The 498,667-nt window shown below is 42.2% G+C and overlaps 3 protein-coding genes across 5 annotated transcripts; 2 read left to right on the top strand and 1 right to left on the bottom strand.

Annotated features, from left to right (window-relative positions):
- The first annotated feature begins 18,337 nt into the window (after positions 1-18,337).
- kcnq3 (potassium voltage-gated channel, KQT-like subfamily, member 3) lies at positions 18,338-265,633 on the top strand. Its single transcript, XM_078397327.1, has 15 exons — positions 18,338-19,024; positions 177,788-177,878; positions 182,422-182,548; positions 183,622-183,794; positions 185,112-185,252; positions 197,284-197,394; positions 204,937-205,032; positions 214,967-215,061; positions 228,464-228,490; positions 250,132-250,325; positions 251,591-251,690; positions 255,574-255,705; positions 257,544-257,639; positions 259,365-259,425; positions 262,039-265,633. Exons 1-15 carry the CDS (start codon positions 18,675-18,677, stop codon positions 262,783-262,785), a joined length of 2,541 nt encoding a protein of 846 aa, XP_078253453.1. The 5' UTR covers positions 18,338-18,674; the 3' UTR covers positions 262,786-265,633.
- Positions 265,634-292,684: 27,051 nt separating this feature from the next.
- Positions 292,685-312,947, top strand: hhla1 (HHLA1 neighbor of OC90). Its single transcript, XM_078398415.1, has 11 exons — positions 292,685-292,709; positions 294,698-294,778; positions 294,899-294,982; positions 296,107-296,190; positions 297,682-297,765; positions 300,096-300,149; positions 302,771-302,857; positions 307,596-307,685; positions 309,194-309,253; positions 311,369-311,516; positions 312,725-312,947. Exons 1-11 carry the CDS (start codon positions 292,685-292,687, stop codon positions 312,945-312,947), a joined length of 1,020 nt encoding a protein of 339 aa, XP_078254541.1.
- Positions 312,948-325,640: 12,693 nt separating this feature from the next.
- On the bottom strand, positions 325,641-423,415 carry efr3a (EFR3 homolog A (S. cerevisiae)). Of its 3 annotated transcripts, none has more exons than XM_078397323.1 (25): positions 423,281-423,415; positions 421,765-421,852; positions 405,106-405,243; positions 398,980-399,056; positions 394,488-394,615; positions 387,973-388,123; positions 380,212-380,333; positions 378,250-378,399; positions 371,022-371,159; positions 361,695-361,773; positions 360,109-360,244; positions 358,247-358,396; positions 356,564-356,672; positions 355,117-355,168; positions 353,688-353,860; positions 352,605-352,680; positions 350,135-350,296; positions 348,706-348,837; positions 346,326-346,387; positions 342,016-342,143; positions 335,135-335,223; positions 333,571-333,619; positions 333,213-333,316; positions 332,486-332,535; positions 325,641-330,126 (listed from the first exon to the last, which is right to left on the bottom strand). In XM_078397323.1, the coding sequence occupies exons 3-25, from the start codon at positions 405,194-405,196 to the stop codon at positions 330,018-330,020; spliced, it is 2,517 nt and encodes an 838-aa protein (XP_078253449.1). In that variant the 5' UTR covers positions 405,197-405,243; positions 421,765-421,852; positions 423,281-423,415; the 3' UTR covers positions 325,641-330,017. The 3 variants fall into 3 exon arrangements, with proteins under 3 accessions (XP_078253449.1, XP_078253451.1, XP_078253452.1); XM_078397325.1 differs by having other exon boundaries at positions 325,641-330,123; XM_078397326.1 differs by lacking the exon at positions 405,106-405,243.
- Positions 423,416-498,667: the final 75,252 nt, after the last annotated feature.

Genomic DNA, 498,667 nt, shown 5'->3' with positions numbered 1-498,667 from the left:
CACATACTGGCAGGAGTTCAGAAAAATAAATGTAGATACATTTGACAATTATTTAACTGCTAATTAGTTTGTTTTAAAACAAAGCAAGCGGCCAAAAGCACCCAGCTAAGCCTGCAATAATGGAATAGAAATTAACTGCAGTGCCAGCATGGTACTTTTGTGTGCTCAACATGTGGTTTCTCAGGAACTTATTAAATAACTCCTTTGCATTTTATATATTCAACAAATCACTTGAAACACAAAAGAAGCTTTACTGGGAAGGTACTTGATCTTCACTTTTTGAAAAGGATACAATTTAATTGACCAATTTCATTTGAGCAATGGGTAACGTGATGATTCCTTGTTTGAGACAATCTTATTTTTAAAATGAAAACAAAAAACTGCTTGCCCAAACTACCAGCTATTCAATAACAATGAGCCCATCACCCAAATACATCACATAACGCTAATATACGTACCTCTCTCTTGAAGGGCAAGGTGATGCATAACCTGCACCGACAGCAAACGTGCATGGCATGATCACTGTGCCCTCTTTGGTGATTACCTTAATGGGAGCAGACAATATCAAACCATGACCAACAACACAAACATTGAAAATGACTGAATCCTCATACCTACTCCTTCTCGCTTCCACTCCTCGCCCAACCCACATTCTCTTTTGATTCTCCTTGTGTAAGCATGGATTTCTTGTTATTTTTTCCTCACCTCAACCCATTCTCTGCATCCTTCTCTTTCCAGCTTGTGTTTGTCCAACAGATTATTCTCTGAGAAGATTGCTTGGACCACTTAGAATTCCATAAAGCACAAATGTGAATGACATTATTCATGACCTTATTACTGCCTCTGCACCTGTGCCCTTGATGTTGCCTGTCATCCAGACAGCCAGTTAATATTCCTGTCATCCGTGCCAAGAAGTTGCTGTCCAAATTAGATTATAGGTCTAGACATGGTCAAGGTCCTATTTCAGGCCATCTGTAGTCTCCTCCATTGCAAGTGAAGCAATTTGCAAATAGTTCACAAGAGCGCAAGGACATATAATGCAAGCAGACGATATGTAATAAAAGATGTGTACGAGTGACTGATATTTATATTTTGGAAACTCAAGGAACTGCAGATGCTGGAATCTTAAGTAAAACACAAAGTGCAGGAGTAACTGGGTCAGGCAGCATTTCTGGAAGAACTAGATATGTTGACGTTTTGGGTCAGGATCATTTATTTCTATTTAACATCAGTTAATGTACATATCTATTTTTCTTTATTGTGTTTAATTTTGGCTCAGTGGATACTTTGATGGCCAGCATACAGTATGCTTGCTTTCAGCATATGGTATGCTTGCTTTCACAGCTTGGGACATTGAGAGTCATAAACATGCATCTTTACTGGACTTTGCTGAGGTCACATTTGGAATATTGCTTGCAGTTCTGGTCGCCCAATTACAGGAAGGATGTGGAGGCGTTGGAAAGGATACAGAGGAGGCTTACCAGAATTCCAGTATGCCTGAATTAGGGGGGTATTTGGGAGTGATTGGACAGACCTTGGAGAGTTTTCTCTGGAATGTCAGAGGTTGTGGGGAGACCTGTTAAAAGTATATAAAAATTATGAGAGGCATAGATCGGACAGACGGTCAGACCCTTTTTCACAGAATGGAAAAATCAAATACTGTAGGGGCAAAGTTTAAAGGAGATTTGCGGGGCTGGAATGGCTGAGTGTTGAGTGGCTGGAATACTCCGCGGGGGCTAGTGGTTTACGCAGATACGATAGTGGCATATTAGAAACTTGAATAGGCATATGGATGTGCAAGGAATGGAGGGATGAGGATTATGTGAAGACAGGTAAGAGTTGGGCTTGGCATTAGGGTTGGCACAGGCATTGTGACATATTAAGATGTGAACTTTGTTAAATGGGGAATTGGGATTAGAAACATAGAAAATAGATGCAGGAATAGGCCATTCGGCCTGCACCGCCATTGAATATGATCATGGCTGATCATCCAGCTCAGTAACCTGTACCTGCCTTCTCTCCATACCCCCTGATCCCTTTAGCCACAAGGGCCACATCTAACTCCCGTTTTCATTAGTAATGAGACAGGGTTAGTTAGTCATGGTCAGAAAGCCAGAAAGGAGCTACTCCCTTTCACCTGCACTCTGCTTACTCTGTTTGTAGTGAGTGGAAGCGAAAATGTTGGGGCTGTGAAGGGTGAGGGTGTTGAAACGGCAGTGGATCAGTGAAGGGCACAGGAGGGATTGAGAGATAGCTGGTGTTAAAGGTGAAAGTGTTAAGAGCCGACCAAAAGTAATGTGAAGAGCCGAGGGAGATGTGGGGGAAGGAGTGGGTGAAGGGGCTGAGAGGGATGGTGAGAATGGTGACTCCATTTTATGACCATACAAAAGGTGGCCATTTAGCCCATCAGACTTTGCTGGCTCTGAGGAGAACAATCCCATCTATCCCACTTCCCCCTCCTATTTTGCTGCAACCCAGCAGTTTGTTTTCCCTCACATATGCCCATCAATTTCCCCTTTGATTTTTCGGCCATTAATCTACACTACTTGGTAATTTACAGCAGCCAATTCACATGTGTTTGTAAGATAGAGTGTATGTCTATATACTGACTGACATCATGTGACCCCCCCCATTAATATCCATGCAACAGAATCTGCTCTCCAATTGCTCAGACCCCTTGTCACTGGATCAAGGTCTTGCGTGGTCAGATCTACATGGTAGCCGGCATGATAAAGGAATGTCACAGAACAACTACAAAATGAGGGTCAGTTTCTGCTTTGTCGGGACCCGCGTGGACAGAGGCAGCAGCCACGGACTTGATCGTCCCTCCTCTATAAGAGCTCAGGATCCCTAATGTTTTGACATTGACATTGCTGTCAGCAGCAAGACATGGGCCAGAGATGACAAAATCAACAACAGAGTGCATGCAGCTTTTTTTCAAGAAGCAAACTGGCAGAACGCCATCTCCATGGACTGACCTTTGCCATTAAGAATGAACGAATTATATGTCTTAGGTCTCTCTGAAATCAGTGATCATCTTGTGGCCTTTTGGCTTCCTCTCACTGTAAGTCCACATGCTAGGGCCATCAACGCACTTGTCCAAACTATGAATGAAACGAAGGACTATTTCTGTTCCATCATTGGAAAAAAGCCCTGCTCACATCCCAAAGGGTGACTAATAGATCATCCTGGGTGACTTCAGTGGCAGGCTGGGACAAGACACTTTGTCAAGGTGCAAAGAACAATAAGATTGGAGGGAAGGTAAATCCCACCGGGGATTATCGCCTGACAAATTGGTGTATGGCCTTGTCACAAACAAAGCCCAGTTTTGTCAGAGAAAGAAGTACAAGACCCCATAGTAATGCCTCCAGTCCTGGCACCTGTTATATCGCTGTCTGAGCAAGATGTGGGTTGGGTGTCTGAATAACCCATACATTGCCAGGTACTAGTGTCCGTTGAAGTGATCCATTGCCTATACTCTGTTTTTTCCCTCAGTCCGACTTCAAAATACTAATCACAACAGGAAAACTGCTGCAAGAAAATCAGTGTAAATTTTCTCAAAAACTCAGCAATGGTAGCCCTTCTTAGACATTGCCTCACAAACAACCTGTTTTATTCTCAGCCAATGGAGCATAAAGTTTAACCTGTGTCTGGATTACCCTGTGAAGAGGCTCTTGGCTTCCCAACCAAGAGCAACCAGGACTTAAATGAAAATAAAACTACTTGAAACATAATTAACAGAAGCATCTAGTGGAAAGAGAAATTGAAAATAGGAAGAAAAAGAAAGAGATTTGGCACTAATTAAACATTAAATGCTTTTTATTTCCACGGGTGCTACCTGACCAGCAGGGTGTTTCCAGCATTTCCTGTTTCTTGTTCTGATTGGCAACAATAGACAGCTTTTTGATTTTCAAAACTGGTTTAATGTAAACAACTAGAAATTAACTATACAGTTATTATTGGAAGAGGACCAACATTAGATGTAATTCCAGGAACTAAATTGGCCATGCAAGCTAATCATTACTAGGACAACATAGTTACCTTGCTTTCAAATACGCTTCCATTCTCCTAGGGCTTTCGTATGTAAATTGGAAGATTTTAAAATTGTTCTGATTATGCAGACTTACAGTTTTATTATCTAGTTTTATTAACTATTTCAAGGTTATTAAATATCACCGTTGGTTGGTATTTTCAATTGCACTCGAGAGCATCAAAGTTTTGAGGACGCCTCTTTTTTAGGTTTAATAGATTTAATTTACTTTTTATTGCAAGCAGATTTCCCATGACATTGCTGATGATAAATTAATGGTCATGTTATTGCAATGTGGAGGGGGTTGTGTGTGAGAGAAGGAATAAGTTGCTATTCGATAAAGCAATCAAGCCAAAATCTAATTTGGCTTGCATTGCATTAACAAAGTTGTTCCTCTTAATGGAGCACCCAGACATAGCATTATCTATCAAACAGGAGATGGGTATTATCCACTAAGGGAAAGCTATATGTTTGTAATTAAGGGACCTCGTTAATGTGGAATTAGATATTATTTTGTCTTTGCTTAATGCAGAGGTTTTTGTCAAGGGACATAGAGAGCTGATGAGTGTTGGGAAAGTATCAAAAGGTGGCAGCTCAGCTTTTGTAGAGAGTAATATGCGTTGTCATCTCCATTAACCCATGAGTGTAAGAGTTGGCCACTGACATCATTAGCCATATTGCTGGAAATGGCCAGTTCAAATTGGGTTTAAATACAGCAGAACTGGCACAGTTGGAGGCATAGTGATGCAGCAGGTAGGATCCGGGTTCGATTTTGACCTCAGGTGCTAACTTTGTGGAGTTTGCACATTCTCCCTATGATCGCATGGGCTTCCTTCTCGTGCTCTAGTTTCCTCCCACATCACAAGGTTTGTCCGTAAATTGCTTCTTGTGGGTAGGGAGTGGATGAGAAATTGTGATAATATAGAACTAGTGTGAATGGGTGATTGGTGGTCAATGAACTTGGTGGGCCAAAGGGCCTGCTTCCATGCCGTATCTCCCTACTAAACTAAGTTAAACTAAACTAACATAAACTGCACAGAATGAGGTCATTGTGATGCTCCCAAGATATGTGATATGAACTTGCATGATTCATTTCTTGATTAGTAGCTGGATTTTAAATGTGAAACATAGATAGCAGAGTTAATATTGCACAGCGACGTGGATTCTTGATTACGTTATGGATTATTTCCACTTAGATGTAACGTGCAAGCATTTGCTTGATTCCATCAATTATGACAATGACCATATTATCCCTACATTATGAATAAATATAGTTGTTTGTTATCTTCGGCAGTCCCTCGGGGTTGAGGATGACTTTCTTCTAATCCTGTGACTTAAATGAAGTCATCTACAGGTTCTGTCACAGGTAGGGCAGAAAGTCAGTTTAGAATGTTGTACGGTCTTTTTCTATTGCAAATGCCTCCAAATGCTTCTGTCAAAGAAATGTGAGCTACTCTATGCCTTCCTAGATGCTCCTTCTCCATTTTGTAATCTTGGGCCAGGGATTTCCATGAGTTTAGTTTAGAGATACAGTGCAGAAACAGGCCCTTCGGCCCATCGAGTCCACACCGACCAGCGATCCCCGCACATTAACACTATCCTACACACACTAGGGACAATTTTACACATTCACCAAGCCAATTAACCTACAAACCTGTACATCTTTGGAGTATGGGAGGAAACCGAAGACCTCGGAGAAAACCCATGCAAGTCACGGGGAGAACGTACAAACTCTATACTGATAGCACCCGTAGTCCGGATCGAACCCGGGTCTCCGGCGCTGCATGCACTGTAAAGCAGTAACTCTACCGCTGCTATTGTTGAAGATGTTACATTTTTATATGGATTTGTGAATGCCATTGATGTATCTTTTTCATCCTCTTGGAAATGTCTTCCCAGGGCAGACCTTGGAATAAAATACGTGCATTGGGAATTTGTTGGTAGATATGTGCTGGTTGAATGTGATCAGTGGCTTGATGCTTCCAAGGTTGACCTTGGGCAGGGTATTGAAATTGAATTGCCACAATTATCACACTGAATTACCACAACTAGAGAGCAGTCTTGCACTACTATCTACCTCATTGGAGACACTCGGACTATCTTTGATCGGACATTACTGGCTTTAACTTGCACTGAACGTTATTCATGTTATTTCCTTTATCATGTATCTGTACACTGTAAATGGCTCGATTGTAATCTTATATTGTCTTTCTGCGACTGGTTAGCACTCAACAAAAGCTTTTCACTGCATGTGACAATAAACTAAACTAAAAAAGTTAACTGGTTGGCCCATCCTGCCAATCAGTTTGCAGGATTTTGTAGAGACATTATTCCAGTTCCTTTGACATGTCTTCTGCAGAAAGTCCAGGACTACAAACTAAAAAAGGATAGGGAATCACTGCTGCACAGTAGACGATGAGCATGTTGATAATTTGAGTCAAAAGCTGTTCTAACTGACTGGAATTTTGTGGCAAATTTCATCATCAATGTTTACCTTCACTGAAAGGAGGCTTCTGAGATATGGAAAATGATCTACATTTACCATGGAACCTGATTGTTGGGGGATGGTGGTTTGCTTTGGAGGCAGGTTGTGAGAGGACGTTTGTCCTTTGGATGTTCCGGTTAAGGGCCATCCTATCAAACATTACAACAAATGAATCAACAATGATTTGGAGCTCAGCCTCTGAGAGTGCACAAACTCATCTGTTATTTACATACTGCAATTTGATGTTTGAGGCTGAGATGATTTTGATTCCCTTATAGAGATGATAAAAGTTTTTAATATCATCTAAGAGGGATAAGATAAAAGCAGTCTTTCGCTCATCTTGTGGTTTTACTCCAAACCAAAGATTGTTAACATTAGAAAGACCAAACATATCATTTTTGAACCATCTCTTCTCTGATTTGATTTTTCTTCTTGGCTATTATCATGAATTGAATATGATTTTTTGCAAAATGCTGGAGTAACTCAGTGGGACAGGCAGTATCTCTGGAGAGAAGGAAGGGGTGACGTTTCAGGTCGAGACCCTTCTTCAGACTGATCACTTACTGTCTCCGACTACATTTTATCTCTGTTTGCTTTGTTGTTGTTATCTTTTCCCAGGTAACAATGATCTATTCTACATTTTCCCTGGTCTCTTTTCCCCTTGTCCTATTTTCACACCTCACACTTCCTTATCTATGTCTCACCCTCTCCCCTGAGATCAGTCTGAAGAAGGGTCTCGACCCAAAACGTCACCCCTTACTTCTCACCAGAGATGCTCCCAGTCCCGCTGAGTTATTCCAGCTTTTTTTTGTCTACGCTTTAAACCAGTTTCTGCAGTTCCTTCCTACACATGATTTTTTGCAATCTTTCTGTCCTTACTTACCTTGAATTGTAACTAAAATTGGATCAGATTCAGTCTAGAATTTATGCAAAAATGCACCCTGTTGTCTGAAACATCATCTGGGCCTGTGTATGTAATGCAGCTAGTACAGGAAACAGGAAAAAAAATGAAAGTAGAGCTGGCAAAAATATATTAGGCTCACTGTGACGGATTGGCAGAACACAGCTGCCAAATGACACTGACAGTGAATGCTAAATGGAGAAAAATGTAATGAAAAACAGCTGAGTTGCATTTAGTTGTAAACATGTGAAAAGTGATTTAATATCTGCTGAACAAAATTAATGCTTCTCAACATATTAGTCACATTTCAAAAATCAGAAAAATGTGCCAAGAATAATCATTTATATTTATGATATATTTATGATATTTGCATTATTCTTGTATTTACTTCCCAATATTAATTTTAACCAGGTTTATAAAAGCCCAGTTTGAGGATTCAGGTTTTTTTTAAATCCTATGAAATCTTGCTTAAGTTAAAGTGTGTAGGAAGGAACTGCAGATGCTGGGTTACACTGAAGACAGACACAAAATGCTGGAGTAACTCAGCGGGTCAGGCAGCATCTTTGGAGAAAAAGAATAGGTGACATTTCAGGTTGAGACTTCTTCAGACTCAACCCGAAAAGTCACCTATTCCTTTTTTTCCAGAGATACCTCCTGAGCCACTGAGTTACTCCAGGATTTTGGGTCTATCTAAGTTATGGTTAAGGTCACTGCAACATAAAAACAGACACTGAACATTAGACAGTGATCTATGGGTATTTCCATTCTTCCACCTGAAACTAACATTCAGGCTTGACTTCATCTTTGAAATGACCTTGGACCTGCAGTATGGAGCAACATTTGTGAAAGGTTGGTGAACAGGTCAGGCTGATGAAATGTTATTAGTTCCAGCAAATTATTACAGGAGAAATTTTCAGAATTGGTTATTAACTGATGTGAGTCTATGCTTGTCCTTACCTCTTTTCAGGAAAACACAAATGGTTAAATTGAATAGTTGGCAGAAGGTTTGGCGATATAATCCTTTCCTAGATTTGGCTAGCCACTGTTTCTGGTCTTTGATTTGAAGTAATCCTTGCCAACTACTACATGACAAGAAGGAAATTATTGAAGTTCAATCAAAAACATTTTTTTTCATTTACACTGACTAACATAACCTATTTAGGAAGATGGAAGATTACTGCGTAAAAGTTATATAGTAGCAGGCCAAGCATTTTTGAGAGAGATGCAAAAAATAACATTATGACTTTTGTGAAAGGCTACACTTTAGATGCAATTTGATGTGCTGGTCACTGAAGTAAACGAAAAGAATCGAATATGAAATATTACTTCATGTCAAACACTCAAAATCTTAAAGGTACTGTAAATGCTCCTCTATATCTCACTAACTGTCCATCTGCTTGCATCTTGTTCTGAAAGCACTCTACACTGTTGGGCAAACAGTGGAATTTGGAGTAACAGCTGGTAAGGCAGCATCTATGAAGGAAACCTATCCATTCGCTCCACAGATGCTGCCTGACTAGCTGAGTTACTCCAGCACTTTGTGTTTTGCCCTGCAGTTCCTTGTGTCTACACTGTTTGGGTTTAGTTGACAATTTAAAGTTCACACTGGTACTGCCCAATATGCTTACCATAAGTTCTTATGTTCATAAATGATAGGAGCAGAATTAGGCCATTCAGCCCATCGTCTACTCGGCCATTCAATCGTGGCTGATCTATCTTTCCCTCTTAACCCCATTCTCCTGCCTTCTCCCCATAAACCCTGACACCCAAATCCCACTGATGGAATTACAATATGATGAATATTGATGAAGGCAGTTGCAAATGCAATATGAATCAAAACTAAAGCACATATATAATTTAATTAGTAATGAATTGTATATGCTTTATTATTTCCATTGCTTTTCCTTGCATCTATAATGTGAAATGCAGCAAGTGGGTTTCAATTATTTCGGCCAACTATCTTTTGCAAGTTATAAAATGCAATGTACTCAGGCTAATGGTGTAAGAAATTAAATATGTGCAGCGTATTCATGAGCATTCAACTAAAGAATTTATTTTCTTTATTGGCAGCGATGCTCATCTCATTTGCAAGATGGTTCAGTTTGATCATTGGAAACATATCCAAGGGAGGATAGGGTTTTTTATTTATTTAACTTTTTTGTGTTATCTATTGAGGACTGTGTTTACAAACCTATTGTGCCACTGCTGCAAGTAAGAAATTCATTGTTCCATTTCGAACATGTGACAGTATAACACTCTTGACTCTCTTGAAGGAATATTAGTATATTCCCCCAGGTCAACATTCCCAGCATTGAAGCCCTAATTAAACACAGTCAGATCTGCTCGGCAGACCACATTGAATGTATGCTCAACGGCACAACCCTGGAATAGACATTCTATTATGGTCTCTGTCATGTGAATAGATAACCTAGAGTAGAGAGAAGAAAAGATTCAAGATGTTCCCAGAACTTCCTTAGAAAATGTGCAACATTCCAACAGTGCCTTTGTCTGCTCCAAGTAGAACAATGGGAATGGCACTGAGAACCTCAAGTCCACATGGTGGTATCATATCGAAACCAAGAATAAGTAGTGGAAAGAATGCTCACCATTATCCACACCGCCGATAATCTATTGGTCCCACATTGGTTTAGTTTAGTTTAGTTTAGAGAAACAGTGCGGAAACAGGACCTTCGACCCACCAGTGATCCCCACACACTAGCACTAGGGACAATTTATAATTATACCAAGCCAATTAACCTAGAAACCTGTTGTCTTTGGAGAGCGGGAGGAAACCGGAGATTCCCGAGAAAACCCATTCAGGTCTCTAGGAGAACCTACAAAATCTGTACAGACAGCACCTGTGGTCAGGATTGAACCCGGGTCTCTAGCACTGTAAGGTAGTATCTCTATTGCTCCGCCACCCTGCTGCCCTAATTGATCTCATCAGTCGAATCAAAACTCATGTATCCTGAATAGAAGCACTCCAAAGACATCTAGGTTTGTAGATTAATTGGCTGGGTAAATGTAAAAATGATCCCTAGTGTGTGTATGATCATGTTAATATGCAGGGATCACTAGTCGGCGCGGACCCGGTGGGCCGAAGGGCCTGTTTCCGCTCTGCTTCTCTAAATTAAACAAAACTAAACTAAAGCAAGCCAAGCTAGATCCTGAGGAACCCAAGAGGATTTTGTGAATCAGAGGTGATGTGTATAGCAATTCATTCTTCCCTCGCACAATTAAAGCATGGAATAGTCTTCACCCTACTATAGTTACTCAACCAGACGCAACTAAATTTAAGGCAGTTCTTCTTCTCCAAGAAGCCCTTCTTGCTTAAGTCCATACTCCGCCACCTCCAGTTTAAATTCCATTTGGAATATTTTGGAGGACCAAGAACTGATACTACTCCAAGTGTGCACGGGCTAGACAGACCCAGCCTGTGGGTCAGAGGCTGCATACCACAGTTTTAAACTGACACAAAAGGGAAGAATACCTCTGTGCATTTACAGGAAATGAAATTTAATTTATCTTGACTTGGCTCAATTTTATAAGACATGGCATAAATGAATATTTCTGCAAATAGTAGTATATTGGTCTCTGGTGATCTCACCGCCACCACATTTTGTGCTGATTTTGAGCCTTTGAGCCTCTCAGTGGATTTTCATGACACAGTTTCATCACATTCAATCCATCATTGTAGGTTTAAGAATTACATAACATTACAGTGCCCTCCATAATGTTTGGGACAAAGACCCATCATTTATTTATTTGCCTCTGTACTCCACAATTTGAGATTTGTAATAGAAAAATCACATGTGTTTAAAGTGCACATTGTCAGATTTTAATAAAGGCCATTTTTATACATTTTGGTTTTACCATGTAGAAATTACAGCAGTGTTTATACATAGTCCCCCCCCCCCCCCCCCCCCCCATCAGAGTGATGGCAAGAGTAAAATATGGAGTAAAATATGGAGAAGGAACTGCCCAAGATCCAAAGCATACCACCTCATCTGTGAAACACGGTGATGGGGGTGTTATGGTCTGGGCATGTCTGGCTGCTGAAGGTACTGGCTCACTTATCTTCATTGATGATACAACTGCTGATGGTAATACCATAATGAATTCTGAAGTGTATAGACACATGCTATCTGCTCAAGTTCAAACAAATGCCTCAAAACTCATTAGCCGCGGTCCATTCTACATCAAGACAATTATCCCAAACATACTGTTAACATACTGTTAACGCAACAAAGGAGGTTTTCAAAGCTAAAAAAATGGTAAATTCTTTAGTGGCCAAGTCAATCACTCGATCTGAATCCAATTGAGCATGCCTTTTATATGCTGAAGAGAAAACTGAAGGGGACTAGCCCCCAAAACAAGCAGAAGCTAAAGATGGCTGCAATACAGGCCTGGCAGAGCATCACCAGAGAAGACACCCAGCAACTGGTGATGTTCATGAATTGCAGACTTCAAGCAGTCATTGCATGCAAAGGATATGCAACAAAATACAAAACATGACTACTTTCATTTACATGACATTGTTGTGTCTCAAACATTATGGTGCCCTGAAATGGGGGGACTATGTATAAACATAGCTGTAATTTCTACATGGTGAAACCAAAATGTATAAAAATGACCTTTATTAAAATCTGACAATGTGCACTTTAACCACATGTGGTTTTTTATTATTACAAATTTCAAATTGTGGAGTACAGAGGTAAATAAATGATGGGTCTTTGTCCCAATCATTATGGAGGGCACTGTATGTGGCAACATCAGTTCTTACCATCTGTATTGATTTTCTAGTGACTTTTATCTATTTCGCTTTGTGAGTCTTTGCGTTTCCTCCACCTAGAGCAAATATATGAGTTACTCAAAAAGGTTCAGATAACAAATTGTCACTACGAAAATAATTACTTATGATTCAGAGGAAACAAAGCTTTCGTAATTATTTGCAGCACATTTGATCAGAGGCAAGTAACTCATCTCCTGACACTCAAACCCTTTCCAACATCTACAAGGCAGGAGCATGATGGAATTATTGGATGAAAACCTCTCCCCTCAACTCTAAAGTACCCCAACATTATCCAACACGAGTTTGTACATTCTCCCTGTGACTGCGCAGGTTTTCTCCAGGTGCTCTGGTTTCCTTCCATATTCAAGAGACCTGCAGGCTTGTAGGTTAATTGGCTTCTGCAAATTGCCCCTAGTGTGTGGGATGTGAAAGTGTGATAACATCAAGCTAGTGTATGGGTGATCGATGGTCTACGTGGGCTCGGAATGCTGAAGGGCCTGTTTCCACGCTGTATCTCTAAACGAAACACTGGACCTCTATCAACCATCTTGAACATGCATCACTGATGCATTGAGGCTGCAATGTGTACCATCTACAAAATGCACCACAGTTATATGCCTAGCACATTGCAAACCTGTAACCTCTGCTGCAAAGAAGGCTAAGAACAACACCACCACCTGCAGGTTCCTCTCCAAGTTACTCACCATCTTGAATTCAAAATATATCGCCAGGCTTTCATGTGTGCTTAGTCTAAATCCTGGAATCGCCTCTCCAACGGCATTATAGGACTACCTTTACCAAGACTGCAGCTGTTCAAAAAGATATTTCACCACCATGTTTTCAAGAACAATTAGGGACAGGCAATAAATGCAGATTTTGTCTGAAATCCTGAAAACCAAATAAATTTTAAAATAACTCTTCTCCGACAGATCTGTGCCATTAATCAAAATGCATAATTAACAACAGATACTGGAAATTTAAAATAAAAGCAGAAAATGCTGATAATTATCTACAGATTAGGCAGTATCTGTGGAAGAAAAAGAAACAAAGTTAACATTTCAAATTAAGGAGGTGCCATCAGATCTGTGCAGCACTTACGCTTCACTGGAGACATCTCCCTTATTCAATTGAGTCCATCAACTTGTCTTTATAGCTATCTGTTTCCTGAATTTATCGAGTTTACCTTCACTTATCTCAATTCTGCCCTATGGAATGAGCTTTACATGCTGATAATGCAAAAGGCAAAGGAAATTCTCCTAAATTCCCCTTTGAAGTTATTGCTGAATTTATTTTATCCAAGCGTTTAGAAAAATAATTGTGAAAGGAGGTTGAACAGGTCTGTCCCATCAGGTTTTATTAGTTACAGAAATTCATTACAGGAGAAATTTTCAGAATTGGCTGTTAATTAATGTGGGCCTATACTTGCCCTTCAGCCTATACTTGCCCGATAATTGTTTTTCTTCAGTAAAACACGAATTGTTTAATTGAATAGATGTGCAGTAATAGGAAGGTTCAGCGATGTAATCTTTGCTAGATTTGACTAGCCACAGTTCCTGATCTGTGAGTTATAGTAATCCTTGCGGACTGATGAGAACAATATTATTTACATTCAATCAAAAACTTTTATTGTCATTTATACTGACTTACAAAACCTGTTTAGCGAAATGTAAATTTATTGCCTAAAACCTATATGGTAGCATGCCAAGCATTTTGAGGCGGGTTCCTTTGTTTGTAAAAGGCTTTAGGCGTAATTTGATGCTTTGGTCACTGAAGCCAATGAAGAAGAATAAAATTAGAACCACTAAGATCATAAAATTCTAAGAGACAGGAGCAGAATTAGGCCATTCGGCCCATCAAGTCTATTCCACCATTCAATCACGGCTGATGTATCTCTCCCTCCTGACCCCCTTCTCCCCATAACCTCTGACACCTGTATTAATCAAGAATCTATCTATCTCTGCCTTAAATATATCCACTGCCTTGGACTCTGCAGCCTTCTGTGGCAAAGAATTCCACAGATTCACCACCCTCCACACAGTAGCACAGTGTGAAGTATCACAGTACTTCATGTCAAACACTCAATATCTTAAAGATATTGTAAATGCTTTTCTTTATCTCACTAATTGTCCATATGGTCGCACCTTATTCTAAAAGCACTCTACACTGTTGGGTAAAAGATAAAGTGCTGGAGTAACTCAGCTGGTCAAGCAGCATCTGTGGAGGGAGCCTATCCATTGGGGTTCAATGGACAATTTAAAGTTTGCACAGGTACTGCCCAATTTGTTTACCTGATATGTTCTCTCCGAATCCCACTGATTGACATGACAAGTGTGATTAACATCTATGAAGGCAATTGCAAATGCAAATGCTCATCTCTACTAAAGTACATAAATAACTTAATTAGTAATGAATTATATAAGCTTCCTCATATCCATTGTTATTAAATAATTATCTTTGAATCTATAATGTGAAATGTAGCAAGTGGGTTTCATATATTTAGGACTAGCTATATTGTGCAAAGTATGAAGGGTGCTGTGTAAGGAATCACACATGTTGAGTACATTCGCTGTTGAATGCACTTTTCCTCTTGTAATGTTTTTCCCTGGCTAGCTGGCAGCTGAGAACTAGCCCACCAGAGAGAGAGAAGGGTTAAATTTAGAGTTGCACAGGAGGCCAGAATCATAGGAAAACAGATATCTCAGAGGGTTGTAGGGCTGGTAAAGTTTATAGAGACGGGGAGGGACAAAACCAGAAAATAATTTGTAAACATGAACAAGAATAGGTTCTCCCTGTGACTTGCATCGGTTTTCTCCAGGAGCTATGGTTTGCTCCCACACTCCAAAGACGTACAGGCTTGTCTAATTGGCTTGGTATAATTGTAAATTGTCCCCAGTGTGTAGGATAGTGCTAGTGTACAGGGATCGTTGGGAGGCACGGACTCGATGCGCCGAAAGGCCTGTTTCCGCGGTGTGTCTCTAAACTATACTAATCTAAAGAATATTAAGACTGAACTCTTGCAGGATAAAAATTGGTGTATTTCACCAAGTGTAAGGACAATGAACTTACAAAGCCAGCTGCTAAAGGTAGAACATTAGAAGAAAGAAAGTGCATTCAAGAGCTTTGGTGCCATGAATATTGGATAATCACAATAAACATATTAATGCAGTAATTGTTTACATTAGCCTTTAGTACAGGGACCACTATCTGCCCTCTTGCTCTGAGTACATGATTGTGCATACGCCGAGCCTATGAGAGAGATTATAAATCTTAATCAGTGTCTTTGCTGACAGTAATATGATTCTATCTAACTCAGAAGGAAGCAACAACATCCATTCTGCCAGTGCCAGTTCTCTGCAAAGTATATCTGCTTCACCCATTCCATAATCTTCTAATGTGTCTTCTTCAAATATTTATCCAGTTCCCTTTTAAAAGCAATTATGTGTTCAAATTCCACCATTGTTTCCGGCACGGCATTGCATTCTACTCTTGTTCTTCCAGGATATTTTTCTCAAGATAAATTTCATCTGCACCTGGTGTAAATCCAGCAGTCAAGCCCTGTGGGCAATCTCGCAATGAAATACTGTTTTACTAGCAGGGAGACAAAGTATGATCTCTAAAACCTGCAGAGCTGCTTATCCAAGATAATGCCCAGTCACATCAATTTGAGTCCGCTGGGACTTCCTTTCACTAATTTAGCTTCAGATTTATTTATTTGTTTGCATATTAACTTCAATAAGTAGTGCAATACACTCAAGCAAGTGCCTCCTTAGGAAGCAGACAATATTTTGAGGAAATGGAAAGCAGCATTAAACGAGTGTGCAGCTTACAATGCACTAGTAACCTGAGACCAGTTGGCTGGTGCTTATTAACAAGAGTGCAGAATCCTGTCAGCACTAAACTTCCTGTAATTGAGTAGTGTCTCAGGCGTACACTGTGATGATTGTTGGGCAGATAGTTCAGGAGAAAGGTGCCTTAGAGTCAATTACCATCCACTTTAATTCAGTGAGGCAGTTTGATGATCTCATATCAGATGACACCAATATTGCTGGGAATGCAGACTATGAGGAAGGCTGTCAAAGTATTGAGCGGGATATAGATCAGTTATAGAAATGGGCAGAGAAATGGCAGATGGAGTTTAATCCGAGCAAGTGTGAGGTATTGCACTTTGGGAGATCAAATGTAAGGGGATAATAAACAATTAATGGCGTGACCTTCAACAACATTGATGTACAGAAGGATCTGGGGGTCCAAGTCCATAACTCCCTGAAAAAGGCTACGCGAGTAGAGTGGTAAAGTAGTACATGGTATGCTTGCTTTCATAGGTCAGGGCATTGAATATAAAAGCCAGGAAGTTATAATGCAGCTTCATAGGACTTTGCTAAGGCACATTTGGAGCATTGTATGCCCCAATACTCACAATGAATGGCGGTGCTGGCTTCAAGGGCGAATGGCCTCCTCCTGCACCTATTTTCTATGTTAATACCCTCACACACTTAGCACTTCTATAAGGTGACACTCACCATTCACTGCTTGTACATATCATTATTCAATGATGAAAGCCCAATCACAACAAAAGGCTATCCAGCTCTCACTATCATACTCATCTCACTCTTGCTGAACAAACTGGTGCATAATTGGCAAGGAAACAAAGGGGATCAGGCTTTCATACAGGTATTCATACAGTGCTATCCTCCATTAGGACGATCCAGATATGGAGTCCAGGTTTGGTGATGGAGTTCTTGGATGATAGCTGAAGTGTAAAATGTGGTATTTTAAAGAAGCACTTCAATTTTTCATTGTTCCCAGATGTTAGTAAGGAGCACTTTACAGAGTTACTGAGCTGGGTATGCCTGTTTTTTGGTTCTCAATCATTCCCAGGGACATTCTCCTGATTTCTTCCTGGCATTGTTCCTTTTCAGAGGACTATTGGGAATGAGGCCAACTTGGGAAAGACCAATTACTTCCTTCTCCATGGACATGTTTTTTTGTAGAAGTGTTTCACTGTCACAATCATATATAATTTGAGCAAAGTGCTGGAGGAACTCAGTGAGTCAGGCAGCATCTGAGGAGAGAATGGACAGGTGATGTTTCAGACTGAAGAAGGGTCCCCACCTGAAAAGTTGCTTCTTCATCCCCTCCCCAGCTGCCTGAACTGCTGACCCTCCTGCACTTTGTGTTTTGCTCGAATCCTTCATCTGCAGTCTCTTGCGTCCACATATAATTCAACACATTTAATTAACTGAATGTAAATGTCCCCAGTCCTCATGATTCAAGCTGAAAAATTGCTGGAGCCAGTCCTGTGGTAACTAGTGCAATAAAATAGGAGGTGGTTGATGGGCTGAATGGTCACCTTTCAGTTCTATAAAGACAAATAAATCCAACTACTCCAGAGATAGGCATAAAATGCTGGAGGAACTCAACAGGCAGGCAGCATCTCGGGAGAAAAAGAATAGGTGATGTTTCGGGTTGAGACCCTTCTTCAGACTGAGAGTGAGGGGAGAGTGAAATTAGAGGTATGAAAAGGTACAGAACAAATCAGAGCCTGCACCAATGACCAAGGAAAGGTGGAGCCCACAATGGTCCATTGTTGGTTGTGGATGATGTGATAACGAAGGGAAACAAACACTGAAATTAGCAGGATAACGAGGGTGGGGGAGGGACACAAAGAGAGGGAATGCAATGGTTACTTGAAATTAGATAAACTACTCCAGGTTTATGAGGAAAAGCTGGGACGTGGTAATGTGCATTTTCAAGGAGTTGATGGCAATTGATGGGCTTGGTGACTTGTCGTGGGTGGGGGGGGGGAAATCCGAGACCAGGAACAAGAGCACTGGAGGCTATGGAAACTGTTAGTATTTTACCACTCTATGTGGGAAGGCGCGCTGGGATGGCATTGGGACAGGATTGATGTGTACTACAGACAAGCATGAGCATTCCCCCCCTTTTGAAGTCTCTCCATGTATAACTTGGAGAAAATAAAATCGAAATTAAACGGGCAAAAGTTATCGTGAATAACGATTGTGTTGAGTGGTCCATGGTTTATTGAGTGCTGCATATTGTAATGCTGATCACGTGCTGTGGTTTGGTGTGGCGTGGCGAGATGAACCTGCTTTCCTTCATTTATTAGCTTTGCTTCCTCTCCGGGAAGGGAAACAAAAACCCTCCCCAAACAAATTCACTTGCACGTCTCGCCACCAACACTGCAAAACATTCATTGACTGCCAGCCTCGCTCGGCTCAGTGGGGCCACGTCGGTCAGTCAGTCAGTCAGTCATCACAACAGGTTCCAAGGGAAGCGGGCAAGATGCTCACCAGCCGACCTGACTGAAAGGAAGGAGACAACACAGACAACCACCCCCCTCCAAGGAACCAGATCCTGATGGGACCTCTCCGTCTCTGTTTGCAAGCCATGGCATTGGCTTTCTGTGCCACCCTGCCCACGGTGAGCGTCGGCGTGCCTACTGACCATGGGGCTCAAGTCCAGGAGTGGTAGTGGCAATGGCAAAGGCTCAGGCTCAGGCGACGGCTCCGGCAAGAAGCCGCGGGTGGGTTTCGCCGCCGAGCCCGAGCCAGAGCCAGAGCCCGAGGCGGTGGGGTTGGGGCTGAGCTCCGGAGGGGACCGCGACGGCGCTCGGCTGCTGGAAGGGAAGAGCAGAGGAGAAGGCAGACCGGGATCCAAGCAAAGCCTCAGCCTGCTGACCAAACCGCTGAGCGGACGGCCAAGCAAGAGAAAAGCCAGCTGCAGAAAGCTGCAGAACTTTATCTACGATGCGCTGGAGAGACCCGGAGGATGGGCTCTGGTCTATCACGCCTTCGTGTAAGTAGCACTCGATGCAAAGCTCCCTTTCGCATCTGCAGCTGGGCTTTATTGATATGCAACGGCGGGGTGATTGCACTGGGATTGCTTCTTTGTTGTGCCTAATTGCCTCTTGCTTTGTCGTGTCAAATATTGCGAATCACCGGTCCTCGCTTTGTCTAACCCCAAATGTACCCATACAAAAGGTGCATTCCTGTTGTTGGTGCTCTGTCACACACAAACCCTGACAGTTCCCTCGTATGCCGCTGTTAATCAGCATTCACCATCATTAATGTCTGCATTTTTTTTAAAAAAAAACACATTTTTAAAACAGCATTAACTGCAGAAATTCTATTTCGACTCGCAGAGCAAAGATTTCGTGCCCGTTACCGTGTAAGGTTCTAGGTAAAATGATGGGAAAGGGTGTATTGGATTTGTTGGACTGGTTGCGCGATCCTTTTAGCCGAGAGCCACACCTAGATGCGATTTAGGAAATTGCTAGTTTGCAAATGGGGCACTTTTGTTTTTAAACGAGGAGTCATAACAGCACAAGTCATCATTGGTGGTCTGGTCTATTGATTGCAGAATAAGCCAGTGGATTGTTTGACATCTTCCCGAGTTTTAGTGGAAATCTCCATCTGAAGCAGTGACGTGATCCCTGGTGATATCGAGACATCATCAAATAAACCCCAGGTTTATTCTAGACAGCGATGATTTTACCACGTTTTCGTGGGTACTTTAAAAGCGACACCCACTCAATAAATCGTCCCCCCCCCCCATGGGATAAGCTCTCATGCCAATTAGTTTAAAAAACAGTTCTCATTATTTATAAATGCAATCGTTTTTTTTAAACACAAATCTATATTCTACCTCACTTGGCAATTATTTCTGTACTTTCTATTAGCAATGAGGGGCAGGCAGCACAGTGGCGCAGCGGTAGAGCTGCTGCCTTACAGCGCCATTGACCCGGGTTCAATCCTGACCACGGGTGCTGACAGTACGGAGTTTGCACGTTCTCCCTGTGACAGCGCGGGTTTTCTCTGGGTGCTCGGGTCGTCCCCCCCCCACACACACACACACACACATATACACACACACTCCAAAGACGTGCAGGTTTGAAGGTTAATTGGCTTCTGTAAATTGTTCCTAGTGTGTAGGAGAGAACTAGTGTACAGGGTGATTGCTGGTCGGCGCGGACTCGGTGGGCTGAAGGGCTTGTTTCCACACTATATCTCAAAGGTAAACTAAAGCAAAGGAAGACCTGAAGAGATACAACACGATGCTTAATCCTTCAACCAGCTACACTTTGTCCAAAGTAAAATCTACACTCCTTCATGTTTCTGGTGTAGGAAATGTTGTGTGCCATCATCTCATCCCCAGTAATTATTGCAGAGAAAGGATAAGTCCTCTATTTAGATCATCTGTTAAACCTAGAGCAGGAGCCTGCATTTGTGTACTTACACTGAAAGATAGACTTTTGAACTTGGAGGATCATAGACTAATGGATGTTGGGAAGTGTTGAGGGAACCCAATGCACTCCAAAGAAGTAAAGTTTCACCCTTGGGTGTAAATAGAATAAGATTCTGTTACATCATCATTGAATATAAAAATGAATAATTCAAAATAAAACCATAATAAACGATATATTGTATTCTATATTTATTAAATACTTAAAATATTATTGCCATTCTTCAAAATGCCCTGCTGTTAGATATGCTGACTGTGAAGTGGTAAGCTCGTTTTGTGAATTTGGAATAAAAATAACATGATTATGATCGTGTGGTGCCAGTTGGCAATCAAGTTACTGTTTCAACCCTTGTTTCTTTTGGGAGGTGACTTTTTACACATCTACTAATGCATCTTTGCACAGGATTGAACAAAAACATGTTTGCTACATAGTTCACCAGACGAGATGATCTCTTGTTTTTAGCAGCAGAGAAAATACCCTTCCATTCTGTACGATTCAGGCAATAAAACACAAATCCAATTTCTTCACAGTTAGCACGATTGTGCTGAAAAATCAATGCAGTAGATTTCACTGGACTCTAGCACATTTAAAAATTGTTAGAGGTATCACAGCCTCATGGTAGACTTTTCTTAATTGTCACCTTCTGGCCTAATATTGATGTAGTTACAGTAGGTTCATTTTTAACTACTTTAGTTTGTGTTGTAATTAAACACCATCAATTTTTGTATTGTCGCATATTATTTCAGCCATTATGCTTTATTATCCATTTGTCAGTATGATTGAATCTATCATATAAATATACGACAAAATGCTGGAGTGAAGAAGGGTCTCGACCCGAAACGTCACCCATTCCTTCTCTCCTGAGATGCTGCCTGACCTGCTGAGTTACTCCAGCATTTTGTGAAATAAATACCTTCGATTTGTACCAGCATCTGCAGTTATTTTCTTACAATATAAATATACCATATCCTCAACAGTGTTTTTGTACTTCACTGCTGTAACCACATCATGCACAAATAATAGCGATCCCACAGTCGATTCCAGACCATTTAATAAATAAAATTCACTGGGAATAATGCCTGCAAAATTGCCTGCAGTCCAACAGAAGCTCTCGCTGTTGTTCAGATAATTTCCCACTAAATTTCTTTATTGATGTGAATAATCAGGGTCCAAATAGAAATCTTTCTTATGGAACTTTGTCAAAACACTTTGAAATAAATTGCATTGTGCAGAATCAGACTTGCCAATTCTTTCAGAAACAAATCCTCCAATATATAAGATAGACACAAAATGCTGGAGTAACTCAGCGGGGCAGGCGGCATGGCTGGAAAGAAGGGATGGGGACGTTTCGGGTCACAGTTCCTTCTTACATTCCACCAATATATGTTGTTCTTCTAAAGTTGACATTTCCTTACCATTTCTTGCATAATTCCATTGCATGGGCTTCTCCTGATGACCCATTTGACTTACGTTAACATATCTAGAAGTTATGTTCATAGTCTTCTAGTTGTCTGGGTCCAATTTATTTTTCTTTTGAACTAAATGTTAAAGTTGACCAATATTGCAGTTGACGTGTTGCCTTTCAGGCCTAAAAAGTTTAATTGCAGTTTGGAAACAAAGCAAGCGGTAACAGCAAGTTTCTTCTTTGTTGTTTTAAAGAATGTTACAAATTGGAGAATGTTTGGCTGCATCTTAAAATATTGGATGCCTTTGCAGATTGTTAGGCGTCTTTAATAATTGTGCCATATCTAAATCGTGTTATCTCTAAAGTCTAGTTAATTTTGTATATATATATATATATATTCAGTAAATTAGTTTGTTTTCAATACTGGGGTGCATAACACCCAATAATTTTCTTGCAATGTTAACCCATTCTCCACATATTCTGGGAGACTCCTTTAACAGCTCACATTTTCCCAGTCTCCTCTATCTTGTTCAGTACATAATCAAACCATTATAGTGTGAGGAAAATATCTAAATCCTTAAATAAAACAAAATATTTCTGCAGTTTTTCACTGTTCTCTCTTTAATAGCACCTCTCCACATTCTCCAGCATTGTACTTGCACAATATTACTGGGCTTACTGTAGCTCTGTGTTCAAAATAAATAGTTTCAATAAGTGCCTCAAGAGGAGGGACAACTGGAAAGTATGGCTGTATCCCAAGCTGCTAAGTCACTTTTCCATTGCATTATCCCCAGCAATGGAGTTAATTTATTTTGCTATTCTACATGGTGGCATGGAGGAGCAGTGATAATACTACAATCCCGGAGGCTCTGTTCTTTAATCTGCCGTTTAATTGCTGAAATTTAATTTGCAGACCCCAATATTACTAATCCTCTGTTCCATTTCCGTCTGTTCCATTGGACCCTCAGAATGTTTGCAACTTAATTGTGATAACCCTTGACTTGGGAAGGGGGGGGTGGCAGAGTTATATTTGAGATCCTTGGTTGCATCTGCAGAAATCTCTGTTCCCTGGCTGTGGAATCAACTATTATCACTTAACATCTGCAGTTTGCATTTCGCAGGTGAATGCTGTCTTCACACATTTAGATTTTTTTTTTGCTGAGGTTGTTTCACGACCAGCCTTTACTACGTTTATAATTCTGTTCCATTCAAAAGCGGAATTAATTTCAAAACTGTCAATACCTTTTCCGATAATTTTCATTTAAAATTTGATTTTGGATTTGAGATGTCTTGTTTTCCATTAAGAAAATCGCATAGCAAAGTAGCTAAATGGGATATACTTTTTGTGTATCAGGTCAAGAAGCCTGAAATATAATTTCTAAAAGTTACGAAAGTAACATCATAGAGTTTGAGTGCTGTATTTATGTACAGTTTGTAAAAAAGAAAAGTTGGATTATTTAAAATTTAATGTTTAATACATGTCAGAACACAAGATAATAGGAGCTCCTGGCACATCAAGCCTAGTGACCATTCAATTTTATCATGGAGGATCAGCCCCAGGCCTCAACTCCTCAACATGTTACCCTGTCTACTGGTGTCACTACTTTCAGAGAAATCTGTACTTGTGCCTCTGAGTCTCCCTGTTTCACTACACTCCCTAGGGCCATGTCCTTTACCATTTAAGCCTTGCCCTGTTTAATTTCCTAAAAGATATCACTTTACATGTGTCTGCATTGAATTCCATTTGCCATTCCCTTGCTCACTTTCCCAGTCGATCTATATCCTATTGTCATTTTAGACAACCTTCTTCGCTGTCCATCACGCCACCAATTTTGACGTCATCTGCAAACTTACTAATTGTGCCATCGACATTCTCATCCAAAACATTGATATTTATGACAAACATCCGACAATTTTGTATCCAATTGGCTAGCTTTAAATCTCTGAATGCTTATCTTAAATCTAAGCTGTCATTGTGTGTTTTGTAGCTTTATTACGCATTACCTCACTGGCATTTTTGCAGATCGAACAACACTAGGATATACACACTTTGTATGCGTGTTCAAGACTCATATGCTTACAACACGTGTCTCAGTATCTACACACATCCTGTGCAGAACATGGCCAGGATTGAAGAAGGTCTTGAAGAAGGGTGTTGACTCAAAACATCTGTCCATTTCCCTGCAGAGATACTAAGGGGAATGTTCTGCTGAAAGCTGGCATGGGCACGATAGGTTGATTAACCTCCTTCTGAGTTATAATTAGAAACTACGTGAAAAGACAAACAATTGCCATTTATGGCTGGCAGCCTTTATTAGTGTTGTGACTGGCTCAGAACATGCTATTTCATTATTTTAGTGACTGTTCCAGTGTGAGTTATGTATCTCTCACAATTTTATATACAGTGCCCTCCATAATGTTTGGGACGAAGACCCATTATTTATTTATTTGCCTCTGTAATTTGAGATTTGTAATAGAAAAAAAATCACATGAGGTTAAAGTGCACATTGTCAGATTTTATTAAAGGGTATTTTTATACATTTTAGTTTCACCATGTAGAAATTACAGCTGTGTTTATACATAGCCCCCCCATTTCAGAGCACCATATTGTTTGGGACACATGGCTTCACAGGTGTTTATAATTGCTCAGGTGTGTTTAAATGCCTCCTTAATGCAGGTATAAGAGAGCTCTTAGTACATAGTCTTTCCTCCAGTCTTTCCATCATCTTTGGAAACTTGTATTGCTGTTTATCAACATGAGGAACAAAGTTGTGCCAATGAAAGCCAAAGAAGCCATTATGAGACTGAGAAACAAGAATAAAACTGAAGAAAGAGAGCACTGGTGGGTTTACTAATCGTAAAGGGACTGGCAGGCCAAGGAAGACCTCCACAGCTGATGACAGACGAATTCTCTCTATAATAAAGAAAAATCCCCAAACACCTGTCCGACAGATCAGAAACACTCTTCAGCAGTCAGGTGTGGATTTGTCAATGACCACTGTCCGCAGTAGACTTCATGAACAGAAATACAGAGGCTACGCTGCAAGATGCAAACCACTGGTTAGCTACAAAAATAGGATGGGCAGGTTACAGTTTGCCAAGAAATAATTGAAAAGAGCAACCACAGTTCTGGAAAAAGGTCTTGTGGACAGATAAGACGAAGATTAACGTATATCAGAGTGATGGCAAGAGCAAAGTATGGAGGAGAGAAGGAACTGCCCAAGATCCAAAGCATACCACCTCATTTGTGAAACATGGTGTAATGGCCTGGGCATGTAGGGTTGCTGAAGGTACTGGCTCACATATCTTCATTGTTGATACAACTGCTGATGGTAGTAGCATAATGAATTCCGAAGTGTATAGACACATCCTATCTGCTCAAGTTCAAACAAATGCCTCAAAACTCATTGGCCGGCGGTTCATTCTACAGCAAGACAATGATCCCAAACATACTGTTAAAGCAACAAAAGAGTTTTTTGAAGCTAAAAAATGGTAAATTCTTTAGTGGCCAAGTCAATCACCCGATCTGAACCCAATTGAGCATACCTTTTATATGCTGAAGAGAAAACTGAAGGGGACTAGCCCCCAAAACAAGCATAAGTTAAAGATGATTGCAATCCAGGCCTGGCAGAGTATCACCAGAGAAGACACCCAGCAACTGGTGATGTCCATGAATCGCAGACTTCAAGGAGTCATTGCATGCAAAGGATATGCAACAAAATACTAAACATGACTACTTTCATTTACATGACATTGCTGTAACATTATGGTGCCCTGAAATGGGTGTCTATGTGTAAACACTGCTGTAATTTCTACATGCTGAAACCAAAATGTACAAAAAAACCCTTTATTAAAATCTGACAATGTGCACTTTAACCACATGTGATTTTTTTCTATTACAAATCTCAAATTGTGGAGTACAGAGGCAAATAAATAAATGATGGGTCTCTGTCCCAAACATTATGGAGGGCACTGTACCTCTATAAGGTCAACCCTCAGCCTCCTACACTCCAGGAAAAACTCCCACTGGTGGGTGAGTCTAGGACCAGAGACCATAGTCGCAGAATAACAGGACCTACCTTTAGAAAGGAGATGAGGAGGTGTTTCTATAGGCAGAGGGTGGTGAATCTGTGGAATTCATTGCCACAGATAGCTGTGGAGGCCGTCAATAGATGTTTTTAAGGCAGAGTTTGTCAGATTCTTGATTAGTAAGGGTGTCAGTGGTTATGAGGAAAAGAAAGGATCAGTCATGATTAAATGATGGAGTAGACTTGATGGGCCGAATGGCCTAATTCTCCTATTACTTATAAACTTGAAAAAAAAGACCCAGGCAGTCCAGTCTCCCATTATAACATAAATTCTCCTGACCTAGTAACATTCTTCTGTATCTATTCTAGCTTCATGACATCCTTCCTCTAGCTCCAAGTGCAGTCTCACCGATGTCTTGTACCCCAAGTGCAGTCTCGCCGATGTCTTGTACCCCAAGTGCAGTCTCGCCGATGTCTTGTACCCCCATACTATGACATCCCAATTTTTTTGCTTGGTACCCTGACTTATGAAGGCAAGCATGCCAAACACCTGGGCGGCACGGTGGCGTAGCGGTCGAGTTGCTGCCTTACAGTGCTAGCAGCGCTGGAGACCTGGGTTCGCTCCTGACTACAAGTGCTGTCTGTATGGAGTTTGTATGTTCTCTCCGTGACCGCATGGGTTTTCTCTAAGATCTTCGGTTTCCTCCCACACTCCAAAGACGTACAGGTGTGTAGATTAATTGGCTTGGTAAATGGAAATATTGTGTGTAGGATAGTGTTAATTTACGGGGATCACTGGACGGTGCGGACTCGGTGGGCCCAAGAACCTGTTTCTGCGCTGTATCTCTAAACTAAACTAAATCTTCTTCACCTCCCTTCAATCCAGGGCACACCTTTCAGGGAACCATGTAATTGTTCCCCTTGGTCTCTCTGTTTTAAAACACCCATCAGGGTCCTGCAATTACTGTGCACATCCTTCCCTGGTTTAACTTCTCAGAATACAACAGTTCACATTAGTCTGAATTAAGTTCCATCGGCCATTCCTTGGCCCACTTTCCCAGTTGACTTAGGTCCTGTTGTAATCTTAGATAACCTTCTTCACTGCCACTTTTCATGTCATCTGCAAACTTACTAACCGTACCACCTATGTTCTCATCTACTGTTAATATCGATGACAACCGAGCACTGAGCCCCGCAGCACACCGCTAGTCACAAGTATTCAATCTGCAAAGCATCCTTCCACGACCACCCTACAACCAAGCCAGGTTTGTATCCAACTGTCTAGCTCACCCTGGATCCCACTTGAACTCATCTTCTGGACCAGGTTACCAGGTATTTTTAGGTGGAACTGTTGTTGGATTCCATCAATCCTTGTTTTTTCTTGTGCATGGCATGAAGATGTGATGTGTGGGATTTCTGTGCTGTGTAGTTGTGCCCAGTACCCTGGATATCTAATAAGTTATCGTCCACTGATAATAATTTCCAGATGGCTGTGTAATGGAATAAATGTTAATGAAGAGATTGATTAAATGCGAGCATATGGGGCTGCTCTTGTAACAGACTGGAAGACTCCTGAGAAGTCCCAGTTGTGGGAATGGTGGGATCAGATAACCTGCATATGGAGTTATCCGACGCTGCATATTCTGAGTTTTACATGCACGCTAGCTGATAGTTACTTAAACTACATCGGAGGTTCACTTTAAGCGACATTAATTTGGTCCTGCACAGCTTTTTTTGCCGAGAGTTGAATTTGACAGAGTATTCTCATTTGGCCAAATCAAAAGCCAGGCAAAGAACATGATGGTGTTGGACGGGAAAACTGATATGCTGAAAACATAAGCAAAATTCCATGAATTTAATAGTAGAATGAATTGCAAAACTGAAGTTTAGTTGCATTTAAATGTCTTTGTTTCAAAAATACATTTTTTATTAAGCTACTACTGAGCATGTAGCAATGATTGTTGTACAATTAGATCCATGTTGATGAACTAATGGAACATAAATTTTCTTTACATTACTTTTACATGTAAATTTCAGAAAGATAATCTGCAAGGTGAAAGATTTGATGTATGTTTGTTGACAATATTTTGGAGAAGTCTTTTTTTGTGGACCCCCTTCTGTTTCTTTTGTTTACTGTTAATCCACCTCATTCAAATCAGAGGTGTGAGGAAGCAATGATTTATATCCTCAGAAGTGCCTCCCCTCCTCCCTGCAAATCTTTCCGAATAGGTCAAATTATCTAAAGAGCTGGAACCTAATTAGTTTCTTAATCCTACAAAATTAGGCCGTGATATTCCCAGCAGAAACGTTCCAAAACATCTCACATTTTATAAGACATAAGGAAGTTTGAACTTGAAAGAGTTTTTGTCAAATGAAGCACTTCTGAGCTATTGAGCCTGTTGTCTCCCACATGAACAGGTGCATCAGTGTTGCCATCCCAGAATGAGAGGCCAATATCAATTGAGTCAAGTCAAGAGTCAGGAGTGTTTTATTGCCACATAGAAACATAGACATAGAAAGTAGGTTTATTCACAAAATGCTGGAGTAACTCAGCAGGTCAGGCAGCATCTCGGGAGAGAAGGAATGGGTGACGTTGTAGTGTTTAATAGCCTGATAGTTGTAGGAAACTGTCACAACTGTGTGAACCTCCATAGACTCAGATCTCAGGGTGATAAAGGATGCAAGTCAATCACAAACATGAGGAACATTTACCCACATGAATACATTAGTATTTCATTGTCTTATAAGGGTCTCGACCTGAAACGTCACCCATTCCTTCCCTCCGGAGATGCTGCCTGCCCCGCTGGGTTACTCCAGCTTTTTGTGTTTATCTTCGGTTTAAACCAACATCTGCAGTTCCTTCCTAATCATATGGAGAACTTGTGCTGCACTCTCTCTTTTGCAGGTTCACCCTCCCTTGAGGAGGGGGACCAAATCTGTTCACAATATTCCAAAAGTGGTCTCCCCAGGGCTGTGTATAAGTGCCAAAGGGCCTCTACTCTGACTTAAACCCTCTTGCGATAAAGGCCAACGCACCATTTGCCTTCCTAATTGCTTGCTCCACCTTCAATCTCAAGTTCCAGTGATCTGTGTCGAATGATACTCGTCTGTCTGAACACTGACATCTTTCAAGTTACCATTTAAAATATATGCTGCGTTTCCATTTTATCCCTTAAAGTGGATGACTTTATATTATCTGCATTATATATTGCTGAGCACATTTTCACACATTCACAAAAATTGTCTATATCTCCTTGATGTCCCACCGCCACCCAGGTTTATATCGTGAACAATAATGAATATATTATATTTAACCTCAAACCCTTTCTACCACCAGTCCGTCTTTGATCTAGGTTGTGAATTGCATGGGCATCAGCACCAATCGCCAACCCACCCCATAATTTACAAGTGCTCAAAGCAAAAAGGATCTGTTTGTGCCTACAGTCTTGTTTTCTGTCCGTTAACTAATCTTCACTTCATGACAATTTATTACCCTCAAATTCATGTACTGTAATTTTGTTTTATAATCATGAGTGGCCCCTTGAAACTCCAAATGAACCATGTCAGCTGCGTTGCTCATATCTATTCCATTAGTTCCAACCTAAATAACCCCATAAGGTTCATGATTCCAGAGTGGGAAATGTGCTGAAGTTGTGGTAGGTGAAGAATGGACTGCCAGAAGAATATAACGATGTAAGGGGACACCAAAATGGATGGCTATAGCTTTCAATGACAGAATCACTGAAGCAAAGCAAGAGGTGGATAATTGTTTAGAGATTTTTGTGACAAGGAGGATATGGTGTTGGGAATTCAACATGGAGAGAACCTTTTCATACCTCTAGTTTCCCTCTCCCCTGACTCTCAGTCTGAAGAAGGGTCTCTACCCGAAACATCACCTATTCCTTTTCTGCAGAGATGCTGCCTGACCCGCTGAGTTACTCCAGCATTTTGTGTCTGACAAGGCAGAAGGCAGAGGTCCTGCTCCAGGCTCTGTGGCATATCCTTTCAACATAAGCATCGACACTACCAAGCTGAAGACAGTCAGTCAGTTCAAGTACCCGGGAGATGGCAGCTCTTCTGATAACTCTGTCGACATGGAAGGTAGGCAATACATCTCTGAACTGCAATATTGTATGACACAGAGGACAGCCTTCAGGAGCTGGTGTTCTCATGTGATTTGGACTGGTTAGGATTGGTGCTAGAATATCAGAAAGGAGGCTTTGTTTAAGTGCACATATTCTTCCTCAGAAAGATCAATGAACCACTTGCACAGCAATGGTTTGAGCAGATAGGAATCACCTATTGGATAAAAGTAGCTGAGAAAGACTACTTGTGACCAAAGAAGAACTGTAGACGCTTTAGGTTTGAACGTACAAATAGTTAATCTTTAATGCCAGGCACAACTAAATTTATTTAGTGTGTAGAAAGGAACTGCAGATGCTGGTTTATACCAAAGTAGACACAAAGTGATGAAGTAACTCAACAGGTCAGGCAGCATTCTCTGGAGATAAAGGACGGATGACGTTTTGGGTCGGGTCTGAAAAAGGGTCCCAACCCAAAATGTCACCAATCCTATTTTCTCCAGAGAATGATGCCTGACCCGTTGAGTTACTCCAGCGCTTTGTGTAAATTTATTTAGTTCTGTTGGAATGCAGGAACATTTCAGTGCCAACAGTTGAAGACTACATCTTGACACTCCACTATCAGAGTGTTACAACGCCACAACTTTCTACAAAAGTGCTGAATGTTCAGATAATTAGGCCACTATCCACCAGTGAGAGAGAGTACTGTTAGGTAACATAAATAAAGCTGAAAAGCCAACGCATATTACATGCATGCAGATTATATAATTATATTAATATTATAATGTGTATATATATATATGATATGATATGATATATTATTCATATATATATATTCAATATATATTAATTTATTAATATATAATTAATATTAATATTATTCAATTAATATTATAATTAATTATAATATGTCTACGCACCCATCTTTACAATGATTTCTGATTAACAAACACATGATGGATTTCTGATTAATAAGCACAAGATTGGGGTGATTGTAGAGCAACCCTTTAATTTACTATGCAATATTTTCTATGGCAATAGATTACTTTGATGAACTTGCATGATCATATATAGTTGGTGTTGCTTCTGCTAAGGAAGATTTTCTTCAATTAAATGCCTAACTTCAGCAAAAATAGGGAGAAAATATCAGGAAAAAATCCAAATTACTTTCATAGAAATATGCTTCAAAGAGCTAATTAGTAGCATTGATCAAGGATTAATGAAAGGGGTAGCATCTTAAAGAGGGGTAAAAAGATTGTGTGCGTGCATGTGTGTATGTGTGCGTGCTCGTGAGCTCAAACACCATCTGAATGTAATGTATGTAATTAATATCTCGTATTAAAATCCAGATAAGCAGAATTTGGAGACGTGAAATGTCAAAAACTCACAATTGGTCTCTTCGTCTTACTCAGCAAATGTTAATATGCCTCTCATTAGCTGTGGATATTGCAGGAAGGAACTAAATTGGAGTATGGCAAATTCCAATATTATTAGGTAAGAGCACAGAATGGTATACCTGGAGCAGTTGTTATTTGGTACCTCCACATCTGACCTGGAGGCAGATATGATGGTAGTGGTTAAGAGACTTTTGAATAGGCAAAGTGATATGCAGGGAATCGAGGGATGTGCATTATGTGCAGCAGATGAGAGTTGGTCTTGGCATCATGTTGGGCACAGACATTGTGGGCTGAAAGGCCTGTTCCTGTGCTATACTGTTCTAAGTTCTATAGTCTATATTGGATAGATTGATCAGCTGGAATTTCCATTGCTCATACGTTCGTGGAGCAGAATTAGCCCATTTGCCCATCAAGTCTACTCCGCCATTCAATCATGGCTGATCTACCATTCCCTCTCAACCGCATTCTCCTGCCTTCTCCCCATAACCACTGACACCCATACTAATCAAGAATCTGTCAATCTCCACCTTAAAAATATCCATTGACTGGGCCTCCACAGTCATCTATGCCCTAATTATTTTGTTTTTCCTTCATTTTAATATTTCAGCTCACAATCACAGTCTCTGTTAACAATGGTATAAAATTGTTGAATAGATTTCTAAATATTTCCATGGTAGTCATTGTAATAAATAAATAATAAATGCATAATAACCGCCCAGCCATAATGCCATTCCATAGTGTCATATTCCATCTTCATTTCTCCGTGCACTATAATAATTGATAGTTCACATGTCTGTCATGGCTCTCAGAGCAAATCCATTCTCTCACTTATTTCTTGTAACCTGCTCTCTCTCTCGCATGCCCATTAACTAACCCGCCCACTCCCCACTCCCCACCACAATTCTCCTCCCACCCACCTAAACTAGGAGTAATTTCCAGTGGGCAATTAACCGAACAGTCAGCACGTCCTTGAGATGGGAGAGGAAACCAGAGCACAGCGGGGAATCCTGATAACAGGGCGACTGTGCAAACACGATGTACACAGGGGGTCAGGAATTAATCCAGGGTGCTGCAACACTCCAGCAGTGCTGCTGAGCAGCCTGAATGTTACACAGTCTCTGCTTAATATCATTCTATATTTGCTCATTGCATCTCTGACCAGCCCTCGCTTTTTGTGAAGCACTAAAATGTTCCTATTGTCCTGAACACCAGCTAATTATTTTAATGAATCATGGCACTCCAGCCTCCTTTTTTAAAGGCTTGCTGTCTGTGCAAAGTGAGACGTGCAAGCCAAAATTCCTCACGTGGTGCCATGTAATTGCATCTGAAATGATTTAACAATGGGAGGAAAAAAAGCAGAAATGGTAGTTGGAAAAATTCAATATTCACCTTCTTTATCACGCTGCCATGTAGAATATATTACTACAGGGGATTCAATGCATTTTGTTGATTAGTCAGTGCAAGATCAGCCCACCATGATCCTTTTAACGAAGCTTTACAATGGTAGCCGAGAAGTGCTATAAAAAGACGTACTCCTGGTGAGATTCTATTACCTAATTGAAATGATGCACTATTCAGAAGGGGGAGACCAGAAGTCTGATATATGTCGGCTTGAAAGATAGTTAATAGGCTAATTGACCCCAGCCATCGACCTTACATGGAATGTAGGGTGAACTTCCCATTGTTCATTGGGATGGCTGTTTTAGCGATTACTATTAGATCACTAACAGGAACACAGCAGCACAAACCACCTTCCCCAGGGTGCCCCAATATGAGAGAGAGATTCAATTGCATCTCTTCCAATCGCCTCTATTACAATCAGTGTTTCCGATGTGGACTTCTCAACATCGGCGAGACCCAAGTGTAGACGAGGCAGCATTTTGCCGTACACTTGGCGCTCTCGACGCCAAGGCCTACTGGAGGGCTCAGTTGCACATTATAACCCCCTCCCCTTCCCAATCCCAAACTGACCTTTCATTTTTTCAGTGACAAAATATAGTAGCATTTGAAAAAAGAACTATCTGTATCTGAAAGGCAAAGAAAATCAAAAATAAATGAGTTATGACTGTTCTTTGAACGAATGAATGAATGAATGAATGAATGAATGAATGAATGAATGAATGAATGAATGATTAAGTTTATTGGCCAAGTATGTGCACATACAAGGAATCTGTCTTGGTGCTCTGCTCGCAAGTAACAACACAAACATAGTAAACAATTAAGAATAAAGCATAAAACATTAAAACATTAAGAATACAACATTGCAGTTTAAACATACGAGTGAAATAAACCAGAACAAAAAGAGACTACAGACTTTTGTTTATTAATTAGAGCTACTACTCGCGGAAAAAGCTGTTTTTATGTCTGTCTGTGGCGGCTTTGACAATCTGGAGTTGCCTTCCAGAGGGAAGTGCTTCAAAGAATTTGAGGGTGAGGGGTCAGAGATGATCTTGCCTGCTCGCTTCCTGGTCTTTGCAGTGTACAGTTCGTTAAAGGGGGGAAGGTTGCAGCCAACAACCTTCTCAGCTGATCGAACGATTCGTTGCAACCTCCGGATGTCGTGCTTGGTGGCTGAGCCAAACCAGACCATGATGGAGAAGGTAAGGACAGACTCTACGATGGCAGTATGGAATTGGATCATCATTGCCTGTGGCCGATTGTGTTTCCTCAGCGGCCACAGGAAGTGCATCCTCTGTTGGGCCTTTTTGACTGTGAAGTCGATGGTGGCCCCCCAGTTAAGGTCCTTGGAGATGATGGTTCCAAGGAACTTAAATGACTCCACAGATGTGGCGATGCTGTTGTTGATGGTGAGTGGGGGGAGGGGAGGGGGAGCTCTTCGAAAGTCTACAATTAGTTTCACTGTCTTGAGAGCATTGAGCTCCAGCTTGTTACGAAGGCACCAGGACGCCAGCTGTGTCACTTACTGTCTGTAGGCAGATTCCTCCCCATCCTGGATCAGTCCAATCAGGGTTGTGTTGTCCGCAAACTTGAGAAGCTTGACAGAGGAGTCTGTGGAGATGCAGTCGTTGGTGTAGAGAGAGTAAAGGATAGGGCAGAGTACGCAGCCTTGCGGTGCTCCTATGCTGAGGGTCTGCGGGTCCGAAATGTACTTTCCCAGCCTCACATGCTGCTTCCTGTCTGTCAGGAAGTTGATGGTACCACTGACAGAGGGGGTCAGGCACAGTCAACTGGGAGAGTTTGGAGTGTAGTAGCTCTTGCACAATGGTGTTAAATGCAGAGCTAAAGTCCACAAACAAAATCCTTGCATAGGTCCCCTGGCAGTCTAGGTGCTGGAGGATAAAGTGCAGGCCTAGGTTGACTGCGTCATCCACCGATCTATCTTATATCTGATCCTATTTCACTCGATCTATTGAAGCATGTCTGCTTATGTGGAAGTTCTCTCAATTGTCCGGTACAATATCAGTTTGCACATGGAGATTTTGCTGACATAATCACCAAATTTACAATGATTAGCGGACGGTTGCAAAGAGGTATTTGTGTTGTTGTGCATGTGCATTTGTTCCTGTACATCCAACCACCCCTGTTGTGCATTGGTGACCTGAAATACCCTTGTTCTTTCCATTTGCAAATAATAGCATGAAACGTGCCCTGAACTTTAGGATATTGTTTTCCAAGCTTGGCAGTGTACCTCCTGGCCATTATATTGAAAGCTTAAGTGCCTGCTTTCCACCCATAAAAGGGGTGCAGTAACACTACATTTCTAGACCCATATGTTTTAAGAGACTGTAGTAAAAGCATTATTGATTCTATAGCGCTGCATTCTTGTTTTACAGTATTGATGAAGAGAATTCCGTTGGGCTCAAGACCAGACGGCTGAGATTTTAGAACTCGAGCGGTCATTATTTTAATGTTCAAAAGGACGGCGAGGGGGGGGGGGTTGGAGAAGTTTATGAGTATCTGTGTCAGCCTTATTGATGAGGACAAACAGGGCACATTCTGTATCCATGCCTCAAGCAGGCATTGGGTCTTTTGTACTTGCCCATCTGTAGTGCGTGCTCCAGTGTAACCCAAACCAGTGTCACTCACAGCAGTGTGAAGAGTAGATTGGTATCTGGACGTTTCTGTTTCAGAGTTGGCAAAACATTACTTAAGCAGACAAGATTGAATGCTTCAGTTCGGGTTAAGAATTCTGACATCAGCTGCTGTAAATTAGGAGCAATTACATCACTGTATCATTTTGTTAGCAATATCAGTGCGTTTTCATTCTCGTTTCCATGCCATCACTACGGGATAGAATTCTTCAGTGTTAACGGATCGCAGGTGCCGATCAGCCGCTGGGATCCAACAAATCTGACTGCGTCTTATTGCCAGGTCCGTGCAGGGGCTTCCAGCCAGACTTTCTGATGAGTTAATTAGTGATTGGATGTGCTCTTGCTGAGAATATGCCATTACTTTATTTTAACCCCACTTAAGCATTGAAATTGAGGCTCGTTGTATGTCCTGTGGCTCAGCTTGGCCAAGGGAAATGTCAAAATCCATTTCCTTTTCTGTGCACACCCCATTAAGGCTCAGCAAGATTGTTGCATAAAAGGTTACAAATTCCAATGGGACCAGGAGCATCTTAAGATCAGAGTTTTTATCATTCACAGCTGTGACAGAGTTTTTGTTTTGGGCTACTACATGCGCTGAGTTGTAGATCCATATGTTTGTATCTTGAGTGAGCAATAGATCTTTAGCATGAGATTCGTTTTAGTTAATGTTAATATTAATATCTTTATGAAAATAATTAATCAACATAAATGTTTTGTGCTGTTTTTCTTTCATTACAGGCCAATTATATTATTACATAGTTAATTAGAACAAGTTGATTGAAGTCACAACACAAGTATGTGTTGGCCGTACAGTGGTGCAGGGCGGCACAGTGACACAGAGGAGGAGTTGCTGTCTTACAGAGCCAGAGACCCAGGTTCAATCCTGACTACGGGTGCTGTCTGTACAGACTCTGTACGTTCTCCCTGTGACCGCGTGGGTTTTCTCCGCATGTTTCGGTTTCCTCCCACATTCCAAAGGTATGTAGGTTAATTGGCTTCTGTAAATTGTCCCTAGTGTGTAGGATAGAACGACTGTGAACGGGTGATCGCTGGTCAGTGTGGACTTGTAGAAGGGCCTGTTTCCATGCTGTATCTCTAAACTAATTAAACTAAACTGAGTATCTTTGGCATGCTCACAGGTTTGTGTTTGTGGACAGATTTTGCATCCTCACCCTACCCACCCCACCAGTGACTTCTTCGTAAGCCCTGGGTGAGCACTGGGTCCTGTCGAGAGCTGAGCTGCATGTGGCTCAGCAGCCTGACAAAGACAGGCACAGGCAGTGGAGGCCGATCCACTCAGGGAATGGTGAATGATAGGTGCATACAAGTGAAGAAGGGTCCCAACCTGAAACGTCACCTATCCATGTTCTCCAGAGATACTTCCTGCCCAGCTGAGTTAGTCCAGCACTTTGTACACCAGCATCTATAGTTTGTTGTCTCCACTGGTAAGACTGGACCTGGAGTACTTCATACTGTTTTGGTCTTCGTATTGGAGAATCTATTTGCATTGGAGAACAAATGAGCTGTTTAAAATGAGCCAAGACCAAAATGAGCTTCACATTTAAGCAGAGATTATTGCTGAAATAACCTGTTATTTTTATCCCACAGTGACACATGCACTCAGCAGAAAGCATTAAACTACTGAGACCTTTGAGTTTTCCTTTGAATACAAAGTAATTGTTTTCACTATCTCTCTGTAGCTGGGTTAAATGCAACAAGCACAATTGGATTTTGTAGGCAGTTCTCAATTGCCGACATAATCACAGATATTAAGCTTATATTTTATCTTTTAATCTCAGATTTTAAAAAGTGGGAGAGAGAGAACACGAACTGCTATACTGCTTTGTAGCACTAATAACATGATTAACTGCTTTCCTACATATCTTTGCAATTAGAATGTTATATCTGTAAAAGTGTTTATAAAGCTGTCTGATTGTCAGGAAAGACCAACATGCTCTTCTCTTTCTCACTCTCTACCCCTCCCTCTGCCACTTCTCTCTGTCGCTCTATCATTCTGACACTGTATATCTCTGTCTGTCTGTTTCTGGTGCCACCCCAAGGTGGTTGCCTGTCCTTTGGAATGGCAAGGAAGTCCCCTTGATTGCATGAGTCTATTTTAAAGAATAAGTAAAAAATATAAAACCATCCTGTTTAGATATGCAAATAATAACACACCCAGCACTGTAGACCGTGAAAAGTTACCCATGTAGATATTTGTGGATTGGTGCTACTGTTGCAAGAGCTGAATCACAGACTATTCAGCCGACACTTGTGGGCTGTCTCGCACTCAGAATCATATCTGTCAGCTGCAGCTACCTGGTAATGTTTTATCTTTCCAGCAGGACAAACCCGTCAGACGTCTTGACACTGGTTATATGTAGACTTTAGGGAGTGCCTCAGGAATCCCCAAATATAAGCCTTGGTCCCGTGAAGTCTCATGGCATCATGCCAAACATGGGTGAGAAAACCTCCTGCTAATTATTAGGGTATCACAATTTATCTTGACTCTGGGCCTTTAATTGCAATGGGATTACATTGCATTTCAATCAGTAACCTCATCCTTGGGAACAGGAATAGACCATTTCGCTGCACGGTCCTCTCTCACTGATTCATTTGTGAATAAGCTCCATATAGGCAGTTTAGCAACGCATCCCAGGATACATTGCTTAACGAATTCCAAGTAGACGACAGGTTTAAGATTCGTGATTGACGTGACAATCATCTGCTGCTTGTGGAAAAGTGTTTCAAAGTTATATCACAATTGCCATGTAAAAATATTTCCTAATGTTATTCCTGACTGAAAGAATCAGTTATCGGGGTTTAGTCTTTGACTTTGCAAACAACAGTTTCTCTCCATCTGTTTCCTGTTTCTCTTAATTTCAATCAAATCACTCCTTAATTGTCTGAATCTAGTGTAAATCTATAACAGGAGAATCATGGTGAGTTGTGGGGGTGGGGGGGGCAAGCAAGAGAGAATAGTTTATAATGAAATATGTCGGGTATTGGCACTGTTATATAACTGCAATATGACCTCCCAATTTCTATATTCAATACTCTGACTGATGAAGGCCAATGTGTCAAAAGCCTTTTGACCACCCTATCTACCTTTGACGCCACTTTCAAGGAATTATGTCCCTGTACTGCGATACATCCCTCTGCTCTACGACACTCCCCACAGCCTTTCCATAGGTCATGGACATGGCCATGTTAGACTTCCTCCTGCCCATGTTAGACTTCCAACATGCATGCAGTTGAGATCTTACTTAAGAAAGAATATACTTTCGAGGCAGTGTAGCACAGGTTCAGTAGATGAAGAGATTGTATTACGAGAAATGATTGAGTTTATGCTTTCTGGAGATTAGAAGATTGAGAGGTGAAATGTAAGACTAGCACTGACTTGACAAGTCAGTGGCTGTGAGATATTTCTCTTGTGGGAGAAATCTAGAATTACACAATTTCATTTGGAGATAAGGGATTAGTCATTTAAAACTGAGACGAAGAGGGACCTCATCTCTCACAGAGTTGTGAATCTTTGGAATTCTCTATCCCAGAGGGCTGAGCTGCTGAGTCATACGATACATTCACGGTTGAAGTAGAAGGAATCTTTGAAATACATTGCTGCAGAGAGCTCTTCATCCAGCCATTTTAATTGTATGTGTTTTGATAGAGTGACACATCTGCCAGGGGTAGATGGAAGACCTTGTAACTATAACTCACAATGCTATGATACAATTAAGATCTTGTCATTTTAATAGAAATTCATGGAAGTTCTGCTCAATCTGCCAGTAAAACCTGGCAATGTTGGCCGCTCAAAACTGCTGAAACAGTGTAAAATAAATTGATTATGAGATCCGTGTGTACTATCTGAATTGCCTGGAGAGTTTCCAGCTTCTACATTGCTTTTTATTGATGATTTTGCCTAACTAACTCTCAGCCTGGCTTCCGCTGTTTCTCCCGGATACTATTATTAAGAATCTAATTCAGATGGAGTAAATGTAAGTGGAAGAAACAGCAACCTGAACAGTAACAATGTAAGGGATGTCCCGGCTAATACGGGACAGTTGCCAACCCTAGGGCCAGCACAAGTCTTTCAAGGGTCCTCATGGTTACAGAGGTCAGTGCAACAGACCTGTGGTCATTAAGACCAGTACTCATTTGCTTTTTTGGTACAGGAACAATAGTGGAGACTTTGAAGCAGGCAGGGACAGTGCAGGTTTGCAGGGACTGGTTAAAATTTTCTGTGTAGATCGGTGCCAGTTGTTCGGCACAGAGCTTGAGGGTGGAGGGGGAAACATCGTCCGGTCCTGGAGATGTCCGGCTTTTCTGTCTCCTGAATAGCTTCTCCACCTCCTTAATTTCTATTGTTAATGATGGAGAAGTGGCCAGACTGATGTTGGGCAGCAAGGAGGGGGTGGGTAGTGGACGAGGACCCAGTCTTTGCAAACTGGGGTCAGGCTGTAAGTGGGTGTGAAGTGGTGATTGCAGAGGGGTGATTTGGGGGGGGGGGGGGAAGAAGGGGCCAGTCTTTCCAGACTGGAGTCAGGCTGTGAGTACGTGTGAAGTGGTAATTGGGGAGGAGTGAGGGGGGGAGGGGGTACTAGGCTTATGTTTCTGTTTATCGAACCTGCAGTAGAACTCGTTCAGGTTATTGGTCAGCTGACGATTGTCCAAGGAGCGGGGGGGGGGGGGGGTAGCGTTGGGGGGGGGGGGGGGGAGAGCGGTGGGGAGAGTGCGGTGGAGGGGTGGGAGCGGTGGGGGGAGGGGGGGGGTCCTCTTGTAGCTGGTGATTTCTTGCAAGCCCTTCCAAACTGAAGCAGAGTCATTAGCTGAGAACTTGCTCCTCACCTTCTCAGAGTACCTTTCCTTGGCAGCTCTGATTCCTCTTCTCAGCTTGTACTTGGCCTGCCTGTAGAGGTCTGCATCCCTGCTCCTGTAGGCCTCATCTTTAGACTGGCGGAGCTGTCTGGGTTCTGCTGTTAACCAGGGCTTGTCATTGTTGAACCTGATCCGGGTCCTAGTGGGAATGCAACTGTCCTCACAAAAGCTGACATAGGATGTTACAGTGACTGCATATTTAGCGAGGCTTGTGGTTGCTTCCCTGAACACATTCCAAACAGTGCAGTCAAGGTAGGACTATAGGTTTTCAATGCCCTCGCTTGTCTACTTTTTCATTGCATGGTCTACAGTGTTTTGATGAGGGGCTGCTCAAAGGAAGCCATCCAAATGCACACTGGTCAGCCTGACAACTATTTGGAACCATCAAAGATTATGACTAGTTCCACTGTTCGCATCCTTGTATCCCTGTTATTAATGCACCCAGCCAATTATGGGTTCCACCCTTCCTGAGGTCATCTGTGTTATACTTCGTGGTCCGGTACCTGTTGTACCTTTAGTGACTCTGGACGGACCACAAGTACACGTGTATAAAAGGTTACATTGCTGGAGCTCAACTCCAGGCTGTTTATTCCGTGGCCACCTGCATCCAGAGTCACCGCCTAATCACACCCATCACTTATATACACAGCCATACAAAGTAGTTCTTGGATACACAAAGTAGTCCCAGCAATATCACAACATCCCCCTTGTCTTATATATTACAACATCCCCCTTGTCTTATATAAAATTGTTTTCTTTACCATTCGAGGGCTAAAATATATTTAACAAACAAAACCAAAACACCATTGCTTTTTGCAAACAAAACCAATAGCACAACTAAACACAATTAAACACAATTGCTTTTTTCGCCATCATGGTGGTCACTCCTCTGCGGAATTTCACTCATCGCCGGGTGGTCACTCATCTCCGTGTGGTCACTCCACAGATATATACATTTATACAAAAGCATCAAATATAATACATTAAGCTTTCATTACACAGATCACTACACAGGTCATTAAACACAAAATATTCATTTTGTTCCATATCTTCCCCTCAAGAAGACGTGCTGTGTAGATCAAACGTAGTGTAGGCTCTAGATGCACCATGATTTGCCTGCCACTGCTGGGCTCCCACTGCTGGGCTGGCACTGCTGGGCTCCCACTGCTGGGCTGGCACTGCTGGGCTCCCACTGCTGGGTTGGCACTGCTGGGCTCCCACTGCTGGGCTCCCACTGCTGGGCTGGCACTCCTGGGCTCCCACTGCTGTAATCGCGGTGCGATCGCGCCTCTGCTGCAGTGCGCGCTGGCCCCGCCCACAGGTGCTCCCCGGCAGCTGCTGCTCAACTTTTCGAATGCGCTGCCGCTGCGCGCTGGCCCTGCCCACAGGTGCTCCCCGGCCCCGCCCACAGGTGCTCCCGGCAGCTGCCACGCAATTCGAACGCGCTGCCGCTGCCTCGGGCCCAGGGCCGTCCCGACTCTACCGTCGACGCGCCTGGGTAAGTATGTAGTGCCTCGGTCTTACCGGCCGCCGCACCTCCGCGGGTGGTCGGTCCCTCCGGTTGCCGACCCCCTCCGGTCACCACACACCTCCGTGGGTGTCAGCCTCCCCCGGGGCTCTCCCGGTCGCCGCACACCTCCGTGGGTGTCAGCCTCCCCCGGGGCTCTCCCAGTCGCCGCACACCTCCGTGGGTGTCAGTCTTCCCCGGTCACCGCACACCTCCGTGGGTGTCGGGTCTCCCGGTCTCCTCCGGTCGCCGCACACCTCCATGGGTGCCGGTGTCCACCGGTCGCCGCACACCTCCATGGGTGTCGGTCTTCCCGGTCACCGCACATCTCCGTGGGTGTCGGGTCTCCCGGTCTTCCCCGGTCACCGCACATCTCCGTGTGTCGGCTCTCCCGGTCTCTCCCCCGCGAAGCAGTCGCAGGCTTCTAATCTCGGGCCTACACAGGTGCTGGGGCGCGACGTGGGCCTACACGCACCGCCCCCAGCAGCTTGCAGCGTCACGTCGGCAACTCGGCGCCGACTACTAAGCAGGTAACTATACCAACTCACACTGGCCCTGTCGGGATGCACTCCAAACGTCCCGTACCGAGCTGGAAACTTTTCTTTCGTTTTGTTTCCCTTCAGGGCTCTTTTTTAAAATTTTTTTTTTTTTTTAACCTTTTCTGCTCAGGCATGCTTCATTCCCTCCCTAGGCGAAACACCAAGCCGCTGCCACCATGTTATACTTCGTGGTCCGGTACCTGTTGTACCTTTTTTGTGACTCTGGAAGGACCACGAGTACACATGTTTATGATGTTATCATGGTGCAGCTTGTACTCCAGGCTGTTTGTTCCAAGGCCGCCTGGATCCAGAGTCACCGCCTATTCACACCCATCACTTATATACACAGCCATACAAAGTAGTTCTTGGATACACAAAGTAGTCCCAGCAATATCACAACAATCTGTTGCCAGCCTGGTTTTGTTCTGAATTTCTTTACCTTTCATTCTCCAGAAGGATCTCGACCCAAAACGTCCTGTTCCTTCTCTCCAGAGATGTTGCCTGACCTGTTGAATTACTCGAGCATTTTGTGTTTATCAAAAAGAATATTGCATTAGGATGCCACACATAGGGTGTGCACTAGGATCTGCTACCAGTGACTCCAAATGCTATTTTAGGGCCCTCAATATATCTGCATTTCCAACGTCCTGTCTGCTGTGGCGCAGCGGTAGAGCTGCTGCCTTAGCGCTGAGACCCGGGTTCAATCCCGACTACGGGTGCTGTCTGTACGGAGTTTGTACGTTCTCCCCGTGACTTGTGTGGGTTTCTCCAAGATGTTCGGTTTACTCCCACACTCCAAAGACGTACAGGTTTGTAATTGGCTTGGTAAATGTGAAAATTGTCTCGAGTGTGTGTAGGAGAGTGTTAATGTGCGACGATCGCTGGTCGGCGCGGACCAGGTGGGCCGAAGGGCCTGTTTCCGCGCTGTATCTCTAAACTAAACATAACATGTCGATCTGCTTGAACAGTTGATATTTGAGAGTGTGAGGATTGGCAGCAGTGGCTTGCATCAAGGCTTTATTGAATGCAAATATAATCAAGGGCCATGTACACCCTGTCCATTCCCTGTCCACCCCTCTCCTATCGGGGAGAAGATACAAAAGCTTGAACATACATTCCACCAGATTCAGGAACAGTTTCTTTCCCATTGTTATCAGATACTAAATGGCTTTCTCATAAGCTTAAGAACATAGTCGCGATCTCCCAACCTACCTCATTGCATCCTTAGCACTTTTTTATCTGCACTTTTTCCGTAGCTGTAATGCTACACTCTGTAACACTGTATTCTGCACTCTGATTATGTTTCTCTTTCCACTACCTGTTGTAGTTGTGTGTGGCTTCATTGTACTCATGTGCAGTACGATTTGTCTGGATAGCGCACGATATTCTTCACTGTAACTCGGTGCATGTGACAATAACAAACTAATACCAATACCATTACATGTTGCCCTCAGTGCCCCACAATCCCAGCAGTTAGCCTTTGTGAACCATTTGAATGCAATGTGTGATCCTGGAAACATCTGCAAAGTACCAAGGCAGCCATCGCAACAATTCCACCAGCATGGCCACAATGGGACAAAGGTACATCGCTCACAGTGCTTCTCTGCAACACAACTAGCATGTAATCAATGACCTTGGATCCATGGAAATGACTGAGGACACAGTGGGTTGAAGTAATGGCTCACATCTCAATAGGTACCCCGTAAGATATCTCGCACATTATACTGCTCTTTAACATATTCTGCTACCTTCATATAAAGCTGACTTGCATTAGGAGGGTGCCCATCAGTGGTAGTTCTCATCAATTGAAGAGAATGGGGATTTTAAAAGCGGAGATTGATAGGTTCTTGATTAGTAAGGGTGATAAAGGAGATGGGGAGAAGGCTGGAGAATGGGGTTGAGAGGGAAAGATACATCAGCCATGATTGAATGGCAGAGATTTGATGGGCAAAATGGCTAAATTCTGCTCTTATGACTTATGAACTAATGAATATTTTATCTCACTGCAATTAAATCTGCCTCAATTAAAACACCCTTGGTGTTGTATTGAAGACTCTAACACTTGGTATTTATTTTAAAAAACCCAATATTTTATGTTGTTTTTTGTTCTTTTGTCAATTACCTTCTCTCTCTTTCCCCTGTCAATCTCAGCTCCACCCACACCATTCATTATTTTACATACCGCTATGTAATGGGAAAGATGAGTACATTTGCACTCTCACAACCTCATGTTCCAAATAGAATAACCCCAACTTCTCCAGTCAGTCCAAAGTTTTTCTTCCTACAAACTATTTCAGTAAACCACTTCACAAGCGTTTCTATCTTAATCTCTACATGGCACCCAATATTGGATGCATTGTTATAGTTTTCGCCAAATTAGGCCATTTTCGCCAAATTAGTGCTGTGATAAAAATCACCATGATCACAAGGAACTGCAGATTTGGCTTACAAAAACAGATACAAAGTGCTGGAGTAACTCAGTGGGTCAGGCAGCGTCTCAGGTGAACATGGTTAGGCGACGTTTCAGGTCGGGACTCTTCTTCAGACTGATTTTGGGTGGAGGGGGGAAAGCTGGAAGATAGGCCGATGGTTGGAATGAAGGTCAGAAATAAAAGCAGAAGGTGCAAAGCAGGATTGAAGAGTTGCAAATTGTGAAGCCAAAGGAAGGAATGGGGGATGGGAGGAGGGGATAAATTGGTGAGAGTCCATGTGGGACACATGGAAGGGGGGGAGGGGAGGGGGGGGGGCGGAATTGTAGACCAGTTAGTCTGACATCAGTGACGGGGAAGATGCTGGAGTCAATTATAAAAGACGAAATTGTGGAGCATTTGGATCGCAGTAACAGGATCGTTCCGAGTCAGCATGGATTTACGAAAGGGAAATCATGCTTGACTAATCTTCTGGAATTTTTTGAGGATGTAACTAGGAAAATTGACAGGGGAGAGCCGGTGGATGTGGTGTACCTCGACTTTCAGAAAGCCTTTGACAAGGTCCCACATAGGAGATTAGTGGGCAAAATTAGAGCACATGGTATTGGGGGTAGGGTACTGACATGGATAGAAAATTGGTTGACAGACAGAAAGCAAAGAGTGGGGATAAATGGGTCCCTTTCAGAATGGCAGGCAGTGGCTAGTGGGGTACTGCAAGGCTCGGTGCTGGGACCGCAGCTATTTACAACCTACATTAATGACTTGGATGAAGGGATTAAAAGTACCATTAGCAAATTTGCAGATGATACAAAGCTGGGTGGTAGTGTGAGCTGTGAGGAAGATGCTATGAGGTTGCAGGGTGACTTGGACAGGTTGTGTGAGTGGGCAGATGCATGGCAGATGCAGTTTAATGTGGATAGGTGTGAGGTTATCCACTTTGGTGGTAAGAATAGGAAGGCAGATTATTATCTGAATGGTGTCAAGTTAGGAAAAGGGGACGTACAACGAGATCTGGGTGTCACTGAAAGGAAGCATGCAGGTACAGCAGGCAGTGAAGAAAGCCAATGGAATGTTGGCCATAACAAGAGGAGTTGAGTATAGGAGCAAAGAGGTCCTTCTGCAGTTGTACAGGGCCCTAGTGAGACCGCACCTGGAGTACAGTGTGCAGTTTTGGTCTCCAAATTTGAGGAAGGATATTCTTGCTATTGAGGGCATGGAGCGTAGGTTTACTAGGTTAATTCCCGGAATGGCGGGACTGTCATATGTTGAAAGACTGGAGTGGCTAGGCTTGTATACACTGGAATTTAGAAGGATGAGAGGGGATCTTATCAAAACATATAAGATTATTAAGGGGTTGGACACGTTAGAGGCAGGAAACATGTTCCCAATGTTGGGGGAGTCCAGAACCAGGGGCCACAGTTTAAGAATAAGGGGTAGGCCATTTAGAACGGAGATGAGGAGAAACTTTTTCAGTCAGAGAGTTGTAAATCTGTGGAATTCACTGCCTCAGAAGTCAGTGGAGGCCAATTCTCTGCATGCATTCAAGAGAGAGCTGGATAGAGCTCTTAAGGATATCGGAGTCAGGGGGTATGGGGAGAAGGCAGGAATGGGGTACCGATTGAGAATGATCAGCCATGATCACATTGAATGGTGGTGCTGGCTCGAAGGGTTGAATGGCCTACTCCTGCACCTATTGTCTATTGTCTATTGTTAGATATTACCCAAAATTGGAGAATTCAAATGTTCATATCATTGAGTTATAAGCTCCCCAAGCAGAATAGGAGGCGCTGTTCCTCCAATTTCTGTGTGGCTTCAGTCTGGCAATGGAGGAGATCCAGGATAGAAAAGTCAGTATGACAATGGGAGGGGTAGTAGAAATCCAGAAGGCCTTGGCGGACTGAGCCCAAGTGTTCAACGAAACGGTTGCCGAGTCTACACTTGGTCTCATTGATGTAGAGTGGGCATTAGAGGAGGTAGAGGAGGACACGTTTCAGAATTGGTGCAAAGGTTAAGGCCTGTGAGGATACCAGTAAAGTGATGAATAGGGATGGATCAAGGAGAGAAAGTGATAAATCAGTTTTGGAAACTTGTGAGATAAAGCGAATGCGTGCACAATCAATCTGAGTTAAGACCGCTCATTGTCTCGAAGCATAGAAGGAGACAAAGCTTGCTGACAATGGCTCAAAAGAGGATTGGCAGCATTTAACCATTGCCAAAAAAAGCCTCGCCTTCCTGCGATTTCTCAGCATCGCAATTGGGGAATGAGCATTCCAATCAATGCCAGGACAACTCATTTGATTGAGTTGAGATGTTTCCATTGGTGGAAGAGTCTCAAGCAAAGGGGCTAATCTATTTAATTTAGTTCAGCAATACAGCATGGAAACAGGTCCTTGGGGCCACTGAGTCCACGCAAGCCAATGATCACTTGTTCTCCCCCTCCACCCAAAATCAGTCTGAAGAAAGGTCCTGATCCAAAACTTCACCTATCCATGTTATTAGAGATGCTGCCTGTCCCGCTGAGTTACTCCAACACTGTGTGTACAAAACTACTTTTCTCTCCTTGATCCATCCATATTCATCACTTCACTGTTAACCTCACAGGTTTTAACCTTTGCACCAATTCTGTTACGTATCAATATGTTTCTCCAAGTAAAAAATACTTCATTCCAATATATAAGAAAATAACTGCAGATGCTGGTACAAATCGAAGGTATTTATTCACAAAATGCTGGAGTAACTCAGCAGGTCAGGCAGCATCTCAGGAGAGAAGGAATGGGTGACGTTTCGGGTCGAGACCCTTCTTCAGACCTTCTTCAGACTTCCAATATATAGTAATTTCTTCAAGAAAGTGATCAGGTTTGACCTGCATTTGACATTCATGTTGCCCGCCTCTCGTAATGAAACACATTAAATTCTCACTAGTATCACCTCTAATGGCCTGTAGTAATTTTCTAACATTAATTATATTCTGTTGATTAGTTGGCATAAATCCCACCATTTACCCCTTACTTACCTACAGGAAAGTTGAGAGAACTTTATTAAATCAGAGGCTGTGAGGCTATTTAAAAAATAATGGACTTTAGCCCTAAATTCCTAAAAAATACTTTGTTCTTGTTTGATCTGGGAATAAATAAATTGGAAGCTTTACCACTCTGTTCCGCATTTGCCTCCAGATCTTATCCGCAAAATACCCCCCTCAAATGATAAAGTGGTATTATACTTGAAAATCAATACATTTTTCCAGAACCTGCCGTGATCGAGCCATTAATAATTAAGTATCCATTATATTATTAATGATTAAGTACCCAGCAATGATGCCGACTAATGCAATCCCCATTTTAAAACAGTGAAAAGAATACTTCACTGCAATACTCTGAAAAATCTCTGAAGATTAAGTCATGTCTTAAATAACAGAGTTTGGCTCACAGCAAAGCGTTCCCTTTGTTCAGACTCATCAGGAAGATTCTGTGCCTGTGTGGAAGATATTTTTATTATAATATGTTCAAATATTTGCACATTATGATTTTGTCCTTGTGCAAATCCTTGTAAAACAATGTTCAGGCAGTAGCTCTTAGTTTGGGTGGATTAATAGTATTTGCTATTCTATCTGAAATAGTTTCTTAATTAGTCATATTTGTGTCAGATAAGGAATTGGTAAGTAATTATTCAGGAATTGGACCAGATGAGAGGTATAACATTGTTAATGATACGCTGCTGTCAGGGAACAGTGTGTGGCTTTATTCTTTGTAAAACAAAACAGGGTATGGAGTTCACCATCCCTCCTGTGATTTGACCTGCATTTTCTCTCTGTAAAGCTATTCTGAAAATTCTCAACCTAATATTCCAGTTCCTGTTTGACTATCCCTGTCTGTATTGTAGTAATGTCTACTGGCCTGACAATTCTGAGAATCCACACTTTTCCAACTTTCATCACCCTTAATTTGATGCTTATAGGATGAGAGGGGATCATATAGAAACATATTAAATTCTTAAGGGATGGACAGACTAGATGAAGGAAAAATGTTCCCGATGTTGGGGGTGTCCAGACCAGGGGTCACAGTTAATATGAGATGCTGTTCCTCCAATTTGTGTTTAGCCTCACTCTGACAATGGAGGAGACCGAGGACAGAAAGGTCTGTGTAGGAATCGGAAGGAGAATTAAAGTGTCCAGCAACTGGTAGATCAGGTTGGTTCAGGGGGACTGAGCGAAGGTGTTCCGCGAAATCATCTCCCAGTCTGCGTTTGGTCTCGCTGATGTATAAGCATCCACATCTTGAACAATGGATACAGTAGATGAGGTTGGAGGAGGTGCAAGTGAATCTCTGCCTCACCTGAAAGGACGGTCAGGGTCCCTGGACAGAGTCGAGGGAGGAGGTATAGCAACAGGTGTTGCATCTTCTGCGGTTGCAGGGGAAGGTAGCTAGGGAGGGGGTTGTTTGTGTGGCCTCACCAATATCTTGTACAACTGTAACATGACCTCTCAACGTCTAACTCTGATTGATGAAGGCCAATGTGCCGAAAGCCTTCTTGACCACCCGATCTACCTGTGATGCCACTTTAGGTGTCTAAAGGACACCTCAAGAGACGTGGCTTACACAAAGAGGCACTAACTACCTGGACTTTGGGGTAGTAGTATTGTAGTTAAAAAGCATGTGTATTAGGAAGGGTTTTTAAAAATTTCCAGAAGGTTGTGCACTTGAGCTAAGTGCTCTTATTACTTCAGAAATGTATTTCCTATTCTTTGTGTCCCAAAAAAGTTCCGATTGACACCAATACATTTTTCACCTGTCAATGTATAAAATAAAAACACTGACTTTGCCTTGTTGGGAACAAACGAGAAGTGTGACTTTTACGAGATTGCTAAACTGGAAAAACAGACCACGGCCCATCCAGAGGTACTGAGAGTTTTCAAACTTTCTGCCCAGCGTTTTTCATCCCTATTTCCACTGCTGTCTTTTGTTTATGAATTAGCATGATAGAGGATTTTCTAAAACCACGGCTCAAATACAAAGAGCAACAGTGTTGTTAATAACAGAGAAATTAAAAATACTCACAAGGCTGATGGTTCGGATTGTAGTGTAGTTTCATCAGTCCTTGCCTCTTTGGGTACTGACATTTCCTCATGTACAATTCTCCTTGCATCTCGCCATTATAATTCACTCAGTTAGCTGTGGCATCCTGTAATCTGGCAATCACTTGGTCAATACTGAGAAGCATACAATATAATAATCCATGAAAAATGTGACATTATGTGTGTCCGAGGCATGTTATCATTCAAATCGTTTTGTTGTATTTCCACTGTCAATTTGTGCCATAACCCGTGTTGCATTTCTAGTAGCTCCTTGTATAACCATGTCTTCACACTCAGTTGTTTGCTGAAGGTTGTAAGGCACTAAGTTCACCGATGGGCTAGGCAGTTCCCATCCTAAACAATTTCAGCCTGTTGAAGGAATAAATCATTCAGCTCATTTACAGTAGTTCTCTGTAGATATGATAAACCTCCCTTTATAATAGCAATCAGCATGTTTTAAAATAAGGTGTGCACTTCTGAGCTTTGAGTCTGTCTCATTGTTCCCCTTAGTTTGGGGTAGATTATTAACTCTGGAATAAAACAGAATAAAAAAGATCAGCTGGTCCTTTTGTGCATCTTTTGACTCCCCTTGCAACTGTGTGAAGTTAATGGAATTTGATAGATATGGTTCATTCCTGTGATGTCTCCCACAAATATCTTTGATAATCCACATTTGCATAAGCAATATGTATATGTATCATTGCAGCTTGTTTATATAACTAGATTTCTTACCAGAGTTGGAAAACTTGAATACTTGAAAATATTTAGTTATCCTTCTTTGCAAGTGTTTTAAAATTGTACAGAGAGAAATATTCATAGATTTGGTGTAATAACAGTGTTCTCACGTTCAGTTTTTTAGCAGCTCTCATGGATGTGACATTCACAGCTGAGTTTAAATTCATAACAGGATCAATATGTTTTTATTGCTGACCTTATACAGAAACGTTTGGTGAATAATTGTTTGTATAATGAATCAGGCTTCTGCACCTTGAACACTGCAGGGGATGGATTCAATGTATTTTTTACACAACGTGAATAAAGACAGAAAATGGTTGAAATAATGGCTGCAGCAGCAACTTTTGAATATTTCATGTTAATGTTTTTTCATCAGAATGGAGCGGTTGTAGTTCTTTCCCCATAGCCACTGTCTCACCTGTCAAGTGTTTTCAGCATTTTCCGTTTTTACTTCAGATTTTTATTCCATAGTTTTGAAGGAACTGGCCTTGGAGATGGCGGATGATCTGCTGTAATCCTTCTGTAGATTCTGGAAATGTCCCTCTAGATGGGAGGGTAGGAAGTATCAGCTGACCATTTAGGTAAGAAAGGAGTGAATGCAGGAAACTACTGACTTGTCAGCCAGACATCATTGGTGGGGAAAATATGGGGATTTATAGGGAAAGAAGTAGAATAGATATTAATGAAAAGAATAACAGGAATTAGGAGAAACAACATGAATTCCTGAAATGTAAATCTAGTTTGACTCACTTACTGGAGATCTTTGAATTGATTGAAAGATAAGGCTTGGAAGCAGGCTGTTCAGCCCACCGAGTCCATGCTGACTATCGGCCATTCATTGATTCATAGAATAGTTAAAGGGAACCACTGGATGTGGTGTGTTTGGTTTCTCAGAATGCGTTTAATCAGTGTTAGAACACGTGGTTAAAATATTAATGGTGAAAGAAAATAAATTATCGGGCAGTGAGCAAGGAACGGGAATAGACACAAAAAGCTGGAGTAACTCAGCGGGACAGGCAGCATCTTTGGAGAGAAGGAATGGGTGACATTTAGGGTCGAGACCCTTCTTCAGACTGAGAGTCAGGGGAGGCGGAGTCTAGAGATATGGAAGATGATGTAGAGAGATAAAGAACAATGAATGAAAGTTATGCAGAAAATTAACAATGGTAAAGGAAACAGGCCATTGTTAGCTGTTGGGTGAAAACGAGAAGCTGATGCGACTTGGGTGGGGGAGGGATAGAGAGAGAAGGAATGCCGGGGTTACGAAGTTAGAGAAATCAATATACCACTGGGCTGTAAGCTGCCCAAGCAAAATAAGAGATGCTGTTCCTCCAATTTGTGTTTAGCCTCACTCTGAATTAATCGGAATGGGAATAAATGGATCTTTCTCAGGGTAGCAGCTTGTGATTAGTGGACCTCAGTTATCGTCGATCATCGAGATACTCTATACCCAGTAGATTGATTAGATTAATTCTACTGTCTTGAAGTCTTAAAGGATGCCTTGTTTACAGAGCATTCTGGTTGGGGACTGTGCAGTCTACTTGTAAACATGTGTAGGAAGGACTGCAGAGGCAGCATCTCTGGAGAAAAGGAACAGGTGATGTTTTGGGTCACAGTCTGAAGAAGGTTTCTGACCCGAAACGTCACCTATTCCCTTTCTACAGAGATGCTGCCTGACCCGCCTGAGTTACTCCAGTATTTTATGTTGACTTACAAACATAATGGCTTTTCCAATGGACTGTAGAATTAAATGCATCTGTCTAGCAATAGCCAGGAATTTTTATTCGAAGAGGGCCACGAAAGTACGATGCCTACATTTCATCCTATACCCACCATGGCTATAAAAAAATGTTACACCTGTACCTGCCAGCCTTGTCCTGCTCCCCTCTCTTCCAGCTTTCTCCCCCCTTCAATCAGTCTGAAGAAAAGTCCTCACCCGAAACGTCACCTATGCATGTTCTCTAGAGATGCTGCCTGACCCACTGAGTTACTCCAACACTGCGTTTTTGGTAATGCTCCTGATACTGCAAGCATTAAGTATATGACGGCATTAAATGCTCGTACAATCAGTTTAGTTTATTATGGTCCTTGCGCTGTATTAGTGTATTTATAATTTCTAGTGTACTGTATTAGAGACTGAGCTGTATTTGTGTCAACTGCAACATCCTTCAGCAATATACAGTTGCTTTCCCATTTTATTTCATATTTCTTTCACTCATTGAAAAAGAACCGTTGTATGAAGTATAAGCAGATGGAGCATATTTATAAATTTCACTGCATGCCGAATTAAGGTTGGAGCAATCGTTCCTGGCTGGTCAGTTTACCAGAGATTCATTTGGGTGGGCAGCCACTGCCACACAGCGCCAGAGACAAAGATTCGATCCTGACCTCGGGTGCAGCCTGTGTGGAGTTTGTACCTTATTCTTGTACCTTATTCTAGCACCTTGGTTTCCCAAAGACGTGCGGGTTTATTGGTTAACTGATCTCTGTAAATTGCCCTTAATGTGCGGGTGTGAAAGTGTGATGACATTCAGTAAAACTAACATGAAAGGTGATCGATGTTCAGTTTAGTTTATGTGTGATACAGTGTGGAGATAAAGTGCGGAGATAGGCCCTTCAGCCTACTGAGTTCGCACTGACCAGCAATCACCCGTACACCAGTTCTATCTTATCAAGTTTGCTGGGAGTGGATGAGAATGTTGGATAACATAGACCTAGTATGAATGGTAGACCAATGGTGGGCATGGACTCGATGGGCTGAAGGTAGGGTTGCCAACTTTTTAACTCCAAAATATGGGACAAGGTGACGTCACCACCCACGCCCCATGTGACCTCACCCAGCCAGCGGCCACGTGCTCCCGCTCCACAAATGGCGGCCCCCCGGGCCGGGAGGCGGGTTGCTATGCAACCTCCGTTAGGCGAACGCACTCGGCCCCGTTCCCCGAACACATTCCGTAGTCTACACCAGGGGTGGGCAACCTTTTTGTTACTGCGGGCCGCATCATGAATTAATGAACAAGCAGCGGGACGTTTACAAAAGAAAAAATATACTTATTTTATTAAAACACAACTTATTATATTTTGCATTAAAAAATTAAAGGCTAAAACTTATAAAACGATTTGTCGTTAACCAAGGTTCACCATTTGTGATTTAAAACATACTAGGCCAAGTGAACCCGTTGGGCCCAAACTTCTCCTGCATTGGTGCAGCACCCTCTCCTCCCCTCTCCGCCCTCCCCTCCAAACCCCCTTATCCTCCCTCCTCCCCCTCCCTCCCCCCCCTCCCTCCCTCCTCCCTCCCCCCCTAGGAGATAGATTTAAACTTTAAAATGTGAATAACTTAAAAAATATAACACCGATTTCAATGAAACCTCTTCCATTAGCACCAAAGGGATGATGGTGAGTAAGCTGGGCCTAAAATTGTTGTGCTATCGTGTACGTTTTGGCTGTAGTTCAGGAACAAACAGAAATCTTTTTGATTTGTAAAAATACAAGGAAACTTTATCATATCATATCATATATATACAGCCGGAAACAGGCCTTTTCGGCCCTCCAAGTCCGTGCCGCCCAGTGATCCCCGTACATTAACACTATCCTACACAATTTAGGGACAATTTTTACATTTACCCAGCCAATTAACCTACATACCTGTACGTCTTTGGAGTGTGGGAGGAAACCGAAGATCTCGGAGAAAACTCACGCAGGTCACGGGGAGAACGTACAAACTCCTTACAGTGCAGCACCCGTAGTCAGGATCGAACCTGAGTCTCCGGCACTGCATTCGCCGTAAAGCAGCAACTCTACCGCTGCGCTACCGTGCCTTTACAATGTAAACATTTTAAACATTCATTATTAAAAAGTGGAAAGTCCACATAAAAAGGGAATAGTTTGTTTCAATTTAAATATTTAATAAATCATTGAGAAACCTAATGTTTTTTGCTGTTTAAAAGCTTATCAATATTGGGGGTTCACATTTGTTGATGCCAAAAGCAAGCAGTACACTATTTAAATGAGCATTAGTTAATCTGGATCTCAAATAGTCTGGTAATATCGACATATATTGTATTCTTTTAGCACAGCTATAATGTCACTGCAAATGTGTTGTTCCTGACCCAAAACGTCACCTATTCATGTTCTCCACAGATGCTGCCTGACCCACTGAGTTACTCCAGCACTTTGTGTCTTGTTTGGAAACCAGCATTGGTAGTCCTTCATTTCTACATTCTGTCTTCTGCAAAACGACATTGAACAGCTAGACAAGTGAAGGCGCAGCTCTGTCCCTGTGAAAGTAAAATTAAAAATGAGGGCACATTTTATTCCTTGCTATTGTGAGCTGTCAACATCGTTCCCTCCCAACTCTGAGGCTGAGTGATCAGAGGCAATGCCCATCCCGTCCGCGTTTGCCCGGAATCCGGTCGGCGTGTTGGAGGTGGACGGGGGTGGGAGGGTTACAGTGAATGTCGGTGGTGTATGGCAGCCCAGTGGGCGACCGCTTCCCCCGTGAGTGGCCGGATCGCTGGCAGCTCACCCCCACCGCACGCATGGCTGTGTTCCAATAATATTCTTCTTTTGATTTTTTTTCAACTTTTTAAAACTGCAAAAAAACATTATTAACGTCCAAAAACAAGCGGCGGGCCGGATTAGGCCCACAGGACGTAGGTTGCCGACTCCTGCCTTATAGCGTCCGGGCCAACAGCGCCCCCCTGGGCCTAATACGGGACAAGGGCGATCCCATATGGGGCAAACCAATTTAGCTCAAAATACGGGATGTTCCGGCTAATACGGGACAGTTGGCAACCCGAGCAGAAGGGCCTGTTTCCATGCTGATTCTTTCAATTCAATTTAATTCACTGATTTAATTGAGATTTATAGAGATGAGACAGTGAGATGGCAGACTCGATAGAATTGGAAACCTGAAATAATGTTGTGAGTGATGTAAATTATGCATTAGGTCAGGGATCGCCCATACAGAGGTAAAAGGCCACGTCGTTGCCCTTTCTGCTTAAATCACTTCATCCGTTCTGATGATAGGACATTGACGAAGAATTAACCCTGTTTCTCTCAACAGAGTTGCCTCCTGATCCAAGGAGCTGTTTCAGAATTCTCTATTTATGGTTCAGATATCCAGCATTCAAAGCTTTTTGCTTTTCGCCGCCGCCTCTGCAGTGGTTGCACAACCTTTCTGGATCCCCACATGTTTTTACCTAAATTTGGCACACTTAATTATCATTATTTTAACAATAACATTGCTCTGAAGTAAAGGAATGCTTGGCATCAGTTGCAAATTCCAACTCTGTGGTGCCAGCAATGTTTCATGAACCTTGATAGTGTTGACTGACTCAGGCCTGTCAGGTATTCCCCAATGATGTAAATGTCCCGCAGCTGAAGAAGGTCAATCTAATGTAGAAACAAGGAACTATAGATGCCAGACCCGACCCGAATTGTCACCTACCCATTAATTGTCACCTATCCATGTTCTGCAGAGATGATGCCTGACCTGCTGAGTTACTCCAGCACTTTGTGTCCCTTTGAGGTTAATCCAATGCTTTTCCACGAAGCTGTGTGAGGCATCCAGCATTTTGTGTGCTACCGACGATTTTGTTGCTGATCCATGAAAGGTCAAAGATTAAAACTATTTTCTATTGCAGATTAATCAACTTTGTCTGTTATGAGTCAGTTCTGAGCTCCAGTGGACGTGCTTCTGTTGAAGTGGTTCTACAGCCATGCTTGATGTGATCAGTCGTTCAGTGTAAGCACTCGACCTCACTTCCAAAGCTGCTGCTTTAAATTCTGGTGAAGGTCTCGGTCCCGCTAAACAGCCGGATTTAAAGTTGAACTTGTTTTCAGATCATGAGAAGAACTGAAATGGAAGATTAGAGAACAGTGATATGTGCAGAAATTTAAATGTGGTCACTTATGGGGGACCATATTCACACATGTTCTGCACAAGCATACGCACACACACACAGCAACCTTAATGTGTGTTATGATTACTGGGGTGATGAGTGAGCTGAGCCAGTTGCTCCCTTCGTTCCCCACCCACACTTCCCTGGCAAAAACAGAAAGTGCAAAAGCACAAGTGTCGTGATTGTAGAGGATATCAGTGACCGTGGCATTAACTGAGATTCAGTCAGCATAAAAAGATGGAAAGCACAACATTTCAAAATTGTATTCTGGAGAGTTTTTGGTGGGGGTGGGTGGGGGGCGGGGGGGGGGGGGGCTGTGGAATCCTTAAATAAAGGACCAATTATTCCAGATTACATGAATCAATCAATCAATCAATCAATAAGTTTATTGGCCAAGTATGTGCATATACAAGGAATGTGCCTTGGTGCTCCACTCACAAATGACAACACAAACATACAGTAAACAATTAAGAATAAAGCATAAACACATCAAAACAATAAGGATACAACATTATGGTCTAAACATGTGGGTGAAAATAAACCAGAACAGAAAAGAAACTACAGACTTTGGTTATTGAGTAGAACTACCACTTGTGGAAAAAAGCTATTTTTATGTCTGGCTGTGGCTGCTTTGACAGTCCAGAGTCGCCTTCCAGAGGGAAGTGCTTCAAAGAGTTTGTGGCCAGGGTGAGAGGGGTCAGAGATGATCTTGCCCACTCGCTTCCCGGCCCTTGCAGTGTACAGTTCGTTCATGGGGGGAAGGTTGCTGCCAATAACCTTCTCAGCTGTGCGAATGATCCATTGCAGCCTCCGGATGTTGTGCTTGGTGGCTGAGCCAAACCAGACCATGATGGAGAAGGTGAGGATGGACTCAATGATAGCAGTATAGAATTGGCCCATCATTGCCTGTGGCAGATTGTGTTTCCTCAGCTGCCGCAGGAAGTACATCCTCTGTTGGGCCTTTTTGACTGTGGAATCGATGGTGGCCCCCCATTTAAGGTCCCTGGAGATGACGGTTCCAAGGAACTTAAATGACTCCACAGATGTGACTGTGGTGTTGTTGATGGTGAGTGGGGGGAGGGGAGGGGGAGCTCTTCGAAAGTCTACAGTTAGTTCCACTGTCTTAAGAGCATTGAGCTCCAGGTTGTTGCGATGGCACCAGGACACCATCTGTGTCACTTCCCGTCTGTAGGCAGATTCCTCCCCATCCTGGATCAGTCCAATCAGGGTTGTGTCGTCCGCAAACTTGAGGAACTTGACAGAGGAGTCTGTGGAGGTGCAGTCGTTGGTGTAGAGAGAGTAAAGGAGAGTGGAGAGTACGCAGCCTTGCGGAGCTCCTATACTGAGGGTCTGCGGGTCCGAGATGTCCTTTCCCAGCCTCGCATGCTGCTTCCTGTCTGTCAGGAAGTTGATGGCATGTGGAGAGGATGTTTCCAGAATTAAAGGACATTCTTTAGGAAAGAGATGAGGAGGAATTTCTTTAGTCAGAGGGAGGTAAATCTGTGGAATTCTTTGCCACAGAAGGCTGTGGAGGCCAAGTCAGTGGATATATTTAAGGTAGGGATAGATAGATTCTTGATTAGTATGGGTGTCAAAGGTTATGGTGAGAAGGCAGGAGAATGGTGTTAGGGGGAGGGAGAGATCAGCCATGATTGAACGGCAGAGTAGACTTGATGGGCCGAATGGCCTAATTCTGCTCCTATTACTTATGAACATGATCTTACAAGGTGAGACTAGGGGCTGCAATTATAATATAATCACTGATAAATCTAATAGGGCAGTCGTCTGTAGTATTTTTCAAACAAGCAACACTTGGGCTAAAATTTGTGGAGGGAACTCTCCAGGTTCCTGAGACCTGAGGCAAAACTTGTAGTACTCTTTATTTTGAAAGAAATGTCAACCGTGGCAGAACAACTAAAAACGAAAGGCCAAAATATAGTAATGAACAGAGTTTCATTTGGAGATATGTTGTACTATTCTCCTTTCATCCAGAATGTTTGTCGATAGCAGAGATTCAATTGTACAAGTTGAAGTTGACTTTCACTCCCAAATATTTATTTTCCATATATGCACAGGTGACATCAATAATAGTTTTGAGTTGGAATGTTATATTTGCTTGATATTACAAATTTTGCTGGCTGTATTTAAAATCAGAAGTTTAGATTAGTTTAGTTTAGAGATACAGCACTGAAACAGGCCCTTTGGCCCACCGAGTCAACGCTGACTAGCAATCCCCGCACTTTAACATTATCCTACACACACTACTGACAGTTTACTATTTATTATACCAGCCAATTAACCTACAAACCCGTACGTCTTTGGAGATGTGGGAAGAAACCGAAGATCTCAGAGAAAATCCACGCAGCCATGGGGAGACCTAACAACCTCTGTGCAGACAGCACCCGTAGTCAGGATCAGATTTTTAGATTTAGAGATACAGTGCGGAAACAGGCCCTTTGGCCCACCGAGTCCACGCCGCCCAACGATCCCCGCACATTAACACTATCCTACACACACTAGGGACAATTTTTACATTTACCCAGTCAATTAACCTACATACCTGTACGTCTTTGGAGTGTGGGAGGAAACCGAAGATCTCGGAGAAAACCCACGCAGAGTAGTCAGGATCGAACCTGAGTCTCCAGCGCTGCATTCGCTGTAAGGCAGCAACTCTACCGCTGCGCCACCGTGCCGCCCTCAACCGCGGGTCTCAGGTGCTGCAAGCACTGTAAGGCAACAACTCTACCGCTGCGCCACCGTGCTGTCCTCAACCCAAATGTTCTATAACAACATTTAAAAAACATTTTGACAGGTGCACGGATAGGAAAGATTGGGAGGATATGTGCCAAACATGGACAGGTAGGACTAGTGTAGAGGGGGCATCTCGGTTGGCATGGGCAAGTTGAACTGAAGGGCTTGTTATCGTGCTGTATGACTACGACTCCATATCTGTATGCCCACAACCTATAAAGCCAATTAACCTACAAACATCTTACAAGTGTGGGAGGAAACTGGAGATCCCGGAGAAAAGCCACGCAGGTCACGGGGAGAACGTACCAGCTCCGTACAGGCAAGCACCCGTAGTCAGCATCAAACCCGAGTCTCTGGCCCTGTAAGGCACCAAATCTACCACTACACCACCGTCCCACAAGTCCCTCAACACATATTTACAAGATAGGAATAGGCTACTTAAATCTGCATGTTCATTATGATCTGTCACAAGCCTCATCTCCTCTTCTGTGCCTTTGCCCTGCAGTCCTCAATTCTTTAAGCCCAGACCACAGTATCCATCAGGATCCAGACTGCCATCACCTAAATTGTTTCATAAGAAAATAACTGCAGATGCTGGTACAAATCGATTTATTCACAAAATGCAGGAGTAACTCAGCAGGTCAGGCAGCATCTCGGGAGAGAAGGAATGGGTGACGTTTCGGGTCGAGACCCTTCTTCAGACTGAAGACCCTTCTTCAGATTGTTTCTCCAGGGTAGAGATTTACACATCTGTGACTGGTAACAGTGGCATAGTGGTAGAGCTGCCGCCTTAAAGCATCAGAGACCTGGGTTCGATCCTGCTGTCTGTACAGAGTTTGCACATGCGACTGCCTAGGTTTTCTTCAGGTTCTCCGGTTTCCACCCACACTCCAAAGACATTCAGATTTGTAGGTTAATTGGCTTTGGTAAAATTGTAAATTGCCCCTAGTGTGTAGGATAGTGCTAGAGTACGAGGTGATCGCTGGTTGGCGTGGGCATGGTGGGCCAAAGGGCCTGTTTCCATGCTGTGTATATAAAGTCTAAAATGAGCTATCATAGAAATGAAATCATTATATTTAGAATAATCATTCAAATTCTTTTCTAATCTTGCACTACCGTTACATATGTTAACTGCATTAAAACCGCTTGTAACTACTATATACTTATTTCTGAATTGAAATTTACATGTGTGTTTAGAATGAGTACCTCAGTAATAACAATTAACCATTTCATCATTTAGGTTACATTGGAAGTAGTATTGCCCATTAAATTGTCATAAACTTTCAGTTAACAGAAAGTTAATACAATGATTATATTTTAAAGCTAAATTAGGAAAAGGGGACGTACAACGTGATCTGGGAGGCTTAGTGCATCAGTCACTGAAAGGAAGCATGCAGGTACAGCAGGCAGTGAAGAAAGCCAATGGAATGTTGGCATTCATAACAAGAGGAGTTGAGTATAGGAGCAAAGAGGTCCTTCTGCAGTTGTACAGGGCCCTAGTGAGACCGCACCTGGAGTACTGTGTGCAGTTTTGGTCTCCAAATTTGAGGAAGGATATTCTTGCTATTGAGGGCGTGCAGCGTAGGTTTACTAGGTTAATTCCCGGAATGGCGGGACTGTCATATGTTGAAAGACTGGAGCGACTAGGTTTGTATACACTGGAGTTTAGAAGGATGAGAGGGGATCTTATCGAAACGTATAAGATTATTAAGGGATTGGACATGTTAGAGGCAGGAAACATGTTCCCAATGTTGGGGGAGTCCAGAACCAGGGGGCACAGTTTAAGAATAAGGGGTAGGCCATTTAGAACAGAGATGAGGAAAAACTTTTTTAGTCAGAGAGTTGTGAATCTGTGGAATTCTCTGCCTCAGAGGGCAGTGGAGGCCAATTCTCTGAATACATTCAAGAGAGAGCTAGATAGAGCTCTTAAGGATAGCAGAGTCAGGGGGTAAGGGGAGAAAGCAGGAACGGGGTACTGATTGAGAATGATCAGCCATGATCACATTGAATGGCGGTGCTGGCTCGAAGGGCCGAATGGCCTACTCCTGCACCTATTGTCTATTGTCTATTGTCTATTGTCTATAGGTTGTTTATCACATTTATACATACAGAATCAAATGAACTCAGCAGGTGAAACAACCATGCAATAAACACAATCACATAGGAGCAATTTTAATTGAGAATAATATCTTATGATATTTCACCAAGGCGTGACAAAGAAAGGGAAATGCAGATTCATTGAAAACTTGGTTAAAAGAAGTCTTAAAATGAAGAGGTTCACGGGAGCAATTTCAGGGCAGAAGAGGTGTAGGAAAGAACTGCAGGTGCTGATTTAAATTGAAGGTAGACACAAAATGCTGGAGTAACTCAGCGGGACAGGCAGCATCTCTGGAGAGAAGGAATGCGTGACATTTCGGGTCGAGACCCTTCTTCAGTCTAAAGTCCCGCTGAGTTACTCCAGCATTTTGTGTCTACCTCAGGGCATAAGAGAATTTGTTTTAAGGATTTAGCACGTATAAAAAACATAGGGAGGTTGATGTCTTGAAAAGAAATAAACACAAGTTTTAAGGGCACTGTGAGCTAATGCTAATCGTTTTTCCTGACTTTTCTCGTGCTCAGCAACAACTGGTGTTTATATAGAACCATTAATGCAGCAAATGGTTCAAGGCGCTTCAGTGGTACATGATCAAGCTTTACCATTGGGAAGAGATATTAACCTGTTCAGTGCCGCCCCTGAGTATACTCGGGTCAGAGTAGACAAGCAAAAAGAAAAATCTTGGCAGTGAACAGGCTAAGGCAGATGATCAAAAATACTAAGGAGTTTTGTAAAGTAGACAGGAAAGATAGAAAGGCAGAGAGGTTTTGAAGGGTAGCCCCAGAGCTTAGAGCCCTGGCAGCTGATGGTACAGCTGTCAGTGGTGAAAGGATTAAATTTGGACATAACCAAATGGCAGAATTGGAGAAGCACAAAAAATAGTTGCAGGGTGGATGAGATTAAAGAGGGGCAGGGAGGAATTTGCTGCCATTGCAAGCATTGATACTCAATGAAATTTATCTCGTAGCTGCTGGTTTGACATTTCAACAACTTTTCAAGCAGGGATCAACTTCCCTGGAATTGCAATTCAACTTGCTTATCTGAAGTCTGTGTGAGTTCTCTAGAAGGAGGCTGAAGGACAAAAAAGACAAAGAGGAGAGCAGCAGCAGCAATATCTTATGTTTTAATAAGGCCCTTTATTGCTCTGATTTAATTCATCAATATCACTTACAAATGTTACGACTTCAAAACAGAATTTTAATTTCATTTTAGGAATACTAATGGATGGACTAAAATCCAAAATATAGGACAGCTCACAAATGATTCGTGGAAGGAGAGGTATTGAATAGTAATTTCTAAATCCATAATTTATTATTACAAAGTAAGAACAAAAAGTTAAAAGTCATTCTAGCTGTCTAATTTAACCTTCAGCAGAAAATCCCAATCCCAGATGCTACTAAATGACTCCTAAATTATTTCAGTTTTGCCTCGAGTATGATTCATTCTGTATATGCATGTAGTTCCTGGAAGGACTCGTATCTTGATTGGTTGTGAGTTTAGTTTAGTTTAGAGATACAGCACGGAAACAGGCCCTTCAGCCCACAGACCAACCATCCCCTGACATTAACACTATCCTACACACACACTAGGGACAATTTACAATTATGCCAGCCAATTAACCTACAAACCAGTATGTCTTTGGAGATGTGTGGAAAACCCACGCGGTCACGGGGAGAACAAACGAACTCCGTACAGACAGCACCCGTAGTCGGGATCGAACCCTGTCTCAGGCGCTGCCAACGCTGTAAGACAACAACTCTACCGCTGCACCCTCAACTCAAATGTTCTATAACAACATTTAAAAAACATTTCGACAAGTACACAGATAGGAAAGATTGAGAGGATGTGGGCCAAACATGGATAGGGGTACCAGTTTAGGTGGGGCATCTCGGTTGGCATGGGTACGTTGGACTGAAGGGCTTGTTATTGTTCGGTGTGACTCTACGACGCTATGATTATGTCCACAACCTCAGAATCGGTTCTTGTGGTTCAGATTTTAATAGTATTTCTATTGAATCTGTAAAATCAACTTCTTTTGAGGCTGAGAAATTTGAAACATTCTAACCTTTTCTTATGACTTTATGATATAATCAATTTTGAAAGCTTTGCACAGGACAGTTTTAATTGAAGAAACATTTAAGTATCCTGAAGTAGACAATGAAAAAGAAGAGCAGTCTGTGGAACTCAGTCAGATATGCTTTGACAAGCTCTGTCCCGTAGCTCAACATGGAAAGATGACTTGCTCAATCTTGTTTTGAGTGCCCAAGTAATCAAACTGAATATGTACCACTGGGGAAGCATTCTGACCCCAGCCAACCCCTGTCATGCTTTCACCCCTCCACCCCCCCCCCCCCCCCCTTGACCTCTCCTCCAATGTTGAAAGATCTGTCATCAGCAGAAGTCTCACCTTTGTATCCCAGTGTCCACACTTCAGAATGTGTAGGGAAGGAACTGCAGATGCTGGTTTACACCAAAGATAGACACAAAACGCAGGAGTAACTCAGCAGGTCAGGCAGCATCTCTGGAAAGAAGGAACGGGTGACGTTTCTGGTCTAGACCTTCCACACTTCAATGAGTTCTGAGCCCACCATGATGTTGACTCTTCTTTGACCACCTCCGCCTCGGTGCCTATATCTCTGGCAAGGAATTCTCCCCCACCACTGATGGCCCCTTCACCCGTCTCCAACACTCCTCCTCGACTCCCCCTGCTCGCCTTCTATCCTCTCTCGACATTTTTATCTCCAATTGGCACCACAACATTGACCATCTCATCTTCTCCACTCCTCTTACCCATTCCAATCTCACCCCTTCCAAATGTGCAGCTGTCCATTCACTCAGTAACAGTCCCAATATTGTCTTCAACCCACTGACAAGGGACGTGTCATTGTAGTCTGACAGACTGACCTCTACCATGCTGGGACCAGGCACTAGCTCTCGGATACCTCCTCATGCCAGCCCCTTGACCATGACCCCACAGACAAACACCAGACACCATTTCACAAACCATCACAGATATCATTGCTTCTAGCCTCTGGCAATCTCCTTTTCCCAGTCTCCTAGTATTCTCCAAGCATTCTCTAACCCTGCAATGTCTGTTACTATCTCTTTCCCTAAATCCACAAGCAGGACTGCTTTATCAGGCCCATTGTTCCTGCCTGCTCCTGCCCCACCAAACTCAAAACACAACTCTGCCCAACTTGACCAAGCTAACCAACATGCCCCACCTACACTAATCCCACCTGCCTGCTTTTGGCCCATATCCCTCTAATCCTATCCTATCCATGTACCTGTCTAAATGTCACCCCCTCATTATCACCTCCTGCACAGCCAACATTTGGTCTTTTGGCCATCGGTGCAGGCTCTGATTTGTTCTGTACCTTTTCATACATCTAGTTTCCCTCTGACTCTCAGCCTTTTTCTTTAAATTTTAGTTCAGTCTAGTTTAGAGATATAGCGCGGAATCAGGCCCCTCGGCCCTCAGAGCCGACCAGCGATCCCCGAATATTAACACCATCCTACACACACTAGGGACAATTTACCTTTAAACCAACCCAATTAACCTACAAACCTGTACATCTTTGGAGTGTGGGAGGAAACCGAAGAACCTGGAGAAAACCCACTTAGGTCACGGGGAGAACGTACCAACTCCGTACAAACAGCACCTGTAGTCAGGATCAAACCCAGGTCTCTGGCGCTGTAAGGCAGCATCTCTACCGATATGCCACCGTGACGCCCAATCTTCTCAATCTTCCAGTTTGAAGTCTATTTTTATATGCTCAGATTCTCTGATACTGCCATATAAAGCTTTTTTCTTTAAATCCTGGGCCTTTTTGCATTTTGATTTGTCGAACCATAATAATGAATAAATTCAATTAAATAATGAAAAATATAATTTTCATGAAAGACATGCCAAAACAGAACATCCTGAACATTAGGTGATTTTGTAGGACCTATAATATTCAAGATTGAAAAATGGCTTTTATTTATTTCACACGTTTTATGGTATTAAAATATCCCAAGCCATCAAAAAACATAATCGGTAACTATTTTTCACACTGGTCTTGAAAGGGAGAGACATAAGAACTGATGATCAAACGTTTTGTCAGAAAGTCAGAGCAAAATGTCATTTGAATTGAAAGTCATTTCAATACAGCGCAGAAACAGACCCTTTAGCCCAACTTATCCATGCCGACCAAAGTGTCCCATCTACGTGCTAGGGCAGCACGCTGGCGCGGGGGTAGAGTTTCTGCCTTACAGTGCCAGAGACTCGGGCTCCATCCTGACCATGGATGCTGTCTGAACGGAGTTTGTAACATTCTCCCTGTGACCTGAGTGGATTTTCTCTGGGTGCTCTGGTTTCCTCCCACCAAAGACGTACAGGCTTGTAGGTTAATTGGCTTTGGTAAAATTGTTACCTGTCCCTAGTGTATGTAGGATAGAGTTGGTGTGCGGAGATCGCTGGACGGCGTGGACTCGGTGGATTGAAGAGCTTGTTTCCGTGCTGTATCTCAAAACTAAACTAAACTAAACCATGCTAGTCCCACCATATGAGTATTTGGCTCGTATCTCCCTAAACCTTTCCGATCCATGTAAAGAGGTATATTTTATGGAGTGTATTAAAATGTCAAAAGGGGCTGAACACTGGTAATGATGGGCTGATTACAATCACAAATGTGCAAGTTGCTAAAATTGTAGAAGTGTGGAGATCTCATAGGCTTGGAGGAGTTCAGAGATGTTCAAAGTGTGCATTCATTATTTTGCAAACTATACATTCATCATGTTTTCCAATGAGAATGTGGAGGTTTGTTGTAAAGTTACTATTACAGCTAGAAATTTGTATAAAGCAATAATATATTCCACAAAAGCATAAGGAGGTGTTGGGTTTCCAGGTGTGCTGGAGGTGAGGGGTGGTGGGATGTTGGCGGGTAGGCGAGTAATCAAAGGAGCAGGAGGGAGATCAGAGGTAATCAGTGTCACTGCTCAGATACTGCAGGTTTCTGTGTTTAGTTTAGTTTTTTAGTTTAGAGACACAGCGTGGAAACAGGCCCTTCGGCCCACCGAATCTGCGCCGACCAGCAATCCCTGCACACTCATACTATCCTGCACACACTTAGGATATTTTACAATTACACCCCAGCCAATTAACCTACAGACTTGTACGCCTTTTGAGTGTGGGAGGAAACTGGAGATCCTGGAGAAAACCCACGCAGGTCACGGGGAGAACGTACAAACTTCGTACAAACAGACAGCACCCGTAGTCAGGATCAAACCTGGTTCTCTGGCGCTGTAGGGCAGCAGTTCCACTGCTGCGACACCGTGCTGCCCATGTGTGTTACTCTTTTGTTCAGTGGAAGTCACAATCTCGATTATAATGGACTTACAAATTTTGCAACTGATATTAATTGAACTAAGTAAATAATTCATGCCGTTATGGTATTGCGTTTTCATGATAAAATCTTGGACACGAAAATGTACCATTGTTATTTGTTGTTTTCTATACAGGGAGTGGAAAACATAGCAGTTTAAAATAAAATTAACTGCACAGCTGTTCAATTGCACTTCTAATAACGTTTCCAGAGGCAATTCTGTTCCATAATAACATTAATTTATATATATGAGACAACTTTCGTGGAAACTGTTTGCCGTCATGTTAATTTTTTTCACAGAAATCATGAGGAATTGCAATAAACAGATGTTCAAATGATAACAAATAAATTCTGAACCTTTTTAAAGGGATTGTTTTTCTAATAAAACATGTTTGACCTTAGTTAACTATATCTCACAAAGTATATTGCGGAAGAAAAAAAAACCTTGTGGTTAATTTCTTATACTTCAAAGACGGTCAGGTAATGGAAAAAACAAGGTTAGGACAGCTACAGTCTGCTCCATAATGTTTGGGACAAAGACACATCATTTATTTATTTGCCTCTGTACTCCATAATTTGAGATTTGTAATAGAAAAATCACATGTGTTTAAAGTGCACATTGTCAGATTTTAATAAAGGCCATTTTTATACATTTTGGTTTCACAACGTAGAAATTACAGCTGTGTTTATACATAGTCCCCCCATTTCAGGGCACCATAATGTTTGGGACACATGGCTTCACAGGTGTTTGTAATTGCTCAGGTGTGTTTAAATGCCTCCTTAATGCAGGTATAAGAGAGCTCTCAGCACCAAGTCTTTCCTCCAGTCTTCCCATTACCTTTAGAAACTTTTATTGCTGTTTATCAACATGAGGACCAAAGTTGTGCCAATGAAAGTCAAAGATGCCATTATGAGACTGCGAAACAAAAATAAAACTGTTAGAGATATCTTCCAAACCTAAGGTTTACCAAAATCATCTGTTTGGAACATCATTAAGAAGAAAGCTCTCTATAATAAAGAAAAATCCCCAAACACCTGTCCGACAGATCAGAAACACTCTTCAGGAGTCAGGTGTGGATTTGTCAATGACCACTGTCAGCAGAAGACTTCATGAACAGCAATACAGTGCTACACTGCAAGATGCAAACCACTGGTTAGCCGCAAAAATAGGATGGCCAGATTACAGTTTGCCAAGAAGTACTTAAAAGAGCAACCACAGTTCTGGAAAAAAGGTCATGTGGACAGATGAGACGAAGATTAACATATATCAGAGTGATGGCAAGAGCAAAGTATGGAGGAGAGAAGGAACTGCCCAAGATCCAAAGCATACCACCTCATCTGTGAAACACGATGGTGGGGGTGTTATGGCCTGGGCATGTATGGCTGCTGAAGGTACTGGCTCACTTATCTTCATTGATGATACAACTGTTGATTGTAGTAGCATAATGAATTCTGAAATGTATAGACACATCCTATCTGCTCAAGTTCAAACAAATGCCTCAAAACTCATTGGCCAGTGGTTCATTATACAGCAAGCCAATAGAAAAAAAATCTAAAAATCTAATCCCAAACATACTGCTAAAGCAACAAAGGAGTTTTTCAAAGTTAAAAAATGGTCAATCCTTGAGTGGCCAAGTCAATTACCCGATCTGATCCCAATTGAGCATGCCTTTTATATGCTGAGGAGAATACTGAAGGGGACTAGCCCCCAAAACAAGCATAAGCTAAAGATGGCTGCAATACAGGCCTGGCAGAGCATCACCAGAGAAGACACCCAGCAACTGGTGATGTTCATGAATCGCAGACTTCAAGCAGTCATTGCATGCAAAGGACATGCAACAAAATACTAAACATGACTACTTTCATTTACATGACATTGCTGTGTCCCAAACATTATGGTGCCCTGAAATGGGGGGACTATGTATAAACACTGCTGTAATTTCTACATGGTGAAACCAAAATGTTTAAAAATGGCCTTTATTAAAATCTGACAATGTGCACATTAACCACATGTGATTTTTACTATTACAAATCTCAAATTGTGGAGTACAGAGGCAAATAAATAAACGATGGGTCTTTGTCCCAAACATTATGGAGGGCACTGTAGAATTAAGGTTTTATTTTATGCAAAGCTGACAACAACCAAAATAATTTGCATCAACAACAAAGGTCTGAGTGCTTGGCTCATTCAAAATACAGTTAAACGCTGCAAAACAGTAGAGTCTTTATAGAATGGCATCAACATGTTTTATTTGATCTTCTGAGTCATCAGCAAGAAATTGTTGGAATGGTGCATGGCAAGGGATGATGTAAAAAGATCAAAGGCAGATTCTGTCTGGTTAGAACTGAGGAATAACAGTGGAACTGTTGTGCATTTATTTTAATTCATTTTCCAAAATGTGAATGGATCATTGGCCAGGCCAGCGGTTATTTTCCATTGGTAATTACACTCGAGAGAGTTAGGTGAGCCATCTTCTGGATCGATTACGATCTTTCTGGTGAAGGTCCTCTCACAATGCTCTTTGGGAAAGAGTTCCAGAATTTAGTTCCAGACTGACGATGAAAGATTTCCAGATCAGGATGATGTGCAATTTGAAGGGGGGCGTGCTGGTTGTGGGAGCTTGCACATTATTGATGGAATTAGGGTCTTGCAGAGAATGGATTGAAGCTCACTATGATTGCAATCCTGGAGCGGAGACGTTATTCTGTGGGGCTTGGAACAACGTACGACTCTCATAATTGTTGTGTGTGATAAAGACAAGGGGCTGCAAAAGCTGTGTCTCTGTGAAGTCTGGTACAAAGACATTTCTAGAGCAGCTGTGAACAGTGAGGTGTCAGCCAGGCGCAAAGCAATTTAACCCCTGCAGCCCTCATCCTGGACAGTTGTATTCAAAGGGCGTCATCCCCCTATATAGATAAATTGGCCCTAGCATGTAAGATAGTGCTAATGTGTGGCGATCGGCGGCCGGCCAGACTTGATGGGCCATCAGGCCTATTTCTGCACTGTATCACTAAACTAAACTAAACTAAACAAGCACCAATTCAACTTTTGCTTGCTTATGTAATCTACGTATATGATTGTGTCATCCAGTCAGGGCACATGAATTATGAGCTTTTGTGTGGACCTCTGGAAAATTCATGCGAATAGACTGCTGTGACAGCTGGGGTGCCATGTGTTCCTAGGTTAAGCTCTGATCAATTGATTTTTATGGGTATATTACTAAGACTTGACCTGTATGGGTAAAGAAACTGAACTGCCTGTGATAATGTGATACTGACTGCCAGAGGCTGCATTAGCTTGGTGTTCACTCTGGGACTAATACTAATGCATTGATTCAAATCCCAGTTAAAGTGCCAACTTCAGCATTTTAACATGTTTATTTTTGTTCTCACTTTGTTTTCCCACAAGAACTAATTTCAAGTCAAGAGGTTTGAAATTTATTCACCGGAGCTCCCTCACTGCTGTGAAGGCCAATTTTCATGATGAATTTCGACCACCTGTAGATTTTGTGCACACCCCCTTTACATTTTATTGGCATAAAATTGTGTAAAGTTTTGAAAATCAGGATTATTCTATCTCTTTCAATTGTATGGAAGGCTCCTGTCTCTGTTGTTAATTTTGTTACTATTTTGCCATTTATTTTCTGTGATTTATCATCCTGTGATTTATCATCCACATTGTGTCAAACACAAATTGCTGGAGGAACTCAGTGGATGTGAAGGGTGGGCGGCGGACTTCACCTGGCAGTGATTCAAAATCTAAGATTGAAAAATGTACTCACTCAGGAAGCAATGGTAAGTTGCACAGCATGGCAAAATGGAGTCAGTGTTGGTCAGTGTGGGCAAGTTGAGCCGATAGGCCTGTTTCCACGCTTTATTACTGAATGACTCTAAGTTCGGTCATGTTCAATGGTTCAATAGTACTTTATAGTCATAAGTACCTAGATACAGTGAAATTCTTTGTTTGGCATTCAATTCAGTAAAATCATGCTATACATAGGCACGATCCTACAGAAGTGCATGAGTGCCACGATTGTAGTGTAAGAACAGTAGGCAGTACACAAAAAGTTTCCACATTTCCGCTGCTTGAGCCCTTCAACTTTCATGGTATTAAAAGTCTAGAATGTTATCTTGGCCGTAAAGGCCCAGCGTCCTTGCAGCAGCACAGGGCAGCTTTGCAGGGCCTGGTCTGCCCTGGTCTGTGGATGGTGTTGGTGTCCTCCCCCTCTGCTCCACGCTGCTCCGCCACTCTGTGCTCCTAGAGGCCGCGTCCGATCCGTGCGCTGAACCTCTGCAGGGGCTCCAGTGGCGCCCCCGATCTATCTGGTCCCCCCAGGCTACTGCAGGGCCTCCAGTGGCTCACTCTTGTCAACACCTCAACCCGCGAACGCATCATCCACTCGCCTCCTGCAGCCGCCGCTCAGCCTCAGTGTGCCCGTGGCGTCTCCTCCAGTGGACCCCAGAACTCCAGATTGCCTCAGAGGGCGAGGGGGGGTGAGTGCACAGCTCGCACACTGGCACACTTCCTCTCCTCCATCTGCCGCTGTTGCCACATTCAGAAAGGTGCCTCTGATCTTCTTTTGCACAGTACCCCTAGACTGGCTAGGACAGACTTAAGTTCCACTGGAGACACAAGGAACTGCAGATAGACGAACGTGCTGGAGTAACTCAACGGGACAGACAGCATTTCTGGAGAGAAGGAATGGGTGACGTTTTGTGTCGAGTCCCTTCTTCAGACTGAGAGTTAGGGGAGGGGGTGTCTCGAGATATGGAAGGGTCGAGTGTGAAAACGACAGATCAAAGCAGATGAGAAAAGTTCATTGTTAGCTGAGGGGAATGTGATAACGAGGCCTAGAGTCAGTAATATTTAATCAGGAGGACAGTAGAACTATAGATGCTGGTTAATAAAAAAAGAAAGTGCTGGAGTAAATCAGCAGGTCAGGCAGCATCTCTGGAGAACATGGATAGGTGACATTTCAGGTCGGGATCCTTCAGATCCGGGTCCCAACAGCAACATTAAAAGGCTGCAGCACTGTCACGATTGACCAGTTGGAAACCCACCCATGGCAAAAAAAAGTCAGGGACTGAAGTTACAATGCTTGGCAAGTAAATCCTGGGAAGATTTTATTTTGCCATCGATAGGTTTCCAACTGGTCAATTGTGTTGGTGCTGTGGCCTATGAATTAGATTGGTACTTTCTAGGGTAAGTTGTGTTAGGACCATTCAGAGTAGTTGCCCTCAACATTAAGCCTTTGTTAAGGTCTGCTATCACAAACCTCTGAGCTGCATTGAATGTTCAAGAAAAAATATTTGAACAAAAATAAGAAGCAGGATTGTGTCTCCGTACAATTCATTAATTCTATTCTCAACCAGCAAGAACATGACTAAACCTTTACACTGACTCCATTTTGCCGTTGCTTCCTGAGTGAATACGTTTTCCAATCATGGTCTTTGATCCCTAGATGGAGAATTTACAGGTAGGAAATCATCCTCTCAGAATTCCATATATTTCATAAGATTACTTCTCATTCTTTCAAACCCCAGAGACTACAGGCACATTCTATTTAATCTCGTCTCATTTCAACAGTCTTCTCATCTCACTCAAGTGAACATTTGCGTCCCCTTTAAGTAAGTTTATCTCTCCTTGTGAAAGGAGACCGATTGTGTACAGTATGCTGCAATGTCACCAAGCGTATGTAGTAGAATAAAAGATTCTTATTTATATTTCAACCATTTTTATGATATGTTGTTGCCTGGGTAATTATTTTTGAACTCCAGGTGAACACTTTTTCTTATATGTGTATAAAGGGCAGTGTAACCTTCACAAATACTCATTTGCACTAGCCTCCCATCCAATCCCACCAGAGCAGAGCTTCACATTTCTCAACATTATACTTGCTCTACCTCCTTCTTGCCCGATCACTCAAATGGTTTACGGCCATTTGTAACCTTATCTCTACTTCACCGTTACTTTCCCCACTTAGCAGGCCTATCATAGGGCTTCTTTACCACTCTATCTACTTGTCTTCACTTTCAGGTAGTTATGGACTTGAACTCCAAGATCCCTCTGAACATCAATGTTGTTCAGGCTCATGACATTAATTGTACATTTCCCCCTTATATTTGACTTCCCAAAGTGTAACACCTCACACTTGCTCGGATTAAACTTCATCTGCCATTTCTCCGCCCATTTCTGTCGCTGATCTATATTCTGCTGTATACCTTGACAGCATTCCACAAAGCCCATGACCCCAGCAATCTTGGTGTAATCTGCAAACTTACTGACCAACCCGTCTATGTTTACGTCCAAGTCATTTATGTACATTGCGAACAGCAGCGGTAAAGTGTATTCGTGGTACTTATTGGCACATGCCTCTAACTTTACAAAGAAGTTTATATATAGCACAGAGGTTACAAGGAAGGCAGGCTCGCCAGAAGATGCATAATTGAAGGCATTGGCAATGTAAGTTGGGCCAGGACATGCTGACAATGAGCCTGTGAGCACAGAGGGAACCATCAGGTAGATGCATTTTGCGCAATACAACATGGATGTTGGGAATACCATGAAGCTCAGATGTGCATACATCTGTCCTCATGTTTTGACCAGCCAACCTAGTTAGAGCTGCTGCCTCACAGTGCCATAGAGTGAGGAGTGTTTTATTGTCATATGGAATGGAAGAATGGAATTCTTTCTTTTAGTACTTTTAGTACTTAGTAGACACCATAATAATGAACAAAAAGAGGTTCAATCAAAAACAAACAAAGAAAGGCCAGGTTCGATCCTGACCTCGGGTGCTGTCTGTGTAGTTTGCACGTTCTCCCTGTGACGCGTGGATTTTCTCTTGGTGCTCCTATTTCCTGCCACGTCTCAAAGACATGCTCATTGAAAGGTTAATAAATGGGATTACATAGGACTAGCATGAAGGGGCGATCGATGGTCGATGAGGACTCAGTGGTCCAAAGGACCTTTTTCCATTGTAGTTTTCCATCAATCAATTTAAATGGTGTCGCCAACCCCATTTAAAAAGCAAGTTTTGATAAAGTTTTCATTCATTTCAATAATATTTATACTACTAATTAATGGAAATGCTCAGTTTTAACTCTTTTTTCATTTTATTATTTTCTTTAGTGATTTTTCTTATCGAGTGTTTCTATGTGTGGTCGACTGTCAGAGACACCTAGAAACAGTGAGGAGATCCTCAGAGGGCACAAGCTGTCAGAAGGCCAGCGGGATGGTCTATTTGCGGGCCCTTTGTTTCTTCCGACAGGGCTTGGTCAAAACCTGCTGCGCCTCACAAAAGGATGGCATGGTGGCGCAGCGGTAGAGTTGCTGCCTTACAGCGCCAGAGACCTGGGTTCAATCCTGACTAAGGGTGCTTCTCTGTACGGAGTTTGTACGTTCTCCCCGTGACCTGCGTGGGCTTTCTCCAGGATCTTCAGTTTCCTGCACTCCAAAGAAGTACAGTTGGTAAATTGGTGTGATATAATTGTAAAATTGTCCTTAGGATCTGTAGGATAATGCAAATTTAGTTTAGTTTAGAAATACAGTGCGGAAACAGGCCCTTCAGCCCACCGGGCCCGCGCCGACCAGTGATCCCCGCATATTAACACAATCCAACACCACTAGGGACAGTTTTTACATGTACCAAGCCAATTAACCTACAAACCTGTACGTCTTTGGAGTGTAGGAGGAAACCGAAGATCTCGGAGAAAACCCACACAGGTCGTGGAGGAGAACGTGCAAACTCCGTACAGACAGCACCTGTAGTCGGGATCGAACCTGGGTCACCGGGTGCGTTGCAAGTGCTGTAAGGCAGCAACTCTACCTTTGCACCACCGTAAGTGTGCGGGGATCCCTGATCAGCGTGACTTGTTTGGCCGAAGGGCCTGTTTGCGTGCTGTATCTCTAAACCATACTAAACTAAAGGGATGCATTGATGATGTTGACTTTGGTTGGGAAATGCATACCTGCAAACCTTTAATGCATCTGCTGGGCTGGCGAAGGGGTGGGTTGTGATTAGCGTGATCCAGCCCGATGATTCACCACCAGCATCCTAAAGGAAATTAAATTGATGGGATTTGCAAAATTGTTTGTCCCAAAAGGCCAACTCATTTACAAGCTGTTAACTTGTCAACTGTGAGGATTGCAAACATCAAATTTAATCTTTCCAAAATAGTCTTGACCTTTGGGCAAAACCTTAGGCTGTCAGAATAAAACGAACCAACTGATACTGACATATTGCAGTGCACTGATTAGCAGTTTTAATCTGGATAGAAAAATTTATGCTGTCAATTAATGCCTATAATTAATGTCAATGAATAATAATCAAAAATTATTAATAATAATAATTTTCAAAAATACATGTCATAGAAGCAGAATTAGGCCATTCAGCCCATCGTGTCTACTCCATCCTTCAATCATGGCTGATCTATCTCTCCCTCTCAACCCCATTTTCCTGCCGCCTCCCTGTAACCTTTGACACCCTCACTAATCAAGAATCTGTCAATCTCCACTTTAAAAATACCCAATATCGGCCTCCACAGCCGTCTGTGGCAATTAATTCCACAGATACACCACCCTCCTTATTTCCTTTCTAAAGGGACTTCCTATTATTCTGAGGCTGTGCCCTCTGGTCCTCGACTCTCCCAGAAGTAGTCATTCTCTCCACATCCACTCTAGGCCATTCACTATTCGGTAGGTTTCAATGAGATCCCCCCCTCATCCTTTAAAAACTCCAGTGAGTACAGGCACAGAGCCTTCAAACACTCATCAAACCCAATCATCAATCTTGGAAACCTCCCCTGGATCCTCTCCAACGCCAGCACATCCTTCCTTCGATATGGAGCCCCAAACTGTTCACAATACTGATCTGACCAGTGCCTTATAAAGCCTCAGGATTACATCCCTGTTTTTATATTCTAATCCTTATGAAATGAATGCTAACAATGCATATGCCTTCCTCACTACCGATTCCTCACTACCGATTGCAATAATCTCAATGTATAACTTCATTATTCCACTGCTGAACTTTGGCTGTAATGGTGTGGAGGTTCTAGCATTCTATGCTTTTTGTTTAGCAGCAAAGTCTCATATTTCATCTAAGTTCCTTTCCCCACAGTTTCCCAGATGGAGCCAAGAATAAGGAGTGAATGGTAATTAGATTTGGGCTATCGATATTGCTAATGAGTTTGTAAATTCAAAAGTGAGTCACAAATTCTGGATGCACTATTTAACAATGCTTTTAAAAAGACAATCTACATCGTGCATCTTTTTGAGTTATGCTGCTTGCAATTTTTCCAAGTAATTCAATGCAATTCATCTAGATCTTAAGTATTGCCGAATCTAACATTCCATTGCATATATGAACTGGAATTTGATTAGATTTGCAGCACTTTACAATTTTTTATTAATATTTACATTATGGCAAAATGAAGCAAATTTCCATTTCACTCTCCCTTCATCGAAAATGTCTTTGGATTGTGTGTGGCTATTATGTTATGTGCCTCAGGCAGCATCTGTATCGGGTCGGGACTCCAGAGATACTGCCTGTTATTCCAGCACTTTGTGGGTTTTTTTTTCAAAACCAGCATCTGCAGTTCCTTGTTTCTATCCTTGTTAAGTGCCTAAATGTTCAACGTCTTGTCCTCCAAATACAAGGGACGGAGACCAGCCATACAAAGTTATAAAGTCTTCCTAGCTTCCTCATTTTTCACCCTCTGCTCTGATCTACAGCCCTTTGCAACTGTTGTTATAAACGATATATAACAGCCATTTGCAACTGTTGTTATAAATTATATATAACAGCCCTTTGTAACTGTTGTTTTTGTAACATTTTGGATATTCAATATTTGCATAAATGTATTCCAAAAGAGGAAGGATAAAAGTTTTGGACATTGAGACCCATTTTCAGGTTGGATTGAAGAACAGTGGGTTGAAATCTTTGGTGAACATGACATAACCAGTTTATAATGTTATCATATTATTAAAGACATCTTCCCCACTGTAAACAGATTTTTGAACGGACCTCTTATACGCGAGGGATAAATTCCCATTTTTCCAATCTACCTTGTTGCGGCTCTTGCACTTTATTTAATTACACTTTCTCTAATGATCTAATACTATATTCTGCTCTCTGTTTAATTTCATACTCATACTCTTTCATATTCATGTACACAATGCTACCTGATGTACTGATGTATGGTACAGTTTGCTTGGGTAACACACAAAGCAAAGGTTTTCATTGTATCTCTATACACGTGCCAAAACAAAATCTGTAATGATGAAGACCCTTGAAAGACTTGTGCTGGCCCAGCTGAAAAATATCACAAACCCCCTGCTGGACCCTCTGCAGTTTGCATACCGGGCCAATTGATCAGTGGGTGATGCAGTCAAACTAGGACTGCACTTCATCCTCTAGCACCTAGACCGCCAGGATGGGTTGCCAACTGTCCCGTATTAGCCGGGACATTCCGTATTTGGGCTAAATTGGTTTGTCTCGTACGCCGGTGCGCCGGACCAGGTTGAGGTGCAGGTTGTTGGTCTCACCGTACTCGACAAACTTGTCGTGGATGTCCTCCTCGGTGGCTTCCATGTGCACCCCGGTCACAAACAGGATCCACCCCTCCACCAAGTGTTGAGGGCCTAACTCATCGCCGTCTTGCTCCATGGTGTCGTAGTCGTCTCGCAGTGTGGATCGAACGCCTTCCTCGGAGCCAAATCCTCGCCCCTTCCTCTTCTTCACCTTCTCCTTCAGTTTGTGGATACTTTTGTCGCCCTCGTCGTCCATGGCGAAGTCCTCGCCGCCCGCCTCATGGAGGTCCAGCAGAAGATGGGTGACGTTTCGGGTCGAGACCCTTCTTCAGACTGAGGATGGGTCTTGACCCAAAACGTCACCCATGCCTTCTCTCCTGAGATGCTGCCTGACCCGCTGAGTTACTCCAGCATTTTGTGTCTACCTCCGGACAGTGTAGGCCCGGAGGACTGGGCGCCGCCTAACGTGGCAACCCGCATCCCGGCCCGGGCAGCTGCCATTGATGGAGCAGGAGCATGTGGCCGCAGGCTGGGTGAGGTCACGTGGGGCGTGGGGCGGTGACGTCACCTTGTCCCGTATTTGGGAGTGAGGAAGTTGGCAACCCTACCGCCAGGGAACCTATGCAAGAATTTTGTTTGTGGATTTTAGCTCTGCATTCAACATCATTGTGCCAGAGCTACTACACTCCAAACTCTCCCAGTTAACTGTGCCTGAACCCCTCTGTCAGTGGATCACCAACTTCCTGACAGACAGGAAGCAGCATGTGAGGCTGGGAAAGCACATCCCGGACCTGCAGACCCTCAGCATAGGAGCACCGCAAGGCTGCCTACTCTCCCCTCTCCTTTACTCTCTACACCAATGACTGCACCTCCTCTGTCAAGCTTCTCAAGTTTGCAGATGACACAACCCTGATTGGGCTGATCCAGGATGGGGAGGAATCTGCCTACAGACAGGAAGTGACACAGCTGGCATCCTGGTGCCTTCGCAACAACCTGGAGCTCAATGCTCTTAAGACAGTGGAATTGATTGTAGACTTTAGAACTCCCCTTCCCCTACCCCCACTCACCATCAACAACACTAGTCACATCTGTGGAGTCATTTAAGTTCCTCGGATCATCATCTCCAGGGACCTTAAATGGGGGGCCACCATCGATTCTTAGTTAAAAAGGCCCAACAGAGGATGTACTTCGTGCGGCCACCGAGAAAACACAATCTGCCACAGGCAATGATGGTCTAGTTTTATACTGCCATCATAGAGCCTGTCCTCACCTTCTCCATCATGGTCTGGTTTGGCTCAGCCACCAAGACATCTGGAGGCTGCAGTGCATCGTTCGATCATCTTAGAAGGTTGTTGGCTGCATACTTACCCCATTGACGAACTGTAGACTGCAAGGGCCAGGAAGTGAGCGTGTAAGATCATCTCTGACCCCTCTCACCTTGGTCACAAACTCTTTGAAGCACGTCCCTCTAGAAGGTGACTGCGGACTGTCAAAGCAGCCACAACCAGACATAAAAACAACTTTTTTCCGCGAGTAGTAGCTCTACTCAACAACCAAAGTCTGTAGCCTCCTTTTGCTCTGGTATTTTATTTCATTCTTCACATGTTTAAACTACAATGTTTTATTCTTAATGTTTTATATTTTATTCTTAATTGTTTACAGTATGTCGTGTTGTTACTTGCGAGCAAAGCACCGAGGCAAATTCCTTGGCCAATTAGGAAAAGGGGAGATGCAACGTGACCTGGGTGTCATGGTGCACCAGTCATTGAAAGTAAGCGTGCAGGTGCAGCAGGCAGTGAAGAAAGCGAATGGTATGTTAGCATTCATAGCAAGAGGATTTGAGTTTAGGAGCAGGGAGGTTCTGCTGCAGTTGTACAGGGCCTTGGTGAGACCGCACCTGGAGTATTGTGTACAGTTTTGGTCTCCTAATCTGAGGAAAGACATTCTAGCCTTAGAGGGAGTACAGAGAAGGTTCACCAGATTGATCCCTGGGATGGCAGGACTTTCATATGAAGAAAGACTGGATAGACTAGGCTTATACTCGCTGGAATTTAGAAGACTGAGGGGGGATCTTATAGAAACATATAAAATTCTTAAGGGGTTGGAGAGGCTAGATGCGGGAAGATTGTTGCCGATGTTGGGGAAGTCCAGAACTAGGGGTCACAGCTTAAGGATAAGGGGGAAGTGTTTTAGGACCGAGATGAGAAAACATTTCTTCACACAGAGAGTGGTGAGTCTGTGGAATTCTCTACCACAGAAGGTAGTTGAGGCCAGTTCATTGGCTATATTTAAGAGGGAGTTAGATGTGGCCCTTGTGGCTAAAGGGATCAGGGGGTATGGAGAGAAGGCAGGTACAGATTACTGAGGTGGATGATCAGCCATGATCATATTTGAATGGCGGTGCAGACTCGAAGGGCCGAATGGCCTACTCCTGCACCTATTTTCTATGTTTCTATGTATTCATACTTAGCTAATAAAATTTATTCTAGTCAATTCAATTATTCAATTCAATTCAAAACAAACAAATTCCAATACCAATACAACAACATCACACTGAAATTACCTCTTATAAGATATTGTACAATGCTTTAGGGCTGGTATGGATTGAAATATCAGAGTGCTTTGATGGTGGGCTAGTCTATGAATTAGTCCAGGAATCCTTCGCCTAAACCATACATTTGTCGACAAATATTTCTGTTTTTTTTTACACCAACATGAGGTTTGCACAAGTGGCAATTGTATAATGTACTTGCTTTTGAATGTAATTTATGCATTCATTCATGCCAAACAAAGAGAAAAACTCAATACCAGAAATTGCCTCAAAACAGCATGGAAATTCTTTGCCTCAGAAGGCAGTGGAGGCCAATTCTCTGGATACTTTCAAGAGAGAGCTGGATAGAGCTCTTAATGATAGCGGAGTCGGGGTATGGGGAGAAGGCAGGAACGGGGTACTGATTGTGAATGATCAGCCATGATCACATTGAATGGCGGTGCTGGCTCGACGGGCCGAATGGCCTACTCCTGCACCTATTGTCTATTGTCTATTGAAATTTTGTGAAACACAGATCAAATTCTGTAAGTTGATATTTGACTGTCAATCCACCCACGAATGAGTCAACATGATTTTCTTTTGTGCTAAACTAATTGTGCGCTGCTGCTAATTCCATTGCATTGTAAGCAGGGCCCTGGCTTTCTAAGTGTTTTTCATGTTTTAATGGCGATGCACCCACCTAAACTGCACATCGCTGCTATTTCTACTTTCCCTGAAACTTAAAGTCATGCGGCGTGGAAAACTGGACCTTTGGCCCAATTTGTCCAACATGTCCCTTCTACACTAGTCCCACCTGCCAACATTTGGCCCATATTCCTCTAAACTTTTCCTATCCATGTACCTTTCTAAATGTTTTTTAAACATTGTGATAGTACCTGCAAAAAACATTTTTTCAAACAACTCCATCAGCAAATCTTTGAAGCACATATCATTTAAATTAAGTTTTACTTTATTTTGTGTTTAACCATGCCCAAATTTAATTGAACGTTTATCCAGGGCCGTTTTTACAGCATTATGGGCCCCCGGGCAAAGCAGTGTACTGGGACCCCTACCGTTACTCTCCCCCACCCCCCTTTCCCTACCAGCACCCCCCCCCCCCCCCCCCCCCCCGTCGTCGTGCCGGTGAAAAGCACTTACCGAAAAGCACTTAGCGATGGACTTAGGGTGCGACATTGTTGCGAAAAGCACTTACAGATCGCTGTGAGAAGCACTTAGTGACCGAAAATGTTGCGAAAAAAGCACTTATTGAACCTACATTTTTAAAGTAGTATTTATTTATTGCAAGTCACTTAACATACACAGATCAGCATGGGGCCCCTATGCTCATGGGCCCCCGGGCAAGTGCCCATCAGGCCCATGCGTTAAGACGGCCCTGCGTATATCCAGAAACAGTAAGCAGATTATTTGCAAGAAAACCTGATTCACCTGTGATCAAGCCAATTAGTCTTTTTTTCCTGCAGGATGAGGAATGAGGACATGTAACAAATACTTGTTTAGTGGAATTTACAGAGGCAGCGAGCTTTTTTAAGTTATTCACATTTTAAAGTTTAAATCTATCTCCTAGGGAGGGAGGGAGGAGGGAGGGAGGGAGAGAGAGGGAGGTGGGGGGGAGGTGGGTGGGGGGGGAGGAGGGTGGGGGGGGAGGAGAGTGGGGGGGAGGAGGGTGGATAAAGGGGGTTGAGGGAGATGGGGAAGGGGACGTGGGGAGGGGACGTGGGGAGGGGAGGGGAGGGAGGGTGAGGGAGGGGGGATGGGTGTAGGAGAGGGTTCTGCACCAATGCAGGAGAGGTTTGGGCCCAACGGGTCCACTTGGTCTAGTTAAATATAATTCCATGAGGAAACCAACTGGTGGTGTGAGTGGAGCTGCTGTCTTGTAGTGCCAGAGACTTGGGTTCAATCTGCAGGTTCACTGTGTGTGTGTCCTTTGGATGCTTGGGTTTCCTCTCACATTTGAAAGACGCACAGGTTGGTACGTTAATTGTCCACTGTAAATTACCCCTGTAGGTGAGTATTAGAATCTGGGATAGACACAAAAAACGGGAGTAACTCAGCAGGACAGGCAGCATCTCTGGAGAGAAGGAATGGGTGACGTTTTGGGTCGAGACACTTCTTCAGATTGTTGGGGAATCTGGGATTGAGGGAGAGTTGATGAGAGTGTGGAATGAATTTAAAATGGGATTAACGTAGGATTAGTATTAATGGGTGTTCGGGTGGTCATGTTAGACGCTTTGGGCCAAATAGCCTGTTTCTGCCTTCTCTGACTGAAACAAAAGGTTACAAACTTATGAAGAGATTTGCACAGTTATCATTACAGAGAAAGTGATGGTCAATGAACAGGATAGTGTGGGTGCCAATTGTGGCTGCAGCAACATTCAACGAAGTTTCATTAGATTTGAAAATAGCAAATGTGACTTCTATATTTGAGAAAATACCAAATATGATTTTTATATTCATGAAAATAGCAAATCTGTCTCCTATAATCAAGAAAAGAGCAAAAATAACTCCAAAAATTTAAGAAAAGAAGGAGAGAAATCTGGAAACAATTGGCAAGTTAGCAAGTATAAGAAAATAACTGCAGATGCTAGTACAAATCGAAGGTATTTATTCACAAAATGCTGGAGTCACTCAGCAGGTCAGGCAGCATCTCGGGAGAGAAGGAATGGGCGACGTTTCGGGTCAAGACCCTTCTTCAGACTGATGTCAGGGGGGCGGGACAAAGGAAGGATATAGGTGGAGACAGGAAGATAGAGGGAGATCTGGGAAGGGGAGGGGAAGAGAGGGACAGAGGAACTATCTAAAGTTGGAGAAGTCGATGTTCATACCACTGGGCTCCAAGCTGCCAAGCAGGTCCTGGTGGCCGAGCACTTCAACTCCCCCTCCCATTCCCAGTCTGACCTTTCTGTCATGGGCCTCATCCAGTGCCATAGTGAGGCCCACCGGAAATTGGAGGAACAGCACCTCATATTTCGCCTAGGCAGCTTGCAGCCCAGTGGTATGAACATCGACCTCCAACTTTAGATAGTTCCTCTATCCCTCTCTTCCCCTTAGCAAGTGATGCCACTTTCAAGGAACTATGTACCTGCACTCCGAGATCCCTCTGCTCTCCAACACTCCCCAGAGCCCTGCATAGGTCCAGTCCTGGTTAGGCTTCCCAGAATGCGACACTTTGCACTTATCTGTAATAAACTCCAAACTGATTTGTGTTAAACTGATGTTCAGTCAGAAGCTTTGGAAACACGGAGGAGGTGTACCAAAATGATTCCTGGATTAGAGGATGTGAACTACAGGGAGAGGTTAGATAGACTTTGTAGGAAGGAACTGCAGATACTGGTTTAAACCGAAGATAGACACAAAATGCTGGAGTAACTCAACGGGACAGGCAGTATCTCTGCTTAGAATGAATGGTGACGTTTCGGGTCAAGATGCTTCTTCAGACTGAAGTCAGGGGAGAGGGAGATACAGAGATAAGGAAGTGTAAGCTATGAAAATGAGACAAAGGGGATGTTGATCAAGGAAAATGTCGAATAGACCATTGTTAGCTGGGAGAAGGTAACAACAAAGCAAACAGAGATTAAATGTAATCGGAGATAGTCAGACTGGTCGGAGAACTGGGAAGAGAAGATAGAGAGAGAGGGAAAGCAATGGTTACTTGAAGGTAGAGAAGTCAATATTCATACCGCTGGAGTGTAAGCTGCCCAAGCGAAATATGAAGTGCTGTTCCTCCAATTTACCCTGGGCCTGACTCTGACAATGGAGGAGGCCCAGGACAGAAAGGTCAGTGTGGGAATGGGAGGGGGAGTTAAAGTGTTTAGCAACCGGGAGATCAGGTAGGTTTAGGCAGACTGAGCGGAGGTGTTCTGTGAAACGATCGCCGAGCTTGCGCTTGGTCTCCAAGATAGACTTGGATTGTTTTCTCTGGGATGCTGGAGGTTGGGGGGAAAACTGATGGAAATATATAAAATTATGAGTGGCATAGATAGTATAGACAGTAAGAATCTTTTCAGTAAGAAACTCAAATACGGGAGAGCATAGCTTTAAAGTGAGTGGGGCAAAGTTTAAATGAGATGAGCGGGGCAAGTTTTTCACACAGAGAGTGGTGTGCCTGGAATTGGGGGTGGGGGGGGGGGTGGGGGTGGCTTAGGCAGATACAATAATGGCATTTAAAAGACCTTTGGATAGGCATATGGATATGCAGGGAATGGAGAGATAAGGATGATGCGCAGGCAGATAAAAGGTGGGTTTGGCATCATGTTCGGCAGACATTGTGCACCGAAGGGCTGTCCTTATGCTGTACTGTTTTATGTTCAAAGTACCCAATCTTCCTGAGATCCCCACCATCACAGAAACTGAACTCCATCCAATTTGATGAGTTCCACATGAATTAAAAAAAATAGCAGAGAGCAGTGGGTATGGCAAAGGCTGTGTTCACTGTTACTTTTTGAAGGATTAAGGTTGCTTAGTGGGTATGAACAATTAGTACGTTGTTAAAAGGGTCATTGCTGTTTTAATTACAAGCCTTACCATGCTGAGCTGAGGAGGCAATCAATGTGCAAATGGAGCAACTTCACAAAACATGGCAAAGTTGAGTGATGGGTGCCATTTTCAGCAGATTCTGCAGATTCTGATGTTAAGTAATTCACAAGTGTCTGGGCCCTGTCACAATTTGCTGGCCTGTTTTGCATTAATAACATAATTCATTATTCAAACATGATCATTTCATTAAAATCTGGCACTGTTTTTCATCATTGTGAATATACATTACAAGGCACTGTAACCACAGTCCTAACTAGTCCTAACTAGTTTGATTTGAGTCATTATATAATTCAGTGCATGAAATAATTTAGAATCTGCTTTGACTCCTGAGGCAGGGAAGGGCTCCTGATGTCCTGAATCCATCAGTCGGCAACACACAGATTAACTTGCTGGTATCTAACTATCTAAACATAGATGCAAAACGTATGTGGGTTACTATAATTAAAGCTGTATTCAGTCACTTTTGCGCTAACATCTGAAGTTAATAAAGTTAGACTAATCCACAGTCTGAAATTAACTGTGATAATACCAGGTAAAATGAGCAGGTGCTACAGTTGAAACAAGTAAGCCGTTTGGCCAACTGTGACTGTGGAACTAAGAAAATCAATAGCATGAGATAGTAGATAGTGTACTCATCAAGTGCAAAGTGTTACATTTTGGTAAATTAATTACACAGTTAATGGCAGAGGCCTGGAGAGTCTCGTAGAACAGAGAAACCTAGGGTTACAAGAACATAGTTCCAGGAAAATGGCAGCATAGGTAAAACATGAAGAATGTGGGTTTTTTTTAAACAAAAGAATGATTCAATTATTAAAAATAATATTTGCAATACAATAAAACAAAACAGAACCCACCACCATAATACAAGACAAACAAATATACTAGATGAACTACTGTACAACTATATTACAATCCTTGTCCAGGATACATTCAACCCCCCACGGTGCCCAACGGTCCCGGAAATCCCCCAGGGTGCCCTGGGACAGTGCATAGTCCCTCTCCAACACCACCTGGGCGCGGATATAACCCCGGAAAAGGGGTAGGCAGCTGGCTCGGGCAGAGCCCTCTTCCGCCGGGCGCTGTGACTCGCGGATGGCCAGCTTAGTCAGGCCCAGGAGCAACCCAACCAGGATATCTTCGGCCCTACCCTCTCCCCTACACACAGGGTGTCCCAAAGATGAAGATGGTGGGTGAGAAATGCATCCAGAAGGCAAGGAGTAGCCCCCATGAAGAACATGTTTGGCATGCTCACCATCAATGTTCAGGGTTTTGAGCACACTTGGAGTATTGTGTGTGCTTCTGGTTGCTTCGCTAAAGGAAGCTGAAAAGAGTTCAGAAAAGAATTCACAAGATGTTAGCGGAGCCCCCGGAGAAAACACTCGGCCACATTGAGAATGTGTAAACTCCACACAGACAGCACCCAAGGTCAGAATTGATCCCATGTCTCAGGTGCTGTGAGGCAATTTGTATAAAGAACAATTTGAAAAAGACGCTATGCAACTTGATTAGAGTGTGCTTTTTGCTTCCTACTTTTAACTTTAACTACTGGATGTGCAAGTAGAAGTATGAGGGCCAGGTATCAAAACACTTGAATACCTGTGACAGAGAAATGGCCTTTTTTCAAAACCAATTCTATTCATCACATCGACACTTTAAATTCCAGTCTGGCAAATTTCCCTCTCTCGTGCTGTGATCTGGGCAGACTGCCAGGTCATTCTCACTGCAATGACAGCTTGCACCTACACAGGCGTTTAACTGTCCGTTTTGTTCCCTCTCACTGACTTTCTCCTGAGACAGGTAAAATACTGCAGATATCCACAGTCAGCTCATTCAAATGACCATTATTCTTCTCTGAACTCTTGCATGGAAAATCAGATTTTCCCTTTCTTCCTGATTTGAGAGTAATATTGGACGCTTGGCAGATTCCTATTGCTTTGGAGGCAGTGGAGATGAAGTAGCCTTGTAATAGAACAGCAGTTATAGTCCCTCGAGAGGTGATAAGGAAGCTTGCAGGGGGTGAAGAAATCCAAAGATTTATAAATCTGCTACCCTTTTGTAGGCCTTAGTAATGGTTCTAACAAATGAGAAAACAGGTTATTTAAGAAAGTATGGGGAAAAAGTAGGAGACTGCAAACCAATTAGTCTGACGGTTGTTGAAAATATATCTTGTGTCCAGGAGAAGAATGTGATATTGGAGGAGTAAAAAAAAAACCAAGTTTAGAGAGAATCAATATTTATGAGTGAAAATAATGTTTGTTGGGATATATATATTAGGTTGATTATTCAATGAAATCAAGTCAAGTCAAGTTTATTTATCACATACATATACAAGATGTGCAGTGAAATGAAAGGTCACCCACAGTCCAGCAATAGACCAATAAAAATAAACAATTCCACACACAATCACAACCAACACAAAACAAAAAAAAGAGACATCCATCACAGTGAGTCTCCTCCAGTCACCTCCTCACTGTGATGGAAGGCCAGAATGTCTTTTCTCTTCCCCTGCCGTCTTCTCCCGTGGTCAGGCTGTTGAAGTTGCCACGTTCCAGGCCGTGTCGGATGGTGAAGGTCCTCAGCGGGCCAGCGGGGCGGGCGTAGACGCTGCCACTGCACGTCGGGGCGGTCAGGGGTCCCGACATTGAAGCCCCCATCGAGCAGGGAAAAATCCCGTGGCCTATTTCAGGCCGCGCCGGATGGTGAAAGGTCCGCGGCGGGCCGACCCAAGCCCCGCGATTCGGGGCGGGTGAAGACGCTGTCGCTGCCGGAGCTCCCGAAGTCGGCCCCCACCCAGGGCAGGGCCTGCGAGCTTCCGACGTCCAGATGGTAAGTCCGGCCCACGGGCTCTGCGAACCAGAGCCCAGGTGGTCCCAGGTGGAGGCCGCTAGCTCCAGGTGTTTGGCGATGGTAGGCCGCAGCAGGAACGGAGACACCACCCAGAAAAAGATTGCGTCTCCGTTCGGAAAAGACAATTTGACAATTTTACGGTCCCCCCCCCCCCCACACATAGTACACAACCACAAAAAACTACATCGCATCTAAACACTACAATCAAGACAAAAAAACAACTTAAAAGAATAAGGGTAAGAGTACGCAGAAAATGGAGGAATCAGATTACGGACAGTTCACGGGAACAGAAGCCTTAAATTACCTGACCACTGGCTTCAATACTCCTTTGAAGATGTAATTGGATGTGTAGATATTGGATGTAGATTATCTGGATTTCCCAAAAGCATTTGAAAATGTACCACACAAATGAATCGAGGTCTTGTAGGATTAGAAGCCCTATCTAAACTAGACCCTTTTGCCAGTGTTTGGTCCATATCACTCAAACCTTTCCGATCCACATGCCTGTCCTGGTGCCTCTTAAACATTGTTATTGCACCTGCCTCAAACACCTCCTCTGAAAGCTCATTCCTTGTATGCACCACCCTCTGAATCACATAAAGCTATAAGCGCTGCAGAGATTGGTATTAGAACCTCAGTTGTTCACAATTTAATGACTAAAAGGTTAGAATGTTTGCCATGATGTGAAGTGGGGTGGGAAAGGGAGTTTTAAAGACAAGACAAGTTTATAAAAGATCAAGTTACACAGAAGCACAGCACCACAGCTCCAGGGACTTGGGTTTGATCCTGCCCTTTGGGTGATGTTTGAACATTTTTTTCTTGAAGACTAAAATAATACCCTTAGTATAGGTAGGTGACAAAAAGAGTCAGAATGAAATTGATGGGCTTGAGAGAGAATAAATTGCAGGGCTGCAGTGAAATAAAGAGGGGATTAGGACTGATGGGATTGCTTAGTTACAATCCAACAAACATTCACAGGGCTGACTGGCCTCCTTCTGCCTGGCATTAAATCAGGGAGAAACAAGAAGATGGCAGATGGAGCACAGTGTGAAAAGAAAGGATGATTTGTACTTTGGTATGAAGAATAAAACTTTTTAAAGTAGTGCAAATTCAGTAAAGTTTTGTGCTTGGAGGTACACCCCAGGACCTCCACTGTGGGCTCAGCAACCCAACCACAACTGACAATACTCACCCACTCCATCCCCCCTCAACCCCCCTTTCCCCCCCTCCTTCCCTCCCCTTCCTCCCCTGCCCCCCTCCTCCCCTGCCTTTCCCACCCACCATCCACCCGTGTCCCCCTCCTCCCACCCCACTCCCTCCACCCTCCCTCCCCCTCCCCAGCTCCCTCTCTCCTCCCTCCCCCTTCCCCATCCTTCCCCCTTCCCCTCCCTCTTCCTCCCCCTTCCCCACCCCACTCACCCGCTCCATCCCCCTTCAACCCTCCTTATCCCCCTCCTCCCTCCCCCCTCCCTCCACCCTCCCCCCTCCCTCCACCCTCCCCCCTCCCTCCACCCTCCCTCACCCACCCTCCCTCTCCCCTCCCTTCCCCCCTCCCTCCCCCCATCTCACATAAGTATCAGATCAACGAGCCCCTACTGCACAGGCGTGGACCCGTTTGTTCTGCACACGCGCGGATCTGACGGCCATCTTACGTAAGTATCAGATCAACGGGCCCCAACTGCACATGTGCGGACCCGTTCGGTTCCCATTGTGACGTCAAACGCGTCTGATGGCCAGGGGAGATGGAAAATTGATTTTTTCAACTTTAAAATGTGAATAACTTAAAAAATATAACACCAATTTGAAAGAAACTTCCTCCAGCCCACCCCAGGACAATGGTGAGTACGGTGGGCCTAAAATTGTCGCGCTATCATGTACCGTTTTGGCTGTATTTCAGGGTCAAGCAAACTGACAAACCAACAAGATGAGAGTTTTAGAGAGATAGATAGATAGATAGATAGATAGATAGATAGATAGATAGATAGATAGATAGATAGATAGATAGATAGATAGATAGATAGATAGATAGATAGATAGATAGATAGATAGATAGATAGATAGATAGATATATTTATCTATTTATTTATTTATCTATTTATTTATCTATTTATTTATCTATTTATTTATTTATTTATTTATTTATCTATTTATTTATCTGTTTATCCATTTATCCATTTATTTATTTATTTATTTACTTATTTATCTATTTATTTATTTATTTATCTATCTATTTATTTATTTATTTATTTATTTAATTAATTAATTTATTTATTTAAAGAGATGTGCACCGTAATGTATTTCTGAGGAAAATGCATAATTTGAAGGTATGTGAACTTTGTTGTGCTCCTAAAGTGGAATTCTTCTGAGTTATAGGTGATGTTTATTAAACTATCTCTAACCAGAAAGATATACTATTGTAAGAGAATTTGACCTCTAAAACTGTTCATTGTACGCAAGACATGATACCACTGGGGTGGTGAATTATTTAGTGCTTTAATCAATGCAAAAATGTGAATTACCGTTGCTAAAGTGCATGGGATTTAGGGATGCAATTTCATATTGTGAGGTGGGATAATTCCTGGTAGGTTGCACGTGGACCGATTATTTGCACTTGATTTGATTTTATGTTCCTTTTTTGTCGTGCATGGCTACTGGCCAAAATGTATTTGTAAGCAAGATGCAGTACTTGCCCATCTAATCCATGTCTTAATATTTATAAATTCAATCTAGTGTATTTTGTAGCCACGCCAGGAGACTTTTACTTTTTTTCGAATCTCCCTACTTCATTTTATCAAAATTATTCAACCCATTACTACTCCCAGCCTTGAAAAAATCTCATAACATCAATGATTCAAAGGCATCAATGCCTTTTGGTTTTGCTTGCACTCCCGCCTTTGAGTTTCAAATTGATGCTTTTCTCTAGTATCCGGAGAATAAAGGAAATAGAAGCAAGTGGGGACCAGTTGATCTCATGAATATGCTTAGTTATTCAGTAAGATCACGGGTGATGCTGTATCTCAAGTCTACATTTCCACCTCGTCTCTATTTCCTCCCTCGGTATTAAAATATCTATTGATCTCTGTTTTGGATAGGACTGATAATTGGGCACTCACAGTCTTCTGAGATAGGAAAATCCAATGATTTTCAATCTTTCGTCTCTCTATTTTAGTCCTGAATGGCTGATTTCTTGTCTTGATACTGTGCTCCCAGTTCTAAACTCTGCAGCTGGAGCTTCTCAACATGTCCCCATCAATCACAATGCAGCGATAAGCAATGCTTGTGAAAAGGTGATTAGGTCCCATCTTACTTCCAATCTTTTGACTGTTGCAATGCAAGAATCTTTTTGGCAATTGGAAGAATTCCAGGGCAAGAATCTATTAATGTTTTGATAGGTAAGATGTGCAGGCTTAATAGTTTTTAAATGAATAAAAATCTTTCCATTAACCAAACTGGTTTGCCAAGTGCTTTTCACAGGGTGATTTAGTCATTATCCCAACTAAATTAGATATGTGGTTAAAAGATCACTGAAAATAATCTGTCACATTGAAGTACGAGTATTAATATTGAAAAAGACTGAGTATTTTTCCAAACTCTCTTCGTTGTTTTCATTTAATGTTTGTGGATCACTGTATGCTTTCTAGTCCAGGTGAAAGTGCCATTTTTTTGAATGAGAATAGTGGTGGTGCAGCAGTGGAGTTGCTGCCTTAGGGTTCGATCCTGGTTATGGGTGCTGTCTGTACAGAGTTTGTACGTTCTCCCTGTGACGGTGTGGGTTTTCTCCGAGTGCACCAAAGATGTACAGGTTTGTAGGTTAATTGGCTTCCATTTTAAAAAGTTGTAAATTGGCCCTAGAGTGTAGAATAGTGTTAGTGTATGGTGCAATCAGACTCGGTCAAAGGGTCTGTTTCGTGTTGTTTCTCAGGTTTAATCCTTTTTTTCTAATTGTTTTATGGAGTTAAGAAAAAAGTTACTGCCATGTAAACTAGGGCGAGGGAACAATACCTGTGCCTGTATGGGAAGTCCTGGAGGTGCTGGATTTTCCTATACATGTTTCCTATACGGGTTTCCTATACATGGGCTCTGTGAGTTCCAGGTTGTTCACCAGCAAAGGGAGGTCAATTTTGGCTCAAAGCTCTAAAATTTAGGACAATGGCAGTGGTCTCCTCCTGCTCTTGCCTTTTTGGTGCGATCCTGGCACGATCCACAAGTCTGAAGGAAGATCCTGAACCAAAACAGTGCCTATCCATGTCCTCCAGAGATGCTTGTGTAGAGAGGAACTGCAGATGCTGGTATATGCCGAAGCTGGACTCGACGTGCTGGAATAACTCAGCGGGTCAGGCAGCAACTCTGGAGAAAAAGGATGGGTGAATTTTCGGGTCGGGACTTTCGACCCGAAACGTCACCCATCCTTTTTCTCTAGAGATGCTGCCGGACTTTACTGAATTACTCCAACACTTTGCTCTTTACTCACGTTTCCAGCATCTGTAGTTCCTTTTGACCCTCTTTTTACTGTCTGCTGTTTTTTCTGTCCAAAGAGTTTAGCTTGGGTTAGCTAAAATAGGTTACCTATGTGTATAAGAATGATCTGCTTCTGGTGTTATTCACAGCATGTGTGGCAGGAGCACCATTTACACAGCTATACAAGGCTTGTGTGTCCAGCAAATCCATGGAACTTGTCAATGGAAAGCGCATAACCTTTCTGTTATTTCATTGGTGGTTCTTTAGTTCTGTGCAGCAGGCTGTGAGCATCACTAAAACTGTTCATACTGTTTTATTTCAGAACGCTGGAGAGTATCAAGTTTCATTACACTATAAATCCTACCAATAATTATCTGTTCAGTTGAAATTACATCGCTCAGTCCCAGAAAGGTGCTATCTTTCTCATGAGATCAACTACCAACAATAAAGAGTAACTCAAGGTGGGAGAATGTTTCTTCCCGGAGGCAAGTTCTGTTGATTTTACTTGTTGATTAGCATTGGATTGTTGATTAGCAATGGATTGAAACACCTTCTGTGTGTGCTACATAAATCAAAATTAAAATATTAACAAACCTCATTGGCTTTCCTTATTTGCTGTTTTGTAGCACACTACAACTTGTGTATGGCGTTTGTGTAGGAAGGAACTGCTGATGTTGGTTTAAACCGAAGATAGACACAAAGCTGGAGTAACTCAGTGGGTCAGACAGCATCTCTGATAGTCTATGGTCTTAAGAAGGGTCTCTACCCAAAACCTATTACCTTTCTCCAGTGATGATGTTTGACCCGCTGAGTTACTTTAGCTTTTTGTGTCTATCTTTTGTGATGGCGTTTCTCTAAACAAAAGTTAAAATGCAATGTGGGACTGAGACACAGTGATAGCTGTCCAATCTTTATTTCTTTATATTGAATACTGTAGCCACAAAGGGGTTGATTTTGAAAGGGTCGGTGTATGCAACAAAATCTTGAGCAATATCCTTCAAAGACTATATACGGTAAATCAATTTATTTTCATAGTTTAACAAAATCTATGTTCATTGTCTTGCTGTGCCTGGAAACTTATGGCTTTTTGTGTTCTGTCATATATGACATTTATAATTTATGTTGGTGAAGCAAAATCTGCCCAAAAAGTGCCATGATTTAGTTTATTTTAGTTTAGAGATACAGCGTGGAAACGGGCCCTTCGGCCCACTGAGTCTGCAACGACCAGCCATCCCCACACATTAACACAAGCCTACATACACTAGGGACAATTTACACTTAGACCAAGTATACAAACCCAAGCCAATTAACCTACAAAACCTGTACATTGGTGCCACTACCGTGGTCAGCCTTAAAATATGGTTACGCTGGAATAATACCTTGCTCCAGACTTCGGTTGGCTTGTGTTTAAGTGAAGGTATTTCTATCACCAGAAATAGCATCCTTTCTATGAAAACGCATCCAGAAGGAGCATAAACTCAGTTCCTCTGACAGATAGCCAGGCTGTGGTTCAATTTTTCTCTGTACTGCAGGTGATAGCTAGTTTCCAGTACTGACTATGAACTACAAGCAGAACTGTATCTGAACCACCCTGCCTGAGGCTATAGCAATCATAGTGGTCTTTAATTATTTTCCCTCCTGGGTCATTTCAGGTTGGTAGGTAGTGAACAATGCCTCTGCCTGTAGATCCTGTATGTTAAGTTGGGAAATCATGGGAAAGAGTGACTCCAGTTTGAGTGAAGCATTTAGCTCTCGCTGTTGGCTGCTAGCTCTCTGCTTTATGCAGGTGTTTGGAATTCTCCTTCCCCATAGTTCCCTATTTCAGAGTAAATTTGATTTAATCTGAAATATAGAAGTTTAAAATTCGTAAACTACCCAAATTATGCAGCTTTTGTGTATGGATTGGAAAATAGAGAGATAAATAATACCTGGTTTGTACAAGAACTGGAAAATAAATTCTAGATTTAGAAGTTTGAACCTACAGTAGATTTGCCAAACTCTGGGCTTAAAAAGTTTGAATCTCAGACCAGAAATTCCCGGCTCCATGTTAGTATTCTAAACCTTGAATGAAATAGTATAAATTTTTAAATTTTAGGATTGGGAAGCCACAATTGTGGACTTTATACAAGGTTGCAGCCCTGACCGAGTGAGATTTAACGTTGGCTATAGCTTTACATTGCCTATTGTGGAATCGGCCAGATTCCCACAATGATTGTTAGAGATTAACTATGACTGACCTGGAGGCATGAGGAACTGCAGATGCAGGAATCTTAAGCAAAACACAGTGCTGGTGTACTCAGCAGGTCAGGCAGCATCTGAGGAGAAAATGGAGAAGCACATTTACAGGTTGGGACACTTCCTCGGAATGATTGTAGTAGGAGAGGAGAAAGCTGGAATGGGGATGTGGACAGAACAAATCTGGGAAATTTACTACAGTCAATCTGAAGAAGAGTCCCGACTCAAAACGTTGCCTGTCCATTTCCTTCAGAGATGCTGCCTGACCCGCTGAGTTACTCCAGCACTCAGCCTATGACTGACCTGGGCTGCACTGCAGTCCAGCAAGGCTGGTGGCCCCTCTGTTGCTGGCTGAAGATTAAAAATAGTTAAATATATCTTTTAAATTGTGCTAAAGATTGTGCGCATATCATCATGTGATTGATTGTAGCAGCTTTAAATATCCTTCAGTGCTGCCATGGCAACAGCAGCTGCCAAAGACACTTGAGAATCTCTGATGCCTGGTATTGCTATAATTCAAATGACAGAAAACACATTGGATGATCTTTTTGAATTTCATTACAGCATGTTTGGCCATGTATGAACATACATATTATACAGTACATCAATTGTCACTCTTGGCAGGGCCAGCAGAATAAATCCTTGACCCGAATCCTGCTCCCGTCTATCCCACAACTGACAAATTGGCAGCAGCTGAAAAAAATGCTATTTTATTTCCTGGCTCATTATAAAAAATGTTAGAAGAATTCTTGAGTAAAATATATATTTTTAAATAGGCATTTGGACGATAGGCTCCTGGTTTATTGCCATGGTCAGAAATCTGTTTATACTCATCGGTATATATATGCGATAATGTGTAGGAAAGAACTGCAGATGCTGGTTTAAATCGAAGATAGACACAAAATGCTGGAGTAACTCAGCGGGTCAAGCAGCAGCTCTGGAGAGAAGGAATGGGTGATTTCGGATCGAGACACTTCTTCAGACTGATGTCAGGGGAGTGGGCGGTACAGATCGGTACATTGGTAAATTTCATTGCATGCGTTATCGATGATTAGATATATGCAAAGGATATATGAGGAGATTCATTAAAACCAACGAACCTTGTTGAGTAATTATTTAAAAACTATTGACGGCTATAATATTAATTAGGGTATGAATAGGCTGTGTTAAAGGTTGTTAACACAACCTGTGTTAAAGGTTGTTAGAAAGTCTCTAAGGCCTTTCTACTTAGGTCTCAATTTACTTTCTGCTTGAGACCTAAGTAGAAAGGCCTTAGAGACCTTTCTACTTAGGTCTCAAGTAGAAAGTAAATATCATGCCATGAAAATCATAGAAAATGGACAAAATATTCTTTGTTCCTATCCTGCTACAGTGCGAATGGTGGAGTGAGAATCCCAATTTGCCATTGACTACTTTCCTTATGACTTGTACAACACATGGAAGGTGGTGGGTATATAGAACAAGCTGGCAGAGGAGGCAGTTGAGGCAGGTACTATAATAACATTTAAAAGACATTTGGACAAGTACATGGATAGGAAAGGTTTGGAGGGTTGTGTGCCAAACACAGGCAGGTGGGACTAGTGCCATCTTAGTTGGCATGGGCAAGTTGAGCCAAAGGGCTTGTTTCCATGCTGTATGACTCTATGACATTATGACTTGAAATCATAGAAGGATCTGGGGGAAAATAGGATGCTTCACCTCTTGAATTCTGGCCATTGCCCACACTGCATGGGGTTTGCAGAATGGGGAGGGTGCTGTGTGTGACCTGATGGGTCCAATCGCATTGAATTAAGTGACTGAATAATTACCTGTTTCAAAATATTACTCAGTTCTCAGGTAGAATCTGTTTCTCAAGTAGACATAATAGAATGATTGAATCAATGGCAAGGAGATTGGTTTGCTTGATGGTTTGGACTGCGCCACAATTCTCTGCAATTCCTTGTGGTTTTAGATGGAGCTGTTGTGATGCATTCCAATAAAATGCTTTTATTGGACATCTGTAGAAGTTGGTAAGAGTTGTTGGGGACATGCCGAACTTCCTAGCCTTCTAAGGAAGTAAAGGCATCGGTGTGCTCTCGTGGCCATTGCTTCTATTTGGGTGTGTACTCAAATGAGGTGGCTCCAAGTTTACTGAATGATACTGTGTTGTATCTGTCTGTACACTCTGCCACATTGAGTCCAGCAGCGAATTGTAATCTCATTGCGATTCACTGGGATTTATCCTGGGGAATTGCCACTCAGAACCTCTGACAGGTTGGATCCAGTGCAGGATCCACAATCCCATTGATCTCAGTGAGATTGTAGGCCCCGGAAGAAGGAAATGGGAAGGGGTAGTTTGTTGCTAATTGTTCTGGTCTTGATTATTTTGTGTAGTTAGTTGTGATCTTTTGGCTTAATTTAAATGACTTATTTTAATGGATCTTAGTAGCATTCCCAGTCACAAAGCTGGGGACAGGACTGCTAGCTGTCAAACGCTTCGGAAGTTTTGGGGGTGGAATTCTCCATCTTACCATTCAAGGCTTTGGTGCCACTCAATTTAATGGGCCCTCCACGTCTGGGCCTGGTAGGTCTGTGTGTGGTCTAACTATGGGGAGCAATTGTGTGCAAAGCTCCTATGGCAGCAAGATCTGGTCCAACAATTTTTTCCAGGTCTCACAATATCATAGAAACTGGAGGTCTTGCAGCTACTGCTTGGCACAGCAATCATAAGGTGCTGTTGTTGCCATTTCTCAAGGCAAACGTTCTGTCCAAAATCTGACACAGTCTCATTCCACTGAGCTTTTGCAATTTGACTAACTCTTGGTCACGCTATTTACTTGAGTCAAACTAGCTTATCTCGTGTGTGTGTGTGTGTGTGTGTGTGTGTGCGCAGCTAGTTTAGTTTCATTTAGTTTATTGTCACGTGTATTGTGGTACATTGAAAAGCTTTGTTGTTGTATGCTATAGTCAGTGGAAAGACGATACATAATTACAAGCAAGCCTTCCGCAGTGACCAGGCACAAGATAAAGGGAATAACGTTTAGTGCAAGCTCAAGTCCAATTTTAAAGATTGTACAAGGGTCTCCGATGAACACCTAGCTTGACACTTAGCTTCAGTCTGTACTGACTTGGTGAGCCAAAGGGCCTGTACCGTGTCCTATCTCTCTATGTACAATAAAATAATATAATGGTTAAAAAAATGAAGCCTGCTTTTGGTAAGTCAACCTACCCAGCTGGTTTACACAATCTCCATTGTCTCAAATTTTGCTTATTGCCTCTTGAAGTCACTTATGCTTCAGAATCTGTTCATGGACCCCTCAGCTCTACAGCAGATGGATAAAGATTACGAAGGAGCACGTTGTTTCTTTTTACTTTCATCAAGAATACTCTCGTGGAATAGATCACAAAAGAGCAAAGTTTCAGCAGTATTGCTACAACCAGAGCTAAAGTATGATCCTGCTATGTTCACAGTTCCTTTTAGAAAAGCAGCAGGTATGATTTCTTACTAATTCAGATTGTTTGCAGCTCTCGAGTGTTTCTGATACTGTAAGCTGATGCATTATAGTGACAGGGCAAAGTATTACTTCATTTGTCTCCTTCACTTTAGCTAGTCAACTGGATTTATGTTTTATCTTTTTATGGAGATTTTGTGCTCAATCACCTTCATCCTTCCCTGCCACTTGAGAAGGGTGTTGCTGCATGAATTTTTAATTAAAATGGAAATTAACATAACATTTTAGGAATTTCTTAATTCAATGACTTTGGCCTGGAAATATAAGCAGATTTATGTAGGTAATGATTTCTGAAGTACTTGGGGTGTCCTTTTTGAAAGGATTGAGGAGATGTATGTGGTGTTAAAGAGGAACTTTTGATCCAATGTTACCAAGTATCTTAAATCTATGTAGAATATAATTGCTAATTTATACATGAAAGACTAATTACATATACTAATTAAATTCTAAAATGTGCAAAATAGATCTGCTTTATTATGCAAATTCATTCATTACAAAATTATCTTATCAATGATGTACATTTATATGTCATATCAGTATCAAACAGAATGGGTTTTGTATAAGCCAAGGTTGAAACTCAGCACAATGTTTAGGTTTATCATCACATGTACCAAGGTACTGTGAAAAGTTTTGTGTCGAAACATATTAGATATACTGTACGAAGGTGCTCCTCAACTTATGATGGGGTTATGTTCCGAGAAACCCATCGGAAACCGAAAATATCGTAAGTAGAAATGCATTTAATACACGTGATCACGTGGCCGGAAGCGAGCTGTGGCTCGCAACGGGTCGCTGCCGTTTGCACCATCGCAAAGTCGAAATATCGTAAGTCGAAGCATAGTAAGGCGGGGAGCATCTGTATATGCAATCAAGTCAAGGGCCTTTCCCACTTAGGTGATTTTAAGGCGACTGCCGGCGACTAGGCTGTCGCCGACAGTTTGCCAGGGTGTCGCAGGCATGATCGTGAGGAGTCTTCAAAGAATCGTAGTGGATCTCAGCGTGTCGCTGAGAAATCAACCGGAGTGAAATTTCTTGGCGACAGCTGGCTTGTCGCCAGGCATCGTTGCTTATTGCGGGCGCTGTCGCATGCTGTCCCCAGGTTTGCTAGGTTGTTTTAGATGCATTTAGAAGCATGTAATATTAAATTAAGTAAAGTCATTTGAAGATACCATAAAATACTTGTGTTTAACCAATTTATTTACCGTCAGGACATTTGACAGGTAGATTGGAGGCGGCAGTTTGACGATCAGGTAAGCATGGGAATTTACGCAATATTTATGGCCATCAGCGATTACATTTAAAGTGGGCTCCCAACCCAGATATGCAACCCAGAAACCAGGTATACATCTCCCGTACATTTTCAAAGAATGTCCACACACTTTTCACAAAAATCCATTTAACCACTTTTAAAATTAAATTTCTTAATACTGCTATTAGTAAACTGGAAGTCAATCCAGTTTATGCCTTGTTACCCTGAAGCTTGGTTTGCAAGTAACCCGGGCAAGATGTTATATTTCAAAACTCTAAAGTACATACCGACTTGTCAGTGATTTCAGCGAAAATTAGGACGCTGGAGAAGCATTGACAGCGTGGGAATTTCGCGATGTTTCCGAAGACGGTGTAATCTCGACCTGACTCGGCATTGTCGTGGTCATTGTCGTCGGGTAAAAGAAAATGTTGGCGATCTGCTACGACTTTGACAGTCGCCAGCAGTCGCCTAAGAAATCGCCGTGGGACAGGCCCTTCACTTCATAAGTTATAGGAGCATAATTTGGCCCATCAAATCTACTCTGCCATTCAATCAAGGCTGATCTATCTTTCCCTCTCAACCTCATTCTCCTGCCTTCTCCCCATAACCTCCGACTCCCTCACTAATGAAGAATCTATCGATCTTTGCATTAAAAATATCCATTGACTTTGCCTCCATAGCCTTCTGTGACAATTAATTCCACAAGTTCACCATCCTCTGACTAAAGAAATTCCTCATCCCCTTCCTAAAGGTACATCATTTTATTCTGAGCCTATGGCCTCTGGTCCTAGACTCTCCCACTGGTGGAAGCATCCTCTCCACATCCAATGTATGATCACGTAATGAATTTTCCTAAATTCTGGCTTGTTAAGTTATTTGGATATTTAAACAACTGGGGACCAAAATATTTGCTCTTTGCTGAAAGCAAACATCCACAATCCTAATAAAATTAGATCAAAACAGGAAAATCTTGTGACTTTGATTTCAAGAGGAGGTAATATTGATTGCTGCCCTAATGATTATGATCTACAGCCATTGCTGCAGCTTTTGGTAGCTTGTGGGCGTGTGATATAAATGCTTGCTTGGAGCGATGCTCCCAACCTCGCACTTCACATATGGCAAGCTGAAATTCGCATTCGGCACAATGAAAGGAATCTTTCATTTATTTATACATCTCTTATTATGTCAAGTTCCCGAGGGCACCAAATGGTACAAGAAACAATTCTGCGCAAATGACTTTTTCAAAAAATCTGTTTTTAATGGCAAAACCGTATTTGCTACTTTGGAGTGTATGTTGTTGCTGTAAGGGAGTTTAGAAAATAAATTTGCTTGGAGAACTCAAACATATACACACACACAATGCCTTTTAGACCCATGTAAGAGGTGTCGCTAGATCTTCACAGGGCTCCATGGTGGAGTGGGACTTAAAGAATAATCTTGTGGCGATATGTTTGTTTTAATTTTTTTAATTTTCACTCATTAGTTATGAAACTATGGATGCAAAAGACTACATGACATCTTTCAAGGATCAGCAATAGGAGATTCTGCTATTTTTCATTTGGGGAGATCTATGGCATAGATATGTGAGGATAGCATGTCAAGGAGGATATTGTGACAATCTTTTTAGGAATTTAACCAACTGGAATTGGCAAGCCTAGGATATTTTTTAAAGACACAATGCGGAAGCAGGTCTTTCGGCCCACTGAATCCGCGCCAACTAGCAATCATCCTGTACCCGTAAACAACACTATCCTACATACTAGGGACAATTTTTTTTTTACAACTTACCGAAGCCAATTAACCTCTAAACCTGTACGTCTTTGGAATGTGCAAGGAAACCGGGACACAAGGAGAAAACTCGTGTGTTCACAGGTACAACGTACAAACTCCGTACAGACAACACCCATAGTCGGGATAGAACCCGGGTCTCTGGCGCTGTAAGACAGCACTTTTACCTGCTGCGCCATTACCGCCCTCTTGATGAACCAAAGTTACCCAAGTACAATGGGTCATCAGGATAACAACCACAATGAATACAATGGAAAAGACATTGTATTCAATTTTCAAAGATTTGAATCTATACACTGAAAATCAAAAATATAATTTTTCTTATTTTCTCTCTTCTTTGTTCTTCATGTACATTGTTTAATATCGATGCCTAATTTTTCCATTTATTATTTTATTTCCAGCAACAAAGTATACAATGATCAGACTTGAGTGCAGATAGGTTCTTTGGCTACGGGAATTGAAAGCACATTAGGTTAAGTCCTTTTCCTGTCTTCAATTCATTTTTTGCAGTAAGAGACTTCCATTAAGGGATCATGTAGAGAAATATTAATCCCCTTCCTAATCCAGGGATACAAAATAAATTGTCTCAATTGTAATAACCTTTCAAGGGCAGAGCTGGACAAAGTGTGTAGGAAAGAACTGCAGATGCTGGTTTAAATCGAAGGTAGACACAAAATGCTGGAGTAACTCAGCGGGACAGGCTGGGAGAAGGAGAGAAGGAATGGGTGACGTTTCGGGTTGAGATCCTTCCACAGAGCTGGACAAGTTTACTTTGGTGGGTGGTTGATGGGGCTATGTGATAGGCGGTGTGGATATTAAGTGGGATTAACAGGTAGTGTTTTTGGAGCATAGATAGGGCACAAAAACAATACAATTCTAGAGTCAGATCCGTTTAAAGTCCAGGAAGTTTTATCTATAAACCAGGAAGGCTTATCAACAAGGCTTATCTAAGGTATCACAAAATGCTGGAGTAACTCAGCAGGCCAGGCAGCATCTAGGAGAGAGGGAATGGGTGACGTTTCGGGTCGAGACCCTTCTTCAGACTCGACCCGAAACGTCACCCATTCCCTCTCTCCTAGATGCTGCCTGGCCTGCTGAGTTACTCCAGCATTTTGTGATACCTTTGATTTGCACCAGTATCTGCAGTTACTTTCCTACACAACAAGGCTTACCTGCTACACACAGATTACAATTCGTATGAGATGCAGTATAACGACAATATGGAGTGAAAGCACATCTCAAAAATAACCAGATTGGATCTTTCTAGTGTTTTTAAAGTCAGTGGAATCTGGCTTGCGCTGCCTACTCTGTATATTGCAAATCAGCCATTCAGGGAGGTAAAGTGCTTTTGTGCAGCAGCACATTTGTCGATATTCTCAGTTTGGGCTGAATAATGTGTAGTTCGTAGATCACTCTAATCTGCTGTCTGAACATTGGAACCCACTGATACTGGCTTGGGCTTGGAACCTACCAGTGTAATTGCAGATGGAAATTAACCTAAAAGGTTTCCGTCGTTGAAGTCGTGTTTTTTCTTCCCTTTCAGAGTAAGCTGTTCCGTGAAAGCAAGTTACCATTGTTTTACAGTACACACGAAATAAGATTGAATAATGCTGCAGAAAGATGAGAGCCTAAGGAATATTTTGGCAAATCTCATTTGATCAGACCGATCGTGTTTCATTACCATCCATGATGTATTTGTCACTGGCATCAATGTCGAAAAAAGATAATTAACAGCCATCTTAATGGCTGATTTGTGCAGGAAGGAACTGCAGATGCTGGTTTAAACCAAAGATCGACACTAAAAGCTGAAGTTACTCAGCAGGACAGGCAGCATCTCTGGAGAGAAGGAATGGGTGACGTTTCGGGTTGAGACCCATCTTCAGACCCTTCTTTGGGTCTCGAACCAAAATATCACCCATTCCTTCTCTCCAGAGATGCTGCCTGTCCCACTGAGTTACTCCAGTTTTTTGTGTCTATCTAGTGGCTTATTTAGTGAAGTAATGTGAAGCCAATGTGGATTGTGTAGATCACGGGTTCAATCACGGGTCATGCACAGATTTCAGCCGCAGTGTTTTATAGCCTTGTTATGGCACTGTGAGAAATTTTCAATGTTCATCACAAATAATGTAGTTAAATATGAAACACCACGTGTCATAGCTGCTGTAGGTTCAGTGACCAATTTGCACCTGAGGCCCCATAAAACTGCTGGAGCTCAGGACATAGATAACGTTCCCCCTCCCGGTCGTAATAACCCTCCACGAGGAAAGCAAGTGCATTGAATATCAAGGCCCAGTTTAATGAATTATCAAGCTCGGCACCTTGGAGCAATTTCATTGGCTCGGTTTAATGAGATTTTGCTATCAATGTAAGTAGTTTTTATTTGCACATTAGTGTGGCAGATTCAACACAGCAACCTGGTGTACTACAGCCAACAACTGCATCTTTCCCTTCGAAAGCATCTCAGCGGTTTGATTTCACATTAGCTCCCACATGACTTTGGGTTCTTAACTGAACATCAACACTATTCCCAAGCACAATAACTCGGAATATTAAGATTTCTGATTGTTCTGGCTGGAAGCTAACAACATTGATTTTGAGTATATAATTTAAATGTCCTCTGCTCTATTTTTGGAAATTTACTCTGCTTTTATTCAGAGAGGTGGCTGTGGGATTCTGCCATTCATTGTTTCTTCTGTGCTTTAAATAGTGTTTTGCAAGTAAATGGAGTTACATGCTGTAAAATAGTAGGTGCTGTGAGCATGCTCATTCCTCTCACCATCACACCTCCAACTCACTGGCCAATACAACATTAGCAACATACATTGTTTTGAGAATGGACAGTTCCAAAAACGTAACTTTTTAAACTTGGTTTAGAGATACAACATGGAAACAGGCCCTTTGGCCCACCAAGTCCATGCAGACCAACGATCGCCAGTACACTAGTTCTATCCTACTACACACTAGGGACAATTCACAGAAGCCAATTAACCTACAAATCTGCATGAATTTGGAGTGTGGAAGGAAAGTGGAGCTTTGTACAGAAGCACCCATAGTCGGGATCGAACCCGAGTCTCAGTCACTGGAAGGCAGCAATTCTACTGCTACAGCACAGTACCATAACCTGTTATTAGAATTACGATAATAAACCATAAAGAAACTTCTGATTCTGTCTGTCTAACAAGTGGACATCAATGGTTGTGTGAGCAATTGTTTGTGAATTTAACTTCCCTTTCAGGAGTGGGTAAAACAGCAGGTAGACACAGAAAATTTTCAGTCAGAGAGTTGTAAATCTGTGGAATTCACTGCCTCAGAAAGCAGTGGAGGCCAATTCTCTGAATGCATTCAAGAAAGAGCTAGATAGAGCTCTTAAGGATAGCGGAGTCAGGGGGTATGGGGAGAAGGCAGGAATGGGGTACTGATTGGGAATGATTAGCTATGATTACATTGAATGGCGGTGCTGGCAACTCTGCCACTGTAACCCCCCCCCGTGAGTCTTGATTAGGGGTGCCAACTTTTTAACTCCCGAATACGGGACAAGGTGACGTCACTGCCCGCACCCCACGTGACCTCACCCAGCCAGCGGCCACGTGCTCCCGTTCCACCAATGATGGCCACCCAGGCCGGGAGGCGGGTTGCTATGCAACTTCCTTTAGACGAAAACGCTCGACCCCGCTCCCCAAACACACTCCGTTAGCCTACACATTCCGGGCCTACAGTGGTCCCCGGGCCTACAGCGGCCCCTGGACCTACAGTATCCAGGCCTATAGCGCCCCCCCCGGGCCTAATGTGGGACAAAGGCGGTCCCGTACAGGACAAACAAATTTAGCCCAAAATACGGGATGTCCCGGCTAATACGGGACAGTTGGCAACCCTAGCCTTGATGGTTGGGCACAGACTCTGTGGATTGAAAGGCCTGTTTCTAAGCTATATAATTCTGACTATGACTCCAGAAGATTCATACAGTTAGTGCTAACAATGATGAGCAGCAAACATCAGTAGGTGCCTTAAAGGCAGATGTGCATGCTCAATAAAATACATGATACATTGGGAAGCCTGCCAGAAAGCAGATGCTTGCTATCAAGGAGCATGGAATTACTGCAAGATTAGCTGGCACTGGGTTTAATGCAGAAACTCATGCTTATTCTTTTGTTGTGTCGGCTTGCCCGGATTGATAATTGTCGCTCATTTAGACTACTTTAGACTTTAGAGATAGAGCGTGGAAACAGACCCTTGGCCCATCGAGTCTCTGTTGTCCAGCGATCGCCCGTACATTAGCACTATCCTCCACACGAGGGATAATTTACAATTTTACCGAAGCCAATTAACCTAGAAATCTGTATATCTTGAGTGTGGGAGGAAACCAGAGCACCTGGAGGAAAACCCACACCTTCACAGGGAGAACGTACAAACAGCACCCATGGTCAGGATCGAACTCGGGTGTCTGGCGCTGTGAGGCAGCAGCTCTACTGCTGCGCCACTGTGCCACCCCTTCTCATGCTGAGAAACTGGCAATAGATTCGAACCCTACACACCTCAGCCTCGGACAAGTGGTTCTCCAAAGGCCATTTGCAGTCTCCCATATGGGATGTCCACACTCTTCCACCAGATACTGTGGTGTCCTGGTGTAGGAGACCTGGCATGGAGAAATCCACAGAAGTATCAATGGCTTTAGAAAAATCCAGTAGGATAATTAAGTTACTTTTGTGTGCAATTGTAGGTAGGATCACAACGTTCAAGAAGCATTTAGATGGGTACATGGACAGGTGTTCGGTGCAAAGTTAGTGGGCCGAGGGACCTGTTATCACACTGTATCTCTAAACTAAACTAAAAACATTGTGGATAGACATTTAGTGACATCAGAAAATAAGACAAATTCTGCGAAAAGAGCTCTGCACACATTACAAAGGACCCATTTTACTGTAGAGTACCCTAGGAAAAATGCAGATAATTTCATAAGTGTGTAAAATACATTTAAATATCATAGAAACATAGAAAATAGGTGCAGGATGAGGCCATTTGGCCCTTCGAGCCAGCACCGCCGTTCATTATGATCATGGCTGATCATCTACAACCAGTAACCTGTGCCTTCTCCCCATATCTCTTGATTCCACTAGCCCCTAGAGCTCTATCTAACTCTCTTTTAAATTCATCCAGTGAATTGGCCTCCACTGCCTTCTGTGGCAGAGAATTCCACAAATTCACAACTCTCTGGGTGAAAACGTTTCTTCTCACCTCAGTTTTAAATGGCCTCCCCTTTATTCTTAGACTGTGTCCCCTGGTTCTGGACTCCCCCAACATTGGGAATATCCTGAGATTCCATGCAGTAAAATTTAAATTGATTTACTTAGTCCCTGCTTGCAAATTGCTCAAATTACAAAGACCATTTTGGCTGAATTTAAGTCCTAAAGTCTTGCTAAAATTGTGCGAATATTTTTGTATTACCTCTGTTAGAAATACAATATTTCTAAATCACTGTAAATAAACATCTGATTATTACTTTTGGGTGAATAAAAATTGGCAACAGGAATTGAAGGAAATTGTCTTACTAATGTGTCAGTATAAGTTAGGACATAATTATCTCATGGTATCTTTTAATTTAAACCACCGTTCTCTTTCAGTTATGACTTCTTCCTGGACCTACTTTTGATATTGTTGCCATTTCATTATTCACTTCTAAGTGTCAATGGGGTTATCAAATCCTATCTTGCTCATGTAATGTTTTGATATGTAAGGGAACAATTTCTTCTTCCATCTGGTTAACCACTAGCATTTGATTATTTTGCTGTTAAAGGCTGGTTTGTGAAGTTTCATTTTCATGCTACCATGGCAACCAAGAAATTAGTGTTGTCAAATTATTCACAGGCTCTCAATGTTTTATTGTAAATAAAGTGAATGAATTACCAAGAGGATACTTGTCGATATGCAACAGGACATCTGGAAACAAACCTTCACCTATGTACCGAAGCTGGAACTAACCTTCTTGGACGCCTCTGAGGGCTGAAGGTTGCTGCAGACTGAGATGATTGATGTGAGATTTATGAAATATATTTCCTTATGAAATATCGGTGGAGAAGATCTGAGTGTGGCCGTCATCAGCAATAATAAATTAAAATGTAATGTCATCAGCAAGATTTCATTAAAAATGTGATTTTATTTTACTTCACCCAATGGAGCATAATTAATTATATCATTGATATAAAGGTTATATAATATTAAGCTCTATTTACCTGACATTTATGATTTGGTATTGGTAATAATTCAAAGTTGATAATCCTGTAGCTCTTCAGCTATATTTAGCCATGAATATAGACTATTACTTGTTTGAGCTTTGAAAAAGATATTGGAAAAAGTGTAATCAAATGACATACTTTATTTTCTCACTACTTCTGCTTGTGTTCTCATTGATAAAGTTATCTGTGAATATTTGGATAGAATGGTACAGCACAGGAACAGGCCCTTCGGCCCATAGTGTCTGTACCAAACATGATGCTAAATTAAACTAATCCCTTCTGCCCGTGTGGCTCAGTGACTTCTTCAGTATAGAAGATCTGATGTATTCAAGAGAGAGTTAGATGTAGCTCTTAGAGCTAACGGAATCAAGGGATATGGGGGAAAAAGCAGGAACTGGGTACTGATTTTGGATGATCAGCCATGATCATATTGAATGGCGGTGCTGGCTCGAAGGGCTGAATGATCTACTCCTGCACCTATTTTCTATGTTTCTATGTTTCTATATGTAGTCCATGTCTCACTGCCGTACAGCAGCGTGCTGTTGACACAGGCGTTGTAGACTGCTATCTTTGTCTTCACTGTCAGCTTTGTCAGCTTTTGGTCCACGTTCGAGTTGTGAGGCGAGCGAGAGTTGTAACTGCCTTCCCGATCCTCATGTCAATCTCTGTGTCCAAGGAGAGGTTGTCGGTGATGGTGGAACCGAGGTACGTGAACTGATGGACGGCATCGAGTTCGTAATCGTCGATGGTGATGACAGGTGGTGCCTCTGTATCCTGTCCCAGGACAGTAATGGTCAAACACCACCACATCAATCATACTTTAGCAGCCTCCAATCTAAGGGAAAATATAGGACATTTAGTCTTTTTTTTCCTAAGCAGAGGAATCTAGAACCAGAATTCCCAAATTTAAGATGAAAAGGGAGAAATTTAAAGATATTAATGAATAAAATTTTCCCCACACAATGAGGAATAGCTGGGAAGAGTTGCCGGAAGAGGAGGTGAGACCGAGACTGTACTTTTATCAGACATCTTATACGTTCTATTCACATTTTGAACATTAAAACATTAAGAATTTTCTCCCACAAAAGATGGTAAAAAAGGTCTTGGAATGTTTTTAGGCAGAAAAAGGCATTTGACAAGGTGCTGCAGGGTAGGCTGCTCTAGAACGTTCTATCACATAGCATCCAAGGAGAAATAGCCAGCTGGATAGAAAATTGGCTTCATGTAAAGTAGAGGTTGATGGTGGAAGGTTGTTTTTCGGACTGGAGGCCAGTGACTAGTGGTGTGCCTCTGAGATCGGCCCTGAGCCCATTGATGTTTGTTATCTATATCAATGGTTTGGATGAGAACATACAATCTATGATGAGCAACTTTGCAGATGAGACTAAAGCGGGTGGTATTGAAGATGGTTGTTAAACGTTGCAGCCGGATCATGATTGGTTGGGCAGGTGGGCTGAGGAATGGTTGATGGAATTTAATACAGAGAAATGTGAGGTGTTACATTTTGGGAGCACTAACATGGGCAGAACCTACACAGTCAATGGCAGGGCTCTGGGGAGTGTTTGTCGAGCAGAGGGATCTAGGGGTGCAGGTACATGATTCCTTGAAAGTGGCGTCGCAAGTAAATAGGGTGGTCAAGTGGTTTTGGCACATTGGCCTTCATCAGTCAGAGTATTGTGTATCGAAGTTAGGAGGTCATGTTACAGTTGTACAGACATTGGTGAGGCCACATTTAGCGCATTGTGTTCACTTTTGGTCACCTTCTTATAGTAAAAGTGTTGTTAAGCTGGAAAAGGTGCAGCGAATATGTGCAAGAATGTTGCCAGGACTCGAGGGAGAGGTTGAGAAGGGGAGCGCAGGAAGGTGAAGGGTGATTTTATCGAGATGTATAAGATCATGAGAGGTATAGATGGGCTAACTGCACTTTTACCCAGAATAGGGAAATCAAGAACCAGATGGCATAGGTTTAAGGTGAGGGGGGAAAGGATTTAATCGGAACCTGGGGACAACCTTTTTACACAAAAGGTGAGAGGTATATGGAATGTGCTGCCGGAGGAGATAGTTAAGGCAGGTACTATCACAATGTTTAAAAAAACATTTGGACAGGTACATAGATAGCTATAGGTCTAGACAGAAGTGGGCTGAACGTAGGCAGTTGGGTCTAGTGTAGATGGGGCATGTTGGTCAGCGTGAGCAAGTTGGGCCGAAATGCCTGTTTCCATGCTTTGACTAGATAGATAGATACTTGATAAAATAGGTGATGAACTGCTTTGGTGGTAGGCTGTAAGGCACACATTAGAACGAACATCATAATAGAAGTGGCAGAGCACGCTTGATAGAATGAGTTGCCCACTGCTGCACATAATTCGTATGTTCATATTTACAACGTTTAAGAGTAATTTAGACTTCTGCAAAAGCAGAGAGTTGAGGGATACAGATAAGGTGCAGGCAGATGTGACTAATTAAATTTGCATCATGATCAGTGCAAAGTGGGCTGAAGGGCTTGTTCCTGTGCTGCACTGAGCTGCATTTTATGGTATATTTACAACCTTGCCGACCCACCCCTACAGATTTGTGAATAATTGCTTGTACCTCCTTGTCCCCACCAACTTAATGACCGTGCAGGTTTGGCCTGCCTTGTAATTGTTCACAACGTTCCTCAATGTCAGATAGCTGTCACCTCAAGAAAGGCCCATTTCAGGGACAAGGCATTTATATCTCCTTTCAGTTCTGCACTGTCTCCTCTGCTAATTGCAAAACTATAAATCCTTTTTGCAGTCAAGGGAAACACCAGCAGATGTACGGTTGACATATTAGTGGCACAGGTCCTTAACCCTTGCCTTCCTGAGCAAAGCTTGCCATTGTGCTTTACAAGAAGAAATACACAACTATTCACAAAATATCACGTTGTGATTGTTCAATGCCATAAGTGAAATCCTGTTCATTTCAACGCCATCACCAATCTTACTTGTAAAGGTAATTGGTCTGTGTGTTTTATTTCACCTCATCTTAATGTTTCTAATTAGTTTGACACTCCAACGTGTTTTAAAGTTAAATCAGTATTTTTAAAAAATATATTTTTAACATTGTTTAAAATACTTTCCACTGTTGTAAATAATCTGTAAGTAAATTGTGAACTTGAATCCTGTTGGGTGGTAAAATGTCATGGTTTGCTGCTCACAAACCCCTCAGCAGTGGTTACAAAGATGACATTCTTAAATATATTTAGTAAATAAGAAAGCAAAGAAAAGGCAGCACGGTGGTACAGCTGCAGAGTTGTTGCCTCACAATGCCAGAAACCCAAGTTTGATCCTGACTATAGACAATAGACAATAGACAATAGACAATAGGTGCAGGAGTAGGCCATTCAGCCCTTCGAGCCAGCACCGCCATTCAATGCGATCATGGCTGATCACTCTCAATCAGTACCCCGTTCCTGCCTTCTCCCCATACCCCCTCACTCCGCTATCCTTAAGAGCTCTATCCAGCTCTCTCTTGAAAGCATCCAACGAACTGGCCTCCACTGCCCTCTGAGGCAGAGAATTCCACACCTTCACCACTCTCTGACTGAAAAAGTTCTTCCTCATCTCCGTTCTAAATGGCCTACCCCTTATTCTCAAACTGTGGCCCCTTGTTCTGGACTCCCCCAACATTGGGAACATGTTATCTGCCTCTAATGTGTCCAATCCCCTAATTATCTTATATGTTTCAATAAGATCCCCCCTCATCCTTCTAAATTCCAGTGTATACAAGCCCAATCGCTCCAGCCTTTCAACATACGACAGTCCCGCCATTCCGGGAATTAACCTAGTGAACCTACGCTGCACGCCCTCCATAGCAAGAACATCCTTCCTCAAATTTGGAGACCAAAACTGCACACAGTACTCCAGGTGCGGTCTCACCAGGGCCCGGTACAACTGTAGAAGGACCTCTTTGCTCCTATACTCAACTCCTCTTGTTACGAAGGCCAACATTCCATTGGCTTTCTTCACTGCCTGCTGAACCTGCATGCTTCCTTTCATTGACTGATGCACTAGGACACCCAGATCTCGTTGAACTCCCCCTCCTCCTAACTTGACACCATTCAGATAATAATCTGCCTTTCTATTCTTACTTCCAAAGTGAATAACCTCACACTTATCTACGGGTGCTATCTGTACAGAATTTGTATGTTCCCTCTGCGACTGCGTGGATTTTCTCTGGGTTTTTCGGTTTCCTCCCACACTTCAAAGATATGAAGGTTAGTTGGCTTCAGTAAATTGCCCTTAGTGTGTAGGTTGCGAAACTGGGATAACTAGTGTACGGAGGTGATTGTTGGTCGGTGCAGACTCGAAGGGTTTGTGCCAAAGGGTCTGTTTCCATGCTGTATCTCTAAACTAAATGAAATGGCAAAAAATAACGATGGTGGGAAAGCAGGGTAAATGAAGTTGCAGTAGGATATGAAGGGAACAAAAGGTCTGACTGAAAGAGATGTAAATGAGTGATTATTTGAAATTACCATAGCAAGGCAGAGTGCGCACTGGAAGTCTGAAATAAAGGTTGTTGAAAATGCTGACAACATGAAATAGTTGAATTGTAAATTAATGAGTAATTCATCATCTTACTGTGTCTGCAGTTTTTGGTTTCTTAATATATTATATAGCAGTGAAATAATGGATTGTATGTAAAGAACATTAAAACACTTCATTGCTTGTGATTGAATAGTAAATAAATGCGAGGTTTGCATATATCTGCGGCTAAGGTATAGGTTTGTGACAAAACAAGTTGTGAATGAATGGAATAACATAATGTGGTTCTTCTACCAACTAATTGAAACTTTATATTTTTCATGTTCACCTCCTTTTTACTGTATCTTAGATTTAAATTTGTACATTGTCACGTTATCTGGTCATTCTTTTCTCTAACAGTCAAAGAATAAGATTTTTTTAAATGAATTTGTTGGAGTCACAGTGTGGAAACAGGCCCTTCAGCCCAACTCGCCCACACTGGCCAACAATGTCCCAGCTACACTAGTCCCACTTGCCTACACGTGGTCCATATCCCTCCAAACCTGTCCTATCCATGTACCTATCTAACAGTTTCTTAAACGATGGGATAGTCCCTGCCTCAACTTCCTCCTCTGGCAGCTTGTTCCATACACCCACCACCCTTTGTATGAAAAGGTTACCCCCTCGGATTCCTATTACATCTTTTCCCCTTCACCTTGAACCTATGTCTTCTGGTTCTCGATTCCCCTACTCTGGGCAAAAGACTCTGTGCATCTACCCGATCTATTCCTCTCATTATTTTGGTCTGCTATAACAAACTAAAGAAGGAAATAGTGATATATGCAGAGCCTAGAAAAAATCATAGTCATTGTGGTTTGACACAAAATGCTGGAGTAACTCAGTGGGTCAGACAGCACCTCTGGAGCAAAGGAATAGGTGATGTTTTGGATGGAGACCCTTCTTCAGACTATTGTGGTGATCTTTGGCAGCATGGCCAGTCAAAATATATGAAGGGATAGTTTAATTGCTATTTCCTGTCCAAGTCCGCAAGTCGAATCTTTAGAACAGGGTGTGATTCTGTCAAATGACAGGTGCAGCAACAACGTCAGTTAGGTTTGCGATGTGTGGCATTGATGGGAATAAAAGTCCAATGTAATGTAGCAAATCTTCTCAAAATAGCCACCAGTCCTTCTCCAGATGGAGAGTGGATCGCACTCTACTTCCATCTGCTCAGTGGGTTTTGGCTTAGACTGATTCTCCAGGGTGATTACATCACCCATAATCCATATTTTTCACACTGGATAGTGAGGTTTGCCTTTAGCCATTACCTAATGGAATTCTTTAGATGTAATTTGAGTTTGGCTGTGAATAAAACATTGACTTTTGATAGGAAATTGAACTCTACAACCTTAGTTCATTAGAGTCATACAGTGTGGAAACAGGCCATTCGGCCCAACTTTCCCATGCTGACCAACATGCCCCATCTACACTAGTCTCAGGCTTCCTGCATTTGGCCCATATCCCTCTAAACCTATCCTATCCATGTATTTGTTTAATTGTTTCTTAAACGTTGTGATAGTAGCTGCAAATGTTGTGATAGTACCTGCATTGAGAAGTAGCCTGGAGCAGGACAAGTGCTACCTCACTGAATCTAGGATTTCTATTCCTAAAAGGTTTGGCTCACTGAGAACAGAACAGTTGATGCAATTTTCTCTATTAACCAAAGCTGTTTTTGGATGTTAATGATCTTTTAGCTTAAGTACATTATTTTTTTTAAATATTCCAACAAACACTGATTAGAGCCAGGAAAGAAGAAATTGAAGTGTTGATAGAGATGCTTCCTCACAGTGCCAGACACCTAGGTTTGATCCTGACCTTGGATACTGGCTTTGTGGAGTCTGCACATTCTTCCTGTGACTGAGTGGATTTCTTGTGGGTGTTCCGATTTCATCCCATTTCCCAAAGACGTGCAGGATTGTAGGTTAAATGGTCTCTAACAATTGCCCTTAATGTATAGGGCAGTGGATGTAAAAGTGGGAGAACATAGAACTAGTGTGAATTGGGGATCATTGACTGGCTTGGGCCAAAGGGCCTGTTTCCACGCTGCATATTTCAATTGATCTCTTTAGCTCACATTTTCTAGGATCATTTGTCATCAGCATAAGCAACCATTGAACAAAGGTCGTTCAGAACAAGGAAGCTACATGCTACATTGAAATGCAATATATAACATGAAATGTTCAGAAAAATTACTATTGTATTATTCCAGGACTGGTAATTTCAGATCGTTATCAGATAATTTAACAAAACATAATATCTTCTAAATTAGTGTAATCCAAAGGCATAGTTCATCGACATGATTTAGTTTCAATTGCAGAAGTATTCATTTGAGCTGATTATTGTAATTGGACCTAAAACAGAAATACTTCTTTGTCAATTATGTCTCGGTTATTGAATTTGTAGAGATATGCACAACACAATGAATGATGTTTGGGATTTAACTGTCCCTCAGGAGATGCCTTTGATTTCCATATATTTTTTACAATGATGGAAATGCCATTCATTATTGGAATAAAAGGGGCATTTATTTAGTTTTTTATGAGGTGATTCAATGACGTGAATAAACAAAACAAAAAAGCTGTTTAGAGCAAAGAACAGGGATTTTAACAGGGGAGGAAGGGTTTTGAAAAGAGTCTCCATTTATTTAACAAATTGGCAAGGCACTAAGTTCTGTTTCAGAGCGAGATACTAATTTTCGAATCTAACCCTAATCATCAATCATTGAGTTGCCTTGCATTTAAGACCAATGGTCTCATAACACCTCCCAGTAGCCTTCAGTCAGTATTTTATCAGCTCATGTTTACAATCTACATTGATTTTTGTTTCACTGAGTTTGTCACATAGATGAACTGCAGAATGTTGAATTCTGTAATTAAATTCGGAAACCAATCACATTTCTCTCTCCCAGTTATGTGTAGTGTCAGTTTACAACTAACTAGTTTCTTTCCATTCCTTCTCACCTGAGTTGCTGCCTGACCTGCTGAGTTACTCCAGCATTTTGTGAATAAATACCTTCGATTTGTACCAGCATCTGCAGTTATTTTCTTACAGTCTCTTCATTGAAATCACTATAATTGGCCTTTAATAATATCATTTTGTTTTCGGTCTGCACAACACAACTACAGTACCATGCAAGAACAGAAGATTTACTTTGCTAATTAACACATTTAGTTTTAGTTGGGAGGTACAATACGGAAACAAGCCCTTTGACCCACCGAGTCTGCGCCAACCAGCGATGTCTGTACACTAGCAATATCCCTCTCACTGGGAATGATTTACAATCTCTACCAAAGCCAATTGAACGACAAACCTGCACTTCTTTGGAGTGTGGGAGGAAACCGGAGCACCCGGGGGAAACCCACACGGACACAGGGAGAACGTACAAACTCCACACAGACACCACCCATAGTCGGGATCGAACCTGGGTCTCTGGCGCTGTAAAGCAGCAACTCTACCGCTGCGCCACTGTGCCACCGCCCTTTTTCAAGCAATCATTTTCCTACCTGCTGAAGTTACGTAGTACAATTGGGATAAATATTTTATTTATTCTTAACATGGTGATATCTTAAAATTGACCATTACTGTTTTCCCATCATACCTTCTGCCACACACTAAACTGTGCAGCCGTTTGGAGATGTTCCTTTGATAAAATTGCAAGTTTCCTGCATTGTTTTGAATATCGTTTAAAGCTTGGTTGTTTACTAAAATGAACATGGCAGCTATAGTTAAATAAACAGGAAAGACGCGGAATGAGAACAAATTACTATATAATTACTGTGCTTGGATACTGAAGGCTAATAAAACATTTGTACTAGATTATTCTGGCAGTGCTACATGTAGGACTATCACAACAGGGCAATTCCAAGCCTATGGAGACCATTGTGATACATTGATTATGAAAATGCACAATGCACAACTCTTTAGTTTCCTTTAATGTTTTTCATTTCTGAGTCTCTCTGGATATGCAGATCATCCTGCAAGCTTCCACATAAATAGGAATAGAAGCCAAGTTTGTGTGGCCTCTCCTCGTGAGATGAAAGTGATGGATGTTATTTGTTCTGATAAAATAAGCTTTTCAGATGAAAGTGCAGATGTATTTGTAGATGGCTTTAAAAAAAAAGTGCCATTAAAGGTATTCAAGAATTGATACAAACAAAATTTGTTTAGTGTTTGAACAGTTGAACTTTATTTGAGTGTGCAAGTCCATTTACAATGAAGGATATTCAGTGTATATCTTTCTCGAATGACTAAACATTTGTGGGTGTTTTATTGCATTGACTGATATGTGGGAATTGGACAAAGGGGAATATCTATACCTGTCAGTTTCCTAATGGATAATGGTGAGAAAATGTTATTTACATTTTACACTGTTAAAATGGCAACTACTTCTATTTGAGGAGACACAAGGGACTTATGATGAACAGAGTCTCTTGCCCACTCTGTTCATCTACTCGATCTATTCCTCTCATGATTTTATACACCTCTATAAGATCACCCCTGATCTTCCTGCGCTCCAAGGAATAGAGAGCCAGCCAACTCAACCTCTCCCTTTAGCTCACACCCTCTAGTGGCAACATCCACGTAAATCTTCTCTGAACCCTTTCAAGCTTGACAATATCTTTCCTATAACATGGTGCCCAGAACTGAGCACAATATTCTAAATGCGGCCTCACCAACGTCTTATATAACTGCAACATGACCTTCCAACTTCTATACTCAATACTCTGACTGATGAATGCCAATGTGCCAAAAGCCTTTTTAATCACCTTATCTACCTGCGATTTGACCTTCAAGCAACCATGCACCCTCAATCCTAGATTCCTCTGCTCAAACAACACTCCCCAGAGGCCTACCATTCACCGTTAGATGTCCCAGAATGCAACACCTCACACTTCTCTGTATTAAATTCCATTAACCATTCCTCTGCCCACCTGGCCAATCGATCCAGATTCTGCTGCAATCTTTCACAACCATCTTCACTATCTGCAAAACCACCCACTTTTGTATCATCAGTAAACTTGCTAATTTTGCCCTCTGTGTTCTCATCCAAATCATTGATGTAGATGACAAACAGTAATGGGCCCAGCACCAAACCCTGAGGAACACCACTAGTCACAGGCCTCCAGTCCGAGAAGCAACCTTCCACCATCACCCTCTGCTTCCTTCCATGAAGCCCATTTGCTATCCATTCAGCTATTTCTCCTTGGATCCCATGCGATCTAACCTTCCAGAGCAGCCTACCATGCAGAATCTTGTCGAATGCCTTACTGAAATCCATGTATACAATATCTACAGCTCTGCTCTCATCGACCTTTTTGGTCACGTCTTCAAAACAAAAAGATTTGTGAGATACGACCTCCCACGTACAAAACCATGCTGACTATCCCTAATCAGCCCTTGCCCGTCCAAATGCCTGTATAACCTTTCCCTCAGAATACTCTCTAATAACTTTCCAACTGCAGGATCTGGCAGCATCTGTGAATGGAATCAAACAGAACAATATTCCGGGTCCATTACTTTGTTTGATTTTGAGAACATTTTGGTTAATCATAAAAAAGACTTGCATTTACAGCAAAATAATAATAGATATGTTCTAGAATATTTTAACATTTGATTAGTATGGATGTCAGTGGTTATGGGGAGAAGGCAGGAGAATGGGGCTGAGAGGGAAAGACAGATAAGCCATGATGAAGGTGGAACGGACTTTATGGGACAGATGGCCTAATTATGCTCCTATAACATGGATTCATGAACATTCTATTGAAGTGTTTTGCACTATATTTGGCATGACTAAGAAAGATATACCATCATTCTTTCTAATGTAATAGCTATCAGAAGTTACTGAAAAGAATTGCAAAATATAGAACTTTTCTGATATTGAAATAATGTATTTAAAGTGCAGGGCTAATCTATATTCAGTTCATTACTCTGTCCACTTCTATATAATTATCTTTCTTGCAAATCAATCTATAATCTAATAAAAATCCGAGTGTAAAAGTCTGATGTAGTACTTATTTCCTTTTAGAGCAACAGAGTGATCTTACTGGGGACCCATTCATTCTCAAAAGCCATCATTTGAAGTGTAATTGTTAATCGTGATGAACTAACTTGCTCCATAGAATCATGGCATAATAACAGCAAGGAAGAAGGCCACTCATCCCTTTGAGCCCATACTAGTTATTTGCAAGAGCATTACCATTAATCACACTCTTTTGAAACTTCTAGCTGCCTTACAACTTTTTGGGCTTCTTCAAGAACTGATCTCACCTATTGAAACCCATGTTAAGATAAGCCCGAAAAGAAAAAAAACAAAGTGATGGAGGAACTCGGCAACTCTGACAGCATCTGTGGAGAGAATGGACAGATGACGTTTTGGTTTAGAACCCTTCTTCAAACCAATGGAGTAGGGGGCAGAAAACTGGTGTAGAGGTGGGGGTGGAGCAAAGTCTGAAGTGAAGGCTCAATACAGATGGGGGAGAGGTGGTTTGGCAGATGGGTGGAGATGGTGGCAAAGGTTGGAGGTGAAAAGGAAAGAAGAGGAGTGGAATAAAAAGGTGGCAGATGGGAGGGGTAAGAGTTGGTATTAAAGAGAAATGAAAGACTGAGAGGGATGGGGTGCACCATGAACATACGGAGATGGGGAAAGGAGCAGGGTGGGAGAAGTGTTCAGAGTTGATGGTGGAAATGTGTGGAAGGAGCAGGAGAAGGTAGCTAGTGATTCAGATAGACCTATAAGGTCTCTATGGAAGGAAGTTAACACAGCCATGGTGGTGAGTGACCTAAATGGTATTTAGATCCAGTTGGATAGCAACAGAAGGTGCTTTACTAAAGAACAACAGTCAATAAGGTGCTTTAAAACCAAAATGATAGAATAAAAGATAATTAAAATTGGTGATCTCTTGGATTTCTGAATCATAAAGTCTAGTGAACGAGCTAAGTGGCTAGTATGTTAGAGGGATGAGGAAAAATAGCCACATTGGACAGTGCAGGGTGTAGGTATCAAGGCCTGCCGTTTTCTTTGAATTGTTTGTGTTGGTCCATGTGATGTATTCATTGCGAAGACAGAGTCTTTTGGTTTCACTGTGCTCTTCTCCAAGACCCCAAATGGCAATCCCAGTGAAGACATGAGATCCCAATTCTGAAATGGCACGCCAAAATGGATTTCATTAATGTCATGGACATGTTCACCTATCAGCAGCAAAAATCTTTATAATAGTGTGGGAATTCAGGCGAGACCCACATTCAGCATCACCAGATTCACTAAGGCTGAAGCAGAAATATTTTTGTGTTTTGAGTTTCCTGGATTTGGTTAATAATTTGGTCAAGTAACAAAGACCTGCAGTCTTGACCATCAATAGAGCACTGAGAGCGGGAATAGACTTCAAGATTCTGTGCTCCTATGGGAGGCTGTCTGAATTGTAGAATATACATGCTTAGCATTGAGATTAAATGCACAAATTGCCCTGATGGGATCTGAGCTGAGGTTTTATGGTTTAAAAATTCTGGCCACTGGATTCTTCTGCTAATTACGTGATCCATGGATCTAAGCACATCTCAACAAAACAGTCATCTTCTGGAAGTCAAGCATATTTATTGGTCATAAATCCCAGGCATCAGTTTAAAATCTTCAAAATTTATTAATCAAAATAAATATTGTCCTTGAAGTTCTACCCCCTTCCTCGCTCTTCATTTACATCATGAAATACTTTTATTCCTGCCTTAACAATATTTCATAATTTCCTTAGTCCATTCAGCCATCAGCTCGTAAACCCACTCCCATTTCTATCTCTGATTTGTATGTCCATGGCTTATTCTTATGAGAACTAATCTGACAAAACATTTGATTTCATTACTTTAGCCAATGGTCTCTCCCTGTATATTTTATTATAACATATGTACTGTTAGAATTTATTTTTACTCATTTAGGAAGAGTATTAGGAAACAATGTTGGAAAGCGAAAAAAGGTATTGCAGATTGCGAGGCAGGTAGGAGAGTTTTTGAGGTGGGAGAGTGCCTGGAACACACTGCTGGAGGTGGTGATGGAGGCAGGTACTATAATGGCATATAAGAAACTTATGAGTAGCCGAGGCTTTATAAGACGTTGGTCAGGCTGCATTTGGAGTACTGTGAGCAAATTTGGGCCCCATATACGAGAAAGGATGTGCTGGCTTTGGAGAGAGTCCAAAGATTTACAAGAATGATTCCAGGAATGAGTGGGTTAGCATATGATGAGCGTTTGACAGCACTGGGCCTCGACTCACTGGAGTTTAGAAGGTTGAGGGGGGGCCTCATTGAAACTTGCAGAATAATGAAAGTCATAGATAGAGTGGATGTGGAAAGGATGTTTCCATTGGTGGGAGAGTCTAGGACCAGAGGTCTTAGCTTCGGATTTAAAGCGCACTCTTTTAGAAAGGAGGTGAAGAGGAACTTCTTTAGTCAGAGGGAAGTTAATCTGTGGAACTCATTGCCACAGGGGGCTGTGGAGGCCAAGTCAGTGGATATTTTTAAGGCAGAGATAGACATATTCTTGATTAGAACGGGTGTCAAGGGTTATGGGGAGAAGGCAGGAAAATGGGATTAGGAGGCTGATCAGCCATGATTGAATGGCGGAGTGGACCCGATGGGCCAAATGGACAAATTCTACTCCTATAACTTGTGAACGATATGCATGAAATGTAGGGATACGGATTAGGTGCAGGCAGATACGTGTTGGCCTTGGCATCATGTTTGGCACAGGCGTTGTGGCCTTTCCTGTTCAATGTTCTATTATAGAAAACTAAGTAAATTTGAAAACAGTGTGTTCCCAGCATTACTCAGAGAGAAAATGCAATGCTTGATTGCTTCGGCATGCTCAGTGTGTGTTTCCCATGTGGTTTTCAATCCACCATTCTGATCTACCCATTCTACTTCAAGGTCACACTGTCAGTTAAGAAAAATAATGTGATAATAGACAATCCACTTTCCCACTGGAGGCCCATATTCCTAACCGTTATATACTGAGTAAATGATTAGGTCATAACTTATCTGTTTCTATCAGCATTAATCGTATTTGCTGCAATCTGTCCGTATGTTGGGTGATTTACAGAGGGTGGTTGGATGGATTTTTAAATTTATTTTTTCTGCCACCTATAAATGGGAATAACCTTGAGAGAAGCTCTTGATACTATATAATGAAATGTAACATGTGCTTGTGTGTTTATTCATCCATGCATACATGCACATTAATAAACACAATCTTAATTGCCTTAAATATACCTACCTCTGTGTGATCTATTTTTCACCATTTCATAGTTTCATTAAGATTTAAACTACTGTATATGTTTTCATAATCTTACCATCGCTTATTTATACAGGCATTCAACCAACCAAAAAATAATGGCGAGTTTGTTTTCTTTATGTTGCATATAGGAAGCATAGAATAATAACTATGTCTATGAATCTGGTGCAGTACAATGCTGACAACTATATTCTGCACTCTGCATTTTCTCCTTTGTTCTACCTATTGTACTGGAGTTTGACTTGGTTGAAGTTATGTATAATATTATCTAATCTGGATAGCATGCAAAACAAAGCTTTTCAATGTTCCTCAGTACACGTGACAATAATAAACCTAAACCTAATATTTGAAATAAATAAATAGTTATAAACTATGTTTTTACTTATGCTTGATTGAATTAAATATCTAAACGATGCTAGCACAGTGCTGTTGATGGTCAAAATATCACTTTGTCTCACTCCCATATACTCTTCTTCGGCGTGTCCACAATTCGGCTTGCTTGTAGAAAAAGTGGCTGAGGGTGCAATTTTAATTTAGTGCTGTAATCATAGAATCATGCAGCATGGAAACATGTCTTGCCTATGCTGACCAAGATGCCCCACCTGCCCGAGTTTGTCCCATATCCCTCTAAACCTTTCCTATTCATGTACCTATCCAAATGTCTTTTAAACATTGCGATATTACCTGCCTCAACTACCTCCTCTGGCAGCTTGTTCCATATAACTACCACACTCTGTGTGGAAAAAGGTTGCCCCTCAGCTTCCTACCAATCTATCCTCTCTCACCTTAAACCTATTTCCTCTGGTTCTTGATTCCCTTACTCTGGGTAAATGACTGTGTGCATTCACCCTATCTATTTCTCTCATGATCTTATACACCTTAATAAGATTACCCCTCAGCCTCCTACACTTCAAGGAACAAAGTGCTTGCCTGCCCAATCTCTCCTCATAGTTCAGGCCCTCCACTCCTGGCACCGTCCTCGTACATCTACTCTCCACTAATATGTAGTCATCCTGCTTATCTCAATATATTGCTTTGCATAACTTTTATTGTTAAAGAAATATTGCAGAGAATTTTCTCAACTACCGGTGGTGGAAAAATAGGAATGAAATATCAGGAGATGCAGATAAATGAAGGAAAAATACAGTCAGATCTAACTTTTAATACAGTTGAGATTTTACACAGTGCTGGGGTTTGAAGACATCACCTGCCCATTCCCTCCGCTAAGTTCCTCCAGCACTATGTGCTTTGCTTATTGAAAGTTAACTTGTTTGTGAAGGGAACTAACTCTTAAAGTGCCAAAGATGCTTTTTGTAACTCACTTGAAGGGAAACACTAAACTTCATATCTTGCAATTTATATTTGTGATCAGTTTGTTTGTGCTTTTGCAATGGTGGTCCAGTTGTTACCTACCAAAAAGCAATGCAAGAATCAGTAATACATTACAATCCCCAGAATAGGTTGACTGGCTTTGGTAACATTGTCCCTAGAGTGTCGGATAGTGCTAGTTAGTGTATGGGGATCGCTGGTTGGCGTGGACTCTGTAAGCCGAAGGACCTGTTTCCATGCTATATCTGTAAAGTCTTTAGCAATGAAATTTGGTATTACAGTATTGGCATTATTTGGCAGATTTGGTATAGATGGGGCTTCTTGGTCAGCATAGGAAAACTGGGCCAAATGGCCTGTTTCTGTGCTGTTTGACTCTGACTATATGACTATAATAAGAAGCATATAAACTAATCTGTTCCTGAAAAACATGCTTTTGTTTGCTTTAGTTCATTTACTAATTACAATTTACTTGTCTCTGGTGGATAATGCTTAGATAGGTCAATCTATTTAAATAATGAATGGACAATAATTATTGTCTGCTGCCATCACCAACTGTGTCTAGTTTTGTCACTCAGATAAGCTTTGAACTGCACTCTTAGTTGATCATCATTTAAAAATGGAAATAAAACATATTAATGTTTTAAGCATGACATTTCAACAGAATTCCTGTTTACAGTTCATCCCTCCTGATGCTTCTTATAAATATATATTTTCTAAATTCTCTCAGTTCTGACCAAAGGTCATCACAGTAAAACAGTGTGAGTTTACCTGCTGTGTTTCCAGCATTTTCTGTTTTATTAATAATAGAAATGGTTCACATGTTTTTTTTCTTAACTTATACAATTAAACACAAATCGTGGAAGGATGATACTAACCTACACATTCAGTCAGTCAGTCTCCTTTTCTTTACAGTTCATAATAAAACACTTTGAACAAGCATCAGTCACTTAATGATGGAGGATATGAACAGGCTTGATTCATGGTCAGTGTGTGATATTTTATTGTACATAGTAAGAAGGTTTTGTTCGCTGGATATATTTAATGAGTGCATTTGAAACTTGTTCACTTTTGCGGCTCTATTTTTATATAGAGAGTTATATTTTAGTCAGAAGAAACCATGACATGAATTTTCCACACCCGAATCAAAAAAGTTTGAAAACTTTTAATATTTCCATAATCATAGTTGTTGAAGTCAAAGCTACTTCATGCAAATGTGTTTTCCCAATTTAATAGTTTTTGAATCCAATAGGCCCATGTTTCAGTAATGTTATTTTACTGGGAACCCATGCAGTCTTGAACACCATCATTTGTTAATCTTGTGATGGCCTAACTTGTTGCATAGAATTGTGCAATAGTAACAGCGCAGAAGAAGGCTGTTCACCCCTTTGAGTCCATGCTAGTTTTTTTTTGCAAGAGCATTGCAATTGATCACATTTCTTTGTTGCTTTCAGGTGTCTTACATAGAATTGGTAGAGCTGCCACTTCGCAGTGGCAGGGACCTAGGTTTGATCCTGACCTCAGGTGCTGTCTGTGGGGAGTTTGCATGTTTTCCCCATGAGTGCGTAGGTTTCATCCGGGTGCTCCGGTTTCCTCCCACGTCCCAAAGACGTGAAGTGGTTTGTAGGTTATTTGGCCTCTGCAAATTGCCCCTAGTATGTAGGGAGTGTTGCGAAACTAGTATAACAGAACTAATGTGAACGGGTGATTAATAGTCGATGTGAAATCTTTGGGCCGAAGGGCCTGTTTCTATGTTGTATCTCAATCAAAAAAGGACAGCACAGGAACCAGACTTTCAGACTACAATATCCACGCCAAACATAATGTTAAACTAATCTTCTCTGCCTACATATGATCCATATCCATCCATTCCCTGTTTACCCATGTGCCTACCCAAAGTGCAATTATTGATTCTGTCAGTAAAAAGGCCTATGTTTCCGAAAAGTACTTAATGGATGCTTTAATCAGTCTTCCTGAACTTCAATTAAAAAAGGAAAACAAAATTGAAGATGCTGGAATATAAGATGGGAACATTAAATGTCACAGGCAAAGTAATATCTGTAGAAAGAGGTTATGAAGTTCAGGGTTATGGTTTCAGGTTAATGAATTCAATCGTGAGAAAATGTGGAGTTGCTTGTATCCGTCCATCTGCGAGAGATGATGGTGTGGCTTTGAAATGGTTCTGCTTGGGGAGGGAAATGGTCGCGTTTCCTGCTGTGGCTGACCAGGCCAAGCCTTGACAAGTAGACCCTCCCACAATTTCCACAGGAAATGTTGGCATTCATAGCAAGAGGATTTGAGTTTAGGAGCAGGGAGGTTCTGCTGCAGTTGTACAGGGCCTTGGTGAGACCGCACCTGGAGTATTGTGTGCAGTTTTGGTCTCCTAACCTGAGGAAAGACGTTCTTGTCTTAGAGGGAGTACAGAGAAGGTTCACCAGATTGATCCCTGGGATGGCAGGACTTACATATGAGGAAAGACTAGATAGACTGGGCTTGTACTCGCTGGAATTTAGAAGACTGAGGGGGGATCTTATAGAAACATATAAAATTCTTAAGGGGTTGGAGAGGCTAGATGCGGGAAGATTGTTCCCGATGTTGGGGGAGTCCAGAACTAGGGGTCACAGCTTAAGGATAAGGGGGAAGTCTTTTAGGACCGAGATGAGAAAACATTTCTTCACACAGAGAGTGGTGAGTCTGTGGAATTCTCTGCCACAGAAGGTAGTTGAGGCCAGTTCATTGGCTATATTTAAGAGGGAGTTAGATGTGGCCCTTTTTGCTAGAGGGATCAGGGGGTATGGAGAGAAGGCAGGTACAGGCTACTGAGCTGAATGATCAGCCATGATCATATTGAATGGCGGTGCAGGCTCGAAGGGCCGAATGGCCTACTCCTGCACCTATTTTCTATGTTTCTATGTTTCTATGAGAAGGCACGGTGGCGCAGCGGTAGAGTTGCTGCCTTACAGCGAATGCAGCGCCGGAGACTCAGGTTCGATCCTGACTACGGGCGCCGTCTGTACGGAGTTTGTACGTTCTCCCCGTGACCTGCGTGGGTTTTCTCCGAGATCTTCGGTTTCCTCCCACAGTCGAAAGACGTGCAGGTTTGTAGGTTAATTGGCTGGGCAAATGTAAAAATTGTCCCTAGTGGGTTTGGGATAGTGTTAGTGTGTGGGGATCGCTGGGCGGCGCAGACCTGTTGGGCCGAAGGGCCTGTTTCTGCGCTGTATCTCTAAATCTAACAAAAAAAAATCTAAAACATAGAAAACTGTCATGTGCAAATAGTTGGGGAGGCCTGGAGAGAATAACTGGAGCATGTGTGATCTTGTGGAAACAAGAGAACTGGGATGACAAGAATTGATGTTGATGAGGAGAGGGTGCTGAAACCGAGTTAATGGCAGCTACTCTGTCTTCGAGAGATGTAATTAATGGGAGCAGAGAAGAAACACAGCAGTTGCTGCAAATCTTGATTAAAAAGGAGAATATTGGGGAAGTCCAGCTGGTTAATGGAGAGAAAAATTGTATTACACCAGGAACTGGCGGAGGGAAGGTGGGTGGGGAGGTTGGGGTTGGAAAGCAAAATGGCTTGTGGTGAAAATCTGAAACACAAAACAGAAGATGCTACGAACACTGTGGGCCAGGCAGCATTCCGTGGTCCATGCGGTCTCACCATCACTGGAGAAATTCAACACAGATTGGGTGATGATTTTGCAAATCATCAGAAGACTATCGGAACACAGCTACCAGCCTTGGAGGGCATCTACAACACACGATGCCTCAGAAAAGCCACCAGCATTCACAAAGACTCCTCACACCCCTGCAATAGTCTGTTCGAACTTCTACCATCGGGCAGACGCTACAAGGCCTTCTACGCCCGCACCTCCAGACTCAGGAACAGCTTCAGCCCCAGGGCCATAGCTGCCATGAACCGGTCCTGCTGAGCCGGATGGTCACATCGCACAGTGAACCGGCACAGATCTACTTGCACTTTATTCTGTTTTAAAACTGTTTCTAATTTGTTTCATTGGGTTGTTTAAATTAATACTGATTAGCTAATTAATTTATTGCATCGTATGGGAGGCGCATTCCCAATCTCGTTGCAGCCCTGTACAATGACAATAAAGATATATTGTATTGTATTGTATTGTATTGTAACTGTTCAGTCCACAAGAATGACCCAGAGCATTCAGTAGCCAGTCTTTTTTATTCTTCTTCACACTTCCACTATGATCGCTGTCATAAGGCCCTTCGAACAAAACCTTATGCATGTGTAGGAAGGAACTGCAGATGCTAGTTTAAACTGCAGATAGACACAAGAAGCTGGAGTAACTGAGTGGGTCAGGAAGCAGGTGTAGGAATGAACTGCAGATGCTGGTTTAAACCGAAGATCGACACAAAAAGCTGGAGTAACTCAGCAGGACAGGCAGCATCTCTGGAGAAAATGCCTGACCTGCAGAGTTACACTAGCGTTTTGTGCCTCTCTTCATTGGTCAGGTGAAGAGGAAAATTCATCTGGCACTTCTCAGCCAATATAGGTTATGATATAAAGCACAGTTATTTCAGCATTTTTGTGTCTATCTTTGGGTCAGGCAGCATCTCTGGAGAAAAGGAATAGGTGACGTTCCGGTCGAGATCCTTCCTCTGACAGAGTCAGGGGCCTTATGTACGTTTGAGGAACAGCCTACACCTCCATCCTGCCTCGTTCAAGGATGCCATCCATTACTGTCAATGTATCCGTCTCCGCCACATCTGCTCCCAAGAGGATTCCTTCCACTCGTGGACATCCGAGATATATTCCTTATTCAGTGAACGTGTTTACCCCCCTGCAGTTGTAGATGGATCCCTCACCAATCACTCCACTATATCCCACAGTTCTGTTCTCTCTCCCCCTCTTCCCAGATGGAACGAAGATAAAGTTCCCCTAGTCCTCACCTTTCACCTCACCAACCGCAATCCTTCACCCTGACACTTCCGCCACCTTCAATGTGATCCCACCACCAGTCACATCTTCCCGTCCCCATCTCTTTCCCCTTTCTACAGAGACTCCCTCCACAACTCCTTGGTTCACACATTCCTCCCCACCCAAGCACTCCTCCACAGGTACTTTCCCCTGCAACTGCAGAAGATGACACATCTCTCCCTACATCTACTCTATCACTTCCATCCATGGATCTCAGCATCCTTCCAGATGCTCCTCTTCAAATATATTAATCAACCCCCCACCTCACCTGCATCCATCTATCACTTGCCACACTTTGCCTCTCTTTTCCATCTTTCTCCCTCCTTCTACATCACTGATGAAGCATCTCGACCTGAAACATTGTTTGTGCATTCCCTCCACAGATGTTGCCTGGCCCGTTGAGTTCTTCCAGCACTTTGTCTTTTACAGCTGAGGGTGGCCGGCATGTTGTGAAGAATTTGAATTACATTGGCACAGAGGTCAAGGTTTATTGGACTCTGCAAAGTTCTATAAATCCGCATAATTAAACACTATTTTCCCATTTCCATCCTTCCTGTAAATCTTTATTGCCTGTAAAAGAAAACTATTGGAGGTGTCAGACATAATTCCTAATAAAGTGTCAACTCAATTTTTCATAGATTGCTTGGTAATCTCCCATAACAATAGTTTTCACGACTTCAGCATTTAGATTTAATTTCAGAAAATTCTGAATTTATTGCTCCAAGTAATTATAATTTTGTGGATTTAACCCAGTATGAAAGTGGGAAGATTTGTTTTCAAACTTGCATCATCATTTACGGCAATCCTTTATCTAGTCCATCTGCTGACCGGGCTCTGGTTAAGATTAGTTTTGTCCTGTTACTCGAAGCATAGAAACATAAAAAATAGGTGCAGGAGAAGGCCATTCGGCCCTTCGAGCCAGCACTGCCATTCATTGTGATCATGGCTGATCGTCCACAATCAATAACCCGTGCCTGCCTTCTCTCCATATCCCTTGATTCCACTAGCCCCTGAAGCAGCCATTCAATTTGTGTCGGTTTTCCACAGAGTTGTATACTTTTGGTTATTTTCTGTTGCCAGAATATCGATGTTGACATCTGCATCATAGTATGTGTCTGACTTTATTTTTGAAACAGCATTTCCTGAAACTTGTGACTGGAACTTATTAAATATCTCGGTTAAAACCAGGAAAAGAACATCAGTCCTTCGCCACCTTTTACGTTTCACTCCATTGGTCAGCCTCTCCGCAATGTAAGAACAGTAACACCAGACATCTTATCAGTGCAGATTAGCAAACTGCTAATACTTATGAGAGCTTTTGTATTGTTATCACTCGTTCAAAAGGGCTCGGAACAAAAAGGGGCCATTGCTCTATTTCTGAACAATTGCAATCCTTCATTTCATTTTGTATTGTGTGCAAAATTATAGTTGACTTCATAATGTCAAAAGTTGGTTAAATAAATCATAACTAACATTTCTTACAGCAAATATTGGAAAGCTTGCAAAAACAGTTATAATACAAAAAAGATTTGAAAAAAAGTTTGAAAGTTTGCAAGTTTGAAAAAAATCTATGAATTGATTAATATTCTAATATTCTAAGTTTAATGGAACAAAATTAACAATTCCTCCTGTGTACCTCATCAGTCATATTTTAGGATTTAAATGTTTTTAATTTCTTATTTAAGTTAAACAAACTGTAATAGAGCGATACAGCGTGGAAACAGGTCCTTCGGCCCAACTTGCCTAACCGCGATGAAAAAAACCCAGCAGCTAGGCTTAAGAGAGTTGGGTGTTTTTTTTCTTTCTTTTCTTTAAATACTGTACAGAGAAAATAAATTAACCTTTTTTGTTAACATGTCTCTGCCACACTAGTCCCACCTGCCCATGTTTGGTCCATATCCCTCCAAACTTGACCTATCCATGTGCCTGTCTAACTGTTTCTTAAATGTTGCGATAGTCCTTGTCTCAACTACCTCCTCTGGCAGCTTGTTCCATACACCCACCACACTTTGTGTGAAAAAGTTACCCCTCAGATTCCTATTAAATCTTTTCCCCTTCACCTTAAACCTGAGTCCTCTGGTCCTTGATTCACCCACTATGGGGAAGAGACTCGGCATCTACTTGACCTATTCCTCTCATGATTTTATACACCTCTATAAGATCACCCCTCATCCTCCTTCGTTCTAAGGAATAGGATCCCAGCCTACTCAACCTCTATAAAGAATAATATTCTATGAACAAATAAAGGTATTATATGAAATGCAAGACAAACCATTGAACTACAAACTGATTTAGATATTCCAGGAACCTGAAGTACTTTAAGTTGGAAAGGGCGTAGAGAAGATTTGAGGATTTTGCCAGTACTTGAGGGCCTGCGCAATAGGGAGAGATTGGGCAAGCTAGAACTTTATTCCTTGGAGCATAGGAGGCTGAGGGGTGATCTTATAGAGGTGCGTAAAATTATTGGGGGAATAAGTCGGGTGAATGCACACTTTTTACCGAGCTTGGGGAATCAAGGATTAGAGGGCAGAGGTTTAAGGTGAGAGGGGAAAGTTTTAAAAGGAGTGGCATTTTTTTCCCCCCACCACAATGGATCCATGGAATGAGCTCACAGAGGGAGTAGTTGAAACTAATACAATCATACCATTTAAAGGACAATTGGACAGGTACATGGGTCGGAAAGGTTTTGAGGGATGTGGAACAAACACACGCAAATAGGGCTATCTTAGATGGGCATCTTGGATGCATTGGGATGAAAGGCCTGTTTCCATGATGTATAATTTTAATTAAAGCATGACTATGAATACCCCATCCAATAAACCCATTTTGAGTATGGGTATTGCTATAAAACATATTTCAACGGATCAGGTATTCTACATTTTTTGTATTTTCAGGCCATTGACTTTTAAGAGGCCTCATCTATGCAATGTAAGCAGCCAGATGCGAAAAATGTAGAGCTTCATAGCATATCGCGCTTCCAGGAAAGTTTTAGTCCATTTCCTTTATGCCCAATAGCAAGTTTTCACAAACCTATTGCCAGCCATTATCATCAGAACATCAAATAAGCCGAGACGTGTTCACATAAAATGCATGTGGCTGTTGAACTGTTAAACTAGCTTTCTTGTTGAAGTTATTTAGAGATTGTATTTTGAGACGTAATCACTCAAAGGGTGCGTAATGAATAATTGCACAGAAAATACATTAAATGGAGGGGTTGTAAATTATGCAGAGAATTTTTTCGCCTTTGGCCATATATGATACTTTAGGGACATTGATTCATTTTGAAATGATACGTTTATTGGATTGCTTTGTAGTTTTTCCAAATGCTTGATGTAATGAGAAATAATGTGTTTGTGTATAACCTATATTGGTTGAGAAATGCCAGATGAATTTTGCTGTTCACCTAACAAACAATGTTGAATATATGAAGAGAGTCACAAATGGCTAGAGTAACACTGTGGGTCAGGCATTTTCTCCAGAGATGCTGCCTGACCCCTGAGTTACTCCAGCCTTTTGTGTCTATCTTCAGTGTAAACTGTTATCTGCACTTCCTTCCTACACACGTTGAAAAAGTTGTCTGATTCAAGTAAATGCAATCTCTAAAATAGCTCAACGTTACATAACTACTCAAATTACATTGATACTTATTCAAGTAAAATCAATTATAAGAAGGTACTCCAACTGCAATTGGAGAATTCCACAAATGCACCAAATAGATTTCCAGTGGATTGAATAATAGGTTAATTCCCGGAATGGCGGGACTGTCATATGTTGAAAGACTGGAGCGACTAGGCTTGTATATACTGGAATTTAGAAGGATGAGAGGGGATCTTATTAAAACATAACATTATTAAGGGATTGGACACGCTAGAGGCAGGAAACATGTTCCCAATGTTGGGAGAGTCCAGAACCAGGGGCCACAGTTTAAGAATAGGGGGTAGGCCATTTAGAACGGAGATGAGGAAAAACATTTTCACTCAGAGAGTTGTAAATCTGTGTAATTCTCTGCCTCAGAAGGCAGTGGAGGCCAATTCTCTGGATGCTTTCAAGAGTTAGATAGAGCTCTTAATGATAGCGGAGTCAGGGGGTATGGGGAGAGGGCAGGAACGGGGTACTGATTATGAATGATTAGGCATGATCACATTGAATGGCGGTGCTGGCTCGAAGGGCCGAATGGCCTACTCCTGCATCTATTGTCTATTGTCTATAGTGTAGAAAGTGTATTGTTGCTATTTATAACTATGGAAATATCTTCGAATCTAGTATTAAGGAGAAGGCAGAGCAATCATGATAGAAAACTTGTATTCCAATAAATCTAAGAGAATCCATTGAGGATTCTTTAACTAGCACTGTGAACAAGTGAGGGTTGTGGTGAGGTGGTATATCTGTGAAATATATCTATATCGAAAGGTATTTGAGACGCCCCATGAAAAGTCAATTTATAATGGGATTGGTGATAACAATTTAGTGTGGATAACAATAAATGGATCATTTTCACATAAATAGGTTGTTACTTCTGAGACGCCAAACAGATAATGGGCTTCCCTCGGTCAATATTGATGACATAAAGTTTATTGTTTTCAGATTTGCAGACAAACAAAGCTGACTGTAAAATTAAGTTTTAAAGAGTAAGCCAGTAGCGAGGGGAAAATATAAATTGGTCGAACAAATGGGAAAGAAGGTGGCAGATAGAGTATATTGTGGGATTATCTGGTCAATCATTCCTGATAGAAAAGAATGAATAGAGTATTGTGTAGATGTAGGAGACTGTTAAATGCAGGTGATTAGAATGATTTAGTCATCTATGCAGACATAAATTAAATTATCTTGTCTGGCCTTTATTGGAAAAAGGGAATAGTTTAGTTTGGAGATACAGCGCGGAAACAGGCCCTTCGGCCCACCGAGTCTGCACCATCCAGCGATCCCCGCACTTTAACACTACCCTACACACACACTAGAGACAATTTTACATTTATACCAAGCCATTTAACCTACAAACCTGGACACCTTTGGAGTGCGGGAGGAAACCGAAGATCTCGGGGAAACCCACTCAGGTCACAGGGAGAAAGTGCAAACTCCATATAGACAGCACCTGTAGTCAGGATCGAAACCGGGTCTCTGGTGCTGTAAGGCAGTAACTCTGCCACCATGCCACCCACAATAGTTTCAGGTTAGCGAGTAGTTCAAGATTGGATAAATATTGCTTCAGTCAGAGGTTTGTGGCACCCTATAACTCTGTATCACAAAAGCTTTAATCATTCTTGCTGAACTAGAATTCACAGAGAATTGGGAATTTGGGGACTGGAGTAACCATAATTTTTATTAAATATTGAAGTGTGGCTTTAGGAGGTCATATGATCAACATCTGCTCCAATGTTAATGTTTTTATTTTTGCCTGATCACCAAGTGGAGGGTTAATTAACTCTTCTTGCTGAAGTCCTTAGAATAAAGCTCGGAATTATGTTGTATTCAGTAACACAAACAGCCCTATCACAAGGCAAAGTATTAACAAATTCAGTACAGTGGTTAAATATTTATGTGTAGAAATGGGAAAAGAAGCAGCCTGCGAGACAGAAGCAGTGAATGGGTTAACATATGGTGAGCGTTTGACGGCACTGGGCCTGTACTTACTGGAGCTTAGAAGAATGAGAGGGGACCTCATTGAAACGTACTGAAAGTGAAAGGCTTGGATAGAGTGGATGTGGAGAGAATGTTTCCACTAGTGGGAGAGTCTAGGACTAGAGGTCATAGCCTCAGAATTAAATGGCGTTCCTTAAGAAAGGAGATGAGGAGGGCGGAGAATCTATGGAATTCTTTGCCACAGAAGGCTGTGGAAGCCTTTTTGATTAGTATGGGTGTCAGAGGTTATGGGGAGAAGGCAGGAGAATGGGGTTAGGATAGGGAGATAGATTAACCATGATTGAATGGCGGAGTAGACTTAGAAAACATAGAAAAGATAGAAAATAGGTGCAGGAGGAGGCCATTTGGCCCTTCGAGCCAGCACCGCCATTCATTGTGATCATGGCTGATCATCAACAATCAGTAACCCGTGCCTGCCTTCTCCCCATATCCCTTGATTCCACTAGCCCCTAGAGTATCTAACTCTCTTTTAAATTCATCCAGTGAATTGGCCTCTACGGCCTTCTGTGGCAGAGAATTCCACAAATTCACAACTCTGGGTGAAAAAGTTTTTTCTCATCTCAGTTTTAAATGACTTCCCCTTTATTCTTAGACTGTGGCCCCTGGTTCTGGACTCCCCCAACATTGGGAACATTTTTCCTGCATCTAGCTTGTCCAGTCCTTTTATAATTGTATACGTTTCTATAAGATCCCCTCTCATCCTAAATTTCAGTGAATACCAGCCGAGTCTTTCCAATCTTTCCTCATATGACAGTCCGTCCATCCCAGAGATTAACCTCGTGAACCTACGCTGCACTGCCTCAATAGCAAGGATGTCCTTCCTCAAATTTGGAGACCAAAACTGCACACAATACTCCAGATGTGGTCTCACCAGGGCCCTGTACAACTGCAGAAGGACCTATTTACTCCTATACTCAAATCCTCTCATTGTGAAGGCGATGGGCCAAATGGCCTAATTCTGCTCCTATCACTCCTGATCCTTATGTTCATCAAAATGATTGAAAAAAAGGGTGACATATTGAGGTCCCCAGAGAAGTGTTTATGGCAGTCCCACTATTTCTCATTGATGCAAATAATCTAGCCATACAAATACAATGCAAAGTGACTAAATCATACCATGATACCAAATTAAAGTGAAAGTTGAATCAGAAATGCATTTCCGAATATAAATAAATTTTATTGGTTGTATGTTTAGTGTTGTAGCCATAAATATGTGAATTTGATCTAATACTCTCAGCAAGTGGTTCTATAATTAGGGCAAATAAAAGTGGTGATAGTGGACATCCTTGTCTACAACCCCTAGCTAAATGAACAACCCCTAGCTAAATGAACAACCCCTTGCTAAATGAACAACCCCTAGCTAAATGAATTTATTAAATCTCATAACTCAATTTGGTTCATTTTCAGGTTATAGAATTAACTGGTATAAAAGTGAAATTATGCCAATAATGGAGCATAATCCGGCCATACTTCAACAATTTCCTTTCAAAATTGCCTATGAAAAGTTTAAATATCTTGGAATTTACGTGACTAGGAAATATACTTCTTTATTTAAATCAAACTTTCCTCCTTTACTTGTTAAATTACACAGAAATATCCAATTTTGGAAAACACTTCCTATATCATTAGTTGGTCGTAGTAATGCTATAAAGATGATCTTTCTGCCACAGCTACTATACTTATTTCAAGCAATTCCGATCTACCTTCCAAAAAAGTTTTTTAAAAAAATTGATTCAATTGTTACTAATTTTATTTGGGACTACAAGACTCATAGAATAAATAAAAGACACTTATGTAAGTCTAAAATTAATGGAGGAATTGCTTTACCTAATTTTTTATTTTATTATTGGGCGGTTAATATTAAAAATATAACCTGCTGGTTGGATGATTCTGATCAACAACCGGATTGGTTAAAGATGGAGAAAGAGGATTGTTTACCATTCGATATTGGTGCGATCCTCTTAGCTCCAATAAATTTAAATAAAAAAACATATGGAGGTAATTCCATTATACATAGTGTTATCCGTACCTGGAAACAATTAAAGTTTACGTTAAAATTGAGTAAATTATCTGTTTTCCTTCCTATTGCGAATAATCCTTCTTTTAAACCGTCTGTCTTAGATAGAGGCTTTGCTCAATGGAAAAGTTATGGAATTAAAAGGGTGGGAGATCTCTATCATAAGGGAACTTTTCTTTCGTTTCAGGAGTTACAGCAGAAGTACGGATTACATGTTAATAATTATTTTAGATATTTACAACTTAGAGATTATGTAAAATCACACATGCAAGAATATAAGTTTAGAGGTCCAGAAATACTTGATGTATGCCTGAATCGACATTATAACTCAAATAAATTAATATCTTTTATTTACAATATTCTCCTTGACATTGACATTCCGTCATCAGAATCTTATAGACGAGCATGGGAGGACGAATTGAATCAAGTTATAATGCAAGATATATGGGATGAAAGTTTACAACATATACATCAATGTTCATTGAATACTAGACATTCCCTAATACAATTTAAAATAATACATAGATTACATTATTCGAAGACGAAATTAAATAGGATTTTTCCTAGTATCTCTCCTATGTGTGATAAATGTCAATTTCAAGAAGCTAATTTAACTCATATTTTCGTAACTTGTATAAAAATGCAAAACTTCTGGTTGGAGATTTTTAAAATAGTTTCTAAAGTTATTAATAAAAAATTAGATATGGACCCAAAATTAATTATATTAGGATTATCAGAACATACTACAAATTTTACAGTAAGTCAGGTACATTTTCTTGATTACAGTCTAATAACTGCGAAAAAACTAATACTTAAATTTTGGAAAAAACCAATAACCCCCACAATTAAAATGTGGACTATGGAAATGACAGAGACCCTGCATTTGGAAAAAATAAGGTTTGCCTTAATCGACAAACCTGAGTTATTTTAAAAAATATGGTCTCCATTTATTGAATTTTTAGAAAAGTAAATGGGCTTGGCACAGGACTAAAATTTAAAAAAAAATTTAAATAAAAAGTTGAAACTTGAGTTGGGGGTTGGATGTACAGCTGTGGTTTTTGTCTCCCGGATCTACTCCCGTTAATTTTTATTGTTAGATCCTTTTTTCTTTTTTTTTAACCCTCTTACTCTCTCTCTCCCCAAGTTTATAGTTTTATATTTTTATTTTTACTTTCTCTCTTCAAAAATTTAAAAATTGAAGCTATGTAAGAACTTTGTAACAAATGTGTTTTTTCTTATTCCGATTTGTACATATGCTTTTCAAAAAAAAAAAAAAAGAAAAAAAAAAAAAAAGAAATGCATTTCCAAAAGTAGGCAAATCAATGACAGATTATAGCTGTTATGAACTGTAAAGCACTGTACTTCAAGGAGTAGCTCTAAAATTGTTAAGAAAGTGGAAAAAGATGGGAATTTTAGCGACTCCATGCTCCATGCTCCATGCTCGGGTTCCAACCCGATGATTGCAGCCAAGGTGGAGTAGTAATCAACATAAATATACTGTATGAACTAATATTGATGTGTTTAGTACACTGATAAGAGAAACTGATAAATAAGCTGTAAAGTGCACCAGATAGAGGGCACTTTGTACATTCGGCAATGGCACAAAAACAGCTGACAGTGTCATGCTAAAGCCTCTAGAAAGCACAGTGGGACTACTTCTCCACTGCTGGTGGAATTGAGTAAAATTTGGAAAAATAGATGCATTTAACTGATTTTTATCAAAGGATCACAATTTTTCAACAATTTAAAACAAAAATGTCCACACAGGTAAAAGTGGATTTTGGGGCAAAAATATTCCTTCAGACACAACCGGTCAATACGGACTCCAGCTGGGACAGTGAAAAGAAATTCCTTTAATTATTTGGAGGAAGGATAGATGTATCATTTGGGGAAGTGGATGTGCTGGTACCTCCAGACCTAATCTACAATTATCTTGTGAGATTGTAAAGCTTCCTTTCTTCATTTCCAACATCTTTGCCTTTGAAACCTAATTTACGAACTCTTCTTCAATACAAGAGGACATAACTGCTAATGATCAGCCGAGATAATTCATTCAATCCGGTGATCCTGCTTTTATCATGTTGTCCTTCACCAGATCAAGGACATTTTGAAAGCTTTGCATTTAAGTTCGCCTGGCAATGACTTTGTCTGCTATTTTACGATTTCAGCTACAGTCTACATTCTGATGAGCAAACCACTTATGTCCATAATTCTTAATCATCTCTACAAGCTGACCTTTCGTGACATCGTCTGAAAAAAACAATGTGAAGAACTACGTGCACACTGACAATCAGCCTGACACAATTTCTCCATCATCTTTTATTTATCACGGAAATGCCGGTCAAATGTCCACTGCAGTTGTACAGGGCCCTAGTGAGATCACACCTGGAGTACTGTGTGCAGTTTTAGTCTCCAAATTTGAGGAAGGACATTCTTGCTATTGAGGGAGTGCAGCGTAGCTTCACTAGGTTGATTCCCGGCATGGCGGGATTGTTCTATGTTGAAAGACTGGAACAACTGGGCTTGTATTCACTGGAATTTAGAAGGATGAGAGGGAATCTTATTGAAACATATAAGATTATTAAGGTATTGGGCACGCTAGAGGCAGGAAACATGTTCCCAATGTTGGGGGAGTCCAGAACCAGGGGCCACAGTTTAAGAATAAGGGGTAGATCATTTTGAATGGAGATGAGGAAAAACTTTTTCACTCAGAGAGTTGTAAATCTGTGGAATTCTCTGCCTCAGAAGGCAGTGGAGTCCAATTCTCTGCCTCAGAAGGCAGTGGAGGCCAATTCTCTGGATGCTTTCAAGAGAGAGTTAGATAGAGCTCTTAATGATAGTGGAGTCAGGGGGTATGGGGAGATGGCAGGAATGGGGTACTGATTGTGGAAGATCAGCCATGATCACATTGAATGGCGGTGCTGGCTTGAAGGGCAAAAATGGCCTAATCCTGCACCTATTGTCTATTGTTGGCTGAGCAGAAGTTGCCCCCAATCTAATTTGGGAAGACCAAAGCCATTGTCTGGGTTCTTTGGTTCCATCCCGATGATTGTATTATTTTTGAGTCACTATCTAAAATTGAACCAAACTATAAAGAAAGTTGAGAATCTAAAAATAAAACTACAGTTGCTGGAAATTTGAAGTAAAAAAAAATAGCAACTGATTTATGGAGAAACAGATTTAATGTTTCAAGTCAATGACCTTCTTCTCGACTGGAATAATTAAAAACAAATGTTCTAAGTTGAAGGAGACAAACATTTAAAATAGAGTCAAAAGAATTTTAGATCGCCAGCCTTTGTTCTTTGAGCTAGAACTGGTCAGTCCTGATGAAAAGTCAACTACGTGATCTGCTGAAATACCTCCAGTACTTCCTTCCATTTCAGATTTCCAGCAACTGTGTTCTGCCATTTACCATTTGTAGGGGATAGGGGAGAGCGCACTTGACATTCGAGCATCATCTCCGCTGGAGTTCCACTGGTAGTGCAGTTTGGAACGGTTCGATACTGCTGTAAGAAATCGCGCAATGCCAATTGTTTTGATTTCTTTTCAATTTCTACAGCACGTTTCATGGCTTGCTTGAAAACGTTGACGAGCCGCTCCGCCTCACCATTTGTGGGTGGATGAAAAGGTGCTGATGTCAGATGCACGATTGAGTGATGTTTGCACCAGTCACTGAACATTTGCGAGGCAAATTGGGGTCCATTGTCGCTTACGATTGTTAAGGGCAATCCCCAAATGGCAAACAAATCGTCGAGCATAGAAGTGGTTGTTTCAGTGGTTGGATATTTATTCATTTGGATAACATGTGGCCATTTTGAATAGGTGTCCATGACGACCAGTCACATGTCCTCCAGGAACGGTCCGGAAAAATCTATGTGGATTCGCTGCCATGGATGGTCGGGGACGGGCCATGCAGAGGTCTTTCCGGCAGATTCGGCGCTGTTTCGGCACATGGTGTGCAGTCCTTGCAGTGGTCGGCTATATAATAATAATAATAATAATCCATTTATTTTATATAGCGCCTTATCACATGCTCAAAGCGCTTTACAAAAACAATTAACATAGAAACAAACAGACAAACTATCCTGACGGAAAAGCGGCGAATACTCAACGCCAGCGTCCTCTCACGTCAGGGTCCGGCAGTAGACATTAAAAAGCACAAGACACACAGATATAATTTTTTACACAAAACAGCCATCACAGTGATTGCTCTAGGCATACCCTCACTGTGATGGAAGGCAAAGTCTTATCTCCTCCTCATTCTTCTCCCGTGGTGCCACGAGGTGATCGAGGCTCCCAACTCTTTGAAGCCCCCACCGGGCGATGGAAAGTCCCAGGGCCGAGCCGAGCAGGCCGATGAAAGTCCTGAGCCCCCACCGGGCGATGGAAAGTGCTGCGGCCGAGCCACGCAGGGTGATGAAAGTCCCGAGCCCCCACCGGGCAATGGAAAGTGCTGCAGCCGGGCCACGCAGGGCGATGAAGGGCCTGCGGGCGGGTTGATCGTACCTCGCGCTTCGGGGCGGTCGAAGCTGCTACGGCTGGAGCTCCCAAAAACCGGTCGCCAGCCAGGGACCTGCGAACTCCCGATGTTGCGGTCTGCAGGGCCCACGGCCGAAGCCTCCGAGATGGTAAGTCCAGGCCCTGCGACCGGAGTCTTTGAGGTCGATCCCAGCTGGAGGCCGCCGACTCCACGATGTTAGGCCGTAGCGCGAACGGAGATACGACACGGTAAAGGTCGCATCTCCGTTGAGGAGGAGATTTGAAAAAAAAAGTTTCCCCCAACCCCCCCACCACCCCCCTACATACACAGAATTAAAAATAAAACAAAACGTACATTTAACAACGACAATGACAAAAAAAAACAACAAAAAAAACGGAGAGACTGCCGGTGAGCCGCAGCTGCAGAACACAGCCACGCCCCCTATATCAGCCTCGATATTCAGCCACCACACATGCATGGTTAATGCATGGTCACACTCTTTGGACCAGTGCCATTCGATATCCTGTTTTCGTAGGTTGTTCAATGGTGCGCACAAGGTCGAAAGTGCCGGTATGAACTTGCCATAGTAGTTCACCTTGCCAATGCAGCTTTCAAGTTGCTTCACATTTTCAGGCGACGGCAATTTCACAATGGCGTCCACTCTTCCTTCCGATGGCTTCAGATGTGTGTCTTGTGCAACATTTTCAGAATTGGTGATCGCAGCTCCGTCGGAATGATCACTCGACAGTCGCGGAGCAGAATGCCATCCTTTGAGGAGATTTCCGTTTGAGCATTCTGGAATGAGCGGAATTCCTTGTCCAGCTTGGGACTGTTCGGCCACCCCTGAGTGACAAAATGTCGTACCTTCGACAAAATGGGATCTGTGCTCGTATAGTTGGCGACCGCCTTGCGGAGACGGGGAAATCGGTGATGACCCGTGTGTTGAGCAAGTTCACGTTTGTCTCAATTTCCATAATTGCCTCCTCTTTATCGAACGTCAGGTCGGGTCCAATCGGTAGTCGAGGCAGTGCATCGGCATTGGCATGCTCGGCAGACTGTCGGTAAATGATGCGGTATTCATATCCCATCATGATCAGGGCCCAACGTTGTAGACGCTGCAATGTCATGACAGGCAAACTTTTCTCCGGACTGAAAATAGTCAGCAGCGGCTTGTGGTCGGTAATGAACAGGAAATGTCACCCACTCAAATACTGGTGGAACTTCCGAACACCAAACACGATCGCCAGTGCTTCTTTCTCCACTTGGCTGTAGTTTTTCTCGGCGGTCGTCAGCGTTTTGGATGCGAACGCGATTGGTTCTTCCTTGCCGTTCTGCACCGTTTGTGAGATTACAGCTCCAAGACCATACGGCGATGCATCGGCGGCCAGCGAGATCGGCTTCGATGGGTCATACTGGACCAAACGTGTCTTCTGGGCGAGCATCTCCTTCAACCTGGTTAATGCATGGTCACACTCTTTGGACCAGTGCCATTCGATATCCTGTTTTCGTAGGTTGTTCAATGGTGCGCACAAGGTCGAAAGTGCCGGTATGAACTTGCCATAGTAGTTCACCTTGCCAATGCAGCTTTCAAGTTGCTTCACATTTTCAGGCGTCGGCAATTTCACAATGGCGTCCACTCTTCCTTCCGATGGCTTCAGACCACTTGCCGAGATCACATGTCCGAGATAAGTGACCTGTTTTCGGAAGAATGCGCACTTGTCCCTGCGCAACTTCATGCCGTAGTTGTTCAGTGCCGTGAAGACCTGTTTTAGGTTCTGCCCGTGTTCTTCCTCTGTCCGGCCGATGACAATGATGTCATCCAGGTAGGCGGCTACGTACGGAATCCCGGCAACCAGATTGTCGACCAGTTTCTGGAAGATGGCCGGCGCCAGTGCCAGTCCAAATGACAATTGGTTGTATCTGAACAGTCCCTTGTGCGTGTTGATCACCAGCAGGTTTTTTGTCTCGTCGTCCAATCCCACTTGGAGATACGTGTCGGACATGTCCAATTTCGAGAAGTACAGTCCTCCTTGCAGCTTGACGAACAGCTTGTCCACTCTTGGTATGGGGTGTTGATCAATGTGCAATGGAGGGTTTACAGTCACTTTGTGGTCGCCACAGATGCGCACCTTGCCGCAAGGTTTCTGAACGACAACTATGGGTGTGGCCCATTCTGAATGGTCCACATGGGTGATAATTCCCATTTCTTCAAGACGGAAGAGTTCCTTGTCGACGGCGTCCATCCGACTGAACGGAACTGGTCTTGGTTTGAAGAACGTAGGGACAGCATCGTCTTTGAGTATGAGCCGTGCCTTCATCTTTGTGCAGTGCCCGAGTCCAGGTGCGAAAACGGCCGGAAACTGGTCAAGAACCTTCTGCAGGTTGTTCTCGAACTTGCTGACCATGTTGCAGTCCGTGGTAGATGACAATGCCATGGTTGATCCATCGTAGATCAAGGCGTACATGTCAAGCTTGAAAGCACGGATCCAGTCGATGGCGTACAAGGATGTACCTTCTTTGCCAATGACGATCAGTGGCAACATCTTTGTCATTCCATTACAGGAAATGGCGACAGTGCATTTGCCTTTCATGGGAATGGCCTGTCGTCCGTATCTGAAAAGGCGGATGTTGGCCAGTTTCAGTTTCGGTGATCCGATCCTCTCCCAGATGTCCTGACCCGCTAGCGACACAGCCGCACCAGAGTCCACCTGGAACTGTAGATCAACGTTCAAGACCCACAGCGAAATCCTCGGCTTGTCAGTGATCGTGGACACATCGAGCACTTCAATAGAAATGGTCTCCGCGATTTGGTCAACTGTGTTTTGTACTTTCTTGCCCTTTCTCCGCTTTCCTACGGATTGACAGACTGCCTGGAGATGATCTTTTCGGTTACAGGCGTAACAAACGGACTCGATATACGGGCACTCACGGTGATGATGAGCAGTCGAGCCGCACCGGTAGCAGGGTTTCGATCCTTCCTCCACAAGGGAACGGCTCTTCTGAAACTGACCCTTCTTCTCTGGATTTGCTCTGGGTCGATCAAATGGTTTCTGGTGTTGCGGACGAGTCTGACGAACTGTATGCACCTCTTGAGGGAGCTTCGATGCTGTATTGCCGGCCATTTTGTGCAGTTCTTTACTTAGCAGCACGGCCATCTTAGCACACTGCAGCACATTCTTCAATGACGCGTCCGATTCCTTGAGAATCGCCTGCTGGATGAATGCGTGCCTGCAGCTCATGACCAGTCTATCCCGCAGCGCATTGTCTTGGCACTTTTCGCAGCATTGAGCTTTAAAATCACATGCCTTTGCCTTGGTGCGAAGTTCGGCAAGAAATTCAGTGATAGATTGCCCTTCCTGTTGCACTGACCGGTAGAAATCGTGGCGAGCTGCGAGGAAATTTCGACTTCTTCGTAATGCAGCTGCAAAGCCGTGGTGATTTCAGCATATGAAACTTCAGTTACTTCTTCGGTAAGTAAATTTTGAAGTAGTGCAAAAGTTTCTGGAGACATTGATGAACACAAGAGAGCCTTCTTCCTCAGGTCAGTCGTAATTGCCATATTTTCCAAATAAAACGCAGCGCGCATTAAATACGATGACCACCTTTCTCGCTTGGGATCGAAACGATCAAATTGCAGAGACGTGTTTAAAAAAATATCAAAAAATAGGCTCTTATCTGGACACAATCTGGTCTCCCGTTCCTGACACCACTTTCGTGTTCTTGTTCTCTGTCTGTATGAAACTTTGCAAGTCTTCAAGGTACAACAGAGGTCTTTATTACATTACCTTAATGCTGGCAGCAAGACAACTAAAATGGCTGCAACCACACAATTTGACTGCACGTTCCACACTGTGCACAGCCAAGATAACTATGTACAAAAAATCTCCCTTTGTCCTGTGCAGTGCCACCTGCTGCACGGGAGGAGCAACGGGTCCTCCCACCCCACACAGTCCACCAAACATCACACCAGGTCTCTGGTTCTGTAAGCACTGTAAGGCAGCAACTACAGTATACTGCTGCGCCACCATGCCGCCCACTTATTTATTGTCTACTGAGCTTTTAAAATTTGAATGCTTTGCACATTACCAATGCCCACTGGTCAATGGTGTTGTTGAAACACACATTGCTTTTTGTGCTGTGAAGCGCTGACTAGCCTGATTTGATTTTAAAATAAATACTTATGATGGTAATTAAATCAGCTTCCGATACGCTTGAATGACTCCAGGATGTAATGATGCAAACTTGCTCAAACCACACTTCACATCAATAGAAGGGGAAGTTATCCTGAAGGTACCCTGTCATGAAACTAATTTATTTACGCCCAGAAGTCCCATATATTTGTTTAATTATAAAGTTGTACTCTACTTCTCTTTTTTCAATTTAGCTCCTCATTATGCTGGAATTAAATGGAATCCCAAGGGCAGTATCTCCAGCAAATTATTTGGTCCTCAGTCTCTTCATTAGCAATTCTCAGCAGTCCAAATGTAAATCCACTGACAACTATGAATGTTTGGATTTTTGATTTTGCAAACTTGAATAAATTTAACAAAGTTTTGACACCCTTGGAAATATTATCATCAAATTTTCATTTTTCATATTGACAAAGAATGGCTATAATAATTGGCATAGCTTAATGTTGTTTGGCTACAGATTAACATGGAAATGATAATATAACAGTTTGGTTGCTTCATTGTTCTTTAAACATCAAGGTATTTTAGAATAATTTAGCAGATTATTACATAAATCTTTAACAAAATGCAGTGGCATCGCTCCGCAATGAAGAAGGGTCTCGACCCGAAGCGTCACCCATTCCTTCTCTCCCGAGATGCTGCCTGACCTGCTGAGTTACTCCAGCATTTTGTGAATAAATGAATGAATGAATACATTATTGCCACATGTCACAGTGAAGTTCTTTGCTTGCACACCCAAGGTATGCAAATAGGCACCACCTAGATGGTGCCGGCAAAGTCACAAAGTATCCCACACCAGGTCCACCTTTGTTCTCCCCCCCCCCCCCCCCCCTCACGGTGGTCCCCCCCCACGCCAGGTCCTCCTTTGTTCTCCCCCCCCCCCCCCCCCCCCCCCTCACGGTGGTCCCCCCCCACGCCAGGTCCTCCTTTGTTCCTCCCCCTGGCAGTGATGTCCTCATTCCCACGTGGTCCGTCCTCGTCCGTTGGTCGGCACCCTCATTGACTGAAATGTTGACCTGTGTATAGTCTTTTTACATTTCTTGATGTTCCTGTTTTTGGAAAAATGTACATTGCTTTTTTAAATAAATACTGCGACTGAAAGAATAGCCCATTGAAAGGGATTCTGAGAAACAAGATTTCTTTGCATTTGGAAAGGCAAGGACTGATTAGGGATGGTCAGCAAGGTTTTGAGTTTTTGATGGGGTTACCGACAGGGTGAATGAGAGCAGTGTGGTAAATATTGGCTACATGGTCTTTAGCAAGTCCTTTAACAAGATTTTGCATGGTAGGTTGGCCCAGAACCACGTGCGATGGCAGGCAGTAGTAGATTGGACAGTTCGTTACTTTTGTAACTTTGTCCATGCCGACACTTGTGCACTGCCTAGGTTATATGCAAAAACAAAGCATTTCACTGTACCTCTCTACTCTAGGTACATGTGACAAAGTATCATTCATTCATTCATTCATTCATTCATTCATTCATTCATTCATTCATTCATTCATTCATTCAGAAGGTAAAATACATGTGATCCAGGGTTAGCCAAATGGATACAAAATTGGCTTGATGAAGGAAGGTTGTTTTTTCAGGGTGAAGGCCTGGAACCAGTGGTGTGCTGCAGGGATCTTGAATTGAATTGAATAGAATTCTTTATTGTCATATGACAATTGTCATATTGACAATTCTTTATTGTCAGGTATGTAGGTTAATTGACTGGGTAAATGTAAAAATTGTCCTTAGTGTGTGTAGGATAGTGTTAATGTGCGGGGATCGCTGGGCGGCGCGGACTTGGTGGGCCGAAAAGGCCTGTTTCCGCGCTGTATCTGAAATATGAAAATAAATAAAATATGAAAAAAATATACGTGACTACTCACTGTAAAATTCTTTGCTTGCATACCCAAGGTATGCAAATAGTCGCCACGTAAAGGGCGCTGACAAAGTTACAAAGTATCCCACTCTAGGTCCTCCTTTGTTCTTTCTTCCCCCCCCCCCCTTCCCCCACGCTGGGTCCTCCTTTGTTCTTAATCCCCCCCCCTTCCCCCATGCTGGGTCCTCCTTTGTTCTTTCCCCCCCCCCTCCTCCACGCTGGGTCCTCCTTTGACTCCCCCCCCCCTTCCCCCACGCTGGGTCCTCCTTTGTTCTTACCCCCCCCCTTTCCCCCACGCTGGGTCCTCCTTTGTTCTTACCCCCCCCCTTCCCCCACGCTGGGTCCTCCTTTGTTCTTACCCCCCCCTTCCCCCATGCTGGGTCCTCCTTTGTTCTTTCTCCCCCCCCCCTTCCTCCACGCTGGGAACTCCTTTGTTCTTACCCCCCCCCCCTTCCTCCACGCTGGGTCCTCCTTTGTTCTTACCCCCCCCTCCCCATTCAGGGCAGCCGCACCACGTTGGGTCCTCCTTTGTTCTTACCCCCCCCCTTCCCCCACGTTGGGTCCTCCTTTGTTCTTACCCCCCCTTCCCCCATGCTGGGTCCTCCTTTGTTCTTTCTCCCCCCCCCCCCCTTCCTCCACGCTGGGTCCTCCTTTGTTCTTTCTCCCCCCCCCCCTTCCTCCACGCTGGGTCCTCCTTTGTTCTTTCTCCCCCCCCCCTTCCCCCACGCTGGGTCCTCCTTTGTTCTTACCCCCCCATTCAGGGCAGTCGCACCACGTTGGGTCCTCCTTTATCCTTGTTATGCTCTGCTGTTGGCTATACTTATTAATGATTTGGATTAGAGTGTAGGAGGAATGATAAATAAGTTGCAGATGACATCTTGATGTCATATTGATAGTATAATGGATAGTGAAGAATGTTGTCTACAGTTTAAACAGGAGAGAGATCAATAGGGAATGGCAGATGCAATTTAATACAAGCAAGCGGGAAGCGATTTCACATTGGGAAGTTAAACGAGGGCAGGATATGCACAGTAAATGGTGGAGCCCTGGGAGTGTTGTTGAACTGCGTACAGGGGTGCAAGCGTATCGTTTTCTGAAAGTGCTAACATAAGTAGACGGGGTGGTGAAGAAGCTATGGCATGCTTGCCTTTATCGACCTAGTTATTGAGTACAAGAATTGGCATGTTACATTACCGTTGTACAAAATGTTGATAAGGCCTCACTGGGAGTATTGTGCGCAGATCTGATCACCGCACGATAGGAATGATGTGATTGAGTTGGAGATGGTGCAGAAAAGATCCATAAGAATGTTACTGGGACCAGAAGGCTTGAGATATATGGCAAGATTACGAAGGAACTGCAGATGCTGGTTTAAACCGAAGATAGACACTAAAAGCTGGAGTAACTCAACGGGTCAGGCAGCATCTATTGAGAAAAGGTATGTGACTTTTTGGGTCGAGACCCTTATTCAGTCTGAAGAAGGGTTTCGACCTGAAACATCACCTATTCCTTTTCTCCAAAGATGCTGCCTGACCCGCTGAGTTACTCCAGCTTTTTATATCTATCTTTGGAAAAGTTAGGTCTATTGTTTCGTAGAATAGAGTTTGAGAGGGAACCTGATAGATATATAAAATTTATGAGTGGTGTAGATAGAGAAATAGCCAGAGGCTGTTTCCTCTAGTATAGATATCTAAAACCAAAGGTAATAGATTTAAGATGAGAGAGAGGAGTTTTAAAGGGGATCTGTGGGGGTAAATGTTTCACTCAAAATTGTTGGTACCTTTTGGATTGAGCTGCCAGAGAAGGTGGTGAAGGCAGGAGTGACATTTAAGCGGCATCTAGACAGGTATTTGATTGAGCAAGACAGATGGAAATGGAATTAATGCAGGCAAGTGGGATTAGCATAGCCATTAGTATAGATGGGACTGATGGTCACCCTAGACACAATGGGCCAAAGTATGTATTTCTATGCTGTAAACTCTCTGCCTCTGAGGTGACATTGCATGCAAACATTGTGAAAGGCTTTTTTTGTACACTGCCAACAGCAGGCTTGTTAAAACAAAGTGCAGTTTGCAAAATGATGGTTATATGCAGGCCCTCTCTAGAAAGGAATGAATAAACAAAATGCAATGCATTTCAGAATCGCTTTGCTTGCTGCTGCTAGTATGAGATGAGCAGAAATAGACAGCATATTTGAATTTAAACAAATTTAGTTTAGTTTCGTTTAGAGATACAGTGGGGAAACAGGCCCTTTGGCCCACCGAGTCCACACCGACCAGCGATCCCCGCACATTAACACAATTCTGCACGCACTAGTGACAAAACCAAGCCAATTTACCTGCAAACTTGTATGTCTTTGGAGTGTGGGAGGAAACCGAAAATCTCAGAGAAAACCCACACAGGTCAAGGGGAGAACGTACAAATTCCGTACAGACAGCACCCGTAGTCGGGATCGAACCAGGGTTTCTGGTGCTGCAAGTGCTGTAAGGTAGCAACTCTTACAATGCGCCACTGTGCCATCCTGTAAATGAAGGAAATCATGAAAAACACTGCTGAAAACACTTCTTGGTTCCAAGAAAGCTAAGATGCTCCTGAATAGGTATAGAAACATCAAGAACATGCTTCAGCATTTTCAGCATTGATTCATCATCTTGAAGGACATACAGTGTCTGAAGAATACAGTGTCTAAGAATAAAGGGGAGGCCATTTTAAAACTGAGGTGAGAAGAAACTTTTTCACCCAGAGAGTTGTGAATTTGTGGAATTCTTTGCCACAGAATTCACTGGATGAATTTAAAAGAGAGTTAGATGGAGCTCTAGGGGCTAGTGGAATCAAGGGATATAGGGAGAAGGCAGGCACAGGTTACTGATTGTAGATGATCAGCCATGATCACAATGAATGGCAGTGCTGGCTCAAAGGGCCAAATGGCCTTCTCCTGCACCTATTTTCTATGTTTCTATGTAAGCACATCATAGAAGGGTTATCAAACAACATTTGGGTTGTTAAATAGATTAGTCTACAGAAACACAGGCCCAGGCATGAGAAATTGCCACTTAGCAGAAAACTGGTGGGTTGTAGTCCAAGGGCAATTTTGTGTCGGTAGGAGTTGCAAGGTTGACGTAATGAGGCTGTATAATTGAAGCGTTAACAGATGAAATTATAGAAAATAGTTTGCACGAGGACCAAAGGTTACATAATAGATGCTTTGACTTAGCTGGTATTTTTAAGTTTATGCCTTTTGAAATGTCGTTAATTAGTCTGTTTCCCTGAGCAGAAAATGTCTACTTCCAAGCATAAAAATGAGTAAAAAAGAAGGACCTATTTCTTTCAGAACAAACTCTTCAAAACTGCAGCTGAATGTTTGGGTAGGGATGGTGTGTACAAGCACCATGTGTGTGCAGCCCGGTACCCGAATGACTGCCAGCCCAATGTCTACATGTATTTTGGGCAACAAGTGGGAACAATGCATGGACTCCGTGTGTGTGTGTGTGTGCGTGCGTGCGTGCGTGCGTGCGTGCGTGCGTGCGTGTGTCTCTGTCTGTGTCTGTGTGTCTCTCTCTCTCTCGCCCAGGGCAATCCCTCAAACACTAGTAGAGGGGGATTGTTCAAGGATCTTTCCCTGGTGAGGAGAACCACCAGCTATCCAAAAATGAGGATCACACTTCTGATAACTTTTTGTTAAATTAAATGGAAATTCCCAAGCCAAGCTAGAGGGGCTCTGTATTGACAGCAGTAGATCCAGAAGATCTTGAATTTGCACACTTGACTTGACTTGCTCATGGAGCAAGTTTGGCCAAAGGGCCTGTTTCCATGCTGTATGATTATATGACTTTCTGACTTTATGAATCTATGAGACAGAAGAGTAACGCTGGAGGATTGGCACTCCTGAGAGTAAATCACATTCATTGTCCACACCACCAAATCCTGACGCAGCTTAAACTAGATGGGCGTGCCAGCAGATCATAGTGTCAGGACTCAATGGAGGTTTAGCATCCAAGTGCGAACCCCCTTGGTGCTATTTATGTTTACTTATCCGTTGTGCTGCTGCAAGTAAAAATTTCATTGTTCTGTTTTGGGACAGATGACAATAAAACTCTCTTGACTCTTGGCGCTTGACCCTCATGGCCTGTTGTAGCTTTGGTAATATGATAACAATGATTCCCCTGGCCTTTTGCAGATCGTCTGCCAGAATTATAAAGCTGACGATCAGGAGAGCTCGGTGGAATCTAACCATGGTATATTTTGTGGAAGTATTTTCAACCTAACCTATCAGAGGAGAAGATTGGAGCTGTACATTTTTCTTATGTTATTTATTAGATCTGTGTTATTTATTTATGTTATTTATTAGACCCCAGTGGAATCTAACCATTGTATATTTCATGGAAGTTTTTGCCACCTAACCTATCAGAGAAACAGATTGGAACTGTACATTTTTTGTCGTTATTTATTTGATCTGTTGTAAGTTTTATATTAATTTAGCTGGCGTTTTGCTGTAGAGCCCTGCTGATCAGGCATTTCGGTGGAAAATTCCCATCTATTTCATGAAATAGAGAAGTATTCGAGCGTAAATAATAACACATTGTTTATTGTGATTAATTTTTTCATTTGATTGATTTTATCTTCTTATTTGCCAACTCATTGTAAATTGTGCAAAGGATTTTTTATGCCTTCCACTATAAATGTTTGAAATCATTTTAAACAAATGTACCAAATATGCTGCTACTTTAAAACTAGAATGTGCATTTGGAAATTCCTGCTGATTATGGGAGCATGAAATCTTCGCATCTGGCTAACGAAGTGCTTCTCCTTATTAGTTTAAAGTTAAAGGCAGTCTGCATTACCATTCTTCCCTCTGTAGGAGAATCATATGCTGAGGTGGCTGTACTCATGCATGTACTTATGGATTTCTGCAAAGACACACAGTAAGGGCAGGATTAGCATCCTGCTCCTGCACATTCAAAGGTACCTTGGATTTTATTTTCTGTGAGATAACTGGAAAGTAATTGTGATTCCAATTAACAACAGAGATGGCTTAATAAACAAAATAAACTTACAACGGGTGATGGCGAACCTGCTTCAACTTACTTTCAGACGGGCAAACCTACTTCTGCTCATTTCTGTACTGAAACATTGGCACAATATTGGTCACATGTTCCAACATTATATATATAAACTACATATATTACTATAGATTCACTTAGCTTCTTCTTCTTTCGTGTCCATCATCCATCTTTCAAATGTTGACATCGCTGTCATCGTCCGTCCTGAAAAGGGCGCAAGCTTCCGGCGACAATCAGTGGGAGCCGTCACTTGTTGCAATAGATGATGGTGGTAGCAGAATTAGCTCAGGACACTTCCAGTTTCCAGCCCCGAGACCTGGACGCTTCTGCTATGGGGCCATTCACTTTGCTAATGAAAATGCAACATTCCCAATGTAATTGCAGTTTTTCTTTGAATACCATCTTTGGATTTTTTAAATATATATTTTATCTAAAGGGGCTTTAGTTCTATGTCAAAAGTCAGCATGTCCACACACGCAACAAACGGCCAGTATTGATTGGTGTTTTTTCTGCTGGGTCTGGAAATTGTAACCGCATGGTGTTGGAATGTGTCCAACATATAAAGCTCGTTTTTGATGTCTTCTAGCAAGAGAAATGCGAAGTGCAATTGACAGTCAGTTTAATGTGCAGAAATGTCACTGAAGATACAAACTAAGTTCAGTATTCAGTGACAGTTGTGGGTAGTGAGCAACAAGGCTGCATGTCAGCGTGGAGCAGGCCAGCAAAGCATGAAGTCTTCTAAATTGTGCTGCTTCAGGGCAAACAGCTTTGATAAAAGCTAGTTACTCTCCAAGGGAACGAGAACCAGCGAGATTGAAAGTCCTACTGGAGAGGAAAACAGGACATTACTTTTTATTTAATATCATCTGGGGAAGTTTTGAGTAGAAACAATATTGCTATAGCACTATTTTGCTCCACTTCATGTCAAGCCATTTCTCAATGGAAGGGTATTGTTCTCCCCCGTCCCCACGCGTCCAAAGGCTAAAGAGTGAAAGTGAAAAGCCAAGTAGGCCATTTGGTTGAGTTTCTTAGTTTAGAGACACAGCATGGAAACAGGCCCTTTGGCCCACCAAATCTGCACCGACCAGCGATCCCCACACACTAACACTATCCCACATGCAAGGGACAATTTACATTTATGCCAAGCCAATTAACCTACAAACCTGTATGTCTTTAGGATGTGGGAGGAAACCTGAAATCTCGGAGAAAACCCACGCATGTTATGAGGACAACGTATAAACTCTGTACAGACACTTTTGTACTGCACCCACAGTCAGGATCAAACCATAATCTCTAAACAAACAGAACTTGTGTTCCAGGAACAGAGTGCGAGATTATTCATGCAAGAATCAACAGTGAAGAAAGCAAGTTTGTCGTAGATGACGTAGAAGATTATTGCTTCAGACCAATGGTTGACAAAAATGGTTTGGATAAAGGAGGCAGTATGTGACCTTAATAGAGTAAACCCCCATCTTAACAAACCTCTTTTAGTTATAATGGACTAACCTATCGATGGCTGCCCATGCTGCCTTCCCGGCCACTTGCCCTGGCTGCCCCAACACCACCTTGGCTCGCGCCACTTCCAGGCCACACCTTCTGCCACCACTGCCAGCCCACTCAGTTTCCTTGGCTGCTTCCAGGCCATGCCTGCCGCCGCTACCACTGACCTTTACCTGAGTCTGCTGACCCTGGCCTCTCCTCCGGCTGCCAGCAGGCCAGAGCTGTCAACCCATCTCGATTCCAGGCCCAGTTCCAGACCGAGAGCCCGAAGAAGGGTCCAATCCCGAAACATCCCCTATCCATGTTCTCCAGAGACGCTGCCTGACCTGCTGAGTTGCTCCAGCACTTTGTATCCCTGTGTGTATTAACCAGCAACTGCAGTTGGTTGTTTCTACTACTTATACAATGATAATCCCTAACTTGTTTATCACAGATAATGTGCACCATCCACCCCCCCCCCCCTCCCCCCACCAATATTCTGTAATAACCAGGGTTTACTGTTTGAAAGGATGATCCAAGAGATTGTGGCACTTATTTGAAAAATGGACATGGCACATAGCATGAACACAGGCACCTCAGCGTGTAATATATACTTTTCTCCAATCCTCTGGTCTGCCTATGAAATTTGTTTGGCTATGTAAAATGTGAGGGAATGCATCAAGATCTATATCCCTTGTCTCTTGTGCAACACCAGGAACTGATATTAAACCTCCAAGGTCGGCACATGGCAGACAGTCTCAGAAAGATTCAAGTTCTTGGGAATAAATACCACCAGCAATTTGACCTGGACCAGCCATGTCGAAGCTATAGCCATGAAACCACACAAACGCCTCTACCTCCTTAGAAGGCTAAGGAAGTTCGGCATGCCCCCCAAAACAACTCTCACCAACCTCCATGGATACGTTGTACACAGCATTTTATCGGGATGCATCACAGTATGGTTTGGGAACAGCTCCCTCCGAGTCTGCAAGAAATTGCAGTGAGTTGTAGACGCAGCCCAGACCATCACACAAACCAACCTCCCTTCCATTGACTCCATCTACACTTTATGCTGCCTCATCAAGACCACCACATAATCAAAATTATGTCTCATCCCGTTCACTCCCTTTACTCCCTCTCTCATCGGGCAAGAGGTACAGTAGTTTGAAAACGTGAACACCTCCAGATTCCAGGACAGCTTCTACCCAACTATTATTAGGCAACTAAATGGTCCTCTCCCCAACTAGAAACTGGCCCTAACCTCCCATCTACCTCATTGGAGACCTTCAAACTATCTCTAATAGGACTTTACTGGACTTTCTTGCACTAAATATTACACACTTTATCTGGTATCCGCATGCTGTGGATGGCTTGATTGTAATCACGTATTGTCTTTTTCCTGACTAGACAGCATGTAACAAAAAGCATTTCACTGTACCTGTGCACACATGACAATAATAAACTAACCCAAACTGTGGTATTACAGTACACAACTTCATGGGAATCTCTCCACCCCTTCCCTTTCCAAGATCATTACAAAGATAGAAACATCGGTAAACAAAAAATGCTCTAATAATAATTTACAGAAATATTTTGAAATTGATTGTAACTGCATTTTAGATGATTTCATTGATTTTCCTGTAAGGGATATGATTTTTTAAATAGTCATAAAACTCAATAACAAGTTTTTTTCCATGGATAAAGATAATGATAACCATTCATCAAGCTTTCTGGTTTAATGCCCATTATCATATTTAATATGTGCAGCAATATATTATGGATTATGGTACTCAGAAGGAGATTTGTCTCACAAAAAGTCAGGGAGCTATTAAGACCCAAAAATAATTCATGGAAACTAGATTGATTTAAGACAAAAATAGCTTGACGCAATTGGTTTTTTTTAAATGGCTCAGGGCATGACACGTCTTGAAGAAGATAGTTGTTCAGAATAATAATGTCCTTTGGTATATCAATAGTAGGCATTTTATTTAATTATCCAGGATTAAAACTAAAAATCAGGTCATACACTGCTGGGTAGCAACTTGTATCCAAATAATACTAGGAATAATACTCTTTATCGTATTAATTTAGTGACCATTGAGAAATGATCTGAACAATCCAGGGCAGCTGGGTAGAAAATTGTCAAAGTAAGTGAAAAATCAAGCAAAAACCACAAATGTGTGAAGTCTGAAATTTAAAAATTCAGAAAATGTTCAAAATAAAGCTGATAGCATCTTGGAAAAAGAAGGTTAATATTTCAGATCCAAGACCCTTGTGTCAGAATTAAGAAGGATACATTTTTTAAAATCTTTTTATGTTGTAGAGAATGTGATAGGAGAAAAGTTAAGTTTATATTTACATGCTCAGTTACAATGAAAATCTTGTTTGCAGTAGCATCATAGGCACAGACTCTGATAACCCACAAAAACATAAATTATACATAATTGGTACATAGCTTATCATTTCTAGAAGAGAGTAGAAAGAAAATAAAGACACAAAAAAAGATACAGCAGTGCAAAACACAATTAGAGAGAAAAAAAAATTAGTAAGGCTTTGGCCATGATGGAGTGCCATTGTTATTAGTCTTATTATTATTGATCTATTTAAACACAAGAATTTCCAAAATGTCTGTGACTGCTTTGTCCCTCTTGGCCTTTTCTCAAGAAAATGAAGAAAACGAAAATGATGAAATGATGTTAAGGGACCTTCTGATTAAAAATATATATATTAATGATGACCATGAAGTTGTTTCAGGAACATGTATTCATTAAATCATTCTTTTCTTTCTGCTTTTCTGCTTTCTACTGCACAGCCGCCAACAGCTGGGCTATCTCGTGCAGGTTTCGCTCGCGTGGGTACTGGTTGCAAAAGGGTTGTTTAGATGTTTATGTGGGCAAGTTTGGTGAGATGATCCATGTCCAAGTTGTCGAGCTGTGACTTGAAGAGTGACAAGGTTGGTGCACATCTGGTGGTGTCGGGAAGGATGTTCCACTCTGGGACAATCCATGGATATAATGACTGTAGGTAGCTATTTTTGTTTGTTCGAATTCTAGTATAAATGAAGTGACCTGAGGACTGTTGTAAATTTCTGGGTATTGGATTGAATGAAGTGAGATATGTTACTGTGGATGTTGCCATGAGTGTCTTTGTAGACAGGCTTTGCCGTGGGCTTTGGTGCGCTTATGTACTGTCTACAGAGTATATATGAAGTTTATATGAAGCCTTAGGTGACAGTAATCTGCCAAAAGAAGTCGTACAAAATTACTAACTGGCAGCACCAGAATTCAACTTCCTGGTAAACATCCTTTAATACAGTTTTTATGCTAGACATCTGCTGGGCAAAGTGCCTCACACACCTTCAATATCAGTCACAGCCACAGCCAAGAGTCGCATTGGATTTGGCACCTTGCATTATTTCATTGTGTGCAGTATTACTTGTTAACAGCAGTCATCACCTGAAAGAAATTGCCAGCATTGGGCAAAGAGTAAAGAGATATTTTCTTCTTCGTCTATTCACTGTCATGTTGTAGGTATAAAGAAACAATTTCCAGCATCTGCACTCATGCATCTTGATCAGCACAAGTACAAATGATGAACGCTAACATCTAAATCACAAGCAGATGGCAAATGATAGTTTCTTTAAGTTATAAGTCCTGCGGCAGAGATAGGCTCTTCAATCCACCGCATCAAGGGATATGGGGAGAAGGCAGGAACGGGGTACTGATTTAGGATGATCAGCCATGATCATATTGACTGCTGGTACTGGCTCGAAGGGGCAAATGGCCTACTCCTGCACCTATTTTCTATGTTTTTATATTTCTATGTTTCTATGCTTCCATTCTAACCTTTTTACTCATCCAACCAATCCGATTTCCCCTTGTGTCCTTCGAAACCTTGCTTGTTTAAGTGTCTAAATGCTTCTTAAAACAGATGTTGTATCGGATTCCATCACCTCCTCTGGCAGTGCATTCGAGACATCACTGTGTAAAAAAAAAACTATGCTTTTTGCCCTTCAGATCCCCTTCCTTTCACTTAAACCAATGCACTTTTGTTTTTGATACTCTTGACCATGGGAAAAATATTCTACTTACCCTATTTGTGCCTCTCATAATGAAATACAGTTATATCACGGCGCACCTCAGCGTCATTCACTCCAGTGAAAACAAGTCCAGCGTCTCTAATCTGTTCCCATAACTAAAGTCCTCCAAACCTGGCAACATCCTGGTAAACCAGGCAATGTCCAGTGCCAGCATTTGCAGTTCCTTTTTAAACATCCTGATAAATCTTCTCTGCACTCTCTCCAGTAAAATCATATCCACCCTACAGTGTGGTGACCAGAACTCGCACACCTGACTCCAAGTGTGGCCTAACTCGTGTTTACAAAAATTGCAACATAAACATCCCATTTCTTGTATTCTTTGCCTTGACTTATGAAGGCGATCATGCCATATGCCGCCTTCTCTACCCTGCGTAACCACTTGGTGGGTACTCTGGACTTGGACACTTAGATCTCTATTCATAAGCATTTCTTAGTGCCCTGGCATTTACTGTAAGTGTCCTAACCCTACTTTACCCTCCAAAATGCATCACTTCACATTTGAAAGAATAAATTGCCACCCTCCTTCCCCCAACTGGCTCCTTCTGCCCATCAACTCCCCTACCTGGATCCACCTAATCACTTGCCAGCTTCTGATTCACCCCACTCACCTGATTATTGACCATCTCCCCGCTGCACCCTGTCCTGATGCAGGGCTTCAGGCTGATATATCTCCGTGCTTCCGCCCTCTGCGTTTCTTCAGCAGCTTTTTTTCTGTTAGTAATTAGAAGCGACTTATTTTGACTGAACACCGTCCCAAGGGCTTTATGTGACCTAAGTGATGAAATAAGTGTTCTTGAAGCAACTTCAATAGTCAATAGTCATTTATTTGTCACATACACATAAATGTGTAGTGAAATGAAACATTACCAGCAGTTGAACAATAAGACCAGTAAGAATAATCAATAAAAATGCAATAACACATACAATCACAAACTAACACCAAACAAAAAGAAACATCCATCACAGTGAGTCTCCTCCAGTCCCTCCTCACTGTGATGGAAGGCCACAATGTCTTTTCTCTTCCCCTGCCGTCTTCTCCCGCGGTCAGGCTGTTGAAGTTGCCACGTCGGGGCGGACGGGGCTCCCGACATTGAAGCCCCCGCTGGGTGGTGAAAATCCCGCGGCCTATTCCAGGCCGCGCCGGACGGTGAAAGGTCCGCGGCAGGCCTACCCAAGCCCCGCGATTCGGGACGGGCGAAGACGCTGTCGCTGCCGCTGCCGGTGCTCCCGATGTCGGCCCCCATCCAGGGGCCTGCGGGCTTCCGACGTCCACGCGGCCCGCGCTGGAGCCTCCGGAGATGAGTCGCAGCCGCTCCCGCAGCCTCCGAAGGCGGCCATCGCCGCAGGTGGTGAGCGGGCCGCGGGCTCTGCGAACCAGAGCCCCAGGTGGTCCCAGGTGCATGGCCGCTGGTAGGCCGCAGCGGGACGGAGACACGACACAGAAACAAAGGTCGCGTCTCTGTTCGGGAGAGAGAATTTTACAGTTCCCGTTCCCTCCCGTTCCTTCCCACCCCCCCCCCCAAACATAACATAACAAACACTACACCATATTAAAACTACAATTCAGACAAAAACAACAAAAAACACAAAAGACAGACGGACTGCAGGCAAGCCGCAGCTGCGACGGCAGCGCTGGCTCCTCCCTATCTGTCATGGTCACATTCAGTGTGCTAAAAAGTCCAAGCATTTGCTGTATACTTTCCACTTGCATATGATCTCCAAAAGTGCACCATTTCACGCTTGTTCAAATTGGGGAGGATTATGGAGAAATTTGGGGAGAAGGCAGGAGCGGGGTACTGATTGTGGATGATCAGCGATGATCACAGTGAATGGCGGTGGGGACTCGAAGGGCCGAACGGCCTACTCCTGCACCTATTGTCTATTGTCTATAAACTCCATCTGCTATTTCGCTGACAACAACTGGTTTATATCCCATCGAATCCTTTGACAACCTTCCTCACTATTCACAATTCCAATTTTCTGCGTCATTTGTAAACTTACTAATCAGCCCAACTACATTTTTAACCAGCTGATTGTGTGCCTCGTTGTCACCTTCCACTCAGCTAACAATGATCTATTCTACATTTACTTGAACATCGTCTGCTTTGATCTGTCATTTTCACACCTTAACCTTCCACATATCTCTAATCTCCCTCTCCCCTGATTCTCAGTCTGGTCTCGACTCGAAACCTCATCTATTCCTTCTCTCCAGAGATGTTGTCATAGATAGATCCCTCACCCGTGTCTCTATACTTCTGCTCTCACTTCGCTCCCCTCCGTCCCCAGATGGAACAAGGACAGATTAACTCTGGTCCTCACCTTCCACCCCACCAGCCTCTGCATCCAAGACATTATCGTCCGACATTTCCATCACCTCCAATGTGATCCCAACAGTCGCATCTTACCATCCCCACCCTCTCCGCTTTCCACAGAGACCGCTCCGTCTGCTATTCTTTGGTTCACGCATCCCTTCCCAGCCAAACTAGCCACTCCCCAGGTAGTTCCTCTGCAACGACAGAAGATGTAATGATTGTCCCTAAACATCTTCTCGCCTCCATTCAGTGACTCCAGCAATCATTTCAGGTGAAACAGAGGCTCACGTGCACCTCATCTAATCTCATCTCCTGCATCCGGTGTTCCCAATGTGGGCTTCTTTACATTGGCAAGACTGAGCATGGACATGCCAATTGTCTTGCCATTCGATCAGCCATGACCTACTGGATCTCCTGGTTGCTAATCATTTTAACATCCTCCCCATTTCTGTATTGACCTTCCTGGCCTGGGCCTCCTCCATTGCCAGAGTAAGGCCACATGCAAACTGGAGGAACAACATCTCATATTCTGCATGGGTAGCTTACAACTCAATTATATGAACATTGGATTCACTAATTTTAGTAACTACATTACCCTCCCCTCTTCCCCCATATAACTGTCCCCCCTTCTTTAATCCCCCTCCCCTCTCCCCTGTGCCCTATCTGGTCATGCACCTATTCCTCCCATACCCCTTCCACCTACATTCCTTCCTCTAGCTTCACATTTCACAACTCTTCAATCCTTTTGTCTCACTCCTTCTGACTTTTCACCTTTGGCCTTTGTCCAACCATCTGCCGATCCAATAACCCTCCTCACCTGTATCAACCTATTACCTACCAGGCTTTGTCCTGACCCTCCTCTCTTCTTGCTTTCTTCCCCACCCCGCACACAATCAGTCTAAAAAATGGTCCCAACCTGAAACCACCCATTCATGTTCCCCAGAGATGCTGCCTGATCCGCTGAGTTACTCCACCATTTTGTGTCTTTTTTTGTAAACCAGCATCCGCAGCCCCTTGTATCTACAAGCATACTATTGTAACTTATGGTATCGCATTGTTCACTTGTGCACAATATTGTATCTCACAGCAGATGACCCACTGTGTCCAAAAATAACTGTAACATAAATCCCAGATTTTTGTCTAAATAGAATTCAAGAAAAAGTTCCCAGAAGATATGATGCTTCTGCATCCATCTGCTCATAGAAGATTCTCCTAATGATTATTGAAAAGTTGAGTGTCAACTTTCTATTTCATTTTATTTGATCAAATAACTAAGGGTTAATGAATATGGAATGGAAAGAACAGGTACAGAAATGGATACTTTTGATTGATGAAGTATAGCTATATCCATTTCTTGTTTGTACCGACCAGCTGGAGACTAGAGTGCTGGTACAAAATAATATTCTGGGGATTAAAGTTATAGAGAGGCTGATATTTCTGAGTAATTGGTTCAGTATGTGAAACGTACAAATCCTGTAGAGTAGAAACCACACCACAGGGTGTTAATCTGACATAAAATAAAAACCGTAACCTGATTGAAGTTCTGAATGTGACATTGTGTTCTCATCAAATAGCCATATGCTTGAGTGATCTGGCCAAAGACAGTATGCTATTTGCGAGACAGTGGCACATCAAAGTAAGTGGATCAAAACTCATGTCACTAAAGTAGAAAATCACAAAAGACATTTTACTTTCTATTCTTCACTGGGACCCCAGATCACGTACTATTAGTTTCAAGGACTTCCTTCTTCAATGATTCCTGTGCTCATGTAGGGAAAGAGCAAGGTCCATAGTGCATTTAAAATAGGAAAAGACTTAAATTGATAAATAAATACTCGCTTGGAATTTTTCCTGAAAAAAGTGATGAGTTGCAACCCAATTAACACACTAATCATCTATAAGGCCTTAATATTCTTAACTTTACAGTAGGATACATGAAGTTACTGCATTAAAATCGCCATAGAACGTTAAATCAGGTAATTAACAAATTATTATATTATAACAGCAAAAATTAAAAAGATAATTGTTATTGGCTTCCATCAACTACTTTTTGCCCAGTAAATGAACAGTTGGAGTGTGACGCCATCTTCCTTCAGGCAGTGGATTGTTTTTGAAGATATGTGCATAAAATCATGAGAGAATTAGATCAGCTAAACTCTTGCTCAGTGTAGGGGAATCGAGAACGTGAGGACATAGGTTTAAGGTGAGGAGGGAAAGATTTAATAGGAATCTGAGGGGTGGCTTTTTCCACACAAAGGATGGTGGGTGTATGGAACAAGCTGCCAGAGGAGATAGTTGAGGCAAGTAGTTTAGTTTAGTTTAGTTATACAGCACGGTTCGCACCAACCAGTGATCTCCGCACATTAACACTAACCTACACACATGAGGGACAATTTTACATTTACACCAAGCCAATTAAACTAATTGTCTTTGGAGTGTGGGTGGAAACCGAAGATCTCGGGAAAAACCCACACAGGTCATGGCGAGAACATACAAACTCCGTAAGACAGCACGCGTAAACAGGATGGAACCCGGGTTTCGGGCTCTGTAAGACAGTAGCTCTACCGCTATGCCACCGCGCCGCCCATTTTGCTTTTGTACAATTGCAACGTTTAAGAAACAATTAGACAGGCACATGGATGGAGCAGGTTTAGAGGGATATGGGCCAAATGCAGGCAGGTGGGATAGGACGTGTTGGTTGGTGTGGGCAAGTTGGGCCGAAGGGCCCGTATCCCCTCTGTATGACTCTATATGGTTAAGTAACAACTTTCAAAAATATTACTTTTTTTCCCTTTTTGTCTCTCATTTAGCATGATCCCATTTATTATTTTCCATTCGCCACATGATTTCACATTGAATGAATCCATTTAAATTAACCACATAAATAACCTTTTTCCACCCCCACCCACCTCTAACCACTTCTCAATCCCCAGATATCATTGCCTAACATGATACACAATTGTTCCCACTGCTGAGGAAGGTGATTCCACTGCACAATCAGTTACTCATTGCATCTGTTCAATATTACTGCTGCTCCTGGTGATTTGCAAACGTATTTTACACATTTCAGATGTGTAGAGAAAAGTGTTGTGACAGTTAACAGAAATAAAATATTTAATCGTATACAGGATGTTAGCACTACTGGCAAGATTAGCATTTATTGCCTATGTAAAAATCGAGCACTTTTTAGCTTTAGAGATACAGCACGGAAACAGGTCCTTTGGACCACTGTGTCTGCGCCAACCAGCGATCCATATACACTAACACTATCCTGCACGTTAGGGATAATATATAGGTTTTACCAAAGCCAATTAACCTACAAACCTGTACGTACATAAATACAGAGATACAGCGCGGAAACAGGCCCTTCGGCCCTACCGGTTCCGTGCTGACCAGCGATCCCCGCTGGAACTACAGTCGTGCTGGTTTCCCTGCGATATACACTGGAGTAACACAACAGGACAGGCAGCATCTATGGAGAGAAGGAATGGGTGATGTTTTGGGTTGAGACCCATCTTCAGACACATGTATATGTGTATATATGTATATGTATATTCCTATGGTTGCTTCATCAGAATGTAATTTCCTTGTGATCTTTACCACAAGGAGGCATAGTTGTGCAGTGGTTAGTGCTGCTGCCACATCACCTCAGAAACCCAGGTTCATTCCTGACCCTTGAGTATTGTCTGCGTGGAGTTTGCACATTTCTTTCTTCATCCCTCATGCCTTTCTGTTGGGTGCTTCGGTTTTCTCATCCATCCAGAGACAATCAGGTTGCTAGTGGTAAAACGTGCACAGTTGTGTTCCGTTGACAAGGGAGGATTGAGGTTGTGCAGGTTGGTTCAAGTACCTGATAATGAGATTTTTTTTGCCTATGTCTAAACTAAAATAAAATCACATACATCTGCTTAAAAAGTGATTGCATTTGATTAGTTGCAGGAGAATTAGGAAGCAGTTGATGGGGATGTGAGATTGAATAGGCTATTGGAGAATGGATGATGGAAATGCTCTGAGAACCGGCATGGGTCAAATGGTTTCCTTCTGTGGTGTAAAGAAATAAGAGAGATAATATAATAAATATCACTACAACATCATTGCCCTCGTGCTCTTAGGTATATATTCTGACTAGGTTACTTACTGTTCTTTCATTTTCAAAAAAAGTCAATTTTAGCTTGGATTTCCAGCAGTTCATAAAAGTGGGTCAACATCACTATCTCAGGACAGTTAAGAAAGGTGATGTATGTTGCTTGTCAGAGTCCTCTGCAGTGCAAAGATAAATTAAACAGAAACAACATCATTCCTCTCTTTAGACTTTGCTGATTTTGCAAATCTGAATTTATACGAGTTAAATCAGGAACAATTGTTGACGGTGCTGAAATGAGGACAAGCATGACTGTTTGAAAGATAGTCTTTCAAAAAAATCTTCACCGAGTCTACACTGGGTCTCACTGATGTACAAGAGGCCATATCGGGAACATTGGATGCAGCAGATGAAGTTAGAGGAGGTGCGCGTGAACCTCTGTCTCACCAGAAAGGACTGCTAGGGTCTCTGGATGGGGGTGAGAGACGAGGTATATGGACAGGTGTAATTGATGTAATATTCAGTAGTTCAATAGTGCTTTATTGCCACATGTGCAAAACACAGTAAAATTATTTCCGAGTCGCCAGATTTGGCGCCATTTCCAGTGCTCTAGGTCTTATGGTGCAGTGCCAGATCCAGGCATGCCCCCGGATAGTTCAACGTGCTGACGTTTCTCCTTGCCCGGGCACCATTGTGCTCTGGGGACGCTTCCCGCTGCCGACCTTGAGTGCGTGGGAGGTAATTAACCAGGTAAATTCCCAGGATGGCGGGACTGACATGATGAAAGAATGGGTCAACTGGGCTTGTATTCACTGGAATTTAGAAGGATGAGAGGGGATCTTATAGAAACATTGAAAATTCTTAAGGGATTGTACAGGCTAGATGCAGGAAAAATGTTCCTGATGTTGGGGGAGTCCAGAACCAGGGGTCACAGTTTAAAAATAACGAGAGGATTTGAGTATAGGAGTCATAACAAGCGTATTTTGAATATAGAAGTAAAGAGGTCCTTCTGCAGTTGCACAGGGCCCTGGTGAGACCACATCTGGAGTATTGTGTGCAGTTTTGGTCTTCTAATTTGAGGAAGGACATCCTTGCTATTGAGGCGGTGCAGCATAGTTTCACGAGGTTAATCCCCGGGAAGGCGGGACTGTCATATGAGGAAAGATTGCAAAGACTGGGCTTGTATTCACTAGAATTTAGAAGGATGAGAGGAGATCTAAAAGAAAGGTATACAATTATAAAAGGACTGGACAAGTTAGATACAGGAAAAATGTTCCAAATGTTGGGGGAGTCCAGAACCAAGGGCTACAGTCTAAGAATAAAGGGGAGGCCATTTAAAACTGAGATGTGAAAAAACATTTTCATCAAGAGAATTGTGAATATGTGGAATTCTCTGCCACAGAAGGCAGTAGAGTCCAATTCACTGGATGAATTTAAAAGAGAGTTAGATAGAGCTCCAGGGACTAGCAGAATCAAGGGACATGGGGAGAAGACAGGCACGGGTTACTGATTGTGGATGATCAGCCATGATCACAATGAATGGCGGTGCTGGCTCGACGAGACAAATGGCCTCCTGTCTCCACCTATATCCTTCCTTTGTCCCGCCCCCCTGACATCAGTCTGAAGAAGGGTCTCGACCCGAAACGTCACCCATTCCTTCTCTCCCGAGATGCTGCCTGACCTGCTGAGTTACTCCAGCATTTTGTGAATAAATCGATTTGTACCAGCATCTGCAGTTATTTTCTTATACTGTTTCCATGCTGTATGGCTCTATGACTATAACATACCACACTTGGCCTTTACTGATTCAGCTTCCCTCCTGAGTGGCATATTTTTGACAACCTCAGGTGCTGCTGAAATTAGCAGCAAGGCGTCAAAGCAAGCCATTGTCAACCAGTCATGTCCCTTCCAATCGACATTGAAATCTTGAGGCCAGACAGCGTTTGCCCTGTTGTGCTGTCACTTAAAAGTTATTTATCTCTTCAGATCTTTCACACCAATGTAAGGTCACTGATCTGAAACATTATCTCTTTTCCTCTTGCCAGAAACATTTGTTTAGTTGCTGAGTTTGTTTTGTTGCTGAGTTTGTATTCCATGATCCTTTGTAGAAACAAGAAACAGCAGATGCTGCTTTACAAAAAAAGATTTTAAAAAGTGCTCAGCAGGTCAAGCCGCGTCTCTGGAGAACATGGATCGGTGACGTTTCATATCAAGATCCTTCTTCAGACTAATTGTGGTGGAAGGGTGGGGGGGGGGGGGGGGGGGGGGGAGGGGGGGAGAGAGGAAGAAGAAAGATGGAAGTGAGGAGGGGCAGGACAAAGCCTGGCGGGCAATAGGTTGATACAAATGAGGAGGGTTTTTTGATGGGGAGATGGTTCAGCAAAGGCCAAAGATGAAAAGACAGAAATTTGTGAACATAAGGATTAAGGAGTTGTGAATTGGGAAGCTAGAGGAAGGAATGTAGGTGAAAGGGAAGGGGAGAAAGAGGTGTGGGATCAGGTAGGGGAGGTTGCGGGAAAGAAGGGAAGGGGAGGGTACATGACAAAGAATGTAGAGGGGAAGGGTTATGTAGTTACCTAAAATTGTTGAATTCAATATTCATACCATTGGGTTGTAAGCTACCCAGGCAGAATATGAAGTGATATACTTCCAATTTACGTGTGGCCTGACTCTGGCAATGGAGGAGGCCATGGACAGAATGGAGATCCAGCAGGCCTTGGCAGACCAAACGCAAGAGTTCAGCGAAACGGACACCGAATGTACACTTGATCTTAGCCAACGAACAGAAGGCCACATCGGGAACACCGGATATAGCAGGTTAGACGAGGTGCACGCGAGCCTCTGCCTCACCTGGAAGGACTGCTGGGGTCCCTGGGAGGAGGTGAGGAGGAGATATAGGAACAGGGTGTTACTTCTCCTGTGGTTGCAGGGGAAGGTACCTGGGGAGGGGGTAGTTTGGGTGGGAAGGGATGAGTGAACAAAACAGTTGCAGAGGGAGTGGTCTCTGCAGAAGGCAGAAATGAATGGGGATTGGAAGAAGTGACTGGTGGCGGGATCATGTTGGAGGTGACGGAAGTTTCAGAGGATAATGAAGGCAGAAGGCAGTGGAGGCCAATTCTCTGAATGCATTCAAGAGAGAGCTAGATAGAGCTCTTAAGGATAGCGGAGTCAGGGAGTATGGGGAGAAGGCAGGAACGGGGTACTGATTGAGAATCATCAGCCATGATCACATTGAATGGCGGTGCTGGCTCGAAGGGCCGAATGGCCTATTCCTGCACCTATTGTCTATTGTCTATAATGTGTTGGATGCGGAGGCCAGTGGGGTGACAGTTGAGGACCAGTGAGACTCTATCCTTGTGGGGAAATATAAGGTTGGAGGCCGTAGAGGAGAAATGGGCACAGGTATTGAGATTGGAAACGGTCTGGAAGATGAAGGGTTCCAACCCAAAACGTCACCTATCCACATTCTCCAGAGATGCTGCCTGACCCGCTGAGTTACTCCAGCACTCTGTGCCTTTTTTCACCCAATAAAAATTTTATTTTATGAAATAAAACCCAATGTGTTGGGTTTTATTTCATAAATTATATATTCTTGTGCACCAAATCCTTTTCAAGTCTTATCCTCCGACGTTTCCTTTTACATTGCAAATAATTAGAACATATTTGCATTAAGTCCCATGCTTACAGGCAAGATACAATACTAATTGGATCAAAAACCAAACTGACAGAATTTAATGGAGCTATTATGACCAAAGGATGAAAATAAATTCTATCTGATAAAACCTGCCTGTTTGGGTGTCTGGTTTTAGCACATCTTTTTGATCCTAATTGCTGATTAGCATCATCTCAACATGCCAGCCAGTGCTGAGAGGGGTGGCTGCAGGTTCAGTGCTGATCAGATACCATTTTTGTGCGTGTCTGGTCCATCACCCTGGGTCAAAATCTGCTGAATAAATTATGTGCAATCCACTGCCTTTAAAGTGGGAGAGTTGCATGAGAAAAATCGGTATGTAGACAGATCGCACTGCATTTGCAAGTCTCAGCATTTATCACCGCAGAATCTGCAGGAGACTCTGGTGCCTTAATCTCCATTGAATAGTTTCCACATCAACCCTTGAACAATTATGCCTGTGTGGCGGCTCCCGAGGGTCGGGCCATACCACTCACGACCCCTCGGCACGGGAATGGGTCGAGCCACTACACCTGCATCTTTCTCCCCCACCCCATCACCCCTATAGCGCGAGATATATTTATGTCATAAGGTCATAAGTGATAGGAGCAGCATTAGGCCATTCGGCCCACCAAGTCTATTCTGCCATTCAATCATGGCTGATCTATCTCTCCCTCCTAACCCCATTCTCCTGCCTTTTCCCCATAACCTCTGATACCCGTACTAATCAAAAATCTATCTCTCCTTAAAAATATCCACTGACTTTGCCTCCACAGCCTTCTGTGGCAAAGAATTCCACAGATTCACCACCCTCTGACTAAAGATATTTCTCCTCAACTCTTTCCTAAAAGAACGTCCTTTAATTGTATGACGTCTAGTCCTAGACTCTCCCACTAGTGGAAACTTCCTCTCCACATCCACTCTATCCAAGCATTTCACTATTCTGTATGTTTCAATGAGCCCCCCCCCCCCCCCTCATTCTTCTAAACTCCAGTGAGTACAGGCCCAGTGCCGACAAACGCTCATCATAGGTTAACCTACTCATTCCCGGGGTCATTCTTGTAAACCTCCTCTGGACCCTCTCCAGAACCAGCACATCCTTATCATTGCAGACAATTTCAGGCAATATATTTCCCCAAATACTCTTCCTGTATTTTGCACTGATCATTACATTCAAATCATGGCTGATCGATCTCTCCCTCCTAACCCCATTCTCCTGTCTTCTCCCCATAACCATTACATTCCCAAAACCATTACTCCCCAGAATCATTACATTCAAATACATGAGTTCTAAATTGGAAATGTGTGTTTTGACCATAATGCACCAGTTTATTCTGTTGCCAGACACAAGGTGGTCATATTTTGACTTCATTATTATGATTTCGGCAACCAGTCAGTATTAATAATACAACATATTACTATAGTGAATTAATGGGGCTATCAATGTTTGAATGATCAGCATCTCTTAAAGATAGCCAGTTACTTTTAAAAGAAGCTTCCATTTCTTAAAGGTGAAGTGCGTTGTGGCTTAAGCTCGCAAGATAAGTTATTTTATGGGTTGTAACGGCTGATTGGATGAGAGGCTCAAATGTTTAGTTTAATTTAGTTTATAGACAGCGCGGAAACAGGCCATTCGCCCCACCGAGACCGTGCCGCCCGGCAATCCCCGCACACTAACACAGTAATATTGAGTGGGAGGTTCCGGGGTATAGACCCAGCAACAATGAAGGAAAGGCAATATATATTTCCAGATATTTAGTCAGGGGGTGGTGAATCTGTGGAATTCTTTGCCACAGAAGGCTGTGGCGGTCAAGTCAATTGATATTTTAAGGCAGAGAAAGATAGATTTTGATTAGTACGGGTGTCAGGGATTGTGGGGAGAAGGCAGGAGAATGGGGATAGGAAGGAGAGAGATAGATCAGACATGATTGAATGGCAGAGTAGACTTGATGGTCCAAATGGCCTAATTCTGCTCCTATCACTTTTGAACTTTTCTGAATAATGTGCGACTTGGCGGGTTACCTTGCACTTGCTGCCCCTGAGCTGTCCTCCTTGCTAGTTTGGGTTCACAGTTTAGGAGGCACTACTGAAGTGGCCTGAGTGAGTGGTGGCAGCACAATTTGCCGATGGTACCTACTCTGCAGCCACCGAGCATCAGGTGGTGACAGAGTGAAACGTTGCTGGTCAACAGGCTGCTTTGTCCTGGGTTGGATCAGGCTTCTTGAGACTTGTATGTGCCGCACCACCTTGGCAAGTGAAGGGTATTCCATCAAGCAACTGACTTGTACCTAGTTGATGTGGAGGAAGGAACTGCAGATCCTGGTGTACACCGAAGATAGACACAAAATATTGGAGTACCTCAGCGGGACAGGCAGCATCTCTGGAAAGAAGGAATGAGTGACGTTTCAGGTCTAGACTGTTAGGTCGAGTGCAACCTGTCTCGCTGAGTTACTCCTGCAGGGCTTGTTGTTGCCTAGTTGATGATGGGAAAGCCTGAGGGTGTTACTCATTGCAGATACCCAGCCTCAGGACTGCTTTTGCAACCATAGTATTTATGTGCCTGGTCCAGTGGCTGGTTTCTCCACAAGAGCTGAAAGAATGCATTGGGATGCTGGCTGCATCCGTGATGTCAAGTGAGAGTCAAGAATATACAATTTTCATTATGTACCCACTACAGAACAGTGAGATCCCTACTTGCAGCAGCGTAGCAGGCCTTTAAGCACAATCACGTCATATATCATAGATAATAAAACTAAATTCAATACATTAATAACCACCAATAAATTGGTAACCATTGTCCATTAGGCAGTGATGGTGCCTGATAATGCTGCAACTTGCCTACTCTGCATTTTGTGGACTGTAAGTGTTATATGTGCGGCTCTTAATATTATTGTGATGATCCAAGACCCATAAATTAAATGCAAAAGCAGCATTCCTAATCCCCAGTTCGTGTGTTCATTGACATTTGGCATCGAGCCAAGGGCAGGTGAAATTTTACAACTAATACATTAACCTGATGAAATTACAATCTCATCAGGAAGGTTGTGGGTGATAATGATTTTAAAGCCCATTCTAAAAAATGTAGTAGGTGGACAGGGGGACCAACAGTGCATGAATACCACTCTCTTACCTTCATAGGTCAGACCATGGAATATAAGCGATGGGCCGTTATGTGACAACTCTACAAAAGTCTGGTTAGGCTGCTCCTGAAATATTGTGTGTAGCTTTTTTTTCCCAAACCATAGGAAAGATTGGATTGTGCTGGCAGGATTGCAGTGAAGATTCACCTGGATTTTTGTCTGGATTGAAGGATTTAAATTATGGGGAGAGACTGGACAAACTCGGCTTGTTTTTCCCAGAGTGGAGGGTACAGAATGAAAATTGTATATACTTGACTGTCTCTTGACATTACGGATGCAGCCAGCATCCCAATGCATTCTTTCAGCTCTTAGTTTATGAAAGGCATATATAGGGTAGCCAGTCAATATTTCCCATGATAAGGGGTATCAAGAAAAAAGGAGGGAGCATGGTTTTGAAGGAACGAGCTAGGAGTAGGTTTTTTTACATAGAGAGTGAATGGAGAGGTCCCGGCGGCCACCGCAAAGAAAGACCCGGTGGGCTGCAAAGAATTGAAAGGGGGGCAGCTACCTGCAGGGTAGAAGCTCAGGAGGTGCCGAGCTCGGCCCCGAAGACCAGCAAATCAAGGAGGAGGGAGCCGCTGGCAACGACGGATGCGAAGAGTGGGCCGGATAGGAGAGGGACCGGGGTAGTGCCTCCAGCACCTTCAGGATCAGCTATAGGAGGCGGCCCTGGGACACAGAGACGGTCGGGCAAGGAGAGGGACGTTGGTTCGCAGGGCGAGCTGGTCAAGGGCGTCGGAGGAGGCCCTGCAGCGGCCTGGGGCTTACCTGGATTGGGACGTGGACCAGACTTTGGACTTTTTGTAAATGGCGCCAAAATATGGCGACTCGTGCATGCGTGAGCTATGAAAAAATAATTTCACTGTGCAGCGCACATGTGACAATAAAGAGACATTGAACGTTGAAGATTGATCACTTGAATTTGCTGCCAGAGCAGGTTTTAGAATAATTGATCACGTTTTATGAGACATTTGGACAGATACATGAATAGACAAGGCAGTATAGAATTCAGAGACAAAAGAGGCTGTAGATGCTGGAATAAACAAGGCACTGGAAGAAACCAGTGGCTCAGGCAGCAGTTGTGGATAGAAAAGATGCAAGTCGAGATTTTAGCTTGAGACCCTGCATCAGGTATGAGAGGGAAGAGGAAAGTTCACCAGCACATAGCAGTACAATGGAGAGGTGGGCAGAGGCTGGTAGGCGATACTTGGAACCAGATGTGAAGAGATGATGGACAAATGGCAAATGGTGGGGAGGAGGAGGGAGGAGAGGATGGGAAACGTGAAAAAAGAAATAAGAAAACTAGGTGAGTTGTGTGGGAGAACACAGGGGGTGGAGAGGTAGGGGGGTGAAGGGTAAGATGGGTTACCTGAAATTGAAAAATCAATGTACTTGCCATTGGTTGTAAATGAATAAATGGGATTCATATGGATGGGCAAAAAAGTCTGCATGAATATGGTGGGCCAAAGGGCCTATTTGTGTGCTCTACAACTGTTACTCATGAGTATTCGAAGTAAAAATTATTCTGGGAAAAGACACTTAGCCCCTTTTTAAATTTCAAGTGTGCCAGAGAGAATAGAATGAATATGTCTTTTTCTTTTATTAAAAAACCCATAAAATAGTGGAATGTGAATCCTTCAATATAAATGAAAGTATCCACAATTACTAATATCTGAAATTTTTGCAGCACAAGTATTTCCTCAAAGGTCGTCCTGATCCTGTGATATTAGAAAATATATTGTGATATTAGAAGTCAACATTTCCTGTGAAAACAGCTAAAAGTAGCTATTTGTGTCGTTACTGCAGGGGCATTTATTCACAAAATGCTGGAGTAACTCAGCAGGTCAGGCAGCATCTCAGGAGAGAAGGAATGGATGACGTTTCGGGTCGAGACCTGAAACGTCACCCATTCCTTCTCTCCTGAGATGCTGCCTGACCTGCTGAGTTACTCCAACATTTTGTGAATAAATACCCTCGATTTGTACCAGCATCTGCAGTTATTTTCTTACAGTTACTGCAGGGGCATATGTTTTTATAACTTTCAAGAGATAAGGTTAACCATTTTGAAGTATACATTCCTATCTCGAATACCACATTGATGAAATTTACTGTGCGGGATTTTAATTAATAAACCATTCAAATTGTAAATTCATGCATTAATTTTGTTGTTGTCGATCAGCAAGGATTGTTAGTACTCACGTATATAGGAGTACCCTATTACTAATAACATCCTTATTTCCAGTTTTAACTGCTCATATGTGCATGCTGGAATTCACTAGTTGAGTTTAGTTTAGAGACAGCGCGGAAACAGGCCCTTCGGCCCACCAAGTCTGCACTGACCAGTAATCCCCGCACACTAACACTATCTTACACACACTTGGGACAATTTACGTTTATACCAAGCCAATTAACCTACAAACCTGCACGTCTTTGGAGTGTGGGAGGAAACAGAAGATCTCGGAGAAAACTCACATGGTCACGGGGAGAACGTACAAACTCCTTACAGACAACACCCGTAATCAGGATCGAAACCGGATCTCTGGCGCTCTAAGCACTGTAAGGCAGCAACTCTACTGCTGCGCCACCGTGCCACAATCTTGTTTGCTGGATTATACTTAGAAACATAGAAAATAAGTGCAGGATTAGGCCATTCAGCCCTTCGAACCAGCACCGCCATTCGATATGATCATGGCTGATCATCCAAACTCAGTACCCCGTTGACATGCTCACTGTTATTTCTGTTGCCATATTTTGCCCCATGCTTTTGTTCACTGATAGATATAGTGCTTACACTATTCTCTCAGATTGGTTGTGAAAGCATTCCATGCTTTTATTTTGAGGAAGAGCACAAAAATGATTTCAGTGCCTTGATTAATCTTTAACACACAATGTCTTCAAAAACTGTTCATTTGACTGAAAGAATTGATTGAAAGACACAGCGTGGAAACATGAAACCAAATCCATGCCGGCCATCAATCACCCATTCACACTAGTTTTGTCATATCCCACTTTCGCATCCACTCCCTACATACTAGGAGCAATTTACAGAGGCCGATTAACCTACAAACCCGCACATCTTTGGGATGTGGGAGGAAACTGGTGCACCTGGGGGAAACTCACACGATCACAGGGAGAATGTGAAGACTCCACATGGAGAGCACCAGAGGTCAGGTTCGAACCTCTATTGTAATGTTATGTAATTCTTTAATGGTAGTGTTGTATGGTTTGGGGGCATAGAAGTCATAAAGTTGTACAACATAGCAGGAGGTTCAGCCAACAGCATCTACGCTAACCATCATGTCTATCTATACTAATCTCACTCCCCTGCATTAATTCCAAATCCCTCTATGCCCTGCTCATGCCACCACCTGTCACGATGCCTCTTAAAGGGCGGCACGGTGGCGCAGCGGTAGTGTTGCCTTACAGCAAATGCAGCACCGGAGATCCGGGTTCGATCCCGACTACAGGTGCTGTCTGTACGTCTGGCCGGCATGGAGTTTGTACGTTCTCCCGTGACCTGCGTGGGTTTTCTCCAAGATCTTTGGTTTCCTCCCACACTCCAAAGACGTACTGGTTTGTAGGTTAATTGGCTTGGTAAATGTAAAAATTGTCCCGAGTGTGTGTAAGATAGTGTCAATATGCAGGGATTGCTGGTGGGTGGGCCGAAGGGCCTGTTTCCGCGCTATATCTCTAAACTAAACTAAACTAAATTAACTAAACTGTTTCTGCCTCCACCATCTTCTTTGGCAGCTCATTCCAGATAACAACTACGCTTCGTGTGCAACATTTTCTTCACAGATCCCATTGGGACCTAATTCCTCTCACCTTACACCTATACCCTTGTTTTACATCCCTCAACCACAGGAAATGGACACATGCTATCTACCCTATCTATGCCTCTCTCAGTTTTATGTACCTTTATCATATCAACTTCAACATCCATTTCTGCAGGGAAAACAGACCCTGCCTGTGCACTCTGTCATAAATCAAGCCCTCCAACATCGCAACATCCTTGTGAATCTTTTCTACACCTTCTCTAGTGTAATCATATCTTAGAGTCATAGAGTGATACAGTGTGGAAACAGGCCATGTGGCCCAACATGTCCCAACTACACTAGTCCCACCTGCCAGCATTTGGTCCATATCCCTCCAAACCTGTCCTATCCATGTACCTGTCTAATTCATTAATCACATCTTTCCTGCAAAGTGCTGACCTGAACTACACACAATACTTCAAGTGCAGTCTGATCAATGTTTGCATGACTGTAACATGGCATCCCAACTCTTGTTATCAGCATCTCAGCCGATGAAGCCAAGCATGCCATATGCCTTCTTCACACCCTGTCTACCTGCAGTCCAGTTTTCAGGGAACTAAGTACTTGTACAAGCAGGTCCTTCTGTTGAACAGCACTCCCCAAGGTCCTGCCATGTATAGTGCATACCCTGCCCTGGTTTGACTTATCAATATGCTTCACTTTGCACTTGTCTGAATTAAATTCCCTTGCTAATTTTCCCGGTTAATATAAATCCTTTTGTAACCTTTGACAATTTTCTTCACTGTCCACAATACCATCAAATTTATTGTCAGCTGCAAAATTACTAATCACACCATTAGATGTATAAGAATTGGAAAAAAAATAGAGATAACATTTAAACAGTTGGTTTCTTTCTGCTGTGAAAATCAGCCAGAATTGCTGAGACTTAAGTTGTTGAGGTAACTGATCTAACCTGTAGTCTAAAATGTCATAAAATATAGATGCAAGACGGTGACTATTAAGTCCTGCTACGGGACTATGGTCCCGCTGAGTTACTCCAGCTTTTTGTGTCTATCTTCGGTGACTATGAAGAGTTTGGTGTATAAGCAATCAATAAATCACACAGAGCATTGGGTCCCTCTTGTGGTTTATATGAAAATTGTCGGCAGAAATAGCTGTGATGTTGAGAAAGAGACATTAACCAGAATTGGATTCAAAAGTCATGATGATAGGCAAGTTATACATGCAGATTCATTCCTGAAGAAGTCATCAACATTTAAGCTTCCACATTACCTAGGAATCTTTGAATTCTAGTGCTTCAAAGGCTCTATTTCATCAATGGTTGTCAAACTAATCTGAAGGAAAAGTTTCAATCCCTTGTGTTTAAGATAACCAAGGCCGCAGATTTCAAGAGCAAGGGGCAGGTTATATCGTCCGCCCAAAGCCATAATTTTGGGAGAAATCCTGTTCCATTGAGATTTTCTTCCTCTATATGCTTCCATTTTACAAGGGAGAGTGCGTAGTGAGAAGATATGAACAATGGTAGTTACAAGCTTACTGGTTGAATTATATGTCCTGACACATAAAAACCTTGAATGGAATTTTCATTCGCGTGATGATTTCTTTACAATGCACATTCAATATGGGCATAACTGTCCAAGTATTTATTGCCCATATGAAATTGCCCTTGACTTGTGTGCCATTTTAGATTCCAATTAAAGCCAACCACATTGGCTTGAGTCTGGAATCAGATGTATCAGAACGAGTATGATTTCCTTTGAACAACATTAGTTAGGGAGAGAGATTTTTGCAAAACTCCAGAGTTTTGTGGTCACCATTACTAAACCTTTTATTCCGGATTTATTTACTTCATCAGCTTATATATTGGGATTTGAACTCATGTCTTTGAATCAACAATTGAGGCCTTAAAATACCAGTGTAATTATTCACTATAATTCCCATTAGGGAATCCTCACTCATTTCGCTGAATTGTTGAATAATCTCAAGGGCTCAGATAATATTGAGATTTTCTGAAAAGCATCTTCAAGTGTAATGTGGGTCTTTTAATACAGGATTATAGAATCACAGAATCATACAGCACAGAAACAGTCCCTTTAGCCCAACCCGCCTGTGCCTATTTAAGCTAGCCCCATTTGGACCCCCAACCTTTGGCCCATATCCCTCTAAACAATTACCTATCCATTTTTACTTGTCCAAATGCCTTTTAAATGTTATTATACCTGCCTCAAATACTTCCTTGTGTAGGAAAGAACTGTAGATCGCTGATGGACACAAAATGCTGGAGTAACTCAGCTGGACAGGCAGCATCTCTGGAGAGACGGAATCGGTGACATTTCGGGTTGAGCCCCTTCTTCAGACTGATATCAGGGGAGTGGGCGGTACAGAGATAAAATGTAATCAGAGACAGTAAAACTGGGCGGAGAACTGGGAAGGGAGAGGGGATGGAGAGAGAGGGAAAGCAAGGGCTACTTGAAGTTAGAGAAATCAGTGTTCATACCGCTGGGGTGTAAGCTACCCAAGCGAAATATGAGGTGCTGTTCCTCCAATTTGCGCTGGGCGTCATTCTGACAATGGAGGAGGCCCAGGACAGAAAGGTCAGTGTGGGAATGGGTGGGGGGAGTTAAAGTGTTGAGCAACTGGGAGATCAGGTAGGTTTAGGCAGACTGAGCGGAGGTGTTCAGCGAAACACTGTTGATTGTGTTCAGCGGAGGTATTCACCGAGCCTGTGCTTGATCTCGATATATAGGAGTCCACACCGGGAACAGTGAGTACAGTAGATGAGTTGGAGGAGGTAAGTGAACCTCTGCCTCACCTGAAAAGACTGTCCAGGTTCTTGGACAGAGGGGAGATGTAGGGACAGGTGTTGCATCTCCTGCAGTTGCAGGGGAAAGTACCTGGGCAGTGGGTGGTTTGGGTGGGAAACGACGAGTTGGCTAGGGCACTGCGGAGAGAACGGTCTGCGGAAAGTTGAAAGGGATGGAGATGGGAAGATGTGGCTAGAGGTGGGATCTTGTTGGAGGTGGTGAAAATGTCAGAGGATTATGTGCTCAACCACTTCCTTTGTATGTACCACAAAGGAAGTGTGAAAAGGTGTGAAAAGGTTGCCCCTCGGGGTTCCTATTAAATCTTTCCTCTCTTACCTTAAAGTTATGCTCTCTAGTTTTTGATTCCCATGCATCCATCTTATCTATGCTCCTCATGATATTATAGACTCCTATAAGGTTATCGCTCTGTGTCCTATGATCCAAGGAATGAAATCCTAACCTGCTCAATGTCTCCCTATAACTCAGAACTCGGGTCCTCATTCTTGTAAATCGTCTTCGCACTCTTTCCAGTTTAATGTCCCCTTTTCTAGAGCAGGGTAACCAAATCTTTCCCTTCTCACCTTAAAGCTAAGGCCTTTAGTTTTAGATTCCCCAACCCTGGGGAAAATAACTGTGCAATCACCCTCTCTATGCCCTTCATGATTTTATACACCTCTTGGAGATCAGCCTGCGCTCCAAGGGGTTAAAGTTCCAGTTTGCCAAACCTCTTCCTATTATGCAGTCTCTCGAGTCCTGGCGATTAGTGTAGTAAGTAGCTTACTGAGACATGTGCATTAAGCAACTAAAACTGTTTACTGCAGCAGTCAAATTCAGACTGACTGAAAGGATGCACAAAAAATATGCTTAAGCATATGACATGTTTTATTATGGTAGTTGCAACCCACCAGCCCAAGGGACTAACTACAGTATACATAAAGCTGATCGACATACACCATGATTGAATAGGTCAAGGCAACCAATTCTGGATCCTGAGCTGCATTTTCAGTAAAGAGCCTCGCCCTTTGAAAGAGTGCATTGAAAACATTGCTTGCTGCACATGATTTTCTAACTAGATAAAAATGAATGCATAATTTTCTGGTATCTAAGAAGCTCTGTGCATGCATGTGCATTTACAGAGTGTAGGCAGAATATTGAAGGCAACGATGTCTAAACCATAAACGCAGTGAATATGTTTCCATACAGATCGTGTTGTTTACAAATCTTATGTGGATCCATTTAATTCATTCCTGATATGTGTGTACCTACTGCTAATATAATCTCAGTATATTTTGGTGACATAATTATCCAAAAGTCTGACCTCACCCCATGCATTGAAATGTATTGTACCGTACATCTTCCTTCCAATCATGATAGTCTTTTCTTTAATTATCTAAATTATTTTATTTGACTGGATATCACGCAAACAAAAGCTTTTCACTGTACCTGGGTACGTAACAATAATAATAATAAACTAAAATCCTCCTTCTTGTCTACAAAGCCCTAAGTGGCTTAGGGGCAACATATCTTACAGAGTCCCTCCTGCCGTATGCCCCTACTCTAGCGCTCAGGTCAGCTGATGCTGCCTGTTAGCCACTCAACACCGCAGCAATAAAAACATTGGTAAAGTAGCCTTTTTCAACTATGTCCCCAAGCTGTGGAATACCCTACCCAGGGCCATGAGAGACGCCCATTCACTTGACATTTTTTAAACGGCAGGTAAAAACTTTTTCTTATTGAACTTTTAACTGATTTTACTTTGTTTGTCTTTTTACACTCTCAATTTTACCTTTTATATCTATATACTAAAACTCTCGTTTGTTTGTTTATTTGTGATCGAGCCACGGTACACGATAGCTTGAGAATTTTAGGTCCACCTTACTCACCGTCATCACTTTAATGGTAAAGCAAGTAGTTTCATTGAAATCGGTGTTATATTTTTAAAGTTATTTACATTTTAAAGTTTAAATCTATCTCCGAGGGAGGGAGGAGGGAGGGAGGGAGGGGGAGGTGGGGGGGATGGAGGGAGGGGGGAGGAAGGTGGATAAGGGGGTTGAGGGGGATGGAGAGGGGGAAGGGGAAATGGGGAGGGGAGGAGGGGAAGGGGAGGGGAGGGAGGGGGGGGGGGGGGTAGGAGAGGGTGCTGCACCAATGCAGGAGAGGTTTGGGCCCAACGGGTCCACTTGATCTAGTTTTTATATAAATCTGTGCTTTGTATGCTATTAACAGTATTGTATTTTAAATTGTATTTTTGTTTAGACATGTGTTTGTTTTTGTGCAAAGCACTTTGGGCTGCATTCAATTGTATGAAAAGTGCTATATAAATAGGTATTATTATTATTATAAAGTAAACTTATATATTGATTTGAAATGTTGCTACATTTTTGTTCATTGTTCCTGTTATTTCTATTTGATGCTTGTAATCAGAAACCTTTGTTTCTCACCTAACAGATTTTTGTTAGTCATCGGATGCTTAATCCTCGCCGTTTTGTCAACATTTATTGAATATGAGAAACTCTCACAAGAATGGCTCCTGATACTGGTTAAGTATAATTTAATTTTGATCTACACTATATTGCTAATCTAGATATCAGATTTGAGTTAATTAATTAGTTTGTGTGTGTTTAAAGTCAGAATTCATGTTTGAATTCAGAAATCTGCAATGACTTTCCATTCCAATTGATTTGTTTTCAAGGAACCCAGCTAAAATGCTCCGCCATTGCTCAACTGTTTTGACTTGATTTGATCCAACATCATTTAATTGAATGGTGAAATAGTCCCGATAGGATGAATGGACTGCTTCTATTACAGAGTCATAAAATCATACAGCTATGCAGCATGGAAACAAGCCCTTCAGCCCAACGCATTCATGCTGGCCAGGTTGCCCAAACGAGCTAGTCCCATTTGCCTGCAACTGCCCCATATCCTTCCAACCTTTCCTGTCCTTGGATCCGTCCAAATGTCTTTTAAATGTTGTAATTGTACCTGCCTCTGCTACTTCTTCTACCAGCTCGTTCCATGAACGCAGCTGCCTCTGTTTGATAAAGTTATCCCTCAGATACCCTTTAAATCTTTCTCCGCTCAATGTAAACCTGTGCCCTCTAGTTTGAGATTTCCCTATTGTGGGGAAAGGACTATGACTATTCACCTTTTCTATGCCCCTCATAATTTTATAATCCTCCATAATATCACTCCTCAGCCTTGTACACTCCAGGAAAATAAGATCCAGCCTATCCAACCTCTCCTTATAACTGAACCCCTCTGTGCTTGGTAACCTCCTCAGAAATCTTCTCTGCACTCTTTCTGCTTTAAAGGCAGCCTTCCAACAGCTGGATGACCAGAAGTGTACACAGTACCTCAAATGTGATCTTACCAACATCTTGCTCAGATGTAACATGATGTCCCCACTCCTGTGCACAGTGCATTGACAAATAGGCGAGCATGTCATATGCCTTCTTTACCACCTTGTCTACCAGTTTCACACTTTAATAAAACTATGTACCTGCACCACTGGATCTCTCTATTCTACAACACTCATCAGGGCTCTACTATTTACTATGCATGTCCAACCCTGGTTTGTCTTTCCAAAATGCAACAAGCTGCAATTATTTGAATTACATTCCATCTGCCATTCATCAGCCTCTTGGCCCAGTTGACCAATTTTCCCGTGGTAATCTTCATTAAGATCATAAGATCATAAGTGATAGTAGAATTAGGCCATTTGGCCCATCAAGTCTACTCTGCCATTCAATCATGGCTGATCTATCTCTCCCTCCTAACCCCATTCTCCTGCCTTCTCCCCTAAACCTCTGACATCCGTACTAATCAAGAATCTATCCATCTCTGCCTTAAATATATCCACTGACTTTGCCTCCACAGACATCTATGGCAATGATTCTTAACGTTCTTCACTGTGTACGATATCACCTATTTTAATGTTATACTATTTTGGTACAGGATAGAATACCATATTGCCAACCAATTCCCATTTTCTCATCAAGAAAATGGATTCAATGCTGAAGGATTGGAACACGTCTCCTTTGTAATTATGAAGCACTTTAACGTTTATGAGAATGATCCCAGGATTGATTGGGTTAACATATGATGAGCTTTTGGTGGCACTGGGCCTGTACTCACTGGTGTTTAGAAGGATGAGGGGGACCTCATTGAAACTTACCGAACAGTGAAAGGCCTGGACAGAGTGGATGTGGAGAGGATGTTCCTACTAGTGGGAGAGTCTAGGACCAGAGGCCATAGCCTCAGAATAAAATAATTTAGAAAGGAGATAAGGAGGCATTTCTTTTGTCAGAGCTTGATGAATCTATGGAATTCATTGCCACAGAAGGATGTGGAGGCCGATGGATATTTTTAAGGCAGAGATTGGCAGATTCCAGATTAATACGAGTGTCAGGGGTTATGGGGATAAGGCAGGAGAATGGGGTTGAGGGGGAAAGATAGATCAGCCATGATTGAATGGCAGAATAGACTTGATGGGCCAACTGGCCTAATTTTGTTCCTACAACCTAGGAACATATTTTTGCACAATGATGAACAGAACAGAATTTGCAACCTTCATGGAGATGAGGAGGAATGCACTCTCTCAGAAGGTTGTGAAGTTCTTTGCCCAAGCGTCCTGTTGAGGTAAAGGCTGAGACTGATACTGAGACTGATAGATTTTTGTATTCCGGGGAAGTGAAGAATTGTGAGTATCAGGCAAGAAAGTGTTGAGGCTGGGATCAGATCTGTTATGAACTTCTTGAATGACGAAGCAGGTTCAGGCACTGCACAGTCAATTTCTGCTCCTTTTTCTTATAGTCAATCAACTAGCACATCACACGTTGTCCATTTAGTTATGTAATTTGTCCGTCTACTTCTTTCCATACAACATCATTTGACACTCCTCCTACAAAACTCTCCTTCATCTCCATGGGATTATTTCTTCTAACAGTCTGGCCATCTGTTTGATCGGAACCTCATCAAATTCAGTTATCTGTATTTAACAACATACATTACCCTATGCATTCTATCTCTACCTCACCACCTTGTTTCCCATCTACACATATAAATACATGATTCCTCCTTCCTCTTCATACATCACTCATTCATAATGCTACATACATTGCACATTGATCACATTCAAAATCTATATAAATCACGTCTCCAACTCTTCATACACTGCTATCTATGGCTGTACAAATTTCACTCATCTATCCCCTTATTACATGACACATCTAATCCTCAAGCCCGATACATATACCATTCGGATTGATATACATTGCACTTTACATTATTCATCCATCCATTCATCTAACCTTATTTATATCCAGTCTGAAGAAGGGTTCGACCTGAAATCTCACCCAATCCTTCTCTCCAGAGATGCTGCCTGTCCCGCTGAGTTACTCCAGCATTTTGTGTCTACCTTAATTATATCTAAATTGCTCATCTGGTTCCAGATATATGTCACTGGTTTACCTTCCAAATACACCACACAGCCATATATCTTCATATGTTACATCAAATCTTCTGTACACTTCATTTATTTGTACCCCTTTATTTATAATATCTACTTTTCCACAAATATTACTCATCTATTCCCCATCATACACTCATCATCAGGCCCTCTATAAATATCACATCCACACATATTACACATTTTAAACCTCTTATTTTACTGATTCATGGGATCTGAGCATCACAGGCAAGGCTGTGTTGCTGTCTCTAATCACCCTCAAGAAAGTGATAGTGAGCTGCCTCTAGAATATTTGAAGGGTCTCCCACGATGTTAGGTAAGGTGTTGCAGAGATTTGGCAAAGAAATAATGAAAGAACGCTGATGTTCTGGACTCCTATATATTGGCGAGACCAAGTGCAGGCTCAGCGATCGTTTCGCTGAACATCTCTGCTTAGTCCACCTAAACCTACCTGATCTCCCGGTTGCTAAACACTTTAACTTCCCCTCCCATTCCTGCACTGACCTTTCTGTCGTGGGCCTCCTCCATTGTCAGAGTGAGGCCCAATGCAAATTGGAGGAACAACACCTCATATTTCGCTTGGGCAGCTTACAGCCCAGCGGTATGAACATTGACTTCTCTAACTTTAGATATCTTCTCTGTCCCTCCCTTCTCCTCCCCCTACCCAGTTCTCCCACTGTCTTCCTGTCTCCACCTATATCCTTTCTTTGTCCCGCCCTCCCTGACATCAGTCTGAAGAAGGGTCTCGACCCGAAACGTCACACATTCCTCCTCTCCAGAGATGCTGCCTGACCTGCTGAGTTACTCCAACATTTTGTGATACCTTACTTTTCTCCTCTCTCTCCATCCTTTCCCATTCCCAGTTATCCAACCAGTCTGACTGTCCCTGATTTCATTTTATCTCTATTTGCTTTCTTTTACCTTCTCCTGGCTAACAATGATCTATTCTACGATTTCCTTGATCGGACCCCTTTTGATGTCTCGTTCTTACACCTTAAGGGCCTATGCCACAGGCGATTTTTTTGGTGACTGCCAGCGACTGTCAAAGTCGTAGCAGATCGCAAAAAAATTATTTTACCCGGCGACAATGACCACGACAATGCCGAGTCAGGTCGAGATTACACTGTCTTTGGAAACATCGCAAAAATGTCCACGCTGTCAATGCTTCTCCGGCGTCCTAATTTTCGCTGAAATCACTGACAAGTCGGTAAGTACTTGAGAGTTTTGAAATATAACATCTTGCCCGAAAACCAAGCTTCACTGTAACAAGGCATAAACTGGATTTACTCTGGGCAACCCAATCTATTCCTCTCATGATCTATTACACAAGTGTATTGATGGCTTAGCATTGATATTAAATTGTAGTACTGTGGCGGCTCCCAAGGGTCGGGCCATACCACTACCGACCCCTCGGCACGGGAATGGACCAGTCCAGGGGGGGCGGTCCGGTACTACGTATATAAGGACAAGGTTTTGGGCGCGAAGTGATTCCGTCTGATAACCGAGGAATAATAAAACAGAACGTCCCGAAATACCCGGCTTCTCGCCTTTATTTCGGGCCTCTTCCGACGCGCCACAGTACTTTGCAATAACTGTGTGCCCTTTTTTTTAACAGGAAGCTGTTACCATCGTGGTATTTGGCGTAGAGTTTTGTCTCAGGGTCTGGGCATCTGGCTGCTGCTGTCGATACAGAGGATGGAAAGGGCGCCTGAAGTTCATCAGAAAGCCATTATGTCTTCTAGGTCAGTAGTTGTTTTATTAACAGTCAACTAAAAACGGAAACTTTCTGTTAGATAAGTTAATGCAAAATTATTCTCACTGTTCAAGCTTGATCACTGTGATTGGTGATTGCTGACCAATGAGAGAAAGGATGGTAAATGCCTGCATTTAAATAGCTTATTATTTCATTCACATTGGGCAGCCCAGTGGCAAAGTTACTAGAGCTGCTGCCTCACAGCACCAGGGACCCAGGGTCGATCCTGGCCTTGAGTGTAGTCAGTGTGGAGTTTGCACATTCATCTTTTAACCATGTGGGTTTTCTCTGAGTATTCCGGTTTCCTTCTGCATCCCAAATACATGGGGGTTTGTGAGTTAATTGGCCTGTTTAAAAAAAAAAATGCCCCAGAAATGTATGGAGTGGACAAAAATGTGGGATAACACAGAACTCATGTGAACAGGTAATCAATGGTCGGCATTGACTCGCTAGGACGAAGGGCCAGTTTCCATGCTGTACCTCAGAACAGTCAACAGTGCCATCAAGATTGCTGGGGACGCAGAATGTGAGGAATGTTGTCAAAGTATACATTGAGATATAGATCAGCTACAGAAATGGGTGGGGAAATGGCAGATGGAATTTGTGATTTGTCATACATGGAAGAACTCAGCAGGTCAGGTGCACCTGGAGAGGGAATGGACAGGTGGCTTTTCAGGTTGGGACCCTTCTTCTGACTCAATGCTGTCCCTGTGGTACAATAAAAAAAAACATCAACTAAATGGTGCCCACAGAAGTCACACATTAACCTGTTGCCTAAGGGATAGATGCAGGCCCAATTACAGGATTGTGCTCTGGGATGTTTGATGTCCATTTGAGAGGATTATAGTTGCCAACTCAGTTGAAAGATGACAACACCAACAGCCCATCTGTATTGAACTGGAACGTCAGCCTAGTTCTTACAGGGCGTAACTGCACAACCTTCTCAATCTGGAGATGGTGCACTGTTGATGGATAGCCACCCATTGAAGAATCTGACTGAAGTTTTGACTCTCTTAGATTCAGTCTTCCTCACACTAGAGTATTTTCCTTGTACCTTTCCAGATATCATCGTCTTGATTGGTTCCATAGTGATTGTTGCCGTGGGCACGTTGCAGAACATTGTGGCGACGTCACTACGAAGCTTGCGATTTCTACAAATACTCCGCATGTTGCGGATGGACCGAAGGGGAGGCACTTGGAAACTTTTAGGTTCCGCAATCTGTTCACACAGCAAGGTAAGTAAGGATAGACACAAAAAGCTGGAGGAACTCAGTGGGACAGGCAGCATCACTGGAGAGAAGGAATGGGTGATGTTTTGGGTCGAGAGTCTGAAGAAGGGTCTTGACCCTGAAACGTCACCGATTCCTTCTCTCCAGAGATGCTGCCTGACCCACTGAGTTACTCCAGTTTTTGTGTCTATCTTCGGTTTAAACCAGCATCTGCAGTTCTTTCCCAAACAAGGTAAGTAAGGCCTTCAGAAACAGAATAAGGCTACATTGTTGCCTTACTGGTGAAACAGGTTCTGATTTAATACCTGATATTATTTATGTTTTTAGTTTTAGTTTGAGAGATACAGCACGGAAACAGGCCCTTCGGCCCACCGAGTCCGCGCCGGCCAGCGATCCCCGCACATTAACAATATCCTACACTATCCTAACCATTATGGTTACTGTCATTTTATTAACGGAGCTGAATATAGCAGCTGTTTTAATTTAACATAAATTCATCCCAGAACATCATGTGATGCAACGATAACAGAGGATACAAACAACGAGAAACTATACTTGGTATTTTGACCGATGCAAAGCGCCGGAGGAACTCAAGAGGTCAGGGCTATGGTCCGATGGGCAGTATGGGCATTGTGGAGGGAATGGGCAATATGGAGGCAGTATGGAGGCGATGGACGGGCAACGTTTCGAGTTGGGACCTTTCGTCAGACTGAATGGAGTAGGGGGAGAGAAAGCTGGAGGAGAGAGGCTGGGATGAGACAACGTCTGGCGAGTGACAGATACAAGTGACAAAGTTAGAGGTGAAAAGGAGACTAACGATTGTCAGATAAATAGAGTAGAGAATTTAGCCAAACTGGCTTGTTCAGAAATTGGGGTTGGTGGTGACAGACGAGGGATCCGAGCTTGGTAGATGGTGTGTGATTTGGCCACTTGGGCAATGTATGGAGGTGGAGGGAGGAGAGGGGAATTCAGCATTCTAGTGGTCCTAGAAGGAGTTGGTCTGGGTGAGATTATTCCTTAGAGATGTGATGAATGGGGGAGGGGGTGGGAAATCACAGGAGACAGAGGTTATGGGGAGAAGGCAGGAATCAGAGGTTATGGGGAGAAGGCAGGAGAGTGGGGTTAGGAGGGAGAGATAGATCAGCCATGATTGAATGGCGGAGAAGACTCGATGGCCGAATGGCCTGATTCTACTCCTATTCCTTATGACATGATCTTATGAGACGTTGATTTGGGGGAGATTATTCCTTGAGGATGCTATCACAACCTTGCGCGTGCTTATCCACTTGGAAGGAATTAATAGATCTCTCTCTTGTTTATCAGGAACTCATCACTGCCTGGTATATTGGTTTTCTATCACTCATTCTGGCCTCGTTCCTTGTTTACCTGGTTGAAAAAGATGATAATGCCCGGAACAGCACTCAGGACTTCAACACCTACGCGGATGCATTGTGGTGGGGTTTGGTAAGTGTTCAGTCTGGACGTTGAGAGGATATCTGGGCCTTTCTGGGACTGAGGGACTTTTGTTTCCTGTCTGCAAAATATTCTGGGACAGCCAATCTATCAAAAATCTCCAATCAACAAAAATAGAAACTGTAAATGCTCAATAGATCAACCAGCATCTGTTGGTTTAGTTTAGAGATACAGCGCAGAAACAGGCCCTTTCGTCCACCGGGTCTGCGCCGACCAGTGATCCCCGCACACTTGCACTGTCCCATACACTAGGGGCAATTTACAATTCTTACCAAAGCCAATTTACCTACAAACCTGTGCGTCTTTGGAATGTGGGAGGAAACCAGAGCACCTGGAAAAAAATCCATGCGGTCATAGGGAGCACATACAAAATCCGTACAGGCAAAACCCGGAATTTGAGAATTTGAGCACCCGGCCACAGTTTGAGAATAAGGGGTAGGCCATTTAGAACAGAGATGAGGGAAAACATTTTCAGTCAGAGAGTTGTGAATCTGTGGAATTCTCTGCCTCAGAGGGCAGTGGAGGCCAATTCTCTGAATACATTCAAGAGAGAGCTAGATAGAGCTCTTAAGGATAGCGGAGTCAGGGGGTATGGGGAGAAAGCGGGAACGGGGTACTGATTGAGAATGATCAGCCATGATCACATTGAATGGCGGTGCAGGCTCGAAGGGCCGAATGGCCTACTCCTGCACCTATTGTCTATTGTCTATTGGAATCAGGATCGAACCTAGGTCTTTGGTGCTGTAAGACAGCAACTTTACCGCTGTGCCACCGTGCCGCCAGTGGCGTATCTACGGTAAATAGCGCCTATGGCAAACACTGAAATTGCGCCACTGTCCAAATATCTGACAGGGACCAGGTAGGGCCCATCCTGTGCGTATTTGGGGGTTTAGTTTAGAGATACAGCACGGAAACAGGCCCTTTCAGCCCACCGGGTCCGCACCGAACAGCGAACCCCGCACATTAACACTATCCTATACCCACTAGGGACCATTATTACATTTACCAAGCCCATTAACCTACATACCTGAGTGTGGGAGGAAACCGAAGATCTCGGAGAAAACCCACGCAGGTCACGGGGAGAACGTACAAACACCGTGCAGACAGCGCCCATAGTCGGGATCGAACCCGGATCTCTTGCACTGCATTCGCTGTAAGGCGGCAACTCTACCACTGCGCCACCGTGCCGCCCACAGGTCCTACAGGTGCTACTGGTCCATCGCCGATTTTCCTGCAACCGGTGATCCAGCCCCCTCCCCCCCTATTAATCCGGACAGAGAGCGCACTTGAAATCTCCCCATGGAAGTCCTCCTTCCCCCCCCCAAAAAAAATGTTGTGCCCAGGCTGGTTGAGGCGGCCGATCTTGACCTCATCGGGACCTCCGTGCCAAGTGGTGGGTCGAATTTGCTCCCTGCGGCCGAGGCTCTGGAAATGTAAAATTGTCCCTTGTGTCACTGGCGCCCCCCTTCAAGTGGCGCCCAGGGCACGTGCCATACCTGCCATGCCCTAGATATACCACTGCCTGCCACCCCATCTGCTCTGAGAGGAATAGTTATTTTAGGCTGGAGACATTTAAAGCTCGTGGAAAATATATAATGGTCTGGGCTAAAAAAAGTAGAGGAGAAGCATTTTGAGACATTTAAAGACAGAAGAAAATAGAGCAAAGCATTGAGATTTGGGGAGGCAGCTCCCTGGTTTAACAGCATGGCACCAAGCGAAACAGCAGCTTTGACAATGTTAGAGGAGTGAATATATAAAGCCTGAAAGTAGCCTGTGGTAGAAAAATGCAACGGCAAAGATCCTGAGATCAATATCAGCAACAAAGTAGCCACCAAAGCCTGCCAAATTCCTAGTTGATAAATGAGTTGTCATTTATGGGGAGTGAAAATTGCAAGGCAAACATTGGAAAGACCGATATTTGAAAATGAGGGCATAATAAATCTGAATCTTGGTAATAGTAAGGGTGAGGCAATGAAATACGACATATTTGGAGTATGAAGGGAACATGGGATGCTCAGATGCACTGAAGCGCTAAACAAATATATTGCACCAGAAAAGGCAAGTGAGATCAAGGCAGGGGTTCACAACCTTTTTTTGTCCCGTTTACCCCTTTGCAACTTTTTGAAAGTAAATTTACCCCCACCCTGTTTTGTTCAGTAATTTGAGTTTACACTTCTACCATAATAAAGCAACTGACAAAGGGGACATTTTAAAATACTGTTTTGAACATTATTATTTTCAGTTCAAATAATAATAATAATAATAGCACATAAGAATGTTATTTCACTTATGAACAACTAATGATGAACAGATACCAGTATATCAGAGCCAAACACAGTCAGTATAAATCCAAAATCAACAAATTTACCCGCTGGGTAGGTGAAATTTACCCCAGGTTGGGAACCCTTGGATTAAGGGAATGTAAAAGTAACGGAGGCATAGAGGTTGATTTCAGTCTGTCCTTGTTGAGTTGGAAAAATATAAGCGTATTTGCTGAAAGACCATGTTAACACTGCATACTGTTCTGAAGACAATGGTGGCTCTAATTTATGAATGTGGGATGAATGAGGAATTATTTTATTCCTACAAAATAAAGCCACCTTTGCTATTCATTACTCGATTCTAGTGCAGATGATTATTTGATCACCAGTTGTTCGTGCATCTTAACGCTTTCATTCTTTAGACTTCTTTAGATACAGCGCAGAAACATGCGCTTCAGCCCACCGAGTCTGCCACGATCACGCCATACACTAACCTCTACACAGGGGGTAATTTTACAACTTACCAAAGCCAATTAACCTGCAAACCTATACATTTTTGGAGTGTGGGAGGAAACTGGGGTGCCCAGAGAAATCCATACAGTCACAGGGAGAACGTACAAACTCCATACGGACAGAATCCATAGTCAGGATGGAACCTGTAAGGCAGCAACTCTACATTTGCACCACTGTGCCGCCCATCTCCGCTATAAAAATACCCAATGACGGCCTCCACAGCCGTCTGCGGCAATGGATTCCACAGATTCACAACCCTCTGAATGAAAGAAATTCTCCTTTTATTCGGAGGCTGTGCCTCTGGTCCTGGACTCACTCAGTAGTGGAAACATCCTCTCTGCATCTACTCTACCCAGGCCTGTAAGTATTCAGTACGTTTCAATGCGATCCCCCCCTCATCCTTCCAAACTCCAGTGAATACAGGCCCAGTGCCGTCAAAAGGTGCTCACATGTTAACCCAATCATCCTTGGTATTATTCTCATAAACCTCCTCTGGAACCTCTCCAATGGCAGCACATCCCTCCTCAGATACAGGGCCCAATTCTGTGATTCAATCAATATTGCGTTTTACACCATATTCAGACATAATTGTGAAGTGGGTATTATAATTTACTTCACTCTCCTGGCTGCACATGTTAAGCTGCAGAGAGGAGATCCCAAGGTGTTTGGCTTGCACTTGAATTAACATGGTTCAGTCATTACCTCATTGTACTTTCTTTAAAAACTACTCATCCGTAGCCTTTCACAAAAGGCTAACAGCAAAATATGGAGAAGAAATTAAAAAAAGACTAATTGAATACACAAAGCAGAGATCCAATATGCAACTGTGCCACCAAACAATTTAAGTTGACCTTTGCAATCCAAGGTCAATGACTTTCAAGGCGGCAAGTGACGCAGCGGTAGAGTTGCAGCCTTTCAACACCAGAGACCCGGGTTCGTTCCTACAGGTGCTGTCTATATGGAGTTTGTACGTTCTCCCTGTGACCAATGTGGGTTTTCTCTGGGAACTCCGGTTTCCTCCCACACTCCAAACACCAAAGATGTAGAGGTTTGTAGGTTCATTGGCTTGGTAAAATTGTAAATTGTCCCTTGTGTGTGTAGGATAGTGTTAGTGTATGGGTATAGCTGGTCAGCGTGGACCCGATAGGCCGAAGGGCCTGTTCCTGCACTGTATCTCTAAACTAATCTACATTAAACCTTATTACTGATCTCCTTACTTGGGCGGTCAGTGATCAGACTTGCAGCATTCTGAGTGGATCGGGATTCCATCTATCACTGGGCAGCAATTAAAAGAGTGCAAGCACTTCAGAACCATATCTGAAGTGGTTGGCACAGTGGTGCATCAGGTTGAACTGCTGCCTCACAGCACCATAGGCCCACGTTCTATCCTAACCTCAGGTGCTGTCTGTGTGGAGTTTGCAAGCTCTCCCTGTCACCACGTGGGTTTTCTTCGATTTCTACACTTTCCTCCCACATCCCAAAGACGTGCAGGTTAATTGGTCTCTGTAAATTGCCCCAAGTGTGTGGGGAGTGGATGAGAAATTGGGATCACCTAGAACCAGTGTGAACAGGTGGTCGATGGTAGGCATGGATTGTGGGCCGAAGGGCCTGTTTTCATGCTGTATCTTTAAAGTAAACTAAACTAGTTGTTGTTCCACACCTGGGCACATGAATGGAAACTCAAGGAATAAATAAAATGGGGAACTAGGAGTATAACTACCTATACTCCTATATTTGACCACTGCTAGTTCCTTCCCATTGTTGTTATAAAATTCCAGTGCACTTAAATTTTATGGGGTTGATGTCCCAGATCACATACGAATTACCAATGAGAAGGTATTGGCGGTTCTAAAGCACATTAAGGTGAATATAACATCCAGGCCTGACCAAGTACATCCTTGAACCTTGTAGGAAGGTAAACTGGAAATTGCAGAGGCCCTTGCAGATATATTTGCATCAGTTTCCACTAGTGGGAGAGTCTAGGACCAGAGGCCATAGCCTCAGAATAAAATGACACCCCTTAGGAACAAGATGAGGAAATTCTTTAGTCAAAGGGTGGTGAATCTGTGAAATTCATTGCCACAGAAGGCTGTGGAGGCCAAGTCAGTGGATATTTTTAAGGCAGAGATTCGCAATATCATATATATACAGCCGGAAACAGGCCTTTTCGGCCCTCCAAGTCCGTGCCGCCCAGCGATCCCCGTACATTAACACTATCCTACACCCACTAGGGACAATTTTTACATTTACCCAGCCAATTAACCTACATACCTGTACGTCTTTGGAGTGTGGGAGGAAACCGAAGACCTCGGAGAAAACCCACGCAGGTCACGGGGAGAACGTACAAACTCCTTACAGTGCAGCACCCGTAGTCAGGATCGAACCTGAGTCTCCAGCGCTGCATTCGCTGTAAAGCAGCAACTCTACCGCTGCGCTACCGTGCCGCCCTGTGCCAATATGTTAGCTCTCATTGCTGTGCAATAACTTGCTGTCTTGATTGCACTGTACACTGCCTTGATCGTATTGTAATTGTTTTGTCTATATTGTATTAGAGGTCAGTTTGTTTAATTCAGTAGATTAGGTTTAGCTTGTTATGGATAAAGGTTTATCCTTTGTACTGTCTGCTGTGTGTGATTGCATCATCTGGACTGCTTTAATTTCGCTGTACTTTGTGTAGTGACAATAAAGGTTTTTACATTTTTACATTTACATAAATTCTTAATTGGTACGGATATCAGAGGTTATGGGGAGAAGGCAGGAGAGTGAGGTTGAGAGGGATAGATCAGCCATGATTGAATGGTGGAGTAGACTTGATGGGTCGAATGGCCTAATTCTGCTCCTATCACTTGTGAACTATCTTTAGCCACAGGTGAATTTCTGGAAGGTGAATTGAGCTACATCCCAACACTACCCATAATAGAGAATGAAAAATGAGCTATCTGAGCCTGTGTTTGTCAGCACCTTTGAGTGAGTGGTTTTAATACTGTTAGTTCAATCGTGCCGGATAAATAGCTGCAAGTTATCCCAGTTCACAATAGGTTCTGACTCAGTCAATCACCGAGGCAATTGTCCAGTAGCACAATTCTTGCCATTGAGAAAGGAAACAGGATAAGATCAAGACTTGAAAGGAAATGTCCAGCTTTGGTACAAGGATGGAAAGGTTGTCTGTGAAGATACAGATTGTTCTTTCATGTTGCTATCAACCTGACATGTTATTGGAGGCCTCAGTGGAAAACCAGTGCTGCCTCCTTGGAAGGTAGCCCTACTAGAAAGAGCAGTCAGCAGAGTAAGTGCTTCAGAAGGAACTGCGGATGTCAGTTTACACCGAAGATAGACACAAAATGCTGGAGTAACTCAGCAGGACAGGCAGCATAAGTCATAAGGTCATGTGATAGGAGTAGAATTAGTCCATTTGGCCCATCGTCTACTCTGCCATTCAATCGTGGCTGATCTATCTCTCCCTCCTAACCCCATTCTCCTGCCTTCTCCCCATAACCTCTGACACCTGTACTGATCAATCTCCGGAGAAAAAGGAATAGGTGACATTTCGGGTCAAGACATTTCTTCAGAGTAAGTGTTTGATTGGGGCAGAAGGAGCAACATTACATGTCTGGGCCATACAAAAAAAGAACAAGGGAATCATTTTTATAGACGTTCTCCCCTCCCTAAACACCTATCTTGAGCTGGAAACCTTTGCTCTGGTCCCTCTGACTTTGAATTCCTTTTATAGAAGATTTCATCTCAGTGCTCATACATGGCTATCTTGATAAGCAGTGAAAAGATTCTATTGATATTTTCTTTGCTGTGTTTAGAGAGGCATAGTAATGATTAGTAACATGTCAGGGGTTATGGGGAAAAGGCAGGAGAATGGGGTTGAGAAGGATAGATAGATCAGCCATGATTGAATGGTAGAGTAGACTTGATGGGCTGAATGGCCTAATTCTGCTCCTCGAACTTATGAATAAATAGGATAGACAGTCAGAACCCTTTTTCCAGGGTGGAAATGTCCATTAGCATATAGCGTAGCTATAAGTTGAGAGGGGGAATGTTTAATGGACACGTGTGTGTAGCAAGTTTTTTACACAGAGGGTGGTGGGGGTCTGGAACACATTGCCAGGAGTAATGCTGGAGGCAGATATGATAGTGGTGTTTCAGAGGTTTTTAGACAGGCACATGGAAGTGCAGGGAAGAGAGGGATATGAATCATGTACAGGCAAATGAGATTAGTTTAACTTGTTATCATGTTCGGCACAAACAATGTGGGCCGAAGGGCCCATTCGTGTGCTGCACTGTTCGATGCTATTTATAACCATGAAAATATACATTATTTAATTTCTTAATTTTTGCAGCAAACCCTTGATTTTATTTATTTTCTTTCAGCCTTGATGCATCTGACCTTCTGAACCTTTCCCATGGTTTCCTATAATGGGAACTTAATAGATCACTTATGTCTAGATCAAGTTTTGTACAGATATGGCATTGCTTCCTTGTATTTTAGTTCCATTAGAGAGAAAATGAGCAATCCTATTAATGCATATTCTGCAGACTTTTGGATGCCAGGAAGTGTTATTGGAGCATAAAGGAGCATTAAAGAAACATTTAGGAGAGAGGGAATGGGTGACGTTTCGGGTCGAGACCCTTCTTCAAGAAGGGTCTTGACCCGAAACGTCACCCATTCCCTCTCTCCTGGATGCTGCCTGACCTGCTGAGTTACTCCAGCATTTTGTGATACCTTCGATTTGTACCAGCATCTGCAGTTATTTTTATACACGTTAAAGAAACATAGGTAGTATAAGAAGATAACTGCAGATGCTGGTACAAATCGAAGGTTTTTATTCACAAAATGCTGGAGTAACTCAGCAGGTCAGGCAGCATCTCGGGAGAGAAGGAATGGGTGACGTTTCGGGTCGAGACCCTTCTTCAGACTGATGTGGGAAACATAGGTGACTGGGCAAGACGTAATGGAACGGTGGTAAAAAAGAGATTTTAATAATGATTCAATGCCGTGTGCAAATCCCATCACAGCTGTTGCGAATGTATATTCGGTTAATCAGAGTACAAAACTAGAACTTGAAACACTGATCTTGAAACCACCAGATCGCTGCAAACACCATCAGTACGTGGAGCAGACAAAATGTGTAGGAAGGAACTGCAGGTGCTGGTTTACACTGAAGATAGACACAAAGTACTGGAGCATCTCAGTGAGTCTGGCAAGCATCTCTGAAGAAAAGGAATAGGTGACATTTCGGGTTGAGACCCTTTATCGGACGGTCTGATCAAGGGTCTCGACCTGAAACGTTCACCTATTCCTTTTCTCCAGAGATGCTATCTGACCCGCTGAGTTACTCCAGCATTTTGCGTCTATCTTCAGGTTTAGTAATGTCCTTTAGATGATCCAGCCTGGTCATTATCCGACTCCAGAAATAAAACTATGTAGTCGACTCTAGACTGCCCACAGTAATTGCTTATTAGCACTCAGCTCAAAAGCTGTTAGAGATCAGCAATGGAATAGGAAGGAGTCGTGTTATATTTATGTAAAGGTCTAATTAGACTGTAGGCACAAAAGACGACAGTCTGAAAGAGCTGGACGAACTCAGAAGGCAGCATCAGTGGAGGGAAATGGACAGATGATGTTTCAAGTTGAGACCCTTTTTCAGACTGGGAATCCTGTCATAAAACCATCAGCCTGGAGAAGGGTCCCAGTCCAAAGCTACTCCTGTCCATTCCCCTCCACAGACACCGCCTGGCCTGCTGAGTTTCTTCAGCATTCTGAGATTTTTTTGGCTTTAATTAGACTGTTTCTGGAGCAGTATATTCAGTCCTGGGATCTGTGCTCATGAAGAGTATATTGAGTTTCAAGTGAGTCAGATTCAGATTACGGTAGAATGTTGGCACAAGAGACTGCAAATCCTGGAATCTGTAGGAAAAAAACAGGGGAGCTGCTGGAGGCAATCGGCAGGTCAGGCAACACCTGTGGAGGGAATGGACCAGACAACATTTTATGTTGCGATCTTCAGTCCAGCTTCAGTGAACATAAACACAAAATGCTGGGGTAACTCAGCGGGGCAGGCAGCATCTGCGAAGAGAAGGAATGGGTGACGTTTCGGGTCGAGTCCCTTCTTCAGTCTGCTTCAGTGGTTCAATGATTTCTCTATTGTCACATGTACCAGGTACAGTGAAATACATTTTCTGCATACAGCTCTTGCAAGACTATCCCCATGCATAAGTACAAACGCCCCGGTCAGAACAGAACAGCCCACTGAGTCCATATGCAAGAGGCACCATCTTGGCGCCATTTTACAATCCTCGCTGCAGCTTTGCAGTCGTCACCTCCATTTCAGTCTTTCCGTGTCCCGATGTCCCTCTCCATGCCTTCCCCTCTTCAGACCATGTTCCCCAGGGGGTGTCTCCACAACCGGCCTCAAGGGCACAGAAGGCAAGACCCCCCCCTGGTTCTTCTCACCGGGCCACTGGAGGGTCTCAACCTGAAACATCGACTGTCCATTTCCCTCCACAGATGCTGCCTGACCCGCTGAGTTCCTCCAGCAGTTCTCATTTTAATCTCTGCGACAGAACGTTACTAGAATTGGAAAGGTTACAGCACGGGGACGAGTAATAAATCCGCACTTGTATTCCATGAATTAAGGACAGATGTAAGCGAGGTGTTTGAAATAATTGAAGGATTTCATGGGGTTAGGTGGAAATAAATCATTTATTCCATTGAGTGAGTCACCAATGAGAAGAAAATCCTAGGTAGCACAATAAGATCATACTGGAGAGATGTCAGAAAGTATAAGAAGGAACTGCAGATGCTGGTTTAAACCGAAGATAGATACAAAAAGCTGGAGTAATTCAGCGGGACTGAGAGCATCTCTGGAGAGAAGGCCTGAAGAAGGGTCTCGACCCGAAACCTCACCCATTCCTTCTCTCCAGAGATGCTGCCTGCCCCGCTGAGTTACTCCAGCTTTTTGTGTCTCTCTTCTGTCAGAATGTATATCTTGACACAGTGGCAAGTGGAATTCTGGAACTTCCCCATACAATTAGATCCAGTGAGGATTTTAGAAGTGAAATCAATTAGCATTTGTTTGGTGTCGGGATTATCTGTGCTGGAAAACGTAGATGGAGTTGACATTCAGAAAGCCCATGAATGAATGAATGAATGAATGAGGACTTGCGGCTTACTTACGGGTGGCATGGTGGCACAGTGGCAGAGTTGCTGCCATAGAGCGCATGCAGCGCCGGCGACCTGGGTTCGATCCCGACAGCGGGTGCTGTCTGTATGGAGTTTGTACCTTCTCCCCGTGACTGCGTGGGTTTTCTCCGAGATCTTCGGTTTCCTCCCACACTCCAAAGACATACAAGTATGTAGGTAAATTGGCTTGGTAAATGTAAAAATTGTCCCAGTGCGTGTAGGATAGTGTTAATATGCGGGGATCGCTAGTCTGCACAGACTTGGGGCAAAGGGCCTGTTTCCACACTGTATCTCTAAACTAAACTAAACTACTTGTGATTCTGGGATTTAGTTACTGGGCATTTTTAAGAAGACTGGGCTTCTAAAGGACAATATGTAACAGCAAGAACTGCCCTTGTGTACTAGCAGTAGACTGAAGCACATTTGGTGATGTCCATGGACTATCCTGATCACACAAAGTGTGGGTTTCATTCTGTGCCAAGACTCAGCGAGGCGTGGAGTATTAGTGTCCGTGAATGAGTTAATTATTCCGGGCCCTTTCAGAGGACTCTGTAAAACAGGAGATTGGAATTGCACCCATTCCAGCTTTTCAACGAACTGTCCAACTAAGTCCCACTAGCCATTACCCTCAAATCAGGATAATTAGTGCTCTTTTTGGACATGTACAACTGCCTTGTGAACGTTATTGTGCGACCTGATTTCAGTGTATTTCTGTCACAGTTGCAGACCTAAACAACCACGTATGTGAAGATATCTCTCCTTGCTTTTAGTATTTGTGCCAATTGTTTTCAATACATTTACAGTATAAAGCAGGAATACTATAGTACCAGAACACGTCTGATCAAGGGTCACCTATTCCTTTTCTCCAAAGATGCTGCCCGGCCCGCTAAGTTACTCCAGCATTTTGTGTCTATTCCAGAATAGTTTAATGATTAATACGTGGGTAATGGGGAGAAGGCAGGAAAATGGGGTTGAGAAAGAAAGATAGATCAACTGTGATTTAATGGTCTAATTTTGGTTCCTTTGACTCATGAACTTATGAATAAAATTCAGGAACAGGAACTCGGGCCTTTGTATTCTGTGGGACTTGAAGCCAACTGCAGTTACCCATCCACCAGCTCACTGTGGGAACAAGGAACTGCAGATGCTTTTTATACACTAAAGTGCTGGAGTAACTCGGCGGGTAATTCTCACTGTGGTAACCAGCTCACTGTGTTCAGATACCAGCCCAGGGTGAGGATTGGAACTGGAATCTCTTTCATCTAATGGCTTACAATGAGGATGTATGAAGCTTTAGTGGTCACAGCTCCGTAACATGGATTGATGGCAAAATCAAACCCTTGTGAGCTATCCGAACTGATGTTGCCTACAAAAATTTCAAAGGATTGGAGGCAGTAAGCAGCAGTTAAACCATTTGATGTGAAATTCATGGCAACAGTTCTTACCTGAGATTCTAATGGAAACATAGAGCCCAAAACCATTTTTACTTCTGATAGTGCAGTAAATATGTAATCCCTGCATTTTCTGGTATATGCAGCTACATTTATATGCAGTGTGAAGTGCAGATATTCATTTACACCACGCTTCCACGGCAAGGCCACCTCGACAAGGATGAGTCTTACCCTGGACATTCCCTCTTCTCCCCTCTCCATCAGGCAAGAGATACAAAAATGTGAAAATGCATACCCCCAGATTCAGGGACAGTTTCATCCCAGCTGTTATCGGGCATTTGAACTATCCTATCACCAATGAGAGAAGTCCTGATCTATCATCTACCTTATTTGAGACCCTCGGACTATCTTTAGTTTGTCTTTAGTTTATCTTCCACTAATGCATTATTCCCTTTACCCTGTAACTGTATCCTGTGGGTGGCTTAATTGTAATCATGTACAGTCTTTCCGCTGACTGGGTAGCATGCAAGAAAACAGCTTTTCACTGTACCCCCGGTACACGTGACAATAAGCTAAACTAAACTAAACTTCCATTCTCACTGTATCAGGGATTTCTAGAGGTAGCTCAATTGCTTTTGTTAATGTGTGACTTTTCTTTTGTGTAGATTACTCTGACTACAATCGGCTACGGTGACAAGACTCCAAAGACATGGGCAGGTCGTCTGTTGGCCGCGATGTTTGCACTTGTGGGAGTGTCATTCTTTGCATTGCCAGCTGTAAGTACCATTGTTTAATGCTAAAGCATGAAAAATACCCAAACATATATCGGATATTAGGACCAACAGAATCAAAGGGTATGGGGAGAAAGCAAGAACGGGGTACTGATGCGAGATGATTAGCTATGATCATATTGAATGGCAGTGCTGGCTCGAAGGACCGAATGGCCCACTCCTGCACCTATTTTCAATGTTTCCATGTTTCTATATCCATTGTGGGCATGACATTGCCTCAAGTCTGCAAAGACAAATGATAAAACATGGATGCAAATATGAATGTAACAGTTCCGCCCAGGAGGAAAAGCCATTTGGTGATAAAGCCTCCCAGGTTCACTGGCTTTTAATTGTTTTTTTTAAATGTAGCTGAAAGAAAGGTTCCATATATTAATTTCATTAGTCAGTGATTTTTATATGTTAGCTCTCAGAAAGGTGATGGATGTTCTTGCTGTTGGAGCAGGCAGCTCAGTCACCGTCATGACTTGGGACTATGCTGCTCTTTCTTCAATAAGACACAATTGTTCTAAGTCTTTCCTGATCTCCCACTGGAACTCTGTCAAGAAATTAACGTTTACCAAAGAAACAGCAGAAGATGGTTGTTTTCAGCTTTTGATGCTTTTTCACTAGGTCATTTTCACATCCATCTACATTCACTAGGTCATTTTCACATCCATCTACATTCACTAGGTCATTTTCACATCCATCTACATTCTTTCCTCTAGCTTCACAATTCTCACCTCTTCTTTACTTATCTCACACCTTTTGTATTTTCATCTCTGGCTTTGGTCCTACCATGTACCTGTTAAAAAATAACCTTCACCTATATCCACGTAGGGGTCTCGACCAGAAACGTCGCCTATCCAAATTCCCTGAAGATACTGCCTGACCCGCTGAGTTACTCTAGCACTTTGTGTCCACTTATTACTAGCCAGTCTTTGTCCTGCCCCTCCTCTCTTCCAGCTTTCTTCCCCCCCCCCCCCCCCCCCCCCACCACAATTAGTCTGAAGAAGGGTCCCGACCCAAAACGTCACCTGGCCATCTTCTCCAGAAATGCTGCCTGACCCGCTGAGTTACACCAGCACTTTGTGTCTTTTTTAGATTATATTTCGGGTTGGGACCCTTACTCAGACTAAGGGCATATCGACTTGGTCGAAACCCAACATAAAATGTGTCTGTCCATTTCCCTCCATTGATGCTTCCTGACGTGCTGAGTTCCATACATTAGTTTCTTTATTGCTCACTCCCCAGAGCACCTGTCCTCCAGTTTGCAAACCAACGATCTTGAAATCATGGATCAGGAAATGGGATATTGTTAAGGGGAAATAAATTCAATGTAAACATATAGACGGTACTATCACAACATTTAAAAAAACATTTGGAAAGATACATGGATAGGATAGGTTTGGAGTGATATGGGCCAAACACCGGCAGGTGGGACTAGTGCAGATGGGCCATCTACACTTTTGACTGTTCTTGAGACAGGGCCTCTGAAACGTCACCCATTCCTTCTCTCCAGAGATGCTGCCTGTCCCGCTGAGTTACTCCAGCATTTTGCATCTATCTTTGGTTTAAACCAGCATCTTGTAGTTCCTTCCTACTGATAGTTTTCCAATATTTCCATTTAACTTCTTACAAAAAAGCCGGTGCATTGGTTCCCTGTGAGACGAGTTAGTATTCCTGACTACTGTTGTCAGTAGAAGGGTCTCAACCCGAAATGTCAGCTATTCCTTTTCTCCAGCGATGCTGCCTGACTCGCTGAGTTACTCCAGCTTTTTGTGCCTATCTGCTATTTCCTTCATCTTGTTTAAGGTTAATCCAAGGGAACTGGTGTCCTGGAGGCCAGATTAATAATCTATAAAATTTAAATGCTAATAAAATAAAAAGATGGGCGGCACGGTAGCGCAGCGGTAGTGTTGCTGCTTTACAGCGAATGCAGCGCCGGAGACTCAGGTTCGATCCTGACTACGGGTGCTGCACTGTAAGGAGTTTGTACGTTCTCCCCGTGACCTGCGTGGGTTTTCTCCGAGATCTTCGGTTTCCTCCCACACTCCAAAGACGTACAGGTATGTAGGTTAATTGGCTGGGTAAATGTAAAAATTGTCCCTAGTGGGTGTAGGATAGTGTTAATGTACGGGGATCGCTGGGCGGCACGGACTTGGAGGGCCGAAAAGGCCTGTTTCCGGCTGTATATATATGATATGATATGATGATGATAATGTGGAATAAAAATCTGGCATTCGTATCAGTAATGATGTAAAAAATGAATCAGGTTGAACTGATATAATTCGGGAGAGGAAATCTGTTTTGTTCATACTTTGGTCTATATTTGACTCCAGACCCATTGTAATGGGGTTGAACAGAGCAACAGTGCTGGAGAAACTCAACGAGCCGGGTGCAGCATTTGGACCCGAAAAGCCGTCTATCCATTTTCTCTCCACACGCTGCTGCCTGACCCGCTAACTTCCTCCAGCACTTTGTGCTTTGCTCAAGATTCTGGCACCTGCAGCTTCTTATTGAGTCTTAACTGGCCTCTGGAATGGAGAGAGCAAACCACTCGATTGAAGGTTAATAAATACTGCCCCTTGGCAACAACACACTGACATCCACGACAACAATTATTTAAAAAGGACTTCCTATTCCATCCCGTTCCAAATTCTAACAAACAACCAGCATTCCAAAACTGCTGTACGCTTTTCACGTGGGCTGGCATATGTTTTACCTATTCCCATTTTATTCCCGATTTACAGTGTTTGTGCTTGTTGTTCTGATGCCATGCACATTTGGAATGTTATTCTACAGCTCCCTCATGTGGAGATACTAAGGCACTGCATGAGAAACCTGCATGAGAATTAATCTCAGGAGTCAGTCTCCTGAACAATTTTAAAAGTTCCCAGCACAGGCATTGATTCCTAAGGCAAAAGATAAATTAGTACTACTGTTCCTCATGAAGCAGGGCTGGATGATCATACGTGGCCAGCTTGATACTTCCCTGAGCCTCACCTGAATGCACACGTATTTCTCCAACAATCCCGCCCATCTCTCCTCCTCCCTCCGTCCCTTTCCACCTCTTTCCTTGCCTCTGGCTCCATATTTCCTACCTCTTCTCTCTTTATCTCCTTATCCCACTGACTTTTGTCCTTTTATCTATGGTCTATGTTCAACCATTTATTTGCCAATCAATTCCACCCACCTATCACTTTGTCCTGCCGCCACCTCTCTTCCAGCTTTCTCCCCACTATTACAATCAGCCTGAAACATAAAAACATAGAAACATAGAAAATAGGTGCAGGAGTAGGCCATTCGGCCCTTTGAGCCAGCACCGCCATTCAATATGATCATGGCTGATCATCCAAAGTCAGTACCCCGTTCCTGCTTTCTCCCCAAATCCGTTGATTTCATTAGAGCTCTATCTAACTCTCTCTTGAATACACCTCTCTTGAAGAAGGGCCCCTGACCTGAAACGTATCCTATTCATTTCCTGCCTGACCCGTTGAGTTACTCCAGCACTTTGTGTACTTTTTTATCATTCTGTACGTCCTAGAAAATAGACAATAGACAATAGGTGCAGGAGTAGGCCAACAGCCACATGGGCACTGTAGAGAAGAAGCTGCTACTGAACCTGGACTCTATTGTTTTCAGGATCCTTTACCTTCTTCATGATGGCAGAAGTGAAATGAGTGTGTGGCCAGGGTAGTGTGGGTCGCAGATGTAGGTTAATTGGCTGGGTAAATGTAAAAATTGTCCCTAGTGGGTGTAGGATAGTGTAAATGTATGGGGATCGCTGGGCGGCACGGACTTGGAGGGCCGAAAAGGCCTGTTTCCGGCTGTATATATATGATATGATGATATGATGATGATGTTAGCTGCCTTTTCAAGGCAGCGACTTGTAGATCCCTTTGATGTTGGGGAGATCAGTTGGACTGGGCAGCATTCACCACTTTTTGCAATCTTGTTGGTGCTCACTGTTAAGGTAGAGAGTAGCAGCAGCAGTCAGGTCGTTAATGGGGGTCATACAGGAGGTTAGCAAGTGGTCGGCAGCACAGGCTGACAGATTGGTGGTTGGGACTACACGGGAGAGAGAGGGAGAGACAGAGATTGTGCAGGCCATCTCATGACATAGGGAGTGACTGTAGGGGGCCTAAAGGACAATAGACAATAGACAATAGACAATAGGTGCAGGAGTAGGCCATTCAGCCCTTTGAGCCAGCACCGCCATTCAATGCGATCATGGCTGATCACTCTCAATCAGTACCCCGTTCCTGCCTTCTCCCCATACCCCCTCACTCCGCTATCCTTAAGAGCTCTATCCAGCTCTCTCTTGAAAGCATCCAACGAACTGGCCTCCACTGCCTTCTGAGGCAGAGAATCCCACACCTTCACCACTCTCTGACTGAAAAAGTTCTTCCTCATCTCCGTTCTAAATGGCCTACCCCTTATTCTTAAACTGTGGCCCCTTGTTCTGGACTCCCCCAACATTGGGAACATGTTTCCTGCCTCTAATGTGTCCAATCCCCTAATTATCTTATATGTTTCAATAAGATCCCCCCTCATCCTTCTAAATTCCAGTGTATACAAGCCCAATCGCTCCAGTCTTTCAACATACGACAGTCCCGCCATTCCGGGAATTAACCTAGTGAACCTACGCTGCACGCCCTCAATAGCAAGAATATCCTTCCTCAAATTTGGAGACCAAAACTGCACACAGTACTCCAGGTGCGGTCTCACCAGGGCCCGGTACAACTGTAGAAGGACCTCTTTGCTCCTATACTCAACTCCTCTTGTTATGAAGGCCAACATTCCATTGGCTTTCTTCACTGCCTGCTGTACCTGCATGCTTCCTTTCAGTGACTGATGCACTACGACACCCCAGATCTCGTTGAACATCCCCTCTTCCTAACTTGACACCATTCAGATAATAATCTGCCTTTCTATTCTTACTTCCAAAGTGAATAACCTCACACTTATCTACATTAAACTGCATCTGCCATGTATCCGCCCACTCACACAACCTGTCCAAGTCACCCTGCAGCCTTATTGCATCTTCCTCACAATTCACACTACCCCCCAGCTTAGTATCATCTGCAAATTTGCTAATGGTACTTTTAATCCCTTCATCTAAGTCATTAATGTATATCGTAAATAGCTGGGGTCCCAGCACCGAACCTTGCGGTACCCCACTGGTCACTGCCTGCCATTCCGAAAGGGACCCATTTATCCCCACTCTTTGCTTTCTGTCTGTCAACCAATTTTCTATCCATGTCAGTACCCTACCCCCAATACCATGTGCTCTAATTTTGCCCACTAATCTCCTATGTGGGACCTTGTCGAAGGCTTTCTGAAAGTCGAGGTACACCACATCCACCGACTCCCCTGTCAATTTTCCTAGTTACATCCTCAAAAAATTCCAGTAGATTTGTCAAGCATGATTTCCCCTTCGTAAATCCATGCTGACTCGGAATGATCCTGTTACTGCTATCCAAATGCTCAGCAATTTCGTCTTTTATAATTGACTCCAGCATCTTCCCCACCACTGATGTCAGACTAACTGGTCTATAATTACCCGTTTTCTCTCTTCCCTCCTTTCTTAAAAAGTGGGATAACATTTGCTATCCTCCAATCCACAGGAACTGATCCTGAATCTATAGAACATTGAAAAATGATCTCCAATGCTTCCACTATTTCTAGAGCCACCTCCTTAAGTACCCTGGGATGCAGACCATCAGGCCCTGGGCATTTATCAGCCTTCAGTCCCATCAATCTACCCAAAACCATTTCCTGCCTAATGTGGATTTCCTTCAGTTCCTCCATCACCCTAGGTTCTCCGGCCCCTAGAACATTTGGGAGATTGTGTGTATCTTCCTCAGTGAAGACAGATCCAAAGTAACGGTTTAACTCGTCTGCCATTTCTTTGTTCTCCATAATTCCCCTGCTTCTGTCTTCAAGGGACCCACATTTGCCTTGACTATTTTTTTCCTCTTCACGTACCTAAAAAAACTTTTGCTATCCTCCTTTATATTATTGGCTAGTTTACCCTCGTACCTCATCTTTTCTCCCCGTATTGCCTTTTTAGTTAACTTTTGTTGCTCTTTAAAAGAGTCCCAATCCTCTGTCTTCCAACTCTTCTTTGCTATGTTATACTTCCTCTCCTTAATTTTTATGCTGTCCTTGACTTCCCTTGTCAGCCACAGGTGTCTCTTACTCCCCTTAGAGTCTTTCCGCCTCTTTGGGATAAATTGATACTGCAACCTCTGCATTATTCCCAGGAATACCTGCCATTGCTGTTCTACCGTCTTCCCTGCTAGGGCCTCCTTCCAGTCAATTTTGGCCAGCTCCTGCCTCATGCCTCTGTAATCCCCTTTGCTATACTGTAATACTGACACTTCCGATTTTCCCTTCTGCCTTTCCATTTGCAGAGTAAAACTTATCATGTTGTGATCACTGCCTCCTAATGGCTCTTTTACCTCTAGTCCCCTTATCAGATCAGGATCATTACACAACACTAAATCCAGAATTGCCTTCTCCCTGGTAGGCTCCAGTACAAGCTGTTTTAAGAATCCATCTCGAAGGCACTCTACAAACTCTCTTTCCTGGGGTCCATTTCCAACCTGATTTTCCCAGTCTACCTGCATGTTGAAATCTCCCATAACCACCGTAGCATTTGACAGGCGGTGTTTCAGGTTGGGTACTTTCTTTCGACAGATTGTAGGGGGGGGGGGAGCTGGAAAAGGGGTGGGGTGGAACAAAGCCTGGCAAGTGATTGGAGGATAAAAACGATTATAAGATCATAAGAGATGGGAGCAGAATTAGGTCATACGGCCCATCAAGTCTACCCCGCCACTCAATCATGGCTGATCTATCTCTCCTTCCTAACCCCATTCTCCTGCCTTCTCCCCATAAACTCTAACACCCGTACTAATCAAGAATCTATCTATATCTGCCTTAAATATATCCACTGATTGTTCCACAGCCTTCTGTGGCAAAGAATTCCACAGATTCACTGCCCTCTGACTAAAGAAATTTCTCCACATCTCCTTCCTAAAAGAATGTCCTTTAATTCTGAGGCTATGACCTCTAGTCCTAGGCTCTACCACTGGTGGAAACATCTTCTGCAAATCCACTCTCTCCAAGCTTTTCACTGTTCTGTACGTGTCAATGAGGTCCCCCCTCATTCTTCTAAACTCCAACGAGTACAGGCCCATTGCTGGCAACACTCATCATATGTTAACCTACTCAGTCCTGGGATCATTCTTGTAACCAAAAAGATATTTTGGTACCACGCGATTCACCACAGTGCGGCTCAGTGGCACGACGCCAGAGTTGTCGCCTTACAGTGCCAAAGACCCAGGTTCAATCCTGACTAAGGTGCTGTCTCTACTTTATATTAGCACACAATTAAAATTGCAATTACTAATGTTGCTGCACCTTCGATATGAATATTGTTGTTTTATTGAATGTATTTTCATCTTTTACATGAATTAATTAACCATAAAGTTGCTTGATTCCGTTTCTCTTTGCAACATCTCTTGATGTTTATTTCTTTTTAAGGGCATTCTTGGTTCAGGGCTGGCTCTTAAAGTACAGGAGCAGCATCGCCAAAAGCATTTTGAGAAAAGACGAAATCCTGCAGCAAGCTTGATCCAGGTGTGCTGGTGCAGCATTGGGAAACTGTTAAGTTGCAAAAACATGTTGAAATCAATATTTAGAATGCACTCTACATTAAAGTTCATAACTTCACACGTCATAGAAGCAGAATTTGGCTATTCAGCCCATCGAGTCTACTCTGCTTTTCAATCATGGCTGATTTATTTTTTCCTCTCAACCCCATTCCCCTGAATTCTTCCCGTAACCTTTCACACTCTTACGAATCAAGAATCTGTCAACCTCCGCTTTAAAAATACCCAAAGACATGGCCTTCACAGCCATCTGTGGAAATGAATGCCACAAATTCACCACCACAAATTCATAAAGAAATTCTTCCTCATCTCCTTTCTAAAGGTACATCCTTTTATTCTGAGGCTGTGCCCTCTGGTCCTAGACTCTCCCACTAGTGGAAACATCCTCTCCACATCCACTCTATCCAGGCCTTTCACTATTCGGTAAGTTTCAGTGAGGTCCCCCCCCTCATCTTTCTAAACTCCAGCGAGTGCAGGCCCAGAGCCATTAAACGCTCATCATATATTAACCCATCCATTCCCGGAATCGTTCTCGTAAACCTCCTCTGGTCCCGCTCCAATGTCAACACATCCTACCTCAGATATGGGGCCCAAAATTGCTCCCAATACTCCAAATGCAGTCTGACCAGTGCATTAGAAAACCTTCGCATTACATCCCTGTTTTATTCTAGCCCTCTCGGAATGAATACTGACATTGCATTTGTCTTCTTTACTACCAATTCAAATTGGAAATTAACTTCTGGGTACCAGCACCCCCTAGTCCCTGTGCACCTCCAGTTTCTGAATCTTCTCCACATTTGGAAAATAATCCACGCCTTTATTCCTACTACCAAATTGCACAACCGCACATTTTGCTCCGCTGTATTCCATTTACCACTTCTTTCGCACTGTCCCAACCTGCCCAATTCCTACTGCAGAGTCCCTGCTTCCTCTACACCATCTGCCCCACCACCTATCTTTGTATCATCTGCAAACCTGGCCACAAGTTACCCATTCCTTCTCTCCAGAAATGCTGCCTGTCCCACTGAGTTACTCCAGCATTTTGTGTCTACCTTCGATTTAAACGAGCATCTGCAGTTCCATCCTACACATAGAGTTACCTACTATTTGTCTTTCTCCCTTCCCTGGACAAGCAACTTGCCAACAGCATTTGTGTGTGCAAGAAATTGCAGCGAATTATCACCCATTCCATCTCTCCAGAGATGCTGCCTGTCCCATTGAGTTACTCCAGCATTTTGTGTCTATCTTCGGTTAAAACCAGCATCTGCAGTTCCTTCCTACACAGATTCTCGGTCTTGTCTCAATGTTTAAATTCTTGTTTTCTTTGATTCTGTTGATAATCTTTCTGCTGGCGAACTTAGAACCATAGAATTGTACAGCACAGAAATGGGCTCTTTCAGCCTACTTCTTCCGTAATGACCATGATAAATGTCTACGCTGGTCCAATTTGCCTTTTCTATCCAAATATCTGTCCAAATGTCTTTTAGACTTTGTAAACTTGTTGAACTTCACTTATGCTGTCTGTAGGGGAACTCCCTTTTTGTAACTGGAGGTGGCACAGCGGTAAAGTTGCTGCCTTACAGCGAATGCAGCACCGGAGGCCCGGGTTCGATCCCGACTACGGGTGCTGTCTGTACGGAATGTGTACATTCTCCCTGTGACCTGCGTGGGTTTTCCCCGAGATCTTCGGTTTCCTCCCACACTCCAAAGACGTGCAGGTATGTAGGTTAATTTGCTTTGTAAATGTAAAAATCGTCCCTAGTGGGTCTAGGATAGTGTTAATGTGCGGGGATCGCTGGTTGGCGCGGACCCGATGGGCCGAAAGGGCCTGTTTCCGCCCTGTATCTCTAAACGAAACTAAAAAAAAGACTGATGATTCTGCGGTCATTCTGTCAGGAGATTATTGATACTTTTGGGTCATTCAACAGCATGTCCTTGCTGAGAAGTCCTGAATTTCCAGCTTTTGACAAAGCTGCAGTTCACCCGGAAAACAAAACCTTTGTACTCCCCCATAGAGACGGTTCAAAATAGTCCAATGTTCATTTAGTTTAGAGAAACAATGTGCAAACAGGCTGTTCGGCCCACCGAGTCCATACTGATTAGGGGTGCCAACTATCTCACTCCCAAATAAGGGACAAGGTGGCGTCACCACCCCATGCCCTATGTGACCTCACCCAGCCAGCGGCCACGTGCTACGCTCCACCAATGGCGGCCGCCCGGGCCAGGAGGCGGGTTGCTACGCAACCTCCGTTAGGCGGGGCCAGGGCCTCCGGACCTAAAGTGTCCAGACCTACACTGTCCGGACCTACGGGGTTTGGGCCTACACTGTCCGGACCTTCAGTGTCTGGGCCTACAGTGTCCGGGCCTACACTGTCCGGGCCTACGGTGTCCGGGCCTACAGGGCCACCCGGGTCTACAGCACTCCTCGGGCCTAATATGGGACAAGGGCAGTCCCATACGGGACGTACCAATTTAGCCCAATATATGGGATGACCTGGCTAATACAGGACCGTTGGCAACACGAATGCCAACCAACGATCACCCATTCACTAGTTATACCACTTTCATATCCTACACACTAGGGGCAATTTACATAAGCAATTAACCTACAAACCTGTACGTCTTTGGCATGTGGGAGTAAACCGGAGCACCCGGAGGAAACCCATGCAGTCACAGGAAGAACGTACAAACTCCATGGAGACAGCACCTGTAGTCAGGCTGGAAAGGATCAGTGAGGTTCAACAACCTGCCCAACAGAAGTGCATACAAAAGTAATACATCAAAACACATCCTCGTAAATCTTCTCTGTACCCTTGCCAGCTTGACAACATCTTTCCTATAACATGGTGCCCAGAACTGAACACAATATTCTAAATGTGGTCCCACCAGTGTCTTATACAACTGCAACATAACCTCCCAACTTCTGTACTCAATACTGATGAAGGTCAATGTCCCAAAAGCCTACCTGCGACTCCACCTTCAAGGAAACATGCACCTGAACTCTGCAACACTCCCCAGAGCCCTACCATTCACTGTGTAGGCCTTGTCCATGTTAAACTTCCCAAAATGCAACATGTCATATGTATGGCAAAATGCCATGTATATTCTCATCCAAATCATTGATTGGATGATAAACAGTAATGGGCCCAGCACTGAACCCTGAGGCACACCACTGGTCACAGGCCTCCAGTCCAAGAAGCAACCTTCCATCATCACCCTCTGCTTCCTTCCATGAAGCCAATTTTCTATCCATTCAGCTACCTTGGATCCCATGCGATCTAGCCTTCCAGAGAAGCCTACCATGCGGAACCTTGTCGAATGCCTTACTGAAATCACACAAACCACTGTACCTCAGTACACATGACAATATACTATACTAAACTTAACTAAATTATTTCTGTGTGTGAGCAAATCCTGTTTCTATCTCCACAATGTTACGTTGCACCCATGTTACCCCAGAAATGACTGATGACGTTGATTACCACTCATTCAGGTAAATACTCGCACACAAATGCTGTTGGTAAGGTAACTCGATGTGTAGGAAAGAACTGCAGATGCTTCTTTAAATGCTGGAGTAACTCAGTGGGAAAGGCAGCATCTCTGGAGAGAAGGAATGTGACATTTCGGATCGAGACCCTTCTTCAGACTGAAGTTACTCCAGCTGAGTTACTTCAGGATTATGTGTCTAGTAAGTAACTTCAGGTCTCTTAGATTAACATCTCTTGTTGACAAGATGCTGAAGTCTATAATCAAAGAAGTAATAGCTTTCCATTTTAGAAAAGCTTAGTGTGAAAATACTGTATCAAGCTTAATATTTTAAAAAATCATCTTGTGGTTTTCATAGGAAAAGGAAATCATGTTTGACAAATTTGCTGGAGTTTTTTGAGGGTGTGTCAAGCAGAGTTGATAGTGAGGGACTCGTAGTGGTAGTGTATTTGGATTTTCAGAAACCATTTAGCAAGATGCCTCATAAAGACTGGTGGAACAATATAAGAACTCATGGTATTAGGGCCAAAGTCATGGTAATACAGCATGGAAACAGGGTTTTCAGTCCAACATCCAAGCCAACAAGTTGTCTACTAAAGAAATACTATTTGTCCGCATTTGACCCATGTTCCTCTGAACTTTATTTTTATCCATGTACCTGTCCAAATGCCTTTTAAACATTCTAATTGCATCAGAATTATTAAGACTGGTTAATGTGTAAAAGACAGAGAGTTGAGATAAAGGTTCTTTATTCAGGCTGCAACCAGTGGAATGCCCTAAGGATCAGTTCTCGTCCCTCAATTATTTAAATTGATGACTTGGGGAGAGAAGCAAAGTGTGACGTATCCAATTCTGCTGAGGACATAAACATAGGTCGACAGTATGTGGCGATGGAGATATTAGGACTCTGCAACTGGATATAGATTAGTTGAGCAAGTAGACCAATGTGACAAATTAGTTGAGCAAGTAGACCAAATTGTGGCAAATGTGGGAAAGTATGGGGTTATTCACTTCAGAAAGAGGAATCTAAAGGTAGACGATTGCTCATCTGCAATCTTTTATACACTGAGATAATGTATGGGGAGATTTAGGTGTTCTTATGCACAAATCATAAAAAAAGTTTACAGGCAGATGAAGTAAATAGTTAAGAAGGCAAATCGTTTATTGGCCTTTATTTCAATAAAGTTCACGTTTAGAAACGTGGAACATAGAACAGTACAATACAAACACAGGCTCTTCAGCCCACGATGTCTGGTCTGAACATGGTGCTGAGACTACTCTTATCTAAATTGGGAAATAGTGATACAGAATGTTGGTGATGCCATTCCTGGAGTAATGTACAGAGTTTTGGTCCCTTTATTTAAGAAAGAATTTCCTGACATTGGAGGCAATTTAGAAGGAATTCACAAGGTTAAATCCAAGGGGATTATGTTGTTTTTCTGTTTCTTTTCATGTGTATGTATGTGTGCGTGTGTGTGTATATATATATATATATACACACACACGCACACGCACTGATCTATGTTTTGTTTACAGAGTACTATGCATATCTATTGTGCTGCTGCAAGTAAGAATTTAATTGTTCTGTCTGGGACATCTGACAATAAAGCACAGTTGACTCTTGACTCTTGCTATCACAAGCAGCTATAAATATTCAACCTCTATTCTTTGGAGTTTAGAAGGAGAGGTGGTGAACTTACTGAACCATGCAAAATGTTGATGTTGAAACACTCTTGGACATTCATGTGGGAGAATCTAGAATGGATGGAAAAGATTATGGGCAGTCATTTAAAACTGAGATCTCTAGAATTCTCTATCCTGGAGGGTTGTAGACGTTAGATCATTGTGAGTATCTAAAGAGTAAGTTCATTGTGGGTATTTAAAGATTAGGAAAAGGAGAGGTGCCATGAGACCTGGGTGTGCTTGTACATCAGTCACTGAAAGTAAGCATGCAGGTACAGCAGGAAGTGAAGAAAGCTAATGACATGTTGGCCTTCATTGCGAGAGGATTTGAGTTTAGGAGCAAGGAGGTCCTACTGCAGTTGTGTTGGTGAGACCACACCTGGAGTATTGTGTGCAATTTTGGTCTCTTAATTTGAGGAAGGACATTATTGCTATTGAGGGAGTGCAGCATAGGTTCACCAGGTTAATTCCAGGGATGGCGGGACTGACATATGATGAAAGAATGAGTCGACTGGGCCTGTATTCATTAGAATTTAGGAAGAGAGGGGATCTCATAGAAACATATAAAATTCTTAAAGGATTGGACTGACTAGATGCAGGAAAAAATGTTTCCGATGTTGGGGGCGTCCAGAACCAGGGGTCACAGTTTAAGAATAAGGGGCAGGCCATTTAGGACTGAGATGAGGAAAAACCTCTTCACCCAGAGAGTTGTGAATCTGTGGAATTCTCTGCCACAGAAGGCAGTGGAGGCCAATTCACTGGATGTTTTCAAGAGAGAGTTAGATTTAGCTCTTAGGGCTAAGGGAATCAAGGGATATGGGGGAAAAAGCTGGAACGGGGCACTGATTTTGGATGATCAGCCATGATCATTGAATGGTGGTGCTAGCTCGAAGGGCCAAATGGCCCACTCTAACCTATTTTCTATGTTTCTATGATATGGTGAAAAAGGAGGAATGGGGTACTGATTTTAGATGATCAGCCATGATCATATTGAATTGCTCAAAGGGCTGAATGGCCTACTCCTGCACCTATTTTTCTATGTTTCTATGTAAATAGATTAGGGAATGAGGAGCAATGGGGAGCTGACAGAAAAAGGAGATGAGGCATAGGGCAGATTATCCATGATCATATTGAATGGTAATGGCACAGCGAACTTGAGGGACTGAGTGGCCTACTATTTCTCTTATTTTTGTCTCCTTTTATGTTTAAAATTTGCCACCAAGGAGACCAAAACCTCAGATTCAGGGTTAGAGTCTTCAATAAAAGAGATATTGATAGAACATAGAACAGTACAGCACAGTAACAGGCCCTTCGGCCCACAATGTTCATGCTGAACATGATGCCAAGATAAACGGATCTAATCTGCCTGTACATGATCCATCCCCCTCTATCCCCTGCACTCCCATGTCCCTGTCTAAAAGCCTCTGAAACACCCATGATAAGAAGATGGTAAGAAGAAGAAAAATCCTGGCACGGGGAGGTCCAAGGCTTTTATGTGGACCCACAAACACATTTCAAACAATTTTATTAAACAAGTGCAGGAGGGGATTTGCTTAATGGGACTCTCCCCTCCCTGAAACTCCTGGCCCTCAAACCTACCCTGACGATGTTTCCTCACCCAGCTCTGTATCTCATTGTACCTCTTGTGTGGCAAATGAGAAGACTCGGCACAAAGTTTGTTGAATCTGGATTTCCTACTCTTCATTTATATTGAAATAAATTCACAAACACTAAATATTACATATTTGTTTCCAAGAGTGACAATGATAACCCTGAAAAAAAAGAAAAACTGATTATGATATGATAGGGTATACCCTTCATCAAAAAATATTCCAAACTGTTCTCTTTGGTACTGCTGGCTCATTTGATTGATTATATGTGATGCTATTGTTTTAGATAGGCACCCTTCAACAATTTAAAAATCTTATTTTGAAACAGTACCGCCAGTTACCTGGTGATGGCGGTAGTGATCTGTTGGATGAGCTGGTGTTCAACCATTTCCTGCTGATTCCCTCACAATCTCCTGGGTGATTCTAAATCTGGTTTGACAATCTCTCTCCGGAATAATTGAACAACCAAGAAAAGGTGCAAAATGTCAAGAAGTTCAAAAATTCATTGGATCTCAGAATTAATAAATGCATATTTGATAGGCATAAAGTTTAAGGTGAGGAGAAAGATTTAATGGGAACCTGAGGGATAACTCTTTTACTCAAAGGTGGGTGGGTGGGTGTACGGAACAAGCTGCCGGAGGAGGAAGTTGAGGCAGGTACTATCGCAACGTTTAAGAAGCATTCCAACAGGTACATGGATAGAGTTGGCTTAGAGGGATAAGGGTCAAACTAGACAGGTGGGACTAGTTTAGATGGGGCATGTTTTGGCCACCATGTTATAGGAACGATGTTGTTAAGCTGGAATGGGTGCAGAGAAGATTTACGGGGATGTTGCGAGGACTCGAGCTGAGCTTTAGGGAGAGGTTGAGTAGACTGGAACTTTATTCCTTGGAATGCAGGAGGATGTGGCGTGATCTTACAGAGGCATACACGATCTTGAGAGGAATAGATTGGTTAAATGCACAATGTCTCTTGCCCAGTGTAAGGGGAATTGAGAACCAGAGGACATTAGTTTAAGGTGAGGGGGGAAAGATTTAATAGGTACCTGAGGGGTAACGTTTTTACACAATGGGTGGTGGGTATATGGAACGAGCTGCTGCAGGAGGTAGTTTAGGCAAGTACTATCATAACGGTTAATTGGACAGGTACATGGATAGGATAGGTTTAGAGGGATATGTGCCAAGCACGGACAGGTAGGATTAGTGTAGATGGGACATGTTGGTTCGCATGGTTGGTATGCAGAAGGTCCCGCTTCCACACTGTATGATTCTATGCACACTACCCAGTGCCAGGGTAACAGTTCCACAGAGCTGCTGTGGGATATTGAGCTACAGTAGCTTTACTGCCTTGATATCTACACTTAAAATCAAGAGTTAAACTTGATTAAAAGAAGTCCTAATTTCAATGTTGGAACTGCACACAGATTCCCAGATTGCTGTCCTCTCTGTTCCTGTTATTCTTGACAGCCAGGTTAGTACCTCTGCCTGAGGGTTTCCCAGGGTTGATGTTACAATGCTTTTTCAACTTCCATTTAGTGTGTGGCTATATGTCAAATGTCTTGATTGGATATGGACATCATTGGCCAGGCAAATGCACCTGTCCATTTCCCTCCACCGATGCTTCTTGGCTCGCTTAGTTCCTCCAGCACTTTGTTCTTTGCTTTATTATCAATCCCTGACTGTTACTGAAGTGAGCTGCCTCACACTACTTGATGAAGGTAGTATGGTAATGCTGTAGAAGTCTGGACGTTTCTAGCAATGGTGAAGGTGTGTGAGCTACAGGCAATACTCTTTCCAAGCATCTGCTCACCATGCCCATCTAAGTGATAGGAGCTTAGAGTCATACACCACGGAATCAGAGCTTTCGACCCAACTAACCAAAGCTGACCAAAATACCCCATCTATGCTAGTCCCACTTGCCTGCCTTTGGCCCATATTCTTCTAAAGCTTTCCTATCCTACCCTATCCTATCCTAGCTTGTGGATCCAGTTCAAGAAGCCTGGGTGAGTAGGTGCAGTTATTTTGGTAGATGGTACGATACAATACGATATGATTCGATATGATAGAACTTTATTTATCCCAGGAGGGAAATTGGTCTGCCAACAGTCATAAAACACATGAAACATAACATTAAAGTGACGAGTGGAAAGGATTGGAGATGTGCAAAGATTGGGAGGGGGGGGGGGGGGGGGAGAGTACAACTGTAAATTGGAGCCACTGAGCATCTGTAGTGGAGGGAATGACTTGGATTGATTTCTCTTGGTCGCCAGAGGTTAAGGGGAGACCTGATAGAAGTATATAAAATAATGAGAGGCATAGATAGGCGAGACAGTCAGAATCTTTCCTACAGGATGGAAAATTAAATGCTAGAGGGCTTAGCTTTTAGGTGAGAGGGGTAAAGTTTAAAGGAGATGTGTCGGGTAATTTCTTTACACAGAGGGTGGTGGGCCACTGGAATGTACTGCCAAGGGTGGTGGTAGAGGCAGATACGATAGTGGCACTTAAGAGACATTTGGATAAGCACATAGAATTGAGGGATATTGATTATTGTGAAGGTAGATAAGTGTTAGTCAAAGCATCATACTAAGTATAGTTGTGGGCTGAAGGTCTGTTCCTGTGCTATACTGTTCTATGTTCTAATGAACATTCTGGGTAGTGAATGTGGTGAAGAACAAATTAGTAACTTTGTTCTTGATGATGTTGGGCTCTTTGAGTTCTCTTTGGAGCTGCATTCATCTTCGCAAGTGGATATGTGTACGTATGAACTGCAGATACTGGTTTACACCGAAGATAGACATAAAATGCTGGAGTAACTCAGCAGGTCAGGCAGCATGCCTGGAGAAAAGGAATAGGTGATGTTTTGGGTCGAGATGGTTCTTAAGGCACTGCCTGGCCCATTGAGTTACTCCAGCATTTTTTGTCTATCTTAGACAAGTGGAAAGTTTAGCATCATGTGGCTGACTTGTGTCTTGTGACTGTTGTAATCCTATGGGAGGTTGGCTGGCAAAGTTACAGGCACAAAACATTTAATCCAAGAATCCATGAAGGAGAATCTGCAGAAAACAACATTGATGGTGATTATCCTTTATAATTTCTTCTTTTCCATGTTTTTGTATTATTGCAGACTGCGTGGAGACTTTATGCCACCACCATCACCAGGAAAGATCTCACTGCAACCTGGAGATACTACGAGACTGTCATTGCAATTCCTTTCTTCAGGCATGTATGCCGCTGCTCAGTTCAACTCTACAAAAGATAATACATATTTAACTGATATTTTATTTACCATTATGTCTTTTGTCGCTTCCATTCCCTTCCCAAATTGATAATTTATCTTAAAACTTTGGTGTGCATGGCATTATTATGCTCCTGATGGGAATTCAGTTTGCGTGGCAACATGGAAGCCAGTATTGAAGGCCTTGAATACGTGCAAAAGTAGGTACATAGGTCACTCATTTTCCACATGTTTATTCTATGATTTATTTAATTTATATATAGTTTTATGTCTGTCTCAATTGTGATTGTTATCGTTTATAACAATCTGATTCATTTAAAAAATATATAAAATAAAATCAATGAACAGGAATTCTGAGATGAAAAATAAAAACACTCAGATTTTGAGAATATAAAGCTCTGAAAACTCACAAGTGTCTTTATTTAGTTCTAAATGTCTTCCAAATTAGGTCATAAGGTCATAAGCGATAGGAGGAGAATGAGGCCATTCAGTCCATCAAGTCTACAAGTCTACATCGCCATTCAATCATGGCTGATCTATCTCTCTTTCCTAACGCCATTCTCTTGCCTTCTCCCCATAACCTCTGACACCCGTACTAATAAATTAGTGCCTTTAAGCAAAAAAGGATTTCAACCCTTTTTATTTAACAATTTAGATACAATTTAATATTTTCGCCAAATAAGTTTAGATTATGATAGCCAGCTGGAAGGAAGCTTGTGCAATATTCGTCTTTAATTTTTTCTTTCAATATATTTTAAAAAATGTTTAACATTGTAGGCAGTGGGTAAGTTTATGATTATTTTGGGAAGTAATGAAGATAAATTAATTTAAGTCTTAATCATGTCATTGGGAAATTATTCCGACATTAAAACTAATTTTGGGAAATTATTCTGATATTAAAACTAATTTTGATTTAACAATGCAATTAGGTTCACCCAGACCAACAATTGGTTTTCGGAATTAAGTCTAAAATGTCCTTTGGATTTCCTGCCTTTACTTTGGGTGAACCAGTGAAACTCTATATGCCTATCGATAGTGCATCAGACAATTAAGGGAGCTCTGTAGAAATTCTACTACTTTACTGCAGCATCAGATTTAAGCAACTCCCACATTTTTACAAATTATACCTATAAAGATTAGAAGGTTTAACTAGTTATGTGCCTCAGTGAATACCATTTCAGAAAACCCCCAATTAAACTGCTGAAGATTCATCTGATCTGATTTTCTCAGACTGGGTGGAAGGGGGGATTGCAATTGGCTGGGAAGAGAGTGGAACAATGTTTTAAATTAAGAAGATGTACAAAAGTAATTTGTATTATGTGAACCACTTAAATTTCTTTATGTGACTTTTGAGGTTTGTACAAAAGAAACTAATCTTCATGGGCAAATAGACGTAAAGGTCTCATCCATTTCAATTTTACATTAGAATAATGCTCAAAAATAAAAAGGTAATTCACTGGAAATGAACCATAAGGCCATCAGCATCCGTGAAAAGGTAATGACAGATAATGGTTTAGCAGACCAATCATCAGAACCCATCACTTCTGGAAAATCCCAGGACTGTCAACTGCCTGCACTTAGCCATGGAAATCTCAATACGTTTGGGATTCCCGTGCAAATGTCCAATCCTGCTGATATTTTCATGGTCGTGCTCTAACACTGGAATCACTCTGAAGGCAGAGTGCACACCTGTCAAATTCCTCAGTATACAGTAAATATCCACTCCTACTATGCCAATTTAGCCCTCCTGCAGGAACAATAGGCCTGTTCATTTGAATAAAGAAATAGGTCTATGAGGGAGAAGGGTAAGTATAAGGTAATTTTTCTCTTTTGAATTCCTCTTTCTGTTCAGTGTTTTAATCATTGAATACTCCAGGTCCACCACTGATTTTCCAGCATCCTTGGTTCCAAAACCTTGCCGGATTATCCATTTTGCTGGACCAACAGATTGTCACATATTAAAGATAAAACAATACACTTTTGACACACTAATTATACCCCTCCCATATCTCTAAAGCAACGTGGACTGCTAGAAACTTAAGTAAAACAAGGATTAAATGTAATGTAAATGTGCTTATGCTTGACAGACACCACTACTGCCACTTGGATATTGATTAGAAGCCATAGCTCGGGGTAAATGTAAGCAAAATATGCTAATAATTGCACAAAACTGAGGGATCACTACCAACAACTGCAGATATAAACAAATAACTCTTTTGGGGCAGAGGGATGTGTCCTGAAAGAGGGCAGGCCACACACAACGCCATCTGTGGCCGCCCAGTGAACTTCAAGCACGCTCTCGTAATTTTGTCCGGATTATAGGACTTGCCAGATCATCAGTTACCAGAAAATCGGGTGTTGATCTGTTTTAATATTTCAACTAATTTATTTATTTTACTTTTAACAGGTTAAATAGTTTTAATTCTTTAATTTATTTCCAATAGTCTTTGACTCTGAAGGTCAGGACTTAACCACTACCAAAGTTTTATTCGTCTGATTCATGGGCAATGCCAAGCCACACAATGGCATTGTGCCACATGCTGGCATTCAGTAGCTCACTATAAAAGACCTATCAGCATGGTGATGTTGAGGCATCTGTAAAAGGTAACTTTTTATTGTGCTATATATCAGCAGGTTCGGGCATCTATTAATTGAGATGTCCTTGAGCTTAGTGAATAGATAGTCCAATTTGCATCTCTCTGGGTCTTCAATCCCAATGACTTCAAGGCACTTATTTAAGATGGACCTCTGACTCATTACTTCCCCTTTTACATTATCGGCCAAAGTCAAGTTTGCCATCAAAGATAAACACAAAATGCTGGAGGAACTCAGCGGGTCAGGCAGCATCTCTGGAGAGAAGGAACGGGTGACGTTTTGGGTCGACCCTTCTTCAAACAAGTATTGCCATCAGTGTCAAGCATTGACACTGGGCAGAGAAGTAGAAACAATTATTCATTTTAATTGTTGGAGCTAAGAAGGCTTGTGCTTTGAGATTAAGTGTGTTGAGCAGCACAGGCAACTTCTTGCACTCCAGTCCCATGTATTGTTCAATTGTTACCAAATCAAAGTTGTAAATGGTCCATGAGTCATTGGCTGTGGCTATTGGGGAACAGATCTCTTTTTGCGAGGATTGAGAGCAGCACCAGTTTAGGGGCTTTCTAACATGTTTATAGCAAATGACATGAATATACGTTAGTCCAATGTGATCAGTTCCATCTCTAAACTATACCTGTAACCTAAAACAGTTGAGGAAGAATTGCAAAGACTTGTAGCGATGAGCTTTCTATTTATGGGGAACAGGTTGTACAAATTCATAATGAGAGATCTAGCCTTCATATTTTCCTACCATACACAGGATGTAAAATTAACAATTAATTTACCTCAGTGACAGTAAAGTGAAAGTAGAAAACACCCATAAGAATTTTTTTTTTCTATTTATATTTCATAATATTACATATGGAAATGCTGACATTTTCTGTGCTTCTAAACATGTTATCATTTCCATTACGTATGATATGGCAGAACTGCATTAACAGTCAATTAAACAATGCATAGAATTACAAGCTCTCTGTTTTCAAGTTTACCCAATGGCCTCTGGCACACATGGGATTAGTGGTGTTTAAAATCACTTCTGATGAAACAGAAAATAAGCAGTTTATAATTATAGAAATTGGCTTTCTTCCAAGCCTCCTTAGGATTAGTTCAGTCGTAAGGCTCTGTGGATTTTTAAAGTAATCTTTTAAAATAGGCCCTCCAATTTGACTATCTTTATTTTGATACTTTTTATTATTTTATTATGCAGCTATGCTTTCGAATGTTTTCGTGTAATATTTTTCACTAGCCTTAATTTGCACCTTGCAGCCAAGCGTGTGAGGATCTGACCTAGTATCAATATTCATCCAACTAATTAGTTTAGTTTACAGTTTAGTTTAGAAATACAACGCAGAACCAGGCCCTTCGGCTCTCGGAGTCCGCGATGACCAGCAATCCCCGCACACTAACACTATCCTGCAGACACACTAGGGACAATTTACTATTTTAGCAAGCCAATTAGCCTACAAATCTGTACGTCTTTGTAGTGTGGGAGGACATTGGAGCACCCGGAGAAAACCCATGCAGGCCATGGGGAGAATGCACAAATTCCAGACAGGCAGCACCCATAGTCAGGATCGACCCCAGATCTCTGGCGCTATAAGGCAGCAACTCTACCTCTGCGCCACCATGCTCCCCTCTGCTATACTTACTCTAGGAAAGTTAACAATGACTCTCCCCTCTGTTTTGCCTCTCTCTATTGAGCCAGCCTTAGAAATTGATTGGACCAGAGCTGTATCTATGGTCGGGCTTTAATCAACTGGCACTCCCCACGCTATGTTTAACGCATATCTGTACAACGATGAAAAGTCAGATCTGCAGGGAGTGAATATTAATTATCATGTAGCATCAAGATTTCACATTTATCACAAAGATAGTTTTGGTTTCTGGTTAGTAGATGATTCACACAAGGTGCATATCCTGGAGCAGGAGCAGGAAACTAGCTCAAATTATTTATCTCCTGAATATTATGTATCCCTTTTTATGATTCAGACACTGTGAATCACACATAATGTAAGATTTGCTTTTCTCCCAGCTTCACCAGTCTCCTCTCAATCCTGGGAAATTGATGAATGATGCCATTAACAATGTACAAAAGCAGCATTTATCTACACGCTGGATTCCTCCAGCAGTTTGCTATTCTGCTCCAACTTCTAGCATCTGCGTTCCCTTGTGATTCCATTTAACTTTCAGGAACGGTGTTGATTCACAGCTGATGTGTTGCCAGGGCTTTTTAGCAGCAGGCATTGTTACAATCTTAGTGTAAATATTAATGAGAGGGCTGCAATCCAGAAGTAAGGTAAGATCATTAATGGCACAACATCAAGGCATCATTTAACTAGGGAGTCCAAATAAATCCAAAGTCAAAATGTCAAAGGGGAAGCAAGCGTTTTTACTGCATGAATTCAACAAAGCACAAGGATGATTGAATTTGAAGGACGGAGATTTCAGTCCCAAGCATTAATGCAAAAATTCCCTCACCCCAGCCATCATCATCTGCTTCATCAATGATCTTCACTCGTTCTTAGAGCCAGAAGGGTAGGTGTTGATTGAGAAAGGCGCAGTGTTCATTTCTGCACATCATTCCTCGGGAACAAAACAGTCCTTGCAGCAAAATCTTGACAGCAACCAGGCATGATTCAATAAGTGGGTGGGAGTTCCTGGCAGGTTCCTGGCAGTGATCATCTTCACCAGAGAGCATAATCATATCCCCTTTATACTCATCAGTATTACTGTAGCTGAATCCCTACCAGCAACATCCAAGAGGTGTCACCACTGACTAGAAGCTCAGTTAGATTGGCTAAATAAATGCCATGACGCCAAGAAAGGGTCAAAGGTTGAATATTCTGTGGTGGGTGCTGGCGCTGTAAGGCAGCAACTCTACCGCTGTGCCACCGTGCTGCCTTCTGCTCTGCTTACTCACACCTCTTGATGCCCCATAGCCTTTCCATCACCAACAAATCTGCCTATTAGTCTCCTTGCTGCCATGTTAATCATATGCTCCCTACACCACCAGTTGACCACGAAATGAACGGCAAGCAAAACAGCCACATGGGCACTGTAGAGAAGAAGCTGCTACTGAACCTGGACTCTATAGTTTTCAGGATCCTTTACCTTCTTCATGATGGCAGAAGTGAAACGAGTGTGTGGCCAGGGTAGTGTGGGTCGCAGATGATGTTAGCTGCCTTTTCAAGGCAGCGACTTGTAGATCCCTTTGATGTTGGGGAGATCAGTTGGACTGGGCAGCATTCACCACTTTTTGCAATCTTGTTGGTGCTCACTGTTAAGGTAGAGAGTAGCAGCAGCAGTCAGGTCGTTAATGGGGGTCATACAGGAGGTTAGCAAGTGGTCGGCAGCACAGGCTGACAGATTGGTGGTTGGGACTACACGGGAGAGAGAGGGAGAGACAGAGATTGTGCAGGCCATCTCATGACATAGGGAGTGACTGTAGGGGGCCTAAAGGACAATAGACAATAGACAATAGACAATAGGTGCAGGAGTAGGCCATTCAGCCCTTTGAGCCAGCACCGCCATTCAATGCGATCATGGCTGATCACTCTCAATCAGTACCCCGTTCCTGCCTTCTCCCCATACCCCCTCACTCCGCTATCCTTAAGAGCTCTATCCAGCTCTCTCTTGAAAGCATCCAACGAACTGGCCTCCACTGCCTTCTGAGGCAGAGAATTCCACACCTTCACCACTCTCTGACTGAAAAAGTTCTTCCTCATCTCCGTTCTAAATGGCCTACCCCTTATTCTTAAACTGTGGCCCCTTGTTCTGGACTCCCCCAACATTGGGAACATGTTTCCTGCCTCTAATGTGTTGAGCTGTCACATTGCATCAATATGTTATTTAAAGGGGCAGTTACCCAGTGCCAAACTTAGACAGGTGTTCTATGATGTAACCTTGAGATTAGGCCTAAAATGTACATTGAAAGATCTGTTTGCATCTTAATCGCCTTCACAATCTAAGGGCCTCACATCTGTTAATGATAATCCTTTTGTAACTTTTGTATATACCTGGGCTCCTCCATTTTCTAGCTTTTCAAGAACATGGAGGAATTGGAGAAAAAAAATGTTGGCCATCTCGCTCTTTATTTTTCATTTTGACTGCTTTTATTATTGAAATTGAATTGTGCAATCCCCAGAAATCTGACACTGGGTAATCCAATTTCCAGGCTTGGGAGTTTACAGCCTGTAGCTTATCTTTTTTATCCATAACCGATTCCCTTAAGCTTATTTGTTGGTGTGCATTGGAATTACACTCACCTGTGTTGTTTAACTAATGGCCCAGATTTGGCCAGGCTCCTTCAGTAGTGCCCTGGCTTTTGGCAAAGCAAATGCCGGAAAATTTGCTGGCAATTTCCTACCACCACACTCGGTGGATTCCAGTAGCACAGCAGAAGGTTGCTGGCATCACCTGAGTTCATGCCGAGACTCTACATCCTGTACTAGATTAGACTGGCTCATGATCTGCAATGTTACAGCAAGGTGCAAGGAAGGTAAGGATGATGTTGGTTATGTATTTTAATTACCTCTTCCTGCAATGTTTGTAATCATTTGTGCAATAGGTGGATTTTAATTTTGAATTTTTTTGTTTGCTCATTTCATTTTTAATTGTTTTGAATGTTTCTGAATAACTAAGGCTTTGTGAAGTATGGCAATATCTTCATCAAGACTGGGGCTGAAGGGAAGGAAGGGAGATGTGTGCATTTTATCTGCCTGTGTATGGGATTTTGCCGGCTAGACTTATTCCAGCCCTCTCACGTGATCCACTGCATTTCTCTGCTTAGCATCAAAAGATTGTTGGTCAGTAACATTACCCCCCAGATGTAGAGTTGGTAAATACCCTGCAATGGGACTAATCCTGGACAGGTTCTGAGGTAAAATCTGAGCTAGGAAGCCATGTAACACATTTCTGAGAAGTTTCACTTCTGTTACTTTGTTCAGGGACTTCATTAATATTTAGAGGAAAGCATGCAAATGAGTCAATAGTCGAAGTATCAATATCACGCAGCATAATTTAAAACCATCTGTTTCAGGAAATGTGTTTATATTTGTGATGGAACTGTAATATTTTGCACTTTTACTAAGTTCATAAGCTATCAAGATCTACCGCAGAGCTAAAGCTTGTTAAGGAAGGGGAGGAGGTGGTAGATGTGAGAAGACTTAAGGAGCAGGGTGGGGTGGCGGTCAGGTGCATAGTAGGTGTTTTCTGAGATGAGATCTGAAGGTAGAGATAAAAGCAACGATTTAAGATAATTTCAGAGTCCATCCCTGAAGAGTCATTGACCTAAATCTACAATTCTCTCTACATGTTGGATGCAAAATATTTCTGACGTTTACCGTTTTGTATTACGGGTGTGTAATGTCCGAAATCTCCAACATCTACCCTTGAGCAAAGGGCTGAAGTGGACGGGTTGGAAGATTTGTGATGGATGCATGGATGGAGAAGATACCTATGAGGGATCTGAAAATTACAGGCGAAATTTGTGGAGCAACTCGACTGGGAAAGCACACAGGAAATGGGAGTAACTTAGTTTGTACTAAAGTCAATATAGATAGTGTTGGAGAAGACAAGAAAGAGATTGAAAACCATCCCAGAGTTTGGTTTCATAAGCTAGCAGCACAAATTGGCCACATTATATTGTGATGAACAAGATTTAGGGTGGGAAGCTCAGTTCAAGGCTGACGAGGTTGAAAATATGACTTTTGTTTACAAGCATAAATGATTGAATGATACTTTATTGTCGCATGAGCCTAGGTACAGTGAGAACATTAGGAACATTCTTAAAAACATATGGCCATGAGGCACAGGATCAGAGTTAGATCATAATCACCCCGTCCTCCCTTTGAATAAAGTCTATGGCTGATCTGATTGTTGATCTGAACTCCATTTTCTTGCCTGATCTCCACAATCCAATATTCCAGATATCTACCTAGCCTTGAATATGGTCAATGGCACATCCAAAGCACTTTGTGGCAGACAATTTGAGACATTTATAACCCTCCGAGAGGAGAAATTTAGATTTCTGTCTTAAATGAGTGGTGAATCCTGTTGAAAGCACCCCTAGTTCTAGATTCCTGTACCAGGGCCAACATCCTTGAAGGCACTTTTCTATCAAATTCGATCTTATATTTCAATAAGCATGGATGCATTGGGAGAAATAGTTTTCTTCTGTGCTGAGTTGCTGTTTATCTTTGATAAAATCACTTCTTATTTATCCCGAGACTATGAATCCAGTCTAATCAAGTTTTCTTCACAAGACAATTCCTACATCTCAGGATTTATCTAGCATAAGATCAGAAGACATAGGAGCAGAATTAGGCCATTCGGCCCATCAAGTCTACACCTTTCAATCATGACTGATCTATCTCTCCCTCCTAACCCCATTCCCCTGCCTTTTCCCCATAACCTCTGACACCCATACTAACTAATCAAGAATCTATCTACTTCTGCCCCAAAAGATATCCACTGACTTGGCCTCCACAGCCTTTTGTGGCAAAGAATTCCATTAATTCACCACCCTCTGTCTAAAGTAATTCCTCCTCATCTGGGGCTATGACCTCTAGTCCTAGACTCTCCCACTAGTGGAAACATCTTCTCCACATCCACTCTATCCAAGCCGTTCACTATTCTTTACGTTTCAATGAGGTCCCCCCCTCATTCTTCTAAACTCCAGTGAGTACAGGCCCAGTGCCGTCAAACGTTCATCGTATGTTAAATGATAGCAAACCATGAGAGGCACATCCTTCCTTAAATAAATTCCCTAAGCAGTCAGCTCTCACTGAAGTGCTAAACAGGTGAGGCATGCCCACATTTTTAGTCAATCTCTCTTGCAACACGGGGCTATATTCCATGTGGCTTAATAATTAAGTGTGTTTCTGCATAGGGATTTTCTGTGAAAACACACCAGTACCTAAGCAAGAGCATTCATTCAAGATTCAAGATTCAAGATAGCTTTATTTGTCATCCAAAAAAACTATTTTTTTGGACGAAATTCAGTCACCCACAGTCCAACACTAAAAGCATTAAAATAGGCAGATCTTACACTATTAGAGTAACAGGCTTTTCTATTCTCCTCCACCTACTAACTTTAAAGTCTCTATATCTCCTTGCAGACTTCATGGCCTCCTCACAACATCCTCTCCCATTTACACTTGACAAACTGACAACAACAGGACATCCCAAAGCACTTTACACCTAATGAAGGACTTCTCAGGTCTAGTCCCTGTGGTAATATAAGAGATGCAGCAGTTAGTTTGCATATTGCAAGTTCCCACAGACTGCAATGTGATAATGATCAGATGAATGCACAGCTTTCTGACTCCGAAGTGAAAAAGCTGTTAGCTTAGCCTGTGGCTGACACTGTGTAAGTGTGCAGACACTAAGACTGAGTATGAATACGTATCTTGGGGAAGTGAATCACCAGCCGAGGTGGGAGCACAGCTCTATGTCTGTTGTTGATGAATTCTAACAAGCAAAACTCCTCCATAACCTGTGCCTCTCAATAAGGGTTCTGAGGGTCTGCCTCTACTTGCACAAGCCAGAGTTTCCAGTGCTTGCTTGCGATATGTGAACGACCTTGCTATCAGCGAGAACTCTAGGGAGCAGGCAGAGTCCTGTCTGTTCAGCTTTTCTGTTTATGGGTAGAAAGGAACGGCGGATGCTAGTCCATACTGAAGATAGACATAGAATGCTGGAGTAACTCAATGGGATAGGCAGCATTTATGGAAAGAAGGAATGGGTGACGTTTCGGGTCGAAACCCTTCTTCAGACACTTTTCAACTTCAGACTTCAGATTTCTTTCAAAGAAGGGTCTCGACTCGAAATGTCACCGATTTCTCTCCAGAGATGCTGCCTGTCCTGCTGAGTTACTCCAGCATTCTGTGTCTATTCCTGTTTATGGATGCAGGTCAGGCAGCATCTGGCAGAGATAGACTCAAAGTGCTGGGGTAACTCAGTGGGTCAGGCAGCATCTCTGGAGAAAACGGATGATTCGGGTCAGGATCCTTTTTCAGACTGAAGGTGAGGACTAAAGACGTAGAAGAGGACATGCGGGAATCAGAATGACTGGAACTGAGAAGGCCAAGGGGGCGACAATGAAGAACGATATACAGTATAGTGAGAACCCTTCCCCTATCTATAAACACAAGGCACAGGTATAAAGTAAGGCAGGAGGAATTCTTTATTTGAATTCTGGAATGCACTGCCAAAGGGGTTGGTGGAGGCAGGTATTCTCATAACGCACAAGAAGTATTTAGATAAACATTTGAAAAATCCAGGCTAAGAAGGCTGCAGGCCTTTAGTGGGAAACGGGATTAGTGTGGGTTGTCATGGACACGGTGGGATGAAGAGCTAATTTCATGCTGTTTGACTCTATTGCTATGAATTGCACTGTTCAAACTCATTCCAATGCAACTGTTTAACGAGCCTGAAATAGCTACTGAGGAATGTTTGAAGAGAACTACTTAAGGTTCTCTAGAAAAGCAGCAAAGGAATAATGCCTTTTGATGCAACCAGAATTTAGGATAAACCTCACCACCAGCCATGTATATATTATGCTTTATTGTTGCCAAGGTGGGACTATTTATGTGGGAGCCATATATTGCTCATAGAGTGGAAATTATCTCTGTTGATTGGCTGAGGAGATAATGCTGTTGTGGATATAAGAATTAGAACTGCCAGTAAAATGTTGCAATGAAATACAAAAGGTTGGCAGAAGTGGACTCTGCACTTGACTCCAACATCAATCTCAGAGCATGCACCTAAATAGCATTGCCATCGTTTAAATTGCATATTGAGTTTTCCATTTTAAATGCAAAGTCAAAATATGTTGGCACTTAAGGCGCAAGCAGCTTTTAAATATTCGTTGAGATTTTTTCCAATCAGTACTGCTGTCACTCTGTTTTTCACTTCACCATTGCTATGTAGTGCCAGCAGAGAAGTACAGGACTGATCAGTAACGCAGGCTAGGTGAATCTCTGAGCTCCGTGCAGTAAGCACCACATATGAGAGTGAAATAGAGAGAGTTATGTCATCTTCAATCACTCCAATGATAGATGGTGGGGCATTTAAAAAGTTTATTGTGAGCTTCCTCAAATGGATCAGTGAAATGCACAGAGAGCAAGCACTGTTCATAAGTTCATATATTCATATGTGATAGGAGCAGAATTAGGCTATTTGGCCCATCACGTCTACTCTGCCATTCAACCATGGCCGATCTATCTCTCTCTCTTAACCCCATTCTCCTGCCTTTTCCCCATAGCCCCGACTCAAGAATCTATCTATCTATCTATCTATCTATCTATCTATCTATCTCTGCCTTAAAAATGTCCATTGACCTGTCCTCCACATCCTTCTGTGGCAATGAATTCCACAGATTCATCACCATCTGACAAAAGAAATTCCCCCTGATCTGAACTCTGGTAATACATTTCAGCCAAAGTGGTAGGAGGTGCTATGTAATCTCCATGTAGGATGGGGAGTTCGGCTGCAACCTCTCCCAGAGGTACAGGATAAGGATGGGGATAGGATGTCTTTTGAATGAGGTAAGGATGACAACATTCAGTATCTGACCATATGGGTGAATGGTGCCCCTCAGTTATTAGCCACTTGTTGCTACCATGAACTGCACCTCAGATATTAACTACTTGTTGGTACCAGCCATCTAATGAACTGCACCTCAGCTAGGAATGAGACTGAAAATGAATTGCAGGTGATATTTTTTTATTTGTTTTATAATCAAGACATTATAAACATTTTGACAACTATTTTTTTGAAATTACCTTTTAGATCTCTTCATATCCATATTAATATTCAGCAGTTCACGTCTCAATAGCACTTATGACTCATGTATTCCCTGATCATTTGCAATGATGCTTTCACCTCAAACTGTAACAACTTAAATACGAGGAGCTAAAATGGGAGATAATCTGTTTTTTCCACAGCTCCTTGTAGATTAGTTACTGATTTCCTAATCTGTGGCTCCCTTGGAATTTTGGGTAATTGTGAGCACCTGACCACAGAGAACACTTTCACAACTTTTAACATAGAACAACACGGCACAGGAACAGGCCCTTCAACCCACAAGTTCCGTGGCGAACATGGACTAATTAAGCGAATCATCTCTGCCTGCATATGATCCATATCCTTCTATTTCCCACATATTCACGTGCCTATCTAAAAGCTTCTTACTGTATCTGCCTCCACCACCATCCTTAGCAGTGCATTCCAGGCACCCACCACTCTCTATGTAAAAAAATCTGCCCTGTATGTCTCCTTTAATCTTTTCCCCTTTCTCCTGACAGCTATGTCCTTTAATGTTTGATATTTCCACTCTGCGGAAAAAGGTTCTGACTCTCTACTCTATCCATGCCTCTCATATGTTTATATATTCTATCAACCTCAACCTCTGCCATTTCAGAGAAAACGATCCAAGTTTGTAATAAAGTCTGTATCCGAGCTGTTTTGTAACCATCCCCCAATATGTTCCATGAAGTCTCATGTTAGAAGAGGCCATCTTTGATAATCTGGTTCATTTTAGAAACTGACTTACAATTGGAAACTGTACGAATCTTCTATTCTGACGATGATGGATGGAAAATGACTATTTTATGGTGCATCTCATACATAGCAATAATATATTGAGATTGTTTTGCTTGAGGATTGAATAGAAGATGTAAAATCTATTCTTTGTAAAAATTGTACTTTTATTTTTTTAGACTTTAAAAAATCTCATTCTATGGCTGATTGTAGAATACTCTCTTTTTTTCCCCTTTGTTAATTCTAAAGAAAAGATCAAGGGGATGAAGCTACCAGGTTTGTTGATTTCTTTCACTTTTTCACTTTCTGTATTTGATTTATGAAAATATATAAAATGTGCTTAAAGGAAAACCGCTGGTTACAGAAGACGGTCAATTTGGTAACTTAAGATTTTCTCTGATTTTTAATATCTAAAACAAATAGGTTTCATGTATTTGGAGTCAATCATGTACAATATGGAAGACTCATAAAGTCAATGTTATCTAAAAATGCAGCCTGCAATTATATTGTTATGAGTCCTGCTTATATAGTAAGTTTCATTTGTCCAAACTCGATTCCATTGATATTTTTATTGTTGAATATTTCCATTCGAAAGTGATAAAGGTCTTCCCGGCAGAGTATTGTTAACAAATACTACCTGTTGATTATGAGTAAGAAATGGTGACTTGAAACCGAACACTGTAGTCATTGCCCATTATACTCACAGCCCACAGAAGCATCTGTGGTGCAACAATGATTGTGTTACCTACATTGGACAGGGAAGGTAGGTGGGAAGGATAGGTCATGGAAGAACAAAGCGACAGAGCTGAATAATAATCTAATTTATCAGGAAACAGGTATAGAAGTGTGAAAACGCACAACACCAGATTCAGGGACAGTTTCTACCCAGCTGTTATCAGGCAACTGAATCATCCTATCACAACCAGAGAGGTGCTGAACTACTATCTCTACCTCTTTGATGTCCTTTGAACCACCCTTGATTGGACTTTGCTGGCTTTACTTTGCACTAATCGTTATTCCCTTATCATGTATCTATACACTGTAAATGGATTGATTGTAATCATGTATTGTCTTTCTGCTGACTGGTTAGCACGCAACAGAAGCCTTTCACTGTACCTCGGTACATGTGACAATAAACTAAATTAAAACTAAACTAAAACAAAATGTGTCATATTTCTCAGATGCTAAGATCATAATGTACCATATAACTCATATTTTGAGAGGATGCTTCCAGTCCTTCTTACAAATAGAGTGGCCCCAGTCAGGCCAGTTTTTCCAAGGTCATCCCCTCTCCCCCATTCTGAGTTCACCTCCAGTAAAACACTTAATTAAACATAACTGAATTTTCAAAATACCAACTATTCAGCCCTTAACTTTCAGCAACTACTGATGAGCTCAACCACACATTCACCTTTACGCTTAATGCCCCTGATCCACACTAATACTCTGTCTCACTTGAACACTTTCGCCGGAATGCCCTTCATATTCACACTCTCAGGCCCATGTAAGACAGAGTTTAATGAAATGACTACAGAACTGCCTGAATCTGTGCACGGAATTATGACGTTGTGGCCATTAAAGAGCTCAGTTGCCGGATAGACGGGACTGGCAACTTCACGCTCTAGTTTTCCAAAGGTTCAGATATGATAGAGAAGGAGATAAAGGAGGTGGAGGAGTTGCATTGCTAATCAGGGAGAATATCACAGCTGCATTCAGAGAGGACACACTGGAGGGTTCATCAGGGCCGTCTTTGTAGCATTATGGGCCCCGGGCAAAGCAGTGTACTGGGGCCCCTACGACAACTACTCACAGGAATAAAAATGTAAATGGTCGATAAAATGGGGCCCCTATGCTCGTGGGGCCCCGGGCAAGTGCCCATCAGGCCCATGCGTTAAGATGGCCCTGGGATTCATCCATTGAGCCACTATGGATAGAGCTCAAAAATAAGAAAGGTGCGATCACTCTTATAGGATTAAACCATAGACCTCCCAATACCCAACAGGAGAAAGAGGACCCGATATGGAGTCAGATTATGAAAAGATGTAAATGCAACAGGGTTGTCATAGTGGGTGACTTTAACTTCCCCAGTATTGACTCGGACATCCGTAGTGCAAAAGGCTTGGTCAGGCAGAATTTGTTAGATGCATCCAAGAGGGTTTCTTGAAACAGTACGACTCAAAGAGGGGCCATATTGGACATTGTGTTGGGAAACGAGCCTGGCCAGGTGACTGGTGTTTCAGTGGAAGGGCATTTTAGGAACAGTGATCACAACTCTTTAAGTTTTAAACAACGTGCTGGAGGAACTCTGTGGGTCAGGGGAGAAATGGATAGACAATGTTTCAGATTGGGACCCTGCTTCAGATTGCCCATTTCTCTCCACAGATGTGCCTGAGCTGCTGGGTTTCTTTAGCAGTTTGTTTTTTTTACTCAATTTTCCAGAATCTGCAGTCTTTTATATCTCCTTGAGTTTTTAAATAGTTATGAGTGAGCATAAGTCTGGACCTTGAGGGAAATGACTAAATTGGGAAGGGCAAATTGTAACATGGTTAGGAAGGAGCTAGGAAGAGTAAACTGGTATTGGGCAAGACATATCAGACATGTGGGAATCATTTAAAGACCATTTATGGGCAGCACGGTGGCGCAGTGGTAGAGCTACTGCCTTACAGCCCCAGAGACCTGGGTTCGATCCTGACAATGTGTGCTTGTCGGTACAAAATTTGTACGTTCTCCCCGTGACCTGCGTGGGGTTTCTCCGAGATCTTCAGTTTCCTCCCACACATCAAAGACATACAGGATTGTAGGTTAATTGGCTTGATATGAATTAAAAATTGTTGCTAGTGTGTGTAGGATAGTGTTAGTGTATGGGGATCGCTGGTTGGTACGGACATGGTGGGCCAAAGGGCCTGTTTCCGTGCAGTTAAATAGAGTTCAGGATGAGCAAGGAGGCGGGACAAGAATGGCAAGAAAAGGGAACTTAGGGTGACATGCGTGGTTCTAAATTTGGTCACAAAAAAAGGATGCCTAGATAAAGTTTAGGAAGATGAAATCAGACAGGGCCTTTAAGGAAAGGAAAACAGGAAAAAACTTAAGCAGGGAATTAAGAGGGCCTGAAAGGGCTTGAAATATCCTTGGCAAGTCCGATTAAAGAGAATCCTGAGACTTTTATACAAGGGTTTCTCGCGAGAGGGTTGAAACACTTAAGGATACGGAAAAAAAGCTTTAAAAGTCAGAGGATTTAGGCAGTACTAAATGTGTACTTGGCATCTGTATTCACCAAGGAAGGTTTGAAGGCTATGGAATGCGCTACCAGAGGAGATAATGAAAGCAGATACGATAGTGGCATTTAGAAAGCTTTTAGATAGGCACATGAATATGCAGAGAATGGAGGGATATGATACATGTGCAGGCAGAAGGGATTATGGGGCAAAGGCAGGAGAATGGGGTTGAGAGGGAAAGATAAATCAGCCATGATTGAATGGCGGGATAGACCTGATGGGCAGAATGGTCTAATTCTGCTCCTAGAACTTATGAACGTGAAGTTAATTTAATTTGGCAACATATTTGGCACAGACATCATGGTCTGAAAGGTCTGTTCCTTTTCTGTATAGTTCTATGTTGTAGTCTTTTTGATTTAGCCATTCACTGCTATTGGATTAATCTTAAATAACATTAAGCCCTGATAGAACATTTCATAGTTCTAGGATCACCTTGGAATGGAAAGGTAACCCTCAGCTTCTTTCTTTTACTGTCCATCCAGGGCCTGGTTGCTAAGGTTGTCCATCTAATCAGTTGCCTCTGCCACTCCTCTCTTCCCCGTTCCACGCAACTAAATTTCCTTGAAGAGCCTTCCCTGCCCCAACTTCCAAGATTCTTTCCCTTGTTTCTCTCCTCCCTCTCCACGTGCATTCTCTAAATTTGCTTTGTCTTGGCATGCACCATCTGCTCGTCCCACTGACATGCTGACTAAGAATCTTCTCTTCAAGATCATATACTATTAGATGATGTTAATAGTTTTCTCTTTGACAACTTTATCCCACTCCTTCAAATTTGCTGTCATCAAAGAAATCAACCTTCGATTCTTCTATCCTTGCAAGTTATCGTTCCTTCTCTGGGCTCCTTGTGGGAGCCTCCAAATCCATGACTGTTTTTCCTGCAATTGGATGATGATGTTGATGATACGTTATCATATCATCATATCATATATATACAGCCGGAAACAGGCCTTTTCGGCCCACCAAGTCCGTGCCGCCCAGCGATCCCCGTACATTAACACTATCCTACACCCACTAGGGACAATTTTTACATTTACCCAGCCAATTAACCTACATACCTGTACGTACTTGGTACGTACGTTATGATGATACTTTATTGACACTTGTACCCAAGTACAGTGAAATTCCTTGTTCTTCATAAGATCATATCATAAGTGATAGGAGCAGAATTAAGCCATTCGGCCCATCAATTCTACTCCGCCATTCAATCATGGCTGATCTATCTCCCCCTCCTAACCCCATTCTCCTGCCTTCTCCCCATAACCCCTGACACCCGTACTATTCAAGAATCTACCTATCTCTGCCTTAAATATATCCACTGACTTGGCCTCCTCAGCCTTCTGTGGCAAAAAAAAATCCACTTGCATGCAAAGTACACAAAAGAGTTGTCACAAAGGCGCCGACAAAGTTACAGAAAGTACTCGTACCTTCTTCCCCCTCGCTGGGTCCCCCTTAGTTCTCGGCGGCCCCCCTCCCCCTCCCCACGATGGTTGAACACCATGGTTCTACCCAGGCACAGCGATAAAACAACCTGCTGAAACTCACAAGCAGCATCCTATCTGTCTCGACTGGTGTCATGTGTCTCTGCCTGCCCTTTTACATCTCTCTGTAATCCTTTAACATGATTGACCACGCCGTCCTTCTTTAATGCCTCTCCACCATTCTCCAGAACTGGGTAGCGCTGCAATTGCCCGATTCCATTCTCATGCATTCTATCGTAGCCAGAGAAACACTTGCAAAGACTTCTCTTCCCATATATTGTTTAATTAGATGTCTTCCTTTCCTGTCGTAATTCAGGCAATTAAATAGCAACTATTCATGCGCATGGTTTATTTAAAAGATTTACTGCTGCACTTCCCTCATTGAAGACTCCTGGCACATGAAAGTTATAATCCCCAGGGGTCACTTTTGTTTTGTAAATGATTTGTTTCTTGATTAGTAAGGGTGTCAGACGTTATGGGGAGAAGGCTGGAGAATGGAGTTAGGAGGGAGAGTTCGATCAGCCTTGATTGAATAGCAGAGTAGACTTGATGGGCCGAATGGCCTAATTCTGCTCCTATCAATTATGACGTGCGTGCAGCAGGCACAGTAGAGCAATGGAACTATATCACTGATATAGGCAGTGGGCAGTGGGCATTTCCAATGCCCCCAGCTATTTGTCCATTGCAATCATCCGACCAACTTTAACCTAATCAGCCAGAATAACCTACGGGGTGGAAGTGATGTCAGCACTAACAACATTCTAATTTTAGTTTCAGGTTAAAATCTTTCCCCTAAGTCCCTTCAGCTGGCATGGAGCCCAAACTGTGATACGGTGTCGACTCATTTCAGTTCCTTTTCAAACAGCTTCACTCGATGTTTACTTATGGACTGCCTTGGGCAGAGTAACCTTGGCCTCGTCATCTGTGGGAAATATGGAGACTGTCTTAAGATGTCTACACATAACTCAGGAATAATTACTGCTTCCATTGTCAAGTAGTACGAGAACAAAACTGCAGGATTATTCGTATCTTACAAGAAGGGAAAAGAAATGTTAAAAATCAGACTGATCACAGTTCTAATGTTCTTTCAGACACAGCAGTTAGACCTGCAGCAATTTTCCTTTGTCTGGTCAAGTCAATACATATTTCTTTCACTTCTAATTTGAACTGACAGATAAAGTATCTCTCGGTCCCAGTGATATTTAGGGGAAATTGTTTGACTTGTTTGCTGAAGCAAACATCTGATCTACTCATTGAATAGCTACTGAACAATATAATAAATTAGCGGTGGAATAAGAACAATGCCATTTCTTTTCCCTATGTTTTCATTGTAGAATAATGGAATATGTTGGTTCATCCATGATCATACAAATCTAAATTCCCACAGGAAGAAAGAGAATAGAAAGATAGAATCACACAGCGTGGAAACAGGCCCTTCGGACCAACTTGCCCATGCCCACCAGGATGCCCCATCTCCTCTAGTCCCACCTAGCTACATTTGACTGATATCCTAAACCTTTCCCATCCATGTACCTGTCCAAATGTCTTTTAAATGTTGTGATAGTATGTCCCTCAACTACCTCTGGCAGCTCGTTACTTCTATCCACCACTCTTTGTGTGAAAATGTTACTCCTCGAGTTCCTATTAAAGCTTTCCCCTCTCACCTTAAACCGCTGTCCTCTGGTTCTTGATTCCCCTACTCTGGGTAAAAGACTGTACATTTATCTTATCTATTCCCCTCATGATCTTGTATGCCTCGGTGAGACCAGCCCTCGTATTTCACTCCAAGGAATACAGTCCAAGGCTGCCCAAACTCTACCTATAGCTCAAGCTCTCGAGTTCTGGCAACAGTTCCAAAACATAGAACAGTGCAGCACAGGAACAGGCTCTTCAGCCCACAATGTATGTGCCAAATATAATGCAAAGATAAACTAACCTCATCTACCTGCACGTGATTCATACCGTTCAATTCTTTGCATATCCATGTGCTTACTTCTTAAATGCCACTATGTTCTGTATTATTGTCTGTAGAAGGGAATTTTATGCTTTACCCATACCCGAAATCTGATTTTACTCAGATAGGCAGACACAAAATAAAACAGTGGTGAGTCTATCAATCAATTCAGTTTAATAAAGGCCTTAGCGATGTACATCGGGAAACAGTGTGAGCAAGCCCAAGCTGCTTCAAAGTCCCACAGTAATGTAGGATTCTTATACCCTCATGACACAATGGTTACTTGTGGAGTTGAAATAAACCGTCATTAATCAATATCTCCCCAAAGGTAACTGTAATCTTGCATTTCTTGTTGTTTAGAAATATCCCTCCCATATATCTAACATGTGGATACCATAAATGTCCAGATTCTACTCGCCAAATGGAGTCCCCCTCGTAAAAGAGGTAATTTGTTCAACTTTGGGAGACTTTCCTGCTAAACACAGTGACCAAGAGCAGCTGTGATGCAAGATTGCAACAGATAAGAACCTAGGCAGAACTGCAAAGGACTATCCTCCTCCCCTACTGATAAGGAAGCCTGCTTCTCAGCAGAATGTTTCAACTTTACCTATTTTAACTACATTCTATCTCGGCCATTTCCCCATCATGCTGCCAGTCTACGAGCTCCAGGGTTAACCAAACTATAACCTACTCATCTTCCTTATACTTCATAAAATTCCCAACAACATAGTCCCAGTATTGCAGGCCCCGGGAATGGTGCAAGGAGAAGTAGGAATGAAAATGACTGTTGGATGGTCGTGATAGGGGCAGTGCCCCACGGTGAAAAAGAAGCAAAAGTCCATCATCCAAAGTGCGATGAGGCCCACAAAATGGAGAGGGAAAAAATTTGTTAAAATCTGTGAAAATTAGCAATCATTACATTGGGGAAGTGTTAAATACTTTCTTCAATAAGGCCATAAGGAATAGGAGTAGAATTAGGCCATTCGGCCCATCAAGTCTACTCCACCATTCAATCATGACTGATCTATCTCTCCCTCCTAACTCCATTCTCCTGCCTTCTCCCCAAAACCTCTGACACCTGTACTAATCTAGAATCTGTCTCTGCCTTAAAAATATCCACTGATTTGGCCTCTGCAGCCTTCTGTGGCAAAGAATTCCACAGATTCACCACCCCCTGATTAAAGAAATTTCTCATCATCTCCTTCCTAAAAGAACATCCTTTAATTTTGAGATTATGACCTCTAGTTCTAGACTCTACCATTGAAGGAGCACCTCAACTTCACTTTCCTGCATTCAAGAGAGAGCTAGATAGAGCTCTTAAGGATAGTGGAGTCAGGGGGTATGGGGAGAAGGCAGGAACGGGGTACTGATTGAGAATGATCAGCCATGATCACATTGAATGGTGGTGCTGGCTCGAAGGGCCGAATGGCCTAGTCCTGCACCTATTGTCTATTATCTATTGAAATGTCAGGAAGACGTTTGGATTGGTAACTCCCTTTAACTGTCGAGTGTCCTGATTTCAAGGTAACCCAAGCTGCAACAGTAAAGATTAAATTGGAAACAGGAAACAATGGAAATCTCGGCAATTCGGGCAGCATGTAAAAGGAGAGAGAAGCAAGGTTGACATTTCACCTGAACTGGGTGGAAAAACATGGTTAAAGAGGTTTTAATGCAGGGCAAGTGTGGGGTGCAGAAAGAACAAATGGAAGGCCTGTGCTATTGTGGTAGATAGCAAAGAAGAAATGGTAAAGGTTGGCAGTGCCAGGTAAAAATAACAAAAATGGACTAGTGGAGAAACAAATAATAGATACAGGAGAGGTGAAAATAGGATTAGTGTAATTCATTATCTGCATCATTAAATTATAAATTGGGTTCTCACTCAAATCGTGTGAGTCCAATTTAAATACATTAATTAAGTGTCTCTTCACTCCTTGGCAGTATTCAATATCCATTGCCATTTTAAAAAGAAAGGTTGCACCCACTTTGGCTGCAAGCACTTTGTCCCCCCTGACCTCAATTCTCACCAACCTTCATTAGCTTTCCTTCCTTGGATGCTCTGGCTTCAAAATACTTTCCGCAGGATTATGCAATTACAAGATAATTACAGGTGAAGAGAGCGATTTAGCTCATTTCTGCTCATCCACTCTGAATGACATTTGCAGCATCCAGCTGCTTCTTAACTAATATTATCTGGGTTTGCAGCTCCACATTTGCTTTTATTTTCAAAAAAAATCTATTCAATGCTCTATCCAGAGAACACTCCCATTCCTTAATTCGGAAAACTGCGCTCTGCTTCAACTGTGCCTACAATGATTAATTGAAAATATTTAATCATTTCCACTCTTCTCCTTCCCCGTCATCTTGCAAATATCACCTTTTTGAATGTCCATGTAAGTCTATGTTGAAACATATAATGGAATTTGTCCCCTCACAGTGCATTCCAAATCATCATATCAGGCTCATACATCAGCTCTGATCGACTAGCACCTTGCTCTACATCGGTGTAGGGGGGAACAAGTCGAAGAACCAAAACGTCACCTATTTCTTTTCTCCAGAGATGCTGTCTGACCCGCTGAGTTAGTCCAGCACTTTGTGTCTGTGCTGTACATCCGTCTCCATCTGTTGTCAAATCTTCCACTGCTGGAAATAGTTTCTTCTTTACTTCAAAATTCAGTGTGATTTTGAGCTTCTCAAACAAATCTCTTTAAAAACTTTGGATAGCCACAAAATGCTGGAGTAACTCCGAGGGACAGGCAGCATCTCTGGATAGAAGGAATGGGTGATGTTTTGGGTCGAGACTCTTCTTCAGACTAAAGTCAGGGGAGAGGGAGATACAGAGATAAGGAACTATTAGGTGTGAGAACGAGACAAAGGGGATGGAGATCAAGGAACAGGTAGAATAGATCATTGTTAGCGAGGAGAAGGTAACAACAAAGCAAATGGAAATAAAGTGTCATTGGAGAGTCAGACTGGTCGGAGAACTGGGAAGAGGGAGGGATGGAGAGAGAGGGAAAGCAAGGGTGATGAAGTTAGAGAAGTCAATATACCTCTGGGGTGTAAGCTGCCCAAGCGAAATATGAGGTGCTGTTCCTCCAATTTGAGCTGGGCCTCACTCTGACAATGGAGGAGGCCCAGGACAGAAAGGTCATGTGGGAGTGGGAGGGGGAGATAAAGTGTTTAACAACCGGGAGGTCAGGCAGGTTTAGGCGGACTGAGTGGAGGTGTTCAGCAAAACGATCGCCGAGCTTATGCTTGGTCTCCCCGATATATAGGAGTCCACACCTGGAACAGCGGATACAGTCGATGAGGTTGGAGGAGGTGCAAGTGAACCTCTGCCTCACCTGAAAAGACTGTCGGGGTCCTTGGACGGAGTCGAGGGAGGAGATATAGGGACAGTTGTTGCATCTCCTGCAGTTGCAGGGGAAAGTACCTGGGGAGGGGGGTAGTTTGGATGGGAAGGGACGAGTTAACCAGGGAATTGCAGAGGGTATGTTCTCTGCGGAAATCGGAAAGGGGTGGAGACGGGAAGATGTGGCTAGTGGTGGGATGCCATTGTAGATGGTGCAAATGTCAGAGGATTGTGTGCTGTATGCGACGGCTGATGGGGTGGAAGGTGAGGACTAGGTGAGTCCCTGGTGTGACTGGGGGAAGGTGGAGCAAGAGCGGAGCTGCGGATATCGAGGAGACCCTAGTGAGGGCCTCATCGATGATGGCAGAGGGGAACCCCCGTTCCCTAAAGAATGAGGACATCTCTGATGTCCTGGTATGGACACCTCATTTTGGGCGCAGATGCGGCATAGACGGAGGAATTGGGAGTAGGGGGTAGAGTCTTTACAGGAAGCAGCATGGGATGAAGTGTAGACTAGATAGCTGTGGAAGTCAGTAGGTTTATAATAGATGTTTTTTTAACTTTTAGTTCTTGGGGAACAACAGTGTCGTTAGTCTTTTATCCCTGGGTAGCATCCTTGTAAATTTCCCCTTATATTGTCTCTACCTTGACTCCTTGATCTTATATTCTTTCTATCTTGACAAGACTTTGACAGTTTTCCTGAAATGTGGCATGCCCAGAATTCACCATAAAATTCCAGTTGGTGTTGTTTTATAGCTTCATTAATATCTACTTTTAGCCCCCATGTTTTTGCACTTGATTCCATTGTTTTTGTTTACACCTTTTAGAGCACCTTCTCTAAAAAAACTTGTTCACCCATACCCTAGATCTCACTCTTCCTGTTCAATAGGAACAGACATTGACAACTGACATTGACAACATCCTCATTAATGCTTGTACACTTTCCAGATTTGTGGAAAACGTGCGCTGTTGCCCTTCCAGGACTTGTGTTGAAAATACTGCTCCTTTTATCTAGGATTAATTATGGCCTTGGGTAGGCAGGCATAATTTCAAAAGTTGCAGATTACATGAAATTTGGAAATTTAGAAAGTAGTGAGGAGAGTGATACCTGACTTCCAGAGGAATAGACAGTAATGAATTGCAGAGAGTGATACCTGACTTCCAGAGGAATAGACAGTAATGAATTGCAGACACAGAAATTTAGAGTCATAGAGAGTTAGAGAGCCACAGTGCATGGAAACAAGCCCTTTGGTCCAACTTGCACACACCGGCAAACATCTCCCATCTACACTACTCCAACCTGCCTGTGTTTGGCCTATATCCCTCTAAACCTGTCCTGTCCATGTACCTGTCTAATTGTTTCTTAAACGTTGCTATAGTCTCTGCCTCAACTACCTCCTCTGGCAGCTCATTCCATACACCCACCACCCTTTGTGTGAAAAACGTTACCCCTCAGGTTCCTTTTAAATCTTTTCCCCTTCACCTTAAACCTGTGTCCTCTGGTTCTCGATTCACCTACTCTGGGTTAGAGACTGCGCATCCACTCCAATCTATTCCTCTCATGATCTTATACACCTCTAAGTGTAAGAAAATAACTGCAGATGCTGGTACAAATCGAAGGTATTTATTCACAAAATGCTGGAGTAACTCAGCAGGTCAGGCAGCATCTCAGGAGAGAAGGAATGGGTGATGTTTCGGGTCGAGACCCTTCTTCAGACCTCTAAGATCACCCCTCATCCTCCTGCTCTCCACGGAATAGAGTCCCAGCCTACTCAACCATATCATATCATATCATCATATCATATCATATCATATCATATATCTACAGCCGGAAACAGGCCTTTTCAGCCCTCCAAGTCCGTGCCGCCCAGTGATCCCCGTACATTAACACTATCCTACACCCACTAGGGACAATTTTTACATTTACCCAGCCAATTAACCTACATACCTGTACGTCTTTGGAGTGTGGGAGGAAACCGAAGATCTCGGAGAAAACCCACGCAGGTCACGGGGAGAACGTACAAACTCCTTACAGTGCAGCACCCGTAGTCAGGATCGAACCTGAGTCTCCGGCGCTGCATTCGCTGTAAAGCAGCAACTCTACCGCTGCGCTACCACTTAATCACAAATTTGTGAAGTGATTAATTTTCATAGAAAGAATGAACCTGGTCCTATTAAACCAAATGAATAATTTTGAACAATTGAGGAAATAGTGAACTTTTGGATAAAAAGTTAGTCTGGATAAAAACTATATAAAAGAGGTACTGAAAAGACTGCTTGTTCCCGAAATCCCAAATTACTCATTCAGAATGCATCTTTCCTTTCCGTCCTTTTACAACTTTTGTATCATCACAGCCAGTGATTCACTAATCTCCAAAGGTTCAAAATTTATAACCGATCTATTAAATGGGTCTTTATCAAAGGTCATTTGAATATTCTCTCTCACGCACACACAAAAACGCACTCACACACACACCTGTATTATCCTTTTTAGCTATCATCTAGTACTTTGTTGAAGAACTCACTAAAGTTGTTTTTAATAAATACTGGTGATGTCCCCAAATGAACCCACTTTTTTCATTTAATTCCGCTGTGAGATAGTATCTTTCACTTTTTCCCTACTAACAATGACTCAGGTTTGTGCTTTGATGCAGGGTTACAATACATTTTGGCCTTTAGGCTTCTGGCATGATTAACATGCCCACTAACACTGTAGCCTTCTCATTCTCTCAGTGGCATGATGAAACCCCATATTCTTATTTCACTGCCTTCACCATGACTTCATGTTAACTCTTTACTTCACTGATATTTCTAATCTTTATTAGGCCAACAACAAATCGCCAGCTTCCTCAGACAATAGAGATTTCTTCTGAAATTGCTAATTGTAACAATTATGGAGAGAAAAAAAAGTAGTTTCTGTCTGTAGACTCCATCATGTCACAGAGCAGGTGAGGAGGGTAGAGTATTAGTCAGCATGTTCATCACACAAAGAGTGGTGGGTGTATGGAACGAGCTGCCTGAGGAGATAGTTGAAGCTGGGACTATCCCAACATTTAAGAAACAGTTAGACAGGTGCATGAATAGTACAGGGTTTGAGGCATATGGACCAAACGCGGGCAGGTGGGATTCGTGCAGCTGGGACACGTTGGCCGGTGTGGCCAAGTTGGGCCGAAGGGCCTGTTTCCAAGCTCTATTGCTCTATGACTCTGACTCTGAGCCAGGTTTTGTTTATATTTCTGTTCACAATGCCACTAACTCCAGTGGTGATGACAGTCTCATTATTTGCTAATTTTAATGTTATTCAAATACTATTAGCTCAAGAAAATCTACTTATTGCATATTATAGTTGGAAATGGAAATTTTACACCATTTTTATGTCTTTATACATGACTTTCTATTATTAAATGACCGCTGTGGGGAATAGTTTTAGAATATTCCTATTGCTAATAATTAATATTTTATAACGTTATTTCTGTTGGTTATAAATATTCAAATTCAGCAAAAGGTATATGTGAAAATGTAACAGGGGAAATCAATTTAAACTGGATTTTTGTAATCCTCCACTTTTTCTAGCTCCATGGGACTCATTTTCATATGTATCTAGCTGAGCATGTATATCCACACACCTGGCTGAGCCTTCTCTCACCTGATCTAGCTGCCACATAAGGCCAGGAGACAGAGGAGCAGAATTAGGTCATTTGGCTCATCAGGTCAGCTTTGCCATTCAATCATGGTTGATCTACCTTTCCCCCTGACTTCTCCCCATAATGTTTAACACCCTTACTAATCAAATACCTATCAAACTCCACTTTAAAATACCAAATCACTTGGCCTCCACAGCTGTCTGTGGCAGTGAATTCCACGGATTCATCCACCACCTGGCTAAAGAAATTCTTCCTCCTCTCCTTTCTAAAGTTACATCCTTTTATTCTGAGGCTGTCTTTTCCTCAGGTCTTAGACTCTCCCACTAGTGGAAACATTGTCACCACATCCACTCCACATCTACTCAATCCATGCCTTTCATTATTAGGTAAGTTTCGATGTGACCCCCCCTCAACCATCTAAACCCCAGCGAGAAGTTGACCAGAACCATGAAACGCAGATTAAACATTAACCCAATCATCCCTGGGATCATTCTCGTAAACCTCTTCTGGACCCTTTCCAAAGCCAGCATATCCTTCCTCGGTTATTGGGCCATTCGGCCCTTCGAGCCTGCACCGCCATTCAATATGATCATGGCTGATCATCCAGCTCAGTAGCCTGTACCTGCCTTCTCTCCATACCCCCTGATCCCTTTAGCAAAAAGGGCCACATCTAACTCCCTCTTAAATATAACCAATGAACTGGCCTCAACTACCTTCTGTGGCAGAGAATTCCACAGACTCACCACTCTCTGTGTGAAGAAATGTTTTCTCATCTCGGTCCTAAAAGACTTCCCCCTTATCCTTAAGCTGTGACCCCTGGTTCTGGACTCCCCCAACATCGGGAACAATCTTCCCGCATCTAGCCTCTCCAACCCCTTAAGAATTTTATATGTTTCTATAAGATCCCCCCTCAGTCTTCTAAATTCCAGCGAGTACAAGCCCAGTCTATCCAGTCTTTCCTCATATGAAAGTCCCGCCATCTCAGGGATCAATCTGGTGAACCTTCTCTGTACTCCCTCTAAGGCAAGAACGTCTTTCCTCAGGTTAGGAGGCCAAAACTGCACACAATACTCCAGGTGCGGTCTCACCAAGGCCCTATACAACTGCAGCAGAACCTCCCTGCTCCTAAACTCAAATCCTCTTGCTATGAATGCCAACATACCATTCGCTTTCTTCACTGCCTGCTGCACCTGCATGCTTGCTTTCAATGACTGGTGCACCATGACACCCAGGTCACGTTGCATCTCCCCTTCTCCCAATCGGTCACCATTCAGGTAATACTCTGCTTTCCTGTTCTTGCCGCCAAAGTGGATAACCTCACATTTATCCACATTATATTGCATCTGCCATGCATTTGCCCACTCGCCTAATCTGTCCAAGTCACTCTGCAGCCTCCTAGCATCCTCCTCGCAGCTAACACTGCCACCCAGCTTCGTGTCATCCGCAAACTTAGAGATGTTGCATTCAATTCCCTCGTCCAAATCATTAATATACACTGTAAATAACTGGGGTCCCAGCACTGAGCCTTGCGGTACCCCACTAGTCACTGCCTGCCATTCCGAAAAGGACCTTGTGGGACCTTGTCGAAGGCCTTCTGAAAGTCCAGATATAACACATCGACTGCTTCTCCCTTATCCACTCTACTAGTTACATCCTCGAAAAATTCTATAAGATTCGTCAGACATGATTTGCCTTTGGTAAATCCATGCTGACTTTGTCCGATGATTTCACCACTTTCCAAATGTGATGCTATCACATCTTTAATAACTGACTCTAGCATTTTCCCCACTACCGATGTTAGGCTAACTGGTCTATAATTCCCTGTTTTCTCTCTCCCTCCATTTTTTAAAAGTGGGGTTACATTAGCTACCTTCCAGTCCTCAGGAACTACTCCAGAATCTAAAGAGTTTTGAAAAATTATCACTAATGCATCCACTATTTCTGAGGCTACTTCTTTAAGCACTCTGGGATGCAGCCTATCTGGCCCTGGGGATTTATCTGCCTTTAATCCATTTAATTTACCTAACACCACTTCCCGACTAACCTGGATTTCCCACAGTTCCTCCATCTCATTAGACCCCCGGTCCCCCGCTATTTCCGGCAGACGGTTTATGTCTTCCTTAGTGAAAATAAAGATTAAACTTTAAACTTTATTTTAAAGGCACAGCATGGAAATAGGCCCTTCGGCCCACCGTGTCTGCGTCGACCAACGATCCCCACGTATACTAACACTATCCTACACACTGGGGACAATTTACAATTTTTACATAAGCCAATTACCCTACAAACCCACACATCTTTGGAGCGTGGTAGGAAACCAGAGCACCTGGAGAATACCCAAGTGGTCACAGGGAGAATGTAGAAACTCTGTACAGACAGCAACCATAGTCAGGATCAAACCCGGATCTCTTCTGCTGTAAGACAGCAACTCTACCACTGTGCCACTCTGCTGCCTAATAATCTTCAAGCATCCATTCTTAGTTCTCTTCCTCAACTACCTGGTGCACCTGGGTGATTGTCTCAGCTTACATGTGCATTTTCATTGGCATTCAGAGCAGGCCTCACTGCATAATCTTTGATGTCCTATTGGAAAACAAAATTAATTCCTGACCCCATTCCATGTGAGAAAAAAATCAGATTTTGCAATGACCATGTCTCAGCTCCTTCTGCTGTTGAAATCTATTTATTTGTCATGGCAAGATCTATATTTCATATTCCCATCAATGATACCACCGTTCTTATTGACATAGTAAGTACAGCATCTCACTTGATGCTTGTGTGTTCTCACTGCTTCCGCCATTAACCTCTGGCCCCTCACCCTATCCACTCCCAACCCACTCACAAACTCTTGTGTGACTCCAGCCATTCATTCACTACTCTCTTGTTGCCATGTGATAAACAGGTTGAGCAGCAATCATATTAAGAATCCATTCCCAGACCGTTTTTTATCAATCCCTCTTACCTCCATTAAGGTTCCACTTCAGAACAATGGCTTTAATTTAGTTTAGTTTAGTTTAGTTTAGTTTAGTTTAGAGATACATGGCGGAAACAGGCCCTTCGGCCAACCAAGTCCACGCCGGCCGATTCCTGTACACTAGCACTATCTTGCACACTAGGGACAATTTACAATTTTTACTGAAGCCAACCTACAAACCTGCTCGTCTTTGGAGTGTTTGAGGAAACCGGAGAACCCGGGTAAAACACACGCGGTAATGGGCAGAACATATAATCTCCGTAAAGACAGCACCCATAGTGAGGTTCGAACCTGGGTCTTTGGCACTGTGAGGCAGCAACTATACTGCTGCGCCATTGTGCCACCTCATAATTAGGTCTATTCCAATGACCTCAAATCAAAGTTCTCTTGGTGGTTTTGTGAAAATTTTGGAATATCTTTCTACATTAAATCTATTATGCATTTGTTAATAGATACAGATTTTTTTGAGCAACCTATCATTTTTTTTTCAATTAGCTCTGATATATGTTAATGTAAAGAAAAATAATCTAGAATGTTGGATCAGCACATTTTTGGTACATTAATTATATCAGGACGAAAGACATTGAAATTGAATGTGACATTTTTTCATTAGCCTTCCTTTAAATGCAGTGCTGTATTTGATGTTTATACTCTAGTGCTGATGTTCATTGGTACTTGAAAAATGAATAATTTTGTATAATTGCCTGTGATCATATCCAGGGCTAAAAACTAAGATCACAGTTGACCAATTTCCCAAAGGACTATTTGATCATTTTTACTGTGGTTGAGATTATTAAATATGATTAATAATCAATAATTACCTAAGTAACAACCTGCCTGCCTCGGGCTTTAATTTTTAACACTAAGTTGGCTGTAACTCTACTTATCATTAAGCAATAAGGCTGGGAAAAGTGAGGAAAGGAAATGTTTAATTTGAATATGTAATTATCTCAACTGGATCAAAATCTCTCCTTTGTGCATCAGTTTGCACTCACTGTGTTACATTTAACCTGAATCCATTCGGTTACTGTCTTTAATTTGCACTTTGTGGCGTACTTGCACCTTCTGAGTTTCATCAGCTCCCCCATAGTCACCTCCAAGAGGTTGCTGATCTCTTTAAGTTGCATGCAGAACAGATTACATCTTTTTTGTGTGGCGAGGTTTCTGTCTGTAAAAAAGATTTAAAAAAAAATCTGATTATTCAAAAAAACCCGAATGAACCAAATTACACAGAATTACAAAATCCTCTTAATTATCTGTGATAACAAAGACACTTAACTTTTCTGGTAACGGAGTAAGAAAGTAGTGGCAAACAATTTTTTTTTCACGTAGACAGTGAAAGATTTTAAATCATTCTGTGTTCTATGTCTTTAAATTCCACATAATCTACTCTAATGCTAATATTCTTCCTGAGAATCACTTTGAAGCTTTAGCTAAGGTACAGGGGAGCATTTATTTAAAAAAAATGGAAGATATTTGGGCCAATGACCTGTGCTGGGCTTGTTCTTTAAAAACAAATTGGTGCTCATTCCAGCTCCCTGTTTTTTTCAGGTATGATTTGTACTTTTAAATTTTTTTTAATGACTTTGCTTTTTTTCTTGGTGTGGACACGCTTGTCTGATTGCAAATGGGTAACATGGAATGAATGCATGTCCTTCTGAGTGTTTCAATGGATTGGCTCTCAAAGAATGTGCACGCATGGTTTAATATTTATGAATAGTAATACCATTATTTTTAATTATTTAACCCAACCGATTACTTATTTAAATAATAGTGCACACTAGACCATGACTTACATCAAAGGGAAGAAGTTGCATACAGAGTACTTGGGCTAATAGTATACTGCATGATATTATTCTTCTTGAATTCCCTTCAGCAAGAAGTTTGTTATGAGCTTTATTCCGTGGACTCATTTACTTGTATTTTCTCCCACTCTCACACAAATATAAACCTGGTTGAGTGATATATCTGATTATATTTCTTCTAAGCCAGGCTTGTATGCTGTCATGGTAAAAGAATACAGTGATAACTGTTGCTTTCGTTCCAGTACTAACCATTTTCTTCATCAAACTAACATGAGGGTTTATCACACCTCAAAATACTGCACGCTTTCTGATTGCATTGTTATTGCTGTTAGATGGGAAAAGTATTGATTGCCTTTATTTAAGTGAGGAGATATACGAAGAAAAAGTAAAATAAGATGGCACCAGTGGTGCAGCTGGTAGAGTTGCTGCCTCACATCACTAGAGACCCAGGTTTGATCCTGCCCTTAGTTGCTGTCAGTGTGGAGTTTGCATATTCTCCTTTTGACCACGGTGAGTTCCTCCTCGTGCTCCGGTTTTCCCTCACATCCCAAAGCAGTGAATCATCGTTCTCAAACATCGTTGCAACTTTAGAGGGTAGTTAGTCACAGAAAGTGTTCCTTAATTCCTCAAGAGAGAGTTAGATTTAGCCTTAGGGCTGAAGGAATCACAGGATATGGGGAAAAAGCAGGAACGGGGTACTGATTTTAGAGGATCAGCCATGATCATATTGAATGGCGGTGCTGGTTCGAAGGGTCGAATGGCCTACTCCTGCACCTATGTTTCTATGTTTCTATGTTAAAGGAGTGACAGCATTAAACAAGCAATTATTGTCTTCAGGATGACATTGCTTTCGACATACAATAGACAATAAGTGCAGGAGTAGGCCATTCGGCCCTTCGAGCCAGCACCACCATTCAATGTGATCATGGCTGATCATTCTCAATCAGTACCCCGTTCCTGCCTTCTCCCCATACCTCTTGACTCCGCTATCCTTAAGAGCTCTAACAAGCTCTCTCTCTTGAATGCATTCGGAGAATTGGCCTCCACTGCCTTCTGAGGCAGAGAATTCCTCCTCGCTCAGCCTTTATGACAAGGTCTTGTATGTAGAGGGAGTCTCTCACATGCCATGAGAGATCCACATGCGTGGAGACAATTTAAATCCCATCCACAACTTTGGCTAAACAGTGCTCCCTATTTTGTTTAAATGTAGAGTTCCTAATTCTTGAATTTGAAAAGAGCCCTTTTTAAACACTATCCTAACAAGAAGATGTCTGCAATATGGTTTGGGTTAGAATGATTCACCATCTTTTAATTAATCTGGAAATTATGATTAAGCCTTTACCACTTCTTAATTAAGGTGGAGACCATTGTAACAAAATGTCATTAAAGGCTGCACAACCTCCATTAGTGGTCCATTAATCTCCTTAGATCCTGTCTTTGTCTGTGGAAGTAATCACTAGATCAGATCTACACAAATGTTGCTTGACTTTCTCTTTTACTTTAAATTTACTGCTGCTGCTGTGATCTCAATCTCACAGTTCCAGCATGTTAAGTTTTTTGTTATTTTTCTAACTATTCCTGTTCTTCTCCCCTGTTGACACTCCACCAGTCAAATCATCTGTGATTAACTGGATGCCACCAAAAGGAATTCTGTCAATGGACAACCATGGTCTGGTCACATTCATTGCGTCTTTCCTCCCCATGCTTACCCCTCTCTGAAACATTATATGTCTTGTTTCTCCGGTTCTGAAGAAGTGCCACTGGCTTGAAACAACTTGACTCTGGTTTTCGCTCTACTGATGCTGCTTGACCTGCTGAATTTTTACAGCATTAGTGCAGATGGGCAAAAAGGTCAGCATTAGTGTAGATGGGCTGATAGGCCCACTTCTGTGCAGTACAACCCTGTGACTCTGTGAAACCTTTGCCTCCACAACACATAATCCTTGTCAAAATGAACCCTTCCCCCAAGACTTCATTTGGACCTCCAAATGACTGCTTTCTCACACAATCAGCCACCCCCGAAACCTGGATTTGGCTATAGTAGAATCAAAGAACTGCAGATGCTGGTCCATACTACTGTTAGACACAAAGTGCTGGGGCAACTCAGCGGGTCAGACAGTATCTCTGGTGAAAAAGGATGGGTGACATTTCGGGGCCAACAGACCCTTGTTTTCCTTCAGGACTCCACAGCACAAGATGGAAAGCATGGAGCAGTGGTGATTTGGCAACAGCGTGGTATTAGTGAAGGGTGCTGAGGAATGCACTTGGCCAAAAGGTCCTTGCTTTGCTACACCATGTCTATGGAGCACCCATTTTACAGCACAAGCTACTTTTCAGATCTTTGTGCTTTACATCTCCTTATAGTGACACCACACTAAAGATCCAGAGTGGGAATGATTGTCAATCATGCTATCAATGCCACTCTACTATAAGCGATTGAGATTGATTTTATGTACATAATTAAAACATAATGAACCTCTTATATTATTGTTATTATCTTAATTGCGTTCTTCTAGAGTTATTACCCTGCTCCTCACTCGATAAATTGACATGGTTCACTGTGTAAATTAACTTTATTGGTGTAACAAAAGATCTTTAGCTGTGAGTCATGCTCTCTTGTTCACCTCCAACTCATTGCCTGAAGCACTGTTGTCAATAAATACTCTCTATTTTTAAAAATAGAATATCGCGCACTGGTAGCAGAAGGACTTTTTATGACTTCTGGGCAAGACAATGCACAATGCAGACAAATATATTTCTTGATAGAGTGTAGTAATGTGATGGCAATTTAGTGCTGAATAAGGTCCCCCAAACAAAAATGCCAGGACACCAGAGAGAGATCAAACTAGTGACAACGATAGTTGAGTTTAGTTTAGTTTATTGTCACGTTTACCAAGGTTCAGTGAAAAGCTTTTTTTGCGTGCTAACCAGTTGGTGGAAAGACAATACACGATTACAATCAAGCCATCCACAGTATACAGATACACGATAAAGGGAATATAGTGAATAACGAACATTTTACATCCATCTGAGAGAATTGACTGCGCCTCGGTTCAACATTATTCCCTTATCATGTATCTGTGATGTAAATGCCTCATTTGTAATCATGTATTGTCTTTCCACTGACTGAATAGCATGCAACAAAAGCTTTTTACTGTACCTTGGTACACGTGACAATAAACTAAACTGTTAACTGAAAGTGCACCATTACCTCCGTGTTGCACTGGAGTGTCGCTGTAGATTTTGTTTGCTTGTGCAGAGTCAGAATTCAGCACAAGTTCACCAGATTTGGAGGTATGAGTTCTACTGCCCCTGAGGCATGACTGATACGGCCATAATCTCTGGGGCCTTTGATGGAAAGCCTGGGATGTTATCAATGAGGGGATACTGGATAATAACTACTTTGAGAATATTCCCCTGCAATTGTTTCTGTTACAGCCAGAAGCTGAGTCTCTTCGACCGAGTTCGCAGTTCTGGACCCAGAGGTGCCAATGTAAAGAGCAAGCAATTTACACCACTGCACACTGAGGGAGTAGAAGATAGTCCTTCAAAAGACCAAAAGAGTTTGGGTTTCAGTGACCTTCGAGCTGCCGTTCGCATTAGAGCTTTTGGATTCAGACGAAGCTCAGAAGGTACCACAAAGTTATTTTATTTGTTTTCTAATATCCCAGATATTCCTTGTTATCAGATAGAAGTAGGAAGTTCTGCAGCACAGTGGCACGGCTGGTGGAGCTATTGCCTCACAGCGCTAGATATCTAGGTTCCATCCTGACATTGGGTGCTGTCTGTGTTGATAGTCTATGTTTTCCCTGTGATCACGTTCCCAAAAGACGTGAATGTGTAGCTAAAATGGCCTCTGTAAATTGCTCTTAGTGTGTAAGAAGTGGATGTGAAAGTGGGATAAAAAAAGAACTAATATGAATGGGTGATCAATGGTAGGACTGGACATATTGGGCCAAAGAGCCTGTTTCCATGCTTTCAATCAATTAATCAAAACTTGAATCTATATTATTCCATATTTTATCAGTGGGCTTCACAGTCAAAGAGCCAGTGATTTCTCCTTGATAGAAGTACATCTGCACTAACCTAAACATTTTGCCTTCATGTTAGTTGATTGAAGGTGCTAGTGTTGACCAAGACTGCAAGAGCACTCACTTTCCAAGTCCTAAAAGGTTTGGTTTGGTTTGGAGATACAGTGTGGAAACAGGCCCTTCAGGCCACCGAGTCCGCGCCGACCACGATCACCTGCACACTAACACTATCCTACACACACTAGGGACAATTTACAATTTTACCAAATCCAATTAACCTACAAATCTGCACCTCTTTGGAGTGTGGGAGGAAACTGAAGATCTCAGAGAAAACCCACGCAGGTCACGAGGAGAACGTACAAACTCCATACAGACAGCACCCGTAGTTGGGATCGAACCCAGGTCTCCGGTGCTGTAAGCTCTGTAAGGCAGCAACTCTCCCGCTCCACCACTGTGCCACCGTCTTTGATTGGATTCCCTTTGGTTTTGAAGTAGATTGTCCGCCTAACTCCTTTTATTACACTAAATCCAGGCTCTTTTGTGAGTGCACACTCGTTGTGTTCAGGTATGCTTATATCCCTATGGTATTTGACATTCAATCCATATTCAATGAGAACATTTAAGTTCCTGACCGTGCTCAAACCCTTAAATATAATAAGCAGTGATATTGGCACCAATATCTGTCGCTTCCATGTTCATATTAATGCTTTCAGGCTGTTGAGTGGATGGGCACAGGTAGTAGATCTTTTATATAAAACTTTTTTTTTCCTGGAATACCAAAAGTATCAGGCCTGTGACATATAGACTGTGTCTTCTTCAATGATTACACTCTCATAGATAATAGAGCCATTTTCATTGACTTGCAGATGCCCCTGAGGTGGAACAAGAACCTGAGGACAAGGCTTACCAAACTGATCTCATGGATGACTTGATCCCGACACTGAAAACTGTTATCAGAGCTGCAAGGTAGGATTTATTAAAATGGAAAAATATGTTTTTATGGTGCCTTTTTTAAATGCTAAGAATTGTGATATTTTGAGATTAGAATCACAAATCAAAAACGTGCAAAGCAAGTTTTGTAACAATTTAAAGTCAACTTTATATTGCTTCATACTTAAACTGTAGAGCACTGTCAATATATAAGTTCATAAGTCATAGGAGCTAGTCAGAAGTAGGCTAGTTGGTCCATCAAGTCCACTCCGTCATTCTATCATGGCTGATCTTTCTTCCCCACTCAACCCATTCTCCTGCCTTCTCCCGATAACCCCTGACACCCGCACTAATCAAGAATCTATCTATCTCTGCCCTACAAATATACGATACGATACGATAGAACTTTATTTATCCCAGGAGGGAAATTGATCTGCCAGCAGTCATAAAAAAACACAAAATACATGAAACATGAAATTAAAGTAACGAGTGGAAAGGATTGGGGATGTGCAAGTGTTGGGGAGGAGGTGAGTCACACTCAGTCTACCCCATGACAGAAGGGGGAGGAGTTGTACAGTTTGATGGCCACAAGGGAGAAGGATCTCCTGTGGTCTGTCCTGCATCTTGATGGAACCAGTCTGTTGCTGAAGATACTCCTCAAGTATCCATTGATGGCCTTCACAACCTACTGTGGCAAAGAATTCCACAGATTCACCACCCTCTGACTAAAGAAATTCCTCCTCGTCTCCTTCCTAAAGGAACATTCTTTTATTCTGAGGAAAGACCAATAAAGCGATGTTTATACACACAACTTCTCTGGCTTCACTATCTTCTATTACTGAGAATAAAATGTTGCTAAAAGGCAAACATGTGCCTGTAAATCAAACGGCAGGGCTCCTTCCAAAGAGCTAACATATATAAGATGCTTGCGAAAGGAACGAGCAGCCATTTCCTTCAGTTAAATATCGGCAAGGCTGAAATCATCATCTCTGGCCCATGCCATGAAGTTTGTACTCAACCCCCTTTCCAGACCACTGTCTCCAGTTGAAGTCATCATAGTCTTGGTAGCTTATTTGTCCAAGAGATGAACCTCTGGGCCTGTTTGCTCTCCACCTTCCAGGTGACTGTTCCCATGCTGCTGAAACAGCCATACCTCCTGTTCTGTTTGTGATCATTTTAATGTTTTTCTCACCTGCCTCCCCCAGCCATTAGCATTTGACTTCTTAAACATTCTGCTTATCTATATCTCAATATGCATTCCATTTTGCTTTACCCATGGATTCTATGCTTTCTGACATCCTGGAATTAGACGTCTCCTGTTTATATTCTCATCCCTGTCATCAAAGCTCTAATAGGTCTCCCATCTCCCTGTCTCTATAAACTTGTCTTAACCTACAACCCATCTCTCCCTCTGCATTCCTTAGATTGTTAGCCATGTCATTTGATTTGCAGGCACATGTTTGTTTGCCTTTTGGCAACATTTTATTCCCAGTAATAGAAGACAGTGAGCCCAGAGAAGTTGTGTGTATAAACATCGCTTTATTGGAGTTTCCTCAGGATAAATGGACGTTACTTTAGGAAAGAGATGAGGAGGAATTTCTTTAGTCAGAGGGTGGTGAATCTGTGGAATTCATTGCCAATAGTAGTTTGTGGCAGCCAAGTCAATGGATATTTTTAAGGCAGAGATAGATAGATTCTTGATTTGCTCCACCATTCCCATTCAGACACAGGATATAGAACAGTACAGCACAGAAATAGTCATGGTAATCCTAGTGATATTGAGCTTCGCAATTCTTTGAGGAACCCCATAACGTAACACAGCCTCCAGTGGACCTTGTTCAGCATGGGAGAGGCAGTAATTGACCTCATCCGAACAACAAATAGTAAAAGGCCTGATTATTATCAGTAAAACCATCCCAACAGAATACAAGGCTCCAGGTAATATTAAGTGTAATACTAAGTGATCACCTTTCCTTAAACTTCTATTATTTTGGTCAAAAAGAATTGTATCCAATGTGGTTTGGGATTCAGTCATTGAGGTGAATTTTATGTTCCCACACTCAGCAGGTGGTGATGCTTAAAAGACTCACAGTAGAGAGAACTGTTGCCTCTGTGCTTCAATCTTGAAATCCACACTGGGAATATAGAATTGCATGTTTTCTCCTTCTTGTACAAATTGAGAAGTCAGGGTGGACTGTAGTTGCAAGGTGCCATCATGATTGAAAAAAAAAGGGTGCAGAAATGCCACAGAGTAGCAGAATTTATATCATGCAATCTCGGGGCTTTGTGGTTTTGAGGTAAGAATTAGTTTACAGTGAGGGACAATGCTACCTCTTCAACTTTCCAAATCTTTGAAGTGTGATTGTGACTGTCAAAGCTGGCTCTCGAAAAATGGCAGCTCTGTGCATGAAGGATTAAAGTGTACGATCTATTTACTTGTGAACTTCAACCGATACACTAAGCACACAATACCACTCAGCTTTCATATTGCATTACTGACAAAATAAGGACCAAGCCAAAATCACAAAAGTAGATGTTATTTTTACTTTCAAAGTTACTGAAACACAATATATTTTGAACAGAGCAACTGTTATGTTGAAAAAGAAAATCACATCACTTTCTGATTAATACGCCTTGAATTACATGGTGAAGTTGAACCAAACAAGCGTATAATTGTGTTGAATCATTTCATGGGTAAAATCTGACTCCAATAGCTCTCCTTCTTCCGGCATGAGTATGAGAACAGAAGAATTCCATCTGCAATTTAGAAAGAGCATTAATTATACTGCCAAAGTTGAAGTAGCTGAATTCATTGTGTTTTGTATTAACTTCAGATTAAAGCCCAAACGTTGTAACAATTAAGATGAAATCAGTACATTAATTACAGGAAGGAGGCTGCTTGGGAAGTTATTTTTTGAGAGATTTTGATAAAGAGCCACGACCTAAAATATCCAACACCCTTAACTTAGAAGAGGATAAAAGATCAGACTTATCAAATTAGCAATTAAACGCTCTCGGGTCTGGATTTTGAGAAGGAATAGAGGCAGAGTTCCAATGTTTAAGATTCGAGAGCAGAGAATCTGGTGAGGTTTGATTTAAACACAGTAAAGGGAGTAGGACCAGAGGCCATAGCCTCGGAATAAAAGGACGTACCTTTAGAACGGAGATGAGGAGGAATGTCTTTAGTCCGATGGTGGTGAATTCATTGCCACAAAAGGCTGTGGAGGCCAGGTCAATGGATATTTTTAAAGTGGAGATTGGCAGATTCTTGATTAGTACGGGTGTCAGGGGTTATGGGGAGAAGGCAGGAGAATGGGGCTGAGAGGGAAAGATAGATCAGCCACAATTAAATGACAGAGTAGACTTGATGGACTGAATGGCCTAATTCTGCTCCTACAACTTATGAAGGGAGGAGAGAATATAAAACTGTGACAATGAAGATTAGGGGAGATGAAAGATGTAGAAGAACATCAACCATTAGGGTAGTGCTAAAATGAAAGGAGGGTGAAGTGCCCAAAAGAGCAAAGTTAGAAGAGTCATTTAGATTTAGTGATTGCCAGCTAAGACTTCCCATTATATATTTTACTATCACTAACTGTTAGTGTTTAAATGGCAAAATGTGTTTTAGGTTTGCAAGGTCTGTTAAATTCTGGATTATTATGCTTGATTAAATGACAGTGGAGATGCTGAGTAAGATTAATGCTGCCACTTTCACAGCAGCATGGAACTGCACATTCTCATTTACAAAAATGAATGCTAGAAAATGGATGATTGAAAATTTATTTGGAAAACCTACGCAGAATATCCCCCCAAAAATATGTTTCTGACTTAAATGGCAGCAGGAAGCATTTTCCAATTTTACAGTTGGTACTCCAATCATTAAAAGAGGAACTAAAAAAAATCTTATTTATCTCTGCAGTATCCTGAGGTTCTTCCTCACCAAGAAAAGGTTTAAGGAGACTTTACGACCTTATGATGTGAAGGATGTTATTGAGCAATACTCAGCAGGCCATCTGGATATGCTTTCTAGGATAAAATATCTACAGTCCAGGTAAATGATGAGGAACAAAACATAAAATTGAGAAATGGTGGATCTTTAAATGTCATAAAATCACCGATGAAACCAGATGCATCATCCGTTCTTACAACATGGTTTATGTGCTGATGTTCTGCACATAATCCAAGGTGAGGAATTTCTGTGAGTCCAATTTTCCCACGTTCATTGATTCCCTCTTATTCTGCTAGCTGCAACCTTAGAAAATCTGGATGAGGTAAACATAATTTTTCTTTCATGAATCAAACTTTTTCCCCCCCTGAATGCCCTTTTACCATATCCGGGCAGTGTATATCCACTTAGTTTAGTTTAGTGATACAGCGCGGAAACAGGCCCTTCGGACCACCAAGTCAGCTCCGACCAATAACCACTAGCACTATCCTACACACATGAGGGACAATTTATAATTTTTACTGAAGCCAATTAACCTACAAACCTGCATGCCTTTGGAGTGTGGGAGGAAACTGGAGCACCCGGTGAAAACCAATGCGGTCACGGGGAGAACGTACAAACTCTGTTCCAAAGGCACCTGTAGTCAGGATCGAACCGGGGTCTCTGGCGCTGTGATGCAACAACTCTACCGCTGCGCACCGACTATTGTGTCAGGTTAGCTGCTCTATGGTTGCTCATTTTCCCAGTCTCTTCTTTTTCTTTTGGACGTTATTTGCTGTCATCCAATCTTTGAGAATACTTTTAGAATCTTTGGAAGCTTTAAAGATTGTGTTCTGCTTGCGGCTTTTGTATAAGTGTCTCCAAAGGAGCTATCCATTTTGTTTTTGGAGTCCCCGAGGTGGAAGAGATCATATTCTATGGAGGGAATACTGTGCACTGATTTGAGAAAAGTTCAAATAAATCATCTGGAAAGTGTTTGGAGTTCTGTGTGGTGAGAAGAGAGCAGGTAAAAGGGCAGTTTCAGTAGTCACTCATCAACTACAAGTATTAACTCAGTTTACCTCTCCACAGATACTGCCTGACCTGCTCATCATTTCCTGTATTTATTTCAGAATTTCAGCACATGCTATATTTTTCTGTCGGCAAAATAAAACTTGTAGAAGGTTGCAAAGGAGCGTGCCGTGGGGAGGGCAGAAGATATGAGTGATGACTGATGAACTAACTAAGATGTTGCGATGTGTAGAATTATTTTGGAATGCTGAAAGTTAAGGTGGGGGGGGGGGGGTGAAAGTGTGTGTGGAAGGTGGGGATACTGTGATTCCTATTGTGGTTATGATGGGGATTAGGAAGAGTCCAATTAGAAGTCATAGAGTCGGAGAGTCCTACAGCGTGGAAACAGGCTCTTCGGCCCAACTTGCCCACACCAGCAACATGTCCCATCTACACTAGTCCCACCTTCCTGCATTTTGCCCAATTTGCTCAAATGAGCAGATATAGCAATTTTGGGCTATATCTGAGGAAGGATGTGCTGGCTCTGGAGAGGGTCCAGAGGAGGTTTACAAGAATGATTCCAGTAATAAGTAGGTACTGGCCTATCCATGTACCTGTCCAAATGTTTCTTAAACGTCGCGATATTGTACCTGTAAGTGTGGGAAGTGAAATGGACTCAGATTCAGATGAAAGATCATCAATCTGAAACAGTATCTCTGCTTCGCTCTCTACAGATGTTGCTTAATCTGCCGAGTATTTCCAGCATTTTCATTTTCTTATTATGCCTTGAAGTAGCTGGGGCAATCTCATGCTAAACCCATCTGCATGGTTTGGGTTTGGAAGCTTCTGATTGAGTTTTTTCACTTATTGCACTATGAGGACATTGAATGTGCAGAATTGATCTGCTCACAAAACCTAGCTTGGTAATTGTGTATCATGCTTTTTCTTTGCAGAATTGATATGATTCTACCACCTGTACATCCTTCAACTCCAAAGCAGAAAAAAACAAGCCTGAAAGGCTTTATGTATCCTTTACAACAGTCACCCAAGTACGGAATTTATGTTAATTTTATATTAAAGTTTATGCATTTGCCCAATGTAATAGCTCAAGACAATCCATTCACCATTAATTCCTGTAGATTGTATTGCCCTAATAGGGTAGAGTTTGAATCAGCTATACAATTGTGGTCTTTTCTGCAGGCCCACATTACAAACATGTATTATACATTTAAGTATCAGTTTATTGTGAAGAAAACAAGGATTGAAATTCATTGACATCTCAGCTTTGAGCTACGGGGATTGTGCTAATACTTTACCGAACTCTATGGGAAAAAAACAAGGCGCTGGAAAAGGCCGCATTTGAAATATTGTGAGCAATTTTGGGCTCTATCTGAGGAAGGATGTGCTGGCTCTGGAGAGGGTCCAGAGGAGGTTTACAAGAATGATCCCAGTAATGAGTAGGTTAACCTATGATGAGCATGTGTCAGCACTGGGCTTGTACTCGCTGGAGTTTAAAAGAATGAGGGGGAACCTCATTGAAACATACAGAATAGTGAAAGGCTTGGATAAAGTGGATGTGGAGAGGATGTTTCCATTAGTGGGGGAGTCAAGAACTGGAGGTCATAGCCTCAGAACTAAAGGACATTCTTTTCGGAAGGAGATGAGGAGATATTTCTTTAGTCAGAGAGTGGCGAAGTCAGTGGATATTTTTACGGCAGACATAGATAGATTCTTAATTAGTACAGGTGTCAGTGGTTATGGGGAGAAGGCAGGAGAATGGGATTCGGAGGGAGTGATGGATCAGTCATGATTGAATGGTGCAGTAGACTTGATGGGCCGAATGGCCTAATTCTACTCCTATTCCTTATGACCTTATGACCCTTATGTAGTAACCTATATCCAGCGTAAATGGGTCTGGCATATCCAGTATATTCTTGGTATGAGAACATGCTGAATATTCTTCAGTTTGAAGAAGGGTCTCGACCCTAAATGTCACCCATTCCTTCGCTCCTGAGATGCTGCCTGACCCGCTGAGTTACTCCAGCATTTTGTGTTTACCCTGAATATACCTGATATGGGAACATGCTGGAATATGCCAGAGAAGCCAAGGACCTTTAAACCAGGCTGGATCTCTAAAATGGGCTGACGAAGTTATGTCGAACATCTGTAACAAAGAAAATGACTGATGCCCTTCAGTTAACAGTTCAACAACAAATTTTAGAGCCTGAGTGTTTAAAAAGAGGTCCTGTTAGAAAAAGTGTCTGGTTATTCTTTATTAACATCAGGATGGTAATACAAGCACATACATTCAGCATAATGAAGAAGCAAAGAACTGCAGGTGGTGGTTTATACCAAAGATGGAGACAAAGTGCTGGAGTAACTCAGCGGGTCAGGCAGTATCTCTGGTGAAAAAGGATGGATGACGCTTTGGGTCAGGAAGAAAGTCTGAAGAAGGACCCTGAACCGAAACATCTCCCATCCTTTTTCTCCAGAGATGCTGCCTGACCCGCTGAGTTACCCCAGCTGAGTTACTTTGTGTCTATCTTCAGCATAATGAACCCTTAAATGGTAGAGTGTACATGTTACTTTTTAATATATTAAGATTTATAGTAAAATCAAGGAATTACAGAAGGGACGAAGGAGGCAGAAAGGAATATGGTGAACTATTTTAAATATCACCGATTCATGAAGGAATCTTATATTGCTATTTGCTTTATGGATTTTTATTCATTCAAAACTGTTAATTTTGATCTGATTTTAATATTATCCATTAGAATTGATCCTGACGCTGAAGACCAAAGTATGATGGGAAGATTTGTGAAGGTTGAAAGACAGGTAATGCTTCAACGTATTGGTCATTACCCAAGGACAATGCAGATAGGTTTTGTTTTGAAGGACACTGAGGTTCTCTCTTTCAGACTGAACGTCTTTGCTATGCGTTTTCACAGTTCTTGTGTACTAGGGAAACATAACTTTGCCTTCTCACCAGCCACAATCCAATCCATGCTGTTGTCAGGCAACTGAACCATCCTCCCAACAACTAGAGAGCAGTCCCAAACTACCTTATGCCTCATCGGTGACTCTCGGACTATCTTTGATCGGACTTTACTGCCTTTACCTTGCACTAAACGTTATTCACGTTATTCCCTTTGTCATGTATCTGTACATTGTGGATGGCTCGATTGTAATTATGTATTGTCTTTCCGCTGGCTGGTTAGCACGCAACAAAAGCTTTTCACTGTACCCCAGCACACGTGACAATAAACTAGACTCAACTCAACTCTTGCTGACTCAACACTGAGTTCAACAATGGCAGATAATTAGCATGTTCAGCATTTTAATTTCAGGTTTCCAGCAGCTACAGTATTTTCCTTTGATAATTTAAGATCATTTGGGTGGTGTAATAGTGGAGTTGCTAGAGCCGCTGTTTCAGAGCCAGAGACCCAGGTTTGATCTGAGACCTCGGGTGCTGTCTGTGTGGAGTTTGTCAGCATGGGTTTCCTCCGGGTGCTCTGGTTTCCTCCCGAGTCACAAAGGCATGCCACTTTGTAGGTTGAATGGCCTCTAAAAATTACCCCGAGTGTATAGGAAGTGGATGAGGAAGTGGGATAGCATGGAACTAGTGTGAATGATAGTGTGATCGATGGGGGCGTAGACTCAGTGGGCGAAGGGTCGGTTTCCATGCTGTTTCTCTAACACTAAAACTAAAAAAAGTCCCACTTCTCCCATTTATATCTCCTCGAGACCAACCTCCCTCCAGCTGCTCCCACGTGCCCACAGTGCTGTGCCGTCAAGTTTGTCAGAGTTTCAGGTAGTCCAGACTTACAGCAATAGTACCGCTGTGACACTGTGCCACCCATAAAATAAAGATGGAACTGGTCTCCATACTGATGATCAACACCAGGCAAGTCGCAAATAGAACATAGAACATGGAACAGTGCAGCACAGGGATAGGCCCTTCGGCCCACAGCGTCTATGCCCAACATGATACCACGATACACATACCTGCACATTTTCTGAGTAGGTGACCCCACAAATACCTAAAAATTCAGTCTCAGTTATTGACATTAAACCCATTACACTTATGCAGCAGTCTGTTTCATGAGTTCATTTCTAGGATCAGAATTAGGCTATTTGGCCCATCGAGAGAGATCTAACTCTTAGAGCTAAAGGAATCAAGGGATATGGGGAAAAAGCAGGAACTGGGTACTGATTTTAGATGATCAGCCGTCATCATATTGAATGGCTGTGCTGGCTATGTTTCTATGCTGAACCACTGATTTTGCTGACATGCCCTTCAGTTTAATTTTTAGATTTAGATTTAGAGATACAGCGCAGAAACAGGCCCTTCGGCCCACCGGGTCCGCGCCGCCCAGCGATCCCCGCACATTAACACTATCCTACACCCACTAGGGACAATTTTTACATTTGCCCAGCCAATTAACCTACATACCTGTAAGTCTTTGGAGTGTGGGAGGAAACCGAAGATCTCGGAGAAAACCCACGCAGGTCAAGGGGAGAACGTACAAACTCCGTACAGACGGCGCCCGTAGTCAGGATCGAACCTGAGTCTCCGGTGCTGCATTCGCTGTAAGGCAGCAACTCTACCGCTGCGCCACCGTGCCGCCCTATTTACACTAAGTATATAGAATAGTCCTAAGAATTTTCATAACTCTAAATATTCCTGTAAACTAGGTGTTAAAGTATCACAAGGAGATTCACTGAATGATGTCTCATATTTTAGAAAGATGCCTTTTCCAACTGAGGCCATTTGATCCACATGCCAGCATTCTTGCTTTATATCACTGACAGTTTTATTGCTGAATTGGATGAAGCAGTTTTGGGTCATCGCACTGGGTTTTCTCTGAGGGACGCTGAGAAAACCAGTAGTTTTTGATTCGTTGATCATTTGTCACATAAATTACAATCAACAACAGTCATTTATTCGGGGCCTGAGAAAAGATGAGCAGTTAAGACTCTGTTTTTTTAGTTTGGTTTAGTTTAGTTTCGAGACACAACAAGGAAATAGGCCCTTCGGCCCATCGAGTTCACACCGAGCAATGATCACCCGTTCACACTAGTTCTATGTTATTACACTTTCTCATCCACTCCCTACGTGCTAGGGGCAATTTACAGAGGCCAATTCATGCACACACCCACACGTTGGGTTTTGGGAGAAATCCGAGGGAGGAACCCTGAGGAAACCCACATGGTCACAGGGAAAATGCGCAAACTCCACACAGACAGTGGCCGAGGTCAGGATTGAACCCGGCTCTCTGGTGCAGTGAGGCACCAACTCGACCAGCTGCACTTACAGTTACATTATTTTCCCTTTTTTGAAAATATCCTCAAAGAAAATTAAAGTCCAGGAAGAATTTTCAGAAGATCAAAAGATCTAAAGATGTCTGCAGTTATTAAATTGATTGCATTTTCTCTGATCCATCACAGGTAGGCGGAATGGAAAAGAAGATTGACTTCCTGGTGGACATGCACATTCAGCAGATGAATACACAGCAATCTGCATCAACTGGGTATTATTCAACGAGAGGGGCAGAGCCTTCCACTGGACAAAGTCCAGTTGACAACAAGGTGGAAGACAAATACTCTGAAATTAAAAGAGTCATCTCAAACTATACTGATTCGGGCACCTACATGGGGCCTCAGAATTGCTATCAAGTCCAAGTCTCTTCTGTTGCTCCTTTTGGTTTCTTTAGACCAAGCACGGGAAGTACAAAGTTTACATCTTTAGCTGCCGACTTGTCAAGATTTCCCCCACCTCCTGCTCCGTCGTATACGGAAAGACCAACGGTTCTTCCAATCTGTTCACTGACAGACACACCAGATAACGTATGCCCTAGCTATCAGGGAGGAAGGATAACAAGTCCCTACTCGGACAAAGTAACAGCGAGGCAGGAAAGAGGCACTCAAGACAGCGACACCCCCATCTCCCTACTCTCAATCAACCATGAAGAACTACAGCGATCACCAAGTGGTTTCAGCATCTCTCAGTCAAAGGACGACTTGACGTTTGGATTTTATGGGGGCGGAAGTTGGCCTAAATCAAAACTTTACTTAGCAGAGGGTGAAACAGACACGGATACCGATCCTTATACACCCTGTGGTTCTGCGCCACTCTCATCAACGGGTGAAGTACTTCCTGACAATATATGGTCAATGTCAAACAAACCAGCTTAGCAGGGATGACTCTTTGAATTATATGTACAGTTGATATAAAAAAGTTCACATTCCTTGCTTTATGCAAAACCTCCAGAGCTTATTGTTACATGTCTCACTGACAACGTTGCATGTAATGCATGGACATATTGCTGGACAACTGTTAACATTTTCAATATTCCAAGAGCAATTTTTTTGATAAATACATTTTAGAAAGTTGTAAAGATTTGCATGTTAGTGCATGAGCAAGTTGAACAATATTAATAACAAAGCGACACTCTGCTGTGTTATTGTATAGTAATGATGTCATTTTAATCCCTACAATATACGTGGGTTAGAATCTATGCAGAGTTAGTAGGTATATTTGTTTTTAACAATGCTTTGACCTGCAAATAGGCTCTCAGAGACAGTGTTCCTTCCATTAGCCTAACTAACTGGATGGGTTGTACCTTGGCATTTCTTTTTTTTGCTACATTTTATAACTGCAATGTTGCTACCAAGTAAAAATGTTCAGAAGTTTCTTCCGAAAAGTTGAATTTCAAACAGAAAACTAAATTGAAAAATCTGTTCCCTTGTACTGTAAAAAAAACTAGCAACATTTGTGAAAAGCAAAAAGGGGAGGCCATTTAAAACTGAGGTGAGAAGAAACTTTATCACCCAGAGTTGTGAATTTGTGGAATTCTCTGCCACAGAAGGCAGTGGAGGCCAATCCACTGGATGAATTTGAAAGAGAGTTAGATGGAGCTCTAGGGGCTAGTGGAATCAAGGGATATGGGGAGAAGGCAGGACAGGTTACTGATTGTAGATGATCAGCCATGATCACAATGAATGGCGGTGCAGGCTCGAAGGGCCAAATGGCCTCCTCCTGCATCTATTTTCTATGTTTCTATCCCTAAAGCCACAATTTAGGGAGCTGGTGGAACAAAATAAATGAAGGGATCAACTAATGGTGATGACAATGCTACCTCCTATATGGTGCAAATTCCAGACCGCCGTGCCCCTATTGTGTATGGGTTATGGATTTTATTTTTAATCCTACAAACACTTTCACAATCTTTTGCACCTCTTCAAGTGCACTTACCTTCCCATGTCTTAAATGTAGTCAAATGATTTGCTATGAACGGAAAGCTATTGTTAGTTTTGTTGGACTAACTGTAGAGTATAATAATGGTAGAAACTAATGGTGGGATTTTAACAAATGCGGCGTATCAGTTTGTTTTTTTAAAGTTTTGTGTCATGTTTGCAAAGCAGTGCGGCCATACCTTTGTGAATCTACAGCTATCGTGACCTTATTTGAAGGAAGCGATAGAAAATGAGAGGAATTATTAATACTGTGCTAATTGAAGGAGCTGCAGATGGAATAAGTAACGGTAAACTGTGGACTGAATTAAACTAGAAGTCTTACAAAACAGTAGAGTAATATTTATGTTTAATCAACAGTAGATTGGTTAAACAGGTACATGCCATGTCTCTTGGTCTCTTGGCCGGCAGTAAGAGTATTTCCATATTACCCCACCTATTTTCTTTCTCACCAATGGATATTGTTCATATTTTTAAATTCAACTTTATAATTCCAAGAAACTTGCACAAATAAAGGTAGTGACCAGAATAAGAGAGAGTTCGTACTAATGAATGTGCCCCCTTGTCATTGGTCACCGATGGAAAAATATTTAATAATTTTCCCTTTTTGCCTGTTACATTGGATTACGTCTAAGAAAGGCAATGCATCTAAACAGTATCATATCTTCATATCATATCATATATATACAGCCGGAAACAGGCCTTTTCGGCCCTCCAAGTCCGTGCCGCCCAGTGATCCCCGTACATTAACACTATCCTACACCCACTAGGGACAATTTTTACATTTACCCAGCCAATTAACCTACATACCTGTACGTCTTTGGAGTGTGGGAGGAAACCGAAGATCTCGGAGAAAACCCACGCAGGTCACGGGGAGAACGTACAAACTCCTTACAGTGCAGCACCCGTAGTCAGGATCGAACCTGAGTCTCCGGCGCTGCATTCGCTGTAAAGCAGCAACTCTACCGCTGCGCTACCGTGCCGCGTAGTGCAGGCACTTTCCTTAGCAGTTATTTGGTGCATTTTCTGTGCTTTCTGCCAGAACAGTTGCCTCATTGAATTATATGTTACAATTGTGTTTTAAAAGAATAAAGCTCAGTCCATGAGTCTAACCCATTTACAAGACTAAATCAAATCGGTGAGAGAGTACAGCTTTCGCAGGATATAAAGTATTATCTTTAAATGCTATTGTAGTTCAAGTGAAACAGATGCAAGATATTCCAGGATTTTAATTTTAGAAAGGAGAGCTGGTATAAAAAAAACATTTTTTTAGATTGGATATGGTAGCTCCATTGAATGGCAAACCAGCCAAGCATAACATCTATTTGTTACAGTTCACGATATTTTCAATAGTCCAAGATAAAAAGAAAGGAGAGGGATGCTGTCTCTTTAAGAGTAAAATATGAAAGGGCCTGCCATACCTTTTGTAACACTAACAATTTGTCCTACTCGGTGTTTTATAACAATATTTCAAACTATTAAAGGTATATATACTGAAACTGAGAATAGCTGACAGGTATTTGTGCCTTGCCCAGGAGACATTTTCTTGATAAATATAAATGAGTGAATACCAGTTTGCTGTTTCAAATTAAAGAGAAACATGATTTTCAAACGTGGCCTTCAGTGCTATTTCTATGTTTTGTTATCATTATTTCTAATCAACTTATTTGAATTGTTCTTGTAACCTATATTCTCAATTACCCAACCTTTTGGAAGATGTATGGTTGTTACTTTACTGTATGCATTATTTAAACCTATATTTAAGATTAGTGATTCTATTATTTCTTTACAATAGCTACAGTTATAAATAAATGGATATCAAACAGCCCTGTGTTCTTCTGCTGTAACATGCTATCCGTCCTCTAAGTAATCCGACTAAGTAAGGTGGGCGGTGTGGATAAGGGTAACTTTGGCCAACAAAACTTGCTTTCAACAGCCTTTACAGGACATCTAAGATAACCAAAACTTTGCCAGACTGTTTTTTTGCCAAAATGTAACAGAACTAAAAACAATGTCTCTCCTTCTCTGAGTTGCCTCAATACTTTTAACACTGCCATGACTCTGGCTAGAGTGTATAGGGCTGACATTAGTCAGTCCATGTTTGTTATTCTATCCTCCCTAGGATTATCAGATGTTTTAATCTGCCTCCACATTACAGTGCAATTCTCTCTTAAAACATCTCGTTCAATCTGCGAACGACAACCTCTGTAAAACCCAAGGTTTCAGGCAGTATCCGTGGAGGCGAAGGGATAGTGGACATTTCGGGTCGAGACCCTGCATCAGGACTCACCTGCTTTGTCTTCTGTTCTCCATTCAATCTTCACATGGTTCAATATATTCAACAATTCCATGCACAACAAATAATGTTTGAAATGTGGAGCATACGGACTTTTTGTTGTGTACAGAATTGCTGAATGGACTCAACAGAATTCGTGCAGTCTCATCTTGTCAATTATAGGTGTGAAACTCAATTGATTTTACCTCAGACTACACACCTCCTCCATGCTGGCTCTTTTACTTCATAGAACAGAAAGTGCTGGAGTAACTCAGTGGGTCAGGCACTTTTTGCTTCACATTTTGTTTTGGGGCTCTTGTAATAGCACAGATGTAGTCTTGAAACTCCCATAAACTAGCATTCAAACAGCTCGCGTTGATTCTTTTGAACTGCTTGCCAATGAAGTTTGGGCCTCTGTAGAAATAAGCAGCTGCAGATGAAGAAGTCTGAAGAAGGGTCTCGACCCGAAATGTCACTCATTCCTTCTCTCCAGAGATGCTGCCTGTCCCACTGAGTTACTCCAGCATTTTGTGTCGAAATGCAGATGATTTTTTAGAAAATGGGACACAAAGTGCTGGAGTAACTCAGTGGGCCAGGCGGCCTTCCGAGAATATGATGCTGTGGGTCGGGACCCTTCTCTAGGCCGAAAGGGTTCCTACGCGAAGCGACACGTTCTATCCACGTTCTCCAGGGATGCCGCCTGACCCGCTGAGTTACTTGAGCACTTTGTGTCTTTTTTCAAGGTTTGTGACTAGCGCTTTGCTCGGCACAGTGCTGCAGCGGTAGAGTTACTGCCTGACAGCGTCAGAGACCTGAGTTTGATCCTGACTACTGATGCTGTCTTTATGGAGGTTGTACATTCTCCCTGTGACCGTGTGGGTTTTCTCCAGGTGCTCCGCTTTCCTCCCCATTCCAAAGATATGCGGGCGTTGTAGGTTAAAATCACACACCTCCAGTTTCGTCCCTGCTGTTATCAGGAAACTGAAGCATCTTACAACAAATAGAGAGCAGTCCTGAACTACTAGCTACCTCATTGGAGACCCTCAGACTATCTTTGATCGGACTTTACTGGCTTTATCTTGCACTAAACGTTCTTCCCTTATCATGTATCTGTACTCTGTGAATCGTCTTTCCACTGACTGTTTAGCATGCAACAAAAACTTTTCACTGTACCTCGGTACACATGACAATAAATTAAACAAAACTGAACTAATTGGCTTCTGTAAATTGTCCCTAGTGTCTAATGTTAGTACTAGTGTGTGGGTGATTGTGGTCGGAGTTCACTCGCTGGACCTGAGGGTCGGTTTCCACGCTGTATCGCTAAACTCAACTAAACTATTAGAATAGTTTAGGAAAGAACTGCAGGTGCTGGTTTAAATCAAAGGTAGACTCAAAATGCTGGAGTAACTCAGCGGGACAGGCAGAATCCCCGGAGAGAAGGAATGGGTGATGTTTCTGGTGGAGACGTGATGGTACCTAGTTATGTTGATCCATTTCCTCTCCTGAGGCAAAACAGCAGATGCTTTCATCCAGTTCTTGCATACAATATGACCTTTATATGTTATACAGTAATTGTAACAGAGAGTAATACAGACCACCAAGGTGGCTCCAATTACATTTACATCCCCCTTTGTAGCAATGTAATGCAGCATTCCCACCTTTGGCACTTCGGTCACGAATTGCATAAGAAACACATATAAACCACGTTTTGCCGAGACAGAGCAAAATCCCAGGAATGAGTAGGTTAACTTATGATGAGTGTTTGCCGGCATTGAGCCAGTACTCGCGGGAGTTTAGAAGAATGAGGAGGGACCTCATTGAAACATACAGAATAGTGAAAGGCTTGGATACAGTGGATGTGGAGAGGATGTTTCCACTAGTGGGAGAGTCGAGGACTAAAGGTCATAGCCGCAGAATTAAAGGACATTCTTTTAGGAAGGAGACGAGGAGAAATTTCTTTAGTCGGAGGGTGGTGAATCTGTGGAATTCTTTGCCACCGAAGACTGTGGAGGCCAAGTTAGTGGATTTTTTTAAGGCAGAGATAGATGGATTCTTGATTAGTTCAGGTGTCAGAGGTTATGGGGAGTAGGCAGGAGAATGGGGTTAGGAGGGAGCCATGTGCGGCACGGTGGCGCAGTGGTAGAGTTGCTGCTTTACAGCGAATGCAGCGCTGGACACTCAGGTTCGATCCTGACTACGGGCGCCGTCTGTACGGAGTTTGTACGTTCTCCCCGTGACCTGCGTGGGTTTTCTCCGAGATCTTCGGTTTCCTCCCACACTCCAAAGACGTACAGGTATGTAGGTTAATTGACTGGGTAATATGTTAAAAAATTGTCCCTAGTGTGTGTAGGATAGTGTTAATGTGCGGGGATCGCTGGGCGGCGCGCACTCGGTGGGCCGAAGGGCCTGTTTCCGCGCTGTATCTCTAAAAATCTAAAAATGATTGAATGGTGGGGTATACTTGATGGGCCGACTGGTCAGATTCTACTCCTATCACTTATGACCTTATGACCTAATGGAACAAGTGCAGAGAATCACACTGAGTTATAAGGGATGTGAACTGTTCCCCATCGGAATGCAGTTGCAGGATTAACAGAACAGTGGTGGAAACCATGGCACCATTGCCATTTCTGCATGCATGCTCCCTGTCTGCACCTTGGAGTTGTGCTCTGTGTGAAACTGGTTCACATTTTTTAAATACCACCTGTATTCTGGTGGCCAGGCCACATGCTCCCTCAAGTGTCAAACCCAACATGTCACAAAGTTCCGCCTGGATTCTCTCAGCTGCCAGTCCACAGACTAAGTAGTCCCACCATGCACGATCTAAACCATCTGGAAAGTGCAGCTGTCACCAATGCCGTCAGCCAACCATGCACTGGGCCATTTCCTCTGGTCCTTGGCTTCACATTCCATACTGGCAGTTACTGAAAATCACTGACTGCTCAATTATTAAAATGTTCAAGTGTAATTCGTACTATTCTCGCTATTGAGGGCGTGCAGTGCAGGTTCACCAGGTTAATTCCCGGGATGGCGGGACTGACATATGATGAAAAAAATGGATCGACTGGACTTGTATTCACTGGAATTTAGAAGGATGAGAGGGGATCTTATAGAAACCTATAACATTTTTAAAGGATTGGACAGGCTAGATGCAGGAAAAAATGTTCCTGACGTTGGAGGAGTCCAGCACCAGGGGTCACAGTTTAAGAATAAAGGGAGTTTAGGACTGAGATGAGGAAAAACTTTTTTACCCAGAGAGTTGTGAATCTGTGGAATTCTCTGCCACAGAAGGCAGTGGAGGCCAATTCACTGGGTGTATTCAAGAGAGAGTTGGATATAGCTCTTAGGGCTAAAGGAATCAAGGGATATGGGGAGAAAGCAGGAACGGAATACTGATTCTGGATGATCAGCCATGATCATATTGAATGGTGGTGCTGGCTCAAAGGGCCGAATGGCCTACTCCTGCACCTATTTTCTATGTTTCTCAGAGATCTGTACACAGTTTCTGACATTTTGCTGCATCCTTACCTACGAAAGGCATCAACAGCAGACAGGCAAAGAATTGCATAAGAAACACACATTAACCATGTTCTACTGAGACAGAGCGAAATGGCATTTGGTCCAAGTGCAGAGAGTTATACTGAGTTATTAGGGATGTGAACTGTTCCCTTCGGAATGTAGTTGCTGGACCTACAGAACAGAAGTGGAAACCATGGCACCATTGCCATCTCTGCATGCTTGTTCCCTTACTGCACCTTGGAATTCTGCTCTGTGTGAAACTGGAGGAGTAACTCAGCTGTTCTTTTGTTTTACCTTTCAACATGGGCAGCACTTCATTCTGTGGGAATCGAACCTTACTCCAGTGATTGTCCCCTTCAGAGCTAGGCTGAACCTGCCTGGTGCCGGTGGCCCATAGAGTCAAAAACAAGTCATCTAAACAAAGAGCTTGTGAACTCAAAACTACACCTGGACACCCTAATCTTCCTACATAGATAACAAAGCCTATCTATCAGTGGAAAGTTACTGAATGCTCGATCACAATAGTTAACCCTGTAAACAAGTGTATGTGACTACCCTTGCTTTTATGCCATCAAAAATGGCATAAAGACACTGCCTACTTTGAATCTACAGGACAGTCTCTCGCTTGACTGTTCTCCTTGTCATAGAGTGATACAGTGTGGAAACAGGCCTTTCGGCCCAACTTGCCCACACCTATCCACACATTACCCACATATATCCCAGCTACACTAACTCAGCAGGTCAGGCAGCATCTAGGGAGAGAAGGAATGGGTGACGTTTCGGGTCGAGACCCTTCTTCAGACTGAAGAAGGGTCTCGACCCGAAACATCACCCATTCCTTCTCTCCCGAGATGCTGCCTGACCTGCTGAGTTACTCCAGCATTTTGTGAATAAATCGATTTGTACCAGCATCTGCAGTTATTTTCTTATATTATCCCAGCTACACTAGTCCCACCTGCCAGCATTTATTCCATATCCCTCCAAACCTGTCCTATCCAGGTACCTGTCCAACTGATTCTTAAATGTAGGGATAGTCCCAACCTCAACTACCTCCTCTGGCAGCTTGTTCCACACACCCACCACCCATTTGTGTGAAAAAGTTACCCCTCAGATTCCTAATAAATCTTTTCCCTTTGTCTGACAAGTTATTGTGAATTAAGTGGCTACAGTTTGATAGTCATGTCTCGTGTGAATTATTCTGAAACTCCCCATAGCAGCCAGATGGCAGCAACATAAACTGTGGTTACCACGGACAGGAGAGGCTGTCGTTGAGAGAGAAAACCACTCCAAATCTAGCCCAAGGGACCCAACATAGTGAAAGGCTTGGATAGAGTGGATGTGGAGAGGATGTTTCCACCAGTGGGAGAGTCTAGGACTAGAGGTCAAAGCCTCAGAATTAAAGGATGTTCTTTTAGGAAGTTGAGGAGAAATTTCTCTTGTCAGAAGGTGGTGAATCTGTGGAATTCTTTGCCATAGAAGGCTGTGGAGGCCAAGTCAGAGGATATTTTTAAGGCAGAGATAGATTCTTGATTAGTACAGGTGTCAGAGGTTATGGGGAGAAGGCAAGAGAATGGTGTTAGGAGGGAGAGATAAATCAGCCATGATTGAATGGCAGAGTGGACAATGGGCCGAATGGCCTAATTCTACTCCTGCACCTTATGGCCTGATGACATTCCCATTCGTGGGATGAGTACCAGGAAGTGAGTACGTGGAAACAAGGAACTGAAGATGCTAGTTAATACACAAAAGGACACAAAGTGTTGGAGTAACTTAGCAGGTCAGGCAGCACCTCTGGAGAATAAAGATAGGTGGCATTTTGGATCAAGACTGAAGAAGGGTCTCAAACCTAAACGTCACTTATTCAAGTTCTCCAGAGATGCTGACTGACCTGCTGAGTTACTCCAACAATTTGTTTCCAGGAGATGAGTTCTGTGTGAAGACAGTACAGGTGGCCGATTCTGGACTCTAGATCGAAAAACAGACCGCTAAAGGAACTCAGTGGGTCAAGCAGCATCTGAGTTTTAGAGATAGTTCTATGTTATTCCACTTTCACATCCTATACCTAGGGAAAACTTACAGAAGCCAATTAACCTACAATACCAGCATGTCTTTGGATGTTGGCGGAAACAGTAGCACCCGGAGAAAACTCACATGGTCACAGGGATAACATGCAAACTCCGTACAAACAGCACCCGAAGTCAGGATCAAACTTGGATCTTTGGCGTTGTTAGGCAGAAACTCTACCGCTGTGCCACTGTGCCACCCCTGTATCTGTGCATCTCTGGAAGCAAATTTATGTTTTGTGCTGAGATCCTGATTCTATTTGGGCCAGGGGAAAATCAAGACATTATCAAGTTTTATCCAAAATGCAAAATATATCATCATTTAGTCTCTATTAATTAATTTAAGCAACTAATTTCTCCACATTCAAGAATCGTGTTAGTTGCATATATTCAAAATCGCTCCTTGCGTTTAACTTAGTGCTTCCATGATTGAGGCAGGAATTTGAGGTACAGACACTCCCCGACTTACACAATAGGCGACTTACGTAAACTCGCATTTACGTAAACAATTCTGTACTCAGTAACTAGTGCAATCAAGGCAGTGTGTAATTTCCACATCACTATTTGATCACCCAAGTTCACATCGGAAACAAGCCAGCAATGGCGGCCGTGCCTACCCAGAAGACCATGCGCGGCAGAAAGTGTCTCGGCCCTAGGAAGATGCTAATGCCGAGACAGCTAATGCTCTCAATGGGTTATTTCGGGCAGGTGATGGGAATGGTGATTCAGACTTACGTAAGTTCTAACTTACATAAGATTTCACGTAACAAAACCCTTATGTACTGTATGTCGGGGAGTGCTTATACTTTTATATGCTTACAATACCACAGATATTGTACTTATAAATTTATAAATATTGTATTTATAAATTGTATTTACAAATATTAGTGTGTACAAAATCATAGATCGGGTAGATGCACAAAGTCTCTTGCCCAGTGTAGGGAAATCGAGGACCAGAGGACATAGGTTCAAGGAGAAGGGGAAAAGATTTAATAGGAGTCCGTCCTTTTTCATACAAAGGGTGATGGGTGCATGGAACAAGCTGCCAGAGGAGGTAGTTGAGGTTGGGACTATCCCATCGTTTAAGAAACAGTTAGACAGGTACATGGATAGGACCTGTTTGGAGGGATATGGACTAAGCACAGGCAGGTGGGGACTAGTGTAACTGGAACATGTTAGCCGGTGTGGGCAAGTTGGGCCGGAGGTCCTATTTCCACACTGTATCACTCTATGACTCTATGAAATATCAGATTATTTCTTCATACGATCATAAGATCATTAATGATAGGAGTTGAATTAGGCCATTCGGCCCATCAATTCTACTTTGCTATTCGATCATGGCTGATCTATCTTTCCCTCCTAACCCTATTCACCTGCCTTCTTCCCAAAACCTCTGACACCCGTACTGATAAAGAATCTATCTCTGCCTTAAATATTTCCACTGACTTGGCTTCCACAGCCTTCTGTGGCAAAGAATTCCACAGATTCACCACCCTTCGATTAAAGAAATTTCTCCTCATCTCCTTCCTAACAGAAGGTCCTTTTATTCTGAGGCTATGACCTCTAATCCTAGACTCTCCCACTAATGGAGACATCCTCCCTACGTCCACTCTATCCAAGCCTTTCACTATTCTTATTATGCGTCTCAGTGTTTTTTTCAAGAATTTGTAACTTTTAAAGCAGAACATTCTCTTATTTGATATTGGCAGAGGCTACGTTTCCCGTCTGTAAAATTATGAAGTGGCAATTAGTTTGTCCAAAGCCTGCTGTCATAATATTAATTTGCTCATCCTTCAGACTTATCGTTGCGGTCAATAATTAAAGTCATGATGTTAACCTAGATCTTGGCCAAGGTTGGCACACATTTCCAAGCCAGAGCGATTTTGGTGATTTGATCCAGCACATACCGCAGAGACTTGCTTCACGGATGATCTGATTTCAAATACCTGAGCAGTGAGAGAGAGAGAAATAACCTGCAAATTCAAAACTGTTCGGATCAGTGGGATCAGTGGCTCAAATTCATTGCCACTTAACTTTTAGAAATACTTCATAAAACTCACACTTTGGATTACTTTTGCAGATGGTGCCTTTGGAATAGTGTTTTGAAAATAAGAATCTTTCAGCAGAGGAAAGAGGTTAGTCATATGTAAACATATGTCTGTCTTTTATTTTTGTTAATTTAAATTAAATGTACAATGAAAATTTGTTTTTGGTACAATAACAATGTAAAAGTTAAGTATGGATTTTTTATTCAAGTTATCCCATACCTATGAGCTCCTTGTTTGAGAACCGAATCTAAGTTAAATTTAAAATTAAAGAGTCAGCATTCACTGAAAGGACCAAATGGATTTCCACTATTGATTTGATTTGAACGAATATTGATTTATCTAACTTGAAGTAACCCCTGCATTCCCTTTATCTCCATCCCCACTTCCCCCACCCCAGTCGCACCAGCTTCTCATTCTCACCTAGCAAACAGCTACCAATGGTCTGTTTCTTTTATCATCGTCACTTGTTTGCATATCTTTCATTCATTTGTTCTATATCTCTCTACATCACCGTCTATATCTCTCATTTCCCATTCCCCTGATTCTAGTCTGAAGAAGGGTCTCGACCCGAAACGTCACCCATTCCTTCTCTCCAGAGATGCTGCCTGACCTGCTGAGTTACTCCAGCATTTTGTTTCTATCTTTGGTTTGCATCTGTAATTCCTTCCAACACATTTCGTCCACTGTTCTGTTACCATTTGTGTTTCAATGTATTTCCAAACATAGTGTCCAAGGGCAGCATACAACGGCTGGATACCTCACGGGAAAATCCAGTGTATTACTCTGCCTCGAGGTTTGGAAAGAAAAATTAGGACGTTTATGTTCAGCTCTGGAAGATAGAATATCAAGAGCATTAGATGGACACAAAAAGCTGGAGTAACTCAACGGGACAGGCAGCATCTCTAGAGAGAAGGAATGGGTGGCATTTTGGGTCGAGACCGTTCTTCAGAGAGCATTACATTGGCCTGAAACGTTCTCATCTTTTTTGCTGGCAGTTTGAAAGAGAACTGGCAGCGAAAGAGCTCCTTTTAGGTCAGTCCAAAGTAGACTTCCGCACCTGTGCTTTGCATGGTGGATGTTCGGTACATGCTGACGGTGATCCTGCCAAGCTTCTCCAGCCCTGAACTCATTACCACGTCTGCAGAGGTCCTGGGTCACCCTCTGAGGGGCTAGGTATGCAGCATATCAGCCCCTTCATCAGTGTGCCTATCATCCCTTCTGCATCAGCTTCCTATTTGAATGGGGTCATCAAGCGAAATGGAAAATGTACATCAATAGAAGTATTTTTAATCCTTTATCTTAATTATTATTAATATCGTAAAGTCAAAGTATAACAAAGAAAGAGGACCTTCGGCCCAAATCATCCATGCCTATCTAAGCTAGTCCCATTTGCCTACATTTGGCCCATAATCTTCTGAGGATTTCCTTTTCATGTACCTGTACAAATGTCTTTTATAATTATTACATTATAATTGTATCTGCCTTTACCTTTCTCTCTGGCAGCTCATTGCCTATACCTCTCACTGTCTGCATGAAAAACAGGACCCTCTGATCATCGTTCGTTCCCCTCTCACCTTAAGCCTGTGCCCACTAAGTTTAAACTCCTCTACCTTGCGAAAAAGGCTATGCCCTGCATGATTTGATTTCCCTCTACAAAGTCACCCCTCAACCTCCTTCACTCCAGGGAAAAAATCCCAACCTGTTCAATCTCTCCTTGTAACTCAAGTTCATGCAACATCCTAGTGGATAGTAGAGGTACTCAAGGCCAGGGTCAGTCAATAACGCTCCATTTAGTTTAGTTTAGAGATACAACACGAAAACAGGCCCTTCGGCCCACAGGCCCTTCGGCCACGCCGACCAACGATCACCTGTGCACTAATTCCACCCTTCACACTGCGGACAGTTTACAGAGGCCAATTAACCTACAAACCCGTGTGTCTTTAGGCTGTGGGTGGAAACTGGAGGATACCCACATGGTCACAGGGAGAATGTGCAAACTGTGCAGACTGTACCTGTAGTCAGGATCAGTCCCTAGCACTGTAAGGCAGTAGCTCTACCGCTGCACCATGCTACCAGCTGTGCCACTGTGCCACCCCCTTTCATTTCTATCACAGATTTAATGTTTGTAATGATGGTTTAGTTTAGTTTGAGTTTATTGCCTCGTGTACCGAGGTACAGTTTTTGTGTGTGTGCAACATATAGATGCAAATCATTTAATGGTGTGATTCATCAAGATTTCGTTTGTGCTATACATTTTAATAAAATAAATTTGTGAACACTATTTTCAACAGTGAGGTTGGCCTAGAAATTATCTCCACGTTCAAACATGAAGGGTACGGTCCTGTAGTCCTGTAGTTTCTAACGAGTGATTTGTGTTCTATGTTTGATCGATGAGGTTATCTGTTTTTCATATTGCCTATGAATACACTTTCGTGCTGCCCATTCATGCTAACACTGATCCAGGTCTACATTCATTCTGGAATGGGAGACATGGATTAATATTGCCAGAATGATGGTGCTGGTTTCCATTTACCAACCACAAATGGATTGGTTTGTGAGTTACAAAATGTTTCTGTGTAACGTTTTTCTATAAGGATGTTGTCAGGCAGTGTCAGGGTTAATTTTAACCAAAGTTTAGTTTTGTTTAGTTTAGCTTAGCCTAGTTTAGTTCAGCTTAGCTTAGCTTAGCTTAGTTTAGTTTAATTTAGTTTAGTTTACCTTAGTTTAATTTATTATTGTCACGTGCACTGAGGTACAATGGAAAGCTGTTTTGTTGTGTGTTATCCAGTCAGCGAAAAGATTATACTTGATTACAATCAAGGCCTCCAGAGTGTACAGATACAGGATAAAGGGTATAAGTATCCCATTGCCTAGAAATGATAGTGTGCCAAATGGTGCACCTGTCCCATGACACTCTGTAATGGCAACGGATGTGCATAATTTATTTGAGGTCCCCGAATCATAATCCTGAAATCAAGATGAGGTTTAGTCTGATTATCAGGAAACTGAATGCTCTAGATTTCTATGCAACAGTTACTTCTCAAAAGGGATCATTGATCAGGAAATGTTCAGACAAATTAACAATATGGATAATCTGGACTGAATAGTTGCCTTTCAGCTAAATGCCTCTCCTAATATCATGCATGGTTCTCAATACAGATGAATGAAGGGGGTCAGATTGGGTCAAAAATGCCTAGAAAAATCTTAATTCTGATAAAATATTGATTTGGGAAATCATGATACAATAAAAGCAATTTTGTTCATATTGTTTTGCTGTATAACATTCTCTACAGAGGTTTCTTGCCATGAGAGTAATGGTTTACTATCACAATGGACAACACTCTTTTGCTTTGGATGAAGTGTAGTTACCATAATGCTGCTACTAAGATGCAAAGTTCCTGCATATTTTTGTCTGATTATCATTTATTGCTGATGAAATAAAATTTCTGTAGAAAACAGTTTTTAGATGAACTGCATTTAATGTTTTATTATTGGACTCACACTTCTCTTTTCTTGTTATTATCAGGGAGGTATACAAAATGCAGGAATTCAGAAGAAGTCTATGTGTTAGACTGTGTGTGGGACTAATTGGGTTCATTCTCTTCATCAGTATAGGTATCTATTTATATATCTATTTATCATGTCGCTTCGTGTTATACTAAATCTGGCGATTAAAATACATTTTCAACAGATCTTCCGTTTTGGTAACTATATGAAATTAAATCGGAGTTCAGTAAACCTCCAGTCCTTGGATATTAGTTGGACCTAGGCTGGAAAATTTGAACACTGAAATAATCAGAACACTTATGCCATCCTCTTGATCCTCTTGAAAAGCCACGATTTAGTAGAAAATATGTTGTGTGCCCCGGTTCAGAAACTATGGGGTGAAATTTCCAGAGTAAATTCACAGCTACCCTATATCGACACCAGTCGGCCAAACTGTTGCCCCATTGAATGGCTCAACCATATTGTAAATGAACAGATCAACCTGTCCGACCAATTACTAGCAAATTAACAAATCAGCCTGCCCTACTAACTGCTGGTCCAGAGAAATAGAGAAATTGGCCAGATACTTTGCAATTCTTTGGATAAAATGCTTTGGTATTGGCCAAATTTAACAGTAGGTTCTTAATCTGCAATTGCCCTGCACAGTTATCTGTTATTGTTTATGGACATCACTTTTCATTTAATAACATTCCTTTGCAATCCTTTTGAGAAAATTAATTCAGGAATCCAAAAAACGTTCTTGCTGATGCACACAAGATATTAACCTGAACTCTACAACAAAATCACTGAAGCATATTGAACTTTTTTACCTAAACAATAAACGGACTGCAAGTTACAGATAATATTACAAGGTTCCAATACTTTCATCTGTTAGAAGTACAAACATGAGTACATTTGCCTTATAAAGTTTGTGTCACTTAAATTAGATGGAAAGCTGATCTCACGTGCCTCTTGCTTACAATATCTTTGTATGCATTGGAAAAGCGAGAAAGCAAGACTATCCCAAAGATAGTCTGAAGAAGGATCTCGACCCGAAACGTCACCCATTCCTTCTCTCCCGAGATGCTGCCTGACCTGCTGAGTTACTCCAGCACTTTGTGAATAAATACCTTCGATTTGTACCAGCATCTGCAATTATTTTCTTATACTATCCCAAAGAGTTGCCCTTCATAAAGGGCGGCACGGTGGCACAGTGGTAGATTTGCTACCCCATAGCGCCAAAGATCCGGGTTCGATCCTGACTACGGGTGCTTATCTGTACGGAGTTTCTGTACGTTCTTCCCGTGACCTGCGTGGGTTTTCTCCGGGACGTCTAGTTTCCTCCCGCGCTCCACAGACGTAGAAGTTTGTAGGTTAATTGGCTTCGGGAAAAATCAAATGGTAACTTGGCCCTAGTGTGTGTTGGATAGTGTTATTCTGCGGGGATCATTGGTCGGCGTGACTCAGTGGGCCGAAGGGCCTGATTCCGCACTGTATCGCTAAACTAAACTAAACTAAACTAAACTAATTGAAACATTAAAGCAAATAAATTTGTTTTTGTCACAATACATCAAGCACACTGGTGCTGCACAGAATCTGACAGCATCACAGGTGACCATTCCAACTGTATCATGTAATTAATACTTGATTGTGCATGTGCATATTAAGATACTTAGCCATTGTGGGAAAATTTGCATAATTCTTGCATTTCGAATCTTATACATTCGTGGTTTGATTATCTGAAAATTGTCGCTTTCTGAATTTGCAGATTAGTGACATGAGATTCCCCTTTCTACTTCATTTAACAGCCACATCAAAATTTCATGTAGTCATCCAACATAACTGTGCTAAAGTAATCCATAGGATGTTGATAAAGGAATACCATGGGCAAATGCATGCTAATATCTAAATAAATTATAGACCTCTTTCTTTTATATGTGTTGTTTTCCTTGTAATTGTAAGTATAGTTGTTTTTTCTCCATAAAGCAATAATTGTCCACACTGCAGTTCTGCCAGGTGTTTGGCACAGTAATGTTTCACATCATTGCATCAGTGGCACCTCAGCATCAGTGGCACCCTCCGCTCTGCTGCTGCCAATCTCCTATCCCCCCACATCCGAACCAAACTCAGATCCTGGGGGGACAGGGCTTTCTCCATCGCTGCTCCCACCCTATGGAACTCACTACCCCAAACCGTTAGAGACTCCTCCACACTCACCACATTCAAAACATCACTGAAGTCTCACCTGTTCAGTACTGCCTTCAACCACTGAAGGTCACCTCACCTTCTGTCTCCTTCTCTGTTCGTTTACTTATTTACTTATTTATCTATTTATTCATTTCCCTATGTTCTCTAAATCTCTGTAAAGCGTCTTTGAGTATATGAAAAGCGCTATATAAATAAAATGCATTATTATTATTCATATTGCCAACAGTTTCTCTATATATTTCAATGCTACGCTATGACATCTTTGGTGTCTTGAAAAATCTGACCCCAATGCGAAATGATAGGGTAGGAGGAAATTCTCATTATGTGATTCACTGAGTGTTCAATATATAATCTAAACCCATCTCGTGTTCATGAATCCATAATGCAAACACTCATTACTTATTTACTGCAGTGCAGAAGGAGTTCATTTAGCCCGTCGACTCCATGCTGCCTCTCAGCAGTGCAATCCCATCTATACCATTATCCTCTGTAACTTATTCTCTTTCACAATCCTGCCAGCTCATTTTTCATTCTTTTGGCAGCTACCAACACGAGGGAGTAATTTAGAATAGAAAGTACTTATCGGGAACTAAACTCAAACTCAAACTCAGCCAGTGTATGAAGGAACTGCAGATGCTGGTTTAAACCAAAGATAGACACAAATGCTGGAGTAACTCAGCAGGACAGGCATCATCTCTGGAGATGCTCAGCCTGGTTTGGGAACAGCTCCATTCAGGACCGCAAGAAATTCCAGAGAGTTGTGAACTTAGCCCAGACCATCACGCAAACCAACCTCCCTTTCATTGACTCCATCTACACTTCAAGCAGCCTCGGCAAGGCCACCAGCATAATCAAGGACCAGTCTCACCCAGGTCACTCCTTCTTTTCCCCTCTCCCAACAGGCAAGAGGTACAGAAATTTGAAAACACACACCTCCAGATTCAGGGACAGTTTCTTCCCAGCTGTTACCAGGCAACTGAAATTGTCCTCTCAGCAGCTAAAGTGCGACCTTGACCTCCCATCTACCTCATTGGCGACCTTTGTACTATCTTTTCACAAAATGCTGGAGTAACTCAGCAGGTCAGGCAGTATCTCAGGAGAGAAGGAATGGGTGACGTTTCGGGTCGAGACCCTTCTTCAGAATGATGTCAGGGGGGGCGGGACAAAGGAAGGATATAGGTGGAGACAGGAAGACAGTGGGAGATCTGGGAAGGGGAGGGGAAGAGAGGGACAGAGGAACTATCTAAAGTTGAAGTCAATGTTCATACCACTGGGCTGCAAGCTGCCCAGGCGAAATATGAGGTGCTGTTCCTCCAATTTCCGGTGGGCCTCACTATGGCACTGGAGGAGGCCCATGACAGAAAGGTCAGACTGGGAGTGGGAGTTGAAGTGCTCAGCCACCGGGAGATCAGGTTGGTTAAGGAGGACTGAGCGACGGTGTTGAGCGAAGCGATCGCCGAGCCAGCGTTTGGTTTTGCCGATGTAAAGAAGTTGACATCTAGAGCAGCGGATGCAATAGGTGAGGTTGGAGGAGGTGCAGGTGAACCTCTGTCTCACTTGGAAAGACTGTTTGGGTCCTTGGATGGAGTTGAGGAGGGAGGTAAAGGGACAGGTGTTGCATCTCCTGCGGTTGCAAGGGAAAGTGCCCGGGGTTGGGGTGGTTTGGTTAGGAAGGGACGAGTGGACCAGGGAGTTACGGAGGGAACGGTCTCTGCAGAACGCAGAAAGGGGAGGGGATGGGAAGATGTACTATCTTTAATCGGACATTAATTTTACCTTTGCACTAAATGTTGTATCCTTTATCCTTTATCCGTGTACTGTGGATGGCTTGATTGTATTCATGTACAGTCTTTTCATGTACAGAACGCATACAAAAGCTTTTGATTGTACAGGTGACAATAATAAACTAAATTAAACTAGCCAGTTAACCTACCAGCACATCCTCTGGAAGTGGGGAAAAGCCAGAATATATCGTCACAGGGAGAAAGTGCAAACCTCACGCAGATGCCACACGCAGTCTGGTTCAAACCCAAAACACTCAAGCTGCAGAACTGCGGTGTTAATTGCTGCATCACGATGGCAACTTTTTACTCTTTCTTTCACTCTTCCTAAAGATCTCCTTCAAAGATTTCTACTTCCCTTTTCTTTTCTAGAGAAAAAAGAAACTCTAATCTAGAGTCTACATGGACCTTTAGTCATATATGGATTATCCGACTGACAAGAACAATTAGAATAAATTGTACAGTATAGCAGACAGCTCCTTTAACCCATAATGTCTGCGCAGAACATAATGCCGCATTAAATTAATCCCTTTTGCCTTCACATGACCCCTCCATTTTCCCTGCATATTCATGTGCCTATCTAAAGCCTTCTTAAATCCCAGTGTCCTATTTACTTCAACACCACCTCTGGCAGTGCATTGCAGGCAACTACCACTCTGTAAAATACTTGCTCCACATATCTCCTTTAAACTTTCCTCCTCTCGCCTCAAGCTCTCCAGTATTTGCCATTTCCATCCTGGGAAAAAGGCCTGGAAGTAATGGTTCTCAGGTGTCTGTATCATCTTCCCAATGGTAACACTGAGAAGTGAGCTTAGTCAGGGTGGTGTTGGTCTGTGATGATGTTAAATGCCTCTTGACTGTCCCTGTTTGTCCATTTTCTTGCAAATGCATCGAAATCCCATCCCTAAGAGTTTTCTCCAAAAGATTTCTTACCACTGACGTGAGGCTCACCTGAATATCCCTGTCTTCCTTCTTAATCAAAGGAACAACTTTGGCTCCTCTTCATTCCTCTGGGACCTCTCCTGTGGCAAGAAAGCATAAAAGGATCTTCATCATGGCCCCAGCAATGGTCTCTCTCAATAACCTGGCATAGATCCCATCAGACCATGGGGACTTATCCAACTTAAAAGCTCACCTGGAAACCCAACACCACCTCCTCTTGATCTCAAAGAGACCAACTGTATTGGTATGCCCCACACTGATTTTGCTAACCTCCATATCCTTCCCCTTGATGAATAACCTGCAAAGTATACATTTTATACCTCACATACATCTTCTCACTCCAAGCATATATTCCCTCCTTGAATGGTCCTACCCGCTCCCTAGTTACCCTCTTGTTTTTAATGTATGTATATAAAGCCTTGCGATTCCCTTTAATGCTACTTGCCAAGGACAATTCATGGCCATCTATTCATTGTCCCTACTCATCCCCTGCATGAGTTCTCTTCTTCTTTAACTATATTCTTCAAAGACGCTGTCTGATGTCATCTTCCTGACTATTACATATGCTTCCTTTGACATGGTGACCGTATTTAAAATCTCGTTCCTCATCCACAATACCCTATTTGATATCCTTGTCCCTCCTCTCTACTGTTTGCCGGTACTGAACTTAGATCAGCTGGTCTTTAAACAACGCCCACAAGTCAGATGTGGCCTTACCATATAAACAGCTTCTCCAAATTTACTCTTCCTAGTTCCCTGCCTCATAATGCTGTAATTTGTCCTCCCCCACTTTCATACTTACTCCCAAGGCCCCAAGATTGATCCTCATTCAGAGCAATCTTCATGACAACGTAATTTTGATGTGATAAAGATATTTGTTTTGGGAAAATTAAGCATGAGACTTTAAACTTGTAATTGTTTTTCTCTCTTGCACCATTCTCGCTAACAATAACCTTGGCCCAGCATCAGATAACCAAAAAGAAAATGGTTGGTGGAAAAGAGCCCTGTTAATGTCCACAGGTGAGCAGCCCTTGAAATATTCTGACATGTATCGGATATTAAAACATTGCACTTTTTCCCCAGGTCATGTCACATTTGTAAATCTTTGGATTTCTGTTCCTTATTACCGGCTATCCCTATCATCATCATCATCATATCATCATATATATACAGCCGGAAACAGGCCTTTTCGGCCCTCCAAGTCCGTGCCGCCCAGCGATCCCCGCACATTAACACTATCCTACACCCACTAGGGACAATTTTTACATTTACCCAGCCAATTAACCTACATACCTGTACGTCTTTGGAGTGTGGGAGGAAACCGAAGATCTCGGAGAAAACCCACGCAGGTCACGGGGAGAACGTACAAACTCCTTACAGTGCAGCACCCGTAGTCAGGATTGAACCTGAGTCTCCGGTGCTGCATTCGCTGTAAAGCAGCAACTCTACCGCTGCGCTACCGTGCATTGGAATTGCACATATCTTTATCCTAAAAGCAGCTGGTATATATATGTAAGCGCTATAACCCCATTTTGTGGCAGCCCACATATGCCCAGTATCTCACTGCAGGTTCTCCCTCTAAGTAATAATAGGGTTGTGGTGTGTTGAATAGTTAGGTGCTGTAGACATGATAGATATCTGTCATAAGAGACAGCTAGATGAGGGTCCAATAGAATGTGAGAGTGAGTGTGGCTGTGGAGATACACCCTCCTCCCCCTCCCTCCCTCCTCATTGTTTCATCTCTGGTACTATCCACTGTCTCAGCCTCAACCTTTCAGTGATGGCGAGGACTGTTTCCTCCGTGCAGGTAAGCAGATGTGGCTGAACCAGCAGGATAGTTGCCATTGACTCTGAATGTCTTCCAACTTGCCTTGAGAGGGGGAGGCATGCATTGTCAGTGAATGTTTCACAATGCTTTTGTGTGGTGTGCCTGGCATGGCTGAAAGGCCAACAGTGAGCTTTCAGCAGGGTTATGTTTGTGGCGATGATTATGTGAATATTAGGTGGTTTAGAGGGACGTGGGGCAAACGCAGGCAGGTGGGACTAGTGTAGATGGGGCATGTAGGCTGGCGTGGACAAATTGTGTCTGTTTCCACACTGTATCACTCCATGACTCTATAACTTGGATTAATTTACCGCCCAATTTATGATACGTACACTGCAAAACAAATCATTTGAATGCCATACTAACAATGTATATTTCCAAAGATTAAAACCTAGTGCAATAATTAAAAATCATAAATGCAAAAAAAATCAATAACACGCTCATGTTATTTTTCTGCCAAATCCGAAAAGGAATTATTAAACCTTAATGATTTATGTATACCATCCAACTCTTAATCCTAGTGTTAACATGGTCTGCAGGGTCCAACTCACTTGAACTACCTCAACGTCTTCTAAATTCTGCTGGCCATTTGCGCACTAAACAAGTGTCCTGAGGCAGCTTGAGGGCATCGGCCTTGCGAAAAGGAGGAAGCTCTCACCTGCTATATCTGTTCCCCATAAGATTCACCCAGCACACCCTGACTAGTTCAACACCAGACTTTGCCAAAAACATAGATACAAAATGCTGGAGTAACTCAGCGGGGCAGGCAGCATCTCTGGAGAGAAGGAATGGGTGACGTTTCGAGACCGGAAACATCACCCATTCCTTCTCTCCAGAAATGCTGCCTGTCCCACTGAGTTATTCCAGGTTTTTGTGTCTATCTTCGGTTTAAACCAGCATCTGCAGTTCCTACTTACACAATGATCTATTATACATTTTACTTGAACTGCATCCCCTTTGATGTCTCATTTTCACACACTTGTACTTCCTTATCTCTGTGTCTCCCTCTCCCCTGACTCTCAGTCTGAAGAAGGGTCTCGACCCAAAACGTCACCCATTCCTTCTACCCAGAAATGCTGCCTGACCTGCTGAGTCACTGCAGCATTTTATGTCTATCTTCGGTGTAAACCACCATCCGCAGTTCCTTCCTACACATTGCTAAAAACATAGATGAGATAGCTCATTCACTTTATCTCTGAGTAGCTAGATTTAGTTTAGTTTAGAGATACAGCGCGGAAACAGGCCCTTCGGCCCACCGAGTCCGCGCCGACCAACTATCACCTGCAGACTACTTCTATCCTACACACTAGGGAAAATTTACAGAGGCCAATTATCCTACAAACCCACACGCCTTCCGAGTGTGGGAGGAAACTGGAGCACCCGGAGGATACCCACACAGTCACAGAGAGAATGTGCAAGCTCAATAAAGGCAGCATCCGTAGACAGGATCGAACCCGGGTCCCTAGTCCCGAAGAGGCACAGTGGTGAGAGGCTTGAGATGAGTGCGATTGAGTTAATTGAAGGGTTCGTTTTTCGTCAAGACCCACAATGGCAAATCTTCTTGCCAAGCACACACCTCTCTCTAAAGCCAAGATTAGCAGCGATTACATTTGTTTCCTGTTCACTTGCCTATTTTTAGAAAGGTGTTTCTATGGTGTGAATAATGTTTAATTCAGCATTGATGAGTGTCATGCAACTAATGAGACGTCACTTGGCCCTCTCTGGCGGAGAATATTTATTAGACAATTAGTTACATATCATTTTATTCTACTGATGTTTTCATGGGCTATAAAGTTGTGTTTCCTTGCCCCCATAAGTGCAACATATGGTGCAACTGCAGTACAAGGGCATTGATGAACAGGAGTTTGGATCCTGCCTTTGTTCTGCAAGAAAGGTCAAGTGCAACTTATACATTCATTTGGCCTGTGCCTCATTATCGTGGCCCCAGAAATGAATGATTCTCTTGGTGTATGCAGTCCAAGATGCACTTCAATCTCTGAACTCGCCAAACATTAGGCACCAGCCTAAAATGACCTGTGGCAGTGAGAGGCTTGAGATGTCAAATTGAAGCATGAATGTGCAATAGATCCAAAGAATGGAGAATAAGCTTGTGTGAGGGCTTACCTTGGGGTGAAAATAACTTGTGAAGGAAACTACACTTATCAATGGTGATTTTTGGATCAGCAACAGAACACATGGTATAGTTAAAAACTCCAGATTCTCCAGATTCTGTTTGTTTATTTTCTTCTTCTTATATTCAAAAGCCTTTCTGGAATATGGACCACATTGAGCATGTTCATGCTATTGTACCAGGATGCAGCTTGGGGACCGTGCATTAAATCGCTAGATGTAACCGGCCACTTGTACTACTGCTGTATCAACCATTCATACTGCTTTTCCATTACACTTCATACTGCCTTGCCCTAGGTTTGGGCCGGAACTCAAACATAGGTGAAATAGATTTGAAAGTGTTATGAAGATGAAATGATATCTCGTAATATGAATATATTTTCCATTGCGAACATCACTTTCATTTGTACTTGATTAGTTTAGTCTAGTTTATTGCCACGTGTACCGAGGTACAGTGAAAAGCTTTTGTTGCGTGCTATCCAGTCAGCAGAAAGACAACACATGATAAATTGATATATGATACAATACATGGTACAAAACATGATAATGCATTGACTAAAAGTACACTTTGATTTGTACTTGATTGTCAAAAGTTCCTCTTTGTTTCCCAGGAATGATTCCCTTCATAAAAGCAGAGATGAGGAGGCAAACAGGCATATAACATATAACATATATAACATATATAACATATATAACAACTACAGCATGGAAACAGGCCTGTCCGGCCCTACCAGTCCACGCCGACCATTCTCCCTGACCTAGTCTCATCTACCTGCACTCAGACCATAACCCTCCAATCCCCTCCTATCCATATACCTATCCAATTTACTCTTAAATAATAAAATCGAGCCAGCCTCCACCACTTCCACCGGAAGCCCATTCCATACAGCCACCACCCTCTGAGTAAAGAAGTTCCCCCTCATGTTACCCCTAAACCTTTGTCCCTCAATTCTGAAGCTATGTCCCCTTGTTGGAATCTTCCCCACTCTCAAAGGGAAAAGCCTACCCACGTCAACTCTGTCCGTCCCTCTCAAAATTTTAAAAACCTCTATCAAGTCCCCCCTCAACCTTCTACGCTCCAATAATTTATTATTGTAATTATAAATTTTAACTTTTGGAACATTTAGAGAATGTCAGCACACACACAGGTTGAATCACCATTGAATATTAAAAACCGCACCTGCACAGTGCAATTTCTGATCCACACTTATTTTCAGCTTATTTCATGCTTTCATTATTTTGATATATGCAAAATAATTGGCATTTTAAAACACTCAGGGACAACTGTGCTTAAATCTATTTTGCAAAATAGTAATGCAGTTAATGGAAATTACTGCAATTATTATTCATTTTGTTAATAGCAAATTGTAAATTAAAGTTACCTGAAAGGCTTTTAAGGTCAATGTGAGCAAATTACCATCATTAACTCTAAAAAGCATTTTTGGTACAACGGTGTTTTTATTAAGTCAATTTTAATTTCAAGGCTGAAAGTATTTAATAATACTTGAAAGGATATTTAGCATTTTCAAAATTGGCATTCCTCATTTTTGTGACATCTTATTTTTCAGGCCTTCTAGAAAGTAGCCCAGGCTTTCATGTTCATAAGTTCATAAGTGATTGGAGTTGAATTAGGCCATTTTGCTTGTCAAGTCTACTCTGACATTCAATCATGGCTGATCTATCTTTTCCTCTTAACATCATTCTCCTGCCTTCTCCCCAGAACCCCTGACACCCGTACGAATCAATAATCTACCTATCTCTGCCTTAGAAATATCCATCAACTTGGCCTCAGCCTTCTGTGTCAATGATTTCCACAGATTCACCACTCTCAGACTAAAGAAATTCCTTCTCATCTCCTTCCTAAAGGAACATCCTTTTATTCTGAGGCTATGACCTTCGGTCATAGACTCTACCACTAGTGGAAACATCCTCTCCACATCCACTCTATCCAGGCCTTTCACTGTTTGGTAAGGTTCAATGAGGTCCCCCTCATCCTTCTAAACTCCAGCGAGTACAGGCCCAGTGCCATCAAATGCTCATCATATGTTAACCCATTTATTCCTGGGATCATTCTTGTAAACCTCCTCTGCGCCCTCTCCAGCACTAGCACATCCTTCCTTGGATATAGGGTGCACAATTGCTCTCAATACTCCAAATGCAGTCTGACCAGCACCTTTTAGAGCCTTAGCATTACATCCTTGTTTTTGTATTCTAATCCTCTCCAAATAAATGCTGGCATTGCATTTGCCTTCCTTAATACTGATTTGACTTGCAAATTAACGTATTGGGAATCCTGCACCTGCACTCCCAAGTCCCTTTGCACCTCCATTTTCAGTTTTAACTTTCCTACTGTGTAAAATGCGTGGACTTCTCAAAACAATAACAATGTTAAAAAAATTATTGGCAAGCTGCAATAATTAGAAGCAGCAAGCAACTATTCAATTTTACATCAACTTGCAACTGGAAAACAAATCATTTAAAATTGGGCGGGTGACAATAGTTGCTGTGAAGATGAACTCTTCTGAAAGTTACATTCAAGTAAAATCTTAATTGTATTTATCACTTGCACATTAAAACTACAGGAAACTACCTTAATCACTGCAAACCAATCAATTTAATTGATGTGATATTAAGTGCACCAACAGTGGGGATTAAAAATTCAGATTACAAAGCATGACTGTGCCAGTAATTTAAAGGACCTCCCGTGACTTTAACTCAATGTCAGGCAATTAAAATCTGATCAAATAATTTCCATTTACAAAATAAAGAAAATAATTAAGGTGATGGTGGATGAATCATTTGAAGTGATGCATTTATAATTAATGGATAACTTTGCCTTCAAATTAGTCTACTATTTTGAATCATTGGATCCCTGCATTATTCCGTTAGTCCACTACACTTTATGGGGACTAGCGGACTAGTCCCATTCTCATATCCTAGAATAACTGACCCAGTATGTTAAGTTTTAATTTTTATTTTAGAGATACAGTGCGCATCGAGTCCGCACCTACCAGCGATCCTCGCAGTTTAACACTATCCAAAACACACTCGAGGGACAATTTTACACTTATACCAAGCCAATTTACCTACATACCTGTATGTCTTTGGAGTGTGGGAGGAAACCGAAGATCTCGGAGAAAACCCATGTGGTCACGGGGAGAACGTACAAACTCCATACTGACAGCACCCGTAGTTGGGAGTTAAAGTAACATTTCTTTCGCTATTTTTGGACACTAAATTATAAGGCTAGAAATTTGTTAGAGGTGGCAAAGCTACTTTGCAGATTCAAATAATATGTCAAAACAAACATATATTGAGAGATAAGGTCATAAGGTTATCTTGGACTACCCTAGATCGGACTTTGCTGGCTTTACCTTCCACTAAACGTTGTTCCCTTATCATGTATCTATACATTGTAAATGGATTTATTGTAATCATGTATTGTCTTTCTGCTAACTGGTTAGCACGCAACAAAAAAACTTTTCACTGTACTTCTGTACACGTGACAATAAACTAAACTAAACTAAAACTAAAATTAAACTAAAACTAAAAAGGTCATAAGTGATGGGAATAGAATTAGGCCATTCAGCCCATCAAGTCTACTCTGCCATTCAAACATGGCTGATCTATCTCTCCCTCCTAACCCTCTAATGCCTCCATTATAATAGGATTATTATGAGAGTGCATGGCAGCGTACATACTTAGAAACCAGTTTGCACCAAGCTTTGTGTACAAAAACATTTTATCGTTTACATCAAATCAGGTACCACAATAAATGCAGTGTGAATCATGAACAGTGAAAGTGGAAAAGTTTACACCCAGAAACAAGTGCTGAAATGAGAGCTGCATGCTTCTCGATAAAATCTCACCCAAATCGAGGGCATCTGCCAACGTTTCATTGCCTGGCATTTAGAGAAGGCAACAACACATAAATGCAAACTCGCCCACCACTGCAGCCAGATAGCAGCAACACAGGCTTCTGTTGCCATGGAGGAGAGAGAGGAGCAGGGCAGAAGGATAGAATTCTCACCCGCACTCTGAGACTTGGAATTTCTGGTCAGTCAGGTACATGGGTGGTCCTGTGCATGGGGGTGTCAGGTGGGGGAGGGGTACGGGTGCAGATGACCCACCAAGCTCACCATTTGGAGTGTGAACGCTCACAAAGTAGAGCGATGCTGAAAGAAATGCCATGTCCTCACAAAGGTGATCTTCACACCACTGTCTACATCCATAAATCCTCAGAGGAAAATTTATTTAAGTGTTCTTTAAACTAGAGGCCCCTCGTCAAGAATTAAGTAAGTATTTATTGTGGAAAGTCATTTAGGGAAGCGGAGCAGGCAATGGCATTCCTTCAATTGGTTGATGAAATCATTGCAGTTGGATCTGCAAAGCAGCAGTGAGAGGATTTCTATGTGTCATCTGTCATCTGGGCTCTCCTCGCTGATTATTGGTGTGCAGTGCTGTTGGGAATAGATTTGGGCATGGATAGCTTGACTTGCATTGGGAACTGCGATTTTGTGGGTTCCTTGGCTGTCTCTGTATCAGGGAGTCTTCAAGATGGGTGAGAGATCATGTTTGTTTCGTAAATCTCAAAATAAATGATATTTTCACTTCAGTGAAGGGTGAAGCTTGTTCAATGCCATAGCGGGGAAATTTAAATTTACGGAATGCCAAGTTTATATGTGTTTGCTTTGCAAAAATCAATTTTACCTGGAATAGATCTTGCTGGTAAAAATTGCTTGGTGGAATCATATCAATCACAAACTCATGATGAATGTCAAACGTCTGGGAGAGTCAATGTGACTCTTTCATGGTGAGTAGATTGTTAGTGGTCAAGGGCTGGAATCATGGGACAAGGGTTACCCTAAACTCCCCGATGCTCACACACACCAATGCGCTGCACAACCACAGCAGCCTGGGATAGACACATTGAGAGTCAGTTTAGAGGGATAGATAGATCAGCCATGATTGAATGGCGGTGTAGACTAGCTGGGCCGAATGACCGAATTCTATTCCTAGAACCTATGAACTTGTCAACATGGCAACGTAGCAGTGGAAAACACTGCCGGTCTCCTCCACAGTTGTCTGCAGCAGTAGATGTCAGGCAGATGTAAATACTTCATGGTATTGGGCTTTACACTGTAAGTCAAAGGCAACTGCTGGTGTCAGAGGAACAGCAAGGAGACTCCAAGCCTGAGGGCCATGAGACAGATTCTGAAGAGCAGCAGGAGTCTGAGAAACAGAGGAGGAAATAGGCAACCAAAGGAATATCCCTGCTCAGCATCCTCAGTCTCATCTGCCAGCTGAACAGAGAGAAAGATTGCCATTATGAAACTGTTATTGCAAGCTATCCCTATGAGATCTGAGTTCACTGCATTGGAATCGCATATATCTTTGTCCTCGAAGCAATTGACATATGTGAGCCCTGTTGTGCCACTTGGTTACAGCCCACATACCCAGTATCTCACTGCAGATTCTGCCTCCAAGTAATGGTAGGGTACAGCTTCATTTTATGTTGACACATACCAAAATTAGGCAAAATGTAGACACAATGTCATTGAGTAAGTGGCTAACACTAGACTCCTGACGGGTACCCATAAAAGGGACCACATCACCCCGATTCTGGCCTCTCTCCACTGGCTCCCAGTACGGTACAGAATCAACTTCAAGCTCCTCCTATTCACATACAAAGCCCTAAACGGGCTTGCCCCCCCCCCCCTATATCAAAAATCTTCTAACCCACCACTCTATCCCCAGGTCCCTCAGGTCAGCCGACTTGGGGCTACTCACTATCCCGCGGTCTAGGCGTAAGCTCAGAGGTGACCGCGCTTTTGCGGTTGCAGCTCCGAGACTGTGGAACAGCATCTCTCTCCCCATCAGAACTGCCCCCTCCATCGACTCTTTTAAGTCCAGGCTCAAAACCTACTTCTGCTCCCTAGCGTTTGAGGCCCTCTGAGGGGGCGCTGTGAACTGTTTATGAATGTGCTGTTATGTTTGTGTGCCATTGTATGTTCGTTTTCTTAGTACCTGAACTGATGTACAGCACTTTGGTCAATGTGGGTTGTTTTTAAATGTGCTATACGAATAAAATTGATTTGACTTGACTAGAAAGGATCTGTGAGGCACCAATGGTCATGGGTGCATGGAAGTTTCCCATCTTAGTTTATGATTGGGTTTTTTTCACCAAGCTCTATCACCAAGCTTCACTGAAGTGAAAATATTAGTTCTATCAAGACATGTGAGAAACATAAAAGTTTGAGCTGAAACTCAACCTTATTTACAATAGGAAAAACTTGAAGATGTGGAAGGTATTCTAATATCACAAAGTACAATGAAATAAAACATGTACAATTTTTATCAAGAACAACAATGTTGTTCAGAACACTTTTTAAATTAATAATCAAAAAATCCAGCAAGGAATGGACACTTGTTATGCTAAACATTAATAGGCTAAGAAGGAGTTAACTTGAAGTTGAAGCTTAAACATAATAACTGGACAAAAGCCGATAGGAATCGTTGTTCTGGGTGAACTCTGGTTCCATGATTTCAGTCAATGTCCTAACATGTACACAATGAACAACAGAGAAGGTAAATCTCAATGCAACACATGGTAGAATGTCAGTGGTGTGTTTCAATGTTTCAACAGCAAGGCAAAAAAGAAAGAATTAATCGATTATATCAACAATTAGAAAATCTGATAAAAATAACTCCTTGAAATTTTCTATGTGGCAGTAACGGTGGAAAATAACATGGTGGGGGTGAGAAATGATGGCTGGAATTCTGTTTTCAGTGATTTGATGCATCAATTGAGAAACATTCGCTGTCCCTTATCATGTATCTATACACTGTAAATGGATCGATTGTAATCATGTATTGTCTTTCTGCTGACTGGTTGGCACGCAACAGAAGCTTTTCACTGCACCTCGGTATGTGACATTAAACTACACTGAACTGAATCCTATGGCAAGGATGATGTAATAAGTTATTGAATGTTTATTCTCAAAAATGACACTCAAATGCATACATCAAAGGACATAAATCTTATCCCAGGCTGCTGAAAGGTATGAAGATGAAGATGTATATATGTTTATGCCCACATTGTCTCAATCACATACAATGCTGGTGCTGATCTTTTACTGGCTTCAGTCAAATCTAAATCATGTGCACACTTTCAGCATTGGCAATTACCATCATGATTCAGGAGGCCCAAAACTGGCTTTACTGAGCAAGACAATTTAGAGAAATGTAACCTTTGCATTCCCTGTCTCTTCATCCATCCCCCACCCTAGTCGTCCTATTAGTTTAACTGGTCGTATGGTTTCATTATCACCTCTTCTACAGCCAACAAAGGGCCATTGTGGGCTTCACATTTCCCGGGATCACCATGCCGGCTCCGATTTGTTCTGTATCTTTTCAAACGTCTAATTTCCCTCTGCCCTGACTCTCAGTCTGAACAAAGGTCTCGACCTGAAAGGTCACCTATTCCTTTTCTCCAGAGATGCCGCCTGACCTGCTGAGTTACTCCAGCATTTTGTATCTATCTTCAGTGTAAACCAGCATCTGTAGTTCTTTCCCACACATCCCTTGACCCATTATCAAGCAGTTGCAACAACACTTGCATGAATAACTGTTGATATCTCCTGAATGCTTTGAAGGAATGGTGAATAATTGTAAAAAATGACAAGAAGTGCTGGCATGACTCAACGGGTCAGGGTTTCTCCAGAGATGCTGCCTGACCCGCAGAGTTAACCAGAAAAATTGGGTGGCACAGTGGCGCAGTGGTAGAATTGCTGCCTTACAGCACCAGAGACCCAAGTTCGATCCTGACTACGGGCGACCGTGTGGGTTTTCCCTGGGTGCTCCCGTTTCCTCCCACACTCCAAAGATATACAGGTTTGTAGATCAATTGGCCTGTAAAGTTATAAATTGTCCCTCATGTTTAGGATAGTGCTAGTGTGCAGGGTGATTGGTGGTTGGTGCAGACTCGGTAGGCAGAAGGGCCTGTTTCCACACTGTATCTCTAAAGTCTAAAGTCTAAACAATTGAGAGAAAACACATGTAGTTGCTGAGAGATCATGCAAACTCCATACAGACGGCACCTGTATTGCACACAGGCTATTGAAACTATGAACTGTGCCACTATAAAGGTGAAAGGAAACATTTTTCAAGGATTATTAAGGAAGCTTTGTAGTATGTGAAAAAAAGACAAAGAGGAATATGAAGGAGTGGAGATCTTTTAAGAGAGTACTCAACAGCTAGGGTGCCACACTGCTGAAGACATTGGCACCAAAGATGAGGCAATAAAAGTAGATGTAGAAGAAGAGGACAAATTGAAAATTACAGTGCAACAAATGCTCATTCAGCACTAAGACCTGTACACATCATAAACATAACAATCAGGATCCTGAAGTCTTCAATAAATTCTTTCACAAGATGAACCTGAGACTTCCTGGATCTATCATTTGACAACTAGATAATAATGAAAAGTATTGGAACCGAAAGAAATATATAGATATAATATCTTGATATTTCCCTCTAGCTATTGGTGATATGTAAAGATGTTTCTCCATTTTCAGAATTATCTGTTGGATCTCTTGACTCTGGTGCCATTGATCTGACTGAATTAGTCAATAAAATGATCAATACAACACTTGAAGGTAAAGCTTTCACCTAATCTAATCATTTTGTATGCTTAGATATGGATATAGGCAGACATTTACATTTGGAATATCACATGATCCACATACATATTAATTTTACGTGTAAAATATTCACAGGAGATCAACAGTTCTTCTCATTGCTGGGCGTCACTTCCCATAGTTCTCTTGCACTCCATAAAGTGTCAATTCTCATTTATAACAGTAAGTACTCACTTTAACTTTTTGTAGTTTGTCATGAATTCCTACGGAGTTGTAAAACTGTCGTGACTGTTTAGTTTAGTTTAGATATACTGCGCATAAACAGGCCCTTCGGCCCATCGAGTCCCCGAAGACCAGCGATCCCCATACACTAACACTATTCTACACACAATAGGGAAAATTTACAATTTTCACCGAAGCTAATTAGCCAACAAACCTGTACATCTTTGGAGTGGGGGAGGAAACTGGAGCACCCGGAGAAACATAGAAACATAGAAACATAGAAAATAGGTGCAGGAGTAGGCCATTCGGCCCTTCGAGCCTGCACCGCCATTCAATATGATCATGGCTGATCATTCAGCTCAGTAGCCTGTACCTGCCTTCTCTCCATACCCCCTGATCCCTTTTGCAAAAAGGGCCACATCTAACTCCCTCTTAAATATAGCCAATGAACTGGCCTCAACTACCTTCTGTGGCAGAGAATTCCACAGACTCACCACTCTCTGTGTGAAGAAATGTTTTCTCATCTCGGTCCTAAAAGACTTCCCCCTTATCCTTAAGCTGTGACCCCTGGTTCTGGACTCCCCCAACATCGGGAACAATCTTCCCGCATCTAGCCTCTCCAACCCCTTAAGAATTTTATATGTTTCTATAAGATCCCCCCTCAGTCTTCTAAATTCCAGCGAGTACAAGCCCAGTCTATCTAGTCTTTCCTCATATGTAAGTCCCGCCATCCCAGGGATCAATCTGGTGAACCTTCTCTGTACTCCCTCTAAGGCAAGAACGTCTTTCCTCAGATTAGGAGACCAAAACTGCACACAATACTCCAGGTGTGGTCTCACCAAGGCCCTGTACAACTGCAGCAGAACCTCCCTGCTCCTAAACTCAAACCCACACAGGTCACGGGGAGAAGGTACAAAGTCCATACAGACACCACCCATAGTCAGGATCCAACCCGGGTCTCTGGCGCTGTAAGGCAGCAACTCTACCGCTGCACCACCGTGCCACCCATAGAAATTTTAGAGACGCAACACGGAAACAGGCCCTTCAGCCCACAGAATCCGTGCCGACCAGCGATCACCGGTTTTGTGATTTTGTGATTGATTTTGTAATTTCTCTGCCCGTAGTCTCAAGCTTCTGGAAAATTGATCCATCTGTTTTCCCATTGAAATACTGCTACTGCTTAAACAACAGGACAAATGACTTGACAGGTCAGTTAATGTCTAAAGTAATTCTACTCGTAAACATGTTCTGCAGCCAAAAGAGTTTAGGAATAGTTTCTGATATCAAGAGAAAAAAGAACAGTTATGACAAAAGACGTTGATATCAACTCTTTGGTACTATTGAATAAAGCAAGAGGGCCACTACTTAGAGTCATGGAGTCATGCAGCACTGAAACGGGCCAACCAAGCCGGGCCAACTTCATCCCAACTTGTCCATGTCAACCAAGATGCTCCATCTACACTAGTTGTACCTGCCCACTTTTGGCACATACCCCTCTAAACCTTTCCTATCCATGTACCTGTCCAAATGTCTTTTAAAAAGCACTTTTAATCAGCAGCTTATTCCTAAAACTTGGAATATCCTGTTTAAAGACACTCCTTGAAACATATCTCTTTGCCACTTACCTTATCTCTGTTTATGTAATTTTGATTGATGTTCTATGAAACATATTGGGTGATTTTACTGTGTTAAAAGTATTCCATAAATGTTGGTTGTTGCAATTAGGATAGCAACACAGATCAATCCGTTCATCCCCCTTTCTGGTAAATTGGGTTTCACATTCAAAGCACGATGGATTGAATAGCATTTTGTGGTGTTGTTCCTTTGACTCCATCTACACTTCATGTTGCCTTGGCACGGCCACCAGGACAATCAAGGACCAGTCTCACCCCAGTCACTCCCTCTTCTCCCCTCTTTCATCAGGCAAGAGGTACAGAAGTTTGAAAACACATACCTCCAGATTTAGAGACAGTTTCTTCCCAGCTGTTGGCAACTGAACAGGTCTTTCATCAGCTAGAATGCGGTCCTGACCTCCCATCTATGTCATACCTCCAGACTTTATCTTATTCCAAATGTTGTACCCTTTATCATTTATCTGTGCATTGTGGACAGCTAGATTGTAATCATGTATAGACTTTTCTTTGACTGGATAGCATGCAAACAAAAACTTATCACTGTACCTCGGTAGATGTGATAATAATAAACTAAACTAAATTAAAACCAAAGTAAAACTGTTTCATAAGTATCACTTAATATAAGTGAGAAATGAGATACACTCTGAATCACTTACTGCATTTAAAAAATGTGTTCCTTTCTGGATATTTTATCTTAAATCTATAATATAATTAGAATTCCCTGATAACACCCAGCAGGGCGGACAGCATCTTTGGAAAGAGAAACTGAGTAAATGTTTCTGCCTGAATGACATCCATCAATTAGTAATCTTTTCAACACTTTTGATGAATTGTCCGAGACCTGAAATATTAACCTTATTTCTCACTTTGCAGGTGCTGCCTGACCTGACGAGTATTAAGTATATTTTACAGAAGTCATTTGATTGTGCTAATTCATCTTATTCTGAGGGCAGTGTTCCTTAAATAATTAGAATGAAAGAACAGAATAATTAACCATAAAAATGCATGTACCATTCCAATATTCATTACTTTGGAGCAACCTTCTATATGTTTTTGTCTTTACAGATTTCACTGCTATTCTGGTTGACTTTGTGGGAAATACCACCAGTTTCTTCAAGGAGATTTTTAAGTCCAGCTCCATTCTCTATGGTTTTCTATTTTATTGATTATTGTATGATTTCTTGTGTATTACCCCCGGGTACTTTCAAACTAAGCAAGCAGAAAGTTTGGAATTAGGAATATTTCCAATTAGGAATCCTCCTTTGGCAAAGGGGAAGAATTTGTGATTTGGGCATAAGTAAAGGATTAAGGGAATGTTAGTAATCCTATAAATGTGGGAAATGATGCTGAGTCCAGGAATTAATGTAGGTGATAACTCCTGCGCATAGATACAGTTGGTGTTCCTGAATTTGTAGAGGAAATGGTGAAACTGACAATAGGGATGATCTTGTGATCCTAGGAACACTGGAAATGGATATCTTTCTGAGAATGAGAATGGGGTATTCCAGGAATGGGGGAAGCGTTGGTATTTTGTGGAAATGAGGGAAGGGATTGTGAGTCGGGAAGTATAAGAAAATAACTGCAGATGCTGGTACAAATCGAAGGTATTTATTCACAAAATGCTGGAGTAACTCAGCAGGTCAGGCAGCATCTCGGGAGAGAAGGAATGGGTGACGTTTCGGGTCGAGACCCTTCTTCAGACTGATTTTTCAGTCGGGAAGTGATTCTTCAGTCGGGAAGTGTTGTGTTCCTGGGAATGGGAAAGTGTCTGTGACCTGGAGAATAAGGAAAGAGGTTATGATCTGGGAATTGGGGTAGGTATTTTGATTCTGAAAATGGGGGAAGTGCTTGTCACCCAGAAATGAGGGTGAATTTTTGTGATCATTGTAAAAGGGGAAAATATTAGTGACCTTGGGAATAGAGGAAGGGTCAGTGATTCAGGGAACGAGGAAAGGGTTGATAATTCTGGGAATGAAGACTAGGTTAATCTCGAAATTTAACTAAATTTAATGACCTTGGTTATTTAGTTAATGCTTCTTGGCCTGGTCAATGGGGTAGTGATCTTGAACATGGGCTAGGTTCACGTGACCTTAGTATGTTTTAAAATTATTGCCATTGTTATACTTTAAAATTGAATTTTATAACTCCCTGGAGAAAACAAACATCATTTGATGACACATTTTATTTTTGATTTGCCATCCCATTTCACTGTACAACAAAATCAAGAGGAACTACATAGCAAATGTTGTTATCATTTTACTATCAATAGTCAACGTCAATATTGTTTTCTAGGTCTAATGTTAATGGATGAGGTGATGGTTTTCCATCAAAAGTGTAGTTCTGCACTTCATTCCTGCAATTACTGCCAGCAATATTCTATCAAATTATTGAAGCTCAGTCTGTTAGATCGCAATGAGGACCCTACCAAGGGATTCACTAAGAATGGATCAGTTCATTTTCACTGCCTAACCTTAATTTAATAAAATAAGCTGAGCAAAATGATACCTTGAAAATTGTATTTTTTTTGATAAGGCTTTAATTTAATAAGGTTCTTTGGTAGGATGAAATAAATTCTGTATTCAGCAGAACAGGAATCAGGATTTCTCTTTACATCATAAAAAAGACAGGCAAAGTGGCAAAGTTAAATCAGATTAAGCTTCTCCTAATTTCATTTTCATCGCTTCATACAAGATATAGAACATGGGGTTCACAGCACTAACAGCATTCAATGGTGCTTTTTTGTCACATGTGCGAAGTGCTCACAGTAAAATGCTTTATCTTACAAACAGTCCAGTAGAGTATTGCCATACCCCTGATCGCATGCAAGAGGCACCAAGTTTTGTTTCCATTTTCAAAGTCCACACTCAAGTGTTTATGAGCGGCGCCTGTTCCAGGCAAGTCCCAGGCTGTTGCGGGCCTCCAGCCATCTCCTTCGTGGGACGCCACGTCCCACTCCTCGCCCGTCCACCTTTGTTTCCTAGGGATGCATCCCGTAGCCGACCACAAGGCCGTGGTAGATCAGACCTCCGAGCCTTCTCCTCTCCTCGTCACCTGTCATCGCTGGCTCCATCCTCCTGGTCTCTAGTTTTCAGGGGACAAACATGAGCCTCCCTCTGCCAGGCCGACGGACTACCGGATCCAACGAGCAGGGGACCGGCTCGGTGACTTCCACCTGCAGGCCGCAATCCACCAGGCCTTCCTCTGGAGCCAATGTAGTTGTCTCCTGCGGCCGAGTCAGAGTTTTCAGAAATGTTATGTGTACAGCATCTGATACGTCCTCACAGGAGAGGAAAAACAGTCTGAGAATGATCCTGATCATTCAAAATAACATGGGCACTAATATTAGATACTTCTGCCCCATGAGGGATATACGGCTCCTGTTCTTGAGGAATTACTTAATAAGTTGTTATTCTCTATATTAAAGAGGCAGAATGCAATAATTAAAGAACAGATTAATTTAAGATCTATTTCTGTTGCAGTGAGCAAAAATGAAACAGACTGCATTTTCATCTGTGTAATGGCTGGCGTTCTGGGTGAGATACTTTCTTTTTATGGTGAAATATATTCAAAACTGGTTATTAAACATGTTATTGCAGACACTTGAGCTGAATATCCCAAATAAGCTGGTGGGTACATTGAACGAGTGGCCAGGGGAGGTAGTTGAGGCAGATACTATAACAGCATTTAAAAGACACTTGGACAGATACAGTATGTGGATAGTTCACGTTCACAAATTATAGGAGTAAAATTAGGCCATTCGGCCCATCGAGTCTACTCCACCATTCAATCATGGCTGATCTTTGCCTCCTCATCCCATTTTCCTGCCTTCTCCTCATCCCATTTTCCTGCCTTCTCCCCATAACCCATGACACCCGTTCTAATCACGAATTTGTCTATCTCTGCCTTAAAAATATCCACTGACTTGGCCTCCACAGCCCTCTGTGGCAATGAATCCCACAGATTAACTACCCTCTGACTAAAGAAGTTCCTCCTCACTTCCTTTCTAAAAAAACACCCTTTCTGAGGCTTTCATTCTGAGTCCTAGACTCTCCCACCAATGGAAACATCCTTTCCATATCTGCTCTATCTATGCCTTTCATTATTCTGTAAGTTTCAATGGGGTCCCCCCTCAACCTTCTCAACTAGGAAAGGTTTAGAGGGATATAGGCCAAATGCAGGCATTGGGACTAATTTAGATGGGGCATCTTGGTCAGCATGAACACGTTGGGCAGAAGGGCTGTTTCCGTGCTGTATGATTCCCTTTTTCCTTGTGGCTATCAAACTGTATAACTCCTCCCCTTCTGTCGTGGGGTAGACTGACTCTCCTCTCCCCCCCCCCCCCCCCCCCCAATCTTTGCACATCCCCAATCCTGGACTTCCCACTCGTCACTTTAATTTCATGTTTCATGCATCTTGTTGTGTTTTTATGACTGTTGGCAGACCAATTTCCCTCCTGGGATAAATAAAGTTCTATCGTATTGTATCATATCTTATCATGCTGTTATAGATAGTGCAGCTGTTTCAGAGCTCCAGTGACCCAGGTTTGGTCGTAACGTCCATTGCTGTCGCCATGCAGTTTGCATGTTCTCCCTGTGACTGAATGGGTTTTCCCCTGCGGGATCTTCCCCTATCCCATAGTTATCCTGGTTGTTCAGTTAATTAGTTGTCAATTACCCTTAGTGCAGATGTCTGGTGAGAAAATCAAAATGTTTTAGTTTAGTTTAGAGGTACAGTGCAGCAACAGGCTCTTCGGCCCACCGAGTCCACGCCGACCAGCGATCCCCCCGTACATTTGCACTATCCTCCACACCAAGGAAAATTGACAATTTTTACCGAAGCCAATTAACCTATAAACCTGCACATCTTTGAAGTGTGGGAGGAAACCAGAGCAACCGGAGAAAACACACGCGGTCACAGGAAGAATGTCTCCATACAGACAGCACGCAAAGTCAGGATCGAACCCGGGTTTGGCACTAAAAGGCAGCAGCTCTACCTCTGCACATCGTGGTTAATGGGCATGTGTGAGAGAATAGGTTGCAGGGAATTAAATAAATAAACGAGACTGATGGGAGTGCTGTGGGAGTTGACAGAGACTGAATGTTCCCCTCAGATCACTAAGAAAGAGAGATGTGAAACAAACATAAACACAGGTATTAAATGTTTGACACAAAGTGCTGTAGTAACTCAACAGTTCGGGCAGCATACATTTTTAAAATCAGTTTAGTTTATTTTCACATGGAGTGAGGTACAGTGAAAAGCTTTTGTTGCGTGCTATCCAGTCAGTAGAATGACGATACATGATTACAATCGAGCCATTTACAGTGGGAATAATGTTTAGGACAAGGTAAAGCCAGCAAAGTACGATCAAGGATAGAAACATAGAAAATAGGTGCAGGAGTAGGCCATTCGGCCCTTCGAGCCTGCACCGCCATTCAATATGATCATGGCTGGTCATCCTACTCAGTATCCCGTTCCTGCCTTCTCTCCATACCCCCTGATCCCTTTAGCTACAAGGACCACATCTAACTCCCTCTTAAATATAGCCAATGAACTGGCCTCAACTACCTTCTGTGGCAGAGAATTCCACAGATTCACCACTCTCTGTGTGAAAAAAAACTTTCTTATCTCGGTCCTAAAAGACTTCCCCCTTATCCTTAAACTGTGACCCCTTGTTCTGGACTTCCCCAACATCGGGAACAATCTTCCCGCATCCAGCCTGTCCAACCCCTTAAGAATTTTGTAAGTTTCTATAAGATCCCCAGTACAATAATCCAAGTGTCATCAATGAGATAGATAGTAGTTCAGCACTGTTCTCTGGTTGTGGTAGGATGATTCAGTTGCCTGATAACAGCTGGGAAGAAACTGTCCATGAATCTGGAGTTGTGCATTTTCACACTTCTATACCTTTTTTGTCCGATGGGAGAGGGTAGAAGAGGGAGTGGCCAGGGTGCGACTCGTCCTTGATTATGCTGCTGGCCTTGCTGAGGCAGCGTGAGGTGTAAATGGAGTCAATGGAAGGAAGGTTGGTTTGTGTCTCTGGAGAAGCCCTGACCTGCTGAGTTACTAAAGCACTATGCATCTCTTTTTTTTATAACTAGTATCCGCAGTTCCTTGTGTCTATAATAATTGTTTGATATTTTTTTTAATATTTCAGACAGGGATATAACTTCACTGTGGTTTTCAGATTCAATGCAACCAGTTATAAATGAAACATTTTACAACAGAAAACCGACATCAACTGGTCAGTACCACACTACTTGCTCATTTGTTCATCTTTTACTGCTTATAATTATATCTCATGAAGCATGGTACTGGGGCTCATGGATGAGGCCAGATGAATTGTGGCAATGAGTGGAAATCAGGTTGGCAGGTAGCTGGGGCTAGAGCAATAGCAGAAACAAACATCAAGGTGAGGTTCAAAAGTACCAATCATCGCAGAACAGGGAAATCAGCAATGGGCAAGATCAAGGCTCATACTGGAGATATGTGAGCTAAAGAGCAGGACACGTGTTTATGGTGAGGGGGGAAAAGATTTAATAGAAACAAGTTATAGGAGTAGAATTAGGCCATTCAGCCCATCGAGTCTACTCCATCATTCAATCATGGCTGATCTCTACCTCCTAATCCCATTTTCATGCCTTGTCCCCATAACTCTTGACACGCGATCTAAACAAGAATCTATCTATCTGTCTTAAAAATATCCACTGACTTGGCCTCCACAGCCCTCTGTGGCAACGAGTCCCACAGATTAACTGACCCTCTGACTAAAGAAGGGTAACATTTTAGGTTGCTTTTCAGTTTTACTTTTTAGATAACCTTTTAGGTAATTCAGGGAAAACCTGAGGGACAACTTTTTTACACAAATGGTGGTAGGTATATGGAACAAGTTGCCAGAGCAGATATTTGAGCCATGGTACTATCACAACGTTTAAAAAACATTTGGACAGATACATATGTAGGAAGGAACTGCAGATGCTGGTTTACACTAAAGATAGACACAGAATGCTGGAGTAACTCAGCGGGTCAGGCAGGATCACTGGCGCAAAGGAATGGGTGACTTTTCGGGTCAAGCGTTACCCATTCCTTTTCTCTTGAGATGCTGCCTGACCTGCTGAGTTATTCCAGCATTCTGTGCCTATGGACATATATATGGATAGGTATAGGTTTAGGGGAATATGGGCCAAATGCAGGCAGGTGGGACTAGTGTAGATGGGGCATGTTGGTCGGCATGGGAAAACTGGGATGAAGGCACTTTTTGAAGTCACTGTAAGACTCTATGACTCTAAATAGTCAGAAGGCATTTTGAACATGAGGAAATAAATCGATTTCATTTTTGAATGTTTGCTATTTTCTGGAAGATGATGAAGTGCCAATATGTTGTGAGCTGCAGATAAACAATGCATTCAAATCTGTTTCCGTTTTTCCTCAACAAAGTTTCTACAAATAATAGTTTTTTTTCCCATGATATTATTTGATTCCATGGAGTCATAGAGTCATAGAGTCATAGAGTGATACAGTGTGGAAACAGGCCCTTCGGCCCAACTCGCCCACGTCGGCCAACAATGTCCCAGCTACCCCAGTCCCACTTGCCTGCACTTGGTCCATAACCCTCCAAACCTGTCATATCCATGTACCTGTCCAAATGTTTCTTAAACGATCGGATAGTCCCAGCCTCAACTACCTCCTCTGGCAATTTGTTCCACACACCCACCACCCTCTGCATGAAAACATTACCCCTCGAATTCCTATTAAACCTTTTCCCCTTCACCTTGAAGCTATGTCCTCTAGTCCTCAATTTCCCTACTCTGGGTAAAACACTCTGTGCATCTACCCGATCTATTCGTCTCATGATTTTGTATACCATAAGATCTCCCCTCACCCTCCTACTTTCCATGGAATAGAGACCCAGCCTACTCAACTTCTCCCTATAGCTCACACCCTCTAGTCCTGGCAACATCCTCGTAAATCTTTTCTGAACCCTTTCAAGCTTGACAATATCTTTCCTATTACATGGCGCCCAGAAGTGAACACAATATTCTAAATGCAGTCTCACCAACGTCTTATACAACTGCAACGTGACCTCCCAACTTCTATACTCGATACTCTGACTGATGAAGGCCAAAGTGCCAAAATACTTTTTGACCACCTTATCTACCTGCGACTCGACCTTCAAGGAACCATGCACTTATACTCCTAAATCCCTCTGCTCTACAACACTACCCAGAGGCCTACCATTTACTGTGTAGGCCCTGCCCTTGTTCGACATCCCAAAATGGAACACCTCACACTTCTCCGTATTAAATTCCATGAACCATTTCTCCGCCCACCTGGCTAATGGATCCAGATCCTGCTGCAATCGTTCACAACCATCTTCACTATCTGCAAAACCACTAACTTTTGTTTCATCAGCAAACTTGCTAATCTTGCCCTGTATGTTCTCATCCAAATCATTGATGTAGATAACAAACAGTAACAGGCCCAGCATCGAACCCCGAGGCACACCACTGGTCACAGGCATCCAGTCTGAGAAGCAACCTTCCACCATCACCCTCTGCTTCCTTTCATGGAGCCAATTTGCTATCTATTCAGCTATCTCTCCTTAGATCCCATGAGATCTAACCTTCCAGAGCAGCCTACCATGCGGCACCTTGTCGAACACGTTACTGAAGTCCATGTACACATCTATGGCTCTGTCCTCAACAACCTTTTTACTCACGTCTTCAAAAAAATCAATCAGATTTGTGAGACACGACCTCCCATATACAAAACCATGCTGATTGTCCCTAATCAGCCCTTGCCCATCCAAATGGCTGTATATCCTATCCATGAGGCATAACCGACCCACATTACCACCTACAAATAGAGGTGGGGTGAGAAACTGAGTGTGCAGATTGTACATTCCGGTGAACATATGCTGGGGCCAAAACAGTCTTTTGCCGACTGTGTCACATCTAAGATCAGAAATAAATCCAAGTTAGGCAACTGGTAGAATGGAATGGATCGATATATGAAAGAATGGGTCGACTGGGCTTATATTCACTGGAATTTAGAAGGATGGGAGGGGATCTTATAGAAACATATAACATTTTTAAGGGATTGGACAGGCTAGATGCAAGAAAAATGTTCCCGATGTTGGGGGAGTCCAGAAGCAGGAGTCACAGTTTAAGAATAAGGGGTAGGCCATTTAGGACTGAGACGAGGAAAAACCTTTTCACCCAGAGAGCTGTGAATCTGTGGAATTCTCTGCCACAGAAGGCAGTGGAGACCAATTGACTGGATGTATTCAAGAGAGAATTAGATATAGCTTTTAGGGCAAACGGAATCAAGGGATATGGGGAGAAAGCAGGAACGGGGTACTGATTTTGGATGATCAGCCATGATCATATTGAATGTTGGTGGTGGTTCGAAGGGCCAAATGGTCTACTCCTGCACCTATTTTCAATGTTTCTATGTTTCTATGTCTATTAACTGGCCGAAAGCTCTAATTTTCCAAATGGTCACTGATTGGCACTAGTGAAATTAGCCTGAGAGTTTTTACTTCACAATTAAAGCATGTCTACAAGCATTAGTACTAACAGGCACTGCTTCAGTTTGATGCCATGACTATCATGCTCGAACCAGGCTCACCATAGATATATCATCCTTCATATATCATTCACAATTTCTTTCTTGGGAAATTTCAACAGATAGCCCAGTAACAAATAGCTCTAATTGCACATCAGAAATACATTTAAAATAGATGAATAATGTCAATCTCTCCAGAGAATCTAATCAGAAGCACCCTTGACTCATTGAAGAGATCATAGCGATGAGTTCAAACCAAACTGTGCGGACTTGAATATCTAAAGCGGGCTGACATTTCAATTCATTACTGAATAAGTGTTGCACTGGTGGATGTGATTACTTTCAGACAAGATAATAGACCAAGACCCCAAGTGCCCTCTCAGTCATAAAAGATTCTACAATTCCTATCCGAGGTGGTGCTGGCAGTTGCCACTGTAATCTGGGTGATTTAAGAATTTTAAGTGTAAAACACAAAGTGTTGGAGTTACTCAGCGGGTCAGGCAACATCTCTGGAGGACATGGAGGGGCGATATTTCGGGTAGGGACCATTCTTCTGTCTGTCCTCCATGTCCTCCAGAGATGCCGCCTGAGTTACTCTTGCACTTTGCATTTCACTCACGATTCCACCGTCTGCAGTTCCTTGCATCTTCAAGATTTTTAAGAGTTCAGTTGGTTGTGTTTGTTATTTCTCTTTGTGGGTTCTTGCCATGTATAAACTGGCAACTTCATTTATCTGCATCACGTTAAAAGTATTTCCTTTTTTACAAAGCATTTTGAAAGATGCTATGAACTTGCAAATCATTTCTTTCCCTTTATCTTTTGCCACATTCCAGTACTTATTTTCCCATTTATCCTCTCATTGCTTCTGCAAGCAAAACAATGTCTCTAAAACCTGAATGTCGCAACTCTCTACTTTATATTACCAGTGGCTTGCATTGGCATTAATCATTCATTGGATTCTTTAAGTAAGAATGCATCTAATTTTTCATGGCTATTTTCCAATCCAGCTTGCCAGCTCACTACTGCTATAATTTCCTCCAAACCTACATTCCTCTCAAATTTCCAAATCTGGCCTATGCTATTATAAATAGTGCTTTCAGTTGCGAAGACATTAAACTCAAGCATTTGCTTGCTCATTCTCTCTATCTCTTACATTATTTTAAATGCTCCCCATAACCAATCTCCTATTGCAAGCTTTTGGTCATCTCCCCTTATACAGTTTGTGGCTCAATGAGATACGTCATTTGAACAGACAGGATACATGTTCCTACATTAACGGTTATTTGTTGATAATGACAGCCTCAGCCTATATTGTCATTAATCTTCCCTCTGAGCATATAGATTCTCACCCTCAAAGGAAGGGAAAATTAAAGCATGTGTACAGTTTTTAAAAGAGGGTTGCTTTTATATTTCAGCATCTACCACTGTTTCGACATTGATCACAACAGCTACAGAAGGCCTCAGAAGGATGAAGACGACCACATTGCAGGCTGAGCCACCCACAGGTGCATGTGGTGTTAATGTTCAAGTGTTTTGATGTGATTGAGAGTAAGGGAATAATTTCTCACACTGGAGCAGAGCTGTGAATTAAATTCTAAATCTCTACTGGCTTGACCTAATTTTACTCAGGAAAGGTGATAGCTGAGATTGAAATTCCACAGAACTGTCCCCACTTTACACGCATGTGCTTTCTACCGCTGTTCCTGGGAACATTGATCAGCCTGCCTTTTTCTTTTCTGTTTCTCTGAACAAATGTAAATGTTGGTGTTTAAGGAAGACAAGTTAAAAAAAAAAGCAAAGAAAAACTGAACACAGAAAAGAACTGAACTGTTAACTGCTTGGGGCAGCCTACAGCCCAGCGGTATGAACATTGACTTATCCAACTTTAGATAGTTCCTCTGTCCCTCTCTTCCCCTCCCCCCTCCCAGTTCGCCCACTGTCTTCCTGTCTCCACCTATATCCTTTCTTTGTCCCGCCCCCCTGACATCAGTCTGAAGAAGAGTCTCGACCCGAAACGTCACCCATTCCCTCTCTCGTTGATGCTGCCTGACCTGCTGAGTTACTCCAGCATTTTGTGATACCTTCGAGCTGTTAATTGAAGTAATTTATGGAAAAGTTCCACGTCCAATTTCCTGGACACACAAAGAATGCATTTACCGGGATATCAGAGCGAATCATTAAGGCTGTGAATTAAATGAGAGAGTAAATTAAAATGTTGGAATCGAAAAAGTAAAAGGTCAAAAAGAGCTTATGCCACAGAATAATCTTTATTCTGTGTTTACCTCAACAATAAATTGGACTGGACCGAAAACACCGATGCGCTATACAAAAAGGGCCAGAGCAGACTTTATCTGCTGAGGAGACTCAGGTCCTTTGGAGTCAGGGGGCACTCCTAAGGACCTTCTACAACATGGTTGTTGCATTGGCCATTTTCTATGGAGTGGTCTGCTGGAGCAGCAGGATCTCAGCGGCGGATGGGAAGAGACTTGACAAGCTGGTCAGGAAGGCCAGCTCTGTCCTGGGTTGCCCCCTCGACTCAGTACAAGCAGTGGGAGAGAGGAGGATGATGGCAAAGTTAACATCGCTGCTGGACAACGACTCCCACCCCATGCAGGACACTGTCACTGCACTGAGTAGCTCCTTCAGTGACAGACTCCTTCACCCCAAGTGCGTGAAGGAGAGATATAGGAGGTCCTTCCTTCCCGCTGCTGTGAGACTGCACAACCAGCACTGCTCCCAGCAGACGCGTCAACAGTAACATTTAAGGAACACACAGTAAACTGATGATAATTTATCCTTGTCTTTACTTTTATTTATAATGAATGATCTCTTGCTATCCACTTTGCTGCTGTAACACTGTAAATTTCCCCGGTGTGGGACAAATAAAGGAATATATATATATATATATATACATATATATATATATATATATATATAATCTAACTTGTCTTAAGTAAATTTTGTAAAGGGTGGTATTTGAAAAGTTCAATGAAATCTGTATATTCATTTTTAGGATCTCCAAAATATGAGGTTCAATCTACTCCAAGCATTACCATTGGACAAGTGCATTCAAGTAAGTTCTATAGAGTGGATATCATGAGTTCATAAGTTCAGTTCATATCATGCATGAAGTAAATCTGAAAGATACTAACGTGGTTCAACTTTCACATTGAGCATTGCTGAGTTGTTTGGCTATTTTTGGTCTACTCTAAAACCTTCTAACCTCCCCAGAAATGCTGAGTGCATTGTTTCTATCATCGGCTTAGAAAGAGTTATTATCAAAAATAGGGCAGCACGGTGGCATAGCAGTAGAGCTACTGCCTTACAGCACCAGAGATCTGGGCTCGATCCTGACGACGGGTGTTTGTCTGTACGTTCTCCCCGTGACCTGCGTGGGTTTTCTCCGGGATCTTCGGTTTTCTCCCACACTCCAAAGACGTGCAGGTTTGTAGGTTAATTGGCTTGATGTAGATGTAAAATATTGTCCCCAGTGTGTGTAGGGTAGTGTTAAAGTGTGGGGATCGTTGGTCGGTGCAGACTCGGTGGGTGGACGGGCCTGTTCCACGCCGTATCTCTAAACTAAACTAAACTAAACTAAAGAAACATGTTCAATGTAATACTGCAACATTCTGATTCTCTAAAGTAGGACAGATTAGTCAGGACGTTGCTGGAATGGAGGCCTGTTGTTAAAGGAGAAATTGTTTAGGCTGAGTTTATTCTCACTGGAATATAGGATAGAACATAGAACAGTAAAGCACAGGAACAAACAATGTTTGTGCCGAACATGATGCCAAGTACAACTGATCTCTTCTGTCTGAACATGATCCATATCCCTATATTTCCTGCGCTTGTGCCTATCTAAAAGCTTCTTAAATGCCATTATCGTATCTGCCTTCTCAACCACGTCTGGCAATGCGTTCCAGGCCTCCACTACTCTGTGTAAAAATAAACGTTTCCCGCACATCTCCATTAAACTCTCCCCCTTTAATCCTTACAGCTATACCCTCGAGTGCTGGACGTTTCCACCCTTTACAAATTATGAGGGGCATAGATAGGATAAATCATCATAATCCTTTACCCAAGGCAGGGGAGCGTAAAATTAGAGGGCTCAGGTTTAATGTGAGGGGGGAGAAATTTAAAGGAGATCTGAGGGGTAAATCTTTCACACAGAGTGTGGTGGTTATATGGAACTCCCAGTATTTGAACAGGTGCTTATAAAGGAAAGGCATAGAGGGATATGTGCCAAATGCAGGCAAATTGGATCTGTGAAGAGGGACCAACATGACTCTAATGAGTACTTTTGTAACTTTGTCGGCTTCAGAAACGTGGCGACTCTTTTTGTACTTGTTGCGTTGTCTGTAAAACAAAGCATTTCACTGTACCTAGGTACATGTGAATAAAGTATAATTGAACCATTGAAACATTGAGGTGGGCACCATAGACATCATGGACAAGGTGGACTGGAAGGGCCCATTTCTATACTGTATGATCCTATGGTTCTATGGGCCGGCTGTCGATGAGAGAATGGGGGGGGGGGAAGAACAGGTGAGGGAGGGGGAAGAACAATGGAGGACCCGATGTGGGGGGACCGCCGTGAGGGAGGGGGGTGGACAATGGAGGACCTGCCGTGGGGGGACTGCTGTGAGAGGGGGGTGGACAATGGAGGTCCTAGTGTGGGGGGACCGCCGTGAGGGAGGGGGGTGGACAATGGGGACGGAAGGGGATGAGGGAGGGAGAACAATGGACAATGGAGACCTGGCATGGGGGGACCACCGTGAGGGGGGGGGGTTGGATAATGGGGGGTGAGGGGGGTGAGGGAGGGAGAATAATGGACAATGGGGACCTGGTGTGGGGGAACTGCTGTGGGGGAGGGGGGAGGGGGGAGGGGGGAGGGGGGAGGGGGGAGGGGGGAGGGGGGAGGGGGGAGGGGGGAGGGGGGAGGGGAAATACAAAGGAGGAGCCGGCATACTTTGTAACTTGGTCAGCGCCGTAGATGGCCGCTATTTGCACATCTTGGGTATGCAAGCATAGAATTTCACTGTGCCTCGTCACATGTGACAATAAAGTATTCCATTCCATCCATTCCATTAGCTTTGTGGAGGTGATAAAGCTAAGGGAAAGGATATGGCCGAATGGACATTATGTTGCACTAAGCTTATTATATATGAGAATTTAACTCTCGTGGTAGACTGCAGAGGTGTTCCGAGGCACAAAGAGGAAGAGAAGCCCGTCGTGGGTGTACAAACTATTAATCGGTGTGTTCTGGAACTTTGTCGATTCTTTCAACGATGCCTTTGCAAAATGAAGAGAATTCAATCAAAGAGAACTGCCATAATGTAAGTGAAAATGCGCATTATTGTGGCTTTTATGCTTGACTCAACAATGAGATGTTGTCATATAGAGTTAACATTAATATAATGCAATACATGTCATCCATTCATACATCATCCGTAAGAATGGAAACGTGGTTTTCTCTTGGTGGGTGAACAATGTAAAATGGGCGTTTCTGCTGGGATTGTGCCAATATAAGGGATCATGATAATCAACTATGGTAATGATTATCTTCATCGCCTATCATTTACGCTTGTTTGCAAGTATTCACTTTGGTCACAGTTTTAGTTACGATAGGATCAATTTGATCTTTTGTCTTAAGATGGAAAATAAAAGGTGTACGAATTTCAATGCATAATTTACTTGAAAGAAATCATAGCAATGCATTATTAATTTGAAGGAAATGTTAGTGGATATAAAAAGACGTCTTTTGCTAAACATCAAAATATATTGACAGACATGTGAATATAAAAATTAGGAGCTCACACAGAGGCCACAGGTTATCTGAGCGAGAGGCCAATCTGTCCCTGCTATAAGATCACTGCTGAACTAAATGTAATCTCACAAAGTGCTGGAGTAACGGTGGGTCAGGCAGCATTTCAGGAGAGCCTGGACAGGTGCCAATTCGGGTCGAGCCTCTTTCGACCCTTCTTTTAGTTTCTACATTTTAATTGTAGTCTCATCTCCACATCCCATTCTCCCAATGGTAAAACTTTCACCTCGTTACTTATCATGTACCTATCCATTTCTGCCTTGAGTACTCTGTTTCCACCATCCTTTGATAAAGGGTGTTGGAAGATGCAGGGTTCTTAAAGAACTCCAGAGCAATACTGCAGAATTTCCTGTCATACAGCATGGAAACAGACCCCATTTACATTAGTCCCGCCTGCTTGCATTCAGCCCATATCCCTCTGAACCTGTCCCATCCATGTACCTGTCCAATTGTTTCTTAAACGTTGCAATACTACCTGCCTCAACTACCTTCTCCGGCAGCTTGTTCAATACACCACCACTCTTTCTGTGAAGAAGTTACCCCTCAGGTTCCTATTAAATATTTCCCCCCTCACGTTAAAAATATATTTATATTGATTGCCTTACTGTCTTTTATCTTTGTTATTTCTCTACTTATGGAAATGATACAGCAATATGACTGTCTACATATGTGTAACTATTTTTCAATGTTAACATTAACAATAATTTAATGTATGTTCAGGTACTGCACTGATTACTACTCCTGGTACCAGGCACAAAAAAATAACATCTGTAAAATCACAAAGGGCCTTTCATCCCTGAGATGTAAGTATAACAGCACTGAAGATATGGAACTAAAACGAATTAACATGGGGAGAGAAAGGAAAAAGGGATTAAGAGACCTGACAGCGAGGGTAGTTGAAGGCTCTTCCCCCAGTGATAGGGCTAGGAAGGGGAACATGTGAATGTCATGACTCAGAGGACTGGTGTAATTTGAATACATAAGAAGAAACATAGCGTTTTTTGGAGTTGTGTTTTTCTATGAAGGTGGCAGAAAAATAAGGATAGGGGATTTAATGGAGGTGTGAATAATGAAAGGCATAGATAGAGTGAATGTTGAAAGGATGTTTCCACTGGTGGGAGAGTCTAGGACCAGAGGTCATTGTCTCAGAATTAAAGGGCGCTTTTTTAGAAAGGAGGTGAGGAGGAACCTCTTTAGTCAGAGGGTGGTTAATCTGTGAAACTCATTGCCACAGAGGGCTGTGGAGGCCAAGTCAGTGGATATTTTTAAGGCAGAGATAGACAAATTCTTGATTAGAATGGGTGTCAAAGGTTATGGGGAGAAGGCAGGAAAATGGGATTAGGAGGCAGAGATCAGCCATGATTGAATGGACCCGATGGGCTGAATGGCCTAATTCTACTCCGATAACCTGTGAATATCTGCGGGTGAAGTTTTTTTACACAGAAATTGGTGGGGGCCTGGAACGCATTGCCAGTGATGGTGGCGAAGGTAGATACGATAGTGGCATTTAAGAGGCTTTTAGATAGGCACTCGGAAGTGCATGGAATTGAGGGATATGGATCATGTACAGGCAGGTGAGATCAGTTTAATTGCATCATGTTTGGCACAAACATCTTGGGCCGAAGGGCCCGTTCCTGTGTTATACTTTTCTATGTTCTATGTTCTAAATTTAGCGTCTTAGGTTGGTGATGGTGAGCACGTAGACATCAGTGGGAGCAGGCAATGTGATCTCTTTCAGCATTCCTGACAGTATGAATATGAAATCTCCACTAACTAGTTATCACTGTTGAAGTTCAAGACAAAATCGTCTGTTTGCATGTAAATGGAACATTCTCAGACCTGTAATATTTCCCTCTCCCTGCTGCAGCTTTGATGAAGATATGCCTGTCACAGATCTGCAAATCAAACCGACTATCATAACTTCAGAACAGAAATGTTTTCATGGAACGATCAGTCATTTCTGTATCTATTCGCAATAATTCATTCTTATATTATTATGATTGCTGCACAAAGTGATTCAGTAAAAATAAGGGGTAATTAATATAAGCACACTGATTAATGAATCATAACCAAAATGTTCTGTATTAATACATCAAATGTTAAATGTTACTGAAATTCTTAAGAAAAACGTTTGGACTCCAGAAGACTGGATTTTCTTGTTCTTTTAACTCTTCAATGAAGGCACACTAATTCTATTCTACCCGTTTCTTTGCTTAGAAATGTCTATTGTAGTTTACTGGATGGTATGGATCACTGCCCTGCCAACTGAAGGCAATAGCCACAAGGTTTAATTTTCTCATGGGATCTGGGGAAAAAATTATCGGTCAGTTGGCACGAATGGTTACATCTACCGAAACATAATCAGTTTGCAATGGTTCATTAAAAACAACATTGGGCGGAACATTGCAACAGCTGGTAGAGCTGATGCCTCAGCGCCAGAGACCCTGTCTTGATCCTCACTACAGGTGCTGTCTGTGTGGAGTCTGCACGTTCTCCCTTTGACCGTGTGGGGTTCCTCCGGTTGCTCTGGTTTCTTTCCACATCCCAAAACCACACGGGTTTACAGGTTAATTGGCCTCTGTAAATTGCCCGCAATGTGTAGGGAGTGGATGCTAAAATTTTGATCATATAGAATCAGTGTGAATGCGTGATCAATGGTTGGTGTGGATTCAGTGGGCCGAAGAACCTGTTTCCATGCTGTATCTTGCAATGCAATTCAATTCAGATCAGTTCACTTGAAATCAATTCAATTCAATTCAATTCAATTCAATTCAATTCAATTCAATTCAATTTAATTCAATTCAATTCAAAAACCTAGATTTGGAATGGCTAATTTAACTATTTCTTTAATAGCAAACCATCTTAAATATTTAAGAGAAAACACCAAAATAATAAAACATAATTTGCCGTCAGAAAGATTGTGAGGCTTAAACATTGCATTTGATGCAGCAAATTTAGGCAATGGACAGTTGCACAGTTAAATTCCAAAGTTACCATCCGAGTTTTGCCACTGATATGAGTCCTATGAGCATCGCTGGAGAGAAGGAATTGGTGACGTTTCGTGTCGAGACCCTTGTATATAGTCAATATCAATAGTCATTTATTTGTCACATACACATAAATGTGTAGTGAAATGAAAAATTACCCGCAGTTCAACAATAAGACCAATAAGAATAATCAATAAAAATGCAATAACACATACAATCATAAACTAACACCAAACAAAAGAAACAAAAGAAACATCCATCACAGTGAGTCTCCTCCAGTCCCTCCTCATTGTGATGGAAGGCCAGAATGTCTTTTCTCTTCCCCTGCTGTCTTCTCCCGTGGTCAGGCTGTTGGAGTTGCCACGTCGGGGCGGTCGGGGCTCCCGACATTGAAGCCCCCGCCGGGCGGAGAAAATCCCGCGGCCTATTTCAGGCCGCGCCGGACGGTGAAAGGTCCGCGGCGGGCCAGTTGTTCAGATTAGCACCTGTCCTAAATCGTGCTGAGAACGTACATCCGCTACTCAGCTGTGCACAGACAACAAGCTTTGGCTGCAACAGTATCGCTGTTTGAGACTCCATTTTTCTGTTTCAATGCCATAAATTCAGCCATTTTGGTTGCAACATTCATGAAATTCACTGCCAGTTCAGTAGTGAATATATCAGGCTTCTTTGCAGTCTTCTTTGTGATTCAAAGGCACTCCACTGAGCAGTGACCTGACATCGAATTGACGTTCTTGAAAAGTCAGGATGGTCTGCAGAAACATCTTCCAAAACTCATTGATTTGGTGGAAATCCACAATGAATAGTTTTTAGTGGGTATGAGGAACCCCGGTGTTTATACTGCTAGCTGCATTTACTGGAGGAATCAGTGTCGTCAATGGGCAATGGTTCTTTATTATCACATGTGCCGACGTTCAGTGAGACTCTTATTTGCACACAGTTCAGTAAAATATCGCCATACTTGATTTTGATTGTCCAAGTGGTGTAGGTTGAGATCTCACCCCAAGATACCTCAGGAGGCACCCACGTGAGCATCATAACCCTACAAACATTTGGACAAGTTTGGATGGATATGGACCAAATGCAGGCAGGTGGGACTAGTGTAGCTGGGACATGTTGGCCAGTGTGGACAAGTTGGGCCGAAGGGCCTGATTCCACACTGTATCACCCTATGACTATGACTCTATAACCCTATTTCCAGGGAGTGTCTAATTGCACAGTTTGCTCTCTGCACTTCGCTGAAGAATAGTACCTTCACGGGCTCAGGTTTGCTAAGGTGCCTATAATGGTCACATATGAACTGTTCGGGGAAGGACTTGCACCACACTCTCATACCAGGGCTGCTCCATGCTCTGGATTGTGCAAATGATGGAGCGGTGGTTGGCTGACACACATCTGCACCTCTCCAGCACTAGATCAACCTCCAGACTCGTTTTGCTGAATCCTTCACCCCTCTCCTGAGAGGCAGCGGTCTCTGTGTGACTGTAGGAATGTGCTCAATATAAACTGATGCTTGAGTTGAGGAAAGTGAGTTGCGTCTCATATTTCTGCTGCTGCATACAAGGGAAGATTCTGTGCATGTCGTACACCTGTGGCCTAGGTTTCACTGTGCCCATCGGCACCACACATAATATCCATTTACGTGAAAAGCCCAATTTCTAGGCACACTTGTCTGGTTTTATTTGCAATTGGTGATTTTAAAGTTTTCCTTCATGTCTATTTGTTCAACCTCTCTCTTACTCCGGGCTTTCCCTCCCACTCCACGCTCATCTTTCTGATTCTGATCTGTGCAGTCATTGTAATTTACACCTCCTCCGCACTATTTGTGCTGTTATTTTCCAAGTCTCTCGGTCTGGTACAGAACAGCTGCTTGTCCTCTTCTCTGGTGTCAGGTTTTACTCACGGTAATGTTATTAGCTCACAATTTCACCGTGTACCGCCCCAAAACAAAATCATAAAAGCAAACTTCAAGAACACCATGCCTCAACATATAATGACCCATTTAGAGTCATATATTGTGGAAACATTCCCTTCGGCCCAACTTGCCCACACCAACCAACATGTCCCATCCATACTAGTCCCATTTGCCTATGTTAGCTCCCATATCCTTCTAAATCTGAACTATCCATGCACCTATCTAATTTCTTCTTAAACGTTGCGATAGTCCCTGCCTCAACTACCTCCTCCGGCAGTTCATCCCTTACACCAACCACCTTTTAAGTGAAAGAGTTACCCCTCAGGTTCCTATTAAATCTTTCCCCCTTTCACCTTAAACCTATGCCTTCTGGTTCTTGATTTGTTTTCAAATATTTCTTTTAAAATCATTTAAAAGTATCAAATAATTTTTTACTAAGTCTTCAAAATCAGTTTGGTTTTCCCCACTTTCTCACTTTCCATGTTTCACATACCACAGTCAGCACCTAACACATTGGCAAGGCAGACAGCTAGCTGTTGGTTCGCCCTCCGCCTTTAGGATGCTATAATTGGCCTGACAAAGGCTCAGACAGGAATCTCTCCTGATATTCTGATTCCGTGTATAAAATCATGAGAGGAATAAATCGAGTAGATGTACAGTCTCTTGTCCAGAGTAGGTGAATCGAGGACCAGAGGACAGGTTTAAGGTAAAGGGGAAAAGATTTAACAGGAATCTGAGGGGTAACTTTTTCCACACAAAGGATGGGTGTAAGAATCAAGCTGCCAGAGAAGATAGTTGAGGCTGGGACTATCTGAACATTTAAGAATCAGTTAGACAGATACATGGCTAGGACAAGTTTAGAGGGATATGCAGGTGGGACTAGTGTAGCTGGGACATGTTGGTCGGTGTGGGCAAGTTGGGCAAAGGGCCTGTTTCCACGCTGTATGACTCCCCTTAACCTCTTGGGAAGCTCTCTTGCCATTCCTAAATTTCATTTGCAGTAACAGAACAAAAACTGGGCACTGAATACAGTGGAGTTCATTGAAATCATCTCACATCATTTTGTCTACATCTTTATCCAAATCAATTTGGTTTGAGAACATTTGCTAACTTTGCTGCCTCTGACTTTGTATTGGCTTATAGTGTCCGATGGAGGAAAAATATTGCAATTTGTTTTCTGGTATTTATTAATAATGCAATTTCACGTTATTAATAATTGAAAGCTGGTATGAACAGATTGTTCCATCTTATTATTCAGCATAATAGCATGCAGGGTAATATTACAGAGTCATTGCTGGTACCACTTAGAAACGGGCCCTTCGGCCCACCAAGTCCATGTCAGCCATTTTGCCCTACATTAGGTGTGATCCCTTCCATGCATTGCCTATACAAAATGTCTCTTAAATGTAGTGATTGTATATAATTCTACCACCCCTAACAATGAGAAAAAGTATCTATATATATATATATAGATATCTTTTCCACTGCTCAGAATTACATTGGTAAATAATATCTGGTGTTCTAATATGTTTTGAACTGCGTTCGTTCTGAATAAATAAACTAATCATAAGGACAAAATGTTAATTCAAATGACAAAAGCAGCTTATTCTGGGATTCACTTTGCCTGTTGCCATCATCTATTTTTTATTTGGAGGGGGTGGGCTAATTGCAAATAAAAAGGTTTTCACAGATCTATTAGACATTTCCTAATAAGGTTCCCAGCCTGTCTGACTTAATTTGCTTTTCAGATCCACTGTGAAGAACCTTAAGTAATTTTGCATTGTTAATGAGGGAATGGTTAAGGCTGCCTGATTCATATTCTGTCCAACCCAACTTCAGTCATTGCTGTGTAATTTTCTTGGCACTCTTACAAGGCCAGAGTTAGCCACTGTAATCATAGGTGAGTCATAGAATATCTGATTCAAGTATTCATAGCATTAAAAGCTGGGTTGAGATAGTTAATGCAGGGCATGCACACCCAGAGGTCTCTGTGTAGCTTAAAATTAGCGTTGATAAATGAATGCATCGTTAGGCTGATTTTGATTAAAAAGTAAATGTGATGTTCTTGTCGTTTCTATTTACAAGGTAGTGAAAAGTGATTTTTAATCTTGCTCTGACAAAGCTGATAGATGGGCTCAGGCTTATGTTCCTATTAATTTTGTATTGACACATTGATAACATTATCAACACTACATTTCCCATGAATATTGGTGGATATTGAGGAATGTACATATACTTCTCAATGGGGATACACTGGTTACCAAACAGGAGGCTATTTTTAATATTCCCGCATATGCGGGAATTTATTTTCAGCGGGATACCAAAACTGGATGGCAAAACGGAGGAGGAGAACTGATTCATTTCTAAATCGGTGTCAGCGAGATAATTGTAATACCTCTATTACCATAATGGATAAAATTATCAACATTGGATTGGAAATCAAGTCAGGTCTAATTTATTCCTTCTCTCCCGAGATGCTGCCTGACCTGCTGAGTTACTCCAGCATTTTGTGAATAAAAACCTTCGATTTGTACCAGCATCTGCAGTTATCTTCTTATACTAATTTATTGTCAAACTAGACCAAGTGGACCCGTTGGGCCCAAACCTCTCCTGCATTGGTGCAGCACCCTCTCCTACCCCCCTTCCCTCCCCCTCCCTCTCCCCTCCCTTTCTCTAGCCCCCTTCCCCCCTTCCCCTCCCCTCCACTCCATCCCCCTCAACCCCCCTCATCCTCCCTCCTCCCCCCTCCCTCCCTTCCTCCCCGTCCCTCCCTAGGAGATAGATTTAAACTTTAAAATGTGCATAACTTTAAAAATATAACACCGATTTCAATGCAACTTCTTCCATTAGCACCAAAGGGACGAGGGTGAGTAAGGAGAGCCTAAAATTGTCGCGCTATCGTGTTCCCGTTTTGGCTGTAGTTCAGGAACAAACAAACAAATGAGTTTTAGTATATAGATGCACAAGTAGATACAATGAAAAGGGTTAAGAAAGGTCTCGATCCGAAACGTCACCCATTCCTTCTCCCCAGAGATGCTGCCTGACCCGCTGAGTTATTCCAGCTTTTTGTGTCTATCTTAGGTACAATGAAAATCTTGCTTGCAGCAACATCATCGGTTCATAAACTAGACCAACACACACAAAATTATTTATTTCAATGGTGCTTTATTTGTCACATATGCAACTGCACAGTGAAATTCATTGTACATATGTCACACATGCAGGCACCACAATGTTTGGCGCCATAATTCAAAGTCCAGAGTCTGGTCAGCCTGCCCGCTCAGTGTGTTGGAGCTGTTCCCACGTACTGACGTTCCGTTCCTCTCCTCTCCCCTCCTCTCCCCTCCCCTCCCCCCCCCCCTCCCCTCCCCTCCCCTCCCCTCCCCTCCCCTCCCCTCCCCTCCCCTCCCCTCCTCTCCTCTCCTCTCCTCTCCTCTCCGGGGCACCTCCTTCAGTGGTCCTTAAATGCACTGGAGGGATTGCAGGTAATAGGTGAATGCAGGCAAGGTGATTTTAGACAGGCAGGTGGTTGGACAAAGGCCAAAGGTGAAACAAATAGATGTGATATAAAAGGATTGAAGAGTAACAGATTGTGAAGCCAGAGGATGGAACGTGAGTGGAAGGGAAGGGGGAAAAGGTGCAAGACCAGATGGGATATAAGCATGGGAGATTGGGTGGGGGGGGGGGGGGGGGGGGGGGAGAAAGGGGTGTGTTGGGGGAAAGAAAGAGGGGGCTTGTTAGAGGGTTACCTAATATTGGAGAATTTGAAGAATTGCAATGTGTGGATTTGTATTAGTGCCAAAATGCAACCTGCTTCTTTCTGACAGGAACAGGCTATCTACCACTTTGCAGACATCAATTTTTTTTAAAGTACATCAGCTCGTTAATGCAAGCTCCCTGTGGCAGCTAGACTACAGCAACATAGGCTGTGACTGCCAGGCAGGGGAGAGAGGCTGCAGAGGGAAAGCAGCAAGATTCATTCAAAGGGATCAGAATGTCCTGGCAATGAAACTCATGCCAGGAAGAAGCGTTACAGCGAGCTGAACAGAAGTCGTTGCTCACTCATGCAGACGCGTGCACACACACGGAGTGAGGAACTACAGATGCTGGTTTATACTGACGATAGACACAAAGTGCTGGAGCAACTCAGCGGGTCCGGAGCATTTCTGGGGAAAAAAGATGGGTGACATTTCGGGCCGAGACCCTTCTTCAGACGCTGAGTTTTGGATTGAGGATTAATGTAACCAACTATAATAATCCAACAATGGTTCACTATGTGAAATTGATTGCAATCTCAGGTACCTTCTCTGCCACTTGGTCGATTCCTACAATATTCAAAGGAGGGTTCTTGTTAGGCTCAGGAAATGATTAAGATGCATCGTGGGATTGAGATCAAACTTCAGATCTATGCTGTCACGAGCAGCATATATACACAACATGCTGGAGTAACTCAGCAGGTCAGGCAGGATCTCTGAAGAAAAATATTAGGTGACGTTTTGGGTCGGAACCCTTCCTCAGACAAACCTAGTCTGACCCAAAACATCACCTATTTTTCTTCAGAGATGCTGTCTGACTCGCTGAGTTACTCCAGCATTTTGTGTCTATCGTCAGTATATCTTCAAGCATCTGCAGTTCCTTCCCACACGAATTGCATATACAAAATAAGACACACATTGCTGGAGTAACTCAGCGGGTCAGGCAACATCTCAATCAGCTGTCAAGAAGGGTGCCCCCCTGAAACGTTGCCTATCCATGTTCACGAGAGGTGCTGCTTGACCCACTGAGCTACTCCGGCACTTTGCATCTTTTTCTCAGCACTACATTGCCTGTTCTTTGGGGCCATGATCCGTCCCTCTAGGTGATTAATTGAAAATGGCATTTATTCACAAAATGCTGGAGTAACTCAGCAGGTCAGGCAGCATCTCGGGAGAGAAGGAATGGGTGACGTTTAGGGTCGAGACCCTTCTTCAGACTGATTGAAAATGAGGAAGGGAGTGTAAGTCAATTGTGATTATTTGCACATACTTGGAAAGTATGATGCAACGAAGTGTTCACATCCAATTGTTGTGAAGGAACAATAGATTCTTCCAATGCTCGGGCTTCATCAGTTTCTTCTCGTTGTTTATCTTGGAATGGCCAGTTGCGATCATGACTTAACATGAACAGTTCCAGTTCCACCAGGGTTTTTGTGTTTAGAGATCCAGTGCAGAAACAGGCCCTTCGGTTCACTGAGTCCGCGCCGACCAGCGATCACCCCGTACACTGGCACCATCCTACACATGAGGGAACAATTTACAATTTTTCACAGATGCCAATTAACCTACAAACCTGTACGTCTTTGGTGTGTGGGAGGAAACCGGAGTACCCGGAGAAAACCCACGCGGTCACGGGGTGAACGTACAAACTCCGCACAGACAGCACCCGGGAGTCAGGATCGAACCCAGGACCCTGGCGCTGTAAAGCAGCACCTCTACCCCTGCGCCAGTGTCGCCCTTCTCGTCACTGAGATGGACTGTGGCTTTCAATGGCGTGGCATAACCTCTTAGTGCAACTTAGCAAGGGAGCAAAAGGTCAGACAGGAATGCAGGATTGTGATTAGCTTATTAAATTGTTGAGGAAATTTGAGGGGCTTCGTGTCCAACTAATGCTTCTGATTCATGTGATCAAATGTATATTTAAATATCGTAATGCACATTCCTCTCAGCCGCAGATGGTGCAACCGTGAATAGCTATCAATTATGTCGAGCGAGTTGCTTTGTGTTTTTAATTGACAGCGTGATTATAAATTGGCCATCGCCTCTGTATTCCTTTTACTGAACATCTGTAAAACTCTCCGTGAAAGCCCTTTGTGATGATGACAGTCCTCTGCAGTCAATGCCTAGAGCAAAATAAATGTCCTTCCTTTTTCAAATGAATATATTTAATAGTTTGTTCCTAAATACAAGTCACCTGCCAAAGATCAGTATTCCAGCACAGCATTCCAGATGTAACCTTGCTTTCACAAATGCATAAACATCTCCACACATCCTGAAGAGAGGTATAAATAATGCATAAACATTAACTTAGATATCTCCTCTGGAGGATTGTTACACAACATTAAGCGAGCTTCAATTATCATTACTTCTTCCTCCTCCTCCACTGTTCCATTGTTCCTGTTACACCAAGAGTCGGATATTGCACCTTAATATGTTAATATGTTTGAAGGCTACTTCATACGTCCGACGTTTTGACATGATAATTGACTTTGAAATAAGCAAATACAACGGTGTGGTTTTTATTACGCTCGAGTCTGACACGCTCTTGATTCTGCCGTCTTTTTTTGAATGAGACACGTTGTTTTATTGGATACATGATCAAGGGCTGACAGAAGCAGCATTGTTCTTTGCAATGCTTTACAGCAGTTATGTCTAGCACCAAGGAGCAAATGAAATTATCTGTAGATTAAATCCAGGAACGATTCCAAATGGCAGCAGATGTTTTGCTGAAATTCTCACCTACCCCCAGTGTTGTTCTATAATACTGGTGGGAATGTTCTGCAAGCAATGCCTGGTAGGTCTGATTCAGGTGCAGGACTTCCTCATTTGTTCGGTGCCTTTTGTTTTCTATCTTTTACTTCCCTGTTGCTTTTGGGACTGGCTTAATTTGGGACATTTCTCCAAGGATATGAAGCACTGTTATATCTCGCCCAAGTAATTATACATTGTGCGATGCTGTTGGCAACATCACGGTCACACTTGAGGATTTTGTTACTTGACATCATATAAAATGATGAGAGGAATAGATCGGGTAGATGTTCAGAATCTCTTGGTGGGACTAGTGTAGCTGGGACATGTTGGCCAGTGTGGGCAAGTTGGGCCGAAGGGCCTGTTTCCACACTGTATCACTCTATAACTCTATGACATCTAGACAGCAGTGGAAGAAGCAATGTTAATGGAAATACAAACCATAGTTAATTTAATATCCAGACAATTAATCCACAGCTATGCATTCCGAGGTACTTTATAGCAAATATCTCTCCATTATAGTCTGGGGTGGAAATCTAGTGTCGTGTTCTTTTCTTCCTAGTCTAAAGCCAAAGGCAATGACATTCACTTCATTGACCTAGAATCCTGTACAGGCCGACCCCAGGCTAGGCAGGGTACTGTTCCTGTAAACTGTAGTTTGCAAGTCCCTGTTGCAAGTCGGAAATGTGGCCAGAGTTCCACATGTGGCAGATGATTTTTGTTTTAGAGATAGACTTTAGAGATACAGCGTGGTAACAGGCCCTTCGGCCCACCCAGTCTGCGGCGACCAGCGATAACCCCTTACACTAACACCATCCTACACACTAAGGACAACTTTTACCGAAGCCAGTCACCCGTCTATATATCTTTGGAGTGTAGGAGGAAACTGGAGCACCCGGAGAAAAACCACGTGGTCACAGGGAGAACGTACAAACTTCGTACAGACAACACCCCTAGTAGTCAGGATCGAACGTGGGTCTCTGGCGCTGTAAGATAGCAACTCTACCGCTGCGCCACTCTGCCTGTAGTCTGGCAGCAGTCGGCAAATCCATCCCACCAGTCTCCCAAATGCTCGCTTGTCTGTATGGACTGTACATAAGTCAAATGTACGTAAAGCCTGGGCAGACCTCCACGATTACTCACACCTAGCAGTGCAATTACCCGCTCAACAGCAAGCGAAGCAGAGGACCCCCCTGTGACAGGTGGTCTGAACCTACCGTGAAACAATTTAAACTTCTACTTTGGAAAACACAACCGCTCTGAAAGTGAAATTCCACATTACTGAAACAGAATCAGCCTGAAGAAGGGTCCTGACCTGAATTGTCATCTTTCCTTTTCCTTACACGAATGCAGTCTGGTCCGCTGAGTTCCTCCAGTAAAACATGTTTTTTTTTGTGTTGCATGGCTTTTCCTGTCCCAGTGAAAATCGAATGGAAACAGGGGCTCAGGGGAATGTTGGCGCCCAATTACTAAGTACATTCAGGGCTGATTGGTGCACGATTTCAGAACCCATCCACGGACAGCACCCTCGCCCCTTTTTGAGTTCACCTGAAGGCAGATCTAATCTACCACCATCGAGCTGTATGGGACAGAGCCACCATGGAATGGGCAACGCATCTAGGCGAAATGTTCTTTTAGGAAGGAGATGAGGAGGAATTTCATTAGTTAGAGGGTGGCGAACCTGTGGAATTCTTTGCCACAGATGGCTGCGGAGGCCAAGTCAGGGGATATTTTTAAGGCATAGATAGATCAGTACAGGTGTCAGAGGTTATGGGGAGAAGGCATAATCTACACCACATTGCTTCAGAAAAGCAGCCAAATAATCAAGGACCATTTATACCCTAGTCATTCCCTCTTCTCCCCTCTCCTCTTAGAAAGGAGATACAAAAGCTTGAAGGTACATACCACAAGATTCAAGATATCTTGTTTTCCACTGTTAACATACTACTGAACGGTCTTCTCAGAAGCTAAGTCTCAATTTACCAACTTACCTCATTGTGGCTCTTGTACTTGTACTGCATTTTCTCTGTAGCTACAATGCTGTAACTTTAGATTCTGCATTATACTAGTTTATTTCTGTGCACTACCTGCTGTACTCATGTATGGCTTGATTGTACTCATGATTTGACTATGTAGCACACAAACCAAGTTTTTCCATTGTATCTTAGCACATATGACAATAACAAACCAATATCTTAATGAAAAATGCTACAGGCTGCAGTAAAGCTGTTTATTTTATCCTTCACATTAAGTTTATAATATTTCTGAAGATGAATAAAGCTTCAATAATACATAGAAACCCACATTTTAGACATTTACAAAAAAATTCAAGGTGTAGAGAATATTCTGAAGATATGATACATGACTAGGATTACATAATACATCACACATGATCATAGTTTAAGCACATGCAACAAAGCAGACTAAATTTGAAGTAATATTTTCCATGAGGCATCATAAACAGAACATACGCTGTGGTCTTATGGCATAAATTCACAAGTCTTGCACAGACACCATAAAAAAGACCTGCTCTTTAAAACAAATGGTGTTTAAAAAAAGTGCTCAATCAAGTTAAAACATTCACCGAATGCAAATGTGACTTGAACCAATACAAAAATTATATTGCTCACAGTATCAATCAAGTCCAGAGGAAACCACAGATTCCAGCATTGAAACTTTTGGATTTGCCATTATTTGGTTTAAATCATTAAACGTCATAAATGGAGAGATTTGTCTAATGCAACCTTTTCCCACATTATACTACTTTCAATTTTTTAAATTACATATATAGATTAAAAACAGGTAGCAACGTATCTATTACTTACAAATACACGTGGAATTGTAAATTGTAAGCAAAGCTATTCAAAACAAAGCATAATCATGTGCAAAGTGCCAAAGCTTGATTGTATAATTTGACTGGAATAGCAAAAGGAATAAATTTAATTACTGTTATAAAACAGCATATTCCTGCCAATCCCAGAATTGCTGCTTTAAATTTGGCCGATGGGTGAATGTTCCGCAGAATCTCCAAAAACTAGTATTCTTTGCAATTTTCTATCTGCATTTACACATCTTAATGATGTAATACAAAAAAAACCTTTTTGCCCACAGATTTTTAACCTCAGCTTCTCAGATTTCTTTAAACTGGTCCAATGCATAGATATTTCTCATGGGCCCTCCAGAATAATACAAAACAGTCAACTAAAAAAAGGTTTCAAAAGAATAAAAACTGGCCAAATGTACATTAAAACAGAATACGCATTGACTAATGTATACCATATCATTTATTAGAAGGCTTGATTTCCAGCTTATATTCTAGGTTTTCAAACTTGGGGCATAATAGAATTCAGAGGGATGTAAAAAATTGGCCATTAATAATGTGCACCATGAAAAGTTTATGCATCAGAAGCAGATTTTCTATAATATATTGTAATGTAAAATAACTGCAGCGACTTTTTGTTTAACAGTGCCAGAATGAATATACAGTACTATCTGATGTAAATGCACATGGCCCAGCCACCTCTGTAATATTGCTCCGAGTACTATTTTATACTGTATGTTTTTTTAAAGAAAGAGTATTTTTAAGTGAATGGTCAGTGGTACATTGACTCAAATTGTTTTTATTCGCTAAAAAGGAAGAGTTTTAATTCAACGTGGACAATTGTGGAAGGATAGAAAAAAATGCTCTCTCTATAATAAACATTCAAATGTTTTGGATCCTCTGGTTTATCTTACTCATGGGTCAATTGTTAAAATATATACACTGACTATAGTGCAACTTTGCTATTTTGTAGTTGTAATTGAAATAGGAAGAATTGCTATTTAATAACAGTAATGTTGTTCTGTACGAACATTATCTACAATTGATTTCAGATATTTCATCCTGGATATCTCGTATCGGAAAAGTGCACATTTTCTTTAGAAAGTTAGCTGATTTATGTATTTAACTTGTTTATATTCATTGGATGGGACAAGTTTGGGATTTTATTTTGGCGTGCAGGATTTGCTGAAGATATTGTCCTTGTGAGTTGCACTCACAGGGGCAAGTAAAAAAAATCCTCTAGGTCCAAGACAGCCTCTGCAGGACGAGCCTCGAGGTTAATCTCAATAAAACTGCCAACTTTTATAGGGCATCCAAAACCAAAAAAATGTTCCTTTATTAATGCCGTCGATATCTGGTCTTTTAACAAACAGAATATTAGTTTATTAATCCTGGAGATTGGGAGAAGTACCTGGGCACCAGAATAGACCCCTGGGTTGGTTGCTCTCCAAGGGTCTGGAGTGACAAACTGGAGGAATGTGGGAACTGCCTTCTGCAAGCTGGGCTCCATCCTTTACAGAAGGTTGAACTTTTTAAAACCTATTTTATTTCTCTTTTTTTTAAAATATCACCGTAGTTTTATACGAGACCTCCCAAAATGGTTTAGTTAGGCTTGATAGTGTTAGTAGACATTTTCTAAAGTTCCTACACCTGTCTACTTCTACCAATAATGGCATGTTATGCGCTAGGGGTAGGATCCCCAAGCTCGAGACACAAATCCCACTACCCATCATGAAGTACTACACTGATTTCAAGAGTGCTAGTGACCAAATGGCGAGATTGACTTGAGCTTGCGGGAATTGACCTGGACCGAGATTTTTTTTAAAGATTAGGAAACTCTGCTGTCTCACGGCAGTAAGCATCCTTGAGGACATCGTTAGGCACAGATTTAGCCAGGATATCACTAGAATTAATAGGAGACATCAGAGGACTGGTGTCTTCTATTTTAAAAACGACCCACAGGCTAATAGGGTATTCATCTCAGGGTGAACACTTCAGCGCGTATTCCTCACTGAGTCAATCCCTGCTCTTGACCTCCCTCCAGTTACGCTGCAACATTGACCCTGCGTGGAACATGCTGCCCATTTATACTCCCTCCCTGTGTAAGAGATGCAGGCCAACTCGGGAGACCCTCAGACACATCTCAAGTAGATGTGTTTTTTTGCTAAGAACCGGAGGATCTTCTGTCACAAGAAGGTTCTCCACCTATTATGGGAAAATGGCCAGCTCCGACTGGGGCCATCCTGCTCCGAGAACAAAGATTCCTCGACAAGGCTGAGAATACACGAATCCCCAATGCCATCTTAGTAAAGTGCTGTGCTTGATGACGTCTCGGTAAGGTTTGAGGATAACTCTTGCTTGCTGGGGACAGCTTTCTTGGAGAAGGTGAATAGTCAGAGGAGATAGTGAAGGAAACATGCAGTTGCCACCGTCATCTTGTTTGGTTTCATCGTTGGTGCAAGGGGGTCAAGGTTCCACTGACAATCAGAACGTTTGAGAGGTTCTAGGGATTCGCAATTTTAAGGATGTATCATCCAGATGACCAGAACTGCTTTAACCATTACCACCCTAGCGTTTTTATGGACAATTGATTTGTTTACCTCTTAGTTAATATCTCATAGTTTGTTTTACTTCCTCACACTGTTTTAATATTGTAAAAATAAAGCAGTTCCCTGAATAACACGCATCAAATGACGTTAATGTATAAGAACCTGACTTGCATGATCTAGACCCAGGCTCTCATGGGTGACTCTCTAACTGGTGTATTCTGTTTCTTTGTATTTTTTAACCGTCCCAGCAGTTTTCGATCACATGGACAAATAAGGGAAATACTCGGAAAGGGAAGCGTGCTGCAGCATTACTTTAGTATAAATAGCCGAATGCCTCATCAATTAATTACAGATACGTATGAATGAATGAACAAATTTGCCACTGTCCCTACCCATTATATAGTGAAACCACAGCCAAGGCCACAGGCTTGGCAGAATCAGTGGGGATAGACGACCCTGTCGAGTTTGATTCCAGACTAGCACTGCGAAGAGACTTGAGAGGTGTAGAATAATGGTCGGCCCTCCAGTTATGATACACACATTTATACAATCAATTTAATTATACCTACATAATAGTTGTGCAAATACTAAATACCAGCAATCTAGATGGAATTCTGTGTACCAAAAGTGAATAAAATCAAACCATTTCACATATAGTTTTGAATAGCAATATCAATATACTCCAATGCTCAATGTGGATGCACGGAGAACAGATTAGAATTGAAAATTAACAAGAAATATGTGTTACATTTTTATAAGTTTGGAATGCTGTAGAACCAAAATTAAAAGGAGTTCCAATTAACAAATATGACAAATTGTATAAAGCATTTATGTATCACAGATTCATTGATAAAATCCATTCTTTTACTGAATTAAGTTTATTTTAAATATGGTAGTCATGACTACACTTTGATAGTTGTAAATGTTGGCAATTCCTCCTACACGTTGCCCCTCTGGCAAGGTGAAACAATAATTTTTGAATGTAAATATTAAGTTCTTAAATACACCCTTGGCCTACCTGATTCTTGCATGTTTAGACATTATACATTTCAAGGACTAGAACTCATCACAGTGAACACCAGTTCAGCAAGCCCTAAAAATTAACTTGACTCTTCAACTAATTTATTTAGAGATTCAGTGAAAGTACTCGACAAACACCATTTTGAAAAATATTAAATCAATGGGAAACATGTATGCTTTGTTATGTTTCCTTGAGGTATCTTAAACAGAAGCAGCAACTAATAAACACAAAGGTCTGGAAACTTCATTTCGTAGACCGGGATGGAATGGTATTGAACGTGGCCCGCTGTTACACTCATGGATCCCGATGGGCTCGGAGGTGGCCTGCTGGAGAAGAGGCTAAATCAGATTACTGACTTTCTTCCATCTTTGGAAATAAAAAGCCATTTAAAAACATTTAGAAGTCAATGAATAGCACAATAGGTCACCGTACTTAAATGTATTATCAAAGAAAGGTTCTTTTTAATTTATTTTAATAATAAAATTGTTGTTTAAAATAAGCATATCAAGTATGGAAGATGTCCAATTATCCTGTCCAAGAGGTGTTCTCTGGACAAACTGGCAACTGTGAATACACAGGATCCCAAAGATTAATTCTACCTCCAAGTCATTAAAGTTATTTTCATTCCAGTTTCTGATATTGAACGTGTTAGATTCAAATGGACAGTATTCTGCAAATTGAAATGTAGTTGCACTTTGTCTAATTTAATTCAATATATTTAATTCTCTTCCCCTCCCCCTACATAGCGTGTTCAGATATTTGAAAGTAGTACTCCAAAACTTTATTTTAAGTTATGCAGAAGGTTTTACTTTGGAGAGAATACTTCCATTTATCCAATCACACTTTTCAAACTATGCTCAATTTTACTAAATAGGTTTTATGTTTTTGCATAATTTTATTCTCATGGGATAATGATGACATGCTTCTACTGAAGTTTTCTAGTTTCTGAGGTGGCTGATGAGGCTAATGTAGGTCACGTAGTAGGGGAGCGAACTACTACTGGAGGGTATTCTGATGTGCTTCTTCCACCATTTATACTCAATGTCATGCACCCAACATTTGTATGAGCTTCTCAGGACCACCTCAAATACCCCTCCTCTATTTTCTGTGAGATTATGGGACTGAAATTACCCAAGAGTTGTTTAGGACGTTGCACTTTTTCCAAGGTTGCTTTGGGAACTTGATAAAATTATTTCCTCTTTCCACTGATAATTTCTTGCCGATATAGGGTTGGACCACCCTGCCTGTTTTGGGTGCCTGATGTTGGATGTGCTAATGATGTGGTTTGTCCATCAGAACCATCTGACTGTAATTAGAATTCAATCTGGGGTTGTTAGGTCAGGAAAGCATGCTGATATTGGTTTACTTTGTCTGCCTGTGGTGTAGGAAGATTACGTGTAGAGTTATTAGTGGTCAGGATTGAACCCATACACTATGTCACTCCTTGGTAGGCCGAATGGCCTGTTTTTGCTCTGTACAGCACTATTAATCTACGAATGCTGAAGTCAGACAGCACATAGATAAATAATTTATGTTCATTTTCAGGATATATGATAGTCCTGTTGCCAAAGAGTAACAGAGGAACAATGAACAAATTGCTAGACACATAGCGTTCTATTTATTGGAAATGGTAGAGGATAGAGTAGCGCAACTTTTGAATTCATGGTGATATCTACGGAATACAATCAGCTTGTTTGAAATTATCCAATAATCTTTTTTCCTATTCTGTCATGTAAATCTTATAGTTTTATAGACAATAGGTGCAGGAGGAGGCCATTCGGCCCTTCGAGCCAGCACCACCATTCAATGTGATCATGGCTGATCATTCTCAATCAGTACCCCGTTCCTGCCTTCTCCCCATACCCCCTCCCCATACTCCGCTATCCTTCTTTACAAAGAAAATCGAAGGTGTATGAAATTTTAGACATGCAATAAATTGATTGCAAAGAGATAACCTTAGCTGCGTCACAGTTTGTTCATGATATTTTTTTTTGTACTGGTCATTAACCACTACTTGGAATATGTTGTCTAATTTGGTCTTGGACAGCAAGCCACTGAATGTGAAACTTTAAAATTTGAGGAATTACATTCTATTCACTGGTGGGGTAAATTCACATTATTTTCATAATTGTTTTAACATTTGGCATTTAAAATACATTGAAAATACATTTTCAAGCCATGTATCAACATTGATAAACTGTTTTGGTTGTGAAGATGATTTTCTTATAGGTGTGTGGGGAAAACAATTGCAACAGTTAGGTCACTCTGATGACAGATGATTAAATTGTTACCTCACAGCTGTTCACACTTCCAGATCAAGTCTCTTCACTTCTGGTAAAGTTAAAGACTAATAACAGAAGGTAGTTCAATCTACAAGTTAACATTCTTTAGTTGCTGTGTAATAATTGTACACTCATTTTATTGTATTCTATTGGATACTAGTTAGCTATTATAAAATTAAATACTGATGCTCCCCGGCTTACGATGCTTTGACTTACGATATTTCGACTTTGCGATGGTGCAAACGGCAGCGACAGCTCGCTTCCGCCCACGTGATCACGTGTATTAAATGCATTTCGACTTATGATATTTTCGGTTTCCGATGGGTTTCTCGGAACGTAACCCCATCGTAAGTTGAGGAGCACCTGTACATTTAAACATTTTTATTAAAACAGAAGCACTCACCTTATTGTCAATTCAAATATCTCTGCAAGTTTGTCATGGAGGAGGTTTGACTGGAAGAGAGGTAAATAAGACATTGTGGGAAATACACCAAAGACAAACTGATATAGTATAAAATTATCTAACCTTTGAACTAGTTATGTTTTAAGACTAGCCCTCTATTAAGTGTTTGACCAGATTTTGTTTAAATTGCTGAATAAATCATGTTGAATATCATGGCAAAGAGAATTTTGGTATTTATTCACAGACACACGATTCCTTGCGCTCAGATGTTAATTAAAATGTTCCAAAATATTTCAATTCCAGCATATCCCAAAATGAGCAATGTGCCCTGCTCAACAATCACCAACCTGTAACCTCTCACAAAGAACGTTTTCAGTTGGAAAGAGAATGGGCGGCACAGTGGTAGAGTTGCTGCCTTACAGCGCCAGAGACCCGGGTTTGATAATCTATGGGTGTTGTCTGCACGGAGTATGTAAGTTCTCCCGGTGACTGCGTGGGTTTTCTCTGGGTGCTCCTATTTCCTCTCACACTCCAAAGACCTACAGGTTTGTAGGTTAATTGGCTTCTGTAAAAGATTGCAAATTGCCCCTAGTGTGTAGGATGGTGCTAGTGCACAGGTCGGCACAGACTCGGTGGGCTGAAGGGCCCCATCTCCATGCTGTAGAATCTAAAGGAAAAATGCAATAAGCAGAGCAGATATGTTAAAAACACCGCTGCTTGATCTAACCTTGGATTCACATTGAGCTGCAATCTCCTCAAATGGTGCCTTCTGGAACTTCTCAATTATCTGGCGGCGCTTCTCCCTTTCTTGTTCCTCAAGATTTTGGCTATCTGAAATGACAAATTCCAATTCGTAAAAATGACAAGATAACACGGAACCCGTTAAAATAAGTGCCCACAAACCGTTGACACAAATCCATGGCACGTATTCACATGACATTTTCTTCAGAACCAGCCTGTAAAATGCATTCAATAAATGCTAATCGGGATAGTTCAAAGTTTATTCCATATTCCAATTCTGAAATTCTCACCACCCCAAATCCTGTCATGTTGTGCTATGACTTGCTTTACCACGAAACACATACCGATGGCTTTCTTTAGTGCTTCAAAGGTGATTTCTTCAACTATCTTTGCCTGTGGAAATAAAAGGAACACTTCTATAGATATTGCACCAAACCATGCACCACTTAAAGAAAGACACAAAGGCCACAGAGGAGGTTTGCTAGCAGGATTCCAGGGACGAGTGGCTTTAGTTATGTGGATACTCTGGAGAATCTGTGTAGTAATAGCATGGATGAATGCCATTTGATCAATCTTGTCTCTAACAGTTCTTAAGTAGGAGCAATCTAGCTAATTCCACTGGCAGCAGACAAATTCACTCATTTCAAATACTTTCTTCTTTCCGGAACTTTTCAAATTTCCATTTGAATGTTGAAAATGAATGCCCTCTGTTACTTCCCCCTCAACCTAGATTCCATCTCTCCAGAGATGCTGCCTGAGTTACTCCAGCATTTTGTGTCCACCTTTGGTTTAAACCAGCATCTGCAGTTCCTTCACACCCTGTTCACACTAGTTCTACGTTATCCTACTTTTTCATCCACTCCCTATACACTAGGGGAAATATACAGAGGCCAATTAACTTACAAACCCACACGTCTTTGGGATGTGGAAGGAAACCAGAGCACCTGGAGGAAATCAATGCGGTCATAGGGAGAACGTACATGTAGCACCTGAGACCAGGATCGAACCCCGGGGTCTATGAGGCAACGGCTCTACCAGCTATGCCACTGTGCTACCCTGTCTCAGATATCCAGCTTGCAAATATTGCCTCTGCTGCACTCCTCTTTGTCACTACATGCTTCTGTCATGGAACATTATTTTTAAGAATTTGTTGCAGAAACGGCCACCAAGCTATTACTTGGACAGCTAGAATGACTAGGAGATAGTTGTGCGCCATGGTGGTGCAGCGGTCAGTTGCTGCCTTGTAGTGCCATGGATCCAGGTTCGATCCTGACCACAAGTGCCATCTGTATGGAGTTTGTACGTTCTCCCTGTGACCATGTGGGTTTTCTCCCGGTGCTCCAGTTTCCTCCCACACTCCAAAGGCGTACTGGTCTGTAGGGTGATTGTCTTCTGTAAAATTGTAAATTGTTCCTAGTGTGTAGGATAATGCTAGTGTATGGGGATTGCTGGTTGGCACGTACCCAGTGGGCCGAATGGCCTTTTTCTGTGGTCTATCTCTAAACTAAACTAAAGATAGACATTATGGAAGTGCAGGACGGCAAGTGTTAGCAGCCCACATGGATTTATTCCATGGACACCACTGATGTAATGGCAGACTGGGAATTGAAAGGCGCCTGTACGGTTAGAATTTAACAATTCTGGAATTCCACAAATGTCAATACAATTCTTATCCCTGCACATTAGACTCGTTAAAATACTTCATAATGTAATTACATTTTTAAGCAAATACTTCCAAATATAGTTCCAACGAAATCATTTATTTTTAGAGAGAGGTTATAGTTTGTTGATGGGGGTGAAACAAATTTATAGGAAACGTATTTACATTTCAGAGATTTCATTCCATAATAGCCCAAATGTCAGAAAATTAGGAACAATATTACACGTAGGAAAAAATGTTTACTTTACCTTGTCCTGCTGAACATTGACACCAAGGAGGTCAACTTGGATTGACACTGTGTCAACAATGCTTTTTCTTCTGGACAGCCTATCTTCATCTGAAAAAAAAAATACGCGCAATATAAATCAAAAGTTGTTATTCATAGTACTTAAACCATTTACTAAAATATATAGATATATTGGAACGTAGCATTTAACAACATGCTGCAGTATCTAACCTTGTCATTGTCCTATTTCATAAAGTATCACAGGCCCAGTTCAGGACAAGGAAAGTGTTACCTTAATTTGGTGCAAAATGTCTAGTAAAATGCATCAATAAATGTAGGCAGTACCAATCTTTCTGGTCAAGAGCCTCCAATCCGAAATACATCCCTTCACGCCCACTCTGACCTCCACCACCAAGCTAATTTTGTATCCAGTTGGCTAGCACCCATAATGAATAGTAATGTGAACTTTGCAAGGACAAATTTATGCAAGTCGAACAGCTAAAACGCCAGTAATTGGAGTTTAACACACCTCACTCAACTGAGATAGTTATCAAACGGGAGATATAATTATTGCACCCAGCTCCATGTACATTCACCCTGCTCTGGCCCATAACCTTAAACTGCATTATCCATGGATACCATATGTTCTGCGGCACGATATGCTCTCTCAGATTTGATCAAGAAACAAAACCCACTATTTGACAATACTTTAAAATTGTCTGCACTTGGAAGTTGGTAATACTCATTCGATGGAGCAACAATATTGTTAACTTGCTTCATGCTACTTGTACGCCAGTTACCTAATCTTTAGTACTTGGACAATGCTCAGGACAAAGCTATCTGCCCACATACATTTAATTATTCATTGGGACCAGGTCTTGATTTCCTTTTATTGCCATAGGCGAGTCAGGGCTAAAGTCTGACTAACTTGGTCGAATCAAATTTGAAGGTGAAGTGTAATGAAAATGTAGGGGAGGCATTTTATAACAGCTCTGCCCACTGTGCAAGGAAAGCCTTAACAATAGAGTTGGGCGATAGGATTATTAGCAAGCCTATTCCTTTGTTGAAGTACTGTTGAGTTTTAAGTTTTTAATAAGGTTGCAACTAAATGATTGTGTTGATTTTTCATTCCTTTCATACGGTGGGTAATAGAAAGCCTGCAAGTAGCTCAGATGATTAGATGAAAGCCATTAAAATAAAAAGGGCCAAGATATTTGGGATGTTTTCCTCTATAAAAGGAATTTATTTCAAGATATTTGATTGTGGCATTTAAAATATGGCATACTAGACAGTATTTATTTGTGGATATATATATTAATCTAATTATATAACCATTAGGGTGAACCTTGGACATGGGCACAATATACTAAAGCACAATTATGGTAGATGAAATGTTTGGCAGAAAGAGATTAACTATTTAAACTCACAGCTCAAACCAATGCTGATGAAATGTCTTAAGTTTCCGAATGTGGATGACAGGCAAAATAAAATGGAAAATGTTTGAAACACTCAGATCTGACAGTATCCAAGGAGAGGAAAACAGAGTTAATGCTTGGGTTTCATAATCTTAGAGTTAGGAACAGATGTAGATAAACAGACTTCAAAACTGCAGAGAAAGTAGGGAGAAGAGCAACCAAGCGATAAGGTCTTTAATGGGATGGAAGGCTGCAGTGATTACATGCTAAAAAGGATGATAATGTATAAAATCTAGAGATGTAAACGCAGAAAGTATCAAAGTAATGGAGAGTGAATGCTCGAAATGTTTCATAAAAATGCTGGAATTGGTGAATTAAATGTTGAGTTTGGAAGAATGTAATGTACCTAGTCAAAAAAATGAGGTTGACTCCTTATAGTTAATATCCTCTAATCCAGGCAGTATTTTGGTAAACCTCTGCAACCTCTGCAAAGCCTCCACATCCTTCCTGTAATGGGGCTCTAGAACTGTACATAATATTCTAAATGTGGCCGAACCAGTTTCATAAAGCTGTAACAGGACTTCCTGACTCTTGTACTCAATCCCCCCCCACCCTAAAATCGATTATGACCAAAACATCAAACTGCTGCTCCTGTTCCTCTTGCAACCAAGTCTCTGTAATGGCAACAACATCATAGTTCCATGCACTGATTAAAGCTCTAAATTAATTTATTTTATCCATAATACTTCTTGCATTGAAATGAACACTTCAGCCTATCTGTCTTACCATGGTCATTAACGTGTCCCAGTCTGTCCACCCTTTCAGACTTTCGTGTTATGGTGACCTGCTGCTCTGGTTCCCATCCACATGCCATTCTAGTTTAAACCCTTTAAAAAATCTAGCATAGTTTTGCATATAATCCGCCATCTAGAAAATTCTGAAAGTGTTTACAATCTTCTGAGTGAAGAAATTTCTCCCTTCAGTTCTAAATGGCAAACACCTTCATCTCCAGTTTTAGGGTCTTCAGTCCAGGAAAAAGGCCACCCAGTATCTGTCCGCCAATCATCAGAATTACTTTGAAAATGAGAGGTGACCTTACTCAAACTAAGGTAGCTTGACAGAGCTTGTCAATGGTCTTTTCACTAGGAGACATAGCTATAAATTAAGTTACCAGTCATTTATAAATCAGGTGCTTAGGTATTTATTTCAAGGTCAGATAATCTTTGGAATTCGCTGCGCCATAGAGTGGTAACGGTCAGATCACGAGACATCTTCACAGTGGAGAATTGGGTGGAATAGGAAACTAGTACAGAGCAGAAAACGAGACCAGCATAGATCAGCCATGATCATATTGGATGCCAGGGCAGGCTGGAAGGGCCTACTCCTGCCACACTTTCCCCACATTTTTGTATTGTCTTGCATTGTTTTAATTTTAAAAGACTTTCTCTCTCCTGAGTGACATCCAGGAGTCCATTTCAAAACAAGGGTTTGGCCATTTGGAACCGAGATGGAAAGACATTTCTTCAGAGGGGAACAAATTTTTGCAATTCATGTGCCAAGGAGGTTCAGACATTAAATATATTCAAGACAGGGATTGGCAATCTCTTTTGAAATGAAAACCATTAAGGGATTTAAAGTTAGTTTGGAAAAGTGGCACTGAGGCAAGAGATCAGCCAAGGTATTAATATATAAGGAATGTCTTCCTTCTATTTCTTATATTCCAGCTCCCTCATTCCAGGGATTATCTTGCAAACATTAGCCTGCCAAGGCACATACAAGGACAAAGCAAACAGAAACATCCAAACTATTCCCTCGTGTGGTTTAACCAGTCAATCGCATCAGCTTCATTTATCATGTTGCAACATCCTTGCAATAAACTTATTTGCAAGACTGCTTCGATAATAGGAAAATTAAAAAATCAGTTCAGTTTCGGTTTAGTTTATTGTCACATGTACTGAGGTACAGTGAAAAGCTTTTGTTGCATGCTAACCAGTCAGCAGAAAGACAAAACATAGGGATATCAGGGATAATATTTAGTTAGTATGCAGAAAGAAGGAACGTATTGTAATCATGTATTGACTTACTATCGATTGTAATCATGTATTGTCTTACTGCTGACTGGTTAGCATGCAACAAACGCTTGTCACTGTTCCTCAGTTCAGTTTAGTTTATTGTCACGTGCACCGAACTGTGTGCTGCTGTCACAGGTGACTGCCGCCTTGCTCAACAGCAGAGGCATGTCGGTGCACGGTCTCTACAGCTCCCGCTAGTTCACAGCGTCAGTCACGGCTTAATGAGCAGCTCATTTTGCTCTGCATCAAAAGGTAGTGTTAAACACAAACAATCTTGGCTGACACGGAGGCAGCGTCGGCCTTTCAGTGCCAGACTCTGCTCTCCCAGCTTGACGATACATTTCCTACGTGACATTTCCTGAAGAGCAGAGAATTGTCACCTCCTTCCTGGCCAACATTTCCATCAAACCACATACTCAGCGTTAGATTGCCGCTTTTGCATGCCAAATGTGGACAAATGGCTGCAACAATTTGATTCTATCCTGTACCTTTTTCATACCCTTAGGAATTGGGGGAAACTTTTTCTAATCTCTTACCTCGACGGAGATGCGATTTTTGCCATATCGTATCTCCGTCTGCACTGCAGCCTAACATCGTGGAGTTGGCAACCTTTGCTGGAGATAGACTGGGAGCTCCATTGCGGGACTTACCATCACGGAGCTTGCAATCCCTGTCGGAGGGGGGGGTCTTCTTTGGGCCTCCAACTGTGAGAGTCTACGAGACTTTAACATCGCGGTGCCTGCGGTCTCTGATAGAGACCGATATCGGGGACTCCAAGCCGCAGGAGTTTCGACCGCCCTGACGCAGGAGTTTCTATCGCCCCGATGGGGCTTTGACTGCTGGGTGCGGATAGTTCGACTGCCCCGACCGCGGGAGAATAAAGAGGAAGGAGATTGGACTTTATTGCCTTCCATCACAGTGAGGAACGTGGGGGATCCGCTGTGGTGAATGTTTATGTTAACTTTTATGTAGTTGTGTGTATTGTTGTTTTTTTTAGTATGGCTGTATGGTAATCTGAATTTCACTGTACCTTAATTGGTACACGTGATAATAAATTGACCTTGAAACCTTGAATATTTGACAAGCACTGTGGAATACAGCAGACATCACCGCTATAAACTCATGGCACTGGATGTATGAATAAACCTTGGTTCTGAAGCACGGAAGGCTAAATACCCCAGCTCAGGCAGAAATTCCTCTTCCTAGAATATATAACCGATGGACTTGCCCATTACTTAAGAGTTTAAGTGATGCAGATGCAGGGTTTAACATGATTTTTTTAAATTTCAAGATGAATCTCAGATTTAATGCTGAAATGAAAATTCAAACATTTAGTTAACCAATTTACTTAAGTAATTACTGATATTAGCTGAATTCTGCAATAACATCTTAGATAGCTTTTATCTTTCAGCAATTTCTAGAAAATGCATTGATCAGTTTGAGATATTTTGCAGTCCAATATTTGTCTTCAGACATCAAAAGAGCCAGTTATTCTTACACAATTTATAAGATATGGCACGCCTATGCATTTCGCTTTGAAATCAGCAGCAGCACTTCTTACGGGTATTTAGCTCATGTCTATGAACTAGTGCAAGGTAGCAACAATTTGATGAAATAGAGTCTTATGCTGGGATGCATCCATGCTTTTGTGTTTGAAAAACATGATGCGGCTCCTACTAAGCTAATGTTTACCTCTCGATTTCCGCCTGCAATTATATCTGGGCTTTCCTGAAGTGGGAAACTTTCTGAGGACTAGGCATAGGAGACAAATTAAAGAGAAAAGTGAAGGTAGGTGTAAAATAAAGGTATACTTATGAGAAATAACATTAATATTTCTATTTTTGAATGAACCATAGCAATATCATCCTCAAGTATTGGCAACGTATGTAATCTCATGCTTTAAAAAAATGAAAAATGTATTTTAAATGGTGACAATTCTGATTTTAACCATATTTTATGAGCAAATAAAATTAAGCTATATGTTCATTTGCTTGTTTAAATTCGTTTCCACTTCCATGAACAAATGCCCTTTTCTGCTTTTCTTCAGCAGCATTTGAACAAAAAAAATTAAAACAAAATTTTGAACTTTTTAGTCACCTGCAAATTAATATCTAAATGTTCATTATTGCATTAGATTTGAAGAGATCATTACGATTTCTTCCGAGAAAAGTTTTCATGTCTTTAAAATAAATCGATTGTAAATAAATAAAAGAATGATCTGTCTTGACTATGACATGTCTACAAACTTTAAAAGGAAATTTCCGACTCAATTATACTTTATGCAGATTCTAGAAAGACAAGGAGTCCCAAAAGATACAAAGTATTTATCTGCCACTTAATGACAGAAGCTGGGCATATGAACTAAATATTATTTGCTGGACAAATTAAGGCAATGAGTAACCTTTTTGAAAATATGGCCAATCCTCAAATCTGGAACAAAAAGTAAAAATGCAGCAAGTAAAATTGGGGGCGGAAAATATAAATCTGTGGAGAGAGAAGTAGAGTGAACATTTCAGGTTGATGACCCTTGATCGTTACAGGAATAGCGATAAAACGTGTGTACAATTTGCAGAGTGAGGGAGGGTCGAGGTTGAACGGATATCGATTTTGTTATCGGACCTCTAGAGAATGGGTTGAGCCCAGAATTTTTAACCATGCTGCAACTTACTTGATTGATTCAGCATGGAAATCTTATACCTCACCATTAAGTTAACAGGGGATTCTGCAATGCAGCAGTTTGATAAGGGTCATGTGCAATGTTCATGGACCAAGCTCTATCCATAAAAACCTTTGACATTCAGCTGAGCTGTGGCCTCTGCTTTACATGGCTATTGAAGCCGTTCACCATTTCTGAATGTGTAACCGTTGGAAACACTGGGCTTATCTTAGCCTCACTTCAATCTCACATCAATTTTCTTCTATTGAGGTCAGGAGATATCTACGTCATTGCCAACAAAGTGCAAATTTTCAAAACAAGTTTCAAATATAAATGTGAAGCAAAATTCCCACGTTATAACTCTCAAGACAAGGAATGTGGCAGGAACCAGCAACCACATAAACAATTCAGCACAACTGATTTCACCATATTTAAAGAATTAATAAGATTGTAAACAGCTACTCTGTGAATTGCTAACCACTCCTAAAAAATCCATGCTACACCTGCAGATAGGTAATTAGACTTCTTCCCATAATACATGCAACCTGCTTGCAAGTTCAATTTGTTTCTGCAAGGTGTCAAATAAATCATCCATAAATCAAACTTTTTTGCCAAAGGCAAAGATATACTTAATCAATTTTGCCGATTTGTTTTCAAACACTCCAATAAAAATCTTGTTGTAAGAGATCAAAGCAATCCTGTGTTTCTGGCCTCTATTATCATAAAGACAGATACTACAGATTGTAACACATACACTTACCTGTAGGTTGGGGTACATAAGGCACAGACAGCCTGTCTACACTGTAGCCACTGCCAGCCAGTGCGTCAGCAATCTTGTTTTGCAAGAAAATACAGCTTTTGTCCTGTGTCTCCAAGGACTTGGGCAATCTAAATAGATAGAAATTATAGAGTAAGTTCATACAAAACTCCACAAATGCAAAACCAGTAATCCAATTACCTTTTCATAGAATTTAAATCCAGTGATAAATCATTGCAAAAATCATGAAATCTGAATTATGCAATAAACGTGCAACAAAAACTATTGAAATATCATCTGACTATATTTGAAATGTTGCCAGATCTGCTACACTTACAGCCTGGAAGCCTTAGAAAATGGTCATCATGCAATGAGGACACAGTGGCGCAGGTGGTACAGCTGCTGCCTCACAGCACCAGGTTCGATCCTGACTTCAAAAATCCTTCCAAATATGTGCGGGTTTGTAGGCTAATTGGCCTCTGCAAATTGCCCTCCCTAGTGTGTTGAGAAAGTGGGATAACATAGAACTAGTGTAAAGAGGTGATCGATGGCCGGTGTGGACTTGGAGGGCTGAAGGGCCTGTTTCCATGTTGTATCTCTAACCTAAACTAATTTGGTATGGATCCTTGATGCCCCCATGCTTCTGTAAACAGGTCAGAGATAATATAGACTACAATTAGGTGTGGCATTTAACATGGTTCCACCATTTAAATTTCCAAACATTTCTTGCTTGGTCCTTTCTTGTCACACCCTGCCTCCATCACCCTCCACCCCCTTGCCAATCACCCATTTGCAGAAACAATATTCAAATTAGTAATCTTGGACATCATCCATCAGCTGAATGAAGATCAAAAGATATGAGAACTTCAAATAAGTTTGGGCCTGAATGATTAAATAGTGTCCACAATAAAAAAAAATGAATGGCTGATGAAGAAGTTAAAAGGCATTTTATACAAAATAGTTAATTAACTCAATCTGGGGCTGATAAACCAAAACTCTTTGCAAGCCGGCAACCTCATTATTCCCCAATGAAATGAACTGCAAGAGACACAGAAAGCTGGGGTAACTCAGCGGGAAAGGCAGCATCTCTGGAGAGAAGGAATGGGTGACGTTTCAGGCCGATACCCTTCTTCAGACTGAAGAAGGGTCTCGAACCGAAACGTCACCCACTCCTTCTCTCCAGAGATGCTGCCTGTCCCGCTGAGTTACCCCAGCTTTTTGTGTCTATCTTTGGTTTAAACCAGCATCTGCAGTTCCTTCTTACACAAATTAAGTACAATAATCAGTTCTAATGTGTTGGTCGAGTAATGATATGGAAATGCTGGCACTAACATTTGAATTAAACTTTAATTTTGCATGAAGTTACATGGCCAACTGGGTAACTTGCATTTGATCAAAATGCACAAAAATTAATTCATAAAATTAAACACCAGACAAATCTAGAATATGATAAAGTCTACTTCAGTAAATACTGTAAAGTGCAAAACAACTAGCCTTGTAAAAGAAACCCAAGAAACAAATTTACAACAATGATAATTACACTACTTTCGTCAAGATTAAAAATGCTTCAGAATTAGAAAGCATTCAAAAAACGAACTGGATACATAATCTCTCCACTGACCACAACAGCACACAAACTATCTGTTGACAGTGCCTATTGTAAATTAGCAATGGGAATAATTACAACCATTTTGAATAATAGTACCTAATATGCCATTTCTTTCCCATACCAAACAACAAATTAGCTAGCCAGAGGAAGAACTAGTGGGAAATCATCCCACTGCCGAAAAAGACTGTCATCAGCGGCTTTAACGACTACCGTCCGGTAGCACTCACACAAAGTGCTTCGAGAGGCTGATCCTGCAGCACATCAAAGCCAGCCTCCCAGCCACCTTCGACCCATACCAGTTTGCCTACAGAGCAAATAGGTCTACAGAGGATGCCATCGCCACTGCTCTTCACACTGCACTGACCCACCTTGAACACCAGGGATGCTTTTCCTAGACTTCAGCTCTGCCTTTAACACAGTCATCCCGGGCAGACTGGTCACCAAACTTTCTGACCTTGGATTTTCCCAAACCATCTGCCAATGGATCAAGGACTTCCTGACCAACCGTCCCCAGACCGTCAAAATAGGCCCTCACCTCTCCTCCACCCTTACACTGAGCACCGGCTCACCACAGGGCTGTGTGTTGAGCCCCATCCTCTACTCCCTCTACACTCATCCCACCAACACCATCATCAAGTTCGCGGATGACACGACTGTGGTTGGACTCATCTCAGGAGGAGATGAGACAGCCTACAGGGATGAAATCCAAAGATTGGCAGCATGGTGTTCAGTGAACAATCTTGTCCTGAACTCCTCAAAAACAAAAGAACTTATAATAGACTACCGGAAAACCAGTGCAGAACCCGACCCACTCTACATCAATGGGGACTGTGTGGAAAGGGTACCCACTTTCAGGTTCCTGGGTACGCACATCGCAGAGGATCTCACCTGGTCTACCAACACCATTACCATAGTGAAGAAGGCACAGCAGAGACTCCACTTCCTGAGGATCCTCAGGAAAACCAACCTGCAGGAGAAGCTCATGATGTCCTTCTACCGCTGCTCCGTCGAGAGTGTGCTGGCATACTGTATAACCACATGGTATGCCAGCTGCTCAGAGAAGGACAGGAAGGCTCTTCAGAGGGTCATCAAGACAGCCCAGAAGATCATCGGCTGCTCACTGCCCTCTCTGGAGTACCTGTTCAGCCTACGCTGCCTCAGCAGAGCAGACAAAATAATAAAAGACCCATCCCACCCTGGCCACCATCTGTTTGATCTTCTGCCCTCTGGTCGACGTTTCAGGTCGATCAAATTTCGCACAAACAGACTCAAGAACAGTTTTTACCCCAGAGCCATACGTGAACTGAACACCGTCAAACACTGATACGCATTGTTACACTGACTTTCAGCACTAAGTTACACGTTTTAAACTGCACTACAATGTGATCCATATTCATTTCTGTAGTTATTTATTTTTTTATTTATCAACTACTCGCTTGTTTGTTACATTTTGTATTTGCATTTATTGTATATATGTTTTATTTCTCGTGCGTTATGCACTGTCAGGATTGCTATTTTAATTTTGTTGTACCTGTTGCAATGACAATAAAGGAATTCTATTCTTCTATTCTATTCTGCCACTACAAAATGAGTAAAACAAAGTGTACAAAGAGCTGGAATTAGATAAGCACAGAAATGTCAGTGCGTTGCAGGGTTGGTGGAGGTTCATGCAAGGAAATAGGTGGAAAACTTTGAGTGAGCTTGGGCTTTGTCTGATAGAGCATGTAGGTTGAGCCCAAACACACTAGAGTAACATTTCCTGGCTTTGACCTTATAAACATTTCAATCTTGTTTCCTCCTTTAGCCTTTCTTTGTATCTTAGTTATTGTTTCTATATATTTTTTAAATTCCAATGAAACGTATTCCACAAAACATTGTTTATTTGACTTTGCAAATGTTATCTGACGCACTCAGCATTTCTGTTGTACACAAATAGTCTGTCTAAACTTTAATTGGAAACAACTGACAATCTCTTTAAATATCACAAAACAGTGATTCAGCGCTGAATGCCACAGTATAACAGCGAGTACAAAAGTTATATATGAATATGGCCAAGTGGACTGAAATGTCAATTTCTGTGCTGTATAATTCTATGACTCTATAAACTTGTTTTTATCAAAGATAGACACACAGTGCTGGAGCAAATCAGCAGGTCGAACAGTATCTCTGGAGAACAGTCTGACCCGCTGAGTTGCTCCAGCACCTTGTGTCTATCTTCGGTATAAACCAGCATCTGCAGTTCCTTCCTACACACTTGTTTTGATCACCTTTGTTGCCCAGAGAAGAAATCTGCAGTTTTAAAATTCTCAAACTGGCCTCTAGTTTTTTTTTGGCCTATGCAATGATGTAGCTGTTGGTGCATGGAAACATAATCCTTAATTTCAACATTTCTGTAATTCTTGCACATCTATCATCTTTAATTCACATAATTACAAGGGATCTGAAGGATTGTTCACATATAAACCTTCATGCCAACTTTAGTAATTAGTTTCTTTTTCATGATACTCATCCAAAACTATGCACAAGCAGTGATTTGGATGTATTCTTCTCCATGAGCTTCTAAGCTTTAGAATCAACTTAAATGCAGAATTTAATACCGATACGCAAATAGATCAGATTAATTTGCTACACCACAGACATTTTGTTAGATCAAAATAAACACAAATTAAGTTAATTTCTAAGGATTATAACCACTTGCACATACTTTTCTCTGGAGAGATTTTCTGGCAGAAGATATGGAGCTTCTTTGCTTCTTACTTCAATCACCTTTCAGAGAAAATCAAGGTTATATAATATTAATGCTGGACAATTCAATACAGCTCATTCCAGGTCCCTGGATATCTGGTCCAATAATTTAACTCCCGTACACTTGAACCACATATAAACATGGAAACTCAATGCTTGTTTTGAGCTTTGGTCACTGACGTATCTGTCAAGATGGAGCAGTTACTTTTTAATGAAGCCACAATTTAAAGGAGTGCAAATAAATCAGGCATTTCCAGGGATGGAACAGATTACACTAATCAGGAGGGCCAGGGTCAAGGAGGAATTTGAAAGCACATGCGAGAACTTTAAAATCAAGCAGTATCTTAACTTGGGAAGTATGCAAGGCAAATAAACAGTAGTGTGAAGAGCAAATGGAATATGGTGTAAGAAAGGAGACAGAAAGGATTCTGATTATTCAAATTCACAGAGGATAAAATGAGAGAGAAAGCTGAGTGTGTGCTGGAAAAATACAGTTTAGACATTAGTAGGGAGGGGAATTTTCAGAACTAGATGAAAATAGATAGCCAGTATTGGCATTGATGTGGTTGGGAAGCTCAACTCAGGGATAAATCTGTGGCTTGGTCTGTGGAAAGGACCAAAGACAATGGTTTGGGTCTTTCCAATGATCAATTGATAAAATGTCACAGAACTTGGCTTAGCAGACATTCCATAGGAAGCAATGCTTTACTACCAAACAGTAGTTGTGCATGTGTAACAAACTTGTATGTTGGAAAAAGCCAACGTCCAGAGAAATTTCAGTTCAAGGTTTTCATTTCAAGAGGTATTGGGCAAAGCATACTTTCCTGCTTATCTTTACACAAGAAGACTTCATAAAACAGTGTTTTAAAAGCTCAACTGAGTATTTTCTGAGCTTGAAAGTTAGTGAACTAAAATATCTCCCTCTCTACAAATGCTACCTGAACTGCAGAATTGAGTTCCAATATTTAGTTTTAGAGATCGTGTGGAAATAGACTCTTCGGCCCACCGGGTACGCACTGAGCAATGATCACCCACACACTAGTTCTATGATACCCCTGTTTTGCTTCTTACACACTAGGGGCAATTTATGTAAGCTAAATTACATAACTTACAAACCTGCAAGTCTTTGGAATGTGGGAGGAAACTGGGGCACCCGGAGTAAACCCACACCGGAGAAGACCCACACAGTCACAGGGAGAACGTACAAACTCTATACTGACAGCACCCATCGTCAGGATCAAACCTGGGTCTCTGGCACTGTAAGACAGCAACTCTATCGCTGCATCACTGCGCTGCCTCTATTTGTGTTTACATTTCTACTCTGCTCCAAATCAGCACTTAAAACAACAATTGGGTCTTGGTTATAATTGCATCCAACGAACAGATTTAAAGAAACTCCCAACTCCATTCAAGTAGTTATCCTATTTGTGAGGAACTTAAAATTGTGGTTAGCCAGATTGAGAGAAGAAGGCATTTGAACCCTAGCTGCATTTTAACTTCTCCAAGTTGACTCCACCAGACAAGGAGCACGGCATTTTCACTGCCAATCCTACTGACATTACTCAACAACAAACAACCTGGTGGAGGAACTCAGCAGGCCAAGCACCATCTGTGGGGTGGGGGAATTGTTGATATTTTAGGTCAAAAGCCCATATCAGGACTGAGAGTGGAGATAGCAAGTATAAAGAGAGAGAGAGAGAGAGAGAGAGAGAGAGAGAGAGAGAGAGAGAGTGGTGAGACAGGACCCAGAGGCGATTGAGGCAAAGTGAACAATGGTGGAGCCAGCAGGTAGGAGGCATGGAGTTGTGAGTTAGAGGCAGGTGATGATAGATGGGAGGCAGACTAAACGGAAAAATAAGATCGATGGAGCCAGGTGCAGAGGGAGGAGGAGGAGGGGGTGAAGGTGAAGCACATGGACGGTGATAAGCAGAAACACAAAGGTCACCAATGCTGGAATCTGAAAAGAAAGTAAAGTAATAATGGGAAAGGCAGATGGAACCTCAAGGGAGGAGAGGGTAAATCCTCTGGGCAACACGTGTGTAAGTTAGTAAATGGAACGGGGGAGGCAAGAAACAAAAATTGATAATGTTGCTCCAGATTCCAGCATCTGCAGTCTCTTGTGCTTCTATATGCTCATAATTATCCACATGCCTATAACCTTCCATTACACCAACATCTACTTCAGAATTTGGCTACCTATTATCAACAAATGCATTATTCATTTTAAAATATTTTCATCCATTGTAGCTAATAGCTCATCTGAGCATTGCACAGTCTGCTGACATATCCAAGCATCCATTCTTTATACGACCCGAGAAAGTATTTCAAACAAAACTTACCTTATTTACATGCTGACAAAAAGCTGGCACTGCAATCATCTGACTCAGGAAGCTTAAGTACCCAGCCACAAGAGCATGAATAGCACAGCGGTTGTAAGTGGGCAAATTATCCTCATTGGACAGAGCCAAATCCTATTAAGATAATTAGAAAAAGAAAGTTAGAAATAAAAGCAATAATCAAGTGATTTTAAACGTGCTCCTGAAAGTTGTGATCTTTTCCAAACTAGAAACAATACGGCAAGCGGATATTTTACCCCTAACATGGGGCAATACATCACTGCATTTCAATCTGAAAAGAACAGCTTCAATGCCATATACAAATTATGGATGAAATTAAGTTATTTATGTATTGGAGCTTATGGAACTTTTGTTATAGGTATATTAGGGAAGGATACAAAGGACAAGACATTAGGAAAATTAATGAGGACATGGATTTTTCATTTCCAAACATCATTATCTAAGGCATCAGGTAATCATTATCTAAGTCACTCAACACATCTTTAAGTAGTATGGCCATGCAATAAAATTATCTTCTCAGACTTCAAAGCAACTATTTTTGGTTTGATGTCAAATGTTCTTTGTTCACCTACAATCATCTACAATGTGGCAAAATATCAATTAATTTTAAGCATATGCTACTTCCTATGTTCCAGGTGATCTCTTCTGCTAGTTGAAGAAACATTACATTGGTCATGACCAAAAAAACTACCATAGCTCAATCAAGCAAGTGGACTAAGGCAGAAGGGAAAGGACACAGGTGCTGAGTGGACATTTAGATCATGAACCTTTAGGGATTCTCTACTCCAAGGTACTATGGAGAATGAATCACTGAATACATTCAAAGCCAAATTGAAAAGGCTTTTGATCTTATTGAATGGTGAAAGTGGCTTAAGGAGATATTTGGCCATTCCTGGTCTTATTTCTCATGCTCTTGTTACTTTGTTCAGTTTATTATGGTCACGTGTACAAAGGTACCGTGAAAAGCCTTTTTATTGTGTGCTATCCAGTGAATGAGAAGGCTATTCATGATTACAATCAAGCTGTCTGTCCACAGTGTAGTCATTAGCTTTGTTACTATTTTTTATTTCAAAAGGTGTAAATGCATTAATAATAAACTTTAATAAAATTAAAAACTACAGAACAATAATATAGCCAATAAATGGTTCCATACAAATTTTTTTTAAACAAATATAACTAAACGTTATTCATTTCTAAAATATTTTCAAAAAAACTTAGTCGAATTATCAGTGTTTAAAATGCTAAACTAAAAGCTTACAATTAACAATTGATGTAGAATTTTAGACATTAAATCCCAGTCAATTCCTCAAAGTAGTTTTGATTGATTATTTGCATTAATACCATTAAAGGTTATTAACCATTAAAAAAATCACTTCGAGACAAAGCCATAAACTTAGACTGTGTACTGTACCTGAATAGCCAGGGCGAGACGAATTAAGTCTATGGTCACTTCGTCATTGGCCAGTTCAATTGTAACGAGTAAAAAAGCAATGAATAGGGATTCAAAGTTTTTCTGATCATTATCTTCTTCTTTACATCCCACATATATATGTCTGTACAACTGTTGTCCTTGCTGTAAAGAGGAATGAAATTAAATTATTGGTCACCATGATCGGAAAATTGTTAATGACTGTTTAATGGTAAATACATTTAATTGTGATAGCAAAACTTCCCAAAATCATTGCAGAGTAGTGGATTGGGCCTGAAGATTAATTATTCAAGTGACATTTTTTGGTAGTCAATAACTTCTTTAGAAGAAAATTAATGACTATAATCTGTTTCTGTTAAATCAATTTTCTTTTGCACTAACTCTTGCTTGACTGCCAGGATCACAGCCGGACATGACACAACCATCCTTGTTTTTCAAATCTCAAACTAATTATTTCACAATTCTGTCAAATTTCCTGCATGCCACCTCTTCCTCATATATTTGTCATTATATAAAAGGACAATATGTTGATCTTAAAAAAAAGGAAAGTGTTTGGAGTAACTTAACGTATCAGGCAGTATCTCTGGAGAACATGAGATCCAGAGATGTTACCTGACCCACTGAGTTACTACTGTATTTTGTCTCTTTTTTGAAAACCAGCACTTGCAGTTTCTTGGTTCTATAATATGTTGGTAATATAATATGTTGGTTAAGAGTTAACTATTTGCTCCTTTAGAAAAGAGTATAAGAAAATAACTGCAGATGCTGGTACAAATCGATTTATTCACAAAATGCTGGAGTAACTCAGCAGGTCAGGCAGCATCTCGGGAGAGAAGGAATGGGTGACGTTTCGGGTCGAGACCCTTCCTCAGTCTCGACCCGAAACGTCACCCATTCCTTCTCTCCCGAGATGCTGCCTGACCTGCTGAGTTACTCCAGCATTTTGTGAATGCTCCTTTAGAAATCTTTGCCTTTAATGATGCAGCATATTTCAACCTATTAAATGGGGATATAATGAAAGCTCCCCACAATTTGAGAATACTTAAATCAAGGTCAATGGTAATTATGGACATGACCATTTTCTTTTAGATCCTGAAAAATCTAATAATTGAGCCATTACCAACTGCATTACTAAAACCATAAGCAATCTAAATGTTTTGAACAAAGTTTTATTTAATTGTCTCTGTTAGGTGGCTGAAAATAATAAAACCTTAAGGACCTTAACCTTAAATTGAAAGTCAATTTTGTATCAGGAATTATGCAATGGACACATCCATGCTGTATCAAAGGATACAGATCAGCCACAGAAGCGGGTGGAGAAATGCCAGATGGAGTTTAATCCGAACAAGTGTGAGGTATTGCACTTTGCAAGGTTGAATGCAAGAGGGAAATATACACTGAATGGTATGACCTTTAACAACACTGATGTGCAGAGAGATCGTGGGGTCCAAGTCCTTAACTCCCTGAAAGTGGCAACACAAATAAATAGAGCGGCAAAGGTAGCATATTGTATGCTTACGTTCAATGGTTGGGGCACTGAGTGTAAGAGTCAGGGAAGTCATGGTGCAGCTTTATAGGACTTTGGTCATGTTGTATTTGGAGTACTGTCTGCAGTTCTGGCCCTCCTATTACAAGGAGGACGAGGAGGTTTTTGGAAGAGTGCAGAGGAGGTTTACCTAAATGATGCCTGGATTAGGGGATGTTAGCTGCAGGGAGAGGTTGGACAGACTTGATTTGTTTTCTCTGGAACACCAGCAGTTGAGGGGAGACTTGAAAGAATTATATAAAATTATGAGGCATAGATAGGGTAGACAGTCAGAAGCTTTTCCCCAGGATGGAAGTATCAACTGCTGGAGGACATAGCTTTAAGGTGCAAGGGGCAAAGTTTAAAGGAGATGTGCAGGGCAAGTTATTTTTGTTCTTACACATGGGGTTAGGGGAAGAAATAAGAGAAGGGGAAAACCCATGAACAGAATAGTATCTCACCAGTAGAATTAAAAAATTGGAGGAGTCTCATGTGGAATATAATCAATAGCATAGATCAACTGGCAATGAGAGTTGCTTCAGTGCGTTGAACACGATGCAATGTGACCACTTACTGTTTCTATTCAATGCCCAAAATTTGTCAGCCTCCTGTATGGAGGTAAACATAGGGCCAGGAACCATAGCACAATCAACACAAACAGGGGGAAAAAAAGAAAAATAAACAGATAAGAGAATATGACATTTTTGATAAAAAGGAAATAATGAGCAATTTTCAGGATTTTTAGAGAATGTTTAAATAATTTAGAACTCCAGCCTGATACATTGTCTTCTTATAATCCTGTGCTTTGAAGAACTACAAGAATCCACCAGCATGTTAGCTCACAAGCCTAACTAATGCCTGTGACATTTTTCAACATTTTCAATTAGCTATTCATTACAAGCCAAATGAAACAATTATGTCAATTACTTTTTTCATGAAACTTATGTCTTGCTTCGAGCTCTTGTCTCTTTTTATCTTCAGCGCTGAAACATCAGGGATGATTCTGATTAGAAAAGAACGGAATTATTAGTGAATAATTTTGTAGGATGTCACTACTGGTAAAAGTGATGGTTCACTAATAATATATTCAGTCTGAAACCTTCAATCCTGAAACAATTTTCATATCATTTTACCATCTCAATTATAGTTGTATTTGACCAATGACTCTTAAGTGACCACCTGGTATAACTGGCATTCATCATCAATACCTGTAAGAACGCAGCCTTTATATGAAATGAAAATGAGTTATGAATAATTACTGCACAAAATCATTAAAAATAAATGGAAGTAGTCTTTAAAGGCATACATCCCAAATTACTTTTCAGCTACACAATATTGAGTACGTGTATCAGTGCTTCATTGAAATACTACAATTTAACAATATACAAGTATACTACAAGATTAGGTTCCTAGATTATTTACAACACTAGCTCAAATAATCTTATTACACTAAGATAGACACAAATGCTGGAGTAACTCAGCGGGACAGGCAGCATGCCTGGAGAATGAATGGGTGACGTTTCGGGTCGAGACCCTTCTTCAGACTACACATCTTATTATACTACATATTCTGACAAATAGCCGACGATGTTTATATGGCTGTGACCAAGCAACACTGCAGTTTTCAGAACAAGTCTCATTTCATGTGCAATGTTACATTTGAGTCTTATAATTTTAAGATCATAAACAACTGCAGACTTTCATTTTTATTCATACAAGAATATTTTATAGCATTCCAGAAAGGTTAAAGACAAATGGATAAAGTAATTCAAGATTATTTTCCATGATTGTATGCTCTCATAAGGGGATATCTTCAAAATATTCCTATCTCCATAAAATTCAAATCAAACTATATCCATAGTTCTACTGTACTTAGGCAAACAATAAACATGGTCCCATTTAAGGGATCTTCACTGAGAGATAATGTACATTACAATATTTTCTCATTCATATGTATGAAATGATTTGTGATAAGCATTTGTGATAATATTAGAATAAAAATAATTTTACCTCATTCCTTTGAATTTTGCTTTGTTCTCATGACGATCAACAAGGTTGTGTAGTATATGCAGGACAAGCAATCTTAGTTCACTGTCCTCCATTAAAGAGACTGATAATATTGGTTCTAAAAATGGAGAAGGAAGTGCAGCTGCTATACTTTTGGCCTTGTATCCTGAAGTTACCTACATCAATTAAAAAGTTGAAAAAATGAACTACCTCTGGCTGAATTTATAAACAAGTTAAATTTTTTGCTTTATTTGTTTGATAGCCTCATTTCAACTGTGCTTAATCTCCACTAAACTATATGCTTTCTGTACCGGTGTTCTGTTCTGACGAGCACTTTCGGTGAAGCAAGATCCTCGGTACAAAATTGCAGCAGATTTCCACGAGGAAAGAGCTTCTATTGTGAATTTTATTTTGCCAAAGAGTACTTTCAACCCCTTTTCACTCGTGTTATGTATAGGTAATCCACACTCCTGTAGGTTGTTTTGGAGATTTTATTAAATATTTGGACCTTTCAATTGTCATAATTTTCATCAGCTGACCCCCCCCATATAATTCATTTTTTATTCATTTATCATTTTCATAGGAAATGTACAAAATCTCTCTCCAAAGTCACCCCTCTAATAAGCCCACTGATGCAAGTTCATTCCTTGTAAATTATGGTATAGCAACAAGGTAGAAGGCTGCCAATGTAATTTCTCAAACTACATATTAATAGAAAAAACAAACACAGACTGGATGATTGCTTCGTAGAACATCTCTAGTCAGGCACCAAGCATGTCCCATTCCTTCTCTCCAGAGATGCTGCCTGTCCCGCTGAGTTACTCCAGCATTTTGTGTCACCCAAGCATGATCCCAAGCTAAACACAAAATGCTGGGGTAACTCAGTGGTAGAGGGAGTATCTCTGGAGAGAAGGAATGGGTGACGTTTCGGATCAGGATCCCAAGCTTCTCGTCTCAGTCCATTCCATTCACTCCCTTTCTAACCTCTGTCTTTGGCCTCTTGCATGGCTCCAACAATGTTAACAAAAGGAACACCAACTGATTTTTCATCTGAGCATGTCATGGTTATCAGAAATCAATTGAATTTCACAATTTCTGGTAGTCTTTTTTTTCTCCCCCTTTTGTCACAGATTTGTGCGTACTCTCCTGTCTCAATTTTTGTGTCGACTGATTTTATTTTAAAGTAATCATGACCTTGATAATCCGAGTTTAACCCTCCCTTAGACATGCCATTGTTCTCCCCACCCCTTCCCTTCTTAAAACATTGCACACTTCATCAGCACTGAAAAGCCGAACAGAGTCTGAATATTCATCTGGAGATTGTTTGGATTACTTGATAGAATTATTTCCTCAATAATTTAAATTCAAGTCAAGTAATCTCCTAGAGAGTAATTTTTTGATATATAATTGAGATTTCTGGATTCAATCTCACCATTAGTAGTGATCTCAGTAGCTTGACCTGGATGGCTCTTGTTCCACGTTCCCTATAAATAATTCAAAATCAGTCTAAGTTTCTTGGGATTGGAAAATGCAATGTTACGGCATCTAAGCATCGATGTACTGCTTCTAATTCAATCGCGATCAAACAACATTTTAAACCGTAAATTAAATTGCAAAATTAGCTTGTTATGTTGAGGGTATTTATTTCCATTTAATAAACACAGCTACCAAACATAAATATTCCACTTAGAGTCACCGCACAGTCCATTGTCCTTCAATAGCAGTCAATTGTCAAAGAATGAAAGAAAATGCAGATGACAAAATCTGAAATGCAAACAGGTAATACTGGGAATATTCAGCAGGTCAGGCAGTAGCTATGGAAAGGGCAACAGGTTTAACGTTATTTGAGGTCAAAGATTCCTCATCCGCGCTCTATCTCTCACCCAAACCTAGAAACTAAACTAAACTAAACTGGGGGAGAAAAAAAATCAAAGAATGTGCTTCATATTGGTAACAATATCATTAGACAAGGTCCTACAGGAGTTGGGAAAAACAGAATTAAAAAGCAGGGTTTCAAAAGTTGGTCGCCTCTAGATATTTCACCGTGTTTTACGCCAGCTAGAACGGAAATTGGAGAACAGCACAGATAAACATGCAGCTGCATAAATAGCAGAGCAGGGAGAGCTCGATTGCTGCGGAATGGCAACTAAAGTTGTGGGTAAGATGGGAACCACATTGTCCAAAGAGATTGGACCTCGGAGGTGCGACCAAAGTCCTTGCAGGAAGTTTCACCAGAGCAGTGGATGGAGGTTTAAATCAGGCAGATACAAGACACAGGAAGTTTAGTTTGGTTTAGAGATACAGCATGGAAACAGGCCCTTCGGCCCACCGAGCAGTAAATATGCTGAACTAGAGCAGTAGCTCTACTGCTATGCCACAGTGCCGCCCAATATATTGACATAACGAAAAATACTTTACAAAAAAATGAGAGGGTGGGTAAAATAAATTGTATCAAAACAATAAACAGATGTTTTGACAGAGGACTAAAAAATATTTTACTTTGTGGCAATGATCCATATTGGCTATGATAGAATGGATGCCCAATTCCTTCAGTGCATTTCTTATCACAATGAATTTTGTTAATAGTAGTACATTTGACTGTGGAGGTGAATTGGTCAAGTCAAAACTGATTAAATATGAACAGATTGATTAGTACGGGTATTGGGGGTTATGGGGAGAGGGCAGAAAAATGGGGTGAGGAGGGAGAGATAGATCAGCCATGACTGAATGGCAGAGTTGACCTGATGGGCCAAATGGCCTAATTCTGCTCCTATCACTTATAAATTTCAATAGCTGATCCAAGATTGAGAATTTATTAGGGAAAAGGTACAAATTTAAATTCCACACTAACTTTCTACTTTACAGCAATCAACACTCACCCAGAGTGGCTCATTTCTAGAGCTCCAGCATCAGAAGTGGGTACCTTTCCCATAATGAACATAATTATTTCTGATCTTTGATAATCTGGAAGATTGCTCCCAAAAGAGCCTAAAAAAGATAAACACCAATTCAGCCATTGTGTTAAATTTTGAAAATAATTAATGCATAATGACTAATTCAGTTATAAAGCTTTGCATTCCAAGATCCTCAGACAATCAAACCAGCAACAGAAATGGAAGATTAAAAAAGACGTACCATTTTCTATATTTATATTACACCTGCAAAGTCTTTAAATTGTTCCTATCATTTTGCAGACAGATCATTTGGGTTTGGAGAGTTCCAAAACAGGAAAACAAGAAAATATTGCTTATTTATGCATAAATGCCACTGGAACAGCAAGATGTGCCATCCATCATTGACATTAAGAAGCTGTTGTCAGATGTGGTCCTCCACCATTATTTACTGTTGGCTTCTTGGAATTGTTTCTTGAGCTCATGCTCTTCATGAGATTCCAGCATTGGCACATGCCATTTCAATTTTACGTTCTATTTAGATAAAATGACTGTTAATTGCTGCAAGTCAAATTATTTAGTACTGAAAATTAGTTTAAAATTGTGGAGCCAATTTTTTTCCAGATGTTGTCATTGAAATTTACAGATTCCGAATGGCCTCCTCCTGTACCTATTGTCTATTGTCTATAGCACACACACCCTTTCATTTTCACCTCGCTCTCCCAGTTCAATCTTCCCTTTCCGTACATGATTTGTCACTAAATTCATCATTCCAAAACACACTTCTTTTTTCAGTCTCTGTTCTGCAAACTTCAAAAAGCTTCACACCAGCAGGCTGCTGCTTGCCGTGTTCTCTCAGATGTCACACGTCTCATTTTCTCTTGCTGTATGGTTTCCAATCTGTGGTTCCAGAAACTTGCAGGGGAGAATACTGACAACTACATGTGTCGGGATGATTAAAGATTTTTAAAACATTTAATTACAAGAAATAGGTATAGCTGGCAAGGCCAGAATTCATTGCCCATTCCTAACTGTCTTTGAAGTCTGCGGTTAGCTGCCTTCATCTGCAGCTTCCTTCAGCATCAAAGCAATTGCAATTAAAACAAAACTCATTCTTAATGAAGCACGAGGATCTGCATATGTTGGAATCTTGACCAAAACACAAGGCGCTGGAATAACTCAGCAGGTCAGGCAGCATCTTTGGAGGGAATAGACAGGCGATGTCTTGTGTCGGGACCTATCTTCAGGCTCATTCTTAATGCGCTTTCTTACAGCTGTCGTGCAGTGCCAATGAATAGAGTCACAGATCTTTGTCTTGTCCAAGATGAAGTACATTGAGTGAGCAGATTCATTCCTTTGTATAAGTGCTGGATAACTATGAAAATGCGGGGCTTCTGCATTCTAATGCAGGATACCAGATTGCTGACATTTAACCATCTAAGTGCCAGCACTTCACAGCATTTGCCAGCCCTAAGTTATGCTTGATTTGAAAACTGAAATTAAACAGATCACTAAAACTGTTGAAATAAAAATGGCACAGGAGTTGTAAAAATTCACCAAAAGAAAATACGAAATATTTTCCATTCCAATTTACACCATTAACATGCATGGAGAATTAATGTCATCCGAAATGATATACACAATTTCACACTACTAAAGAACTGTACTCACCAATGGTCTGTATAATTGCATCCTGAACTACTTTCTCATCATTGTTTGTTGATAAGGCATCAGAAGACGCAAGCTGGTTAGACAACTCAAAATCAACACTGAGGCGCAAGTGTTTCAACAATGTGTTAAATACTTCTAAAACAGTTGGACCTAGGTTGAAAAAAAAATTCAGGGTTGGTACTCACTTAAATTTTAATTTGTGATCTTTTGAAAAAAAACAAAGGAGAAAGAGACTACAAAAAAAGGTAACTCAAGCAATCATACCCCAATAAACAAGCACAGTCTGGATTAGCCAGACAGCAATTACATATTTAGCTTCATAAACATGTTAAGGGGCGGCACAGTGGCACAACTGGCAGAGCTGCTGTCTCACAGCATCAGAGACCTAGGTTCAATCCTGACCTTTGGTGTTGTGTGTGTAAAATATGCACGTTCTCCCTGTGACTGCATGGGTTTCCTCTGGGTGTTCCAGTTTCTTTGCGCATCGCAAAAACATGCTGGTTTGGAAGTTGATTGACTTCTGTAAAATTGCCCTTAGTGGGTAGGGAGTGGATGTGAAAGTGGGATAACGTAGAACCAGTGAGAATGGGTTATCGATGGTTGGCATGGTCTTGGGTAGGCCGAAGGGCCTGTTTCCATGCTGCATCTCTGAACTAAAACTAAATATTAAAAGTTGCAATAGTAGATTTTAGTAAGAATAATCAATAAAAGGAAACAGAACTGACAAATTCAGTCTGAAGAAGGGTCCCGGCCTGAAATGGCATCCATTTTTTCTCTCCAGAAATGCTGCCTGTCCTGCTGAGTTACTCCAGCATTTTGTGTCTATCTGACAAACTCTAAAGTGGCCTTTAAAAATATTTATACTTTTGCGAGAAGATGGAGTGGGGGATGAGGGAGGGGAAGTAAGATGGAAGCAAAGGGTACTGGATCATACTATTTATCTTAAGTTTAAATATTCTTGTTGTCTTAAAGTATACATGAGCGTGTCAGTGGTCTTTTAGGTTCCAGTTTTTTAATCATTTCAATTATTTTAAACTAGTTTTTGACTGTTTCTACATTGCCCCAGGTTCACCAGGACATGAGGGGTAGCCTCCCTGCAGAAAGCTGCATCAGACCCGAGCAGGAAGAAACTATAACCCAGGACACAGACATACTGGCAATCTTTAACAACACAAGATTTGCCCCAAACCGAGCTAGTCGGTTCACTTTATAACTCTCAAATTATATATTTAGCTTTCTTAGATTAAAAACTCATAGAGAGATACAGACCAAATGCACGCAAATGGGATTAGAATAAGTAGGCAACGTGGTCAGCATGGGCAAGGTAGGCCAAACGATCTGTTTCTACATTGTACGAATCCACTGTTCTATGCAAAACTGAATTTTAGAAGAAACTAGACCAAGTGGACCCGTTGGGCCCAAATCTCTCCAGCGGTCCTCTCCTGGGGCAAACCTCCCCCAACTGACGATCCTGTGGGCCCGGGAACCCTCTCCAACTGACATAGCCCGTTGCCGGACGGGAAATGTCTCCTGGGGCCGTGGGCGGGCGAGGGGGGACAGGGAAGGGGAGAGGGTGCGACTCACCTCAGCCCTGTGCCGCCAGCACTTTAGCCAGAGCGAGCCATGGACCCAAAGCCTCTCCTACATTGGTCTAGCACCGTCCCCCCCACTCCATCTCCCCTCCCCCACCACTCCCCCCATCCCCATTCCACCCCATTCCCACCTACCCCCTACTCCCCTCCCCCCCCACTCCCTTTATTAAGCCATAACCCCCACCGTTACATCTGCAGTGAACATTCAAACAATCAGCATTGTTAAGTATCTTAGCATTTACTCTTTCGTCCACTGTTCACCCTACTTACCAACAGAACCTTTGGCTGCAATAGTAATGGTCTCTAAAAGGACCTGTACAATGCCAGCTCGAACTCTCGGGGAATCCTTGTTGTGAGTGTCCAGGTGTCGAAGAATTTGCTGAATCACATGATGAGAATGTTGAGCCTGTAACATTAGATATATATTGTAACAAGCAGACCTAAAGCATATACAATTGAGACACTACAAAATATTTTCATACCAGTAAGGAATGGAGTTTCAAAATGAAAATACGCTGAACAATTTAAATTTGCTGAAACGCGTAATTTAACCTTTCAACCATCAAGTATTAACACGTAATACTTGATCTCACTGTAGATCTTGAATTAGATAAAATGTTACTTTATTTTGCATAAGGTCATAAGCGATAGGAGCAGAATTAGGCCATTCGGCCCATCAAGTCTACTCCACCATTCAATCATGGCTAATCTATCTCTCCCTCCTAACCCCTTTCTCCTGCCTTCTCCCCATAACACTACTGCTGCACTACAAATGGATCAACATAAAACAAACCTATGGGTTTAAAACAAAACACAAAATGCTGGAAACCTTCAGCAGATCTGGCAGCATTTGTGGATTTTTTCCGATCGATGACCCTTCACCAGAACCGATAGAAAGTTAAAAAGGGTATTTCAAGTTGCAGAGGATGGGAAGGAATAAATAACATAAAGGGAATACCTTAGGATTGTTGTGGAGACTAACAGTAAACAAGAACATTTCTTGATGGGTAAATGTGAACAGTTAGAGCGAATCCTTACAAAGTATAAAAGCAATGGAATCAATAGCTTGGGTGAGAACATAGGGTAAAAAATTGTAAAATACCAGATAGTTTAGTCTGTACTAAATAGGAAACTGAGCATATATCACAAATGGACTGGCCAGTTCTGATAGAGAAAGAGTGTTATGAAGTTGTAGAACTCAACCTCAAGTCAGGAAGGCTACACTATGCCTAAATGGAAGGTGAAATGCTGTCCCTCAAACTTGTATGGGGTTCTTTATATTGGGTTTTGTGATAACGTTGCAGGAGGCCACATTCAGGTCAGAGAAGAAACAAATGACGATTTACATTAATTGTATTTTTACACTGTAACTGCCACATTTTATTGCCTTTTCGATGTTTTGTTCAGACTAACTTTTTCCATTAACCCACCACTAGGTGACCATGCTCACAGTTTAACCCTGTGGCATCTCTTACCTGACACTAGAGATATTACTTTTGTCTGAAACATTCCTCAGCCTCCCTTTCTACAAATTAAAATCAACTTTATCTTTCCCAATTCTGATGAAGGATCTTCAAGCTGAATTGATACCAGTTTCTTTTTCTACAGACACTACCAGACCTGCTAAACATTTCCAGAAGTTTGTATTTTAAAAATCTCAGCAACGCTGCAAATATTCAATTGTTTAATTCCATGGCTTCAAATGTGCAGAATATTGACACCAGACTCAACAATACTTTTCAAAATGTTATTTTCATCTATAGTGCACTTAAGTAGCTGCAGAAAAAGTAACAAAATGATTTTAAAAATAAATAGAACTGCACATTTTTCCCATTTGTAAAATATTGTACACATACCTGTATGGAATACATTGTAATTTTAAAGCAGGAAACAGCAAATGCATTTGGGTCCCAGAGTTGATGGTTGTCTAAATGCCTATAAATGCCACAAAATAAAATTAAAAAATACATTCCAGAAACTAATAATCATACTAGGTTTATAATGGGTCCAGTCAAAACAGAGAAAATAAGTACACACTCTGACAAATGAGAGGTGTTGGACTTTGGTTTATCAAACCAGAACAGGATTTATACAATAAATGGAAAAGCCTGAAAAGAGACTGGGTCCAGTATGACAACTTGGTTGATATGGACAAGGTTGACGGAAGGCTCTGCTTCCAAGCTGTACAGCTCTAAGACTCCACAACTCTGTACTCAAAAGCTAAATTACAGTTTGGATGGCGATTTATCACAAAATTGGCACAGTTACATTGCATTAATTACTATCCCAGTAGGAAATGCTTTAAAAGTACTACCAATGTCAAAATCATAAATTTAACTCAATAATCCACTTTTGTTACTGCTTCATACATTATTTAGAATTAATATTATTTTCGAAATTCAAGCAGCAAAACAATTTTGTCACTCAAAGTGACTTATTTTACCGGCAGTGAATGTAGTATGTTCTTATTTTGTCCTCTTACTAGTTCCAGTAAGCTATAAGCATGTGTGCAACCTTACAACTAGTTGACATCCTCAGCTCACGATTCAATTATTTATTTGTCCATTGAACTGCAATGGTTGCCATTTATATCTACACTGCAGTGGACTTTAAGTCATTAACCATTTACATTAGATTCCCAAAAATTTGGCTTCTAGTTCCTTTTTCCTTGTTTTGGTAAAAGCAGAGTGGGGAGGACAAAATAAGAACATACTTTTCTGTGAAATGCATCTCTCACTATGTGAACTCTGCCCTTGGGAACCAATGGTCAAATTTTCCACACAACCTTTGTGGGGAACAGTCACATAATCAAATGAGGACAAGACAAAAGTAGAACACTTGGTAAGGATGAAGATAGGTTTGCATACTCTATTACAGCTTTAAGACTCCCAATGCATTCCCTTTCGATTTATTCCTTGTTTATCTGCATGTAATCCATTCTCAGTTGCCCAACTCACTTCCTCTCCCATTTTTTTTCTGCCACTCAATAACAAATTTAAAAAAAAAAAATTGCAGTGATTAATTAACTTAATCAGTACATCTTTGGGACCCGAGAGACAGCAGGAGCACCTGGGGAAAACCCACATCATCACAAGAAGAATCTGCAAACTATATAAAGGACAGACCCCAGGTCAAGATTAAACCTGGGCCACTGGGTTGTGAAGCAGCAGTGATAATGCTGTGCCACTCAAATATGAGGTGTACAAATGCAAAAAGGTACTAAGTGTTGGAGTATCCTCGTGGATTTTTCTGCTATTCCTCTAATATAAAGCCAAAGATTCCAGTGCCTTTCCTGCAGGTGAAAAGATTTGTTGACATTTCAGCTTGAAATTCCACACCCGCAAAGAATGGAGTCGGAAGATAGCAAGTATAAAGAGGAGGGAAGGAATGACAAGATAGGGACCAGGAGCTGATGGGTGGACCAAGGAAGGAGGGAGAATCACAGGCTGATGAAGGCAAGGGAGGGGTCGAGTTGGGAGAGTGGATGACAGGTGGAAGCAGGCATAAAATGTAGATGGAGCCAGGCGGATGGAGGGGAGGGTGAAAGCAGGGCCAGCTAGGAAGGTGATACTTGAGAGCACAAAGGCTAGCAGTGTTGGAAAATGATAAGGAAGACGAAAACCGTGAGGGCAGATGGAACCATATTAGACGAGGGAAATGGGGGAATGTGGTGGATAAAATAATGGGGAGGGAGAACAAAATGGGTGTTTAGTGGGGACTGGAGAATATGGGTAAGGGAACAAACATAGGAAAATTGAAAAAGGGAAAAAACCAGAAGGCAAAGATTACTTGAAATTGAAAAATTCAATGTTCATATCATAGACAATGCATGTGGAATGCGCGGCTGTTCTTGTAGCTTGTGATGGGCCTCACCCTGGTAGTGGAGAAAGCCAAACACAAAGGATATTTTGGGAACAGGAAGGGGAGTTGAAACGGTATACAACCGAAAACTTGGAATGGGAATTGAGGAAAGAATGCAGGGGCAAATTGGTCACCTAGTCTGCGTCTCGTCTTGCTGACGTCGACAAGGCCACTTTGAGAGCAATTAATGCAGTAGACAAGTTTGGAGGGGGTGCAAATGAATATTTGCGTCACCTGGAATAGCTACCCAGACTACAATTGCTCTGGGTTTGTTGATGAAGTGGGGATTGGTCCAAAGTGATTGGAGTGCTGCACCTGTGCCGAAGCAAGGTTGGAGTGGCTGAAGGGTGTGGAAAGGTGATAATTGTTCTAACAAGTCTAAAATGCCTTTTAAAAGTAATCACCGTTCATACAGTGTATCCATGGCAGTTGAAATGATAAGGTCAAACAAATTAAGGTGGTACGAAAACGATGGTCAGCAGTTGAGACAGCAAAACATGTCCAATAGGAGATGTCTCACTATTGTCTGACTTGGATTCAAAGAAAGTGGTGTAAAAATACAGAGATTAGTTAAAAGAAAATGAGCTGTGGCATGCTTAAATTTGAGGGTTTTGCTCAGTGCCAACACTATTCACTCAGTTCTAGCTAACTGACTCCGGTTAATCTTTCACATGGGGCAGTGGGCTTCGCAAGGTTTTGTTTCGAACATTCTCTGAAGTAACACCAGGAGAAAATCCAGAGCGATCTCAGCATAAACTGAGAAATAAGAATTTCTGCCCTGTTGTTTCACAATACATGTAACTCAATGTGCAGGAAGGAACTGCAGTCTAAAGAAAGGTCTTGACCCAAAACATCACCCATTCCTTCTCTCCAGAGATGCGGCCTGGCCTGTTTGAGTTACTCCAGCATTTTGTGTCTATTTCGCATTTAATTCAATGTTATGCAAAGAGCTACAGAGCGATCTTTAAAGATCAATCACTTCCACATCTTACAGTTTGTCTAAAGTAAAATATTCAGAAATATTACAAAGTATCTTATTTTAATAACTGATTTTGAAAGTATGTCATCATCAATTAAATGTGTAAGAATTAAGTCATTTTACAATTCAAGCACACCAATATGGACTGAATGATAAAAAACATTTCCACAAATTAACCAAGAGAAAATGGATCTGCTTTGATTTATGTATATTGTAGTGTTATACTTTCATTACAGGCAATGCAACTTTTAAATAAGGAAATTAGCATTTCACAGCAGTTACTGGCTATACAACAACTCTTTCATCTGCTACTTCTTTGACGTGAACAAAGATCGAGCAGATTAAAGCGCCAGTTCTCGTCACCTAGTTAAAGGTTTGAGCAAGCTGTGGGACAAGTAAAATGTCATTTGTCTGCTTATTGTTCCCTTTTAATTGGCTTCTACTTTCAAACCAGCTAAAGAAATTCTGATCCTTTCATAGTTGGAGAAAGATTCAATAAACAACCCAGAGAAAGAGAAAACATCTTACCAGCTAGATAAATGAACTACATTCATTAAAAAAATCACTTCAGATATGCAGAGCAGACACAGGTCCTTCTGCCTACCCAGCGATCACCCAATACACTAACAATATCCAACACACTAGGGACAATATTACACTTTATACCAAAGCCAATTAACCTACAAACCTGTACGTCTTTGGAGAGTGGGAAGAAACGACAGCACCTGGAGGAAACCCACGTCACAAGGAGAACGGACAAATTCCATACAGACAATAGTACCCATAAGTCAGGATCGAACCCGCCTCTCTGATGCTGCAAGGCAGCAACTCTACCGCAGCACCACGATGCTGCCCTAAAACATATGTACAGCACAGATACAGTGCATTCAGAAAGTATTCAGACCCCTTCACTTTTTCCACATTTTGTTACGTTACAGCCTTATTTAAAAATGGATTAAATTCATTTTTTTCCATCATCAATCTACACACAATACCCCAGAATGAAGAATGCGAAAACAGATGTTTAGAAATTTTTGTAAAGTAATTAAAAAGAAATAACTGAAATATCACATTTATATAAGTATTCAGACCCTTTGCTATGACACTCAAAATTGAGCTTAGGTTCATCCTGTTTCCATTGATTATCCTTGAGATGTTTCTACAACTTAAGTGGAGTCCACCAATGGTAAATTAAATTGATTGGACATGATTTGGAAAGGCACACACCTGTCTATATAAGGCCCCTACAATTGACCGTGTATGTCAGAGCAAAAACAAAGGGATGAAGACGAAGGAATTGTCTGTAGACCTCCGAGATAGGATTGTGTCGAGACACAGATCTGGGGAAGGGTATAAAACAATTTCTGCAGCATTGCAGGTCCAGAAGAGCACAGTGGCCTCCGTCATTCTTAAATGGAAGAACTTTGGAACCACCGGGACTCTTCATAGAGCTGGCCGCCCGGCCAAACTGACAAATTGGGGGAGAAGGGCCTTGGTCGGGGAGGTGACCAAGAACCCAATGGTCACTCTGACGGAGCTCCAGAATTCATCTGTGCAAATGGGAGAACCTTCCAGAAGGACAACTATATCTGCAGAACTCCACTCAGAACAATCAGGCCTTTATGGTAGAGTGGCCAGACAGAAGCCACTCCTCAGTAAAAGACACATGACAGCCCACTTGGAGTTTGCCAAAAGGCACCTAAAAGACTCTCAGACCATGAGAAACAACATTCTCTGGTCTGATGAAACCAAGAATGAACTCTTTGGCCTGAATGCCAAGCTGCTTATCACCTGGCCAATACTATACCTACAGTGAAGCATGGTGGTGGCAGCATCATGCTGTGGGGATGTTTTTCAGCGGCAGAAACTGGGAGACTAGTCAGGATTGAGGGAAAGATGAACGGAGCAAAGTACAGAGAGATCCTTGATGAAAACCTGCTCCAGAGCGTTCTGGACCTCAGACTGGAGCGGAGGTTCACCTTCCAATAGGACAACGACCCTAAGCACACAGCCAAGACAACGCAGGAGTGGCTTTGTGACAAGTCTGTGAATGTCCTTGAGTGGCCCAGCCAGAGCCCAGACTTGAACCCGATCGAACATCTCTGGAGGGACCTGAAAATACTGTGCATCAACGCTCCCCATCCAACCTGACAGCTTGAGAGGATCTGCAGAGAAGAATGGGAGAAATTACCCAAATACAGGTGTGCCAAGCTTGTAGCGTCATACCCAAGAAGACTTGAGGCTGTAATCGCTGCCAAAGGTGCCTCAACAAAGCACTGAGTAAAGGGTCTGAATACTTATGTAAATGTGATATTTCAGTTCTTTCTTTTTAATTACTTTGAAAAAATTTCTAAACACCTGTTTTCGCTTTTTTATTATGGGGTAGTATATGTAGATTGATGATAAAAAAATGAATTTAATTCATTTAAAAATAAGGCTGTAACGTAACAAAATCTGGAAAAAGTGGAGGGGTCTGAATACTTTCTGAATGCACTGTACAGATCCCTTAGCCCACTACATCTATACTGACCATCACGACTACTTATACATCTTACACGCTTGTATCAATTCCATATCCTTCTAAGCCTTGGTCATTCAGGTGCCTTCCAAATGCTTCTTAAATGTTCCTGCTTCCACTACCTCCTCAGTAGCTCAAGATACTAAGTAGTCAGTGAAAACATTTAACTCTCAGATTCACTTTAAATCTCCTCACTTTTAGCATAATCCTATGCCCCCTCTAGTTTCAGATATTCTTACCAAACAGACTATTCAGTGCCCTCCATAATGTTTGGAACAAAGACCCATCATTTATTTTTGCCCCATTACTCCACAATTTGAGACTTGTAATTTTAAAAAAATCACATGTGGTTAAAGTGCACATTGTCAGATTTTATTAAAGGCCATTTTTATACATTTTGATTTCACCATGTAGAAATTACATCAGTGTTTATACATAGTCCCCCCATTTCAGGGCACCATAATGTTTGGGACACACGGCTTCACAGGTGTTTGTAATTGTGCAGGTGTGTTTAATTGCCTCCATAATGCAGGTATAAGAGAGCTCTCAGCACCTAGTCTTTCCTCCAGTCTTTCCATCACATTTGAAAACTTTCATTGCAGTTTATCAACATAAGGACCAAAGTTGTGCCAATGAAAGTCAAAGAAGCCATTATGAGACTGAGAAACAAGAATAAAACTGTTAGAGACATCAGCCAAACCTTAGGCTTACCAAAATCAACTGTTTGGAACATCATTAAGAAGAAAGAGAGCACTGGTGAGCTTACTAATCACAAAGGGACTGGCAGGCCAAGGAAGACCTCCACAGCTGACGACAAAATATTTCTCTCTATAATAAAGAAAAATCCCCAAACACCTGTCTGACAGATCAGAAACACTCTTCAGGAGTCAGGTGTGGATTTGTCAATGACCACTGTCCGCAGTAGACTTCATGAACAGAAATACAGAGGCTACACAGCAAGATGCAAACCACTGGTTAGCCGCAAAAATAGGATGGCCATGTTACTGTTTGCCAAGAAGTACTTAAAAGAGCAACCACAGTTCTGGAAAAAGGTCAATTCAACACACCTGAGCAATTACAAACACCTGTGAAGCCATGTATCCCAAACATTATGGTGCCCTGAAATGGGGGGAACTATGTATAAACACTGCTGTAATTTGTACATGGTGAAACCAAAATGTATAAAAATGGTCTTTATTAAAATCTGACAATGTGCATTTTAACCATATGATTTTTTTCTATTACAAATCGCAAATTGTGAAATACAGAGGCAAATAAATAAATGATGGGTCTTTATCCCCAACATTATGGAGGGCACTGTATAGTATACAATGCTTTGCAATTTTACATGCCTATATCATTGGTTTAAAACCAGGCTCTGTTTTTTTAAAACCAACATTAAGGTAAATAGCACATGGTCGTTTAAATCTGTGTCATCGTTTCAGAAAATCAGTTATTATTTGGATAACCTAGGAAGTGGAGCCAATGCAGTTGTTAAATGAAGCTATTCAATCAAGAACTCTATGTTCCATCTTCACATTCAAAGGTACCCATCATAGGAATCAACAGTGAGACTCTCATCTTCATTACAACTGACTTGCTTAAAACCCAACCAAGTCCCAAAATCTACAGTATTATAAACATATAGGACACAAATGAAATTAATTAATTTCTAATAGCACAGTCTGCTTTGTTGCTCAGTATGGGTCTCTTGAAAGTCTCATTAAACTTTGGCATGGCCAAAAGTAAACGTCATGGAGAGATAGACATTGGCACTCAGGGCAAGATATTCACCAAGTAATTGGTGGGTAGCTCACACAACCCACCATTACCACCTCCTCACACGTCCCACCCCTCTCCAACGGGCACTTCTGTAAAATCTAGGTACGACCAACTCTAAATGCTTGTGAACTCATGTTTACCTCGTACCAGACAAGTACGAGGTAAAACATTTTATGAAAGTAAATTCTGGTAGGACACAGAGCAAATGGCAGGGATCTTAGGAGTATTGACATGGGGTACAAGTCTATAGCTCCCAGAGAGTGGCAACGCAGACAGGCAGGGTAATGAAAAAGACACTTGGTATACTGCTTCATAGATGGAGGCATTGAGTATAAGGGCCGGGATGTCACGTTGCTGTTATACAAAACAATGGTTAAAACACACGTGGAATATTGTGCACAGTTCTGGTTGGCACATTACATGGAAGCAATAAAAAGCGTACAGAAGAGATTCACCAGGATGTTGTCTGAAATGGAGGGCTATATTTAGGAAGAGAGTTTTGATAGGCTGGGTTTCATCTCTCTGAAGCATAGGAGGCTGAGGAGTGACTTTAGAGATTTATAATATTTTGAGGTGCAGAGATAGGAAAGATAGCCAGAATCATTCCAAGGCAGAGGAGTCTGGAACTATAGGGCACAGATTTTAGGTCAGAGAATGGACATTTAAAGATCTGAGGGTTAGGTTTTAACTGTAGAGAGGACGGTGAATATGTGGAATGAGCTGCCAGAGGAACTTATGTAAGTATATACAATTACAAAGTTTAAAGAGGATTTAGAGAGGTATTTAGATAATAAAGATGCAGAAAGATACAGTCCTAAAGCAGCCAAATAGGATTAGTATAGGTAGTCATCACTGCTGACATGGATAAATTTGGCTCAATGAATCAGTTTCTGTGCTGCAGGTTTCTCTGATTCTTCTCCAATTTCACAAGATTAGTCAAAAACTTACACACATGAAGCCTGTAATGAAATAATTTTATTCCTATCTGCCCATGGGTTAAAGCACGCATATAAAATGCTACTACAATTAATTCTGGAACAAAAGGATTAGCATCCATTCTACATTCATGGACAATTAAGCACAACATCGAAATATGAACATATTAATTTTATACTAATGTTAAAAAATGTACTACACATGGCAGTTTCATTTCAGATTGAGTCTCTGGACTTCCCCAATCCCACCCAACATGTGCACTACCACAGCAAGATGTTTGTCACATTTACAGTATGGCTTCACTTCTGAACACCAGGTGGTATTCGATGGTACTGGATAGACTCGGCTTGTACTCGTTGGAATTTAGAAGATTGAGGGGGGGTCTTATAGAAACTTACAAAATTCTTAAGGGGTTGGACAGGCTAGATGCAGGAAGATTGTTCCCGATGTTGGGGAAGTCCAGAACAAGGGGTCACAGTTTAAGGATAAGGGGGAAGTCTTTTAGGACCGAGATGAGAAAGTTTTTTTTCACACATTGAGTGGTGAATCTGTGGAATTCTCTGCCACAGAAGGTTGTTGAGGCCAGTTCATTGGCTATATTTAAGAGGGAGTTAGATGTGGCCCTTGTGGCTAAAGGGATCAGGGGGTATGGAGAGAAGGCAGGTACGGGATACTGAGTTGGATGATCACCCATGATCATATTGAGTGACGGTGCAGGCTCGAAGGGCCGAATGGCCTACTCCTGCACCTATTTTCTATGTTTCTATGAATCAGCCGGCTTCTTCCCTCATGCTGCCAGCATCTCATACCTAACTTGACAAAAGTCCTCCCTCACCTCTCCATTTCTCCAGTCGAGGAAAAACAAATCTCACAATTGAACCACCAACTGCCACACAAGGATGTTTTACAATTTGTCCCCTTCCATTTTAATGAGCAACCCTTACAATGCTCACCGACTGCATTTCACTCCATCCCCCACGCACACACCCCATGCTTACATTAACACGCTGTTCAATCAAAGCTACCTTCCTCCTCCGCCTGTCTGCCTTTTCAGGTTTTACTCTCTTTTCCCTCATCATATTTTGCACTAAACACTATTTGACTTACACTAGTACAGGTCTGATGGCATTGTTCATGTTACCATAGGCTGCGCGGCCCAGTAATTCTCGAAAACAGCTTTCTGCTAGAGTAGCAGGGTTCTCATCTTTATCAGCACTTCGTGGTATCGATGGTGGATTGTTCATGCTAAAAGGTGAAAGAAATAGCATTACAAATTATTTTTACATTGTAGCACATTAGATTGATAATAAATGGATCAAACCAGATAGTCGGTAAAGCAAAAAACAATTTCACATGGAGGTTTGAGGTTTTAAAATCCTACGCATCCTAACAGCCAAGGATAGAGGAGAGATCTCCAATTATTTTAGTCTAAACAACAGCGCATGACTTTCTATTCCCCCAAGGAGTTCTCCTTTCAACATCTTAATTCTTAGCCTTTCAAGTTCCCAGGAAAATCATGGCTCATTAAGTAAATCTTGTGCATGTTAGTAATACATTTAGTCCAATTATGCAGCAGATGCACAGGAATGTGTTATTGATATTTCTTCTGCTATCACAGCAAAACCAAAAAAGGGTAGTGTGGCAAAGAAATGAACAGCAAGCAAAAAACACTGTTGTTTTGTTCTCCCACTCCCTATTCGCCTACACCATCTTCTACTAACCCATAATGCCTGAAACGCCTCTACTTCCTGAGAAGACTACAGAGATTTGGTATTTCAGAAAGGATTCTCTTGAATTTCTACAGGTATACAGTAGAGAGCATATTGACTGGTTGAATCACGACCTGGTTCTGCTCTTGAATGCACAGGAGCAAAGTAGACTACAAAAGGTTGTGAACACTGCCCAGTCCATCACGGGTTCTGACCTCCCCACTGTGGAACGGATTTACTGGGGTCGCTGCCTCAAAAAGGCAGCCAGCATCATCAGAGACCCACACCACCATTGGGAAGAAGGTGCAGGAGCCTGAAAACTGGCATGTCAGGTTCAAGAACAGCTTCTTCCCGACACCCATTAGGCTATTAAACACTACAACCTCAAATAAGCTCTGAACTACATAGACCATTATTGTAAGTTTGTTTTCCATGTGTACGTATGCTTATACACACACACTGAACATTTATTATATTGTTTACAGTGTACTATGTTTACATATTTTGTTGTGCTGCTGCAAGAATTTCATTGTTCTATCTGGGACATGTCACAATAAAACACTCTTGACTAATGAACAACAACTGACCAGCAATCTGAAACAATGCCATTTCAGAATATGTACAATTTGCTGTCTAATCTACCATTTATACTTAACTAAAATCACTCCACTCCACCACATTCTTAACCTTGCCAAGTAGAATGAAGAACATCCATTTGAACAGGAAGCCCATCGGCTTTAATGGTTTCTCCCTACAACTCCTTACAAAGTATTGAGCATCTTCTACAAGAAGAACTGTAATGAATCAAAGAACACTTCAGTTTTCTCCTCTTTACCTTGTTACTTAATCCCAATTTTCTCATTGCTCATTTTCTGCCTGAACAAAGCAGTTTAAACTATGCTTGACGGTAAAACAATATGTAGAATGCCAAAAGGGGAAAGAATCAAAAACAATGGTAATGCATGCGTTTGTAAACTGCTCCTAAAATTTGTGTATAACAGGCACTGCAAGCAATTGTGACTTTTTGCAAAAAATCACTGATATTAGTAGCAGCAATTATTATGTAACTAAAGTTCTCAGGAGGTCAACTGTTTAAAAAATAAATAACATCAGAACATACATGATTATTGTGGCAAATCAACTACAGAATAAAGGGACAAGGCCTCTTGTATGCAATCCCAAACTCCATTTCAAAGGAGGGCTCAATCTCAAAACTTCACTCGCTGTGCATCTCAGCATAGAACTTCAAATGCACACTAGTTTAGGCATTAATATTTTTAAAAGGTTTAATAGATCAAATATATTTGACTACAACCAAAATCACTTTTCTGTGGTTTTGTGCACAGACCTTGTTTTCACCAGCCGAACGATTGCATTTACATTACAGAAGGCCCTGGTTGCAATGTTTGTTTTTTTGTTTTTTGCCCCTGAAATTTGCCATTGGCGGATCACACAAGGTCTTTCTTTGGAGGTCAACAGGGATTGTAGGCAACTTGCAATACTTCATCTTTTAAAAGTCACCTTGCATTATAAAGGAAAAGATGCTGACTTTAAATGATAACAAAGCAATCCGTGCCCCAGTCACTGGGCAAGGCCTGTTTGACCAGCATTTCTGCTCAGACTTTCACAGTACAACTCTTCATTCTTTAAAACAAAAGCTGTTATAATTTATGAAAGTTGCAGAACAAAAATAGATCCATCTTTCAAGGGTGCAGCCTTGTCTTTTCAGAAGTGAGTAAAACACGTTATGTATTTCTCAAATTACAAGACTTTTATAATAGTCTAGCATTTGATGGAATCCATCTAGCAGTTTTATGTCTCACCTGTATCCATCTATCCCTTGGCAGACATTCAAGTCAAGTCAAGTTTATTTGTCACATACATATACAAGATGTGCAGTGAAATGAAAGTGGCAACGCCTGCGGATTGTGCTAAACTACAAAACAGAATAGAAAAAAAAAATTTTAACACAAAAAATAAATTAATACAGTTAATTAAATTAGTCCCTGGTGATATGAGAGTTAACAGTCCTGATGGCCTGTGGGAAGAAACTACGTCTCATCCTGTTATCACAGCGCGACAGGGGAGGCGTTTGCCTGGAACAGTCCATTGCTGGGGTTGTAGGGATCCTCCATAATGTTGCTGGCTCTGGATCTGCACCTCCTGATGTATAGATCCTGCAGGGGGGCGAGTGTAGTTCCCATAGTGCGTTCAGCCGAACGCACTACTCTCCGCAGAGCCTTCCTGTCCTGGGCAGAGCTGTTCCCAAACCAGATTGTGATGTTCCCGGACAAGATGCTTTCTACAGCCCCAGAGTAGAAGCACTGAAGGATCCTCAGAGAGAAATTTCCTCAACTGTCTGAGGTGGTAAAGGCACTGCCTTGCCTTACTCACCAGTACGGCAATGTGTGTTGTCCATGTCAGGTCCTCTGTGATGTGGACTCCCAGGTATTTAAAGCTGTTCACCCTATCCACAGTAGTCCCATTTAACTCCAGTGGCGTGTACGTCCTCGGATGTTGAGCCCTTCTAAAGTCTACAATCAGCTCCTTAGTTTTTGTGACATTCAAGAGGAGGCTGTTGTCCTGACACCAGAGTGCCAGATCAGCCACCTCCTCCCGGTAGGCCTTCTCATCGTTATCGGAGATCAGGCCCACCACCACAGTGTCATCAGCAAACTTGATGATGGAGTTGGAGCTGAACCTGGCCACACAGTCATGTGTGTACAGGGAGTACAGTAGGGGGCTAAGGACGCAACCCTGGTGGGATCCTGTGTTCAGGGTGAGGGGGTTAGAAGTATGTTTCCCCATCTTGACCATACGGGGCCTGGCGGTGAGAATGTCCAGGACCCAGAGGAGTGTTAAGCCCCAGTTTCAGCAGCTTCTCAGCAAGTCTGATGGGGGACTATTGTATTGAAAGCTGAACTAAAATCAATGAACAGCATCCTCACATAGCCCCCCTTCTGGCTGTCCAGATGCGAGAGAGCGGTGTGCAGAACCTGGGAGACCGCATCATCCGTGGATCTGTTCAGACGGTATGTGAACTGCAGCGGGTCCATATTACAGGGGAGGAAGGCACAGATGTGGTTCTTGATCAGTCTATCGAAGAATTTCATGACCACCGAGGTGAGGGCCACCGGTCGGTAGTCATTCAAACAAGCTGGAGAGGCATTCTTTGGCACAGTACGATGATGGATCTTTTGAAGCATGCAGGGTCCACGGACTTGGCCAAGGAGAGGTTAAATATTGTGGTGAGCACTGGAGCAAGCTGAGTGGCACAAGACTTTAGTGCTCGCCCAGCTATACCATCTGGGCCTCCAGCTTTCCTCGTGTTCACCCGCGTCAGAGCCCTCCTTATGTCGTGCTCGGACACCGAGAATGTGTGCACATCCCCAGCGGTGGATCCCCCTCCAGCCTCGCTAGCCAGCGCGCTGACGGTGTTGTTTTTAGACGGCGAGCTAGGGGTAATGTTGCCCGTCTCGAACCGTGCGTAGAAGGAGTTCAAGTCATCAGCTACGGAGGTGCCGGCACTTCTGGTTGAGGGGGGGCTGCACCGGTAGTTAGTTATAGTCCGTAGCCCCTGCCAAAGGCACCTGATGTCCTGCTGCTCCATCTGCAACTTCATCCTGTCCCTGTACCTCCTTTTTGCGTCCTTCACCACCCTTCGCAGTCGGTAGGACTCTACCTTGTAGTCGTCCATATTGCCGGATGCCAGGCCGGAGTTGTAAGCAGCGGTGCGAGCATTCAAGGCAACGTGAATAGACCTGTCCACCCAGGGTTTTTGATTAGGAAAGATACTAACCCTTACCGTGGGGACGATGTTATCGGCTATTGGTGCAATGAAGTCCGTAACCACTTCCGCAAACTCATTGACGTCTCTGGAACTTGTTTGGAACATGCCTGACCTGCTGAGTCACTCCAGCCTTTTGTGTCTATCTTCAGTTTAAACCAGCATCTGTTGTTCCTTCCTACACACTCCCTCATATTTTACTTTGACACAAGTCCCTACCGCAGGAATGGCTGCAACAAGTCGAGTGAGTGATAAACAAGAAGTCCTGGATCTTCAGGAAGCAGGAAACAACTCGGCATTGGGGCCGAGATGCAATCGCTCGCAAGCCAACGCATAACTAATGGCGCGAGTATACAACTTTCACCGTGAAGTAACCAGCGAGACCCGTCGGTGGGAAGTTATCGTTCAAATGGGGAACAGCCTGGAGCAGCATCATATGGCTCACATCCACTTAACAAACGTTTAAAACAACATCACTTTAAGCAGTAGTCGACAACTATCTTTAATCCATCCAAATTTAACTATTGAATTTTCCTGCTTCCTGAAGATCCAGGACTTCTTGTTTGTCACTCACTCGACTTGTTGCAGCCATTCCTGCGGTAGGGACTTGTGTCAAAGTAAAATATGAGGGAGTGTGTAGGAAGGAACAGCAGATGCTGGTTCAAACTGAAGATAGACACAAAAGGCTGGAGTGACTCAGCAGGTCAGGCAGCATTTCTGGAGAAGGAGGAATAGGTGATGTTTCAGGTAGAGACCCTTCTTAAGACTGAGTCAGGGGAGAGGGAAATGAGTAATAGAGAACAAACGAATGAAAGAAATGCAAGAAGCAAAGATGATTAAGGTAAGGTGGAGCCTGCCATGGTCCATTGTTGGCATGATACAGTGAAACTCAGCAGGATGACAGTGAAACTAGTACGATGACTAGGATGGGGGAGGCAAAGTTGTATACTCGCGCCATTAGTTATGCGTTGGCTTGCGAGCGATTGCATCTACGGCCACTCACTTTCTTCGTTTGTAATCCAGTCATGGGTATTCTCAATTTGTAGAAGAAATATTTCAACCAGTGCCCACAAGTATTGCCACTGTCAATATTATTTGCAAAGAATTATACAAAGTGGAAGGTATTTAATAGATGATATACTTCTATTTATTGGAGCGCAACACTGTCCATTAAATTGTCATAGATCCTCAGCTAACATATTTCCCATCAGCTTTCAGCTTTACATAATTAAATCAAGTTGAGGCACCTTTATTGGAAAATCTACATATTTTGTAAAATGTTAAATGATGGCAGCTTGTGATAGTAAACAACACAAGTTAACAGACGGTTATACAGGGTCTTGAACTTTCGATTGGGAGAAGCAAGTTTCAATCTTAACGGCAGGAGAATTGAAATTGGAATTGAAGTCATTTAAAGAAAATTGAAATGAAGGGCTTTTGTCAATAAAGGTAATGATGAAACTACCAAGATAATAAACCAAAACTTTATACCAAATGTTATAGAGGTTCTCAGTACCATCCTGAATGTTTCACCTCCATTATTCGGAATTATGTCCAGGGATTCCTGAGTGTCAAGAATGTTACATTTATTCCCCAAAGGGGCTTTGAATAGATGTCTCTGTCCACGTGGCAATCTTTTGCTGTTATGAAACATGGAGCTGAGTGCCAATTTTGGAATCCGTTTCTGGTCATGCATTGACTTGGCTTGCCCATCAGAGCCAACCAGATATAATTAGAGACTTGTTGTTAGGGATGTTAGCCTGGAAGAGTCCCCCCAAGGTCAGTATGGGAATTGGAAGGAGAATTAAAACTGTTAGCAACCGGGAGATCTAGCAGGCCATGGTGGACCCAGTGCAAGTGTTGAGCACTGTCTCCTTGGTTCACTCCTATATTCCTTGCTTCATTTATCCGTTCCCATCAAAACTACTCCCTCTGCAGGTATTTTCCCCAGCAAACGCAACAGATGTCCCTAACACTTGTCCCTATATCTCCTCGCTCACATGCATCTAGGGACCCCAACAGTCCTTAAAGATGAGACAGAGGTTCACTTGCATCACCTCCTACCTCAATCTACTACATTTTGTGCTCCCAATGTGGCCTCCATTACATCAGCGAGACCTAGCGTAGACCAAGAGACAATTTTGCGGAACACCTGCGCTCGATCCACCAAGGACAGTTAGATCTCCTAGTTGCTAAGCGTTTGAACCCCCCTTCCAATTCTCATACTGACCTTTCTATACTGGCCTGTTCCAGTACCAGAGTGAGGCCACATGTAAACTGGAGGAACAGCACCTAATATTCAGCATGGGTGGCTTACAACCCCATGGTATGAACATTGAATTCTACATTTTTCGGTAACTAACTTACAACCCCCCCACCCCCCTCCCCCACTCTCTCTCCTGTGCTCCCCCTGGAATCACACACACTTTTCATTCCCCCATCTCCTTCCGCCTGTATTCCTTCCTCTGGCTTGACGTTTTATGTCTATTCTGTCCTTTAATCCTTATCGCACTCTTTTGTCTTTTCATCTCTGGCCTTTGTCAAACCATCTGCAAATCAAAAACCTCTATCTGTATCCACGTATCACTTGCCAGATTGTGTCCCATCCCCACCAGCTTTCTCTCTCCTCCCACCCCTCCCCACACGCTCCCCCCACCCCCACCTCCATCAGTACAATCAGTTTGAAGAAGGGTCCCGACCCGAATCATCACCTATCCAGAGATGCTGAATTTACAAACCAAACCTGCCTTCCCTTTTCATGGGAAACTGGAACTAGAAAAGCCTTCGAAGGTTTTCATTGCATTCTGTCTAATTCCCCTCTGGTTGTAGACTTACTTACCTGCTAAGCTCATCTGTTGTTTGCATGTTGAAAAGAAGTGAAGGAACAATCTTATCCATGTGTTGAGGTTCCCAGATTATAGTCTGCAGCTCATCATTCACAGTTTTCCGTACGACTCCTTGAATACCCTTGATGCCTGCAATCCTGATCCTGTCAGCAAAAGCAAAGAGTTTATCCTTTCAACAACCATCCATTATTAAACTTTTTAACTTTAACAAATCTCTCAACTAATCGCCTCTCCTATTTGAATTAATGCAGGAGAATGCCATAGATTGTACTGAATATTCTATCAAAATGCTAACAAACAAAGATAGATAAAATGGTGCCATTGCATCTTTTGCACCCTATGTCATCCAATTACAAAACGTAAGATGCCACACTTTTTCAGAACAAATCATAGTTCTATTTCAACATATACAGTAAATGTCAAAGCCCTGGAGAGTGCTGTAGAACAGAGAGATCTGGGAGTAGATGTTCGTGGTTGCCTGAAAGTAGCACATCAGGTGAAGGGGGTATAGGATGAAAACAACCCATGCTTCAAAAATGATTTTTTCGTTGTTAATGTTATGCCTATTGCCCATGATATTCCAGCTGTGGTTGTCTATCCAGATTTTGTTTTGGCATAAACAATCTTTCTTGACTTCTGCCAAAAAATGTTTGAACAGTGTTATGTTACAAAGGACTTCAGTTGTCTGGGTTTCTATAAAATATCTTCACTGCTTAAAAATAAACCACAAGTTTCAACACCACCAAATGACAGAATTGCAATTTTAAATAGGTGGTCATCTCTGCCTTTCACATTGCAGTTATCAAAAAGTATCGGAAATTTTCGTAAGCCAGACTCCTTTTTAGAGACTTATTTAGTCTTAAATCAATGAGGTATTTGCAGTAAAGGGTGATTCATTAAGCAAAATGTTTTAATTACTTTTCATTAAACATCCATAATTTCATTAACCATCCATAACTCCCGCTGAGTTACTCCAGCATTTTGTGCCTATCTATTATTTGTCCCTCGCTGTTTGCTTATGAAGGAAAGTAGTCTGTTATGACTATGGATGGTATGCAAAGCGTTCCAGATGTAGGTGGGAAGGGAGTACAGAAGGGGAGACAGGTCTTGTGTCTCGCAAATACTAGAAATCAGTTTCTAACCGTCTTGTACAACAATGTATCGTCAGTGGGCTCAACTGTGGATACTGGAATCTTGAGCAAAACAGTACTGAAGGAACCCAGTGGACCAAGCAGCACTCTAAAGGAGGATCCTGACCCACTTGTGCAGGATCTTTACCATCCACAAATGCTGACTGACCCACTGAGATCCTCCAGCACTTTGTGTTTGGCACAAGTGGCTTTGAAGGTCACTGAATATCATCCACAAACTTGAGAACTTCAATATAAGTGTGCAAAACTAAATCCAAAATAATCCTACACCCAATCAAAGCAAGACACGTGCTGCAAATCATTAGCTTGTAATGTGGATCAAGATTACTTTTGAGTCACTAACCATCAGCTTCCAAATTAAATATATGCAGCCACCGACAAGCTTTACATATTCTCTGCACCGAACCGAACAAAAATAGAAACATTGCTACTGAAACATGGCTTGCGTCATCCGAATACTTTCCTGCAATAATTAGCACATTTTCCAGGGTTTAAATTATCACCCTTACTCGCAGAAATTTCAAGTTTTGAGCGAGTTATTTTTAAAAACTGGGATCTGTAACTCTTGCTATCAGTTGTGTGAAGGCGTTATGTGAAAACCTGTCTCCATTAATCAGATCAAGATTTATTTGATTCCGAATGTCATCTGTAAAGTACGAGGAAAAAAATATATTTTTGGATCTTTGAGCACCTTCTGTTACAAAATAGCTGCAATGCAGGATAATATTTGAAAACAATTTTATAATAACGAAAAGAAACGCACAAAAAAAACCACCTAAATTTAGGACAGCCTTTTGTACTCACTTAGTCTTGGTATCCAGATCATCAATGCAAGAATGGCACATTGCGCTGAATCGAGACACAAAGAAATCGTAACGTCTATGGTATGAAGCAGTGTCTTCCTCAATATTTGCGAATTTGACAAACTGGGAGAAAATACAAACTGTTAAAATGCAATTCTCAGCTGCAACAATGCATTTAGGGCATTGCTAATTGCCCAAGTAATCTGGATCAATGGCAAGACTTAAAGGCTAGTTTCATTCAATGTTCAGAAAGTCTCAAGTCAAAGAGAGAAGCACAAGAACCATTCTGGTCACAATCACAAGAACTAATAATGTCTATCATGGATAAACTATGAATCCCAAGAGGTTAACATTACTCAATCATATTCTTTGGGAACCACCAAACTATTGTTCTTTTAAGTCTGTGCCCAATTTCCCCAAAGCAATGGAAAATACTTGTTTACAGTTCTTGGGGGGGGGGGGCGCTCAGCGATGAAGTTGCTACCCCCAGGATACCCGGGTATCCCCAGAGACCCAGGTTTGATCCTGACTATTGGTGCAGTCTGTAAGGAGTTTGTATGTTCTCTTTGTACCAGCATCTGCAGTTATTTTTCTACACTACTTGTATGTTCTCTCTGTGAGTACGCGAGTTTTCTCTGGATGCTCCAGTTTCCTCCCACATTCCAAAGATGTTCAGGTTTGTAGGTTAATTTGCTTCTGTAAAATTGTAAATTGTCGTTAATGTGTAGGATAGTATTAACGTAAGGGATGCTCAGTGGGCCGAAGGGCCTGTTTCCACGCTGTATCTCTAAGGTCCAGCGGTGCTGGCTCGAAGGGGCAAATGGCCTCCACCTATTTTCTATGTTTCTATGTCGCGGCTTCTGAAGGTCTTTTCAACTACTTCTAAATGTCTCTATTGCTCAGAGAAATCCAGCCCCTTGGCACGGAACTTTACAAAGCATAAATCTTCAATCCTTCCCACAGGCGCACTGCAGCTGGCTGGCATCTCATTGAAACTGGCTAAGTAATTTGTGCAATCTGTTTCAATTATTAGTTGCAATTTCAACATATGGTACAGTCAAGCATTTATCAACTACATTAACATAATAGATTTGTTTCATTTCTGGATTGAACTTGGGAGTTGCATTATTTGTATTTTTGCAAATCATTGCAAGGGTATTTAAAACGGATAACTATAACTATTTTGATTGTTGAGAATCAAGCACACAATCTCCACATTTAACGCTCTCAATTACATTTTTTAAATTCCAAACAGTATAACCAAATGTGGTTCATTGTTCGAAAGTAATTCTGTTTTTAAAAAGTGTGGTTTTATGAAAGCATTAATTAACATTTTGCCTGAAAGGTTGTAATTTCTTCCGGAATTTTCAATGGCTGGTGCAATCAATTTGAGGATGACACCTCAATCTGCACAAAGGCTGGGCCTCAGCAGTGGAGAGGTAATAATCAACATTCTTACAATCTTTTATGTTGATGATTGGCATTAGATGTTTGCTACTCAAGTCTGAGATTTGTAGCAGGCTCATTATTCATTTGTTGGTAAAAATAATCAGCTTATTTGATTTGAAGCTTACTTCATGAGGAAAAAATATATATGATAGGATGCAACGTTAAAATGTACTCCAACATTTAAACCCTGCCCAATTAGCCATATTTATTCTCGAGCGCAGGTCTGGTGTGAATGTTAAATGGACCAGTGAAACAAAAAGTGACATTTACATCAAATGGTTATTTACAATATTCAATGAAGTAACCAACATATAGTTTTGCAAACTTAGGAAGCACACTCATGTGTAAATTCAGTACAGAAAGCATCAACAAGTAAGCCAAGAGTTTGTAAATCCCAGTGTCCTCTGTTTATATTAACTAGAATTCAAAAATAGAGTGATGCAGTGTGGGAACAGGCCTTCGGCCCCACTTGTCCACACCAACCAACTTGCCCCATCTGCCTGGATTTGGCCCATATCCCTCTAAACCTGTCCTATCCATGTACCTGCCCAAATGTTTCTTAGACCGTGCAATAGTATCCGCCACAACTACTTCCTCCGGCAGCTCGTTCCATTCACCTTTATGTGGAAAAAGTTACCCCTAAGGTTCCTATCAAATCTTAACTCCTCCCCCCCCCCACTGCCTTAAACCTATGGCCTCTGGTTTTCGATTCCTCTACTGTGGGCAAGAGACCTGATCTATTCCTCTCAATTTTGTACACCTCTACAAGATCAGCACTCACCCTCCTGCACTCAAAGGAATCGAGTCCCAGCGTACTCAACCTCTTCCAATAGCTCAGGCCCTCGAGTCCTTGGCAACATCCTCATAAATATTCTCTGCACCATTTCCAGCTTGACAACATCTTTCCAAATACATAGTGTTCAGAACTGAACAAGATACTCTAAATGCAGTCTCGGCTACAGGTTATATAACCACAACATGACCTCCCAACTTCTAAATACTCTGACTGATGAAGGCCAATGTGCCAAAAACCTTTTTGACCACCCTATCCACACGTGTTGCCACTTTCAACAAACTATGTACCTACAGTCCTAGATCCCTCTGCTCGATAGCACTCCCCAGTAGGTTTGCCAACTGTCCCGTATTAGCCGGGACATCCTATATTTTGGGCTAAATTTGTTTGTCCCTTGCCCTGTATTAGGCCCGGGGGCTGCTGTAGGCCTGGACACTGTAGGCCCGGACACTGTAGGCTAACAGAATGTGTTCGTGGAGCAGGGCCGAGTGTGTTCGCCTAATGGAGGTTGCGTAGCAACCCACCTCTGGGCCTGGGCGGTCGCCATTGGTGGAGCAGGAGCACGTGGCCGCTGGCTGGGTGAGGTCATGTGGGGCGCGGGCGGTGATGTCACATTTTGTCCCTTATTTGGGAGTTGGACAGCTGGCAACCCTACTCCCCAGACCCCTTCTGTTCACAGTGTTGGTCTTGCCCATGTTAGTCTTCCCAAAATGCAACACCTCACATTTCTCTGTATTAAATTCCATCAACCATTCCGCAGCCCACCTGGCCAATTAATTAAGATCCTGCTGCAATTTTTCACAACCATCTTCACTATCTGCAAAACCACCCCTTTTGTATTATCTGCAAACTTGCCAATCTTGCTGTTTTCATCCAAATCACTGATATAGATGACAAACAGTAACAGGCTCAGCACCAAACCCTGAGGCACACCACTAGTCACTGGCCTCCAGTCGGAAAACCAACTTCCACCATCACCCTCCCATTCCTTCCATGAAACCAATTTTCTATCCATTCAGCTACCTCTCCTTGGATCTCATGGACCTTCCCGAGCAGACCACCATGTGGAACCTTATTGAAATCCATATACGTCTTGAGCTCTGCCTTGACCAACCTTTTTGGTCACATCATCAAAAAAAAGATTTGAGAGACATGACAAACACGCCATGACATGGCAGACACGTACGAAACCATGCTGACTTTCCCTGATCAATGTTTAAATGCACTATAATTATCAGATTTTCAAAAAATAAGATTGAGAGATTTAGTCAATGTGTCAGTGATAATTACAAATTGATCTTGTAAACAATTAGTGTTCTGAATAATGCATATGGCTTTTTATACATCTATGAAAACATCAAGAATCACTAGAGATAAGAGGTTCAAGATTGCTGTGCTTTTAGTTGAAATTCCTTTATGATATATGTAATGGCTCAGGCTCCAGACTGATCCGAAGATATGCCAGGAAATCCCACGGTATCATTCTGCATCCCATTTCTAAAGTGTCTGCTCTTGCTGACCGAAACTCATGTGGCTGGAAACGAAAATATTTTAGGAATGCGATTCCCTTGTATATGTACATATAAAATTCTTAGAGGATTGGACAGGGTAGATACAGGAAAAATGTTACCGATGTCGGGGGAGTCCAGAACCAGGGGGTCACAGTTTAAGAATAAGGGGTAGGCCATTTAGGACTGAGGTGAGGAAAAACTTTTTCACCCAGAGAGTTGTGAATCTGTGGAATTCTCTGCCACAGAAGGCAGTGGAGGCCAATTCACTGGATGTATTCAAGAGACAGTTGGATATAGGGCTAATGGAATCAAGGGATATGGGGAAAAAGCCAGAACAGGGTACTGATTTTGGATGATCAGCTATGATCATATTGAATGGCCTATTCCTGCACCTATTTTTTTCTGTATTCAGACCCAAGTCTGGAGAAGGGTCTCGACCTGAAACGTCACCCATTCCTTCTCTCCAGAGATGCTGCCGGCTGCAGCTACTTCAGCTTTTTATGCTGTTTTTGGTTTAAACCAGCATCTGCAGTTCCTTCTTACATATTTCCAGTGTCAAGGTGTTTAAGGCTAGGGGGAGTGTTAAGATTTAATAGGAACCCGAGGGGTAACATTTTCACACAAAGGTGAATTGGACGAGCTGCCGGAGGAAGTAGTTGTGGCGGATACTTTGTACCGTTGAACAAGTATTAAGACAGGTACGTGGATAGGACGTTTAGAGGGATATGGGTTAAATGCAAGCAGATGGGACAAGTTGGTCGTTTCTGGCAGTTTTATAATATTTTCAAAGGATGTTCAATACACCAGAGTGTTAAATGGCAGTCCTAATGGCTGGGATTGACAATTATAGTTCAATACACATGGATTTTGTGCGCGCAGTAATCCAAGCACTCCCGCTGCAAGATCAGTGCGGTTAGTTTAAATACTTAATTTACTTTTCTAGTTGACTGAACGGTTAAGGGAGGTCATTTAAAATATGTCTATTCCTTCTCCCCAGAGATTCTGCCATGTCTTGCTGAGTTACTTCAGCATTTGGTGTCTATCTTCTAATTATTTGAATGTACAGCTAGTTACTACTTAATCTGCCCAAAATATTACTCTACTGAAAATATGCATAACTTGCCATTTTCCAATTTTACTGAAATATCGTTCTCCTGATGTTTTATATAAAATAATATGTGCTTTTATAGAAATAGAAAGAGACAAATATTAAAGCTAATGCAAACAAGAGAAAATATGAGATTTGGTTAGGAGGTAGGAAAGGACAAGAGGTACATGTACTAGTGGGATGTGATTAATGACATCTCCTAGGAAACTACAGTAAAGCATTTGTTCTTCACTATTATTTATAATTGGCTTTGAAAAAAGTACATGGAGCCTTATAATTAAATCTACTGACAATACCAAGTTAGATGGCAAAGTCATGTGGATGGAAATTGTAAGTGGCAATGGGATATTGGGATTAAATGACTGGGTAGAGCTCTGGCTGATGGAGGTGGGTGGGGATAAGTGCAAGGTTACCTACTCTGTCTAAGATAGATGGATCAGAGTATTCGCTGAATGGTCAGAAGTGAACTACTTTGGGAGAGTAATGGTCAATTTAATTCGTAAAGTTAATTAGCCTTCACAAGGGGAAGTTCGAAGCAAAGAAAATAATAGGTCATTTGGCTCTTTGAACGTGATCCATATTCTACCCCTGATCCAAATCATTGATATTCAATAGCTGAGGCCAAGTAATAACCCCTGCAGTATCCCACTATTTACACAAGAAAACAGGAGTAGACCATCGGGCACTTCAAGCCTGTGCCACCATTTCATATGATCATGGCTGGATCCACGCTGTGCCATTTCTCCTTATGCCTCCATTCTGTAATCTATCAAATATTTATCCACCTCCACTTCAAATTATTTCTAATGCTTCAGCTTCCACCAGAGATTCACCACCCGCTGCGAAAAGAAATGTCTGCATTTCTCAATTATAAAGGAACGGCCCAATACTTTGTAGTTATGCTGTTCGAGACTCTCCCACCAGTGAAAACATCCCAACATCGACCCCATCAAGCCCTCACAGGATCATGCGTATTTGAATAAGGTCACTTCTTATTTTCCTAAACTTCAAGGAATACAGGATCAAACTATTTAGACTCTCTTGACTACATCTTTATTCAGCAGGCAGACCAAAAGTGTATGCAGTATTCCAGGTGAGACATCACCACTACCCTGTACAATTGCCACAAACCCTCACTATTCGAACCCCTGGCAAGAAGGCCAAATTTTTATTTGCCTTTTTAAACTACTTGTTGGACCTTTCTGCAAGCTTTTATGTGACTCATGCACTATAACATCCACAAAAAGCACCTGGTCCAGACGTTATATCTGGTCAAGGACTAAATACCTATGCAGATTAACTTTATTCAAGGATATCTTCAACCTCACACTTCTGAGCTCCCCATCAAGGACCAGAGGACATTAAACGCTTTAATCGGAATCTGCGGGGGTAACCTTTTCATACAAAGGGTGGTGAGTGCATGGAATGAGCTGCCAGAGGAGGTAGTTGAGACAGAAACTTTCACCACACTTATGATGCAGTTATTCAGGGACATGGATAGGACAGGTTTGGAGGGATATGGGCCAAATGCAGGCAGATGCGACTAGTGCAGCTGGGACATGTTGGCCGGTTGGGCAAGTTGAGCCAAAAGGGCCTGTTTCCACGCTGTATGACTATGGCAGGCAGTGACTAGTTTAGTTTAGAGATGCAGCGCGGAAACAGGTCCTTCGGCCTACTGAGTCTGCGCTGAGCAGCAATCCCCATACACTTACGCTATCCTACACACAGTAGGGACAATTAACAATTTTACCAAGCGAATTAACCTGCAAACCTGCACGTCTTTGGAGTACAGGAGGAGATTGGAGATTCTGGGGAGATTCTGGAGAAAATCCACGCAGGTCACGGGGAGAACATACAAACTCTGCACAGACAAGTACCCGTAGATATGATCGAACCCGGGACTTTGGCGCTGTAAGGCAGCAACTCATATAATAACATGATGCATTGCCAAGTCTAGGAACAACATACGTCTGATTGAACCTCAAGAAGCATGCTTCTCGTCGATTTGGACAGTTAAGGTACATGGTGGATGAAGGGCAATGCGAATAAACTTAGTGGGGTGAGACCTGGGTGTCCTTGCGCATTCCAGTCACTCAAAGCAAACAAATGCAGCAGGGGATTTAAAAAGCAAATTGTATGCAGGTCTTCATAGCAAGAGGCTTAGAGGAGAGGAGCAAAGACACTGTGCCCCATTTGTACAAGTGAGGTGGTAGATATGGTTTCCCTGAGGAAGAATGTTCTTATTTTGAAGGAAACTCAGCGAAGACTGAACGTGCCAGATCCCTTGGAGTGCAAGACTGATGTATGGAGAGATTAGATCTATTTGATTTACAGCAAATAGATTCCAGAAATTTGAGAGGATCTCTCATTGAAGCTACAAAATTCTGAGAGAACTGGACTGGTTAGATGCATAATCCCAATGTTTGAGAGACTAACATCAGGGGTCACAGTACAAATATTATGATATGCTATTTAAGGCTAAGACTAATTTTCTTTCTCTGATAGAGGTGAGCCTATGGAATTTTCTATTACTGAAAGCAACTGAAAACAACTCATTAAATATATTCAAGGACATAGATATTTTTGTTAAGACTAGAGGTGCCAAGGAATTTGAGGAGAAAGCTAGAACTGGGTACTGAATAATTAATGGCATTGCCAGCTCAAAAGGGCTTATTCCTGCTCCATTTAAAAAAAAAAAATCTATTTTGCATATGCTTCACAAATACAGAGAAAGTGACATATTGCACAAGCACCAAGAAAATCTGCACACATTTTAAAATTCTGGCTTCCACATCATCCTGAACAGCATTGGCAACACATTTGTCAGATGATAGCAGAAAATGACCCAAAATGCATGGAATCTATCCAATTTAAATGAACAAGCCTGGTCATCCCACATACCGAATTGGATCCAAGGATTTGTAGCTCAGGTTCTCCCGATTCGAGTAGTTTGGCTACCATTTGAAGAAAGCTCTCAACAAACAGATTAATGCTCTGGGAATGACAAGCCATCAACAGCTGGTCCAATGCCTCCATCGCAGTAAAAACATACCTGTACACGAAACAAAAATGATCAAATGTAATGCAAAACAAATCACTTTTCTCCCCATTTTCACTCCATCGTTTCCACATAATCTGTACTGTTCTAAATATCTAAGATTTAAGCCATGGAAAGAGTGGAAAACAAAAATGCCGAAATAAAAAGACTGTTTGTGAAAACAAACAAAGTAAATCTTAAAATTCATTTATTCCATCAATATTTTATATTGGGTTTATTTTTCAATGCATTGGAGAAACATACATAATACAAAGAAAATATACTAGAAATATTCAGTTCTGGCAGCAACTGTGGAGGATGTAGTGTTACTTTGAATGCTTTTGATCAGGATTATAAAATGCTTGAAATATATCAGTTCAAGTAGAGGCATTTGAAAAGGATAAGTAAAAAGGCTTGGGGATGGTGGATTAAACGATTAAAGCGACGAAGCAGCAAGAAAATATGAATGAACTATTCCACGAATAATGGAAGTCCTGGATAGTGATTGCGGAATGAATGTTTCCACCATGGGAGAGTCTAGGACCAGTGATCGTAGCCTCAGAATAAAAGGATATTCCTTTAGAAAGATGATGAGGAGGAATTTCATTAGCCAGAGAATGGTGAATCTGTGGAATTTAGTGCCACAGATGGCTCTGGAGGCCGACAATGGATATTTTTACGATGGCGATTGACAAGATTCTTGAAGTAAGGGTGCCCGTGGTTATGGGAAGAAGGCAGGAGAATGGAGTTGAGAGGGAAATATAGATCAGCCATGATTGAATGGTGGAGTAGGCTTGAAGGGCCGAATGACTCAATTCTGCTCTTCGAACTTATGAAAATGGAGTGAACGTGAATAGAAGCAAAAAATCAGCTTCAAGGGAAGCAAATGCCAGAATTGGAATACAATGTATGAATGTTATTAAACTGCATGTTTGTCATAAGCAGCGAAGGATAAATTTCTGCCATGTTCCAAAAGTACATGAACCAAGATGATTATTGAAACCAGTAGCTGAAGGGTGGGCAGGCAAATCGTGATATACCGAGGAATATATCAACAATCAGTTTTTGAATATAGGAGCAAAAGCATTTTTGCTTACATTCGTTATGGCCATATGCTATATCCTTGTCCAGTGCCCTCCATAATGTTTGGGAAAAAGAACTATCAAATATTTATTTGCCTCTATACTCCACAATTTGAGATTTGTAATAGAAAAAATATCACATGTGCACATTGTCAGATTTTAATGAAGACCATTTTTATACATTTTGGTTTCACCATGTAGAAATTACATGTGTTTATACATAGTCCCCCATTTCAGGGCAAAATAATGTTTGCGACACAAGGCTTCACAGGTGTTTGTAATTGCTCAGGTGCGTTAATTGCCTCCTTAATGCAGGTATAAGAGAGCTCTCAGCACCTAATCTTCCCTCCAGTCTTTCCATCAGCTTTGGAAACTTTTATTGTTGTTTATCAACATGAGAACCAAAGTTGTGCCAATGAAAGTCAAAGAAGCCATTACGAGACTGAGAAACAAGAATAAAACTGTTAGAGACATCAGCCAAACCTTAGGCTTAACAAAATCAACTGTTTGGAACATCATTAAGAAGAAAGAGAGCACTGGTGAGCTTACTAATCATAAAGGAACTGGCAGGCCAAGGAAGACCTCCACAGCTGATGACAGAAGAATTCTCTCTATAACAAAGAAAAATCCCCAAACACCTATCCGACAGATCAGAAACACTCTTCAGGAGTCAGGTGTGGATTTGGAAGACTTCATGAACAGAAATACAGAGGCTACACTACAAGATGCAAACCACTGGTTAGCCACAAAAATAGGATGGCCAGGTTACAGTTTGCCAAGAAGTACTTAAAACAGCAACCACAGTTCTGGAAAAAGGTCCTGTGGACAGATGAGGCGAAGACTAACTTAGATCAGAGTGATGACAAGAGCAAAGTATGGAGGAGAGAAGGAACTGCCCAAGATCCAAAGCATACCACCTCATCTGTGAAACACAGTGGTGGGGGTGTTATGGCCTGGGCATGTATGGCTGCTGAAGGTATTGGCTCACTTATCTTCATTGATGATACAACTGCTGATGGTAATAGCATAATGTATTCTGAAGTGTATAGACACATCCTATCTGCTCAAGTTCAAATAAATGCCTCAAAACATTGGCCGGCGGTTCATTCTACAGCAAGACAATGGTCCCAAACATACTGCTAAAGCAACAAAGGAGTTTTTAAAACGAAAAAATGGTCAATTCTTGAATGGCCAAATCAATCACCCGACCCGATCTGAATCGTAGACTTCAAGCAGTCATTGCACGCACAGGATATGCAACAAAATACTAAACATGACTACTTTCATTTATATGGCATTGCTGTGTCTCAAACGTTATGGTGCCCTGAAATGGGGGGACTATGTATAAACACTGCTGTAATTTCTACATGGTGAAACCAAAATGTAGAAAAATGGCCTTTATTAAAATCTGACAATGTGCATTTTAACCACATGTGATTTTTTTTCTATTTCAAATCTCAACTTGTGGAGTACACAAATTGTGGAGATAAATAAATGATGCGTCCGTCCCAAACATTATGGAGTGCACTGTAAATTCTCCAATCTCTGTAAAGGACCTGCATCTGTCCATGCTAGCCTTTTCCTCTTTACATATGTTCAAAGGTTCTAGGTATATTTTGAATGTTTTATTTTGATTTACTCATTCCATTATCTTTTTTCTTAAACAAAATTAATTTATTAGGCAATCTTGAAAAATTCCACAACACTCCCAATCCTCAAGCTTGCTGCTTTTTCTGGCAATTTTATAAACCATTCCCTTTAATTTCCCCTGTAATCTATAGTTGAACCACTTATCTCCTTGTTTATATGCCTTAAAGGAATGCAAGTATGTTGCAAATGTGTGTTGCAAAGTGTGAATGCAAGTGTGTACGGGTGTCAGAGGTTATGGGGAAAAGGCAGAGGTTATGGGGAAAAGGCAGAGTAAGGGCAGCATGGTGGCGCAGCGGTAGAGTTGCTGCCTTACAGTGAATGCAGCGCCGGAGACTCAGGTTCGATCCTGACTATGGGCGCCGTCTGTACGGAGTTTGTACGTTCTCCCCGTGACCTGCGTGGGTTTTCTCCGAGATCATCGGTTTCCTCCTACACTCCAAAGAAGTAGTACAGGTATGGAGGTTAATTGACTGGGTAAAAAATGTGAAAATTGTCCCTAGTGGGTGTAGGATAGTGTTAATGTGCGGGGATCGCTGGGTGGCGCAGACTCGGTGGGCCGAAGGGCCTGTTTCTGCGCTGTATCTCTAAATCTAAGAATGGGGTTAGGAGATAGATCAGCCATGATTGAATGGCGGAGTAGACTTGGTGGGCCGAATGGCCTAATTCTGCTCCGATCACTGATGATCTTATGAAACCCTGTTTTGCTTCTTTACCCTGTTTTGCTTCTGCTACAGACTTGCAATCTTTGAAGCAGATTGGAGCACAGCCAACTAACTGTTCTTAAACTATCATTGTTTCACTTGCTTAGATTAAATTACCTCATTTAAACGCAAGGTCAAATACAATACAATATCATATCATATCATATATATCATATCATATATACAACATATCTTTATTGTCATTGTGCAGGGGTACAACGAGATTGTTAATGCGACTTCCATACGATGCAATAAATTAATTAGCTAATCAACAGAAATTTAGACAACCCAGAGAAACAAAATTAGAAACAGTTAAAACAGTTAAAATAGGTCTGTGCCGGGTGAGCGATGTGACCATCCGACTCAGCAAGATCGGTTCAGAGCAGCCATGGCCCTGGGGATGAAGCTGTTCCTGAGTCTGGAGGTGTGGGCGAAGGTGTGGGCGAAGAAGGCCTTGTAGCGTCTGCCAGATGGTAGAAGTTCGAACAGACTATTGCAGGGGTGTGAGGAGTCTTTATGAATGCTGGTGGCTTTCCTGAGGCATCGTGTATTGTTGATGCCCTCCAAGGCTGGTAGCTGTATCCCGATAATCTTCTGAGTGTAGACTACCCGCTGAAGAGCTCTCCTCTCTGCCTCCGTGCAGCTGAGATACCACACAGGGATGCCATGCGTTAGCATGCTCTCTATGGTGCAGCGGTAGAAGGTTGTCAGCAGCTGTTGGGGTAGACCAGACTTTTTCAGTGTTCTCAGGTAGAACAGTCTTTGTTGTGCCTTCTTGACCAGCGCAGCGGTTAGTGGACCATGTGAGATCCTCCGAAATGTGAGTGCCCAGAAACTTGAAGCCGGATATTCTCTCCACACTGTCCCCGTTGATAAAGATTGGAGCGTATTCCCCATTATGTGACCTTCGGAAGTTGATGATCAGCTCCTTGGTTTTGGAGGTGTTTAGGGACAAGTTGTTATCTGAGCACCAGTCCGCCAGGTTCTGCGCCTCCGCTCTGTAGTGTGTTTCATCACTGTTGGTGATCAGCCCGATCACCGTTGTGTCGTCTGCAAACTTGACAATGGTGTTGGTGTCGAATGCAGGAACACAGTCATGTGTGAAGAGGGAGTAGAGCATGGGGCTCAAAACACAGCCCTGTGGTGTGCCAGTACTCAGGGTGATAGCAGAGGACAGGTGTGGGCCATACTATTGCCAATCTTTCCTTAGGGTTGCTTTATAAACAAGATTATTAATTAGTCAAATCATTCTTGTGCAGAGTAATGGATCCCAAACAGTCTGTCTCCTTGTTGGTTCCTCAACAACCTAGATATTCATCTCATACACAATCACATGCACAATCCACATACTCATCCTCAATACTGTCAATATTAATTTGATTTGGCCTGTCCATGCTCAGAAGAAACAACTGTGCTATTCACATTACATACACCTCTAATTTCCTCATTTGCACCGCATCTAGTAAACTGGTGATCTTTAGACATTGCCACCAATATTTTCTACCTGCTACTGCTGTTTTAATCCACACAAATTCATTCTATATCTATATAGTGATCTGCCAAACCAAGATCTCCTTTAATTCTGTACCTATGCTATCTTTATTTAAACAAAACAACCCCAGGTTTTTATTTTACCTGTCTTTCTTAAACATTGAATACTCGAGAGTCTTTACTTCCAGCTACAGGTATCTACCTGGCAGGCAATTACTTTTTACCCATTTCTGACTCTTTGCACTATTAAATCATTCACTTTGATGCAGGTGCAGTGTGTATTTGGAAATAGCACCTTTGAATGTGGCCAAAATATGGTTCCAGATTTTGACCACATTTGCCAATTGCTTGTGTTGCTGTCACTTATTTATTTAGCTTACTGCATTTCCTGTTCCAAATTTCTACCTTTTCTTCTCTCTATTCTGACAATACTCAAGGTTTAATTTCCCTGCCAAGCTTGTTTAAATTTTCCCCAAAAGGACCAACAAACTACCTTGTCAGCATAGTGGTCCCAATCTTGCTAGAGTCAGAGAATTAGAGTCAGTCATACAGCATGGAAACAGGCCCTTCCGCCCAACATGCCCCATGCACACTAGTCTCACCTGCCTACATTAGGCCCATATCCGTCTCAACCTATCTTATCCATGTACCTGTCCAGATATTTTATAAAGATTGTAATAGCTCCTACCTCAACTAACTCCTACGACAACTTGTTCCGCATACCTTCCACACTTTGTGTAAAAAAAAAGTTGTCCCTCAGGTTCCTATTAAATGTACCCCCCCCCCCCAATCTTAAACCTACGTCCTCTGGTTATGTACAAGATTAACTTGGTGGATTCCTGGACTCCTTGCTTGCTATTCTTAGTCTGTTTGATGGTCACTCATTTCCTTTCTATTTAAATAAACCCAAGACGTGATGTGACACAAATTCAAAAAGCTCCTATTGCATTTGGTTTAAAAGAAAAATCACCAGAACAATGTACATAGGTCTGATTACACTTGAGTCACTTTTTAAAAGAAACTAGACCAAGTGGACCTGTTGGGCCCAAACCTCTCCTGCATTGGTGCAGCACCCTTTCCCCCCCCTCCCCTCCTCCCTCCCCCTCCACCCCGCCCGCCCCCTCCACCCTCCCCTCACCCTCACCTTCCCCTCTCCTCCCCCCTCCCCTCCCCCCTCCCCCCACTCCATCCCCCTCAACCCCCTTATTCTCCCTCCTCCCTCCCTAGGAGATAGATTTTAACTTTAAAATGTGAATAACTTAAAAAATATAACACCGATTTCAACGAAACTTCTCCCATTAGCACCAAAGGGACGACAGTGAGTAACGTGGGCCTAAAATTGTTGTGCTATCGTGTACCGTTTTGGCTGTAGTTCAGGAACAAACAAACAAAGGAGAGTTTTAGTATATAGATAGTCTATTAAAATAAATGACCACACAAATTTTAATCACTTACCCGTATCTATGCCTGATAACATCCCGACTGAGCCTTTCTGCAAGGTACTTTCCTATCCGATCCAGTTTATCTGGTGCTGAAACTGCATAGAATGTCAACTTCTCCATGTCAGCCTTTACAAGACCATCCTAATAAGAAAGTATGGAGAAAGTTAGAAGTTTTTTTTTCTTCTACACTTCAGGCTAATTTGCTGTAATGCTTTGCTTTTCTCCTATACCTTATAATTACTTGAGGCAAAGAATCCTTCTGTAAGGATCATAACACCTCTGAGAATTGACATTTCCAGCCAACATTCCCAAAAATAAACTCCACTCTACTTGATCAACATACTTAAGCCAAACCCTCAATGCATTGATGTTGCATATTACAATGAACAAATCCATATCATTTTGTAAAAGCAAGAATTCAGAAATTCCATTCAGAAATTCAAGAATTCCAATTCCAGAATTCAGAAAATTCAAGAGCTTTGCCCTCCATTGATCAAGCAAAGGCATCCCCTTGTACTAATAAATCTGCAAAGACTCTCCAGGTGACTTATGGTTTAAAGCAGTCATCATTGTCAAATGAAGGTAACTGCATCCTACAGTTCATGTAATAACAATATTTAATAAAGCTCCATCTATAAATTTCAGACTTCATGTTCATGGCATCAGCAGTAATTTTCTTCTCCAAGAATCCATCTCGGAATGGGTACTGTTTAGCTGTTTTGAACACTTTGGCCACTAGGTGACATTATACGTCTGGATCTGTAGCACATTCATAAGTGGTAGAAATAATAATAATAATAATAATGCATTACATTTATATAGCGCTTTTCAAACACTCAAAGACGCTTTACAGGGATTTCTAGAACATAGAGAAGTGAATAAATAGATAAATACGTAAACGAACAGAGAAAGGAGGCAGAGGGTGAGGTGACCTTCAGTGGTTGAAGGCAGTGCTGAAGAGGTGAGACTTCAGTGATGTTTTGAATGTGGTGAGTGAGGAGGAGTCTCTGACGGTTTGGGGTAGTGAGTTCCAGAGGGTGGGAGCAGCAATGGAGAAAGCCCTGTCCCCCCAGGATCTGAGTTTGGTCCGGATGGGGGGGGACAGGAGATTGGCAGCAGCAGGGGTGCAAGTGGGAGTGTGCCTGTGGAGGAGGTCAGTCAGGTAGGATTACAATAGTCTGATTACAAGATACGTAGCGAAGAACGCCAAATGGATGGGTTCATAAACAACAGTCCATAGTTTGTATGGTCCAACAGATGTGCTATCCACTTGCTTTATGTCTAAAGTGGCAATAGTGACTGCATAGAAATTGAATCAAATATTGCAATGGGTCAATTTTATTAGTTATTTGCATAGATTTGACTGACATCAGCTCAAGTGGCAGACCATTTCAAAGATGTACCAGTTTTTAACCACGATAATACCATCTAAGATTAACACTGATACACCATCCTAACTTCCAATCTTAGTCTGTTTACAATTGCTCTTATTGTAATAAGGCAACAATTATTATAGTTTATTGCTGCAAGTCAGTAATGTGGAAAAGACAAGAGTAACACTCGCAGTGGTAACTGAATGCTTTGAAGAACAAAACATGAATCTCCATTATAGAATAGGCAACTGATATAGCAGCAATGTTTAGTATCTTTCTTTAATTTCCCCCTCATTAATGCTGAGTACACATCAAGTGATTATCCCAATATTTGAGTTAGCCACTACCAGTCCATTCTCCATCATTCTATTCCAGTCTGATCAAAATTCTGTTAGATTTGGCTCTTGATTAGAAGTTTCATTAAAATATCTGAAGGGTTATTAAATGAGGATAGCCAAATGCTGGAATACTGCCAAAAGCCTAGTTTCAATCCTTTTCACTCTGTCAAGCTTCCAAGTGTGTCGAAAACCTCACAGCCCATTTCCCAAGTATGCAGAAATCTAAAATATGAAACTGTGCTCAACTGAGTGAAGAATTTTAATGGTTTAATGGTGTAATCTCATTGTTGTTCAGATGCATTCAGGCGTGAAATGGTTACACTATAACTTGCACTTCTCACATGTTTCAGTTTTCAGTTTAGTTTATTGTCACGTGTACCGAGGTACAGTGAAAAGCTTTTGTTGCGTGCTAACCAGTCAGCAGAAAGATAATACATGATTACAATCCATCAATTTACAGTGTACATACCTTAATGCATTAAGTTAAATAATTTATCTCCTTCATTTTGACCAAAATGCCTCTCCCAGTGCTGAATTTACATCTTGAGGTGTTCCTCCATTTATGATTTTGTGGTTAAATTTTTTTTAAATTGAAGTGTGGAATTGGTGATGTGCCTAAACATAATTATCAGCATTGTGCATTTTGAGGCAAAAATTTCCTCAATGATAAATCTAAACTCGGGTATGCGCATTCCCTGAACACAACACAGATTGATTTTCTAGCATGCAGAAAATGTCATCTCCTGATGGATTACCACACAGTACGATGCTATTTTAACACAATGCTGTGGATCATTTTTCAGGAAGAGATGCAGGCTTAGAAAATATACTCAATATGATTGTAAATATGAATCTAAGCCAAACAATTCTTCCAGACAATGAAACAAAAATGTACTTAGTCTATCTTCCAAGAAGGAAAGACGAAAGAAGGAAGAAACAAAGAACTGCAGATACTGGTTTATACACAAAAGACTTGTATTTAGCCTGCAATTGACTGTGTTGGTATTAAAGTTTTCCAACTCAAAAGTACTTCTAATGCAGAGTAGTTTTAAGTGAAACATGTATATAGTCTGTAAAAAATAAAGAAAAATTACACGTGCTGGAAATCTATATTAAAAACAGGTATTAGAAATACTCAGATGATTGGACACCATTCTGCAGAGATGAAGAAAAAAATAAAGTCGTAAGTGATAGTAGAATTCGGCCATTTGGCCCATCAAGTCTACAGCGCCATTCAATCGTGGCTAATCTACCTCTCCCCCCTAACCCCATTCTCCTGCCTTCTCCCCATAACTTCTGACACCTGTACTAATGAAGAATCTATCTATCCCTGCCTTAAAAATATCCACTGACTTACCCTCCACAGCCTTGTGCCCAAAACTGCTCACAATATTCCAAATGTGGCCTTACCAGCGCCTTATAGAGCCTCAGCATTACATTCCTGTTTTTGTGTACAAGCTCCCTTGAAATAAATGCTAGCATTGAGTTTGCTTTCTTATCTAATATTTCTTATCTAAGATCCTCCAACAGAATAAATACTACAAGTTATTTAAGATAAATGAATAAATAATTATCAGCAGTCTGATAATCAAAAGTAACACATTTACTGGAGCAACTTGAATTGGATGTCCTGAAAATGAAAAGCAAACCATGCATTCTACCTCTTACAACTCAACGTGTAACTAAGGTAATTTTTGAAGCAATTAGTGCTTTTATGAGAGATACAGAAATTCAAGTCTGGTACAACTTTTCATTAATCCCAGTGAAACTGAACATCTAGAAACATATTTGCAAAGTCTCTCTTAAAATCTTGAATCATAGCAAACAAATCCATTAAAATGGCCCAATTATTATTCACTGTTTTTAGATGGATGTGTTTTGATTTATTTTTAAACAACTTCTTTACTCCTGAGAATGTGCATTAATATTGTTAGTAATCCTCCCTGGAAAAAAAGTGTGACAATGTAAATCTCATGCTGGGAACGAGCGAATATTCAAATTACAAGACAACTCATCTGGCAATAACCAGTTAATTAAAGTAATAAACAAGATTTCTGCAGGTAACAGCTTTCAACTTGCATCTAATGATCGAGTCACCCAGAAGCAAAAGATGGACAGTATTATTTTTGTATTAAAATAATTAACTAGAATTGATATCAATCGTGATGTAATATAGGACAAAGCCACCGGGGCAAATAACTATTTCAAACATTTTGCCAAGTACAATGAAGGTTATTATTATACAGTATATGTATTCACAAACCCTGAAGAGGGTTCCGACCCAAAACGTCACCTATTCCTTTTCTCCATAAATGCGGCCTGGCCTGCTGAGTTACTCAAGCATTTTGTGTCTATCTTCTATATATTAACAGATCTTATTTATTTTTCATCTATTGCAATGTCTCACTAACCTTGCAGGAATGAAGGTATATTCTTACAAATGATGGCAAAGTTAACTCCAACTGCTTAAATCCCCCAAAAGTTATAAAACCTTGTTGATTAATGTTTCACTCTGGAATACCATGAAAACAATGAATAGGCAATAATCTACTGTGCTGTGGTTAAATCATATTGGGCTGCTGAATTATTATTAAAATAATTAATGAGATGCCAACTTTTTTTGGAGAATACTAATTACGCTAACCAATTGGTTCTAGTTGAGCATGGTTTGGTTAATTTGGTAAATGACAGTATTTTTGTTTTGGATAGTTTGGCAGTTAAAGCTCCACTAAAACAATAGGTTCAACATTTTTGGTTAAAAAAAAAAAATCAGCAACTAAAAATTGTCACTTACTTTTGGATCTTCTGGGAAAATGTTATCCACTAGGCGTTTGTATCTTGGGCGCAATGCACCACAGCAGCCACATATTCCTGCAGACAAACAAAAATCAGGCTTTAAACCAACTAGTTGGGGAAGGATCTCCAATAGCAGTAGAGCTGCAACAGCAGTGGTGAAAAAACATGGACAAAATTCAAGCAGAAGAGATAGAAGAAAGAATAGGATAGGAATTAGCTAGAGGAAGCGATCACAGCAGCCTTGCGTGGATTTGCATGTGGGCTGACAGGGGAACTATTACGAACAATTCACAAGCTAGAGCTATAACAGGTCACGCTGCAGCTTTATAGGTCTTTGGTTAGGCCACATTTTTAGTACTGCGTGCAGTTGCGGTCAACCGATTACAGGGCGATGTGGAGTCTTTGGAAAGGGTGCAGAGGAGGTTTACCAGCATGATGCCTGGATTAAGGGGTATTAGCTACAGTAAAAGGATGGACAGACTTGGATGGTTTTCTCAGGAATGCCAGGTATTGCAGGGTAACCTGATAGAAGTATATCAAATTATGAGAGGCATAGGTAGGGTAGACAGTCAGAATCTTTTTTCAGGGATGGAAAGATCAAATATTTGACGGCATGGCTTTAAGGTGGGAGGGGCAAAGTTTTAGAGATGTACAGAGCAATTCTTTTTACTACACAGAGGGTGGTGAGTGCCTGAAACACGTTGTGTGGGGTGGTGGATGTGGCAGAAATGATAGCGCCATTTAAATTTTGGATTACAATACAATACAATACAATACAATATATCTTTATTGTCATTGTACCCAGGGGTACAACGAGATTGGGAATGCGCCTCCCATACGATGCAATAATTTAAGTAATTAACAGCAACCCAACGAAACGAAACAATTGTAACAGTTTTTAGACAGGGTAAAGTCCAAGTTGATCTATGCGTTGTGGCCATCCGGCTCAGCAGGACCGGTTCATAGCAGCTATGGCCCTGGGGATGAAGCTGTTCCTGAGTCTGGAGGTGCGGGCGTAGAAGGCCTTGTATTGTCTGCCCGATGGAAGGAGTTCGAATAGACTGTTGCAGGGGTGTGAAGAGTCTTTGTGGATGCTGGTGGCTTTTCTGAGGCATCGTGTGTTGTAGATGCCCTCCAAGTCTGGTAGCTGTGTTCCGATGGCCCTCTGAGCTCTATGGACTACCCGCTGTACAGCTTTCCTTTCTGCCTCCGTGCAGCTGAGGTACCACACAGGGATGCCATGCGTTAGGATGCTCTCTATGGTGCAGTGGTAGAAGGTCGTCAGCAGCTGTTGGGGTAGACCAGACTTTTTCAGTGTTCTTAGGTAGAACAGTCTTTGTTGTGCCTTCTTGACCAGCGCAGCAGTGTTATTGGACCATGTTAGGTCCTCCGAAATGTGAGTGCCCAGAAACTTGAAGCTGGACACTCTCTCCACACTGTCCCCGTTGATAGAGATCGGGGCATATTCCCCGTTATGTGACCTACGGAAGTTGATGATCAGCTCCTTGGTCTTGGTGGTATTTAGGGACAGGTTGTTCTCCGAGCACCAGTCCGCCAAGTTCTGCACCTCCGCTCTATAGTTTGTTTCATCCCCGTTGGTGATAAGCTCGATCACCGTTGTGTCGTCTGCAAACTTGACAATGGTGTTGGTGTCGAATGCAGGAACACAGTCGTGTGTGAAGAGGGAGTAGAGCATGGGGCTCAGAACACAGCCCTGTGGTGTGCCGGTACTCAGGGTGATAGTGGAGGACAGGTGCGGGCCCATTCTCACTGCCTGCGGTCGTTCCAGCAAGAAGTCCAGGATCCAGTCACATAATGACGAGCTGAGGCCTAGCTGGTGGAGTTTGGTGATGAGCTTGGTGGGGATGACCGTGTTGAAGGCAGAGCTATAGTCTATGAATAGCATCCTCACGTACGTGCCCTGTCTCTCTAGGTGAGTCAGGACAGTGTGAAGAGCCAGAGAGATGGCGTCCTCTGTGGATCTATTTGCCCTGTATGCAAATTGATGTGGGTCCAGTGAGTCAGGGATGCTGGATTTGATGTGTGAGAGGACCAGCCTCTCAAAGCACTTCATGATCTATCGGATATGGATATGCAGGGAATGGAGGGATATGGATTATGTGCAGGTAGACAAGAGATGATCCTGATATCATAAAAAGTAATATAATTATATTTTATATTCAGGTGTTTATAATTAATCAGAATCAGAGCAGAAAACAGGATGGAAAATATAACTTATTATTTTCATGTCTCAACATACCATAATTGCAATAAAAACCTTAAATATTATCTTGAAAAATAATACGCATGACTCTCAGAAGTACACATCAGTAAAATGTGTTGGATTTTAAAAAAATCTTTAAATTTTTTTTAAGGTCAGCAATGATCACATAAAAAGCTACAAGCTATGTTGGTGATGCCAATTGGCAAAGTCCAAAACATTGTTGGGGAACTTAAGTTTTCAACTGCACAATGACATGAAATCATAGTTTTTGTCGTTGCTGCAGCAAGGGTGCTCAGTTGAAATTCTGGTTCGATATTGACATTAAATTCAGTTGCGCTAATAATAATGCTAGTCTCAAGCTTAACATTTGATATAAAAAAGGGTAAGCGAGCAATGAAAAATTGAAAAGCTCTGGAGTCGAATCGTGTGCTTTGCGATTCATCTAATTGCAATATAATTAATGGATATATTCTAGGAGAATCACAAAAGAGAAATTTGTGGAATTGGCGTGTAGGTTCAATAAAGAATTAGGAAGACAAATGGAGTATGTCATTGTCGTAAAGGGAATTGATTACAAGAATTAGGAAGCTTTGCTACATCTGAGCAGCTCTTTGGTGAGACAAGTACTGTTTTAGTGCTCGTTTTCATACTTGCTTTGGAGGCCAATTTTCAGACCATCCGCGAATTAAGGGTTTTGAAGAAAAGAGAAAAAAAAATGCAGCAAATGGAGTTTAGATCATTCACGATCTGAAAGAACATTTTCCATTTATATTCGTATCCTGGTTCCCCCACTTTTACAGTGAAGATTTTCAAACATTGCACTAAAATGGGAGGTAGAATATCAACTGAGAGGTAGAATATCAACTTTCACAACTCTCATGTATCGCAAGTGTCTGACACAATTCCTTTCATCTCCTTCTGGCCTTTCTACATTCATCACAACATGACACTGGATTGAAAAATAATGGAGAATAGAGAGAAATACTGCCAAGAATACTTTTTCTGCACCAAGAGATCCAATCAGCAGGACAAAAAAAAGTCTGAGCTAGGTGAAAATGAAATGTTCCAACTGACTGAGCAAAATGGGAGGAAGCAAATGTTGCCTTGATAACATTCAGATAATGTTAAAACATAAAAATCAGTTTAATAGAACTGGAGTAATAGCGCACCCAAACAATTGTAAATAGATTTATATTTGGCAAATTCTAAGGAGGTAAACTGATGCACTGGTTTATCTAGAAATAAAATTGAGTGCAAAAGAATATCCCCAAAATAATATGAACTGTGGTAAATGACACATTGCACTTGTGGTCAGTACAAAATGTATTCAACATACATTTGTATATAGTAATTAACAACATTTCAAGAATAACAGACATAGCATATATTTGAATAATGAACAGCATCTGGCCTTTAATCACTGGTAATTAAGTACAATACCTACCCGATAAGAATAAAACTAGTTGAAAACAAAATATTACTGTCAGAAGTCCATGTTTAATTTTTAATGTGGTTATGTATCGTTGCTTTTTTGTATGACTGTTGGCAAATCAAATTCCTTGTATGTTTACATACTTGGCTAATAAATTAATTACAATTACTGAATAAGTAATTGAGACATACAATAATGACCAAGTGCTTCCAAGGAAAATATATTGGACTAAAAATCGAGAGCAAACCAACCAGGAAGGACATGCCACAGATAAACAAAATTAAGAATAAAACTGAAGCCAACGATTTTTAAAAAAATCTACTCATGCTACTAATGCATAGACAAAAGAGAATGAAAAAATACTAATACCAAGTTGGAAAGATGGAAAAGGGAAGAGATGTACTTACAAAATTGAGCAAAAATATTTCAAACTGAAATAACAGAGTACTGGTTACAAATTTTAATAGAAAAGGTGCAATAGATTAGGTTAACCTAGTAAAGCAATATCTTTGGATCACCATGCACTAAAAGATAACCTATGTCGTTGCTATTGAGGGCGTGCAGCGTAGGTTCACTAGGTTGATTCCCGGAATGGCGGAACTGTCGTATGTTGAAAGGCTGGAGCAATTAGGCTTGTATACACTGGAATTTAGAAGGATGAGGGGGGATCTTATGAAACATATAAGATAATTAGGGGATTGGATACATTAGAGGTAGGAAACATGTTCCCAATGTTGGGGGAGTCCAGAACAAGGGGCCACAGTTTAAGAATAAGGGGTAGGCCATTTAGAACGGAGATGAGGAAGAACTTTTTCAGTCAGAGAGTGGTGAAGGTGTGGAATTCTCTGCCTCAGAAGGCAGTAGAGACCAGTTCGTTGGATGCTTTCAAGAGAGAGCTGGATAGAGCTCTTAAGGATAGCGGAGTGAGGGGGTATGGGGAGAAGGCAGGAACGGGGTACTGATTGAGAGTGATCAGCCATGATCGCATTGAATGGCGGTGCTGGCTCGAAGGGCTGAATGGCCTACTCCTGCACCTATTGTCTATTGTCTATTGTCTCACGGCTACAGACTAGAGTCAGGACTAAAAGCAGAATAGATAGACACTCGGCTACAAAGCAGAAAAGTATTAAATGCTGTTACTCAGAAGAGTACAAAATGAGAAAGGGTGTCCCACCTGAACCAGTGCTGAGATCACTGCTCTTCACAATTTACATAAATTTACTTGGATTGGATTGAAGGTATATTTTGAAAAATCTGCCAATCGCACAAAATATAGAAGTTTTCAACAAAATATAACACATCTAAACATTTGTAATGTGGATATGCAATTATTATAAGACCTCCAGTCAGGGCTGTGGAGTCGGAGTCGTGGAGTCAGAGTCCGAGCAATTTTGGTGCTGCTGGAGTCGGAGTTGGATACACAAGAAATCAAGAAGTCGGAGTCGGGTGTTTTGGGTATCGATTCCACAGCCCTGCCTCCGGTACAGAAAGTTACACGCTGATACACATGTTTTCAGAAAGAATAAGGAAACTACAAGCAAATTATGTCACCAAGTGGGATCAAAAGGTAAAGAAATCAATTAAATGAACAATGCAGGACATGTAGGCCATAGAAAACAAAGCAGTTAGGTTCATTGAAATGAACAAATGTTGAACATGTAGAACTTTGGGAATGCTACCACTTACAGTATTGTAGTCAACTCTGTGAAATGTTGGAGGTGGAATAGTACAATGACACTAGAAATACAATATTTATCCTGTCAAATTCACTGAGCTCTCTCATCTCCAAAGAGAAGGATGGTCAATAGCTATACAAACAGGATGTCAACACTGGGAATACGAATGGCTTGACAAAAGTCTAATAATTTGGTAAAGAGACATGCAAAATTAAAGTTATTTTCCTGCAGAGGAGGTCAGGATGAGGAGCCATAAATATACTCACCAAGTAATGGGAATTCAAGAAAAGCATCTTTACCCAATTATTTGGACTCATAACCATGGGCAGTTACGACAAATAGTGTAGGTGTTTGATTAATTGAAAAGGTACGAGGAGGTTCATATGGGGCACGCATCAGTGTGGAACAGATGAATTGTTTCCGCTGCAAATACTATGTAAACATTAAATACAGAACTATCTGTTTTACAATACAAAATAGGGCATCTACTAAAAGTTATCTAGGTCTGCGTTGGACTCTCTAAACATTTGGTAATACATCAGTAAATTTTTGAGGAACAAAATAACTTTTGTAGTTTCTCTGGAGTTTCTGAACTTGAAGAGCAACACACTGCAGTCCATAGTACACTGAATATTTCTTTCCTGCATCATAAGAAAGTCTATAAAATGTTATAAACTAATCTAGAAGTTATTGATCATTGAAAACGGAGGACAATAAACTTAACTCCAAGAAAATACATTACATTCTTCCAGACAAAAAATAAAACAGATAATATACTTTATTCTAACTTACCACAGGACAGCAAGGGTCTTGGTTCCCACCCAGTGTTAAACCTGTAGACTTGTTCAGGTTCAGCTCTTGGTACCTGAATATACCTTCGCATCCTGAGCACTCTGCAGCTTCAGATTTAAGACTTAGATTTCACTGCACCTACAGAATTGTATACCCATAATCAGACAGATGATCTTTGGATTCCATTTACAGTAACACTAGACGAATTGATATCAAATAGACTAGCTACTAATTAAAATCAAGGATAGTCAATAGCTATACAAACAGGATGTCAACACTGGGAATACGAGATTTAAAAAAGTTATAGTGATTAGCTTTTACATTAGAAGAGCTAATGTACTCAGCACCAGAATAATACAAATCATTCGGTCCAGTATGACATCAACCGAAATTTCAAAATGAATAAAAGGTTTCTGATTTAATTACATTTTATGTATATATTTCATCAAATGGTGAAATTTTATTTTAAAATTTAACAGAATTTGAATGGACTAATTAAACAAATCTTGTAGTCTCAGCCACCTAGGAAATTAAATGCCAGCAATGTTATTCCCTGAACAACCATAAACTATTTACCATTTCATGATCTCTAGATAAAAAAGAAATGGCAACATACTCCTCTGGTATAATTAAAGATTAACTGGAATAGATTGGAAGGCATGCATGGTGAATTGCAGGGAATAATAAAATCCATCCACTAAAGATAAAGCAATTTAGCATGGGTTTTACATTAATATTGTGCATTTAAAATCAACGGAGGAAATACATGAAATATAACATTTATGCACAAGACAAAAACAAGATCTTACAAAAGCACGCCAAGAATTAGTTAATGGAGTTTCATAGATGTATCATAAAGTTCATAAATCACTTCAAAACCAATCGACATGATTAGAGGTAGGAATTCTTCAAAATGTTTATTTTTAGTGAAGAAAGATAAATGTGTAACTTGTGTGCCAGGATAATAGAGAGCAACTTGGACATAAAGAGCAAATATAGTTCAATAGATCAGATGTGTAGATAACTAAAACCATTGTGAACCAATCATTTTAATAGGTCTGTAACATGCAAAAAGAAATCAAGTCATACTGATTTACCTTCGATTTAAACCAGCATTTGCAGTTTTTTTCCTAACCAAGTCCTACTTTGTTAAAAAGTAAATGCATTTCTTTGAAGAAATGTTAACATAGATTATGACAACATCATGGAAACTCATTTGTACAATTATCAAGTGATTAGAGTTAAGATTTAATAGGTGAAATAGTTCAATTATCGAAATGAACTGAGCCTCAGAATAAGCAAGCATTAACAAATTTATAAAATGTATTAATTTATAAAATAAGGAATTGGGCTCTTGCTGGTATTTGGTAGCATTAGTGTTGAAAGTACTATTAGGGGCGGGGTTTGTTCATCCACATTGCGGAATTATGATCATCTTAGGCAAGAGAAGACAAATTAATGTCAGTACCAAGGACAATATACATGATTAGTTTGAAAACATCTTTCTTTAATACATAGAACATAGAACAGTACAGCACAGGAAAGAATGAACGAGAAGCATGTTGCAAAATCTTTATATTAATTATTTTCATAAACTAATAATTTCGTTTTAAAGTGAGGCAATCTGCATGTAAATTATTGCTACGGCTCAAAAGTAAACAACTATGTTTATAATACTGGAAATGGGAGATGCAAATTTACCTATTTTTTTTGCCAAAGTGCCTACGTCAATAAATTTAACGGAACTAAGCAAATTTAAAAGTCAGATTGTTCCTGTCTGCACAACAAAGATTTTTAAGTGCATACTCAGAAGGGTCCTGACCTGAAACACTGCCTATCTATTCCCTCCACAGGTGCTGCCTGAACTACTGAGTTACTCCAGCACTTTGCGTTTTGCTCAAGATTACAGCTTCTGCAGTTCCTTGAGACTCTACTCTAATACAATACCCTTTCTTGTGCAGAACAGTCTGTTTTACAGGAGAATGATCATTTTGATCAGTTACTGCAAGTACAGGCTCCCCGACCTATGTAACGGTTACTTTCCATGAACCTTTATGCAACTCCGTCCGATGTTACACAAGTTGGAATAACCATCCCCATCCCCTGCCCGAAATAACTCATCCGCAGCGTCCTGCTGCCTCCAGGGCACTTTCTGCAGCACGCGGCCTTCTGGGTAAGCACTGCCAGCTTGTTTCCGATGTAAACTTGAGTGATTGTACAGTGTTGTGGAAATTGCAAACTGACTTGATTGCACGAGGGACTGAGTACAGAATTGCTTACGTAAGTGTGAGTTTATGTAAGTCGCCTATCACACAAATCGGAGAATGCCAGTGGCTATCATGCCAGTCCAAGCCATACAAGTCACAAGTTTTGATTTAAGTACCAGCATTGCCCACCTTGGCTACAGCAATTAATGTGACCAATGTACAATCAAGACACTTACTGCCTTTTTACATTAACAATTTTGTTTAAAACATTAATTTACTTAAAAATTTAGATCCTACTATATCAAACTAGTTGAAATGCGAGCACTGCAAAGTTAAAATATAATGACATCTACGCCACAAACACCCCCAACTCACTTCAAAAATACGTCAATGAGTGTTCATGGAGATTTACACCAGCATTTATATCAATTAAACATGATCAATCGCACCAAAGGGTTCGTTTCTGAATTGATAATGACCAAACAAAAAGAGAACAGGTTCATGCTCATCATCTTCAATTCCTACATTGGCCATGTCCAATGTGCAACCAACCCTAAACAGGATTTGAACTTGTCAGTGCAAAGCCAAGTTAGTTCTGAACTACTTCCCTGCCAATTATTTCATCTTTCTCCCCAAACGTTGACCTGGCTGATAAAGACTGCATGCAATCTCATACTTCTGTCTGGTGCCCAATTCAAGACCCAAAACCTTTCCATTTCAGAAGAGAAAGCGTACTTCTGTCCTCGCAAAATTCTCCAACTCTTCCGTTGCCTTCACTCTTTAACTTAATTTAATCTTCAAATCTGCTTTGTGTAGGAAGGAACTGCAGGTGCTGGTTTAAACCGAAGATAGACACAAAGTGTTGGAGTAACTCAGCAGGACAGACAGCATCTCTGGAGAGAAGGAATGGGTGACGTTTCGGGTCGAGACCCTTCTTCAGTCTGATGTCAGGGGAGAGGGAGATACATAGATCAGGAAGAGTAAGGTGTAAAAATAGAACAAAGTGAATGAAGCACAAGGAACTTGTAGAATAGATCATTGTTAGCTGGGAGAAAGTAACAACAACAAAGCAAACAGAGATAAAATATAGTCGGAGACAGTAGGACTGGTCGGAGAACTGGTAAGGGGAGGAATGGAGAGAGGAAAAGCAAAGGTTACTTGAAGTTAGAGAAGTCAATGTTCATACCGCAGGGGCTTAAGTTGCCCAAGCGAAATATGAAATGCTGTTCCTCCAATTTGCGCTGGACCTCACTGACAATGGAGGAGGCCTAGGACAGCTTTTACAAGTTCAAAACCCATTTTAGTCTTAAAATTCCAACTCGTCAAAAACCCTGTCCAAAATTCAGTCTGAAGGGTTCCAAGGTGAAAAGTCAACCGTGCATTCTCTCCACAGATGTTGCCTGACCTAATGAGTTACTCCAGCACGTTGTGCTTTGCTCAAGACACCAGCATTTGCAGTTTCGTGTGTCTCCATATAAAACACAGCCGTACATCTAATTCAAAAATAAGAAGTCTGAAGAAGGGTCTCGACCCGAAACGTCACCCATTCCTTCTCTCCCGAGATGCTGCCTGACCTGCTGAGTTACTCCAGCATTTTGTGAATAAATCAATTTGTACCAGCATCTGCAGTTATTTTCTTATACATATAATTCAAAAATAATCTGTAGATTCATGGTTTCATCATTATTAAATTGTTTTGGCTTAGTTAGCATATCAACTCTCATTATCTTCACAATTTATGCCTCCCAATTTCAATTCTTACCATAATATCCTTTTCTCTCAAAAAAAAGTTTATTCAAACCTTGTACATTTGACACTGTATCTTGGTGTCCCAGTACTTCAACATTGCAAAATATGACAAAATTATTTTTCAATTTAATTTACTGTTGCATAATACAGTATGAGCAGAGAATTATAATTTTGGCAGTGCTGGTCAAAGGATAAATGGTGAACGCTCATTTCCCCTTTTGCACCATTTTGTTAATTCACTTAAGTAATTTAAGATCCATGTCTTCAAATATATTTTGCCTCCTAAGCCATGTCCTCTTTCAATTCGATTTAAGTTTTTTTCCCCCCACTACCTCCAATCTTTTAATACGTGCAGTATATACCTGAGTATTTGTATTGAATACCAGTCGTTTTATCGTATTATACTCCATATCATACAAGTCTAAGATTATTTGTTCGTCTAATGAAATCAGTAGAAAAGTGAACTGGTGCACTCACCACCAATGCCGCCTGATTTGCTGTATATTTTCAATATTTTCTGTTTGTATATCTGATTTTCAGGGTACATGGTATTTTGGTTCTTTATTATTTGAATTATTAGAATTGAGATCAATTGTAGTTCTATAAAAAATAATATTCTACTGGAAAATTTACCTTACTTTGCAGCCACTATCCAACCAAGACCAAAGCCAAACCAACCGCACACCGATTCACTTATTTTCCATGTGCTCATTGAAAACATATCCTCTCAGAGTTTTTCCTCACTTTCATTACTGCACTTTCCTGACATTTAGCATCAGTACAAATATTCACTACTCTCTGGAAGAAGCAATTCTTCTCACTTTTGTTCAGAATGACCAAACACTTGTTTTGAAACAGTTACGCCTATTTTCAGATACCCAAGGGAAACATGAAATTCACATCTCATGGCCTGTAAAAATTCTGTAAATTTCAATTAGACGATCTCTTGCGGATATAGCCCCAGACCCTATAAAACCATCATTTATAGGTTAACACTGACACCCGAGGAGTCGATCTAGTGAACATTCATAGTATATCCTTGCCAAGTAGGAGAACAGACCAGTGCATAATATTCCATTTCCAATTCCATGTACAATTGCAGTCAGCTATCTCCATTATACTCAAATCCTCTTGTAATACTGTTTGCTTTCTGATCGCGTGCTGTACCTGCATATTAGGTTGTGTAATAAAATATAATGCAAGTTCATAAGGTCATAAGTAATAGGAGCAGAATTAGGCCATTCAGCCCATCAAGTCTACTCCACCATTCAATCATGGCGAATCTAACTCTCCCTCCTAACCCCATTATCCTGCCTTCTCCCCATAACCCCTGACACCTGAACTAATCAAGAATCTATCTCTGCCTTAAAAATATCCATTGACTTGGCCTCCATAGCCTTCTGTGGCAAAGAATTCCACAGATTCACCACCCTCTTGACTAAAGAAATTCCTTCTCATCTTCCTAAAGGAACGTCCTTTAATTCTGAGGCTATGACCTCTAGTCCTAGACTCTCCCACTTGTGGAAACATCCTCTCCACATCCACTCTATCCAAGCCTTTCACTATTCGGTACATTTCAATGAGGTTCCCCCTCATTCTTCTAAACTCCAGCAAGTACAGGCCCAGTGCCGTCAAAAGCTCATCATAAGTTAACCCACTCATTCTTGGAGTGGTTTCAGGAATTCAGATCAATAAATGGAGAAAGAGCATATTGAAGAGTATGAGCAACTTTATTTATTAAAGCAAATACAGGAGAATTATTAATAAAGCAACAAGTCTCACTAATACAAGAACGGGTTTCAAAACTAGCTATCCCCCTTGTGCCAAAATAACGCAAGTTATTTGTCATATCATATAGCCAAGCTAGTCTCAAATGTCTCTGGGAAGGCAAATGTTTATCTTAATGACCCCGTAGGTGGTCTCATGATTCACCTGTCCCTCCAAGTCAGCCTAAGCATTCTTCCAACACACCTAGTTGTTTACCTGAGCAAGGTTTGACATGCGTTGCTACTAATTTCGCTATCAACTCCATTTTAGCTGACATAATCTATTTAACCCTGACATTTTCAGATTGTGATCCCTGTACAAACATACCCAACTTCATTTGATCACAAACACCTTTCAGTCACTCATCATTTATATACACAAGGTGTCGAAGATAGACACAGAAAGCTGGAGAACTCAGCAGGACAGACAGCATCTCTGGAGAGAAGGAATGGGTGACGTTTCGGGTCGACCCGTCTTCAGACGGTCTGAAGAAGGGTCTCAACCAGAAAGGTCACCCATCCCTTTTCTGAGTTACCACAGCTTTTTGTGTCTATCTTCCGTTCAAACCAGCATCTGCAGTTCCTTCCTACATATTTATATACACAACCTGTTTTTGTTTACTCGCAAAGTGAATAACCTCATATTCTTCCATATTAGTTCACCATCTGTCACATTCTATATATTACACTTGAAGAAGGGTCTTGACCCAAAACGTCATCCATTCCTTCTCTCCAGCAATGCTGCCTGCCCCGCTGAGTTACTCCAGCATTTAGTGTCAATCTTGATTCACTGATCCAATTTACTGATAGAGATTATGGGCAGCTGGGGCTACATCCCACTCTTCATAGATCCTTTTTTGGATTTGGAGGCTGTTTATTTCGGCACCTGCAGTTCCTTGCGTCTACATTTTCCTTCCTTTCTCTTCTTGATTTCAAAGGTACTTTAAAAATGTGGCATCTAGTCCATGCTCTGAAATACCAACATCCATTTAAATAGTCATTATTTTTGATATTGTTACATTTTGGATCTCAAAATGTTTCTCAGGACTCGGGTTATGACATCTAGTTACATATATGTGAACATGCAAAACTGTGATCAACACCTTCAGCCACATTCGGGCTACTCTAGGCTATTATTATACCTTATACTTCATTACATCACATCTATTACTCTACCTCGTGAACATGGAAAACAAAAATAAACCCAGGCCAATCAGGGCAGAAAATCAACTGCTGTTTGTTTTAATCCCTTTGGCAATTCCACAAGTAGTAGCACAGGAAATCAACATTAACTGTTCGTGTGACTAACCTGTTTTCTACTTGATAGTACCCGAGGATAGAACACGCAATCCAGTTTAGCATTATATGCCTCACCTTTGGCCCTGCCAATTTACTCAGTTGAAATTACTAGTTTGATATAAATGTAATTTGGCCCTTATGCTATCCAATAAATATTAATAAATTGCCACTAGCTGCATGTTAAACCACAATTCAAGACACATAACCCATTCTGCCTATCAAGACTACAAATATTTCAACCTAAGAATTAATCTAGTGACCTGTCTCTGTAGCCTTTGAAGTCTCAATGTCCCAGTTACAGATGAAAACTAAAACAGATGGTGTAATACAATGAAGGGCAAACCGAGATTCCCTACACAGTTTACATTTCTATGCTTCATTGAACATCAAGTGATTTGAGTTAACCAGAGGTCATAGCAGATAGACAATTGCTAATCTTTTTTCTTTAAAATCCTGAATAACCAAATGCTATGTTTTCAGTTACAATACATTCTGCTTGAACCCCAACCTTTACTTAGTAAAGCTACACAGCAACAGACATTTTAAATTTGATCTAAAAAAAATCACGTTGTTTCCATGATCTAAATTCTACCCCTATCATTATAGTCAATACAGCTTTTTTTAAAAAACAATGTACTGTACATCTGCTCACTATAATAATAAGATTTTGTATCACTAATCTGGAGTTTAAAACGGAAGGATAAGTCATTTCACATCTGTAATCAGTATTTGAAGAGAAAAATTAGCCATTGGCAACAAAATACTTACAACTTCAACTAGATAACTTTGAATTTATATGATGAGAAACTGATAAACAAATCATTGAGTATTGAAGCATGATCGTGTACAAAGGATACATATTGGTGGAATAATAAGGAATGGTTTTGTTTATTCAAGTTAAAGTATTAAGCTGCAGCTCTGGACAGCACAGTGGCACAGCTGGCAGAGCTGCTGCCTCACAGTGCCAGAGACCCGGGTTCGATCCTGACCTCTGGTGTTGTCTGTGCGGAATTTGCACATTCTCCCTGCAACCGCGTGGGTTTCCTCCAGGTTCTCCGGTTTCCACGCACATCCAAAAGGCGTGCAGGTCTGTGGGTTAATTGGCCTCGGTAAATTGCCACTAGTATGTATGGAGTGGGAAAGTGGGATAACGTAGAACATTCATACAGTGAATGGGTGATCGATGATCAGAATGGACCAGGTCTAATTCCATGCTGCATCTCCAAACAGAAGTATTGGGTAATTAACTTATTTATTTTATTATAATGCAGTATTTTAAGTGGGAGCAAAATAGAAGCAACACCATAACAAAGATACCGCAGGTATCTTAAGGTCCACTTAAATTATTTATGTTAAAAACACCAGCAGTAAAAGTGATCTGGATTACTTGTGAATACCTACATAGTAGGATATGCATTAGATTTATACACCAGGATGCAATTAAATTCCTTGTCTCATGCAACTCAGAGTAAATGGTATACCTACAGTAACGAAGAATACAATAAGTACAAAATAGCTTTGTTTTAGTTTTGCTTATTTTTGTCACGTATACCAAGGTAGATTATGAAGCTTTTGTTTGCATGCTATCCAGTCAAGCTGTCCACAGTGCACACAGAGGATAAAGGGTACAACATTCAGTGCAAGATAAAGACTGATTAAAATGAGTTCAAAGGTCTCCAGTTAGAAGAATGGTGCAAGATTATATTGTAATCTGAAGTGGTTCCAAAAAAAATCCGGAAGAATAATGGTATAATCGAATGAGGAAGAGTTAAGAATGGCAACACCTCCAGGAAGGGGCGTGAAAGAGGCAATTGCAACAGTAGCAACCTGACCTAGGTGTACTTATTGACAGTAAGACACAATGTTATTTCCAATACACAAAGACCAATAATTCTGGCCTAGACACTATTTCTTCCCCAAGATTTTGACTATTCGCACCCCACTTCTTTCATTCCTATCAGATATTTGAACTTTAAATCAGATTTGTGATCCATAGGGTACAAAGACAATTATCGAGGTATTCAATGTCAAAAGACTCAAAAAGTATTTTTTAATTGAATTCTAACTTGCTATGTCTCATAGCTCATATAGAGTAATCCATTTGCCACTATACTGACTCATATCCTTCGGTATGTATTATTACAACACATCCAAGATAAAATCGTCCACTTGACTGGAATGATAACATGCATTTCTCTCCAAAGCCAGTGGACATGGCTTGTGTATACCATCTGTACTTTGTTAAGGCTTATGAAATGTGAAAGAAAATTAATTTATCTCCTCCTTTAGTCAAAATGTTATTGTACGTTATACGGCTAAAGACAACTCATCATGATTTCTCCTGTGTTAGCTTTTCCCAAACATAACATTTCAAATGGAGGAGTTTAATATCAAATTGTTCCTCATGGTACAAGTACAGGTCACAGCTACCAACTAGTAAAGTAGTTTCTTTGTTCTGAAGTAGCTACAAAATGTTTGCAAAAAATACATGGCATTTGTCTTCTCAAAAATTGAAATTTATGCCAAAAACTAAACAAAATTTATCTCAAAAATCACCCATGTAATAATTGTAACTAAATGCATCCATTGGATTAACTCACTTACACCAATGCTTTCACTTCCATTTGAATCCTCAAATCACTCTAAAATACATGGCTCGAATATATCTGCACAGCCATGATTTGGATAGTTTAAAGGTAGGTGCTGCTGTTGCAGTGTGCATAAATTTCACAGCTAACCAAATACCTTCAGTAAAATTCTATTAAATCTTCATCTGACGCTATTGCTAACATTTTAACGTTAAATTTTATAACTTCATTTTTAAATAGTTTTTCAATATTTCTCAATGTTATTGATGTGCTCTGAGCAGGCCAGCTTGGCTTCGTTAACAATCAAACCTATAAAAGCTTTTCTCCCCAATAGTTCTTCCCATTTCTTTTCTCTGCAAGCAAACTGCGTGTGATAACAGTGACAACAAACGGCTTTGCTACGGCGGTTTTATGATCTGCATTCCCACAGCGGATTCACTCAAAAGTTATTTGCAAATAGCAGATAGATAAGCACCCCGAGTGCTGGCAGGCAATTTACCATGGACCCAAACTTCCAACTGTTTTATAAATTGTGTTAATAATGTATATGATTAACACATTAAAGAATTAACACATTAAGTTGTATTTGTTAAGAAATTAATCCATAATTACCAGTTTTTGTGTTATTGATAAATTAGTAAAAGAGTATCAATTGGTTTATTTTCAATTAATTAGAAAATAGTTTATTGGCACATGCACAATGCTGTGTTTTTAATGGTTTCGTTATCTTAATAAATGTTGTTTTTGAATATTATTTGGAAATGTTTTGGTAAAGTAGAATTACTTTTTACTGCAGTCATATATTGCTTTGCTTACCACACGCTGAACACAAATTTGATCCAATGAGAATATGTATCTGGGTTCAGGTATTGCTGAATCTGTATTTTTGTGAAGGGACTCTTGTTATAGTATTTAAACCCATAATATTAGAAAAAAAGATCAGCAAATATTATAGTGAGGAATGGGTGAAAAATGTCAAGAAAGAGCTTCACTCGGATGCGAAAATGTAGGAATTAAAACAATACTGTATCCTCATGGATGCCAACTATGCCTCCTGGATGACACTAAGAGAGACTCCAATTGAAAGAAATAAGAGCTCAGCAATTCTAATGAAAGGTATCATAAAGATGAAGGTTGTAATAGAACGAGTTGCTGAGAATAGCCCAGGTTGATTGGCAGTTCCACAGTAAACAGTGGAGACAACCCTCGTGTTATAGCGATTCGAGGAAAATAAATTTGCCCTTACAGAATTCACAAATTGTTGCCCCAAAAAAATTTGACATACGGAATAAAATTTGCTCACAGAATTAGTGAACAAATATAAATCAAAAATTTTGAGCTCGCAATTTTTGACGCATGCGCAGATAGCAAGGTTTTGCCTTACTGAAAATTGTGGCATAGACTATTTTCGAGGAAATAACATGGGGGTTGTTTGTATAACATACACAAAACAAACTGGAAACAGGAAATGGAAAACAAATGAAGAAACCAATTAAGAAAACTTGTTGTTATCATCTAATTTTTTTGACTCCTTTGCCACTGCCTCAAGTTTTGGTGCAACATGTTGTCCTAGGAGTTTAAAGCAGATTATAATGCAAGGTAGTTCCAACATTCAGAAGGATGTGCAGGGTTGCAGACACAGAAGATAGAAGGTGCTTTAAATTAAAGCACAATGCTCAAGGTGAACAAGGAAGGAAAATGTCAAGTCTTCACTATGTTGGCTTGTACATCTTGCAAATGAGGACGATCAGGAGCCAATGCAGATCAGTCAGCAAGCACAGCCACAATGTATAAACAGCATCTGATGAGAGTTTAGATACGGGCAGCAACTCTTGCTGAAAAGGAAAGTGCTGCACACAAGATTTGACACCCCGTTGAAAAGGTTTTTTTCTCCTCTCAGTTTTAAATGGCCTCCCCTTTATTCTTATACTGTGGCCCCTGGTTCTGGATTCCCGCAACTTTGGGAACATTTTTCCTGCATCTAGCTTGTTCAGTAGTCCTTTTATAAATTATCAAAAACTTTTTCACCCAGAGTTGTGAATTTGTGGAATTCTCTGCCACAGAAGGCAGTGGAGGCCAATTCACTGGATGAATTTAGATATAGCTCTTGGGGCTAGCGGAATCAAGGGGTATGGGGAGAAGGCAGGCACGGGTTACTGATTGTGGATGATCAGCCATGATCACAATGAAGGAGATGGCTTGAAGGGCCGAATGGCCGCCTCCTGCACCTATTTTCTATGTTTCTATGTTGTAGACAATGAATGTGGTGAACTTCAAAGGTCATCTTTTGGCTAGAAGCTTCAGTCCTGATAGCAGAATACAATTAGTTTAGTTTTGAGACACAGCGCGGAAACAAGCCCTTTGGCCCACTGATTCCACGCCGACCAGCGATCCCCGCACACTAACACTATCCTACACACAGTAGGGACATTGTACAAATTTACCTAGCCAATTAACCTGCAAACATGTACGTCTTTGGAGTGTGGGAGGAAACCAGAGATCCCGGAAAAAACCCATGCAGGTCATGGTACAACGCACAGACAGCACCCGTGGTCAGGATTGAACCTGGGTCTCTGGCACTGTAAGGCAGCAGCTATACTGCTAAGCTACCGTGCCACCCATTTAATTGCCCAAAAATATTAAACAATGCTTTTTTAAAACAATTTAAAAGCAAAATGTTTATTTGTCAAAAGAAGCATTCTCATTTAGATGTATTAGAGGTGACTGAACAGCGTTTTACTCCTCCCGACAGGAATATGTCACAACCATCAAAAACTACTCTACCCATTATCACTATACAAAGCAAGTGGAAAATACAAATGCAAACAAAGAAACAAATTGAACATTTGCAATGAAGAAATGCCATTTCAAATCATTCTGGCAAGCATTCCTACGAATAGCAACTAATAATGACATGACAGCTTACATTTACAGCATACCAAAAAATTAACCTTCCAAGTTCAAGCACAGCCCTTTCATTTAGCATAGTTTCAGGTAGGAATCACTTTGAACATAGCAATTTAAAGTGAAACGAGTTAAATTGTTATTTAATATGGACGACAAAATAAAACGATTTAGTTCTGAGGCTTCGGAGACAAAGTAACAACAAAGCTCCTGAACTCTGCTTCATTTTAATCTGACTGCAGAACACAGTTTTTAAAAGAACATGCTTAATAATGAATAGACCTTTTTATTTGTGTGAAAAAGCAGGTTGAACAAGCAAGACAACCAGGATGTAATGCTGAGGCTTTATAAGGCACTGGTCAGACCACATTAGTATTGTGAGCAGTTTTGAGCCCCAAATATGAGGATGTGCTGGCGTTGGAGAGGGTCCAGAGGAGGTTGTGAGAATGATGCAGGATGATTGAGTTAACGTATGATGAGCGTTTGACGGCACTGGCACTATTTTCACTGGAGTTTACAAGGATGAGGGGAGGATCTCATTGAACAACGAATACTGAAAGACCTCGATAGTGAATGTGGAGAAGATGCTTCCACTCGAGAGTCTAGAACTAGAGGGCATAGCCTCAGAATAAAGGGACGTACCTTTAGACAGATAAGAAAGAATTTCTCTAGTCAGAGGGCGGTGAATCTGTGGGATTCATTGCCACAGATGGCCGTGGAGGCCAAGTCATTTGGGTATTTTAAAGACAGAGATTGACAGATACTTGGTTAGTAAAGGTGTCAAGAGTTATGCAGAGAAGGCAGGGGAATGGAGTTGAGGGGACAGATAGATCAGCCATGATTGAATAGCGGAGTAGACTTGATGGGCCGAATTGCCGACATCTGCTCCTAAGACATAAACTTATGACCTTTTACTCCATTTTAAATTTTTTTTGTCTATTTCATTTGCAAAGAATAAATTGAAAAGGAAAATCCTGACTCTGCATCTCTCTCCGTGGTCACTGCCTGAGCACACTGAGTGCTTAGGCATTCTCCTTTTTGTCCCCCAACTGTTAGCCTGGTATCATTCGTGGCAAATGCCACTGTTGTTCAGTGCCATTAGGATCAAAACATCTCTGTACTGCTGAGGCACAACCATATTCTCCACTTTCCCCATTATTGGATAGAAGACAACAGTATTCCTCTGCACTCTGAGATTGTACAAATCTAGTAATACATCCTATATAGTTCAGGCAATCCTCAGTTAAGCTATTTTTTTATCATGGACTAATATTCAGTTGAACACCAACAATACTTTTGTAACTTTACATCCGAGAACAATTTATACACAATATTAGCATTGCATGTACACAACATTGAAGTATCAAACAACAGAAAGTTCTGACACCACTGCATACTTGAACAAAAAACAAATGGTTTGTGATAAAATTGGACAAAAATGTTGATGGGTGGCTAGGAAAAACTGGTTGAGTTGCAGACTGTGAAGAGGCTGTCAAAAGATACAGCAGAATATAGATCAGTTACAGATATTGATGTTGAGTCGTAGAGACAGAGCATAGTAACAGGCCCTTCGGCCAACTGACCCAAGCAGCCCCATCTAAGCTAGTCCCATTTAACTGGTCATAAGTTACAAGTGATAGGAGTAGAATTAGGCCATTCGGCCAATCAAGTCTACCGCCATTCAATCATGGCTGATCTATCTCCCTCCTAACCTCATTCTCCTGCTTTCTCCCCATAACCTCTGAAACCAGTACCAATCCGGAATCCATCTATCTCTGCCTTAAAAATATCATCTGACTTGGCCTCCACAGCCTACTGTGGCAAAGAATTCCACAGATTCACCACCCTCTGAATATAGAAATTTCTCCTAATCTCCTTCCTAAAAGAACGCCCTTTAATTCTGAGGCTATGATCTATGGTCCTCAACTCTCCCACTAGTGGAAACATCATCTCCACATCCACTCTATCCAAGCCCTTCGCTGTTCTGTATGTTTCAATGAGACCCCCCCCCCCCCTCATTCTTCTGAACTGCATGGACTGCATTTGGCTCATACCCCTCTAAACCTTTCCTATCTATGTAGCTGTCCAAATGTGCTTTAAATTTTGTTATTGTACCTGCCTCAACTACTACCGCTGGCAGATCACTTCATAGACCCACTGCCCTTTGGGCGAAAAACTTGCCACTCAGTTTCTTATTAAATCTTTCCCCATTCACCTTAAACCTCTGCCCTCCAGTTCTTGATTCTTTCTCGCCAGGAAAAAGATATGCATTCACCCTATCTATTCCCCTCATGATTTTATACACCTCTACAAGATCACTCCTTAGCCTCCTGTACTCCAAGGAATAAAGTCCTAGCCTGCCAACCTCTCCATGTAGCTCATGTCTTCAAGTCTGGCAACATCTTCCTAAATCTCTGCACTCTTTCAACCTTAATAGCATCTTTCCAAAGCAGGGTGAACAAAAGCGAACACAATGCTCCAAGTGCGGCCTCACCAAAATCTTATACAAAGGTAATATAATGTCTCGTGTGTAAGAAGGAACTGCAGACCCTGGTTTAAACTGAAGAGACACACAAAAGGCTGGAGTAACTCAGCGGGACAGGCAGCATCTCTGGAGAGAAGGAATGGGTGACATTTCGGGCCGAGACCCATTTTCAAAATTAAAATAATGTCTCAGCTTCTATACTCAATTCCTTAATTGATGAAAGGCCAACATGCCAAAAGCCTTCTTATGTACCTGCAATGCCACTTTCAGGGAACTATGTTCTTGCGCTCCTAGATCTCGCTACTCTACCACACTACCCAGATAGAGCTTATGTGGGCAAATGCAAGTTACTGCACTTTGGGAGGTCAAATGCAAGGGAAAACAACACAGTTAACACCAGGACTCTCAGCAACATTAATGTACCGAGGGACATCAGTCCCCAGCTCCCACAAAAGTAGCAAGACTAGTAGATGGAGTTGTAAAGAAGGCATATGGTATGGTTGCCTTCATCGGTCAGGATATTACATATAGGTGTTATGTAGTCACGTTGTAGCTTTATAGGACTTCGATTAAGCCACATTTGGAGTACTGCATGCAGTTCTGGTTGTCCCATTACAGAAAGAATGTGGAGACTTTCGATAGGTTTTTCAGGATGCTGCCTGGATTAGGAGGTGTTAGCTACAAGGCGAGGTCAGGCAAATGTGGATTGCTTTCTTCAAGAGTTTCAGAGGCTGAGGGGAGACCTGATAAAAGTTTATTAAATAATAATAGGTATAGACAGAGTTAAGAGTCATAATCTGTTTTTCCTCTGCGTGGAAATGTCAAATACCAGAGGGCATGCCTTGAAGGCCAGAGGATGAAAGATTAAAGGAAATGTATGGGCCAGGTTTTCCACCCAGGTTTTCCATCAACACCCATGTGTCGATGCCTGGAATGCAGTGTCACTAGTAACAGATACAAGAATGGTGTTTAAGAGGCTTTTAGATTGGCACATATGCAGGGAATGGAGAGATATGGATCATGAAGTGATTAGTTTAATTTGGCATCATGTTTAACATGGGCCGAAGGGGCCCGTTGCTGTGTTATACAATTCTATATTCCATGAACTCAGCAGGTCAAGTGGCATCTGTGTGGGCAGATGGATGGTTCACATTTGGGATCTTGATGCAGGGTCTCAACCCAAAAGGTCAATCATTCATCCACTTCCATAGTTTTGCCTGACCCATTGAGCTCCTGCAGCAATTTAGCTTTTACTCCAGATTATAGGAGCCTCATATCTCCACTGTACATATATTACTATAAACATGTCAAAATTACTTTAAGCTCTTTAAAAAATGTTAATTTACTATAAACATGGTAAGCGGACATTACTTTTAAAAGCAACAGTACCAGATACAATCTGCAATATATTGTAAAATACTGACACGGATTGTTATTCCTTACTGCATCTATACATACAATATTAATAGTCAATGAGGTAAAATAGTAAACTGCAAATCTGGTTTTAATAATGCCCGAGTATTAAAGCCTTGAACACAGGCCAATCACCTACTATTCACAATAAAGGTTCACAAAAGATATGGAGAAGTACAGAAGATATGGATGTGGAGAAATGTTTTCTCTGTGACATCGGAGAGCGGTAGAGCTGTTCCTATTTTTACCTGCTGGCATCCTGGGTCTTGGCAACCATGCACTCCTTCCGTCGATCCAGGAGAGTTACTTGAGGTGTCTAATGAATCATTTCATCACCTGGAAACCACAAGAAGTCAAGCATTAATAATAAGAACCAGCACTTCCCGCAAACAACCTTGCTTGACTCTAATATGTTGGAAGGAACTGAAGATGCTGATTTACACCGGAGAGGGACACAAAATGCTGGAGTAAGTCAGGGAGTCAGGCAACATCTCTGGAGAGAAGGAATGGGAGATGTTTTGGGTCAAGACCCTTCTTCAGAATGAGAATTAGGGCGAGAAGAAGACGAAGATATGTGGAAGGGTAAAGTTTGAACACGCCAGATCAAAGCAGATGCTAATCAGGGAAATGTAGAATGGATGATTTGTAGCTGAGGGCTAAACTCCACTCCCCTACCCTCAGTTTTCTTCACCACTTGGATCAGTGGGGACAAGCCTGCTTTGGTCAATGGTAGGTAGATAGACACAGGTGGTAGGTAGATAGACACAGGTGGTAGGTAGATAGACACAGGTGACCCACCCCCTCCAGGGACAGACAGGTGAGGTGCAACGTTTTGAAGATTGACACGCTGGAATGTCCTCCCCGATGGTAACAGGGTGGGTGCAACCCCAAGTGCCACCAGTGGCCCAGCCCAGCCCAGCCAGGCGAGGATGCCTCTGGCAGTCCCAGGCCAGGGGTTCGGCAAGGGGGAGGGGGGGAGGGTTGGGCAAGGGGGGGGGTGGGCAAGGGGGAGGGGGGGAGGGTTGGGCAAGGGGAGGGTTGGGCAAGGGGGGGGTGGGCAAGGGGGTGGGGTGGGCAAGGGGGGTTGGGCAGGGGGGGGTGGGCAAGGGGAGGGGGGGTTGGGCAAGGGGGGGGTTGGCCAGGGGGGGTTGGGCAGGGGGGGGAGGGGTTGGGCAGGGGGGGGGTTGGGCAGGGGGGGGGGGGGGGGTTGGGCAGGGGGGGGGGGGTTGGGCAAGGGGGGGTTGGGCAAGGGGGGGTTGGGCAGGGGGGTTGGGCAAGGGGGGAGGGGTTGGGGGGCAGGGATTGGGCAAGGGGGGGTTGGGGGGCAGGGGGGTGGTTGGGCAAGGGGGGAGGGGTTGGGGGGCAAGGGGGGGTTGGGCAAGGGGGGAGGGGTTGGGGGGCAGGGGGGGTTGGGCAAGGGGGGGGGGGCAGGGGGGGTTGGGCAAGGGGGGGGTTGGGCAGGGGGGGGTTGGGCAAGGGGGGGGTTGGGCAGGGGGGGGGTTGGGCAAGGGGGGAGGGGTTGGGGGGCAGGGATTGGGCAAGGGGGGGTTGGGGGGCAGGGGGGTGGTTGGGCAAGGGGGGAGGGGTTGGGGGGCAGGGGGGTGGTTGGGCAAGTGGGGGGGGGGGGGCAGGGGGGGATGTCCACCCTTTTCGTCTCACACACCGCCGGGGCCTAGCGTCCCACCGCCGCCCACAGCCTCACCCGAGCCCCGTCACGCAGCGCAGCGCAGCGCAGCGCAGTGCAGCCCCCATCCTCCCCTTTACCTCCTGACTCCGCGCTGCTTTATTAATCTTCAGCCTTCTTCTTCTTCCTCCCCCCTCTTTCAAATAATATTTCACTGCAGCTTTTTCGGAGCGAAGGGGATAAATACTTCCGGCGGTCGGCAGGGAGGGAGGGAGGGAGGGAGCTTCGGAGCTTCCTTCCTTCCTCTGACGGCCGTCACTGTGGGCGGGACCAGGACCAGGACCAGGACCAGGACCAGGACCAGGACCAGGACCAGGACCAGGACCAGGACCAGGACCAGGACCAGGACCAGGACACCAGGACCAGGACACCAGGAACAGGACACCAGGAACAGGACACCAGGACCAGGACACCAGGACCAGGACACCAGGACCAGGACACCAGGACCAGGACACCAGGACCAGGACACCAGGACCAGGACCAGGACACCAGGACCAGGACACCAGGACCAGGACACCAGGACCAGGACCAGGACACCAGGACAGGACCAGGACCAGGACACCAGGACCAGGACCAGGACCAGGACCCCAGGACCAGGACACCAGGACCAGGACACCAGGACCAGGACCAGGACACCAGGACAGGACCAGGACCAGGACACCAGGACAGGACCAGGACCAGGACACCAGGACCAGGACCAGGACCAGGACCCCAGGACCAGGACCACAGGACCAGGACCACAGGACCAGGACCACAGGACCAGGACCACAGGACCAGGACCACAGGACCAGGACCACAGGACCAGGACACCAGGACCAGGACACCAGGACCAGGACACCAGGACCAGGACACCAGGACCAGGACCAGGACACCAGGACCAGGACCAGGACCAGGACCAGGACACCAGGACCAGGACCCCAGGACCAGGACCACAGGACCAGGACCACAGGACCAGGACCACAGGACCAGGACCACATGACCAGGACCACAGGACCAGGACCACAGGACCAGGACCACAGGACCAGGACCACAGGACCAGGACCACAGGACCAGGACCACAGGACCAGGACCAGGACCACTTTGGTCCTTTTGCTCGGTTGCCTTCCTTCTCCACTGTTTGTTTTGTTGTACCTTAGAAGTTCATCGATTCTGTGAGAGGGATGGGCGGGATCAAGTTGTCCCAAGGAAGGCCAGACCCACCCAACAGAGTCCTTCCAACTTGTCCCCATGTAGAAAAGGTTTGTGCAGGAATACAAAATGCACCTCTGACTGACTGTGCCTAAGTCAGGCAGGCAGATGTACATGGATGGCATTGAAACCCCCTGCCCTGGGAGAAGAGGAGATGGTTGGTCCACCGGATAGAAACATAGAAAATAGGTGCAGGAGTAGGCCATTCGGCCCTTCGAGCCTGCACCGCCATTCAATATGATCATGGCTGATCATCCAACTCAGTATCCCATTCCTGCCTTCTCTCCATTCCCCCTGATCCCTTTAGCCTCAAGGGCCACATCTAACTCCCTCTTAAATATAGCCAATGAACTGGCCTCAACTACCTTCTGTGGCAGAGAATTCCACAGATTCACCACTCTCTGTGTGAAAAAAAACTTTCTCATCTCGGTCCTAAAAGACTTCCCCCTTATCCTTAAACTGTGACCCCTTGTTCTGGACTTCCCCAACATCGGGAACAATCTTCCTGCATCTAGCCTGTCCAACCCCTTAAGAATTTTGTAAGTTTCTATAAGATCCCTCCTCGTCAGGCTGTCAAATGAGTGTATAGTCAAAATGGACACGGTGTGTTATAGTATCTCAGCAGGGCAGGCAGCATCTCTGGAGAACATGGATAGTCAATGTTTCTAGTCGACACCCTTTCTTCGGTCCTGAAAGGTCTCCCACCCATGTGTTCTCCAAAGATGCTGACAGGCCAGTAGAGTTACTCCAGCTCTTTGTATCTTTTTGTTTGTAAACCAGCATCTGCAACTCCTGTCTAGAGTATGGTCAAGTTGTTTCTGTTCTTTTTCCGGTAAGCACTTCATTTCATTCTTCTAACTCTCACATTTGCTCTGATGATGAGACTTCCCCCAAAATGAGCCTCTGAAATGTCTTCCTTCTTGCTGAACCAACGATTCCCCTCCACCATAGTGGATAGAGCTCTTTAGTCTTTCTCAACCAATTCCTTCACCTCTTCGCTCACCCCTTCTCTTAGGCAAAGCAAGGATAAAGTTCCCTCCCCCTGCTTCCATCCTGTCTGCGCCTGCATTTAAGGGATCATCATTCAGCGTTTCAGCCAATTCCTGCCACCTCCAACAAGATTCCACTGCGATTCACCTATTCCCCTCCCCTATTAGCATTTTGAATGGACAATTCCGTTTGCAAATCCCTGATCTGCTCTATCAACTACTCCCCATCTTGTCACACATCCCCATTCCACCACAGTAGATGCAACTTTAGCCTCTTCCATCCCCACCCTCCAAGAATATTGTCTTTCCAGGTGAAGCAGTGTCACTTGCACTTCCAATCTAATATATTGCATTCAATGTTCAAAATATGGTCTCTTCTACACTGGAAAACCGAATGCAGAGCACCTACGTTTAGTTCACAAGAGTGACCCTGAACCTACAGTGGTCGACCACTTTATTTCTCCAATTTACGTCTACTCTGAGTGGTCTGTCTGTGGCCTCCTGTAATATTATAACAGGACCCAACACAGACTTGAGAAACAACACTTCATCTTTCGTCGGGGTCTGTTACGGTATTATGCAATGTAATATCATATGGAGACATACAGCACAGAAACAGGCCCTTTCGCCTAACAATGCCAACCAAGATGCCCCATCTACACGAGTGCCACTTGCATGCATTTGGTCCATATCCCTCTAAATTTTTCCAATCCATGTGCCTGTCCAAATGTCTTTTAAATGTTGTTATAGCAACTGCCTCCTCTGGCAACTTGTTCCGTATACCCTTCACCCTGTGTGTGAAAAAATAGCCCCTCAGATTCCTATTAAATCTTTCCCCTCTCACCTTAAATCTGTGTCCTCTGGTTCTTGATTCCCTATTCTGGGCAAAAGACCTTACCGTCACCCTATCTATTCCCCTACATGATCTCATACACCTCTATAAAATCACCCTACAGCCATCTGCGCTCCATTTGGTTGACGAGTAAGAATAACATTTTGGGTGTTAATTGGTCAGATTGGATTAATCCTCCTTCAATGTAGGCAGACAATTCTCTAATTTAGATCAGTTGAATCGAGATTCTGAACTCTGTGCTCTACCTATTGTTCTTGAGTTTGATGTAATTGTATTTGTGTATAGTATTATCTGACCCGATTGGAAGGCAGGCAAAACAAAGATTTTCATTCTACATGTGGCGATAATAAACCTAAACTTAAACCTAAGAGTGCAGATAGTTGTTCAACACAAATCAATCCTGTAGCTGGGATGTTTTGAAGGCACATAGCCATTGCTGCATTGATTATATCCTGTCATGGAGTGGATCAGATTGATGGAAGACCATGATCATGCAGATTTCAAAATCAATCTGAGATACATTCTCCACTCAACACATTTGACTTAAGAGTTTGGCAAACTTGTCTTTGGTAGGATTAAGGGCTCTGCTATCATATAGGATCAGGATGTTTGCAGAAGCTTCTCTTGAGGGCGATTGATTAACTGCCAACCATAATTAATGACTGGATGTGAAAAGATTACAAAACTGATTCTTCACTTCAAGGATCATATTGTTTTTTCTGTAATATGTATCTCAAGGGTCATTACTGCTGGTCTATAAATTCTGTCCTTGTTAGAGACATCTAAAACGTGCACTAAATAACAAATAAAAACTCCTTGTTCTGTCAGTAACAGAATTCTAGTTATTGTCAGAAGAATGCTTATTACTGTCAGTCACCAAAAGTAGTATAGCTGTCAGTTTTCAATTACTTTCTGTAAGTCCTACTAAAATATTAAGACTTCTACTGCCATCCTTGTACCCATTTCCATCACCCATTCTCCTTGTGCCAAGGTTCAACTCACTGACAAGTATGAGGCTCTCTTCTATATTTATTTGTTACCTATCATTTTAAACTACTGGAGATCGATCCTATATGAACAACATCCGAGCTTTAAATATAGCATTCTGCACACAGAATTATCTTTTTCTGGACCTCCATGTCTAATTAGCTGATTTCTGAGACAACATGTGTTTTTAACTGCAAGAAATTGCAGAGAATTGCAGATGCAGCTCAGACCATCACACAAACCAACCTCCCTTCCATTGACTCCATTTAACCCTCATACTGCCTGGGCAAGGCCACCAACATAATCAAGGACGTCTCACCCCAGTCACTTCCTCTTCTCCCCGCTCCCATCAGGCAAGAGGTACAGAAGTGTGAAAAAGCATGCCTCCAGACTCAGGGATCCCAATCAATGAGGATAGGACACAATTCATCCTCTATGATAGTGCTCAACACCGGTACTCCGCAAGGATGCATTCTCAGCCCCCTTCTTTTATGAGGATACATCACAGCGTGGTTTGGGAACAGCTCCAACCAAGACCACAAGAAATTGCAGCGAATCGTGGACGCAGCCCAGACCATCACACAAAACAACCTCCCTTCCATTGACTCCATTTATACCTCACGCTGCCTCGGCAAGGCCAGCAGCATAAATCAAGGACAAGTCACACCCTGGCCACTCCCTCTTCTTCCTTCTCTCATCAGGCAAAAGGTATAGAAGTGTGAAAACGCACACCTCCAGATTCAGGAACAGTTTCTTCTCAGCTATTATCAGGCAACTGAATCATCCTACCACAACCAGAGAGTTGTGCTGAACTACTATCTACCACCTTGGTGACCCTCGGTCTATCTTTGAACGGACTTTACTGGCTTTACCTTGCACTAAAAGTTATTCTCTTATCATGTATCTGTACACTGTGAATGGCTCGACTGTAATCATGTATTGTCTTTCCGCTGACTGGTTATCACGCAACAAATGCTTTTCACTGTACCTCGGTACATGTGACAATAAACTAAAAAACTGAACTGAACTGAAGGATAGTTTCTTCCCAGCTGTATCAGGTAACTGAACCATTCTATCAACAGCTAGAGAGCAGTCCAGAGCTACTATCCACCTAATTGGAGACCCTCGGACTATTTTTACTTGGACTTTACTGGGCTTTATCATGCACTAAACGGTATTCTCTTTATTATGTATCTGTACCCCATGGTTGGTTTGATTGTAATTATGTAGTGTCTTTCCGCTGACTGGTTAGCATGCAACAAAAGCTTTTTACTGTACTTCGGTACATGTGACAATAAACAAAACTAACTAACTAACTAACTATCCAGTTATATGACATGATTGTCCAGCCTGATCAGTGTCAGGTGATTGATTCAGTAAGGCACAACGTGCTGGAGGAACTCAGTGGGTCAGGCAGTATTCTGGGAGTGAACGGATAGGTGGCTTTTCGGGCCGGGACCATTCTTCATTATGAAAAAGCTTCCCGACCCGAAACACTGCCTGTCCATTCCCTCCACAGATACTGCCTGACCCGTTGAGTTCCTGCAGCACATCATGTTTTGCTCAAGATTCCAGCATCTGCAGTTTCTTGTGTCTGAATGATTAAGTAATAATGTTATGCTAGCACACTTGGGTGACACTTCATAAAACATGGGGACGCTTGGCTGCACAAGTAAATAGTCGATACTGGTTGCATTTATTGAAGTGCTTTCATGAGCCTGTTCCCTGTATTTCATCATGAGCACCATTATCAGTATTGTCATGAAAAAAGATGTCTGCCAAGTCCTGATAAAGTATGTGAACTATCGGATATTTCTGGATCATGCGAAATAAACCACCAACCAGTGTAGACAGAAAAGTCTGATTAGAATTTAATTTCTAGATAAATTTATTGTGTATTAAAATTAATTAAGAATCATTGAATATTGGAACAAAATGTGCCTAATGAGTAATTTTTTTAAGTTACTCAGTGTGTTCACGAAATGAATATTAATAAGTTCCACATTTTTCTTTCTTGAGTTGTTTTGAATTAGAGTACTTTACTACTTATTTTGATGCCTAGACTATGTACATTGATAAATTTTTTGATCTGCCCCATCAAAAATAATTCCACATCAAGTGGCCATGAAAGTTGAGATATTCAACATGAACTAACTAACAATATTGATTAGGTTAGGTTAGGTTAGAGATACAGCGCGGAAACATGTCCTTCGGCCCACCGAGCCCGCACTGACCAACGATCTCCACACATTAACGCTATCCTTCATACACGAGGGACAATTTACATTTATGCCAAACCAATTAGCCTGTACGTCTTTGAAGTGGGGGAGGAAACTGAAGATCTCCCAAAAAACCCACACAGTCACGGGGAGAACGTACAAACTCTGAACAGACAGCAGGCATGATTGGGATCAAACCCAGGAATCTGGAGCTGCAAGCATCGTAATGCAGCAACTCTACCGCTGCACCACCATGTCACCCTGATTCTTTTTTATATCAAAATGGCTACAATACAAAAATAATCATACACATTCATTTTTAATCCAGTATCATTTTGCTTTAATTTGTGAAAAGAGCTATTTTTAAAACAAATGTGGAGATTAGGAATAAGTACATGATTTATTTCTGATATATTTTATTCGGATTCTGACAGAATCGATTGCTGACAGAATCGATTTATTTGCCAGTTAACACAGATGTTTTGTCATGTTGTCAAGCACACATAGAATAAATTGTATGCTTTCATCAGTCTACAGTTCAGACATTTAGAAAACATCAATCCTCACATTGAAATGCAGAGACCGTACATCCCATCTAATGGAAAAAAACAAATTAATCAACCTGTTTTCTACCCGCTCCCTTTGACAGAGTTTCAATATTGTGTGGTTATCTGTAATCAATGTTTTACAGTCTGTCAACCATATTTTGGTCTGAGGAAAGGTCTCGACCCAAAACATCACCCATTCCTTGTCTCCAGAGATGCTGCCTGTTCCTCTGAGTTACTCCAGCTTTTTGTGTCTATTTGTGATTATCTCTTGCAGACATATAAAGATTAGAAGGCAATAGAGGTTTGTTATATGTCTTGACTGCACCCTCATCATATTTCATCTCCATGAGAGCAAGTTTATCATTCGTACCATAGTCCCCATCTCGTACACTGTGGGTGAAATGTTGATGCTGACTAAACAAATTTGTCTTTAGTATCCACACCATCATTTATATTTAACAACCTCAGAGCAAAGAATAAATTGTATGGTTTCATCAGGCAATAGTTCAGAGTACAGTTCAGGGGTGGCACAGTGGACAGCAGTTGAACTGCTGCCTTACAACAGGAGAGACCAAAGTTCGATCCTGACTATAGATGCTGTTTGTGTGGAGTTTGTATGTTCTCCCTGTGACCATGTGCATTTTTTTGGGTGCTCCAGTTTCCTCCCACATTCCAAAGACGTGCAGGTTTGTCGGTAAATTGGCTTCTGTAAATTGCCCTTAGTGTATAGGATGCGAAAGTGGGATGACATAGAACTAGTGTATGAGTGGTCGATGGTCACCGTGGACTTGGTGGGCCGAAGGGCATGTTTTCATGCTATATCTAAAAAAAAGTAAAAATTAAACCATTTAGCTGCATCAACCTTTAGCCTCTGATCTTGTAACTAACGCCTCAAATTATGTTAGAACATAAAGGGCTGATGAGTTTAGACATTGTATGTACAAAATTAAATCAGGCTTCTCGTTGCTTATGAATGCTTCATTTTTGGCATGGAGAGGCAGACACGTTAATGGTATTGAAGAACCCAACAAAGATGAACCTTTCAAAGTTTAGATATGTTCACTTTGGCAGGACAGTTTTCATGAAACACAAGGCCGCTACTATACTAAATCTTACGGTGTTTTTATTTTCTGGGATTTTCTTAAAACAATGTTATACATTAAAATAAACATTTAAGATGCTGCCTGTAAGCTTTATCGTTGTAAAAACATTTCAATAACTTCTGATGAAACCTATTTGTTCTAAGAAATTAGTACTTTAATTCTGTAACATGATCAGGTGAGACATTAGCTGTGAGAAAATGTAAACTGATATTCACAAAATTTCTGTATTAGTGGCATGTATATAAATAAAAGCAAGATATAATTGGTAAGAAATTCAAGATCATTAGTGTCTGATTTTACTGTGCGGTAGGTTTTCAGGACAAAAATAGGGTATGCAAACCTGTGCAACTTTATTAAGCAAGTACTGCACACAGACACATCATGGTGGCAATATTTGTGTGTTTGCTGTTAAATTCTGCAAAATAAGCATGCAGATAAACTCTGATAATCTGCTCTCTATTCCTAAATCCTAACAGTTCGGCATCTGGCACATCGGGAGCTTAACCAAAGGGCACAGACTCAGAATAAAAGGAAGTTCCTTTGAAATGAAGATGTAGAGGAATTTCTTTAGCCAAAGGGTGGTGAATCTGGAATTCATTGGCACAGGCAGCGGTGGATGCCAGGTCATTGGGTATCTTAAAAATGGAGATTGATAGGTCCTTAATTAGTAAGGGTGTCAAAAGTTATGGGGAGAAGGCAGGAGAATGGGAAAAATAGATCAGCCATGGTGAAATGGCAGAGCATATTTGTTGGGGCAAATGGCCTAATTCTGCTCTTTTGTCTCTTGTCTTCTGTTCTTATAATCACAATTTGACAAATTTGATGTAAATTGGATTATTCTCAGTGTAATATTTCTTGCCTACTCACAATAGTCTAAATTGAGTATTGTCCAGTGCTCACCAATTAAGACAGAGATTCTTTCAGGAATACCACTGTTTGATTATGTTCAATAAGGCAACAAGAAAGGCCAATACCATCAACTAAAATGACCACAGTACATTGCAAATTCAATTGCACATTCATGATCAGTTGCTAAAATAAGGCATACTTCCAATGGCAAGGGACAAGGACCATTCTGCATTATCCTTTCAAGGCATTTAAAAATAAAATCTCACATTTATTTTATATTTATATTATCCACTTTGTGTTTGCTAATAATTTGCTTTACGTTTCTTTGAAAGTGAGGCTATTTTTTGCATTTAATTTATTTTTAGATATTTTTAATCATACTAAACTTTCTTTACTTTGTATTTTTTAATTGAATTGTGAAAATTATTGTTGCATGCATCAGCAGTGGGATTTGCAGAGAAACATAGTACAGAATAATTCAAGTTTTTGATGTCCTCAGGCTGTCAAATATTAGGCACATCTTGAACCAATAACTGTAGCCAGATGGAAGGTATCACATGTAGTAGAAATGTCACACCTGGAGTCACTTTTACAGGATTAGTACAGCAGAAATGAAATACCCTGCGGCTGATGGGGAAAAAGTTCACATGCAGCAGATTTTAAGGAACGTGAACATGATTGCTCTACAGCATCTTTGTTCTGATTGCTTTGATCAACAGAATCCAGATTGTACTTCAAAAAGGTTGAAAAGCAGAATCAAAAACTCACTGAGATTCAGTTTAGTTTAGAGATACAGCATGGAAACAGGCCCTTCGACCCACTGCATCCGCAATGTCAGTGGGTCAGACAAAGAGCCTGACAGATGGCTCTTGGAAAGAGGGGTAGGGAAGTAATTCTGAGCCCATCAATGGAGTGGAACATATAGGGCATAATACAGAATAAATTAGGATAAATTAGGATAAATGATGACAAATCATGATAAATAATTGCCATATAATTTTAAGAGTATTCACTGCCTGGATTTATGGCTTTTCTTGAATTGTTCATTTATTAAGAATTGAAAGATTTATGTCTCAAAATATTTCTTGAACAAATGAAATAGTGGAAGCCATTTTCACCCCATTCGCTTGCAGGCAGGTAGAACCATGGAATCATGGAAACGTACAACATAGAAGTGCACTTTTGGCCCATTTTGTCCATGCCAAATCTGATTCCTAATCTCAGTTACCTGTATTAGGCCCGTATCCCTCTATGCCCTTCCTATCCAAGTGCCTCTCCAAATTTGTATTTGTATCAGGGCGGCACGGTAGCGCAGCGGTAGAGTTGCTGCTTTACAGCGAATGCAGCGCCTGAGACTCAGGTTCGATCCTGACTACGGGTGCTGCACTGTAAGGAGTTTGTACGTTCTCCCCGTGACCTGCGTGGGTTTTCTCCGAGATCTTCGGTTTCCTCCCACACTCCAAAGACGTACAGGTATGTAGGTTAATTGTCTGGGTAAAGGTAAAAATTGTCCCTAGTGGGTGTAGGATAGTGTTAATGTGCGGGGATCGCTGGGCGGCACAGACTTGGTGGTCCGAAAAGGCCTGTTTCCGGCTGTATATATATGATATGATATGATATCTGCCTCCACCACCTTCAAGCTCGTAACAAACCATGATTGTGTATGATCAGCCATGATCACAATGAATGGCAGTGCTGGCTCGAAGGGCCAAATAGCCTCCTCCTGCACCTATTTTCTATGTTTCTATATGTACCACTCTGATCCTAATGTTTGGAATTTTTACTTATTTTTCTGAGCAGCGTTGCCTGTAGCTGGTGAGATCCTTCCAAAACATTGCAGATATGGGTCTGATGCTTTCATTTGTGTCCAAGTAAAATTTCAATGATAGACTGGGCAGGGAAGGCGAGCAGTAGTTTGTGAAATATGTGACTAAATAAATCCAGGCCCTAATACCAGTGATTCCTTTCTTAACTTACTTTTTATATGTCTTGTCACATATAGAGGAAAGATTAGACTATTCCCCACTAAGACTTTGAGCCACATCCCCAGTGATTGCTCAGGCCTCTAGTCATTAGCTCTCTCTCCCTCCTAACCATATCACCCAGATCCCACCTTATTGCTGAATGAAGTATTTTCCTTCGCATACACCACAATGCACTGATCCAATAGAGCCTAATCTGCCCAGTACTGAGGTTTGGAGAGTTGACCCATAACTATAGAACATGGCTTCAATGCGCATCATGAATCCTAGGCTCTGATTTTCACAGTGAAAAAGCTAACAATTTGCAGCAAAAGATGAATGATGGTAAATTATGGTTGGCTAGAATTACATCAGAACTGAAATAGTAAGCCTATTAAAACAAGGGAACATTTCGGAGCCTTGAGATCAGAAAAAAAGAAGTTTGCGGGAAAACCTAATGCAAATTTATGGAAGGCTTTAAAGCAGAACATATATTTTCATGACAAGAGCTAAGGTCATTAAATATCAGATATTTGCTGATAGATTGAATTGGAAATGCTTGGATTGAAAGGCATGGATAGAGTGGATGTGGAGAGGATGTTCCTATTAATGGGAGAGTCTAGAACTAGAGGAATGGTTTGGGACTAGCTTAGTTTGGTCATCTTGGTCGACATGGATGAATTGGAGCCTTTTGGGCTGTATGACTCTATGCACGTAGATAGAAGAGGCTTTTACAGACTCATAAATATGCAAGGATTGGAGGGATGTGGACAATGCAAGGATTGGAGGGATAGTCATAGCCTCAGAATTAAAGGACGTTCTTTTAGATAGGAGATAAGGAGACATTTCTTTAGTCAGAGGGTGGTTAATCTGTGGAATTCTTTGCTGTAGAGGCCAAGTAAGTGGATATTGTTAAGGCAGAGAAAGATAGATTCTTGATTAGTGCATGTGTCAAAGGCTATGGGGAGAAGGCAGGAGAATGGGGTTACAAGGAAGAGATAGATCAGCCATGATTGAATGACTGAGTCGACTAGATGGGCCGAATGGCCTAATTCTACTCCTATTCCTTATGACCTTATGATCTTATGACCTTATGAAATTCAAAGGCAATTTGGAACGTGGTTAAAATATGGAGCTCAGAATCCCAAAGAGCAGTTGGCATGTTTAACATGGATAGGTTTAGGAGAAGTTGTGTATTTACATCGGGCTGAAAATCAATGAAAGTTCTGTTGATGTGGTTGGCATTTAAAGGGTGGTAGGATCGTCATAGGAAGCATTAACAGTGATATTGACCTGGAGCAAATGGCCTTTATTTGTACTATAAATATCAGATCTTAAAATTGATATAATAATAAAAATAGATGTAACAATAATAATAAAACATAACAAATATGAATAATCAATCATTGGAACGATTATAAATAATTATATGTCTTAGTCAAGCAGTATTTTATCTTTATTAATTCTGAATCTTGTAGCCATGGGTAATTACAGATATAAACAAAATTATTCCAGTCAACACAAATGTAGGTTTGACAACATATTTGTAAATATAGGTTTACAGTTTTAATAATCATTTTCCTTAATGCACAATTTCGACAGATACAGTTAGATTTGGTTATGACAATTAACTATCATCAATAAACCATACAGACATTGGAGGCATTCTAGATATTCCTAATATCAATAATTATTTAAGAGCCATAGTGTTGCAGAAAAATCTATATTCATAGAGTCACAGAGTCATGCGGGGGTGAAATGGGCCCTTTGGCCCAACTTGCTCCATCTACACTAGTCCCACCTCGTATGGTTTAGAAATGTACACTGTCACAGTTGTACCTGTCACAACTAACACCTGACACAGCTCATTCCATATACCCACCACCCTTTCTGAGTGAGGAAATGTTAGCCTAAGAAAAGAGCTGTAAAATAGCAGAATGAGGTTAAACTTGTTCTTTAGTATGCTTGGAAATTAATGTCATCATTTAGAGTCCTGATTCCAAATCAGACTTTGCTAACTCTGGGCGGCACAGTGGTGCAGCAGTAGAGTTGCTGCCTGACAGCGCCAGACACCTAGATTTGATCCTGACTGCGGGTGCTGTCTGTATGAAATTTGTAAGTTCTCTCCGTGACCTGCGTGGGTTTTCTTCGTTAGCTCCAGTTTTCTCCCACACTCCAAAGACGTACAGGTTTGTAGGTTAATTGGCTTGGTAAAAATTGTAAATTGTCCCTAGTGTGTACAGGGTAGGATAGTGTTAGTGTACGGGGATCGCTGGTCGGCACTGACTCGGTGGGTCGAAGGCCCTGCTTCCGTGCTGTATCTCCAAACTAAGCTAAACAAAACTAAGTTAGTTGTAAGCAAGTGTGCAACAGTGTTAGCAGCAACAGCAAAGTATGTTGCTGAGATTCACCACGGTAGACATTGAAGTGCAGATGAACAAAATGAATGCCAGACAAAGGAAACCTAACACAACACAACACAACATGCCAGGGAAAATCATCCTGAGCCTGGATGTCTTGCCTGGGTTCTTACCTGAATTATGATCTCAGTTTGTGCCACTTAGCAAAGTCTTATAAACACTGTTGAACTCCCAATTGAGTTTGTAACCCCTCACCCCCAGTGAATCCCCTCTGTGCCCTCATTAGTCTACTTGCCTGATAATGTCCCCTATGTTATCAGGCTTCCGCATGAACTGATGTGCTACCATGCGCTACAAAGCTGAGAACAATAATCTGCACCCCGTATCTTCCCCTTTGCTCTATCTATTGTACTTGGATATGAACTGAGTGTACTTTTGAGTGGCATATCTGATTTGTTTTGCAAAACAAAGCTTTTTTAATGTGTATCCTCTAGAAAACAGGTTTCTCAAGTCAAATCCTGCACTTTTACTTTGTAGGCAACTGAGAAAATAATAATTTACATATTGGATGTCTAATTTGATTAGCGTGAATGGATAATTCTGTCTCAGTGGGAATGATTAATTTGACAGATAATTGAGTAGATAATCTTTTGGTTACTTTGAATTTTAATTTGCTTTTTAATGGGGTAATTCTTTAGATATCCAAGGAATCCTTCAGAATTGTAGAATTGTAGGAATTGACTTGATTGAAACGTTTAAAACAATGATGGGTCCTGAAGAGTGGATGGAAAATGGATGTTTCGGCTTGTGGGAGAATCTAGAACTCGGGGCTGCAGTTTAAAAATAAATGGTTGTCCATTTGAAGTGGGACAAGGTGGTTTTTTTCTTACAGAAATTTGTACATTTTTGGAACTCCATTTCTCAAAGAGCAGTGAAAGCAGAGTCTTGGAATATTTGTTAAGGGAGAGGAAGTTAGATACTTGATACATAATGTTACTACAAATAGGAATGCCGAGTTGAAGTTACAACCAGATCAACCATGATCTTCATAAATGGTGGAGCAGTATTGAGGGGCCTCGGCCTATTCCTACTCCTAATTTGTATTTTTGTACATTTTTAAAATAATTTTGTACAACTTTATATTTCCTTGTATATCAGAATGACTAGAACTGCTCTGGGGCCATTGAAAAGTCTGTAATTTTTTACTGATTTAAAAAAATATTTTTTGTCGCTTAATTTTTACTCTCTGAGGAATGAATCTCAGAATCAAAGAAATTCATTGGGTGGAGCCCGTCAATGGATATTTTTAATATTTTTAAGGCCGGGATAGATAGATTCTTGATTAGTACGGGTGTCAGGGGTTATGGAGGTTAAGAGGTTAAGAGATCAGACATGATTGAATGGCGGAGTAGTCTTGATGGGCCCAATGGCCTAATTCTACTCCTATCACTTATGAACTTATAAAGGGGTCCTGGCGGGGGAGGGGAATGGCGTCGAGAATGATGCGGGACCCAGCGGGGGGACGACGACTTTACTTCCTCGTGCAGCAGTGTTCGGTGAACTCTTGTAACTTTGTCGACGGCAAAGCATGGCGGCACGTGTGTACTGCCTAGGTGAGGCCTGCTATAATATTACTGGGTTGTATGCAAAACAAAGTACCTAGGTACATGTGACAATAAAGTAGCATTCCATTGAATCCTATTCATGGTAGTTTCTGTCTGAATGGATGAAATGAAGCAAATCTTGGTATTGTATGTATGGACCATTGTAGAGGCAATGTCCATGGGAACATGGTAGTAAACATGAGCGAGTGTTTGTGTGTGCATGTGTGCGTGTATAATTGCTCCCATGGACATTGCTTCTGCAACGGTCCATGCATACAACAAGATTTGCTGCATTTCATCCATTCAGACAGAAACTGCAATGAATAGTCTGAAGAAGGGTCTTGACCCGAAGTCACCCGTCCCTTCTCTCCAGAGATGCTGCCTGTCCCGCTGAGTTACTCCAGCTTTTTGTGTCTATCTAGAAATAGGATGGAGGCCATCTAAAGGGAACACTGAAAAAGGGTCTCGACGAGGGTTGCCAACTTCCTCACTCCGAAATAAGGGACAAAGGGTGACGTCACCGCCCGGCACCCCACGTGAACTCACCCAGCCAGCGGCCATGTGCTCCCACTCCACCAATGGCGGCTGCCCGGGCCGGGCGGGTTGCTATGCAACCTCCGTTAGGTGGCGCCCTGGCCTACATTGTCCGGGACTACAGCGGCCCCCGGGCTACAGTGTCTGGGCCGACAGTATCCGGGCCTACAGTGCCCAGGCGTGTACAGTGTCCGGGTCTACAGTGTTTGGGCCTACAGTGTCCGAGCCTACAGTGCCATCCATGCCTAATATTGGACAACGGCGGTCCCGGACGGGACAAACCAATTTAGCACAAAATACGGGATGTCCCGGCTAATACGGGACAGTTGGCAACCCTAGTCTCGACCCAAAATGGAGTCTGACAAAGGATCTCGACCCGAAACGTCATTCCTTCTATCCAGAGATGCTGTCTGTGTTACTCCAGCATTTTGTGTCTATCTTCGACTGAACCCAACCAGTCTGGAGGCGAGTCTTCCTCCTTATTAGTCCTTAAGTTCACTAATTTAAACAATATTGCATTGTGCAACTGGAAAGCAGCCTGGTCATTTCAGGAAGTTTGGGTATTGTCCTGTGAAGTGTCCTGTTGTGAGCCAAGTGCCTGTTTAAGTGATAGAAAGAAGGAACTGCAGATGCCAGTTTACAAAAAAAAATATATAAAGTTTAGGAGTAACCCAATCTGAAGGAGGGTCCCGACCTGAAACGTCATCTATCCATGTTCTCCAGAGATGCTGCCTGACCTGTTGAGTTACTCCAGCACTTTTTATCCTTGCCTGTTTAAGTGACATCTAAATGTGGATTTATGTAAATGTAGTTTGTGACTTTCACCCACCAATCGTTTCTGGTCTCAGAGGCACCAACTTAACTTGGGAGTTCTTCAAAGGTATGTTACCTTATGACTGTGATAACATGAACTGAACAATAACGCCACATGCAATTTCACATTCGGCACAATTTCGCTTAATTAGCATAATATACTATATGGTAAAATACAAAGTGCTGTAGGAATTCATCACACCAGGCAACATGTGAAGGAAATGGACAGGTGATGTTTCAGGTCGGGAGCCTTCTTCAGACAGATAATAGTACGAGGGAGAAAGCTGGAAGAGAGGGAAAGATTCCAATATCTGCAGTGCCTTGTGTCTCCAAACTTCAGGCTTGGGTTTAGATGTATTATTGTCATGTGTAGTGAATCAGGTACAGTAAAAAGCTTGCTATCCAGGTCAAATGATACTATACATTAATACAATCAAGTCAAACTCAAGTACAATAGGGGAAGACAGAGTACAGAATATAGATCTCAGCATTGTAGCACACTATTTCCATCGATAAAGTTCAATGTACGCAATGGGGTAGAGATGAATCGGAGAGTACAGTACCCTAGATCAGTGCTTCTTAAACTGGTGAATAGTTCACCCAAGGTGAATGAAACTAGAGAGGTGCATGAAGGGTGAATGACTTCATATATATAAAATTATACACAAGCGAGAATAGGACGAAAATTACCAAAAAACGTAAGAAAAATTTGTTGAGGGTGAATGAAATTTTGTGATAAAGACTCAAGGGTGAATGAGTTTAAGAAGCACTGCCCTGGATTATGGATGGGATAAAGGTGAATCGAACAGCACTCTAACTTATGGATAGGGTACAGTTAAATTGGGCAGTACTCTAGCTAATGGGAACCATTACCATTAATGGGCTTCCCGACGGGTCGAGCGGCCAGAAGGCTTCCCGACCGTCCGTGACTGTGGACTGGGAATGCGGCTGAAGGCCTTTATCGAGGCGCCGCGGTCTCGATGCCATCCGGATCGCCACATGGAAGCCCGTGTCGGGGCCCGGCCGGGGCCTCATGGGTTGGATCGAGGAGCCAGGCCTCGTGGGTCGGGGTCCGGGTCGGCGGAGCGGCCGACGGAGCCCGTGGCTAGGGCCCGGCTCGGCACCACAGAAGCATAAAGTGGGGCGTCAACAGCGGTGAAGCCTCGCGACGATGGGCCTCTGCAGTCGTGAAGCCTCGCGGCGGCGGTGATACCTTACGGGTCGACCCACGGTCAACGGTCGATGAGAGCGTGGAGGATCACCGTGAAGGGTGGAGGGGAAGAACAATGGTGGGGGGACTGCCGTGAGGGAGGTGGGGGGAGAACTATAGACAATTGGGGAGGGGGGGAGTGGAAACAAAGGACAATGGGGACCCGGCGTGGGGAGAACAAAAGGAGGAGTCGGCGTGCTTTGTAACTTTGTCAGCGCCGTAGGTGGTCATTATTTGTATACCTTGGGTATCCATGCAAAGAATTTCACTGTGCCTCATCACATGTGACAATAAAGTATTCCATTCCATTCCATTCAGATGACATTGATCTTGGATCATATTGCACTGAGAAAAGAACATACAATGTGAATCAATTTTTGGCATTAATGTTTTATCATACCCTTAGTTTTTGTTTTCATATTGTGGTTGTAATTATACCAGGTGGATAACTTTGTGTGTAGCTATACTCTGATCCCCTGATCTTATCACTACTTGCACACAAAAATCCACAACAGAGAAAATAATTTTCACCTATAATGTATTGATAGTTATAAAGGCGATGTAACTTGCCATCCTTTCAATTCCGGGTGATTCGAAAATAATAACAGAATGCGTTAATAATTTTGCAAAAATTGCTTACTTATTGATTTCTTTTCACAAGGTCAACTGAAGTAATAAATGCTTAAAGATTTATTCTAGGCTCAAGTACTGGCATCCATACAAAATGAAATAATCTCCAGTCTGCGTCTTGAGGATAATTGGAGTGCACAGAGGATTTTGCATGGTCCAAATCACATTGAAGCCTGCAGAAAATGAATGGGGTAGCTGTATCTGAGAGATAAACAGATCCTTTTTTAGTTTTGGAGACAATGCTTTGTTAATTTCATCTCTTCTCATAAAAATGGTTGCATAATACATATTTAAATATATTGCTATATAATTGGCCTTCATGAATACTGTTATATTATTGTGACCTTGAGCAACTTTATAATGGTTGCTGTGGCATTCTAATAATGTCACAAGGTAATTGAAACTGCTTGCCGATCAATGAAAACATTTGTTCTTTAGATGCTAATTTCAGTGGACATTCCAAATAGGTTTAGAAAAGGTTGGTGCACACAGCAGATCCATGAAGACAATTAAAATAATTGAAACAGTATACTAACTATATTTAAAACAAAAGTAGATATAGTAATGCAGGTAACATCAGTGGGTCAGCTTAATTTTACAAGCACGCAACAAGACCACACATGGAGTATAGACTTATTTTCTCTCGTGGAGTTCGTCATTGGGAAATGTTAGAATCCATTATAAAGGAACCGGTAGAAAATAACAATAGAATCAAACAAGAATCAACATGGCTTTATGGAAATTGTGTTTGACTGTTCGTTAGGGTTCTTTCAAGATGTAATGATCAGCATTTAAGGGAATATAGCGTTTTTGAATTTCCAGAAGGCATTTGATAAGTTGACATGTTACACATAGTAAGAGGTCATGGCATTGCAGGTTGTCGGGGCAGCACGGCGGCACAGTGGTAGAGTTGCTGCCTTACAATGCCAGAGGTCTGGATTCGATCCTGACTACTGGTGCTGTCCTTACGGAGATTGTACGTCCTCCATGTGACTCCTGGGTTTTCTCCGGGTGCCCCTGTTTCCTCCCATATTCCAAAGATGTATAGGTTTGTTGGTTAATTGGCTCTGTAAATTGTAAATTGTCCCTCGTGTGTAGGATAGTGTTAGTATATGCGTGATCACTGGTCGGTGCGTACCAGATGGGCAGAAAGGGCCTTTTTCCAAGCTGTAGCTCAAAAGTATGTGGATGGGGAGAGACCAACTGGCAGAATACAGAAGATAGACACAAAATGTTGGAGCATTCCCTGGAGAAATGGATAGTTATGGCAGAAAACACAGTTGGATTAAATTGCAAACTTTAATTAGTTGGATGGTCACGGATTCAGATACATATCTGGCATTATCTAATTCACTAATAATATAAAGATTCATGGGAAAGCAAGTCAGGAGTTGGACACAAATAATCTATGTATAGGAAGGAACTGCAGATGCTGGTTTAAACCGAAGATAGACGAAAAGCTGGAGTAACTCAGCGGGACAGGCAGCATCTCTGGGGGGAAGAAATGGGGTACGTTTCGGGTCGAGACCCTTCTTCAGACTCACAAAGAATCTGTGCCAGTAACAATATTAAGGTTGTATCTACATTGTTCTCTGTTTAAAAAATTAGGATGCTATAAGAAGATAAAGGGCTAAACCGTTTCAGTCTTTTTTTATGGAATTAAAATTGTGTTGCTGATTTCTGTTGCTAATAGTGTTGCTAATCTCTCTAAACAACACAGATTTAGGTCCCCGGCGTTTGGACCCCTGCGTAAGTCATACGTTACGTTAGATGTTAAGTCAGAAGACCAAGTGGGAGCTCCACATCGGAAGACCATGTGAGATCAGCTGACTGGCTTGCCAAAACGGGCACATGCCACCGAGACTACCAAGATGTGCAATTCAGAAATAGAGTAGTGGGCTTGAAGAACAGGATGGCATGATAGCACAGCGGTAGAGTTGGTGCCTTACTGCGCCAGAGATCCGGGTTCGATCCTGACTATGGGTGCTGTCTGTATGAAGTTTGTGCATTCTCCCTGTGACCTGCGTGGGTTTTCTCAGGCAAGCTTTGGTTTTCTCCCACACTCCAAAGACGTACAGGTTTTGTAGGCTAATTGGCTTGACTAAAATGTAAATTGTCCCTAGTGTGTGTAGGATAGTGTCAGTGTCTGGGCCAGCGTGGACTTGGTGGGCCGATGGGCCTGTTTCCGCACTGTATCTCTAAATTCAACTAAACTAAATTGGCATGTACCTAAGTGCAAGTTTACATAAGTCATCCATTACATAAGTCGGGGAGTGCTGGTATTCCACTTTGTGTTTCAAAAAAGAGCATTGATGAGTAGTCATGTGATAATGCACTGTTTCAGTTTCAGAAGACGTTAACTCAATTTGAACTTTACATAGCTGCCAGTATTTAACCACAAAGCCAAGACCTCATCAACCGCTGCTTAAAGGCATATAAGTTCAACATCTCTAGAACTCTTTCAGCTACTGGCGAAAGCTGATTAATGTCAGCATGGCTGCACCAGTTCTTCCCAAGGACAAAAAATATAGTCCCATGTGGATTAATAGGGATCAAGAGAGCTGGTGGATATTATTATACCGCAGGAGAAAGATATAATATTGGGAAACGGGATAAAACAGACAACTGACCCTCATCTGCTACCTACTGGCATAAATTACTAGGGGGGGGTCTCTGTTAGGAGTAGCATTCATCAGAGATCAGTGTTGCAAGACGTATCATGACCTTGGAAGATTGATCAAGGAGGGTCATCAATATTTAAGACTACTTCATGTTATTTCTACCCCTTGTCTTCAACTGTTGACATTGATTAACACCGTCCCTTGAAACGCACTTACCCACTGCAGCACACTCATGCACATAAACTCAACCTTTTCCATACAGAATGCGTAGGAAGGAACTGCAGATGCTGGTTTACACCAAAGATAGACACAAAATTCTGGAGTAACTCAGCGAGACAGGCAGCATCTCTGGAGGAAAGGAATGGGTGATGTTTCAGGACTGACCTGAAGAAGGGTCTCAACCCGAAACATCACCCATTCCTTCTCTCCAGTGATGCTGCCTGCCCCGCTGAGCCCTTCCAAACAAAAATGGACAAACACACAAGCACCCCCCGCCCCCCAACCCCACCCCCTCCACACACACACACACATGCACTTTCTCCTTCACTTTCTCATGAGAAATTTACATTTCTAATCTAATTCTAAATCTAAGTTTGCTAACCTTATTGTGGTCTCCACCAAGCCCTGATAATGGCACGATTGTCATTGAAGCCACCTTTGGAGAGATAATCCACTTGTGCAGGAACTTTCAATATAAATAATGTCTTGAGGACAGTCCACATTTAAGTTGTCGAGATATTGGATGTTCTAGGATATACGGAGGTAAATAAATCTTCCAGGCCTGATCAGACACATTCAAGGAGACTGTGCGAAGCCAGAGAAAAAATTGCAGTAAAAATGTAGAAATAACAAACTGCAAATTTTGCTGACAAAAACGATGCTGGTTTAAAAGAAATTCCAGGAGTCGTGACTGAGATATATGAATCATCATTAGACACGGTTAAGGGACTGGAAACCTGGAGGGTGATGAATGCTGTACCTCTATTTAAGAATGGCAGCAAAGGAAAACCTGGGAAGTATAGACCAGTAAGCCTAACATCTGTGCTGGGAAAGTTACTGGAGAGGATTCTGAGGGATAAAATAAACATGCAATGGGTTAGTTAGGGATAGTCAGCACTGATTTTTGCATGAGAGATTATGTCTCACAAATTTGTTTGAGTTTTTTGAAGAAGTAATTAAGAAAGTTGATGAGGGCAATGCTTTAAATGTGATTGATATGGGATTCAGCAAGGTCATTGATAATGTACTGCATGCCAGGCTACTCTGGCAGGTTAGATCTATGATCTACATGTGATCCAGCAAGAACTAAGCAACAGGATGCAGAATTGGCTTAATGGTAGGAAACAGAGAGTGGAGGTGGAAGGTTGTTTCTCGGACTGAAGGTCTGTAACTAGTTGTGTGCCTCAGGGGTTGATGCTCGGCCCGTTGCTGTTAGCCATCTACATCAATGATCTGGATGAGAATGCACAAGGCATGATTAGTAAGTATGCAGATTACATTGAAATCACTTACAGGGAATTACAACAGAATCATGATCAGCTGAGCAAGTGGGCCAATAAACAGCAAACAGAGTTCAATTCAGATGTGTGAGGTGTTGCATTTTGGGAAATCAAACAAGGGCAGGACCTTCAAAGTACATGGTCGAGGCTTTGGGAGTGTTGTACAGCAGAGGGATTGAGGAGTACAAGTTCATAGTTTCCGGAAAGTTGCATCACAGGTAGCTGGGGTGGTGAGGAAGGCTTTTGGCACGCTAGCCTTAATCAGTCAGGGGTATTAAGTAAAAAGGTTGGAACATTATTTTGCAGCTGTACAAGATGTTGGTGAGTCGTCACCTGGGGTATTGTGTTCAGTTTTGGTCACTCTGCTATAGAAACAAAGCCATTAAACTGAGAAAGAGTTCAGAGAGGATTTACAAGGATGTTACCAAGATGTGAGGTCCCGAGCTAAAGGGAGAGTTTGGCAGGCTATGACTTAAGTTCCTTGGAGAACAGGATCTGAGGGGTGATCTTATAGAAGTGTGCAAAATCATGAGGAGAAATAGATTGGGTGAATGCACTGAGTCTTTTGCCCAGAATAGGGGAATCGAGATCCAGAGGTCATGGGTTTAAGGTGAGAAGGGAAAGATTTAATAGGAACCTTTTTCCACACAAAGGGCGGTAGGTTTTTGGAATGAGCTTCCAGATGAAGTAGTTGGGACGCACAATAACAACATTTTAAAGACGTTTGTAGAGGTAAGTTGATAGAGTTAAGAGGGATTGGCAAATGGGACTAGTTTGGATGTGGTATCATGGTTGCCATGGTGATGTTGGGCTGATGGACCTATTTATATGCTGTACTCTATAACTCTGTGATACTAAAGCACTTGTCAGCTGAAGGAGGATGATGAAGCCTTGCGCATCAGTATAGATCAGTCTGGTGAAGAAGTTAAACAAGAAAGATTTTGCATCTCCTCAAGTCAGACCCATTGTGATTAATAAGCCTTCACCACCTTTTCTCAACCAGTACCACCACCAACCCTTAAGTAATTCATTCTCTCCGGGTTTGCCTATCACAGACATTCCCATTGTTCTTCCCTCTTGTTCCACCATCTCGAAGAAATGTTACCATGTGTAATTTCTTACTTTGCCTATTTCTGAAGAAAAACTGAAAAGGTAATTGGCCTGAAATATTAACACTGTACCTTTCTCCACAGATGTGCTTGACCTGCTGAGAATATCTAGTATTTTTTTTCATTGTCTGGTTAAAAAAACGGTCCTGGATGATGAGCCCCACTGTGATCCTACAAAATGGTCCTTAGGGATAAGGGCAATGGAGTCAAGAGTCAAGAGTGTTTAGATGTCATTTATACTGACAACGAAACAATGACATTCTTACAGCAGCATAACAGGCCTGTAAACACAATGCTCATGGATAACATAGAATAAATATAAATTTTCAATGAAGTAATAACCCCAGCACAAGTGCAATAAGTCTAAAGTCCTTAGTACAATCAAAGACAAGCCATAGTTCATAGTCTGGTGTTTTATGGTATTCACGACCCTGATGCTTGTTGAGAAGAAGCTATTCTTGAACCTGGTAGTTAAGGTTTTCAGACTCCTATAACTTCTTTCCGATGGTAGGAGTGAAATGAGAGTGTGGCCAGGGCTTAGTTTAGTTTTTTTTAGTTTAGTTTAGAGATGCAGCGCGGAAACAGGCCTTTCGGTCCACCGAGTCCGCACCGACCAGCGATCCCCGCACATTAACACTATCCTACTATGCACATTAGGGACAATTTACACTTATACCGAGCCAATTTACATACATACCTTATGTCTTTGCAGTGTGAGGAAACTGAAGATCTTGGAGAAAACCCACGGAGTCAGGGGGAGAACAAAGACTCTACGTACAGACAGTACCCGTAGTTGGGATCGAACCCAAGTCTCCGGTGCTGCAAGCACTGTAAGACAGCAACTCCATCGTTGTGCCACCATGACGGAACCACTGTATGGAACTACTGTTCCATATTCTGATCTATGATTATTGGGGCCTTAACTGAAGGTTATTTATTTTTTATTTTTTCATTTTTAGAGATACAGCGCGGAAACAGGCCCTTCGACCCACCGAGTCCGCGCCGCCCAGCGATCCCCGCACATTAACACTATCCTACACACACTAGGGACATTTTTTACATTTACCCAGTCAATTAACCTACATACCTGTACGTCTTTGGAGTGTGGGAGGAAACAGAAGATCTCGGAGAAAACCCACGCAGGTCACGGGGAGAACGTACAAACTCAGTACAGACAGCGCCCGTAGTCAGGATCGAACCTGAGTCTCCGGCACTGCATTCGCTGTAAGGCAGCAACTCTACCGCTGTGCCACCGTGAAAGGGAGTATAGACTTAGATATACAAGAAAATATCAGAAAGATTCACTCACGTTCATTTTATATAAAAACAAGGTAAGAACTCAAGGCATTGAAGAAGATATAGTAATGTTAAAGGGGATTCAAAAATGGATTGAAAACAGAGAGTTGGAATTAATGGGCCTTTTCTATTTTGGCAGGTTCTAATAGTGGGGTGTCACAAGGCTCAATGCTTTGATTGATTAAATTGAAAGATACCGCATGGAAACAGGCCCTTCAGCCCACCAAGTCCACAGCGACCATCAGTTACCCATTCATACTATTTCCATGTTGTCCACTTTCTACAAACCAGGGACAATTTACAGTGGCCAATTAACCTACAGTGTGGGTCTTTCATGAAAGCCTATTTCACCTCTGAAGTTTGTGTTGTCATGTCATTCATTAAGAGGTCCAGAGATAGACTCATAGAGTTATGCAGTGTGGAAACAAATCCTTCAGCCCAACTTGCCCACAGCGGCCAACATGTCCCGTCCCAGCTACACTAGTCCCGCCTGCCTGTGTCTGGTCCACATCCCTCCAAACCTGTCCTATCCATGTACCTGTCTAACTGCTTCTTAAACGTTGGGTTAGTCCCAGCCTCAACTACCTCCTCTGGCAGCTTGTTCCATACATCCACCACCCTTTGTGTGAAAGATTCCCTACACAAAGTCAGTTTTGTTCACAGAGAATCATTTCATGATGCAAGAAAGACTCAGCCTTCATTGTGAGCGGTGTTCAGAGTTAGCTGTCATCCTGCTGAGTGGATGAATGCAGGTCCCGTGGTTGGTCCTATAAATAGCGTAGTAGCTGAACAAACAACATTAGTTAAAGCTGGTTATTCTGAGTGAATAACAGCTATCATTTTTCAAACCAACATGACTGAAAGTCTAGCGGACAGAAAACCCTGGGGAATCCCCTGCTGTCGACGTCAATTCGAATTTAAGTTTAGCTTTATTATTGTCACGTGTACCTAGGTACGGTGAAAACCGTTTATTTTTTCATGGTATCAAAACAGATCAGATATGCTATATATAAATACAATCAAGACAAACAAAAGTACGACAAATAGAGCAAAAGTAAAGGCACAGAAGGCAGAATATAGCTCTCAACATTGTAGCGCATCAGTTCCATTGATAAAGTCCAATGTCCACAAAGGGGTAGAGGTGATAACAGAGGGAAAGAAGTTGCATTAATGGTATTTTAATGCGGTATATTTCATATATTTAATTCATGTACCACTACTTTGACATTTTTGTGGCGCTATCAACACATTGAAAGTACTCAATTTAATTTCTCGATGAAAGTTGCCAATTGGTGAAAGTCATACAAATACTAATATGACTATAATTTCCAGTTGTCATTAATAGGTTTATACACTTTGACATATAATCTCAGGATAGTTAGCCGCTGGTAGTGTTTATTGTAATACATTGAATTTTTACAAATATTTTGGATTTTTTCTGTTCGTTTTTTTTCTCCAGAATCCCAGTCAACAGGACCCTGCCGTGTACAGCTTTCTGTCCACCCAGTTATTGTCTTCACTCACAGACCATCGGGCTAAACAGGGCAGGTCCATGAAATGGGCTTGGTATCGCAGTGAGATATTAACCCTTGCCTGTTTAAACCAGTGGCAGGTGTTAATAAAGTTCATGTTACATGCTCTTCACCAAGGTACCAGCACCCAGTCTGGTGCCGAGAACTGCACCATTGATTGCGAACAGCTTGCACCAATTCAAAAGATAGACACAAAATGCTGGATTAACTCAGCAGAATAGGCAGACTGAGCTCAGTCTGAAGAAGGTTCTTGACCCAAAATATCACCATTCCTTCTATCCAGAGATGCTGTCTGTCCCACTGATTTACTCCAGCACTTTGTGTCTATCTTCAGTGTATACCAGCATCTGCAGTTCCTTTCTGCACATTTTGTTTGCGCCAACTCAAGCTAACTAACTGACGTTGCTGGGGTATTTTGCGAGTCTGCGAAACACTCTTTAGAGTAGGGATGTAACACATCAGGAGACAAGGTAGCCTTGTTGTGAAGATATTCAGCTGGCTTTGAGCCATAGTTAGACTGCTGGAAAATTTGTCATGTTGAAGCAGGATGTTGTCACCAAAAATAGATACAGGCCCTTGGAGTGGCTCTGTTGTATAATTAAACATTGGCACATGGGATAGGTTAACTGCACTTGGTAAATTATTGCAAACATTGCTGCACTTGTCAGTTTGTGGCAGCCTGTCCATTGTCTTGTGTGCCTCATGATATATGAGACTGTCTCAGCCATAGCAGCACAGTAGGTGGCATTCCATTTGCCAGGAAGTCGTTCTAATGGGATTCTGGAGTTTCTGCATATTGTTTAATAAAGTCAAGCATGAATTTCTTATTAAAATATAATTTTGTATCAAGCTGGGTACGAGTATGCTTTTAATGAATTCTGGTGACTTGTGTGTTACCTTAGAGCATTGAAACATTAGGCATTCGATGAAGACTCCCTGGTAGTCTAGAAGATAAAGATTCACGGGATTAGCAGTAACTTGGTCGTGTAGATTCAGAACAGATTTACTGACAGAAGACAGAGAGTTGCACAGGGATCTGTGTTGGGAACTGCGCTGTTTGTGATACAAATATATATATTTGTATCACAAACAGCGCAGTTCCCAACACAGATCCCTGTGCAACTCTCTGTCTTCTGTCAGTAAATCTGTTCTGGCTAGTAAATTTGCAGATGACACCCAGATTGCTGAGGTTGCGGACTGAGGAATGCTGCCAAGGTATACAGCGGGATTATAGATCAGCGACAGAAATGGATAGAGAAATGGCAGATGGAGTTTAATCCAAGGTAGTATGAAGTGTTGCACTTTTGGAGGTCAAAGGTAAGGGGGAAATATACAATTAATGGCATGGCCTTTAAAAGCATTGACGTACAAAGGGATCGTGGGGCCAAGTCCTTAACTCCCTGAAAGTGGCAACACAAGTAGATAGAGTGGTAAAGAAGGCTTATGGTATGCTTGCTTTCATCGGTCAGGCCATTGAGTATAAGAGTTAGGAAGTCATGATGTAGCTCTATAGGACTTTGGTTAGGCCGTATGTGGAGAATTGCGTTCAGTTCTGGTCATCCCATTACAGGAAGGATGTGGAGGTTTTGAAAGAATGCAGAGGAGATTTACCAGAATGATGACACAAAGTGCTGGAGTTTAGTTCAGTTTAGTTTATTGCCACATCTACCAAGGTGCACTGAAAAGCTTTTGTTGCATGCTATCCAGTAATTCAGTTACTCAGCAGTAACTCAGCAGCTCAGGCAGAAACTCTGGAGAACATGGATAGGTGACGGGAGAGGTTAGATAGACTTGGATTGTTTTCAGTGGAATGCCGGAGATTGCAAGGAGACCTGATGGAAGTACATAAAATTATGAGAGGCATAGATAACGTAAACAGTCAAAATCTTTTTCCCATGATGGAAATATCAAATACAAGAGGGCTTAGTTTTAAGGCGAGAGGGGTAATGTTTAAAGGAGATGTGCAGGACAAGTGTCTTACGTAGAGGGTAGTGAAAGCTGGGAATGCGTTGCCGGAGCTGGTGGTTGAGGCAGATACGATAGTGGCTTTCAAGAGACTTTTGGATAGGCATATAGTTAAGCAGGGTGGCGCCGTACAATGGCTGCCTCGCCAACAGTCTGTCTCATCCCTTTCTTTCTTTGTAGTTTTTTAGTCTGTGGTTAAATGTTGTTTTAGTGTATCTTTAGTTTTGTACTATGTGAGGGCGGAGGTGGGGATGGGGGAAACTTTTTAAATCTCTTTCCTCAAAAGAGATGCGACTTTTTCCTTATTGTATCTCCGTCTGCACTGCAGCCTAACATCGTGGAGCTGTTGGCCTCTTGCTGGAGATCGATCTTGGGAGCTCCAACCGCCAGATCCTGCAGATTTAACATCTTGGAACTGGCAGTCCCCTTGCCAGGGATCGACCTTAAAAGCTCCAACTGCGGGAGCCTGCAGACTTTAATATCGTGGAGCTCGCAGTCCCTGGTTAGGGTCCGGCTTTGGGAGCTCCAAGCCGCAGGAGCTTCGACCACCCCGATCACGGGAGCTTTGATCGCCCCAATGTGGGAGCTTTGATCGCAGGCTGCGGGAGCTTCAATCGCCCCGACTGCGGATGGTTCAACTCCCCCGACCGCGGGAGAAAAAGGTGGAAAGAAGATAAGACTTTATTGCCTTCCATCACACTGAGGAATGTGGAGGAGCCGCTGTGATGTATGTTTATGTAACTTTTTTTATGTGGTTGCGTGTTTTGTTCCTTTTTTGGTATGACTGTATGGCAAATCAAATTCCTTGAATGATTTACATACTTGTTTTGTTTTCATACTTGGCGAATAAAATCAATTACAATTCAATTACAATTATAATAAGCAGTGAATGGAGGGATATGGATTATGATCAGGCAAATAAGAGATGGTCTTGCCATCATGTTCTGCACAAATATTGTGGGCCAAAGGACCTGTTCCTCCGCTGCACTATGCTATGTTCTTTGATCTAACATAGAACAGTACAGTACAGGTACAGGCTCTTCAGCCCACTATGTCTCTGCTGACTATGTTGGTGCTGCACAGGATTCATTTCCTCACATTCTTTGGATTCCTTGCATATTCATGTGCCCATCTAAAAGTCTCCTAGATACTCATAGAAACATAGAAACATAGAAAATAGCTGCAGGAGTAGGCCATTCGGCCCGTCGAGCCAGCACCGCCATTCAATATTATTATGACTGATCATCCAAAATCAGTTCCTGCTTTCTCCCCATATCCCTTGATTCCATTACTCCGAAGAGCTAAATCTAACTCTCTCGAAAACATCCAGAGAATTGACCTCCACTACCTTCTGTGGCAGAGAATTCCTCAGATTCACAACTCTCTGGGTGAAAAAAAATCCTCATCTCAGTCCTAAATGGCCTACCGCTTATTCTGTGACCCCTGGTTCTGGACTCCCCCAACATCAGGAACATTTTTCCTGCATCTAGCCTGTCCAATCCCTAAAGAATTTTATATCTTTCTATAAGACCCCCTCTCATCCTACCAAATTTCCAGTGAAATCTCGTATCTCCTTCCACCCACCCCCGGGCATTTCAGGCATCTACCACGTGCTGTGTAAAAAACATGCATCGCACATCTCCTTTAATCTTTTCCTTCTCACCTTAAATGTATGTCGTCTGGTATTTTAAATTTCCAACCTGAGAAAATCAACCCTACCGAACACTCGCATGATTTTATATACCTCTATCAGGTTTCCCCTCAATTTCCGATGCTTGACATTGCTGTATAACTTGTGGCAGAGGTGAGAAATAGCAAAATTAAATAAGAACAGAAGCTGTTGGAAACACAGCAGGTCAGATATTGTCCATGGAGAGGACAATTGCTAATGCATCTGCTCAAGATTTTTCAATAAACATTCAATATATGGAGGTTAGTTTGTTTATTCCAAAATGATATTTATATCCAGAATAAGACTTTTAATTCTATGGTGAATCATACAATGGGGCTGCCAGCCAGAACAGGAACAGGAGGGCCCGTGGAGAATAATTAGCCATTTTATCCATCAGGAAGAACAAATCCAGCAGAGATGATTGTACAGTGCTGTGCAGGTGGGAAGGGAGAGCCCCTGGAGTCCCTTTAACTCCAGACTCCATGAGATCTCCAGGCATCAGGCCAAACATGGGGGAGGGAACATCTTCCAGATTACCAACTGCTGGCCTTCCTCAGCTAAAGAGTCGGTGTGTCTCCATATTGAACAGCACCTGGAGGAAGCACTGAATGAATCAAAGGCACAGAATGCACTTTGAATGGGGGATTGCAGTGTCCATCTCCGAAGGTATACAACTCCAAGTGTACATTTTTACAATCTGCTTTCATTTTCATATGTGACAGGAAGAGCAGGCAATGGTCGTATGGTAGATATACATCGAGAGCTGAAACATTATGACCACTGACAGGTGAAGTGAATAACATTAATTATCTAGTGTAATAAAATAACTGCAGATGCTGGTACAAATCGAAGGTATTTATTCACAAAATGCTGGAGTAACTCAGCAGGTCAGGCAGCATTTCAGGAGAGAAGGAATGGGCGACGTTTCGGGTCGAGACCCTTCTCAGACTGATGCCAGGGGGGCGGGACAAAGGAAGGATATAGGTGGAGACAGGAAGACAGTGGGAGATCTGGAAAGGGGGAGGGGAAGAGAGGGACGTTGGAGAAGTCAATGTTCATACCACTGGGCTGCAAGCTGCCCAGGCGAAATATGAGGTGCTGTTCCTCCAATTTCCGTTGGGACTCACTATGGCACTGGAGGAGGCCCATGACAGAAAGGTCAGACTGGGAATGGGAGGGGGAGTTGAAGTGTTCAGCCACCGGGAGATCATTCCGGTCTAACATTGAACATTGACTTCTCCAACTTTAGATAGTTCCTCTGTCCCTCTCTTCCCCTCCCCTTTCCCAGATCTCCCACCGTCTTCCTGTCTCCACCTATATCCTTCCTTTGTCCCGCCCCCCTGACATCAGTCTGAAGAAGGGTCTCGACCCGAAACGTCGCCCATTCCTTCTCTCCCGAGATGCTGCCTGACCTGCTGAGTTACTCCAGCATTTTGTGAACATTAATTATCTTGTTACAATGGCACCTGTCAAGAGGTGGGATATATTAGGCAGCAAGTGAACAGCCAGTTCTTGAAGTTGATGTGTTGGATGCAGGAGAAATGGGCAGGAGTAAAGACCTGAGCAACTTTGACAAGGGCCAAATTGTAATGGCCAGACGACTGGGTCAGGGCATCTCTGAAACGGCAAGGCTTGTGGGGTGCTGCCTGTCAGCAGTGGTGAGTACCTACCGACAGTGGTCCGAGGAGGGACAATCCACAAAACGGCGACAGGGTGTTGGGCGCCCAAGGCTCATCAATGCGCGAGGGCAACGAAGGCTATCCTGTCTGGTCTGAACCGACAGAAGGTCTACTGTGGCACAAGTCACAAAAAATGTTAATGGTGGTCACGGGAGGAATGTGTCACAATACACAGTGCATTGCACCCTGCTGCGTATGGGGCTATGTGGCCACAGATTGATCAGAGTGCCCATGATGGCCCCTGTCCATTGTCGAAAGTGCCCACATTGGGCACGTGAGCATTGGAACTGGACCATGGAGCAGTGGAAGAAGGTCGCCTGGGCCGATGAGTCCCGTTTTCTTTTAGATCACGTGGATGGCCGTGTACGTGTGCGCCATTTACCTGGGGAAGTGATGGCACCAGGATGCACTGTGGGAAGACGACAAGCCGGTAGAGGGAGTGTGATGCTCTGGGCAATGTTCTGCTGGGAAACCCTGGGTCCAGCCATTCATGTGGACGTCAATTTGACACGTGTCACCTACCTAAACATCGTTGCAGAACAGGTACACCCCTTCATGGCAATGGTATTCCCTGATGGCAGTGGCCTCTTTCAGCAGGATAATGCGCCGTCTCACACAGCACACATTGTTCGGGAATTGTTTGAGGAACATGATGAAGTGTTCACGGTGTTGCCCTGGCCTCCAAATTCTCCAGATCTTAATCCGATTGAGCATCTGTGGGATGTGCTGGATCGACAAGTCCGATCCACGACGGCTCCACCTCGCAACGTACAGACTTGAAGGATCTGCTGCTAATGTTTTGGTGCCAGATACCACAGAACACCTTCAAGGGTCTTATAGAGTCCATGCCTCGGTGGGTCGGCGCTGTTTTGGCATCACACGGAGGACCAACAGCATATTAGGCGGGTGGTCATAATGTTTTGGCTCATCAGTGTAATTTATGTGCAGGGAGGAACTGCCAATGCTGGTTTACACCAAAGATAGACACAAAATGCTGGAGTAACTCAATGGGTCTGGCAGCATCTCTGGAGGAAAGGATTAAGTGATGATTTGGGTCAAAAACCTTCTTCAGACATAATTTATTTATATAATAATTTATAATATATCTATAATTCAAAGGCTTTACATAGCTACAGATTAAAAAGCAAGATCAGAGCATCTGGAATCAGAGGATAAGTAGCAAAATGGTTAACCGCCAATTTCAAAACAAATAGCAGAAAGAGGCTTAAAGGGCCTGTCCAACGGCGATTTTTAGGCGACATCCTGTCAAAGTCTTAGCAGATCGCCAAAATTTTCTTTTACCCGATGACAATGACCACGACAATGCCGAGTCAGGTCGAGATTACACCGTCTTCGGAAACATCGCGAAATTCCCACGCTGTCAATGCTTCTCCGGCGTCCTAATTTTCGCTGAAATCACTGACAAGTCGGTAAGTACTTGAGAGTTTTGAACTATAACATCTTGTATGGGTTACTTAAAAAACAAGCATCACTGTAACAAGGCATAAACTGGATTTACTTCCAGTTTACCAATAACTGTATTAAAAAAATTAATTTTAAATGTGGTTAAGTGGAATTTTGTGAAAAGTGTGTGGGCATTCTTTGAAAATGTATGGGAGATGCATATCTGGTTTCTGGGTTGCATATCTGGGTTGGGAGTCCACTTTAAATGTAATGGCTGATGGCCATAAACATTGTGAAAATTCCCACGCTTACCTGACCGTCAAACTGTCGCCTCCAATCTACCTGTCAAATGTCCTGACGGTAAATAAATTGGTTAAACACAAGCATTTTATGGTATTTTGAAATGACTTTACTTATTTTAATATTATGTGCTTCTAAATGCATCTAAGAGAACCTAGCAAACCTGGGGACAGCATGCGACAGCGACCGCAATAAGCAACGATACCTGGCGATAAGCCAGCTGTCGCCGAGAAATTTCACTCCGGATGATTTCTCAGTGACGCGCTGAGATTCACTCTGATTCTCGGAAGACTCCTCACGATCATGCCCGCGACACCTGGCGAACTGTCGGCGACAGCCTAGTCGCCGGCATTTGTCTTAAAATCGCCTAAAGTGGGACAGGCCCTTAAAGGAGCTATTCTTCGGAGTGGAAAGTGCACAGGTGTTTAGCCGCAATAAACAGTAGTCGTTCCAGTTTTGTTCGTTTTTTTTAGTTTAGTTTTGTTTAGATACAGCGTAGAAACGGGCCTTTTGACCCACCGGGTCTGCACCGACCAGCGATCCATCCCTGTACTATCCCTCACACTAGGGAGAATGTACAATTTTCATCAAAGCCAATTAACCTACAAATCTTTTCTCTTTGGAGTGTGGGAGGAAACTGGAGCACCTGGGGAAAACCCACATGGTCACAGGGAAAATGTACAAACGTACAGACAGCACTTGTAGTCAGGATCGAACCCGGGTCTCTGGCGCTGTAAGGCAGCATCTCTACTGCTGCGACACCATGTCGCCCCGTAGTACGTTACGTGTAGATCATTGAATCAACAATGATCTTTAAATTTGTGAATGAAACCAAATTTAAGTTTGAGATTTGGGGCACGTGGAAGCATAGCCACCAGTGGATATTAGCATCAAATTAAAAGACTAATCAGTTAAATCAGGGACATCTACTTGCAAATGAAGTTGTCATCATATGGCAAAAGCCAGCTCAGGTCCGATTTTATCTGAACTGATGTAGTGGGATCAAATCAGGTTCAAATCAGATACTTTTAAAATCCCACGAGATTTGACTTGAATGCAGCGTACTATCAACTGAGATGTAATACAAGCAAGGAATGCAGACCTATCCTGTTCCTGTCATGTTAGGTTAACAGCGGGCTCTTAATCTTCTGCACGATAATCAAATGGGCCAGATTGTGCTGAAAGTTCCTACCATCTGGAGTGGTGACTCTATGGAAGCACATTTCATTATTTTAGAAAAAATAGTCATCAGGTTCTGTTGTATACTGTTTCATTTTAATTTAGTTTAGAGATATGGCACGGAAACAGGCCCTTCTGCCCACCAAGTCCGCGCCGACCAGCAATCCCCACACATTAACACTATCCGGTAGTTTGACACTCCTGGTTTACACCGAAGGTAGACACAAAATGCTGGAGTAACTCAGTGCGTCAGGCAACATCTCTGGAGAAAAGGAACAGGTGACGTTTTGGGTCGAGGCCCTTCTTCAGTCTGAGTCCTTCAGTCTGAAGAAAGGTCTTGACCCGAAACGTCACCTGTTCCTTTTCTCTAGAGATTCTGCCTGACCTGCTGAGTCACTCCAGCATTTTGTGTCTATCTTCAATCTAGCACTTTACTACTGCACCTCATGATCATCTCCATACCTCGTGTCACCTCACTTTATCAGTGGTTCATTCTATTAAGGACAACACCTCATATTTGGGCAGCCGGCAACCCAATGGCACAAACATTAAATTCCCCAATTTCAGGTAATTCTCCCCCCCACCCCCCCAAACTCATCTACCTAGTCCATCCACCACCCCCGCTGACACACATCATTCTTTCCACTGCCCTCATCTCTGTCAGCTAGTTCCCTTCCCTTCCCTTTTCTTCTTCCACATCCTCCTTTCACTCATCACCCACTCATCTCTACTGCTGGTCTGCCATTTTTCTTTCCCACCTCTATTTCTTTCTACCCAATATCCCTCTCTCTATTTCTACATTTCACTCCTCACCTTCCTCACTGTTCAGATTCCACCATTTGCACCCTTAAGTTCTCTCCACGTCTCAGCACCAGCCTTGGTTACTATCCCCTCCCTTTGCTCCCACTTGACTCATTTGCCCCCTTACTTGGATTCACCTACCACTTGCCAGTGCTTGCCCAACCCCCTTCCCCTCACCTCTTATATGCCAGCCATCTCTTCCCTATTCTATCAGTATGAAGAAGGGTCTTGACCCGAAACGTTGCCTACCTATGCTCGCCAGAGATGCTGCCTGACCTGCTGTGCTCATGATATTGTATCCTCCAGCACTTTGTTTTTTTGCTCACTGTAATTCACAATTTGCCACCCACATGCTGTCTATCATGCCACTGTAAGATGATGGCTATAACATCCATAAACTGTGACAAAAATTGTGGAAGAGGTTTATCTTGGAACAATTAGCTCATGATTTATTGTTTAAAACATTTACTGATTTGTATATTTTCTGCACTTTATTCTTTTATTACAGTAGGAGTTTGCTTCTTGTGAGAAAAATCATCTTTGTATTCTGCTCCGAGTTCAGTTCTTTGTCTCACTGAATTAAAAGCCTTTTCAGTGAATGAAAAAGCAATTATACCCAGAAGCTAGTGTTGCAAAGTGATGCATCTCATGGTAATACATGGAAAGTCTTTAAGACTTTTAATTACATTAGTATCTAGAAGAGGTTCATTTGCAATCTTCGTGTTGCACATTAATATTTAAATATTGCAACACCATTTCAGAGAGTCCAGGCTAATACAAAAGCTCCACAATAAGGTGGGAAATAATCTGCTGTAAACAGGATTTTAAAATATTCTTTTTATATGATAAATAGGTAACCGTCAAGATTATCTGTAGGCAGCTGCACCTCAGAAATATAATTGTAAAATACCCTTTGTTTTTTCACAAAATTACTGAGTGCTGTTCTCTAAATATATAGCCGCCGCCAATAATCTCTGATTCAATGTAAATAGTCAATGTAGCTTTGTCTCACTGTTATGGTGCCTGAACACAACCCATCATTTGTTTCCATGACACCCTCTCCTGGATTAGTTTGCATGAATTCATTATAATGATGCTAATCTAAAAATGTAATTTTCCCCTTTAGGTATTTGTAAATCAATTTAGTTGATAAGTATGAGCTCCTGAGAGATGCTACGGAGCTTAGCTTATTCTTCTATCGTAAACGTAGACATTAGGAATGCTTGAATACCTAGTTGCTATAAATAAATTACCTGAACATTATTGAAGGTTACTTCGTAATAGTATGGTGACTAGTTTATAGCCTTCAGTTTCCCGTTGGCTGCACCCTCGTATGGAGAATTAACCTTGTGGTTCAGACTTTAACTTAAATGCCGACCGTCACTTGTCAGTATTTCTGAGATCATTGTAAAAATAATGGCCTTTGCCTAAACAGTGTTTGTGTTTAATGCAAGTTCCTCAATTCCACACTGATGGAGTGAGGGAAGTGGATACAGGATTTAATGAATTTTCAGAAGACATTTGACAAAGTTCTATTTAATTGGCTGTAACAAATCTATGCTTTGTCTCCTTCTGATGTTCTTTCCGTTAAGTGTCCTACTCTCTATACAATTTTTCACAATGAATGGCAGGGCTCCTGGGAGTGTTGTAGAACAGAGGGATCTAGGACTGCAGGTACATAGTTCCTTGAAAGCGGCATCACAGGTAGATAGGGTGGTCAAGAAGGCTTTTGGCACATTGGCCTTCATCAGTCAGAGTACAGAAATTAGGAGGTTATGTTCGAGTTGTACAAGACATTGGTGAGGCCACATTTGGAATAGTGGTCACCTTGTTATAGGAATGATGATGCTAAGCTGGAAATGGTACAAAAAGATTTACAAGGATGTTGCCAGGACTCGAGGGCCTGAGCTATAGGAAGAGGTTGAGCAGTCTAGGACTTAATTCCTTGGAGCACAGGAGGATGAGGGGTGATCTTATAAAGGTCATGAGGGGATTGGAAAGGGTAAATTCACAGTCTTATACCAAGAATAGGGAAATCAAGAACCAGTCATAGGTTTTAAGGTGAGGGGGGAAAGATTTAGTAGGAACCTGAGGGGCAACTTTTTTATACAAAGGGTGGTGGGGTATATAGAACAAGCTGCCAGAGGAGGTAGTTGGGGCAGGTACTATCTCAACATTTAAAAGACATTTGGATAGGTAGGAAAGTATGGGATAGGTTTAGAAGGATATGGGCCAAACACAGTTATTTGGAACTAGAGGAGATGGGACATCTTGGTCAGTGGGACTTGTTGAGCTGAAGGGCCTGTTTCCATGCTGTATGACTCTATGAATCTAAATATGATTGAAAAAATATAATTTCAATCATATTTAGAGTCATACAGCAACTATGTACCTGCAGTCCTAGATCCCTCTGCTCTACAACACTCCCTGGAGCCCTGCCATTCATTGTGAAAAATTGTATAGGGAGTAGAACACTTAACGGAAAGAACATCAGAATGAGACGAAGCATAGATTTGTTCCAGCGCACAGTTTAAGCAATACACAGTGCTCAGGTAGAATGGCTTTTTTCTATCATCTGAAAAATGAGAGAACAAGTTGTGTATTTTCATGAGGTTTTATCACCATGGTCTCTAAATTGTTTCCTGAGAAAGTAAGTAATAGTGTGTCTTCCAAAGTGAAGACAGAAAATGGTGGAAATAGCAGAATATTCGCCATTTGTGAAATGAAAAACAAAAGTTAATGATACAATTAATGACCTTTCTTCAGAGCTGGGATAAATTAGATAAAACAAGTTCTAAGGTCCATTAAACCTTGATTTGAGAAAAGGGAATGTATGGAAGATGATACAAAGCAGGTAATCACGAAAAGCTGGAGTAACTCAGCGGGACAGGCAGCATCTCTGGAGAGAAGAAATGGGTGACATTTCGGGTCGACACGACATAATGCAGGACAGATTATAGTCTAAAAGCAATTTTTACACAAGCTACACGGTGAATGAAAGTGATAGTACAGCATAAAGTAACAGGAGAACAAGATGGAAGAAGCGTGTACTTTACGATATTCCGTATCTATCAAAGGAATTTAGACTGAATGCTGTGAATTTGAAATTTAAAAAATCCTGAAAACAATGATTATCTTAAATGATTATCTGAAAAAGGGTCTCGACCCAAAACGTCACCCATTCCTTCTCTCCAATGATGCTGCCTGTCTCGCTGAGTTACTCCAGCATTTTGTGTCTACCTTTGATTATCTTGAAGTGTTGCACACCTTGTTTTCCTGAGCTTTTATAGTACATGTGCTGCACCATCCTGATGGTTAGGATCTTTACTCAGCAATCATGATATAATAATAATCTGTACAAGGTGGGATGGTGTGTGCATTAGGCTCTTAGGAACAGGAGTTCCCATTCATCTGCGGTCCAACAACTGCTAAGTAATGTGCGTCGGGAGTTTAGTTATGGGTGCCACACCACCCTGGCCACAATCTCATGGAGAAATAGGAGTTTCTCCATCAATATAGGCAATTTCTCCTCTTCCCCAGCTAGCCTCTCCTGCGGGGTTCCACAGGGCTCCATCCTAGGCCCCATTCTCTTCTCTCTGTACATGCTCCCCCTCGGCCAAATCATTCAAAGGCATGGCATTTCTTTCCACTGCTATGCGGATGACACACAGCTTTATCTTCCCCTGAAACCCAACAACCGGTCAAATTTAATCAGCCTCATGCACTGCCTTGAGGACATAAAATGTTGAATGGCACAGAACTTCCTTCAGTTAAACGAGAGCAAGTCTGAGATCATCCTATTCGGATCCCCCCAACTCCATCAAAACGATAACAGGCAGCCTTGGAAGCCTATCCTCCCTAGTCAAACCGCTTGTCAAAAACCTTGGCGTGATATTTGACTCCGCTTTTAAGTTTGACAAGCAAGTCAACTCTGTGGTAAAAGCCAGTTTCTTCCAGCTTGTTAGGTTTGTGTGCTATTGTATATTCATTTTTAGTACCTGCACTGATGTACAGCACTTTGGTCAACATGGATTGTGTTTAAATGTGCTATACAAATAAAATGGACTTGATTTGACTCTCACTTCACTCCTGCCATTGGGAAGAAGGTATAGAAGTCTAAAAACTGCAAGGTCCAGGTTCACGAACAGCTTCTTCCAAACAGCCATCAAGCTATTGGACACTGCAAACCAACCAAACTCCTAACTATGAACAAGTTGGGTTGAACTAAGGACTTTGGGCTTTGTTTTGTTTTTGCATTGTATTGGATTTTTTTGTTTATTTAACTTTTCTTTTGCATAAGCCATCAAGCTATTGAACACCACAAACTCCAACTAAACTCCAAACCACGAACTACTTGGGTTGCACTAGAGGCTTTGGGCTTTGTTTTGTTTTTGCATTGTATGGATTTTTTAATCAGTGAGTTTTATTTTTGCCTATTATATTATCTATTGAGTACTGTGTTTACAAACCTGTTGTGCTGCAGCTGCAAGTAAGAATGTCATTGTTCCGTTTCAGCCAATAAAAAACCTTTGACTCTCTCTTTTGACTCCTGGATTTGGAAGGTGCAGTTGAAGCAGCCTGTGAATATTGCTGCAAATCATCCTGCAGAGACACAGCAATGGCAACGTGCCTCGGTGGGGGGAAAGGGTGGACGTTCAAGATGGACTGCTTATTAAGTGAGCTGCTTTGTTCAAAATGATTAAAGCTTCTTCAATAGTGTTGGAGCTACACATATCCAGGCAATCCATAACCTCCTGCCTTGGCCCTTGCATTTGAATCACAAGTATTCTCCAGCAAATGACACACCATGAATCATGGTTAATTGCCTTTCCTAGTCGACACCATCTTCTTCACAGCCGAGTGTTTCAACACAACTTGCAACCATAAATATGAAAAAGGTGATGATGACAGAACCAGAATTGTTTAATATTCTTATCGTCAATTTATAAATTCTATCTCATGCTTTAACAATGCGCAACATATATAATACATTTAACATCAGATGGAGTGGAAGCACCGATTTGTTGCAGACAATTAAATAGGACTTTGTCAAATGTCTTCTGAAAATCCATTAAATCTATATCTACTGCCTCCCCCCCCCCCCCCCCCATCAGTGTTGCCTGCTGCTTTTGAAATATTAACAAAGATTTGTCTAACAAGTTCTGCAAACTCGATTTCCTGTGCAGGTGGAGCAGCGGTAGAGTTGCTGCCTTACAGAGTTAGGGACCTGGGTTCAATCCTCACTACGGGTGCTATCTGTATGGAGTTTGTCCATTCTCCCTGTGACCGCATGGGTTTTCTCCGGGTGCTCCGGTTTCCTCCTACATTTCAAAGACGTGGGTTTGTCACCTATGCGTGTTCTCCAGCAATGCTGCCTGACCTGCTGAGTTATTCCGGCACTTTGTGTATTTCTTTGTCCCTTTTACCCTGGCCAAATCAGCTCTTCTCTCATTGAAAGTGACCCTCTTCCATTTGGGTTGTTTCTTGTCCTTCACCATTATCAATCAAAATTTCACATTCTGATGTTCTCTGCTCTGACCTGTTTTCTCAGCGACATTTGGCCCAGTTGTTCCCCTCATTTCCCAGAATCACTCCCAGTTATGTTTCCTTCCTCGCTATACAAACTCTCCTGAACACATTTCTAAAACCATTTCTTTTCTTTGTGCTTTACTTTAAAATCCCAATCGAGACTTGGGTAATTGATGCATATGCTCTATATTTACATCACTACTTTTTGGCCTATGGTATAACCATGATAGCATCTTAACTCTAATCAAATGCATTCTGAATCGTGCACTTCAGAGACATCATCACTTCAGCAATGTAATATCTTAATCAACACTGTTGCCGATTTCGGATGTCACTTAAACAGGATAATGAAGTTCTCAGACCTGTACGTTTCTTCAGCCATGTTACTGTCATCAACTTTACATAATGCTGCAGAGCTCGCTGTGCTTGTAAATCCGCAGAGACCGTTCCCTCTGCAACTTCCTGGTTAACTCAGTCCTTCCCACCCAAACCACCCCCTCCTGAGGTACTTTCCCCTGCAACCACAGGAGATGCAACACCTGTCTCCATACCTCCCCCCCTCGATTCCGTCCAAGGACCCCAACAGTATTTTCAGGTGAGGCAGAGATTCACTTGTACCTCCTCCAACCTCATCTACTGTATCTGCTGTTCCAGGTGTGGACTCCTATATATCGGCGAGACCAAGTGCAGGCTCACCAATCGTTTCGCTGAACACCTCCGCTCAGTCCGCCTAAACTTACCTGTTCTCCCAGATGCTAAACATTTCAACTCCCCCTCCTAGTCCCACACTGACCTGCAAATTGGAGGAACAGCACCTCATATTTCGCTGGGCAGCTTACAACCTAGCGGTATGAACATTGACTTCTCTAACTACAAGTAACCCTTGCCTTCCCTCTCTCTCCATCCCCCCCTTCCCAGTTCTTCGACCAGTCTGACTGTCCTCCTTTACATTTTATCTCCGTTTGATTTGTTGTTACCTTCTCCTAGCTAATAATGATCTTTTCTACATTCTCCTTGATCTCCATCCCCTTTTTCTCGTTTTCACACCTTAAACATCCTTATCTCTGTATCTCCCTCTCCACCTGACGCAGTCTGAAGAAGGGTCTCAACCCGAAACATTACCCATTCCTTCTATCCAGAGATACTGCCTGCCCCGCTGAGTTACTCTAGCATTTTGTGTCTATCTTCAACTTTTTGCATTTATGCATATCCATTCTGTTTTTCTTAGTGTTTCTTAGTCTTGCAACCTGCCATTAGGTTTTTAGGATGCACTCATTAACTACCTTACATGTATTTGGGGCATTTAAATATTTTGAGAGTTATTGATTTTTTTTAAGGGTATCCAAGACAGCTGGAGAACTCCATGGACCTCATCTAAGATTGTGTCCTGGAAGTATTTGAATCTAATGAGGTAAACAGGTAGACAGAACTTCAGTTAAACATCTTACAAGTTCATAAGTGATAGGAGCAGAATTAGGCCATTCGGCCCATCAAGTCTACTCTGCTATTCGATCATGGCTGATCAATCTCTCCCTCTCAACCCCATTCTCCTCCCTTGGGCAACAGTGACCTGCATTAGGATGGAGAGTGACACGATTAATTCAGAAACTAGAGCCCTGAATTTAAAGAGAGGAGACTTTGAAGGTATGAGACGGGAATTGGCTAGGATAGACTGGCAAATTATACTTAAAGGGTTGACGGTGGAGATGCAATGGCAAAGATTTAAAGACCGCATGGGTGAACTCCAAAAGTTGTTCATCCCTGTCTGGTGAAAAAAATAAAATGGGGAAGGCAGCTCAACCGTGGATAACGAGGGAAGTCAAGGATAGTGTTAAATCCAAGGAAGAGGCATATAAATTGGCCAGTGGAAGCACAAACCGGAGAACTGGAAATTTAGAACTCAACAGAGGAGGACGAAGGGGTTAATTAAGAGGGTGAAAAAAAGAGCGCGGAAGAAAGTTTACAGGGAATATAAAAACTGACTCTAAAAGCTTCTTTCGGTATGCAGAAGGGAAATGATTAGTGAAGACAAATGTAGGTCCCTTACAGTCGGAGACAGGTGAATTTATAATGGGAAACAAGGAATTGGCAGAACAGTTAAACAAGCACTTTGGTTCTGTCTTCACTAAGGAAGATACAAACAATCTCTCAGAAATACTAGGGGCCGAGGATCTAGTGGGAGGGAGGAACTGAAGGGAATCCACATTAGTCACAAAATGGTGTTAGGTAAACTGTTAGGACTGAAGGCAGATAAATCCCCAGGGCCTGATGGTCTGCATCCCAGAGTACTCAAGGAGGTGACCCTAGAAATTGTGGATGCATTGGTGATCATTTTCCAATGTTCTCTCGACTCTGGATCAGTTCCTGAGGACTGGAACTGGACTGTGGCCAATGTAACTCCACTTTTGAAGAAAGAAGGGAGAGAGAAAACAGGGAATTATAGACCAGTTCGCCTTACATCGGTAGTGGGGAAGATGCTTGAGTCGATTATTAAAGATATAATAGCAGCACATTTGGAAAGCAGTGACAGGATTGGTCAAAGTCAGCATGGATTTATGAAGGGGAAATCATGCTTGACTAATCTTCTGGATTTTTTTGAGGATGTAACAAATAGAATGGATAAGGGAGAGCCAATGGATGTGGTGTATCTGGACTTTCAAAACGCCTTTGACAAGGTCTCACACAAGAGATTAGTGTGCAAAATTAGAGCACATGGTATTGGGGGTAAGGTATTGACATGGAAAGAGAACTGGTTGGCAGACAGAAAGCAAAGAGTAGGAATTTATGGGAGTAGTAGGTAGTTTTCAAGATTTAGCTCTTCGGGCTAACGGAATCAAGAGATATACGGGGAAAACCAGGAATGGGGTACTGATTTTAGATGATCAGCCATGATCATATTGAATGGCGGTGCTGGCTCGAAGGCCTGCCACCTATTTTGCTATGTTTTTTTCTAATTAACGGGTCCTTTTGACAATGGCAGGCAGTGACTAGTGGGGTCCCGCAAGGCTCGGAGCTGGGGTCCCAGTTATATACAATATATATTAACGATTTAGACAAGGAAATTAAATGTAATATCTCCAAGTTGCTGATGACACAAAGCTGGGTGGCAGTGTGAGCTGCAAGGAGGATGCTACGAGGCTGCAGGTTGACTCGGACAGGTTGGGTGAGTGGACAGATGCATGGCAGATGCAGTAAAATGTGGATAAATGTGAGGTTATCCACTTTGGTGGCAAGAACAGGAAGACAGATTGTTATCTGAATGGTGTCAGATTAGGGAAAGGGGAGGTGCAACGAGATCTGGGTGTGCTTGTACATCAGTCACTGAAAGTAAGCATGCAGGTACAGCAGGCAGTGAGGAAAGCAAATGGCATGCTGGCCTTCATTGCGAGAGGTTTTGAGTTACGGAGCATGGAGTTCCTACTGCAGTTGTACAGGGCCCTGGTTAGACCGTACCTGGAGTATTGTGTGCAATTTTGGTCTCCTAATTTGAGGAAGGACATTATTGCTATTGAGGGAGTGCAGTGTAGGTTCACCAAGTTAATTCCCGGGATGGCGGGACTGACATCATGCAAGAATGGGTCGACTCGGTTGTATTCACTGGAACTTAGAAGGATGAGAGGAGATCTTATGGAAACAGATAAAATTCTTAAAGGATTGGACAGGCTAGATGCAGGAAAAATGTTCCCGATGTTAGGGGAGTCCAGAACCAGAGGTCACAATTTAAGAATAAGGGGTAGGCCATTTAGGACTGAGATGAGGAAAAACTTTTTCACCCAGAGAGTTGTGAATCTGTGGAATTCTCTGCCACAGAAGGCAGTGGAGGTCAATTCACTGGATGTTTTCAAGAGGGAGTTAGATTTAGCTCTTAGGGCTAAAGGAAAAGGGATATGGGGAAAAAGCAGGAACGGGGTATTGATTTTGGATGATCAGCCATGATCATATTGAATGACATTGCTGGCTCAACAGGCCAAATGGCCTACTCCTGCACCTATTTTTCTATGTTTCTAAGTGTCTTTCTATGTTTCCCCATAACCTCTGACACATCTCAAACTAAATGCAACACCTCTGACAACAGAACAAAATAGCAGTCAAAGTTAAACCCTCATCATGCAACTTGAGGCCAAATCCTTCTGATTCATGATTATAATTTGCTTTGCCAATCCAGCTCAATAGTCAATAGTTTATTTGTTACATACACATAAATGTGTAGTGAAATGAAACATTACCCGCAGTTCAACAATAGGACCAATAAGAATAATCAATAAAAATGTAATAACACATACAATCATAAACTAACACCAAACAAAAGAAACATCCATCACAGTGAGTCTCCTCCAGTCACCTCCTCACTGTGATGGAAGGCCAGAATGTCTTTTTTCTCTTCCCTGCCATCTTCTCCCGCGGTCAGGCTGTTGAAGTTGCCATGTCGGGGCGGTCGTGGCTCCCGACATTGAAGCCCCCGCCGGGCGGAGAAAATCCCGCGGCCTGTTTCAGGTCGCACCGGGCGGTGAAAGGTCCGCGGCGGGCCGACCCAAGCCCCGCGATTCGGGGCGGGCGAACACGCTGCCGCTGCCGCTGCCGCTGCCGCTGCCGGAGCTCTCGAGGTCGGCTCTCATCCAGGGGCCTGTGGGCTTCCGACGTCCACGCGGCCCGCGCCGGAGCCTCCGGAGACGAGTCGCAGCTGCTCCCGCAGCATCTGAAGGCAGTCAGTGCCGCAGGTGGTGAGTCCGGGCCGCGGGCTCTGCGAACCAGAGCCCAGGTGGTCCCAGCCAGAGCCCGCCAGCTCCAGGTGCATGGCCGATGGTAGGCCGAAGCGGGAACGGAGAAACGACACAGAAAAAAAAGGTCGCGTTGTAGCGACCATAGAGAATGGTCCAGGTCGCCGAACCCTCGGATTGGCCAGCGAGGTCACGTGTGAACGCGACCATGGGGATTGGTCCAGGGAGCGACATCACTGATTGGCCAGCGATGTCATGTGCGCGTTTGGCACCCGAAATAGTTAGTTCGGCGAAGTCTTCGAAGAAGACAATAAGTTTTTGATGGTTGTCCTTTACCTTGTTGATTAACTCTGTATTCGAATATTGCGGCTGCAATAAACTTCTTCTACAACCAACAAGTTTCCGGACTCGCCATATTGGTGACCCCGACGTGATCTGGACGATCACCGACTATGCAGGGACCCGACGCCTCGTCGGCGATGGCCGCGCCGGGCACACCGGAGTCAAGCGCGGTAAGCGTTCACCTTCCGTGGTTTTGGACGCACGCACCGCAATCTTGGTTTATACACACCGAAGCTCAATTTCATATAAAGAAGATATCGGACGACTCCACGAGGTATTACTACCTCGTCAGCGCTCTATCATCGGAGACGACCACGCGCGTGATGCGGTTCATCGTTAATCCACCTGCGGAAAGCAAGTACGAGGCCCTGAAGAAAGTATTACTGCGAATCTTCGGGTTTAATAAGCATGGTGGTGCGGCAAGACTTCTGCACCTACCGGATCTTGGAGACCGACTGCCTTCCGTCCTCATGTCCGAAATGATGATGCTAGCCGGTGAGCATACGGATTGCCCTATGTTCGAACAGGCATTCCGCGAGAAGCTTCCTGAGGATGTCCGACTGCTGCTCACGGATTGTTCTTTTAAGGACCCCGAAGCATATGCAGCGAAAGCGGACGCGCTCATAGCGGCTAAAAACAAGGCAAAGGACCAGGCAAGCGGTTCGATCAACAAGGTCTCGACATCAGTGACCACGCCACAGCGACGGCAAGATGGCGCCACGTCTCCCGCCAATTCTCCGAAAGCCCGCCAAAAAGATCCGCACAAGCGCGGCTGGTGCTATTATCACCTACGATGGGGTAGCGAATCCCGCAACTGCCGCTCACCTTGTACCTTCGCGGGAAATGCCTCGGCCGATCGTACATAGGGGCAGTTACGATTGGCCAGAACCGGCGCCTCTATGTCCATGATCGATTCACGGACACAGAATTTTTGGTGGACACGGGAGCCATCGTCAGTATAGTGCTGCCGACCGACCTCGAAACCAGATCGGGTAAGACAGGTCCCACCCTCATCGCGGTTAATGGCAGCCCAATTCGCACTTTCGGTATACGGAAGATGTCCCTTGTGTTAGGCCTCCGCACGTACGAATGGCCATTCATCATAGCCGACGTCAAACAAGCGATCTTGAGAGCAGATTTTCTCTGGGCTTTTTCACTGGTCCCTGATGTCCGCGGTAACGACCTCCGACCCTCCGCCGAAGATGAGCACGTCACTCCGACAATCGCCTCCTCGCCCAGCCCTACTGTCCAGGCCGTCGTCGCGGCCCCCGACTCGTATGCTGAGATTCTGGCGGAGTTTCCAGAGCTGCTCATTCAACGTTTCGACACGTCTTCGGCCAAGCACGGCGTGGTCCATCACATCCGCACCGAAGGCCCTCCTGTTTTCGCTCGGGCCAGGAGGCTACCGCCAGACAAACTGGTGGTGGCACGGGCAGAGTTCAGGAAGATGGAGGAAATGGGAATTGTTCGTCAGTCTGACAGCCCGTGGGCCTCGCCGTTACATATGGTCTCCAAGGCATCTGGGGGGTGGAGACCATGTGGCGATTATCGGCGTCTCAATGCTGTCACCACGGCTGATCGCTACCCCATACCGCACCTACAGGACTTTTCATCTGGGCTGGAAGGAGCGGTGGTGTTCTCCAAAATCGATTTGGTGCAAGGATACCATCAGATTCCGGTGCGACCGGAGGACATACAGAAAACTGCAACGATTACTCCGTTCGGGTTGTTTGAATGGTTGCGTATGCCTTTCGGTTTAAAGAACGCGGCACAGGCTTTCCAACGACTGATGGACCGCGTGGGCCGGGGATTACCCTTTTTGTTTATTTATTTAGACGACATCCTGGTTGCCAGCACCTCAGTACAGGAACACCAGGCCCACTTGCGGACCGTTTTCCAGCGGCTCCAAGACCACGGGCTCATAATCCAACCCTCCAAATGTCAATTCGGCCTTCCTGCTCTTGATTTTCTAGGGCACAGAATTACCCCTGCCGGCGCCTCCCCTTTGCCCGAGAAGGTGGAGGCTATCCGGGCATTTCCTAGGCCCACCACAGTAAAAGGGCTACAGGAGTTCGTAGGCATGGTTAATTTCTACCATAGGTTCGTCCCGGCAGCTGCGCGAGTCATGCGCCCGCTTTTCCAATGCCTTGCAGGGAATCCGGTAGAGTTGATATGGTCCCCGACCGCAGAGTCGGCTTTTACAGCAGCTAAGGCAGCTTTGGCAGACGCCACCATGTTGGTCCACCCGAGCCCCTCCGCCCCCACGGCCCTGACGGTTGACGCCTCTGACGTGGCGGTGGGCGGGGTTCTGGAGCAGCAGGTCGGTGGCCGTTGGCAGCCTTTGGCGTTTTTCAGCCGGCAACTAAATTCGGCTGAGCTGAAGTATAGCGCATTTGACCGAGAGCTTTTGGTCCTCTATTTAGCTGTTCGTCATTTCAGGTACTTCCTTGAGGGCCGCCCATTTGTGGCCTTTACGGACCATAAACCATTAACATTTGCTTTTGTCAAATTGTCTGACCCATGGTCGGCCCGCCAGCAGCGGCACCTGACTGCTATCTCCGAATTCACCACCGATGTCCGTCATGTCGCGGGTAAGCTTAATGCCGTTGCTGACGCCCTGTCTAGACCTGCTTTTCCCCCTATTTCGGCGGTGGACTGCGAAGTGGATCCCCAAGAGCTTGCGGAGGCACAGCTTCTAGCGGATACCGCTTCGGCATACCAGTCCACCACTTCGGGATTGAAGTTGGCCCAGGTAGCTTGTGGGTCAGAAGGCACAAAAGTCTGGTGCGATGTTTCTCTTCCCCGTCCCAGGCCGGTAGTACCGCCCTCCCTTCAGCGCCGGGTTTTCGATGCCATTCATGGGCTGGCGCACCCGTCCATCCGCTCCACCTCTGCTTTGGTAGCAGCTTGGTTTGTCTGGCATGGCCTACGGAAACAGGTAGCGGGTTGGGCGCGTGCCTGCGTTCCCTGTCAGACCGCTAAAGTCCAGCGCCATGTCCATCCCCCTGTACAGGATTTCGAGGTCCCGGCTGTTCGTTTTTTCCACATCCACGTGGATTTGGTCGGTCCTTTGCCTTCCTCCCGGGGCTACACCCACCTCCTCACGGTGGTGGATCGGTTCACCCGGTGGCCAGAGGCTTTCCCATTGTCTGATATTTCGTCAGCGTCTTGTGCTAGGACTTTGGCCCTTCATTGGGTAGCTCGTTTCGGGGTCCCGGCAGTTATTACCACTGACAGAGGCCCACAATTCACTTCGTCCCTCTGGGCCGCGCTCGCAGAACTGTACGGGTCCAAGTTACAACCCACTACTGCATATCACCCCCAGGCAAATGGACTCGTAGAAAGGTTCCACCGCCAACTTAAGGCGTCCCTCAGTGCAAGGCTTGAAGGCCCGGACTGGGTAGACCAGCTCCCTTGGGTTCTTTTGGGCATCCGGACTGCTCCTAAGCTAGATCTCGGTGCGTCGTCCGCAGAGCTAGTATATGGCTCGACACTTCGAGTACCCGGAGATCTGTTTCCGGACCCTTCAGACCAGCTGCCTACAGTCCCATCAGTGTTAGCATCTCTCCGGGAACGGGTGGGCTCCCTGGCTCCAGTTCCGACTTCACGTCATGGGTGTCCCAAGGTACATGAACCGCCTTCCCTGAAGGACTGTGAGTTCGTTTTTCTGCGAAAAGATTCCCATCGCGCCCCGTTGCAGAGGGTCTATCAAGGGCCGTTCCGGGTTTTGCGTAAGGGAACGGCTACCTTCACCTTAGACATGTGCGGCAAGAGTGAGCTCGTCTCGGTGTCCCGGCTCAAACCTGCACATTTGGATCCGGATCAACCAGTCCTGGTCGGTCAAACCCCTAAATAGGCCGACCTCCGTTAGTTCCGCTCAGTCCAGGACCCCCCGTTCCGACAGTTCCTCCAGGACCCCCTGTTCCGGCAGTTCCTCCAGGACCCCCCGTTCCGGTAGTTCCTCCAGGACCTCCTGTTCCGGCTGTTCCTCCAAGTCCGGAACCCCCGGCTCCTGTGGTTCAGGCTGTCCCTCTCCGTACTCGTTATGGTCGCGAAATCCGGCTCCCTGCTAGGTTCCGCACCTCGGGTTCTGGGGGGGGTCATGTAGCGACCATAGAGAATGGTCCAGGTCGTCGAACCCTCGGATTGGCCAGCGAGGTCACGTGTGAACGCGACCATGGGGATTGGTCCAGGGAGCGACATCGCTGATTGGCCAGCGATGTCATGTGCGCGTTTGGCGCCCGAAATAGTTAGTTCGGCGAAGTCTTCGAAGAAGACAGTAAGTTTTTGATGGTTGTCCTTTACCTTGTTGATTAACTCTGTATTCGAATATTGCAGCTGCAATAAACTTCTTCTACAACCAACAAGTTTCCGGACTCGCCATAGCGTCTCCGTACAGGAGAGACAATGTTACAGTTACAGTTCCCGTTCCCTCCCACCCCCCCCCCATAACATACAAACACAACACCATAATTAAACTACAATTCAGACAAAAACAACAAAAAACACAAAAGACAAACGGACTGCAGGCAAGCCGCAGCTGCGAGGGCAGCGCTGGCTCCAACCTGACACGTCAACCTGACACGTCACCAATACGTGTTCTCCAGAGATGCTGCCTGACCCACTGAGTTACTCCAGCACTTTGTGTCCTTTACAAATGTGTCATAGAGTGATACAGTGTGGAAACAGGCCTTTCGGCCCAACTTGCCCACACTGGTCAACATGTCCCAGCTTCTCTTATCCCACCTGCCCGCGTTTGGCCCATATCCCTCCAAATTTGTCCTATTCCCGTCTAACTGTTTCTTAAATGTTTCTTAACAAGGTACATTTAACTAGTCTATCAAGGTAAGTCTGTCAAGGTAAGTAAAGGTAAGTCTGCACGTATTTTTAAAAATGACTGCGATGACATGATTTATGCAAATTTTTAAGAAGAAGTTGATAAGATATCAGATGGGTGATTCATGGGTGATTTTAAGTGGAATCAGGACTGTGTGGATCAAATAAAAGATAATTTGTTTCAGTATGCTAGTTGTGAAAGAGCAATTAAAAAAGATAAGAAAATCATCGAAGCTGCAAATATGAAACCGAAGACCAGCACAGGAACACAGGAGCAATATGTTCTCACACAGTTACTCAAATGATTTAATGGCATCAGTAAATTTGAGTCTGACATCATTCAAAGCAAAGACATTTTGTGCAAGTACATGGCACAATGACGCAGTTGATTGAAGAACTGCCTCACATTGCCAGAGGCCCGCTTTCAATCCTGACCTCTGGTGCTGTCTGTGTGGAGTTTGCACAATCTCCCTGTGACCACAAGGGATTTCTCCAGACGCTCACATACCCAAGTCAAGTCAAGTCAAGTCAAGTCAACTTTATTTGTCACATACATATACAAGATATGCAGTGAAATGAAAGTGGCAACGCTTGCGGATTGTGCTAAAACTACAAAACAGAATAGAAAAAAAAAATTAACACAAAAGATAACATAATACAGTAAATTAAATTAGTCCCTGGTGATATGAGAGTTAACAGTCCTGATGGCCTGTGGAAAGAAACTCCGTCTCATCTTCTCTGTTTTCACAGCGTGACAGCGGAGGCGTTTGCTTGACCGTAGCAGCTGGAACCGTCCGTTGCTGGGGTGGTAGGGTCCCCCATAATGTTGCTGGCTCTGGATCTGCACCTCCTGATGTATAGATCCTGCAGGGGGGCGAGTGTAGTTCCCATAGTGCGTTCAGCCGAACGCACTACTCTCCGCAGAGCCTTCCTGTCCTGGGCAGAGCTATTCCCAAACCAGATTGTGATGTTCCCGGACAAGATGCTTTCTACAGCCCCAGAGTAGAAGCACTGAAGGATCCTCAGAGAGACTCTGAATTTCCTCAACTGTCTGAGGTGGTAAAGGCGCTGCCTTGCCTTACTCACCAGTGCGGCAATGTGTGTTGTCCATGTCAGATCCTCTGTGATGTGGACTCCCAGCTATTTAAAGCTGATCACCCTATCCACAGTAGTCCCATTTAACTCCAGTGGCGTGTATGTCCTCGGATATTGAGCCCTTCTAAAGTCTACAATCAGCTCCTTAGTTTTTGTGACATTCAAGAGGAGGTTGTTGTCCTGACACCAGAGTGCCAGATCAGCCACCTCCTCCCGGTAGGCCTTCTCATCGTTATCGGAGATCAGGCCCACCACTACAGAGTCATCAGCAAACTTGATGATGGAGTTGGAGCTGAACCTGGCCACACAGTCATGTGTGTACAGGGAGTACAGTAGGGGGCTAAGAACGCAACCCTGGGGGGATCCTGTGTTCAGGGTGAGGGGGTTAGATGTATGTTTCCCCTTCTTGACCACTTGGGGCCTGGCGATGAGAAAGTCCAGGACCCAGGCACACAGGGGAGTGTTAAGCCCCAGTTTCAGCAGCTTCTCAGCCAGTCTAGTGGGGACTATTGTGTTGAAAGCTGAACTAAAATCAATGAACAGCATCCTCACATAGCCCCCCTTCTGGCTGTCCAGATGAGAGAGAGTGGTGTGCAGAACCTGGGAGACCGCATCATCCGTGGATCTGTTCGGACCGTATGTGAACTGCAGTGGGTCCATATTTCGAGGGAGGAAGGCACAGATGTGGTTCTTGATCAGCCTATCGAAGCATTTCATGACCACCGAGGTGAGGGCATGGGTCAATAGTCATTCAAACAAGCTGGAGAGGCATTCTTTGGCACTGGTACGAAGATGGATCTTTTGAAGCATGCAAGGATCACGGACTTGGCCAAGGAGAGGTTGAATATTGTGGTGTGCACTGGAGCAAGCTGAGTGGCACAAGACTTTAGTACTCGCCCAGATATACCACCTGGGCCTACAGCTTTCCTCGTGTTCACCCGCGTCAGAGCCCTCCTCACGTCGTGCTCGAACACCGAGAATGTGTGCACATTCCCAGCGGTGGATCCCCCTCCAGCCTCGCTAGCCAGCGCGCTGACGGTGTTGTTTTTAGATGGCGAGATAGGGGTAATGTTCCCCGTCTAGAACCGTGCGTAGGAGTTCAAGTCATCAGCTAAGGAGGTGCCGGCACTTCCGGTTGAGGGGGGGCTGCACCTGTAGTTAGTTATAGTCCGTAGCCCCTGCCAAAGGCACCTGGTGTCCTGCTGCTCCATCTGCGACTCCATCCTGTTCCTGTACCTCCTTTTTGCGTCCTTCACCGCCCTCCGCAGTCGGTAGGACTCTACCTTGTAGGCGTCCATATTGCCGGATGCCAGGCCGAAGTTGTAAGCAGCGGTGCGAGCATTCAAGGCAACACGAATAGACCTGTCCACCCAGGGTTTTTGATTAGGAAAGATACTAACCCTTACCGTGGGGACGATGTTATCGGCTATTGTTGCAATGAAGTCCGTAACCGCTTCCGCAAACTCACTGACGTCTCTGGGACTTGCTTGGAACAAGCCTATATCCTCCCACATCCCAAAGATATGCAAATTTGCAGGTTAATTGGCCTCCGTAAATTGCCCTTCAGTGTAAGAGCAGATGCAAAAATGGGGAGACTGGTGTGAATGGGTGATCTATGGTCAGCGTGGACTCGGTGGTTTATTTTGTGTCTACTATTTAAACCAGCATCTGCGGTTCTTTCCTACACATGACAGATAGATGCAGGTGAGGGAGGTTTAGATTGGCAGATGGATGGAGTAATTGACAAAGACTAGATTGATTCACAGTTGTGCAACACTGTCATGTAGAATTCTAATCCCAGTTTAAAAATTGCCTGACGTCAGATGGGCGGCAAGGTGGTGCAGCGGTAGAGTTGCTGCCTTACAGTGCTTACAGCGCCGGAGGCCCGGGTTCGATTCTGGCTACGGGTGCTTGTCGATACAGAGTTTGTATGTTCTCCCCGTGCAGAACAAATACTTCCTTCAAAGCAGCTGAAATGAATTTAGATGGATGGCAAATCGTTCGATTTCAAAGAAACTTGAATTTCAAATATGTTCTGAGACAAATTGTTGGAATTCCAAAGTTTCAGTTACCAAGTAATGTTGGCTGTTTTTTTAAAATCTTTCAAGAGATGCCTGCTCAGTGCTTCCAGTATTTTTAGGGTTTGTTTGAGTTAACAGTTATTTGATGATTTATTGCGTATAATTAAGTGTGCCTAACTCAGAAATTACATGATTAAATCACATGTTAAGTGCGTTTATTTTGCTAGTACGTGTTTTCTAGGTTTGAGTTAAATTATTATGCTGCTTAAATGTATGATATCGTGCTGATAAAACTAACACTTATTGGGAAGCAAAAACGATTTTGTTCAATTATAGGGATGTTGTAATCGGAAAATGAAACGTAATGTTTGAAAAAACAAACGCATTGCTAATTACTACCGTGTCGATCTGGGGTTCTAAAACAATTGTGAGCAATTTTGCAATAATTTGTGTTTCCATAACACGAAATATATACAAGGTGAATGATGAATTAGGGAACACCGTTTGTATTACTGGGGTGAATTGGGTATAATGTGATTTTGATCAGGAACTAGAGAATTACTAAAAGGTTATTTTAGAAATTGACAAACAGGAAAAAGCTAGAAACAGAACTGCAGATGCTGATTTACCAAGGAAAGATACAAAATGCTGGCTTGGTATAAGTGTAAACTGTCCCTAGTGCATGTAGGATATTGTTATTCCATCTATGTACCTGTCTAAATATTTCTAAACCATTGTGATTGTACTTACATCAAGTACCTCATCTGGAAGCTTGTTCCATACACCTACCACCCTTTGTGCAAAAAACGTGCCCCTCAGGTTCCTATTAAGTCTTTGCCCTTTCACCTTAAACCTATTAAATCTTGTTCTCAATTCCCTACTTTGGGTAAAAGGGAAAGGTCGTGCATTTACCCTATCTATTCCTTTCATGGTTTTGTACACCTCTGTAAGATCACTCATCCTCCTGCACTCCATGGAATAGAGTCCTAGCCTGCTCAACCTCTCCCTGTAGCTCAGGCCCTCGAGTCCTGGTAACACCCTCATAAATCCTTTCTGCACCCTTTCCAGTTCAACGACATCATAAAAGTCATAAGTACAAAATTCCACCTCAGCAGCTGGGAAATTTAAGCACAGTTAATTAAATAAATGCTGGAATTTAAGATAAACATTGGTGACAAAAGAATGACGAGATTGCCATAAAAGCTTAAATGGATAACAAATGCACAGAGCTAGCCATTCCTCGTCCAATGCAGCTCCAAGTATGTCCTTATATCAGAAACACCTTTCAATTAATCTGTATCAGCTGTGTTTTTCAGTCGCTTCCAGGAAAGACATTGCATGCAAGGGCCACTACACCTGGTCATATTGATAGCCACTTTATATATGACTCATCAATAAAAACATATTCTCTATCCTTATAAACTTAGTTATTTATAGAACTACTGATTATTCTAATACATTAAATTATTTTTTATTGTGAAATAGGCTTAAAATTCATAAATTGTAAAATGAGTTACATCTTCTCAGTTTCCAACTAGTTTTGATCGTGGCATTGCCAAATCATTGTTATTATTCTCAAATCTAGATTTCCTTGCAAAACTGAAAGACATTTTATAGTTTGGCCCACTTAAAAGGACACCAGCTGAAAGGTTTAGGAAGGAACTGCAGATGCTGGTTTACACCGAAGATAGACAAAAATGCTGGAGCAACTCAGTGGGTCAGGCAGCATTTCTGGATAGAACGAATAGGTGAAGTTTCGGGTTGAGACGTTCTGTGGAGTTTGAAGAATTCTTCAGTCTGAAGAAGGGCCCCGACCTGAAACGTCACCCATTCCTTCTATTCAGAGATGCTGCCTGTCCGGCTGAGTTACTCCAGCATTTTGTGTCTATTTCCAGCTGAAAGGTTGTTTCTTTCCTAAGAAACTCTGACCTCAAATAACATCTGTCCTTTATATTTTCAGCCAATACTTATTAGATGGTGTGGATGTAATCTCAGCTGTTTCTGCCTTGCAAGGGTTTAATTAGCTGCACCAGTTAGACTTACCATCTGCACACCAGATTAACTCGACCTATTGATCCAAACAGAATTGCAACTTGTAACCCACATACAGTGCCCTTTATCCTGAAAGCTCAGCATGTATAGGATGCATCAGTTTGATAATATGATCAGCTGTGAAAACAGATCAATAAAGTCATAATGTGGTCTCTCTTTTTTCCCAGCATCAAGTCAACAAAATATTAATAACCATAACACAATGCATCAATAATTAAATTATCTAATTAACCAGACGAAAATGTAAGACTTACATTTTATTTGTGTTCAAATTAAGCCTTTTCTTTTACCCGAAATGTCGCCCATTCCTTCTCTCCAGAGATGCTGCTTGGCCCGCTGAGTTACTCCAGCATTTTGTGCCTAATTTTGATTTAAACCAGTATCTGCAGTTCTTTCCTACACATCTTGTCAAAGCTTCCAGCCAGGTTATTACAACTTTCATAAATCAATACAGGGTATTCTCTTGTGTAAGAAGGAACTGCAGATGCTGTTTTAAACCGGTCTTCTCTTGTTTATCTTTGCCCTTTTGCCACCGAATATCTGATTGCACAACTGCACGCCATAAAGGTCTCCAATTGCATGTAGACAATAGACAATAGACAATAGACAATAGGTGCAGGAGTAGGCCATTCGGCCCTTCGAACCGCCATTCAATGTGATCGTGGCTGATCATTCTCAATCAGTACCCCGTTCCTGCCTTCTCCCCATACCCCCTGACTCCGCTATCCTTAAGAGCTCTATCTAGTTCTCTCTTGAATGTATTCAGAGAATTGGCCTCCACTGCCCTCTGAGGCAGAGAATTCCACAGATTCACAACTCTCTGACTAAAAAAGTTTTTCCTCATCTCTGTTCTAAATGGCCTACCCCTTATTCTTAAACTGTGGCCCCTGGTTGTATGGCTAATACAAGCAGAACATATTAAAGCACAAAATGCAGGAGTTTCTCAGCATGTCAGGCAGCATCCCAGGACGACATGGATAGGCAACGTTTTGAGTCAGTACCCTTCTTAATTTTGTGTCTTTCTTTGGTAAATCTGCATCTGCAGTTCCTTGTTTCCCAAGCATCCCAAAGATTTGGCATGTCTCAGAATTAGGATGGCACAGTGGCGTGCCGTAGAGCTACTGCCTTACAGCGCTAGAGGCCCGGGTTCAATCCTGACTTTGGGTCCTTGTCTGTACAGTAGTTAGATGGGAATACTCAGACTTGTGTTTGCACATCATTAGTCCAGACCATTGGTTCACCATGTTGTGGTACCCCATAATAAGGCTGCATGAAAGAGGTCTAAGCTTTCACCGCAGCACCCAGACATGGTGTGGCTTCTGAGACTGTGGGCGAGTCCACAGGTATGCTAAGGGAGCAGGTTAACAGTTCTGAAGATAGACACAAAACGCTGGAGTAACTCACCTGTCCCGCTGAGTTACTCCAGCTTTCTGTGTCTATCTTCCGTCTAAACCAGCATCTGCAGTTCCTTCTTACACAGGTTAACAGTTCTGAACTGGATGTCTTTCATAAGTGTTGCAAGTACCTGTGACGCATTAGTACTGAATCCTCCATGTTCCTTGAAATAGCAAGCTATCTTTCTGGGAGGCCTGGAAATGCATCATGCACTATATCGTTTGACTCTTCCCTGTGGGGTGACCCTTCAAAGTGCTCATCTGGCTCTGTGGAAGAAGTTGGCTTTGACTCACTCCTCCAGAGAGTTTGCTCCACCTGCCCTGAGTATAAGCTGCTGATAGTAGAAGCAAGGAACTGCAGATGCTGGTTTACACAAAGTGTAAGAAAATAACTGCAGATGCTGGTACAAATCAAAAGTATTTATTTCACAAAATGCTGGAGTAACTCCTGAGATGCTGCCTGACCCACTGAGTTATAACCTATGATATCAGGTGCTCACCACACCACCACATTTAACAGGATACAGTTCAGTCTAGTGCAGTTTAGTTTATTGTTACATGTACTGATGTACAGTGAAAAGCTTTTGTTGCGTGCTAACCAGTCAGCGGAAAGACAATACATGATTACAATTGAGTATAAGAAAATAACTGCTGATGCTGGTACAAATCGATTTATTCACAAAATGCTGGAGTAACTCAGCAGGTCAGGCAGCATCTCGGGAGAGAAGGAATGGGTGACGTTTCGGGTCGAGACCCTTCTTCAGACTGGTTCAGGGTTCAGAGGGAGAGATAGATCAGCCATGATTGAATGGCGGAGTAGAGGATGGGCCGAATGGCCTAACTCTGCTCCTCTCACTTATGAACTCATGAACTGATTCCCAGAGGTGCAAGGGAATGCTCAATATGTGCAATGGGACAAAGGAATCAAAAACTATAATAATAAACGAAGATAAAGTAAGAAATGAAGAGGAGCATGTACTGCATTAACAGTGGCCTGGACTGGATGGGCTGAATCATGTGGAATGGCTCACTCAGAGCAACTGGAGGAGACCCAAAGACTGATCTCCTGCCAACACTTCCAGTTACGAGAAATATTGCAATAATTTAGCAGCAATAATCGGATCACTTTCCATGTAATAGCCTTCACTGAATCATCTGCCTGTCCTCGGAAATAGTCCATGCCGCAATTAACTTATCTTCCATTTTCCATTAAAGGTTCCTCATACCTTACGAAGCTTGTCAAAAGCAATCTACAATTTATATCATCACATGTTGATATTCATGCAAATTCGCATTCAACACAGCATCTGGGGAGGGAAAATGCACCTGACAACGCTCATGGCAGATAGATACAAAATGCTGGAGTAACTCAGTGGGACAGGCAGCATCTGTTGAGAGAAGGAATGGGTGACATTTAGGGTCGAGACCTTTCTTCAGAGCCTTCTACAGGAGTCTGAAGAAGAGTCTCAACACCAAAACATCATTCATTCTTTCTCTCCCGAGATGCTGCCTGACCTGCTGAGTTACTCCAGCATTTCATGATTACAATTGAACCATTTAAGGGAATGCCTTGCATATATTAAACTCCAGAATTGCATTTCTGTCTTGCATTTTATTTCTAAAAAAATGCCTTTATTTGTCTTTATCAACAAAAGTAAAATGGGACCAGATTTAATTGTATATTGGTGTCCATTATTGTTTTCCAATCTACTGATTCCTCGCACTACGCAATAATATGTTTTGAGTGTTGGAAAGAACTGCAGATGCTGGTTTAAATCGAAGAAAGACCCAAAATGCTGGATTAACTCAGCGGGACAGACAGCATCTCTGGACAGAAGGAATGGATGATGTTTTGGTGTTGAGACCCTTCTTCAGACTCCTGTAGAAGGGTCTGAAGAAAGGTCTTGACTCGAAATGTCACCCATTCCTTCTCTCAACAGATGCTGCCTGTCCCACTGAGTTACTCCAGCATTTTGTGTCTATCTGCCATGAGCATTGTCAGGTGCATTTTCCCTCCCCAGATGCTGTGTTGAATGCGAATCTGCATGAATATCAACATGTGATGATATAAATTGTAGATTGCTTTTGACAAGCTTCATAAGGTATGAGGAACCTTTAATGGAAAATGGAAGATAAGTTAATTGCGGCATGGACAATTTCCGAGGACAGGCAGATGATTCAGTGAAGGCTATTACATGGAAAGTGATCCGATTACTGCTACTAAATTATTGCAATATTTCTCGTAACTGGAAGTGTTGGCAGGAGATCAGTCTTTGGGTCTCCTCCAGTTGCTCTGAGTGAGCCACTGCACATGATTCAGCCCAACCAGTCCAGGCCACTGTTAATGCAGTACATGCTCCTCTTCATTTCTTACTTTATCTTCGTTTATTATTATAATTTTTGATTCCTTTGTCCCATTGCACATATTGAGCATTCCCTTGCACCTCTGGGAATCAGTTCATGAGTTCATAAGTGAGAGGAGCAGAGTTAGGCCATTCGGCCCATCCTCTACTCCGCCATTCAATCATGGCTGATCTATCTCTCCCTCTGAACCCCGTTCCCCTGCCTTCTCCCCATAACCCCTGACACCCTCAACTATTCAGTATTGACTGCATGAACATGTACAAATCTGATCACAACCACTGCATGTGATAACAGCTTCCACATACTCAGCCTTCTCTGTCAAGAAGTAGTTCCTGACATAGGTTTCTGACTGCCCAAAAATGGAAGCATTCTTCAATCAGCTTGTCTTTCAAGTTTATATCCTTTATCATTTGCCTTTGCACAGTGGATGGCTTGATTGTATTCGTGATTTTTTAAAAAACTGGATAGCATTCGAACAAAAGCTTTTCACTGTATCTTGGTACATGTGACAATAATAGACTAAACTAAAGTAAGCTAAACTAAACTATAATTGTAAAGACCTCCACCAAATCACCGCATAAGAAAACTGTTGAATTTTTGTTGACAGTTGCAACCTCTCATTGATTGTCAGCTTTGTATATTTAGATTTTCTCTGGTGTTTTTAAATCCTTTCCCTGGTATGTAGACCAAAGGTGCGTACAGTAAACGGAAAAGTGAGTGGCCCACTTGGGTGAAGTAACAGAAAGGCTTGGTGAAATTAATCTCCAAACTTATTACATTGTTACTTCCTGACTTCAGATACAAAATTAGGGTGACATTTGAGATCTGGGGTTCCCACCAGTTAAAGTTGTAAGGACGAAGGAACTGTCAACTAACACGAACTGAGTGAATTGGGAGTGAAACCCAGGCAGGAAAGGCCCGAGTTTTCTTGTTGGCCTTGGAACAGCCCCACATGGTCATAAGGGCATAGGAACAGAATTAGACCTTTCAGCCCATCAAGTCTACTCTGTCATTCAATCACGGCTGATCTATCTCTCCCTCCTAACCCCATTCTCCTGCCTTCACTCCATAACCTCTGATAAACGGTTTGAAACTTCTCGGCGACAGCTGGCTTGTCGCCAGGTATCGTAGCTTATTGCGGTCGCTGTCGCATGCTGCCCCCAGGTTTGATAGGTTCTCTTAAGATGCATTTAGAAGCACATAATATTAAAATAAGTAAAGTCATTTCAAAATACCATAAAATGCTTGTGTTTAACAAACTTATTTACCGTCAGGACATTTGACAGGTAGATTGGAGGCGACAGTTTGACGGTCAGGTAAGCGTGGGAATTTTCGCTATGTTTTTGGCCTCAGCCATTACATTTAAAGTGGGCTCCAAACCCAGATATGCAACCCAGAAACCAGATATGCATCTCCCGTACATTTTCAAAGAATGCCCACACACTTTTCACAAAAATCCACTGAACCACTTTTAATATATATTTTTTTAATACAGCTATTAGTAAACTAGAAGTAAATCCGGTTTATTCCTTGTTACAGTGAAGCTTGGTTTTTAAGTAACCCATACAAGGTGTTATAGTGCAAAACTCTCAAGTACTTACTGACTTGTCAGTGATTTCAGAGAAAACCAGGACGCCGGAGAAGCATTGACAGCGTGGGAATTTTCGAGATGTTTCAGAAGACGCTGTAATCTCGATCTGACTCGGTATTGTCGTGGTCATTGTCGGGTAAAAGAAAAGTTTGGCGATCTGCTACGACTTTGACAGTTGCCAGCAGTCGCCAAAAAATCGCCTAAGTGGGACTAGCCCTTTAAGCAGAAACCTACACACAAAACAAATCCTTTCTGAGTCTCTTGCTTGTACCATCTGCTGGTCCAAGCACATTTTGCCTGATGGAGCAAACCAATATTATACCAATATTATATCTCCACTTAGGCATCAGATTTAACTGGAAGATATAACTCCAGTGAAAACCAGGCTGAAAGAGAGGAATGATAAAAAGCTAAAATTAAAAACCATAGCCACTGCCAAGGATATGATTAAACCTTTGTCTATCTTTCCTAGTTTCAGGCTAGCTTTCCTGTCTGCTACCATATGCTGAATTAATCCTTGATATCTTGCCTGTTTAATATCCAGCAGCCTGGAGCAATGTATAAGTTATTCTGACTATTGTCTATTTTTTAGGCTTCAAATCTTGCATCCATCCTCAAGATGTCAGTCACTAATCTGATTTTGCATTCCGCTGAGATTTCTTGGCACCTCTATTGTTTTGCCAATTTAATAGCTTGGTTTCTTCACGTCCGTCCTAAAATAGAATTCTGCAAAAACTGCCAGTCTCAACAAGAAAGTTAAAGTTATTGTCAGTCACATTTAGCAGGAGGAAATGCATGAAATTTGCTGTGTTTGGACAAGACGTGGGCAGCACAGTATTCCAGCGAGTAGAGCCGCCGCCTCATTGTCAGGAAAGAAAGGATTCAACCCTGACCTCAGGTTTGGAGTTTGCACCTGTGAACACAGGGGTTCCTCAGCGTGCTTTGCTTGCCTCCCTCAACCCAAGGATATGTGAGTTATTAGGTTAATTGGCCACTGTAAATTCCAATGATGTGTGTAGGTGAATGGACAAATCTCTGGGAAGTTGAAAGGGTTTTTGAGTTGAAATAAAAATAATGGGCTTGATGCACGATCAGTGTAAATAGGTGGATGATAGTTGACACAGACTGAGGTGCAGATCCAGAGCCAGCAACATTATGGGGGACCCCTACCACCCCAGCAACGGACTGTTCCAGCTGCTACGGTCAGGCAAACGCCTCCGCTGTCACGCTGTGAAAACAGAGAGGATGAGACGGAGTTTCTTCCCACAGGCCATCAGGACTGTTAACTCTCATATCACCAGGGACTAATTTAATTTACTGTATTAATATATATTTTTTGTAAAAATTATTTATTTATTTTTTCTATTCTGTTTTGTAGTTTTAGCACAATCCGCAGGCGTTGCCACTTTCATTTCACTGCACATCTTGTATATGTATGTGACAAATAAACTTGACTTGACTTGACAGGCCTGTTTTCATGCGATATCACGCTATGACTCTAATATAAATCCTATGTAATTGTTCCATCTGTATGTGTTTCTGCTTTGAGCTATACAAAATTGCTTGAATCTGCTACCAAATGCATTTTTTACCATTATACATCAGCCATTCTTGTTAGTGCTTCAGTGCTTTTTTTGTTTTAAACTCTGTTTCTGTAAAGACAAGGTGAACAATGTTCAGTAAATGCACAAGAGCATATTCTTTGTTCATTTGTTTTCAGTTTGATCTTTGTCCAGTTATTGATGTCAGTGTTATGCCAGTTATGCCAGCCTTGTCATTTTCATTGGGCACGTTTAACGGTTTGTTGGTAAGCAATAATGGAAAGGGATCTTAACTAATATAGAGATTTTTTCAAGCCTCAAGCAGCACAATATCTAAACCACATGCACCAGATCTGAAAGCAAGCAACGGGGGAAACAATGACTCTGCAAAGGAAAGCTGAAATCTAGAGTTTTTATTTACTATCATGGAAGTCATATTGTTGCCTTTATTATGAGAAACACAAGTTTTAGGATATTTTAAGGAAGGATCCATGGTGTGAGTATGCAGTTATTTTACAAAATGGTTTGTTCTGTGCATGTTCCCCTCCTTATTTTAATGACCTACTGAGAGAAAATCTCACTCCTGAAAATGCTAGATGTAGGAATATAATTTCCACTGAGGTCAATTTACAAGAGATTGAGCAACGTTTGAGAATTGGTGCAACATTTGTGGCATTCTTTGAATAATTCTGAACATAGATAGTGGGCAGAATAGTCCTCTGGAGAATAGATTGGAGAGCAAAGGAATGGGGCAATTGCTGAGATAAAGCATAATGCAGCAACACAAATGTGAATTGTAAATTGAAGTGGGAATGGAGTGAGGTTAGTTTAATGCCTCACTACAAATGAAATGTCTGCGTCAAAGTACAAAATGCCTTCTGGCAGTAGCATCTGGGACGTGGAACCATGCATGGAATTGAGGTTTAGTTTAGTTTAGTTTAGAGATACAGTGCAGAAACAGGCCCTTCAGCACACTGAGTCCGCTCCGACCAGAGGTCCCCGCACATTAACACTATCCTATACACACTAGGAACAATTTACACATACACCAAGCTAATTAACCTACAACCCTGTACGTCTTTGGAGTGTGGGAGGAAGCCAAAGATCTCGGAGAGAACCCACGCTGTCACGGGGAGAACGTACAAACTCCTTACAGACAACACCCGTAGTTGGGATCGAACCCGGGTCTCCGGCGCTGCAAGCGCTGTAAGGCAGCAACTCTACTGCTGCGCCACCATGGCCGCCCAAGGTGACTTGGCCCATTCTTTAGACTAGGCAAGAAATTAAACAAAATGAAAATTGGGCTAAAATAAAGATTAGAACACATAAACATTGTATAATTTTATTGACAATAATGTAAGTTATTGGAAAATGTTTTAATAAGAAAATAGATCTGTATACTGCATCATTAATTGTAAACTGAACTGTTGTAAGTTTCATTGTTATATGTGTGTTTTATTTGTGTATGCATAAAAGCAATAAAGATTAAAGTGACAAGAACACATAGAGTCATAAAGTCATAGTGTCTTACAGCATGGAAACAGGCCCTTTGGTCCAACTTGCCCACACCAGCCAACATGTCCCATCTACACTAGTTCCACCTGCCTGCATTTGGCCCATATTCCTCTAAACCTGTCCTATCCATGTACCCGTCTAAATGTTTCTTAAACATTGCAATTGTACCTACCTCAACTACCGCAGCTTATTCCATACTCTTTGTGTGAAAACGTTACCCCTCAGGTTCCTATTAAATCTTTCCCCCCTCACATTAAACCCATATCCTTGGGTTCTTGATTCCCTTACTCCGGGCAAGAAAATCTGTGCATTGAGTTGGTCAGTGATAGGTTTTCTGGGTCAAGTCAGCTTCACTATGAAATCCAATATGTCCTGTCCTGTATCTCAAAGCTACATTCCAATTTGCGAAGCTTTTGCCAATAATATGAATGATTTTAATGAAATTTTGATTTTTTTGTGCAGAATATAAATTTTAACCACTTAATCAGCACCCAATAATATGAAATCAGACATATCAGATCATAAAATATATTATGATAATCACAAGATCAAATCCAAATGTTAAATGTAAGACAAAATTAATATGTTCATCTATCACTTCTCCTATCTTTTGTTTAAGAATCTGTCATTTTTAATTGAGACTTTGGAGATTTGAGTAATAATAGGTGACTTCCAATAAGCACATTGTTCCTTGGCTTCACATTTACCTTATTAGTTTCTTTTCCAGATAAATCTGGACTGTTAAAATCGCAGAGCCACTGGTTCTTGCATAAGGAAGTTGTTTTAACAACTTTCTGCTTTTGTAAATTCACATGGTTTGGTGGAATAAGGCCATCATTATGATATTGATATCAAACCTGGAAAATCTAAAATTGTAGTCATGGCAACATATTCCCTCCACTAAGCAGTAATCAGAGCAAGAAATCATTCCATAAGGTCAATAAAGTCCTGTTTAGATTTTGCCTATTTTCTTCATTCACAGCATGATGCAGCAAATGAGTACATTCTGTTCTGTGCTTTGGTTCCAACTGATGCAAAATTTGAGTTTGAAACTGCCAGAGAAAAGAAATTTAGAAATTAACAAGAAATTATGCAAGATCAAAAAAAAAAGGACTGGAAATGCTAACTGTGAAATAAAAGGCGCTTTATCAGTGGGAAATCAGCAGGGGTGGAGTTGAAAGTAATGCCTTCATCTTCTACTGCACACTCGTTGATTCCCCCAATTTTGTTCCCCTGGCTTTAATGATGGTTGAGACTATCCCCAGAGGCAGATCCCCAGATACCCAGCTCCTAATAAAATGTTAGTTAGGGTTCGTGAAGAACACGTGATCCTCACGACTTCACTACGATCGCTGTGCTTGGTCACCCTGTTGGGAAGCTTGTATAATTTGCTGCATTTTCAGAATGGCGAGGAGTCAGGCTCACAGTCTGATCGTTGAGCGCTGTTCCAGACGAACAATGCAAAGTTGGTTAATTACCCTCCTCATACTGGGTCCTGCTGTCAAACCATTTCTGCCCGTTGCTCGCAGGCTAATCCTCATAATGAAAGATATCATACATTTTGGAGACATAAACGGGCTTTACGGGTGGCACAGCAGTAGAGTTGCTGCCTTACAGCGCTTGCAGCACCAGAGACCCGGGTTCGATCCTGACTATCCCAGTACGTTCCCCCTGTGACCGCGTGGGGTTTCTTCCGAGATCTTCGGTTACCTCCCACACTCCAAAGACATACAGGTTTGTAGGTTAATTGGCTTGGTATAAACGTAAATTGCCCCTAGTGTGTGTTAATATGTGGGGAAGGCTGGTCAGCGTGAACTCGATGGGCTAAAGGGCCTGTTTCCGTGCTGTATCTCTAGGAAAAAAGAGACTGGATCAGATACATTTTGTTCCAATACAAATCTGCTCCATTTGATTGGGATTGGAAATTCAGATTGGAATGCAAAATTTTATACGCAAAAGCAGGTTAAAATCATCCCAAACTAAGGAGGGATGGGGTTCACTCTGATATTACAGTGCCAGCACAAGCCTTCCTTGATTGGGGTGCACCCAGAGAGTTGTGAATCTGTGGAATTCTCTGCCTCAGAAGGCAGTGGAGGCCGATTCTCTGGATGCTTTCAAGAGAGAGTTAGATAGAGCTTTTAAAGATAGCGGAGTCAAGGGATATGGGGTGAAGGCAGGAATGGGGTACTGATTGTGGTTGATCAGCCATGATCACAGCGAATGGCAGTGCTGGCTCGAAGGGCCGAATGGCCTTCTGCACCTATTGTTTATTGTCTATTGTCTATTGAATATATAATATAGTAGCATTACTTCTGATTTTTTCTACAATTGGAAGCACAGCCTTGCAAATCAACCAGAGAAAGCAATCTTTCCTCTTCTATTAGTCCATGCTGGCTGATTTCATCAAAAGCAGACTTGGGATCTGGAAAGGCAAGAGCAAGCCAGTAACTATTGACATTTTTCACACTGCCATGCCTATGATCATACAAGTTTATGGATGATTTTAAAATTAGCTCATACAGTCAATATTCCTCAAGAAGAAAATGGAAGTATTTGGTCTTTGATATTTTAAAAGGTTTTTGTGCTTTGATTTTCCTCTGGTGTGTCAAAATTAAAGAAGGATACATTCCCTGTTCTATTTCATAGAGTCATAGAGTCATAGAGTGATACAGTCTATCGGCCCAACTTGCCCACACCCAACATGTCCCAGCTACACTAGTCCCACCTACCTGTGTTTGTCCATATCCCTCCAAACCTGGACTATCCATGCACCTGTCTAACTGTTTCTTAAACGTTGGGATAGTCCCAGCCTCATCTACCTCCTCTGGCAGTTTGTTCATACACCCACCACTCTTTTGTGTGAAGAAGTATGCTTATATATATGTTGTGAGACCTTTGGAGATCTTCACGTCTCTACATCTCCTGCGTCTTGTAGAACCTTATCCTGAGATGAGGGAAAGATGAGGCCCATGGTTGGGAATGGCAGCCTGAATTCATCAGGTGGAAGAAATGGAATTGGTGATGGTACATTAGGGAGAGATATAAAATGGCAGCATGATGCATTTGAGCAAATGTTGGAAGGGTGAATGGAAGAGATTTGAAAGAGAGTGCAGATGCAGCAGTTCCACTCACCACCCACTCCCCCATCCTGTTCGTCTTTCCCGTGTTACTTAGGCACCACTGTCAGTGCCCCTCCTCAACAATCTTGTCACATCCCCATGTTGCTTTTTAAAAGCACTCAAAAGGCGTTTATCTGTGATTCGTTCAATCAAAAATCTACAGTCAATAGGAACTTGTGAAATCCCTGTCGTAGACTATGTACGTTCTGTGGACCACACAAAGTGCTGGAGCAGCTTAACAAGTCAGGTAGCATATGTAGTAGGATTGAATATGCTGTTCCTTGTGTTTCCATGTTCTGTGTACCTCAGTTTCACAGTTTTGGAGTTTTCTCCTGATTGGACTGTTCAAGTAAAAAAACATTCATTAATCAGTTAGAAAGTTCACAACATGAGATTTGGAGCTATTCCCACCCGTCTTCTTTGCCTTGCTAATCACGATTTAAACTTCAAATTGCTTCTGCATTGTTATTCACTGCCTCTCCCTTACAACTCAACACTGTTAGGACACTTTCATATGGTCATTAGGTCATAAGTGATAGGAGCAGAATTAGGCCATTCAGCCCATCAAGTCTACTCTGCCATTCAATTATGGCTGATCTATCTCTCCCCCTAACCCCATTCTCCCGCCTTCTTCCCATAACCCCTGACACCCGTACTAATCAAGAATCTATCTATCTCTGCCTTAAAAATATCCATTGACTTGGCCTCCACAGCCTTCTGTGGCAATGAAATTCCACAAATTCACCACTTTCTGACTAAAGAAACTCCTCCTCAGCTCCTTGTTGAGGTTTGCTATGACCCTAAACGTCACCCATTCCTTCTCTCCAGAGATACAGCCTGTCCCGCTGAGTTACTTCAGCATTTTGTGTTTACCTTCCTTTTGGTCTGATCTGTTGGGAGATCGTATAACTTGGAAGAGTGTGATCTAATTCTGGGAACTTTCCAACGAGGTCTTTGTAATTGCTATTAGATCACACTCATCATTCTTATCTGTAATGTCAGATCATCTATATTACTGCAAATGGCACATGCATTCAAATGAAGACAGTTAAACTTTCATTTTATACTGTTTTTTACTAATTCTGGATTTGCTCTGTGCTCTGTAGTTTTGTTTCGATTTTCTGCCTGCACGCATCACATTTTGAACCTTGCATTTATCTTTCAGCAGATTCACCCTTTGATAATTTGCATGTGTTTATTTTAGAGATACAGCATGGAAACAGGCCCTTCGGCCCACCGAGTGTGCACCGACCAGCGATCCCCGCACATTAACCCTATCCTACACACACCAGGGTCAATTTACACATACACCAAGCCAATTAACCTACAAACCTGTACATCTTTGGAGTGTGGGAGGAAACCGAAGATCTCGAACATCACCCACGCGGTCACGGAGAGAGCATACAAACTCCGTACAGACTGCACACATAGTCTGCATTGAACCTGGATCTCCGGCGCTGCAAGCGCTGGAAGGGAGCAGCAGTGCCACCCTCAAGAAATAATCCATAAATTATCGTCTTGGCGTTGCGCTGCCGTTCCACCCCATATTTCATCATCTGGATGCAGTGGTTGAATTCGATTTCTGCAAGATTAAATACTCTAACACTATTTGTATCTCTTAACAGATTCAATCAGCATTTTCCTCCTGATTGTTTTGCTTTTCTTTGAGTGAACAGTTGAGCCTTGTGAATGTTTACAGTCTTGGCTTTTCTTAAATGACTCCAAAAATGCTATACTTGCACCAACATTTTTGAAAAAAGTTAATAAATACTTTTCAGAATATTCTGTTCCAGATAGTATTCATTTATTTTTATAAGAAAATAACTGCAGATGCTGGTACAAATCGAAGGTATTTATTCACAAAATGCTGGAGTAACTCAGTAGGTCAGGCAGTATCTCGGGAGAGAAGGAATGGGTGACGTTTCGGGTCGAGACCCTTCTTCAGACTGATGTCAGGGGGGTGGGACAAAGGAAGGATATAGGTGGAGACAGGAAGATAGAGGGAGATCTGGGAAGGAGGAGGGGAAGAGAGGGACAGAGGAACTATCTAAAGTTGGAGAAGTCGATGTTCATACCACTGGGCTGCAAGCTGCCCAGGCGAAATATGAGGTGCTGTTCCTCCAATTTCCGGTGGGCCTCACTATGGCACTGGAGGAGGCCCATGACAGAAAGGTCAGACTGGGAATGGGAGGGGGAGTTGAAGTGCTCGGCCACCGGGAGATCAGTTTGGTCAATGCGGACCGAGCACAGGTGTTGAGCGAAGCGATCGCCGAGCCTGCGCTTGGTTTCGCCGATGTAAATAAGTTGACATCTAGAGCAGCGGATGCAATAGATGAGGTTGGAGGAGGTGCAGGTGAACCTTTGTCTCACCTGGAAAGACTGTTTGGGTCCTTGGATGGAGTTGAGGGGGGAGGTAAAGGGACAGGTGTTGCATCTCATGCGGTTGCAGGGGAAAGTGCCCGGGGATGGGGTGGTTTGGGTAGGAAGGGACGAGTGGATCAGGGAGTTACGGAGGGAACGGTCTCTGCGGAACGCAGAAAGGGGAGGGGATGGGAAGATATGGCCAGTGGTGGTGTCCCATTGAAGGTGACGGAAATGTTGGCGGATGATTTGTTGGATCCGCTGGCTGGTGGGGTGGAAGGTGAGAACGAGGGGGATTCTGTCCTTGTTGTGAGTGGGGGGAGGGTGAGCAAGAGCAGAGCTGCGGGATGTAGAAGAGACCCTAGTGAGAGCCTCATCTATAAAGGAGGAGGGGAAGCCACGTTTCCTGAAGAATGAGGACATCTCTGACGCCCTAGTGTGAAACACCTCATCCCGGGCGCAGATGCGGCGTAGACGGAGGAATTGGGAGTAGGGGGTAGACTTTTTGCAGGGGACCGGGTGGGAAGAAGTGTAGTCCAGATAGCTGTGTGAGTCAGTGGGTTTATAATAAATGTCCGTCACTAGTCTCATTTATTTTTGGTAATTAATGCAAAATATTACTCAGAGTAAAATTGTATTCTTACTTCTATTAAGTGGGTTGAGAGTATGGAAATGTCTGTTATAAATAATGTTGTTTACACATCTCTGTATTAACTGTGGTGATGAAGAAGGGAAAATGTCAGAGTAATACAGCATGGAAATAGGCCCTTTGGCCCAACTCAATCATGCCGACCAAGATGTCCCATCTAAACTAATCCCATTTGCCCACTTATGGCTGACATCCCTATAAACCTTTCCTATCCATGTACCTGTCCAAAAGCATTAAAAATTATCTGCTAAATATTGCAGTCCTAGCTATATTTTAATATAAAATGATCCATGTAGAATCAGAAATAGAATCCTTACAGCTTGGAAGAAGGACATTCAGCCCATTAAGCCCTTGCTGACCATCTATCTGCAAGGCATATCCAGTCAGGATCAGTCCCCGGCACTTTCACTGATGCCCTTGCTGAAGTTTTCATCCAAAAGTTTCTCGGTGCTGTGTTTGAAATATTATGCGAATAACGAATTATCAGGAAATACATCAAGGCCAAAACTAGCGCCAGCATATTATGCTAAAAGTGCAAAATTACCCATAACATTACATGATTTTGATCATCAACTCAAAAAGCTATATTTGGTCAAAAATTGCCGAATGGGTCATTTTTTGGTAAACCATGTCTTATTGGTCATTACATCAACTTTAATAGCACTTTTTGAAGGAAAATATTACGAGACTGGAGAACAAGGTTCATTCAAATCCTATCCTTATGCTGTAATTTGAATCTTTACAAAATTATTCAATAGAGTCATTACATTATAAAAGTTCTGAAAGGAATCAGTGGACAAGTTCCAAAAATTTTAAGTTGGCAATTTCTTCACAAAATAAATAAATTATGAAAATAGAATAATGACAATAATGACATAGCAATCACATAAAATCATTACTGTTGGGATGGAATATACAGATACAATCAATCACAGCCTGCTAGCAAAAGGAGACAGAAATGGTGCACTGGGAGGGCAGTACATCGTTTACCTGCATCCACTCAAACCCCTTTTGTCCGCTCATCATCCTGATTTTGAGGTTAGGCAATACCGAGGCAGCTGCTGATTGCAAATTGAAGGCAGCATCATCACCGTTGTGATGAGATAGCTTAATGAAAACAGCTGATGAGTTGCTCCATGAAATGCTGAGGGCATAGCTGCTTCTGCCAGGAAGCATGTGTGAGGCACTAAAGAGTAACTCAGGTCTTGCACACAGCTGGTTTCCCATCTTATACCATCTGGAAGTGGAGGCCATTTCCTTGTGGAGCATCAAAGATAGACACAAAATGCTGGAGTAACTCAACGGTTCAGGCAGCAACTCTCGAGAAAAGGAAAAGATGACGTTTTGGGTCAGAACCCTTCCATAATTTTGTTAAAGAAAGCAAGCTGTTTAGGATCATTTGCTAAATGTGGTTATAAGTTCATGTTCATAAGTGATAGGAGCAGAATCAGGGCATTCAACCTATCAAGTCTACTCCGCCATTCAATCATGGCTGAAATATCTTTCCCTCTTAACCCCATTCTCCTGCCATCTCCCCATAACCTCTGGCACCTGTATTAATTAAGAAACTATCTATCCCTGGTTTAAAGATACCCATTGACTTGGCCTCCACAGCCTTCTGTGGCAAAAAAAATCCACAGATTCACCACCCTCTGACTAAAGAGATTCCTCCTCATCTCCTCCTAAACAGTTCAACAGTTCAACAGAGCTTTATTTGTCATTCGGTACCAAGGTACCGAACGAAACTACATAGCAGTCACACACACAAAAGAACACGACACATAACCACAATACAAACGTCCATCACAGTGACTCCAAACACCCCCTCACTGTGATGGAGGCAACAAAACTTCCACTCTCTTCCCCACGCCCACGGACAGACAGCTCGTCCCCGTCCCCGAATGTCCTTTAATTCTGAGGCTATGACCTAAGCTCTCTCATGAGTGAAAACATCCTCTCCACATCCACTCTATCCAGGCCTTTCTCTATTTGGCAAGTTTCAATGAGGTCTCCCTTTATCCTTCTAAACTCCAGCGAGTAGAGGCACTGTGCTGTCAAATGCTCATCGTATATTAACCTACTCATTCCTGGGATCATTCTCGTAAACTGCCTCTGGCCCCCCTCCAGAGCCAGCACACCCTTCCTCAGATATTGTGCCCAAAATTGCTCACAATACTCCAAATGTGGCCTGACCAGGGCCTTATAGAGCCTCAGCATTACATCGCTGGTAATAATTCTCAGCGTTCAACACAGACCACTTAACGCCCAAGCATTGTGACGGAAGCCTCACCTGCAAACTAAGACTGCTGCTGTCATGGCAGTGAATACTAGAATTCACAAGGATTTAAAGGTACTCCAGAGGGTTTAATATCCAGTAGAGTCTTGATTCGCTGGGGTGGTACTTGGAGGGCATGTCAGTAACTCTAGAGTGCTGCATCACTAAAGGAGACAGCAGTCATGAACTCACCACTGCTATTCTATCAACCACATTCATTGTGGTGGTGAATCTGTGGAATTCTTTGCCACAGAGGCTGTGGAGGCCAAGTCAGTGGATATTTTTAAGGCAGAGATAGATAGATTCTTGATTAATACAGGTGTCAGAGGTTAAGAGGAGAAGCCAGGAGAATAGGGTTAGGAGGGAGAGATAGATCAGCCATGATTGAATGGTGGAGTAGATTTGATGGGCTGAATGGCCTAATTCTACACCTATTCCTTAAGGCCTTATGACATCACAATCAGTTGTGCGTGTTGCTGTTCGTCATGGAGCCAGACTTCCTCGGCCCAGATCTGAACGGTGACCAATAGCTTCCTCCATTGAAAGTTAGGAACCTTCCAACAATGACGTGGAGCTGTAGAACTCCAACTGCAATGTGGAAACACCAGGACAGACACCAGGCAAAGGCACACGGTGAGCAGCACTAAAAATGTCTGAACGGTGACTTGTTGATGTTTGGTTGTCTTCTGACATGGATAAATATATAAATATTGTCTGAAATGTTGATTTGATAAGATATGTTTTCAATCTTTCTGGTCAAGTGATTGGCCACAGAAGGAATATAAGGTGTGAATAAGGGAGTTGGTATTGTATTTATTAAAAGTGCAATCCAATATGCAGCTGTTTGATCATTTTACCTCTACCTTCATCATCTTCCTCCTCCTGGCCTTCATTTTCTTTCCTCTTTTGCTTCTCTTTGACCTGCTCCTCCCTCCTCCACAACTGCTGTCAAAGACCCAAGTGATTGTCAGGCTACGCAGCTCTGAGACGACTGAAACAAATTTCAGGCATGGGGCGGCAGAGTGGCATAGTGGTAGAGTTGCTGCCTTACAGCGCCATGGTCCTGGGTTCGATCCTGACCACGGTTGCTGTCTGTACAGAGTTTGCACGTTCTCCCCGTGACCATGTGGGCTTTTTTTTTCTGAGATCTTCGGTTTCCTCCAACACTCCAAAGACGTACAGGTTTGTATGTTAATTGGCTTGGTATAAATGTAAATTGTCCCTAGTGAGTGTAGGATAGCGTTAATGTGCGGGGATCACTGGTCGGTGTGGACTCGGTGGGCCAAAGGGCCTGTTTTCCGCACTGTATCTCTAAACTAAACTAAACCTTTACGTTTGAGAGACAAACTTCAGAAAATTAAAATGGCACTGGTGTTGGGAGATAGGTGCTTTCTTCGAGACATAGTTTTATTATTTATATGGCCAGTTTCATGGTGTACTCCTACTCATCAAAAATAGTGATACTGAAGTTAGAAATCTGAATTAGGAGGAAACATTATGAAATTGGTTAATGTTGCAACAAATAGGCTAAAAGAAAATCTGTGTGTGTCAAAGAATGATGTCACCACAGGATGCTCCCGAAAGATCATATTAATAAAATATCTCCTGCTGGCAGGGAAGATTATTTTAGCTCCATTTGCAATCGCATTTTGTTTTACACGAAAATCAAATTGTTAGAAAGCATATAAGGTATGGTTTTTCAAATCTGTATTCCCAGCATGGAGCCTTACTCACCAGCAGTCAATATCAAAACATAAAGCATAAATTGTACATAAATTTAAATTGAAAATTCATGTATTGGCTGCATGTCCAACTTTCCAATGAGTTGCAAATGCACAAAACTGTCCATCAGGAGTGTGAGGTTAAAAGGGAGAACAAGTACTATTCTAAAATTTGTCCAAAGTGAATTTTAAACAGATACATTAAATCAGTGAAGCACAGGAGGGAGAAGGCATGTTCTGTCTGTTAGCTCTATGCTGTAATATTCTCTTGCTCACAAAGTACACCCCGCTGGAAGCTCTGCCATTGAAGAGATATCAGTGTGAAATGTGCAGCTTGAATATCACAAAGGTGGGAAGCCCATGCACTGGGGAGGGAAGGTCGGACCTTCAAGCTTTTGAAGGTCTTGCACGATGGGATTTGGAGTGTAGGCGGAGTGGGCTGATCATGTGTTCGAGGCTCTGGCCAGAGCATCAATGGTCAGTGATGTAAATAGTTGGAGTATCCCAAGAATGTATTTGGTTTGGGAAAGTAGGAGGATCCATGGTTGATCTGTGGGAGGAGTGAGGTGGGAATTAAGGTGTAAAATAAAATTCCTACCTGTTGGAACATTCATGTGCTGAACAGCACAGTGATAGGATAATGATTAGGCTACTCCACTGTATATAACATAGGATGGGCCATGACTTATCTTGGCAAGGGTTGCTCCTGAATGTGACCTGCACATGAAGTCTGCTCAAGTAACTTCCAGACATACACCGATCAGCCCAAACATTATGACCACTGACAGGCAAGTGAATAACATTGATTATCTTGTTACAATGGCACCTGTCAAGGGGTGGAATATATTAGGCAGCAAGTGAACAGTCTGTTCTTGAAGTTGATGTGTTGGATGCAGGAGAAATGGTCAGGAGTAAAGACCTGAGCAACTTTGACAAGGGCCAAGTTGTAATGGCCAGACAAATTGTAATGGCCAAATTGTAATGGCCAAATTGTAATGGGTCAGAGCATCTCTGAAATGGCAAGGCTTGTGGGGTGCTCCCAGTCAGCAGTGGTGAGTACCTACCGACAGTTGTCCGAGGAGGGACAAACCACAAACTGGCGACAGGGTGTTGGGGGCCCAAGGCTCATCGATGCATGAGTGCAACGAAGGCTATCCCGTCTGGTCCGAACCAACAGAAGGTTTACTGTGGCACAAGTCACAGATAATTTTAATAGTGGTCATGGAAGGAATCTGTCACAATACACAGTGCGTCACACCCTGCTGCGTATGGGGTTGCACACGGAGGACCAACAGCATATTAGGCAGGTGGTCATTATGTTTTGGCTCATCAGGTCATAATGTTTTGGCTGATTGGTGTATATTGCACATCATTTTGGTGTCACATACAATCCTAGGCATCTCATTTAGCAATCATGTTATTGACTAAATATTTTGTAA

This window comes from Rhinoraja longicauda, chromosome 4 (genome assembly GCF_053455715.1).
Source record: "Rhinoraja longicauda isolate Sanriku21f chromosome 4, sRhiLon1.1, whole genome shotgun sequence".
In the NCBI taxonomy this organism is placed as follows: Eukaryota; Metazoa; Chordata; class Chondrichthyes; order Rajiformes; family Arhynchobatidae; genus Rhinoraja; species Rhinoraja longicauda.
Note: the sequence above shows the minus strand (reverse complement) of the source record. Positions and strands in the feature narration are given on the sequence as shown.

Coding starts and splice junctions, on each gene's coding strand:
- kcnq3 (XM_078397327.1), top strand. CDS start 18,675: ATGGGGCTCAAGTCCAGGAGTGGTAGTGGCAATGGCAAAGGCTCAGGC. Junction 205,033..214,966: donor CTGCAGCAAGCTTGATCCAG/GTGTGCTGGTGC, acceptor GTATTATTGCAG/ACTGCGTGGAGACTTTATGC. Junction 228,491..250,131: donor CAAGGGGATGAAGCTACCAG/GTTTGTTGATTT, acceptor TTTCTGTTACAG/CCAGAAGCTGAGTCTCTTCG.
- efr3a (XM_078397323.1), bottom strand. CDS start 405,196: ATGCGAAGGTATATTCAGGTACCAAGAGCTGAACCTGAACAAGTCTAC. Junction 394,616..398,979: donor TTTTCCCAGAAGATCCAAAA/GTAAGTGACAAT, acceptor CTTTCTTATTAG/GATGGTCTTGTAAAGGCTGA. Junction 380,334..387,972: donor AAATCCTTGGATCCAATTCG/GTATGTGGGATG, acceptor ATTTTCTCCCAG/TTTGTCAAATTCGCAAATAT.
- hhla1 (XM_078398415.1), top strand. CDS start 292,685: ATGTACACAATGAACAACAGAGAAG. Junction 294,983..296,106: donor GTCAATTCTCATTTATAACA/GTAAGTACTCAC, acceptor CTCTGCCCGTAG/TCTCAAGCTTCTGGAAAATT. Junction 307,686..309,193: donor GCAGGCTGAGCCACCCACAG/GTGCATGTGGTG, acceptor ATTCATTTTTAG/GATCTCCAAAATATGAGGTT.